This window comes from Nomascus leucogenys, chromosome 21 (assembly GCF_006542625.1).
Source record: "Nomascus leucogenys isolate Asia chromosome 21, Asia_NLE_v1, whole genome shotgun sequence".
In the NCBI taxonomy this organism is placed as follows: domain Eukaryota; kingdom Metazoa; phylum Chordata; class Mammalia; order Primates; family Hylobatidae; genus Nomascus; species Nomascus leucogenys.
In genome coordinates, this window is record NC_044401.1 from 8,912,552 (window position 1) to 9,389,533 (window position 476,982).

The 476,982-nt window shown below is 39.4% G+C and overlaps 6 protein-coding genes and 3 pseudogenes across 19 annotated transcripts; 3 read left to right on the top strand and 6 right to left on the bottom strand.

Moving 5' to 3' along the window:
* Window positions 1-66,708: 66,708 nt before the first annotated feature.
* LOC100586473 lies at window positions 66,709-67,597 on the bottom strand (annotated as a pseudogene). Its single transcript, XR_001114358.2, has one exon. The product of XR_001114358.2 is annotated as a 60S ribosomal protein L7a pseudogene (transcript).
* A 22,264-nt stretch (window positions 67,598-89,861) lies between these two features.
* On the bottom strand, window positions 89,862-120,952 carry CD200 (CD200 molecule). Of its 8 annotated transcripts, none has more exons than XM_030801695.1 (6): window positions 120,676-120,952; window positions 112,599-112,680; window positions 107,753-108,079; window positions 104,902-105,169; window positions 102,562-102,669; window positions 89,862-91,130 (listed from the first exon to the last, which is right to left on the bottom strand). In XM_030801695.1, exons 3-6 carry the CDS (start codon window positions 107,828-107,830, stop codon window positions 91,123-91,125), a joined length of 462 nt encoding a protein of 153 aa, XP_030657555.1. In that variant the 5' UTR covers window positions 107,831-108,079; window positions 112,599-112,680; window positions 120,676-120,952; the 3' UTR covers window positions 89,862-91,122. The 8 variants fall into 8 exon arrangements, with proteins under 8 accessions (XP_030657555.1, XP_003261856.1, XP_030657556.1 ...); XM_003261808.4 differs by having other exon boundaries at window positions 104,902-105,174; window positions 120,676-120,832; XM_030801696.1 differs by lacking the exon at window positions 112,599-112,680.
* Window positions 109,243-109,797, bottom strand: LOC100585906 (annotated as a pseudogene). The gene has a single exon (XR_001114368.2). The product of XR_001114368.2 is annotated as a 60S ribosomal protein L21 pseudogene (transcript).
* A 51,645-nt stretch (window positions 120,953-172,597) lies between the features above and the next one.
* Window positions 172,598-334,966, top strand: SLC9C1 (solute carrier family 9 member C1). Its single transcript, XM_030801717.1, is given in 29 exon segments — window positions 172,598-172,618; window positions 172,620-172,689; window positions 178,605-178,705; window positions 180,512-180,640; window positions 181,547-181,712; window positions 184,381-184,509; window positions 196,013-196,174; window positions 199,736-199,838; window positions 201,732-201,875; window positions 202,976-203,150; window positions 221,706-221,787; window positions 225,766-225,932; window positions 234,605-234,730; window positions 244,326-244,423; window positions 247,974-248,093; window positions 257,172-257,367; window positions 269,431-269,616; window positions 271,432-271,581; window positions 273,068-273,119; window positions 274,359-274,507; window positions 289,859-289,984; window positions 291,461-291,559; window positions 292,420-292,590; window positions 303,196-303,327; window positions 303,462-303,647; window positions 305,151-305,277; window positions 321,101-321,153; window positions 324,316-324,402; window positions 334,888-334,966. Coding segments are annotated over 28 exon segments (3,474 nt in total). The 3' UTR covers window positions 324,370-324,402; window positions 334,888-334,966.
* A 6,136-nt stretch (window positions 334,967-341,102) lies between these two features.
* GCSAM (germinal center associated signaling and motility) lies at window positions 341,103-353,568 on the top strand. Of its 4 annotated transcripts, none has more exons than XM_003261805.3 (6): window positions 341,103-341,316; window positions 343,899-343,967; window positions 346,353-346,397; window positions 347,399-347,445; window positions 349,181-349,209; window positions 350,650-353,568. In XM_003261805.3, exons 1-6 carry the CDS (start codon window positions 341,288-341,290, stop codon window positions 350,965-350,967), a joined length of 537 nt encoding a protein of 178 aa, XP_003261853.1. In that variant the 5' UTR covers window positions 341,103-341,287; the 3' UTR covers window positions 350,968-353,568. The 4 variants fall into 4 exon arrangements, with proteins under 4 accessions (XP_003261853.1, XP_012356440.1, XP_003261854.1 ...); XM_012500986.2 differs by having other exon boundaries at window positions 341,154-341,316; window positions 343,893-343,967; XM_012500987.2 differs by lacking the exon at window positions 341,103-341,316 and adding an exon at window positions 341,745-341,771 and having other exon boundaries at window positions 350,650-352,290.
* A 2,620-nt stretch (window positions 353,569-356,188) lies between these two features.
* On the bottom strand, window positions 356,189-387,849 carry C21H3orf52 (chromosome 21 C3orf52 homolog). The gene is made up of 6 exons (XM_030801682.1): window positions 387,625-387,849; window positions 380,711-380,840; window positions 371,678-371,805; window positions 364,787-364,857; window positions 361,256-361,437; window positions 356,189-357,762 (listed from the first exon to the last, which is right to left on the bottom strand). The coding sequence occupies exons 1-6, from the start codon at window positions 387,760-387,762 to the stop codon at window positions 357,758-357,760; spliced, it is 654 nt and encodes a 217-aa protein (XP_030657542.1). The 5' UTR covers window positions 387,763-387,849; the 3' UTR covers window positions 356,189-357,757.
* A 5,033-nt stretch (window positions 387,850-392,882) lies between these two features.
* On the bottom strand, window positions 392,883-434,499 carry TMPRSS7 (transmembrane serine protease 7). Of its 2 annotated transcripts, none has more exons than XM_003261802.1 (16): window positions 434,365-434,499; window positions 432,062-432,187; window positions 429,793-429,860; window positions 428,169-428,359; window positions 426,171-426,399; window positions 423,900-424,030; window positions 423,087-423,199; window positions 416,549-416,655; window positions 411,773-411,909; window positions 410,068-410,175; window positions 407,710-407,820; window positions 399,806-399,922; window positions 398,720-398,891; window positions 397,017-397,285; window positions 395,282-395,418; window positions 392,883-393,237 (listed from the first exon to the last, which is right to left on the bottom strand). In XM_003261802.1, the coding sequence occupies exons 1-16, from the start codon at window positions 434,485-434,487 to the stop codon at window positions 393,067-393,069; spliced, it is 2,310 nt and encodes a 769-aa protein (XP_003261850.1). In that variant the 5' UTR covers window positions 434,488-434,499; the 3' UTR covers window positions 392,883-393,066. The 2 variants fall into 2 exon arrangements, with proteins under 2 accessions (XP_003261850.1, XP_012356453.1); XM_012500999.2 differs by having other exon boundaries at window positions 392,986-393,237; window positions 432,062-432,192; window positions 434,374-434,417.
* A 7,630-nt stretch (window positions 434,500-442,129) lies between these two features.
* Window positions 442,130-443,094, top strand: LOC100592741 (annotated as a pseudogene).
* Window positions 443,095-459,367: 16,273 nt separating this feature from the next.
* On the bottom strand, window positions 459,368-474,354 carry TAGLN3 (transgelin 3). Its single transcript, XM_030801721.1, has 4 exons — window positions 473,639-474,354; window positions 472,298-472,472; window positions 461,414-461,516; window positions 459,368-459,842 (listed from the first exon to the last, which is right to left on the bottom strand). Exons 1-4 carry the CDS (start codon window positions 473,816-473,818, stop codon window positions 459,701-459,703), a joined length of 600 nt encoding a protein of 199 aa, XP_030657581.1. The 5' UTR covers window positions 473,819-474,354; the 3' UTR covers window positions 459,368-459,700.
* Between the last annotated feature and the right edge of the window lie 2,628 nt (window positions 474,355-476,982).

Genomic DNA, 476,982 nt, shown 5'->3' on the forward strand with positions numbered 1-476,982 from the left:
TCTACAATTTGAGAAACCTAGTAGAGGCTAGGTTTGGTATATGTGGTTTATTTGGTCAGTTTTGTGCACCAACCAAAACTATCTAGTCCCCAGAATGAATTCTCTGGCGTGATCATATCTATTTTGCTAAATATATAAACTTTTCTCAGAGCACTTTTAGGTTCAGCAAAGCTAAGCAGAGAGCATTGAGAGTTTCTATACCGTCTTCCCCCACACATGCACAGTTTTTCCCATCATCAACATCCTGTACTTCAGTGGTGCATTTGTTATAATCAGTAACTAGAATTGACATGTCATTATCAACCAAAGTTCATGGGTTATGTGAGGGTTCACACTTGCAGTTCTTTGGGTTTTGACATGTATAATGACATGTATCCACCATTATAGTGATTTACAGAATAGTTTCACTGTCCTAAAAACCTCTGTGCTCTACTCATTTATCTCTCCCTCCAAGTCCCTGACAACCACTGCCTCTATTGCTTTGCCTTTTCCAGAGTGCCATACAGTTGGAGTCATGCCCCATGTAGCCTTTTCAGATTTGCTTCTTTCACTTAGTAATATGCATTTAAGTTTCCCCCATGTCTTATCATGGCTTGATAGTTCATTTCTTTTTAATGGTGAATAATATTCCATTGTCAGAATGTATCACAGTTTATTTATCTGTTCATCTACTGAAGGACATTTTTGTTGCTTCCAAGTTTTGACAATTATGAATAAAATTGCTCTAAACATTTGTGTGCAGGGTTTTAGACAAACTTCAATTTGAAATTGAGGAGTACATGGGCAGGTTTGTTATAAGGTAAACCAGTGTCATGGAAAGTTTGCTGTACAGATTATTTTATCACCCAAGTATTAAGCCTATTAGTACCCATTAGTTATTTTATCTGATCTTCTCCCTCCTCCCACTCTCCACCCTCCAGTGGGACTTAATGTCTGTTGTTCCCCTCTATGTTTCCATGTGTTCTCATCATTTAGCTCCCACTTATAAGTGAGAACATGCAATATTAGTTTGCTAAGGGTAATGGCTTCTAGTTCCATCCATGTTCCTGAAAAGGACATGATCTCATTCTTTTTCATGGCTGCATAGTGTTTCATGGTGTATATGTACCACATTTTCTTTATCCAGTCTTCCACTGATGGACATTTAGGTTGATTCCATGCTTTGCTATTGTGAGTAGTGCTACAGTGAACATATGCATGTATTTGTCTTTAAAACAGAACAATTTATATTCCTTTGGATATATACCCAGTAATGGGATTGCTGGGTCAAATGGTAGTTCTGTTTTTAGCCCTTTGAGGAATTGCCACACTGCTTTCCACAATGGTTAAACTAATTTACACTCCCACCAACAGTGTATAAGTGTTCCCTTTTCTTTGCAACCTCACCAGTGTCTGTTATTTTTTGACTTTTTAATAGTAGCCATTCTGACAGGTGTGAGACAGCATTGCTGTGGTTATGACTCACATCTCAATTTTCAGCTCCTTTGGGTAAATACCAAGGAGGATGATGGCTGGATTGTATGGTAAGAGTATGTTGAGTTTTGTAAGAAATTGTCAAAATATCTTCCAAAGTAACTGTACCATTTTGTATTTTCACAGGCAATAAATGAGACTTACTGTTATTTTACATCCTAGCCAGCATTTAGTGTTGTCAGTGTTTCGGAATTTTGCCATTTGAATAGGTGTGTAGTGGTATCTCATTATTTTAATTTGGAATTCCCTGATGACATATACTGTTGTGCATCTTTTCATATAGTTATTTGTAATCCATGTATCCTCTTTGGTGAGGTGTCTGTTCAGATCTTTTGCCCATTGTTTAATTGGGTTGTTCATTTTCTTGTTGAATTTTAAGAGTTCTCTGTATAGTTTTGATAACAACCTTTATCAAATATGTCTCTTTTTCTAGATTGCACATAGTCTTTTTTTTTTTCTTTTTTAAATTTTAGATTCAAGGGGTATATGTGTATGTTTGTTACATGAGTATTACATGTATAATGGTGAGTGTTGGGCTTGTAGTATACCCATCACCAAAACACTGGACATTGTATCCAGTAGGAATTTTTCAACCCTCAACTCCTCCCCACTGGAGAAAATGGACCCTGGAGAAAATAGTCTCCAGGGTCCATTTTCTCCATCTTTACATCTATGCGTGCCATTTGTGTAGCTCCCACTGGCAAACAATTTATTTCAGTCTGTGGCTTCTCTTCCTCTCAGTGTAATTCATAGCACTTATTTCTTATTATGTTTCCTATAACATTAGACTGTGGGCTTCTTACGGGCAAGGACTATGTCACATTCTTCCTCAGTTTTTAGCTCAGTGTTTGGCACATATTATGATTAAATAATGTTTAATTAATGAATGACTGTGTTTGCAAAATGAGTCATCTACTCTCTTGATACTCAAAGGATGGCCCTCAAATCAGTAGCATGGGAATCCTCTGGGAGCTTGTTAGTATGTAGAATCTCAGCCTTCACATGTTAAATAAGTATCTACATTTTAGCAAGATCTTCAGGTAATCAGTATGCACTTTGATGTTTGTGAATCTTGTGTTCCACTTAACCTTTATGAACCCATCTTTCCCCACCCAAAGTCAGGTGTGGTAGGAATCCAAGTCACATTTATAGGATAGACTAATTTAGAAAGTTCTATTTTAGGCAGAAACAGGAAAGGCCACAAAGTAAAAATGACAAATGAGAGAGCACAGTACTATTTTATAGAAGTTTTGCTAAACCTGAGAACATGAGAACTGAAAGTCCTGTGCTAGAAATCAACTTACAGGTTCAAAAATAAGTTCTGGGGGGTTAATCTTTAAAATCAGGCCCTTATTTTGAAGTTGGTCAGGTGAAACATTCCATGGCAATTGTTTTTTCTGCACCCAACTTATAACCACCTATTAGCACCTACCAGTTTGCTAAGTTCTGAGGTTAGTACGGTTGAGAAAGATTTCATTCCTGCCTGACACTGCTTATGGTATAGATGAAGAAGTAGAAGTTAAACAAAAAATTATAATCTCATTGTTGAATTCTGTTGTGGAGATAGGTGCAAAATGTTGTGAAAACACCATTGAATTTTAAGTTTCTTGAGTATAAGAACTATGTATATTGTTCACTGTAGTAGAGTTCATGTGCCTGAGACTGAGGGTTTTGAGGGAACCCTAAATAATCACATTCCTCTGGCTCTACAGATTGTTAGCCAACTGAAAAATGGAGGAGTCAGACTGGGGATAATATTAATAATAAAGATGGATTGACAAGCACAGCTTGGGCCCCAAACCAAAATGTGTTTCCTACCCATTCCCCCACCTAATCTTGCTTGACTTTGGGACCCCTTTAAAGGAGAGTTAGGTCTACAGAAAGATACCTACCCAGTCATGTGGGGAATGTCAGCCTGCTTCAAGTTTCCTTGATTGCAGATGAGGGTCAGAGATATAACTACAACCTCCTTGCCTTTGATGCAAGACGTTCTTTCAGAGGTTAATGTGGTTAAAAGGGTGAGAAACTCTGCCCATCACACCAGTATGTTAAATCAATCCTCTTTCTGTAAGGAGAAGCCTGCAAGAGGGCAGATCATAGGAGGACCTTATATCAAAGCTAAAGTGAGAACACGAGGAAAGAGAAACAATGACTTTTTCCCAGTTTGGGAATATAGTAATTGCTGAATGTTAAATTACTGAACTGAATGAATTAAAAACAAGAAACAACTACTTCTTTCAGGGAAGTCAAAAAATGTCATTTGTGCCTTCTCTTAGAGCCAGAAAAAAGGGAGGAGAGAATTTTAAGTGCAGAAAAGAGCCATTCAAAGCAGCATGGCACGTTCTGAGATTGTTGGCCAGGCAGCCAGTGGCTGTAGAGTAGGTTATGGGGAGGGAATTACAAAATATAACACCAATTTTAATTGTAATTGCCACTTAAATACAATGTAGGTAGCCAAAGTTCTTTCCAGTATATTATACAAAACATTGTGAAAGATCTATTGGCAACGATTTTCTCTTTAAGCTTCTTGGCTATCACAGATGTGCATAACTGACATGCTGATAAAGGCATAAAATTTATTTTTATTTTAGACAGTATTATTAAAACCTATCCAAGTCTTAAAAATGTTTAACAGTTGATAAATGATTTTATTTGGGGTTAAATACAAGGAAGAACAGTACTGAGTAGAATTTTAGCAAACCCTATGAGGTCACAACCAAATAGAGGTTAAAATCTCAGACTTTCTTATTTGCCATTGACAATCTACCTTAAAATAATTAAAAATGTTAGCTCCAAACTGGATAATGACAGACTGCGTTGTTCTTTAAACTTTCGGAAATGTGTGTTTTCTTTGAATAGTATGCTATAATGCAATTGGACAACATATGATTCCTAAGTTTATTTGAATAACATTGGTGTTTATTATGCATCTTTCAAAAAAAAAAGTTAAAAAGTTCAAATTAAGAAGTATTATAGTCAATCTCTTCCAAGGAAGTATTCCAAGAAATAGTGGAGCTGGCCCACAGATTGACTAACTGCTATATGAAATTGAGACCTAAGCTTTAGGGCTTTCTATGGCTCATAATCATATATTTATAAGCACTCCACAATATTTTACCTCTTATAATTCTTGATGATCCCTTGACAAAATAATAAAATGTTTATAATAATTGATATATACCATTTATTTATTGCTTGTCTATGTGCCAAACACTGCTCTAAGTCTTTTAAATGTACAACTTGTTTAATTCTCACAATCGCCTTATGAAGTAAGTGGTTATCATTCTCATTCTACTGATCAGGAAACTGAGGCACACAGTCATCAAGTAACTTGTCCAAGTTCTCATCACTAATAAGTGATAGAAACTAAATCCCAACCTGGTAATCTGATTCCAGAACCTATGTTCTTACCACAGCGCCAACTTGAGGAGCAATGGAGAAGAATTTGGGATTGTTCTAGACTCTGTAGTATGCATGAGAAAGCCTTAGATTTGTGCTGAAACCATCTCAGGATTGTCTCATTAAGCCCTGCTTAAGAGTGATGATGCTTGCAATTGCCCAGTTATCAGTGTTGGGCCATCAGTAGAAGGAAGGAATTGAACTAGGCAAAGATATGGCACTACACTGGAGAAATAATACTCATGCTGATGGCGAGGACAGAGTACAAGGTGGTCATCAGGTTAAGTATGCACAGGAGGAGACAAAAATGAGCAGTCTACAATCAGGAGGTCAGGAATCTAAATAACAATGTCCAGAGATTAGACAAGTAGTATAAGAAACTAGCACAGAGCCCAACAGCATGAAAGAAGCTGGATTCTGAGCCAACTGCATTTTAATGCAGGAGTCTCTAACATAATTCCCATTCAGACTGTGTCCTGGACTGAGGTGGGCTTAAATCTCCAGATAAAAACAAGTATTCAGATTTGTCTGGAGAAGAGAATTGAAGAATTAGAGAATCTAGAGGTTCCTAACAACAGTGATGGGAGAAGATATGGAGCTTAGGCAGACCCGACATATTTCACCACAGCTCCCTGCCCCTGGAGAAGCATCGATATGTTGGAAAAACAAAGGAGAAACAGTGACGAAGTCAAAGAAAGAAGATACTCAAGGACTTAGGAATAAACCATTGAACCAAAATTGCAGTTAAGGGTAAGTTTTGTCATCTGTAAGCTAAAAATGCACCCTAGTGGTCTTGGGAAAACCAGAGTGTATCCCATTTGTTAAAACCCACATATCACACAAAATGTCCTAGTTTTAAACTCTTTTCGCTGATAATGCTTTAAAATATACTGACTTTGTGGTATACATGATTCTACAAGAACCCAGAACAACCTCCAAGTTCCTACAATCTGTTTTTTTTTTTTAAAAACAAAAACAAAAACACTGCCTATTCTGCATTGTATCTTGAATATCTTAAAGCATCTCAGAAATCTCAAAAAGTGGTACTATTAGTAGGTAAAACATACTTATCCACACAGTCACACACCCATATACATACAGACATAAAAATTAATATTTGTATATATACACTTAGTTCAAATAATGAAAACTAAAAATTTTTAAATGGCTACCTCTAAGAGGGAGGAGAGAAGAGTGTGCAATAATTAAGGATGGAAACGAGACTCCAGTGAATGTACTTTGATATAGGGTTTGACTTAGAAATAATGAAAATTATTTGCATAATTAAATAATAATACTTCACAAATAAAAAGCAATTCCTCATATTGAAAACAAACTGAAACAAATGTATATTAGACTGACGGCATACTACATAGAATAATTATGTTAAATGACTTCAGTGTTTTGACTATACAACCTTGCAGGGATATATTATAAGAACAAAAAGAGGCCGGGCGCGGCGGCTCACGCTTGTAATCCCAGCACTTTGGGAGGCCGAGGCGGGCGGATCACGAGGTCAGGAGATCGAGACCACGGTGAAACCCCGTCTCTACTAAAAATACAAAAAATTAGCCGGGCGTGGTGGTGGGCACCTGTAGTCCCAGCTGCTCGGAGAGGCTGAGGCAGGAGAATGGCGTGAACCCGCGAGGCGGAGCTTGCAGTGAGCCGAGATTGCACCACTGCACTCCAGCCTGGGCGACAGAGCGAGACTCCGTCTCAAAAAAAAAAAAAAAAAAAAAGAACAAAAAGAACCATAAAGATATTTTAATCTTCATTTTGTGCTTGTCATGGTAATATTGATATTTTTATTTTATTTTTTGTTTCTTTGTTTCTTTTGAGACAGGGTCTTACTCTGTTGTACATACTGGAGTATAGTGGCGTGCTGATAGCTCACTGCAGCCTTGAACTTTTGGGCTCAAGTGATCCTTCTACCTCAGCCTCCCAAAGTGCTGGGATTACAGGAAGGAGCCACCATGCCTGGTGATATTATTATTTAAAAATAATATGTGGATAATGTAGTATACAGCAAGTATGTATGTTAATATATTTAGAAATACAGCTTTCCTGTATGCCAAAAATTAACAGAAGTATGGAATTAAAGATTTTAATTAACAGCCCTGAAATCCAAGTTTTGAGTTTGTGTATATGAAGTATATACATAAATCCCTAATTTTATTTATTAAGTTGAAAGGAAAAAGGGCATGTACATTTCTCTAATCATTAATGATTTTTAAAGGCTTAAATAAAATATTTCCAAATGTAAATCAGTAAAATATTTAAAGAATAATGTACGAGAACTAAGTGAACCACATCTCCAGGAACAACAAAAACAATACCTCCAGTAGGTAAAAGAGAAAAACAACCCTACAGCTCTGTATCATATCCAGAATGCTAAAAAATTGCTGTTCTAGTCATTCATTAATTCACCCAACACATATTTTTGTGTAAGTCTGTTACATGCCAGGCCCTGTGCTAAGCTCTGTGGGGTTCAAAGAAATTTTTAGAAGGCTTGTAGCCTGTGAAAGAGCCATAAATAGGCAATTGTCTCACCTAATGATAACTGTGAAGATTAACATTCATTTGAGTGCTCTGAGTTCATGGAAGGACATCAGTCTGGCCTTAGTGTGGTCACGCATGTTCAGAAGCAGTTTTTCTCATGATACAAAATCAAGACCCTATATATAAGGAGAGAAACTACAATTTGGTTCTCATAGATGCTTTTAATTAAGAGGCCTTGAGGCATGAAAACTAATGTGAGAGAAAAGCTACTTTTCTCAAACATTCCAAAATCATTGACCATCCATCAGAATACAGTTGGATACATAAGTAGCTAATTTTATATAATTCTAGCTATGTGCCAGGCAGTGTGCTACGGGTTTTGCATAGTTTATCTCATTTGATCCTCACAACATCCCTATGAGGTAGGAGCCAATGAAAATCTCAGTTGATGAGAAACAGTGCTTAAAGAGGTTGCTCTTTTGCATAAGCTAGTTAAAGTTAGAATTCTGTCATTGGCAATAAAAAATGTTAATTCATGTATTTACTAAAGCAGGTCCAATTAATGATGCTTTCTGTTTGGAACATTTCATGAATTTTTCCTTGCCGGTAAGATCTTCTACCTAAGATGTGGAAGCAAAGGAGGATAGACCAAGGCTGTGTTGTCATGAGAGCTCGAGCTGCCCATGGCACTGCAAGTGGGGTGCCCATGGGTCATAGGATATGCAACTAAAATGGTACATCAGAGAAGTAGTATGCAGAGCAAATCTAAATCCATGTCCAGGCAGATGGTCCAACCAGGTTGTCTGACTGAAGGGAATAAATTGAGAGAAATGGAAATGGGAAGAAACTGGGTCAGAGTGGGTGGCGTGCTTGAAGCAAAGGATAAGTGAAGAAGCTTTGAGGAAAACTTTGTGTTATAGAGACATAGTGAAGGTGTTCATCCCTAGAAGATTCTTAATGAAGTCCCAGAAGCTTTTGGATTTTCAGGGTCCTCAACTTTTGGCTCTTTTTTACATTTAAATCATATCTGAGGACAATGGCTTTCAGCTCCGACCAACATTTCTGATGAGGTCTCTGTTAAATGTACGCATTGCCGATGAGTATCAGCCAGAATAGGAAACTTTTTTTTATGTGTATGGTTGGGTTTTAAAGAGCCCTGTTGGCTACATCCTTGGTCAGGGAAAGAACTACCTTGCTTGGATAGTTATTCCACCTCTGCGTCATCCCACCTCCTGACAATGAAGTTCAAAACATTCCTAGTGACTCCACTACCCTTTGACACCCAGAGAATCAAGAGCACTTGGCTATTGAGAGAATTTCCTGAAGTGTTTCAACTTGGCTTAGAAGCAGTCTTAGCTAATTCCTTTAAAGAAAAAATTTAGAGATGGGGTCTCACTCTGTTGCCTAGGCTGAAACGCAATATTAGCTAATTCGTGACTGAGAAATGAATTTGTGAACACTCAGCAATAGAGGCAGTAGTCTGTCAAAATATTGTATCTGAAAAGCCAATTTGCCTATATCCTTTGGTTACAAAACATTTCTCCTTCCACCCCCTCTCACTTCTGACCCTGGGAATAGCGGGAAGAGGGCCCTGCCTTATTATTCTGGTCAACTCTCTGTGGGCTATTTTCCTATTTATTCTGGTCAGCCCAATTTCCTGGAGCTGGTCTCTGTTCCCAGACCTCCCTGCCCTATTTTGGGGAAAGTTTCTTCACAGGACTTGGCCCTGCCTGATGGTTTCGGTCTCTCTAATTTGGATATCTATAGCCACAGCTCCACTCTTCTTGTCATTTTAGGACATTGCTTGGGTAAATCCTTCAGCCTGGGACTGCAGGATATTGGCTTTATATTGGTTTGGGTTTAAGTGCAGATTCTCAGTGCCAGGGATGCTTTCTCCGCCCTGGTTTGTAACTAGATTCTTCCAAAGTTTTTAATAAATGTTATCACAAAATAAGTGTTGTTATACATAGGGATTTACTTTATCAATGTGATTCATTAAGTTCTCATATTTCTATTAGCCCCCTGTGCTTTCTGGCTCCCTTCTCTCTGTATGTCACAGAGCCAACTCTCTGTAGTCTCTTTTCCTAAATATCAACATGGATAAGGATAATAATCTGCGCATTCTTCAGCAGGACATTTTAAAGTCTTTGCAATTTGGTTCCAGTTTACACCCCCAGCTTTATCTTTGCCACTTTCTTTCATATACAATAGACAGAAAAGCATAGCCAGTATCTAAGAATAGAAAACATAAATCAACTTAGCCTTAGAGTCCCTGAATCTTTGCATCTTTGCAGAGATAGCAAGCACAGAAATGGGGATCACCATTTGATTGTCTTTTTTTTTTTTTTTTTTTTTTTTTTTGAGACGGAGTCTTGCTCTGTCACCTAGGCTAGAGTGCAGTGGCGCTATCTTGGCTCACTGCAAGCTCAGCCTCTCGGGTTCACGCCATTCTCCTGCCTCAGCCTCCCGAGTAGCTAGGACTACAGGCACCTGCCACCATGCCTGGCTAATTTTTTTGTGTTTTTTTTTTTTTTTTTTGTAGATATAGGGTTTCACCGTGTTAGCCGGGATGGTCTCGACCTCCTGACCTCGTGATTCGCCTGCCTCGGCCTCCCAAAGTGCTGGGATTACAGGGGTGAGCCACCGAGCCCAGCTTGATTGTCTTTCTATACAATAGTTTGGTCACTGATATTTCAGTCGAATCCTGAATACAGTAATGCTTGCTTTCACACTGCATTCAGCATGTCTTTAAAATTAAGTCTTTATGATCATAGCACCGTAAAATTGGTGTTTTCTACTTTTCCAGCATGTGCATAGGGGAAACAAGAAGATACTCTTCTCCATAGCCTTCTTGCTAATTCACAGCCTGTAAGCTCTTTATGTTCCCATAATATTTTATACGTCTGTAGCCTTGAACATGCATTCTCTTCCGTTTGTTGACTGCATGTTTTCCACCATTTTGCATCCTGTACAATTCCCACTCATTTAAGATTTAACTCAAGTGTCACTTTTTTTTTTTATAAGTTCTTCCATAGGTTCTCCAGCAGAATTATTTCTACCCCATTCTGTGTTTCCTCACAATTATGGATTATGATTATTTCTTTGTGTTCTGAAAGTAATCTGACCCTTTCATTCACTTATCCCTTGAAGTCAGGGATTGTATTCTTCATGTATATGTATTCATTTCCAAAATAATGCCTGATACATACTGGACACACCACAAATATTTATTTTTAAATAAATGTTATTTTATATAGAAATCCACTGAATCTACAATTTCCATTAAATTGACATTATTTATTCTTACATTTAGGTATAATCTGGTTTAACTAATTTTTCTTTTTCTTTTTTTTTTTTTTTTTTTTGATGCAAAATCTCAATCTGTGGCCCAGGCTGGAGTTCAGTGGTGCAATCTTGGCTCACTGCAACCTCTCCTCCAGGGTTCAAGCGATTCTCCTCCCTCAGCCTCCCAAGTAGCTGGGACCACAGGTGCATACACCAGGCCCAGCTAATTTTTGTATTTCTTTTTTTTTTTTTTTTTTTTTGAGATGGAGTCTTGCTCTCTTGCCCAGGCTGGAGTGCAGTGGCACAATCTCGGCTCACTGCAACCTCCGCCTCCTGAGTTCAAGCAATTCTCCTGCCTCAGCCTCCTGAGTAGCTTGGACTATAGGCGCACGCCACCATGCCCAGCTAATTTTTGTATTTTTAGTAGAGATGGGGTTTCACCATGTTGGCCAGGATGGTCTGGATCTCTTGATCTCATGATCTGCCCACTTCGTCCTCCCAAAGTGTGGGGATTACAGGCATGAGCCACTGTGCCTGGCCTTAACTAATTTTTCAATACAATCTATCCTTATTTCCTAGTACCAAGGATATGGAATTTCTATACTTATCCTATAGTCTTCCATAACTGAGTTCCTATTTCTACTTGAAATGTCCACGATCTCAATTTTTAAAGCTTACCTATAGAATTACTTTTGATCATTTACTTAAAGTTTGACCAAATAGATATTCCAGACTAGATTCTGTCTTGATCTGGTCTAGAGAGCCTTTTGGCTTAAGCTTTGTTTCCTCTTAATTTCTTAGTCCCCATTTTAATCTACAGGCTTATGCTCTCACAAACCCAGCCCATGCATCTGCATATGTGTTGGAGAGAAATCATTCAAGGTATCAAGTGTGGGTTATGCCTCTAACTGCCAGAGAAACGACGTACCTGGAATGGCCTCTGGAGAAAATTAAGAAAAGAAATGAATTCCTTACATCTAAAAATAATTATATCTGAAAAAAGATATTGTTGGACCTTCCTATATCCCTAGCCCTAGGAAGACTATACTGGGTCTTAACTGTCATGCGGACAAATGTGGAAAATATTTAATAAGCACAGGGGAGAGACTGAATAGTTTGTGAATAAGGCATTTACGTCATCCTCTCTGGGGTACCAGCTTTTCAGATGAAAAATGAAGGTTTACAAAACCTGGCTGTAGAGATAAACTTCCTATTATGCCCATGACACTCAGTTACGTCAATCTATATGACATTCCAAAAAGTCACTTCTGTTGACGAGTTTGTCTTCAAGACAAAATTTACATGCCATACTGGGGCTTGGTATGGTTACTTGGTTCTCTCCAAGTACTTGGGTGGCTACTTGGTTCTCTCCAATTCCTATATTTCATGTCTTTGATTCTATAACAGGCCCAAGGGAGGACAGAAAAGTCATATAAACCATGGTTTCTGCCTTGTAGGAACATGCAATTTTGTTAAAAAGAAAGAATAAAATAAATTAAGAGAAACTGTACATATTTGTCAAATATAAGGCTTAACTATGAGTATGCATCTCTGAGTAATATATAACTATATTAAGAGTACTGAGGGTTGTTTTTATGGTTTGCTGTTTCTCTTCTGCACCATGTCTTCCTACTCTTGGATATTGATTTAGATTCTTTTATCAGGCAGCTGGAGTATTTGTTCCCCTACTTTGTTTCCAGTGAGTTAAGTGAGTCATGTATCTTTTGAGTCCATTTACATCTGAGAATATAATTCCGTTGTCTTCACATATACATGATAAGGTAACCTTTTTCTCCCTCTTTCAAAATGTTGTAGCTAGTTTTATTTAGTTCTGCAATTAAGCATCATAAACAAAGTCTGTTGTAAATAAGAGATATATATTTTTCATCTTAGGTACCCTGTTGTTTTGTTTCTGTTTTTGTTCTTCCTATGTAGAAATCATTTTTTATCCTTGCAATTCTGAATTTTAAACAGCATATATCTAAACATGTAACTTTCTTGACTCTTGTCTACATCTGGAATCTCAACTAAAAGCATTTTTTCCTCTTGGATCTTTCCTCCATTTTTTTTAACCTTTTAGTTGTTCAGTTCTTTATCCTTTTTATTTTGAGTTCTAAATAATTAGTTGCACATGTTTTTTAATTAGTTAATTTGGCAATCTGTGGTATTCTGGTCACCAACTCTTCTGCTTTAAAAAAAATTTTAAGTAGAAATTTTATGGGAATAAATATTTATAGAGAAAAATCACAAATAATAGGTGCACAGATTGTTAAATTTGAATGGGATAACCTATGTAATCAGTACTCTTCCAGATTAACAACTAGAAGACCAGAACTCCCCAATGCGTCCTTAAAGCCACATCCCTGCTCCCCAAGGAAACTATCTTGACTTCTGACATCATATGTTTGTTCTAATGTTTTTGGACTTGACATAAATAGAATCATATAGTATGTAATTTTAGAGTTTAAAATCAAGAACCCCTAAAGGTCTGAAATTTTTACCCTGCTTGTAAGCTGACAAATTGGGGTCTCATAGTTTCATGAATGCTAGTAGAAGACATGAGACTCCTGGGACTAGACAAAGGACATCATTCCTCACAGCCCAGCAAGTAACATAACCATCAACACAATTGTGCCAGTTTGCCTTGCCCCTCAAGTCCCGTGGAGTGATACAGATGGGTTCAGATAAATGCCTTTTCAAATGGGTTACATTACAGGAGAAAACTCCAAATATAAGGAACCTAAATCTTTTATAAAGGGTAGTAAGCATGCCTTCCCTTTGCTCTGAAGGGAGACACTATCTTTATCTTCCAATGTTGTTTGCTATACAAATATCCTGGAAACGAATCTGAAACAAAGTATTTAATGTTTTGCTTTACAAGGTATGCAGAAAGTAAGAGCCTCATGGAGAACTGTCTCCCAGTATCTGAGAGATTCCACATTGATATGGTTTGGCTGTGTCTCCACCCAAATCTCAAGTTGAATTGTATCTCCCAGAATTCCCACATGCTGTGGGAGGCAGGTAATTGAATCATGGGGACTGGTCTTTCCCGTGCTATTCTCATGACATTGAATAAATTTCACGAGATCTGATGGGTTTATTAAGAGTTTCCGCTTTTGCTTTTCCTCATTTTCTCTTACTGCCACCATGTAAGAGGTGCCTTTCATATCCCGTCATGATTCTGAGGCCTCCCCAGCCATGTGGAACTGTAAGTCCAATTAAACCTCTTTTTCTTCCCAGTCTCTGGTATGTCTTTATCAGCAGCTTGAATACGGACTAATACACACATTATATGTTTATATGTTGGTATTCATCCATGTTTTTGCTTATAGCAATAATTAGCTCTTCTGTAGTATAGTAATCCAATGCATGAATATCTCACAATTTAAGTGTACTTTCTTTTGTTGATGAAAATTTGGTTTGTTTCCAGTTTGGGGCTGTTATAAATAATATCACTATAAGTAAACTTGCACATTTTTTGATGCATATTTGTTTGCATTTCTGTTAGGTATATATCTACAAATATAATTGCTGGATTATTAGTTATGCATATATTCAGCTTTAACAGATCTTGCCAGTTTTCTAAGGTGGTTTAAAAAGTTTACCATCTTAACTGGTATCTGGCTTTGTTTATCTTTGGCAACATCAACTATATAGAATAAATTTGATGTAGAGTCCCAGTTGATAAAGATAGTCTCATATAAAGTTTTGCATTTTTTTCTTTCTTCCTTTTTATTTTAAGGCCTTGATGGAGGGGTTGGAATTGGCAAATGAAAGTTCAAGTCAAGGCCGGGCGCGGTGGCTCACGCTTGTAATCCTAGCACTTTGGGAGGCCGAGGCAGGCGGATCACGAGGTCAGAAGATCGAGACCACGGTGAAACCCCGTCTCTACTAAAAATACAAAAAATTAGCCAGGCGTGGTGGCGGGCGCCTGTAGTCCCAGCTACTCAGAGAGGCTGAGGCAGGAGAATGGCGTGAACCCGGGAGGTGGAGCTTGCAGTGAGCCGAGATTGCGCCACTGCACTCCAGCCCGGGCAACAGAGCGAGACTCCGTCTCAAAAAAAAAAAAAAAAAAAAAAAAAAAGAAAGTTCAAGTCAGTGGGGAGAATGACCAAAGTGATGTAACAAGAATGCGCTAAGCATATTCACAGTTGATGATTTGTCTGGTCTGCGTGGACTGTTCAGTGAAATAGAAACATATTATCCTAAGTAATTTATTCTCTTTATATTATGCCTTTAAAAAAATCCTCCAACCTCCTAAGCCAAACTCTTAGAATGGAGAAAACATTGAAATTATCTTTCGAAGTGTTGCTTGAATATCTCTCTTGGTTAGTAATGTGTGGTAACCTGTGGTGTGAGCTTTTATCTTATGAATCACTTATTTGCTTGCAATGCCAGATTACTTGGTAACTGCTCATTCATGATTATTCTCCTTCATTGCTATGATCTTACTCTCAAGTCTTGAAAGGAAATATGACTAAAAGTCCCTATTGAGGGGAAAAAAAAGCACAGAAAATTTTACTTCTCGACTAATTCAGAGTAGGATATGGTTGATATTTAAAATACGCAGAAGACTCCAGGAAAAATTAGGGATAAGAATTAAATGATGAACTAGTGAATGAATGCACAAGACTCAGAGTAGGAGAAATTATACTGTGAATTATAAGGGACAAATGGAGCAGAATACTTGATAGGTTTGCAAAGGATTGGGCCAATTATTGATGATTAATTTTGTGTCAACTTAGCTAAACCATGGTACCCAGTTATTTGGTCAAACATCATTCTAGAAGTTTCTGTGTGGGTATTTTTAAGGTGAGATTCACATTTAATCAGTAGGCTTGAAGTAAAGCAGATTATTCTACATGATGTGGGTGTGCCTCATCCAGTCAGCTGAAGACCTTAAAAAAAACTGGCCTTCCTTTGGGTTGAAGAAATTCTGCCAGCAGACTGCTGTGGGCTCATACTGCAACTCTTCCCTGGGTTTCCAGCCTGTTGGCTTACCCTGCAGATATTGGATTTGCTAGCCTCCATAATCATATGAGCTTATTCCTTAAAAATCTCTCTTTCTCGGCCAGGTGCAGTGGTTCACAACTGTAATCCCAGCACTTTGGGAGGCTGAGGCAGGCAGATCACAAGGTTAGGAGTTCGCGACCAGCCTGGCCAATATGGTGAAATGCCATCTCTACTAAAAATACAAAAATCAGCCAGGCGTGGTGGTGGGTGCCTGTAGTCCCAGCCACTCAGGAGGCCGAGATGGGAGAATTGCTTGAACTCGGGAGGTGGAAGTTTCAGTGAGCTGAGATCGCGCCACTGCACTCCAGCCTGGGCAACAGAGCGAGACTCCATCTCAAAAAAACAAAAAACAAAAACCAAAAAAACAAAAACAAAAAAAACCTCTCTTTCTCTCTCCCCCTCCAATTGGTTCTGTTTCTCTGGAGAACCCTAACTAATACAGGCAAATTCTGCATAACTGGCCCAAATCACCTTGGCATTTAAAGGAAGCTCCTGCTTTGCCTAAGGAAAACTAAAGTTTATTGTTAAAAAGAAAAACACCCAATATTATTACATAATTTCTGAATTTGGAAGATTAGAATTTCTGATCTCTTAGGTTCTACTCAAGTATAATACAGTGTCAATAACTCTAAACTCTATTCTGTCATCATTACATGAAAAGGTTTATACTCAACTTCTCAATCTGTCAGTCAAAGAATAAGTTAAATATTGTTTGTTTTCCTAAAGAATCTATTTTTGCCTGAGCTGGAAATTCTTATTGACTTTTTATTTCCTGACCTTACTCTTTTCCCTTGGCATTTAAGAATCAAGCCGTAATTAGAACTTAACTTCACTCTAATAACCATGAGGGAGTGAAAATGGGTGAGCCAAACAAGCCTGAAGCCTGAAACTGCCTCCATGAACTATAAACGGGTAGATACCCGAAAGTATCTGATGATTCTTTTGCCACTGAAATGGTGACTTTTCCAGATGAGATTGTAGCTCCTTAGACCATTTTCTTAGTATTCCTTTCATTTCTTCATTCACGCAGCATAAGTGTTCTGGCCCTTTACTGGGAATAAAGTAAAAAGATATTTAAGATCCACCCTCTACCTTCAGGGAGGTTAGAGACCAAGAGAGGAGGAGAAATATGGAGACAAATTAGTATAAGACCATTCCAGGTGTAGTGATGGAAAACGTATTACAAATGTGTACGTTGCAGCCTGGTTCATCTTTATACAGAAACAAAGAAGTGCTGGCCCCAAGTTTTATATCCAAGTCCATTTCTGATCAGGCGCAGGTAATAATTATTCAAAGGAACGGCTGGTAAAAGTTCAAATTATATAAATGTCTTGCGACAATTTTTCTGCCACCAGAATTTTAAAAATTCTTTTCTAACTGGTGAGCACTCATGCTTATCAGTATGCTTACCCTTACCAAATCTGTGTCTATCTTTCTGAATTGACCCAGATAGTAGGCAATTTCCTCTTACAATGCACACCATCAACTTCCCTCATACTATACATCTACTGCTTTATCAATAATATTTCTGAACTATTTTTCAGCCTCCTCTTTAATACATTTTTAGCTAGAGTTCTCAAACCGATTATGTGTGTGTGTGAGATTATAGGTGGGATATAGCAGGTATATGAGATGATGTTGGTGCCCCTCCCGAATCACTTTTATCAGCAATTACACCCATCCCCAAGCTGTTGTAAGTGCTGGCAGCTAATGGATCACAGATGCCTACCCACGTACTTTCCTGGAGAATAGCTCTCAGAAGATGGCCACCAGATGTTCAAGCAACATAAGTGTTCTGGCCCTATACTGGGAATAAAGTAAAAAGATATTTAAGATCCACTATCCCACCACAGCCTACAGCTAATGACTGACTAACTGATGCTAAAGCATGACAGACCAACCCTTTGCATCAAGGAGGAACCATCTCTGTTGTGGAATTTATGCTCCAGTGCACCCCTACCTGAGTAATGTGGTAAGAAACTGTAGCTTCATCTACAAAAACAGAAATCTCTTGGAATGGTTTGAGTAAGGTTACTTGAGGACAGAGGCAAGTACAAAGCTGGCAAGTGGATTATTCTTCCATTACTGGTATTCCCAGGGGGCCACAGATAGGCTTTAACTGGATTGAGACAGTACTACAATGGGTTTGCTTGTCTGGTAAGAGAAGCAACCTCTGAGAATACTTTGCAAGGTTCTGGAAAAGCAAAGTATCCATCAGTTTTGCCCACTTAAATATATTTCTTTTGATTAAGGTACATGCTTTTCTTCTACCAATGTATAGAAGTGAACAGCTCCAGCCTGGGCAACAAGAGTGAAACTTCATCTCAAGAAAGAAAAATAATGTTACATGGTTATACCACATTCTCTTTCATGCTCAGAGCAGTGATTTCACTGAAAAATTGGAATGGGATTTGAATCCTTTGTTTCTCAACAGGCATTGAAAAAATATTTTCAGAGTTATTCATTCAACTGATTGAATATTACAGGAAATAAAGTGAAAACTTCACTGGAACTATTCCAAAAGATCTGGAGATGAGAAGGAGGGGTGGGAGAAAATGAAATTACACAACTTTGTAAATTTCTTACTTCACAAAATTTTTTCATTTTGCCTTATCTACTGATACCAGGCCTGGGTCGAAATTTACATGTGCCCAAGAAGGGTGATATAAATGAATAGGACACAATATACCATTTATCTTGACAATATATAATTTTACAGGTATTTTTGGCTGGATCATAACTTTACCCCATGTAGCCAAATTTGGGTAACTATAAATGTGATTCTGTTTCCAAGAGGCAGGGCTAAACCTATTTTTCTTTACCTTTCAAATACTATGAAGTCTTCCTGGTTGTGGGGCCAAAGAGAAATATTAGCATAGCTTCTGTTATTACCAACTATGTGGGTAAATGGTACATCTACTGAGAAAAAAAATTATGGAGAGGGGAAATGTGTGTGTTAAAAGGCAATAACTGGAAACAATGAGAGATCATAGTGGAAGGAAAGGGCACTTGCAAATGGGTCGCAATCCCAGGGAGAAATGCAATCATGCTATTTCCATGAGAGTGTTTCAGAGCAAGAGAATAATACAATTAGCTATCTCTTTCAGAACTAGCACTGGCTCATGTTAGGAAGGTTTAGCACATGGATTCTTTTATTTAAAAAGTAAAACTTTCTCAGAAGCCACTCAACAGAATTTCTTATAGCTCGTGGCCCCAAATGAGCACTATAGTTATTACTAGGTTCAAGGGAGTTGTGGGAACACAACTACATTCTTTAATTAGTAGCATTAAGAAAAAAAGAGTTGAAAATAGCTGTAGTTTTGCCCCATTGACAGCATCTTCCACCAGGGGAGAAGGTCATTTTATCTGTAGCCTAGATGATGGACAAGAAACATGCAGAACTGGAGTTAGGGAAACCAGTTAACAGACTTTTGTGTGGGGAGAAGGGATGCAGTGATGGGTATTGAAAAGGAGGTAATATATGAGTGATATGGAGGTATACTCGTTAGAACTTGGCTGCTAGATATATGGGACTAGGAAGAGGGAGAAATAAAGGAGGACTCCTTAGGTTTTGAACAAGGTAAGTGATGCTAATGGAAAAGGAGAATGTTGAGGATGGAAACGATTTATTTGGTTGTTTATGCTTATCTAATTTCAGTTATTTTTCATTTTCTGCCTTTTGATACCTCTCATTATTTATGGATCATTGTGTCCTAAAATAAAGTAAAATGGGTCTGAAATGTTATGGCAAATGAGACATGTATTATAATCAAAAAATCCTATAACAATAGTGTCATGGGAATCTTTATGTAGATTTTAGAATTACAAGGTTCCTAGTTACTTCCAGGATTCCTGTTTTAAGCCCCGCAGCTTGCTACATCCGAGAAGGACCCTGCAAGGGTCAAATAAGATAATTATGAGAAAATCTCTTGTAAACTGCAAAATTCTATGCACATATACATGATTATAAGAAATCATTTTGGACAGATATCTAATGGGAGAAACACATAATTTCTGATTATTAATGTACCTGAAAATGAATTTTTACTCCACTCCATTCAACATTGAATATTACGTGGAAAATAATTATAATTCTCTACTCCTTTCTCACCAAAGGGGAAGAGAAGTGATACAACTGCCCAGTGAAGTTGTAACATGGAATCAAACTTCTGGGTTTGCTCTCACTTTGGATCTGTGACAGGATCATTCTGGTCTGCTCTCCTATTCCTAGTGGTAGTGGAGCTTACCTTGCCCCCTTCTTTCTCTCTCTCTGTTTGTGTGTGCACGTGTGTCTGTGAGACAATATAGGAGGATCTCTGTTTAATTCTACATAAAGTATTAGAAAACTCATTGTGGCTCTGTATTTAAGCTACATGCTCCAATCTATCTTTTGATTGTAATAAATTAACCTTTTGATTTTTTTTTTTTTTTTTTTGAGATGGAGTCTCGCTCTGTCGCCCAGGCTGGAGTGCAGTGGCACTATCTCGGCTCACTGCAAGCTCCACCTCCTGGGTTCAGGCCATTCTCCTGCCTCAGCCTCCCGAGTAGCTGGGACTACAGGTGCCCACCACACGCCCGGCTAATTTTTTGTGTTTTTAGTAGAGATGGGGTTTCACAGTGTTAGCCAGGATGGTCTCTATCTCCTGGCCTCGTGATCTGCCCGCCTCTGCCTCCCGAAGTGCTGGGATTACAGGTGTGAGCCACCATGCCCAGCTGACCTTTTGATTTTTATCAGTCGAGCTATGAGTCTAACTCTAACTGCCCAACTTAAAAGGGAAAAGAAGAGGGTTATCTATCTATCCCAGACCTCAGTACTATTAAAAACATCTTTATTGGTGATTCTAAAAGCCTCAGCCAATAATTTACTTTGAGTACAATCTGCTTTATGTCTCTACAGGTTAGCCTATTCTGGACATTTCATACAAATGAAATCATACAAGATATGACCTTTTAGTCTAGCTTCTTTCACTTAACATAATGTTTTCAAGGTTAATCTGTGCTGTAGCATATATCAGTCTTCTTTCCTCTTAATGAATGAATAATATTCTATTGTATGGATCTACCATATTTTATTTATTCATTCATTAGTAGATGGACATTAGAATTGTTTCTACTTTTTGGCTATCTGAATATTGCTGCTTACAACATATGTTGTCATTAACCTTAAACTATACTTGCATTATCACATATCTATCCATCCAACAATCAATTTAGTTTACTGATATATTTCAAGGTAATTTGTAAATATCAATTTATCCATCAAAAATATTCTTCCAGTTAAATACTTTCATGTTGCCAACATTAACTAGATGTAACATTTTTTAGAGCTTTTAAATATAAAATTGCATGCAATAAAAGGTACATTTGTTGATAGAAAAATGCATATACCTGGGTAAATGAATCCCATATTGAGATATGAACCACTACTCTCACTCCAGAAATTTCCTTATGTCCCCTCCCAGCCAATATTCCATACCCCCAGAGACAACTGTAGTTTTTATTTTTTTCACCATAAATATGAACTAGTACATACCTGGGTTTTTAAAAAATGAGTTTCTGTCTTGAAGCTATATAACTCATTCATTTTTAATGTTTATTTATTTCACTGAACTTATTTCTTATCTCATACTTCATATGTAGCATGTTTTGTTTTTTCCCTTTTTTTGCCTTTTTTTCTATTCCCCTCAACGTATATACATGTTTTGTATTCTCATTCTGTCCTATAAAATTAATTTTTTGGCCTATGTAATTAAATGTATATTTTTTCTAAAAATGTCTAATTAGTAGCTACATCCTCCAATTGAACAAAACAAGGAAATTGATGCATTTAAAAATGTATATTACATGGGTATACTGCACCCATGTAAGAAACATGCATATGTACCAACTATATCTAAAATATAGGGAGGATAGTACCCAACAGGTAGTTTTTTAACACATGCCCCCCTCCCTCTTCCCTCTCTCTCCCCTCTAGTAGTCCATCGTGTCTATTGTTCCCATGTTTATGTCTCATGTATACTCAATGTTTAGCTCCCACTTATAAGTGAGAACATGCAGTATTTGGTTTTCTGCTCCTGCATTAACTTGCTTTGAATTATGACCTCCAACTCTATCTATGTTGCTGCAAAGTAATGATTTCATTCTTTTTTATGGCTGTGTTCTGTGGTGTATATGAACCACGTTTTCTTTATCCAGTCCACCACTGATGAGGACCTAGGTTGACTGCATGTATTTGCTATTGCGAATAGCATGACGATGAACATATGAGTGCCTGTGTCTTTTTGGTATAATGATACATTTTCCTTTGGGTATATACCCAGTAATGGGATTGCTGGGTATAATGGTAGCTCTGTTTTAACTTCTTTGAGAAATCTCCAAATTGCTTTCCACAGTGTCTGAACTAATTTACATTCTCACCAATAGTCTATAAGCATTCCCTTTTCTCTGCAGCCCCACCAACATCTGTTGTTTTTTGACTTTAATAAAGCCATTCTGACTGGTGTGAGATGGTATCTCATAGTTTTAATTTTCACTTCTCTAATGATTGGTGCCGATGACAATTTTTCATGTTTTTTGGCCACTTGCATGTCTTCCTTTGAGAAGTGTCTCTTCATGTCCTTTGCCAATTTTTTAATGAGGCTAATTTTTGCTTGTTGATTTGTTTAAGCTCCTTAGAAATTCTGGATATTAGACCTTTATCAGACGCATACTTTAGAATATTTTCTCCCACTCGATAGGTTGTCTGTTTACTCTGTTGATAGCTTCTTTTGCTCTGCAGAAACTCTTTAGTCTAATTAGTTCCACTTGTCAATTTTTGGTTTTGTTGCAATTGCTTTCGAAGACTTAGTCAAAAATTATTTGTCCACGCTGATATTGAGAAGAGTATTTCCTAGTATTTTTTTCTAGGATTTTTATAGATTAAGGTTTTATATTTCAACATTTAATCCATCTTGAGTTAATTTTGTATACGGTGAAAGGTAAGGGTCTAGTATTATTCTTCTGCATATAGCTAGCCAGTCAACACCATTTATTGAATAGGGAATCCTTTCCCCATTGCTTGTTTTTGTCTACCTTGTTGAAGATCAGACTGTTGTAGGTGTGCAGCTTTATTTCTGAGTTTTCTATTCTGTTCCACTGGTCTATGTGTCAGTTTTTGTACCACTACCATGGTGTTTTTGGTTGCTGTACTTTTGTAGTATAATTTGATGTTGTGATGCTTTCAGCTTTGTCCTTTTTGCTTAAGATTTCTTTGGCTATTCAGGCTCTTTATTGGTTTCCTATGAATTTTAGAATAGGTTTTTCTAATTCTGTGAAGAATGACACTGGTTATTTGATAGAAATAGCATTGAATCTGTAAATGGCTTTGGGCAGAATGGTCATTTTAATAATATTGATTCTTCCAATCTAAGAGCATGGAAAGTTTCCCCAGGTATTTGTTTCATCTCTAATTTCTTTCAACAGTGTTTTATAGTTCTCCTTGTAGAGATCTTTCAACTCCTTGATTAACTATATTCCTTGGTATTTCATTTCCTTTGTGGCTTTTGTAAATGAGATTGCATTCTCAATTTGGCTCTCAGCCTGAATATTATTGGTGTATAGAAATGCTACTGATTTTTCATACATTGATTTTGTATCCTGCAACCTTGCTAAATTAATTTTTCAGTTCTAGGAAATTTTTGGAAGAGTCTTTAGGGTTTCCTAAGTATAGAATAATGTTATTAGTGAAGAGAGATAGATTGACTTGTTCTTTTCCTATTTGGATGCCTTTTATTTCTTGTTCTTTCTTGATTGCTCTGGCTAGGACTTCCAGTACTTGTTGAATAGGAGGGCATCCTTGTCTTGCTCCAGTTTTCAAGTGGAATGCTTCCAGCTTTTCCTGTTCAGCATGGTGTTGGCTGTGGGTTTTTCATAGATGGTTCTTATTAATTTGAGGTATGTTCCTTTGATGCCTAGTCTGTTGAGAGTTTTTACATGAAGGGATGTTTGAATTACCGAAAGCTTTCTCTGCATCTATTGAGATAATCATATGTTTTTTTCCTTTTAATTCTGTTTATGTGGTCAATCACACTCATTGATTTGCATATGTTAAACCAATCTTGCATCCCAGGAATAAAGCCTACTTGATAGTGATGAATTAGCTTTTTGATATGCTGCTGGATTCAATTTGCTAGTATTTTGTTGAGCATTTTTTTAAATCTATGTTCATTAGGGATATTGGTCTGAAGTTTTCTTTTTTTATTGTATCTTTGCCAGATTTTGGTATCAGAATGATACTGGCTTCATAAAAGGAATTAGGGTCAGGGGCTCCTTCTCCTCAATTTTTTGGAATAGTTTCAGTAGAATTGGTAGCACTTCTTTGTACATCTGGTAGAATTCAGCTGTAAATCTGTCTGGCCTAGGGCTTTCTTTGCTTGGTAGGATTTTTATTACTGATTCAATTTCAGAGGTTCTTATTGGTTTGTTCACGTTTCACTTTCTTTCTGGTTCAATGTTGTGAGGTTGTGTGTTCCCATGAGTGTACCCATTTCCTCTAGATTTTCTAATTTGTGTACATAGGGGTGTTCATAATAGTCTCTGAGCATCTTTTGTTTTTCTATGCAGTCAGTTGTAATGTCATCTTTGCCATGTCTTATTGCCCTTACTTGGCTCTTCACTTTTTTTTCCTTTGTTAGTCTAGCTAGTGGTCTATCAATCCCATTTATTTTTTGAAAAAACCAACACTTGGTTCATTAAACTCTTCTATGGACTTTTGCATCTCAATTTCATTCAGTTCTTCTCTGATTTTAGTTGTTTTATTTTCTTCTAATAGCTTTGGGGTTGGTTTGTTTTATTTTTTTCTAGTTCCTCTAGGTATGATGTTCTTTAATTTGAGGTCTTTCTAACTTCTTGATGAAGGCATTCAGTGGTATAAACTTTCCTCCTAACACTGCATTTAGCTGTATCTCAAATATTTAAGTTGTATCTCTGTTTTCATTAATTCTAAAGAATTGTTTTGATTTCTGCCCTGATTTTGCTGTTCACCCAAGAGTTATTTAGGGACAGTTGTTTTTTTCTTTTTTAGGGGGACAGAGTCTCGCTCTGTCACCCAGGCTGGAGTAGAGTGGTGCCATCTCAGCTCACTGCAACCTCTGCCTCCCAGGTTCAAGTGATTCTCCTGCCTCGGCCTCCCAATTAGCTGAGACTACAGGCACGTGCCACCACGCCTAGCTAATTTTTTGTATTTTTAGTAGAGACAGGTTTCACCATGTTAGCCAGGATGGTCTCCATCTCCTGACCTTGTGATCTGACTGCCTCAGCCTCCCAAAGTGCTGGGATTACAGGTGTAAGCGACCACATCCAGCCAAGAACAAGTTGTTTAATTTGCATGTTGTTGTGTAGTTTTGAGAGATCATGGTATTGGTTTCCATTTTTATTGCACTGTAGTCTGAGAATGTGCTTGGTATAATTTCTGTGTTTTTGAATTTATTGAGACTTGCTTTATGACTGAGCATGTGTTTGATCTCAGAATATGTTTTGTATGCGAATGAGAAGAATGTATATTCTGTGGCTGTTGGGTGGAATATTCTGTAGCTGTCTATAGGTCTGGTTGGTCAAGTGTTGAGTTTAAGTCCAGAATTTCTTTGTTAGTTTTCTGCCTCAATCATCTGTCCAATGCTGTCAGTGGGGTGTTAAAGTCCCCACTATCTTTCTGTGGCTGTCTTAATCTTTTTGTATGTCAAGAAGAACTTGGTTTTATGAATCTGAGTGCTTTAATGTTGGGTGCATATATAATTAGGATGGTTAGGTCTTGTTGAATTGATCCCTTTATCATTATGTAATATCCTTCTCTGTCCTTTCTGATTGTTGTTAACTTAAAATCTATTTATCTAGTATAAGAATAGTGACTCCTGCCATTCCTTGTTTTTAATTCGTATGGTAGATCGTTCTCCATCCCTTTACTTTGAGGCTGTGTCTGTTATTACATGTGAGATGAGCCTCTTAAAGACAGCAGAGAGTTAGATCTTGTCTTTTTATCTGGCTTGTCACTCTATGCCTTTTTTTTTTTTTTTTTTTTTTGAGACAGAGTCTCGCCCTATCACCCAGGCTGGAGTCCAGTGGCACGATCTCGGCTTACTGCAAGCTCCGCCTCCCGGGTTCATGCCATTCTCCTGCCTCAGCCTCCCGAGTAGTTGGGACTACAGGTGCCCGCCACCATGCCTGGCTAATTTTTTTTGTATTTTTAGTAGAGACGGGGTTTCACCATGTTAGCCAGGATGGTCTCGATCTCCTGACCTCGTGATCCGCCCACCTCGGCCTCCCAAAGTGCTGGGATTACAGGCATGAGCCACCATGCCCGGCCCACTCTATTATGCCTTTTAAGTGGGGCATTTAGACCATTTACATTCAGGGTTAGTATTGGTACGTAAGATTTTGACCCTGTCATCATGTTGTTAAGTGGTTGTTAGCTGGCTAGGGGGACACCTGTTTTTTAAATTGCCAGAATTCTTTGCCTATTCTTTCTCATTGAGAAGGCTGGTCTTCCTTTAACTGTGGTGGCAAATGAGCATCATCATCTATCTTTGTTCCTGGGTGCTTTCAGAGGGTCAAGGCTCTGTGTAGGATCTTTAATTGTGGCTGGATTTTTGCCTAGGGTCTGACAGGCTTTGTATACTGGCAAAATATTTTTGGTGTTGTAATTTGGAGTGTGAACCAGTAGATGGAGCTTAAGAGTGTTGGCCAGCAGGTAGGCTTTTAGCCATACAGCTGTGTATTTCAGCACATTCACAGTAGTACTCTGTGATGGCAGTGAGAAAGATAGGTGACCCCCCAACAAGGTCTGCTCCAGGGCCTTGGAGAAGCCCCTTTTGATTACTGACACCGCATTCGTATTTCCTTTGTTAGGTACTCTGGGCAGCAGGGTTCCCTTAGGTACTGGCTGGGGCTGGCATTCAGGTCACACCCTTCCTGGATCGGCCCTGTTTAGAAGGAGGCACAACTCACTCCCCTGTCACCCAACAAACCTGAGTGTCTCATCCCTCAAAGTGTTCTGGCAATGGGGCACCTCTCCTGTTTGGGCACTGCCAAAGCCAGTGAGCCTTGTCTGGCTAGAGGCAGTGGTGGTGGGTGGAGTGGCATGGACCACCATCTGCATGCTTTCTGGGGGAACACAGGGCTGTGCCCACCTGCAGAGTTCAGGCAGGAGAGGGGCTGCTGTGCTGGAAGCCCAAGCTGGTGAGTCCCATCTGGCTAGCAGCAGTGTGGGTCGGAGGAATCTCCCAGTTCATCACCTGAGTGTTTCCTGGGGAGACACAGAGCTGTGCCCATTGGCAGAGTTCAGGCAGGGCTGGGTCTGCTGTAGTGGAAGGAGGAGTCAAGCTTTGTCTGGCAGGTAGGAGTGAAGCAATCTGACTGCTCCCCAGCAGGCCTAAGAGGCTCCCCATGGTTTTGAGTAGTACCTCTGCAAAAACTCTGGCAACTTTCTGTATCAGTCTAGAGGCCCAGGGCAGGGTGGGGGTCAAGGGGGTTCTCCCATTTCCTGAGTTGCACAGGTTCCTGTGGTAAGTGTGGATTCCCTGGGAGCCCTTACTCCCTCATCCTGTCCCTATATTAGGAAGCTTCTCTTGGCTGCCTGCTAGTCCTGGGTGGGCAGATGCCCAGCTTCACTATTTTCTGTTCTCTGTGTGTCCTCTCTCTCCCTTGATGGATCCTGACATGGATTCTTGGATGATCCACTTAAAGAGTCAGTATTTACTTGCCACTTTGTTTCCTCTCCTTTAGAGTGGCACACACTAGCTGCTGCTAGTCAGCCATCTTGAACCACCTCAGGAATTTTTTTTTCTGGTATAAATCTTCAGAAAATTCGTACAGAAAGAGTTTTAGAGATAAATATTCTAAATTTTTACATGTATAAGATATTTTTATCTTTCTAATTTGACTTTGATTGGAATTCTAGTGTTAAATTCTAGTGTAGCTTTCCTGAAAATTTGAAGCTATTTTTTCATTATCTATTGCCTTCAGAGTTTCTGAGAAGATTGATGTCAATTCATTCTTATTCATTTGTAGGTAATTTTTATTGTTGTTACATGAAAGCTCTTAGAATTTCTCCCCATAATTTTGTGGGTTCTGAAATAACACTATAGGCAGTGTGTTTACATTTTTTCTTGTTTGGCTTTTAGTAGAACTTTTAAGTTTCAGGACTCATGTCTTTCTCTGCTTAGGGTAATTCTCTTCTATTATTTCTTTAAATATCATCTCCTCCTCATTTGGTCTATTCTTACTTTTGGGAACTCCCATGAAATGGCTGTCGAAATTCTGGGTCTAGTCTGCAAAGTCTTTTAAGTTTTATTTCGTATGTTCCCTCTCTTTGTCTCTTTGTATGCATTCTAGGGCAATTCTTTGTCTCACTCTGCTAGCTTACTACATCAACCTTCAACTGGGTCTGCTCTACTTTTTAGACTATCTCTTAAGGTTGTCATTTCAACAACGACATTTTTAATTTTCACAATCAATAATTTGTATTTTTTTTACTTATTTGGAGAATGCTAATTATGCTTCCTCCCCAGCCCCACCCCCCTGCAAAAAAAAGCTCTGTTTAGGTTGCTCTATTAATTCTATTTTTCCCTCTGTAGGTTCTTGGGTTAATTGACTTTACTCTTTCTCTATGTGTTGGCTTCCCTCAAACATCTCATTATTCCCGTAGTGAAGACTTTATCTTTGATTGTGTGTCATAGGTGTTTTTGCAGCCCACCAGGGCATTATTTTATTGAAAGTGTGTGGGAAGTACAGCACGCTGACAGGATAGCACCTCGGTGTGTATTTTTCTGAGCATGTCTGCTCCTCATTTCTTTTACAAATCACGGTCACATGCACATTGTCCATTCTCCATTCTCTGTAATCTACTCTTCCTCATATTGTAAGCAATCACTCCCATTGCATGACTAGTCAATAGGGTAGGGGTTGGTCAACTTGGCTGTTCCTACTAATCACCATGTTTATTGCCTCTTCTACTCATCAATCTCCAAGTATAAAGTTTCTTTGTATAAGATCTCACATTTTTAACAGTTTAATCATGTACAGATTTTGGATTGTGGCTTTTTAAAAAATCAATTTGACTCCTATGACTTTTGTCCTTTAAGGATTTTTCCCAGTTCTGGTCCTCTGAGAGAGAGAGAGAGAGAAAGAAAGACAGAGAGAGAGAGAAGGTGCATTCTTATTTTCAAGTGTAGCTGTGGCTTACTCACACCCTTATACAAACACATCTATCATCTATCATCTATTTATCTATCTATCTATCTATCTATCTATCTATCTATCTATCTATCTATCTTACCACTTCTTCTGGCAAGAACTCTCTTTTTTTTTTTTTGAGATGGAGTCTCACTGTGTTGCCCAGGCTGGAGTGCAGTGGTGTGATCTCGGCTCACTGCAACCTCTGCCTCCTGGGTTCAAGTGATTCTCCTATCTCAGCCTCCTGAGTAGCTGGGACTACAGGCACATGCTACCACGCCCAGCTAATTTTTGTATTTTTAGCAGAGACGGGGTTTCACCATATTGGCCAGGATGGTCTTGATCTCCTGACCTTGTGATCCGCCCGCCTCAGCCTCTCAAAGTGCTGGGATTACAGGCATGAGCCACTGCGTCTGGCCAAGAACTATACCTCTTTTATCTCAGTATTTCTAGTTTCTTCCATAGTAGCTCCTCAAAAGGTGGTTGTAGATTTGGAAATAAATGTAATTGAGTGGGCCAGTCATTCTCTGTCATGGGAAATCAGGCCATTTACAAGATAAATGCTTTAAGAGAAGCTTCCAATTTTAATTCCAGTGATTTAACTTTCTTATCTACCTATGTTTTGTGTTCCCAACACAACGTCCATATTGATAATACATGGAAACAAATTTACTGTAATGCTCAAAAGTTGTATTTTGATACACATGTTCTTATTTGGTCCTTACAACCACCATCTGAGGCAAAAGTCCTGACCTCCATCTTTCAGTTGAGTAAACTGAGGCTCAGAGGGGACTGGTACAAGAACATGTTTTGGAAAGCAGCTGATGGACACAGATCTTTGGGAGCAAATTAAGTGTACCATCTTCCATAAAAAGATGGATATGTGCTTTTCTATTCCTTAAAACACTGGTCTATTGCAGATAGCAAAAGTTTAATAAAAGATTAAAAACAAAATTTCATCAATTTTAAAAAGAGAGGGAAAAGAGAAAGAAATTAGTGAATGGACAAAATATAATATATAGAGGCAAGTTTAGATTTTTTGTTGTTGATTTTAACGTAGTATTTGCTTATGTGAAGTTCATGGTCAAATCTCTACAAGATGTTTTTTTTGCTACTGAACGGAAATGTTTTTAATTTAAAATTTGCCATGGAAAATGGTTTCATTTTATCAGTGTATTAACCAAATTATATCCTTGACTACTAGTATGTGATGTCAAGGGAAAATATTACGAAAGAAAGTAAAAATTCTCAGTTCAGTTGACTTTCCATAACCCTCCTACTTATGTTAGTCATGTATTTTCCCTCTTTTAGAAGTGGTATAGTTAGGCTGGGCGCAGTGGCTCAAGCCTGTAATCCTAGCACTTTGGGAGGCCGAGGTGGGCGGATCATGAGGTCAGGAGTTCAAGACCATCCTGGCCAACATAGTGAAACCTTGTCTCTACTAAAAATACAAAAAAATTAGCAGGGCGTGGTGGCGGGCACCTGTATTCCCAGCCACTTGGGAGGCTGAGGCAGGAGAATGGCGTGAACCCGGAAGGCGGAGCTTGCAGTGAGCCGAGATGGTGCCACTGCACTCCAGCCTGGGGGACAGAGCCAGACTCTGTCTCAAAAAAAAAAGAAGTGGTATAGTTACTATATTGGAGCCATTCCTAATTTTAACAGTTTATTAGAGGTTAAAGGCCTCATAAAGTATTTGAACTAGACATCAGAGTAATTTGTCTCACATATGATTAAAAACTCAAAATTAGTGTGTGATCATCTTATGGTTTATGATCGTCTTATGATCAAGTCCACTCTAATCATAAACTTAGAGTGAATCTTAGTTCTAATCATAAACTAAGCTCAGCTGAATAATTAACTTTCATGCTATCAACTACTAAATTATAAATAATATTTGCAAACACTACACATATTATATTTGTTTAGTCCATATTTTTATTAATTAGTTCAGCAAAAATTGAATAGCCTGTAAAGATACTGTGCTTACAGTGGGGACAGAGAAGTGAACAAGATAGTAGCTCTTCTTTAAGAATTTTCTTGGGAAGAAAGTAGGGCTGCCAGATTTAACAAATAAAAATGCAGGATGCCCAGTTAAATTTAAACTTAAGATTAAGGCCAGGCACAGTGGCTCATACCTGTAACCCCAGCACTTTGGGAGGCCAAGTTGGGTGAATCACTTGAGGTCAGGAGTTTGAGACTAGCCTGACTAACATGGTGAAACCCTGTCTCTACTACAAATACAAAAATTAGCTGAGTGTGTTGGTGTGTGTCTGTAGTTCCTAGTTACTCAGGGAGGCTGAGGCAGGATAATTGCTTGAACCTGGGAGGCAAAGGTTGCAGTGAACTGAGATCACGCCACTAGCTCCAGCCTAAGCAACAAAGTGAGATTCTGTCTCAAAAAATAAAAAATAAAAAAATAAACTTAAGGTTAAATAAATCTTTAGTATGTGTATTAGTCTGTTTCATGCTGCTATAAAGACATACCCATGACTGGGAAGAAAGATAGGTTTAATGGACTTACAGTTCCACGTGGCTAGAGAGGCTTCACAATCATGGCAGAAGGCAAGGAGGATTAAATCACGTCTTATATGGATGGCAGCAGGCAAAGAGAGAGTTTGTGCGGGGAATTCCTCTTTATAAAATCATCAGATCTTATGAGACTTATTCATTATTGTGAGAACAGCATGGAAAGACTTCCTCCATGATTCAGTTACCTCCGACCGGGTCCCTCTGATGACACGTGGGAATTCAAGATGAGATTTGGGTAGGGACACAGCCAAACCATATAATTCCACCCCAGCCCCTCCCAAATCTCATGTCCTCACCTTTCAAAACCAATTATGCTTTCCCAACAGTCCCCCAAAGTCTTAAACTCATTTCAGCATTAACTCAAAAGTCCACAGTCCAAAGTCTCAACCAAGACAAGTCCCTTCCACCCATGAACCTGTAAAATCAAAAGCAAGTTAGTTACTTCTTAGATACAAAGAGGGTACAGGCATTGGGTAAATACAGCCATTTCAAATGGGAGAAATTGGGCAAAACAAAGAGGCTACAGACCCCATGCAAGTCCAAAATCCAGCAGAGTAGTCAAATCTTAAAGCTCCAAAATGGTCTCCTTTGACTCCATGTCTCACATCCAGGTCACACTGATGCAAGAAGTGGGTTCCCATGGTCTTGGGCAGCTCTGTACCTATGGTACAGCTTTTTGCAAGGTACAGCCTTCCTCTGGCTGCCTTCACAGGCTTGGGTTGAATGTCTGCCACTTTTCCAGGTGCACAGTGCAAGCTGTTGGTGGGTCTACCATTCTTGGGTCTGGAAGAGAGTGGTCATCTTCTCACAGCTCCGCTAGGTGGTGCCCCAGTAGGGACTCTGTGTGGGGGTTTTGATCCCACATTTCCCTTCTGCGCTGCCCTAGCAGAGGTTCTCCTTGAGGGCCCCACCCCTGTAGCAAACTTCTTCCTGGGCATCCAGCCTCTTCCATACATCTTCTGAAATCTAGGTGGAAGTTCCCAAACCTCAATTCTTGACTTCTATTCACTCACAGGCTCACCACCACATGGAAGCTGCCAAGGCTTGGGGCTTATATCCTCTGAAGCCATGGTCCAAGCTCTATGTTGTACCCTTTCAGCCATGGATAGAGCAGCTGGGACACACAGCACGAAGACCCCAGACTTTCCACAGCACAGGGTCCCTGGGACTGGGCCCATGAAAACACTTTTTCCTCCTAGGCGTCCAGGCCTGTGATGGGACAAACTACCATGAAGACCTCTGACATGCCCTGGAGACATTTTCCCCATTGTCTTGGGGATTAACATTTGACTCTTTGTTACTTACACACATTTCTGCAGCAAGCTTAACTTTCTCATCAGAAAATGGGATTTTACTTTCTATTGCATTGTCAGGCTGCAAATTTTCTGAACTTTTATGATCTGCTTCTCCTACAAAACTGAATGCCTTTAACAGCACCTAAGTCACCTCTATAATGCTTTGCTGATTCGAATTTTTTTCTGCCAGATGCCCTAAAATATCTCTCTCAAGTTGAAAATTCCACAGATCTATAGGGCAGGGGCAAAATGCCACCAGTCTATTTGCTAAAACATAACAAGAGTCACCTTTGCTCCAGTTCCCAACAAGTTCCTCATCTCCATCTGAGACCACCTCAGCCTGGATTTCATTGTCCATATCATTATCAGCATTTTGGTGAAAGCCATTCAACAAGTTTCTAGGGAGCTCCAAACTTTCTCACATTTTCCTGTCTTCTTCTGAGCCTTCCAAACTGTTCCAACCCCTGCCTGTTATCCAGTTCCAAAGTTGCTTCCACATTTTTGGGTATCTTTTCAGCATCACCCCACTCTACTGGTAGCAATTTACTGTATTAGTCTGTTTTCACACTGCTGATAAAGACATACGCAAGGCTGGGGAAAAAAATATGTTTAGTAGCCAGTTCTATGTGGCTAAGGAGGCCTCACAATCATGGTGGAAGGCAAGGAGGAGCAAGTCACATCTTACATGCATGGCAGCAGGCAAAGAGGAGTTTGTGCAGGGGAACTCCTCTTTATAAAATCATCAAATCTCATGAGACTTATTCACTATCATGAGAACAGCATGGGAAAGACTTGCCCTCATGATTCAGTTACCTCCCATTGGGTCCCTCTTATGACATGTGGAAATTCAAGATGAGATTTGGATGGAGACACAGCCAAACCATATCAGTATGTCTATGTAGAATTTGGAATATACTATAAACTTTTCTGTTCTTTTTCTGAAATTTGAATTTAACTCAGAAGTTTGTGTTTTATCTGGGAACTCTAGAAGAGAGTCAAGGAAAAATATTGTTACACAACTCTTTTAATAAGTGATATAACACGGCTAAGTCCAGAGAATGGTAGAAATATATAGCTCCTTGATAATTAAGGGTTTTCTTTTTCTTTTTAGATTTTCATATATGCTAGAAGAGAATGTGATTCTTTTCTGCAATTTGACAAGGTTAGTGATCTGCAAAATGTCCTGGGAGGAGAGCATCTTCTTAGATAAAAATGATGCACATATAAATATGTGTAGAAATTCTTCAACCATACTGAAATTGACTGCATTGCAAGAACATGGAACCCAGTTTATAGCCATATGAGATGATTTTTGAGGATGAAACCTATTAAAAATGTTCCTTCAATGTGTTTCTACATGGCAACCATGGAAAATAAACATGCTTTACTATTCTGAGAATACAATAGAAGATAAATATCTTTCAGAGAGTGCAAATAGCACCCTCTGAAGTTCTAGGCCTTGAAACTTTTAGGAATAATGTCCAGAGAAGGAATGTTAAAGCTAGAAGATCAACAGGGCTCATCTGGTTCATGCTTCTCATGCAACAGACAAGAGAACCAAGGCTAGCTAGGCTTAAGAGATCGCAACTGCTGCAGAAACAAATTACTCTATATTGTATACAATGCTACCTTTTTTCCCCAGCAGGCAATTAATCAATGTGGATGAGAATCACAAAAAGACTCTGAAAAACTTTTGTAAAGTTGAGGAAGGAGTGGAAAAAATATAGAAGAGGGAAACAATAAGGAAGTGATACTAGGAAAGTAAATCCATTCTGTTTTCAGATTAATTAAACTTAAAAGAGAAAAATTGTGTCATAGTTTTCCCGTACTCGTATCTCTTGTCTCTGTTTTGAGACACTTGTAATTATCATAATTTATTGAAAAGGTAAAAGTCTTTGTCTATTTTTTGCTGCTATAACTGAATACCCAAGGCTGGGCTATTGATTGATTAATTGTAGAGATGGGGGTGGTCTTGGTATTTTGCCCAGGATGGTCTCAAACTCCTGGACTCAAGTGATTCTCCTGCCTTGGCCTCCCAAAGTTCTGGGATTACAGCTCCTGCTTCTGGCCCCTGGACTGGGTAATTTATAATGAACAGCAACTTATTTCTTGAGTTCTGAAGACTGTGAAGTCCAAGATTGAGGGGCCAGCATCTTCTGAAGGACTTCTTGCTGCATTATTACATGACAGAAGTGCAAGAGAGCATGCAAGAAAGAACAGCAAGGGTGCTGAACCCATCCTTTTATTGGAATCCACTCCCATAAGAACTAATCCACTCTCAAGATAATGGCATTAATCCACTCATGACATCAGAGCCCTTATGACCTAGTCACCTCTTAAACATCCCACCTCTCAACACGGTTGCATTGGGGATTAAGTTTCTAATATGTGAATGCCAGGAGACACATTCAAACCATAGCATTCTGTCACCATTCCCCCAAATTTATGTCCTTTTCGCATGCAAAATACGTTAATTCCATCCCAATAGCCCCAAAGTCTTAACTAGCTCCAGCACCAATTCAAATGTCCAAAGTCCAGAGTCTCACCAAATGACATATGCTTAAGACTCAAAGCACAATAAAACCTCAGGCAAATTTTCCTCCAGCTATGAGCCTGTAAAATCAAAACAAGTTACATGCTTTCAAAGTACAATGGTGGAACAGGCATAAGATAGACAATTCCATTCCAAAAGAGAGAAATAGCCAAGAAGAAATGAGTAACAGACCCCAACAAGCCCCAGACCCCAGAAGTACACATTAAATTTTAGGATTCCAGGACACACTGGGGTGGGGATTGAATTCCAGAGCCACAGACAGCCTGCCTATAGGTTTGCTGGGCTCAGCCCATGCAGCACTTCTCATGCCTGCAGCTTTCCCAGACTAACATTGCATACTGGTAGGTCTACAGATCTACAGACTTAGAGGTGGTCACACTCCTTGAATCCACTAGACATTACCCTGGTGGGGACTCTGCAGTAGCTTTGCCCCTCTGGCAAGTTTTTCCTGGGTTTACAGGCAGCCACAACATTCTTTGAAATCTAGATGGGGGCAGCCAGGGCCCCACAACTCATGTACTCTGCAAGCCTGCAGAATTAGCACTACATGGATGCTGCCAAGACCCACATATTGCATCCTCCAGGGTGGCAGTTTGAGCTCCATCTGGGCCAGCTTGAGCCATGACTGGGCAGCCGAGGAGACTGCACTGGAGAATGGGGGAGCAAAGTCCTAAAGTGGTTCTGGGCAGCAGATGCTAAGGTCTTACTGGTGCCTGTCTTGTCCTCAAGATTCTAGCTTGCTTAGAAGATCTCTGAAATGCCTTTGGGGTCACTCTCACATTATCTTGGTAAATAGAACCTGAATTCCTTCTAGCAATATTAATCTCTTTAGCAAATGGCCAATTGGCCAAACCCTTAATATTCTCTCCTGAGCACACCTTTTTATTCTGTACATGGCCGTGCTGAGAATTTTCCAAATCTTTCCTTTCTGCTTCCCTTTTAATTATAAATTCCTTCTTTAAATTATTTTTCTTTTTTATTCATTTTACTGTAAGCAGCCAAAAGAAGTTATGTAGCACTTTGAATGCTTCGATGCTTAGATATTTCTTCTGTCAGGTACCGTAGTTCATTATTCTGGGAGTCAGACACGCTACCACTGGGCCACAAGGTCATGTAGTTCATTATTCTTAAGTTCTGTCTTCCACAAAGTCCTAAAACACGGACATAAATTCCACCAATTTCTTTGCAACTGTATAACAAGGATGGTCTTTGTTCTATTTTCCAATACCTTGTTCCTTATTTCCATCTGAGATCTAATTGGAGTGACTTTGCTATCTATAGTTCTACCAACATTCTGATCATGTCCAATTATGTAATTCCTTTTTTTTTTTTTTTTTTTTTCCTGAGACGGAGTCTCGCTCTGTCGCCCAGGCTGGAGTGCAGTGGCGTGATCTCGGCTCACTGCAAGCTCCGCCTCCCGGGTTCATGCCATTCTGCTGCCTCAGCCTCCCGAGTAGCTGGGACTACAGGCGCCCGCCACCACGCCCGGCTAATTTTTTTGTGTTTTTAGTAGAGACGAGGTTTCACCGTGGTCTCGATCTCCTGCCTTCGTGATCCATCCGCCTCGGCCTCCCAAAGTGCTGGGATTACAAGGGTGAGCCACCGCGCCCGGCCTCAATTATGTAATTCCTAAGAAGATTTAGGCTCTCCCTATAGTGCTCATCTTCTTCTGAGCCCTCATCAGCGTTGCCCTTAACACTCCACTCACAGCAATCTAGGCTTTTTCTAGCCTGCTTCTCCAAATTATTTCAGCCTCTGCCCATTACCCAGTTCCAAAGCCACTTCCACATTTTCAAACTTTTTTTGTAACAACAGCCCCACTTTTCAGTACCAATTTCTTAGTCTGTTTCATGCTGCTCTAGAAGAATACTAAAGGCTGGGCAATTTACGATGAATAAAAATGTATTTCTCATAGTTCTGGAGGCTGACAAGTCTAAGACTGAGGGGCTAAAATCTTGTGACGGCTTTCTTAATGCATTATCACATGGTGGAAGGTAGAAAGGCAAGAGAGCACGCATGGGAGACTGGGAAGAGGGTAGAACTGAACCTTTTATCAAAAGCCCACTCCCATGATAACTAGCTCACTCAGCAATATTAATCCACTGCCGAGGGCAAAGCCCTCATGACCTAATCACTTTTTAAAGGACCCATCTCTCAACAGTGTTGCATTAGGAATTAACTTTCCAACACTTGAATTTTGGGGCTCACATTTAAACCAAAGTAGTAACCTGAACTGTTCTAAACTAGAAGATCTGTCAGGGGACATAGGGTATCAAGTTAGCAGAATTGAAAATATATTTAAAAAAATTTGGCCGGGTATGGTAGCTCACGCCTGTAATCCCAGCACTTTGGGAGGCCAAGGTGGGTAGATCGTGAGGTCAGGAGATAGAGACCATCCTGGCTAACACCGTGAAACCCCATCTCTACTAAACAAAATACAAAAAATTAGCCAGGTGCCTGTAGTCCCAGCTACTCAGGAGGTTGAGGCAGGAGAATGGCATGAATGCAGGAGCCAGAGCTGCACTCCAGCCTAGGCAACAGAGCGAGACTCTGCCTCGAAAAAAAAAAAAAAAAAAAAAAATTAAAATTAATTGATTATCTGTATTTTGACTTAATGTAAAGAAATTTAGGAATTGCTGTTATTGACTCCATGGAAATTTTCTATGATTTATTTCTGAATTTGATTAATTTACTATTTTTGTTTCCCTCACCTATAATTGCATTATTTCCTAACTCCATTCCTACCCTGACTTTGGAGTGCTTTACAAATAGTGGGGATCTTTAAGAAATTTGATGCCCTCTGCTAAGATTTGGATATAGTTTGTTTGTCCCCTTCAAGTCTCATGTTGAAATTTGATCCCCAACATTGGAGGTGGGGCCTGACGGAAGGTGTTTGGATCATGGAGGTGGATCCCTTGTGAATGGCTTAGTGCCATTCTTGTGAACGTGAGTGAGTTCTCATTCTTAGTTTCTGGAAAAACTGGCTGTTGAAAGGAGCCTGGCACCTCCTCCTCTTTCTTGTTTCCTCTCTCTCATGTGATGCCTTCTCTGCTTCACCTTCTCCCCCAAAAAGAAGCTTTCAGAGGCCCTCACCAGGTGCAGATGCTGATACTATGCTTGATACTGATACCATGCTTCTTGTACAATCTGCAGAACCATGAGCCAAGTAAACCTCTTTTCTTTATTAATCGCCCAGCCTCAGATATTCCTTTATAGCAACACAAATGAACTAAGACACTCTCTTATTCTTATTACTATATAATCTCATTTTATTTTATTTTCTCCCCATTTCTCTGGTATTCTAAACATCCATAAGGGTATTGCATGGGCTTTCATTCATTTATTGTTTTTGGCATTCGGTGGTAGCATTCAGTGTTTCACTTCTGCAAAATTAGTGTCTCAATTTTTTTGACGATTTTTTTCTTTGATAAGTTCTTTCTGTCAGGTTTTTTTTTTTTGAAATTTCTTTGTATCTCACTGGGTCTTCTAAATTAATTTTCTTTTTCTTTCATGTTTTGCTCAGTTTTAATCTCTTCTTTCTTCTTTCCACATATTTCTTAGGTTTTATCTTTCTTTTAATTGATTCTTCTTTTATTTTTCTTTCTTTTTGTTTTTATCATACTTTTAATTTCCAACAGTTTTTTTGTCTTTCTTCATGGCCTCCACTCTTTATTTTAGGTAAATGAAAACTCTTCAAGTTTCTCTACAGAAACTAACTAATTTTGTCTGTTCTTAAGTTTTCTTTCTTTTTTTTTTAATCATTCTTTCTCCTAAGTTAGGTGATTAGAGGTTTTTCTTCTTTTTCATTTTTAGCTTTATCTTTCTTTCACGTTACCATATTTCCTCAAATAGTTGGTAGTAATGCATGACACTTGGCCCCTCTGGAAAGGTAGGTGGGCTTATTAACTGATAGTCTTCACATTACAGAAACAAAAGGGAGCAGGCCAAGTATGTGTCAAGACCCCCAGTGCCCACATGTAGAGGTCTTTGCTCTGGAAAAATTGATGTCAAATCGCTCTGCCTTAGGTAATCTCAGATAATTCATTCAATTTCTTTGTAAAAGAACACTTTGATTTTTTTTAATTTTTATTTTATTTTTATGTTTTTACATAGGATACAGTTATCTGACTGTCCATGTTTCTACATGTGGTTGGAAAAGTTGGGGAATGTAGTATGAGCTCAATTGTCCTGGATTCAGAGTTTCATTTAGACAACTTCAGAGTTTGAATTCTGGGCCTCTCCAGAGTTCTGCCTCAAAATTCATTGCATTACTCTCTTCTAGAGCCATCTCTCTTCTAGGCCGCCTTTTCTTCATCCTGTTACATCATTTACTCCTTTATTTTTTATTTGTCATAACTTTTTAAAAACTTTCATTTTTTTAACATGCTCATCTTTTCTCCTTATTTGGTTGCATATTTATAATACTTTAAGCTATTTTATTATTTCAGTGGAAACTCAGGGATTATGAAAGATAAGTATGTATGGCAAGTCTTTCATCTTGAAATAGAAGCCTATTATTAAATTGTTCTAAAGCCAGAATATTTGGAAAATATTAGTACAACAGTTCATGAATACAAGATAAATCTATCAGTTATTTCAAAAGTTGGGCAAAGTGTTATGTTTTGAGGCACCTGGTTAACATAAAATATATTTTAAAATGTACTCATTTGTCATCAGATACAAATATTTCATTAAATATGTAATATGCCAGTTCAGAGAAAGATTTTTCTATCCTGTTTGGCAAGTAGATTGTTTGGTTCACCTGTCAAACTGCGTCGTCAGAGACTCCACTCTTTCTATTTATTTTCTTTGCTATACTTAGCTGTTCTGCAGGAAATTACCTTCATGTGATGACTGCCTTCAAGTACAGTTTCAAGAAAGTTATTCCAGACCAGAAATACCAGAAAGCCTCATGGACCAGATTAAAATGCTTGAATTACATGGTTTATTAAATCAACTTAAAAACACACAGCAAGAAACAAGTGGAAAGAGTTAAGGTAAGTTAACATACTTAAGTTAGAAAAGTCCAAAAGAGAAGCTAAAAAAAGAAAAATTGCACTATTTTCAAACAATTTAATGCAACATAAAATAATCCTAGGTATGATAATAGAGCCCTAGGATAACACTGTATTGTGGTTGAAGTAAATCACTAATATTCATAATAATGACCAGAAATGGAAATGAAAATACATGATTGTATTCTTTAGGTTTGCAAAAAGGCAAAACAGGTCTATAATTTATCTTAGGAAGAATTCCATTCAATACGCTTTTTAAAATCTAGGTGACTAAAATTTTGACTTTTTCATGAGTACAAACTAGGATTTATTTTTTAGCTCTGTCACTCACTGTGTGACACTGCATAATCTAAGTCATATATCTGAGCTCTCATTTCTTCAACTATGAAATGGTAAGGGTAATACATTTCTGATATAGTTATCATGACAATTCAATAAAATTATTCATGTATGATGCTTAGGATAATATTAGTTGCTATTATTAACATTACTGAAAATGTTTTTCTTGAGTTTTCCTAAATTCATTGTATGTATAATTTTAATGGTTACAAAATATTTTGTCACACAGTTTTAATTTAAACTACTAAATCAATCTCAATCAGATACTGGCAGGAGTTTTTGTCTGTTTTTGTTTCTCAGAAACGGATGACATTAATCTAAAATTTATATGAAAATGCAAAAGTTTAGAAATGGGCAAGGCAAGCCTGAGGAAGAAGAAGAAAAAAAACTAGAGGACTTGTACTAAACATAAAGATCTATTAAAAACCATAGTTCATTATATTCTTATATAATGCATTATATTTAGTAGTTAAGACAGTGTGGCTCAAATATAGATTAAAATTACCAATGGCACAGAATAGAGAGTTCAGAAACAGATTCACCTGATTTATGAAAAATGTGATATCACAGTGCAGTGAGAAATGGATGGGACCATTGGATATTCACATGGAAAAAGCATGTATCAACTTCTTCCTCACAAAAATAAATTTCAGAACAATTACACATCAATGTGAGAGATAAACGAATAAGGCTTTTAGAATCGTCAATGCTATATATGTGAATAAGTTTGTTTTTTTTAATAGTAGAGTTGAATAGGTAAAGAGTAGAATAACCCCAGACAAATGTTTTTTGAGAGATTAAAAGGTGTCAGGGATGGGAAGCCAGATACTCCTGGGCGACAAGTTCATGGTAATAATTAATGTGATTTTGTTACTGGGAAGAGCAGAGTCCTCTGTTCTTAGGCTTACTTGCAAGAAAGAATCCGACCGCCAGGCGCGGTGACTCACGCTTGTAATCCCAGCACTTTGGGAGGCCGAGGCGGGCGGATCACGAGGTCAGGAGATCGAGACCACGGCGAAACCCTGTCTCTACTAAAAATACAAAAAAATTTAGCCGAGCATGGTGGCGGGCGCCTGTAGTCCCAGCTACTGGGAGAGGCTGAGGCAGGAGAATGGTGTGAACCCAGGAGGTGGAGCTTGTCACGCCACTGCACTGCACTCCAGCCTGGGTGACAGAGCAAGACTCCGTCTCAAAAAAAAAAAAAAAAAAAAAGAAAGAAGGATGTTCAGGACAAACCAGAAAGTCGAAGCACAGTCTATGTAAGTCACAATGAGAGGATTAAAATACCCCCAAAGCCCCCAAAACTTTTATATCATCAACTTGTCGTATTAAGTTTTGATTTGTTATGAAAAACCTTTAAAAATTTAAGGTTATTACATCTGTATATCTCTCTGTATGTGTGTGTGATTTTTTGTTGTCGTTGTTTTGATACGGAGTCTCACTCTGTCGCCCAGGCTGGCGTACAGTGGTGCGATCTCAGCTCACTGCAACCTCTGCCTCCCCAGTTCAAGCCATTCTCCTGCCTCAGCCTCCCAGGTAGCTGGGACTACAGGCGTGTGCCATCACACCTGGATTATTTTGGTACTTTTAGTAGAGATAGAGTTTTGCTATATTGGCTAGGCTGGTCTCAAACTACTTGTGACATTGAGATATAGGGCTCTGACTCCTGGGTCTAAAAAGGACACCAAATCCACTAAATTTTAAACACTGACAGTAATTAAAGCCCCATCTTCAGGCCCTGTAGAAGATGCGGTCAAAATAAACTGCATTCCTGAAACACACAGCCGCAAATGAAAGCTATTCAATTCCTCAAGGCCCCAGGACTATCACGGAAGAGGTGGGTGTGTGAGATTGTAAGGGCCCATTTTGAGACAAAATAGTTCAGTTTCTCTATAAGTTAATCATTAATGTCAAAGGCACACTGATACCTGTGTGTGATTAACAAGGCTTTCTTGAAGCGTTAACTGACTCCTTAGTAAAGGTTATAAAAGGCTTATGGAAGTTATATCTTATGGTCGAGATTAAACTTTTATAGACTGTTTATAAAATTTTGAAAAAAAATTTAGTTGGCTTCATACTGTTTTATTAGGGCTTATTGTTTTGAAAATTAAGTCTCCTCTCCCAGAGAATGAAGATCCTTGCCTTTTTTTGAAATCCTTGAGTTATCACTTTGTTCAAACGAATGACTTATTTTACAATGACCTATGATATCAAGTATTTTATACATTTGATATTTGACAAACTTTCCAAAACCAAATGACAAATTATGTCTTTTTTCTGACCTAATTGGTCCTTTAAGGTATTAGTTTCCCTAAAGTCCAAAAATGACATAATTTGGCATATTTGGTATAAAAATTGAATAGGAAACATTCTCAAATATGAAATGGTGTTTGGTTTTCTTTGGGCTGTATTTGTATAAATATGTAATTGGTATCTGTTTCAAAATCATGAGAACCTCCTATAATTCTGATATTAGTGTATATTATCAGTAATAATTTTAGTTGTTAAATTATTGTGTGCCTCAGAGGTAACAAATTTCCTTGTTAATTGTGTCTTTGATTATGGCTGCCCTAAAACATTTTGTCATCCATGGACAAATGTTGTCTTGTTTTGGTCCTCTTTAGAAGGTGGTTTTATAATCAGCCATAGAACTCTAACAGGTGTTCTTAAATGAAGGTTTCTGACAACTTTGGAGACTATGACATTAGAATAGAGGAACAACCTTCATGACTCTCATGGAAAGCTAAAATATTCATGAATATCAAGCAGAAATAGGAGTGAACTGTGCAAACTGAACTAATAGAAGACTAAAATAATCTTTTTAGCTTTTTGCTTAAAATGTTGCTGATCCTTTGTTTTGTTTTTTGGATCAAGAAGACTTTTCTTTATGCTATTTACAGCTTTTAACAATTGAGTAAAGTTTACTCCTATGAACAAAATTTGGAGCATATTTTCTTCTCTCTACCTGATTTCTACAGAATTTGGAAAGTATTTGTACGTATTCTTAACTTATGATGTCAGGCCTCTGAGCCCAAGCCAAGCCATCACATCCCCTGTGACTTGCACGTATACACCCAGATGGCCTGAAGTAACTGAAGAATCACAAAAGAAGTGAATATGCCCTGCCCCACCTTAACTGATGACATTCCACCACAAAAGAAGTGTAAATGGCTGGTCCTTGCCTTAAGTGATGACATTACCCTGTGAAAGTCCTTTTCCTGGCTCATCCTGGCTCAGAAAGCACCCCTACTGAGCGCCTTGCGACCCCCACTCCTGCTTGCCAGAGAACAAACCTCCTTTGACTGTAATTTTCCTTTACCTACCCAAATCCTATAAAACGGCCCCACCCTTATCTCCCTTCGCTGACTCTCTTTTTGGACTCAGCCCGCCTGCACTCAGGTGAAATAAACAGCCATGTTGCTCACACAAAGTCTGTTTGGTGGTCTCTTCACATGGATGAGCATGAAATTTGGTGCCGTGACTCGGATCGGGGGACCTCCCTTGGGAGATCAATCCCCCGTCCTCCTGCTCTTTGCTCTGTGAGAAAGATCCACCTGCGACCTCAGGTCCTCAGACTGACCAGCCCAAGAAACATCTCACCAATTTCAAATCCGGTAAGCAGCCTCTTTTTACTCTCTTCTCCAACCTCCCTCACTATCCCTCAAACTCTTTCTCCTTTCAGTCTTGGTGCCACACTTCAATCTCTCCCTTCTCTTAATTTCAATTCCTTTCATTTTCTGGTAGAGACAAAGGAAACACGTTTTATCTGTGGACCCAAAACTCCGGTGCCAGTCACGGATTGGGAAGGCAGCCTTCCCTTGGTGTTTAATCATTGCAGGGATGCCTCTCTGATTATTCACCCACGTTTCAGAGGTGTCAGACCACACAGGGACGCCTGCCTCAGTCCTTCACCCTTAGCGGCAAGTCCCGCTTTTCTGGGGAAGGGGCAAGTACCCCAACCCCTTCTCTCCGTGTCTCTACCCTTTCTCTGCTTTCCTGGGGCAGGGGCAAGTACCCCTCAACCCCTTCCCCTTCATCCTTAGTGGCAAGTCCTGCTTTCCTGGGGCAGAGGCAAGTACCCCTCAACCCCTTCTCCTTCACCCTTAGTGGCAAGTCCCGCTTTTGTAGGGGGCAAGGACCCCCAATCGCTTATTTCCGCACCCCGACCTCTTATCTCTGTGCCCCGATCCCTTATTTCCATGCCCCAACCTCTTATATCTCTGTGCCCCAATCCCTTATTTCTGTGCCCCAACCCCTTCTCTGCTTTTCTGGAGGGCAAGAACCCCCCACCCCTTCTCTGTGTCTCTACTCTTTTCTCTGGGCTTGCCTCCTTCACTATGGGCAAGCTTCCACCTTCCATTTCTCCTTCTTCTCCCTTAGACTGTGTTCTTAAAAACTTAAAACCTCTTCAACTCTCACCTGACCTAAAATCTGAGCATCTTATTTTCTTCTGCAATGCCACTTGACCCCAATACAAACTCGACAGTAGTTCCAAATAGCTGGAAAATGGCACTTTCAATTTTTCCATCCTACAAGATCTAAATAATTCTTGTCGTAAAATGGGCAAATGGTCTGAGGTGCCTGACATCCAGGCATTCTTTTACACATCAGTCCCTTCCTAGTCTCTGTGCCCAATGCAACTTGTCCCAAATCTTCCTCCTTTCCCTCTGACCTGTCCCCTCAGTCCCAACCCCAAGTGTCGCTGAGTCTTCCTAATCTTCCTTTTCTACAGACCCATCTGACATCTCCCCTCCTCGCCAGGCTGAGCTAGGTCCCAATTCTTCCTCAGCCTCTGCTCCTCCACCCTATAATCCTTTTATCACCTCCCCTCCTCACACCCGGTCCGGCTTACAGTTTTTTTCCATGACTAGCCCTCCCCCACCTGCCCAGCAATTTACTCTTAAAAAGGTGGCTAGAGCTAAAGGCATAGTCAAGGTTAATGCTCCTTTTTCTTTATCCCAAATCAGATAGCATTTAGGCTCTTTTTCATCAAATATAAAAATCCAGCCCAGTTCATGACTCATTTGGCAGCAACCCTGAGACATTTTACAGCTCTAGACCCTGAAAGGTCAAAAGGCCATCTTATTCTCAAAATACATTTTATTACCCAATCTGCTCCCGACATTAAATAAAACTCCAAAAATTAAATTCCAGCCCTCAACCCCCACAACAGGATTTAATTAACCTCACCTTCAAGGTGTACAATAATAGAAAGAAGCTGCAATTCCTTGCCTCCACTGTGAGACAAACCCCAGCCACATCTCCAGCACACAAGAACTTCCAAACGCTTGAACCACAGCGGCCAGGCGTTCCTCCAGAACCTCCTCCCCCAGGAGCTTGCTACAAGTGCCAGAAATCTGACCACCAGGCCAAGGAATGCCTGCAGCCCAGGATTCCTCCTAAGCCATGTCCCATCTCTGCGGGACCCCACTGGAAATCAGACTGTTCAACTCACCTGGCAGCAACTCCCACAGCCCCTGGAACTCTGGCCCAAGGCTCTCTGACTGACTCCTTCTCGGCTTAGCGGCTGAAGACTGATGCTGCCCGATCACCTTGGAAGCCCCGTAGACCATCACGGATGCCGAGCTTCGGGTAACTCTCACAGTGGAAGGTAAGTCCATCCCCTTAGTCAATACGGAGGCTACCCACTCCACATTACCTTCTTTTCAAGGGTCTGTTTCCCTTGCCTCCGTAACTGTTGTGGGTATTGACAGTCAGGCTTCTAAACCCCTGAAAACTCCCCCACTCTGGTGCCAATTTGGACAACACTCTTTTATGCACTCTTTTTTAGTTAGCCCACCTGCCCAGTTCCCTTATTAGGCCGAGATATTTTAACCAAATTATCTGCTTCCCTGACTATTCATGGACTACAGCTGTATCTCATTGCCGCCCTTCTCCCCAACCCAAAGCCTCCTTCACGTCTTCCTCTCATATCCCCCCACCTTAACCCATAAGTATGGGACATCTCTACTCCTTCCCTGGCAACCGATCACATGCCCGTTACCATCCCATTAAAACCTAATCACCCTTACCCCGCTCAATGCCAATATCCCATCCCACAGCACGCTTTAAAAGGATTAAAGCCTGTTATCACTCGCCTGGTACAGCATGGGCTTCTAAAACCTATAACTCTCCTTACAATTCCCCCATTTTACCCGTCCAAAAACTGGACAAGTCCTACAGACTAGTTCAGGATCTGCGCCTTATCAACCAAATTGTTTTGCCTATCCAACCTGTGCTGCCCAACCCGTACACTCTTTTGTCCTCAATACCTTCCTTCACAACTCACTATTCCGTTCTTGATCTTAAAGATGCTTTTTTCACTATTCCCCTGCACCCCTTGTCCCAGCCTCTCTTTGCTTTCACCTAGACTGACTCTGACACCCATTAGGCTCAGCAAATTACCTGGGCTGTACTGCTGCAAGGTTTCACAGACAGCTCCCATTACTTCAGTCAAGCCCAAATTTCATCCTCATCTGTTACCTATCTCAGCATAATTCTCATAAAAACACACGTGCTCTCCCTGCTGATCATATCCAATTAATCTCCCAAACCTCAATCCTTTACAAAACAACAACTCCTTTCCTTCCTAGGCATGGTTAGTGCGGTCAGAATTCTTACACAAGAGCCAGGACTGCACCCTGTAGCCTCTCTGTCCAAACAAGTTGACCTTACTGTTTTAGCCTAGCCCTCATGTCTCCGTGCAGCGGCTGCTGCCACCCTAATATTTTTAGAGGCCCTCAAAATCACAAACTATGCTCAACTTACTCTCTACATTTCTCATAACTTCCAAAATCTATTTTCTGCCTCATACCTGACGCATATACTTTCTGCTTCCTGGCTTCTTCAGCTGTACTCACTCTTTGTTAAGTCCCACAATTACCATTGTTCCTGGCCCGGATTTCAATCTGGCCTCCCACATTATTCCTGATACCACACGTGACCCCCATGACTCTGTCTCTCTGATCCACCTGACATTCACCCCATTTCCCCATATTTCCTTCTTTCCTGTTCCTCCCCCTGATCACGCTTGATTTATTGATGGCAGTTCCACCAGGCCTAATCGCACACACCAGCAAAGGCAGGCTATGCTATAGTACAAGCCACTAGCCCGCCTCTTAGAACCTCTCATTTCCTTTCCATCGTGGAAATCTATCCTCAAGGAAATAACTTCTCAGTGTTCCATCTGCTATTCTACTACTCCTCAGGGATTATTCAGGCCCCCTCCCTTCCCTACACATCAAGCTCAAGGATTTGCACCTACCCAGGACCGGCAAATTCGCTTTACTCAACATGCCTCGAGTAAGGTAACTAAAATACCTCTTAGTCTAGGTAGACACTTTCACTGGATAGGTAGAGTCCTTTCCTACAGGGTCTGAGAAGGCCACCGCAGTCATTTCTTCCCTTCTGTCGGACATAATTCCTCACTTTAGCCTTCCCACCTCTATACAGTCTGATAACAGACGAGCCTTTATTAGTCAAATCAGCCAAGCAGTTTTTCAGGCTCTTAGTATTCAGTGACAGACTAATGGTCTATTAAAAACACACCACACCAAGCTCAGCCACCAACTTAAAAAGGACTGGACAATACTTTTACCACTTTCGCTTCTCAGAATTCTGGCCTGTCCTGGGAATGCTACAAGATACAGCCAATTTAAGCTCCTGTATAGAAACCACTTTTTATTAGGCCCCAGTCTCATTCCAGACACCAGACCAACCTAGAATGTGCTCCCAAAAAACTTGTCATCCCTACTATTTTCTGTCAAGTCATACTCCTAGTCTCCATTCTCAACTAGTCATACATGTCCTGCTCTTGTTTACACGGCCGGTTTACACTGCTTCTCCAAGCCATCACAGCTGATATCTCCTCGTGCTATCCCCAAACTGCCACTCTTAGCTCTTGAAGTAAATAAATAATCTTTGCTGACAGGACTATGCTGAATCTCCTTAGGCACTGTCTAATTAGATGTCCTAGGTCCTCCCAATTCTTAGAACTTTAATACCTGTTTTTCTTCTTCTCTTATTCCGTTTAGTTTTTCAATTCATACAAAACTGTATCCAGGCCATCACCAATAATTCTACACGACAAGTGTTTCTTCTAACAACCCCACAATATCACCCCTTACCACAAAATCTTCCTTTGGCTTAATCTCTCCCACTCTAGGTTCCCACGCCGCCCCTAATCCTGCTTGAAGCAGCCCTGAGAAACATCGCCCATTCTCTCTCCATACCACCCCCCAAAAATTTTCTCCGCCCCAACACTTCAACACTATTTTGTTTCATTTTTCTTACTAATATAAGAAGGCAGGAATGTCAGGCCTCTGAGCCCAAGCCAAGCCATTGCATCCCCTGTGACTTGCACGTATACGCCCAGATGGCCTGAAGTAACTGAAGAATCACAAAAGAAGTGAATATGCCTTGCCTCGCCTTACCTGATGACATTCCACCATAAAAGAAGTGTAAATGGCCGGTCCTTGCCTTAAGTGATGACATTACCTTGTGAAAATCCTTTTCCTGGCTCATCTGGCTCAAAAAGCGCCCCCACTGAGCACCTTGCGACCCCCACTCCTGCCCGCCAGAGAACAAACCCCCTTTGACTGTAATTTTCCTTTACCTACCCAAATCCTATAAAACAGCCCCACCCTTATCTCCCTTCGCTGACTCTCTTTTTGGACTCAGCCCGCCTGCACCAGATGATTAAAAAACTTTATTGCTCACGCAAAGCCTGTTTGGTGGTCTCTTCATACGGACGTGCATGAAAGTGGCACAAATCCATGGCTGGGCTCAGCTTTTAAAAAGTCTTACCTGAGAGTCCTTCTATGGAACAAAGTTGCATCAAAGCCAATTTAAAAGCCTATATAAGCATAATTATTCTTGCTGCACTCTATATAAATAACCAGGCCAAGTATAATAAAGCAAATCAGTCCTACCATGATTTGTCTTCAGTAAAAATGAGAAACTAGAGAGAAAACTCTATAGTTTCAAAAACTATAGTACACCTGTTGTTAGATTCTAGTCTGGCCTAATGTTTTCTAATTTTTATTATTTTCCACAGTTTGAACCGAATTCTAATTTTTCGTGGCTACCAGTCATCGAAATAATGTTATAAATTTTTACTTCTTTTTTTCCCCTAATTTTTCCTAATTTGGTACCATTGAAAACTAAGCTCTGCTCTCATAAAGCCCTGTGAACTGAAACTAGACAACTTAAACTTCAGAAGTAAATAACAACAACCTATTTACATAGATAAGCCACTTTCATACCTGCCTACTGATGTATGAACTTCAGAGTCATGTGGCCTATATCAACTTACCAGGATTGTTTTTTTGTTTGTTGTTGTTTTTCTCCCTTCCTTACCCTATTTTCTCTTCATAAAACATGAGACTTTACAACTTTCTACAAATGAGTTTTCCTAGTAACTCAGGACCTACCTGTCTAGGGATAAACTATCCTAGCCAAGAGCGATCAGATGAAAGCTGGAACCAGAGACTCATTTTCTTCTAAAATGTTTTCTCCAAAAGATTTTTTAGAAAGAAAAGGGAAGAAATGTGAAAGGGAAATATCTTGGGCCCCCAAAATCACTAGGCTAAAGGGAAAAGTCAAGCTGCGAACTGCTTAGGGCAAACCTGCCTCCTATTCTATTCAAAGTCATCCCTCTGTTCACTGAGATAAATGCATACCTGATTTTCATGCGCGTCCGTGTGAAGAGACCAGCCAACAGGCTTTGTGTGAGCAATAAAGTTTTAATCACCTGGGTGCAGGCGGGCTGAGTCCAAAAAGAGAGTCAGCGAAGGGAGATAAGGGTGGGGCCGTTTTATAAGATTTGGGTAGGGAAAGGAAAATTACAGTCAAAGGGGGTTTGTTCTCTGGCGGGCAGGAGTGGGGGTCGCAAGGTGTTCAGTGGGGGAGTTTTTTGAGCCAGATGAGCCAGGAAAAGGACTTTCACAAGGTAATGTCATCACTTAAAGCAAGGACCGGCCATTTTCACTTCTTTTGTGGTGGAATATCATCAGTTAAGGCAAGGACCAGCCGTTTACACTTCTTTTGTGGTGGAATGTCATCAGTTAAGGCGGGGCAGGGCATTTTCATTTCTTTTGTGATTCTTCAGTTACTTCAGGCCATCTAGGCATATACATGCAAGTCACAAAGGATGCGATGGCTTGGCTTGGGCTCAGAGGCCTGACCCTGATTGCCTCATTTGGAAAGGCTAATCAGAAACTCAAAAGAATACAGTCGCTTTTCTCTCACCTACCTGTGACCCAGAATCCCCTTCCTTGCCTGGAGTTGTCCCACTTTTGCTTTGAGTTGTCCCACCTTTCTGGACTGAACCAATGTTCATTTTATGTACGTTGATTGATGTCTCATGTTTCCCTAACATGTATAAAACCGAGCTGTGCTCTGACCATCTTAGGCACATGTCGTCAGGACCCCCTGAGGCTATGTCTTGGGCACGCGTCCTCAACCTTGGCAAAATAAACTTTCTAAATTAACTGAGACGTGTCTCAGATTGTTGGGGTTCACATTTCACAACCTTAAATGGATCACGATTGGGAATAGTTAGTTGCTTAGCTTTAGTGTTCAGTGAGGAGTGGCCCATCTCATAGTCTCTGGTAGTAGCAATAAACTGAAACCTGGGGAAAGACAGAGAATTTTTCTGATAGCCTGACAACCTGTTAAGGAAGCCACGCCTGTTACAGGATGATGGGTCATAGTCAGGTGAGAATTCATATGTCTGTAATTTCCTGAGGTGATTAATTTGGATTTCCCAATTATTCAACATGTCATAATAATAAGACTGACTAATCAGAATATGTCACATCAACAGCCTGATATAATAACTTGTGTATATACTCTTCCTGTAAGAGCAATCCAAGGACCCACCTGAGGGATATTGCAGACTACTACATTTGACATTTTTTTTTTTTTTTTGAGACAGAGTCTCGCTCTCTCACCCAGGCTGGAGTGCAGTGGCGTGGTCTTGGCTCACTGCAAGCTCCACCTCCCGGGTTCACACCATTCTCCTGCCTCAGCTTCCCAAGTAGCTGGGACTACAGGCACCCGCCACCACACCCGGCTAATTTTTTTTTCATATTTTTAGTAGAGATGGGGTTTTACCTTGTTAGCCAGGATAGTCTCGATCTCCTGACCTTGTGATCCGACTGCCTCGGCCTCCCAAAGTGCTGGGATTACAGGCGTGAGCCACCATGCCTGGCCTTACATTTGACATTAAGTCAATAATGTTGAAATGATAAAGCTTTCAGTAAGGATAAAGGAAAATATGAAAATATACCTCTATTTTTAGAGAAGCAACAAGGACAAATTTCTTGGGAAAGAAATCATGTTGCAAAAATTGTAATGTTCTTTATCATAGAAACCATAAGCATTTTGACACATTATAGAGGCTCACCACTATATATATAGTTTGTATGTATGCGGTATATGTATTGTTAATTTCAGAGTTAAGTTTATTTTGAGTTAATAAGGACTAGCTAATTTAATCAAATAGAGAATAACTTGCTCAGAACATGGATCAGAACTTATTTATAATGACTTATAATCTGTCTACTTTTAAGCTACAATTTCTTTAAAGGAATTTGAGCCTTGTAGATTAGTGGAGGAATTTGAAAAATTAGAACTATTTCTGGTTTAGTGCCAGCCAGGAAGAAAATAAATGAGTTAGTCAAAGTTTAAGAATAATAAATCCACTCAAAATGGAAAGTTCTAAATTTTTCTGTCATTCATTTGTCCAACTAATAAATATTTACTGAAAACCACTATGTGTAAGTTACTGGATTCCAGTAGTTGAAAATGCAGAGAAAGCCCAGAGAGAAGTGGTAAGCCTCTATAATGTGCTAAATTGCTTATGGTTTCTATGTTATAAAGAACATTACAGCAATATGATTATTTTTCCCAAGAAATGTCCTTATTGCTTCTCTCAAAACAGTGATTTAGAAGTAGCTCTCTAGATTAATTTTAAAAATTACTTTCTAAAGTATCTGTTTTTGTATCATTGAAAATTCCCACCCAGTAATGTAATCTTTCCTCTCCTTTCTCAATACAGACACTCGATTTAACCTGCAAAAATATTCACTTTGACTCATTATATCTGCTTGTTATTCACTTAAGTGAATCTGTCACAATCACATTTCTATATCAAGGACCTCAGTCAAGAACATTACTACTAAACTGTTAGGAATAAAGTCTCTTCATGAATGTATGTTCTATACCTTTGCCAAAATGTGGCAGGCCTCAGGTTTCTAAGAGATACCAAACCATACTTAAAACTATCCTAACTGCTGAATTCAAAACATTTAATTTTGTATTTTGGTTTCTCTCATATATTTGTTGTCGTACCTTTCACAGTATTTATTTTTCCTTATTTTTTTTTTACCAAGTCATACTATTAATAAAATCAAACTAAATTTCTGATTGCTCAAATAATAGCATTAATCAGTATGATTCTAACTTTAAAAAGTTAGTTGCCTGTCTTGTAAGTGACCCTCAATATTTTCATTAAGGCTAATACATAGAATGATGAGAATAATTATGACTTATCATATGTATGGTATTTCTATTATTTTCTAGAATTATAATCATGTACATTTTTTTAAAGTTGAAGGAGATTCAACTTCAGCCTTCTCCCCAAAGCAGGGATTCTTTCTATGTGAGATAAAATAATTTTTAATTTGGAAGCAGGAGAAAAAGTTGCGTAAATTTTTTAATATGAGAAATTTGATTTTTTTCCATTTCTTAGTTTATGGTATGAGATTCACCTCAGTGCATTCTTAATCATGACTACTAAGGCAACCAATTGAACCCATTTAAAATAAGGAGACAATGTTTCATTATTTTATTATTCAAATCAAAAGCAAGTTAAGCCTTCATATTGAATTACCCTTTATTATACTAGGCTTCTCTCCTCCCTTTTAGTCATCTTCTTCAGGGTAACCTCAAATGTTCCAAGGTCTTACACATACTCATCATATTCAGGGAACTGAGACTCCACACACCTCACTTTGAGGCTGGAATATGCTGCAACTGCCTCCACAAACTCATTATTCTGGACCAAGACTTACAGCCTAAAGTGAAGGACATTTCCAAAGAAATTTTCTCCTCGCTGATGCCGCTCCTGCTGCAGTGCAATGACCCTGGCTATGTACAAGACATACTTTGGCTTGCTCCTGGGAAACCTTTGCTCTGTAAAGAGCACTGAGCTGTTGCTACCATTGCTGGCTTCAAGCACTTTGTCCCCATTCATTTCCAAGGTCAGACCTAATGACAAGACTTTCTTGAAGAAGAAGTGGGGAGTCTCAGCTACTGCCGCCAGAAAGGCAGATGTTTTCATTGTTTGCCGCAACCTGTTTGTCTTATAGTGGTTTCTCAAGATATCCAGGAAGAAAGAAAAACAAATACCTCACCCTGCCCTAGGAAAGTGACAGACTGTGATGACACTTCCATCACAAAACACACCTGGACTCTGAAGCAATTGTCTCCTTTAACACACCCATGTTAAAACCAGTCCAAGTTTCGCCTTCTCAGGCATACTCCCACTACATTGTGTTTAAAATATATATTTTTTTATATTATTATTTTATTTATTTTTTTGAGACGGAGTCTCGCTCTGTCACCCAGGCTGGAGTGCAGTGGTGCTATCTCGGCTCACTGCAAGCTCCGCCTCCCAGGTTCACGCCATTTTCCTGCCTCAGCCTCCCGAGTAGTTGGTACTACAGGCGCCCGCCACCACGCTTGGCTAATTTTTTGTATTTTTTTTTTTTTTTTTTGAGACGGAGTCTCACTCTGTCGCCCAGGCTGGAGTGCAGTGGCGCGATCTCGGCTCACTGCAAGCTCCGCCTCCCGGGTTCACGCCATTCTCCTGCCTCAGCCTCTCCGAGTAGCTGGGACTACAGGCGCCCGCCACCACGCCTGGCTAATTTTTTGTATTTTTAGTAGAGACAGGGTTTCACCATGGTCTCGATCTCCTGACCTCGTGATCCGCCCGCCTCGGCCTCCCAAAGTGCTGGGATTACAAGCGTGAGCCACCGCGCCCAGCCCATTTTTTGTATTTTTAATGGAGATGGGGTTTCACCATGTTAGCCAGGATGGTCTCAATCTCCTGACCTCGTGATCCGCCCACTTCGGCCTCCCAAAGTGCTGGGATTACAGGCATGAGCCACCGCACCTGGCGTTAAAATATTTTAATACACATTTTCATTTATTGGAGAAATGTGTCATTGCTTAAGTTGTTCTGTTTAAACAATGTGAGACAGGCCTCATTTAATTTAGAAAGTTTATTTTGCCAAGGTTGAGAATGCGCACCTGTGACACAGCCTCAGGAGGTTCTGACAACATGTGTCCAAGGTGGTCAGAGCACAGTTTGGTTTTATACATTTTAGGGAGACATGAGATGTCAATCAACATATGTAAGATGAACATTGGTTCAGTCTGGAAAGGTGGGACAACTTTAAGCAAAGGCAGGAAGACTTGAAGTCAGGAGGGGCCTTCCAGGTCATAGGCAGAGAAGAAAAATGATTGCATTATTTTTAGTTTCTGATTAGCCTCTCCAAAGGAGGCAATCAATTATCTCAGTGAGCAGAGGGGTGACTTTGAATAGAATGGGAGGCAGGTTTGCCCTAAGCAGTTCCCACTTGACTTTTCCCTTTAGCTTAGTGATTTGGGGGCCCCAAGATTTATTTTCCTTTCACACTCCTAGGTACAGTGCCTAGTCAGGAAAAAAAAAAAGCCCCAAATCTATAAAGTCACAGTGACAGTCACACAAACATAATTTTCCCACAGTGCCCTGCATCCCACTTTATAATGACCACTGCACACTCTAATGTTAGTCTTGCATCAGCTGAAACTTCTTTACCCTAGGTGCTATGGGTTTTTGAGAACATAAATGATACATAGTTATAGAATCACAAGCTGAATAGACTCCAACATTGTCTACCATGAAAGAAACATTTATTCTCCACCTTATGCCATGCCACTACTTTTGTTTGGACCTATTGAGGTACATTTATTTTATTGGATTTTAATGAGCTTGGGACACTGAGAATGCATGTCAAGAAGTAGAAGGGAGGAAAGAAAAGAAATGTTATGGTCTGTTGTGCTTTCTTACTTAATACTGAAAACAATGCAAAGAATAATTCACAGATGAGGACATTGGGATATGAAAAGTGATAACTCTATGATCACATAGTTAGTACATTGCAGATCTTGGATTTTAACCGATGTTTTACGTGACTTAGAAACCTTTCATATTATTTACACTACTCATTTCTATCCTGCCAAATGTCTCTGTTAATATCCAGACTCTTTTTTGGATTAAAACTCTGAATTCTCTTTCTGATCTGTATCATTTAAACCACAAATACTTAGTATGAACATCATAAGTGCTAAAGCATTAAAAAGTCATTAAACAACCTCAAATTAATAAGGCATGTTAGTGTTTGAAAATTCTTGTACATATATTACCTCTTGTCTTTTCTTTAATAGGAGTATAAGATGAATATTTTAATGTCATCTCTTTTTTAAAAATTAGGAGGCCAATGTCTAGGGAGATAATTTGTGAGAGAGAGCATGATGACGGTGGAGCCAGAATGTGAACTTGGGTCTTCTGGCTCCAAGTCCAGAATAGCTGCATTGCTCTACTACACTCAGTGTTTTGTTGAGGAAACATCTGTAGCCTTGCTTTCCTGGGGTACAGCATTAGGGGAAGGACAACAAAGAGTATATATGCATTCTCAGTGATGTTCAACAGTGGTTTCCTTCCACTAATGACTTACAGAGTTCTCTCTTCTTAATTTCCTTCCTTTTCTCCAGTGAGAGTCTAGAAGTCATTTATATTCACTATGTCAAGTGTTTGAGCTTAATTTTCTTAGGTATATTTTGCTGCTCTCTCTTTACTTTCTTATGAACTCATTCAATGAGAAATTCAAACACAGTCAAACTGTCAAAGGCATTCAAACCAGAGCAATTCCATCTTGAGTGAAGCTAGGAAAAATGAAGCTGGAGCTTGCTGGGCTGCATTCCTAGAAAGTTAGGTTTTCCTAGCCTCTAGATGTTTACAGTTAAGGGAACAGATTTATAATTTTTACCAATCAGGCCCAGACTTGGGAGTATCCTGATATCCCGATATCTTTTTTTTTTTTAGATGGAGTCTTGTTTTGTCACCCAGGTTGTAGTGCAGTGGTGGGATCTCTGCTCACTGCAACCTCTGCCTACCTGGTTCAAGCGATTCTCCTGCCTCAGCCTCCTGAGTAGCTGGGACTATAGGTGTGCACCACCACGCCTGGCTAATTATTGTATTTTTAGTAGAGATGGGGTTTCATCATGTTGACCAGGCTGGTCTTGAACTCCTGATCACAGGAGTTTATATTCATATATATTATATTTAGGATATAATATATGTTCATCTTGTCTAAAAAAATATGGAGAAAGGAAGTCCCTCCACCTTGCCATCTCCTATCTAGGTGACTTTGAGTATGGTAATGACATTATACATACAACACCGAAACCATGATTCATTAAAACTAATTCATAAGCTAGACTTCATTAGAATTAAAAGTTTCTGCTCTATCAAGGCCACTTACAAAGAATAAGAAGATGGCCCCATAGACTGGGAGAAAATATTTGTGAAACACATATCTGATAAAAAAAACCCCACCTTGACCTCCCAAAGTACTGGGATTACAGGTGTGAGCCACCATGCCGTCAATATCCTGATATCTTCAGAACAGAAGCGTTCTTAATTTTGCTTTAAAGATAATATTGATTCTTGCAAAATATAGTAATTAAAAAATCACAAACCCTTGCAACAGAGCATGTCTCCTTATCTTTTTTTATCCTATATATAAGCAAGTATTGTACCTAGGGTGGATGCATTCTCCTCTTACTTTTGGGAACATCCTACTCTGTCTACGGAGTAGGAAGTTTTTTCACCACTTTACTTTCTTGATAAACTTCTTTTTGCTTTGCACTGTGGATTTGCCCTGAATTCTTTCTGGCATGAGATCCAAGAACTCTCTCTTGGGGTCTGGATCGGGACTCCTTTCCTGTAACAAAACCACGTGCAGTGTGAGTGCAGGAACATTGCCGCTGCTTGGAGAATTGCTGAGCCTAACTGTTGCAAAAACAAACTCTGCTGGCTGCCATCATTGTCAAAGTGGGGAAGGCTCTCTGTCTACTCACACATGTATATTGGAGCTCTTGTTCTACTTGGCTTACCTCTTCTATTTTCTTAGTTTTCTTGCAACATTATGCATGTCTAAATTCCTTTCCTTATTAGCAAATGGAGACCTTTGCTCTTGGCTGGGGTGCTGAGTCTGATAGCTACATGGAGTTTCACAAAAGAATAGGCTGCAGGGCAAAGGGGAAATTGAAGGCATAATCTTGGGGGAAAGTGGACTTGAAAGTCAAGGTGTCCAAATAAAGAATCCCTTCAAAGGTCAGGGAGTGAGTCAGGAGAGAAAACTATTTATTAACATATTTTAACAAGCATCTTGTTAAACTATTTTTTCATTTACCTCTCCTGACTTCTGCTGGTATGTGAAATTGCACCTCCCACTTTAGAAACATAAACAAGTTTTGTTTTCATTCCTTTCATTTTCACTTAGGAATCTCAATTTCAGTGTTACAAAACTTACATTCATCCTAAAGTAATTCCTCCCCTTCTTCCCAGATTCCTGAGGAAACTATTTGGCTCTTAGAGCCATTACCATGTTTCTAAACATTGAACTGCATCTCATGAGGCTGCACACAATTAATTTCCAAATGTGTATCAAAAATTTCAAGTTAGGAGACTGAGTTAGAAATGATTGATTTTTTAAAAAGAAAAACAGCTTTTTTCTTTTCTTTTCATAACTTTGGTAAATCTAAAATTACATTGTTTGGGGCCATGAATGTTTATTATGTAACACTTGGTTTTAGGGGCATGAAAATCTATTGTATAACACTTGGCATGCTTATTTAAACAATTTGGTTGATATATTTAGGATATAATATATGTTCATCTTGTCTAAAAAAATATGGAGAAAGGAAGTCTCTCCACCTTGCCATCTCCTATCTAGGTGACCTTGAGTATGGTGATGACATTATACATACAACGCTGAAACCATGATTCATTAAAACTAATTCATAAGCTAGACTTCATTAGAATTAAAAGTTTCTGCTCTGTCAAGGCCACTTACAAAGAATAAGAAGATGACCCCATAGACTGGGAGAAAATATTTGCGAAACACATATCTGATAAAAAAAAGACTGTTATCCAAAATATACCCACCCCCTGAAAAAACCCTCTTAAAACTCAACAGTAAGAAAGTGAACAACCAGATTGGTTGCCCATAACAAATGGGCAAAAGATCTGAACAGACATCTCACCAAAAAAGATACAGATGACTAATAAGCACATAAAAAGATGTTCACCATCGTATGTTATCAGGGAAATGTGACTCAAAATGATGAGATACCTCTATACACCTATTTGAATGTCAAAAATTCAAAACACTGAGAACACCAAATGCTGGTGAGAATGTGGAGCAACAGGGAATCTCCTTTATTGCAGATGGCAATGAAAAATTGTGTAGCCACCTCGGTAACACAAGTCTGGCTCTGTCCAGGAAGGTCCTCTCTGCCCCACGGGTGGACTAAAATGAAGAATGCTGAAGAAGCCACTGAAATAATGTTCTCAAACTTCTTGCTTTTCATTCTTGCATCCACAGGTGTTCTCACGTGGCTATTATGTGAAAATATTGTTTTGGGCACAGGAGGTGCAGGAGTAAACAAGACAGGGAAGGTTCATATTTGAAGCAGGGAAAACAGCAAATGTGAAAGCCTTGAGTTGGGAACAAGCAGATGCCTGTGGCCAGGCAGGAGGAGGAGCCCCCAGGAACCACCAGTGGCAGGGCAGAGGTGTACATAGTTTACATGTTATTCCATTGAAACATTTCCTGCTTATCATTTCTTTTCATTCCTGCTTATGTGTTGACCTCAACTCAGATGGAAGCCTTGCAGCTGAAGGCAGAAGAGGGGAGGAGGCCTTACGTGGTACACTGACTGTCAGGAAATGAGCATATTTGGTTAACAAGAGAGGGATGAGGAGAGAGAAACAATTGAGTTCTGTTTCCTGAGCGACAGAGCTAGCCCCAGGCTCTGCTGAAGAAAGCACAAACAAAAGCTTTATTTGTTTCCCAGCAGCACTGCCCACTAAGGCCTCTCCACAGAAAAGAGATCTGAAGAAGAAGCCAATAAGATTTATTTTTACCATACCGAGTATGTGTGTTGAAAGTGAGAGGCATCTGGGGGAGTTATTTTTTAGCTGCCTCTTACATAGCTTCCCAGCTAAGGAGTTTTGGCATCTACCTCCTTAGGAATTCCTACTTTATCCTTCATGCTTCAAGACTAAAGCTCTTGCAGTTCCCTGAACAACGTTATCCCTCTCTTCTACTCAGTCTCAATCTGTTTTGGCTCACGTTTTCAGATTCTTTATTTTTGACCTCAGCATTACTTTCATCAGAAAGATTTTTTGGCTCTGTCCCAGGGGGTGATATCAATTGGGCTTTTTTGGAAAAGATTCATAGAGGCTTTTGTGTGCAGAAAACAATACTTACAGTACTCTGTGTTGTCACTGACACTCATTCAACTACAATTACAAATGGAAAACTTTGCTTTTCTTAAGCTTTTAAACATAATTGAAAAACATTTGGTATTAATCTATAAATGTAAACATTTTTCGGTTAAATTAAGCATGGTTTGTCCTTGGTTATTGTTTGGTTGGCATATATATATATATATATATATATATATATGTATTTCACAAACAAAATGTATATAAACCTTTAGGTACTATATATAAGCTTAAATTATTTCATATTTTAAATATACAGTTGACTCTTGAAAAAGGCAGATGCTAAGGACATTGTCTCCCTTCACAGTAAAAAATCCACATATAACTTGACTCTCCAAAAACTTAACTACTAATAGACTACTGCTGACTGGAAGAATTACTGATAATATAAACAATCAATTAACACATATTTTATATATTATGTGTATTATATACTGTATTCTTACAATAAAGTAAGATAGAGAAAAGAAATGTTATTAAGCTATTCCTAAGAGAAAATATATTTACTATTCATTAAGTGGATCATCATAAAGGTCTTCATCCTTGTCATCTTCACACTGAGTAGGTTGAGAAAGAGAGGAAAGAGGAAGGGTTGGTCTTGCTGTCTCAGGGGTGGCAGAGCTGAAAGAGGTGGAAGAGGTGGAAGGAGGAGTAGCAGGCACAGCGGTGTAGCTTTACAGAAATACATGATTTCTGTCTCCCTTTTTTGCTTTTTCATTTCTCCAAAGATATTCCTGTATGGTACCAATCCTTCCACCATTTGATTTAATTTCAGTGCTTGTATCATAGGAGGCTCCATGTTGTACAAAAAGTCAGAAGCAGTCTTAAATAATTGTAACCCTTCTGCCAGATTGTCTAATGTCAATTTGTTTTCTGGCACTGCTTCTCCTATGTCCTCTTCCTCACTGTCTCACACTGGTTTGGAAGTCCTCATCTCCATCAAGTTGTCTTCTGTTAATTCTTCTGATGTGGTACCTATGCGTTCTTGAACTTCTTCATGATTCATATCTTGAAACCTCTCATCCCTGCACCATTTTTGCCATATCCACAATCTCTTTCAAGATTCCTTTGACTGGTCCTGCCACAAATCCTGTGAAATCATGCACAACATCTGGACACAGTTTTCTCCAGCAAAATTTATTTGTTTGGGCCTGATTGCTTTCACAGCATTTTCTATAACAATGATGGCATCTTCAATGGGGTAATCTTCCAAACTTTCATGATGTGCTCTCTATTGGGATTCTCCTCCATAGTGCTGACAATCATTCCATAGACTACCATGAATAATGAGCCTTAAAGGTCCTTATGAGACCCTGATCTAAAAGCTGAACTACATATGCTGAGTTTGTGGCCAAATAGACCACTTTGATGCCTTTGGTGTAGAACTCATAGAGTTCTAGGTGGCCAGGGACATTGTCCAATAACAAAATAACTATAAAAAAGCCCCTTACTGGCAAAGTACTTCCCAATTTCAGGAACAAAGCATTGATCGAACCAATCAGAAAAAGAGTTCTTATTTTCTGGGCCTTCTTGTTGTAATACAGCCAGAAGACTGACAGCTGGTGTTTTATTTTCCTTCAAGGTTTGGGTGTTAGTAGCTTTATAGATAGGGACAGCCCTGATCATAAATCCAACTGCTTTTGGACAAAACAATAGTGTTAGCCTATCCCTTCCTGCCTTAAATCCTGGTGCTTGCTTTTCTTCCTTACTAGTAAATATCTTTTGTGGCATTTCTCCCCCACCCCCCAAAATGGGCCACTTTCATCTGCAATAAAAATCTCTTCAGGAAAATGTCCTTTATCCTCAACGGGTTTCTTAATGGTGTCTGGAAATTTGCTGCCTCTTGGTTGGCAAAAGCTGATTTTCTTGTTATCTTGTCATTTTTTAAGCCACATGTCTTTCTAAAAGTATCAAACTATCCTTGCTTGCATTAAGTTCTCCAGATTTAGATCTTTCACCTTCCTTTTGCTTTAAGTTATCATATAGTGACTTTGCTTTTTCTTGAATCATGTTAGAGTCTATGGGTATGCCTTTCTTATAGCAATCCTGCACCCACATAAAAGGTATATTTTCAATATGACATAAAAAGGTATTTTGCAGAAAGTGCAAGGTTTTGGTACTTGCTGACCTAGCTGTAGTGATGGCTTCATATCTTCTCTTTTCTTCTCTTTTTTTTCTTTTCTTTTCCAATGAGCCTTATACTAGATTCATTTATCCTGAAGTGACAGGAAACTTCAGCTGCAGACCCCAATCTATGGGACATATCAAACAATTCAACTTTTTTTGGTAATGTCATGACTCTTCTCTGTTTCTTGGGAGCACTTCCAGCAGCACTACTGACTCTTTGTATGGGTCCCATGGTATTAATGAAGGTTTATGGTATTGCACTGAAAAATGAGTGAGAACTTCAAAAGGTCACTTTTTACTGGGATATGCAATTTATGGATGAAACAAACTGCTCACTTGGAGGCAATTAGCATCACATGACATTTCAAGCAGATACAATGCTTGAGCTCACTGCAATAGCAATGAGAGGTGGATACAAAATTATTACAGAAGTACAACTTATACTATAGTTAATTTTATGCAGTTATATTTTGATAGTACATCTCGATTTGTTTACATTTTTCTCAACTGAGAATGGTGCCCTGTAGTCTTTAAGTGTTTGTATGTGTAAGTGTAGACAAACTAACTTTTTATAATAGATTTGTGTATATTTTATATAGTAAATAAAAAAACAGACTAGTATCAATATGTTTTATGCATTCATGGCATAGCTTTTTCTTAAACATTTCGCTATTTCTAGGCATGATTTATCTGTGAATATTTAAACATTGTCAGACATCTCCAAAAATTTTTCTAATATATTTATTGAAAAAAAAATCCATGTATAGGTGAACCCTTGCAATTGAAATCCATGTTGTTCAAAGGTCAATGGTATATAATTCAAGAAATGGAAGTCTAAGTCCAATAATATGATTGTTTCTAAATATTTAAACATATTTTATTTACTTGGTTAATTATATTCCTATAAATGTTTCCAGCTATGGTCACAATTTCATATGATGGATTTTCTCAAGAACTTTAAGCACCTAAAAGAGCAGATTACAAATCCCATAAAAAATCCTTTCTATACACATAGGTAATTGGGATAAGCCAAATAATAAAATTACACATTTCCATATGATTCTCTTAAGCATTTAAACATCATAAAACTTGACCTCATATATTTAGTAGATCAGATTATCTTAACTATTTAAAATTAATTGCAAACATACTTTTTTATTTTTTAGATGGAGTCTTGCTCTTGTTACCCAGGCTGGAGTGCAATGGCACAATCTCGGCTCACTGCAACCTCTGCCTCCCAGGTTCAAGTGATTCTCTTACCTCAGCCTCCAGAGTAGCTGGGATTACAGGCGCCTGCTACCGCGCCCAGCTAATTTTTTTATTTTTAGTAGAGACGAGGTTTCACTATGTTGGCCAAGCTGGTCTCTAATTCCTGACCTCAGACGATCCACCCGCCTCAGCCTCCCAAAGTGCTGGGATTATAGGCGTGAGCCACCACACCTAGCCTATACATGGGTAAAATCTTCAAGTGTTTTAGTTAAAACCATCAGTCTATTATGTTAGTTTCTCAAATATTTTTAATACAAAGCATATACAAAGCACTATCATGATTTTTTAAACTTGTTATATTTGCATAAAAACAAATTATGCAAAAATAATATCATTCATATTTAAAAATCATCTAAATATTTCTCTTTTTTTGATATAGCCTCGAGTTTGCAAAGTCATTTAATTAAGTAGAACAGAATTATTTCAGGCTCACCACTAAAGCTGAGATTATTCACTCAGAGTTGTTGGTCAGAGATTTGATAACAATGGTATCGATTTGGGGTCACTGGTCACTGGACAAGGAATTAAAATCTGGAACACGTGGACTAATGCAGAGCACCTTCTAAGAAAATTCAGCTCAGATTTATAAGGAAAATCCCCTTTCAAGAGTTCTGCGGTTAATGGAGAACTCATTGATATTATCAATTTACTGTATCACATAAATTTTTGCCATCTTTCAAATTTACCCTGACACAAATTCTGTCATAATTGCCTATAACATTTTATCACTTGATTGGATAGATGAATACGCACAACGAGATTTGTATCTCTTTGCTTCCTAATTAGAATAAACACAGTAGTCTAAGATTTTATATTCTATGGCTTAGCAAACACGATTCCATTATTAATAGCTAGTATTCTGGTCTTATTATTTAAGCTGAGCAAGGCTGGAAGTGAGAACATAAATTCAAGCAAAGTTCAGAGAACCCAGTTGCATGAGCTTCCTATGGCTGCTGTAACAAAGTACCATGAACAAGGTTGTTTATTGTCTTGTAGGTCTGTAATATAGAAGTCTGAAATCAAGGTGTCAGCAGCACCATGCTCTCTTGAAATCTTTGGAAGAGGATCCTTCCTTGCCTCTTCATATCTTCTGGTGGTCCGCAGGCAATCTTTGGTGTTCCTTGGTTTGTATATGCATCGCTCTAGTCCTCCATCTTCACACGAAGTTCTTCTTGTGCCTCTGTGTCTTCACATGGCATTCTTTTTAACAGGATGTCAGTCATATTGGATGGCACCCTACTCCAGCATAATACCATCTTAACTTAATTACATCTGCAATGACCTATCTCCAAATCAGGTCACATTCTGAGGAACCCAGGGTTTGGACTTCAACATATGTTTTTTGGAGGAAGCAGTTTGATCTCTAACACCATGATAAAATTAATGGACTGTAGATCCTGGTAATGTTAAGCAGTTTATCAACCTTGGCATTATTGACCTATTGCACTGAATAATTCTTTGCACTGAATTATTTTTTGTACTGGAAAATTCAGGAGGTCTGTCCTATATATTGGGAGATGTCACCAGCATCTTTGGCCTTTACCTGTTAGATACCAGTAACACCCTCTTGGTGTGACAACCAAAATGTCTTCAGGCATCTCTAAATACCTCCTGGAGGGGTGGGCATCAAAATTGCCCTTAGTTGAAAACCACAGAGGAAAGAAAAAGAATAAAGAAAGGCACACATAAAGGAAAGCCGGAGTTGGAATATATGAGGAAGTGAACAGGAAAAATAGGAAATTTTCTTATGGCAATGGGAAGTGTGTAAATGAGGTAACAAAGGGGTATTAGTTTCTGTAAGAAAAAGCTTAAGATATGGTTATAGGAGTGAGGCAAGTGCCTGATGTAGAGTGAGGACTGGGTTGGTAGAGGGGAAAAGACCTGGGAATTAAAAGAATCATGTTTGTACACATTGATATAGCCAACAATTTTATCACAGAAGTAGTTTTGGAGGCTGACAGTTAACCAGGAACTAAAATCTTCAAGAAATGTGGGAGGCAGGGGTGATCTGGGGAAGATGAATGACTATAACAAAGATAAGGAGAAGGTAAAATATCTGATTATTTGAGATTCAAGCAAGTCCTTTCATGGAGTCAGAAAAGACTGCAGCCTAGAAGTGGCAATGGGGGACAAAAAGGACATCCCTTCCCCCCATGCATATGTCTGCATCCAGTGATACAAGAAAGGCAAAACCACTGCAGGGGGCTGCAGGGGACACTGTCCTCCAGGAAGCACCAAGTTCAGTTAGTGCATGAAGAGGTGGAAGGGAACCTTTAGGAAAAAACTTGAGGCCACAGAGTTTGCTGATTATTGGAGTTCCAGGGAACAGAGTTGAAGGAGTTCAGTGGTTGAGGAGTGGTGAGAAGCAGGATCAAAAACAGGAATTAACAGAGCCTTATCAAAATGAGTGTAAGGAGGAATGAGCAATTTCCTAAGAATCAGTCTTTGGTTTCTTGCAATGACTGACATAAATAGAGATAAAGACATACTAGATAATGGTGACAAAGCTAGTGTTTTTGAGAGATGAGGGAGGAGGGATCTTGCCAGGAGCATGCAAAGTTTGAGGGCTCTCTCTTGATCTTTGATGGTGGATTTTTCAGGGTCATTTTTCACTGGGTCCTGAATGGCAGCTTAGAGGAAAGCAGTTTTCTGCCAGCAAGATATTTAAAAAAGAAAGAAAAAAAGCTCGAGTGTTGGAACCTGAACCCTCTGAGTTTGTATGCCAGCTCTCAGCTCTGCTACAAAGAAGAAGGGAGATGTCTTGTCTTTTTTTTTTTTTTTTTTCTGAGATAGAGTCTCGCTTTGCTACCCAGGCTGCCGTGCAGTGGCTCCATCTCAGCTCACTGCAACCTCCGCCTCCTGAGTTCAAGTGATTCTCATGCCTCAGCCACCGGAGTAGCTGGAGTAGCTGGGATTACAGGCATGCATCACCAAGCCCGGCTAATTTTTGTATTTTTTAGTAGAGACAGGGTTTTGTCATTTGGCAAGACTGGTCTCGACCTTTTTTTTAACAAAAAAGTTACTGAAATATATACTGAACTGTCTGCTGAGTTGTACAGACACATTAATAACTCAGTCACATTTTTTTGAAGGAAAATTTGTATTTTAATTATTTTTATGTACAGAAAACTCAACAGCTTACATTTAACCCAGTTTAGTGGCAAGTTCTTTAGCCTTTGCCTTTTCGAGCTTGGTGATACGAGCCACAGACTTAGGACCCAGGACGTTGCTGCCCCAGTGACGGCAGATCTCATCGTATCTGTCATTGTAATTGGTCCTGATAGCTTCCACCAGCTTAGCCAAAGCTCCTTTGTCTTCTGAGTTCACCTTTGTGAAGGCGACAGTGGTGCAGGTCTTCCTGTGGACTAGACGTCCCAGTCTTGCCTTCCCCTTGATAATGCAGTAAGGGACCCCCATTTTACGACACAGGGCAGGCAAGAAGACAACCAGCTCAATGGGATCCACGTCGTGTGCAATCACCACCAGCTGAGCTTTCTTGTTCTCCACCAGCATGGTGACGGTGTTAACTCCTGCTCGAAGGACAGGTGGTCTCTTCGTGGGGACATCTCCTTTGCCAGCAGCTTTCTTCTGGGCCCGGGCCAACAGTCTCTGCTTCTTCTCTTGCTTTGTCTCTGGTCTGTACTTGTGGGCCAGCTTAAGCAGCTGAGTAGCTGTTTGGCGGTCCAGGGCCTGGGTGAACTGGTTAATCACAGGAGGCACTTTCAGCCGCTTATAGAGGATGGCTCTCTGACGCTGCAACCTGATATAGTGGGGCCATTTCACAAAGCGAGTGAGGTCTCTTTTGGGCTGGATGTCCTGTCCAATGCCAAAATTCTTAGGCCTTTTCTCAAACAGGGGATTCACCACTTTCTTAGCCTCCTGCTTCTTCACGACAGCAGGGGCCGGAGCCACCTTCTTTCCCTTGGCCTTCTTTCCTTTCGGCATCTTTGGCGGCGGGAGGAGAGAGCCTCAGTCACATTTTAAATGAATGTTTTTTGCACTTTCACATAACCCGTGGGAAGAAATACCTTTTATGGCATAATCCAAAGTACATATTTGTGAGCATTTTATTAATGAATACTTGCCCTTATTGCATGTTATGCACACTGGTGATTTATTTATCATATTATTATTTTGTATGAGACAGGGTCTTGCTCTGTCACCCAGGCTGGAATGCATTGGCGCAATCATGGCTCACTGCATCCTGGACCTCTGGGCTCAAGAGATCCTTTCACTTCAGCCTCCCAAGTAGTTCAGACTGCAGACATGTAGTCACTTCATCCTCTCCATTCACATGATTTACACTTTGTAACTTCACATTCATCCTCTCCATTTACCTAGATCACACACACCAGGTAACATCCTCTCTATTTACAATATGGCACATACTGAGTAAATGACTCTGTGACTTCGCTTCATTCTTTTCATTTACATAGAATGTATGCCAAATAACCAATGGGAAACCTCTAGAGTATTGAAACCCCAGAATATTCTGTAAGTGGGGCTCTTGAGCCGCTATGCTCAGCCCACTCCCACTCTGTGGAATGTACTTTCATTCTCAATAAATCCCTGCCCTTGCTTTCCTCTCTTCGTTTGTGTGTTTTGTCCAATTCTTTGTTCTAGATTCCAAGAACCTGGATACCTTCTACTGGTAACACTGCCAGATAATTTCTGTTTTTTATATTGTTTCAAATAGAAACAATTAAGTTCATCTCATGATACCAATTTTGAAGCGACATTATTCTACAAACATATATTGAGCATCTTCCCTCAGCCTAGTTCTGATGGTTATTTCAAATTTAAAGAATAATGTAGATTCTGTACCACAGGCCACTGGGGAAAACAAATAGATAAATACTTACCAAATAAAGCATTACAATAGAAATCTGTCAAAGTGCTGTTGGATCTTAGCCTAGAAAATCCGAGAATATCCTTCAAAAGGAGAGGACAATTAAGCCTTGCTTCAAGAGGGAGTAGGACTTGTGTATACAGAGAAAATGTGCTATGAAGATATAAATTGTGTTCCAGGTGGTTATTTCTTAGGCTAAGCCACGTACAGAATTTGGTTTATACAAATAGTGCTTTACCACTTTTCTTCTGAAATTTAATCAATCTCATTTATCATCTTTCTTGGATTTTAGAAAAAATATTTCATTTCTGTAGAATTGTCCTGCTGTTGGCTGCCTAACTATAGCCAAAGAAGTGACAAACTAAAGAACTTTCTGGAGGTAATTTCACAGAAAATACCCAGTAAAGCACATACTAATCTGGGTAAGATTTAATCTGCCTGCCAGGAATATTCATCATGTGGATTGTGCTGTGGTTACAAAGAACACCAAAACTGTTTCCACACTCAAGATTCTTGCATGTGCTGGAAAGGGGAACAGACAAATTAAAGAAGACAGGCAGTAAGTAATGTGTAGAGCCACGAGAGGGGATCTTCTAACTCTGGGAAATGGTAGAGTTGGTCTCAGAGAAAGCACTCTGGAGGGGAAGAAGGGGCATCTGAAATCTAGATATGTGTTAATTTACTTAGTTCAGCAGTTGCAGATTCAAGCTCTATGAGGGGTCAGGGAGGTAACCGAAATGAGTGTAATACCCTGTGGACAAGATAAGATGTGGTGGGGTCTTGGCAAACCAAGCATCATAGCCAGTCTACAGGAAGCAGTGGGCAGTCCTCTGGCTGAGTGTATGAGTCTGTTTTCACGCTGCTGATAAAGACATACCTGAGACTGGGAATAAAAAGAGGTTTAATTGGACTTAACAGTTTCACATAGCTGGGGAGGCCTCAGAATCATGGCAGAGGCTAAAGGTACTTCTTACATGGCAGTGGCAAGAGAAAATGAGGAAGATGGAAAAGCAGAAACCCCCGATAAGACCATCAGATCTCGTGAGACTTATTCATTATCATGGGAACAGTATGGGGAAAACCACCCCCATGATTCAAATTCTCTCTCACTGGGTCCCCCCCAACAACACATGGGAATTATGGGAGTACAATTCAAGATGAAATTTGGGTCGGGACACAGAACCAAACCATATCATTCTGCCCTTGCCCCTCCAAATCTTATGCCCTCACATTTCAAAACAAATCATGCCTTCCAACAGTTCCCCAAAGTCTTAACTCATTTCAACATTAACCCAAAAGTCCACAGTCCAAAGTCTCATCTAAGACAAGGCAAGCTCCTTCCATCTGTGAGCCTGCAAAATCAAAAGCAAGCTAGTTACTTCCTAGATACAATGGAAGGTATTGGGTAAATACAGCTGTTCCAAATGAGATAAATTGTACAAAATAAAGGGGTTACAGGGCCCATGCAAGTCCAAAATCCATTGGGGCAGTCAGATTTTAAATCTCTAAAATGATCTCCTTTGATTCCAGGTCTCACATCCAGGTCACGCTGATGCAAACGGTGGGTTCCCATGATCTTGGGCAGCTCCACCCCTGTGGCTTTGCAGGGTACGCCCTCCCTCCCAGCTGCTTTCACAGGCTGGCATTGTGTGTCTGTGGCTTTTCTAGGCAAACAGTGCAAGCTGTTAGTGGATCTATCATTCTGGGGTCTGGAGGACAATGGCTCTCTTCTCACAACTCCACTAGGTGGTGGCCCAGTAGGGACTCTGTGTGGGGCTCTGACCCCACATTTCCCTTCTGCACTGCCCTAGCAGAGGTTCTCCATGAGTGCCCTGCCCCTGCAGCAAACTTCTGCCTGGGCATCCAGGAATTTCCATACATCTTCTGAAATCTAGGCGGAGGTTCTCAAACCTCAATTCTTGACTTCTGTGCACTCATAGGCTCAATACCACATGGAAGCTGCCAAGTCTTGGGGCTTGCACCCTCTGAAGCCACAGCCCGAGCTCTATGTTGGCCCCTTTCAGCCACAGCTGGAGCAGCTGGGATGCAGAGCACCAAGTCCCTAGGCTGCACACAGCATGGGGACACTGGGTCTGGGCTAAGAAACCATTTTCTTCTAGGCCTCCAGGCCTGTGATGGGAGGGGCTGCCATGAAGACCTCTGACACATCCTGGAGTCATTTTCCCCATCCTCTTGGGGATTGACATTCAGCTTCTTGTTACTTATGCAAATTTCTGCAGCAGGCTTGAATTTGTCCTCAGAAAATGGGATCAAACCATATCACCGAAGACAGGCTGAGGTTTTCAAAAAGCAAGCCAGAAAATTCATACTTCTGTAGAAAAGGTTTTTAAAAAACTTCTCTGTTTTGTTAAAACACTTGGTAGGCCAAACAAAACACATTTGCTAGTGGAGGAGGTCATTCATGACCAATTTTTTATTTCTGCTCTGTGAATTAAGGCTTTTCTAGAATTCTATATTTAAAATGAAAATTTCTTGATTGGAAATAATTGTAATACCTTAGTGTGAATGGTGCATTTGATTATTTTAATTGGAGTAAATGGAATTAGTGCTTTTTAAGTCTCTCTTATGGGCTAGGTTACCAGGAAAATAACTCTTAGCATCCTAGAAAGAAGCAATGCTTTCAGGATGAAAAGGATAAAGTCTGCGAAGCCCTCAGGTAAAGATGGAAAGAAACACTGGAAGGGAAGGAGCAAGTAAGAGGACTCTGGGAGAGGTGCTCTCCTTTTATTGTGCATTCAATTCCTTTGCAGAGTTGGGGAAAGGGAGATTTTTTAGCAAGGGTCAGTCCTGGCTACTATTCTGGGACAGTAATAAATTAGTTTTCTTTTTCTTTTGTTCATTTAGGAACTACAATACTCTTATGTCAGTAACATAGATCACAGTCGTATGTCTCCAGGCTTCTTATCTTCCTCTGAACCTGACCTGGCTACTGTTTGGTGGGTTATGGAGGAAAGTCTGTACTGGGAAAGTAGGTTGGGTGAAGGGATGAGAAAAAGGAAAGCATCGTGGAGCACATTAGCAGGCTTTCCCCGTGAAGAAGCAGGTATGTGCCCAGTGGAGACTTACAAGAAGGGAACTATAGACCTTCTTTCTCTCTTTCTTTTCCCTTCCTACATGCTCTTTTCCCCTCCCTACCTTTCCCATTTGCTCTCCACTCCTTAAAGGAGATGTATACCTCGATGCCCTGGGATGTGGAGGGGTTGGAGGCCACAAAATGTTAGTGCCACTGTGTACCAGTCTACCCTGGACTCTGATATGCCAGCAGAAATGTGTACTTTCCATCAGAACCAAGGCACCAAGCAAACCTTGCCAAAAATTCACAGAGAACCAACCAGGTGTGGTGGCTCACGCCTGTAATCCCAACACTTTGGGAGGCCGAGGCAGGTGGATCACAAGGTCAGGAGATTGAGACCATCCTGGCTAACAGGGTGAAACCCCGTCTCTACTAAAAATAGAAAAAATTAGCTGGGCATGGTGGCGGGCGCCTGTAGTCCCAGCTACTCGGGAGACTGAGGCAGGAGAATGGCATGAACCCGGGAGGCGGAGCTTGCAGTGAGCCGAAATAGCGCCACCGCACTCCAGCCTGGGAAACAGAGAGAGACTCCATCTCAAAAAAAAAAAAAAAAAAAAAAATTCACAGAGGACAAAAAAGCATGCTGAGGACAGATGTGCTACCTGTCTATGTTGACAGACCCTTTAAAAACATTCCACCTACAGTCCCCATAAGTAATAGTCAGACCATATACTCTGACTTTTAGTTGTGATCAAAGACCTGAAGAGTTTTCCTGGTGGCACAATGAGTGTTCAAAAGACTAAAAAAGGAGTATATGGTGTAAATAATGTGTAAGTAAATGCTATCACTTCCACGCTGAACTAGTGTTGCTAGGAGAATAGATGAGTCAATCAGAGAGGAGAGGCAGAACGTCTTCATGGAAGAGAAGTAACCTCATTAGTTATACCATGGTGATTAAGGGATTTCTTTCTCCAAACACCGCTGGGCTCTGCTAGCTGACAGATTCTTGCAGCCCCTGCCAGAGTGAAAGTCCCAAAGCATGGGTAGTGGCAATTTATTCCTAGACCTAGGGACCTAATCTTTAGAAGGAGAAAATAGAATTGTCCTTAAGGGTGGGAATACAACATGGGAGGGAACAGACATATATTTAGGGCCTATGCCAAGCACAAGATTGGGAACAGAAATAGGCATTACAGAGTACGTTCATCAGCTGCTTGTTCAAGAGGTGGCCTAGCTGTTGTTTCAGTGTCTTAAACAGTCAAGCATTTTTCGTCATGCCTGTGGTTTCTTTTGCAATCCAGTTTCCTCAGAAACTTACAGGCTTCTATACTATTTTCCTCCCAGTGAGTTCTGTTTCCAGGACATACACAATATTCTTAGATATACTTCTTACGTATTGTTTTCAAACCTGCCTTACTTTTTTGCTTCCCCACCTCTACGCCTCGCTCTCAATTTAATTGCAGCTAATTTGAAGGCTAGTAGGCTCAAGCAAGAAGATATTACATCTTATTTTTTTTTCTCCTCAAATAAGAAATTCAAATCTGAAGAAAGTTAGAAAATGTTTTCAAAGTTACAAAATTAATAATTGGCAAAGTTGTCGGGTGCGGCGGCTCATGCCTGTAATCCCAGCACTTTGGGAGGCTGAGCTGAGGCGGTTGGATCACCTGAGGTCAGGAGTTCAAGACCAGCCTGGCCAACATGGTGAAACTCTGTCTCTACTAAAAATACAAAAATTAGCCTGGCGTGGTGGCAGGCACCTATAATCCCAGCTACTCGGGAGGCTGAGACAGGAGAATCACTTGAACCCGGGAGGCGGAGGTTGCAGTGAGTGGAGATTGCACCATTGCACTCCAGCCTGGGCAACAAGAGTGAAACTCCATCTCAAAAAAAACAAACAAAAAATTGGCAGAGTTGAGATTCTATCTTGCATTCCTCAGACTTAGAAACCTTTGCTGTTTTTCTTTCATTAAGCCCAGTAGAGAATTCTCAGCATTCCTGACAGTTTGGAAGATAGGTGCTTAATGGACTATAGCCTCCTCAGCAATGTCTGGGAGACCTGTGATATAAAGTGGAGTCTGGACATTAAAAAAAGAGATAAAAGGAGAAGAGAAGGTAGAAAAGAAAAGTGTGCCATAGAGACGAAGAAAAGAAGTAAATGCATATGTTCCAGTAGAGTGGCCTTGGGCCTCAGTGGAGTTCGAGCAAAGATGTCCATTCTTGGAATATCCTGCTAAGACTGTGGTCTCTTAATCACGTCTAATTTTACTACCACGTTTTAAAATATGGTAAAGAATATCTTAGTTCATTTTGTGTTGCTATAAAGGAATGCCTGAAGTTGGGTAATTTATGAAGGAAAAAAGGTTTATTTGCCTCACAATTCTGATTGCTGGCAAGTTCATGATTGGGCACCCACGTCTGGTGAGGGCCTTAGGCTGCTTCCACTCACGACAGAAGGTGAAGGGGTGATGATGTGTGCAGAGATCACATAGCGACAGAGAAGGCAAGAAAAGAGGGGAGATTCCAGGTTCATTTTAGCAACTAGCTCTCTCAGAAACTAATATAGTGAGAATTCACTCACCCCCAAGGGAGGGCATTAATCTATTCACGTGGGATCTGCCCCCATGACCGAAACACCTCCCATTCGGCCCCACCTCCAACATTAAGGATCAAATTTCAACATGAGATTGAAACGCATAACAAAGAACAAGTAAAGGAAAACTGAAAATGTGGGTTATATCAAAGTCAAACTGTGAAATTTGAGAACTGCATTTATTTAATCCTACTGACCTTTAGTTTCCTCCCCTGTAAAATGTGAATAGTGATACAGTATTGTTGATTCATTGCAAAGATAAAGCCATATAAGTTGAGTTCATAGCACAGTATCTGGCTCATAAAGAGAGAGCAAATGCATCATCTCCTTCCTCTCTCCTTAAAAAATTTCTGTTTTATTTTGCAGTTATTTTCTAGAATTCGATTCTCTAAACTCTTTTTTGTGTTGACAATTCCAAAAGAAATTGATGTCAACACAGTTCTGCAAAGTTGCTCAAAAAGCAGGAGGAGGGCAGAAACATGAATAGAGATAATTTGCTTTCTGTGACCAACCTCTCATCCCCAAATCCCCAATAAAATCCTAGATACATGAGTGATACATGGTGGTGATATGCCCCACAGATTTGGTAGTGGTTTACAACACAGTCATGGCATTAGATAACTGACACAGTCATCATGGGTGAATTGCACAGAGTCAGAGGAAATAGTATCAAATGAAGCTGACAAAGTGGCTAGAGGCCAGAGTGTTGACTCCGTTACAGATCTTAGCTATCTTTTTTTTTTTAATTTATTTTTATTTTTATTTTTTATTTTTTTTGCACACAAAAACAATAAACATTTTCTAAAAATACATACAAACAAAAAGATGCATATCAAACAGAGATCTTATAGCTATCTTAAGAACAGTGGAAGCCATTGGAGAATATCAGTCAGTTACATAACATCATCATCAGAATTTAGAAAGATTACTTGGGTGTGTTGTAAAGAATGGATTGGCAATATTTCAGACAAGCAATGATAATGTCTAGAATAAAGGCAGTAGCAGTAGAGATGCAGAGATGTATATTTTATATTTAGGATGTTACAGTAATAAGGCTTTGATCAAAGTCCTATTTCATCAAATGGAAACAAATGGAGAAGTATTATGCATTCCTGCCAGATTTCTGGCAGTGTGCATGATGGTTAATATTGAGTGTCAACTTGATTGCACTGAAAAGTGCAAAGTACTGTTCCTGGATGTGTTTGTGAGGGTGCTGCCAAAAGAGATTAAAATTTGAATCAGTGGGTTGAGAGAAGCAGACCACCCTCAATCTGAGTGGGCGCAATCTAATCGGCTGCCAGAAAGACTAGAATAAAGCAGGCAGAAGAAGGTGGGAGAAGCCGATTTGCTGAGTCTTCCGGTCTTCATCTTGCTTCCGTGCTGGATGCTTCCTGCCCTTGAACATCGGACACCAAGTTCTAAAGCTTTTGGACTCTTAGGCTTACACCGGTGGTTTGTCTGGGGCTCTTGGGCCTTTGGCCACAGACTGAAGGCTGCACTGTCGGCTTCCCTACTTTTGAGGTTTTCGGACTTGGACTGACTTCCCTGCTCCTCAGCTTGCAGACAGCCTACTGTAGGACTTCAACTTGTGATTCCGTGAGTCAATACTTGTTAATAAACTCCCCTTCGTATATACATCTATCCTATTAGTCCTGTCCCTCTAGCGAACCCTGTGCGCAAATGGATGATGACACCATCCCCTGTTGATACGGACAGGAAACAGGGAAACACTGGGTAGAAGAGAGTGGTTCCCTGGCAAAGGCCCCTATCTCAAGCCTGAAGTCCTGTGGCCCTAAATGGGGACAGGCATTTCTGTTTTCATACGAAGAAGTTGCCTTTTGGCCCACCATGCCCTCTATCCTGTATTCATATAAACCCCAGGCTCCAGAAGCAGATGAGCAGATGAGAAGATGAGTAGACCAGCAGACGGATTGCAAAATGGTGCAATAGAGAAAGAGAAAAGAAGAGGAAATGTCTGAACACCAAGAGGTTTCCAGCTGGGGTGGTCAGAGAAGAGTGCAGCCACGAGATGGCCAAACTCCAGGGAAGATCTTCTTCCCACTTCATTCCCTGCTTCTGTTTCCCCATCCATCCCACTGAGAGCCACCTCTACCACTCAATAAAACCCCTCATTCATCCTTCAAGCCTGTGTGCGACCTGATTTTTCCGAGATGCTGGGCAAGAGCTCAGGATACAGAAAGCTGTCGAACTGCCCCTCTGCCCTTGCAGAAAGGCAGAGGGTCCATCGAGCTGGTAAACAGCCAAGCCATTCATGGATGGCAAGGCTAAAAGGGCACACTGTAACACACTCCACTTAGGCTCCTTCACCTGCCTGTCTGTGTGCTCCCCCTCCCATAAGGGGTTTGAGGAGTGCTGGTGACTGAATGGGCGAGCCACACCCGTCACATGTCCTTTGAGGGGGGTCAGGGAACTCTCGTGTTTCACTGTAATAGAGAAAACTGGAGGAGGACCAGTTATGGGATTGGGAAAGACCAGGAGTTCAGCTTTGGACCTGTTCAGTTTGAGTTGTCTGTAAGTCAGCAAGTGGAGATGTTTTGTAGGCAGTTGGATACAAATATCTGAGCTCCAAGGAGTTAGAAGTAGTAATTTTGGACTTGTGAGTGTATAGATCATAACTGAAGACATGGCAAGGATGAGATCACACAGGGAAAGAGTACACTATTAGGAAACAAGAGAGCCTCTATGCAAGTTTTCAAGAATTGCAAAATTTAAAAATTAAGTACAGGAGGATGAGCTGGAAAGATGAGGGGAAAATCAAGAGCACATCATATTATGGAAGACAATGAATTTCAAGAAAGAGTCTAATGTGAGACATGTACAGAAGAGGTAAAAATAAAAGTCATTAAACTTAGTGATATGGAGGTCACTAGAGTCCTTCCAGAAAGGAAAAATTGCTTAGAATTTCAAGGGGACTGTGGAGTTGTCCCCTTACGTGCCCCTGAGCCCAGGTTAAGAACTCCTGCCTGTGGATTCCAAACAGTCATCTAACAAGGTAACCTAACTGGATTCAATATTAATTCTCTACTCTCTCAATGGCAAGAAAAATTGTTTAGCTGACTTTAATGTCATTTGAAACTATGTGATTTTGTGTCCCAGGCAGGCTAGAGGTTCAAAGAAAGAGGTTATATTAATATAAATAAGGCAGCTTCTTTATTTGTCCATCGGAAAGTCTGTTCGTCTGCAATCATAGAAAGCATTAGATAAATCAGCTGCAGGGAGATAGCTGCACAGATGCGAAGCTCTGCCTGATGATTCCAGCCTATTTTCCAGGCATAATCAACAGTGACTTATTCCTTCCCTGGAAACTAGTCTTCCTGTTTGGACCAATTGTATTATTCTTAACCCCACTATAGGTTATGGGCAATAGCGTGAGTAAAATCTGGGAATTCCTGAGATGTGCTTCCAAAAAACTATGGTCGGGAATATGTAAATCTGAATAAATAAGAGCATGAGTTTATAAAAATTTCCAGTTCCACCCAATAAATTCTCTTCTTCCCTTTTTTTAAGAGAGAAGATCTCGCCCTGTCACCAGCCTCTCTCCCTTTTGACCATTGAACCACTGAACCCCAACTCCAATTACTGAAGCCAACTATTTCATAACTCAGTCTCTCACACTCTTGAGCAGATTCAGTAATAAGAAAGTTTATCTTTCACTTTTTCTGTTTTGGTTCTGGTCCTGCTCTCTGGATCTTTGTGTTAGTTTCCTATGGCTGCCATAACAAATGACCACAAATATTGTGGCTGAAAATGATAGAAATTTATTCTCTCACAGTTCTAAAAGCAAAGTGTTTGCAGAACTACATTCTATCCAAACGCTCTAGGGGCAGTCTGTTCTTGCCTCCTCCAGCTTTTGGTGGCTCCAGATGTTCCTCAGCTCGTGGCCACATCACTCTAGTTTTTGCTTCTGTGGTCACATTGCCTTCTCCTGTCCTCTGTGTGTCTCATATAAGGACACTTTTCACTGGATTTAGGGCATGCCCAGATAATCCGGAATGATCTCATGCCTAGACTCTTAAATTATATCTGCACAGACTCACTTAGGAAATAATATCATATTCATAGGTTCTGGGGATTAGGATGTAGACCTGTATTTGTGGGGACACAATTCAACCCACTACCCCCTCCAACGAACACATCTATTTTCTCTTTCATAGAACTGCCTTTTCAATGGTTGAAGAAGCTGTTGGATTTCCTCTTGTTCATATTAGGGAAAAAGTGGCTGATTTTACTGAAGCTCTACAATGTTCCAGGCATGTGCCAAAATAATATTACAATGTTAGTGTCTATTTTTCCTTCCTATTCATTACCATTTCCTTTCATGCATTATAACAGGTGGGGTCTTTTTGCTCACTGCCTCAGGAAAAGGATGTGGCAAGGGAAAAAGAATGGTAACTTATTCTTATTTTACAGAAGGCTAAAATCTCAAGCTTTTGGGTAAAGTGAATCAGCACACGTGTGGGGACAGAGAAGGAACAGAGCAGAGACAGGGAGACAGTCTATGGATCCCATAACAGAGGGTGCATGGGTAGATGTGACTATGCTCGAACTGTCAAATAGGATGCTGCAAGGAGCCTGTGGCAAGTTTCATCAGAAGAATTACAATTTGGCTGGTGTGGTGGCTCATACCTGTAATCCCAGCACTTTGGGAGGCCGAGGTGGGCGGATCACCTGAGGTCAGGAGTTTGAGACCAGCCTGGCCAACATAGTGAAACCCTGTCTCTACTAAAAATACAAAAAAATTACCTGGGTGTGTTGGTGGGCACCCGTAGTCCCAGTTACTTGGGAGGCTGAGGTAGGAGAACTGCTTGAACCCGGGAGGTGGAGGTTGTGGTGAGCCAAGATTGTGCCACTGCACTCCAGCCTGGGAAACAGAGCAAGACTCCATCAAAAAAAAAAAAAAAAAAAGGAATTACAGTTCAAAGCTCAGTTTTGGAGTGAAGCCATACACATTTTCAGAAAAACAAAACTGTTTCCTTTTGAGAAACAGCTTTTGGCTTGCAATTGAGCCCTGGAAGTCCTTGATCGTTGGGATACCAAGTTACTTTTTGCCCATAATAATGAACTGTGTGATTGATCCACCCAGGCATAAAGTTGGGCATTCCCAACAAGAGTATATCATCAAACAGAATTAGTATATATAAACATAGGCTTGAGAAAGTCCTGAAGATACTGGTCCTGAGGATTACATTAAGTTGTGTGGGCAACTGACCATTCTTTTGGTGTATGTAGTCCTGTTGCATAGTCACCTGCCTCTCAGCTGTTTCAGCTGCCTCGGTGGGAATTCCCATGAGCAGCTGAATAAGGACCGCAACAATCTAGACTGATTTATGAAGCAATGAAACTCAATATTCCACCTCACACTCTTTCAGAATTTTTGCTTCCTTTCCTGACGGCTCTGAATGAAACCACCCATGAAGACCTTTCAGCCAAAACCAAAGCTGCATCATTATCTGTGCGTGTAATCTTGAGTAAAATGTATTTCTTCATCTGTAAAATATAGGGGTCAGACATGATAGTTCTGAGGCCTCTTAGCTCAATGATTTTACTATTATCTGATGCGGGCCCATATACAATTCAATGTGGAAAAAAGTAACAGGAAATCCACTGTTTGGATAATGGGTACACTAGAAGTCCAATCCCCAACAGTACATAATATATCCGTGTATCAAACATGCATATGTACCCCTGAGTATAAAATATAATAAAATAAAAATAAATAAATATATAACAAAAACTAAAATAAACAAAAAAAAAAAACAAAAATTACGGAAACTGAATATATCACCCAATTCCTCTGTCCCCTTTGTGCTATGAAACAATGGCAAAACCGGCTGGTAGCGGGGGCTCACGCTTGTAATCCCAGCACTTTGGGAGGCCGAGGCGGGTGGATCACGAGGTCAGGAGATCGAGACCACGGTGAAACCCCGTCTCTACTAAAAATACAAAAAAAATTAGCCGGGCGTGGTGGCGGGCGCCTGTAGTCCCAGCTACTCGGAGAGGCTGAGGCAGGAGAATGGCGTGAACGCGGGAGGCGGAGCTTACAGTGAGCCGAGATTGCGCCACTGCACTCCAGCCTGGGTGACAGAGCAAGACTCCGTCTCAAAAAAAAAAAAAAAAAAAAAAGAAACAATGGCAAAACCAAGAAATTTCCTTGTTTATTCCTTTGATATAGCCTGCCATTGACCAGAATGAAATATATCAAATGTCTGTCTTTAGAATAACCCTGAGTCTACAGAATCAGATATCTGACTGAGGGAAATATTCACCAATTCAATTGAATTCATCTAACATTAGATCGCACATCCTTTTAGTGTCAGGGTCAAAATGCAAAGGCACACTTCCTGTATTGGAACAGCCTTCTGTGCTATGAACCCAGCCTATGTTTCCAGTTCATTGCATGTTCCTTTCTCCACTGCCCACCCTAACCTCCAGCCTAATGCTTCCCTTCCTTAGCCTCACTTGGTGTTCCACACCTCCTGCCTCTACATATGCTGGTCTGTCTGCCTGGAATATTTGTCATCCTGTAGTCCAACATTGTCACAGTTTATATGATGACTTCTCACAGCATCTCTAGAGAAATCATCTTGTCTTACTTATTTTATATCAATAGAGCCAAGCAGAATACCTTTCTCATAATTGATGCTCAATAAATATTAGTTGGAAAGAATGCTCAACCACGTGATTAAGCCAGTAGTTCTTACCTCCTGACTCTATCTCAGGATAGAAGCAGTTCTCTTTTCACTCCATTCCCTCCTTCTTCAGTTCCCTGAAGTGGATTCTTCATTTATTCTCTGTGCTTCATTGCTCTCCATCAAACTTTTGAATACGTCAGTTAGGTGTCCTTCTCACTTTTATTTGTTTCTTCTAACAGAGGAATGATATTTCTACATAGCTGTACTACTAACCCCAAACATGATCTCAATCTACTCTTTCATTGCCTTACAAACTAGTGAAGTGGACTGTTTAATGACTAAAGGCTGGACTTTAGGTATTACTTCCTGGAGACATTCTCAAAGAAGTTTTAATTAAAATCACTTCAAAAATTTCTAACACATCAAAATTCTTTGCATCTAGTAATATCTAGCTTTATAACTGAAGAAATTACTTAGCCTTCCCGAGCATCTAGGGTTTGTTATTGCTGTTTCTTTGTAAATGAAATAAGGGTACGTTTTTATAGAGATGTTGTGGATATTAATTGACACAGTATGAGCAGCAATAAACACTGCGTCTGGTGAAATAGTAAAGTGATCAATAATGTTAGCTGTTTTAATTATTATTATTTTATAGCACTTTACAGTTTTCTAGGTGTAACCAGGGACTCATCTGATGAATCCTCATAATCACATAGTTGGGTAGATATTATGTCAGGAAACCCAGACTTGGAAATGCTTGCCTCATATTTTCCACTGTATTTGTTTATTTAAGGATTAATTTTGATTGCCCCTTATTTTCACCAAAGTAACTTGAAGCAGTTTCAAAATATATATACTTAAAAAGTAGTAACCTAGGAATGTTGGAACCAAGAAAAGGTGAGCAATCGTGTACCAACCATAATGGTAAATACAATTCCATTGATTGAGTACCATATTTGGCTCTTAAAACAAATAAATAGTGGCTTTTCTGGATGGTGGTGTAATGGACTAATATTTTTTATGTCTCTACTTCCTTTATTATTATTCTTCTGTACTTAACAATTTTTTATAATGAGCATGTATTATTTTTAATAATCAGCAAGAAGCATCTTAATCGGACCTTGGCTTCTTGACCATCAAGGCAAGAAGGAAAATTAGTCATTTATAGTCACACATTACTTAATATTGGAGATGTGCTCTGAGAAATGTGTCGTTAGGTGATTTTGTCATTGGGCAAACACCATAGAGTATACTTACACAAACCAAATAGTATAGCCTACTACACACCCAGGCTATCTAGTATAGCCTATTGCTCCTAGGCTACAACCCTGTGCAGCATATTATTGTTCTGAATCCTAGAGGCAATGGTAACACCATGGTAAGTATTTGTGTATCTAAACATATCTAAACATAGAAAATGTACAATAAGAATATGATAGCAAAGATTTAGAAATGGTACTTCTGTATAGGGCACTTACCATGAATGGAGCTTGCAGGACTAGAAGTTGCTGTGGGTGTCTGTGAGTAAGTGGTGAGTGAATAGGAAGGCCTAGGATATTACTGTAGACTACTGTAGACTAAAAAATACTGTATATCTAGGATACACTATATTTATAAAAATAATTTTTCTTCAATGATAAATTAACCTTAGCTTACTATAACTTTTTTACTTTATAAACTTTTTAATTTGTTTTAACTTTTTGACTCTTGTGGCAACACTTATCTTAAAACACAAGCACATTATACAGCTATACTAAAATATTGTCTTCATATTCTTATTGTATGAACACTTTGTATTTAAAATTTTTTTTACTCTTTCAATTTTTTTTTATTAAAAATGAAGACATAGACATAATATTAGCCTAGACCTGCACAAGGCCAGGATCATCAGTATCACTCTCTTCCACCTCCACGTCTCGTCCCACTGAAAGATCTTCAGAGGCAATAACATCAAAAGAATTGTCATCTCCTATGATAATAATGCTTTCTCCTGGTATGCTTCCTGAAGGACCTTCCTGAGGTTGTTTTACAATTAACTATATATTTAAAAGTAGAATGAGTACACTTAAAACAATAAAAAGTATACTATAGTAAATTCATAAACTTGTAACATAATCATTATCATTATCAAGTATTATGTGCTATACATAATTGTATGTATTAAACTTTCATATAAGTGGCAGCACAATATGTTTGTATACACTAATATCACCACAAATGTTGTGAGCAATGCATTGCTCTACAACCTTATGATGGCTATGACATCACTAAGTGAGAGGATTTTTTCAGCTCCGTTATATAATCTTATGGGACCATTGTTGAATATGCAGTCTGTCATTGACAGAATCATCATTATGCAACACATGATTGTGTATAGTAAGAATAAAAAAGGAGACACAGGGAGGGGAACAACACACACTGGGGCCTGTCAGGGGAGGGTTGGGTGGAGGGGAGAGAGCATTAGGAAAAAGAGCTAATGCATGCTGGGCTTCATACCTAGGAGATAGGTTGATAGGTGCAGCAAACCCCAGTGGGACATGTTTACCTATGTAACAAACCTGCGTATGCTGAACATGTACCCCGGAACTTAAAAAAAATTTTTTTAAAGGAGAGAGTGTGCCAATTCCTTCAGGAAAATAGTTTTTCTAGTATTGGTTTTCACTTGGAACACTAAGAAGTATAATGTACTTTAACTTCAGAATCATTTTTCAGCAAATACATTGACAATGCCTGAAAATGCTTCTTGTAGCATTGTTCCAGAAATGCAAGGAGTATAAGCAATTTTGTAATGGGCTAAGATCATGTCGTTCAAGAATAAATGCCACTTAAATGGATTTTGTGTTTTCAGTCAATTGTCCCTTAGGATCACTGTCAAATGAGGCCAGGAGTGAGTGTAAAGGCATGACTACTATATCTGATTTAACAGTACTGAATTTGAAAATGTGTTAGGAACTGGCTATAATAGCTTGGAGTTTGTAAGGATAATAAATAAAATATGTGTTAAAAGTTTTGCAATTATGTGGTATGTAGCATAACTCCAGAAATTATGAGGCACCTGCGCAGATGGGTGACCTCCCACCTGCATCCAGTTCAAGCCACGAGCAGGAAGAGTCTGGTCATAGAGGAAGAAGTGATGCTGCCAGAGGCATAAAGAGAGTATCATTTCAACTTGATTGTCTGCAATAGTGTATCTTCTGTTAAATCATTGGTGGTCAAGAGAGTCACACCAATTGGTAAGAGAAACTATTGGAAACCTCTGTGCTATGTATCCTGGCCACACTTATTTTTTTTCTAAATCCAAAACTATATTCTGTTTGCTTACCCAAACTGCATCAGTACCTGGACTTTCTGTCAGCTCTTTCCTACTACAATACTTCTCAAGAGAATGGTTGTATACTCATTTTAGCACCCATGCTTTGATGAATGATTGAGTGCAGAGTGTTTGGAATTCTATTTTCATTGATATAAGTCTATAGTAATGGAATTCAAGGTTGTTGAGAAAAAATTTTATTTGGAAACCAGATGAAAAATGTGGCAGAGTTGAATATATTGTGAAAAAAGAGGAGACACTAGTGTTCTTGCTTAGCAAAGTAAGATATGAGTAATTTTTTAAACTTTGGATTATAAGATTTTCAAACATACACCAAAATAAAGAGGAGAATATAAAGGCATCAATTTCTTTTTTTTTTTTGAGACGGAGTCTCACTCTGTCGCCCAGGCTGGAGTGCAGTGGCGCAATCTCGGCTCACTGCAAGCTCTGCCTCCTGGGTTCAGGCCATTCTCCTGCCTCAGCCTCTCCGAGTAGCTGGGACTACAGGCGCCCGCCACCACGCCCGGCTAATTTTTTTGTATTTTTAGTAGAGATGGGGTTTCACCGTAGTCTCGATCTCCTGACCTAGTGATCCGCCCGCCTCGGCCTCCCAAAGTGCTGGGATTACAAGCGTGAGCCACCGCGCCCGGCCAAAGGCATCAATTTCAACAACGATCATTGTATGCCAGTTTTATTCTCTATCATCCATATCCAAAATATCAGCATTACATCTGTAATTATGTAGAATCAAAGTACAAATTGAATTATAATAAATATATTTCTGGCTGGGCACAGTGGCTCACACCTGTAATCCCAGCACTTTGGGAGGCCGAGGCAGGCGGATCACCTGAGGTCAGGAGTTCAAGACCAGCCTGGCCGACATGGCAAAACCCCGTCTCTACTAAAAATACAAAAATTAGCCGGGTGTGGTGGCACATGCCTGTAATCTCAGCTACTCAGAAGGCTGAGGCAGGAGAATCGCTTGAACCCGGGAGACAGAGGTTTCAGTGAGCTGAGATTGTGCCACTGCACTCCAGCCTGGGCAACAAGAGCGAGGCTCTGTAAAAAAGGGAAAGAAAGAGAGAGAGAAAAAGAAAGAGAGAAAGAAAGAAAGAGAGAGAGAAAAAGAAAGAAAGAAAGAGAAAGAAAGGAAGAGAAAGAAGAAAACAACAAATAACGTATTTCTGAATTTCATTTTCTATTCATGATAGTACTTCATGAATTTCCACAAGTCATTTCTAAATAATACATGCAGGTAGATTTATTTCGTCCTTTATTAAATATTTAATTTCTTCAGAACCAGGATTTTTAGTAGTGTCTTCTTCCGCAAATACCTCTCAGGACCCAGTACAGTGAGATGCCTAAAATGATGCTTGATAAATGCTATCTATTGTGAGACACATGCTGTTGTTCTGATCAACATAAACGCTGCTGGCAGAAACACATAATCTAATGATGAGAAATGCAGTTTCACTTTCTAATGAAAACTACTCATTAAAACATAAAGTTTATGATAAGAAAATTATATATTTATTCGGTATGAAATTATCACAACCTTCACCTAATATCAGCACCTCTATTCCATCTCTTGGTTAATACATGAAACAAAAATTGTGATCTAATTATATAAAGTTGCTTGTTTTCTTTCTTTTCATCTTTTCACGACCGTTGAAATGTTCTCTCCAATATATTTAGCTTTTGAAACTTCATGAGAGTGAATGGAAATTCATTCAAATCTGGCTTTGTAATGAGTGGTTCATGGTTTTTGGTTTGCTATTTTTAACCTGACGTATCTGGAAACGTTCCCCTCCCCAGACTTGTTTATTGGCTCTCCTGCTCTTTCTCCTCAAGATCCAAAGCTGAAAAACATGCTGTTGAAAACAAAACAACTCTAGCCAAGGGAAATCTATGCAATGGAAAAGGGATTCTCCAGAATAAAGCGTAATGTCAAAACTGTGCATATTATCTCTCAAACAGGATGAGTACCTTCTCACTGCCAAAGTAGTTGGAGGGACACCAAACACCAGTGATGGGAACATTGAAACTCACATAAGGTAAAGCGATTCAGGAAAGTTTTAGTAAGCGCTCAGGTCCTGAATATAGATACATAAACTTGGGAACTTGTTTTCTCAGCTGAGCGGTTTCCTCAGGAGATTGGTTCCAGGACCTCCATGGATACCTAAATCTGCAGATGCTCAAGTTCCTAATATAAAAGGGCGTAGTATATTCATATCACCTATGCACATTTTCCCACATACTTTAAATCATCTTTAGATTACTTATAAACCTATTACAATGTAAATATTATACAAATAGTTGTTATACTGTATTGTTTTTAAATTTGTATTATTTTTATTCTTGTATTGTTATTTTTTTCAGATATTTTTTATCCGTGATTGGTTGACTCCACAAATGTGGAACCCACAGATGGGGAGGGCTGACTGTATTTGCAATATTGTCTCTGATTTATTAGAAAATAAACTAACATGTGTACAAGTTACTGAGCTAAACACAACCAGATCCAGAATCACGTGGTAATTGAAATGCTTCACCTGAGCGGCTGGGCTTCATTGCCTCTCTAACTGCACTGGAACATAAAAGCTACTCCTAGAAACACACAACTCTCTCTCTTTTTGAGTTTCAAATTTCTGAGATAAGTGTCCCACTATCTAGACTAATACGAGTCCGATTAAAAGTATTAAAGTATCTTTAGGGTATCTATGAAGTATTTTTCAGGGGAAAAGGCACATGAGCCATGCAGGTACCTGCAGGAAGAACATTCCAGGCAGAGAGAGGAGGAAATGCCAAGGCTCTGAGATGGAAACATGTCTGAAATGTTGGTGAAATACCTGGGAGACTAGTGATCAGGAGAGACAGTAGCAGAAAGTGACTTCAGAGAGTATCAGCGAGCCCCATTATCTACAGCCTTATAGCCCACATAAAGACTTTGGCTTGTATTCTAGGTGAGATGGGAAGCACTTGGAAATTTTAGGCAGGAGAATTATGTGATTTGACTTGACATATTTTAGAACAGTTATGTTTCCAATAGAGTGAAAGAGGAAGAACACAGAAGCATGAAGATTAATTAGAAAGCAATAACAATGATCTAGAAAAAAAAAATAGTGGTTTGGGTCAGGTGTAAGACTGGAGGTAGGAGCTGGATTCTGAATATAAGTACAGAACAAACAGGATATGCTGGCAAGTAAGATTGAGATAAATCACTGCAGGGTGGGCAGAAAAGAGAGTTCACTAGACAGGAAGCCAGGATTTCTCAGTTGGAGTTCGGCCGAAAACACATTTACAATGCTACTGGAAGAAAGTCACTGAAAAGTATGAAGGCTCATTTTTCACACCTACAAAAATGGGGTTAATTACCTTCAGGACCTCACAAGACAAATGATCATGACGTCTGTGTAAATGTTGGCTTGCTTGGATTGGGTCACTGCTCTGTGTGACTTTGTGCAAGTGAATTAGCCTGAGCAACTGTGGAGGGGAGGATGAAATCAAATCTGGAATATTTTGAGAACAAACAAAAAATAAAAATATCACCGCTGTGAAGAAATAATTTAAGAAGCTTTATTTTAAAAGGCAAAGGCCGGGCAAAGTCACTCACCCCTTTAATCCCAGACAGGAGGATTCTTGAAGCCAGGAGTTTGAGACCAGCCTGGGCATCATAGTGAGACCTTATGTCAACAAAAAATAAAAAGTTAGCTAGGCATGGTGATGCATGCCTGTAGTCCTAGCTACTCAGGAGTACGAGGCAGGAGGATCGCTTGAACCCAGGGTTTCAAGGCTGCAGTGAGCTATGATGGCACCACTGCACTCCAGCCTGAGTGACACAGTGAGACCCTGTCTCTACAACAAAAATTAAATAAAATACTCTTTCTAAGCTCAGAATGTCATAGAAGAAAGTTCAAAAAAATTATTTTAATCAAAGCCTTATGATTCCTAGTAGTAATATGGATTTTGCACTCTTTGAACCTAGATTTATGAATTGTTATCAAGTCACGGATTGAGGAATACAAACCAAAAAGAAAACATAAAATGACAAAAAAAAACCCTCCATTTGCAGTTTCAGTTTCAGTTTCAGTTAAACACAACAGACTTCTTCTGTTTTCTCCTCTCTCTAAGCAGGTTTGCAGTACTCTGGAATTTTTCTAAATTTTTACTAAGAACAGAAATACATGACTGAATTATTCTAAGGGACTCAAAAGTTTACAACTTTCCCAATCTGCTTAAATATGCAAAGCCCAAGCTACCTCTTTCTAATTCACAAATACAAAAAAGCACCCGTAGTTGAAAGTTTAGGATAAGTATAGAAGGGCTGGTGAGCAGCCTCCCAGGGTGAGAGGGCAGGAGACATAGAGGAGAAAGCAAGGCTGTGGTGTTCCACATGGAGCCACCTTCTCAGCAGAGAGGCATGCTCTCAATTACTCTTTCCTTCTCCTCTTTATTTCTCTATAACCTCCCAAGTCTTCCCCATCAAACATACCTATCCTAAGTCCAAGTATCTCAACATCCTGAAAAGTAACTGAAAAGCCATTTAATAAGCCAATTTAAATTGAATTATTAACCATAGATAAAAATTAGTCTTTGAGCTTTCTCTGCATTTTGAGGAGGAGCTCCCAGTAATGCAATGGCCTGAAGTCCTGGTTAAAAGGTGAAATGCTTAGGTACCATGAAGCTAGATGTTTAGCAAGGAGTTCCTTTGAGAAAGACTCATGAAATCTTCCCATAAGGTGGTTTTCTTCTTTGCCTATACTTTATATCTGTAGTCTTTAGCATTGTCCCTAAGACCATCTCAGGGGGTCCACGTAATCAAAAAATTATTGTCATGATAACACCAATAAATTATTTGACTTTCTCACTCTCATTCTCTAATAAATGTGCTCTGAAGTCTTCCAGAAGCTGTATGATGTATGATGTTGGCATCACTCTGATAGCTAATAGGATATATGGTTATATATTTTTATATTTAAATTTTATCAGTTTTAATTTCAAATGTGACAAATATCAACAGATATAATTCACATTACAGAAAAAGCTCTTTGGGATCCTCAATGATGTTTTTAAATGCATAAAGGGGTCCTAAGACCAAAATGTTTGAGAACTGTTGCATTAAGTCATCCTGCCTGATCTAGTACCAATTTAGCAGATACTAGAAATACAGAAAAATACAAGGGGATGATTCCCACTAAATTCAAAACTATGTGAGCTAATCGGTCTGCAAAGGTTGGTATCTAAAAGCAAAATCAAAAGAACATATATAAGGAAGTGCTGCAGAACTGATAGGGTCATGTCAAAAGGACATGGGCACCAACTCAAAGGAGTTCATACCAGCCAGACATCTGATTTGGGCTTTTGTGATTAGTCAGAAACAGCAGCTCATTTTTTTTTTTTTTTTTTTTTTTTGAGACAGAGTCTTGCTCTGTCGCCCAGGCTGGAGTGCAGTGGCGCTATCTCGGCTCACTGCAAGCTCCACCTCCCGGGTTCATGCCATTCTTCTGCCTCAGCCTCCCGAGTAGCTGGGACTATAGGCGCCCAGCTAATTTTTTGTATTTTTAGTAGAGACGGGGTTTCACCGTGTTAGCCAGGATGGTCTCGATCTCCTGACCTCGAGATCTGCTGCCTCGGCCTACCAAAGTGCTGGGATTACAGGCGTGAGCCACCGCGCCCGGCCTAGCTCATCTTTTAGGAGGGGGAAGATAGAGAGGAGGGGAGGGTTTTACATATGATGGGAAAAGACAAGGATTATCATTCAGTTCCACATTTCCCAAGAGAATATCATAAGCCAAATATTTGGAGTCAACACTTTTAATTGTTCAATATTTTACTACAAATATAAGAAACAATACAGAATTAAATAACACATGAAAATCTTGCTATATATATATATATAAATATCCAATTTAACAGCGAAAACAACTTACACTTTAATTCCTAGGCCACTGGATAGACACAGACAAAGCAGAAGATACTGAAAAAGCAACTAATAATGGTTATTAAAGATTCAACATCATTCCACTAGCTGGAACAATATCTTTAGAACAAAGGGATTGTATGCTCATATTTGCCTCCTCTGCTGTTGTGAAAAGTTAATGCATGGAGAAAGAAGCCAGCAGAGACAAAGCATGTGAATTGGCTGACTGCTATACAGGACATCTCCTAAACATCTGTTTTCATAATGTATTTTCATTATATGAGGCTGAATTTAGAATGATGTAAAATAGGGCTGGGTCATGTTATAAGACAAATGGACAGGGAAAGCATGCTTCTCAAAAAATGTGAGCTATTGTCTAATACTAACAATATTTATCTAGCTATAAAAATAAATAAGTTAAATGAATAAGTTAAGATTGCCAATGTTACTTCACAATAAATTCAGTCTTATTTTTGTTGGAGTAAATCTCATAGAAGCACATGAATAACAGCAGTGAAACCAAGGATTGTAGCAAGGCCAGCTATTAGCAAAGCAGTAAGCAGGAACTGGACTAGATACCAAATGATGGGGAAACAGACTCATAGACCTAAGAGCATGGGAAGAAGAGATGTAACATCAACAGAAAGGCAAAAGGTAAGCGCTCTGTATTCTTTCTTCTCTCTCTTTCAATTCTTCCCCCTTTGCTTATTCCCTTTTTTTTCTGGAATTACATTTTAAATTAAGTTTTAGAGCTATGTGGTAAATTATTTGGTCCAATTCCTTTATACTTTGGATGAGGTAAAGTGACTAACAGAGGTCCCCACCAGTAGGAGCTCAAGTCAGTCTGTGAGCTCAGTGCTCCTGATACTAAGTCCAGTGCCCTTTCAACCACATAACATGGCATTGCTTTACAAAATCAAGTCCTACAACAGACCTGAGAGGTAAAATGACTTCCTCTTGGGATTCAAACACCGAGTAGCTCAGATGGCAGTAAAAAGTCGTGGGATCCTTAAGGCTTTCACTCCCACCTTTTTTGCTCTTTCAGGTCCTTTGGAGAATGGCCCCTTTTCCTCCTGCTTTTCTCTTGTGTCAAATTCAAGTAGACCAGGGAATGACTTTCAGGGTGCTGTGTGACTCATTTAGGGCTCTGGATAAAAGAAAAACAAGGTATTAACTTTGGACACTTGTAAATTCTATCATAATAGATTTTAAGAAGATAAATAATAGAGAGATTAAGAAACACAGAGTTATTCTAGTGTATATTCATTGGCAAAGATAAGGAAATAGACATTTCTGACCCAGTATGATGTGAGGGGACTATGACTCTTTACAAGAACAAAAGTAGGCTGGATGCAGTGGCTCATGCTGTAAGCCCAGTGTTTTGGGAGGCCGAGGTGGGAGGATCATTTGAGCCCAGGAGTTCAAGACCAGTCTGGGCAACATAGTAAGACCTTGTCTCTACAAAAAATAAAAATTAAAAAAAAAAATAGCTGGACATGATGGCATGCACCTGTAGTCCCAGCTACTCAGGAGGCTGAGGCATGAGGATAACTTGAGCCCAGGGGACTGGGGCTGCAGTGAGCTATGATCTCACCACTGCACTCCAGCCCCAGGCAATATAGCAAGACACTGTCTCTGAAAAAACAAAAACAAAAACAAAAACAAAAACAAAACTAAAACAAAAATAAAAGGGCATAAGTAATCCTAGGAAATAATGGTTTAGCAAATCACCTAAGACTATAAGTAAAGGAACATGTTCAAAAATTCCAAATGATCAAAATGTATTCTATTTGTAAGCTTTGTTTCTGATGGATAATAACTCACTGGATGACAGGGTAGAAATGGTCACGAAGTGGAGGACTTTCCAAGAGCTAGTGGCTTTCTGGCACATACTGGGAGCCTGGGATCCTCTCAAGGCACATAGATGATGAAGTAAAAGACTTGGAATTTTATCTTGGCACCACCTCTCACTCTCTGTGTAATCTTAGGTAATTGTTTACCAGAACCTGCAAAGTTCTGCACATTTTAGATCCTGCCAATATTTCTAAAATCAGATATCAATGGGCCATGGAAAGACCGTCTTCACCCAACATGGCTCAATACTTTTCAATTTAAATAGTAAAAAACGAATTACTAGAAAAATGACATAAAATAACATAATTCATTTTAAACTATCAGATTTAACAGATATGAAATTACTGTCAAATTCTTATCATAGAGTGTAAGCATTTATTCTCAGTTATGTACTTATGTTGCTTCAGACTAGTAAAGAACACTTCTTGGATGGGCAACCATCCTCAGACCATTATTTGGAGTAACACTGCTCTAAAATATATACATATATATATATATATATATATATATATATACATATATATATATATATATATATTATATTTTATATATATATATATATATATATTTTTTTTTTTTTTGAGATGAAGTCTCACTGTGTCAACCAAACTAGAGTGCAGTGGTGCAATCTCCGCACACTGTAACCTCTACCTCCTGGGTTCGAGTGATTCTCCTGCCTCAGCCTCCTGAGTAGCTGGGAGTACAGGCACATGCCACTATGCCCGGCTAATTTTCATATTTTCAGTAGAGATGGGGTTTCACTATGTTGGCCGGCTGGTCTCAAACTTCTGACCTCAGGTGATCTGCCCGCTTCAGCCTCCCAAAGTGCTGGGATTATAGATGTGTGCCACCTCACCCTGTAAAATATTAATGACTTTTCTGCCTAGAGCGTTCACATTTGCAATTAATTTGCTAAAAGACACTCTTCCCTTGTGTCCTCCATGGCTGGCTTATTCTCTCCTTGCAGGTCTCTGATTAAAAGTCACCACCTCAGCGAAGCTTTCCCTAACAAATTCCAAGTAACTGGTATCCTTTTCAAGTTATCCTCTTTCATTGCATGCTATATTTTATATTATTCTATATTATTTCGTTGTGCTAAAATCTCTTGCTTTAATAGTATCCTTATTTGTTGATTCACTTGTCATTTCCCTGCCTATCCCCCTAACCTGTCATCTCCATTATCAATTACCAATAGCAGAATTTATAATTCTTATATGACCTAACTACTGACTGGAATCCAGAATAATAATCTAAATGATAGCATGGTTTCCTTTAAAGATCACTAGTATACATTTTTGTTGTTGTTTTTTGTCTGTTTTTTTAAAAAAAAGCTCTTAAATTGAGCCTGACTTTGAATGGTTGAGTACTTGATTCTGCATCTGGTCTGAAGAAGTTTTTCCTTTCTCTAAAATAAAGTTTCTATATATCTTTCTCTCTCCGTCGCCTCAAAGGCCATGTTTTACTCACAGCCCTTGCCAGAGCAAAACCTTTTAGGATTCTTCTAAACTCTAGAATACCTAAGGACTACCTGAAGTACTGGTTAACTTGCAAATACACAGGACACTTGTAGAGAATGTGATTCTTTGTCGTTTTGTGTGGTTCAGGAATATACTTTCGTTTTCTTTCTTTCTCTCTTTCTCTCTCTTTCTTTCCTCTCTCTTTTTTTCTTTCTTTCCTCTTTCTTTCTTTCTTTTTCTTCTTCCTTCCTTCCTTCCTTCCTTCCTTCTCTCTCTCTTTCTTTCTTTCCTCTCACTTTTCTTTCTTTCTCTCTTTTCTTTCTCTCTTTTCTTTCTTTTTGGATTGGGTAATCTATGAAGCAATGTGTGAGGGAACAAAAATAATAAGAGAAGTTTAAAACATATGGAATAGAGAGTGAAGAAATTGTTTAGTGCAGAGAAGGCAGAACAGCCAAGTTGTGGTAAGGATAGGAGAAACTAGATGCAAAACTCATGAATCAGTGCTGATGGGGAACTTAGGGCAGCTTTGGATCTACAAGCACCTTCAGGTAGCTGCTCTTCTTGCCATGTGGCAGTTTAGTTTCCTGGAAATGCATTTATACACATCCGTACAGGAACTGTCCTCTCTCTACCCTTGACTTGCACTAGCTTCAGTGGGTAATTTTTCTTCCCACACTTCTACAAAAAAAAATATCTAAGCAAAACCGTTTCTCTTCTTCAAAAAGAGATATAATTGCACTAGCAGGAAATCAGTTTTTGGCATCACAAGTTCATCTAGGCATCACAAGTTCATTTCAGTACAGGCATGTTTTTAGTACGCACATTTTCTGATTCTGTCTCCCCAGTGGGTCCCCACAAATTTCTCCCAAGACTGCTACTGAAATGACTTATATAGCAGGTCCTCCAACAACATCCTTTCATTCCACAACATCTTGTTATAATGTTGATGAGTTAAACAATAGATTCCCATCCAGGGCCACTGTGTGGAGTTAGCACATTCTCCCCAAGTCTGCATGGGTTTTCTCTGGATACTCCGGTTCCCCCCACATCCCAAACATGTACGGCATGTTACGTAAATTGCATGTCCAAATGGTCCCAGTCTAAGTAACTGTGTGTGGGTGTGTGTGTGTGTGTGTGCGTGTGTGAACGCCCCCTGCTATGGGTTGACGTCCTGTCTGGTGTCAGTGTCTGCCTTGCATCCTGAGCTGACAGGATAGGCTCTGGCCACCTATGCCCTTGAACTGAAATCACTGAGTGAATAATTATCTCACTTGTTTTTGTTACTCTTTATTAAATGTCTGCATAGCTCACATTTATTTCGATGTTTAATATTAGAAATGTTTTGGTCTTTATTAAAAGTTTGGTGATGTTTTTGTGAGAAATATGCCATAGGAACTTAAGTCTTGTTTCTATCATTTAGCCTGTGGTAAAATTGGTTTTGTTACATGCCATTTTGCTTAAACTCGCAGTTTCCAAGAACCTATTGATGACATTAAGACTTACTGTATGAGTTCTTCTCCCTTTCAAATACTCATGCCCATGTGTCCAAACAGATTCAGATAACCTGAAATCTTCCTCAAAGCTTTCCTAACTGCTACAATTCCTGTTTGTCCCTCCATTTACCTCTCTAAACTCGTCCCTCCTTGAACATTTGTACAATTCATGAAAATATACATCGATAAAAAGAAAAAGGACCTTAGATTTAGTAATTACAAAAACGAACATTTGTTACAAACTTACTCTGCCGCATTGGTGTGCTAGAGCTTTATTGGTTCATGCCGATGGTTAAATTGTTAGTACCTTGAAATTTGCTATGGTGGGAACATTTACTTCACAGAAGTTGGCAACAGCTACAAATAAGCACTCCACCCCTCTCCTCCCAGGCCAGTGTCCCAGCGTATCATTCGTTTTAGGCACTTTTCTTTTTTTTTTTTTGAGACGGAGTCCTGGTCTGTCGCCCAGGCTGGAGTGCAGTGGCGCAATCTCGGCTCACTGCAAGCTCCGCCTCCCGGGTTCACGCCATTCTCCTGCCTCAGCCTCTCCAAGTAGCTGGGACTACAGGCGCCCGCCACCACGCCCGGCTAATTTTTTGTATTTTTAGTAGAGACGGGGTTTCTCCGTGTTAGCCAGGATGGTCTCGATCTCCTGACCTCGTGATCCGCCAGCCTCGGCCTTCCAAAGTGTTGGGATTACAGGCGTGAGCCACTGCGCCCGGCCATTAGGCACTTTTCTAAGCCCTTGTATGTATTCCCGTTTAAATCTTCACAACATTCTTGTGAGATACAGTTACAATTATTATCCCCATCTTACTCAGTGAGGAAAAGGAGGCACAGGGAAGTTAAATGGCTTGTCCAAAGGTACTCAGCTAATTTGTAAAGGACAGGATTTGATCAAAATCACTAAGTAATTGTTCATTGTTGCTAATAAAAATGACTGACTAGAAAACAACCAATTTTATATGTCATTTGCAATCATTCTTGCCAAAATTAACAGTTGAAAACTTTAAACTCTTGAAGGAGAAATATTGTAGAAATAAATATCACATTCAGTTTCTCAATTATTTCATGTGGCCTTGGTTAAGATGAAAAAAATTTCAGTTAGATAAGGAGTAATAACTTCAAGAGATCTATTGTACAACATGGTGACTACGGTTAATAACAATGTATTGTATACTTGATATTACTGACAGAGTAGATTTTATGTGTTCATACCACAAAAAAATAAGTACAATACATACAATTTCTGTTTTCGATTAAAAAATAAAAACAAAAATTCAAATAATAGTTTTAAAAAAGATTAAAAGAAAATTGTGTACACAATCCCAAAGGTATTTAACATGAACTCTTTAAAGGACTTTCAAAATACAAGGCTAGCATTTCTCTTTATTGTATAAAAATGGGAGAAGTTTGGAGAATTTATAAACTAGTGTCCACAGAGACTCAGAACTAGCAGAATTGGTCAGTCATCATGAAATTCTATCTAGTTTGAATACTGAGAAGGGCAAGAGGCTCTCTTTTGATGGCCTCTCATTCATAAATTTCCATAATTGTGCCTCATGAAATGCGGAACTTAACATCGAAGTTGTGATTTTTGCAAAACATGTCTTGCATGTTTGTAGTACAAAATCTCATTTGTTCTTTATTTACTAGAAGAAATTGTATTTTTTTACTATATGGTTATTTTTAGAGATTAAAATTATTCAAATTAAATTGTACTGAACGTACTTTTATTTCTTAATTTTTTTCCTCATATTTCTAACATTTTTTTCTACTTAATATACTTCATCAAATATATATATTTTTAGCTCTGTCTTTAAAAAAATTGTTAGTGGAAGAACTGCTCTACTGCATATGGGTTACTGAAATCAATTAGAGCCTATAAATGGGAATTTTGAAGAATTCTGAAAATGATATGAGAAGCATTGAGGCTCCTAAAATCTATAATGACCTCATAACATGACTCTGCAAGTATTTGGGACTGAGAAATTCCCAGTTTAATAAGTTATGATAAATGGGGAAAGACCAATTTGGTTATGCCTACTATCACCACACATAGTGATAAATATAATTTTCCCACTTTGAACTTCACAGTTCCCTGTGAACTTGTGTTTACGGGATGCTTATGACTAAGACAAAGGAAGTTAGAATTGCTTCCTCTATGAAAAGGTGGAAATAGGGAGAAGCAGGAAATATGCAAGAACTGAGATTCTAAGAAAAAAAAGTTTTTGTAATATTACAGTTAGTGATAGAAAACAAAGGAAAGCAGAAGTGATGCTTTTGCATCACAGATTTGAGAGACAAAATATAATCTTGGAAAATAAAGCCTTGCCTGGTCGGAGGTTCTGACCAGGTTTTGAAGTTCTTTGATAGAGAGTTGCCAGGAACAGAGCAAAAGCTATGGAATTGCAGAGAGAGAATGCTTCCACTGGGAGGTCAGTAAACAGCTGTCCCTCTAAGTAACTCAGTCCCACACCCTCTTAGCATTTGTGGTAGGCATAATAATGGCACCCCAAAGACATCCATATTCTAATTCCAGGAATCTGTGAATATGTTACTTTACATGGCAAAAGGAATTTTGCTGATGTGATTAAATTAAGGACCCTGAGATGGATTATGCAGTTGGGCCCATTGTAATCACAAGGATCCTTATAAAGGAAAAAGGAGACAAACGTATCAGATTTAGAGTGATTCAATGTGAAAAAGACTCAACTGGACATTGTTGGCTTTGAAGATGCAAGGCGAGGAATGTGGGCAGTCTCTAAAAGCAGGAAAAGAGAGAGAGGGGAAAAAATGGATTCTCCCCCAGAGCCTCCAGAAAGGAATGTCTCCCTGCAGACACCTTGTTTTAAACCCAGTGAGACCCATGTTGGATTTCTGACCTCTAGAACTGTGGTATAATACACGTGTGTTGTTTTAAGCTGCTAAGTGTGTGATAATTTAGTAAAGAAGCAATAGAAAATTAATACAGCATTTATGATGTTTCCCCCTCTGTAAGCCATGTTGAGTACTTTCATTAAGTGGCCCAATCTTTTCCAGTTTAAATAGCATACAGTTGGCTTCTTTTGTTAGTAGAGGCTAGGGTCTTGTATCTGTTTAGAGGCAAGCTTATTATATGGGTGTGACTATACTACTGAAATGCGCAATGGTTCCAAACAAAACCAACTGGTAATAGACACTAGGTAAAGGATATATGCAAGCTAAAATGCAAAAGGAGTAGAGATGTTAGAGGATTTTTCAGCTGGAAGATTTTCTCATCCTTTTTGTTTTTCATTAATTGGTCTAACAGGTACTGACAGCTAATCTCCTTAAAAAGCCCCATGGCCAAAAAGCCAAGGGAATGAGTATACCATTTGAGGACTGAACATACATTGAATTATTGGGCAGGAGACTGAGATGTCTTGATTCCTAGAGATGTTCCCCACATATAGATTGAAACTTAAAATTTGGGTCATCTATGCCCATGTGGGTTTAGGTATTAGAGAGAACAGCAAAGAAGAGCTCCAGGCAAGAATGTCCAGGCATTAAGAATCTGTTTGCTAAGGGTTTTGTGATAAGATTATGTATGTCATCTTGGCATGACAGGTAAATCATACAAAATTTGTAAACTTTTTGCAGAAAAATAGCCTTGGAATTCAAGATTTCTCCCAGCAATACTAATCTAAGCAGTTCAATGAAGATTCTTTATCGCTTTTCTCATGTAAAGCATCACATTTCTTCCTCCTGAAACTATGAGGATACTGGGGTGGGGTTGGGTAGTGCCATTCATCCAGCCTCTGTCAGGGAAGCATAAGTACTTTTTGAGCAAAGCAAAGGTTCTTATTTCATACAGCCCAAACAGAGGGCTACCCATTCATACAGCCTTTGTACAGGAAGCAAAAGTGCTTTCTGAGCAAAGCACAGGTTGTTATTTCAGGAGGGGGGAACAGATATTGTTTTCCCCTTTCAATTAATGACCAATTACATCATCACAAACTGTTTATTGAACACCTTTGTTGTTTGTATTAAGTATTAAGCTTAAAATAGGAGAAAGTCCCATGCTGTTATCCAGGAAATGACGTTTTATTAACTTTGCCATTGTTATTATACATTGCCAGGAACCCATTCATAGGTTAGGTTATTGTGAAGAGAAGGAAATCAAGATAAATATACAGCTCATGCAGATGAAAAACATACTTCTAATGGATTAGGTAGTACTTGAAAAAAAAGTGAAGTTTGGCATATAAATTTTACATGATTGTCTAAATTATCTATTGTTCTCCAAAGCAGCCTTGACTCAACCAAACCAAAGCAAAGCAAACCAAACCAAACAAAATAAAGCTGCCTAAAAATTAGGTATTGTCTATGATGATCTGCCCCAAAGTGAAGTTTCTTTTATTGTTTCTGAGAAGCATGTAGTTGTTGGTGGGATGACTAATGAGAAATAAAGATTATTCTCAACTCCAAATTTAACTACATTGTCATATATGTGAAAGGCACAACTGTATGAAATCACTGGGTTTTAATAGAAAGAAGTATTTTGAGATGATGGAAAATTTCCCTAGGAAATTTTAATTCTTTCTCACTTACTGTTTTAAAGTACTGGATTCATGAAAGAGAAAAGAATGTTCTTTGAAATCTTATTAGTCTTACTGTGGTAGTCTCCTGGGAAGTAATTGTGATAATTCTATCAGGAATGGTGCAGAGAAATGGCCTGTGCTACTTTACAGTTAGAAAAAACCAATGTCATACTCTCTGGCATTATACAGGATCACAAGAAAAGTAATGGTAGTCTAACTTCTATGTAAAAATAACATCAGTAACTATAAGTTTGCTTAGGCATTTGTGAGTAATGAGTAGTGATTATGACCTAAAATAAACTTCTGTTTTGGTCATTTACCCAACACAGAATTGACCTAACTTAACAGACTTACCTTACTTACCAGATTTTTATGATTGGCTACTGGAGCTACATGAAGATAATTCTTTGTCTGTTCACACTCAATAAATTCAAAAACTAATGCATCTGTCTCCTTTGCTTTTCTACAAACTCTAAACACTGTCTCTCTCAGTTCCACCCCTTCACTTTAGTGTTTCTGTCCACATCACCATTTTTGAGGTCACCAAGTTCAAAATCTTTGTATTATTTTGGACCAATCGTGTTTTCCTGCCCATTCGGAAATTTTATGTTTTCAGAAGATGATGGAAAGAAAAAGAGAAAGAAAAGTAAGGATGAAAACAACTGGAAGGCAAATGTGTAGGACTATTCCCCTTCCTCACAAAATATCAACCAGAATTTGTTAATTGTAGAAATAAAAAATGGCGCTATCTTCTATGATTTTCTTTCCTTTCTCTTTTCTTTGTCCCAACTTTTTGTATAACCTGAAGCTCGGTCTAAATGAACCAGTATTTGCTTAGCCCTGAGCATTTAAGCTTCAGCATAATCGACTCTTGGTTTTACTAGCTGTTAAGTATATGAAGCCAAATTATCTGGCTGTTAAAATTTTCTAAATCGGTTGTTACAGTTTGGATACTTGATCCTGCAAATCTTATGTTGAAATCTGATCCCCAATGTTAGAGGTAGGGCTTAATGGGAGGTGTTTAAGGGGAAAGATCTCTTGGGAATTGATTAATGCCCTTGGTGTGAGTGAGTTCTCTCTAGTTCCCATGAGAGCTGGTAAAACAGCCTGGCAGCACCCTCTTTTATTTTCCTGTCTCGCTATCTGATCTCTGTGCACATTGGCTCCCCTTTTCCTTCTGCTATGAGTGGAGGTAGCTTGAGGCCCTCACCAGAAGCAGATGTTGGCACTGTGTTTGTATAGCCTTCAGAAGCCAAATAAACCTCTTTTCTTTATGAATTACCCAGCCTCAGGTATCTTTTATAAGCAACACAAATGGAAAAGAAATGAGTCAAAAATCCAGTCATTGAAAATATGCCACTGAACATTCAGAGGAATTAATTCAATTGGCCATATGCCATGAAGACATCATCAGTAAATGGCAATCCTGATGCATACAGGAGTCAACATAGGTTCAGGTATTTATTTCATAAGTGAGGAAAAACTTGGGCAGAGAAATAAGCTGATTCTTTTTGCTTCAAGAATCGGATATTGCCATTGAATGACTATATTTCCCAGAAAGTCCAAGACTTGCTTAATGAACAAGGGTAATTATTTTGCATGTCTCTTTCCAGTAGAATTTACCTCAGGCTTGAGTAGATTGCATTATAAAACTTTTGCCCAAGAGGGACTTTTAAAAATGAATTTAAATACTTTATACTTGTCTGCTTGCACTTTCCAAAAGAAAAGGACATTGACAGTAAGCACAGATTAAGTGAATGCAACTGATAACAATAGCTCCTTTCAAGTCAAGACATTGGGGCATCAGTAATGACAGGAAGAACATTTGGCAGAGGTCAGGGCACCGGGGTTTAGTCCTAGCCTACTCTTAAGAAGCTGTATGAACTTATGGAAGGAAGTCAGCTTTCCTCTCTGGGCTTCAGTTTCCTAATTGGAAAAGAAAAATGTCTGGATAAAGTAGAATCAAACAGACTTCTGTCTTTGATTTTATTCTGTGGAGCACTTATGAGTTCCATGGGCTTATAATTATGTGCAGTAAGATTAACTGACTTGTAATCTTCTCTCCTGGACAGAACAAATACCTTTACCTACTTTTGCAAAAGGGCCACTGACACTGAAGCCTTTTTGTGTTTTATAAATTCACGAGAATTAATCTGGAGGATTATGCAAAATAAAGTGGTCAAAAACTTGAAACATGAACAAAAACATAAAAATGTAAACATAAAACTAAAAGGAAACATTTCTATAAAACATAAAATGAAAGGAAAAAATGAGTAAGATTTTTAATCAAAGTCTAAAATAGCAATCAAAGCCAACTTTTTTTCTTTCCTGACCCCTATCCTTCAGTCATCTGAAATGGAGGAAACTCCCACATTACCCCTTCACGCTAGCAAATTCCCATTATACAAAACTTCAACTGCAGCTTTGTATTCGCTTCAATAAATTATGCACTGTCTACAGAAACCAAAGACATTTCATTCTTCCTCTCTATCTAGCTCGCTGCTCTTGCTTTATAGTGTCTCTTGTTTTATAATTTCTCACAATATCTTAGACTGGCATTTATGAGGTACTGAATTTACAATAGGAGAAGGGGAATTGAAAAAAAATCACCTTAAAAATTCACTCTGTCCTCAATCAGTTCATTCAGTAACTTAACATTTATTCAGCCCCTGGTATATATAAGATGCTGTGATAGTTGTGAAAGATAAAGAGAAATTTACAGTCTTGAAGGGCAGAACGACATGACACAGTTACTGTAAGTATGGATCACTTGCATGATGCTGATAGTGTTTGAGGCATCGTGGGAGTATAACACAGAAAGTGTTACTTAATGAGTGATCATAATTGGACAATTGCAGTCTCTTAAATGGGCAGATGGCCTGTGAAGTGCTATAAAAAGAGAAGAGATTGTCCTTCTCATTAATGAGTGGAAAGGGCCTTGCGTGGGTGCCAGACTTCTTTCTTTGGTTCTATCACCATTGTTTCATTTCATTAGCTTTTAAGTCATATTAGCAAACCAAAAGCAGAAATGTCCAATTGCAAGAAAACGCCCCGACGCATTTTAAAACAGTATCAACATTTCTATATTTTGGAAACAACAAACAAAACACATTGTTGCCATTCCCTTATTTATATCTTCAAATGACTCACAAATTGTCATTAAAAATAAAATTTAATTTATGTCATTTTTTGAACTCCCTGTGATGACCCACCTCGGTCCTGATTCCGATGGCGTTTCCAGTACAGTAAGATTGAGATTAGGACGAGAAGAATTACCAGGGAAACAATGCTTAACAATAGTGGAACTGAAAACCAATAGCCTATAGACATTGAAGAAAGAAAAAGGAAAATGACGTCACAAGAGGAAATTGTTGAGGCAAAAAGTAATAAAGCAATAGAGTTGAGCTTTTAGTTAAAATTATCCTTAAATACATACATATGTAGGTTTATACGTATGACTTCATATTATTTTAATAATATTTAGATATTAGTAATAGCTAACGTTGTTTTATCCGGCTACTATGTAATAAGAGCTTTAAACTTATCTCATTTAATCCTCAAAACATCCCAAGAGTTATTATTTTCTAACAGATTTAAAGAAAACTGAGGCTTTGAGAATTTAACTGAGATCAAACTCAGAATAACAAATGGGATAGCCAAGGCTTGGTTGAAAGTCTGTTTGCCTCTAAAGCACATATTCTTTGCCGTACTATCTATTAAAAGAATATATGTTTATTGAGGAAATTGTGGAAAACGCAGAGAAGTATAAAGAAAGAAACATGAATCTCATGATTTCAACCTCCAGAGATAACTCATCTCAAAGTTTTTATTAAATTTCTTCTAATCTATGTCTTTAATGCAACTTAGCTTAAATATCAGCTCCTCAGTGTCATGTTGCAATGCAAAGGCACATGAGGAACTCCTTGATTTAGGAGTCTCTAGCATCTTCTCCATACCTCCATAATGGGATTCATCACATCATTATTTAACTGAACACCTCAGACCTCAGACAGGGATTTGTTTGATTTCTATAGTTCCAGTGCTTGACATAATGCTTTGAGCATGGAAGATTTTTGGTAAATGTTCACAGAATAAACAAACATAATGTTTGTATATATGTATATACCAACAAGTGGTATATATACACTGTAAGTGATATAAGTCAAATCTGGCATTCTTGGAAAAAAAAAAAAGATATTCTTTTTTAGGTTCTTGTTTTTCCGGGAAATATACCCTTTGCCATGGCTGAATCTGAAGATCTCTTCACAAATATCCAAATCCAACACTGCAAGTCTTTTTGACCAAATTTGCCTAAATATCCAATTTCTGTTTAGTCGGGGTTTTCAGAGACTCCAAAGGCCACTGCAGTAAAGAGGTGGGTGTAGAAAGCTTTTCCAGTTTATTGCTCGTTATTTCTCCAAAAAAGAGGAGTAATACTTTTTATGAGGCTTATTACTGACTGCTTCATCAAGAGTCAGTGCTTCGGCTGGGCGCGGTGGCTCACGCTTGTAATCCCAGCAGTTTGGGAGGCCGAGGCGGGCGGATCACGAGGTCAGGAGATCGAGACCACGGTAACAGTGAAACCCCGTCTCTACTAAAAATACAAAAAAAAAATTAGCCGGGCGTGTTGGCGGACGCCTGTAGTCCCAGCTACTCGGAGACGCTGAGGCAGGGGAATGGCGTGAACCCGGGAGGCGGAGCTTGCAGTGAGCAGAGATTGCGCCACTGCACTCCAGCCTGGGCAACAGAGCGAGACTCCGTCTCAAGAAAAAAAAAAAAAAAAAAAGAGTCAGTGCTTCAAAACTACACAGAGAAAAGACATGGCTATTATTGCTAAAACTTCTTGTCTTTATAATCTCTGCTCCCTTTATTCTCTCCTCTGTCATTCTCACCTCTTGTATCTATGAGGCCCAGAGACAGTAGTTTGCTCAAAAACACAAGAAAGCAAAAAGGGACTTGGAGAGGAGGCAGTTTGCTTTTAAATGGGTGATGAAAGCACTTCAGATAGGTCGCTTTCTCACAGTGTAGATTATACAGTGATTTCATCACAGATGTCACTTCTTCCAGGAAACCTTCCAAATCTCCCCCAGATTGAGCCCCTCCTTCCCAACCTCCAATCCTCCCATGGTGCATCATAGCTTTCTCACTGGAGAATGTAATGCACAGTTTTACAATTGCCCATCCATTTATCTCTATTCCTTAGTAGACTAGAAGCTTAGGGACTGAGTTTTTCTCATTGCTGCACTTTTCGTGTTCAACCCCAAGTCTGGCCCAGAACAGACCTAATTACATGTTAGTAGAGTGGAAGAAATAAATAAATGAATGGATCTCAGCAACAGCATTTGGTGTGTGGGCAATGAACCACATTTATGAAAGTAAAACTTGCTTTATTTGTTTCTTCAATTTTTGTTTTGTTTTGTTTTTTCCTTATTTGCCCCATTCTTTCTCCAAATAGATTATGCTAAGAGGCTGAAACCTCTGCAGGACATTCACTGCCTTCCAGATGCATGCACACGGACACAACCACAGCCACCTTGCTCACTTTCTCTTACCTTTGTTGACGGTTTGCTTAAAGTCAGTCACAGTCCCCAGGTGCAGCACCTGGCAGATCACCTCCTTCCCCACCTGATTCTTAGGGTCTTTGATATGGAGGATGCTGGTAACAGACGTGGTCCCATTTGGGTGAGACAGAGTCACTGTACTATTTTCAATCCCTGACCGAGGGACCTTCCAGAAGACCATGGGGGCTGGGCGGGCAGTGGCAGAGCAAGTGATATTTAGGTGGTCTTCAGAGAATTTGTAGTGAAGGGATACTATGGGCTGTACTGGGACAAAAAATAAATATGATCTGTTATCAGTTAAGCACCTGGTCTGAGTCCTGCAGTCTCTCAGAGAGATGAAGGAAATATGCTTATAGAAAGATAATGGAGGCTAGAAAGATAGTGTGGCATATCCTACCCAAACTGGGGACTTTCCAGTTCCTCTTGTGTCTAATTTTCTGATCTGCAGGATGGAGACTGGCCTAGTACACACCTGGGATGAGAAAGACCCTTTCTGTAATTTGTCCGTAGCAGAATTTGTCAGATGGACATAGAGTATTGAGAAGTCAGATGATACTCTTCTCTCCCAAACAGTCCTAATTATTCTGTTCTCTTCCAGGGGCAATGCAGCATCTCTGCCTTCTTCTAGGTATTCCTCTTAAATGGCTGGACAATAACCACCAACCAGCACTGCCATACATGTGTCCTGTACCTATCAGAGGCACTAGGGCAGTTTTGGAACAGAGAGCCCATAGAAAGGCTACTGCTTAGAGATAGCCATTTTCTTCTTGGAGCTGGACCAGTGAATTAGATGCATGGCGGAGAGCTGGGAAATCCCTTTTTGGAAGAGCTACACAAAGTGCGAATTTGGAATTCATAGCTAATAACCATAGAAATTAAGAAATGACTCTTGGAAGAGCATTGGAAATCACCTGATTAAATTAAGAAAAAATAACTAGCTCATGAGAAAATTGTTTTCAGGCCAGCTGTAGCCTGTAACCTTTTGAAAATCCCCTGACTAGTGAGTTCATTTTTGTTAGAATATAGAAGTTTTCTTTTCTAAGCAAACGTAAACTTGTCTTTCTGTGGTTGGCTTTGGAGCCCACAAGATAATTAAATGGCAGTGCTAACTGAAAGCCTGGGCTGTGCTTATAGGTTCAAGAGGCAGGTAGATGACACTGGGTTGGGGAAGCAGGGCTATGGAACTGTGGCTCTGGCTAAGATTACTAATGTCTGGGTCGGGCGCAGTGGCTCACGCTTGTAATCCCAGCACTTTGGGAGGCCGAGGCGGGCGGATCACGAGGTCAGGAGATCGAGACCACGGTGAACGGTGAAACCCCGTCTCTACTAAAAATACAAAAAAATTAGCCGGGCGTGGTGGCGGGCGCCTGTAGTCCCAGCTACTCGGAGAGGCTGAGGCAGGAGAATGGCGTGAACCCGGGAGGCGGAGCTTGCAGTGAGCCGAGATTGCGCCACTGCACTCCAGCCTGGGCAACAGAGCGAGTCTCCGTCTCAAAAAAAAAAAAAAAGATTACTAATGTCTGTGAGCACTGGAGGAAGGGAAACAAAAGTGAAAAAATATGAATATGGTTGATGGGCCAGACTGAGTGTTGAGGTCCTATGATGTATCAAAGAATGGCTTACATGAAAGTTATAAGTTGTGGCTGGAAAAGGTCAGTGTGGAAGAGAACAGAATTACTAGCTTTAAAGCTCAGAGACGTCTGCTTTTCAGGAAAAAAAAATACAAAAGTCTATGAGTGAAGGAAGGAGACTAAAAGAAAGAAAGATGAGAGGAAAAGAGGAAGAGAATAAAAAGGAACACAAATGAGAAAAATGTGACAGAAAAAAAGAAGAAAAATTAGATAGGAGGAAGGAAAGAAGAAAGGAAGGCAGAGAGGGAGGAAAGGAAGGAAGGAGACAGGGAGGAGAAACAGAAAAAGAGAGAATGAAAGAAGTGGAAATCAAGAAAGAAACGACATAAGATTCTACAGAGAGGACTCATTATAGGCAAAATAAGTAAAAGAAATTTCTTTTGGCATTGTCCTATCTCCCTTGCATTCTCATCTACTAAGCCTTTTCTTCCCTGTGGGCAATATTATTGGCATGATTAAACTCTCACCTTAATATTCCTAATAACCATAAGTTTGTCCTCTACTCACTAAAACTACTGCCATGTGTGCCACGCTCGGAAGTAATCTCTTAATCCCACTTCCTAATCTTTCAGCTGTGTGTCAGTTAAGAAGAATCTCATCAAACTAAGCCTCTTGGATTTTAAAAGGATGCTCTTGCCCAGTTATATCTTTAGTTGGCATCATTTCAGGTATGAAAAGGCTCTGCTCTATGTGCCCTTATCAATCCTGAAAGAGCTATCTCCCCAAGCAAAATGAGAAGGACAATCATAACTGGCTCAAGGCTAGTCCAATCTGGCTCTGTCCTTAGATCCAAAAAGTTGAAGTTGTAAGTGACCCTAGAAATGATCTATTTCACACTTATTGTCCAGACAATGAAACTCCAGTGGAGTGTGGATAGGACCCTTCTAGGGTCGCGTGATTGCTAGTGGGCAAAGCCAGGTCTGAATCATGTCACTGCTTATGGAGAACTTGTTGCCCTCACCATTGTCCTCAAATTTCTCCTGTTGACAGCAGGATCCCTCAGAGAAAAGAGAGCTCCAGCCAAAGAACTCAGTGTAGCCCCAAGAACTCTCCAAATAATCATAAACACAGCTATAGTAGACATGAAAGGCTATCTTCTCATGACCCTTTCCGTGGTTAAAATCCTGAAAAACTGGGCACTATGGCTATGTTCCAAACATTCTTGAAAATAGTATTTCCAGACACAGACAATGATTCTCAGAGACTCTCACCATAGACGGTGAGGCAGGCTGTTCCTGAGATCTTCCCAAAACCAAAGGTATTGAAGAGACACATGTAACACCCTTCATCCTCCAGGGTGATATTCCAGAAGGTGATGGTTGAGTTTTGGAGTCCCAGCTGGGTAATGTTTATCTTGTCCTTATAGGCAGGCTGGATCACCACCCCATGGTTCTCGCTGAAGGTGACCATGTTTTCTGGGCTTACAGCTTTCTTTTTCTGCCATGTCACAATGAGGGCTTCCTGGGCATTTTGCAGAGAGCATTTTAAGGAAGCAGGTGTGTACAGCTGCTCTCTTTCATCCTGGGTCACCACTTGCACTATGGAATCATAAAAGAACATTTATATTTAAAGATTGTAACACACATACACTTTTTCCTGATTATAAATAAAATGTATATTCAATGTCAAATATAGAAAAGATAGAGAAAATGCAAAGAAGAAAACATTTATTTACATTCCTACATGATGCCAGAGAAATAGATAGGTTCAAATGTTTGTTCAATCTTTAAAGAATAGTAGCAGAGTAGAAAAACAAGAAAGCAACTCTCAGTTACAAGAAATTGTGAATGATCTGTGTAAGCTGCGAAGTAGGTACAATGAGATTGAAGATGTAAACTGCCAGGTAGGATAGCAGCTTCACCAATCTTGTCCATGTTTGGAGAAGTAGAAGCAAAGACCAGGAAAAGGCCAAAGGATAACAGGCAGAGTGACCACTTCAAGTAAAGAAGATGGAGCAGCCCTATGCATTCCACACAAACACACACACACACACAATCTACAAAGGAAGCAGGTGGAACAGAGGTGTTTGCCTCCAAGAAGCAAGAGTGTATATAGGAACATAGGTGAAGAGATTTATGGGACAATGTTCTGGAGGATCTTGAAGCTTTGGCACACAAATAATAATTTACACACCCTCCGCTTTCACTAAATGCTATGGTGATAATTTCTTCCCTTCCTCAATATTAGCAACTCATACTATCATACATTATTTGATGGAAAATCTCAACATAAAAACGAATAGCCAAACTTTTGAGAAAGCCAATACAATGAAAGAGAAATAATAAACTTTACAAACCCAATAACTCATACAAAATGAATAAAGACATCATAAGACAATAAATACTTTGACATGAATACATGTGATGATATAAGTATAATAAAAGCATTACGAATAGTAGAAATTAGAGATATAGAAAATGAGAAATGTAAAATTGCAACAGATTGGCTGACTTAGCAAAATGGATGCTACTGAAGAGTAAATTAGCAAAAAGTAAGAACAGGCTGTGAAATTATTTTAGAATGTAGCACAAAGAGATAATGATATGGAAGGGATTAAGGAAAAATTCAATAAGTAGACTCGAATGTTCCAAAATCAGTTCAGTAAGACTTCTAAAAGGAGAGAAAAAAAAGAATGGAAGACAAAAACACTGTAAGAAGGGAAAAAAATATTTTTCTTTTCTTTTTTTTTTTTTTTTTTTACAGCCCAGAGGTCCTTTATTTTTTTTTTTTAAACACCTATTATGCCATGAATTCATAGGGAATAGGTTCCAGCAGCTCAGGCTCCTTCCCATTGGTTCTCACAAAGTGTGCTTCTGTGGGTGGAGCAGGCTGGCACTTTAGTTGAACCCAGGTACCTTTCTCTTTGGCTTCTTTCTTTTTCTGATCATTTTCCTTCACACGTTTCAGGAAGCTGTCTCGGCTCTTAGAGTGCTTAATGTGCTCAATATGCACATTAATTCTCTTGGCAAGAATCTTGCCCTTAACTTGTTTGTTTACAACAATGCCAACAGCATGCTGGGTAACATTGTAGACTCTTCCAGTTTTGCCATGGTAACACTTGTGGGGCATTCCTTTTTGAACAGTACCCATTCCCTTGATGTCCACAATATCACCTTTCTTATAGATTTGCATATACGTGGCCAAAGGAACAACTCCATGTTTTCTAAAAGGCCTAGAGAACATATATCGGGTGCCTCTCCTCTTTCCCTTTGTGTTTGTTATTTTGGTGAATTACTGGAAGATGGCAGTTCCGGCCGAAAGGGCAAAAGTATTTTTCAAAATGATAAAAGGAACAATCTAAAATCAGATCTATTATAGCAATCATAAACCTTTATGCACCTAACAACATAACTCCAAAATATATAAAACAAAACTAAAAGAATTACAAAGAAAAAAATTTAAATCCACAATCATACTGAGAACCTTCAATTTAATATTTTTAAACAATTGTAAAAGCAAAAAAGTTAAATAGGAAATTTGAAAAACTGCCAGGTACAGTGGCTGATGCCTGTAATCCTGGTGCTTTGGGAAGTCAAAGTAGAAGACTCACTTGAGGCCAGGAGTTCAAGGTCAGTGTGGGCAAGAGATGAGACCCTTATCTCTACAAGAAATGTAAAAATTAGCCAGCCATAGCATCATGTACTTGTAGCCCTAGCTACTCAGGAGCATAGGACAGGAAGATTGCTTAAGGCCAGGAGTTCAAGGTTGCAATAAGCAATTATCGCACCACTGTACTCCAGCCTGGGTGGCAAGGTAAGTCCATGTCACAAAGAAAAAAAAATTTGAAAAACAATATATATTTATATATATACTTTAGGTATTTAATATTATCAATGTTTTATATGTTTATATTATATACACTATAAACTTTATATGTATGTAGATCTCTCTCTCTCTGTGTATAAATATAAATTTCTTCCCTTCTCCAATATTAGCAACTCATACTATGATAAATTATTTGATGGAAAATCTCAACATAATAACAAATAGCCATACTTTTGAGAAAGTCAATACAATGAAAGAGAAATAATAAACTTTACAAACCCAATAACTCATACTAAATGAATAAAGATATCATAAGACACACACACACAGACACACACACACACTTTACTCAAAGAAAGGATGTATAAACTTTTCAAAACACACATAAAACATTCCTCCAAATTGAACTCAAAATAGGCCACAAAAAGTTGCTACCCTATGTATGGCCTTGAACACTGTTCATAATACAATAAAATTAGAAATTTACATACTTCTTTTAAGTCTCAGGTACACCAGAAAACATAGAAAAAATCATAAATTATTATAACTGAATGACAATGAGAACATAATATGCTAAAAATCTATAGAAATGGGTAAGACGTGCCTGGTGCGGTGGCTCACGCCTGTAATCCCAGCACTTTGGGAGGCCGAGGCGAGAGGATCACTTGAGGTCAGGAGTTTGAGACCAACCTGGCCAACAAAGTGAAACCCTGTTTCTACTAAAAATACAAAAATTAGCCAGGCATGGTGGCGGGCACCTGTAATCCCAGCTATTCAGGAGGCTGAGGCAGGAGAATTGCTTGAACCCGAGAGGCAGAGGTTGCAGTGAGCTGAGACTGTGCCACTGCACTCCAGCCTGGGTGACAGAGTGAAATTTCGTAGAAAGAGAGAGAGAAAGAAAGAGAGAAAGAAAGAAAGAAGAAAGAAAGAAAAGAAAGAAAGAAAGAAAGAAAGAAAGAAAGAAAGAAAGAAAGAAAGAAAGAAAAGAAAGAAAAGAAAGACAGTTCTCAGAGAAACATTTAATTCTAGCAACATTTAATAGAAAAGAAGAGATAATGAAAAATGAATACTTACTTCCAAACCTCCTACCCTCCCTTTCAAATATCGCAGTGAATTAATAAAGATAAAGACACTAATAAAATGGTACACAAAATGTAAACTTGATCACAAGCATCCAGACTTGTTTTTAAAGACTGACAATCTGGATAAAATGTTGCCAAGTATAAGTAGAAAAAAAAAAGAAGGCTGAGCAAACAAGCAACTCCCCCACAACATCAGGGAATGAAAGATGGGTATAACAAATACAGGTTGGAACACCTGAGTATTGCATAATTCAAAACTAAATGATGTGTACTCTTGGAAGATGTGAAAAGTTCTGGGAAACTATCTGTTGCTAGGATTGAGGTTTCTTGAAAGTTTATTGAGATTTTGCAGACCAGAGATTTGAAGAAATTACTGCTTTTAGAAGGCAGAGTGAAAGGGGACTCGAAACTAGAGTTCAACTCTTAGATGAGTTTTTTTTTTTTTTTTTCTTTTTGACCATGGAAGAAATCGTTTAGGGGAAGTTTACAATTCTTTGCTACCTCTATGGAATCTCACTTAGATTCCTCTGGTCAGTTGATAAGTCCTGTGATGAATGTTGTGGACCAGAGTTGGAGATGGGCATGAAGCCCACCTGATCTTCACCAGCATCACCCACATCTGTGGAGGCTGATGCTGAGCAACATCACACTGCAAGTGATGAAAAGGCCAGTGGTAAAGTGAGTGTGGCCTCCCAAGGAACTGAGGAGGAAGAGCTAGGAACTTCAGTAGATAAGTAGATGGCACAACCAAATTTGTTATATAACAGATAATATGAGCCTATATAACTTCTACATTTCATTGTTTTCTACATTTTTCTGTAAAAGGTAACACACCCAATTTTAAGGCTTACTGCCAGATTACTTTCCAAAAAGATTGAATTCAAGCATTCTCATATCTTTAAAAACAGAGGAAATCATTATTTGTAATTCAATTCAGTAAGTGAAAAGGACATTTTAAAATAGAGGATTTTTTCGTAAGTCTGTTTCATATACTATGGAAACGGCTTCTAAATATCAAAGTGTGCTTCTACATTGAAAACAAAAATGTGGAAAGCAGAAAGAATCACTCCAACTCCTCCAGGCAGATTACATGCTTAAATCATTCATGCAGACAAATGGAACCAGCACAGCACAAACAATACTGGCTAAATGTCTTCACCCCAGAAATTGTGTTTGCTGGGCTCCAAGAAGGGGAATTGAGCTTCTTTACCTTGTGCTGTGCACAGCACCACTGCTGCCATGCCCCAAACCAGGCTGTAGGTAGACAGATGACAGAAGGGCATCCTGATCACCTGAAGACAGAAAGCAAAGTACAGAAATGGGGGTTTGGATTTGGACAAATCCAAGGAAGCTTCAATCTAATTGCTATTTCAGGGAATGTTGTAGCTAAGTTTTTACCCCCCAGAGAATTTTGGTTTTGTGGGAGCAGAACTTGAGGTTATAAATGGAAGAAATAACAAAGCATGCTCAGGATATGAGGAGGGAAAAGCAGTAGGGTGGCTCCAACACAATAGCAATCCCTGGCAATTTGGGGCCTTGCTTCTAAAACCACCATTGTCAAGAGCGAGGTCTCAAAAACATAGGATCACTGGGGAAAACAAACTGCCTTAAATAAATACAGAAAATGCTGAGAATACAAATGTTAGACAGCATCCACTTCCCAAAAAATCCACATCTGTTAATATTAAAAATGTAACTCAGAGGGTAACCACTTTTCAAGAACATTATTTGACTGCCTTGAATTTTGTTGAGGTTGATTTTAATTCTGCAAGTCTTTTATATAAACTGCATGTTTTAAAAACCAGTACTGGCTTTAATTTTTTCTTTCGCTGACTTATTTTCATGTGTCTGGGCAGAAATCCTCGGCCTTCTTATAAATCATGGGAGTATTTAAGATAATGCTATTCTGGGCATCATCCTTCTATAAAATAATAAGTCAGGGTAGAGGCAGTTGAACTTTTCTCTGCAATAGTGCCATGGATCCATTCATATGGTCTGTATGTATGTTCATACTAAGGGGCAAAGGCAAGAAATGTAACTTTTTCCTTTATTTTTTCTATATTTCTATTTTTCATAATACAGATGAGTAAAAAATGTAACTTTTATCTGTTTTTAACTGAATTTTATTTTTATTTCAGTTACTATTCCAACTGGAGATAAGAATTTACTTCCAATCAATGTTGCATAATCTCTGTCAATTCAGTCTTTCACCACCACAATACCCCATAATTGTCCCAATCTCCAGCATTGCGTCTACATTCCTGGGGGTTCACAAAATGCCCAGCTATAAGACAGGACTGCTAATCATTGATTACAACCATCTATTATGCTAGCATTTGCTAAAGTGGCTGTGTTCCCCTCAGGTCATCACTGTCATTAGTTTGTGCAATTATTGCTCACAAGATGAACTGGTGCTTGCTCATGTTCTTCGAGGCTGTCCCTGGGTTCCCCTTGCGCTGGATGAAAGGAAATTCTACAAGGCTTTCTGCCTAAATTCCTGTGTATCAATTCATCTCTGTTTTACTGTTCACTTGCCATGATGGACAAGCATGGTGCTTCCTACAGTCCCTTTAGGGGACTGTGAGACACAGGTATTATTTTTTTCTTGGATCTTGACAACTACTTGCAGGTTCTATTTTCTACTCTCCTGAACTTCCCATGTCTGGGGCCTGGGCACAGGGCCTTATTTTGGGGATGCAAACTGGTATCTGAGCGTAGACATCAATCAGCCCCATTTTGCTCTCCCAGCCTACAAAATATTTATCTCCCTGAGCCAGAAAAGCTGGTTCCTCCATCACTCTGCATTCATCCAATCAACCCTTTCTAGCATGAACGTTATATCCTTGGTCTTTTAGCATTTAGTCGTTTGAAACTGGAATGCCAAGTCTCTTGGTATTGCAAAATTTTGGCTTTTGAAACTAAAATTTATTTTCTGCTTAGTATTCCTTCTCTAAGGCAATGGAAGCTTAATTGTCTGATTTGAAAGACCAGAGGACAAAAATAAAGTACTGGAATAAAAAATCACACCAGATGATACATTAAAATAATACTCCAACTAATATTTTGCATAAGGCTACTAGACCACTAATACTAACATTTATTGAACATTTATTACGTACTAGGCACTGTTCTTAGCACTTGAGATAAAGCATTTCATCCAATATTTCATATAAGTCTATATAGGAAGCACTATAATTTTTTTTTTTTTTTTTTTTTTTTTTGAGACGGAGTCTCACTCTGTCACCCAGGCTGGAGTGCAGTGGCGCAATCTCGGCTCACTGCAAGCTCCGCCTCCCGGGTTCACGCCATTCTCCTGCCTCAGCCTCTCCGAGTAGCTGGGACTGCAGGCGGCCACCACCACGCCCGGCTAATTTTTTTTGTATTTTTAGTAGAGACGGGGTTTCACCGCGGTCTCGATCTCCTGACCTCGTGATCCGCCCGCCTCGGCCTCCCAAATCGCTGGGATTACAAGCGTGAGCCACCGCGCCCGGCAGGAAGCATTATTATTATCATCATTTTCAAAATAAAGAATGAGGCACAGAGAAGTTAAGTAACTTGCCCAAGGTCACACAGCTGTGAAGTGACAGAGAAGGGATTTAAGCCCAGGCAGTCTGGTTTCAGAGCTCATAACCATAATTACCACACTATCTTGCCTCCCCTATGTATAAAGTTTTGTTGGTTTAAAAATTTTGACACATCATCACAAAAGTACATTGTTATTGCCTATGACCAAATCATTGTGAGGAATTACCAAACTGCTATTCACACAGCAGTCCCTGCTTCATTGTCCTGCAACAATATGTTAAATTCAATTTTGAAGCTGTTTTTAAAAAGCATTTAAACCGGTTTCCACAGAGCCAAGGAATCTCTGAAAGCCATCAAGTCATTGTCTAGAAGGTCTGCTAATAATAAAGCGTGACCCCATCTGTCACTACCTGCAGCTCAGCACCTACAAATCTGCTATCCAATCTCATGTCACTGTGCTTTCCACCTTGAACACCAAGCTCCACGTCACCATTCTTTCAATGACTTGAAATTACCAAGCTATTTCCTACATTAGTTCTTTTATCTTTCCTTCTGCCTAAGATGCTGTCAGTTGAATAAAAAAAAAGAACGAATGATGAATAATTAAATTTATGAATAACATCAAATTAATCGTCGTTTTACCCAAAACAGCTACTTTTTTGTACTTTTATCTCCCAGGCACTCAAGTCATCCAGGATGAATCATTTTTCCTCTACCTAGATATGAAATTAGTCACTTTACACATGAGATTCTTGCATGTGAAGTGTCTGTTCCTTGGTACCCATGTGAAGTGTCTGTTCTTTACTACCCTAGTCTCAGCTCATAACACTAAGTGTTTTGTGCAGTAGTCTTGTCTTCTATTGGAACTGAACTTTTGCCAATATAGTTGGCCCACTGTATCTGTGGGTTCTGTATCCATGGATTCAGGTAACCACAGATGGAAAATATATTTTTTAAAAAAGCATCTGCACTGAACAAACATAGATTTTTGTCATTATTGCCTAAATAATACAGCATAAGAACTATTTATATAGAATTTACATTGTATTAGGAATTACAATCAAGAGATGAGTTTATATATATGGGAGGATATGCATAGGTTATATGCAAATATTACAGCATTTCATATAAGGGACTTGCACCATCCACCAATTGGTATATGTGAGGGTCTTGGAACAAAGCCCCCATGGATACCAAGGGACAACTGTACTTCTTTCATTTATTCTATTATTAATCATCTCTATTGAGTCTGACTTCATGCCAGGCACTATGGTAGGTACTTTGGAGACAATGGTGCCTAAGGCGGATATAGTCCCTAACTTAGTTAAGTTTACTATCCAGCTTATGTATTTACACACTATTGACAGATTAATTTTCCTTAAATTCCTCTTTGCACAAGATGCCATCCTCTTCTATAGCCCCTAACTATCTAGAGAAAATTGTTGAAAGTTCTTAGCCCGTTTTCGTTCTTGCAAATTCATTTCCATTGCCTTCCTATGCATCCCCTCCCTGCCAGCTAGCCTTTTCTACTTCTAAATGCACCACACAATTTCCCGCCTTGGTATTTTTGCTTGAGCCATTCCTCCTACATGAAATGTCTTCCCCCTCACTTGTATTTATGTAAGGTCTTACTTTTATGAGCCTGATTACAGTCATCTTGCTGTACAGATCCTCCTCTTCGGAAGCATTTTCTGCTTAGGTCTTTTGGAAATTTTAGTGCTCCAAGAAGATTCAAGCCTCTTCCTCCAGTGCCAAAGAAAGGGGTCCTATCTCCCTTTGTCTGCCATGCCACAGCTTCCAGATCTTGTCTCAACACACCCATCTGCTTTCCAGTTTGAAAGATGACTACTTCCCAAATATACCCACCATATACCCCACACCCTGAGACACTGTTTCCAGCATGCTTACTACCTGTCAACACCCCTCACCCCCCGCCACTCCCCCAGCTATCAGTCTTTGATTCTTGTCAGTGAAAAAAAATATAGCACTAAAGCAGTCTTGACAGTTTTGAAACTACTCTTCTTTCTCAGACTGAGTTAAATTCCTGAGGTGGGGACATTGGCTGCTTGTTTCATTAGAAACAGTCTCTTATTTGGCTCTGTCTATTCTTTTATGGTATTTAGCAGTATGATCATAGTCTTCCATTAAGTAGTGGTCTCTTTGTGCCTGTCTCATTGCCTCCCAAGAACCTCAATATCCACTGAATCCTGTTGCTTTAGCGGGATGTCCTGACCACTTTTTCCTTAATAAACTCATCACGGGCATCCTTTTCTGAAGTTATATGTTCTTATCGGCTCCTGTTTAGCCCCATCTGTTGCGACTATAATTTGAAGCTTATTTCTAGAATATTGGACCATAATCACTTAAATGACCTTGCTTTAGGGTCAGGATCATTGTTAAAGGGTGGTATTCTACCTGTGGGAATCCCATCCCCTCATTCTCAGTGTTTGCCTTAACTAAGCCCTGTTTTTGCCATTCCTTTTGCCATTCCTTTTAGATACAATGACTTCCCTGCTGGAATTCATTTTCCTTATCACTCCAAGCTGGGTCTTCCTGTTTGTCTTTCAATTTTTCTGGGATTTTTATTGTCTTGTGATAGCCTTCTTCCTGTGGGCTTAGGAGCAGTGGGTGGGGGAACGGAGTTCTCAAGGATCTAAATCTCTCCTCCTTTACCTGCCACAAGGATTTCTCTTCCTTTTCCTGTCCAGTGGGAGCCACTCAATTCTAATATCCTCCTACTCAACGGATTTGTTAATTTTAATTCTGGTCAATATATGCCCTTTTCTTTCCTTATGAAACAGCCATGACCTAAACTTAATGAGGGAAATTTCAAGAGGAAGTACCAAACCAATTCCAAATAACAGGTGTTTCACAAACATTAATCTTATATAATAAGCTTCATTTTTCCTCTAGCAAGAGAAGTTACTAACCAAGTCCCTTCATAGGTAGGGGTAGAAAATTACCTGGTAATCATTGATGGTGGTCTTTCCTAGGAGTGTAGCTATAAGGAGAGGGCCCCCAATTGTCCTGGTCAGGGTCTGTGGTTTGAGATCAATGAGATGATAAAAATTGGAGCCAATATTGTCTCAGCTCTCTTGGGGCCAACTTGTACCCTGGAGGTGGTTGTGTGTGTTGAGCACCAGAGCTGTCATGGTCTGGGTGAAGACCCAGCATCATGTTAGAGACTGGCCTGCTGGAAAAGGGCTCTTCTTCAGCACTTACTAACTGCCAGAGACAGGGAGTCTCCATCACTATCTCCATCACAGTGTTCCTGATGGATCTTTCAGGATAGATGTCCTGGAAGGAATGATGTCTCACCTCCCCGTGGCCTATCCCAAGTGCTGCCACATACCTGAGTGTCTTCTTGTCTTCAGCTAGAGAGAACCAATCACTTAGACTCTCATCCTAGACCCCATGCAGTGGCATCATAGTATACAGTAATACTGATCTTTGTGATGTAAGTTGCTTTTTCCTTACATCTCTAAGGCTACAGAGAATTCAAGATTATATCATCTGAAGGTGCCATTAGGACAAATTATTCTTTGTACATGTATTTTATTATTCGATACTCAAGCATACCATAAGCAGGCTATGCCTTCCTTGTGACTTCTCTTCCTGTCTTCATAGGTCTAAGACTAATAACATAGTCACTGCTCTTTGAGAAATCCAAGATGATTCAGCTGCCTGAATACATACTCACAGCCCACAAAGATCTGCTCACTCTGCCTGTCCACTGCTGGGTATTATACTCACAAAGGCTTTGGTTTTGAAGTGAAAAAAAATATAACTCGATAATTTTCTCAGTGTTATTGAGACTGTTTTATCCTATCTAATTATCTAGGAAAGTCAGAAAAAATCAGGCAAAATGTTTCCTCAGGCTCCATTGCCAGTGCCCACCCAACACATTTTGTTTTATTTTCAGCTAAGGCAATTGTGGAGACGGATACTGGCATTCCAAATCGATGTGATATTTTTTAAACCATTAGGCTTCTCTCTGACGTGGAAATCCAGGCTCTAGCAGAGGCCATGATGAAGAATGCAGAATGGACAAGCTCTCATAGAGAAAATCTGTGTTTTAGGACAAGAGAGAAAGCAGATACATACCAAACCAAACCATATATTGTGGACTGGGAGCCAGCAATGTTAAGAAACAAAACACAGTGATTGAGGCAAAGGAAATCAGAAGGAAAGCCTTACTCTTAAATAGATACGTATTTTTATTTTACAGTTTTTTTTTTCCTCGAGTCCGTTCAGAATAACTGAAGATATGACCAATCTGAAAACAACAGTATTTATATATTTACAGGGAGGTGACTGGGGCTAAAACAAATACTAGATTTGTGAGCAAAAGAAATCATTTTACCTCTCTGAGACTCCGGAAAATTAATAGTACCAATCTAATGGTTAAAAAGACTAAATGAAGTAGTATATAAAGCTCCTAGAATACTGCCAGTACGAATAAGCACTAAATAAATGTTGCCCTTATCTCACATAGTTATTATGAGAATTAGGCAATTAAAGCACTTAGTATAGAGCCTAGGTTATAGTAAACGCCAATATGTGTTAGGTAGCTAAAAAAATTAATCGATCAAATCATATAGGGGGAACTACAGTCCTGAAAACAAAGAAGCCCACTTATAACCCTTGCCATGCAGTCCAGGGTTCACAAAAACCTGGGTCTTACCAGACAGCTGCCCACCTGGTAGCTATATTGCCCCTATTCATGCCTCTTTCTCAGCAAGTTTCTATGTCCAAATCCACATTACCCCACATGTAGTCACAAGGACTTGGAAATATCAGCCTTTCCGCCTGTTTATGTGTAAAACGAGGTAATAATTCATTTTTAGAAGGATAGTTACAAAGAAGATTAACAGTATCTAGCTTGCAGTAGACCGTAGCTCACAGACCACCATTCTCCTTTGTTAAGAAAGACAGTGAAATCATTGGCTACGTGGTCTTGCCAACAAACCATACATGAAAGAATTATCTTGAGGCATTCATTGTATTTGGATTTTTATACCAATACCATTGTATTTGGATTTCATATACCAATGGGGTATATGAAAACCTTCTCCGTTTTTTGTCTTGTAAGCTGGTTCCTAATAAACAAAATGTCTGTTTCTCTAGATACCCGGGGTTAACCCTTCAAAGTATTATGATCACAGAGCATTTCAGCTCTCTCAAGTGTAGCTTCAGCTTTAACTGATCCTTCATGGCTTCCCCCAGGCAAGGGCTAGGAGGGAGAAAGGGGCTGCATAACAAAGAGGAGAGGCAGGAGCTCTCCCGGAGAGAGCGAGCCTGGAAACCTGTATCTCCGCCGCAGCTTTTGGTGCCAACATGGAACCAATACAGCATTTCTCCTTCCCTTTTGGGGGCAGTTTAAAATAGGCTGTGCCTCCCCAGCTTTGGGAGCTGGAGCCAGTGAGCCGAGCCGAGCCTGCCCGGAGGATGCGCCAGCTTCGCCAGCGCGGATCAAGCGCCCCCGGAGCCCCGGCCTGGTGCATCTTTTTTTCAGGCAATTGGAATGGAGAATCTGGACGCCAGCAGCTGCCTGTAAACCACCCTTTGGAAGGCAAAATCCGCTTCTCAGCAAGATAAAGCGCTTAGAGAAAAGCGCTGCCATCAACACCACTGATCTAGTCCCCCGACCAGATTGTGGCGAGAGCCGAAGCTCCGCGCCTTCCACTCGCCGCCCGCCCCAGGGCCACCGGCTCGACATCGCCCGCCCTGCGCCCTCCTTCCCAAGCCCCGGCCCCGCTCACCAGCCTCTCCATCCTCGCTCCTGGAGGCGCAGGCGAGGTGGCTGACTGCGGATGTGCGCCTGGAGCTCTGCTAGGGAGGCGGGAGGAGCGTCACCTGTGCCCCCACCGCACCTCCCGCCTCTTCCTCCTCCCCAGCCCCCTTCTTCCACTCCCTTTTCCCCACGCCCTCATAGGAGCGGAGGCTGTCTGTGTGGGGGGAATTAAATGATGTTTATATTCAGCTTTGCCTATTTTCAGACATTTTTCCCTTTTCAAAGGTGACCACTGGGGAAACTGAGAAAGTGTTTGGAAAAAAAAAAATCTTTTTTTTTTTTTCCATTTTCCTGCTACCTGGACTGAGAAAGGAAATGAGGTGGGAGGTTGTGGAGATCAGTTGTTGAACTGTTAGCTCTTGATGTAGTAGCAAAGGATTCAAGCTGAATTTAACCAATGGACTTTTTTTTTTAAAGAAAAAACTAACATTTATTATTTTTAAATCCAGATTCAAATTATATATTTAAGCAATCAATTCCGCAATGATTTCACCTTTCGTGATGTGATCAATTCTTTGGTGAAGAGTTTCCTTCCACTTGCATTAATGATAAGGATTCTTTTTTCCCTTCTTCTCCTTCTCCTTCTTCTTCTCCTTCTCCTTCTTCTTGAGACGGAGTCTCGCTCTGTGGCCCAGACGCCCGCCACCATGCCCGGCTAATTTTTTGTATTTGTAGTAGAGACGGGGTTTCACCATGTTAGTCAGGATGGTCTCGATCTCCTGACCTCATGATCCGCCCTCCTCGGCCTCCCAAAGTGCTGGGATTACAGGCGTGAGCCACTGCACCCGGCCCTCCTCCTCCTTCTCCTCTTCTCCTTCTCCTTCTCCTTCTCCTTCTCCTCCTTCTCCTTCTCTTCTCCTCCTCCTTCTCCTCCTCCTCCACCCCCTCCCCCCCTCCTTCGTCGTCTTCTTATTCCAGAGTTCTTGGCTCTTAAAAATAAAAAGGACAAAGAAATCATCAAATGTTCACCTCCTGAAGCCTTTTGTGTTTTACTACTACCACCCTCTCATAAGGAACTGAGACAAAGCTTTGGGGTTTTGTTTTTGCTTCTTTTTACAAAGTCTCTCTCTGTTGTCCAAGCTGGAATGAGTGGTGCGATCATAACTCACTCCTGGGCTCAAGGGATCCTCTCACCTCAGCCTCTAGAGTAGCTAGAACGATAGATGTGCAGCCACTATGTCCAGCTTTTTTTTTTTTTTTTTTTTTTTCCAGACATGGGGTCTTGTGTTGCCCAGGCTGACCTGAAATTCCTAGCCTCAAATGATCCTTCTGCCAACGCCTCCCAAAGCAGTGGGATTACAGGCATGACCAACTGCACCTGACCTATTCTCCTATTTCTTTTTTTTTGGGCGGGGGAGGGACGGAGTCTCGCTCTGTCGCTCTGTCGCCCAGGCTGGAGTGCAGTGGCGCGATCTCAGCTCACTGCAAGCTCTGCCTCCTGGGTTCACGCCATTCTCCTGGCTCAGCCTCCGGAGTAGCTGGGACTACAGGCGCCCGCCACCACGCCCGGCTAATTTTTTTGTATTTTTAGTAGAGACAGAGTTTCACCGTGTTAGCCAGGATGGTCTCGATCTCCTGACTTCATGATCCGCCTGTCTCAGCCTCCCAAAGTGGTGGGATTACAGGCGTGAGCCACCGCGCCCGGCCCCTATTCTCCTACTTCTAACACCATAGACCAGGCTCAACTGATTTTGAATTTTATATGAATGGCATCATAGCATATGTCTTCACTTGTGTCTGGGTTTTTTACTCAACAGTAGATTTTAAAAATCCATCCATGTTATTGCCTGTAGTGTGGCTTATTCATTCTCACTGATGTATAGTATCCTATTCTATAAATACTGTATATTATAATTTATTTATCTATTCTTCTATTAATTAACATTTCTTTGTTTTTCAAATTGGAAGCATTTTTCATAGTGGTGCTATAAGCATTCTTATACATGTCTTTTCATAAGCATATGTACATCATTCTATTACATTAATTTTTCCCATATATTTTCCTATCACTTTATTTTTAGCCTTCCTCTATTAGAGAAATATTAACTGAACACTTGGAAAAAAAATTCTCCCACCTTGGCCTCCCAAACTACTGGGATTACAGTTGTGAGCCACTGCATCCAGCCTTAACCTATTTGTGTGTTGTAATTACTGATATAATAGGACTTTTAATTTTTTTATATTTCATTTTAGTATATTTTCTTCTGTCTTATCTTTCATTAGGCTAAATATTATCTTGCTACATTAAGAGTTATATTTTACTATTCTGCTGTTTTAACTTACTAAGGACAATACATATATTTATTTTTTTAAGTCAATTTCTTAAATTTCCCAACACGTATACCTTAGCATAATTCTCCTCACCTCTCATAATCTTATTTTCTAATTTTTTTAAAAATAAAATCTTATATTTATTATTTTTAAATCCAGATTCAAATTATAGAGTTAAGCAACCAATTTCATAATGATTGAGGCCAGGAGTTCAAGACCATACCGGGCAACATAGTGAGACCCCTGTCTCTACCAAAAAATAAAAATAAATTACCTGAACATGGTGGCACATGTGGGTAGTCCCAGCTAATCAGGAAGCTGAGATGGGAGGATTGCTTAAGCTCAGGAGGTTGAGGCTGAAGTGAGCCATGATGGAGACACTGCACTCTAGCCTGGGTGATGCAGTGAAACCCTATTTCAAAAAAAAAAAAAAATAGCTTAAAAACAACATTTTTAGGTTAAAAGAGACTTGGGACACAGAAGAGTGAACAAAAGGGGAAAAACTCCCAGCCATAATGAAGCATAAACATTGTATTAAAAACTCTTTGAAAAAGAAGAAATTTGCTTACATAATTTTTTTAAAAAAGGTCTGCAGGAAAAAGGAAAAAATGACATTTAAAATTATTGGACAGATTTAAAGGAGCATTCAGAATTAATATATCACCTTAATTATATCAGATGTCAATATTGAGCAAAAGAAGCAAACAAGGAACTCAACAAAATGAGAAGGAAAAATATAATAAAACTAAAGGCAGAAATCAATAAAAACAAACACAAATAGAATAAATATAATTTTTTTAGAGATTAATTGATCAAACCGGTGGCATGTAATACTCAGAAAATTATTTCTGTAATACAGAGTAACAATATAGAATGAAAAAGGAGAACTAATACTAATGCAACAAATAGCAAAAATAACAAAACAATATTGTGAACAGTCATATGAAAACTTACACAAAATGAATAAATTTCTGAAAGTGGCAAATTGGCCACAAAAATTTAAAAATTAAATAGGCCAATAACTTAGTAAGCAAGTAAATCAAAATCAAAGACTTGCTTTGCAAAATAAATAAATAAATAACAGACCTAGAGGATTGTTGAGGAATAGATCTATCTTATTCATGTTCAAAAGGGAGAATTATAAAATTACTAAGATCTTTCTTTGAGGCTAGTGTTATTTTAATTTTAAAGCCAGGAAAGGATAATCCAAGAAAATAAAATTATAGTCCTCTTTTACTTATAAATATAAAGCAGAGCAATTTCCAAAATGGCTTAACATTAGAAAACTGTCAATATAATTTATCATATTAGTAAATTGCTATGAAAAACCATGATTATCTCAACAAGTACCAGTAACTTATTTCTTAAGTTCAACAACATGTTTATCATAAAAACAAAGGAGATAGGAATAAGAAAATATTTCCTAACTTTGTGCTTAGTGATCAAACTGCAGCAAATGTCATATTTAACTGGAAGGAAATTTTAGACATGGTCTTTTAAATCGGAAACAAGAAAAAGATAACTGCTATTGCAGGTATTAAATATAAAAAGAGGTGCCAATTGGAAAGAAAGAAGCAAAACTGTCATTGGTTGTAAGAGAGAGAATCAACTTCATGAAAAACAATCAAAATCAACAGAAAAACTTAAATACAGAGTTTAGCACAGTTTCTCAATATTGGTTAACTTAAAAAATCCAAAAATGTTCCTAAACCACTAATAATAACCGGCTAGGCATTTTTTAAAATATCATTAATTATAGTGAATAAATTAAAAGTACTAAAGAATTAACCTAGCAAAAATTACACCTACATTGAGAAAATTGTAAAACCTTCCTAAAAGACATTTAGAAAGACTTGAATAAATGGATAATAGTATTTATGGCTGAAGGAAATTCCACTATAAAGACATCAATGCCCCAAACTCAAACTTATTAACAACTTATAGTTTGACTTAACATTGTTAAATCCATACACTTTTTATCCATAAAAAGTGGACTTTCGGTTTTCTATTAAATACTCTGTTCCCCTAATGGTATAACTGAAAAATGTAACAGAGTGATGCCAAACAGGGAGAAGTAATCAATATCTAGTATGTAAAGGATCTAAGATATAAAAAATTTCTGGCCGGGTACAGTGGCTCACCCCTGTAATTCCAGCACTTTGGGAGGCCGAGGCAGGAGGATCATTTGAGGTCAGGAGTTCGAAACCAGCTTAGCCAACATGGTGAAACCCTGTCTCTACTAAAAATACAAAAAGGGGCACTGTGGCTCACGCCTGTAATCCCAGCACTTTGGGAGGCTGAGGCAGGTGGATCACCTGAGGTCAGGAGTTCAAGACCAGCCTCAAAACATGACGAAACCCCTTCTCTACTAAAAAACAACAAAAATTAGCTGGGCGTGGTGGCAGGCACCTGTAATCCTAGTGACTTGGGAAGCTGAGGCAGGAGAATCACTTGAACCCAGGAGGCGGAGGTTGCAGTGAGCCGAGATCGCACCATTGCACTCCAGCCTGGGCAACAAGAGTGAAACTCCGTCTCAAAAAAAAGAAAATATAAAAAATTAGCTGGGCATGGTGGTGGGCACCTGTAATCCCAGCTACTTGGGAGGCTGAGGCAGGAGAATCACTTGAGCCCCAGAAGCAGAGATTGCAGTGAGCTGAGATCTCACCATTGCACTCCAGCTCTGGGTGACAGAGCGAGACTCTGTCTCAAAAAAAAAAAAAAAAAATTTGCAAATATAAACAGCCAACCAGACATTACTTGAAGATATAGACAAGAACTTTACAGGAGGGGAAACTTGAATGGCTAAAAAATACATGAATACATGCTCATACTTATCAATAATCTGAAAAAATGCAAATCAAAGCAGTCATTCAATTGGTGATGATGGGAGGGGATCTGAATCAGGGAATGAATAGAAATATTCAAAGACATTAATATTAATATAACCTCATTGGAAACCAGTAATTCATGAAATTCGATTATATATTTAACCAAATCATTGTTTTCATTTATTTCTAAAATAATTGTTGCTACCAAATGCATGATTTAATTTGGAAGGTTAAATCTTAAATTTGAACTGTACAAAATAACAATTCACAATTTTTTTTTTTTTTTTTTTTTTTTTTTTGAGACAGAGTCTTGCTCTTTCGCCCAGGCTAGAGTGCAGTGGCGCGATCTCGGCTCACTGCAAGCTCCGCCTCCCGGGTTCACGCCATTCTCCTGCCTCAGCCTCCCTAGTAGCTGGGACTACAGGCGCCCGCCACCGCGCCCGGCTAATTTTTTGTATTTTTAGTAGAGACGGGTTTTCACCGTGTTAACCAGGATAGTCTCGATCTCCTGACCTCGTGATCCACTCGCCTCGGCCTCCCAAAGTGCTGGGATTACAGGCGTGAGCCACCGCGCCCGGCCTACAATTCACAATTGTTATACAAAGTAACAAATTCACAAACCTTCCAATTTACCTGTATGTGAGAAGAGAATGGCTCATTACATTCTCCATGTGAGGCTGTCTCAAATGAAGTATTGGTTCACACATATTCTGATATATATATGAGATATAGCGACAGGCATGTATCCATCCATAAGAGGAATACAGCCCAAACACTCCCCCTCATGGCAGTACATTGTAAGAGTATGCTATGAGTAAAAAATTGGGAGAGTCAGATTCAAATTCTCTTGAGATTGACCAAAGTATATTTTCAAATGCTTAGTTGGGCATAAAAATACTCCAATTACAGAACTTGCATATTATTTCCACTCTATAATAGTGAGAGTCATAGCCTATGATTTGTCCCCTTGGAGAGTCTATTCATTATACTCTAAAATTTAAACCACTGGTCCTTATATGTTCCATATATTTCAGATTCATATATAGAGATAATTAACCTATTCCTTTGGATGTAAAATAGGCGTTTCAAAATTAACGTGTTCAAAATTGAACTCTGGATTCTCTTTCTAAAGTTTGTTCTTCCTCTAATCTTTCCCATATTTGTAAAAGTTTTCTTCATCTAACACCAAAAAACAATCATCAGGACAATTCTTATATTTTGCTCTTTTACCACAGCTGTTCCTTCAGCAAATCTTGCCATCCTAAACTTGTCCTTAATCCCTCAGTCCCCTTTGCTGCTACTCTAGTCCAGGCCACCATCAACTCTCATCTTGACTACCGCAATAGTCTCTTTGAAAAATCTCCTTCCAGTCTCTACCTTTTTTTACCTCTCAATGAGCTTCCTCCCACCAGTTGTCTGTGGTCTGTATTCTCTCATGCAAAAATCTGTCCTCAATAAAGACTCTTGAACTCAATTTACTATAAGTATTAATGATAACTAACAGCCTACCTTTGTAATATTCCAGAGTAAACTATGACTTTAACAAAGATATACCCTTCACTGCGGGAATTACCAAGCATGTGGAAGAGTTTTTTCATAACAACTCTTTTCATGACGGATTTTGCCAGAGCCCTTGGAATTTCTTTTTTTAATGATTAAAACTAGCCCTGTTTCACTCACCCTCTTTTTCACAAACAGGTAACATGTTGCTTCTCAGAGTATACAGAGGATAATGATGACAACACATGAAATAAATTAAAATGTTATGAGCGCACCTATAGGTAGACAAATAGAAGAACCAGATGTACCTGAAAAACACAAATCAGAAACGTTCTTTGTGACTATACTTCTTTTCTATACACTGTATTGCCCTCTTGATACCTTTAATCTGTAATGCTCTTTTGAGTTGCCATTGCCTCTTTGACATTAAAATTAATACTATATGAGATTTGCCATATTTTACTTTATTAAAAAAAACCTAACAAATATTCAAACTCCTACACGTTCTTCAAAGATATATAACATCTAATATAATCTTAACATTCTCAAGAATAAGAAAAAATAGGTAATCACCTAAATATTTATCATAGAAAAATGGTTAAGCAAAATATAATATAATGTAATAAATAATAAATTAATTTTATTAAGAATTATATATAAATTTATAATTATATATTTATAAATAAGTTTAATAATAAAATATAGTGTAGTCACTTGCTGACTATATTACTAAAATGGAATTTCCAGAGTCTGGAATAACCTCAGAAAATAAATGTATAATAATAATAATAGATATTCAAGATGAATGTACTAAGTAATGCGATAAGCATTTTATAGGGACCATTTATTCACATTATCTGGGTAAGTGCAGTTATTAGGTACAGATGAGAAAACGCAGTCTCAGTGATGTTAAGAAAATCACTCAAAGATATACCATGATTAAGTGGAAAAAGTGAGAAACAAGTTTAATTTTCACTCGAGTGCCTACACTCAAGAAAAACAATTTTTCACACATCAACACTTGAAAAAAAAGCTACTTTGACCAAAGTGTAACTAAATTGTGTTACTGACATGTCTTCATGTAGCCCTCTGAATAAAATGTACTTTTTTTTTTTTTTTTTTTTTTTGAGACGGAGTCTTGCTCTGTCGCCCAGGATGGAGCGCAGTGGCGCAATCTCAGCTCACTGCAAGCTCCGCCTCCCGGGTTCACGCCATTCTCCTGCCTCAGCCTCCCGAGTAGCTGGGACTACAGGCGCCCGCCACTACTCCCGGCTAATTTTTTTGTATTTTTAGTAGAGACGGGGTTTCACCGTGGTCTCGATCTCCTGAGCTCGTGATCCGCCCCCCTCGGCCTCCCAAAGTGCTGGAGTTACAAGCGTGAGCCACTGCGCCCGGCCTAAAATGTACATTTTTTATTGCAGTTTAAAATTAACAAAAAGCCATCACTGTAATTGTCAATGATGCTTCTTAGATATGATATAAAAATGAACATATACAATTTATGTTGGCCCTTAAGTAAGTTTTTGCTAACATTAACATGAAATATTTTGCATTTTGCATATTTAGGTCTTCTCACAGTAGGCTTTTTTCTCTGTCCTCTTCCTAATTGCCAGACTGCTGTAATTTTCCTGCTTACAGTAACCTCTCACTCTTTTTAAATTTGCTGCTTTGAATTTTCATTACCATTGAAGGAAAAGAGAAATCTTTTTTTAGCAGTTCTTTTCTGAAATGTTATTTAGAGAGTGCATGTGATCCGGTGTGCCATTTATTTTTGACTGCTCAGACATCATTTTGTCTCAGTTTCTAGATTTTATCAATAGTCTTTCTCAAGAAGATACTACATAGTCATTCTAAACAGGTGGAGGGGGATGAATGTGAAGAGTTTGGCGGTAAAATATGAACACATCCTTAAAGTCAACAACAACAATGCATAGAAAGAAATACTTATATGAGAATTTCAACAGAATTAGGGATTTATATTGCTAATATTTGTTACAAAACTAAGCAAGGAAGAATCATTTTCTTAGTTGATAACTTCTTTACTGACATTTGTATTTCAATAAGAAGTAAAATTAACTGATATCTAGCTAGTAGATTGATGGAAGATACATAGGCTATTCAACTGGCATATTCCAATCTCAAGAGCTGGGGAAGGCCTAGGCGAGTGGATCACCTGAGGTCAGGAGTTCAAGACCAGCCTGGCCAACATGGTGAAAATCTGTCTCTACTAAAAATACAAAAAATTAGCCGAGTGTGGTGGCATGCACCTGTAATCCCAGCTACTCGGGAGGCTGAGGCAGGAGAATCACTTGAACCTGGGAGGCAGAGGTTGCATTGAGCCGAGATTGCCCCACTGTACTCCAGCCTGGGCAACAAGAAAGAAACTCCATCTCAAAAAAAAAAAAAAAAAAAAAAAAAGTATTTCCGATCATTTTCCTGTATATTCTGATTGTGAACTTCCTTACATGTCCTGCAGATAAATAAATCTTGTTTGATTTTCCCAAGTGATATACTGATATTCATCAGTCTGTTAGTCCATAGTTAATACTGAAATTTGTTACAGCTTTGTTTATGAAGCTTGGCATCTAAAGTGGGACAGACACAAAGATCCTAGACTCATCATGCCTACATTTTTCAGAGGAAATCACCAGAGTAATTAGGAAAAGGGAGAGGAGTAGGATACCATGTAACTCATTTTGTCTTCTTACAAAATTTGTAAGAATTTGTTTTAAAAAGGATACAGCCATGACAAAAGAGGAAACATTTCAGTGGAACAGGTGCATGTTTTCCTTAACTTACTGAAGCCTGAAATGTAGCCCATTAATTTGGAAATGCAGAAGATCATGGTATAGAACCTAAAATGTCTTGGAATATAAGGCTCAAATTAAAAGTATATGGTACGTAGAAAGAGCACAGATGAGACTACTATTGATTTAAAGCTCTCTGACAAGCCAGAAAAACTTTTTTTTTTCGTACAGATATTTGGGATACCTTCTTTGTGGCTCCTAGTAATTCATTAATATATTCAAGTTGTATAGTTCATGGCAAGATAGTCACCAAAACTCTAGGCTACAGGATAAAGGAATTAAGAGTATTTGCTCCAAAGCTTGTCTTAGATCTTCTGTTGAAGTAGGAAGGGGAGAATGCATTATTCTTTAACCCTGGAGAGTGGTGATGGTTGTTTGGCTTGTCAATGGATGCTTGTGATTTATGCTCATATTTATCCAAAGGAAAGGAAATCTGTATATTGAAGGGATATCTTCTGCACTCTCATGTTGGCTGTTTTGTTTTGTTTTGTTTTGAGATAGGGTCTCGCTTTGTTGTCCAGGCTGGAGTGTGGTGGCATGATCATGGCTGACTGCAGCCTCAACCTTATCCGGGGACCTGCCCCGATAATCACATACGTTCTTTTCTATTTTCCTAAGCGTCGGCTGGATTGAGAAATAAAGGGACAGAGTACAAAAGAGAGAAATTTTAAAGCTGGGCATCTGGGGGAGACATCACACATTGGTAGGATCCATGATGCCCGACAAGCCACAAAAACCAGCAAGTTTTTATTAGGGATTTTCAAAAGGGGAGGGAGTGTGCAAATAGGTGTCGGTAAAAGACATCAAGTACTCAACAGGGTAATAGAATATCAGAAGGCAAGTGGAGGCAGGGTGAGATCACAGGACCACAGGACTGAGGCGAAATTAAAATTGCTAATGAAGTTTCGGGCACCATTGTCATTGACAACATCTTCTCAGGAGACAGGGTTTTGAGATCAACTGGTCTGACCAAAATTTATTAGGTGGGAATTTCCTCTTCCTAATAAGCCTGGGAGCGCTATGGGAGACTGGAGTTTATTTCACCTCTGCAATCTTGACCATAAGAGACAGGTACGTCCCGGGGGGGCCAGTTCGGAGACCAACCCCTAGGTGCGCATTCTCTTTCTCAGGGACGTTCCATGCTGAGAAAAAGAATTCAGCGATATTTCTCCCATTTGCTTTTGAAAGAAGAGAAATATGGCTGTTTTGCCCAGCTCACCGGCGGTCAGAGTTTAAGGTTATCTCTCTTATTCCCTGAACAATTGCTGTAATCCCGTTCTTTTTTCAGGGTGCCCACATTTCATATTGCTCAAACACACATGCTGTACAATTTTTGTAGTTAATGGAATTATTGCAGGGTCCTGGAACGATATACATCCTCCTCAGCTGACAGGATTAAGAGATTAAAGTAAAGACAGGCATAGGAAATCACAAGGGTATTGATTGGGGAAGTGATAAATGTCCATGAAATCTTTACAATTTATGTTTAGAGATTGCAGTAAAGACAAGCATAAGAAATTACTAAAGTATTAATTTGGGGAACTAATAAATGTCCATGAAATCTTCACAATCCACGTTCCTCTGCCATGGCTTCAGCCAGTCCCTCCATTTGGGGTCCCTGACTTCCCACAACAAACCTCTCAGGCTCAAACAATCCTCCCACCTCAGCTTCCTGAGTATCTGGGACTGTAGGCGCTCACCACCATATCTGGCTAACTTTCTTATTTGTTATTGAGGCAGGGTCTTGCTCTGTTGCCCAGGCTGGTCTTGAACTCCTGGTCTCAAGCGATCAGCCCAGTTCAGCCTCCCAAAGTGCTAGGATTACAGGTGAGAGCCACTGTGGCTTCTGACTTTCATATTAATTGCAGCACTATTTACAATAGCCAAGATAAGGAATCAACCACAGTGTCCAACAACAGATGAATGAATAAAGAAAATGTGGTATATATGCACAACGGAAATACTATCCAGACATAATAAAGAATGAAATCCGTCATTTATGGCAACATGGATGAGCCTAGAGAACATTATGTTAAGGGAAATAGCCAGGAACAGGAAGTTAAACACCAGACGTCCTCACTCATATGCAAAAGCTTAAAAAGTGTATCTCACAGAAGTAAAGAAAGGAGGATACTAGAGGACAGGAAAGGTTGTAGGAAGGGAGAATAGAGAGAGATTACTTAAAGGTTATGACATTTTAGCTAGGTAGGAGGAATAAGTTCTAGTGTTCTATAGCACTGTAGGATGCCTATGTTTAACATCAATATATTACATAGTTTCAAATAGCTAAAAGAGGGAAGATTGAATATTTCCATCACAAAGAAATGATAAATGTTTGAGAAGATGGATATGCTAATTATCCTGATCAGATCGCTATACCTTTTATGTATCAAAAAACTTCACTGTGTATACCCCATAAAAAGGTACAATTATATTTGTTAATTAAAATAAATAAATAATTTTAACAAGCATATATCTCATAATGCCCAAGTCAACCACTAAAGGAAGAGTAAAGAAATCTTATTTAAAAATTTAGTTAATAAATTAAAAAATGGGGAAATATAATTTTTAAAAATAACTCAAAATCAAGGAAAGAGAGAAAAGAACATTAAACAGGTGAGAGATAATAGAAAACGAATAGTAATGTGGTAGATTAAAACCCCAAAATATCAGTATTTACAGTGACTATATGGAGAATAAATACTTCAATTTTAAAAGATTACTTGCTATAATATAAAACAATTATTTAATACTGTTTATTGGCTTCTACTGTTAGAAACATCCTGTGAGGAAATTATACGCTGTTTAACTATTGTTATAATTAAATTATTGTTACAAAACAGAAGATAAATACAGGTGACAGAGCTTGGAAGGAGGGAGAGCAAAGAGGAATGGGCAACTAAGAGAGACATTCTGAAACTGGGTCAATGGTCAATGGTCTTGTTGTTTGAGGTGTCATCCAAGTTTGTTGTCTTGCGACCAAGAGAATTAAGGAGCATGGATACACAAAGGGTGAGGTTGAAGCAAAAATTTAATAAGTAAAAGAATAAAGCTCTCTGCAGCAGAGAGGGGAGCCCCATTGGGGTGCTGTTTTACAGTTGAATTCAGAAGCTTTTATAAGAAACTCATCTCTGTAGCTGCTTGAGCAAATTCTCTTATCTGTACAGGTGTCTGTGTAACTTCCCTTATCTATGCAGCTACAGATATGTCTCTAGGTAAGCACAAAGCACAGCTTCTCTTGTTTGTATAACTGTGGATTTGTTTTAGGTAAGTCCCCCTCCCCTCCCTGTGAAAGCGCCCATGGTGCCCATTGTGTACATGTCTGAAAACTTTTTCCTGAGATCCCACCGATCACAAAAAGAACAAAAGGCTTCCAGGCTGGACCTTGCCTCCTTATCTGTGCAGCTGCAGCCTGAGTTTTCCCCAGGCTGCTCTACTTGTGCCTGTAGCTGTGATTTTTCAGCTGCTTCTCCAAGGACTAGCCTTAGCTGTCTACCTAACTTTTTGCTTTTCTTCTCCCTAAATTGTATGGTGGATGAAACAAACAAACAAACAAAAAACAGATTTGGCAAGGCTGTTGAAAGTTGTAGAGGTAAGCAGGGAAAAAAAAAAACAAACTATATTGGGAGGCAAAGGGTGGAGAAAAAGTTGAGGGAGGTGTAAAAAGAGCTCAATCTTCAGTAATTGTGGCAAAAATCCAGTGGAGACCATATAAAGCAGATCAATTTAACATTTGCCATATAAGAACAGTTGCCTCAGGAAGCAGGACTAGGGTAGAGATGCCTTCATTATTTGATTCATTTAACCATACATATATAGTACATTGATTTACATTTTAAAAAATACGTGACTTATACAAACACCTCTGGTAATGGATTTTGAAGAAAAATAAATATTTTTCGTTATTGATGTATCACTTCTACTTACATTCTTGTATTACTAAAAGAGGAACAATCTTCTCATTATTCATTAGAGGATGATTCATGTACACAATCAGGCATTGGAGTACCAGGGACCTCACAGTCTCCATAGAGATGGTGCATATGTCAGTGACAGTTATTGTGCCATTTGGATTCTGAGCAAGATATTCCTCTGGTGAGTTAATTAATACTTGTGAGGGGAAAACAGATATTTGAGGAGTAGGTTTTCTCATAGCTGAATAATTAAGGCTAAGAAAATCTTCAAAGTCCAGATTCAGCTGGAGTTCAGTTCTTAATTCAGATACAGGTGAGGCCAAAAAAAAAAAAAAAAAGGGAGAAACAAAATTAAACATAAACGTATGTCATGCTAGATTTATATGATGCCTAAGACTGGTCTTCCCCAAATTTTTATATGGAGCCAAAGTATAGGAAACATATCCCTCTCAGATATTTGTCCCCACATTTTACAAAACTTCACAGTATCATTTCCTGTACCCACTGACAGGCCCTCCAATTTGAGAAGAATAGTTGACGTCGTAACTTCCATTCAACCTTATATAAACCCCCAACACTTTAAATGTATGGCAACATAATGAGGAGACACTATGACACTATAATTATTCCTGTAACTTTGTGTTAAATTGAAGACTGGGAAGCCCCTATTCTCTTAGAGTCCTCATCCTTCTTCTTTCTTTTTTTTTTTTTTTTTTTTTTTGAGACGGAGTCTCGCTCTTTCACCCAGGCTGGAATGCAGTGGCGCGATCTCGGCTCACTGCAGGCTCCGCCCCCCGGGGTTCACGCCATTCTCCTGCCTCAGCCTCCCGCGTAGCTGGGACTACAGGCGCCCGCCATCTCGCCCAGCTAACTTTTTGTATTTTTTAGTAGAGATGGGGTTTCACCGTGTTAGCCAGGATGGTCTCAATCTCCTGACCTCGTGATCCGCCCGCCTCGGCCTCCCAAAGTGCTGGGATTACAGGCGTGAGCCACTGCGCCTGGCCTCTTCTTTCTTTCTTTCCTGGCTCTTTTTCTTTTTGTCTCATTTCTCAACTCTCCAGTGTGAAAGTCCTTCACGAATTTCACTCATGGTAAGAATGCTACTAACTGATCTAAACTAAGGGTGTGGTGATTGTGGGCACAATAATTTAATGATAAGAGCAAATAATTCTCCTGAGATCTTCAAAAGTATTGATTTCCTCAGTCCTCTGCTACAGTGTGTTAAGATTGGCGGAAGGCCACAATTTCTTTGTTGGTTGAGAAAAAATTACCAATAATTTTCCCTGACACCACATGGTAGCAGAAAAGTGCATCCGATTAGGTTATTCTCTAATAGGAAGTTAAAGTGAAATTTTTAATTTTCCTGCGATAGGAAAGAAGGACTTTGGAAAATTTATTAAGTGACATGTATATATGTTTGTGTATGCCTGCATGTGTGTGTTTTCAAGGTGTCAAAATATACAAAAATAATTAAACAAGAATTAGAATTACATTTTCAAAGCTTTCATTTCTAGATAAAATGGAGTAGTTTGCAGGAGGTTAACGCTTCTATTGAGAATAACTATATAAACTGAATTAATTACACAAGAATTTACTTAAGGGCATCAGGCAACTGAAAAGCCAACAAGAATTAGAGGGAGTAAAACACAGAGTGGGGGAGTCTTGCAGAGGTGAGCTGAGAGTCAGCAGCAACAACCTGGGATTATTTTTGTCAGTACTCTGTGGGCTGGAAGTTGAGAATCGGGAAACAGATAAACCTTTGGAGTTTTCTGGAATGTTGCAGCCCTAGAGTGAGTGGAGTGACAAATGGAAGACTTTGTAGAGCTTCAGACACGTGCCAATTTCTCCCTTAACATCTTGCTGAACTGCAAATCTGCACAAGGTGGGAAGTTAAAAGGTAAATCAAAACCTCAGGAAGTCAGAGTGGAACTTTTCCAGACCTAAGGTTCTTAGAAGATAAAAATCTCTAGGAAGGGGCACTAGAGATTAAAAGCTCTAAAAAATAGTGTTGAATTCATGCAGTGAAAAGCTGCCAACACCTTTTTCCTGAGGATACTTGTTGATATATGTAAGAATCCCGCTTTGACCTTAAGTAGCACTCTGCTGCTGAGCAACAATGAAATCAAAAGAGCATTTGGTGATTTCTTGGGCTAGAGTAACAAAACTGAAGACTTGAAGAAACTCACACATAGAGCCACCTTCCCCCGCAAAACATTTATCTAATTCTGATTTCGTGCAGAGAAAAAAAACCAAAGAGCTAAGTTCAATCTCTCAATGGCTCAGAAAAAATTCTCATAGTCTCTTAGTGCTAAGGAGACAAATATGCATTAGTCTCACAATTGAAAGCTCTAGAGGTTCATGCTTTAGAAAGAGTGATAAACCAATTAGAAAATATTTTGAACAGAATTACAATGAAGATATGACGTATCAAAACTTGTGATATATAGCTGAAGAAGTGAACAAAGGAAAATGTGTTGCCTTACATCCACACATTAGAAGAAAAAGGCAGAAAATTGATGATCAGAGCTTCCATGTCAAGATACTAGTAAATCAGCAGGAAATCAAAATTACAAAGTAGAAGAAAGAACATAACAAAGACAAGAGCAAAACTCAATAAAATAGAAGATAAAATAACAACATTCGAGTGGGTATTTACTAGTAAAATTTATACACCCCAGGTGAGGTTAACCAAAAGAAAAAAGAAAGAAAATACAATTTACCAATATTGTGATAAATAGGGAAACCCTACCACAAATCCTACAGACATTAAGAAAAACAATATTTTTACCAATTACATGAAAATAACTTTGAAAATTGGCATAAAATGTAACATCAAAATAGACAGAAGAAAAAATAAAAAAACAGAGAAGTGAGATATCTATTAATGATATCGAATCCATTATTAAAAATCACCCAGATGAAATACCAAGGCTCTTGTATCTTCACTGGATGAATACTTCCAAATACTTGAAGGGAGAAAAATTATCAGTTTTGTAAAACTCTTCAAAGAGGGGGAAAAACACATACCAACAATTTTTATTTTTATTTTTCTTTCACAGCTGGCTATGTGACTCAAATAGTCAACTTTTTAAAATATATGTATCTGTATGTCTGTGTATTTATGCTATATGTACATAATGTTTCACTACCAAAATAGATAAAAGAGTTCTATAACTGGCTTAGAGAAAGTAAGTGCTTAACTCAAATATTTTATCAGGAAAATAAAAACTTTAACTCATATGCCTTTTAGTTTACGTGACTTTAATAATCTTTAGTAAATAAAGACAGTTTTTAAATTATTGGTATAATAAAACAGAGGTGTCTTCAAAGTTTAATTTAGACATTTGGTCTGAATAAGGAAGGTCAGATACTGTCTCTGCTAGATATAAAACTTTGCTCGTCTAATACTTTTGATACTTGCTTAACTTGCCTATAAACGTGTCTTTAGATTTGAGCCCGTAGGGCCATTTCAAGGCCCAGCCTCAGACATTGTTCATTGTCTTGGACTCTGCATCTGGTACATAACTAAAATTGGTTACTTACTAGGTTTTTCATTAAAAATAAAAATAAGTGTTACTAAGAGTTAACATTGTAATTAATAGCTGTAATTAAAACTACTAGATATAAGAGAAACAATTCTATACACAAAGTATATAAGAAAAAGAGAATGTGTTTTTTGTTAAAGGGTTATAAAAAGACATGGAAATGTAGTTTTTTAAAAAAGAAAAAAGTAATTTTGTCTATTTTAGAGGTTTGTAAAAACTATATTAAATGGAGTGTTTAAAAATAATAGATAAGGCCTGGTATGGTGGCTCACGCCAATAATCCCAGCACTTTGGGAGGCCGAGGCAGGCGGATCACGAGGTCAGGAGATCGAGACCATCCTGGCTAACACAGTGAAACCCTGTCTCTACTAAAAATACAAAAAATTAGCCAGGTGCAGTGGCGGGCGCCTATAGTCCCAGCTACTAGGGAGGCTGAGGCAGGAGAATGGCATGAACCCAGGAGGCGGAGCTTGCAGTGAGCCGAGATTGCACCACTGCACCCCGGCCTGGGCGAAAGAGTGAGACTCAGTCTCAAAAAAAAAAAAAAAAAAAGATAAAACAATGGATGCTTCCTTCCTCCCTCCCTCCCTCCCTCCCTCCCTCTCTCCCTCCCTCTCTCTCTTTCTTTCTCTTTCTTCTTTCCCTCTGTGGCCCAGGCTGCAATCTACTCGGCTCGCTGCTGCCCGCGCCGCGGACTGCCTGGGATTGCCGGCGCGCGCCACCGCTGCCTGCTTTTTCTCCTTTGGCTGCAGGCGCGCGTTCGCCATGTTGGCCACGCTGGTCGCCAGCTCCTGACGCCGAGTGCTCTGCCCGCCTCAGCCTCCCGAGGTACTGGGACTGCAGACGGAGTCTTGCTCACCCGGTGCTCGGTGTTGCCCGGGCTGGAGTGCGGTGGCGTGGTCTGGGCTCGCGGCAGCCTCCGCCTCCCAGCCGCCTGCCTTGGCCTACCAGGGTGCTGGGATTGCAGCCCCTGCCCGGCCGCCGCCCCGTCTGGGAGGTGGGGAGCGTCTCTGCCCGGCCGCCCCTCTGCCCGGCCTCCCCATCTGGGAAGTGAGGAGTGCCTCTGCCCGGCCACCCACCGTCTGGGAGGTGAGGAGCGCCTCTGCCCGGCCACCCACCGTCTGGGAGGTGAGGAGCGCCTCTGCCCGGCCACCCATCGTCTGGGAGGTGAGGAGCGCCTCTGCCCGGCCACCCATCGTCTGGGAGGTGAGGAGCGCCTCTGCCCGGCCACCCTGTCTGGGAAGTGAGGAGTGCCTCTGCCTGGCCACCCATCGTCTGGGAAGTGAGGAGCGCCTCTGCCCGGCCACCCATCGTCTGGGAAGTGAGGAGCGCCTCTGCCCGGCCACCCATCGTCTGGGAAGAAGTGAGGAGCGCCTCTGCCCGGCCGCCCCGTCAGGGAAGTGAGGAGCGCCTCTGCCCGGCCGCCCCGTCAGGGAAGTGAGGAGCGCCTCTGCCCGGCCGCCCCGTCAGGGAAGTGAGGAGCGCCTCTGCCCGGCCGCCCCGTCTGGGAAGTGAGGAGCGCCTCTGCCCGGCCACCCATCGTCTGGGAAGTGAGGAGCGCTTCTGCCCGGCCACCCATCGTCTGGGAAGTGAGGAGCGCCTCTGCCCGGCCGCCCCGTCTGGGAAGTGAGGAGCGCCTCTGCCCGGCCACCCATCGTCTGGGAAGTGAGGAGCGCCTCTGCCCGGCCACCCATCGTCTGGGAAGTGAGGAGCGCCTCTGCCCGGCCACCCATCGTCTGGGAAGTGAGGAGCGCCTCTGCCCGGCCACCTATCGTCTGGGAAGAAGTGAGGAGCGTCTCTGCCTGGCCGCCCCGTCTGGGAAGTGAGGAGCGCCTCTGCCCGGCCGCTCCGTCTGGGAGGTCTACCACGGAGGCCAGAAGCAATGTGGGGGCTGGACGTGGTGGCTCACGCCTGTGGTCCCGGCACTCTGGGGGGCGAGGCGGGTTGATCACTTCGGGCTAGGAGTTCGAGACCAGTCTGGCCAACTTGGCGAAACATGAAAAATACAACAGACAAACCAACCAACCAACTCAGTGACAACAAAACAGGTCTACCCTGGAATCATACTCTAATTTTTTCTATTTTCCTCCCTTTCTGATCCTTTATCCCACTTTCTTTTTCTTCCTCTTCCTTCTCCCTCTTCTTTGTCAACTAGAGGATTGAGTTATTATCACTGATCCATATGAAGTCCCTCTCTCATTTATTTTAACTCCCACCCCCCATTTCTATTCCCCAACTTTCCATGTGTAACCTTCCTAATATGTTTGATACGCAAAAAAAAAAAAAAAAAAAAAAAGATAAAACAATGGTTAAAGAAAGTTAGAAAAAAGAAAATATAAAAGAATTATAAAAGGTTTATAAAAATATTATCTTATGAGGTAAGTTTGGGTGGATTTGTTTATAAGATTGTATTTAAAATTATCTTTTGCAATAATAATATTTACACTTTGCAAAGGTAAAATATGGCTTTCTCCTTTGAACAAGATTTTCATTTAATATTAAGAGACAGTAAAAGTTTTTTTTACCTTTTGAGTAAACTGCATAAAGAGAGAGAAAGAGAAGAAAGAGGAGAGAGATTCAGTTGAGCTCATGCTGTCTTGTTGTTTGGGAAACTGAGTGTCTATCAAAGAGTAAAGGTTTTTGTGCTTTTTAAAATCTTTAAATTCTCATTTTATCTAAGTTAACGAGTTATTTGGGATTAACTGGGATACTATTTTGTGATATCAAGTGTTTTAAACCTTTAATACTCGAAAAATTTTTCAAAATCAAAATTTCAAGTCCCAAACTCAGTTTTTTTAATCTCATTAATTTTTTTTGGTGCTAGGTCCTCTGAAGTCCAAAAGAGACATATTCAGTTAATTCAAGATGTTAAAATCATACAGGAAGCATTATCAAATATGAAATGGTGCTTAACTTTCTTTGAGTCCTATTTATATAAATGTGTTAGTAATATGTATTTCAAAATTATATGAGGTTTCTAGAATTCTAATATATCTTTGTATATGTTATCTACAATACATATGGTTATTACATTAAATTGTTGCATGTTACGGAAATAACCAAATTTTCTTGTCATTTGTATCTTTGACCATGGCTGTTTGGGCTTTTGTCATCCACAGACAATTAACGTTTTACTTTGATTCCTCTCAAAAAGTGGTTTATAACCAGCAATAGCCCAAAACTTCCTTCTTTAAGGAGTTCAGAGGAAGAACTCTGACAAGCTCTTAAATGAAGGTTTCTGACAATCCTTCTGATTGTGACATGAAACTGGAGAAAAAATAATTTCAGCACTCTCATTGAAGAACTAATGTGTTCAGAAGGATTACTAACCCCAGTATCAAACAGAATGAGTAATTGCATTGGACTGAATGAATAGGGGACTAAAATGATTTTTATGACTTTTTGTGTTTGACACATTGGAGATTCAGGGTTTTTTGGTCAGAATCAAGATTTTTTTATTTTGAGCTATTTATACCTTTTATTTTATTTTATTTTTTATTTTTTTGAGATGGAGTTTTGCTCTTGTTGCCCAGGCTACAGTGCAATGGTGCAATCTCAGCTCACTGCAACCTCCACCTCCCAGGTTCAAGCAATTCTCCTGCCTCAGCCTTCTAAGTAGCTGAGCTATTTATAGCTTTTTAACAATTGAGTAAATTATACTCTTGTGATCAAAATTCGAATCATATTTCTTTCAGTCTACCTGATTTCTTCAGAATGTGGAAACCATTTGAGAGTATTCTTAATTTATGGCAACATAGTTATTTGCATAATTTCAATAAAAATATGTTTTCTTTTGTAACAGGACACAATTGGAGACATTGGTTATGTTTCCAAGGCTTTGACTGAACTGGCATATTTTCAGATATAAACAGATGGCTTCGAGGAATTAAAATTGACTTCATAAGGTGATAAAAGGCCCTTGAAAGGACTAGTCTCACACCTTGTCCATGCAATTTTTTTTTACATCTCTTGACTTGTGGTAAGAAAAGAATGTCACGTTCTGACAGGCCCAGGAACCTCAAGTTATTTTGGGACTTTGAGAAGAATAGAATTCACCCAATTCATGGAGGTATATGCAGGCACAGATAAATCCTTTTCTAGGCTCTAGAGGCTTCTTAAAAGTAAAATCCGTTATTCTTTATAAGAAAGCTCCAGTAAAGCCAATTCAAAATGAGCCTATCGACCAATATTTATTCTTGCTGTACTTTATGCAAATAATCAGGCCATACAACCACTATAATAACAGTCTTATTATACTACAACTTGTTTTGCAGATAAGTTGTTTTTACTATGATTTGTCTTTGGTAAAAATAGGAAAATATAAAAAATTACATTTCAAAAGAAACTATAGTACACCTGTTATTAGATTCTAGCCTTGTCTATTGTTTTTCAGTTTTTATTATTTATCTATAATTTATCTGGACTAGATCTTGAATTCTATCCTGACTACAAGTCTCCAAACTAATGTTTTAAAATCATTTTTCTCCCATTTTTCTAACTTGGAATCACTAGAAGTTAAAACCATGCTTTTCTTAAAACCCTGCAAACTGAAGCTAGACAACTTGAACTTCGGAAGAAATAACAGCAATTTCATGCCTGACTACTGATGTACAGCCTTCTTTTTTTTTTTTCTTTTTTTGAGACAGAGTCTCACTCTGTCGCCCAGGCTGGAGTGCAGTGGCGCAATCTCGGCTCACTGCAAGCTGCGCCTCCTGGAATCACGCCATTCTCCTGCCTCAGCCTCTCCGAGTAGCTGGGACTACAGGCGCCTGCCACCACGCCCGGCTAAGCTTTTGTATTTTTTAGTGGAGATGGGGTTTCACCGTGGTCTCGATCTCCTGACCTTGTGATCCGCCCGCCTCAGCCTCCCAAAGTGCTGGGATTACAAGCGTGAGCCACCGCTTCCGGCCAGCCTTCTTGTAATATAGCCTGAATCTGTTTTCCAACATTGCTTTCCCTTTGTTGCTGTTATCTGGTCTTGGTAGCCCCCTTTTTCTCTTTTTTCCATTTCATTCTTTCTTCCTTCCCCTTTTTCACTCCTTGGGACACAAGACTTGACAACCTCCTAGAAATGAGCCTTCCTAGTAACGTGGAATCTAACCTCGTAGGAATAAACTATCTAGCAACAAGGGATCACAACAAACCCATAACCAGAGACTAATATTCTTCTGCAATGCTTTCAACAAAAGATTTTGAAGAATTGGGGAAAATGTGGAAGAAAACAAAATCTCAGGATCCTGAACTCACTATGCCAAAGGGAAAGTTAAGTTTGGGAACTAGGTGATACAAGAGACTACATTCCTTTTTTTTCCCCAAATAGATTACTGTAATTTCACATGCTTATGTTATGTAGAAGGTAGATTTACTGAGCATGAAATGAATGCATAATTGACTTTGTCCCACTCCCTCCTCTTCACATGTAAAACATAGACTCACTGAGTGCTAATTACTACCCTCCTTCCTGTTTTCTTCTTCCCCTTCTGCTTCCTCCTTCCTCTTTAAACATTGACATTCCCAAAATCCTCTCTGAAAAAAAGCACAGGGCACAGATCCTACTGTGACTTGTGTTTGTTTTTCCTGGGCACGTCCTCAACCGTGGCAAAATAAATCTCAAAATCAATCAAGATCTACCTTAATTACTTTTTTTGCTTACACAGTATAAGCTTAATAATAAAGCTTAATAAAAATATTTCAAGAAAAAAGAATTACAGACCAGTATCTTTCCTGGGCTTTGATCCTAAAATAAATATTGGATAATCAAATTAACCAATACGTTATAAAAGGATACACAGTAATTATCACTAAGGTTTCCTTCTCTCCAGTAATGTAAGGATGATTTAATATTCATAAATCAATCAATTTAAATCACCATTGACATGGTTAGGCTTTGTGTCTCCACCCAAATCTCATCTTGAATTGTAATCCCCAGGTGTTGAGGGAGAGAACTGGTGGGAAGTGATTGGATCATCGGGGCGGTTCCTCCCATGCTGTTCTCGTGATAGTGAGCAAGTTCTCACAAGATCTGATGGTTGTATAAGTGTTTGATAGCTTCTCTCTTGCTCACTCACTTCTCTCTCTTGCCACCATCTGAAGAAGGTGCTCCTTTCCTCTTCGCCTCTCACCACGATCGTTAAGTTTCCTGAAGCCTCCCCAGCCATGTGGAACTGTGAGTCAATTAAACTTCTTTCCTTTATAAATTACCTAGGCTCTGATATTTCTTTATAGCAGTGTGAGAATGGACTAATACAACCGTATTAACAGAAAAAGTGAGAAAAATAATGTGATTAATAGATTCAGAAAAAAACATTTGATATGTTTCTATACCTATTTATGAAAGAATAATAGCTAGCTAGGAATATAAGAGAATTTCCTTTATATAATGAAAGATAACTACAACAAGCCTTCAGCTAACATTACACTTAATGATGAAACTGTTAATGCTTTTACTTTGAGCTCAGTAACAAGACAAAAATTCCCACCACTCTCAGTCCTTCTCTCCAACAGTTGACTGGAGATCCTAGCTTGGACAATAAGCCATGAGAAAGAAATAAAATGAATAAAGATGGGAATGCATTAAATCAGTCTTTATTTCCAGGTGACATGATTTTGTACTTAAAGAATTAGAAAAATTTACAGAGAAATTACTATAATTAACAAGTCAATTCAGCAAGATCCTGGATTCAAGGTCAATATTCCAAAATAAGTAAGATGTCTAGTTTCAGTTTTAACGTATAAAGAGCTTGGAATTCATCATCTCATCCTAACACAAGAAAAAAGCTGAACAAACTGAGAATCAATGGTCTTTATTAGACTCCAGAGAATTAAAGGCACAGGGAAAACTACAACCCTGAAATCAGCAGAGACATGAATAGAAAGGCACTGAGATCAGCTTACTTGGAATGAAAGTCACTGGTGTTATAAAATGGTAGGGACATATCAATGATAATTTTGATGGACTGCCAGAGGCTTCATGTGAATCAGCTTCAGAATGATAAACTCTTCAGAGCTGCAATCTTAGGGAGACCCCACAATTCCATAGGTTTCACCTCCAGGAACCTTATCAGCTTTTCATAGTGAAGAGCCAAGAAAAATCACTTCATATGTTTAAAAACAGAAGAGGAAATGTAACCATTTTTAAATAAGCCCAGTGCATTTTTCACTTAAAAAAAAACAAAAACCTACTTTCTAGGAAAAAAAAGAAAAAAAAAGATATATATAACCAGAACCTTATCTTATGTAGACGGAGGGAAAATGACCTAACTCCAGTCACCTCTTGCTTTCCTGTCTCATCTAAAGTGGTAAGGGAGAGAAAAATAAGTAAGAAAATGTATGAAGGTCATAGTGTTGTGGGATTCAGGAGGATGAGAGAGAAACCTAGGGTTGAAACAGGAGAATCTTTTATTGAGTGCACTCAGGCCCAGCTGACTCAAGTTCCAAAAGACTGGGCCCGGAATGAAGACAGCACTTGACTTCACAAAAGGAGGTGAGCTAGCTTGAAGCAAGCTTACAGTGGCATGAAAGCAGGGATACAGAGGCAGGACAAAGACAGTTAATCAAATTGTAACAGATTCATAACTCAGGATTACACATAACCATTGCTATGCAACCCAGATGTCCGTTATCTGGGTTTGCCTAGGCACAGGCTTATCCTATAACCTTCACTATGGCGCCCAGGTGACTGTAACTCAGGTCTGCTCAGAGGCTCATGACCTTCACTCTACTGCTTAGATAAAACAGAGTACTTGAAGTCACTAGTTACAGAGAACAGGAATCTGTAAACTCATTCCATAGAAACAAATGAAAATTTGTTTTTCTTCTCCCTATGTTGAGGGAGTGCTGGGAGAGTCTCCAGAGCACATTAGATAATATCATCAAGACTCTTCCTGGGTCTGGGCTGTGCCTGTTGCTGCCTCTGGAACAAATCAGCCTAATACAGGAAAAACTTTTTTCTCTTTCTTCTTAATTTTATTTTTCTTTAATTTCCCACCTCAATAGCCTGTAGCCAAGGTACACAGGCCCACTAAAAGAGTGAGAATTAATCATAAGATTTTAGAATGCTTTCCCTCCACAATTCCTTACCACCATCAACAGGGCTCTAGGATAATAGCATTGGATTATAGCTGAAATAGTTGCAAGTCTCAGACTCTAATTAATAAGCAGTTCTTAGAAACAAGGAAACTATAGATATGTGAAGCCCTTGACACCTGCTGCTACAGTAAACAATAATGCAACCCAACTTTTAGCCACATTTGCATAAAACGCACACTAAAAGCCTATTTACCTCAGTTTCTGTTACCTCATGTATCATGTCTGGCCTTTGACAAAAAATTGCAAGGCATGTTAAAAGACAAGAATGGTTCAGGAGCAGTGGCTCACACCTGTAATCCCAGCACTTTGGGAGGCTGAGGCAGGCAGATCACGAGGTCAGGAGTTCAGGACCAGTCTGTCCAACATGGTGAAACTCCATCTCTACTAAAAATACAAAAAAATTAGCCGGGTGTGGTGGTGCACACCTGTAATCCCAGCTGCTCAGGAGGCTGTGGCAGGAGAATTACTTGAACCTGGGAGGCAGAGGTTGCAGTGAGCTGAAATTGTGCCATTGCACTCCAGCCTGGGCAACAGAGTGAGACTCCGTCTCAAAAAAAAAAGACAAGAACAAAGGCAGTCTGAAGAGACAAAGCAAACATTAAACTATAATCAGATAAAACACAAACTTCAGAATTATCCAACAGGAAATTTAAAATAACTATGATTAATATATTGAGGACTCGGGTGGAAAAAATAGACAATGGGCAAGAATAATATAAGCAGAGAGATGGAAACTTTAAGAAGCAATAAAGAGAAAATGCAAGAGAGTAATAATGATAATCACAACAGAGTAACAAATTGAAGAAAGTCTTTGATAGGCTTATCAATAAATTGCACATGGCCAAGGGAAGAATTAGTGGCTTCTAGATATTTCTAGATATCTTCTAGATATTTCAATAGAAATTTCCCAAAGTAAAATATAAAGGGGGAAAAATAAAATATCCAAAAATGGTGACAAATTTTCCAATAATTTTTATGCACAATTGGAATACCAGAAGGAGGAGAGAGAATTAAGGAGAAGAGATATTTGAATAATGGCTGAGAACTTTCCAAAATTAATGGCAAACATGAAATCACAGACTCTGAAATCTGAGATGACATCAAGCAGAATAAATACCAAAAAAAATCTACATTATGTTCAAACTTCAAAAAAACAGACAGAGAAAATCTTGAAATAAGAGAGAGGAAATAAATCTTAACTATAGAGGAAAAAAGAATAAGAGTTACAGTGAACTTCTCATCAAACCAATTCAAGCATGGGGAGAGTGGAGTAAAATATTTAAAGTGTTTAAAGAAAAAAAAATCCACCAACCTAAAATTCTTATTTAAAAGTGAAGGATAAAGACTTTCTCAGACAAACAAAATAAAATAATTCATTGCCAGCAGATCTACAGATTTGCTATGCCAAAATGTGTGTATGTGTGTTGTGTGTGTGTATGTGTGTATAAAAGAAGCTGTTTTGATAGAGCAAAAATAATGTAGATAGAAAACTTGAATCTACATAAAAAAGTAAAAGCATCAGAAAAGAATAAATAAAGGTAAAACAAGATATTTTATTTTTTATATACTTGATCTAATTGTTCAAAGTAATAACAGTGATAAGGCACTGTGTAATTATAGCACAAGGATAAATAAAATAAATGGCAAAAATATTATAAAAGATAGGACGGAGAAACTGGGAATACTCTATTATAAAGTACCCACAATGCTCATGAAATTGTATAGTGTTATTTTAAAGTAGATTACAATTAGTTGTAAATGTATCTTACAAGCTCTAGGAAAGCCACTAAAATGTTTTTAAAAAGAAGTCTAATGGGTATGCAAAGAGAGGAGAGAAAATTGAATCACAGCAAATAATTAAAACTAGAGAAGCTAGGGAAAGTATGAAAAAGAAGCAAATCGCAAGGGTAAATAGCAAAACAGTTATAAACATAGCAGATACTAATCCAACTATATCAATGATCTCCTTCTAATGAATGGTCTAAATATACCAATTAAAAGTAATTGCCAGACTACATTTTTTCTTTTCTTCCTTTTTTTTTTTTTTTTTAAGACGGAGTCTCGCTCTGTTGCGCAGGCTGGAGTGCAGTGGCTGGGAGTACAGGCACATGCACATGCCACCACGCCTGGCTAATTTTTGTATTTTTAGTAGAGACGGGGTTTCACCATGTTGGCCAGGCTGGTCTCGAACTCCTGACCTCAGGTGATCTGCCCACCTTGGCTTCCCAAAGTGCTAGGATTATAGGCGTGAGCCACTACATCCGGCCCAGACTACATTTTTTCAAAAAAACTATATGCTGTCTACAAGACATTCACTACATGCAGTCAGCCCTCTATATCCATGACTTCTACATCTCTGGATTCAACTAGCAATAGATCAAAAATATTTGGGAACAAAATGGTTAGTTGTGTTTGTACTGAACAGGCACAGACTTTTTTCTTGTCATTATTTAAAGTACTTTTTTTTTTTTTTTTTTTTTGAGACGGAGTCTCGCTCTGTCACCCAGGCTGGAGTGCAGTGGCGCAATCTCGGCTCACTGCAAGCTCCGCCTCCCGGGTTCACGCCATTCTCCTGCCTCAGCCTCTCCGAGTAGCTGGGACTACAGGCGCCCGCCACCACGCCCGGCTAATTTTTTTTTTGTATTTTTAGTAGAGACGGGGTTTCACCGTGGTCTCGATCTCCTGACCTCATGATCCGCCCGCCTCGGCCTCCCAAAGTGCTGGGATTACAAGCGTGAGCCACCGCGCCCGGCCTATTTAAAGTACTTTATAGATGATTTCTGAAGAGTCGTACATGTAAGAACTGTGAGTATCAGCTCCTCTGGGTTCTGGTTACTGCTGACTTTTTGTTGGTCTGAGCAAATCAGTAATTTGTGTATAGATTTTTTAAAATTTAGAACTAGTTTTTATACTGGAAGGTAATAATTATAATTTTGAAAGATTTTTGAGATTATCACTTTTAGTTTATACACACACAATAAAACTTTTTGTCTTGTGTCTTTCTGATAGCTCTAGGAGTTTCATATTTTGGTCGTAGTTTCAACATTTTAACATGTGAATTATAGGGTTTCATGCTGGCTTCCAGATTTTATTATTTGACTACAAACAATGAAGTTTGAAATATATATAATATATATAATAATATAATATATTATATATTATATATAATTATAATTATATATAATATATAATTATAATTATACATGTAAAATATTATATATATTATAAATATTATATATAAAATATATAAAAATATATAATATATAATTATAATTATATTAAATTATATATAATATTATATAACATATATATATAATTTGAAGGAGGGAAATGTTATCCTCTGTTTCTATAAGAGATAAATATGGTGGATATTTTTCTATTGGTAATGATTGAGTTCACCTCTTTCAGAAGACATTTTCTTTCTCTTCTGAGTAATTCAAATAAAATCTGGCCCTTGTGAAACCCTGGAAATCTTAAGTCTGTTGAAATACAAGGTTAAACACATTCCAAGAGATTTGTTCAAACTAAAATTATTTTTTATACTTTGAGGTGCCTGAGGAAAAGACTACATTATTTATGAGAAAATGTGCTTTATCTTGGAAATTGTGTTGAAACATTAGCTTACTATTTTGTAAAATAAATACTTATGAAGCTAACACTGTTGCAGGATTCAGGAGGATGAGAGAGACCTGGGGTTGAAACAGGAGAATCTTCATTGAGTGCACTCAGGCCCGGCTGACTCACATCCAAAAGACTGGGCCCAGAACAAAGACAGCACCTGACTTTCATATACACTTCACAAAACGGGGTGGGCTAGCTTGAAGCAAGCTTACAGTGGCATGAAAGCAGGGATCCAGAGGCAGGACAAGGACAGGATTGCATATGACCGTTGCCAAGCAACCCAGATGTTCGGTATCTACGTTTGCCTGTGCACGGGCTTATCCTATAACCTTCACTGTGGTGCCCAGGCACCTCTAGTTCAGGCCTACTCAGGTTTTTCATGACCTTTGTTGTACTTCTTAAATAAAACAGAATACTTGAAGTCACTAGTTAAGAGAACAAGAATCTATATACTCATTCAATAAAACAAAGGAAAATTTGTTTTTCTTCTCCCTGTGTTGAGGGAGTGCTGGAAGAGTCTCCAGAGCACATTAGATAGTATTATCAAGACTTCCTGGGTCTGGGCTGTGCCTGTTGCTGCATCTGGGACAAGTTAGCCTAAAACAGGAAAACTTATTTCTCTTTCTTTTAATTTTATTATTTTTTTAACTTCCCGCTTCATTCCCCCCTTTGAGGCCTTTTATAAAAGAGTTTACTAGAAGGCCTCAATATTACTTAATTTTGCATGAAGAGACAAGTTTTCTTCTTTGAGCAAACGTTGATATTTACACAAAGCCATTAGCTGAGTGGTAGTTTGTCTAGCTATGTTTTTAGCCAACTGTGTAAACAGATACTATAGTACTCCATGGAACTGTGGATTAGGGGAAAGAGTGAGCCTATGGATGTTATCTGGCAAACATTAAAATATAAAGATCTGACTCCTTCATGGGAGAGAGACTTTGGTCTGGTTTAAAAGACTTCCTTTCCTTGACCTGGTACAAATCTTAAACCAGGTCCCAGATAAAAGCTTAGGGTTCTAGCATACGTAAGACTGGCTACTCCTTGGGTCACAGACTGAATAGGTTGTTTGGTCGTACATACAAGTCTCCAGAGGGGTTTCTGTGTATTCATAGTACATAAAGTACAATAAAGTCTTAACTACTGTGTTTCTTATTTATGTAGTGTGCTTGCACTGATGGCAACTATCTATGTGCTTTTCTTTTTGTGTAGACTTAAGTGCAAATAAAGCCAAGGTAAAAAGTAACATTCTTACACTAAACATGGACAGAAAGAGTTCTCCCTTGGGCAGACAGATTGGCAATAATGATAGCATAGTAATAAAACAACTAGTAATACTAAGATAGTAATTAAACATAAAATTTGTATTCACATCTACTCATTTGATGATGACTCCTCAAGCTTCAGCCACGCGTAGGCTAGTCAGCTTCTGGTTGTGTGACTACAGCAGGGCTTACAGTTTTCCTCAAGCTTCCGCCGTACATACACTGGCCAGCCTCCGGAGTGGCCACAGCAGGGCTACTGTTATTTCTACTAGTTACATGATCTTGTCACAGGATCAGCCGGGTTGGATGGTCTGGGTCTTATTGACTGACCCACTGATCCTGGGCCGCTGGTTTTAGCTGACTGTGGTGAATCCAAGGCATGATTCCTGAAACTTTAACATAAGTAGGAGTAGACAAGATTATAGAATGGGGCCTATCCTATATGAGTCCTAGAGTGGTTGGATTTTATTTTTTAACTTAACTAAAGTTCCTAGGTTTAGCCGGGCGCGGTGGCTCACGCTTGTAATCCCAGCACTTTGGGAGGCCGAGACGGGCGGATCACGAGGTCAGCAGATCGAGACCACGGTGAAACCCCGTCTCTACTAAAAATACAAAAAAATTAGCCGGGCGCGGTGGCGGGCGCCTGTAGTGCCAGCTACTCGGAGAGGCTGAGGCAGGAGAATGGCGTGAACGCGGGAGGTGGAGCTTACAGTGAGCCGAGATTGCGCCACTGCACTCCAGCCTGGGCGACAGAGCGAGACTCTGTCTCAAAAAAAAAAAAAAAAAAAAGTTCCTAGGTTTGAAAGGGTGTATTGGGGGTCTGTCAGACTTAATAGGCATTTTTTCTATATCTAGCCATGCACTTTTTGCATGGCCATTCCTAGAGACTGCATTTACCTTTTTAAAGTTAGTTTTCCTAGTTTACAGAGATCACTTTTAATCTGACTTATGATGGGGGTGGCCGGCTGAACAAAATCTCACAGGGCAAATACCTAGTTTGTTTGGTGGGGGTGCACCTGACTCGGAAGAGGACCATGGGCAAGACCTGATCTTACCTTAGATGAGTTTCTTGGCAAAATTTCTTCAGCAGCTGTTTGAGTGTCCGGTTCATGCACTCCACTTTACCTGAGCTCTGCAGCCTGTAGGCTGTATATAATTTCCACTTTATTTTTAGTAGTCGAGTTAAGTTCTGAACTATTTCAGCCACAAATGTTGGTCCATTGTCTGATTCTAGAGTTAGAGGCAGTCCAAATCTGGGAATAATGTTTCTTAACAACATGTTAGTCACCTCTAGTGCCTTCTCTGTCTGGGTGGGGAAGGCCTTGACCTATCCTGAAAAGGTGCAAATGAACACCAGTATGTATTGATAGCCCCCCTCTCAGGGCAATTCAGTGAAGTCCATAAGCAGTTTTTCACAGGGTATGGCTCCTGTTTTCTGAACTCCCAGGGGCTTGTCATGGATTGTTCTGAACACAAGTTAAACACTGTTTGTTTATAAATGGCTCGAGTAATAGCAATGAGCCATGGCACATAGAAAATGATGCCCTAATAATGTCTTTAGTGCTGTTTTTTTTTTTTTTCCATGTGAGTTCCTTGGTGGAACTGTTTTACAAATCTGGGGGCCACCATTTCAGGTATGGCTAGCCTCACATTGGAGATTTTTTACCATTCTCCTTCAATGTAGTTTCTATTTTCCTGGGCAAACCAAGCCCTTTCATTTGGAGTGTAGCTTGGGATCTCTGGGAAGGGAATCTCCAGGAGGAGAGGTATAGCTAAGGCTTCTTGTTTACAAGGTGGAGTTGTCACTGCAGCCTGCTTTGCCTCTTTGTCTGCCTTTCTGTTTTCTTTAGCCTTCAGTGTTCTTGCTTTTTGGTGCCCTTTGCAGTGCATTACTGCTACCTTTTTGGGGGCCTATACAGCATTTAAGAGGTGTAGAATTTCTTCCTTGTACTTTATTTCTTTACTTCCAGCAGTTAAAAGTCTTTTTTTTTTTTTCATTGTAAATAGCCAGATGAACATTCAAAGTGGCAGAAGCATATTTGGAATCTGTGTAAATATTTGCCTTCTGGTCTTTTGCTAGCCAGAGAGCTCTTGTCAGAGCTATTAGCTCTGCTTTCTAAACAGAAGTTCCTGTAGGCAAAGACTGCACCTCTACTACTGAGTTCAAAGTTACTACTGCATATCTAGCTTGGTGGACTCCTTTTAGTATGAAACTGCTTCCATTAGTAAAATATTCAATGTCCCGGTCCCTGAGGGGCTGATCTGTCAAATCTCTCTGCTTGAGAACACTTCATCTACCACGTCCATACAGCAATGAAGGGGGCCTCCTGGCACTGACTTGAGGAAGGAGCAAGGTAGCTGGGTTTAGGGTATTCACAGTCTCTAAAGTCAGTTTATTAGCTTCCTGCACCAGTAAGGCAGTGGCAGCTAGTGCTTTAAAACAAAGAGGTCATCAAAGTGCCACAGAATCTAATTGCTGGATAAGTATGTCACCGGGTGATGCCATGACCTTATGGCTTGAGTCAGAACCTTTATGGCGTCCCTTTCACTTGTGGGCATACAAGAAGAAAAGCTTAGTTAGACCTGGTAGTCCTAAAGTTGGGGCCTGAGTCAAGGCTTTTTTCGATTTCCTTAAAAGCCTTTCCTGGTTGGCCTTCCAGAAAAGGGGCTCCTTCTTTCCTCCCCTTTGTGGCTTCGTATAATGGTTTAGCCATGAGCAAGAAATTTGGCATCTAAATGCGGCAGAACCTTGCTGCCCATAGGAACTTTTTTATCGGACGCCTGGTGGTTGGAGTAGGAAGTGCACAAACAGCCTGCTTCTGTTCACTACTAAGCCATCTTTCCTCTTGGCTTATATAAAAGCTTAAATACTGGACACTTTTAAAGCAAATTTGAGCCTTTTTTCCTGACACTTTATATCCTGTCTTTTACAGCAGGTGCAGGAGGTCTTGGGTTCCTCCGGGTGCAGTAGCCCTTGGCTGGTGATTTTCTTATACCATGGCCCTGATCATTTTCCTTATTCTTTTGACATTCATCTTTTCAGTGTCTTTTCCTTTTGCACCGTGCACATTAATCTCTCTTTAGCCTCGGCAGGCCTTCAAATTCTTGTCCAGAATAGCCTCTTCCACGACTGCGTTCATGCCCGCGTCCAAGCCTCCTTGCAAAGTCAGCTTCTCTTCCCGTAAGGGCTGCTGCTAGCAAATTAGCCTTTCTTAATGATCAGCCTCCTTTTTTGCCTCCTGATCTCGGTTAATGTACACCTTGGTAGCCACTTTAATAAGCTGAGTAGCATTCACGCCTGCGGAGCTTCTAACTTCTGCAATTTTTGCCTGGTATCTCCTTGGGCTTGCCTTACAAACGCCGTATTCACCATGCGCTGATTTTCAGCAGCCTCAGGGTTAAATGGAGTGTACAACCAAAATGCGTCATCAAGTCTTTTATAAAACTGGCTGGTGCTTTTATCTGCACCCTGGAGCACCTCTGAGATTTTTTTCTATATCGATTGCCTTTTTCTTCTACCATCTTTTAAAAAGCCTTTGCAGAAGTGCTTCTCGGCATCTTTGCAGACACTGTAGCTAGACTGCATCATCTGGGTCCTAATGGGGGTCTGCTTGTCCTCTTAAGAGGTATAGGCATAACTTGGGCGCGGACAGACCTGAGACAGCCTGCCTGACTTTTCAAACCTTTCACTTCAACTTCCTGGAGCTCTGATTTCTCCTTCTCGGGTGAGTCTGGGAACGTGTATCCGTTTGAACTTAACTTCTTAGAGGCAGTTAGGCTTGGTAAAGGGGGGGTAGATTGTCCCGAAATTCTTGCAAAACCAATTTTTTTGCCTTTCCTGAGACTTTTCTTTTGTCTCCATAGCTGCCAGGGCAGCCGATTTTTACCTACACTTTTGGCTCGGCTGTGCTACAAGCCCCTGTGACTTTCCTTTTAACTCTGTAGCTGCCAGCGCAGCTGATTTCTCTTGGCGTGAGCTGCGAGCATTCTGCAATAAACTGCTAGGCAGGGCTGCATCTATTTAGCCATGAGTAAATATAAAGTCTTTGTCTGAACGTCCTGGCTGTCCTCCGACCCTAGTCACCACCTTAAAACACATGGCCAATTTCTTTATCTATAGTGTCTTCGGCCAGGCAGCCACACTAAAAGAGGGCTATTCTAATTCACAAAGAGTTTTCAGCATCTGAGGGGTTAACTTGACTCCTTAATCTCCTGCAAAGCCTTTTTTAAAGTTCTTTAGCATGCATTCCAAGGGGGTGGGTTTCGAGGATTTTCCTCCCATTTCCTCCCAGTGACAATGCATCACATTCACTCTTCCCTTTCTCCCTTCAAGGCTCAGCACACTCCCTCTTCCTTTCCTTTTAGGCTGATCGGACCCAGTTGGTCCTATAGGTTGCTCAGAGCATACAGCCTCTACTAAGAGACCTGCAGCCCCCTGCATGTCACTCCTCACATTGGTTTCTCCCGGAACCGTCTCTTTCACACGCTTTCACAAACCTCCTCTGCCCCAGGACTCCTCATCAGATGAAACAAGTCTCTCTCTCGTGTCCCGGGTGGGTTCACATGCACCCACACACTCCCAGTTGGGGTGGCAAGCCACGCCTGCCACCCTGCTAGCAAGCTCTACCTTGCTGCACTTGCCGCTCTATTGGCCCATTTCCTCCCCTTTTCCGGTTCCTGTCTCCAGATCCAGTGAACCACTTTTACTTTGTTAGTGGGGACAAGCGGTTCATCCAAATGGGCAAGCCTCTCCTGCCACACCCAGCTGTTCTGGGTTGGATTAGTGGTCATTCCCTGGGAAGTGATCAAGCTCCCCTTTGTCCTTAGGGGACGGGCTTCCCTGCCTTGGGCCCCAAAACCTTACCACGGTTCAGATGTCTGCGCGCTGCTCTTGAGATTGTCGTGCAACCCTCCAGGTTTTGATGCACTGTATGGGGAGGGGCGCTGGGGAGTGGAAGAGCCGCTTCCTTGCTTCCTTCTCTGGGCTTAAGTTCTTCCAGTGGTGCCTGAAGTTACAGGTCTCCCACTGCTGGGGCCCCAGACCACCTACAGGCAAAGGAGACAGCCAACCTGTCCTCTCCACGGCCTCCTGGCTGGCTCACCAGAAATGTTATGGGATTCAGGAGGATGAGAGAGACCTTGGGTTGAAACAGGAGAATCTTTATTAGAGTGCACTCAGGCCCAGCTGACTCATGTCCAAAAGACTGGGCCCGGAACAAAGACAGCACCTGACTTTCATACACACTTCACAAAATGGGGTGGGCTAGCTTGAAGCAAGCTTACAGTGGCATGAAAGGAGGGATCCAGAGGCAGGACAAAGACAGGATTGCATATGACCGTTGCCAAGCAACCCAGATGTTCGTTATCTAGGTTTGCCTGTGCACAGGCTTATCCTATAACCTTCACTATGGGGCCCAGGCAGCTGTAGTTCAGGCCTACTCAGGCTTCTCATGACCTTTTTTATACTTCTTAGATAAAACAGAATACTTAAAGTCACTAGTTACAGACAACAAGAATCTATAAACTCATTCCATAAAACAAAGGAAAATTTGTTTTTCTTCTCCCTGTGTTGAGGGAGTGCTGGGAGAGTCTCCAGAGCACATTAGATAATATTAACAAGACTTTTCCTAGGTCTGGATTGTGCCTGTTGCTGCCTCTTGGACAAGTTAGCCTAAAACAGGAAAACTTTTTTCTCTCTTTAATTTTATTTTTCTTTAATTTCCCACCTCAACACAAGATTATTTCAGAATAATCAGCAGTTTCCTTGACCTTTTGCTTGCTTTTCTGAATATTTTGAATATAACACATTTCTTTCTATTTTATTCCAGAGCATGCAAATGATATGAAACATCACTGTACTGAAAGAATTAATATATTACTTTTAGTAATGTACCTGAGCTAAATGACTGAAGCCTTAGTGTACATAGAAGCCACAATAATTTGTATGACATTTTGAAGTGAATTAAATATTTTCAAACATGCTTATTTGACAGCCAGTGTTATATTTTTTAGACCAACACAAAGCACAATGATTACTCCAAACTCAATATTTTCAAATTCACATATTTAAAGATAGGGAAGCTATAATTTCTTTGTCAAAATTATGGGCTGCCATATTTATGCCTATTTCTTCGTCTGTATTATGATACTCAGAATTTTTAAATTTCTGTGATTTCTGATTTTGTAGACTGTAATGTGTTCATTGTGTTTATGAAGTAATATATAATTGTACAGTTTCTGTGAGTAAATGGAATGCTTGGGCTTTCAATGTAGTATTCATATAAAGCAATAAATATTAATGTTATAAAAATGTTTAAAACAAAGTATATGATAGAATGTGTGTAGGTCATATACAAATACTACACCATTTTATGTAAGTGACTTGAGCACTCATCTCTACAGTACTGTAGAGTACTGGAGAGGAGGCAACCAATCTCCCATGGATACCAAGGAATGACTGTATATAAAGACACAGATAAGTTTAAAGTAAAGGAGCCAAAAAAAATACCATGTTAACACTAATCAAAAGAGAGTTGCAGTGGCTATATTAACTTTAGACAAAGCAGATTTCAAAACAAGAAAAATTTTCAGGGATAGAAGAGGGCATCATATAACAATAAAGGGGTTAATTCTCTAAGAAGACAATAATTTTTAATATGTATGTGCCTAACAATAGATGTTAAAAATATGTGAGGCAAAAACTGATAGAACCACAAGCAAAAATAGACAAATCTATTATAGCCAGAAACTTCAACATCCCTTAATAGATCAAGCTGCCAAGAGATCAGGAAGGATGTAATTGACCTGAAAACACTATCAATCAACTTAATATCATTAAGATCACTTTATCCAAAAACACCAGAATATTTATTCTTCTCAAATTCACACAGGACGTTAACCAACCTAGAACCCATTCTGGGAGTTAAAACAACACTTTAACATACAAAATGTGTTCTCAGACCACAATGGGATTAAACTAGAAATAACAAAAAGATAAATGGAAAGTCCCCAAATATTTGGATATTAAACAATATGTTTCTAAATAACATATGGGTTAAATAGGAAATCTCAGAAAAAAACCTAAAAATATTTTAACTAAATGAAAATAAAAATACTACTTATCAAAATTTGTAAGATGCAGTAAAAGCAGTGTTCAGAAGAAAAATATATAGCACTAAATGCGTATATTAGAAAAGATGAGAGATTTAAATCAATAAGCTTCTACCTTAAGATAAGAGAAAAAGAAATTTAGGAATTCCAAGGAGTGCAGACTGTAACCTGAAAATCTAACTGTATGATAAGTGTATCTATGCAAACATAAGAATTGACAATGCACACACTTGACGAGATGTGATGAAAATGGCACCTTACCTCTGTGGGCTTTCTGCCAACCCGTAACCCCAGTCTAATAATGAGAAAAGCACCAGACAGGCTCTGAGAGAGGGTAATTCTACAAAATACTTGACTCCTCAAAATAGTCAAAGTCATCAAAAACAAGGAAATTCTGAGAAGTTATCACAGCCAAAGGAAGCCTAAGTAGACATCACAAGTAAATGCAATGTGATATTCTGGTTGGCACCCTGGTATAGAAAAAGACATTAGGTAAAAACTAAGGAAATCAGAATGAACTGTGGACATTAGTTATGAAAAATGTATCGAATTTGGTCTATTAATTTTAAGAAATGTATCATGCTAATGTATGATGTTAATAATAGAAAAGAACTAGAGAAGGGAGTACATAAGAACACTATACTGTCTTTTCTATTTTTCTGTAAACCTAAAACTGTTCTAAAAAATAGTATCTTAAAGCATTGTTTTTCTGTATGTCTTCAATAAGCTCATAGAAGACAAACACTTGAATATAGCATTTACAATAACAGCTCATCTCCCCAATAAAAAGAAATAAAAGTATATGTAGAAATAAATACATTAAAAGGTTTATAAGACCTCTCCACTAAAACCTGCAAAATATTTCTGAGAAAATTAAAGACTTAAATAAATGGAAAGATATAACATATTCATACACAGGGAAAGGCATAAAAATGTCAGTTCTTTCCAAGCTGATTTTTAGATTCAGTACAAACCTAATCAAAATTCAACCAGTTTTTAAAAAATGTTTAATTGTGAAAATTGACAAGCTGATTCTGAAAAAGCCAAGATAACGAACAGAAGACTTACCTCTGTTCCAGATATAAAGCTAAAGTAATACAATGTGATATTGATTTAAGGATAAGAAAATACAATAAAATAGTGATTCAGAAAAAGACACACAAGTGTAGTCACCTGATATATATATATAATATATAAAATATATAAATAAAACACACAGTGTATAAGATTAGAGAAAAATGATCTTTCCAATAAAAGATGCTGTGTCAATTGGATATCCATGTGGCAAAATTATATATTATATATTGACCCCTACCTAAGACTGGAGACAAAAACCTATTTCAAATGCACTGAAGATTTAAATATGAAGATAAAACACAGCTTTTTTTTTTTTTTTTTTTAAGATAGGCTCTTGCTCTGTCATCTAGGCTGGCGTGCAGTGGTGCAAACTCAGCTCACTGCAACCTCTGCCTCCTGGACTCATGTGATTCTCCCACCTCAGGTTCCTGAGTAGCTGAGACTATAGATACGTACCACCATGCTTGTCTAATTTTTAAATTTCTTGTAGAAATGAAGTCTCACTGTATTGCCCTGGCTGGCCTCAAACTCCAAGACTCAAGCAATCCTCCCAACTTGGTCTCCCAAAGTGCAAAATACAGCTTTTAAAGTAGAATATCTAAATGAATTTAGTAACCATATAAAAAAGCTTTGGGAGTTCACCCACCATGACACCTGCCTTACATGTAATGATAAAGGGAGTTATTTCAGTTGAAACAAAATAATGCTAATAACATGAAAACATAAAAGTACAAAACTCACTGTAAAGGTTAGCATATAGTCAAACTTAGGATATGCTAAATACTGTAAAAGTGGCACATAAATTAGACTTAATCCAGTGTAAAAGAATTTTTAAGTATTAAAAATTACTATAACTATAAAAATTTGGTCATGGAAAAATACGTAAAAGATGTAAACTGTGATATCAATAGCATTATATGTGGAGGGGGTAGAGAAATGAAAATGTGGAGATTAGAATGGTGCTTACTAGGGGATTGAGGATGGAGGAAAAAGGAAATAGAGTGACGTTGGTCAAAGGGTACAAACTTTCAGTTGAACAGGAGCAATAAGTTCTGGAGAGCTATTGTGCAACATAGTGACTACAGTTAATAATATAGTGTATATTTGAAAATTCCTAGGAGAATAGATTTTTAAGTATATCACCACACATACAAAAAATAATAAATGTGTGAAGGGACAGATATGTTAATTAGCTTGATTTAATTACTCCACAATATATACACGTATCAAAACACCACATTGCACATCATAAATATATATAGTCAATAAAAAGAAGAATCTCAAACGAATAACCTAATCTTCCACCTTATGAAACTAAAGAAGAGCAAACTGAATTCAAAACAAGCAAAGAAAGGAAACAATAAAGATTAGAGCAGATGTGGAAAGAGAAATAGAAAATAGAAACAAGCAAAACTGACTAAAAATAGATAATGTAAATATAACTATAACAAGTAAAGAAACTGAGTTGGTAATCAAAAAATGTGTTACAAAAAAGAAGCCACCAGATGGCTTCACTGGTGAATTCTACCAAATGCTTAAAGAGGTAACACAAATCCTTCACAAATCCTAACAATAACAACAACAAGTAGAAGAGAAGGAAACACTTCTTAACTCATTTTTTGAGGTCAGCATTACCTTGATACCAAAGCCAGACAAAAAATTCACAAGAAAATACTGTAGATCATTATCTCTTGAGACTATAGATGCAAAAATCCTCAGTAAAATACTAGTAAACTGAACCCAGCAGCATATAAAAAAGAAATTTACATGTCGATCAAGTGGGATTTATCTCAGGAATGTAGGTTTGGTTCAACAAATGAAAATCGAGGTAATGCACCATAAGGGAGAAAAGCTTTTGATAATCTCAATACATGCAGACAAAGCAATTGACAAAATCTAACACCTTTATATAATTAAAAAGCTGAGGCAGGAGACCGGTGTGAACCCGGGAGGCGGAGCTTGCAGTGAGCCGAGATCACACCACTGCACTCCAGCCTGGGCGACAGAGCGAGACTCCGTCTCAAAACAACAACAACAACAACAAAAAAACACCAAACAAACAAACAAAAAACACCAAAAAAAAAAAAAAAAGAAACCCTAGTAATAGAAGGAAACTGCTTTGAATCAATAAAGGGCATGTATGAAAAACCCATAGCTAACAGTATACTTAATGGTGAAAACAAAGTTTTTCCCTAACATCAGGAACAAGACAAGAATATGTTCTCCCTACTTCCATTAAACAGTGTATTTGAAATTCCAGCCAGGCCAATTAGGCAAGATTTTTTAAAAGACGGGGGATGGAGTGGGATACCGTTTGGAAAACAAGAAGTGAAGTATATCTATTTGCAGATGACATGACCCTATATACAGAAACCCCTAAAAATCTACAAAAGGCCTATTAGAGCTAATATTCGGTTAGTGCAAGAGTAGTTGCAGTTTTTGCCATTACTTTTGCACTGACCTATAAATGAGTTCACCAAGGTTATAGGATACAAGATCAATACAGAAAAATCAGTTGTACTTCTATACACTAGCAATGAATAATGCAAAAATAAAATTAAAAAACCAGTTCCATTGTGATGGCAAAACAAAACAAAACAAAAAGAATTAAATGACCAGGAATAAGTTTAACAAGAGAAGTGCAAGGCAGTCCATTTGCTGATTTTTTTTTTTTTTTTTTAGAATTTGTTGTTGTATTTTTTGCATCTGTAATTTGGTTTCTCTTTATATCACCTATTTTTTTCCCTGGAACTTTACTTCTTTGCCCAGAGTTTCTATTTTTTCATCTATTTCAATAGTGTTCATAATTATTAGTATTTGCTGAAATATTTTTATGATGGCTATGTTAAAATCCTTTTTAGATAATTCTAACATCTTTGTAATCTTGGGGTTGGTGTCTTTTATTGTCCGTTCTCATTCAAGTTGGGATCACCTTCGTTCTTGGTATGATGAGTGATTTTCAATTTCTATTTGGACAGTGCAGATATTATAAGATACTGGATCTTATTTAAATCCTGGGTTTTACCAGGCGTCCTCTGACACTGCTCTGGCAGGAGAAGTGGGATCACCTCTTGTAGGCAAGTTGGAATAAAAGCTCAAGTTCTCTACTCAGTCTTGACACACCACCGAAGAAGGGGTGTCTTCTTACTGTTTAGGTAGGAGTGGGGCTTCAGGCTCTTCACTAGGTCTCTGATGATAGCCCCCTGGATGGGAAAGAGAAGGGTGCCCCATTACTGCTCCCTGCATGGTCTCCACTGATACCATGGGAGGTGGCTTACGCCTATAATCCCAGGACTTTGGGAGGCTGAGGAGAGGGTGGCTTGAGGCCAGGAATTTGAGACCAGCCTGGGCAACATAGCAAGACTCCATCGCTACAAAAAGAATTTAAAAATTAGTCAGGTGTGGTGATATGCCTGTAGAAGTATTCACCCAAATACTTAGGAGGTTCAGGTGTGAGGATTGCCTGAGCCCAGAAGTTTAAGGTAGCAGTGAGCTATGATTATACCACTACATTCCAGCCTGAGTGACAGAGTGAGATCCCATCTCTTAGGAAAAAAAGGTGAATGATTCTGGATTACAAGGATGTCCAGTGTGTGGTCATTAGAGTGTATTTCTAAAGAGGAATATTAGACAACATTTACATTTCCTGTTTGATATATATATGTATATATATATAAACTTAAGACATATGTATATAAACAAATACACAATGTAGCAAATATTAGGTTTGCAACTTAATTAATTTTTAAATATGTATCTACCCATGAACCACAACCCACACACGGATATGTGGTATGTATTTCCAACAATGAGAATCCTTTTTTTTTTTGAAACGGTGCCTCACTCTGTCTCCCAGGCTGGAGTACAGTGGCGCAATCTCGGCTCACTGCAACCTCCGCCTCCCGGGTTCAAGTGATTCTCCTTTCTTAGTCTCCCGGAGCTAGGACTCTAGGCGCCTGCCACCATGCCCGGCTAATTTTTGTATTTTTAGTAGAGATGGGGTTTCACCTTGTTGGTCAGGTCGGTCTCGAACCTCTGACCTCAGGTGATCCACCCGCCTCAGCCTCCCAAAGTGCTGGGATTACAGGCATGAGCCACCACGCCTGGCCGAGAATAGATTTTTTAAAGACCCAAGAAAAGGGGCAGCCCAGCAAGACAGAAAATGTCACCAATAACTGCTTTACTTTAACCAAACACCACAGAAAAATATTCACCCACTCCCTGTACCCACATACCAGCAAAGACTGAGTAGGAAGCTTAAACTTCACCCATACCATACAAGATGCCAGAACCCTGCCTGTTCCCCCACCCCAACCAGAGCAGTATCAGAAAAGGCCTAGTGGGAGCTGGAACTTTCATAACAACCAGGCCGTAAAGAGGCACCCCATGCCTCAGTGGAGACCATGTAGGGAGCCTGGACTTCTACTCCCATCCAGTCAAACAAGTTGCCTCGTGCCTTCCTCATCAGGGTAGTATCAGAGGAGGCCAAATGAAGAGTTGGGAATTTTACCACCATTCACTTATAAACGTGTGGGTCGGGAGAAAGAAATGAAACACAGAGAACAAAACATTAAATACACTTTTAAATAACTTTAAGATATTTTATGAGAGTAGGAATGTGAAAAGTTGGCTCTATAGTAATAACGGTAATTTCAATTAAAATATTTTTTATATATTATGTTTAGAAAAAACAAACGAGCATATATATCATTATTCCTGAAAATTTCCTCACGTGTAACCCAGAGTGAAAGTTCACCTTGTCATCTTGATTTCATTCTCTTACATGCCCAGAATATCCATTCACTTTTTTCCTAACCCAGCAACCTGCGTCCTCATATCTCTACCCCACTATCTTATCCAGGAAACTTCCTTTTACTAGAATTCTGGGAAAGCTCTTTGTCATAAATCCACTGTCCCAAAGTCTTAAATGAACACAATGGCGCAATTTCTGTAGGTTCATTTTCACCCCTTATTTATTTTTTAAAATAAACAAAGCCTTAAGCCCTCAAATGCCTGAGATATGCAGGAGCAATGACGTTGCATTTCATCAGCCAATCAAGTAAGAGGGGAGGGGCCTGAAGCTAAACGGTGCAGACTAGGGGCGAGCTTGGAGCAAGTAACTGTCAGTGAGGCTGCAGTTGGTCCGGGCTGTTTGGCTGTGAGCGAAATAGCTGCCCCCTACTTCTCACTAGCACACCACGGGATACTCCTCCTGAGGCTCCGGATGGTGAGCTCTCCAGTTTCTAGTTTCCTTTTCTGGAAGTTGGCCTTTCCTACTGGTACTTTCTCTCTCAGTCTCGGCTCCTAGAGGAACAAAGGCTCCCACAGTTTTCCGGCTAGAGATTCAGCCACTCCCTCTTGGAGCTTCCGCCTTTCCTGTGGCAGACCATGAAACACTTTCCCAAAGATCAGCTAGCCTCTCGGTTTGAACTTCTACCCCTTAGCCGCTTCCCCTCCTCCCTTATGCTTTTTACATCAACTCTTTGTGAACTATCCAGTGGCATGTGTTCCCTTTGCGTTACTGAAACTGAAAAGTCCAGCCCCAGGGGAAAGCTCACTGGTTCACGGAATCGCCTCAGGTGTGTGGAGCTGATCCTGAGCCGGAGGAAGGGCTCATTCTGAGTGGAGGGGCAATAGGAGGGCAATAGCCCACCCACCTTCAGAGTCAGTAAGATGTCTGCGTTGTGTGGTAGGACAGTTTACTGAGGAGACAATCCAGCCTCAGATATCAATATAAAATAAACCATTAAGCACGAGCTTTGTAGCTGTGAAGATTACTGAGATCCCACAGTGCCCTCTTCAGGATGCTTTCTTCACCTAATTCTTGCAAAATGTTCCAATGTGAAGGAAGAAGACTGTTCCCATGTTCAGGAACATGGTAAATTAGTGTGACTTACGGTTCATGAGACAAAATTTCTCAATGCTGGCTGACTGACAAGGACGAATTCATGTCATTTTTGAGAGGGCAGTCATTAATTTCCTCCACGCACAAACAGAATTGAGATTTTAGCTAACATGAAATATATATATATATTTGAAATGGAGTCTCACTCTGTCACCCAGGCTGGAGTGCAGTAGCACAATCTAGGCTCACTGCAATCTCCGCCTCTTCAGTTGATTCTCCTGTCTCAGCCTCCCAAGTAGTTGGGATTACAGGCATGTGCCACCACACCTGGCTATTTTTATTTTATTTTATTTTATTTTTAGTAGAGACAGTTTCACCATTTCAGCCAGGCTAGTCTCGAACTCCTGATCTCAAGTGATCCACACGCCTAGGCCTCCCAAAATGCTGGGATTACAGGCGTGAGCCACTGTGCTCAGTCAACTAACTTATTGATAAATTAATGCAGAGGACCTATGTGATAAACCAATATTTTTTCCTTAATGGGATTTGGACTCACAGACTTTTACAAAGCTGTCAAAAGTCAGCTTAAGATGAAGAGTTTTAATTACATTGAAAAGCTGTGGCCGGGCATGGTGGCTCACGCCTGTAATCCCAGCACTTTGGGAGGCCGAGGCGGGCGGATCACACGGTCAGGAGATCGAGACCATCCTGGCTAACACAGTGAAACCCCGTCTCTACTAAAAATACAAAAAATTAGCCGGGCGTGGTGGCAGGCGCCTGTAGCCCCAGCTACTCGGGAGGCTGAGGCAGGAGAATGGTGTGAACCCAGGAGGCAGAGCTTGCAGTGAGCCGAGATCGCATCACTGCACTCCAGCCTGGGCAACAGAGCGAGACTCCGTCTCAAAAAACAAAAAACAGAAAACCTGTTTATTCTCATAGCTATTTCTTTACCCATACATTTAACATATTAAGCCACAGTAATGTTAGTATTTTAAGAACTATTTTAAAATGACATCTATTCTCAAATAGAGATTTCTTATGAGATTTTGGAGTAGAGGTTGGGGAAGCCAAATGGTATTTATCAACATATGCATAGCCAGAGAGATAAACTGTGTTGAATTTGATCATATATATCTCTGAATTTAAGAGTAAACAGGATTTGTGGTAATTTTATTATTATTAATATGATTATAATTTAACTTTTATGTTCTGGGGTACATGTGTAGGTTTGTTGTATAGGTAAACTCGTGTCATGGAGATTTGTTGTACAAATTATTTAATCACCCAGCTATTAAGCCTGGCACCCATTAGTTATTTTTCCTGATCCTCTCTCTCCTCCCACCATCTACCCTCAAGTAGGCCCCAGCGTATTCCCCTCTATGTGTCCATGTGTTCTGAATATTTAGCTTCCACTTATAAGTGTGAAAATGTAGTATTTGGTTTTCTGTTCCTGCATTAGTCTGCTTAGAATAATGGCTTCCAGCTCCATCCATGTTCCTACAAAGGACATAATCTCATTTTTTATGGCTGCATAGTATTTCATGGTGTATATGTGCCACATTTAGTTTATCTAGTCTACCATTGATGGGCATTTGGGTTGATTCCATGACTTTGCTTTTGTGAATAGTGCTGCAATGAACGTACGCATGCATGTGTCTTTATGATAGAACAGTTTACATTTCTTTGTGTTTATACCCGGTAATGGGATTGCTGGGTCAAATGTTAGATCTGTTTTTAGGTCTTTGTTTTCCACAGTGGTTGAACTAATTTATATTCCCACCAATAGTGTATAAGCTTTCCTTTTTCTCCACAACCTTGTCAGCATCTGTTATTTTTTGACTTTTTAATAGTAGCCATTTTGACTGGTGTGAAATGGTACTTCCCTTGTGGTTTTGATTTGCATTTCTCTAATGATCAGTGATGTTAAGCTTTTTTTTCATACGCTTGTTGGCAGCATGTATGTCTTCTTTTTAGAAGTGTCTTGTCCTTTGCCTACTTTTTAATGGGGTTGGTTGTTTTTTCTTGTAGATTATTTTAAGTTCCTTATAGACGCTGGATATTAGACCTTTGTCAGAAGCATAATTTGCAAAAATTTTCTCCCATTCCGTAGGTTATCTGTTTACTCTGTTGACAGTTTCTTTTGCGTGCAGTAGCTCTTTAGTTTAATTAGATCCCATTTGTTAATTTTTGCTTTTGTTGCGATTGCTTTTGATGTCTTTGTCGTAAAACCTTAGCCCACTCTTATGTCGAGAATGATGTTGCCATTACCAGCCACTACAAAAACACACTGAAGTACACAGACCAGTGACACTGTAAAGCAAGCACACAGTCAAGTCTGCATAATCACCAGCTAACATCACGCTGACAAGATCAAATCCACATGTATCAATACTAACCTTGAAAGTAAATGGGCTAACTGCCCCAATTAAAAGGCACAGAGTGGCAGGATGAATAAAGAACCCAGACCCTATGGTATGCTGTCTTCAAGACACCCATCTCACATGCAGGATTGAAAGAAATGGATGGAGAAAGATCTACCAAGCAAATGTAAAACAGAAAAAAGCAAAGGTTGCAATCGTAATTTCAGACAAAACAGACTTTAAGCCAACAAAGATCAAAAAAAAAAAAAAAAGGAAAAGAAGGTAATAACATAATGGTAAAGGGTTCAATTTAACAATACCTATTTAAATATATATCCACTCAACATAGGAGCACCCAGATTCATAAAGCAAGTTCTTAGAGACTTTCAAAGAGACTGACACTCCCACATAATAATAGTGGGAGACTTCAACATCCCACTGACAGTTTTAGACAGATCATCAAGGCAGAAAATTAACAAACATATTCAGGACCCAAACTCAGCATGCTCAAATGAACCGGATAGACTTCTACAGAACTCTTCACCCAAAAACAAGAGTATACATTCTTCTCATTGCCACATGACACATACTCTAAAATCAACCATATGGTCAAACAAAGAACACTTGTCAGCAAATGCGAAAGAACTGAAATCACAATAACTACTCTCTCAGACCACAGCACAATTTTATTATTTTCTGAAAAAAAATTTATTATAATTGAATCTGTAAACACTTATTACAATTTTTAAATAATTTTAGAAATGATAAAAATGCTCATGGGAGCATGTATTCTTAGTTTGGAAAACAATAGACTTCTTAACTATATTAAATTCAGAAAGCATGTAGGAATGTGTAACTGTGGTACAGAAAATAATTTTCCTTATTTCGTCTAGCCTGTATACTCAAGGATTCTTAGTCTTGGCATAAGAGTGGGCAAGTTAAGAGGTGACATTGACAATATTTTTCTCAATAGTTTGATGTTAAGAGCAAATATTACTAATTGACCAAAATATTCTTTCCTAATGGCAGGGGCTTCCCCTGGAGCAGTGTTTCTAAACACTGGTTGCTCATTAGAATCAGTGGAAAGCTTTTAGAGTTCCCGGTACTCAGGCTGCACCCCAGATGAATTAAATTAACCTTGGAGGGAGGGCACCAAGGCATCAGTATTTTCTAAAACTCGCCACATGATTCCATGTGTGGCCAAGGTTGAGAATCTCTGTTAAGCGACATAGCTGAGCTCACTCTTCTCTGTCACTTGTGTTACGTTCGAGATCTTCAGGTCTACCTACAGTTCTTGATATGTTTAGGTAACGTTAAAGAATTTAGAAATCCTTTGAGGAAAAGAACCAAACACAAAACCCAAAACAGCCCCCAAATCCAGGAAGTGATCTAATACTCAGAGATAGGACTCACTATGTTGCTCCAAGCTGGCCTTAGGCTCACAGCTGGGCCAATGTTGTTCTCCTCTTTGACATAAATGATCCCACAGAACATCAACATCAGACAAAGTCACTTCAAACCTTAGCAAAATGAGACACAAAGGTTGTTGTGCAAACTATACAACACCAAACACCTAGTCTCAGCTAAAATGAGTGACTGCTGCTTCTGTGCCCATCACAGCTGTATCTTAGCTCTAGTCTACCCTCCTTATAGTAAAGTTTTATTGAAATACTCAATCCCAGAATTGTCCTCACTTTCTGACAGCACCCTACCTAAAGTGAACCCTCACTTCCACAGACCTTTTCCAAAATTACCCAGACAAAGTGCAGGTGCTCTAGTAGGTTATTTCTAACACTCTTTCATTGATATACCCCATGGTTTCCCATGGTGAGTCATCTCCTTCACTGCAACAAATAAATAACAAACAAAACTTGTTGACTACAGATGTATTTCTGGTAACATTTGGCTGAAGGGCATTGACAGCCTTTCTCACAAAACCTCACCAAGAATATTGAAAAGAAGCTGGCTTTGAGACTAAAAATTGAGCAATGTTGTCTGAATTGAGTGGATCACAGTGGTTGCTAACCTTGGCTGGGTTAAATTAAAATTACCTGAAGAGCCCAGGCTGCAGACCAGACTGAATTAAATCAGAATCTCTGGAGATAGGACATAGGCACCAGTATCATTATAGCTCCTTAGGTAATTCCAAAAAATAATAAATATAGGGAGAGAAATTACACAGACTAGAAAATCACACAGATTTGAAAACTGAGGCCAGTGGTGTTAAAGTAAGTTACCCTGAGTCTTTCAACCTACAAGCAGAAGCCCATCAGACCTACGAATGCAAGTAGTCTGACCGCAGATTCTGAAATTTGTTTTAGAGACAAGGTATCACTCTGTCACCCAGGTTGGAATGCAGTGGCATGATCATAGTTCACTGCAGCCTTGAATGCCTGGGCTCAAAACAATGTCCCACCACCCCCTCAGCCTCCTGAGTAGCTAGGACCATAGGTGAGCACCACACTGAGCTAAGTTTTTTACTTTTTGTAGCAATGGAGGCTTGCTATGTTGCCCAGTCTGGTGTTGAATTCCTGGCCTCAAGGGATCCTCCCATCTTGGCCTCCCAAAATGTTGGGATTATAGGCATGGGCCAGTAGGCCAGCCAGAGTATGCACTTTTACCTTGGTGGTAATGTGTCCGAAATTGGTGGGTTCTTGGTCTCACTGACTTCAAGAATGAAGCCGCGTACCCTCGCGGTGAGTGTTACAGCTTAAGGTGGCGCGTCTGGAGTTTGTTCCTTCTGACGTTCAGATGTGTTTCTTCCTTCTGGTGGGTTTGTGGTCTTGCTGGCTCAGGAGTGAAGCCACGGACCCTCGTGGTGAGTGTTACAGTTCTTAAGGCGGCACATCTGGAGTTGTTCATTCCTCCCGGTGGGCTCGTGGTCTCGCTGGCTTCAGGAGTGAAGCTGCAGACCTTCGCGGTGAGTGTTACACCTCATAAAAGCAGTGTGGACCCAAAGAGTGAGCAGTAGCAAGATTTATTGCAAAGAGTGAAAGAACAAAGCTTTCACAGTGTGGAAGGGGACCCGAACGGGTTGCCACTGCTGGCTCGGGTAGCCTGCTTTTATTCTCTTATCCGGCCCCACCCACGTCCTGCTGATTGGTAGAGCCCAGTGGTCTGTTCTGACAGGGCGCTGATTTGTGCGTTTACCGTCCCTGAGCTAGACATAAAGGTTCTCCACGTCCTCATCAGATCAGTTAGATACAGAGTATAGATGCAAAGGTTCTCCAAGGCCCCACCAGAGCAGCTAGATACAGAGTGTCGATTGGTGCATTAACAGACCCTGAGCTAGACACAGGGTGCTGATTGGTGTATTTACAATCCCTGAGCTAGACATAAAGGTTCTCCACATCTCCACCAGACTCAGGAGCCCAGCTTGCTTCACCCAGTGGATCCCGCACAGGGGCTGCAGGTGGAGCTGCCTGCCAGTCCCGCACCATGCGCTCACATGCCTCAGCCCTTGGGTGGTCGATGGGAATGGGCGCTGTGGAGCAAGGGGTGGCGCTCGTCGGGGAGGCTCGGGCGGCACAGGAGCCCATGGAGGGGGTGGGAGGCTCAGGCATGGCGGGCCGCAGGTCCCGAGCCCTGCCCCGCGGGAAAGCAGCTAAGGTCCGGTGAGAAATCGAGCGCAGTGCCGGTGGGCTGGCACTGCTGGGGGACCCAGTACACCCTCCGCAGCCACTGGCCTAGGCGCTAAGTCCCTCACTGCCCAGGGCCCGCAGGGCCGGCCGGCTGCTCCGAGTGAGGGACCCGCCAAGCCCACGCCCACCCGGAACTCCAGCTGGCCCGCAAGCACTGTGCGCAGCCGCGGTTCCCGCTCGCGCCTCTCCCTCCACACTGCCTGCAAGCTGAGGGAGCCGGCTCCCGCCTTGGCCAGCCCAGAAAGGGGCTCCCACAGTGCAGCAGTGGGCTGAAGTGCTCCTCAAGTGCCCCCAAAGTGGGAGCCCAGGCAGAGGAGGCGCCGAGAGCGAGCGAGGGCTGTGAGGACTGCCAGCATGCTGTCACCTCTCAGTAATATGTTACAATCTTTGTGAATGTTATCTATAAGGCTTTTGATGCTGGTGATACAATAATAAGAGGAAAACAGCACAAAATTTAATCGTAAAAGGATGAGCCCAACAATGCAAATAAAACCTGTAAGAGCCACTAGATGATATGATTTTGGGTCATTTCTTTTCTGCTTTTGAAATACTTGTTTACATATTTATTTCAAAAAGTGTTCACAATAAACATGTATTTATTTTCCCCTTCAAAATATTGTTTTATAATAAGAAAGACATAAGAAAACATATATATATCATATATATGATGTGTGTGTGTGCGTGTGCGTATGAAACTGAAAAAACAAATTGCCAGATTATCAGATTATGAGAGGAATTATAATTTCTTTTCCTTTTTTTTTTTTTTTTTTTTGAGATGGAGTCTCACTCTGTGGCCCAGGCTGGAGTGCAGTGGCGCGATCTCGGCTCACTGCAAGCTCCGCCTCCCGGGTTCACGCCATTTTCCTGCCTCAGCCTCCCGAGTAGCTAGGACTACAGGCGCCCGCCACCACGCCTGGCTAATTTTTTGTATTTTTAGTAGAGACCAGGTTTCACCATAGCCAGGATGGTCTCAATCTCCTGACCTCGTGATCCACCCGCCTCAGCCTCCCAAAGTATTGGGATCACAGGTGTGAGCCACTGTGCCCGGCCAGGAATTATAATTTCTTAGCAAGGCAGCCATATGAGATGCTGATAGAAGGCACTAAAAAATGTCAAGCTACCATTATGAGAGATAGAATCATAATATCCTGTGTGAAATGTAAGACCTTTGATGTGAAACTTTCCTTTCCATGGGAAGCAGGCGAGATTGCCTGACTGTGGTTAACTGTCTATTGTTTCAAACTCTTATCAAGGCCCCTCTTGTTCCTTTTCCAAGAAGTAACAAAGAAATAGAACATGTAACAATTTCCCTGATTTAAGAAAGTTTTTTGGTTTTTATATTTTTCTTACATTCTTGGTTGCTATATACACATATAAATTTAGAGAACACCTTGTCTGTCAGTGTCCCAAATGAGATCAAAGAAGGCTGTGATTGGATATCATCTTGATTTATTAATTTCTGTCTGGATAAAACAACAAAAGAGATCCAAATATTCTTCCCTGGTTTCCCTACTACTTTGGAATAGCTGTCAGAACGTGCTTGCAGAGGCTTAGATAATCTGAGGACAAAACCCTTTGTTGTCCTTCCACAGAGCTAAGTAACCTGCACCAGCTTGTGGTTCCAATGACCACATTGGTGAGTGTGAATGGTTAGATGGAGAATCCTTCTTTCAGACAGTTGGGTGGATTCCGAGTGGGTAACAACTGAGTAGTGCTTGGCATTGTAAGTAAACATAAGGTAACACTGGTAGTCTCCATCACTTGGGGTTCCGACTTTTTCATTACATTAACTTGAAAGCATCATAGAAGGGAGAGGCATCCCTAAATTTGGCAGACCATGAGAAATCACTAGAAATAATTAAAGAATAGGGCTTTTTTTCTTTTTTAGAAAATTATTAGAAGGCCACCAAGAAGGCAAATCTTATGTTTCTTAGATTCAGATGGACTGTGAAAAACAACAAGATGGATGATCATACGGAGATTGTTTCTAACATCAACCTTCATAAAAATTTTTCTGACACATGGCTGGAATATTTAAGGAGTTTTTTCTTCAGTACTCCTGAGGACCTCCCTGAAGTCATTCTAACATTGTCTTTGATCAGCACCATTGGAGGTAAGTATCTCTTTATCCGAGTTTATTCTTCCGGTACATCTTATAAATGCTACCATATAGAATTAAGGAAAGTGGAAGTAATAGGATATAATTTTGTTCTCAAACTTATACCTTTATCTCAATATTTTCAATCAAATGAATCCAATAATAATTTGCTCCTATGGAGAGACGTGTAGAATCTGATTTTCATAACATTCACCCTATTGGGTTCAAAGTGTTCATTCATACCTTCTTACTTGCTATGTCAGGGTCAGATTTCAATGAAGGAGATAATTGAAGAAAACAGGCAGAAAATCAAGGGTTGGGGCAGGGTGTCCCATAGGTTTTGTCCAAATTATAAATTATGCCTGCTATTTTGGGAAGAAAAGAACATGGTATAAACAAAAAGAAAACACTTTTTGCACTTTCTTTGTCCTGATTAGGGACTGTATTACAAAGAAGCAGAAAAAAATGAAATGGAAGCAAATGTTATGATATTACTTATTGCACTTTTATAACAATAATACACAAAGTTAAATATTTGTTATGGGCTTTTTAATGTGTAATAAGTAATTTTTTTTCACAGTATTATAAAAATTTTATTTCAAAGCTTTTGATATAGCAACACATAAATGCAATATGAAAACCAAATGTTAGGCCAGGTCCAGTGGCTCACACCTGTAATACTAACACTTTGGGAGGCTGAGATGGGCAGATCACTTGAGTCCAGCAGTTCAAGACCAGCCCCATGAACATGGCAAAACCTCGTCTCAACAACAACCAAAAATTGGCTGCACATGTTAGCATGTACCAGTAGTCCCACCTACTCAGAGGCTGAGGTAGGAGGACTACTTGAGCCAGGAGGTGGATATTGCAGTGAGCCAAGATCATGCCACCGCACTCCAGCCTGGGTGACAGAGCGAGATCCTATCTCAAAAAAAAAAAAAAAAAAAAAAAGAAGTAAATGTTAAATTATAACTGAATACCATAAGGAAAAATGTAGCTGTTTGTAGACTTGATGTGCATATTTACATCTGGTTAAATTTGCAGACTCCCTAGCTTGTTTTTACACGCAACAGTCCTGGCTTTGAGCATGCAAGCTGAAATTATGCAGTGTAATCTTAATCTATGCAAAAATTTATGATTGTTCTGTGACTTTTAAATTTGCTAGATTAAAAACTCTCCTGGCTGGGCACGGTGGCTGATGCCTATAATCCCAGCACTGTGGGAGGCCAAGGCGGGCAGATTGCTTGAGCTCAGGAGCTCAGGACTGGCCTGGGCAAAATGGCAAAGTCCCGTCTCTACTAAAAACACAAAAAAATTAGCCTGGAGTGGTGGTGCACACCTATGGTCCCAGCTACTTGAGGGGCTGAGGTGGGAGAATCGCTCGAGCCTGGGAGGCGAAGGTTGCAGTGAGCCGAGATCATACCTCTGCTCTCCAGCCTTGGTGACATAGCATCACACCTTCTTAAAACAAAAACCTCTCCTGTCGTTGGCTATAAATATTTTTCAGGAGATCAAGACTATCCTGGCTAGCACGGTGAAACACTGTTTCTACTAAAAATACAAAAAATTAGCCGGGCGTGGTGGTAGGCACCTGTAGTCCCAGCTACTCGGGAGGCTGAGGCAGGAGAATGCCGTGAACCCAGGAGGCGGACCTTGCAGTGAGCCGAGATCACACCACTGCACTCCAGCCTGGGTGACAGAGCGAGACTCCATCTCAAAAAAAAAAAAAATGTATTTTTTTCTAATAATGTAAAACTAATATTTATTTAGTATACTAAATTTTAGTAATTCAAAATATTAGAAACATTGAAACACTAAAACATTTCTTTATAATTTTGTCAAGAATAGTTTGAATAGTGCTTGTCTTATCATATAACTTACTAGTGAGCATCTTTTCTATGCCTTGGCAAATTGTCTCACTCCTTCTTAACTTTGGGTCAGCTTCCAAAAGTTTATCCTTTGCATTTTCAATGTAATGAAGTATCTGAGAGCTCCTTTAATGTGAAGTTTTTTGCTGGCATCACTTCCTGAGACATAGTCGTTCTTTACGTCACAACCACTTTCTTAATGTATGTCTATACATTTGACTTTGCTAAATTCCCCTGGCTACATATCTAGAACTGCCTCTTGAACAGCAGCAGCGTTAACATTCCCATAGTCAGCTATATCTTCTGTAACATTCTATCTGAAGCTTGCTGCTTCATGAGATAGCTTAACATCAATTCATGCCGACTGCTGAAATGATGAGCCCAGCTTTTACTGGTAATAATATATTCTCTTCAGTCTTCTTGTTGTTACCATTTTCTTTCAGTTCAGTAACTAAAGTTATCACTTTGGCCTGAATGCTAGTCAAACTGATTGGGATTTGTTTTTGATTAGTCTTCAGTCCAAACAAGTAAATGCTCCATTTCAACCACAAGCAGCTTTCTGTTCCCAGTGCAATTAAAACTGAAAGACGTTGAAGCAACTTTACCTTTTTACGTTTATCAGACTTTTTAAATAGGTTTGTATTACAGTTTCATGCAGGTCTGAGTCTCAACCTATCTTTGCTTTGCTGTCACCACTTTCAAATCTAATCACATCCAATTTCACTTCCAGCATTATCACTTTTCTTTGCTGCCCTGTCCCTTGCTAACCAATTACCTCTTTTGATTATCCATTTTTGTAAATGATCACGAGTTTAATCCTTGGGGTTGAGGAGGCAACACTACTATGCACTTTGTGCTTTGCTATCTGTGCATGAACTGAACAGATGATCAGTAATGAATCACCAACAAACTTTGAAAGAAGTAATGTAATAGGTGACTGATCATGATGCACATCTTTTTTTTTTTTTTTTTTTTTGCACAGTGATTTGTGGACTAAAGAGCTAGCAGCAAAATTTATGCAAGTTTTCTCAATACTGTGGTCATGGAAATATTAACCACATTGTTGGACTGGTTTTATTTAACTTAACTGTGGTAACCGATATTTATGCATATTGAAACTGTGCAAAGCAAGGACTGCCTATATCTAAAAAAAGAAAAACTCCTTATTAGTTCCCAAAACAGTTAACTTTTAATCCAATTTAGTTAACTACTGTCCAGGCCTAATACTGAATCAAATAAAAACTGAACTGCTCACTGGAGTTAGAAAAATGTTTGGAGAGAATTTAATGCAGAATTCTTCAAATTAGGATTTGCATAGCACAAAGACATTCTAGTGTTTTTTTAGAGATAGGGTTTTGCTCTGTCACCCATTGTAGTGGCAATAATCACAGCTCACTGCAGCTTCAACACCTGGGGTACCAGTGATCCTCCCACCTCAGCCTCCCAAGCAGCTAAGACCACAGGCACACACAACCATGCCTCGTTAATTATTTTATTTTTTGTACAGACAGGATTTCATTTTGTTGCCAAGACTAGTCTGGAACTCCTGGCCTCAAGGGATCCTTCTGCTTTGGCCACCCAAAGTGCAAGGATCACAGACATGAGCCTCCATGCCCAGTCGACATTCTTTTGGGAATTCAGATTCCCTCCCCTCATTTCAATAGTCGTGAGGTCTGCAAAGAGTAAAGTTGTAGACAAAACGATCATCACAAGGCACATGACTGTAACTTTTTCCATAGCAGCCAGTACCATGTTTATGCCTCGGTAAAACAGTAGCATCCATTCCATTAATGTTGTTTTAGTTTGTTTCTGAATGCATTTATTTCACAAATTTGTTTGTTAAGGGCTATAAACAAAATTTGTATCAATTTTTATGTCTGTGTATATTTATAAAATAGAAAATTAAGTCAGCATTAATTTAAGTTAACATGAATAGTCACAAGAATTTTTCCCCTCTATAAAGGGTGGATATTCAAGGAGACTTCAAAAATTTGTGGAAAAATGGAATTAAAAGATAAAAGTATAAACTATATTTCTTAACATTAGCTTGATCGAGCTCAAGACACTTTTGTAAGGGATGATACCAGCTATTTAGTCCATCCTAAAGAACTGAGAGTTCTGGGAACTTAACCACATCAATGCAGTTTTTTTTTCATTATTAACTGAAGAAAAATGTACTGCCCTTAAAAAAATTATTAAGATTAGGGAAAAAAAGTGAGAAGGTGCCAAACTGGGACTATAGGGTGAATGCCTAGTGATTTCCATCAGAACTCCCACAAAATTGCCCTTGTTGGATGAGAGGGACGAGCAGGAGCATTGCTGTGGTGAAGAACTCTCTGGTGAAGCTTTCTCTGGCATTTTTCTGCTAAAGCTTTGGCTGAGTTTTTCAAAACACTCTCATAATAAGCACATGTTACCATTCTTTGGCACTACAGAAAGTCAACAAGCAAAATGCCTTGAGCATCCAAAAGCTGTTGCCAAGACCTTTGCTCTCAACCAGTCCACTTGTAGTTTGACTGAACTACTTCTATATTTTGGTAACCATTGCTTTAACTGTGCTTTGTCTTCAGGATTGCACTGGTAAAGACAGGTTTCATCTCCTGTTACAAGTTTTCAGTGAAATGCTTCAAGATCATGAGCCCATTTATTTAAAATGTCCATTGAAAGTTCTGGTCTTGTCCGTAGCTGATCTGGGTGCAATGGTTTTTGTACCTCTCAGGTGTAAAGTTTGCTGAGCTTTTCCGGTCAGAATTGTGTCAGGTGAACCAACTGAGATGTCTATGGTGTTGGCTGTTGTTTCTGCTGTTAGTTGTTGGTTTTCTTCAATTAGGCCATGAACTAGATTAATTTTTTTCTCACAAACTGATGTGGATGATCTGCCACTGTGGGCTTCTTCTTCAACATTACTTATCCCTTCTTAAAACTAATTATTCATTTGTAAACCATTCTCTTTGGAGCATTGTCTCCAGACACATATAAACTTTTCATAAAGCATCAATTAAGTCACCATTCTTCCACCCAAGTGTCAACATAAATTTGATGTTTGTTCTTGCTTCAATTTTAGCAGAATTCATATTCCTCTTCTTAAACTGATGTCTTATTCTTCTTAGTGCTTCAAACTAGATCCTTATGATATAAATCTTCAACGTCTTGATCAAATAAATATGACAAATGATGTTCTGTAAGAAAAACGCCCTTCACTTTTATTCCTTCCCTGCATATTTTGAGTAATTATCTTCCAAGACCCATGCATCTTCTCCCAAAATCTCTGAGAATACAATTTCTTATTTCCTTCACTGTGGCAAAGTGTTTCAGAAAAGTGTCCCTTGAATTAATAGTCGGCGTATCCTATTTGACTCCCGCTCCTCCGGGATCACATACCTGCAGCCAACCATGCCAAGAGCTTCTCTATTATCTCCGCATTGGAGAGCCCTTTCTCCCCATATCCTCCAGTTTCAGAGACTGCACCCGGAGACCCATTGTCAGGTTCCCAGATTCACCTCAATTTCGGTCCTACCTCTCTGCTTTGCATTCTCAGGCTCGGCCTTACAAGAAGGACGATGGTGCCAGATTGTGCCAGAATGAGTGAAAACAGGAGGAAAATGAACCAGTTGCAGCAAAACCCACTATTCCACAACTAGTTTTTTAAATTGGTCTAGTTTCTCATTGTTCCTGAACCAGAAGATTTCATTAAAGTTTACTTACTAATCTTTTATTGCAGGATTGCTAAAGAAACTAATCTCTGATTTATAATGTGTACAAAACTACTATAAATATTTCAATAGTAACCCAAGAGCCAATAATTGCTAGTAATGTTTGTTAAGTTTCTAAGGAGATGAGCATGAGAGACATCATAGGAGAGGTAAAACAGTAACCCGGTAGATTAACAGTTACACTGATTCTGTGTGCTGGTAAGTGTGAGGGAGGATTTTAAACTCACGAAAAGAGAAAACAAGTAGTGAAACTGTAAGACATTGTTCACAATTTTAAGAAATCATGTCACATTAAAGTTCTATAAATGAGATATCTCATTGCCTTTCAGTAACAACATTTTTTTTGCAGCATTTTTGAACCTGCTCTTGGAAGACTTTCCAATTCCTGTCCCTGTGATATTGTTTTTACTTGGATGCAGTTTTGAAGTATTAAGCTTTACATCTTCACAGGTGTGTATTGTAAATGAATATTTTACACTATTTATTTGAGAATTGTATAAATGCAGAGATGGCATTTAAAATTTGCAAAAATTATTCATCCCCTCACTGTTCTGCCAGTTGATAGATGATTGTGATGTGGCTAGCATCACATCAGGCATGTAGAAAAAGGAGCCAGGCCTGCAAAAGCTGAGGTCTAGCTGAGATCTGCAAAAGCTGAGTACATACAGCTACTGAGTACATACAGCTACTGAAAGTATTAGTGGCCAAGGAAGGTTAAACAGATTTTAAAAGCTTAGAAAAAAAATGGCTAGTGACATAGGAGCTCAGGGAGACTTTGTACTGCTGGTACAGGACTTGAGTAGCAAAAATATTATAATATTGAACTAAGCTATTTCCTCAATGAAGACAGTTTTAAAGGGTTTCTGTTAGAAGAGAAACTAGTCTCTTAAGTGTGCAGATTTGGGCAAGGGGCCATAATTTGCCAATATCTGCCCTAGTCAATCAGAATGGATGTGAGAACTTGTCTGAAATGATTGACTTTCCCAAACAAATTTAGTCAATAATATTAAAAGTATTATACAAAACATGTATTCATGTAAGAACCAGAAGCAGTTTACCTGTCATAAACAGGTTTTATAATCATATGATTTTGACATAGATGCAATTTGAAGTACTTCTTTAAGCTTTACTATTTGTCAGCAACTCCTTCAAAGGAAGAGACCAATGTTAAGACCCATGAAGGGTCTAAGATTTTTCTCTACTTGCCAGCTGATAAGCTAGCCTGCCAGTTTCATGATCCCAGAAAAAGAGATGGGACTCCTGGACCAGAGAAAAAGGGTTTTATTATCCACAGCAATAGCAATAACCAGAGTTAACACTTTCTTGTGCCTGTCTCCTGAACCATAATCCCAAAGAAGCAAGGAGGGCCAGGTGAAATCTGCACCTACATTGGGTTATATATCTGGCCACAGGAGAAGAAATGTAAGCTAAGAGAACCTGAATCCTCTATAATGGGTAGTAAGTTCATTTGCTCTCTTGCCTATTCTTCCACGCACATCTTCTATATAAGCCATAGCCAATTATTTGTTGTTTTTAGAATTTGGTACAATCACTTACTCCTTTGTGAATTTTGTGCATGATTATCCACCTACCTGAAACTTCTTTCTTCGTTTTGATTGCCTGAAAATCTGCTGCATATTCTTTAGTACCCATGTCAATGTACTTCCTGTATCTGTTCTTTAAATGTAATAAACGTCTCTGAGGGAGGTACTATCTTTATTACACTGGACAGTAAAGTAAAACTGTCATTTGCTCTGGAGGAAGACACTTGCTCTGCCTTCTAAGCTATACCAACATTCATGAAAAGATAGTCTGGAAGAAAAACAATCAATGCCTGTATGCATAAACCATGGAGAAACACAAGAGATGCATGGAGAATTATCTCCCAAATGCAAAGATATTACCTAACACAGTAGGTACTCAGTGTTTCCCTAATAAGTGAATGTTGAATGGATACCTATAATAGGAGTTACACATTTCCACTAAATATCTCATGTTAAACATTGTTAATTAGTTATTGCATGAATTGCATTAACTTTCCAGTCTCTATCCCTTCTATTCTTCCACACATATCTTCTACATAAGCCATGGTCAATTATTTGTAGTTTCTAGAATTTGATACGATCACTTACTCCTTTGTGTGATATATCTTTTAAAAATTGTCTTTCTCTACTGTTAGATTTAGGAGTGCCTAGCATGTATTCTATTCTAATAGTGATGAATAAATGAGAAGATGATATATTTGTATAATATTAGGTCCAAAGATATGCAAACGCCATACAATGGATGAGTCCAGACTTATTTTTTCGTATATTTACACCAGTAATTTTCTTTACTACTGCACTTGACATGGATACATACATGCTTCGAAAGTTATTTTGGCAGGTAAGCATTCTTTTTTGGTAATATCATTCATTCATGAACCACATATTATCTATGTTCAAATTTTTAAAATATTTTTTTCCAAAATAGGGAACAAAGAAGAAAGAAAAGGGTATGGGAGTAATAAATTCAGCTTCATAATTTAGTGAATAAGCCATATCTTGGCAATTGCCTAGCATATCAAAGACCCAGGGGAAAAATTATGAAAGAAAACAGTAATTCTGAAAATCTGACTCGCATAACTTCATACCAGATATAATTTTAACACTGAAATGCTACAAGAGTGCTATGAGAAAGTGTATTAGCTCCAATAAAAGGAAATTGCTAAGAAAAGTCATGTTTTAAATACCTATGTTCTAGAGCTTCCTACATTCAAATCTAAGAGAATAAAAGCAGAGAAGAAAACACAGAAGCAGCTAAACTTTAATTCAAAAACCATAAGTTTTTTAATATGTGAGATTTGAACTGTATCAGGGAAAGACCTCAAGAAAAAACACTCCAAATCATAAGTAGGGTGTACGTTTCTTTCAAAGTAATCAAAACAGTTTTGTAAATACAGGCCATTACTTAAACTGCATTAGAAGCAAATAATTTGTTAGAATAATTTATACTTTTAAGCCAAATCCAGACACATGGAATTCAGACAAATGACAAAAAGATGAAATCAAAAAGAATAGACATAAAAGGAGTTTGGGTTGTCTCAGCTGAGCTCTGCCAAGCCATCTCCTGCATCTTTGGTCAAGTGGAAGTCAGCTGAAGCAGCGTGAGCTAGATGGCCCCACTCCTCTGTCTGCTGGTGGGTACTGTTGGTGTTGGTTGATTCTGTATCTCCAATAATGCTGATTATCTTCTTCTTAAAATGGACTACAAAAGCAGTCTGATTTTTCTAATTGTAAAATTTCTTTGCAGATACTTTTAATTACAATTCCCGGCTTTTTGGTTAATTATATCTTAGTTCTTTGGTATCTGGCATCTGTAAATAAATTACTTTGGAAGCCCACCTCACAGTTATTATTTTCAGCTATCCTTGTGAGTTCAGATCCCATGCTAACCGCAGCTGCTGTAAGAGACCTTGGTAGGTATATTGTTCTCTTTTTCTATATTTATAATATCATATTTCATAATGAACTTGTATTTGTTTTAAGATGTTTTGCTTTTGGTAGCTTTTCACTATGAGAAGTCAGGTAGTGAGGGATTGGGGGTTGAGGATTAAGCAGAGATTCTGGAGGTCATGCTTAGGGCAGAAGAAATGCCGGTAACGGGCTTACTTAGTGTCAAAAAAAGTATTATACGCAATTGTGGAATAGGAGAGGGGATTAGTTTAGAACCCTTGACTTTATACATACTTCTACCTTGAGCCAACAGAACAGTTCTGGGATGTTACAATATTTCATATACACTGTGGTGACATTTCTGTTGCCCAATATTTCTTTTCCTTTGTAAATAATCATTAGGACAATGCCATTTTAAAAATATTTTGCTTTTGGAGTCATTGTCATCATCAAGACTGAAAACCTAAAAAGCCGAAAAATGGTAAAATCATCAATCACACAGTGTTTTGAGTGTATACTATTTTAAGAAAAATCAATCTATATTTAAAAGTAAAATACCAACTCAATTTAGCCCAGAAGAGCAAAAAAAAAAAAGCCTCATGCAAGAAAAACAATAACTTTATTGTCCCCCTTCATCACTTTTTAATAATGAGAACTAGAAAAATTGCTTTAAAATAGAATATTAATATGGCAACCCATGCACACATTTGCACACACACAACATGCGTACTCTTTTCAATTTTAATTTCACTTTCTAGCCAATTAAAGGGGAAATAGCTATCTAACGCAGGTAGAAATAGAGTAGGGGAGACACATCAAGTGTAAATATATGAATAAATGAGAGCTGAGCCTTCAAGACAAAGGACATTAAGAGAGTGAGATGACACTTTAGAAGAAGATGCCAACATCCACCACCCAACCGTGTATTCTTGTCTTCCTCCCCATACTCTCGGCACACATCCCTGCCTCCTTGTGACTGTCAGTGCCAGCCCTTTTCTCCTCTATATTTGAGAGACTCTTATGATACCTGAGATCTGATTTCACTCTTGTCTAACTTTGTTATCTTGTAATCTAGTATTCCACTGATTTTCTACCCTGCTGCTGTTGAATTTGATTTACGAAGAGTACCTTGCAAGGTTATGTTCATAAATTTTGTCCATCTTGCCATTACTTTCAGAATTTTGTCTGTCTCCTCCCTGTATCTTTCCAGAAGAAATTTTTAAAAGTAATTTCTTCTTGGCAGCATTGTTCCTGAGTTTACAAAGCAAGATTTATAAGATTTAGATATATGTATATATGTGTATATGTGTGTGCATGTGTATGTGCATATATATACTTTTTTTAAATATATACATGAAAAATTTGCCCAGGACAGTCAGAATACAGAAGTACATTCACATTGGCTTGAGCTTTTCATGTCCTTTGACTCCTCCTATGCCCTTACATCTACTAAGTATTTCTGAGTATTTACATTTTGCCATACTTCCATTTTCTAAAATGGAATAATTATACAATAATATCAGTTAGGTTTTGCTGAGTAATAAACAACTCCAAATATGGTGGCTTAAACAACAATTATTATTTCTCATGAATCCAGCAGTTCTGATGATATGGGCTGGGTTCTGCTGATCTTGCTAGGTTCACTAAGGAATCTGTAATCAGCTGGTGGACACTGGGGAGGCTAAGTGATCCAGGATGGCCTCATTTGGGAAGATCTACGATTCCTTCTTATATCTCTTATATTCCTATAGAGGAATGCTGCCATGGCGGTGGCAGGAGTCAGAGAGGAGGCAAAAAATTTCTGCTTTCATCGAGTCTCATAAAAAAACAAACTAGATCTTTTTGGTGAGAATCACTGCCAAGTCTTACAGCGAAGGGCATAGATACAGGCAGAGGTGAAGTATGGGATGGCCAAGGCAATTGAGCCACACAGGAACAGCCTTGGTGTTTCTTCTCTTCTATCAGCGTACTGATTGTAGTTAGGTTGTGATTGCAGTTATAGAGTGGTTGATTCGCAGAAAGTACTTTTACTGTATAATAACATTTCCTCCTATGGCTTTTAGAAAATCACTATAGATGCTCAAAGTTGTAGTTTTACCACTACATGCACGTTTAATGGCAGAGGAAAAGGACAACTGATAGACATTTAAACTTAGAATGCCATCGTAAATAAAGGAAAATTTGGATGGAAGTGAGTAATATCAGGAACTCTCCATTCATGGAGATTGATTTCTAAAACCATTGGGAAGAATGAATGAGAAAGTCAGATAATTTCTAAGCCTAGCTAGATTATGTGAACAAGTACCTTAATATTTGTTTGGATGTCATGTTATAAAGCTTTGGTTTGTAAATGTACTTTATTCCTCAATCATCATTTTCTGTCTTGCCTTAAATATATCTGATTTATCATGCATGCATTTATATAGAACAACTCACTGAATTAAAAATAATAATAAATTTCATGTTTTCCTCTGTGCTTTGAAGCAAGGAATGAGAACTTTAATTATCTCACTTACATAAACATAACGGCCGTAATTAATTTAGTGCCAATTATGATTGTCTAAACTTAACTTACAGTAAATCCATAGCTAAGACGATCCTTATAGTTGCTAAGAAAATTGTATTCTTTAACATTTAATTTTTAATGTTTTTCTCACTTTAAAAAACATCTTTTCCCCTCAACATATGTAGGGCTTTCTAGAAGCCTCATCAGTTTAATTAATGGAGAAAGTCTGATGACCTCTGTTATATCATTAATTACATTTACTAGTATTATGGATTTTGGCAAAAGACTACAAAGTAAAAGAAACCATACCTTAGGTACGTATCTTTTTTAAAATTTTTTCTTAACATCAGAATCCTGTATTTTCTGAAAGCTGATGTGTATTTTGTAGTATCCTACCATAAGTTATATTTGTAGGAAGATAATAGTGAGTATTGGTTTAGTGACTTACTCTTTACAAAGTACTATTATACATTACTTAATGTTAGTTACATATTTGTTGTGAGACTGGGTTGAGACTCTTCATGAAGATGCTTATGGGAGCAACATTCCACAGGCCTGGGCTGAACCAGAATGCCAGACAACCAGAATGAGGGATGTTCTTTTTTATGTGCTGAAGATGAGCTTAGAAGATAAGCCAAATAGTGCATCCACTAGTAGTGAGAGGAGGCAGCTTCTCTTCCCTTTGCCCTGGGACTATATCTCATGCTGGCAACATAAAAAGCTGTCAAATAAGGGAGGAAGTATGAGTTATTAGCCATCTACAGGGCCAGAGAATAGTGCTTGTTAGCAGAGGGATTGCAAAGTTTCCATGAGCTGTTTCATTCACCGCTTTCAGATAGCCCTAAACCATAAGTACTTTTTTTCCCCTTTATCATGTTTATGTGTGTATATAAAATAAATGATATATGTATGTTATAATAGTGATTATAATGTATACGGCTATATAACTATTAATCAGGAGAAGAAATTTCATGTTACCACCATCCCTAGAAGCAACTTATGTGCTCCTCTCTGGTCAAAACCCTGTATCTTCCTCCTAGAAGTCATTTTCAATGTTTAGTCTCTGAATCCCTGGCTAGTGGAGGAAGGGGGTTCATAGGATCTTTTCAGGGTGTCTATGAAATCAAAGCATTTCCATAATATTACTAAGAATTTATTTACCTTTTTATTGTGGTGCACTTGCACTGGTTTTGGAAAAGCAATTATTACAGTCTCCTTGATAAACTGACGACCTACTATTCTAGGCACTGGGTGTCTTCTTTGTTCTAAGGTCTTATGTAGCATTGTCTCATTCCACCACTACCCCCATTCCTGTGGAAAAGGTGTGCTTAGGAGGTGCCTCCACAACATATTCTAATCCATTGATCTGTATGGTATCAAACAATCCACTCTGCTGCAGTGGATTTACCACTACATGCACATTTAATGGCAGAGGAAAAGGACAACTGATAGACATTTAAACTTAGAATGCCATCATAAATAGAGGAAAATTTGGATGGAAGTGAGTAATATCAGGAACTCTCCATTCATGGAGATTGATTTCTAAAACCATTGGGAAGAATGAATGAGAAAGTCAGATAATTTCTAAGCCTAGCTAGATTACGTGAAGAAGGGGATTCTTCTACCCCCCATCCCTCAGCAATGAAGAATATCTTAAATTACCTCTCCTACTACTCAAGAAGGGGAGATTTTAGCTGTAACTGTTTTCCCTGTCCCTAGAGAGTGCTTCATTGTTGTGCAACCAGGGACCCTGTGTACCTCTATTCTTTCCTATTCCTGCCTTATCCTAAAACTCAGAAGTGAAGAATATTTTTCCCAAGAAGAATCATCCTGAGGACCACCACCCCTCTCACCCTTCCCTCAAAGGAGCTGATCCAGGTGGTGGACAGTTACCCCACTTGGGCATAGGAGGTATTTGCTTTCAGCCTTTGAGGCTTATGGACAACAGATGGGTGAAGCTCTCTGTATGGTGTTAGTTTACCTAGCCCATGGAAGCTTGAAGCGTCTGTGGTGAACCTGGAATCTCAGTTTAGCATAGAAAGGTACATCGTCTTTAGGTACTTCCAATTCACCATCTGTGATGTGTGTGAAAGCCAAACAACCATAAACACAACCTCTACTAAAACCCAGGGTGCAAAGGGAGGTGACGCAATATGGCACTCAGAGAGCACTCACCATAAAACCTCCTATAGCTATGACCTTCCTGAAGTTAACTAAGGTGAGCAACAAAGAAATTTCTATATTCAGAACATTTAAAAAACTCAAGGGCCACCCTTGGGGGAACTGAAAAACCTGAAAGAAATACAATCATGCATGCCATTCAGGAGGATCCATGTTCACCTACTAAACCTGGTTCAGTGTTCTACCAGGCTTTATTTAAGATACTATATACTGACCACGGATTTTCAGGGAAACTTATATCAGAAATGACATCTACAGGCTAATCAGGGGAACTTTTTTGGTACTCGTTGGGAGAAGGGAAAGGAAAAGGAAGAATAAAGGTTCTGATGTGGAAGTTCATTCATTTACTGATTCAACAATTATTTATTAATATGTACTATGTGAGAATTTCTATTCTAGGGCCTGAGGATTTAACCATAAACACAATAAGCAAAGTCCCCTTGCCTCCATAGAGCTTGCCTTGTAATTTTGATAATAATCAATGGAATGGAACTTTATTTTTTTATATTTCAGAGGAATAAAAACTGTAAGTAATCACTATTAAAATAATAATAGTAATAACTTCAACAGTAAAAACTCTGCTGTAGGAGAAAGAGAACGATGAATTTACTTTTTTAGACATTAGGACTTTCTCTGAACTTCAACACCTTTGAAATACAAATTTTCCTTAAGAAATAAAGATGCTTAATAAGCTTTACTGCTATTTCATTTGACAATTGTGAATCAATATTTTTCAGAGTAATCAGTGTTTTTATAACTTCTGTAATTTTTTTTTTTTTTTTTTGAGACGGAGTCTTCGCTCTGTCGCCCAGGCTGGAGTGCAGTGGTGCAGTCTCGGCTCACTGCAAGCTCCGCCTCCCAGGTTCACGCCATTCTCCTGCCTCAGCCTCTCCAAGTAGCTGGGACTATAGGCGCCTGCCACCACGCCCGGCTAATTTTTTGTATTTTTAGTGGAGACGGGGTTTCACTGTGGTCTCGATCTCCTGGCTTCGTGATCCGCCCGCCTTGGCCTGCCAAAGTGCTGGGATTACAAGCGTGAGCCACCACGCCCAGCCACTTCTGTAATTATTTAAACAGTGTTACTAATCTGTGACGTTAGCACGTATTTTATAATAGGGAAAAATTAAGAAAGATTATTTCACTCAGAGTTCTTACTCTTTCCAATTTGAGTGCTAGAAATTTTAAAACAGTATAAGCAGTAATGGCTTTGCTTTGAGACTTTTCCTGGCTTAACAAATCTAGTCAGCAAACATGTTACTTATTAAAATGTATTTTCCTTTCTTTTTTTTTTTTTTTTTTTTTTTTTTTTTTTTATTATTATACTTTAGGGTTTTAGGGTACATGTGCACAATGTGCAGGTTTGTTACATATGTATCCATGTGCCATGTTGATTTCCTGCACCCATTAACTCCTCATTTAGCATTAGGTGTATCTCCTAATGCTGTCCCTCCCCCCTCCCCCCACCCCACAACAGTCCCCAGAGTGTGATGTTCCCCTTCCTGTGTCCATGAGTTCTCATTGTTCAATTCCCACCTATGAGTGAGAACATGCGGTGTTTGGTTTTTTGTCCTTGCGATAGTTTACTGAGAATGATGTTTTCCAGTTTCATCCATGTCCCTACAAAGGACACGAACTCATCATTTTTTATGGCTGCATAGTATTCCATGGTGTATATGTGCCACATTTTCTTAATCCAGTCTATCGTTGTTGGACATTTGGGTTGGTTCCAAGTCTTTGCTATTGTGAATAGTGCCGCAATAAACATACGTGTGCATGTGTCTTTATAGCAGCATGATTTATAGTCCTTTGGGTATATACCCAGTAATGGGATGGCTGGGTCAAATGGTATTTCTAGTTCGAGATCCCTGAGGGATCGCCACACTGACTTCCACAATGGTTGAACTAGTTTACAGTCCCACCAACAGTGTAAAAGTGTTCCTATTTCTCCACAACCTCTCCAGCACCTGTTGTTTCCTGATTTTTTAATGATGGCCATTCTAACTGGTGTGAGATGGTATCTCACTGTGGTTTTGATTTGCATTTCTCTGATGGCCAGTGATGATGAGCATTTCTTCATGTGTTTTCTGGCTGCATAAATGTCTTCTTTTGAGAAGTGTCTGTTCATGTCCTCTGCCCACTTTTTGATGGGGTTGTTTGTTTTTTTCTTGTAAATTTGTTTGAGTTCATTATAGATTCTGGATATTAGCCCTTTGTCAGATGAGTAGGTTGCAAAAATTTTCTCCCATTCTGTAGGTTGCCTGTTCATTCTGATGATAGTTTCTTTTGCTGTGCAGAAGCTCTTTAGTTTAATGAGATCCCATTTGTCGATTTTGGCTTTTGTTGCCATTGCTTTTGGTGTTTTAGACATGAAGTCCTTGCCCACGCCTATGTCCTGAATGGTATTGCCTAGGTTTTCTTGTAGGATTTTAATGGTTTTAGGTCTAACATATAAGTCTTTAATCCATCTTGAATTAATTTTTGTATAAGGTGTAAGGAAGGGATCCAGTTGCAGCTTTCTACATATGGCTAGCCAGTTTTCCCAGCACCATTTATTAAATAGGGAATCCTTTCCCCATTTCTTGTTTTTGTCAGGTTTGTCAAAGATCAGATAGTTGTAGCTATGCGGCATCATTTCTGAGGGCTCTGTTCTGTTCCATTGATCTATGTCTCTGTTGTGGTACCAGTACCATGCTGTTTTGGTTACTGTAGCCTTGTAGTATAGTTTAAAGTCAGGTAGCGTGATGCCTCCAGCTTTGTTCTTTTGCCTTAGGATTGACTTGGCGATGCGGGCTCTTTTTTGGTTCCATATGAACTTTAAAGTAGTTTTTTCCAATTCTGTGAAGAAAGTCATTGGTAGCTTGATGGGGATGGCATTGAATCTATAAATTACCTTGGGCAGTATGGCCATTTTCACGATATTGATTCTTCCAACCCATGAGCATGGAATGTTCTTCCATTTGTTTGTATCCTCTTTTATTTCATTGAGCAGTGGTTTGTAGTTCTCCTTGAAGAGGTCCTTCACATCCCTTGTAAGTTGGATTCCTAGGTATTTTATTCCCTTTGAAGCAATTGTGAATGGGAGTTCACTCATGATTTGGCTCTCTGTTTGTCTGTTATTGGTGTACAAGAATGCTTGTGATTTTTGTACATTAATTTTGTATCCTGAGACTTTGCTGAAGTTGCTAATCAGCTTAAGGAGATTTTGGGCTGAGACAATGGGGTTTTCTAGATATACAATCATGTCATCTGCAAACAGGGACAATTTGACTTCCTCTTTTCCTACTTGAATACCTTTTATTTCCTTCTCCTGCCTGATTGCTCTGGCCAGAACTTCCAGCACTATGTTGAACAGGAGCGGTGAGAGAGGGCATCCCTGTCTTGTGCCAGTTTTCAGAGGGAATGCTTCCAGTTTTTGCCCATTCAGTATGATATTGGCTGTGGGTTTGTCGTAGATAGCTCTTATTATTTTGAGATACGTCCCATCAATACCTAATTTATTGAGAGTTTTTAGCATGAAGGGTTGTTGAATTTTGTCAAAGGCCTTTTCTGCATCTATTGAGATAATCATGTGGTTTTTGTCTTTGGTACTGTTTATATGTTGGATTACATTTATTGATTTGCGTATGTTGAACCAGCCTTGCATCCCAGGGATGAAGCCCACTTGATCATGGTGGATAAGCTTTTTGATGTGCTGCTGGATTCGGTTTGCCAGTATTTTATTGAGGATTTTTGCATCAATGTTCATCAAGGATATTGGTCTGAAATTCCCTTTTTTGGTTATGTCTCTGCCAGGTTTTGGTATCAGGACGATGCTGGCTTCATAAAATGTGTTAGGGAGGATTCCCTCTTTTTCTATCGATTGGAATAGTTTCAGAAGGAATGGTACCAGTTCCTCCTTGTACCTCTGGTAGAATTCGGCTGTGAATCCATCAGGTCCTGGACTCTTTTTGGTTGGTAAGCTATTGATTATTGCCATAATTTCAGAGCCTGTTATTGGTCTATTCAGAGATTCAACTTCTTCCTGGTTTAGTCTTGGGAGGGTGTATTTGTTGAGGAATTTATCCATTTCTTCTAGATTTTCTCGTTTATTTGCATAGAGGTGTTTGTAGTATTCTCTGATGGTAGATTGTATTTCTGTGGGATCGGTGGTGATATCCCCTTTTTCGTTTTTTATTGCATCTATTTGATTCTTCTCTCTTTTCTTCTTTATTAGTCTTGCTAGCGGTCCATCAATTTTGTTGATCTTTTCAAAAAACCAGCTCCTGGATTCATTAATTTTTTGAAGGGTTTTTTGTGTCTCTATTTCCTTCAGTTCTTCCCTGATTTTAGTTATTTCTAGCCTTCTGCTAGCTTTTGAATGTGTTTGCTCTTGCTTTTCTAGTTCTTTTAATTGTGATGTTAGGGAGTCAATTTTGGATCTTTCCTGCTTTCTCTTGTGGGCATTTAGTGCTATAAATTTCCCTCTACACACTGCTTTGAATGTGTCCCAGAGATTCTGGTATGTTGTGTCTTTGTTCTCGTTGGTTTCAAAGAACATCTTTATTTCTGCCTTCATTTCATTATGTACCCAATAGTCATTCAGGAGCAGGTTGTTCAGTTTCCATGTAGTAGAGCGGTTTTAAGTGAGTTTCTTAATCCTGAGTTCTAGTTTGATTGCACTGTGGTCTGAGAGACAGTTTGTTATAATTTCTGTTCTTTTACATTTGCTGAGGAGAGCTTTACTTCCAACTATGTGGTCAATTTTGGAATAGGTGTGGTGTGGTGCTGAAAAAAATGTATATTCTGTTGACTTGGGGTGGAGAGTTCTGTAGATGTCTATTAGGTCCACTTTATGTAGAGCTGAGTTCAATTCCTGGATATCCTTGTTAACTTTCTGTCTCGTTGATCTGTCTAATGCTGACAGTGGGGTGTTAAAATCTCCCATTATTATTGTGTGGGAGTTTAAGTCCCTTAGTAGGTCACTCAGGACTTGCTTTATGAATCTGGGTGCTCCTGTGTTGGGTGCATATATATTTAGGATAGTTAGCTCTTCTTGATGAATTGATCCCTTTACCATTATGTAATGGCCTTCTTTGTCTCTTTTGATCTTTGTTGGTTTAAAGTCTATTTTATCAGAGACTAGGATTGCAACCCCTGCCTTTTTTTGTTTTCCAGTTGCTTGATAGATCTTCCTCCATCCCTTTATTTTGAGTCTATGTGTGTCTCTGCACGTGAGATGGGTTTCCTGAATACAGCACACTGATGGGTCCTGACTCCTTATCCAGTTTGCCAGTCTGTGTCTTTTGATTGGAGCATTTAGCCCATTTACATTTAACGTTAATATTGTTATGTGTGAATCTGATCCTGTCATTATGATGTTAGTTGGTTATTTTGCTCGTTAGTTGCTATAGTTTCTTCCTAGTCTCGATGGTCTTTACAATTTGGCATGTTTTTGCAGTGGCTGGTACCGGTTGTTCCTTTCCATGTTTAGTGCTTCCTTCAGGAGCTCTTTTAGGGCAGGCCTGGTGGTGACAAAATCACTCAGCGTTTGCTTGTCTGTAAAGTGTTTTATTTCTCCTTCACTTATGAAGCTTAGTTTGGCGGGATAGGAGATTCTGGGTTGAAAATTCTTTTCTTTAAGAATGTTGAATATCGGCCCCCACTCTCTTCTGGCTTGTAGAGTTTCTGCTGAGAGATCAGCTGTTAGTCTGATGGGCTTCCCTTTGTGGGTAACCCGACCTTTCTCTCTGGCTGCCCTTAACATTTTTTCTTTCATTTCAACTTTGATGAATCTGACAATAATGTGTCTTGGAGTTGCCCTTCTCGAGGAGTATCTTTGTGGCGTTCTCTGTATTTCCTGAATCTGAATGCTGGCCTGCCTTGCTAGATTGGGGAAGTTCTCCTGGATAATATCTTGCAGAGTGTTTTCCAACTTGGTTCCATTCTCCCCATCATTTTCAGGTACGCCAATCAGACGTAGGTTTGGTCTTTTCACATAGTCCCACATTTCTTGGAGGCTTTGTTCATTTCTTTTTATCCTTTTTTCTCTAAACTTCCCTTCTCTTTTCATTTCATTCATTTCATCTTCCATCAGCGATACCCTTTCTTCCAGTTGATCGCATCTGCTACTGAGGCTTCTGCAATCTCCGCGTAGTTCTCGAAACTTGGCTTTCAGCTCCATCGGCTCCTTGAAGCCCTTCTCTCCATTGGTTATTCTAGTTATCCATTCTTCTAATTTTTTTTCAAAGTTTTTAACTTCTTTGCTGTTGTTTTGAATTTCCTCTCGTAGCTCAGAGTAGTTTGATCGTCTGAAGCCTTCTTCTCTCAACTCATCAAAGTCATCCTCCATCCAGCTTTGTTCCGTTGCTGGTGAGGAACTGCGTTCCTTTGGAGGAGGAGAGGTGCTCTGTTTTTTAGAGTTTCCAGTTTTTTTGGTCTGTTTTTTCCCCATCTTTGTGGTTTTATCTACTTTTTGTCTTTGATGATGGTGATGTACAGATGGGTTTTTGATGTGGATGTCCTTTCTGTTTGTTAGTTTTCCTTCTACCAGACAGGACCCTCAGCTGCAGGTCTGTTGGAGTTTACTAGAGGTGCACTCCAGACCCTGTTTGGCTGGGTGTCAGCAGCGGTGGCTGCAGAACAGCGGATTTTCGTGAGACCACAAATTCAGCTGTCTGATAGTTCCTCTGAAAGTTTTGTCTCAGAGAAGTACCGGGTTGAATGAGGTGTCAGTCTGTCCCTACTGGGGGGGTGCCTCCCAGTTAGGCTGCTCAGGGGTGAGGGACCCACTTTAGGAGGCAGTCTGACCGTTCTCAGATCTCCAGCTGCGTGCTGGGAGAACCACTACTCTCTTCAAAGCTGTCAGTCAGACAGGGACATTTAAGTCTGTGTAAGTTCTTGCAGAGTTTTTGTTTGTCTGTGCCCTGCCCCCAGAGGTGGAGCCTACAGAGACAGGCAGGCCTCCTTGAGCTGTGGTGGGCTCCACCCAGTTCGAGCTTCCTGGCTGCTTTGTTTACCTAAGCAAGCTTGGGCAATGGCGGGCGCCCCTCCCCCAGCCTCGCTGCCGCCTCGCAGCTTGATCTCAGACTGCTGTGCTAGCAATTAGTGAGACTCCGTGGGCATAGGACCCTCCGAGCCAGGTGCGGGACACAATCTCCTAGTGTGCCGTTTTCCAGGCCCGTTGGAAAAGCGCAGTATTAGGATGGGACTGACCCGATATTCCAGGTGCCGTCTGCTTCCCCTTTCTTTGACTAGGAAAGGGAACTCCCTGACCCCTTGCGCTTCCCGAGTGAGTCAATGCCTCGCCCTGTTTCGGCTCGCGCACAGTGCGCTTCACCGCCTGTCCTGCACCCACTGTTAGGCACTCCCTAGTGAGATGAAACCAGTACCTCAAGCAGAAATGCAGAAATCACCCGTCTTCTGTGTCGCTGGGGCTGGGAGCTGGAGACCGGAGCTGTTCCTATTCGGCCATCTTGGCTCCACCCCATGTATTTTCCTTTCTTAAAGGAAAAAGCAACATTCAAACGGGGGTCTTCTAACTCCAGATTCCTGTATGCTTCTGCCACTAGAGTTAGCCTCCATCCTATATTTTAGTGACAGGAGATGCTGGACTCAAAATTATTGCCATGACCAGCTCTGTGCCTAGAGCTCATGTGGCCTAGAGCCATGTGTTGTTCCAGCAAATGAGCCTATGATGGCCTCGGGCTCCCTGTTTTCCTGGGAAGGGCATCATGACATTGCTCTGTGGAAAGCAATTAGGCAAAATATAAAAGTAACAACACCAAAGAAGCAAATCTCTTTTGGTGCATGAATTTTACTTTTGGAATCTAAAAAGCACTCAGAGAAGCACAGAAAAATGTATGTACAGAAATATACATTGCAACATTGTTTATCAGGGTGAAAAGCTAAAACATATGAAATGCTCAAAAATAAGGAAGCGATCAGTCACTTTGGCAGGCCAACATAATGCAGGAGATTCACCCACCTGCGGCCTAGAGACACTTCTCTTTCTGTATTTCCTGTGTGTATTACATTAGATCTAGAGTATCACTTCCATGAGTTTAGGGACTTCCTACTTGTTCCTTCATATATCTCTAAAATCTATTACATGTTTGACACGTTAAAGGCACTGAATAAATTCCTTAATGGAGACCGAAAGGAGCTCTTAAACTAAACTGACCAAATTTTACAAACTTAAGCATGGCTTTTGGCAGTTGAAAATAAACTCTTTCAACACAGAAACAAGACAATTTGTCCATCTACCCCAAAGACAATGAGCTATTTTTATGAATATTAGTTTTAATGGACAAATCATAATGTATACATTTATGGGGTACAATGTGAGGCTTTGATATATATATACAATGTAGAATGATTGAATCAAGCTAATTAACATCACCTCATTTAACTATAATTTTTTATGATGAGAGATTTGAAATTTACTCTCTTAGTTATTTTGAAATACCAATACGTTATTATTGACTATAGTCACTTTGCTGTGGAATAGATCTAAAAACTTATTACTGCTTTCTCTTGGAAACTTTGCACCTGTTAATCAACAATTCCCTATTCTCTTCCTCCCTACATCCCCAGCCTCTGGTAATAATTATTCTACTCTTATTTCTGTAAGTTCAACTTTTTTAGTTTCTATATATAAGTAAGATCATGCCTATCTTATTTCACTTAGCATAATATCCTCTAGGTTCATCCATCTTGTTGTAAATAACAAGACTTCCTTCTTCTTTAAGGACAAATACTATTTCATTGTGTATGTTTACCATATTTTCTTTATTCATTCACTGATAGACACTTAGGTTGACTCCATATATTGGACATAAATAACCCGATTAAAAAATAGGCTAAGAACAGACAGACATTAAAAGAAGACATACAAATGGTCAACTGGTACTTTTTTTTTTTGAGACAGAGTCTTGCTCTGTTGCCCAGGCTGGAGTGCAGTGGTGTGATCTCGGCTCACTACAACCTCTGCCTCCCGGGTTCAAGCTATTCTCATGCCTCAGCCTCCCAGGTAGCCGGGATTACAGGCATGTGCCACCACACCCAGCTAATTTTTGTATTTTTAATAGAGATGGGATTTCGCCATGTTGGCCAGGCTGGTCTCAAACTCCTGGCCTCAAGGGATCTGCCCACCTCGGCCTCCCTAGGGATTGTAAGTGCTGAGATTATAGGCATGAGCAACAGCACTTGGCAGTCAACAGGTACATTAAAAAATGTTCAGCATCACTAAACATTAGGGAAATGCAAATGAAAACCACAATGAGATATCACTTCACATCTGTTAAAATGGCTTTTATCAAAAAGATAAAAGAGAAGTGTTAGTAAGATTGCAGAGAAAAGGAAACTCTTGTACACTGTTGGTGGGAATGTAAATTGGTAAAGCTATTATGGAAAACTGTGTGGAAGTTCCTCAAAAAACTAAAAGTAGAACTCTACCATATGGTCCAGTAATCCTACTTCTGGGTATATAACCAAAAGAATTGAAATCAATATGTCGCAGGGATATCTGCACTCTCATGTTCATTGTGGCAGTTAGCTAATTTTAAAGATAATGACAAAAAGGAAAATAAACCTGGAATATCAATTAAAATTAAGGGCAAGTTCTGTTAACTATTTCTTATTTACGCCCCTTTCTTGTAGCTGAAGAGATCGTGGGTGGAATTTGTTCATATATTATAGCAAGTTTCTTGTTTGGAATTCTAAGTTCAAAACTGATTCAATTTTGGATGTCAACTGTTTTTGGTGATGATGTCAATCATATAAGTCTCATCTTTTCAATTCTGTATCTCATCTTTTATATTTGTAAGTGAGGGGCCTATGCCTAAAATAAAATCACATAGAAAACTTCAAAATAAAAATATATGAAAAACGCATACCAGGCAAAAGTTAGTAAAAACATTCAACTGATCTAGACAGAATATTTTTATTAAAATAATCTATCAAAAGATATTAAACATATGAATATCTATACAACAGAAAACAATGTACCAATATTAGCAAATACTATTATAAAAGAAAGAAAAATTTGACAAAACTATCATTACAGAAAGATAAATTCTTATGCCTTTCCCAGAGAATTTCATGACTAATTGAACAAAAAATGATTATGGCTATAAAAATATTTAAATATCTTATAAGGTTGGTTTATAAGATATATAGAGTTTTACCTCCCAAAACAGAATGCATATCCTTTACATATACCTGTAGACAATTTGCAGAAATTAACTCGAAGAACATTTCAATAAAATTTCAAACATTGTTCAACCATGATGCAATTAAATTAAATATGAATTACAAGGAGAGAGTTCCTACCAGGCGTGGTGGCTTATGCCTATAATCCTAGCACCTTGGGACAGGAGGATCACTTGAGCCCAGGATTTCGAGACCAGTCTGGGTAAGATAGTGAGATCCCATGTCTACAAGAATTTTTAAAACTAGCTGGATGTGGTGGCACATGCCTGTAGTCCCAGCTCCTCAGGAGCCTGAGGCTGGAGGATCACTTGAGCCCAGGAATTTGAGGCTGCAGTGAGCTATGATCGCACTCCAGCCCAGGCAACAAAGAGAGAAGCCGTCTCTCTAATAAAAAGGCGGAGGGGGGCAGTTTCTACCTGTAAATTAGATATTTTGTCTTGGTAACTGTTAGATCAAAAAGGCAATCAAAATAGAAGTTACATATCAAGTAAAGCTAAATGTTATAACATCTATCAATATTATTAATCCATGTCCCACAATCACCTCCTCACAAAAATATGGTAGCTACTGATAATTAGCCATACCGCTGTTTCCTGACACAGCCTCAGAATTACATTTAACTCAGCTCTTCAGACAGCCCTTCATATGATTTGGAATTGACATGCAAGATAACACCTAGTTACCTCACCTGTACTATGTCTCTGTTACATTTAGGAATAAGACAATGGTGTATATTCTCACATCCATGATTAAAAATAATTCTGAAGGCTCTAGCTAATGCAATAAGGGGGAACATTTATACATATTTTAAAAGAAAAAATGGTTAGATTGATCACATTTTATATCATATAGAAAATTCAACAGAATTAACTGGTAAACAAAGTCAGCAAGACCCTTTAATAGCTTGATATAAGATAAAGTTATCCAAAACAATTGATGGTATTTTTATCAGCCAGCAATGACTAGCTAGAAAATATGAAAATTTGATTCTTTTTATATTGGTAAAAAGTTATAAAATATCAATGAATAAACTTAACAAATAGTTTGAACCTAAACATAGAAAATTATAAAAGTTATTAAGAAATATAAAATTTGAATAAGTTGAAGCATAGAAAAACTATTCTTCAGAAGTGCTAGAGTAATGGGAATTTATTATTTTTCCCTCTGAAGAGGAAAAGGCAGACCAGAGGATCTTGAGGCTTTCTAATGAATTAATGAGTGGATTAAATTCAATTATAATATACTGAGGGTTACAGAATCAAGCTAATGAATTAACAGACAGTGAGAGTATGATCAGTTAATTCAGGTAGATTCCTCATGTACTAGTATTCATGTGTATGTATACTTAGATTCCTAAAAGAAAATCCAACAAATATAATTTCCTCTAACATTATTTTTAATAAGTAATCCTAGTTTCAAGATTAAAGGTTATACTTAAGAAAATAATTTTAAACTTTTAGAGTCAAGATGTCTCAATAAACATTTTAGGAAGAAACCTGCCAGGACAGAATTTCATTAAAACAAGATACAGAGTAAATATAAATTTAATGTAAAAAGACTTTCCCTGTGACATGGCTTCATGTTTATATTATTAGTACCTTCAAGATAGTCATTATAAATATTTTCCTGACTTCACCATCACCTAACAAGTTATAATACCTAATCCAGGGCTTGATTGTTTCAAAGAACCTATGTCCATGATTTCTTCTTCTTTCACGATTCAACAATGACTCTGCCTTTATTACCATTTTCAGCCAGGACCAAAATAAAAAATAGACAACTTGTAATTTTCCATCTTTAGAAGGGAAAACTCAATAATGTAATAATGGCATTAATTTCACTAAATTAAACTTTATTACAATCCAAATCAAACAATGATAGAAATTTTTTTTGGTTTTAAAATTTCCTTCTCTCTCTCTCTCTCTGTTTATTTTTTTTTGAGATGGAGTCTCACTCTGTCACCCAGGCTGGAGTGCAGTGGCCCAATCTCTGCTCACTGCAAGCTCCGCCTCTTGGGTTCTTGCTATTCTCCTGCCTCAGCCTCCCGAGTAGCTGGGACTACAGGCGCCCGCCACCACGCCTGGCTAATTTTTCATATTTTTAGTAGAGATGGGGTTTCACCGTGTTAGCCAGGAGGGTCTCAATCTCCTGACCTCATGATCCACCCACCTTGGCCTCTCAAAGTGCTGGGATTACAGGTGTAAGCCACCACGCCCAGCCCTCTCTCTCTCTTAGAAACAGAGTCTTGCTCTGTTGTCCAGGCTCTGGAGTACTCATGGCTCACTGCAGCCTCAACCTCCTGGGTTTAAGCAATTCTCCCACCTCAGCCTCCTAAGTAGCTGGTACTACAGGCATGTGCCTGCAAGCCAAGCCAATTTTTAAAATTGTTTGTAGAGACAGGGTCACATTATATTGCCTAGGCCAGCCCTGAACACCTGGGCTCAAGCAATCATCCCACGTCAGCCTCCCAAAGTGCTGGAATTATAGGTATGAGCCACTGTGCCTATCTAAAATTTCATGACAATTTCAGAAGTTAAGCTAGAGAAATTAATGTGTGAGAACAGACAAGACAATTTTTTTAAGTGGAGAACTTTCTCTACCAGATAATTAAATGTTTTAATAGGTCTACAGTAATTAAAATACAACTGTTGTAATACAAGAATGCAAAGTAAGTCAAAGAAATGCAAAGGGCACAGAACTAGTCGAAGTATGAATGACAATTTAATATATGATAAAAGTAGCATGTCCACAATATTCTTTAGTATTAAAAACAAATATTTCAATTTTTACTTATTAACTAGAACTACGTCTGCTGAGAAGTTGTGGGCAAGTTCACGAAATCATCAGCTGATTTTCATTTCAATCCTCCAGAACCCATCTGAAACAACCAGACCTCTAAAGTGTGCTCTAGCCTCAATGGGGTGTGTGAAGCAGTGCAAAGATGTCCATAGTAGGCTTTATAATACAATCGGATATAAGTTGGAGGAAGAAAAAGGACAGGGGGTGGTGGTAATAATTTGCAATGTTTTTCAGCTGAAATCAAGTGAAGTTAGTTGCCTCTCTATAAAAGTCACGGTACTGTCACAACATCTGATACTTTTAACTCAGGTAAAATTTGTGCTGCTGTTGATGTTAAATTAATACTTTATATTTATTTCTTTTTAAAAATAGGTGAGTTAGTTGGAATGTCAGGAATATTTACTCTGGCCATTGTGGGACTTCTTTTAAATTCTACAAGTTTTAAAGCAGGAGTTGAAGAAACACTTCTTCTTGAGTAAGTGGGTAGCATATTTTGACTTTATTTCATACAGTGGAAGCTATAATATTATAATAGTAACAATATCTACATCTACATGGTTGAAGTAAGATTTTCAAAGACTTGAAAGCTACCCAACTAAAAACCTTTCCTAGATTATATTTTTTCTTGCCTGTGTCTTTGAATCCTCCAATATAAAGCAAATTCGTAACCTTACCTTGAGTCCATGTTGGTTCTCTTTCCCCACTCATTCCTCAAATCTCTGATTATCTCCTCAATAGTTTCCCATATAAAATCTTGTACCCACTAGTAAGAGGGTGCCAAAAGTGCAGTAATTGAGAAGTAATATTTTAATATTTTAATGCAATATTTTAAAATTAAGTTTAATTAAGTTGAACTTAATGCAAAAAAAAATCTAAAGATCAGTATTTTAAGGACAATGAGGTGCTATGTAAAGCAAATCAGAAGAGTAAGCTGGGGCATTTGAAGAGGATTAGCAGTGTTATAAAAGAAAGTATGACCAAGCTAAATGTAAGCAAGACTATGGGTGGAAAAGTGCAAATTGTGCTTGCTCAAGGGAACTCATCTGAGGGGTGAGTAGTTATCAGCAAAAAGGAAGAGCACTTTCTGTAATGCTTCAATACGTAGGGTGGAAACTTGACCTGAACCACATAATGAAAACATATGTGTTAACAAAGGCCCTGAAAGTAAACCATGATTTTTAGAGTTTCGGGACAACGTTATAGAAGATAGAATTAATTCTAATGTAAAAAGCTTAGAAGATATAGGGTCTTATAGGATTCTGGAGCACTTCAATAAAATTCCATGCCAATTACAATGGAAGTAAATTGTACTTGCACTTAGGCAAAATTAAACGGACCACAGCTGAGGGAAGAATTTAAAATGCTACACAAGTATTAGTTATATATATGGGGAATGATTCTGAAGGTTTTCCTCTCCTTCTTGCTCCAACTGTAAGCTGGATCTTCAAATATATTACTTATGTTTATTCTTCATTCATTATAAGTTGTGATGTCTTTCTTGCCTGCATTCCTAGTACTATTGAGCCTACAATTGAAGTAGGTGATCTCTCTGTACCTCAAAGTGATTTCTAAATCATTCTATCTCCTACTTCCTTAAAAGAATCCAATTTTGAAGCTTGTGCCATCAGAATATACCATCTGCCTCTTGATTGTGATTATCTATAGAACTCAAGTCACATTTTCCATTTTGTGAAGATTTTAGTTCCTGTCTTACTGTGACTCTCCAATATTACTCTGTCACCATTCTTAGTGATGTCAATATTCATACAGTTAATCCTTCTACTCCCTCATCTTTCAATTCCTTGATCTTCTCTCCTTGTATAAGTATGTCCACCACTCCTCTTTAACCACCCACTCCCACAGTTGTACAAATAACTACTTCACAAACTCAATTGCAAGAATCTTACTGTCTAAAATATGGTATGTACCAACTTCTACTCTTGAAGATAGTGGAAATCTAAGATAATAGTGTTAAATCCTACTAACATCTCAAAACAACCTGTAACAGGTGCATGTTAACTCTTTAACATAGAAGCTGTACCATCTCTCATCTTTTCACTATATGCCCTCTAGTACCTAAATTCTCACAATTCTGCAACCATACTGAGACTAAAATTTATTGATTCTATGATCTTTTACTGACCCTCACCCATCTCATATTTTCAATTCCTCTTTATCCAGGTAATTTCTTTTGTGTAAAATAATTTAATAACTTTTCATTATTTTCAGCTACAAGTCAAAGTTCTTTGTAAATGTTTTATTCATTTTTTGGTAATCATTAGCACAATGATTCACATAGATAAACCTTGTAATAAAGATGTCAAATTAATTAATTATAAATATTTTTAATTTTTTCTGAATAATGCAGATTCTGGACTTTTCTATCACGTGTTGCTTTTCTCATGGTGTTTACTTTCTTTGGACTTCTAATTCCTGCACATACATATTTGTATATAAAATTCGTTGATATATACTATTCATTAAATATCTACTTCACACTGATTGTTTTAAGGTAAGAACATCATTAAAATTTTTCTACTTATAGATAATTGAGTAAGTTTGAAGATCATCTCTTAAATAACACAAAGATTTCGTACCTTAGATTGAAAAATTGACTGAAACTTTCCAAGGATCATCAGCAAATAAATGCTTTGTAATTTTTTTTGGCTTTTAACTAAATTTCAAAGCAATGCAAACTCTGTTATTTTTAATTAGAAAAAACACAATTAACATTTGACATATTTTGTCCAATGTTTTTGTAATGACATTTCATGAAGTTAAGTACCTATTATAAATAAAAATCTTGTTTTTGCTCAATATTATATAACAAACAATTTTCTATTAATTAAAAACTATAGTTAGAAATTGCTCTTTAAAAATCATAGGGAAGCCCCTTTTGTAAACGTCTTTTTTTCTCAAATAATTTTTGTAGTTTCTCTTTCCATTATTAAGAGGTAGAAAGAAGTCTGTTCATGTAGCTGAAAAGGAGATAGCATAGAGTGAGAAAAACCACCATAACTGGAGTCTCATAGTTCTTTAATCTCCATTACTCAAATGGTTAACATTCTACTTCCATCTAGTTGAATTGTTGAAGTCAAGGCATCTAGTGCCAAGTAAAAGAAAATTATTTCCCAAATTATCAGATAAAATTAGTGTAAAACATAGGAATGATATATGACTGAAGGAAAAATAATCTGGCCAATATTGGACAAATTCAGCAAGATTAAAATCTATAAACAAAAAGAAACAGAGAACATTTTCTCACTTCTTATTCATTAGATTTGTTTTTATTTGGGTTGGGGATTCAGAATTTATGTACAAGACATCTCGAACTTTTCTTTTTCCTCCTGAAGGAGCACCACTCAAGGATGATGTAAAGTTACTATGCTACTCACCTAGTAGAAAGAAACAAAGAATAATACCATTCTCTTGGCATGTCTCTCTGTGGAATACCTGCTGCTTTTCTTTGGTGTCATGTCAACAGTGTGTGAAAGATGTCTCATTTGTTTGAGAGTTAGGAATTCTACAGGGAGTAGATTAGAATAGAGTAGCATGAAATGGAAAGAAACTCATATGAAAGAATAACGTTGTAAAAATTGTTTTGTCTTTTAGATTTCTGACCCTTCTGTTAATGAGCCCTGTTTTGTCTCGAGTTGGTCATGAGTTCAGCTGGCGCTGGGTATTCATAATGGTCTGTAGTGAAACGAAAGGGATGCCTAATATAAACATGGCCCTTCTGCTTGCCTACTCTGATCTTTATTTTGGATCTGACAAAGAAAAATCTCAAGTAACGGAAGCTGTATTTTCTTATTTGAATATTGTATAAAACTATTACTGTGTATTTAAAATATATTTTTTTGAAGTGAGGTAGCTCAACTTCACTTGGGATGTAGGAGTGATTTAGCTATGATGGCAAGATTGGGGAGAGGAGGAACAACTGGCAACTTTTCTTCTCCCCATTCTAGCTTAGGAATTCCTACGTTTCTTCATACCCTAAAATAGATTTATTACAAAGATCAAAGTAATTAAAACTTATCAATCATTTAAAATAGTACCTGGTATAAAATGTGCACTCAATAATGTTTTAATTATTTATTGCACTCAGGAGAAGTGAAAACTTTCTTATGATTGGCCCTATTGCCTTCTGTAACTTTCTGAGGCTCATTTAGTAATGCTATGAGCCAAAACATTTTAAAGCACTCTAAACAGCACCCTCAAACTCTGCTTAGCAGAAAATACAGGGCATAATTCTCCTACCATGTGTCTGGCCAAGATAATTACAAGTATCTCTATAAGAAAATTTCTGTGCAGATATCACACAGCATCTGATGCTTTTGTCATCTGGGTTTTTTTTTTAACAAAAGTTCCAGTGTAAAAAGAGAAGTGGCAAGATAATCATTATGTGTCTACTTAAATAATACTCAGTCCAAATATTTAAAAAAACTAATCTTTAAACTGCCTTTAAAATCAAAGTTATCTAATATTGCATGACCTCTCCCTTCTGTCTATTTCTACATGCCCAAATAATCAAGATCAGTGTCATCACTATGCACCTGATCAGTGCGATGGCTAACCTTGCACACAGATCTAGGTTCTGAAATTTTTAGCTTAGCTGCTATTTGCTGCATGGACATCAGCAAGTTTTTAATTTCCACCTCACCTCTTGTATCAGTTTCCTTACTCCAAAACAGACTTAATAGTATCAATGGTTTGCTGGTAAATATTTAACAAGTAACTTAAGTGTTGAGGTGAGAGAAACATTTTTTGTTTCTCATAATAATGCTTTGTGAAAGTAGTGTGCTAAGCCAGCCTAGCACACTACTTTCACAAAGCATTATTATGAGAAACAAAAAATGTACATAAAACACTTGGCACATTGTTTAGCATATAGCAATTGTACAATAAATACAAGCTCTGATGATGAAATTATAAGTGATGATATACTTTGCAGTAGTGTTTTAAAATAAAATTTTAGTAAGTGAAATCATTTAGTAAAATATCCTCACTAGAAGTAACTCCTTGAGAAGAAAGTAGCACCCCTTTTCTCAATTTAATCTAGCTGAACCCTACAGTTAATACTTACCCAGAGGCATTACAGTAAAGGGTTAAAAATACTAACATGGAAGGCATACTGCCTTTTTAATTCTGTCTCTACTACTCATAAGTTATGTTATATTGGGAAAGTCACTGTGCCCTAGCTTCCCATCTGTGTAATTGTACAGTATTGGTAATTACCTCAGACAATTGCAGTGAAGATTAAATAAGCCTCGTATATTGTATTATAAGCCTGTTACATGTGTTAGCTCCTATTAATTTTAAACTATTAAACTAATTGAGTGGTCTTTTACCTAGAATGCAATTCACTTTAGATTGATTTAGGAACTTGATATTGATAAATATCAATTGAAAATAATCAATGATTGAAAAATATCAATGTCTGTGGAATTCTAGTCTTTACTATGATGAATAGTGGATATCAGACTTACTTTCCATAGTAAACAACTACAAAAATGTTTAAAATATATGAAGCAACTGATTTGGGGTATTGGATAAGGGACATTGCCTGGTTAGATCCTTCAGAGAAATGGAACACATAAGGAGAGTTCACATTCACTCTGATCTTTCTTCAAAAATGTTGCACAGAGAAGTGAAGGCCAAACAGGATGCAGTAAAGTTACTGGGCAGAAAATACCTATATGAGAGTTTAGGGCTACTTAAGTAGCTAGAATTTGGGGAGGCAAGGTATCATGGAGGGAAGAATTGTGTAGAAAAAGGAGCACCAGAAATTTAAATTTCCTTGGATCATTACTTCAATACTAATCAAAACAAGCAGAGATTTTGCAGGAGGAGCAGCAGAAAAGAGCTGCTTGGGAGCTTTTGGCTGAATGGATATTGTAAAGGCCACACAGCTCTGGCAGATACTTGAGTTCTGACTAGCCATGGTGTATAAACCTCACTGAAAACCACATAGGTTAAGTTGTGAATCCAGAAAGACCATGTCTTAGAAATAAGAATTATGACCTAAAGAAATGTGTATTTTAGACCCATTTGAAGAAAGACTAGAATCATACCTTAGTAGGATAATGTGATCTGCCAGTAAATTAACTGCCTGACACAAAACTCGAAACTCTTTACAAGAAGAAAATGTAATCAAGACTCTCAAGAATGTAACATCCATAATATATAGCCTAAAATCTAATATTACTATGCATGTGAAGAAGCAGGAAAATGTGGTCTATTACGAAGGGAAAAAATTATTCAATAGAAACAACCCAAAGATGACACAGATGTTGGAACTAGCAAAACTTTAAAAAATATACTCAAGAATCTAAAGAAAAAATGGACATAGGAAATGAGGATATGGGATATTTCAGTGAAGAAATTGAAACTATAAAAAAATCCAAAGAAAAATTCTAGAAATAAGAAATATCCAAACTAAAAATTTTTGTTATCAGCTTCATGGCAGATTGGACTGTGCAGAAGAAAAAAAATAAGTTCTAAGTTAATATGTTCTACAGGAGTGAGAAAATATATGAAGCAAAAACTGATAAACCTAAAGGGAGAAATAGATAAATTATAATTGGACACTTTAATACTCCTCCATATAACCCAACGAATTATAGAACAGCTAGACAGAAAATCAGCAAAGATATGAAAGAATTGAAATCATCATCGACAAATAGGATCCAATTGATATTTATGGAAATTATATCAATTGATGCAGAAAAAGCATTTTACAAAATGTAAAATCCATTCATGATAAAAACTTCAAAACATAAGAATAGAAGGGAATTTTCTAATGTTGATAGAGAACATCTGTAAAAAGTCTATAGGTAACAACATAATTAATAGTGAAAGACTGTTTTCCCTTTAAGATTTGGAACAATGTAAAAATGTCTCCTTTTTCTTTTTGTAAAACTTTTATTTTAGGTTCAGGGATACATGTGCAGGTTTGTTATATGGGTAAATTGCATGGCATGGAAGTTTGATGTACAGATCATCCTTTTTTTTTAGATAGGTAAACTCATGTCACAGTGGTTTGTTGTACAGAATATTTCATATTCTGTACCAAGCCTAGTACCCAATAGTTATTTTTTTTCTGATCCTCTCCCTTCTCCAATCCTCCACCTTCAAGTAGTCTCCACTATCTGTTATTCCCTTCTTTGTGTCCGTATGTTCTCATCATTTAGCTCCCACTTATAAGTAAGAACATGCAGTATTTGGTTTTCTGTTCCTGTGTTAGTTTAGCAAAGATAATGGCCTCCAGCTCTGTCCATTTTCCTGCAGGACATGATCTCATTCTTTTATGTGGCTGCATAATATTCTGATATGGTTTGGCTCTGTGTCCCCACCCAAATCTCATGTTGAATTGTAATTCCCAATGTTAGGGGAGGGACCTGGTGACTGGATCATGGGAGTGGATTTCCCCCTTACTGTTCTCGTGATAGTGCATGAGTTCTCATGAGATCTGGCTGTTTAAAAATGTGCAGCACTTCCCCTTTGACTCTCTCTCTCTCCTGCTCTGCCATGTGAAGATTTTGCCTGTTTTTCCCCTTTGCCTTCTGCTATGATTGTAAGTTTCCTGAGTCCTCCCCAGCCATGCTTCCTGTACACCCTGCAGAATCATGAGCCAATTAAACCTTTCTTCTGTATAAATTACCCAGTCTGGCCGGGTGTGGTGGCTCATGCCTGTAATCTCAGCACTTTAGGAGGCTGAAGTGGGTGCATCACTTGAGGTCAGGAGTTTGAGACCAGCCCAGCCAACATGATGAAACCCTGTCTCTGCTAAAAATACGAATACCTGTAAAACTAAAAATAAAAATACAAATAGCCTGTGTGGTGGTGCGCACCTGTAGTCCCAGATACTCAGGAGACCGAGACATGAGAATCTCTTGAACCCTAAAGGTGGTTGCAGTGAGCCGAGATTGCAATGTTGCACTCCAGCCTGGGCGACAGAGTGAGGCTCCATCTCAAAAACAAAAACAAAAACAAAAAAACCCAAAAAACAAACAAAAAAAAAAACCCACCCAAATCTCAGGTAGTTCTTGATAGCAATGTGAGACTGGACTAATACGTATTCTGTGGTGTATATGTACATTTTCTTTATCCAATCTGCCATGGTGGGCATTTAGGTTAATTCCATATCTTTGCTATTTGTGAATAGTGCTGCAATGAGCATAGGCATGCAAGTGTCTTTATGGTAGAACAATTTATATTCTTTTGGGTATATATACACAGGAATGGGATTGCTGGGTCAAATGGTAATTCTGATTTTAGCTCTTTGAAGAATTGCCACACTGCTTTCCACAACAACTGAACTAACTTACACTCCCACTAACTGTATAAGTGTTCAGTTTTCTCTGCAGCCTTGCCAGCATCTGTTATTTTTTGACTTTTTAATAATAGCTATTCTGACTGGTTTGAGATGGTATCTCATAATGGTTTTGATTTGCATTACTCTAATGATCAATGATACTGAGCTTTTTAAAATATGCTTGTTAGCTGCATGTATGTCTTCTTTTGAAAACTGTCTGCTCATGTCCTTTACCTACTTTTAATGCGGTTGTTTTCTTGTAAATTTGTTTAAGTTCCTTATAAATGCTGGATATTAGACCTTTGTCAGATGCATAGTTGGCAAATATTTTCTCCCATTCTGTAGGTTTTATATTTACTCTGTTGATAGTTTCTTTTGCTGTGCAGAAACTCTTATGTTTAATTAGATCAATTTTTATCAAGTTTTGCTTTTGTTGTGATTGCTTTTGGTGTCTTTGTCATGAAATCTTTGCCACTATCTATGTCCAGCATGGTGTTGCCTAGGTGTCTTCCAGAGTTTTTATAGATTTGAGTCTTACATTTAAGTCTTTAATCTATCTTGAGTTGATTTTCTTATGTAGTGTAAGGAAAGGGTCTAGTTTCTACCTTCTGTATATGGCTAGCTAGTTATCCCAAAACCATTTATTGAATAGGGAGTCCTTTCCCTATTGCTTGTTTTTGACAGCGTTGTCAAAGATAAGATGGTTGTAGGTGTGCAGCCTTATTTCTGGGCCCTCTCTTGTACTCTGTTGGTATAAATGTCTGTTTTTGTACCAGTACCCATGCAGTTTTGATTACTGTAGCCCTGTTGGACTTTCTGAAGTCGGGTAATGTGATGCCTCCAACTTTGTTCTTTCTGCTTAGTATTACCTTGGCTATTTGGGCTCTTTTTGGTTCCATATGAATTTTAAAATAGATTTTTCTAGCCCTGTGAATGTCATTGTTAGTTTGATAGGAATAGCATTCAATTTGTAAATTCTTTGGGGCAGTATGTCCATTTTAATGATATTGATTCTTCCTATCCGTGAACATGGATTATTTTCCATTCATTTGTGTCATCTCTGATCTCATTGGGCAGCATTTTGTAATTCTCATTGTAGAGATTTTTTACCTCACTGGTTAGCTATATTCTTAGGTATTATTTGGGCAGTTATGAATGGGATTGAATTCCTGATTTGGCTCTTGGCTTGGTTGGGGGTGGTGCATAAGAATGCTGATGAATTTTGTATGATGATTTTGTATCCTGAAACTTTGCTGAAGCTGTTTACCAGTTGATGGAGATTTAGGCCAACTACGGGATTGTCTAGATACAGAATCATGTTATCTGCAAATAAGGATAATTTGACTTCTTTTCCTATTTGGATGCACTTTATTTCTTTCTCTTGCCTGATTGACCTGGCCAGGACTTCCAATACTATATTGAGTAGGACTGGTGAGAGAGGGCATCCTTGTCTTGTGCCAGTATTCAAGAAGAATGCATCTAGCCTTTGCCTACTCAGTATGATATTGGCTGTGGGTTTGTCATAAAGGGCTCTTATTATTTTGAGGTATGGTCCTTCGATACCCAGTAGATTGAGAGTTTTTAACAGGAAGAGATGTTGAATTTTATCAAAGTCTTTTCTGCATCTATGGAGATCATCGTATAGTTTTTTTTAACTTCTGATCAATCACATTTATTGATTTGCATATATTGAACCAATCTAGCATCCCAATCAAGCCTACTTGATTGTGGTGGCTTAGCTTTTCCATGTGCTGCTGGATATTGGTTTACTAGTATTTTCTTGAGGATTTTTGCATCAATATTCATCAAGAATATTGGCCTCAAGTTTTCTTTTTTGTTGTTTCTCTGTCAGGTTTTGATATTAGGATGATGCTAGCCTCATAGAATGATTTGGGGAGGAGTTTTTCCTCTGTTTTTTGGAATCATTTAAGTAGAAATGGTACCAACTCTTCTTTGTGTATCTGGTAGAATTAGGCTGTGAATCTGTCTGGTCCATGGCTTTTTTTGGTTGGTCTATTTGTTACTGATTCAATTTGGGAACTCATTACTGGCCTGTTCAGGGAAACACTTTCTTCCTGGTTGAGGCTTGGAAAGATGTATGTGTCTAGGAACTTATCCATCTCTTCTAGGTTTTCTAGTTTGTGTGCATAGGGGTGTTCATAGTAGTCTCTGATGGTTATTTGTATTTTTGTGGGGTCAGTGGTAGCGTACACTTTGTCATTTCTAATTGGGCTTATTTGAATGTTCTCTTCTTTATTAGTCTAGCTAGAAGTTTATCTGTCTTATTAATGTTTTCAAAAATAGAAAGAACCACTGCATCCATTGATCTTTTGAATGATTTTTTTGTGTGTGTGTTTTGATCTCCTCGGTTCAGCTCTGATTTTGGTTATTTCTTATCTTCTGCTAGCTTTGGGGTTGGTTTGCTTTTGCTTCTCTAGTTCTTTTAGTTGTGATTTTAGGTTGTTAATTTGAGAGCTTTCTTTTTGATTTGGGCATTTCGTGATATAAATTTCTCTCTTGACATTGCCTTACCTGTGTCCCAGAAATTCTGGTATGTTGTCTTTTTGTTCATATTAGTTTTGAAGAACTTCTTGATTTCTGCCTTTATTTTATTATTTACCCAAAACTCATTAAGAAGCAGGTTGTTTAATTTCCATATAATTGGACAGTTTTGAGTAGTTTTTTAGCCTTAATTTCTGTTTTTATTGTGCTGTGATCTCAGAGTGTGTTCAGTATGATTTTTTTCTATTGCATTTGCTGAGGATTGTTTTATGTTTGATTGTGTGGTTGATTTTAGACTTTTTGCCATGTGGTGATGAGAAGAATGTACATTCTGTTGTTTTTTGATGGAGAATTCTATAGAGGTCCGTAAGGTCCATTTGGTCCAATGCTGAGTTCAGATCCTGAATATCTTTGTTCATTTTCTGCCTTAATGATATGTTTACTACTGTCCGTGGAGTGTGAAAGTCTCCCACTATTCTTGTGTGGGAGTATAAGTCTCTTTGTAGGTCTCTAAGAACTTGGTTTATGAATCTCAGTGCTCCTCTGTTAGGTGCATTAATATTTAGTATAGTTAGGTCTTCTTATTGAATTGAACCCTTTACCATTATGTAATGCCCTTCTTTGTGTTTTTAAAAACTTTGTTGTTTTAAAGTCTGTTTTGTCTGCAAATAGGGTTGTTTAACTCCTGCTTTTTTTTGTTTTCCGTTTGCTTGGAAAATATTTTATTTTGAGCCTATGGGTGTCGCTGCAGATGAAAGGGGTCTCTTGAAGACAGCACACCATTGGCTCTTGGTTCTTTATCCAGCTTGCTGCTCTCTATCTTTTAAATGGGGCATTTAACCCATTTATAGTCAAGGTTATTATTGATATGTGTGGATTTGATCTTGCCATTGTGTTGTTAGCTGGTTATTATGTCAGTTTGTTTGTATAGTTGCTTTATTGTGTCACTAGTCTGTGTATTTATGTGTGTTTTTGTGTTGGCTGTCAGCGATCTTTCCTTTCTATATTTAGTGCTTCTTTCCAGATCTCTTGTAAGGCAAGTCTGTTGGTAACCAACTCCTTCAGTATTTGCTTATCTGAAATAAAAAAAATTGTATTTCATGTTCACTTAGGAAGCTTAGTTTGGCTGGATGTGAAATTATTGGTTGAAGATTTTTTGTCTAAGAATGTTGAATATAAGCCCCCAGTCACTTCTGGCTTGTAGGATTTCTACTGAGAGATCCACTGTTAGCCTGATGGAGTTCCTTTTGTAGGTGACCTGCCCTTTCTCTCTAGCTGCCTTTAATTTTCTTTTCTTCATTTTGACATTGTAAAATCTGATGATTGTGTGTCTTGGGGATGATCTTCTTGTATAGAAGCTTGCAAGGGTTCTCTGTATTTCCTGAATTTGACTGTTGGCCTCTCTAGCAAGTTTGGAGAAGTTTCATGCACAACTTTCTGAAATATGTCTTTTAAGTTGTTTGCTTTCTCCTCATTCCTTGCAGGGATGCCAATAATTTGTAGTTTTACCTCTTTACATAATCCCATATTTTTCAGAAGTTTTGTTTAACCTTTTTCATTCTTTTTTCATTTTTATCTGACTGTCTTATTTCATGGATCAAGCTTTCAAGTTCCAAGATTCTTTCCTCATCTTGGTTTATTCTGCTGTTAATACTGGAGATAACCTTGTGGAATTTTTGTAGTGTGCTTTTCAGCTCTATCAGATCAGATCTGTGTATCATTTTATTGTGATTCTTAGCTTCCTTGGATTGGTTTTGCCATTCTTCTGAATCTTGATGATATTCATTACTATCCACATTCTGAATTCTATTTCTGTTATCTCAGCCAACTCACCCTGGTTAAGAACCCATGTTGGAGAACTAGCGTGGTCATTTGGAGGACATAAGACACTCTGGCCATTTGAGTTAACAGAGTTCTTGCATTGGTTCTTTCTCATCTCTGTGTTTGGGTGTCCCTTTAACTGTGGTGCAGATTGAGTGCAGTCAGTAGACTTCTTTTCTGAATGTTTTCACTGGGCCAAGGCTTTGTGCAGAGTCTTTATTTGTAAATGACTTATTGTCTTTGGTTTCACAGGGCGGATATGTTAGTGAGGTATTTTTGGTATTGAAACTTTGGGGTATGAACCAGTAGGTGGTGGTTAGGTATTGTGGTCAGTTGGTGGGCTCTTGCTTGGTCACATGGCTCCCCTACATTTCCTCACAGTTGCAGCCATGCTGTCTGTCAATGCCCTGAACATGTGGTCTCCTTTCCTACTTGCGTGCTGGCTGTAGATCACAAATTGGCACTCCAAGGCTGCCTACCACAGCTCTTGTGTGATCTCACTGTCGCCTTCCCCAACTTGGAGGCAACAGTGGAAAGGACCTTAGCAGTGGTTGTGGATGAAGGTCTTTTGCCTGTCTGCTGGGGGCTCCACCCCAGAGAGATGCAGGTGAGTAATCATTCAGTGCAATTGTCCAGAATGCGGGATCTGTGCTGTAGGCCCAAGCTTAGTCAGGAGATATGGGTTTAAGGGCCCACATAACAGTCTGGTTACTTTTTCATAAGGATGCTGTGGTATGCTGGCAGTCATCTCCAGTCCCTAGTCTCCTCAGATTTTCCAGGACCTGAAGGTATCACTAGTGATGGCTGTGAAACAGAAAAATGGTGGCCTGTCCTCCCCCTCCCTTTGTGAGCTCCAGCCCAGGGAGGTACAGACATTTTGCCAGCCTGAACACACCAGCAGGAGGTGGCTGGAGTCTCCACTTGGTAGATCCCGCCTACTGCGGAGGAATGGGATCATGGACCCACTTAAAAAAGCAGTCTGGCCTATTTTCCCAAGGGCAGCAGTGCTTTGCTGGCAGTTCACTCCAGTCCCTGGTCACCTTGGACTCTCCAAAGCCTGAAGGCAACAATGGCTAAGGCTACTAAACAGCAAAGATGGCAGTCCACTCCACCTTCTGAGAGCTCCATCCCAGAGAGTTTTGAAATTGCTGCTGACCAGAAAACACCAGCAGGGGTGGCTGGAGACCCCAATCAGGATGTCCCACCCAGTGAGAAGGATCAAAATCAGGAACCTGCATAAAAAGGCATTCTGGCTGCTTTTTCATAGAGCATTCGTGCTGTTCTGGGGGTCTGCTTGAACCTCCAGTTGCTCCACACTCTCCAAAGCCTAAAGGCCACCATGCTTAAGTTGAGAAACAGCAAAGATGGTGGCCTACCTCTCCCTCTGGTAGCCCCATCCCAGGGAGGTTGGAAACTGCTGCTGACCAGAAAACACTGGTGGGGGTGGTCGTAGACTGCGGTCAGGAAATTCTGCCTGGTGAAGAGAACTAGGACCTGGGACCCATGTGAAAATGCATTCTGGCTGTTTATCCAAGAGCAGCTGCACTGTTCTGGGGGACCTTTCCAGTCCCTAGTCACCTCAGAATCCCTAGAGTTCAAAGGCAACAAAAGATGGTGGCCCATCCCTCCCACAGGGACCTCCATCCCAGGGAGGCTGGGAACCACTGCAACCAGAAAACACTGGCTAGGGTGACTGGAGAGCCCAGCCTGCAGTCTGACATGCAGAGCTACATGGAATATTAGCAGAGCAGCCACTCATATGGAGCCCTGGGCACTTTAGATACCTGGGCTTCCCAGCAAAAGTGGCAGCAATTTGAGCAAAGTTGGGGGTTAGACCCCTGTCCATACCTCTAGGAAAGGAGATGATTCAGGGGGCTGACCCAAGAGTTTCAAAGATCCATGGGAGAAACATGGATACCCAGAATCACTCATTCACTTACCCGCCCAGAGAGGAGAAGCAGGATCATGGACCTGCATAAAAAAGCAAGCCAGCTACTCTTCCACAGGGCAGCTGCACTAAAGGCAGCAATGGCTAAGGCTATGGAACAGCAAAGATGGTGGCTTGCACCTCCCTCTCAGAGCTTGGTCTCAGGGAGGTATAATGCTGCTACTGGTGGATGACTGAAGTTTCAAGCAGTGGGTCTTATCCCGGGAGATGCCATGGGAGTGATGCCTGTAGACCATTGCTACTCAGGCGCCCTGGATCACCTCGTTTCCTAGAGTACGTTCAGGAGTCTAATCTCTGACTTTGCTGAAGTTGCAGCCACTTTTGCTGGGAACCCCAAGTATCTAAAGCACCTAGGGCTCCACGTGTGCCTGGATGGCTGCTCTGCTAAGACTCCATGTTAGACTGAAGGCCCTGATGGAGTCGGTTCATGAGGGGATTTCCTGACCTGAGGGTTGCAGAGATCCATGGGAGAAGAATGGGTGCCCGCAATCAGTCACTCACACATCACTTCCCTGTGTAGGGGAGGCTCCCCTGACTCTGTGTCACTCCTAGGTGGGTGGTCATCCTGCCTTGATTTTTCTTGTTCTCTGTGGGTCAAGTTTTTTGCTTTATGAATCCCAATGTGTGTACCTGGATTTTCCAGCTGAAAATGCTGTATTTACTCACCCCTTCTATTTCTTTCCATGATAGAGGTGCATACTAGCTGCTTCTAGCCAGCCATCTTGGTCAGTTTCCCAATCTTGTTCTTTTTATGACTGCATAGTATTCCATGGTGTATATGTACCACATTTTCTTTACCTAGTCTACAATTGTGGGCATTTTGCTTGATTTCATGTATTTACTCTTGTGAATAGTGCTGTGATGAACATACACATGCATAAGTCTTTATAGTAGAACAATTTATATTCTCTTAGATATATACCCAATAATGGGATTGCTGGGTCGAATGGTAGTTCCAAGTTCTTTGAGAAGTCACCAAACTGCTTTCCACTGTGGCTGCCCTAATTTACATTTCCACCAGCAGTATATAACTGTCCCGTTTTCTCTGCAAACTTGCCAGCACCTGTTATTTCTTGACTTTTTAGTAATAGCCAGTCTGACTGGTGTGAGGTGGCATCTCATTGTGGTTTTGATTTGCACTTCTCTGGTGATAGCAATTTTCACATGTTTCATGTGTGTGTTGGCCATCTATGTGTCTACGTTCTTCTTTTTTGAGTTGTAAAAAACCATAGAAACAACAGGTGCTGGAGAGGATGTGGAGAAATAGGAACACTTTTACACTGTTGGTGGGACTGTAAACTAGTTCAACCGTTGTGGACGTCGGTGTGGTGATTCCTCAGGGATCTAGAACTAGAAATACCATTTGACCCAGCCATCCCATTACTGGGTATATACCCAAAGGATTATAATACATGCTGCTATAAAGACACATGCATACGTATGTTTATTGCAGCACTATTCACAATAGCAAAGACTCGGAACCAACTCAAATGTCCAACAATGATAGACTGGATTAAGAAAATGTGGCACATATACACAGTGGAATACTATGCAGCCGTAAAAAGGGATGAGTTTGTGTCCTTTGTAGGGACATGGATGAAGCTGGAAACCATCATTCTCAGCAGACTATTGCAAGGACAAAAAACCAAACACCGCATGTTCTCACTCATAGGTGGGAATTGAACAATGAGAACACATGGACACAGGAAGGGGAACATCACACACTGGGGCCTGTTATGGGGTGGGGGGAGGGGGGAGGGATAGCATTAGGAGATATACCTAATGCTAAATGACGAGTTAATGGGTGCAGCACACCAACATGGCACATGTATACATATGTAACAAACCTGCACATTGTGCACATGTACCCTAAAACCTAAAGTATAATAAAAAGAAAACCATAGAAAACATCAATGAAACCAGAAGTTGGTTATTTGAAACAATAAATAAGATCGATAGGTTGCTAGCTAGACTAATATAGAATAAAAGAGACTATCCAAATAAACACAATCAGAAATGACTTAGAAGACATTACCACCAACCCCACAGAAATACAAGAATCCCTCAGAAACTGTTGTGAACACCTCTGCACACAAACTAGAAAATCTACAAGAAATAGACAAATTATTGGAAACAACAAACTCCCAAGATTAAACCAGGAATAAATTGAAACCCTGAACAGACCAATAACAAGTTCCAAAATTGATTCTGCATCTAATAACCTACCAACCAGAAAAAGCCCAAACAAATTCATAGCTGAATTGTACTATATAGATAAAGAGCTGGTACCATTTCTACTAAAACTATTCCAAAAAATTGAGAATAGACTCCTCTCCAACTTATACTATGAGGCCAGCATCATCCTAATACCAAAACCTGGCAGAGCTAGCAGAGACACAACAGAAAAATAAAACTTCGGGCCAATATCCTTGAAGAATATAGATGCAAAAATCCTCAACAAAATACTGACAAACCCAATCCAGCAACAAATCAAAAAGCTAATCTACCCATGATCTAGTAGGCTTTATCCTTTGGATGCCAGGTAGATTCAATACATACAAGTAAGTAAATGTGATTCATCACATAAACAGAACTAAAAACTAGAATCATGTGATCAATAGATGCAGAAAAGGCTTTTGATGAAATCCAACATTACTTCATGTTCAAAACCCTTAAAAATCTAGACATTGAAGGAAGATACCTCAAAATAAGAAGAGCCCTCTATGACAAGTCCACAGCCAACATCATACAGAATCAGCAAAAGCTGGAAGCATTCCCCTTGAGAGCTGGAACAAAACAAGGATGCCCATTTTCACCATTCCTATTCAACACAGTTCTGAGAGTCCTAGGCAGAGCAATCAGGCAAGAGAAAGAAATAAAAGGCACCTAAATAAGAAGAGATTAAGTAAAACTATCTCTGTATGCAGAAGATATGATTTTATACATAGACAACTTTTTGTGAAATAGAGTTTGAAGAAAACTACTTTAATCTGATAGAGGGGATTTATTTAAAAAGAAAAAGTTAAAAACTTAATGATAAGTGACACTTAATGGTTGAATACTGAATACTTTCCCATAAGTTTCAAATAAGGGCAAATATATCTGCTTTCTTCATTTTTGTGGAACATTATGCTCAATGTCCTACCTCAGGCAATAGGGAGAAAAAAGGCACACAAATTGGTAGATACTAAATAACCAGTAGAAGTAATAAGTGAATTTAGCAAAATCATGAAATTCATGTTCAGTATACAAAACTAAATTATATTTTTATATACTAGCAACAAACAAACAGAAAAATGAAGTAAAAAACATAATAATAGCATCAAAAACATGTCATAGCAACAAAAATAATGAAATACATATGTATCAGTTATCATTATCTATGGCTATGTAAAAAATTGTCCCAAAATTCAGTGGCTTGAAACAAGAAACATTTATTATCTCAGTTTCTGTGAGTCAGGAGTGTGAGTTTAAATTAACTGAGTGCCTCTGATTGTTTCTCTCATAAACTTGCATTTAAGCATAAATTGGGAGTGCAGCCATCAAAAGGCTCAACTGGGGCTAGAGAATCTGCTTCTAAGCTGATTGTGTGGTTTTGTTGACAAGATTCAGTTGTTTGAAGGCAGTGAACTAAGGGCTTTAGTTTCTCGTTGACTCTTGGCCAGAAGCCTCCTTGTCATTTGGACCTCTCCATAGGTCAGCTTGCAATATGGTAGCTGGCTACTCTCAGAATGAATAAGCAAGAGAGCTAGAGAGAGCAAACCCTCAAGACAGAAGCCACGGTCTTTTTACAACCTAATTTTGAAAGTCACTTCCCATTACTTCTTCATATTCTATTTATTAGAAGTGAGTCAATATGTCTAGTCCATATTTAAGATGACTAAGTATCTAATATCAACAGTATATTTCAGCATGTGAGATACACACACACACACACACACACTCAGAGTAAACTGAGTACCACTTTACATTTTCTCTTCCAGAGTGAGATGTATGCAGTATGTGGCCATGTTTGCTAACATACTCATTCTTGACAAAATTCTGATATTATAAAATGTATATGGTTAATATTTGGGCTTGTGACCTGACTTCTAAGAGCTGCTTCTATCACAGAATTAGGCATTCACTTAACAAAGTAGGAATTTGAGCACAACCTTGTCCACAAGACATTTTAAATATCCACTTAGCCCGGTGTAGTTAGTAGGTGGATGGACGCCACTTTCATAAGTTGAGCTTGAGCTCACAACTCAATTGTGCAGCTTAATATGCTGAGTAGGGACACTCCCCTATGGGTTGTCTTTATATCACCATCTTTCTAAGCCCAGAGATGTCATAAGTGACAAGAAAAGTGATAAAATTGAGAAATGGGTGTCACTGCTTCATTTGGAACACGTTATTAACTGTGGTTGAAAGATCAAATAAAATAGTAGTTTTATATTTCAACACAAATTGCTATAAGCAGTCCTTGATGTTTTTTTGATGGTATCAGCTGGAAAGCCTCAAATCTAAGAGGGCTTTCCACCCTAGATATAAAATAGATGTTGCCTATTGCTGTGCTTATAAATGAAAAAGGAAGTTGAGGACACTTTTGCAAATGCCAGAATGTAAGATTCATTCAGTGTGCTCCCTGGGCCTCTAAAGCATGCATTGACAGGATTTGCTTATTTTCTAAAATTAGCTTCATTCAATATTTATTATTCTCGTTTTCCTCTCTGAGAATGAACTCTGTATAAAATAAGCTTCTGCCTATTTGCATTTATCCTCCAAACCCAATCTAACAGGATGTGTTCATTTTAAAAACAAGAGGGGAAAAGACCAGAGTTTTCAGGAGAAAACTGGAGGAACATGGGGATGAAACCTCAGAAAGCAGCTATTCTCAGCAGCTTCCTGGTTAACAACCTTGATGCTGCCTCTAGTCTTTGTCTGTATTCTTCTGCATTTAACCCTCGGATTGTAAGCCTTTTCTGGCAAGCTTTTCTTCTTTTTTTTTAAGCTCTTTTCCTGAAACTTTCTATGAATGGCTATGGCACCATTAATGCTGCTGAATATCTTTAAACTCTTAGCACAGGCAAGTGTGTAGCTTAAGGCCACTACTGGTGAGGAAACCAGGTGTTCTCTGTGCCTTTTTTATTTCTCTGAAGTAGTTTAAGGACATCTAAAAAATTAGATTTTAAAACGTTATCATTTTGGTACAACACCGTGTGCGTATACACTTGGAAGCTTAAAAAGGTGTTTTGTCTGGAACTTAGAAGCAGCTCTAAATCTAGTAGGGCAGACTTTCTAACATACCTAGTTTTATTTATTGGCTTTGCTGGAGTATGATAGGAAAATGACGACTCTTTACTCAGCTCTGGTATTGCTCATAACTTACCAAGAAGCTAATACTAAACTTGGAAAATTGTTTAAGTACATTTTATCAAGCAGTCTGGGTTTTGTTTTTTAATATAGTTTTTAATGGATATCTGAAAACTGAAGGAAACTTTAAAGGTTTTTTAATGGTGCAGGTGAAGGTGCCAGTTGCTATTTGGTATCACACTCTACAAAAGCTTAATTACTTTACTTGATGCTGGTTGCTAAGCAGTGATTGTAGAGAACATAAGCCTACTGGGTGCCTTTACAAGCCAGAGGCTGATGCTGCACTCTTGATGTCATGTGAGGAAATAATGCACATGCTCTAATTGCTCACCAGGAAATAAACCTAGAAACAGAAAATGAAGAACAAAAAGGTTGCTTGAAATAAAACATGATCAACATGACCGTACTTTGAAACATTTCAGGAAGGTTGCTTCTTGTCAAACTTGCCTGGCAGAGTTTGTTCAAAACTTGTATTTAATAAATGAACACCTGACTTACAAAAAAAAAAAAAGATGACTAAGTATCGAGAGATGGATACCTTTGAAAGCCAACTTAGAGGCTTCTTTCCAAAATATGCAAAACTTGTGCACTGAAAACAACATGGCATTGTTGAGGTAAATTTTTAAAAACCTACATAAAATATATATTCCAATCATGGATTTGAAGACTTGGAATTATTAGGATGTCACTATACTCATTGCAATTCCAATCCCAGAAGATTTTGGAAATAGATACCCAAAATCTAAACTCCATATAGAAATACAGAAGACTGAGGATAGCCCTAATAATTTTGAAAAGGAAGAACCAAATTTAAGGACTTATACTATCTGATATCAGGACTTACTATAAAAATACAGTAATTCAGTAGCATGCTGGCATAAGAATAAAAAAAAGACGAATGGAGTATAATAAAGAATTAAAAAAAGACTCACATTTATATGGTGAATTGGTTTTTGACACAGATTCTGAAACAGTTCAATGAGAGAAAAAATATTTTTTTCAATAAATGGTGCTGAACTACTGGATTTACTTAGAAAAAAAAAGAAAAACTCTATTTTTACCTCACACCATACCTAAAACTGATTTGAGATGGACCATAGACTTAAATATAAAATCAAAAACTCTAAAATTTTTTGAAGAAAATACAATGGTAACCCAATTTTTAAAAAATGTACAAAATATTTGAACAGACACTTCTTCAAAAAGAAAGATGTGTACTAATATGCATGTTAAAAGTATTCAATGTTACTACTCTAAGGAAATGCAAATTAAAATCACAGTGAGACATGTCATATGCTATTTAATTTATATGAAGATTTTAGAATTGGCAATTCTTATCTACAGAAGTAGAAATCAAAATACTAGCTGCCTCTCATTGGTGAAGGACTGATTAGGAAGGAGCATTAGAGAAATTTTGGGGATGTGAGATATTTTGCATCTTGATAGGATTGAGAGTTTTATGAGTAGATATACACTGTCAAAACTGACAAAATGGTACTTGAGTACATTTCAATGTATGTACATTATACCTCAGATTTCCTTATTACCAATGCTTGGGCTGCACCCTTGAAGAATTAGATCAGAATATTCAGTGGGGACCTCCTGGGTACCAATATTTTAAAGTTTCCCTTATGATTCTAACGTGCAACTTTGGGAGCCTCTGGTGTGGTTTCATGCTCTATCCCTAATTCCATCTGTGGATGTAGAACAGAAGACTAGCTAGGGCTAAACATAAATTCTGGAAGTTAGAATTCCAAAAATCCCCAAAAATGTGTAGCCTCAGATTGAAAAGTGTTAGTTCATTTGTCTATCAAGACTGACTTGAGATACAAGTAGATAAAGATATCAAGTGGCACCAAAGACATTTATTACTCCTTCTTCCTGACAGTGAAAGGGTACCAGTGAGGCAAAGTGTGAGGTGGAGAAAACATATCAAGGGCCTTGAGTTGTTCTCCTTTCCCAGGTAAGGAGAATTGTTTGATGCAGATATGCTGGTAATGTTGAATAGAGAACGGTGTGGCCATGCACAGCCAGGTGTGTATAGTGGATAAGGATTGATAAAATATAAGTGTATTCTCAGCTACCAGGAAGTGCAACAGTGGAAGTCAAAGATAAATATTCCTTCCCAATGTCTGTATTAAGTATTGATTTACTTGTCAAAACTTGTGTCCTAATTTTGGTTTGGTAACAAAACCTGGATGAATTACATGCAGGAAGATAAAGAATACCCAGAGTGCTTTCATCATGTCTTAGATTAATTCCTCCCATGCCATGAGCATCTATTAACACAGTACAACCTAGCTTAATTTATATTGGAAAATAGCTTAATTTATATTGGTAAATATAGGCTATATTATATGAAATTGCCATGAATACTTACTTTGTATTTTTTTCAATTCTAGATATTATTTCATGGAGTGTTAGTGTGCCTAATAACCCTTGTTGTCAATAGATTTATTTTGCCGGTGGCAGTTACTATACTAGGTAAGCCCTAACAATTACCATTCCTGTGGACAGAAAAACATTCTAAGTATGGTAAAGAAGTGCTAATAATAAAGAAAGAATCCATATACAGCCTAGGCAACATAGTGAGACCCCCATCTCTACAAAAAGTTTAAAAATTAGCCAGGTGTGGCGGTGCACACCTGTTGTCCTAGCTATTTGGAAGGCTGATTGGGGAGGATCGCTGGAACCCAGGAGGCTGATGCTGCAGTGAGGCAAGATCACACCACTGCACTCCACCCTGGGCAAGAGAGCAAGACCCTGTCTCAAAAAAAAAAGAATCCATATAAATTATATAAATACAAGTCAGTGGTGCCTAATTTTTTTCAAATTTTATTTTACATGTGCAGGTTTGTTACATGGGTATACTGTGTGATGCTGAGGTTTGAGGTACAGATATCATCACCAAGGTAGTGACCACAGTACCCAAAAGGTAGCTTTGCAACTCACATCCCATTTCTCTTTCCCCACTCTAGTACTCCCTGGTGTCCACTGTTCGCATCTCTATGTTCATGTGTACTCAATGTTTAGCTCCCACAAAAGGTATTGGATTTTCTGCTCCTGCATTAATTCACTTAGGATAGTGGACTCTGGCTTTATCCATGTTGTGGCAAAGGGCATAATCTTGTTCTTTTTTATGGCTGCGTAGTATTCAATGGTGTATCTATAGCACATTTTCTTTATCCATTCCACCACTGATGGACACTTAGGTTGATTCCATCTCTTTGCTATTGTGAATAATGCTGTGATGAACATACAAGTGAATGTATCTTTTTTGTAGAATGATTTATTTTCCTTTGGCTATCTTGGGGTGGCTAGCTTGAATGGTAGTTCTGTTTATAGTTATTTGAGAAATCTCCAAACTGCTTTCCACAGTGGCTGAACTAATTTACATTCTCCTTTCTCACCAACAGTATATGTGTTCCCTTTTCCCCACAGCCTTGCCAGCATCTGTTATTTTTTTACTTTTTAATAATAACCATTCTGACTGGTGTGAGATGGTATCTCATTGTGATTTTGATTTCCGTTTCTTTTATTATTAGTGATGATGAGCATTATTTCACGTGTTTGTTGGCCACTTGTATGCCTTCTTTTGAGAAGTGTCTGTTCATGTACTTTGCCCATTAAGATTTTTTTTGTTTTAATTTTTGTGGATACATAGTAGTTGTATATATTTATGGGGTGCATGAGATATTTTGATACGGGTATAGAATGTGTAATAATCAATTAGGGTAAATGGAGTATCCATCACCTCAAGTGTTTATCCTTTGTGTTACAAACAATCCAATTATACACTTTTAGTTATTTTTAAATGCACAATTACTTATTCTTGACTATAGTCACCCTATCGTACTATCAAATGCCAGATCTTTTTCATTCTTTCTATTTTTTGAACACATTAACCACCCAAATTTCCCCTTACCTCCCCACTACTCTTCACAGGCTCTGGTTAATCATCATTCTACTCTCTATCTCCGTAAGTTCAATTGTTTTAATTTTTAGCTCCCACAAATAAGTGAGAACATGCAAAGTTTTTCCTTCTGTGCCTGGCTTATTTCACTTAACATGACCTCCGGTTCCATCCATGCTGTTGCAAATGACAGGATCTCATTCTTTTTAATAGCTTAATGGTATGTCATTGTGTATATGTATAATATTTTCTTTATCCATTCATCTGTTGATGGACACTTAACCTTTGCCAATTTTTAAATGGGATTTTTTTTGCCTGTTGCTTTAAGTTCCTTGTAGATTCTGGATATGAGACCTTTGTTAGATGTATAGTTTGCTAATATATTCTCCCATTTTACAGGTTGTCTGTTTACTCTATTAATAGTTTCTTTTGCTTTGCAGAAACTCTCTAGTTTAATTAGCTGTCGCTTGTCAATTTTTGTTTTGTTACAATTTTGGGGGGCACTTAGCCAAAAATTATTTCTCGAGGCTTGTGTGGAAAAAGTTATTTCCTAGGTTTTCTTCTAGGACTTTTATAGTTTGAGGTCTTACATTTAAATATTTAATCCATCTTGAGTTAATTTTTGTATATAGTGAAAGGTAGAGGTCCAGTTTCATTGTTCTGCATACAGCTAGCCAGTTATCATAGCACCATTTACTGAATAGGGAATCCATCCCCCATTGTCTGTTTTTGTCAGCTTTGTCAAACATCAGATGGCTGTAAGCGTGCAGCTTTTCTTCTGGGTTCTCTATTCTGTCCCATTGAGCTATGTATCTGTTTTTGTACCAATACCATGTTGTTTTGGTTACTGTAGACCAGTAGTATAGTTTGAAGTCAAGTAGTGTGATGCTTCTGGCTTTGTTCTGTTTGCTTAGGATTGCATTGGCTATTTGGGCTCTCTCTTGGTTCTACATAAATTTTAGAACTGTTTTTCTCTAATCCTGTGAAAAATGACATTAGTAGTTCAATAGAAATTGTGTTGAATCTGCATATTGCTTTGGATAATGTGGCCATTTTAATGATATTGATTCTTTCAATCCATGAGCATGGAATGTTTTTCTATTTATTTGTGTAATCTCTGATTACTTTCACAGTGTTTTATAGTTCTCCTTGTAGAGATCTTTCACCTCCTTTGTTAGCTGTATTCCTAGATATTTCTCTTTTTTGTGGCTATTTTCTTCTTTTTTATTTTTAAAATGTTTGTTGGTACATAGTAGGTGTATATGTTTGTGGGTTACCCGAGATGTTTTGGTACAGGCATGCAAAGTGAAATAAGCACATCATAGAGAATAGGATATCCATCCCTTCAGGCATTTATCCTTTGAATTACAAACAATTCAATTGCTCTTTAAATTATTCTTAAAATGTAAAATTTTAAAAATGTTTAAAATTTAAAATATGACTCTTTAAATTATTCTTAAAATGTAAAGGTATTATTGACTATAGTCACCTTATTGTGTTGTCAAACAATAAGTCTTATTTATTCTTTCTATATTTTTGTGCCCATTAACCATCCCCACCTGCCCCTATCCCCCCACCACCTTTCCCAGCCTCTGTTAACCATCATTCTACCCTCTATGTCTATGAGTTAAATTGTTTTTATTTTTAGATCCCACAAATAAGTGAGAATATGTGATGTTTGTCTTTCTGTGTGTGGCTTATTTCACTTAATGATCTTCAGAAAACACAACAGGTGCTAAATTTCTTAGGAAGCTAGAAACTGGACGTGTTCTAGAACAAAAAGATAGTTCAAGAGATTGGAATCTTAAATGATAAGTTATCGCAGATAACTTATCATACGTGCTTAACTGGCTCATGCAGTTATGGAGGCTAAGTCCCAAAGTATGCATTCCAAAGGCCTGAGAAACAAAAGAGCCAATGGTACAAGTTCCAGCTAAAGTCTGAAGGTAGGAGAAGACAGAAGTCCCTACTCAAAGACCACCAGGCAGAGACAACAAATTCTCTCTTGTTCAGACTTTTGTTTTATTGAGGTCTCCAACAGACTGGATGAGGCCCACCAACATTGGGAAAGGCAATGTACTAGTCTACCAATTTAAATGTCACCCTCATCCAAAAACACTCACAGATACACCCAGAATGTTTAACTGAATATATGGGCACCCTGTGGCCCAGTCAAGTTGACACATGAAACTAACCATTATACCTCTGTTTCTTTGTTTCCTCATATATCAAACTGGGAAAAAGGACTCACCTCAAAAGTTGGCCAGATAACCAAAAACTTAATGCATGCAAAGTGCTGAAATGCACTTTTGCAGAATATAGTAAGCACTCAATAAACATTAGCTATTACTATTACACGCCTCACCTTTTGTGAGAAGAAATATGAAAGCAGAAAATGTTTAACTCTTTAGTATTTCCATTATTAAACAATTTATGTTGAAATTTTATTTAAAGATTAGTGACAATAAGTTAAAAACAAAAGTAAGCTTTCTAACCCATACAGAATGGTGGTGTTTCTACTATTTATCAAATGTGTGTTTGTATCAAAGGTCTTCGTGATGCCACATCAACAAAATATAAATCGGTTTGTTGCACATTTCAGCACTTTCAAGAGCTAACCAAGTCTGCAGCCTCTGCCCTTAAATTTGACAAAGATCTTGCTAATGCTGATTGGAACATGATTGAGAAAGCAATTATACTTGAAAACCCATACATGGTAAGCAAGTAATATCTTTTTTATTGCTTTAATGCAGATTCGATTATACTGAAGTATAAATCAGATCATAAATATTAATTCACAAGTTTTAATATTTGTAATTGATAGAGAAGTCATGTTGATAACTCTATTTAACAAAGTAGTAAGGGGGAGTGTTAAAGAACTTCATGATCACTGTGGGGCAAAGTAGAAGTCATAACCCCTTTGAATATATATGTTTAAAATATGTTTTGGGGGCACAGTTCCAAGATGGCCGAATAGGAACAGCTCCAGTCTACAGCTCCCAGCATAAGCGATGCAGAAGACAGGTGATTTCTGCATTTCCAACTGAGGTACCAGGTTCATCTCACTGGGGCTTGTCGGAGAGTGGGTGCAAGACAGTAGTTGCAGTGCACCGAGTGCAAGCTGAAACAGGGCGAGGCATCGCCTCACCCAGGAAGTGCAAGGGGTCAGGGGTCCCTTTTGTAGCCAAGCAAAGCCGTGACAGATGGCACCTGGAAAATAGGGTCACTCCCACTCTAATACTGTGCTTTTCCAATGGTCTTAGCAAACGGCACACCAGGAGATTATATCCTGCACCTGGCTCAGAGGGTCCCACACCCATGGAGATAGCTCATTGCTAGCATAGCAGTCTGAGATCAAACTGCAAGGAGGCAGTGAGGCTGGTGAGGGGTGCCCACCATTGCTGAGGCTTGAGTAGGTAAACAAAGACACCAGGAAGCTCGAACTGGGTCGAGCCCACTGCAGCTCAAGGAGGCCTGCCTGCCTCTGCAGACTCCACCTCTGGGGGCAGGGCATAGCTGAACAAAAGGCAGCAGAAACCTCTGCAGGCTTAAATGTCCCTGTCTGACAGCTTTGAAGAGAGTAATGTTTCTCCCAGCATGGAGTTTGAGATCTGAGAACAGACAGACTGCCTCCTCAAGTGGGTCCCTGACCCCCGAGTAGCCTAACTGCAAGGCACCCCCCAGTAGGGGTAGATTGACACCTCACACGGCCAGGTACTCCTCTGAGAGGAAACCTCCAGAGGAACAATCAGACAGCAACATTGCCTGTTCAGCAATATTCACTGTTCTGCAGCCTCTGCTGCTGATACCCAGGCAAACAGAGTCTGGAGTGGACCTCCAGTAAACTCCAACAGACCTGCAGCTGAGGGTCCTGACTGTTAGAAGGAAAACTAACAAACACAAAGGACATCCACACCAAAACCCCATCTTTACATCACCATCATCAAAGACCAAAGATAGATAAAACCACAAAGATGGGGAAAAACAGAACAGAAAAACTGAAAATTCTAAAAATCAGAGCACCTCTCCTCCTCCAAAGGAATGCAGCTTCTCACCAGCAGTGGAAAAAAGCTGGATGTAAAATGACTTTGACGAGTTGAGAGAAGAAGGCTTAAGATGATCAAACATCTCCAAGCTAAAGAAGGAAGTTCGAACCCATCGCAGAGAAGTTAACCTTGAAAAAAGATTAGATGAATGGCTAACTAGAATAATCAATGCAGAGAAGTCCTTAAAGGACCTGATGGAGCTGAAAACCATGGCACGAGAACTACGTCACGAATGCACAAGCTTCAGTAGCCGATTCAATCAACTGGAAGAAAGGGTATCAGTGATTGAAGATCAAAGGAATGAAATGAAGCGGGAAGAGAAGTTTAGAGAAAAAGGAATAAAAAGAAATGAACAAAGCCTCCAAGAAATATGGGACTATGTGAAAAGACCCAATCTACATTTGATTGGTGTACCTGAAAGTGACGGGGAGAATGGAACCAAGTTGGAAAACACTCTGCAGGATATTATCCAGGAGAACTTCCCCAACCTAGCAAGGCAGGCCAACATTCAAATTCAGGAAATACAGAGAACACCACAAAGATACTCCTTGACAAAACCAACTCCAAGACACATAATTGTCAGATTCACCAAAGTTGAAATGAAAGAAAAAATGTTAAGGGCAGACAGAGAGAAAAGTTGGGTTACCCACAAAGGGAAGACCATCAGACTAACAGCTGATCTCTCAGCAGAAATTCTACAAGCCAGAAGACAGTGGGGGCCAATATTCAACATTCTCAGAGAAAAGAATTTTCAACCCAGAATTTCATATCCAGCCAAACTAAGCTTCATAAGTGAAGGAGAAATCAAATCTTTTACCGACAAGCAAATGCTGAGAGATTTTGTCACCACCAGGCCTGCCCTAAAAGAGCTCCTGAAAGAAGCACTAAACATGGAAAGGAACAACCGGAACCAGCCACTGCAAAAACATGCCAAATTGTAAAGACTATCAATGCTAGGAAGAAACTGCATCAACTAATGAGCAAAATAACCAGCTAACATCATAATGACAGGATCAAATTCACACATAACAATATTAACCTTAAATGTAAATGGGCTAAATGCTCCAATTAAAAGACACAGACTGGCAAATTGGATAAAGAGTCAAGACCCATCAGTGTGCTGTATTCAGGAAACCCATCTCACATGCACATAGGCTCAAAATAAAGGGATGGAGGAAGATCTGCCAAGCAAATGGAAAACAAAAAAGGCAGGGGTTACAATCCTTGTCTCTGATAAAACAGACTTTAAACCAACAAAGATCAAAAGAGACAAAGAAGGCCATTACATAATGGTAAAGGGATCAATTAAACAAGAAGAGCTAACTATCCTAAACATATATGCACTCAATACAGGAGCACCCAGATTCATAAAGCAAGTCCTTAGAGACCTACAAAGAGACTTAGATTCCCACACAATAGTAATGGGAGACTTTGTCACCCCACTGTTGACATAAGACAGATCAACGAGACAGAAAGTTAACAAGAATATCCAGGAATTGAGATCAGCTCGGCACCAAGCGGACCTAATAGACATCTATATAACTCTCCACCCCAGATCAACAGAACATACATTCTTCTCAGCACCGCACCGCACTTATTCCAAAACTGACCATGTAGTTGGAAGTAAAGAACTCCTCAGCAAATGTAAAAGAACAGAAATTACAACAAACTGTCTCTCAGACCACAGTGCAATCAAACTAGAACTCAGGATTAAGAAACTCACTCAAAACCGCTCAACTACATGGAAATGGAACAACCTGCTCCTGAATGACTACTGGGTACATAACGAAATGAAGGCAGAAATAAAGATGTTCTTTGAAACCAATGAGAACAAAGACACAACATACCAGAATCTCTGGGACACATTTATAGCAGTGTGTAGAGGGAAATTTATAGCACTAAATGCCCACAAGAGAAAGCAGGAAAGATCTAAAATTGACACCCTAACATCACAATGAAAAGAACTAGAGAAGCAAAAGCAAACACATTCAAAAGCTAGCAGAAGGCAAGAAATAACTAAAATCAGAGCAGAACTGAAGGAGATAGAGACACGAAAAACCCTTCAAAAAATCAATGAATCCAGGAGCTGGTTTTTTGAAAAGGTCCACCAAATTGATAGACCACCAGCAAGACTAATAAAGAAAAGAGAGAAAAATCAAATAGATGCAATAAAAAATGATAAAGGGGATGTCACCACCGATCCCACAGAAATACAAACTACCATCAGAGAATACTATAAACACCTCTACACAAATAAACTAGAAAATCTAGAAGATATGCATAAATTCCTTGACACATGCACCCTCCCAAGACTAAACCAGGAAGAAGTTAAATCTTTTAATAGACCAATAACAGGCTCTGAAATTGAAGCAATAATTAATAGCTTACCAACCAAAAAAAGTCCAGGACCAGATGGATTCACAGCCGAATTCTACCAGAGGTACAAGGAGGAGCGGGTACCATTCCTTCTGAAACTATTCCAATCAATAGAAAAAGAGGGAATCCTCCCTAACTCATTTTATGAGGCCAGCATCATCCTGATACCAAAGCCTGGCAGAGACACAACACAAAAAGAGAATTTTAGACCAATATTCCTAATGAACATCGATGCAAAAATCCTCAATAAAATACTGGCAAACCGAATCCAGCAGCACATCAAAAAGCTTTTCCACCATGAACAAGTGGGCTTCATCCCTGGGATGCAAGGCTGGTTCAGCATATGCAAATCAATAAATGTAATCCAGCATATAAACAGAACCAAAGACAAAAACCACATGATTATCTCAATAGATGCAGAAAAGGCCTTCGACAAAATTCAACAGCCTTCATGCTAAAAGCTCTTAATAAATTAGGTATTGATGGGATGTATCGCAAAATAATAAGAGCTATTTATGACACACCCACAGCCAATATCATACTGAATGGGCAAAAACTGGAAGTATTCCCTTTGATAACTGGCACAAGACAGGGATGCCCTCTCTCACAACTCCTATTCAATATAGTGTTGGAAGTTCTGGCCAGGGCAATCAGGCAGGAGAAGGAAATAAAGGGTATTCAATTAGGAAAAGAGGAAGTCAAATTGTCCCTGTTTGCAGATGACATGATTGTATATTTAGAAAACCCCATTGTCTCAGCCCCAAATCTCCTTAAGCTGATAAGCAACTTCAGCAAAGTCTCAGGATACAAAATCAGTGTGCAAAAATCACAAGCATCCTTATATACCAATAATAGACAGAGAGCCAAATCATGAGTGAACTCCTATTCACAATTGCTTCAAAGAGAATAAAATACCTAGGAATCCAACTTACAAGGGATGGGAAGGACCTCTTCAAGGAGAACTACAAACCACTGCTCAACAAAATAAAAGAGGATACAAACAAATGGAAGAACATTCCATGCTCATGGATAGGAAGAATCAATATCGTGAAAATGGCCATACTGCCCAAGGTAACTTATAGATTCAATGCCATCCCTATCAAGCTACCAATGACTTTATTCACAGAATTGGAAAAAACTACTTTGAAGTTCATATGGAACCAAAAAAGAGCCCACATTGCTAAGTCAATCATAAGCCAAAAGAACAAAGCTGGAGGCATCACGCTACCTGACTTCAAACTATACTACAAGGCGCCAGGCGCGGTGGCTCACGCCTGTAATCCCAGCACTTTGAGAGGCCGAGGCGGGCGGATCACGAGGTCAGGAGATCGAGACCATCCTGGCTAACACGGTGAAACCCCATCTCTACTAAAAAATACAAAAAATTAGCCGGGCGAGGTGGCGGGCGCCTGTAGTCCCAGCTACGTGGGAGGCTGAGGCAGGAGAATGGTGTGAACCCAGGGGGACGCAGCCTGCAGTGAGCCGAGATCGTGCCACTGCACTACAGCCTGGGTGAAAGAGTGAGACTCCCTTCTCAAAAACAAACAAACAAACAAACAAACAAACATATACTACAAGGCTACAGTAACCAAATAACCAAAGCAGCATGGTACTGGTACCAAAACAGAGATCTAGACCAATGGAACAGAACAGAGCCCTCAGAAATAATACCACACATCTACAAATATCTGATCTTTGACAAACCTGACAAAAACAAGAAATGGAGAAAGGATTCCCTATTTAACAAATGGTGCTGGGAAAACTGGCTAGCCATATGTAGAAAGCTGAAACTGGATCTCTTCCTTATGCCTTATACAAAAATTAATTCAAGATGGATTAAAGACTTAAATGTTAGACCTAAAACCATAAAAACCCTAGAAGGAAACCTAGGCAATACCATTCAGGACATAGGCATGGGCAAGGACTTCATGTCTAAAACACCAAAAGCAATGGCAACAAAAGCCAAAATTGACAAATGGGATCTAATTAAACTAAAGAGCTTCTGCACAGCAAAAGAAACTACCATCAGAGTGAACAGGCAACCTACAGAATGGGAGAACATTTTTGCAACCTACTCATCTGACAAAGGGCTAATATCCAGAATCTACAATGAACTCAAACAAATTTACAAGTAAAAACAACCCCATCAAAAAGTGGGCAAACGATATGAACAGATACTTCTCAAAAGAAGACATTTATGCAGCCAACAGATACATGAAAAAATGCTCATCATCACTGGTCATCAGAGAAATGCAAATCAAAACCACAACGAGATACCATTTCATACCACTTAGAATGGCGATCATTAAAAAGTCAGGAAACAACAGGTGCTGGAGAGGGATGTGGAGACATAGGAACACTTTTACACTGTTGGTGGGACTGTAAACTAGTTCAACCATTGTGGAAGACTGTGTGGCAATTCCTCAGGGATCTAGAACTAGAAATACCATTTGACCCAGCCATCCCATTACTGGGTGTATACCCAAAGGATTATAAAACATGCTGCTATAAAGACATATGGACACATATGTTTATTGCGGCACTATTCACAATAGCAAAGACTTGGAACCAACCCAAATGTCCAACAATGATAGACTGGATTAAGAAAATGTGGCACATATACACCATGGAATACTATGCAGCCATAAAAAAGGATGAGTTCATGTCCTGTGTAGGGACATGGATGAAGCTGGAAACCATCATTCTTAGCAAACTATCCCAAGGACAAAAAAACCAAACACTGCATGCTCTCACTCATCAGTGGGAATTGAACAATGAGAACAGGTGGACACAGGAAGGGGAACATCACACTCCGGGGACTGTTGTGGGGTGGGGAGAGCGGGGAGGGATAGCATTAGGAGATATACCTAATGCTAAATGACGAGTTAGTGGGTGCAGCACACCAACATGGCACATGGATACATATGTAACAAACTTGCACGTTGTGTACATGTACCCTAAAACCTAAAGTATAATTTAAAAAAAGAATCAATAAATACCCAAAATTTGAAAACAAAATAAAATATATGTTTTATGTGTATGTTTAAAATATATATGTTTAAATTCAAAAGAGAAAGCTGTGTATTGGAGCTCTCTTTAAAAGACATCATAGGTCAGCACAGTGGCTCATGCCTGTAATCTTAGCACTTTGGGAAGCCAAGGCAGGTGAATTGCTTGAGCCAAGCAGTTTGAGACCAGCCTGGCAGCATGGCAAAACCATGTCTCTATAAAATATACAAAAATTAGCTGGGTGGTGGTGTGCATCTGTAGTCCCCGCTACTCAGGAGACTGAGGTGGGAGGATCACTCAAGCCTGGGAGGTTGAGGCTGTGGTGAACCGTGATTGTGCCACTGCACTCCAGCCTGGGCAGCAGAGAGAAACCCTTTCTTAAAAAAAAAATATGTGTGTGTGTGTGTGTGTGTGTGTGTGTGTGTGAAAATGAACCTTAGAAAATGGCTAGTTTCTGACCAAATTGGGACGGGTCAGGGGCCTTTGTTTATTTATTTAGGCTATTGTGTATCTAAGCATTTGCTAGACCTTAATTTATGGTTAAAAATATTTTCAATATAAAATAGAATTCAAAGCCAAAGTTTAGCTGTGGGAGATGTCACCTTCTGTTTCTGAGATATGCTTTAAGATATCTGCAGTCAGACTCATTCTTTTAAGAACACTCAGCACACTAATCAGTCATGGTTTCCCTAAAGGGAAGTAGTAAAAGTTGTCCTGGGGTCTTCACAGCTGCTGCACTTTTCCGTGTCCTACATCGTGTCCAGTTTTCAATGGTTTTTACAATGTTTTTGTTTTTGTTTTTGCAAAACACAGTATGAGGGGCCAACTTCTGGGAGTGCTTAGGTGAGATAATTAGTCTCTATGAAGTAGAATTCTGAAAAAATCCATTTCATATCCACTGAACCAGTGCTTAAAGCTCCAGATAGGAATTTAGAACTGACCCTTGTGCCTGCAGGAATGCTGCCAGGATTTCTGGATGGAACAAGTACCACGTCATATCCAAGGATTTCTCTAGTAGCTCCCAATACCTGATTGTGAACTTTTGCTGACTTGTCTGCATCAGAATTATCCAGAAAGTTTATTCAAAATATTGATTGAGTTTTCACTACTCTCTGAAGAGTTTTATGCAGGTGGTCTGAGCAGGGCTCCAGGAATATTTTAAATCCACTACCCAGCTAATTCTAATGCAGAAGCCAGTGTTGGGGCCACCACTCTGGTACTTGATCTGTTTTGGAAGGCAGAGGATCAAATGACTACATTCTCGTTTTTATGATGCAAACATGAGGGATATTATAGTATTAAAGATAGAACACTGACCTTGGAATCAGAAAATCTGGCTTTATAGCCTAGCTTTCTCACTTAATAGCTTTGTAATTTTGAGCATATCAATTTTCTCTAAGCTTCAGTTTCTCATCTGTAAATTATTCCTACTCCCATTTCCTTTATGTGTGTTCACTTTCTATTTTACATTAAGTGTTCATTTTAAAGCAGTGGTTGTCAAGCTTTAGCTGCAGTAAAATTTTCAAATGGAGTTTTAGAAACACAGATTGCTGCCCACTCCTCCAATTATGATTCAGTAGGTCTAAGGTGGGATCTGAGAATGCACGTTTCTAACGCTTCCCAGGTGATTCTGATGCTGCTGGGAGACCACACTTTGAAAACTGCTAGTGTAAAGCATGATCATATATGTGATAGCTTTTTAAACTGTTAATAATGCCGTGTAAAAGTAAAGATATGATATAACTCCTCCCCGCGAAACTGACAATTATTTTACCTTCTATAACTGAGCAAACGATTAGGACATTTGAGCAAATGATGAGGATCTGAACATTTTTCTTATCTACCAGATTTGCTACCATTTTTCAAAGCAAACTGGTACAAAAATTGCTTGTGGATTATGCTAAACAATATGTTAATATTCATGTATTTTTTGTTCTTTTGTTTATGTTTTATTTAGTTGAACGAAGAAGAAACAACAGAACATCAGAAGGTGAAATGTCCACACTGTAACAAGGAGATAGATGAGATCTTTAACATTGAAGCAATGGAGCTGGCCAACAGGCGTCTCTTGTCGGCACAAATAGTACTGTACTATTCTTTTTTGAAATTATGTTTGGCCAAAAATTATGTTGAAAAATTCCTCCTTTATAAAGACATCTTGATCATGCTCACTTAATAGATTGTTTACAAAGGCAAAGGGAAGTTTGACATTGTCTTAGGAATCTGCTTGATTGGAAAGAAAGAAAAAGAGAGAGAGAGAGACAGAAAGAAGGAAAAGAAAGAAAGAAAGAGAGAGACAAAAGAAAGAAAGAGAAAGAAGGAAAGAAAGAAATTCACTCACATTAGCTTAAGTAAAGAGTGGTTTATTTATGAAGAATTTGGAATTTCACAGATCCCAATGGCAGAAATTGCAACTAGGGTTAAACTTCAGACGTGTTAGGCAATCAGTTCTGTGACATTGCCCATCTCTGGATCCAAGCCAGTTTTTCATATAATGATACAGCCAAATCCTCTAATAGCTGACTGAAGAGAGTTTTACGTCTTCATTCAAATATTGGCTAAAAATTAGAGAAATGCTGTAGCACAGCAGCATACAAACTGTTGGAAATTGCTAATAGTCTAGTTTTCATTTTCTATCCAGGTTGAAATAATCAAGATCTATTTGCCATGAATTGTCCTCTTAAGGTGTTCATATTGGCCCTTCCTCACTGGTTATGGAGCTGTTGAACACTTCTCAGCTATTCCAGCCACATAGGATTCCAATCACTCTACCTGCTCAGTCTAACTAGGGAAGTGGGAGATCTGTAGGGTATGACTGTTCTCTGTTCAACAGTAGTCTTGGCAGACAAGCTGAGTTTCAAAGGCAAATATTTTAAGGACATAAATAACTTCTTTAAGCAATTGAGGCCATGCCATGAGGATGAAGCTAATGCCCACATGGTGCTTTATTCCACCAGCAGATTTTCCACTTGTCCTACCAAATTAGGTATTGCTATCCACAGAGTAATGACTTCCTTCCATATGACTAAGTTAACACAGAGGTAGCAAATATTCCTGCTAGCTCTTCCATGTTTCCTAAATCTGATGCTCCAAGGCCATGTTTCTGTAATGTAAATGGACAAGCTAGTCATCCTGGGTTCCCCTGGGAACTGCCTATGAAAAGCTTCTGAGGCAAAAATAAAGGCAGTCTTTCTAAATATACCGAGTCAGCAGGAATGAGAGGAAAAAATTGTCAGTCAATATAAAACAATGGAACAGGATAGAGAAACATGTAGACCAGGATTTCAGAGTAGAAGAGGATCTGGAAACAATGAAGTAGGGCTGGTCCTGAGATAACCATGGGTGAATCTGAACAGCCAACCATGGCTTCTTTAAGCCACAACAATTGCTTCCTTAGAAAGTACAAAGGAGTATTTTACAAACATTTGTCTGTAACTGTCAAAAATGAGGTAGACTAACCAAAAGTATATATAATCTGTTATATAATTTAGGAAATATAAATTGCATTTCTATCTTTTTCTGCAGAAATTCCCCAAATCAAAAATTTTTCAATGAGATAGAAAATAAAAACAGAATATGAAACACTAAATTGTGGAAATATCAACTAACAGCACATTTTGATCCTTCTCATTGCTCACTCAACTTTTCTGGATAGTTTTGTTTCTCTATCTAAGTAATGTACTTGCTCACCAATTTTTGTAATATCCCTTCTAGCTGGACTCATGATCAAAGAATCTGCCACTGCCACCACCACCACCTTATTCCCCACCCCTATTGCCACTAATTCTTTATACACACACACATACACGCACACAATTTTCTCAGCCTTAAAAAAATCTATACACCCTTTTGCTTGATAATCTCTTTTTGTACATTGTGTTGTTAAATTTTACCTTTTCAAACTAATATTTTATTCCAATATAAAATGTAAATTTAGGGTCAAGAGGGTAATTTTTATTGCTGTTGTTTTAAATGACATATAATTATACATATTTATGAGGCACAATGTAATATTCTAATACATGTATATGTGTGTCATGATCAAATAAGGGTAATAAGCATATAGATCACTTCAAAGCTTTATTGTTTCTTTAGGTTGAGAATGTGCAAAATCTTGTCTTCTAACTATATGAAAAAATACAATAGATTACTGTTTACTATAATCGCCCTGCAGTGCTGTAGAACACTAGAATTTATTCCTTCTATCTAACTGCAAACTTTATATCTGTTAACCAACCTATTCCTGCTAGCTCCCCTGTCCCCCTACCTTTCCCAGCCTCTTGGAGCCACTATTTTACTCTATGAGGTCAACTTTTATAGCTTCCACATATGAGTGAGAACAAGCAGTATTTCTTTTTCTGTGCCTGACTTCTTTCACTTAACATAATGTCCTCTAGTCTTATCCATGTTGCCACAAATGAAAGCATTTTATTCATTTTTATGGCTCAATAGTATTCTGTTGTGTAAATATACGACATTTTCTGTATACATTCATCTATTGATGGACACTTAGATTGATTGCTTATCTTGCCTATTGTGAATTGTGCTGCAATGAACATTCCCCATATATAAACATTGTATTCTAGCCGGGGAAAGATAATATCTCATTATGGTTTTGATTTTCATTTCCCTATTCACTGGCGATGTTAAATTTTTTTATGTGCTTGTTGACTATTTGTGTCTTTGAGAAATGTCTGTTCAGATCCTTTGCTCATTTTTAAATCATACTATTTGTTTGTTTGTTTTTGCTGTTGGGTAGTTTGAGTTCTTTGTCTATTCTGGATATTAATGCCTTAGTAGAAGAATAGTTTGCAAATATTTCTTTTTGTTCTGCAGGTTGTCTCATTATTCTATTGATTGCTTCCTTTGCTGTGCAGTAGTATTTTAGTTTGATATAATCTCATGTGTCTATTTTTCCTTTTGTTTCCTGTGCTTTTGAGATTGTAGCCATGAAATCCTTCCCCAGTCTAATGACTTGAAGTGTTTCTCCTCCGTTTTCTTCTAGTGGTTTCATAGTGGTGAGTCTTTAATCCACTTTGAGTTTATTTTCATATAAAGGAGAGACAATGGTTTAGTTTCATTCATCTGCATATGACTATTAATCCCAACACTATTTAGTGAAGAGACTGTTCTTTCCCCAGTGTACGTTCCTTATGACTTTGTTGAAAATCAATTGGCTATAAATAGGTAATATATTTCTGGGTTTTCTATTCTGTTCTATTGGTTTGTGTGCCTGTTTTTATGCAAGTACCATACTGTATTGGTTGCTATAGCTTGTTGGTTGTAGTGTATTTTGAATTAAGGTATTATAATGTCTCCAGCTTTGTTCCTTGTGCTCAAAATTGCTTTGGCTACTCGAGGTCTTTTGAGGTTCCATACAAATTTTAGGAATGTTTTCTCTATCACTGATATTTTGCTAGGGATTGCATTGAATCCGTAGGATTCTTAGGGAGTATGGTCATTTTAACAAGATTTGTTCTTCCAATATATGAACATGGGATGTCTTTCCATTTTTTGTGTTCTCTTCAATTCCTTCATGAGTCTTTTATAGTTTTCATTGTAGAGGTCTTTCACTTTCATGGTTAAATGTATTCTTATGTATTTTTGGTAGCTGTTGTAAATGGGATTTATGCTTTGATTTCTTTTCACATAGTTAGCTGTTAGTCTGTAGAAATGCTACTAATTTTGTTTGTTTGTTAATATCGTATCCTGCAACTTCATTAAATTGGTTTATCAGTTCTAGGAGTTGTTTTGTGGAGTCTTTAGCTTTCCTAAATATAAGATTTTAACTTATCCTCATTCTGTATGATTTTGGCTGTGGATTTGTCATATATGGTTTTATTGTATTTAGGTACATTCCTTGTATATCTAATTTGTTGGGAGTTTGAAACATGAAACAATGCTGAATTTTATCAAATTTTTTTGTGTCTATTCAGATGATCAAATGGCTTTGGTCTTTCTGTTAATGTGATGTCTCATGTGTGTTGATTTGTGTATGTTTAAATATCCTTGCATTCCTGGGATAAATCCCACTTGATCATAGTGTATAATCTCTTTGATGTGCTGTTAGATTTTGTTTGCTAGTATTTTGCTGAGGATTTTTGCATCTGTGTTCATGAGGGATATTAGCCTATAGTTTTCTTTTTTGTTGTGTTGTTTGCTTTTGGTATTAGGGTAATGCTAGCCCCATAAAATGAGTTTGGAAGAATTCCTTCCCTTTCAAAAATATTTTTTGCTTGGGAGACTTTATATTACTGCTGCAATCTTGTAAGTCTTCATTGGTCTATTCGGACTTCCTATGTCTTCCTGGCTCAATCTCAGTAGGTTTATGTGTCCAGGAATTTATCCATTCCCTCTAGGTTTTCCAATTTGTTGGAGTGTAGTTGTTCATAATAGTCTGTAATGATCCTTTGAATTTGTGGGGTCTCAGTTGTTGTGTCTCGTTTTTCACTTCTGATTTATTTGTCTTACTTCTGATTTATTTGTATCTTCTCTCCTTATTTTCTTAGTCTAATGGTTTGTTAATTTTTTCTTATTTAAAAAACAACATTTTGTTTTTCTGATCTTTTATATTATTTTTGGTGTCAATTTCACTTATTTTAGTTCTGATTTTTATTACTTCTTTCTTTGACCTAATTTTGGGTTTGGTTTGTTCTTACTTTTTTAGTTCCTTGAGGTGCATAATTAAGTTGTTTTTTGAACTTTTGTGTGTGGGGGGTGGGGGGGAGATGGAGTCTTACTCTATCGCCCAGGCTGGATTGCAGTGGTGCAATCTCGGCTCGCTGCAACCTCTACCTCCTGGATTCAAGCAATTCTCCTATATCAGCCTCCTGAGTAGCTGTGATTAAAGGTGCTTGCTACCACACCTGGCTAATTCTTATAATTTTAGTAGATATGGGGTTTCACCATGTTGGACAGGCTGGTCTCAAACTCCTGACCTCAAGTGATCTGCACACCTCAGCCTCCAAATGTGCTGGGATTACAGGCATGAGCCACCACACCTGGCTCTCTGTCTATTTTTTTGATGTAAAAGTTTATTACTATAAATTTCCCTCTTAGTGCAGCTTTTGCTATATCCCATAGGTTTTGGTGAGTTGTGTTTCTATTTTTGTTTCAAAATAAAGAATTACCTTCTTAATTTTTTTTTCTTGATCTATCAGTGGTTGAGGAACATGATTAATTTCCACATGGTTGTACAGTTTCCAATGTTCTTGTTACAGATTTCCAGTTTTACTCCATTGTGGTCAGAAAAGATACTTGATATGATTTTAATTTTTTAAAAATTTGGGGGGCTTGTTTTGTGGCCTACCATATGCTCTATCCTGGACAATGATCTGTGTGCTGATGAGAAGAATATGTATTCTGCTGTTCTTGAATGAAATGTTCTGTCTATAGTGCAGTTTAAATCCAATGTTTCTTTGTTGATTTTCTATCTAGATAGTCCTTCGAATGCTGTGACTAGGGTTTTAAAGACCCAACTATTATTGTATTGGAGTCTTTCTCTCCCTTCAGATCTAATAATTTTTGCCTTATATGTCTGAGTGCTCTGGTTTTTGGTATTTATTTGTCCTCTTGCTGATTTGATCCCTTTATCATTATATAGTAAACTTCTTTGTCTCTCTTACAGTGTTTTACTTAAAGTCTATTTTATCAGTTATAAGTATAGCTATATAACTACTCTTGATCATTTTTGGGTTCTGTTTGCCAGAAATATCTTTTTTCATCCCTTCACTTTCAGTCTGTGGGTGTCTTTATAGGTGAAGTGAGTTTTTAATAGGCATAGGTGATGTGTAGTTGGGTCTTATTTTTTTAATCAATTCAGCCAGTCTATATCTTTTAAATGGATATTTTAATTAGTTTACATTCAGGGTTATTATTGAAAGGTGTCGTTTTATTATTTTTTTTTTGGTTGGTGTGTATCTATTTTTGTTTGTTTATCTTTGAAGTTTGGTGTTTTTCTGTAATAATAAGGTTTGATTCCTTTAAGATTTGTGTATCTGCTCTACCATTGGGTTTTATATGTTTTTACAATCTTAGTTATTGTCCTTTTGCTTCCAGATATTTGACTTTTAAACATTTCTTGTGAGTCCTGTCTAGTAATGGTGAATTCTCTCAGGTTTTACTTCTCAGGGAAACACTTGATTTCTGAAGGATAGCTTTTCTGGATATAGTATTGTTGGTTGAAAGTTTTTTTTGTCTTTCATATTGTCAACCATATCATTTGTCAACCATATTATCTTATTCTCTTCTGGCCTATAAAGTTTCTGCTGAGAAATATGCTGATATTCTAATGGAGATTCCTTTATATGTGACTTGACACTTTTTCTATTTTTAAAATTCTCTCTTTGTCTTTGACTTTTGACAGTTTCACTATAATGTGCCTCAGAGAAGAATTTTTTAGGTTGAAACTTTTGGGGGATATTTGACCTTCCTGGATCTAGATGTCTATATCTTTTCAAAAACTTGGAAGTTTTCTGTTATTACTTTATTAAATATGTCTTTTATAACTTTTCCCATCTTTTCTCCTTCTTAAATTCCCATAATGATAACATTTGTTTGTGTAATGATGTCCCATAGGTCCCATGAGCTCTCTTGGGTTCTTTGGCTCTTTCTTTTTCTCTTTCTTTCTTTCTTCCTTCCTTTCTTCCTTTCTTTCTTTCTTCTTTCTCTCTTTCTTCTTTCTTTCTTTCTCCCTTTTTTCTTTTGTTTCTTATCTATGTATCTTTCTTTCTCCTTTTCTCTTTTTTCTTTCTCTTTTGTCTGACATGGTTATTTGAAAATATCTGGCTTCAAGTTTAGAGATTCTTTTTTTCTGTTTGATCTAGTTTGTTATCAGAGTTCTCAATTGTATTTTTTCATTCATTAAATTAGTCAGCTCCAATATTTCTGTTCAGTTTTTTTTATAATATCTATCTTTTTGTTGAGTTTCTCATTCACATAATGAATTGCTTTTCGATTTTATTGTGTCTGCTGAGTTTCCTTAATATCATTATTGTAAATTCCTTTTCAGGGAGTTTCTACATTTCCATTTCTTTGGGACCAGTTGCTGGTGAACTATTGTGTTCCTTTAACAGTGAGATATTTCCTTGCTTTTTCATGTTTTTTTGTATCCTTGCATTGATATCTTCAGATCTCGTGAAACAGTTACCTCTTTCAATTTTGTATAGTGGCTTTCATGGGGAAAGACTCACCTGCAGAGGGTGTCAGTTGGGTAGGGTGCATTAGCTTTTTACTGGGTGGATACAATAGCATAGCCTCAATACAGTTTCTTCGGCTACAGTCAATGTCATTGATGCCTGTGAGTGCCTCAGTTGCTTAGGCTGCAGAAGTTTGTGTGGCTGGTCTACCTATGTGGGGTCTGCTTCTTTGTGAATGAGGGAGCTGGCTATGCTACCATGGGTAGAGAACCAGGATCATCTGTGATCTGGGGGATGTGCAGGCTGGTCAGCCAGCATCTCTTCTCAGGTGCTACTCCTTTGAGGACAGGGTTCCAGGCTGGTCTTCACTCTGGGGAAGCAAGGGGCTGGTTAGCCAGCAGCTCAGCTCATATGCTGCTTCACTTGAAATTTTGCTTTTTAGTATAGTTAATTTTTCTTGTAGGCAAATCTAGCAAACCTAGGTAATAATTTTTAGGCTAACGTGTGATTTATTCATCTGTATGTCTTCAGTGAATACCACAATGTGTAGTACATGGTAGGTGCTCAATTAATATTCACTCAATTAATCTGTTTTCACTTTTATACTTTAAGTTTTGTTTTAATGATTATGCTTATTAGTCTTATAAACAGAAGCCTTTTATAGATATGTTTTATTACATATTTCATTCTTTAATATATTGATATTACGTTATAATATTCACTGATTATTTCCAACAATATTCCCAGCTGAGAATATCTTTGAAATGTATTTTTCAATGGTTTGGCTAGTGTCTCTAGTCTAATTTTGTAGAAAAAAGAATTGATTAGTAAATGTTTAAAGATGTTTCAGACCTAAAAATAGGAGTTTTATCCAAGTAATTATACATTTATATGAAGACAAAGTAATGATTTTTATGCAATTAATAAATTAATATTTATTAAATACAGCTTCCTTTCTTGTTTGGATATCTGTAGAATTATTTCTATTTCCTTGTAAATTAAAAATGTTATGAGGCCATGTCTTTTAGTCACTTCCCAATTTTAATTTATTTCAGGAAAATATGGTGTATAAGAACCCCCCAAATAAATGAAGGAAACTTCATTTTGAATCTTGTTTTTGTTATTAATATGATATGTGACTAAGGACTTAATCTATTTAGTTTTCATTCTCTCAATCTATAAAAGAGGAAACTTATGGTGACTGAATAACCTCTTTTTCGCTTGTGATATTCGATGTTTTCTGCAGTGTACACTCCATGTACCTTTTTGATTTATTGCCTCAAATGTTTGGGTTCTACTATTATATTTCAATCATTGATCTTGTGCTATTGTGTCTTAATCAAGAAATCCTGCTTTTCAAAGTAGATTGGATTTCTCTGCTCTGTTCTCTAGATCCTCATTTCACTTAATATCTTCCGAGTTCTTCTTAATTTTAGACATATTTTCATGCTCATCTTGATTTGTTGATTTGGTTTCTACGTTCCCATTGGGAAAGATAATTTAACAGTTAACATCTTCTATTATCTAATTGCTTTGGTATTTGTGTTGCTAAGCTTTCGTGAGACCCACATAATCTTTAGCTTCCTCATTTTTTCAAACTACAATTTTTATCTGGAGGATACTAAGAATATTTTGATTTAATATTGTTTTAAACATATTTTAATGATATTTAAGGAGAAGAGTGTACTCTATTGAATTCTTGTAATTATGGGAAAAGTTTTTTCATCCCACATCCTCAAATGTCATTGCTATTTCTTTCTAGTATTTCCCCAAAACAAAGCAGTGTTTAATATTCAAAACTGATCATGCAGAGAGAATGCCTGCTGCAGAACCTAGAAATCTTTGGTCATATAATATATTTCAGTTAAGGAAGTTGGTCTACACAGTGATTCTGAATAGTGTTCAGCACATGGATGCCAGGAACAGTGTCAGATACTGGTTTCCATATCATCAGACATAGTCCCTGACGCTCATATATACGTATTGAATGAAGAAGTGACTGCATTCTGCCAAATAGTAGCAATCTCTTATTATAATACTCCTTATAAATTATAAAATTTTCTATAAATAATTATATAAGTTACAAAGATATAATAATTTTAATCCTTATCACAGATGAGGCAGCAGAGCCCTGTTGTGGAAATATTTGAGAAAATTCAATTAAATAAAGATGTATAGTAGGATTTTTTTTTACTGTAGGGTTTCTCAGAGCCTTTAATATTCATTATTAACTTTTGAGATGTGGATATAGCTTGTAGCAGTTCCCAAACTCATTTGCCAATAAGTTCCATTTATTTTTTGAAAATCTAATTCCATGTCTAGAAGAGCTCTAGTTTCCTTCAGAACCAGTGTGGCTCCACCCAAAGCCAAGACCTACCTTATCCAGTAATCTTATAATCTGAACTCCATAGAAAGATTCTTTTTACAAATATACTAGATTGAGTGTTTTTACTTCTTTATCACACATTTTTCCCATCAAGATTGTAATAAGTTGTCATCGTTATTCATGCTATATAATGACTTGAATTAATATTTTTTTAGGCAAGCTACCAGAGACAATACAGGGATGAGATTCTGTCCCAGAGTGCTGTCCAGGTGTTGGTTGGTGCAGCAGGAAGTTTTGGTGAGAAGAAGGGAAAGTAAGTATATTCTCAAGAGATGGCTTCTATTCTAAGCCACAGCATTTAGGAAATTACCCAAGTGAGTTTTCTTGTTTTTGTCTGGTAACTTGGTTCCCTCTACTATTAATATCAATACTCTAGTATGACAGCAGAGCTGTCTGCTCTATACCCCACCCTCAGGCCAAACTACCTATTTTCAGTTTCCCAAATTTGCTGCATTCATTCATACCTCCGTGATTTTGAACAAGCTGTTCCTTCTGACTGAAACTTTCTTTTGTTCTTTGTCCTCCCCCTGCCAAAAGTTAAGCTGTGGTAAAGAACTCTTCCTTTTAGACAATTTGAATGCCAGACTAAGTAAGAGTGAAGCCTTCCTTAATCCTTCCAGGCATATCTTCCCCAATACACAGGTAGTACTTCAACATCTTCTCTTAATACTTAGCATGCATTTGGAATCTTGTAGTGATTTCTTTAGATATAGGTCTCCAAAATAAGCAGTGACTTCCTCAAAGTTGGTGTTTTGAGGAGTACCCTCAGATCATCCCCTGTGGAGGAATGCTGAATCTATGATTGGGCAAAGAGGGGGGTTAAACTGCAATGCAACTGCAACAGTGTCCACCCAGACATACTTTCTAGTTCCATACAACAGTCCTGAAGACACCAAAATTCCCTGCTTAAATTGTCCTAAGCTTATTTCCAGAGTCTATTTGGGCCTCTAGTCCTGGTCCATCATCTCATGAGCAAACCAGGCCTTTGGTGTGCATACCCCTAAACCTGAAGGATGTGCCAACCTTGTGTTAAGTCACACGTACAACCTTGTGGTACACTGAAGGATAAAGTTAGATGATAGAAAAGAAGCAGCCAGAAATCAGGGCATATTTGCATTTCATTTCAAGTACAGACTTTCAAAGTAACTAAGAGTTTTCATTTTAAGCCTAGTCATACAAATCATTATGACATTATATGTGTCATGATAGGAAGATGAAATATATCTTATTTAAAATTTTGTTTCCTTGATTTATAATGCTTGAATATTTTCATCTATGGTACCAGGGTCTCTGTTTGTCCTTTCAATCCAGGCACTTCCAATGCTTTAGTTGACCTAGTAAAGTTGAGGGAGTTGAAAGAGAGGGCTTGGCAAATGTGATCAATTCAAAACAACACCATGCATATTTTAAAGAAGAAAGGTGCACATTGTACAGTGGAAGTTTTTAATAAATGACACAATAAAAAGCATCATTAATATATTTTCCAGGAGATGTTAAAAATAAAACAACAGGCTGGGCATAGTGGCTCATGCTTGTAATCCCAGCATTTTAGGAGGCCGAGGTGGGTGGATCACTTGAGGTCAGGAGCTCGAGACCAGCCTGACCAATATGGTGAAACCCTGTCTCTACTAAAAATACAAAAAAATTAGCCAGGCATGGTGGCATGCACCTGTAGTCCCAGCTACTCAGGAGGTTGAGGCAGGAGAATTGCTTGAACCCCGAAGGCAGAGGTTGCAGTGAGCTGAGATCGCGCCACTGCACTCCAGCCTGGGGGACAGAGCAAGGCTCTGTCTCAAAAATAAAAATAAAAATAAAACAACATAGAGAAATTCAGCCCACTGCCTTGATTTTTTTCTCTTTAAATGTTCCCCAAAGGCCAAAGAAACATGTCTATGAAGGCAAACTTTGGAATATATTACATTTTTAATGCATACATGTAAGAGATATACATTGAACACCAATATGTGCAAAGCTATATATTACCAATATATGCCAGTCACTGTAGGGAATATTAATATTAGCAAAATGGTATTCCAGCCCCTAGAGAACTTTCTATTGATTATGCTTATATTCAGTTCTTGCTTCTTTGCTGAGCTGCCTTGGAGTTGATTTTACCATTTGCTAATTATTCCTATGAGTGCCTCATGTGTCAGGGTGACCTGTGGCAAGAAAAACAAGTCTAAGAAAAGAAAGAGTGGAGGGTTTAAACAGGAGCACCAGGACCTATGCTAAGTGCTTGTATAATTGCCTAAAAAATAATACTTTGAGCACATAGTTTCTTTTTATTGAGTGTCAAACCAGGTACAGTTTTAAACACTTTACATGTATTAACCTATTTTACCTCAGAAGAATCTTATGAGATAGATGCTGTTATTATATTCACGATGCAGGTTAGGAAAGTAAAGCAAGGAGAAATTAAATAATTTATGCAAGGTCATTTGACTCATAAATTACAGAGTTGGTATTCAAAGCCAAGCTGCCTCACTATCCAGTTAAATAGATCATACTGTTTCCCTAAATCAGGTCTAAACAGTGAACACATTGATGTAAAATAGGAATTCAAGAGCCTGAATTACTTAGTAATTTGTGCTCTAAAGTGTCACACATAGATATCACAATAAGACTATATTAAATGCTTATTTTTGTGAGTCCAGGGAGCCCTCTCATTTATTATCTCTGTGGCAACACTTACCACATTTTACTGTAATTGGTATTTACGTGTTTCATACCACTAGTCTGTTGGAACCTTGAGGGCAGACCAGTATTTCTTTATGGTCTATCTTTAGCATTTAACAACCATAGCAGATGTTGAATAAATATTTTTTCAATTATAAATGAATCAAGTAGAAAAGAGTATACAGATTCAACATTTTCCACTTATTTACTGCATATTATATTTAATTACAGATAATTGAATGACTTCATTCTTTTCAATTACGTTAGTATCCCTGTAGTAAAAAAATATATATACAAGTTTTAAAGTAAGAACATTATAATTCATAGAAAGGGCAAGGTTTACCTTTGAACTTAGGTTTCCAATGCCCTTCCATTAAGCCACATTATAAGGTAGGGCCTCAGATCCAAGGGCAGAGCCTTACTCTCCTTCTGATCATGACGATGAAAGTATCTGGTCAGCAGCAGGTAAATTCCTTGAAAAGCCAAGGAGGTTGGCTAAACAAGACGTGATCATATACACGGATCTGAGCTGTCTCAATTAAAAAAAAAAAGCCAGCAGAATGCTACAGAAAACTTGAGACAAGTGCTACCAAAATGACAGTGAGCTCTTATGACCAGTGACTTTTTTAAGTTACCATTTTAACTCATTTTTAGTCATTTTAAACCTTACTATCTGCTTTGAAGGTGAAGACATAGCGATGGGAAGATGTGTGATATGAGTTGGATGCTTTATACATGCTTTCCCATTTAATTATCCCAACCTAACATTGGTATTTTTATCCTTATTTTTTAGATTAGCCAGCAAGTTAATGAGGTAATTTGTCCATTGCCATACCAGACAATGGGGAATCTAACATGAAAACCCAGATGTCTGAATCCCAAATATTTGAAACATAGTATGTTTTCTGTCCCTGAACCTTGAAATCTCTATTATTTTCAACCATGTATCTCCAATTTTTAATACTCTCTGTTTAACAAGTGAGCCTGACAATCTAACTTCATGAACCATGCTCATGAAAATGTCTTAATCCAGCCATCATGACACAAAATAGTCTTCCTGTTTTGTGCAACATTAAACTTATCTCAAAATGTTTAAAGCATGTTTAAAGATTTCTCTCTTTTTCTAGATATATGAGTCTTGAGACAATAAAGAATTATTCTGAAAGCCAAAAAACAGTTACCTTTACTAGAAAACTACTACTTAATTTGGTGTATAATACCAGAAAGGAAAAAGGGGGCCCATCAAAGTAAGTGCTTTTGAACGTTACAAGAAAGGCTATTATATTCACTTGAAATTCCCTGTTTTTGTTTTAAAATGATATCCCGAATTTTTTTTTTTATTATACTATAAGTGCTAGGGTACATGTGCACAACGTGCAGGTTTGTTACATATGCATACATGTGACATGTTGGTGTGCGGCACTCATTAACTCGTCATTTACATTAGGTATATCTCCTAATGCTATCCTTCCCCCCTCCCCTCACCCCACAACAGGCCCCAGCGTGTGATGTTCCCCACCCTGTGTCCAGGTGTTCTCATTGTTCAATTCCCACCTATGAGTGAGAACATGCAGTGTTTGGTTTTTCGTCCTTGCAATAGTTTGCTCAGAATGATGGTTTCCAGCTTCATCCATGTCCCTACAAAGGACATGAACTCATCCTTTTTTATGGCTGCATAGCATTCCATGGTATATATGTGCCACATTTTCTTAATCCAGTCTATCATTGATGGACATTTGGGTTGGTTCCAAGTCTTTGCTATTGTGAATAGTGCCACAATAAACATATGTGTGCATGTGTCTTTATAGCAGCATGATTTATAATCCTTTGGGTATATACCCAGTAATAGGATGGCTGGGTCAAATGGTATTTGTAGTTCTAGATCCCAGAGGAATTGCCACACTGTCTTCCACAATGGTTGAAATAGGTTACAACCCCACAAACAGTGTAAATGTGTTCCTATTTCTCCACATCCTCTCCAGCACCTGTTGTTTCTTGACTTTAATGATCGCCATTCTAACTGGTGTGAGATGGTATCTCATTGTGATTTTGATTTCCATTTCTCTGGTGGCGAGTGATGATGAGCATTTATTCATGTGTCTTTCGGCTGCATAAATGTCTTCTTTTGAGAAGTCTCTGTTAATATCGTTCGCCTACTTTTTGATGGGGTTGTTTTTTTTTCTTGTAAATTTGTTTGAGTTCTTTGTAGATTCTGGATATTAGCCCTTTGTCAGATGAGTAGATTGCAAAAATTTTCTCCCATTCCATAGGTTGCCTGTTCACTCTAATGGTAGTTTCTTTTGCGGTGCAGAAGCTCTTTAGTTTAATTACATCCCATTTGTCTATTTTGGCTTTTGTTGCCATTGCTTTTGGTGTTTTAGTCATGAAGTCCTTGCCCATGCCTATGTCCTGAATGGTATTGCCTAGGTTTTCTTCTAGGGTTTTTATGGTTTTAGGTCTAACATTTAAGTCTTTAATCCATCTTGAATTGATTTTTGTATAAGGTGTAAGGAAGGGATCCAGTTTCAGCTTTCTACATATGGCTAGCCAGTTTTCCCAGCACCATTTGTTAAATAGGGAATCCTTTCCCCATTTCTTGTTTTTGTCAGGTTTGTCAAAGATCAGATGGTTGTAGATGTGTGGTATTATTTCTGAGGGCTCTGTTCTGTTCCATTGGTCTAGATCTCTGTTTTGGTACAAGTACCATGCTGTTTTGGTTACCACAGCCTTGCAGTATAGTTTGAAGTCAGGTAGCGTGATGCCTCCAGCATTGTTCTTTTGGCTTATGATTGACTTAGCAATACGGGCTCTTTTTTGGTTCCATATGAACTTTAAAGTAGTTTTTTCCAATTCTGTGAACAAAGTCATTGGTAGCTTGATGGGGATGGCATTGAATCTATAAATTACCTTGGGCAGTATGGCCATTTTCATGATATTGATTCTTCCTATCCCTGAGCATGGAATGTTCTTCCATTTGTTTGTGTCCTCTTTTATTTCGTTGAGCAGTGGTTTGTAGATCTCCTTGAAGAGGTCCTTCACATCCCTTGTAAGTTGGATTCCTAGGTATTTTATTCTCTTTGAAGCAATTGTGAATGAGAGTTCACTCATGATTTGGCTCTCTGTTTGTCTGTTATTGGTGTATAAGGATGCTTGTGATTTTTGCACACTGATTTTGTATCCTGAGACTTTGCTGAAGTTGCTTATCAGCTTAAGGAGATTTTGGGCTGAGACAATGGGGTTTTCTAAATATACAATCATGTCATCTGCAAACAGGGACAATTTGACTTCCTCTTTTCCTAATTGAATACCCTTTATTTCCTCCTCCTGCCTGATTGCCCTGGCCAGAACTTCCAACACTATGTTGAACAGAAGTTGTGAGAGAGGGCATCCCTGTCTTGTGCCAATTTTCAAAGTGAATGCTTTCAGGTTTTGCCCATTCAGTATGATATTGGCTGTGGGTTTGTCATAAATAGCTCTTATTATTTTGAGATATGTCCCATCAATACCTAATTTATTAAGAGTTTTTAGCATGAAGGCTGTTGAATTTTGTTGAAGGCCTTTTCTGCATCTATTGAGATAATCGTATGTTTTTTTTCTTTGGTTCTGTTTATATGCTGGATTACATTTATTGATTTGCATATGCTGAACCAGCCTTGCATCCCAGGGATGAAGCCCACTTGATCATAGTAGATAAGCTTTTTGATGTGCTGCTGGATTCGATTTGCCAGTATTTTATTGAGGATTTTTGCTTCAATGTTCATCAGGAATATTGGTCTAAAATTCTCTTTTTTGTGTGTGTCTCTGCCAGGCTTTGGTATCAGGATGATGCTGGCCTCATAAAATGAGTTAGGGAGGATTCCCTCTTTTTCTATTGATTGAAATAATTTCAGAAGGAGTGGTACCAGCTCCTCCTTGTACCCCTGGTAGAATTCGGCTGTGAATCCATCTGGTCCTGGACTTTTTTTGGTTGGTAAGCTATTAATTGTTTCCTCAATTTCAGAGCCTGTTATTGGTCTATTCAGAGATTCAACTTCTTCCTGGTTTAGTCTTGGGAGGGTGTATTGTCCAGGAATTTATCCATTTCTTGTAGATTTTCTAGTTTATTTGTGTAAAGGTGTTTATAGTATTCTCTGAGAGTAGTTTGTATTTCTGTGGGATCGGTGGTGATATCCCCTTTATCATTTTTTATTGCATCTATTTGATTCTTCTCTCTTTTCTTCTTTATTAGTCTTGCTAGTGGTCTATCAATTTTGTCGATCTTTTCAAAAAAACCAACTCCTGGATTCATTGATTTTTTTGAAGGGTTTTTCGTGTCTATCTCCTTCAGTTCTGCTCTGATCTTAGTTATTTCTTGCCTTCTGCTAGCTTTTGAATGTGTTTGCTCTTGCTTCTCTAGTTCTTTTCATTGTGATGTTAGGGTGTCAATTTTAGATCTTTCCTGCTTTCTCTTGTGGGCATTTAGTGCTACAAATTTCCCTCCACACACTGCTTTAAATGTGTCCCAGAGATTCTGGTATGTTGTGTCTTTGTTCTTATTGGTTTCAAAGAACATCTTTATTTCTGCCTCCATTTTGTTATGTACCCAGTAGTCACTCAGCAGCAGGTTGTTCAGTTTCCATGTAGTTGAGTGGTTTTGAGTGAGTTTCTTAATCCTGAGCTCTAGTTTGATTGCACTGTGGTCTGAGAGACAGTTTGTTATAATTTCTGTTCTTTTACATTTGCTGAGGAGTGCTTTACTTCCAACTATGTGGTCAATTTTGGAATAAGTGTGATGTGGTGCTAATAAGAATGTATATTCTGTTGATTTGGGGTGGAGAGTTCTATAGATGTCTATTAGGTCCGCTTGGTGCAGAGCTGAGTTCAATTCGTGGATATCCTTGTTAACTTTCTGTCTCGTTGATCTGTCCAATGTTGACAGTGGGGTGTTAAAGTCTCCCATTATTATTGTGTGGGAGTCTAAGTCTCTTTGTAGGTCCCTAAGGACTTGCTTTATGAATCTGGGTGGTCCTGTATTGGGTGCATATATATTTAGGATAGTTAGCTCTTCTTGTTGAATTGATCCCTTAACCATTATGTAATGGCCTTCTTTGTCTCTTTTGATCTTTATTGGTTTAAAGTCTGTTTTATCAGAGACTAGGATTGCAACCCCTGTTTTTTTTTGCTTTCCATTTGCTTGGTAGATCTTCCTCCATCATTTTATTTTGATCCTATGTGTGTCTCTGTACATGAGATGGTTCTCCTAAATACAGCACACTGATGGGTCTTGACTCTTTATCCAACTTGCCAGTCTGTGTCCTTTAATTGGAGCATTTAGCCCATTTATATTTAAGGTTAATATTGTTATGTGTGAATTTGATCTTGTCATTATGATGTTAGCTGGTTATTTTGCCCATTAGTGGATGCAGTTTCTTCCTAGTATAGATGGTCTTTACAATTTGGCATGTTTTTGCAGTGGCTGGTACCGGTTGTTCCTTTCCATGTTTAGTGTTTCCTTCAGGAGCTCTTGCAGGGCAGGCCTGGTGGTGACAAAATGTCTCAGCATTTGCTTGTCTGTAAAGTATTTTATTTCTCCTTCACTTATGAAGCTTAGTTTGGCTGGACATGAAATTCTGGGTTGAAAATCCTTTTCTTTAAGAATGTTGAATATTGGCCCCCACTGTCTTCTGCCTTGTAGAGTTTCTGCTGAGAGATCCTCTATTAGTCTGATGGGCTTCCTTTGTGGGTAACCTGACCTTTCTCTCTGGTTGCCTTTTACATTTTTTCCTTCATTTCAACTTTGGTGGATCTGACAATTATGTGTCTTGGGGTTGCTCTTCTCGAGCAGTATCTTTGTGGCATTCTCTGTATTTCCTGAATTTGAATGTTGGCCTGCCTTGCTAGGTTGGGGAAGTTCTCCTGGATAATATCCTGCAGAGTGTTTTCCAACTTGGTTCCATTCTCCCCGTCACTTTCAGGTACACCAATCAGATGTAGATTTGGTCTTTTCACATAGTCCCATATTTCTGGGAGGCTTTGTTCATTTCTTTTTACTCTTTTTTCTGTAAACTTCTCTTCTTGCTTCATTTCATTCCTTTGATCTTCAATCACTGATACCCTTTCTTCCAGTTGATCGAATTGGCTACTGAAGCTTGTGCATTCATCACGTAGTTCTTGTGCCATGGTTTTCAGCTCCATCAGGTCATTTAAGGACTTCTCTACGCTGGTTATTCTAGTTAGCCATTCGTCTAATCTTTTGTCAAGGTTTTTAGCTTCCTTGCCATGGGTTCGAACTTCCTCCTTTAGCTCGGAGAAGTTTGATCATCTGAAGCCTTCTTCTCTCAACTCATCAAAGTCATTCTCCATCCGGCTTTGTTCTGTTGCTGGTGAGGAGCTGCATTCCTTTGGAGGAGGAGAGGTGCTCTGATTTTTAGAATTTTCAGCTTTTCTGCTCTGTTTTTGCCCTATCTTTGTGGTTTTATCTACTTTTGGTCTTTGATGATGGTGATGTACAGATGGCGTTTTGGTGTGGATGTCCTTTGTGTTTGTTAGTTTTCCTTCTAACAGTCAGGACCCTCAGCTGCAGGTCTGTTGGTGTTTGCTGGAGGTCCACTCCAGACCCTGTTTGCCTGGGTATCAGCAGTGGAGTCTGCAGAACAGTGAATATTGCTGAACAGCAAATTTTGCTGTCTGATCATTCCTCTGGATGTTTCATCTCAGAGGGTTACCCGGCCTTGTGAGGTGTCAGTCTGTCCCTAGTCAGGGGTGCCTCCCAGTTAGGCTACTCAGGGGTCAGGGACCCACTTGAGGAGGCAGTCTGTCCATTCTCAGATCTCAAACTCCATGCTGGGAGAACCACTACTCTCTTCAAAGCTGTCAGGCAGGGACATTTAAGTCTGCAGAGGTTTCTGCTGCCTTTGGTTCAGCTATGCCCTGCCCCCAGAGGTGGAGTCTACAGAGGAAGGCAGGCCTCCTTGAGCTGCAGTGGGCTCCACCCAGTTCGAGCCTCCCAGCCACTTTATTTACCTACTCAAGCCTCAGCAATGGTGGGTGCCCCTCCCCCAGCCTTGCTGCTGCCTTGCAGTTCGATCTCAGACTGCCCTGCTAGCAATGAGTGAGGCTCCGTGGGCGTGGGACCCTCCGAGCCAGGCGTGGGATATAATTTCCTGGTGGCCTGTTTGCTAAGACCATTGGAAAAGCGCTGTATTAGGGTGGGAGTGACCCGATTTTCCAGATGTCATCTGTCACAGCTTCACTTGGCTAGGAAAGGGAATTCCCTGACCTCTTGCACTTCCCAGGTGAGGCGATGCCTTGCCCTGCTTCAGCTCATGCTCGGTGCACTGTACCCACTGTCCTGCACCCACTGTCTGACAAGCCCCGGTGAGATGAACCTGGTACCTCAGTTGGAAATGCAGAAATCACCCGTTTTCTGTGTCACTCATGCTGGGAGCTGTTGACTGGAGTTGTTCCTGTTCAGCTATCTTGGAACCACCCTCTATCCTGAATATTTTGCAAAATATTTTGAGGAATTTTACAATGAAATTTCTTTTTAAAAATTTTTGCATATTTTATTATCTGAAAAATGGCCTTATTTATAGTCACAGAAAATGCTCACAAACATAAAACCTAAACTAAGAAAACAAAAATAATCTGTATTAACAAATTCATATTTTATACCTGTTACCAAATCAGCCTTCAAACTCACCACAAATTTTGGTACCACCATATATAGTTAGAGTTTTTATAAAAATCGAAGGAGATTATGGCATAATCTAAGAGAAAAATGATCTGGCCAACATCCACTGTAAACCTTAACTGCATCCTTTTAATTTTTTATTTTTTTTTAAAAAAAGGTTTTTTTTTCCTGTCTTTACAATTGATGTAAAGCTTTGAAGTGGGTGGTAGCCACCTCAGAGGAGACTGATGAGTGTCATAGGGCATAAATAGCTACAGAATGTTTATTAGAAATGCGGGGGTCAGCCACCACCCTAAATTTCTTATGTACATACATAAAGTTACTTAAAGAATAAGAAAGATAGGAATAGTATTCTCTTTTTAATTGAGGTAAATTTCATATACATAAGTAAACCATTAACCATTTTAAAATGTATAATTCGGTGTTATTTATTAGTCCAAAAATAAACTGGGTATGCATTAAGCAGTCATTCCCCATTTCCCCTTTTTGCCCTGCTCCTGGAAAGCACCAGTCTGTTTTCTGACCCTGTGAATTTACTTATTTCAAATGTTTCACATAAATGAAATCATCACTACGTAGCCTTGTGTTTCTGGCTTCTTTTACTTAGCATAATGTTTTCATCCACATAACAGAATGTATTAGTACCATAAGGGTCATCCTCTTTGTAGCATGTATCAATATGTGATTCCCATTTAAGGTTGAATAATGTTCCATGGTATATATACCACATTTTATTTACCCATTCATCAGTTTATGGACATTTGAGTTGTTTCTGCCTTTTGGCTATTATGAATAGTGCTGCCATGAACATTCATGTACAAGTTCTTATTTGAATACCTGCTTTCTATTCAAGGGCATATCCCAGGGGCAAAATTGCAGGACTGTGTGGTAATTCTATATTTAGTTTCTTGAGTAACCACCAAATTGTTTTCCACACTTGGTATACAATTTTGATATCAGGAAGTATAAGTCCTTCAATTTTTCTTTTTCAAGATTGTTGTAACTAGTTGAGGTCCCTTACAATTCCATATAAATTTTAGATTATCTTGCCTGTTTCTTCAAAATAAAGAAAAAGGTCGAGATTTTTATAGGATTTAATTTAATCTGTAGATTACTTTGGGTAGCATTGTCATATTATCAATATTAAGCCTTCCAAACCATGAACATGGAATATCTTACCTTTTATTTAAATCTTTAACTTACTTTGGTAATGTTTTGTTGTTTTGAGCATGCAAGTTTTAGGTTAACATTAATCCTAACTATTTTGTTGTTTTTGGTGCTATTTTAAATATAATTGTTTTCATAATTTCATTTTCAGATCAGTCTTTTCTAGTGTATAGAAATACAACTGATTTTTATATATCGATTTTGTTTCCTGAAACTTTGCTATTTTGTTTATTAGCTCTAGTTGATTTTTGCACATTCTCTAGGATTTTCAGTATATAGGATTATGTCATCCACAAATAGAGATCATTTTACTTCTTCCTTTTCAATTGGAATTTCTTTTTTTTTTTCTTAGATTCAAGGGTAAGAAATATAGCTAGTGACAAAATGAATGAGATCAGTGACTGCAAATTTAACCATAAATTTAAGCAAAGGTAACCTCCAGTGCCATGCTTTGCCAAACATGGTTTTGCTGCTGGAAGAGATCAAAAAAAGCAGACTGGAGAGAGGACAGGGAGGTTACCACAAAGTTAGCAAGGCTTGAACTCTGCAGCTCCCATCACAGAGGAACTGCCAGAGGCCTTGGAGGGCCCTGGCAATGTGAGCACAGACTATATATTACTGCACTCATAATTTGATCATCTTTTTTTCAAATGGGATCCAAAATTGTAAAAGCTTCTGGGCCATGGCATAGATGTACCTTTAAGAATCAGAAAATGATCTGGTACTTACCCAGTCTTCAATCAGCAATTAATTCATCATTATCATGTGAATTTTAACAACAATAGTGTATTATTATACTACTTGAATAATTAAAATATTAAAAGTAAATCTTTTTATCTACATTTCTACTCTCCATCATATTGAATATGGAAGCTACTTTTTAAAGCATATACATTAATTTAAATTTTGTGATAAAATTTGGATCCATATATTCCACCACCATGCATCCTAGGCTTTGATCCCAATTTTATACCTTGACAAGAGAAGATGCTCATGATACATTGTTAAAAGGGAAAAATGCAGGTTACAGAAATATATGTGTCATATAACTTCTTTTATGTTTATAGATAATCATTTTATAAACATAAAAAGTTGGAACAATATTCAAACTAATAGTATTCGTCTCTGAAAATAGGAATTATCAAAAGCTAGAAAGTACTCTCTTTATTTAAAAAAAATTCCAGTTTGAATTTTTCCTGTATTATACCAAAAATATTTCTATTAAAAGTAAAAAGAAAAAGTGAATGAGATTTAAGGAGGGAGAGAAAGAGAAAGGAGAAACTAGACTCAAGACAGAGGAGGATCAGTGGAAGAAATTAAAAGGGCAGTATCTGAAGCAGGATGCCAGAACGTGTTAGCTAGTGGTGGCTGCTTTCAGAATTAAGGAAGGCTCTGCGGCTGTTGATAAGTAGAACAGAAATAAGTATATATGAAAATCATTTAATGTAAACCTTTTATCAGATAAAACTGTCTTTTTGTTTTACAGATACTTATTTTTTCGTATATGCCATACAGTAGTATTTACTGAGGAATTTGAACATGTTGGATACCTTGTGATATTAATGAATATATTTCCCTTTATAATCTCTTGGATATCCCAGTTAAATGTAATCTACCACAACGAATTAAAACACACTAACTACTGTTTTCTTACACTTTATGTTCTAGAGGCACTACTTAAGGTAATCTAAAATTTATGTGTGTATGGAAGTGTTATATGTCTGATAGGGAGATTTCCTAGCCTTGTTTTTCAACACCAGCAACAGACAATTTTCTGAAGGAGTGTATGAATTTCTTCCTCAGGTCTCCAAACTTTAATTTTTGAAGGTTATTTTTATAGTAACTCAATAGATAATATGCATACTTGAAGCACTGATTTTGTATTTCAGAAATAAATTTTAAAATGATTTGTGTCAAAGGTACACAAAGTGAGTTTAAAAGGTATTGGCAATGTTCTCAGTCTTAGCAGGGTGGTGAGTACTTGAATGTTCATTTTATTATTTTTATACTGGATAGATATTTTTATATCTCTCTAGTATGATAGAGGAATACACAGAGTACAATGGGAACAGACAGAAGGAGCTTCTTATGCAGAATAATAGGGTCAGAGAAGGAAGGTATTCAAGGGAAAGCAACACTTGAGATGAGTTTTGAATAATGTCTAGGAGTCAAAAAAGAGAATAACTACGAGTACATCACATAATAAACAACAAGAACAAGGGAAAACATAGAAGCAACACCATGACACATGTAAGGAACACGACTCCCAATGACTGAAGCTCAGGAATAAGTTGGTCAGAGTGGAGATTGGAGAGATGTTAAATATGTTTTCAGGATATGGAAAATGAGGTAAGAGACATAGATGTGAATTAAATAATAAAGGGCAGGCCATGCTGTCTCATCTACTTTTGTGACATCAACTGTCATTCATAGTCTAATGACTCCCAAATTCATGTCTATAGTTCAAATTTTATCCAGAGCCATAGATCATATAGGTAGCTGCTGACTAGATCCCTCTGACAAAGTACTGTGCAAATATTACAAGCAGCATATTGAAAAGAAATGTGTCTTCTCTAATCCTACTATCCCTTCAGAATTTCAATGGAAACCCAATTTCCCAAGCTGAAGTCTACAACCATCTTTGAAATCTCCCACTTTCTTAGCTATAGTAGGTTTCAAGAAACTTTTTTTGAAATATGCAGAAAGACTGACTGTATCAACTATCACAAAATAGTAGGAATGTTGACTATTTTCTCCCTTGGAATAGATGCTTCAGTATTTTAGCTATTTGATTTCAAATTAGTATGATCATTTACTAGTATAAATATATACTTTAACATGTCTAAATTCAAATTATTATTATTATATTTTAAGTTCTAGGGTACATGTGCACAACGTGCAGGTTTGTTACATATGTAAACATGTGCCATGTTGGTTTGCTGCACCCATTAACTCATCATTTACATTAGTTATTTCTCCTAATGCTATCCCTCCCCCAGACCCTCACCCCACGACAGGACCCGGTGTGTGATGTTCCTCGCCCTGTGTCCAGGTGTTCTCGTTGTTCACATCCCCCTGTGAGTGAGACATGCAGTGTTGGGTTTCCTGTCCTTGTGATAGTTTGCTCAGAATGATGGTTTCCAGCTTCATCCATGTCCCTACAAAGGACATGAACTCATCCTTTTTTATGGCTGCATAGTATTCCATGGTGTATATGGGTCACATTTTCTTTCTTTTTTTTATTTTTTATTTTATTATTATACTTTAGGTTTTAGGGTACATGTGCACAATGTGCAGGTTTGTTACATATGTATCCATGTGCCGTGTTGGTTTGCTGCACCCATTAACTCGTCATTTAGCATTAGGTATATCTCCTAATGCTGTCCCTGCCCCCTCCCCCCACCCCACTACAGTCCCCGGAGTGTGATGTTCCCCTTCCTGTGTCCATGAGTTCTCATTGTTCAATTCCCACCTATGAGTGAGAACATGCGGTGTTTGGTTTTTTGTCCTTGCGATAGTTTACTGAGAATGATGGTTTCCAGTTTCATCCATGTCCCTACAAAGGACATGAACTCATCATTTTTTATGGCTGCATAGTATTCCATGGTGTATATGTGCCACATTTTCTTAATCCAGTCTATCGTTGTTGGACATTTGGGTTGGTTCCAAGTCTTTGCTATTGTGAATAGTGCCACAATAAACATACGTGTGCGTGTGTCTTTATAGCAGCATGATTTGTAGTCCTTTGGGTATATACCCAGTAATGGGATGGCTGGGTCAAATGGTATTTCTAGTTCTAGATCCCTGAGGAATCGCCACACTGACTTCCACAATGGTTGAACTAGTTTACGGTCCCACCAACAGTGTAAAAGTGTTCCTATTTCTCCACATCCTCTCCAGCACCTGTTGTTTCCTGACTTTTTAATGATGGCCATTCTAACTGGTGTGAGATGGTATCTCACTGTGGTTTTGATTTGCATTTCTCTGATGGCCAGTGATGATGAGCATTTTTTCATGTGTTTTTTGGCTGCATAAATGTCTTCTTTTGAGAAGTGTCTGTTCATGTCCTTTGCCCACTTTTTGATGGGCTTGTTTTTTTCTTGTAAATTTGTTTGAGTTCATTGTAGATTATGGATATTAGCCCTTTGTCAGATGAGTAGATTGCAAAAATTTTCTCCCATTTTGTAGGTTGCCTGTTCACTCTGATGGTAGTTTCTTTTGCTGTGCAGAAGCTCTTTAGTTTAATTAGATCCCATTTGTCAATTTTGGCTTTTGTTGCCATTGCTTTTGGTGTTTTAGACATGAAGTCCTTGCCCACGCCTATGTCCTGAATGGTATTGCCTAGGCTTTCTTCTAGGGTTTTTATGGTTTTAGGTCTAACATGTAAGTCTTTAATCCATCTTGAATTAATTTTTGTATAAGGTGTAAGGAAGGGATCCAGTTTCAGCTTTCTACATATGGCTAGCCAGTTTTCCCAGCACCATTTATTAAATAGGGAATCCTTTCCCCATTTCTTGTTTTTGTCAGGTTTGTCAAAGATCAGATAGTTGTAGCTATGCGGCATCATTTCTGAGGGCTCTGTTCTGTTCCATTGATCTATGTCTCTGTTGTGGTACCAGTACCATGCTGTTTTGGTTACTGTAGCCTTGTAGTATAGTGTGAAGTCAGGTAGCATGATGCCTCCAGCTTTGTTCTTTAGGCTTAGGATTGACTTGGCAATCCGGGCTCTTTTTTGGTTCCATATGAACTTTAAAGTAGTTTTTTCCAATTCTATGATGAAAGTCATTGGTAGCTTGATGGGGATGGCATTGAATCTATAAATTACCTTGGGCAGTATGACCATTTTCATGATATTGATTCTTCCAACCCATTAGCATAGAATGTTCTTCCATTTGTTTGTATCCTCTTTTATTTCATTGAGCAGTGGTTTATAGTTCTCCTTGAAGAGGTCCTTCACATCCCTTGTAAGTTGGATTCCTGGGTATTTTATTCTCTTTGAAGCAATTGTGAATGGGAGTTCACTCATGATTTGGCTCTCTGTTTGTCTGTGATTGGTGTACAAGAATGCTTGTGATTTTTGTACATTGATTTTGTATCCTGAGACTTTGCTGAAGTTGCTAATCAGTTTAAGGCGATTTTGGGCGGAGACAATGGGGTTTTCTAGATATACAATCATATAATCTGCAAACAGGGACAATTTGACTTCCTCTTTTCCTAATTGAATACCCTTTATTTCCTTCTCCTGCCTGATTGCCCTGGCCAGAACTTCCAGCACTATGTTGAATAGGAGTGGTGAGAGAGGGCATCCCTGTCTTGTGCCAGTTTTCAAAGGGAATGCTTCCAGTTTTTGCCCATTCAGTATGATATTGGCTGTGGGTCTGTCATAGATAGCTCTTATTATTTCGAGATACATCCTATCAATACCTAATTTATTGAGAGTTTTTAGCATGAAGCGTTGTTGAATTTTGTCAAAGGCCTTTTCTGCATCTTTTGAGATAATCATGTGGTTTTTGTCTTTGGTTCTGTTTATATGCTGGATTACATTTATTGATTTGCGTATGTTGAACCAGCCTTGCATCCCAGGGATGAAGCCCACTTGATCATGGTGTATAAGCTTTTTGATGTGCTGCAGGATTCACTTGCCAGTATTTTATTGAGGATTTTTGCATCAATGTTCATCAAGGATATTGCTCTGAAATTCTCTTTTTTGGTTATGTCTCTGCTGGGCTTTGATATCAGGACGATGCTGGCCTCATAAAATGTGTTAGGGAGGATTCCCTCTTTTTCTATCGATTGGAATAGTTTCAGAAGGAATGGTACCAGTTCCTCCCTGTACCTCTGGTAGAATTGGCTGTGAATCCATCAGGTCCTGGACTCTTTTTGGTTGGTAAGCTATTGATTATTGCCACCATTTCAGAGCCTGTTATTGGTCTATTCAGAGATTCAACTTCTTCCTGATTTAGTCTTGGGAGGGTGTATTTCTCGAGGAATTTATCCATTTCTTCTAGATTTTCTAGTTTATTTGCATAGAGGTGTTTGTAGTATCCTCTGATGGTAGATTGTATTTCTGTGGGATCAGTGGTGATATCCCCTTTTTCATTTTTTATTGCATCTATTTGATTCTTCTGTCTTTTCTTCTTTATTAGTCTTGCTAGCGGTCTATCAATTTTGTTGATCTTTTCAAAAAACCAGCTCCTGGATTCATTAATTTTTTGAAGGGTTTTTTGTGTCTCTATTTCCTTCAGTTCTGCTCTGATTTTAGTTATTTCTAGCCTTCTGCTAGCTTTTGAATGTGTTTGCTCTTGCTTTTCTAGTTCTTTTAATTGTGATGTTAGGGTGTCAATTTTGAATCTTTCCTGCTTTCTCTTGTGGGCATTTAGTGCTATAAATTTCCCTCTACACACTGCTTTGAATGGGGCCACATTTTCTTAATCCAGTCTATCATTGACAGACATTTGGGTTGGTTCCAAGGCTTTGCTATTGTGAGTAGTGCCACAATAGACATTATGTGTGCATGTGTCCTTATAGTAGCATGATTTATAATCCTTTGGGTATATACCCAGTAATGGGATAGCTGGGTCAAATGGTATTTCTAGTTCTAGATCCTTGAGGAATTGCCACACTCTTCCACAATGGTTGAACTAGTTTCTACTCCCACCAACAGTGTAGAAGTGTTCCTATTTCTCCACATCCTCTCCAGCATCTGTTGTTTCGTTTTTAATGATCACCATGCTAACTGGTGTGAGATGTTATCTCATTGTGGTTTTGATTTGCATTTCTCTGATGACCAGTGATGATGAGCATTTTTTCATGCATCTATTACCTGCATAAATGTCTTCTTTTGAGAAGTGTCTGTTCATATCCTTTGCCCACTTGTTGATGGGTTTTTTTATATAAATTTATTCAAGTTCTTTGTAGATTCTGGAGATTATCCCTTTGTCAGATGGGTAGATTGTAAAAATTTTCTCCCATTCTGTAGGTTGCCTGTTCACTCTGATGGTAGTTTCTTTTGCTATGCAGAGGCTCTTTAGTTTAATTAGATCCCATTTGTCTATTTTGGCTTTTGTTGCCACTGCTTTTGTGTTTTAGTCATGAAGTCCTTGCCCATGCCTATGTCCTGAATGGTATTGCCTAGGTTTTCTTCTAGAGTTTTTATGGTTTTAGGTCTAACATTTAAGTCTTTAATCCCTCTTGAATTAATTTTTGTATAAGGTATAAGGAAGGGATCCAGTTTCAGCTTTCTACATATGGCTAGCCAGTTTTCCCAGCACCATTTATTAAATAGGGAATCCTTTCTCCATTTCTTGTTTTTGTCAGGTTTGTCAAAGATCAGATGGTTGTAGATGTGTAGCATTATTTCTGAGGCCTCTGTTCTATTCCATTGGTCTATCTCTCTGTTTTGCTACCAGTACCATGCTGTGTTGGTTACTGTAGCTTTGTAGTATAGTTTGAAGTCAGGTAGTGTGATGCCTCCAGCTCTGTTCTTTTTGCTTAGGATTGTGCTGGCAATGCGGGCTCTTTTTTGGTTCCATATGAACTTTAAAGTAGTTGTTTTCCAATTCTGCAAAGAAAGTCATTGGTAGCTTGATGGGGATGGCATTGAATCTATAAATTACCTTGGGCAGTATGACCATTTTCATGATATTGATTCTTCCTATCCATGAGCATGGAATGTTCTTCCATTTGTTTGTGTCCTCCATTATTTCGTTGAGCAGTGGTTTGTAGTTCTCCTTGAAGAGGTCCTTCATGTCCCTTGTAAGTTGAATTCCTAGGTATTTTATTCTCTTTGAAGCAACTGTGAATGGGAGTTCACTCATGATTTGGCTCTCTGTTTGTCTGTTATTGGTGTATAAGGATGCTTGTGATTTTTGCACATTGATTTTGTATCCTGGGACTTTGCTGAAGTTGCTCATGAGCTTAAGGAGATTTTGGGCTGAGACAATGGGGTTTTCTAAATATACAATCATGTGAGCTGCAAACAGGGATAATTTGACTTCCTCTTTTCCTAATAGAATACCCTTTATTTCTTTGTCTTGCCTGATTGCCCTGGCCAGAACTTCCAACACTATGTTGAATAGGAGTGGTGAGAGAGGGAATCCCTGTCTTGTGCCAGTTTTCAAAGGAAATGCTTCCAGTTTTTGCCCATTCAGTATGATATTGGCTGTGGGTTTGTCATAAATAGCTCTAATTATTTTGAGATATGTTCCATCAATACCTAGTTTATTGAGAGTTATTAGCATGAAGGGCTGTTGAATTTTGTCAAAGGCCTTTTCTGCATCTATTGAGATAATCATGCAGTTTTTGTCACTGGTTCTGTTTCTGTGATGGATTATTTATTGATTTGTATATGTTGAACCAGCCTTGCATACCAGGATGAAGCTGACTTGATCGTGGTGGATAAGCTTTTTGATGTGCTGCTGGATTTGGTTTGCCAGTATTTTATAGAGGATTTTTGCATCGATGTTCATAAGGGATATTGGTCTAAAAGTCTCCTTTTTGTTGTGTCTCTGCCAGGCTTTGTTATCACAGTGAGGCTGGCCTCATAAAATGAGTTAGGGAGGATTCCCTCTTCTTTACTGTTTGGAATGGTTTCAGAAGGAATGGTACCAGCTCCTCCTTGTACCTCTGGCAGAATTCGGCTGTGAATCCATCTGGTCCTGGACTTTTTGTGGTTGGTAGGCTATTGATTGTTGCCTCAATTTCAGAGCCTGTTATTGGTCTAATCAGAGATTCAGCTTCTTCCTGGTTTAGTCTTGGGAGGGTGTATGTGTCCAGGAATTTATCCATTTCTTGTAGATTTTCTAGTTTATTTGTGTAGAGGTGTTTATACTATTCTCTGATGGTAGTTTGTATTTCTGTGGGATTGGTGGTGATACCCCTTTTGTCATTTTTTATTGAGTCTATTTGATTCTTCTCTCTTTTCTTCATTAGTCTTGCTAGTGGTCTATCAATTTTGTTGATCTTTTCAAAAAACGAGCTCCTGGATTCATTGATTTTTTTGAAGGATTTTTCATGTCTCTATCTCCTTCAGTTCTGCCCTGATCTTAGTGATTTCTTGCCTTTTGCTAGCTTTTGGATGTGTTTGCTCTTGCTTCTCTAGTTCTTTTAATTGTGATGTTAGGGTGTCAATTTTAGATCTTTCCTGCCTTCTCTTGTGGTCATTTAGTGCTATAAATTTCCCTCTACACACTGCTTTAAATGTATCCCAGAGATTCTGGTATGTTGTGTCTTTGTTCTCACTGGTTTCAAAGAACATCTTTATTTCTGCCTTGATTTCCTTATTTATCCAGTAGTCACTCAGGAGCAGGTTGTTCAGTTTCCATGTAGTTGTGCGTTTTTGAGTGAGTTTCTTAATCCTGAGTTCTAATTTGATTGCACTGTGGTCTGAGAGACAGTTTGTTGTGATTTCTGTTCTTTCACATTTGCTGAGGAGTGCTTTACTTCCAACTATGTGGTCAATTTTGGAATAAGTGTGATGTGGTGCTAATAAGAATGTATATTCTGTTGATTTGGGGTGGAGAGTTCTGTAGATGTCTATTAGGTCCACTTGGTGCAGAGCCGAGTTCAATTCCTGGATATCCTTGTTAACTTTCTGTCTCATTGATCTGTCTAATGATGACAGTGGGGTATTAAAATCTCCCATTATTATTGTGTGGGAGTCTAAGTCTCTTTGTAGGTCTCTAAGGACTTGCTTTATGAATCTGGGTGCTCCTGTATTGGGTGCATATATATTTAGGATAGCTAGCTCTTCTTGTTGAATTGATCCCTTAACCATTATGTAATGGCCTTCTTTGTCTCTTTTGATCTTTATTGGTTTAAAGTCTGTTTATCAGAGACTAGGATTGCAACCCCTGTTTTTTTTTTGCTTTCCATTTGCTTGGTAGATCTTCCTCCATCGCTTTATTTTGATCCTATGTGTGTCTCTGTACATGAGATGGGTCTCTTGAATACAGCACACTGATGATTCTTGACTCTGTATCCAATTTGCCAGTTTGTGTCTTTTAATTGGGTCATTTAGCCCATTTACATTTAAGGTTAATATTGTTATGTGTGAATTTGATCCTGTCATTATGATGTTAGCTGGTTATTTTGCCCATTAGTGGATGCAGTTTCTTCCTAGCATCAATGATCTTTACAATTTGGCTTGTTTTTTCAGTGGCTGGTACCTGTTGTTCCTTTCCATGTTTAGTGCTTCCTTCAGGAGCTCTTGTAGGGCAGGCCTGGTGGTGACAAAATCTCTCAGCATTTGCTTGTCTGTAATGGATTTTATTTCTCCTTCACTTATGAAGCGTAGTTTGGCTAGATATGAAATTCTGGGTGGAAAATTTCTTTAAGAATGTTGAATATTGGCTCCCACTGTCTTCTGCCTTGTAGAGTTTCTGCTGAGAGATCCACTGTTAGTCTGATGGGCTTCCCTTTGTGGGTAACCCGACCTTTCTCTCTGGCTGTCCTTTACATTTTTTCCTTCATTTCAACCTTGGTGGACCTGAGAATTATGTGTCTTGGGGTTGCTCTTCTTGAGGAGTATCTTTGTGGTGTTCTCTGTATTTCCTGAATTTGAATGCTAGGTTGGAGAAGTTCTCCTGTATAATATCCTGCAGAGTGTTTTCCAACTTGGTTCCATTCTCCCCATCACTTTCAGGTATACCAATCAGATGTAGATTTGGTTTTTCACATAGTCCCATATTTCTTGGAGGCTTTGTTTGTTTCTTTTTACTCTTTTTTTCTCTAAGGTGCTTTTCTTGCTTTCTTTCATTAATTTGTTCTTCAATTACTGATGCCCTTTCTTCCACTTGATCGAATTGGCTACTGAAGCTTGTGCATGTGTCATGTAGTTCTTGTGCCGTGGTTTTCAGCTCCATCAGGTCATTTAAGGTCTTCTCTACAGTGTTTATTCTAGTTAACCATTCGTCTTATCTTTTCTCAAGGTTTTTACCTTCCTTGCGATGGTTTCAAACATGCTCCTTTAGCTCGGAGAAGTTTGTTATTACTGACCTGCTGAAGCCTACTTCTGTCAGCTTGTCAAAGTCATTCTCCGTCCAGCTTTGTTCCATTGCTGGCTAGGAGCTGCGATCCTTTGGAGGAGAAGAGGTTCTCTAGTTTTTAGAATTTTCAGCTTTTCTGCTCTGGTTTCTCCCTATCTTTGTGGTTTTATCTGCCTTTGACCTTTGATGTTGGCGACAGATGGGGTTTTGGTGTGGTTGTCCTTTTTGTTGATGTTGTTGCTATTCCTTTCTGTTTGTTAGTTTTCCTTCTAACAGTCAGGTCCCTCAGCTGCAGGTCTGTTGGAGTTTGCTGGAGGTCCACTCCAGACCCTGTTTGCCTGGGTGTCACCAGCAGAGGCTGCAGAATAGCAAATATTGCAGAGCAGCAAATATTGCTGCCTGATCCTTCTTCTCAAAGCTTCATCCCAGAGGGACACCCACCTGTATGAGATGTCAGTCGGCCCCTACTGGGAGGTGTCTCCCAGTTAGGCTACACGGGGTCAGCGACCCACTTGAGGAGGCAGTCTGTCCGTTCTTAGAGCTCAAACGCCATGCTGGGGAACCACTGCTCTCTTCAGAGCTGCCAGACAGGGACATTTAAGTCTGCAGAAGTTTCTGCTGCCTTTTGTTCAACTATGCCCTGCCCCTAGAGGTGCAGTCAACAGAGGCAGCAGGCCTTGCTGAGCTGCAGTGGGCTCCACCCAGTTGGAGCTTCCCAGGCTGCTTTGTTCACCTACTCAAGCTTCAGCAGTGACAGACCCCCCTCCCCCTACCATGCTGCTGCCTCTCAGGTCAATCTCAGACTGCTGCACTAGCAATGAGTAAGGCTCTGTGGGCATGGGACCCACCGAGCCAGGCGTGGGATATAATCTCTTGGTGTGTGCTGTTTGCTAAGACCATTGGAAAAGCACAGTATTTATGTGGGAGTGTCCCGTTTTTCCAGGTACAGTCTGTCACGGCTTCCCTTGGCTAGGAAAGGGAAATCCCCTGACCCCTTGTGCTTCCCGGGTGAGGCGATGCCCCAGGAACATGGGCTGCACCCACTGTTCAACCAGTCCCAATGAGATGAACCAGGTACCTCAGCTGGAAATGCAGAAGTCACCTGTCCTCTGCGTCGATCACACTGGGAGCTGTAGACCGGGGCTGTTCCTATTCAGTCATCTTGTAGCAAACCCCCTCAAATAATTATTTTTAAAAAGAATTATGTTATGACATTAAACCACTATAGACACCACAATTGTGACTATTGGTCACAATTCTGTAAAATTTAAAAATTATTTGTTCCAGTATTATAAATTTAGCAGATCAATTAATCATTAAGTAACAGTTAAGTGAGATAAAATATGTAGGTACAGATACTGGATCTAAAATATTCACATATATTTCACTTTAACTAATAAAATGAAGTCCTTCCATATTTGTATTCTACTAGAAATGTCATATTTAACATACCTTAACTAGAAACATACCTTAACTATCTTCAGTTGGCATTCAGCTAGCCTTGAACAGAATTGCCAGAAAACCTTTTTCAATTGTGGATTCAAGGCAATGAAATCTTTGTTGCCAAAATTCAGATTAAGTTATGGCATTAATGCCTGCAAATTAATATAGGGAACAAAGGAAAGGGAAAGAAATGTATGTATTCTAACTTGGTTTTTTGCCTAGCAGTAGGAGATTTGTAAGTGCTTCAATTTTATTATTTTCTTTTGAGTTGCTTCTAAAAAGTCACCCTTTTTAGGGATCCTTAATGAACGTTGTCTGAATCAAGAAATATTCTAGTTGTCCTCACTGGATCTCTAGATGTATGAGGGAGAAAATAGGAAAAAAACAAACAAACAAAGAAAACAAGTAATATGCTTTTTTTAAAAAACAGCAAAAGCAATTTCTCAACTGGCAGCTATCTGATTTAAAAGACTGTCAAATTAGTGGACCTGTTTAGAATCATCCTAATAAGCTATTCTACCTCTAAGGTAGGAATACATAGTTATGGAGTAAAACATACACATAGAAAGCCTCTGATATGTATTTATTTCAATGTTTATGTGTTGATGAAACCTTACGTTAGCTCTGCAAATATATTCATTGAGATAAAGAAAAGGGTTGGTGGAATTGCTAAGGTAATTCTGACAAAATATTTACTTCTCCATAGATTTTCTTACGAATTTTTTTGAGAAATTAAAAATAACTTATTCTGCATTATCCCAGAATGAAATTACACAAGTGAATTTAGTGAAGAAAGCATAATCTTTTAATAAATACATTTTTAAATCTTGAACTACTTTAATAAAAACTTTGCCCACATGTGTCACAACAAACATAAACTAATTTTGTCTTGACTACTCAGAATCATCATTTTGGATATAAATTATAAAATAATAAAAAATGGATACAACCCCCAGGATTTTTATGGCATTTAGGGCAACTTGTTTTAAATTAAAACACCCTGGCATACTACATTTTTGTCTGAATTTGCCTTTCCAATGTTGCTACTTTTTACTGGTGTCATTATAGACATCTGTTTGTTTTCATTATACCTGTCCTTTAAACCCAATCCTAAATTAATAGTCCTAGGAATATTCCTTTATTACAGGATAAATTTGATGAACTTGTTTGTTTGTTTGATTTTGGTTTCCTCAGGATATTTCATACATGTGGAGTAGATAAGAGAAAAGCCTAACATGATGTTTAAATTATTGTGGAAAATGGTGTAGTAAAAGCAGAAACAAACATGATAATGGTAATTTCCTTTTAAATCGACAGATAGCAGCAATGAGGAAGGACTTTTTTTCACATGCCTGGAACCTATTCGAGTTAGCAATTACATTAATTGGCATCTTATATGTAATAGTTATTGAAATAGACACCATTAAGTATATTTTTAATGTGACTGAAGTAATAGTCTTTATAAAAGTTGTTCAATTTATTCGTATACTACGCATTTTCAAGGTAAAGAACCAGTCAATCATGCAATTTCTAGTTCCTACTGATTGTTTCATAAAACATACAGTAAAACTAGTTTACTAGTTTTATGGTTACCATTTTCTGTTGGGTTAATGTTTATATTTTAAATTTTAGCTCCGTTTGACAAATTAAGTTTCATAACATTTCATATTACAAACATCCAAATTATATTAGGAATTTGTTTAGCATGTGAAAGTATAGAAATACTCATCACAACTTTTCCTTTAAATAGACAGCACATGAGAAATTCTATATTAATGTAAGTGTAAGTTAACCTCCATGTAATGTTTATTTTTATAGATACTTGGGGAATAAAAGATGGAAGTTAACAAAGCAACCATGCAAACTATTTATAGGGACAAAGAAAATAGCCTACATTTATACAAATCAAGGAAAAAATACATATAGTATTATAGAAATATGGTTTCAAAAATAACCTTTGATTGTCTAATAACATGTTTCTATAACAAATATTATGGGTGGTTATTTTCTGTGTGATTATTTCAATGACATGAAACTCACTCCTTCACAAATAAGTATATATATGAATGCAGATATACTCGCTCTTTCCTATCTTTTTTACTATTCATACACAAACAAGATACATACATATATAAGCACTGTGAGAGATACAGTTAAATAAAACATAGTTTGTATGGAGAAAAAACTTATAGAATCTTTACATTTAGGTCTTTCTTACACATGTAAGGAATAATTTAAAACATTTTTACTACTGAGAGGCATAAATCAACTGGGTCAAAGAGTACAGAACCAGTAGCCTGCTTTTTCAGTATTCTAAGGGATCGTAAGTAGTGCTAGAGTGCAATTTACCTGAGGAAGGCAAGTCTAGTGTAATCCACTGATTAATTAATTCTGATAGGAAGGTATACAGAGCCTAACAAATAGTTCAGATGAAGAAACTGATAAACCACCTAAGAAAAGTTTGTTGATATATTCAGAAAACTCTGAACTATGGTCTTATGTTAAATCACAGGTCCTTGGAATATGAAGATGAATTAGATATTGTCTCTTCCCCGGAAAGCTTATTGTAGAAGAAAAATCATGAGTAATCTAGATATTGAAATGTTATATGGTAGGATAGGTGCAAAACAAGAGTATGCACAGAATGAGAAAAGACTTCATTTATTAGGTGATACTTGAGCTGAATCTTGAAAGATGAGTGTAAACCCTTTGGGGATTAGTGGCAGGTAGTTGCAGGGTAGAGTATGGAGGTTGTGGAACATAGATAGAAAAACAAAGGGATCAATGAACTCTGCAGAAGCTAGGGGACTGCACAATGGTAGCTGATAACCTGGAGACTTCAACCCTCAGCAAAGAAACACGGAGAAGTGAAGTTAATTTTGGGGTCTAACAGGCAGTATGGTTGTGGTGGTTTCTCACCTGACCAGACCATCTAGTAGGAGGTGTTACAGGAGATTGAGCATGCAAAAATGGCAGTAATTTAGTCATTTTATGACCTAAGCACAGAAGATTAATTGCATTGTTTTCCAAGAATTTAAACCAGTTGAAAATAGCATCCAATTCTCTATAAGGAAAATAAGTAAAGAATAAAGTCATAAATTTCACATAGGTACCCCCAAATTATTAGTTATAGGGAAATAGCTATAGTCATGAAGTTATAAAGATACCACTAAAAAAAAACAAGAACCTTGACAGGTTATTGTAGTTATCTTTGAGGGCACTTAATTTCTTATTATTAAGTATTTTGATTAAACTAATCAACATATCATAAAATGATATTTGTGCAATTTATATTAATAGAAGTCCTGTTTAATTCAGCTCATAGCACCAAAGTTGCTGCAAATAATAGATAAAAGAATGAGTCATCAGAAGACCTTTTGGTATGGAATACTAAAAGGATATGTCCAAGGCGAAGCAGACATAATGACTATAATTGATCAGATTACAAGTTCTAAACAGATTAAACAGGTAAGAAAACCTTAAATCCTAAGAAAAGAGTTCACTCAGCCCTCAGTTGCCCTCATCCATCATTTTTTTCTGTTCATATATGCAGATGTCTTTACTCCTGGTTTTCTAATTAATTTCTTTAAAAACTTAAACTGGGTTACATTTAAATTACTCAAATGCCTCCTTCTGAAATGACCTGTGCCATATTAGCGAGTTACAAGGCTCGTATAAGGCACCTTTCTGTCTTTGTGGAGGTTATCACAAAACCCGTGTGCAGTGGTTAGCTTTCTCCCAATGCAAGCTCTAAGATCTGTCAGGCTATGGGTGTGTAAAATAGGAAGTACTGGAAGGTGAGAAGTGAAGGCAGGGTGGAGAAAACAGGGCTTCCTCATAATGTCCAAAAGCTTCTTTCATCTCTCTCTATCCTTGTTTTCTACACATTAAACAGTAAAGGAAATAAAAACAAGTGATTCAGCAAATAGAAAGAAGTAAAGAAAACAATAATTAAAATAGAGGGAAACCTACTTTGATTTTGTCACTATGCAGATGAGAAAAAGGAGGCCAAGAGAGGTTAAATGATTGTGCCCAAAGTTCCATAGTGAGTAAGCAGGAAAGATAATTCTAAGGCCTAAATTCTGGATATTATTTTTACTTTCTAGATTGAGACAGATTAAAACTGATATGTGCCCACGAGTTTGTCAGCTATGTGGAATGCAATATTTACTTTTCAAGATGATTTAAAACATTTCAATGCCATATTTTATGTGCCCAAAACTTTGTCATTGAGAAACTGAACATTCAATATGCGGTGGAATACAAAAAGTAGTATCTTCCGCTCTTCACCTCCTGCAACTTTAAAACTATTTTCTTATGTTTTATTATCTTTTCTAACCACTGATATTTAGCACTTGAATTTGGAGATACACAGGAGAAAATATGAAAAGACTTGAGTCCCTAAAATATTGTCTTATTATCCCTAATTTCTATTTTCGTTCACCTTGGCCAAAACTTCTAGTCTCTTAAGATTGATAGCCATCCTGGAATCACAAATTTGGGGGCTCTCATAAAGCTGAATGGGAAAGTACCTACCTATGTTCATAAAACATAGACTAAAATCAGTTTACTGGTTTTATGGCTGCAATCTTCTGTTGGGCTAATGTTTGTATTTTGAATTTTAGCTCCCTTTGACAAATTAAGTTTTATAACGTTTCATATTACAAACATCCAAATTATATTAGGAATTAATACCATGCCTGCACTTTTTAGAATCATGACTCACCTTCAGATGTCTCAAAATCGGGCTAGGTTATACCTCTTATCTTCTCTACTACTCTAGCTGAAGCAAAAAGTGCTGCAGCACAAAATTCAATTCGAGCCCTTGAAAACCTCTTCATCCTACTTCTCTTAAAACTATTAACTTAGGTTAAAAATCCATCAGTTGCAAATGTAAGGACATTTTATAACAGTCTGTTTTTCCAATGGGGATAACATTTCTTTTGTTCCTTAGATGTTATTAAAGCGAGTGATAAGGAATATGGAACATGCTATGAAAGAGCTAGGTAAGTATCTCTCATCCTATTTAGCATGACCATCTCTTATCATCACCACTTCAGAAAGGCAATGGTTTTCATAACTCGAGCTAATATTTCAGGAAACCTACTCACTAACAATACTGAAGTGAGTAACCTCAACAATCAATGCAATCTTATTTTCTAGTTGAGATGGAAATAGTGTAATAACTCTTCACACTCTCTCTCTCTGCTTCATGCAACAATGAAGACCTTTTGATTTCTCTTTAGACAAGCTGGCATGCTATGATTATGTATGTCATTATAGTCTTGTAAATTCCATTTTTTTCCAAACCAGAAATACAGGTACCTTCCTGAGTGACACAAGAAAAGAAGTTACGTTTTTCTTCTACTTGCCACAGAACTGCCATTTAAGGATTTAGGTCTTAAATGAGTTGAAATTAGAATACAATCTTGCAGAATCCTGTTTTATCTGCTGGGAGGCCCAGTGTCAAACATGGCAATAGCCTATTCTCTGAGTCATGCCAAGTCATGCTCCTGGCGCAGGACAAATTTTGAGAGTGGCACAGTCACAACCCTATAGTATAATGTTCATGTATAGGAGGAGAAGAAAATTTTATACCATGTGGTGAGCTACAAAAGGACACAGCAAACCTGGAGATGAGGTCATTTGAGAGATCTTCTATGACAGGTAGTTACCAAACCAGATAAGAGGTTATGATCAAGGAAAAGCCCAAATGTAGACTCTAAGATGAAATTTTCATGGACTTCAGGAATCCAGATGAAATGGACAGAAGAGCATAAATGTATGGGTCATCTAGATGCACAGGCAGGTTGAGTGGATGATGACCTAAGACGAGTAAAAGGAAATAATCAGAAGCCGTATTTAATTACACAATCTGTAGTTAAAAATTCTGATTCACACAGAAAAAGAAAATGAGTCATGAACTCCAGACATATAGCCCTGAGCAGCCTCCCAGTGTCCAGTGCAGGTAGAAAAGTATACCTGTTAATCCTAGAAACGAGGCTACCTATCCTTCTCCATGGACTTAGGCACAAGTATGAGTGCTGCCAAGAAAACATCCAGCAGAACTCTGGCACTACTAGTGAATTATGATTGATCATAGTGGCCCCTTCAGGAAGAGATACATTTCTCTGTGTTGAGGGCGGTATTCCATGGGTTTAGAACAGAAACATTAGCTTACTGTCCACATAAAAAATTTAAAACAATGTTCTTATTTAATCTAAAAATATTTTGTTATTTTTTAGGCTACTTAGAGTATGATCACCCAGAAATTGCTGTCACTGTGAAAACAAAGGAAGAAATTAATGTTATGCTCAATATGGCTACAGAAATTCTTAACACTTTCAGCTTAAAAGGAATTATTAGTGAAATTGAAGGTGCTGGAATTAATAAGGTAGGGCAAAATATTTTCAAAGCAAGTATATTTACTCGATATATAATCATTCATGACCTTCAAGGCTACATTTGACTTCTAACACAGGCCATTTCTAAGATAGGAAAATCTCACTTAAAATAATTTTCTAAAGACAAACTCCTATGATAGACAGTTTCCTTCCTGCAGCCCAGGTGGTCAGCTTCTCTTTTTATTTTTGCTACAGTAACAGACCACCTGTTTCTCTGCTTTGCTGCCAAACGAAAAGTCTGATGAATCTATTAGTCATCCTAGATTACAGTGGGTATTATTATGTTTGGGGAATTATCTGTGACACTTAAATAACATTTTTCATGTAAAACATGATTTAAAACAACACTCAATTGTAGGGTTAGTGTTGACTCTATTTCCTTTTTCTAAGTTACATAAATGGTACTATGACATATAAAGGATAGAAAGAATCCCAATTCATTCTGTAAGTACAAACTTGACACCAAAATTGGAAATAGCATAAGAAAAAAACCATAAACCCTGTTATACTTGTAAATACATATACAAAATTTCTTAGCATAATAGTAGCGAACTGAATTGGGTAGCATATTAAATGTGTAACATACTTTGTCTTGGTAGGTTTTCTCTCTCCTAACAGCTATGTAACTCACATACTAAGAGATGAAGAAGAAAAACTATTTGATAAAATTTAACCCTCATTAAGAATGTTAATAAAAATCTTAGAAGACTAATAATAGAAGGAACTTCCCTAACTTGATAAATAGTATGTATTAAAAATTTGTAGCAAACTTTGTGCTAGATGGCAAAACATTAAGAGCATTCTTATTAAAGTTAGGAACAAAAGAAGAATGACAAGTGACATTCCAAGCATTGAATAACTATGCTGGAGGTCATATCCAAGTCAAGAAAAAAAGAAAGAAAATTGAGAGATGAAAATTTTGGAAAGAGGAGAAAACTGCTATTATTTGTTGACTGATTAATTTAAAATCTTAAGGAATTAGCTTAAAAGCAGTAGGATTAATAAAATAATTCAATAGCATCCAGAAATAAAAGTAATATATAAAATTCTTCTCCAATGGAAAAATTTAGAAAAATATTATTATACTTACAATTACAATTAGAAACTCTAAATTCTTATCTATGAACCTAATATAAAATACATAACACCTATGTGGTAAGAACTAAAATATTCCAACTGAATACATGTTTCTGTAGAGTAGGTATTAACAATCATTTTCTATAAAGGAAAATATAGTAAATATTTTATATTATGTAGGCCATATGGTTCCTACTAGTAGTACTAAATTCTGCAATTGTAATACCAAAACAACTACAAACAACATGTAAATAAACAGGCATGGTTGTGTTCCCTACCCCAAAAAAATGTTTAGAAAAGTAGATGTTAAGCAGGAGCGGGCCTACGGGCAGTAGTTGCAACCCATGTTGTAGAGAATCAATATCTAAGGCATGAATCATCCATAAAATAATCAGTTAATTTAATAAACCTTAATTAAAATTTGCACCATGTTAGGGAGCTAAGGATTTCACTTGTACAATTTATTGCTCAGAAATTAATTTAAAAAAACAGTAAGAATTGAGAGGATTCTAGGAAGAAAACCGAGTAGGAAGTTTCAGAAATCTGTCTCTCCTTTTAGACAACAATTGCACTGGCAAAATCTGTCTGATGTAACTATTTTGGAAATCTGAATTCTATGAAGGTTTGCAACTTTCAGGGGAAGGCTTAGATGATAAATTTTGGTTAATTTTGTCATGTTTATCTCTCAGCACAGTAATAGCTACTCCTCACCCCTCAGCCCCATGGCAGGCAGCTATGCATGTGTCCTTGGAGCAACTTAAAACTTGCAAGAGCCAGATTGGCAATAAAAGACCCTGTTCTCTAAATATCTTGCATCTGTACTCTGATGACTGATGGATTGCCATTTCTAATCAGAGAAGGCAAAGAGGTGGAAACCATTGTGATTGCCCCTCCTCATATTATTGTAAGCCCTCCCCCTCTGGCTGAAGTGACTTCCAAAGGATTTAAAGGGCCAACACTTTTTTTTAACCTCTTTATTTTTGTCTTATTTCTCTTTTGGGAGCCAGACTTTAAAGACTAAGACATTCAAAAACCACCACTTCACAGGTGAAATGAGAAAGTCACAATGCATGCACAGGGGAAGACACAGGCTCAGAAAAAAGGTAAAATAAAACCCTGACAATACCTTAAGTTTAGACCTAAGACTAATCCTAAGCAGAGACAGCCTACAACCACCAAAAAACAAAAACAAAACAGCAAATTCTGGGAAAAAAGGGAGACTCTGAGTTCCAGAATTACCACATTGTTTAATTTAAATTCAGTTGTTGTTTTTTTTTTAAATCACAAGGCATACACAGAAACTGGCAAGTATTGCCCATTCAAAAGAAAAAAAATAAAACAACAGAACTGTCCCTAAAAAAGATGGCAGGTCTACCAGACAAAGACTTTAAAACAGTTGTTTTAAAGATGCTCAAAGAACTCAAGAAAGATGTGAAGAAAGTCAGGTAGAAAATACATGAACAAAATGGAAATATCCGTAAAGACATAGAAAATCTAAAAAGAAATTCTGGAGCAGAAAAGTAAAAAGTACAATTAAGTACAATAACTAAAATCTAAAAATTTTCTAAGGGGATTCAAAGGCAGATTTGAGTAGGCAGAAAAAAGAATCAGCAAACTTGAGGATAGGACACTGGAAATTACATGTCTGAGGAACAGAAAGATAAAAAGAATTTTAAAAAGTTAACAGAGCCTAAGGGGCCTGTGGGACACCTGAAGCAGACCAATATATATTGTGGGAGTCCAAGAGAGAGAAGGAAAAAAGACAATATTTGAGAAAATAATGGCCAAAAACTTTTCAAATTTAATGAAAGACATGAATGTAAACATCCAAGAATCTCAACAAACTCCAAGTAGGATGAACTCAAACAGAACCACATCTAGACACATTATAATCAAACTGTTAAAAGACAAAGAGAAGTTTTAAGACAACAAGAGAGAAGCAATCCATCACACACAAGGATCCTCAATAAGATGAATAGTAGATTTCTTACCGGAAACCTTGGAGGCCAGAAGCCAGTGAGCTGATATATTCGAAGTGAAAAAAAAAAAAAGTGTCAGCCAAGAATCTTACATTCAGAAAAATTGTACTTCAAATGTAAAGGAAAAATTGAGACATTTCCAGATAAACAAAAGTTTAGGGAGTTTGTTACCTCTAGATCTGCCCTAAAATAAATGCAAAAGGAAGTCCTGCTGGTTAAATGGAAGGACACTAGACAGTAACTCAGAACCTTATAAAGAAATAAGACTCAGTAAAGGTAAATACATAGGGAATTATAAAAGCTAGTATTATTGTAATAATGATGTGTAACTCCACTTCTTGTTTTCTAAATGATTTATGAGAATAATATCTCTACTAAAAAACAGTTATTAGTATAAAACTAATATTATTTTAACTTTGGATTGCATTAAAAATATTTCATGTTTTTGGACACACAATGTATAAAGATGTAATACTGTGATATCAACAGCTGAAAGGAGATGGGGATGGAACTGTTGTTAAAGGAGCAGAGTTTTTGAATGTTATGGAAGTTAAGTTTGTATAAATTCAAATTATAGTGTTATAGCTCTGGGAGTTCATCTATAATGCCCATGGTAAACACAAAAAAAAGTAGCTAAAATATATACACAGAAAGAAATAAGAAAACAACTTAAATGTTTCACTATTTTAAAAAATCAACTTAACAAAAGAAAATAATATAGGACAACAAAGCTACAGATATTTAGAAAAGCTATACAGAAAAAATACAGCAAAATGACAGAAGTAAGTTCCTTCTTATCAGTAATTACTTTAAATGTAAAGGGATTAAACTCTCTAATCAAAAGACAGATTGGCAGAACAGATCAAAAAACATGATCCAACTATGTGCTTTTTCTTTGAGAAATTGGATCTCTACACGCAAAAGAATAAAGTTGGATCCTTACCTAACATCATATACAAAAAACACCTCAAAATAGACCCACGACCTTTATGTAAGACCTAAAACTATAAAACTCTCAGAAGAAAACATGGTTAAAACTTCAAAATATTGGATTTCACAATGATTACTTGGAAATGATGCTTAAGGCATGCGCAACAAAAGAAAATATAGACAAAGTGCACTTCATGAAAATTTGGAAATTTTGTGCATCAAAAACCACTATTACAGAGTAAAACGACCCAAAGAATGAGAGGAAATATTTGCAAACCATGTGTCTTATACAAATTAATACCCATAATATATAGAGAACTCATAAAACTAAACAACCTGATTCAAAATGGGCAAAACATTTGAATAGAAATTTCTCCAAAGAAGACACTCAAGTGGCCAATAGCAACATGAAAATATGTGTTTGACATCATTCATCATTATGGAAATGCAAATCAAAACTAGTGAGATACCACCACACATCCATTAGGATAGCTACCACCAAAAAAAAAAAAAAAAAAAAGAAAAGAAAATATCATTGTTTTGGTGAGGGTGTGGAGAAATTGGAACCATTGTACACTGTTGTTGGAAAAGTAAAATGATACAACCTCTGTGGGAAACAGTATGGCACTTTCTCAAAAAAGTTAAAATCAGAATTACCATATGATCCAGTAATTCCTTTTCTGGGTATATAGTCAAAAGAATTGAAAGCGGAGTCTCGGGCCGGGCGCGGTCGCTCACGCTTGTAATCCCAGCACTTTGGGAGGCCGAGGCGGGTGGATCACGAGGTCAGGAGATCGAGACCACGGTGAATCCCGGTCTCTATTAAAAATACAAAAAAATTAGCCGGGCGAGGTGGCGGGCGCCTGTAGTCCCAGCTACTCGGAGAGGCTGAGGCGGGAGAATGGCGTGAACCCGGGAGGCGGAGCTTGCAGTGAGCCGAGACTGCGCCACTGCACTCCAGCCTGGGCGATAGAGCGAGACACCGTCTCAAAAAAAAAAAAAAAAAAAAAGAAAGCAGAGTCTCAAGGAGTTATTTGTACACCTACATTCATAGCAACATTATTCACAATAACTAAAATGTAGAAGCCAATTAATTTACAGTGACATAGGCAAGATGGCCCACTAGAGGTGCCTGGTACTCATTTCCTTCACCCTTCAAAAGAAAGGACCAAGGCAACAAATTAAAAAAATAAGATTTGGCTGGAATGTTGAGGGGAGAAAACTAAAGCACAGGCAGGGAGTAAAGAAGTACCTGTGGTGATTGGAAAACCCAGGAAGTCACATGGAGGCACCCTGCTTCTGCAGCCCCATCTCCCCCACACTTATTGGCCTGGAGTCAGAAATAACTTCCCATTTCAGGGAAAAGATAGGCAGAAGATTCCCACCGGACCCCAATGCCGCCACAAGCACCTGCAGTCCTCCCTACAGAAGTATCGCACAGTCTTTCCAAAACCTGAACACTGTTTGGGGAGCTGCTGGGAATTCATGAAGCTGCATTACTCCAGATTAGGATCATAAGGTGTGCACTCCCCACTCCCTACCCATCTACTGTGAGCCAAGCTGCTGCACCATGGCACCATCTTGACACCAGAGCCATTTGTGGAGTGTACCCTGCTCATGGGACTAGTTGCTACTGCACCCCTCCAGCCCTGGAGCTTTCTCTTCATTCCACCAAGCCCACATGAATGACTGAATGCCACAAACCCAGTTGCATGAAACTGGGGCCTAGGATCAGCTGTGGCTCTGGTCCCACACAGCAGGAAAACCAACCCCCACCACCCACAATTCCAGCCAGAGAAACAGTCTTGCAGCCCCATTCAGGACAAAACTTCTGTTGAAATGGCCTAACCACTGTGTCTCTCCTGCAACCAGGAGAGGCCCCCAAGCCAGCAAGTAGATAACACACCCCCAGGCTAGCAGAGCAGCTACAAGTGTCCCCACCCAAGACCTGAAAAACAGCCCTGTCACCACCATTAACCTCATGGACATACCCCTGGCCTGCCCAATGACCCCATGCCATCCCCATACCCAGAGCCTGAGACACAACCCCATAGGCTACCCCCAGCAGACATATCCCTAAGCCAGCAAAGCAGCCTTGTGCCTGTATCCTGTGACCAAGAAAGAGCCCCAAGTTACCCTTCTCAACAAAGACATGCCTCTGGCCTGCTGAATGCCCTGCACCAGAACTAAGGGCCTGAGAAACAGCCCCACAAGCCTCTGCTGAAAGATATGCCCCCAATTTAGCTAAGCAGTCTTGTGCCCACATGCCAGACCAGAAAAAAAAGCCCATCCAATCCTAGGCAGACATGCCTCCAAGCCACTAAATAGTTGCATGCCCATGCCCCTGGCCAGAGTAACAGACCCATGGCTCCAACCCTAGTGATCCAGACCCCAAGTTAGCTGACATGTCATGTGCATGCATGTGCCCCCAACTTGAGAGGCAGTCCAGCAAGTCTATACCTGGGAAAGCTATGGCACTACCACCACACACTCTCATAGCTTAGGCCACTGAAACACTTGCAAAATTCACTAGTATGGATTCCAGTTGGAACAAACTACATGGAGACTACAGTACTGCATCTGTCTAGATCCAAAGCCAATGCATTCTACCCAACCGACACCCCAAGACCTACTCATGCCAATAAGTCTTTCCCTATGAAACCTACTTCATAAAATTCAAAGAGGCGATTGTTCCACCAGATGCATAGAAATTAGTGTAGTGACACATCAAACATGAAAAAGCAAGGAAATATGATACTTCCAGGGGAACACAATAACTCTCTACTAACAGATATGCAAAATACCAGAAAAAATTTTTAAAATAATCATGTTAACAAAACAGTCGGATACAAGAGAATACAGATGGACAGTACACCAAATCAGAAAAACAATTCATGATTCAAGTGAGAAGCTTAACAAAGAACCAAACAGAAATTCTAGAGCTGAGGAATTCAATGAATGAAATAAAAAATACAACTGAGAGCTTCAACAAAGACTAAACCAAGCAGAAAAAATAATTTCTGCACTTGAAGACAAGTCTTCTGAAATAACTCAGGCAGACCAAAAAGAAAGAAAAAAACAAAAACAAAAAAAGAATAGAAACAATAAAAGGTAGACACCACCCAAGTATCCATTAATAGATGAATGGATGAGCAAAATGTGGTATATACATACAATGGAATTTTATTTAACCTTAAAAAGATAAATCCTGATATATACTACAATATAGATGAATCTTGATGACTTGTGCTAATTGAAATAAGCCAGTCACAAAAATCAAATACTATGTGATTCCATTTATATAAGGTATTTAGAGAATCAAAAGATAGAGAAATGATGGAATTGTAGTTGTCAGGGGCTGGGGAAGTTGAAATGGGGAATTATTGTTTAATGGGTATAGAGTTTCAGTTGTGCAAGATGAAAAGAATTCTGGAGATGGATGGTGGTGACGGTTAAGCAACAGTATGAATGTACTTAATACCAGTGAAAATGAAGGGAGCCTTAGCCATTTAAAATAGTTAAAATAATAAATTTTTATGTTACGTGTATTTTACCACAGTAAAAAAAAATGGAAAAAAACAAGAAATGGAGAAAGGATTCTCTATTTAATAAATGGTGCTGGGAAAACTGGCTAGCCATATGTAGAAAGCTGAAACTGGATCTCTTCCTTACACCTTATACAAAATTTAATTCAAGATGGATTAAAGACTTAAATGTTAGACCTAAAACCATAAAAACTCTAGAAGAAAACCTAGGCAATACCATTCAGGACATAGGCGTGGGCAAGGACTTCATGACTAAAACACCAAAAGCAATGGCAACAAAAGCCAAAATTGACAAATGGGATCTAATTAAACTAAAGAGCACAGCAAAAGAAACTACCATCAGAGTGAACAGGCAACCTACAGAATGGGAGAAAATTTTTGCAATCTACCCATCTGACAAAGGGCTAATATACAGAATCTACAAAGAACTCAAACAAATTTACAAGAAAAAACAAACAACCCCATCAAAAAGTGGGCAAAGGATATGAACAGACACTTCTCTAAAGAAGACATTTATGCAGCCAACAGATACATGACAAAATGCTCATCATCACTGGTCATCAGAGAAATGCAAATGAAAACCACAATGAGATACCATCTCACACCAGTTAGAATGGCGATCATTAAAAAGTCAGGAAACAACAGATGCTGGAGAGGATGTGGAGAAATAGCAACACCTTTACACTATTGGTGGGAGTGTAAAATAGTTCAACCATTGTGGAAGAGAGTGATGATTCCTCAAGGATCTAGAACTAGAAATATCATTTGACCCAGCCATCGCATTACTGGGTATATACCCAAAGGATTATAAATCATGCTGCTATAAAGACACATGCACACGTATGTTCATTGTAGCATTATTCACAATAGCAAAGACTTGGAACCAACCCATCAATGATAGACTGGATTGAGAAAATGTGGCACATATACACCATGGAATACTATGCAGCCATAAAAATGGATGAGTTCATGTCCTTTGCAGGGACATAGATGAAGCTGGAAACCATCATTCTCAGCAAACTATTGCAAGGATAGAAAACCAAACACCGCATGTTCTCACTCATAGGTGGGAATTGAACAATGAGAACACTTGGACACAGGGTGAGGAACATCACACACCAGGGCCTGTCACGGGGTGGGGGGAGGGGGGAGGGATAGCATTAGGAGAAATATCTAATGTAAATGACGAGTTAATGGGTGCAGCAAACCAACATGGCACATGTATACCTATGTAACAAACCTGCACATTGTGCACATGTACCCTAGAACTTAAAATATAATAAAAAAAAGAAAATTAAAACTTTAAAAATGCATACCTTTAAACCAGCAATTACACCTGTATGAATCTACAGTTATTCAAGAATAAGCAAAGATATGTGTTCAAACATATATTATAAACAGCCTATATGTCCATCAAGTTGGAGATGGTTATATAAATTGTAGTATGGCCATGCAAGTGTGGTATAGCTGTGCAAGTGCAACATATATGTAAATAAATATATGTAAATAGATATGGAAACATATATGTAAACATATAAATAACATTATATGTAAATAAACAAGAATTTTAAATATCTATATATACTGACATAAAAAATTCACCAAGATACACTATTAGTAGGAAAAAAGTAACCTGTAAAATTATAAGATTTTATATATATAAGATGGTCATTTTAGATTTTTAAACATTTCTGTAGATACATCTATCTATGTAATATATTAAAAATAATCTAGACAAATATATGCAAAACTTTTCATACTGCTCCATGTGGAAGAAGAAATGAGAAGGAAAGAAGGAAAATGAAGGAAGCCTTAGCTATTTATTTTATTTATATTTTCATCATGCTTGAAACTTTTACTTGGAAGTGTTCTTATATATCACTTGTATAATTAGTAAACTAATTTTTTAAAACAAGTCCCCCAGTTGCCACAATTTTTTTTTGGAAGTAACCAAAATAGAATCCTGAAGACACAGTCTCGCTTGATTTTCTATTGGTTACATCATTAACACACAAAGCCTGTGTGCCTTGTACAAATTGAAACAAACTCACCACATTCAATGAAGGTTATTTTTCATTTAATGTTTATTATACAGTTTAATGGTCCAGTCTGTAATTTCATTTGACCATGGTGAGAAAACCTGTGAAAAGCAGTATCTCCACTGAAGAAGAAACATAAACACTAGATGAAAACCTACAAAAGCTCATGGTAAAATAACAGAAGGGAGAATAGTGAAAGATTAAAATAAATCTTTACTCACTTGATTCTCACAGCAACCTATCATGTGGATACTATTGTTGTCCCTATTTTATGAGAGAAAAAACTGAAGCACAGAGAGATAAAATAACTTGCACCAAGGTCAGATAGCTAGTAAGTCTGGAGACGTTAATTTAATCCAGGCATTCTGATCCCAGAACTCAGGCTGTTAAACATAATACTATAAAAAGCCCAAAATAGAAAGAGATGTGTGTAAAAAGCCTTTTGAACTTAGAAAGCAGGGTCAATATACCTGATTATAAAGAAAGTTTATCTTGCAGAAAATAGAAATAATGAACAGAAGCAATGCCATTTAGAATGCCTTATATAACAATGCTAGGTTAAAGTTAGCATTTTTTCTGTATGAATAATCAATTGATCCAGCATAATTTATGAAAAAGACCATCCTACTCCACTGCACTGTGCTGGAGCCTTTGTCACTATTTAAGCGACTGTGTAGGTGTGGATAAGTTTCTGGACTCTTTTTCTGTTCCATTGTTTTATTTAACTATCATTGAACCAAATCATATTGTCTTGATTACTGAAACTTGCTAAGTTTTCATACATGATTGTGTGTGTCTTCCAGCTTTGTTATTTTCTTCAAGACTATTTTGACTAGTTTTAACATTTTGTATTTTCAAATAAATTTTAAAGGCAGCTTGGAAATTTCTACTAAGTTGGCCTACTGAAATTTCCATTGAGATTCCATTAATCTTGTATATCAATTTAAGGAGAATTGATAACTTTGTGATATTGACTTGATCTACTCATATGATATATCTTCACTTAATTAGGTTTTAATTTTGTTTTAATTGTTTTTGGTTTTTTTCTGTGTAGAGTTCTTATACTATTAAATTCATAAATCTGAACTTTATCTTATACCATACACAAAAAATCAATTCCAGATAAATTATAGACATAACTGTTAAAGGTAAAAGAATAAACTTCTAGAAAGTGACATAAGAGAATTTTCATGATATTGGCATAGACAAAGATTTCTTAAATAGGATACCAAATTGGATTTTAATAACATTAAAATTAAGAATTTTTCTTCATTAAAAAATTAAGAGAACTAAAAGTCCACAAAAAGGTAGAGGATAATTGCAAGACAAATATTTCCAATGAAGAACTTATATCCAGAATATACAAATCAATAAGAACAAGATAGAAAGTTCATTTTTTAATGGGCAAAAGATTTGAAAGTGCATTGTGCAGTGGAAGATATTTAAATGGCTAATACACATAAGAAAAGGTGCTAAATATCATTGTCGTAAGCTTGATGCAAATTAAAACCCAAATGAAATACCAATACACAACCACCAGCATACCATTTTTTTTAAACTGACAATACCAAGTGTAGACAACAGTGTGGAACAACTGGAACATTAGAGTAGAAATGTAAATTGATGTAAGTGCTTTGAAAAAATATTTGGCAGTACCTATTAAAATTGAACATATGCATACTTTATGACCCAGCAATCAGATTAGATAACCATATACTCAACAGAAATATGTAAACCTGTACACTATATTCGTAGCAGCATTACTCATAAAAACCCCAACTGAAGCAATCTAAATGTCAATCAACAGTAGATAAATAAAGCTGTGGCATCCATATAACCGAATATTATACTACGATGAAAATAAAGTGAAAAAATTTTTGCTTTCTGCAACATCATAGGTGAATCTCAGAAACAAAATGTTGAGCAAATGAAATCAGACGGAAATACATTCTTTTTTTTTTATTATTATTATACTTTAGGTTATAGGGTACATGTGCACAACGTGCAGGTTTGTTACATATGTATCCATGTGCCGTGTTGGTTTGCTGCACCCATTAACTCATCATTTAGCATTAGGTATATCTCCCAATGCTGTCCCTCCCCACTCCCCCCACCCCACCACAGTCCCCGGAGTGTGATGTTCCCCTTCCTGTGTCCATGAGTTCTCATTGTTCAATTCCCACCTATGAGTGAGAACATGCAGTGTTTGGTTTTTTGTCCTTGTGATAGTTTACTGAGAATGATGGTTTCCAGTTTCATCCATGTCCCTACAAAGGACATGAACTCATCATTTTTTATGGCTGCGTAGTATTCCATGGTGTATATGTGCCACATTTTCTTAATCCAGTCTATCGCTGTTGGACGTTTGGGTTGGTTCCAAGTCTTTGCTATTGTGAATAGTGCCGCAATAAACATACGTGTGCATGTGTCTTTATAGCAGCATGATTTATAGTCCTTTGGGTATATACCCAGTAATGGGATGGCTGGGTCAAATGGTATTTCTAGTTCTAAGTCCCTGAGGAATCGCCACACTGACTTCCACAATGGTTGAACTAGTTTACAGTCCACCAACAGTGTAAAAGTGTTCCTATTTCTCCACATCCTCTCCAGCACCTGTTGTTTCCTGACTTTTTAATGATGGCCATTCTAACTGGTGTGAGATGGTATCTCATTGTGGTTTTCATTTGCATTTCTCTGATGGCCAGTGATGATGAGCATTTTGTCATGTGTTTTTTGGCTGCATAAATGTCTTCTTTTGAGAAGTGTCTGTTCATGTCCTTCACCCACTTTTTGATGGGGTTGTTTGTTTTTTTCTTGTAAATTTGTTTGAGTTCATTGTAGATTCTGGATATTAGCCCTTTGTCAGATGAGTAGGTTGTGAAAATTTTCTCCCATTTTGTAGGTTGCCTGTTCACTCTGATGGTAGTTTCTTTTGCTGTGCAGAAGCTCTTTAGTTTAATTAGATCCCATTTGTCAATTTTGGCTTTTGTTGCCATTGCTTTTGGTGTTTTAGACATGAAGTCCTTGCCCATGCCTATGTCCTGAATGGTATTGCCTAGGTTTTCTTCTAGGGTTTTTATGGTTTTAGGTCTAACATGTAAGTCTTTAATCCATCTTGAATTAATTTTTGTATAAGGTGTAAGGAAGGGATCCAGTTTCAGCTTTCTACATATGGCTAGCCAGTTTTCCCAGCACCATTTATTAAATAGGGAATCCTTTCCCCATTTCTTGTTTTTGTCAGGTTTGTCAAAGGTCAGATAGTTGTAGATATGCGGCATTATTTCTGAGGGCTCTGTTGTGTTCCATTGATCTATGTCTCTGTTGTGGTACCAGTACCATGCTGTTTTGGTTACTGTAGCCTTGTAGTATAGTTTGAAGTCAGGTAGCGTGATGCCTCCAGCTTTGTTCTTTTGGCTTAGGATTGACTTGGTGATGCAGGCTCTTTTTTGGTTCCATATGAACTTTAAAGTAGTTTTTTCCAATTCTGTGAAGAAAGTCATTGGTAGCTTGATGGGGATGGCATTGAATCTATAAATTACCTTGGGCAGTATGGCCATTTTCACGATATTGATTCTTCCAACCCATTAGCATGGAATGTTCTCCCATTTGTTTGTAACCTCTTTTATTTCATTGAGCAGTGGTTTGTAGTTCTCCTTGAAGAGGTCCTTCACATCCCTTGTAAGTTGGATTCCTAGGTATTTTATTCTCTTTGAAGCAATTGTGAATGGGAGTTCACTCATGATTTGGCTCTCTGTCTGTGATTGGTGTACAAGAATGCTTGTGATTTTTGTACATTGATTTTGTATCCTGAGACTTTGCTGAAGTTGCTAATCAGTTTAAGGAGATTTTGGGCTGAGACAATGGGGTTTTCTAGATATACAATCATGTCATCTGCAAACAGGGACAATTTGACTTCCTCTTTTCCTAATTGAATACCCTTTATTTCCTTCTCCTGCCTGATTGCCCTGGCCAGAACTTCCAGCACTATGTTGAATAGGAGTTGTGAGAGAGGGCATCCCTGTCTTGTGCCAGTTTTCAAAGGGAATGCTTCCAATTTTTGCCCATTCAGTATGATATTGGCTGTGGGTTTGTCATAGATAGCTCTTATTATTTTGAGATATGTCCCATCAATACCTAATTTATTGAGAGTTTTTAGCATGAAGCATTGTTGAATTTTGTCAAAGGCCTTTTCTGCATCTATTGAGATAATCATGTGGTTTTTGTCTTTGGTTCTGTTTACATGCTGGATTACATTTATTGATTTGCATATGTTGAACCAGCCTTGCATCCCAGGGATGAAGCCCACTTGATCATGGTGGATAAACTTTTTGATGTGCTGCTGGATTCGGTTTGCCAGTATTTTATTGAGGATTTTTGCGTCAATGTTCATCAAGGATATTGGTCTGAAATTCTCTTTTTTGTTGTGTCTCTGCCAGGCTTTGGTATCAGGACGATGCTGGCCTCATAAAATGTGTTAGGGAGGATTCCCTCTTTTTCTATCGATTGGAATAGTTTCAGAAGGAATGGTACCAGTTCCTCCTTGTACCTCTGGTAGAATTCGGCTGTGAATCCATCAGATCCTGGACTCTTTTTAGTTGGTAAGCTATTGATTATTGCCACAATTTCAGAGCCTGTTATTGGTCTATTCAGAGATTCAACTTCTTCCTGGTTTAGTCTTGGGAGGGTGTATTTGTCGAGGAATTTATCCGTTTCTTCTAGATTTTCTAGTTGATTTGCATAGAGGTGTTTGTAGTATTCTCTGATGGTAGATTGTATTTCTGTGGGATCGGTGGTGATATCCCCTTTTTCATTTTTTATTGCATCTATTTGATTCTTCTCTCTTTTCTTCTTTATTAGTCTTGCTAGCGGTCTATCAATTTTGTTGATCTTTTCAAATAACCAGCTCCTGCATTCATTAATTTTTTAAAGGGTTTTTTTTGTATCTCTATTTCCTTCAGTTCTGCTCTGATTTTAGTTATTTCTAGCCTTCTGCTAGCTTTTGAATGTATTTGCTCTTGCTTTTCTAGTTCTTTTAATTGTGATGTTAGGGTGTCAATTTTGGATCTTTCCTGCTTTCTCTTGTGGGCATTTACTGCTATAAATTTCCCTCTACACACTGCTTTGAATGTGTCCCAGAGATTCTGGTATGTTGAGACACAAGTGCATTCTTTCATTTCATGCCAAAAAGGCTGAAAGCCAGAGAAAGCTAAACAATGATTATAGAAGTATAGTAGTTATCTTTGGATGGAAGTAATGATTAGTGGAGAACATAAAGGAGGATTCTAGGGTGAAGCAAATGTTTTATTAATCTACGTGTTGGTTACACAGATGTTTTTACTTTGTAATATTCTTTCAGTGAACATTTATGACTTGTACACTTTTTTTCACATCTGCTATACTTCAGTAAAATGGTTTACTTTAAGAAGCTTATCTATGACTTCAGAATAATGATCATAGGGAAAACTACCTAACAGGTACTATGCTTATTACCTGGGTAACAAAATAATCTGTAAACCAAACCCCTGTGACATGCAACTTACCCATGTAACAAATCTGCACATGTATCACCTGAACCTAAAATAAAAGTTGGGAAGAAATAAAAATAATGATGATACAAAAAGAATCATGATATAAGGAGAGGTTGGAAATGTTCATGGAAGAAGAAAAATGTCAAATGATCAAGAATAGGAAATAGTACAAAGACCTGTCTGCCTTAAACATTCTGAGAAGAGCAGTTTGGTTCATCCTTTTTCTTAAATTTTATGTTTTAGTTAATCATGGCCAAAAGGAAAGAGGTGCTTGATTCTCAATCTATTATCAGGCCTCTTACTGTTGAAGAAGTCCTATATCATATTCCGTGGCTAGATAAAAACAAAGACCATATAAACTTCATTCAGGTAACACTTTTATTTCCTATTAATAATATTTTTAATGTACTAACAAATAATCTTTTTAAAAATAAGAATTTAACCATGATACTCTCTAGTTTAATATTCTCTAAATGTTCCTTATTGCTGATAGGATAAAATCAAATATGCAAAATTTTGAATAATATGCAAAATCTTTCTACAATCTGTTTCCTGCCTACTTCTCCATCTTTGTCTTCTGTTTTCCATTGCCACATATCCTCTACACTCTATTTATACTGAACCACTCATGGTGTCCCACGCACATTACATGTTTTTCTAATTCCATTCATCTGTGGGTGCTATTTACTTTTTTTGAAATGCCCTTGTTTTTCTACTTTTTTTTTCAAACTTTTCCTGCTTATTTCTTTTCTGGAAACATCCCCAGAGAAGTAGGCTTTGGAGCCAAATGCCCCAGTAGAAGACCATCCTGTGAACTATATTGTTTTCAGAGGACCAATATTGCTGCCATTGTATCCAATATGTACCTTTATTATAGCATTAAGTACATTACATTACAATTATCGTTAGGTCTCTCTCCTACTATATTTTTTATCTCATCTATCTTTTAAATACCCAGCCCCTAGCACTTTGCATAATGCATAGTGGATGCTCAGTTAAGTGCTTGTGGAATGAACAAATAAATGGATCTAACTTGTTCTAATATTCTTTTTTATATATCTATTTGACATCAAAAGACCAATTATATTTTTCTACCTGATTAAAACATTTTGAATAAATGAATATTTTATTTACCTGATCAGCTGTTTAGAGCAGGAGTATGTATGACATATGCATGCCATTAGCCTACGTCTGTTCCCATTACTTTTCATCCAGATGAAAGATTTTTATCCCCTAATTACATTCTCATTCCTAAAGTACTTCTTTTCTAATCCATGTATGAATACCTTATCTAAAATTGCATATATTCATAAAGATCCACCTTCCTCTTTACTTTTCATAATTTCCATTTTCTGTTACAAACTTATTACTAATATATTTCAGATATTATCAAATGATAGTAATTTTTTAAATGTAAAAACTTTTTTTAAAAATGCAAATTTTAGGCCCGGTATGGTGGCTCACGCCTGTAATCCAAGCACTTTGGAAGGCCAAGGTGGGCAGAAAACCTGAGGTCAGGAGTCTGAGAGCAGCCTGGCCAATGTGGTGAAACCCCGTATCTGCTAAAAATGCAAAAATTAGCTGGGCATGGTGGTGGGCACCTGTAATCCCAGCTACTCAGGAGGCTGAGGTAGGAGAATTGGTTCAAGCAATTCTCCTCAGCTTGAACCCAGGAGGGGGAGGGTGCAGTGAGCCGAGATCGCACCACTGCACTCCAGTATGGGTGACAGAGTGAGACTCCGTCTCAAAAAAATAAATAAATGAATAATAAAAATGCAAATTTTAACATTCCCAACCACTCCTAAAATGTTGTTTATAGTTTATGTATTTGGTGGTATCTTTTAGGAAAAAGCCAAAGTTGTAACATTTGATTGTGGAAATGATATATTTGAAGAAGGTGATGAGCCCAAAGGAATCTATATCATTATTTCAGGCATGGTAAAGGTAAGGCAGAGGTTTTTGTTTTGTTTTGTCTTTTTGTTTTGAGACAGAGTTTCTCTCCTGTTGCCCAAGCTGGAGTGCAATGGCATGATCTTGGCTCACTGAAGCCTCCACCTCCCAGGTTCAAGTGATTCTCCTGCCTCAGCCTCCCAAGTAGCTGGAATTACAGGCACGCACCACCACACCCTGGTAATTTTTTGTATATTTAGCGGAAACAGGGTTTCACCATGTTAGCCAGGCTGGTCTTGAACTCCTGACCTCAGGTGATCTGCCCGCCTCAGCCTCCCAAAGTGCTGGGATTACAAGTGTGAGCCACTGCACCCGACCAGGCAGAGTTATTTATAAATGCACTTGTGATCATAAGTTTTTAAAGAAAACTTTATGAAATTGATAATTAGTAGCTTTCCATGTAAAGAACTGCATAGTTTCTTTTTTCGGACAGTGACTACCATCTAATGATAAATTTTCATGTTCAGACACAATGGATAACACTATCTATCATTTTAAAGCTATACTTTCTCACAGATAACAGGAAACTTTCAAAAGAATTATCTTTTACGATGGAAAATTATAATATAAATTGTTATTCATCCTATGCTGATCTGAGCTAGATTTAGCCATTCTAAAATGGGTATAGATTAACTGAGTAGGAGGAATCAGAAAGATCAGAGTATTTAAGAATGCTTTGTGTCTAAATTATTGCTAATTTAATAATTTTACTTAAAAAGAAACAAAATATTTATTCTCAAGACAATATGTAAATATTAAAATTGTTCAAACCAAAGTGGAAAAAGTCATAAATTAGTTTTGGTAATACAAGTTAAATGGCATATGTATTTTTCTCTTTCTTTGTTCCTGAAAAGCTTGAAAAATCAAAGCCAGGTTTAGGGATTGATCAAAGGATGGAGTCAAAGGAGAAAGATTTTCCGATAATCGACACAGACTATATGCTCAGTGGAGAAATAATAGGAGAGATAAGCTGCTTAACTAATAAACCTATGAAATATTCTGCCACCTGCGAAACTGTAGTGGAGGTCAGAAAAAATTCACCTGTGACTTTTGTTGTATTTTGTTAAATATCTAATATCAGATTTAAGGTTATTTTAGTATTTAGTATAAGTTTACAGTCTAGTTGATAATTTACTTTTAAAAACCAGGAATAATAAAGGAACAAAACTTGCCAAATTACACTCATCTAGTATAAAGCCCTGGCAAAATAGTTTATGAATGTTAATCAACCATAAAGAAAGAAAGATTTATCCAGAAAAATTGGCTATATAAGCTCTTTCATGGGGAAATTGGCTAGCATATGTTAATTGTCAATACCATAATTTGAAAGATGAGAAAGGGGATAAAGACAGGGCTAGAATCTATTAATATAAAAGTTGGGCAAAGTGCATGGAAGTTTCCCTACACATGATTGAGAAACAAAATCCTCACAGTACCAAGGGCTCCCACTGGCTTAATTTGAACTCAAAAAGAATAATGACTGTAAATAATTAAACTCCATAAATATGTGAAAATCCATACATTCCATACATTGATAATGATGCTAATTTTTTAAATTTCTACTGAGGTTGCTAGGATATCATTTTATTACTTTGAAAATGGATTTTTTTAAGAGAAAGAAGTAAACATTTATCTTGCCTTTCTTCTATGAACTCTTTCAAAGTAGTTTTTTAATTGAGGAAAAATTCTATATAGAATTTCAGCTAATAAACACAGAATGAGAGAATCAGAAAATCTCCATTGTGCCATCGCTAATAAAATAATAGATCTAGGAAACAACCTTCAGTTGATGCTAAAACTTCTAAGTGAATGTTAATAGAAAATGTTATAATGAAGGAAATACTACCTAAGGACATTGGTCAATATTAGAGTCACTAAATGGGACAACCAGGCATGATGTACCTCATGATGTGATGCAGCAGAAGTGCTAGCACCACCCATGAAGTCTCACACAAGAAAAAATCTGAAGTTCTTCAAGTCTATAGATTGAATCAGTTTACAGAAAATACAGGAAGGAGAGAAACAAGTTAACTGACAGCAAGAGGGAATAATCAGCTAAATTTAGAATGTGGAAGAGTCTGTAGACAAATAACCTGATTTCTTTAACAAATCAATGGCATAAAAAGTGAATGGAGTAGCAGACATGGTGGCTCATACCTGTAATCCCAAAACTTTGGGAGGCTGGGGCAGGAGGAGGCCAGGAGTTTGAGACTGGCCTGCAACATATCTGCAAAAAATAAAAAAAAACATTAGCCAGGCATGGTGATACATGCCTGTAGTTGCAGCTACTTGGGAGGATTGCTTGAGCCCAGGAACCCAAGGTTACAGTCAGTCATGATTGCACCACTGCACTCCAGACTGGTAACAGAGCCAGACTCTGTCTCTGTTTACAAAAAACAAAAAACAAAATACGTAGTGGTAGAGGGGAAGAAGGCAAAGAAAAATTATTAAAAATGGACTTGAGATATAATAACCAAATAAATACAATTGCTCTAATTTGAACAAACCAATTATAAAGAGACCTATTTGAGATAACTTAGGACATTTTAATATGAACAGAATACTAAATGATGTTTTTATTTTTGGCATATAATCACATATGTTATATATTTAAACTATCTCATTAAAATATTTACAAATAAAATTATATATTTATGATACCTGGAATTTGCATAAAACACTCTAGCCTTCTGCTTTGGGCTATAATGAAGTTACTGGTAACAGAGCTGCACATCTGCTATAAAAAAAAGCCCTAAAACTTAATAAAATATATGAGGCAAATGTGATTTTTTTCTATTTTAATTTTTTTTTTTTTTTTTTACTTTTTGAAAAAAAATTTTTTTTAAACCTTTTATTTTAGGTACAGGGGTACATGTGCAGGTTTGTTATATAGGTAAACTTATGTTACCCAAAACTAAGAGATGAGAAACTCACAAGGTAAGCCCTACAATTCACCCGATCCTCTGCTTAGGACTATTTCCTGACCATGATGCAATAAGAATCCAAGCAGAAGATGGCGATCCTGCTAAGCTGAGAAATGAGACATCAGAAGTTGTGGAAGCTAACTTGGCTAGAATCTGCAGAGCAGGAAGTAAGACAAAGTCTTACATGGAGAAAGACCCAAGTAGTCTGTGTGGTGGTTCTCTACAAGTCCTTGGTTGAGAGACAGGCTGCAAATGCCCAGGATGAGACACAACTAGATTTACCAGATTGTTAAGAAAGGAAGAGAGACACCAGGAGTCAGGCAAGGTGCAGGGGGTCACGCCTGTAATCCCAGCACTTTGGTAGGCTGAGGCTGGTGGATCACCTGAGGTCAGGAGTTCGAGACCAACCTGGCCAACATGGTGAAACCCCGGCTCCAATAAAAATACAAAAATTAGCTGGGCACAGTGGCACACACCTGTAATCCCAACTACTCAGAAGGCTGAGGCAGGAGAATCACTTGAACCCAGGAGGCAGAGGTTGCAGTGAGCCGAGATTGCACCACTGCACTCCAGCCTGGGTGACAGAGCAAGACTCTGTCACAAAAAAAAAAAAAAAAGAGAGAGAGAGAGAGACACCAGGAGTCAAGAAGTCAAGAAGTCAAGATACCTAACAGAAAGGAAAGATCTGTTAAAATCTCAGGCCCACAGCTGAGAGACCAGAAAGGATAGGCCTTAGGAGTAAGAATCATGACCTAGAAGAAGGCTTGCTCTTATTCTAAGACCTAACAAAGCCTTGGAGCAAGCCCTGACAGCATCCATGGTGGAGACAGAGTTTGGAGACAAGTTACACTGTCTTAGATACCTGAGGTTTTCTATGATTCACTCAATCAAATTGTAAAACCCAGCCTATACAAGCTCAGTGTGATCAGATAGTAAATGAACTGCCTACTATAACAAAAATCAACAATTTTCAGAGGAAGATAAAATAATCTAGAATCTCTGTAGTGTTATCATCAGCAACCATGAATTACAAAACAAGCAAAGAAGCATGAAATTGTGATCTATAGTATAAAAGGTGAGGAGTAAAGCATTCGGTAAAAACCATCATGGAGATTGTCCAGACTATAGATTGGTCAAAGACTTTAAACCAGTTGTTAAAAATTGATTCTGGAGAGAGGTGGCCAACATGGCTGATTAGAAGCAGCTGGTGTGCGCCGCTCTCACAGAGAGGGATGAAAGGGGCAAGTAAACATAGCACTTTCAACTGAAACATCCAGGTACACACATTGGGACTAATCAAGGAAACAACTCAATTCATGGAGAATGGAGGAAAGTAAGGCAGGATGACCACCCACCTGGGAGTGACGCAGAGTCAGGGGAACCTCCCCTGCCCAGGGAAGCAGTGAGTGAATGAGCAGCCCCAGGAACCCATGCTTCTCCCATGGATCTTTACAACCCTCCAGTCAGGAGGACCCACTCCACTAGGGCCTGCAGTCTGACATGCAGAGCTATGTGGAGTCTTGGCAGAGCAGCCACTCAGGCACATGTGGAGCCCTAGGAGCCTTAGATACCCAGGCCTCCCAGCAAAAGCAGCTGCAACCCTCAGCAGGAGGTTAGATCCCCATACCTACTCCTAAGAAAGGGACTGAATCCAGGGGACTGACCAATGATGGTCTGCAGGCCCATGGTACATCACATGATAAGACCCACTGGCTTGGAAATCCAGCCAGCCATGGGTAGCAGCATTGCGTCTCTCTGAGAAAGAGCTCCCAGCAGGTCGGGCGGGCCACCACCTTTGCTGTTTCACAGCCTCAGCCACTGTTGCCTTAGGGCTCAGGCAAATCGGTGACAATGAGGGACTAGAGCAGTCCCTCAGCACTGCCCAGCAGTACTATGGAGAAGCAGTCAGACTTATTCATGCAGATCCCGAATCCCATTTCTCCTCACTAGGCAGAATCTCCCAACGGGGGTCCTCCAATCACCCCTACTGGTGTTGGCTGACTGAGTTTCAAACCTCCTTGTTACAGAGCTCCCAGAGGGAGGGTGGACCACCATCTTTGCTGTTTGGTCAACTTAGCTATTCTTGCCTTCGGGCTTTGAAGAGTCCAAGGCAACTGGAGGCTGGAGTGGACCTCCAGCTAGCACAGCTGCTCTATGAAAACATAGCCAGACTGTTACTTTTAAGTGGGTCTTTGATCCCATTCCTTTTCACTGGGTAGGACCTCCTGACCGGGGTCTCCAGCTACCTCCTACAGGTGTGTTCAGGCTGGCAATAGGTTCATACCTCCCTGGGGCAGAGCTCTCAGAGGGAGAGGCAGGCCACCATCTCTGCTGTTTCACACCCTCCACTCATTGTTACCTCAGGCACTAGAAAGTCCCAGGTGACTAGGGACTGGAGCAGACACCCAGCATACCACAGCAGCCCTATGGAAAAGTGGCCAGACTGTTATATGGAGCTAGTTCCCACATCTCCTCACTGGGCAAGTCCTCCAGGCCTGGGCCTCCAGCCACCCTTTGTCAGGGCTATTGAGCCAGTAGCAGTTCTGCAACTCCCTGGACGGGACTCCCCGTGGGAGGGGGAGTTGCCATCCTTGCTGTCTTGCAGCCCTTGCCCTTGCTGTCTCCAGGATCCAGAGAGTCTGTAAGGACCAGAGGCTGGTCCAGACCCCCAGCAAAGAGCAATCAGCTCACAGAAAAGTGGCCAGACTGTTCTCCACGCAGATCTGGATCCTCACTTTTCCTCACTGGGCAGGGCTGCCTGGCCTGGGACTCCAGCACAATGACCCAACCCTTGCCTGATCACCACAATTAAAGACAGCCGAGCATTTCTTCAAGGAGGAAATCATAGAGTCAACTCACAACCCCTCTGCTACTACATTTGCAGTGGCTCAGCCCTTACAGCCCTGACACTGGAAAGGAACAAAGGGCCTAGTCATTATGCTGGCACCTCCAGCACATGGCAGCCACCATATGGAGGTGAACCACCACCCCAACTCTTCACCAGGCAGGGCCCCCGGCTCATGAAAGTAGAACAGTTGCTCCATCCACAACTAAGCATACTCACTGGTAGTGGCCCAGAGTTTGCCCAGGGAGAGGCTCCTAGAGACATACAACTGCACCCCTGCTCCTGCCACTGCCACAGTAACAGTTGTATCCCTGCTTCCCTTAGTCTGGGGAAGAAACAAAGAGCCTGAGGGCTACACCAAAGCTTACCACATGCCACAGCTACCAGACAGAGGAAAGACCAATCTTTCCTCCCTGTGAGCTTTTGGCCCCCCTGATCCCCACCAAGAAAAATCCTAAGGTCATGACAACAGTACACACAACCCATGCCTCCAGCTGACCAGTAACAGCAGCTCCACATTTCATGGAGGTGGAGCCCCCAGGGGCAACAACTTACAGAATGGAAGACAATGCTTGCAAACTATGCATCTGACAAAGGTTTATAAGCCAGAATCTCTAAGAAACTTAAACAAATTAACAAGCAAAACACAAACAACCCCATTAAAAAGTGGGCAAACCATATGAACAGGCACTTTTCTAAAGAAGATATAAACATGGCCACCAAGCATATGAAAAAATTCTGATGATCACTAACCATTTACATTTGAAATAAAAATCAAAACACAATGAGATACCATCTTACACCAGTCAGAATGACTATCATTAAAAAGTCAAAAAATAACAGATGCTGGCAAGGCTGTGGAGAAAAGGGAATGCTTATATCCTACTGATGGGAATGTAAATTAGTTCAGCCATTGTGGAAAGAATGTTGGCAATTTCTAAGAGAACTTAAAACAGAATTACCATTCAACCCAGCAATTTTATTATTGGGTATATACAGAAGGGAATATAAATCATTCTACTATAAAGACACATATATGTGTATGTTCTTTGCAGCACTATTCACAACAGCAAAGACATGGAATCAACCTAAATGCCCATCAACGGTAGGCTGGATAAATAAAATGTGGTACATACACACCATGGAATACTATGCAGCCATAAAAAAGAATGAGATCATGTCCTGTGCAGCAACATAGATGGAGGTGGACACTATTATCCTTAGCAAACTAACACAGGAACAGAAAAGCAAATTCTGCATGTTCTCACTTATAAATGGGGGCTACACATCAAGTACATATGGACACAAAAAAGGGAGCAAGATACACCAGAGCCTACTTGAGAGTGGAGTCTAGGGAGGAAGGTAAGGATCAAAAAACTACATATCATGTACTATTATGCTTATTACCTGGGTGATAAAATGATCTGTACACCAGATCCCTGCGAAATGTAATTTACCTATATAACAAACCTGCACCTGTATCCCTAAACCTAAATGAAAAAATTTTAAAAAGCACACAGTCAAAATTTACTTAAGGACTAGAACTTTTTAATAGTCCTACACATATTGAGATTTTTGGAATTTGTAACCTTCCCACAAAAACAACTCCATGCCAGATGGTTTTACTGATGAGTTTTATCAAATATTTCGGGAAGAAATAATAGGAACCTTACACAGACTTTGTCAGGAAACAAAGGAGGAAAAAAAGCTTTCCAGTGCATTTTATGGGGCCAGTGTAAACAAATGCTAAACCTTGAAAAAACATTTTAGCAAAAGAAAATTATAGACCAATAATCCCACTTTAATGTGGACCAAAAAAATCATTAATAAGATACTAGCAAGTTGAATCCAGGAATATATTAAAAGGATTAGACATCAAAACTAAATAAATAAGCTTTATTTTAGGAATATAAGATTGATTCGACATTTGAAAATCAACCATTGTGATTCAACACATTATAAGAAAAAAACAGAAAATTTATATGATATTCAAGTAGATATAGAACAAAAAGAATTTTACAAAATATAACATTCTTTTAAAAAATCTCCAAAAACTCAAAATAGAATGCAACTTCCTGAACTCAATAAGGGGCATTTATTATAAATTTACAGCTAATATCACATCTAGTGATGAAAAACTAAGACGATAAGACTGAGAGCAAGACAAGAATGTCCACTCACCACTTCCATTCGGTATTATATTGGAGTTGTTAACTAGTATAATAGGGCTAGAAAAAGAAATAAACTGACATAAAAATTACAAAGAAAGCAGTAAAATTGTCTCTGCAAGATGGCATGATATCTACATTTGTTTTTTGTTGTTTTTTTTCTTCTTTGTTGAGGCAGAGTCTTGCTCTGTCGCCCAGGCTGGAGTGCAGTGGCGCAATCTCGGCTCACTGCAAGCTCCGCCTCCCGGGTTCACGCCATTCTCCTGCCTCAGCCTCTCCCAGTAGCTGGGACTACAGGTGCCCGCCACCACGCCCGGCTAATTTTTTGTATTTTTTAGTAGAGACGGGGTTTCACCGTGGTCTCGATCTCCTGACCTCGTGATCCACCCGCCTCGGCCTCCCAAAGTGCTGGGATTACAAGCGTGAGCCACCGTGCCCGGCCGATATCTACATTTTTAAGATTCTACCAAAAATAACTAGAATTTATAATGAATTTAGTAAGGTGGTAAAATACAAGTCCAAATTCCAAAAATTAATTGTGTTTTCATATACTAGTAACAAACAACAGGAAATAAAATTTTTAATTATTTTTACAAAAATAATCAAAATATAAAAGGGATAGACATAAAGTTAATGAAATACGTAGAATAACTGTACAATGAAAACCATAGACTATTTCCTAGATAACTGAAAAAAGATTAAATAAATGGAGAAGTACACCGTATTTGTGAATTAGAGCCCATAATATTATTAAGATATCCATTCTTCATAATTGATCTATAGATTTAATACAACCTCAATCAAAATCTCCACAGACTCTTTTTGTAGAATATATATGAAAATGCAGAGGACCTATAATAGACAAAACAAATATAAAAAAGTTAGATGATTTACACTACCTGATTTAAAGGCATACATCCCGTGTAATTAAGGCCACATGATGTTGGCTTTAGGTTAAGTTGTAGAGATCAATACAACAGAAAAGAGAATCCATAAATAAATCCACACATACATAGTCAATAGATTTTTGACAAAGGATCAAATTATCTCAATGGAAAAATTACAATATTTTCAACAAATAATCCTGAAAACACTGAATATCCATGCAGAAGCAATGAACCTTGATCCCCACATACTAGGCCCAAAATGTAATGTGGCATGATCATATACTTTAACATGAAAGATAGAACTATATAAAGTATAGAAGAAAACATAGGAGAACTTAAGGTAGGCAAATATGTCTTAGCCAGGATTTTTTTTAAGTATAACCATAAAATGAAATATTGATAAATTGGATGTCACCAAAATTAAAAATCTTCTGCTCTTCAAAAGACATCACAAAAAACATGAGCAGCAGGCTCAGGGAAAAATATGAGTCATGGGCTTAGAGATTTTTCAAAAGTTCCCCAAGAAAAGGATTTGATAATAGAATCTATAAATAACTCTTACAATTCAAAAATAAGAAGACAAACTACTGAATTAAAAACTGGGCAAAGAATGTGAACAGACACTTTACAAAGAATATACAGATGGCCAATAAACGCATGAAGATGTTCACCATCATTAGCTGCCAGAAACATGCAAATTAAACCCACAGTGGTATGTCAATACACACCTACTACATTGCCTAAAAATAAAAACACTGAATAACAGGTATTGGCAAGGACGTGGAGCAACTAAAATTTTCTTTCCTTTTTTTTTTTTTCTGACAGAGTCTCACTCTGTTGCCCAGGCTGGAGTGCAATGGCTCCCAATCTCAGCTCAATGCAACCTCCACCTCCTGGGTTCAAGTGATTCTCCTGCCTCAGCCTCCCAAGTAGCTAGGATTACAGTCACGTGCCACCACGCCCAGCTAATTTTTGTATTTTTAGTAGAGATGGCGTTTCACCATGTTGGCCAGGCTGGTCTCGAACTCCTGACCTCAGGTGCTCAGCCCGCCTCAGCCTCCCAAAGTGCTGAGATTACAGGCATGAGCCACCGTGCCCAGCTGAAATTTTCATACATGGCTGATGAGAGTGTAAAATGTTGAAACAACTTCTGAAACCAGAGATTTTAATCTGAACAGTGGTTTTGGTCTGAAACAGTTTGTCAGTTGCTTACAAAAGTTAAATATACATGTCCTATACTACACAAAAAAAAGATACTGACCCAAGAGAAATAAAATCCAATGTACACAAAACTTGTTTTTCACTATTCATAGAAGTTTTATTCTTAGTAACCAATGGTCTGTTCACTTTTAGCATAAGCATTTTATTTTTGCCTAAAAAGTTTGCTCCCCTCAAATAACACATTTATAGAGGCATATATTTATCTAAAAGGTCAAATAATTTTTAGTAATTTGTTTTCTATTTTTTATCTTATAAAAAATAAAATATGTGTAAATCATAATCTGATAATGGGTTTGTATCTAAAATATATAAGGAACTCAAAAGCTCAACAGCAAGAAAATAAATAATACAATTAAAAATAAGCAAAGGAACTGAATAAACATTTCTCAAAACAAGACATACAAGTGGCCAACAGGTATATAAACAATGTTCAAAATCGTTAATCATCAGAAAAATGCACATGAAAACTACAATGAGATACCACCTTACACTAGTCAGAAAGGCTATTTGAGTTCCTTGTAAATTCTGGACATTGGTCCATTGTCAGACGCATAGTTTGCAAAGATATTCTCCCATTCTGCAGGGTTTTTGTTTCTCCCAGTGAATAGGTTGCTTGTTCACTTGATATTTATTTATTTTTGTGGTACAGAAGCTATTTAGTTCAATTATGTTCCATTTGTCTATTTTTGTTCTTGTTGCCTGTGCTTTTGAGGTTTTAGTCATGAATTCTTTGCCTACACAAATGTCCAGAAGACTTTTCTCTAGGTTTTCTTCCAGCATGTTGATAGTGTGGGATCTAATGTTTAACTCTTTAATCCATGTTGAGTTGATTTTTTTTAATGTGGTGAGAGATAAAGGGTCCAGTGTTATTGTTTTGCATAAAGCAATCAAATTTTCCCAATACCATTTATGGAAAGAAATTTTAGATGACACAAACAAATGAAAAACATCCTATGCTCATAGATCAGAAGAATTAGTACTGTTGAAATGACCACACTGCCCAAAGCAATCTATAGATTGAACGCAATATCTATCAAAATGTCACGATTTTTCACAGAATTGGAAAAAAACTATCCTAAAATTCATATGGAACCAAAAAAGAGCTCAAATATCCAAAGCAATCCTAAGCAAAAAGAACAAAGCCGGGGGAATCACATCACCTAACTTCAAATTATACTATAAAGATATAGTAATCAAAACTCAAATATCCAAAGCAATCCTAAGCAAAAAGAACAAAGCTGGGGGAATCACATCACCTAACTTCAAATTATACTATGAAGATATAGTAATCAAAACAGCATGATACTGGTATACAAATATACACATACATCAATGGAACAGAATTTAAAAACCCAGAAATAAAGCCACATTTTACAGCCAACTGATTTTGACAAAGTCAACAAGAACATAGGGAAAGGGCACACCAATTTTCATTGATAGACACATTTTATTAAGTTTCCATGCTATTATGTGAGTCTTACCTAATTAAATTATTAGCTTTAATAGTGTACATAAACAAAAAAACTTTATTCCTTAAACCATAGTGCACAAAATAAAATACCAAATTTACATCCTTCTTTTCCAGACATGTTTTATTCCCAAAACTCACTTGTATGATGCTTTTGAGCAATGCTCTCCTCTCATTGAACATAAAATGTGGCTAAAAATTGGACTCGCTATTACAGCCAGAAAAATCAGAGAACACTTATCTTATGAGGTAGGAAGTGCTTGTATAAACTTGTCTTTCTTTCTTCGAATGGAATGGCATTAAAACATTATAATTGACTATTTATGAATATATATTAAACTTCATAAACTAATAATAGACTGAAATTGTGTTTTCTAAAACAGGATTGGAACTACAAGATGCAACTAAAGCTCTCTAATATTTATGTAGTAGATATACCAACGAGCACCAAAACTGATATTTATGATGAAAATCTAATCTATGTTATCCTCATACATGGAGCTGTAGAAGATTGTCTGTTACGAAAAACTTATAGAGCACCTTTCTTAATTCCTATAACATGCCATCAGGTAAAGAAATATTGATTCCTGTCTTCAGATCAATATGCCATATGTCCAACAATGTATTAACATCAGAAAAACTGTCACTATAATCTTAAGCTTTTCACCTTCCAATCTTCTCCCTTTTCCCACCACTCCATAAACACTCACTCATACCCACAACCACACCCACATACGCCCACACACACCAAGTTCATTGACTGCTTTGGCACTTGCTAGCCCAAGCACAAGTTATTCCCATCCAATGCCTATGAAGGCCGAGCTGGACATTTTGGCTACAGTTAGATTTTAGTACAGTTATTCATTGCAAAAGAGGGTGCATTTATTTTACTCACATGTTGCAGAAAAACTGTATCAACAATGCTCTAGAAAGGTTCTGCCAGACTGATGCTGAATTGAGTATTAGTAGTATTTCCACAGCTGCTTTGAAAGTGAATGTCTTCTCATATTTAAACTGTTAATTGAGTTCCCCTGCCAATCAAAATGAGAACCTGAGCCATGTAAATTAGGAAAGGAGTGTGTGTGTGTGTGTGTGTGTGTGTATTGTTTTGTGTTGGGGGAGAATCAGAGAGGCACATGTCAAAAGGAATCAGGGGACATAAAAGATACAGCAACAAAAAGTAATTCAAAGAGGACTCAGAGTTATTTAAAATATGCTTGAATACAGTGCTATATATTGAAATGATTAAAAAAATGATACTTACAACTTATCCTCAAGAGATCTCTCATCCAAGTGGAAAGAAACAAATAAGTAAATATATTAATAAAATGTTTTACAGCTAGGATGAAAGCACTTACAGGGTAGATTTTGGACATAAGAAAAAAGTGTAATGGGAATGGGAGGGATCCCAAGGTGAGAAATGATCACAAGAAAATTTTCTAAGTGGACATCACCAGCACTGACATAGTGCTTAATGACAGGAAGTGAAACATTCTCCGCTATGCTGCTCTCTACCTCTATCCTTGAACACATAACAGAGATTTGGTGTGGGTGCTTGTTGAGAATTTAGACGCCAAGCAGGAGCCTGAAGCCTGATAAACTCTATCTACTTCCCGAGAAACAGAGCCCTACTCATTGCGGATTTGGGTACCAATGTGATTCAAACTATATTGAAAACAACCACAAGGTGGAAGAATATTTTGAAATATTTCTATATGGCAGAAAGTTTAATGAAAAGAATATTTTGAAATACTCTTTTCATTAAACTTTCTTTCTGCCATGTAGAAAAAGTCTCTGGATGACTTTTAAAGGGCCATTGGTAATTCATTATTAATCATTTTTTTCATATGGAATAGAAATATTTAAAAATCAATGAATGTATATGGAATATTGACTTTTTCAAAATCAACATATCCAAGTATTTTAAGATATCAGTCTTATTTGTGTTGATTTGTTAATATTTTCCATTTTTTCCCAGATACCTAGAGAAAGCCAGAAATAGCAGCTTACTAGATAAATGTTTATTGTAAGGTATTTGCTCAGAAATTAACTTGCATTCTGTCAACTTTCAGATACAAGGTATTGAAGATTTCACAAAAGTAGTGATTACTCAAACTCCGATTAACATGAAAACATTCAGATGGAATATTAGAAAGTTTGTTCCTAAACATAAAAGTTCTCTTACACCAGAATTAATAGGTGAGTTAGATTTCTTTGAGCAATTGTGAAAACTTACTTTCCCTTTATAAAATAGCCATATGTGTATTTGGAAACTGTTGTTTGCATTCTGCCTAATATATTGAGGAATCCTTTTAACTGCCGTATTTGCTATTCAATGTATGAGTTCAGACAGACAATATTGAATTTACACTTTTAAATTATTATATATTTCATCCATAAGAACAAAAGTGCATAATTATCAAAATGATATGAAAAAACGTTAATGACGGAATTAGTAGCTCTTCCCTAAAATTAAGATATGTTATATAGCAATAACAATAAAAATAGCATTGTACTGTCTGAACAACAAACATAAATCACTGGAACTAGATGAATAACTTTGATATAAAGCCTATTCTTCATATAGATTTTAATAGATAAAACTTTAATCATAACATATATGATTACTTAATCACTACTATTAAGACCTTGATTAAAATTTGAAAAATACTTTTGAGATAAATTTAAAAATTGAATTTAAATTTTCAATTTTAAATTGAAAATTTTAAATTGAATTTTGAGATAAATTTTAAAAATTTAAAAATTATTGAATAAGTAATAATAATAGAATTTAATTGATCAATTCATTAAAGGAGAAATAATGTTCAAAATTTAGAAATATAGAAATCAATTTGTGTCTATAAAAAATATTACCAATCAAGAGATCAACCAAAGACAATTCACAGGTGAAAACTTGCGCTGAAAACACAATGTGGGATTCTTTCTCCTGCTGCGCTGTGAAGAGGTGCTGTCCACCATGATTGTAAGTTTCTTGAGGCCTCCCCAGCCATGTGGAACTCTCCAGCTCGAAGGATGCACATTTAACATTTAAAGAAATAGCTAGACTCCAGTCTTCAGCTCCCAGTGTGAGTGACACAGAAGACAGGTGATTTATGCATTTCCAACTGAGGTACTGAGTTTGCCTCACTGGGGAGTGTCAGAAAGTGACTGCAGCCCACTGAGCGTGAGCCGAAGCAGGGTGAGGCATTGCCTCACCTGGGAAGTGCAAGGGGTCAGGGAATTCCCTATCCTAGTCAAAGAAAGGGGTGACAGATGGCACCTGGAAAATCAGGTCACTCCCACCCTAATACTGTGCTTTTCCAAAGGTCTTAGCAAATGGCACACCAGGAGATTATATCCCGCGCCTGGCTCGGAGGGTCCTATGCCCATGGAGCCTCACTCATTGCTAGCACAGCAGTCTGAGATCAAACTGCAAGGCAGCAGCAAGGCTGGAGGAGGCTTGAGTAGGTAAACAAAGCAGCCAGGAAGCTTGAACTGGGTGGAGCCCACCACAGCTCAAGGAGGCCTCCCTGCTTCTGGAGACGCCACCTCTGGGGGCAGGGCATTGCCAAACAAAAGGCAGCAGAATCCTCTGCAGACTTAAATGTCCCTCTCTGACAGCTTTGAAGAGAGTAGTGGTTCTGCCAGCATGCAGCTGGACATCTGAGAATGGACAGACTGCCTCCTTAAGTGGGTCCTTGAACCCTGAGTAGCCTAACTGGGAGGCAACCCTCAGTAGGGACAGACTGACACCTCACATGGCCAGGTACTCCTCTGAGACAAAACTTCCAGAGGAACGATCAGGCAGGAACATTTGCTGTTCACCAATATCTGCTGTTGTACAGCCTCCACTGCTGATACCTAGGCAAATAGGGTCTGGAGTGGACCTCCAGCAAACTCCAACAGACCTGCAGCTGAGGGTCCTGACTGTTAGAAGGAAAAATAACAAACAGAAAGGATATCCACACCAAAACCCCATCTGTACGTCACCATCATCAAAGACCAAAGGCAGATAAAACCACAAAGATAGGGAAAAAACAGAGCAGAAAAACTGGAAACTCTAAAAATCACAGTGCCTCTCCTCCTCCAAAGGAACGCTGCTCCTCACCAGCAATGGAACAAAGCTTGACGGAGAATGACTTTGACGAGTTGAGAGATCAAACATCTCCGAGCTAAAGGAGGAAGTTCGACCCATGGCAAAGAAGTTAAAAACCTTGAAAAAAAATTAGACGAATGGCTAACTAGAATAACCAATGCAGAGAAGTCCTTAAAGGACCTGATGGAGATGAAAACCAAGGTACGAGAACTACGTGACGAATGCACAAGCCTCAGTAGCCAACTCAATCAACTGGAAGAAAGGGTATCAGTGAGGGAAGATCAAATGAATGGAATGAAGCGAGAAGAGAAGTTGAGAGAAAAAGGAATAAAAAGAAATGAACAAAGCCTCCAAGAAATATGGGACTATGTGAAAAGACCAAATCTACGTCTGATTGGTATACCTGAAAGTGACGGGGAGAATGGAACCAAGTTGGAAAACACTCTGCAGGATATTATACAGGAGAACTTCCCCAATCTAGCAAGGCAGGCCAACATTCAAATTCAGGAAATAGAGAGAACGCCACAAAGATATTCCTCAAGAAGAGCAACCCCAAGACACATAATTCTCAGATTCACCAAGGTTGAAATGAAGGAAAAAAAGTTAACGGCAGCAAGAGAGAAAGGTTGGGTTACCCACAAAGGGAAGCCCATCAGACTAATAGCGGATCTCTCAGCAGAAACTCTACAAGCCAGAAAAGAGTGGGGGCCAATATTCAACATTCTTAAAGAAAAGAATTTTCAACCCAGAATTTCATATCTAGCCAAACTAAGCTTCATAAGTGAAGGAGAAATAAAATACTTTACAGACAAGCAAATGCTGAGACATTTTGTCACCACCAGGCCTGCCCTACAAGAGCTCCTGAAGGAAGCACTAAACATGGAAAGGAACAATCGGTACCAGCCACTGCAAAAACATGCCAAATTCTACAGACCATTGAGGCTAGGAAGAAACTGCATCAACTAGTGAGCAAATTAACCAGCTAACATCATAATGACAGGATCAAATTCACACATAACAATATTAATCTTAAATGTAAATGGGCTAAATGCTCCAACTAAAAGACACAGACTGGCAAATTGGATAAAGAGTCAAGACCCATCAGTGTGCTGTATTCAGGAAACCCATCTCACGTACAGAGACACACATAGGATCAAAATAAAGGGATGGAGGAAGATCTACCAAGCAAATGAAAAACAAAAAAAGGCAGGGATTGCAATCCTAGTCTCTGATAAAACAGAGATCAAAAGCGAGAAAGAAGGCCATTACATAATGGTAAAGGGATCAATTAAACAAGAAGAGCTAACTATCCTAAATATATATGCACCCAATACAGGAGCATCCAGATTCATAAAGCAAGTCCTTAGAGACCTACAAAGAGACTTAGACTCCCACACAATAATAATGGGAGACTTTAACACCCCACTGTCAACATTAGACCGATCAATGAGACAAAAAGTTAACAAGGATATCCAGGAATTGAACTCAGCTCTGCACCAAGTGGACCTAATACACATCTACAGAACTCTCCACCCCAAATCAACAGAATATACATTCTTCTAAGCACCACACCACACTTATTCCAAAATTGACCACACAGTTGGAAGTAAAGAACTCCTCAGCAAATGTAAAAGAACAGAAATTATAACAAACTGTCTCTCAGACCACAGGGCAATCAAACTAGAACTCTGGATTAAGGAACTCACTCAAAACTGCTCAACTACATGGAAACGGAACAACTTGCTCCTGAATGACTACTGGGTACATAACGAAATGAAGGCAGAAATAAAGATGTTCTTTGAAACCGATGAGAACAAAGACACAACATACCAGAATCTCTGGGACACATTCAAAGCAGTGTGTAGAGGGAAATTTATAGCACTGAATGACCACAAGAGAAAGCAGGAAAGATCTAAAATTGACACGCTAACATCACAATTAAAAGAACTAGAGAAGCAAGAGCAAACACATTCAAAAGCTAGCAGAAGGCAAGAAATAACTAAGATCAGAGCAGAACTGAAGGAAATAGAGACACAAAAAACCCTTCAAAAAATCCATGAATACAGGCGCTGCTTTTTGAAAAGATCAACAAAATTGATAGACCACTAGCAAGACTAATAAAGAAGAAAAGAGAAAATAATCAAATAGACGCAATAAAAAATGATAAAGGGGATATCACTACCGATCCCACAGAAATACAAACTACCATCAGAGAATACTGTAAACACCTCTACGCAAATAAACTAGAAAATCTACAAGAAATGGATGAATTCCTCGACACATACACCCTCCCAAGACTAAAGCAGGAAGAAGTTGAATCTCTGAATAGACCAATAACAGGCTCTGAAATTGAGGCAATAATTAATAGCTTACCAACCAAAAAAAGTCCAGGACCAGACGGATTCACAGCCGAATTCTACCAGAGGTACAAGGAGGAGCTGGTACCATTCCTTCTGAAACTATTCCAATCAATAGAAAAAGAGGGAATCCTCCCTAACTCATTTTATGAGGCCAGCATCATCCTGATACCAAAGCCTGTCAGAGACACAACAAAAAAGAGAATTTTAGACCAATATCCCTGATGAACATCGATGCAAAAATCCTCAATAAAATACTGGCCAACCAAATCCAGCAGCACAACAAAAAGTTTATCCACCATGATCAAGTGGGCTTCATTCCTGGGATGCAAGGCTGGTTCAACATATGCAAATCAATAAACATAATCCAGCATATAAACAGAACCAATGACAAAAACCATATGATTATCTGAATAGATGCAGAAAAGGCCATTGACAAAATTCAACAATGCTCCATGCTAAAAACTCTCAATAAATTAGGTATTGATGGGACGTATCTCAAAATAATAATAGCTATCTATGACAAACCCACAGCCAATATCATACTGAATGGGCAAAAACTGGAAGCATTCCCTTTGAAAACTGGCACAAGACAGGATGCCCTCTCTCACCACTCCTATTCAACATACTGTTGGAAGTTCTGGCCAGGGCAATCAGGCAGGAGAAGGAAATAAAGGGTATTCAATTAGGAAAAGAGGAAGTCACATTGTCCCTGTTTGCAGATGACATGATTGTATATCGAGAAAACCCCATCGTCTCAGCCCAAAATCTCCTTAAGCTGATAGGCAACTTCAGCAAAGTATCAGGATACAAAATCAATGTGCAAAAATCACAAGCATTCTTATACACCAACAACAGACAAACAGAGAGCCAAATCATGAGTGAACTCCCATTCACAATTGCTTCAAAGAGAATAAAATACCTAGGAATCCAACTTACAAGGGATGTGAAGGACCTCTTCAAGGAGAACTACAAACCACTGCTCGATGAAATAAAAGAGGATACAAACAAATGGAAGAAGATTTCATGCTCATGGGTAGGAAGAATCAATATCATGAAAATGGCCATACTGCCCAAGGTAATTTATAGATTCAGTGCCATCCCCATCAAGCTACCAATGACTTTCTTCACAGAATTGGAAAAAATTACTTTAAAGTTCATATGGAACCAAAAAAGAGCCCACATTGCCAAGTCAATCCTAAGCCAAAAGAGCAAAGCTGGAGGCATCACGCTACCTGACTTCAAACTATACTACAAGGCTATAGTAACCAAAACAGCATGGTACTGGTACCAAAACAGAGATATAGACCAATGGAACAGAACAGACCCTTCAGAAATAATGCCACATATCTACAACCATCTGATCTTTGACAAACCTAACAAAAACAAGAAATGGGGAAAGGATTCCCTATTTAATAAATGGTGCTGGGAAAACTGGCTAGCCATATGTAGAAAGCTGAAACTGGATCCCTCCCTTACATCTTATACAAAAATTAATTCAAGATGGATTAAAGATTTAAATGTTAGCCTAAAACCATAAAAACCCTAGAAGAAAACCTAGGCAATACCATTCAAGACATAGGCATAGGCAAGGACTTCATGACTAAAACACCAAAAGCAGTGGCAAGAAAAGCCAAAATTGACAAATGGGATCTAATTAAACTAAAGAGCTTCTGCACAGCAAAAGAAACTACCATCAGAGTGAACAGGCAACCTATAGAATGGGAGAAAATTTTTTGCAATCTACTCATCTGACAAAGGGCTAATATCCATAACCTACAATGAACTCAAACAAATTTACAAGAAAAAAACAAACAACCCCATCAAAAAATGGGCGAACAATATGAACAGACACTTCTCAAAAGAAGACATTTATGCAGCCAAAAGACACATGAAAAAATGTTCATCATCACTGGCCATCAGAGAAATGCAAATCAAAACCACAATGAGATACCATCTCACACCAGTTAGAATGGCCATCATTAAAAAGTCAGGAAACAACAGGTGCTGGAGAGGATGTGGAGAAATAGGAACACTTTTACACTGTTAGTGGGACTGTAAACTAGTTCAATCATTGTGGAAGTCAGTGTGGCGATTCCTCAGGGATCTAGAACTAGAAATACCATTTGACCCAGCCATCCCATTACTGGGTATATACCCAAAGGATTATAAATCATGCTGCTATAAAGACACCTGCACACGTATGTTTATTGTGGCATTATTCACAATAGCAAAGACTTGGAACCAACCCAAATGTCCATCAATGATAGACTGGATTAAGAAAATGTGGCACATATACACCATGGAATACTATGCAGCCATAAAAAAGGATGAGTTCATGTCCTTTGTAGGGACACGGATGAAGCTGGAAACCATCATTCTTAGCAAACTATCACAAGGACAAAAAACCAAACACTGCATGTTCTCAGTCATACATGGGAATTGAACAATGACAACACATGGACACAGGCAGGGGAACATCACACACCAGGGACTGTTGTGGGGTGGGGGGTAGGGGGAGGGAATAGCATGTGGCGATATGCCTAATGTTAAATGATGAGTTACTGGGTGCAGCACACCAACATGGCACATGTATACATATGTAACTAACCTGCACGTTGTGCACGTGTACCCTAAAACTTAAAGTATAATTTAAAAAAAAAAGAAAACACAATGTGGAAAATGTTCAACGTTGTTAATGTTTACAGAAACAAATTACATATTTGGTCTATTTGATTTGTGAAATTTTATAAGAATTATAATACCTCTCAACCAAAAAGAATGTAGTGAATTTGATACATATTCTTACTTTATTAATAGCAATGTAAACAATAAAGTAAATTTATCAGGAGATTCCAAAAGACATAAAAGTGTTTATATCCTTTGACTAAATAATATGATGTCTAAACATTTATCCTAAAGATATAAAGCTAAAAAAGAAAATGATAATTGAGCATATTTTAAAAATAAAACATAAGAAATAATAAAAATGTATAATGATGAATGAATGGTTAACTAAATCAGTACATCAGTCAATGTGATTGAATGTTATATAAGCATTAAAAACTTGATTTTCCATATTATAACTTTTGAAAAACAGTGATACAAGGAAAGAAATAGCAGACACTAGGGTCTACTTGAAGGAGGAGGATGGGAGGAAGGAGAAGAGCAGAAAAGATAACTATTGGGTACTAGGCTTAATACCTGGGTGATGAAATAATATACACAATAAACTTCTGTGACAACGTGTTTACATTTGTAACAAACTATTCACATGTACCCCCAAACCTAAACTAAACGTTAAAGAAAAACCAGTGATATACGTCAAGTAAAAATACCAAGAATATAACATTATATTACTAATGTAAATGAGTTTAATCTTTGTTATGTACAATCATATAATTTTGCATCTATGTGGACACAAAATACTGCCACTGTATGGTCCCCACTGACCTTAAGATTAAGCATATACAGAGTGGCATAACCAAGATAATGGAATAGAAGGTAATACATTCATATATCCCACAAAAAAAAAAATTCTGTTCCCATACATGGCCCAAAGCCTCTCTGCAGGAGCCTCAAAATTTAGGTAGGAGTTTGTGAAGTCTTCATGTAGCTCACAACCTAGGAGCATCATTTTGAGAAGCAGATTGACTCCAGGTAGTTGATACTACAAGCTTGCTTCCACATTCAAGTCTTGAAATTGTCCTGTCCTCCAAGGGGCTTGGCTCCTTCCTCATTTGGTCTTGAGCCTGCAACCAAAACCATCTGTCAAGGAATCCAAGATGTATCATGCATACTTGTGCCTTGGCAGAGAAACTCATCTGCCTGCTAACATCTATCTCAGTGATGAACCTGAAAGTTTCCCTGTGGTTTGGCTTCAACCACTCTCAGCTGAGGTCCCAGCTCAGAGCTGTTCACACAAGGATCCAGAGAGAGAATCACCCATATCACACAACCTGGGAGTCTGAGCCTCCCTGACAGGCTTGCCGACCTCCAACTCACAGCAGATCCTGATGGCACCAAGTCTCAGGTCTGGCTCCTCCCACTGCAACCAGTAAACTATCCCATCTGTGCTGAAACCTGCAAGGCATGCCCCTCTGAAGCAATAAGACAAAGACTCTCCAGCCTGTGTCCCACAGCAGATCCCCAATCAACCCAATCTGAGCTCCAGCCCTTCTTGCTGCAGTCAGGGAACTATCCCATCTGTTCAGGGACCTACTGGGAAACACATACCTATCTGAACTGATGTGAAAGGCATGCCAGCCTCTATCTCACAGCAGATCCCCAGAGGGCTCTGTCTCAACTTTGTCCCCTCCTGCTACATCAGGGAGCTATCCTATCTGTGCTGGGTAATGTGCACTACTCTGAAGCAAGACTGACCTCTCCAGCCTCTGTCCCACAGCAGATCCTGAGGGGACAGTCTCAGCTCTGGCTCCTCCAGCTACAGTCAAGGAACTGCCTTGCTTGTGCAGGCACCTGCTGGGTGATGCATGCCCATCTAAGCCAACAATATGGGCCTATCAACCTCCTTTCTCTGGCAAATCCCAAGGGGGCCCAGCCTCAACTTCAACCCCTCTGTTGCCCATGCTGAAGTGCAGTGGTGCAATCATGTCTCACGGCAGCCTTGAACTCTTGGACTCAAGCAGTTCTCCCACCTCAGCCTCTCAGTGTTGGGATTACAGGCATGAGCCACTGCGGCTGGCCCAACTTCAACCCTCTCACTGCAATCAGGGACCCAACATATCCATGCAGAGATGGGCAGAGAGTCACATCCATCTGGGCCATTGGGACAGTCTTCTGAACTCAGATTCCAGACCAGCACTCCCACACAACCCCAGAACCCTCCCTGGGTCTTCCCCAGGTCCATCTGGGCCTTAAAACCACATCAGCCTTGAAATCCTTGTGAGAATCTTGGTAAGCCTGGGCTTAGAGCATACTCTAGTGCTGAGAGGGCTGCAGTGATCACAGATTCCGGTAACTAAACAATCAGTCTGCCAGAATCCATGGAAGGCTCTCCAAAGACAGACAGAGACAGGCAAAGGCAAACTGTGGAGACTAAAATAAATACCTAATCCCTCAATGTACATGTCCACAAGCATCAGGAATATTGAGAGAAATATGACCTCACCAAATGCACAAAATAAGATGTCAGAAACCAACCCCAAAGTGATGGAGATGTGTGATCTCTCAAAGAATTCAAGAAAACATTTTAAGGAAACTCTCTGAACTTCAAGAAAACACCGAATGAATTCAGAAATTTATCAATGAAATTTAACAGAGATCAAAATTTTAAAAAATCAAACATAAGTCCTAAAGCTGAAAAATAAAATTAATGAAAAACCATCAACAGCAGAATTGATCAAATAGAAGAAGGAATCAGTGAAGTTGAAGACAGTCCAGTTGAAAATACAGTCAGAGGAGAAAAAGAATAAAAAAAAGAATAAAGATATCTTACAAGGTCTAGGTGACAACATCTAAAGAACAAATATTTTGGTTTTTGAAGTTAAAAAGGGAACTGAGAAAGAAAAAGTTGTATAAAGTTTGTTTTAATAAATAATAACAGAAAACTTTACAAACCTGGACAAGGAGATAAATATCTAGATACAAAAAGATTAAGTCATCAATCAGATTTAACTCATATAAGAATACCCCAAAACATTATAATCAGGTACTCAAAAGCCAAAGATAAAGAAAGGAAAAGGGACTTTTGAGCAAAAGCAATGAGGAAAAAAAAGAAGGAAATAATATGTAAGGGAAATCCAATATGCCTGAAAGCAGACTTCTCAACAGAAACCTTACAGGCCAGGAAGAGTAGAAAGATATATTCAAAGTGCTGAAGAAAAAAAAAAACCTGCCAAGCATGAATACTGTACTCAGAAAAGCTAAACTTCAGAAAGAAAGGAGAAATAAGGACTTTCCCAGACCAAAAAAAAAAAAAAAACTTGAGGGGATTTATCACTACCAGACCTGTCCTATAAGAAATGCTAAAGGAAATTCTTCAAATAGAAAGAAAATGATATCGATGTGATTGTTACACTAATATGGTAATCATGGTGTGTGAATCACTTATATCCCTACTAAGAAGAATAAAAGACAAAATATTTAAAATAATACTAACTACAACAATTTTAAAGAGATAAGCAATATAAAATGCAAGTTGTGACATTAAAAATCAAAATGTGGGGTAAGTTGGGAATTAATGTGTACAGATGTCTTTGTTTGTGTGTTTGTTTCTTCTGTCTCCTTTTTGCAATCAAAGTTAAGTTGGCATTAGTTTTAAATAACTTATTTAAAACATACTACCAGAAAAAAATAACTAAACACAATGGAAGATAGTAAGAAAGGAAGAAAGAGAATAGTTACAAAACAACTAGAAAACAAGTAAGACAGTGGCAGTAGTAAGTCCTTACCTATTAGTAGTAACAATGAATGTAAATGGACTACATTCTCCAATTAAAAGATAAAGCATGGCTTAATAAATTAAAAAAATAAAACCCAACTATATGCTGCCTATGAGAAGAACTCTTTGCCTATAAAGATACATGTACACTGAAAATGAGAGGATAGAATAAAATATTCTATGCAAACAGAAACCAAAAGAGGAAGAATAGCTATACTTATATCAGATAAAATGGACCTTAAATCGAAATCTTTACAAAAAAAAAAAGAACAAAAAATGTCATTATATAATAAAAAAGGGTCAATTAAACAAAAGGATCTAACAATTGCCAATATACGTATGCGCTAAACATCAGTCCCCAGATATGTAAAGCAAATATTAACAGATCTAAAGGGAGAGGTGGACTGCAATACAATAGTAGTAGGGGACTTCAACACCCCAGTTACAGCAATGGGCAGATTATCAAGACAGAAAATTAACAAACATTGGAGTTAAACTAGACCCTACACCAAATGAGCCTAACAGACATTTACAGAGTATTTCATTCAACTGCTGCAGAATATACATTTTTCTTATCAGCACATGGAATATTCTCCAGGATAGGCCACATGTTAAGCCACAAAACATGTCTCAACGATTTTTAAAAAGTCAAAACTATATCAAATATCTTTTCTGACCACAATGGGATAAAACTAGAAATCAATCAGAGGAGGAACTATGAAAACTGTATAAATACATGAAATTTAAAAAAACATGCACCTAGATGACCAATGGATCAATTTAGAAATTAAAGGAAAAATTTATTTTAATTTATTGAAATAAATGAAAATGGAAACACAAAATTTCAGAGCCTATGAGATATAGCAAAACTAATATTAAGTGGGAAGTCTATAGCAATAAATACCCACACTCCCAAAATAGAAACACCTAAAAAAAAATCTAATGACACACCTCAGGGAACTTGAAAGCAAGAACAAACCAAATCCAAAATTAGTAGAAGAGAAGAAATAATAAATGAGCAGAAATAAATAAAATTGGAAATAATAATGATTTTAAACTTTGGCAAAAAAATTTTGTTTTTTAAAAAAGGTAATTAACAAAACCTTATCTAGACTAAGAAAAAGAGATAAACCCCAGACAAATAAAACCAGAAATAAAAAGTAAAGATTGCAACTGATACCACAGAAATACAAAGGATCATCATAGACTACTATGAAAAATTATATGTGAACAAATTGGAAAACCTAGAAGAAATGGATAAATTCCTGGACACATACAACCTATCAAAATTGAAACATGAAGAAATAGAACACCTGTACAGACCAATAACACATGACAAGATCAAAGCCATAATAAAAAGTCTCCCATTAAAGAAAACCCTAGGATTTAATGGGTTCACTACTGAATTGTAATGAATATTTAAATAATAACTAATATCAATTCTACTTAAACTATATCAAAAAATTGAAGAGAAAGAAATACTTTTAAATTTATTCCACTAGGCCAGCATCATCCTGATACCAAAAGCAGACAAGGACACAGGAAAAATAGAAAACTACAGGCCAATATCCTTGATCAACATAGATGCAAAAATCCTCAACAAAATACTAGCAAACGAAATTCAACAATATATTAAAAAGGTCATTCATCATGATCAAGTGGGATTCATCTCAAGGATGCACAGATGGTTCAACATATACAAATCAATAAATGTGATGTATTACATCAACAGAATCAAGGATGAAAACCCTATGATCATTTCAGTAAATGCAGAATAAGTATTCAATAAAATTCAACATCCTTTCATAATAAAAATCATCAACAAATTGAATATAGAAGGAACATACCTCAACACAATAAATGTGACATATATGGCAAACTCTCAACTAATAACATATTAAACAGGAAAGAATTTAAAAAAGCTTTTCCACGAAGGTCTGGAGCAAAACAAGGATGTCCACTTTTATCACTATTCAACATAGTACTGGTGGTCCAAGCCAGAGCAATTAGGCGAGAGAAAAAAACAAAGGTGTCCAAATTGAAAGGAAGAAGTCAACGTATTCTCATTTGCAGATGACATGATAGCATCCTTAGAAAAACCTAAGGACTCCACACCAAAAACTCTTAAAACTGATAAATCCAGTAAAGTTGCAGGATACAAAATCAACATACAAAAAGTCAGTAGCATTTATATAGGCTAACGGTGATCAGTCTAAAAAAGAAATGAAGAAAGCAATCCTATTTACAATAGCTACAAAAAATAAAATACCTAGGAATAAATTTAACTTAAGAAGTGAAAGGTCTCTACAAGAAAAACTATAAAACACTCTTGAAAGAAATCAAAGAAGGCACACAAAAAATTAAAAGATATTCCATGTTCATAGATTGGAATAATTAATGTTGTTAAAGTGGTCTATACTACCCAAAGCAATCTATAAATTCAAAGCAAGGCCTATCAAAATACCAAAGGCATTCTCCACAGACATAGAAAAAAAATCCTAAAATCCATAGGGAACCACAAAAGACCCTGAATAGCCACAGCAGTCTTGAGCAAAAAGAACAAAACCAGAGGCATCACATTACCCGATTTCAAATTATACTACAAAGCTACAATTACCAAAATAGCATGGTACTGGCATAAAAACAGATACATAGATCAATGGAGCAGAATAAAGAACCCAGAAATAAATCCATGCACTGATAGCCAACTCATTTTCAACAAAAGCACCAAGAACATATATTGGGAAAAGGACAGTCTCTTTAATAATTGGTGCTAGAAAAACTGGACATCCATATGCAGAAGAATGAAACAAGCTTCCCATCTATTATCATATAGAAAAAAAACAACTCAAAATGGATTAGAGGCTTAAATTTAAGACCTAAAACTGTAAAACTACAAAAAAAAGTTGGGAAAATGCTATAGGACATTGGCCTGAAGATTTTTTTGCTTCAGGCCACAAAAGAACAGACAACCAAAGCCAAAATAAACAAGTGGGATTATATCAAGCTAAAAACTTCTGCACAACAAAGGAAACAGTCTACAAAGTGAAGAGACAACTTACAGAATAACAAAATATTTGCAAACTATTCATCTGATATGGTATTAATAACCAGAATATATAAGGAACATAACTCAATAGCAAAAACACAAGTACTTGATTTTTAAATGCGCAAAAGATCTGAAGAGACATTTATCAAAAGAAGACATGCAAATGACCAACAGATATGCGAAAAAATGCTCAACATCACTAAAAATAGAGAAATGCAAATCAAAACCATAATGAGATATCATTTCACCTTAGTTAGGATGACTACTGTCAAAAAGACAAAAAATTTAAAATACTGGCAAATATACCAAGAAAAGGGAATACCTGTACACTACTGGTGGGAATGTAAAGTAGTACAGCCATTATGGAAAACTGTACAGTGTTTCTTTAAAAAAAAACAAAACTAAAAATAGAATTACCATATGATCTATCAATCCCACTGCTGGGTATATATTCAAAAGAAAAAATAGGGGGCGGGGTCATTATCCATATTAGCGAAGGGATAAGTAAATCGAAGGAATGTCTAAATAAAAAAAAAAATTAGGGGGGGGGGGGTAGTCCAGTATGGAGAGGCAGGGAATGCGTGACGGGGGAGCTGCAGTGGCGAGATGCCCTCACTCCGCTGGGCAAGCGAACTGTTCAAAAAAAAAAAAAAAAAAAAAAAAAAAAAAAAAAAAAATAGATGAAGCGATGTCTTCACTCCCATGTTTATTGCAGCACTGTTCACAACACCCAAGATATGAAATCAACATGTGTTCATCAACAAATGGATAAAGAAAATGCAGTGTGTATGTGTGCATATGTGTATATACACAATGGAATATTATCTAGCCATTAAAAAAACAATAAAATTCTCTCATTTGCTGCAATATGTTTGAAACTAGAGGTCATTCTCTTAAGCTAAATAATCCAGGCACAGAAAGACAAATGTGACATGTTCTCACTCATCTGTGGGCACTAAAAAAGTGGATCTCATGGAAGTATAGAGTATCATGATAGTGATCAAAGCCTGAGAAGGAAAGGGAAAGGAGATGATGAAAAGAAGTTGACTAAGGGGTACACAAAAAATACAGTTAGAGGGGATAAGTTCTAGTATTCAATAGTACAGTAATTATAGTTAAAAAAATATATTGTATATTTCCAAATAGCCAGAAGAGAAGAATTGTAATGTTCCCAACACACACAAAAAAGATAAATGTTTGAGGTGATGGATATCCCAATTATTCTGATTTGATCTTTACGCATTGTATACGGGCATCAAAATATTATATGTACCCCCAAAATAGGTACAACTAATATATATCAATAAAATATTTAAATTGTCAAAAAAATTAAAATAAAATACCTTGATTCTCTGCTTTTAAAAATGATTAAGCATATACAGGGCATGGTTTTGGGCCCTTCACCATCTGCACTTTCACCTGCTACCTCCTCTCCCCACTCTTTAAAACCTAGCCACAGCAAACTGCAAATGGTTCACCTGGTGGCCTCCCATTCCTGAGCCTTTCCCCTTGTTCATTTTTCCTGAAATTCTCTACACATCCTCTTCCCCACATCTCCTCATTTCATGGAGCTAACTCCTTATCCTTGAAATCTCACCTTTTTCTCCAAGCAGCCATCACTAATACATCCAAAATTCACAAAACTGCGCTATGTGACTCTCCTGCATGCTCCCATAGCCCAACATACACACAGTCCTGTTTTTACCACGTCATATTTCTTTGTATGTTTGCTAGTCTGTCTGTTTTACTAACTTAAAACTCCTAGAAGACATGGATCTTAACTCTTTTGCTTTCTTATGTATCCTCATTGCTAGCAACATGCCTGATCCTCAATACATATTAATATAAAAGTATTTTGGGATATTGGAATGATAGATGATTTTGTAGCTCTACTTTCCAAACTTTTTGCACATTTATCAAATAATCTCCATAATAAAAGACTTATAATCACTTTTTAAAATGTGACCCCTTTTTTTTTAACCAAATGAGATTACCACCAATTTCAGATCACAGATCCTGAGTGTGATTTGAATCTGATCTAATCTGATAGTTGGACTAACAGAAATAGTCACTTGCTTCAGTGGTTGAATTAACACTGTTTTTTTTTTTTTAATCAGGTTCAGCTGGAACATTGGAAGAAGGCATTCAAGAAGAAACAAATGTTAAGGAGGTAAATTTAAAGCAGCCTTTCTAAAAGTTTTATTTTGGGTAAAAGAGAGTCTAGAATTTATGGAAACTACCAATGTGTTTCTCTTATTCTGAAAAAGTTCATCTGCTAGTCATTTTGTAGACTTTGGTTAAAACACTTATTTTAGCACTGGGTACAGTGGAAATTATACTTATTTTTAGGGAAGTATTAGAGAAATGACAAAGAAAAATGAAGTTCAAGGCATGCCAGAAGACCTGTCTTGAATCACGTTAGCAACCAGGCACTACCAGGATGGCTACAGTTGTAGCACAGCCAAGCCCTTTCCACTCCCCGTTGGAGTGCCAAAATCTGGACTGACCTTAATCCTTTCAGTGCTACCTCAGCTATGCATTTGGGATCTTTAAGCCTGAAAGCAGTTTGCCCTGTGTTCACAGTGCATGACAGAAAGAAGGAGCTCAATAATAAATGCTCTAATAAAATATATCCCAGCTAACCTAAATTATTCACAAATATTGATCAATTTCATATTCCTCTATGACCCTGGGGATCTTGAGATCCTCAAAATCTTGAACCAACTTCACAATAGGATTCCAAGCTATGAAACACTATAGGACTCTGGAACTGAAACTGAGCAGAGAGAAATATAATGAAAATACCCCACCAAATCTACATCATCCTACCTGTGTCTGAATCGTATGGACTCCAGATGCAATGGAGAGTTCATTTTTAGTTTGAGTCTCTGCCAAGTTGGTTATATTGCTCCAGAAGAAGCTGATTATAATACTCAGAATCTGATAAATGTCTGCTATGAATACACAAGCCATAAAATTGTATATTTCGTTGTTAAATACGTATTTTACATCAATTAAGCCTATTTGTTCTATTAGCACTAGACATAAACCTCTGAGAACAGACACTCCTTTTATCCCCAACATCTCCTCACAAATATATGTTGAATAAAAGATGATCATAGGCTCTGTGATAAGTTGAAGATGTTCCTCATCCAAGTGCCCTGGCTTTTAAGAGGACAACACTCTTCTCCAGTACCCAAGTTTCCATCCCTCATGAAAGAAGGATGTTCACTCTCTCCCAAAAGGATTTTGGAGACTTCTTGGGAAAAAGTTTCCTCAAACCTTTCCTATTTATTGCCTGTTGAATGGAATTCACGGCAGAATAGCATAAGGGTCAAGAATCTGGGCTCTGGTATGAGACTTTCTGGAATTGACTCAGATTTTACCACTTAATAGCCATGTGACCTTGGGCAAATTTTTTAACCTACATAAGCATCATTTTTTCATCTATAAAAGAATGATAATAGCAATACCCACCTCTGTAAAGATCAAAGAAATGAAAAGTACATTGCCCAGTTCTTGGCACAAACAAGCAATTCCTACACACAGTTTCCATTATTCTTGGCTCACCCCTTCTTAATACAGGAAACTATTTATCCAAACATCTTTGTCTCTTCCCATATTCTCTAAAAAACATGGATACATGCACCTATTCCAATTCTTCCAAACACAGCTGCTCCTGAAGGCTAGAGAATAACAAAGGGAAATAACAATAGAAAAATAGATGAGGAGGACATTTAAAATAAAATATTAGATGACTTCTAGAGCCCACTGACAAGACCATTTTTTTTTTTTTAACAATGCTGCCTTAATAGCATATTTGGACGGATCGAAGAAGGAAAGCTAATGTTTTTCATGTACCTAGCCTCAAAGAATGCTGCTTTTCCATCAGTTAAAAAAAATGATGGCATGGTGGTTGTTAATGAAGCAGGAGTGTGAAAATGAAAGTTTGTTAAATGACAGGAACATTAGCTATTAAGACATATAAAGAAAATCATCAAATTGTGTTGTTTAGTAGATGCTTCTTCTCCCTGCAGTTAGATCCTGGCTGTGTTAGAGTCAGCTCTCTTCCCAGGATCCCAAACCCTTTCCTCATTATTACCATCCCAGGACTGTGGCTTTCCCTTTACATAATAAAAAGTCCATCAAAGGTGTGGGGGAAAGAAAGATAGATCAGACCATTATTGTGTCTATCTAGAAAAAGGAAGACATAAGAAACTCCATTTTGAGCTGTACTAAGAAAAATTCTTCTGCCTTGAGATGCTGCTAATCTGTAACCCTGGCCCCAACCCTGTGCTTGCAAAAACATGTGCTGTATTGACTCAAGGTTTAATGGATTTAGGGCTGTGCAGGATGTGCTTTGTTAAAAATGTGTTTGCAGGCAGTATGCTTGGTAAAAGTCATCGCCATTCTCCAGTCTCGAGTACCCAGGGACACAATGCACTGCGGTAGGTCGCACAGACCTCTGCCCAAGAAATCCTAGGTATTGTCCAAGGTTTCTCCCCACTGAGACAGCCTGAGATATCGCCTCATGGGAAGGGAAAGACCTGACCGTTCCACAGCCTGACACCAATACAGGGTCTGTGCTGAGGAGGATTAGTGAAAGAGGAAGGCTTCTTTGCAGTTGAGATAAGAGGAAGGCATCTGTCACCCGCTTGTCCCTGGGAATGGAATGTCTCGATGTAAAACCTGATCGTACATTCTATTTTATGAGATAGGAGAAAACCGCCTTATGGATGGAGGTGAGACATGCTGGTAGCAATACTGCTCTTTACTGCACTGAGATGTTTGTGTAAAGTCAAACATAAATCTGGCATACATGCACATCGAGGCACAGCACCTTTCCTTAAACTATTTAGACACAGAGTCCTTTGCTCACATGTTTTCCTGCTGACCCTTTACCCACCATTACCCTATAGTCCTGCCACATCCCCCTCTCCGAGATGGTAGAGATAGTGATCAATAAATACTGAAGGAACTCAGAGACCAGTGCCGGTGCGGGTCCTCCCTATGCTGAGTGCAGGTCCCCTGGGCCCATTTTTCTTCCTCTATACTTTGTCTCTGTGTCTTATTTCTTTTCTCAGTCTCTCGTCTCCACCTTGCGAGAAATACCCACAGGTGTGGAGGGGCAGGCCCCGTTCAAAAGGCCTATCATCACATCAAGTAACAAACTGTTTTGAATCCCAGGATGGAGTACACAGTGCTGCCACTGCCAGGAGTCCCCAGCCTTGCTCCCTGCTCTGTGGACTGAATTCTACCAGCCCTGCTTTGTAAGTCTGACCCTTATTAACAGTCTCAGAATTTGAGTCCTATTTCCTGTCTCAATTTCTAGATGCAACAGCCTGCACATTTTCTTGATGATCTCAATGACAAAGTTCAACTGTAAGGAGTCCCCTAGAATAAACCTAAGGAAAGTCAGGTAAGCCACTCTGGTTTCCTCAACAGGATCAGGAGCACATCTGTCCCTGGAGATACAGACTGAGCCAAAGTTACTCGCCCTTTATGTGACAGTGTGAATTATAACTCTTTCCACTAGTCAGATGATTCTTCTAATTACAGTGTTTCTAAGTTGTAATTTAGAGAATTAACTTTAAAATACGACTCCTTTATCTAGGTTTCTGAAAACTTCATAATATTCTGGTTTCCTCTCTATATACTGGTACTTAATCTCACATGCAACACTGGCTGCTCTCAATTTAGCAGGTTATTTTTCAGGCTACCGTGTACTGTTGGAAGATATAAAAAGATAAGTTATGACTTCAATTCTCAAGTGTTTATGTTCTAGTTAAGAAGACAAAACCTACCAGAAGGCAATTAAACTACCATAAAAGATACACTGTGGATAACACCAGCTGAAGTTAAAGGCATTCAAGAGAGAAATGGCTGGCTGTGAGAATGGGCAAAGTCTTTGTAAAGAAAGGAAGAGGATGTTCACAAGAGAGGATAAAAGAAAGCAAGACCTTTGGGGAACAATGAGAAGGACAGTCTGACAGTTAACTGTTCAAAATGTGTCTATGGGGAAATATTTGTGTGTGTATGCTTTATATGATTTTATGTTACATAAATCATATCACTAAGTTAAAAAATAAAAGCCATCAGATAAATAGGTTTATCTCCATTTTAAAAATGTAATTCTTCAGGCTGGGCGCGGTGGCTCACGCCTGTAATCCCAGCACTTTGGTAGGCCAAGGCAGGTGGATCACGAGGTCAGGAGTTCAAGACCAGCCTGACCAAGGTGGTGAAACCCCATCTCTATTAAAAATACAAAAATTAGCCAGGCGCTGTGGTAGATGCCTGTAATCCCAGCTACTCAGGAGGCTGAGGCAGGAGAATCACTTGAACCTGGGCAGCGGAGGTTGCAGTGAGCCGAGATCATGCCATTGTACTTCAGCCTGGGCAACAGAGTGAGACTTCATCTCAAAAAAAAAAAATATATATATATATATATATATATTTCTTCCATGCCACCTCCATATTTTAAAATATGGCCATATTTAAAAGTAGATTTAAACGCTTAAAATACCCTATGAAAAAGTATTTGCAAGATGAATTTAATGGCAGATTAGAGGCTTTCAGTGTGCCTCAGCCACTTGGAAATAGCAAGATAGTGCATAAAAATTATCTCTGTGAGCTACAATTCAAGAAGGAAGATGGGAATCCACTGGAATCATGAGGGACACCCCAGATCCTAGAGAGAAGAACACCGGCAAACAGCACTCCCATGACAGTATCTACCTCATAAAAGTGAGTGAAGCCCCAGTATATGAGAGAAGTAGAGAGCTTCCCTTTGTGACTCATCTTTCTACTGGAGAGCCATGCAACCCAGGCCAAGGGAGACCACTTTGTTTCTCCCTAGCCCTTGAGTTAACTTAGGAGAAAGGCACTAGAGAAAGCTGTAGACATTTTCCCAGACCTGGGATGAGAGCAGGATGCCATTTTTAATCCAGTCACTTAGTCAGTCAGTCATTCTTGGGTGACTCAGCAGCATGGCTATGCAGGCATTTTAGTCTCAGGCCAGAGATTGAACACCCTGTTCTGGAGCAGGGTAGGAGCCTCCATTGCCAGAATTGTGGAAAGTGCCTCAACAGTATGTGGTAGAATTGTGCTTTTCCCCATTGCAAGTCTGGGGTAGGAGGAAAACTGCTACAGCTGTAGTTTCTCCTGGGTGAAGTGAGACTTGCAGCCAGGGCCAGCTTGGCAACCAGGAACTTATCTGTATGTGCCATTGCTGGGTGCCTTACCCTGCTCCCCTGAGATTGTGGTGCAGTGGGGCCCTCTCTGCTCAACCTCCAGGTAGAAATACAGGTATTTGGAGCAGTCATTCACCTTGTTCAGCACCCTAAGCCATCCCACCCTTCCTGGACACAGATCATGGTGCAGTGGGGCTCCCTCTGCTCCCCACCCAGGCAGATCTCAGGTGTTCAGAGCACCCATTTGCCTTGTTCAGCAGCTTGAGCCATGCAACCCTTTCTGGACATAGATCATGGTACAGTGGGGCTCTCTGCTCCACACCCACGCAGACCTCCAGGCATTTGGAATACCCATTCACCTGGTTCAGCAGCCTAAGCTATGCCATCCTCCCTAGACATAGATTGTGGTACAGCAGGGCTCTCTCTGCTCCAAGCCCAGGGAGATCTCCAGACATTTGGGGCACCTGTTTGCCTGGTTCAAGAGCCTGAGCCACCCCATCCTTTCTGCACATAGATCATGGTACAGCAGGGCTCTCTCTGCTCTACACTTAGGCAGATCTCCAGGCATTTGGATTACTCACTCACTGGATCAGCAGCCTGACCCACCCCATCCTTTCTGTGCAGAGATCCTGGTGTGTGGGAACTCTCTCTCTGCTTCATGCCCAGGCAGATCACCAGGCATTCAGAGCACCCACTGACCTGTTTCAACATCCTGAGCCACCCCACCCTTCCAGAATCATGATGCAGTGGGACTCTCTGCTCCATGACCAGACAGATCTCCAGGCATTCAGATTATGCACTCACTGGATCAGCAGCCTGACCCAACTGCTCCCCCCACTTCCTGTGCAGAGATTTTGGTACAGGGGGACCTTCTCTGCTCCATGCTCACACAGATCTCCAAGCATTCAGAGCACCTGCTTCCTTGGGCCAGCAGCCTGAGTCATCCTACCCCTCCTGTGCAGAGATCTTGGTGCAGGGGGGCCATCTCTGCTCCACACACAAGCAGATCTCAGGCATCTGAAGCACCCACTCTTCTAAATTAGGAGCTTAGGCTGCCCCCACTCCCTGTGCAGAGAACTCAGAGCCAAGGTTTCCCAACTCCATGCCCAGGCACACCAGTGAGTACCTGGTGGACACTCACTGGATTCTCTGTTGGCACTGGTGCTTGTGTCTGCTATCAAGAGACCTGCAGACAGATCTGCCCAGTCAAGACACACCCTTTATGGCTCCTACTCCCCATCCCCTCAAGGCTGAGCAGGGAGTTCAGACCACTGTGCATATTAGGAATTAGCCCATTGCCTAAAACAATAATTTCTGCCAGTAAACACGGGTCAAGTATATACCTAAACACATTGGCCACAGCCAGCTCTTACTGTAAGTGCCATCTACAGGCTTGTAGGATGAACTGCACAGCCCAATATAAAACCTGCCAAAAGTTTTATTAAGACATAGAGCTATAGTAGCAAAGCCAAAACAGCATTCTCTATGGTCATACCTCCTAGGGAGTAGGGGAAAAGGGAAGGGAAAAAATAAAAAATAAAACAAATAATAATATTATTAAAGGGAAAAAAGGAAAATTCTACTCACATGAAAAGAATTACAAAAATTAGAAGTGCCAGTGTCTCCAGATGAGAAGGAACCCATGCAAGAATTCTGACACCATGAAAAATCTGAATGGCACCACTAAAGGATTTCACTAGCTCTCCAGCAATGGTCCTTAACCAAAATGTAAACTCAGAGATACAGATAAGGAAGTCAAAGCATGGATTGTAAGGAAGCTTAATGAGATCCAAGATGAAGTTGGAAATCAACACAAAGAAACCTTAAAACAATCCAGGAAATGAAAGAAGAGATAAACGCCTTAAAAAGAAATCAATCAGGGCTTCTGGAATTGGAAGACTTACCTAAAAAAATTCAAAATACAATTGAAAACTTTATCAATAGACTAAACCAAGGATAAAAATGAATTTCAGAGCTTGAAGACCATTCTTTTGAACTAACCCAGTGTGCCTGAAATAAAGTTTAAAAGAATTTTAAAAATGAGCAAAGTCTTTGAGAAATATGGGATTATATAAAGAGATCAAACTTATGAATTATTGGCATTCCCTAGAGAAGGAGAAAAGTCAAACAACCTATAGAATATATTTCAGGAAATAATTCAAGAAAACTTCTTTAATCTTGCTAGAGATGTAGACATCCAGATACAAAAACCTAGAGACAATATACAAAATGAACATCCCCAACACATATAGTCACCAGACTGTCCATGCCAAAGAAAAAATTTTAAAGTCAGGAAAATAGGGTAGATAACATACAGTGGGAACTCCACGAGTCTAACAGCAGATTTCTCAGCAGAAATCTTACAAGCCAGGAGAGACTGGGGACCTATATTCATCATTCTGAAAGAGAGAAAATTCCAACCAAGAATTTCATATCCTGCCAAACTAAGCTTTATAAGCAAAGGAAAATTAAAATATTTTCCAGACAAGAAAGTGCTAAGGGAATTCATTACCATGAGACCACCCTTATAAGAGACTGTTAAGAAAGTTCTAAACAAGGAAACAAAAGAATGGCACCTGCTACCACAAAAACTCACCCATGTACATACCTTGCAGGCCATATAAAACAAAAACACAACAGAAACTGCACAATAGACAGCTAACAACTTCACAACAGGATCAAAATTTACATATCAATATGAATCTTGAATGTAAATGGTGTAAACACCCCCACATAAAAGGCATAGAGTAGCAAGTTGAATTTAAAAAATAAGACCTATCCTTCAAGAAACCCATCTCACACATAATGACACCAATGAGCTCAAAGTAAAGGGCTGGAGAAAGATCTACCATGCAAATGGAAAACAAAAAAGAGCAGGGGTCACTATTTTTATATCAGATAAAACAGACTTTAAATCGGAAACAGTAAAAAAGACAAATGCATTATGTAATGATAAAGGGTTCAATGTAAAAAGAAGACAACCATCCTAAATTTATATGCACCCAATACTGGAGCACCTAGGTTCATAAAACACATACTTCTAGATGTATGAAAAGGCTTAGATAGTCATACAATACTAGTGAGGGACTTTAACTCCCCACTGACAGTATTAGACAGATTGAGACAGAAAAGTAACAGAGAAATTCTGGACTTTAACTCAACACTTGGACCTAATAGACATCTACAGAATACTCCACCCATCAACCACAATGTATATTATTCTCATCTGCACACAAAAAATATTCCAAGATTGACCACATGCTCAGCCATAAAGTAAGTCTCAATCAGTTCAAAAGAATCAAAATCATACCAACCATATTCTTGGACAACAGTGGAATAAAAATAGAAATGAATACCAAGAAGATCTCTCAAAACCACACAGTTACATGGAAATTAAACAACTGACTTCTGAATGATGTTTGAGTAAACAATTAAATCAAGGCAAAAATCAAAAAAATACTTTGAAATAAATGAAAGAGATACAACATACCAAAGTCTCTGGGATACAGCAAAACCAGTGTTAAGCATAAAGTTTATAACACTAAATGCCTACCTGAAAAGTTAGAAAGATCTCAAATTAACAATCTAATTTCACACCTTAGGAACTAGAAAAACAAGAACAAATGAGCTACAAAGCTAGCAGAAGAAAAGAAATAACTAAAATCAGAGAAGAACTGAACAAAATTAAGACATAAAAATCCATACAAAGAATCAATGGAAATAAAGTCGGTTTTTTGAAAGGATAAACAAAATCAGTAGATTACTAGCTAGATTTAAAAAAAAAAGAGAGCTCCAAATACGCACAATCAGAAATGACAAAGGTGACGTTATAACCAATCCCACAGAAATACAAAAGATCCTTGGAGATTATTATGAACACCTCTACATACACAAACTAGAAAATGTAGAAGAAATGGTGTATCAGTCTGTTTTCATGCTGCTGATAAAGACATACTTGAGACTGGGCAATTTACGAAAGAAAGAGGTTTACTGGATTTAGAGTTCCACGTGGCTAGGGAGGCCTCACAATCATGGCAGAAGGTGAAAGACACATCTCATATAGTGGCAGACAAGAGAAGACAGCTTGGGCAGGGAAACTCCCCCTTATATAATCATCAGATCTCATGAGACTTATTCACTATCATGAGAACAGCACAGGAAAGACTTGCCCCCATGATTCAATTACCTGCTTTCAGGTCTCTCCCACAACATGTGGGAATTTAAGATGAGATTTGGGTGGAAACACAGCCAAACCATATCAAATAGTTAAATTTCTGGGACCACACAATCTCCCAAGATTGAATCAGGAAGAAGTTGAAAAACTGAACAGACCAATATCAGGTTCCAAAATTGAATCCATAAAAAAAAAACCTACCAACCAAAAAAAAAAAAAGCCAAGGGCTGGATTCACAGCCAAATTCTACCAGATATACAAAGAAGAGCTAGTACCAATTCTACTGAAACTATTTCAAAAAATCAACGAGAAGGAACTCCTCCCTAACTCATTCTACAAAGCCAGCATCACCCTGATACCAAAACCTGGCAAAACACAATGAAAAAAGAAAACTACAGGCCAATATTCCCAATCAACATAGATGTGAAAATCCTCAACAAAATTTTAGCAAATTAAATCCAGCAGCACATCAAAAAGCTAATATACTACAATCAAGTAGGCTTTATTTCTGGGATGCAAGGCTTATTCAACATCCAGCAGATCAATAACTGTGGTTCACCACATAAACAGAATCAAAAACAAGACCATATGATCATCTCCATAGACATAGAGAAAGCTTTTGATAAGATCCAACATCCCTTCTGATAAAAAGCCTCAACAGACTAGGTACTGAAGGAACACACCTCAAAATAATAGGAGCCATCAAGCTTCTATTATTTTTGGGACAAGCCCACAGCCAACATCATACTGAATAGGCAAAAGCTGGAACCATTCCCTTTGAGAACTGGAACAAGAAAAGGATGTCAACTCCCACTACTCCTATTCAACATAATACTAGAAATGCTAGCCAAAGCAATTAGGCAAAAGAAAGAAATAAAAGTCATCCAAAAAAGAAAAAGAAGTCAAACTATCTCTCTTTGCAGACAATACGATTTCACATTTAAAAAACCCCAAGGACTCTATCAAAAGGCTTCTGGAGGTGACAAACAACTTCAGCAAAGTTTCAGGATGCAGAATCAATGTACAAAAATCAGTAGCATTTCTATACACCAGTGTTCAATCTGAGAGCCAAATCAAGAACACACTCCCATTTACAATACACACACACACACACACACACAACCTTAGGAATACATGCAACCAAGGAGGTGAAAGATTTCTATAAGGAGAATGACAAAATATTGCTGAAAGAAATCACAGATGACATAAACAAATGGAGAAACATTCCATGCTTGTGGATTGGAAGAATCAATATTGTTAAAATGGCCATACTGCCCAAAACAATCTACAGATTCAACACTATTCTTATTGAATTACCAACATAATTTTTCACAGAATTAGAAAAAAAAATGGCCGGGTGTGGTGGCTCACACTTGTAATTCCAGCACTTTAGGAGGCCAAGGCAGATGAATCACGAGGTCAGGAGTTTGGGACCAGCCTGGCCAACATGGTGAAACCCCGCCTCTACTAAAAATACAAAAAGTTATCTGGGCTTGATGGTGGGCACCTGTAATCCCAGCTACTCAAGAGGCTGAGGCAGGAGAATCACTTGAACCCAGGAGGCGGAGGTTGCAGTGAGCCAAGATCACACCATTGCACTCAAGCCCAGGCGACAATGTGAGACTCCGTCTCAAAAAAAAAAAAAAAAAAAAAAGCCAGGGCATCACAGTACTATAAGGCATAGTAATCAAAGCAGCATGGTACTGGTACAAAAACAGACACATAGGCCAATGGAACAGAATAGAGAACCTGTAACTAAAGCCCCACACTTACAACCATCTAATCTTCAACAAAGTTGACAATACAAGCAATGGGGAAAGGACTCCCTATTCAATAACTGGTACTAGGATAACTAGCTAGCCATATACAGAAGAATGAACCTGAAACTATTTCATTCTTTCCCCTACCTTTCACCATATACAAAAATTCACTCAAGATAGATTAAAGATTTAAATGTAAGACCTCAAACCATAAGAATCCTAGAAGAAAACCTAGGAAACACTATTCTCGACGCTGGCCTTGGCAAATAATTTATGACTAAGTCTTCAAAAGCAATTGCAACAAAAACAGAAACTGACAAGTAGGACCTAATTAAACTAAAGAGCTTCTGCACAGCAGAAGAAACTATCAATAGGATAAACAGACAACCTACAGTATGGGAGAAAATATTCCCAAACTGTGCATCCAACAAAGGCCTAATTTCCAGAATCCATAAAGAACTTAAACAATTGAACAAGCAAAAAACAACCCCATTAAAAATGCATGAAAGACATAGACAGACACTTCTCAAATGAAGACATACAAGCAGCCAACAGACATGAAAAAGTGCTCATCATCACTAATCATTAGAGAAATGCAAATCAAAACCACAATGAGATACTATCTCATGCCATTCAGAATGACTCTTATTAAAAAGGCAAAAACAACAGATATGATGAGGCTGCAGAGAAAAGGAAACATGTATACACTGTTGGTGGGAATGTAAACTAGTTCAGCCACTATGGACAGTAGTTTGGAGATTTCTCAAAGAACTTAAAACAGAACTACCATTTGATGCAGCAATGGCATTACTGGAGATATATATATATATACAAATTATTCTACCAAAAAGACACATGCACTTGCATGTTCATCATAGCGCCACTTAAAATAAATAGCAAAGACATGGAATCAACCTAGGTGCTCATCAGTGGTGAGTTGAATGAAGAAAATGTGGTACATATATGCCATGAAATACTATACAGCCATAAAAGAGACCCAAATCATGTCCTTTGCAGCAATATGGATGCAGCTGAAACCCATTATCCTAAGCAAATTAACACAGGAAAAGAAAACCAAATATTGCATGTTCTCACCTATAAGTGGGAGCTAAACATTGGGTACTCATGGATATAAAGATGGCAACATTAGACCCTGGGGATTTCTACAGAGGGAAGAGAGGGAGGGGTCATGGGTTGAAAAACTAACTACTGGGTACTATGCTCAGTACCTGGGTGATGGAATCATTTGAATCCTAAGCCCAGCATCACACAATATACCCAGGTAAAAAACTTGCACATGTATCCCTGGAATCTAAAATAAAAATTGGAAAAAAAAAGATTTTTTTATTATTGCCCAAAGAATACTTTCATTTATTATCAGAAGATATTCTCTTTTTTGTATATTGAATTTAAGTCAGAATGATTTAGGTAATGTTTAATGCATTAATCTCTTTTATCTCAAAAAAGTAATACTGTCATAGAAAGCAGAAGGAAATATAAGGAGGTGCTGGAGATTGATAATCTTCTTGGCAGGAGGACACCCAAGTCAGCAGTTTCTTATACAATCCTATAATAATAAAAGCAGTTCAAGAATGGTCCAAAAAAAGAATTAATTGCTTACAATAAGATCAATATCTTTGCCTTGGACTAATGTGTACAACATGATTAGGAAAACACTGTAATTTCAACAGGCAAACTTATGAATAAGCAATTCAAGTAAAAGACAATACCTAACAATGGAGAAAATAGTAATCTAAGAAATGCAGAATTAAAAAAATTATTAACATTTGCTTTTTTAATTGACAACTTTTTATTCATTGGTAACATCTATTTCCTTCGAAACAGAAGAGGAAATAGATGAAAACTGAGGTATATTGGTTTTCTCATATTTTGCTGGTAGAAGAGTAAAAACAACTTGTAACAAAGTTATAAGAATGTTCACACACTTTGAATTAGTGATTATGCTTCCAGGGATTAATCCAAAGTAAATTATTCTTACAGTAAATGTGTACAAAACGTCCAAGGCACTACTACTTCTAATGACAAAAGAAAGAGCCCAAGTGTCTAACAACGAGATTGTCTACAGAACATCCAGATGAGGAAATATTGTGCAACCATTAAAAGGGTTGGTTGTATAGATCAATGTAAAATATAAAGAGGAAGGCAAAATATGCAACATACAATATATACACATCTTTCAACATGAAAAGGGTCTAGAAAAGATCAATACAAGTTATTTAATTATGGAATTAGAAGGATGAGAGTAGGAGTGGTTTTGATCACTTCTCTTATTTTATGCGGTTCTATTGATTTTATAATAAGCATGATTATGAAACTATTAAACATGATTGAAATATAAATTATTTGAGAGTTATTTATTTCTTCTTAACACCCTTTACATTCACCAATACTGGTTTGATGAAGGGGGTTTTTATAGTCTGAACTGAAACTCAGTGAGTGGTAATGGATTAAGTCAATGCTTCTCACAATGGACAGTGCTCATCCTGACAATCCATAAACTATGCCTGTTCATTTTTAGCAGGCTTCAGTGGTTTCTCAGACTCTGACTCCTAGGTAAAATCATTCTGCCACCACTCTATGAGTGATAAGGGATTCATACTCACTTGCTCAATTTCCTTCCTTGGCCTTAACAAAAATGACCAAGTGTTTCTTATGGGAGTCAAACTGACCCTCTAGTACATCCTATTCTGGGTTGTAAGTCAATGTTGAAAGATTCAAAAGCCCTCTATGTTTTTGTTTTTTCTTTCCACTTCTGTTAGGAAAGAGTAAGACTGTTATGAAGACCGAAGCATGTATTAATGCTGTGGCTGTGAGAGGCCTCCTGCTGCAGAAACACACTTCCCTACATCAAGAAGGAGCAACTTCAAGTTGGATCCTGTGTGGACGATCTTGGTGCTAAGCAGAAAAGAAATTTGGACCTTGAGACCATCAGTTCAACATATATACTTTTTGCAAAATTTCCTTGATTTAAAATATTTGTTATTTTAAATATACAAAACATTTTAGAAAATCTTAGAGTAAATTTTAGTCTTAAAGCCAGAAAATAAGCTTATAGCCATCTAGATATTTTGCATATTGCTCTTACAGCAATAATGGTTTGGTTCACTTTATGAAAAATAAAATGTATTAAAATATAGTTTAAATGTTATTCTTGATCCAAGTATTGATTTGTGTCACTCACTGTACTTCACTCATCTCGGTAGCTCTCACAGAATTATAATAGTGAGGAATGAAAACGGATTCTGACTGAATCGGGCAACTTAGCCCTAAGTGAAACTTTCCGTAATCACTTTGTTCACCATTATACTCACAGCAACGAGCACAATGCCTGGTATGTAATTTTAGAAAATAGTCTTAACAGTGAAGAATTAGTGCATGCTTTCTGTGTGTTAGGCTTACAACACATGCCATACAGTTATGATGAACTCATTTTGTAACAATCATATAAGGTAAGTACAATTATTCCCAACTTATGAATGAGTAAACTGAAAATCTCACAACTAGGAAGAGGCAGAGCAGAGATTTGAAAACAAGTTATAACACATATCACTCTAATATGGTAAGCCCTAAATAGATATCTGAAGAATCAATAAAAATTTAGCTTGCAGTGAGCTGAAATAGCACCACTGCAGTCTGGCCTGGGCGAAAGAGCAAGACTCCGTCTCAAAAAAAAAAAAAAATATTTAAAGATAAGTCTTCAGAGTCAGACTTCCACCTGGGGGTCTAGAAATCTGAATGCTATGCCAAATAACTGGTGGTGGGCACGTTTTAGAAGCCAAGTATGGCAACTCCTGTCACAAAAGTGTCCTTGTGGAAAAGACAACTTGGTTTGTTTCTGTTGACAAAGTCAAATCAAACTGCTACCACTTCTCTCCAAAACTAACCTTAACCAGTTTTTTCCTAGGGATAATTACCTGATAGCTGTTAAGTGTTTAAGGAACCCCATTAATGAGTACCCCTCCTCTCCTGAGTTCTGAACCAACTGAAAATTATGACAAAGGGTTAAAGCAAATAGAGATTAAAACATTCACAAGCTCACCATTATTACTGATGGTGCTGACATTAGATAATGTGGTTGCCTTCTTTTCCCTAGAACTGAAAAGATTGACTGCTGTAGGCATTTGTCATTAAGCTTAATGCACCGCTGAGAACAGTAGAAAATGCAAGATTTCTAAGAGTAAATTTACTCCAAAAAGTATCAGGAAGAAGGGGATTAACAAAGAATGTCCAGGTTCTACTTCCAAATATATCAACCAAATAAACCACCGCACTTCAGTAGAACAAATGAGAAAATGAAGATGGGCAGCAATATAAAGGCAATGGAGAGTTCAGCCCTTGATCTAGAGCAAGCACCAGGAGAGGGAAGAAGTGTTCTCCACCAACAGTAGCTGTTACTTACAGAGAGCCTAATGTGTCTTCCGATACCCTATTCTGAGTGCTTTTCCCTCATTAGCTTATGCAATCATCATATGAATTTTGGGAGGTACGTACCATCATTAGTCCCATTTTGCCAAGGAAGTAATGGGGCTTAGAGCATGCAAATAAATTGCTCAAAGTCACACAGCTAGGCATGATGACATGGATTTAAATCCTCCAAGCACAATCAGTATAATGCTTTTTAAGTTATTTAGATTTTATCATGGAAATCTAAGCCACTGAAGAAGTATTGCATACACTCCATTATATTAGTCATTGTCAATGTCATGGACTAGGGTTGTGTGCTGGATTGTAAACATCTCCCTGTGGGAAAAGGCCACTACACAAGACACTGGAATATAAAATCCTGGTACCATGCATGGTGTATATAACCAGCCTCATCTTCAGGACATGGTAGGTTGTGTGCCTAGGGCTCTGCTTTTACCTGAAAGAATGTAATGTACAGACTTTGGCTGAGGAAGGTGCTTAGAGCTCACTTTCATTTGGCTTTTCAGAGGAAACCTGTTTATTTGCTTACAATGCCCAGAACATTGTCTGCTTTTAAAATTTTTATATAAAAGGCTTTCCGTGGTCTGTTGACCCTTAAATATTTTTGTAATTTAGCTTTATTCTTTAACTTTTATAAGGCTTAAACCTAGTTTATACTTTTTCTGCAGATATTTGACTTATCTTCCGTATTCTATATTAGTTTTACTAATGAAAAACAGCAAACTTTGCAAATGAAGAAACATTCTTCCCAAAGGTCATTTATTCTCAGAGAAGTGCTGTGCCACCCTCCTGGTGGTTACAGCTAGGAGAGCATTCCTAGTGAACTGAAAAAGTTCCCCTTCTGTTTCTAGACAATCATCTCTGGATTACCATGGCTCCTGCAAAGCCAGTGGAGCTATGTGCTGAAATCTCTTCACTACAAAGCAAAAGTCCAACCCCAACGTTCACCTAGAGAGTTACTGAAACTCTGTTATCTCCTCTTTAAAACAAAATACTTTTTTGTATGGAATAGCAGCAATTAATAGTTATAGTTTTCAAACACATAACTATCTGACATTAGCTAGGACCACTAATCAGCTCATATTCTGTATCACAAAGTATATAGTTAGAAAGTTCTATTCAGGAAGATTCTTCAGTACCATGCAGCCTTTGCCCTCTTTTAAAGGGAAGCAGAATAGGGAAGTCTTAACTAAACTATTTGACTCCTGGTTCTGTAAGAAATCTTAAATAAACCACTTCTTTTCCCATAATAAAATGCCCCAAAATAATTTTCTTTCTGTATAAATAGTTCTCCTAATTCCCTTCCCTCATTTCACCATTTCCAGAAAGTGACTGGGCTAATGCTAGGGCTAGAATTTTCCCATCTAGGCCTTTGAAACTGCAGGAGTATCTAGAATCACTCTTATCACTCACTCTTATCCTAAAGGTCTCTAACGTGCCTTGTGCTGAGGCCAGCCCAGATTGTGAAAACTGCCTAAGAACTGGGAAACCTTGACACACTAAACATGCAAATATACTGCTCCTTATTGACACATTGGAGTGATGTAGACCAGGTTTCAAAGTCAAGCTAAGACGTCTTTCAAAGAGTACTTATTAAATAGGACAACAAATAGATATATCCACACCCAGTTTGAACTTATATCTTAGCTCTGTCACTTCCTATTGGGATATCCTTGAGCAAGTCACTTGAGCCTGGTGTTCTCATCTACAACAAAGAGGAAATAGTATTTATTCCACAGAATTCTTACATGAAGAAATTAGAAATTGTATCTAAAGCATTTAACAGAGTTACTGGATTATTAGCAAGTTCTCAACAAATACTTATTGTAATTATACTTTTCTACGATCTTCAAAGGATATAGCAAAACAGTCATTGGTCATTAATTCTTTACAGCAATGCCAAAGGATAGGAAAGTAAATTTAAAGATCTCAACCCAAATGTTCTCTGATTTCCCTATCATCTGCTTACAAATATCCAGGATTTTATTTCCAATTCAACACATACGGTTTCTTACATGTGTTAGAAATACAGTTTCTTACACGTGTTAGGCACTGGGGTTAAACACTGAGAAGAATAAAGAGTGAATCTATGATTCAAAGATTTGTTATCTGGGCTTCTTTGTGTGGGAGTGTGTTGCTCTACTCATTTATGGAGAGGAGATATATTATTTATAGTCCAGAGTCAGTTTTACAGCAGTAAATCTGTATATTATAAATATCCTGCTCTTTCATGCTACTTTACACAAGTGAGTGATAGCTAACACTTCCACAGCTCAGCTTCTCCATCTAGTGGCCTGAGTAAAACAGAAGCTTGAAAACAATTCCTAACCTTCCCCTAAATTACAATGGGCAGATTGATTTCCAACTCACCCTACCATGGCTCTCTGGACTCAAAGACTCTTTTAGACAATAATGGAACTAATTAAGCCACCCATGGAGCAGCATCCAGGCCGTGTCTGCTCAGGCTGCCCCAACCAGGGTCTAGGATCTGTTCATTCACACTGGTGGGAAGTCAACAATAGCCCTACTCACTGGCTAAGCGCCCTGTCCATGTGGTCTCTCTTTCACAATGCTAAGACATTCTGGTCCCCTGCTGCTAGCCTCTAGGTAGTGCAAAAGGTGCTGAGGCCACTGAGGAGGGGGCACTTTTAGGTTAGATTGATTGTTTTTCTTTTCTTCTGAAGGTAATAGGGAAGAGAGAGGTTAGTTATAATAGTATATCAAGATTCCGTCCGACTCCCACACATATATACCTCTTTTTCTCATACACAAAATGGCAGACCACTGCTTGTCATCCCAGTTTTTCCACACACAAGGAAGAAGCATTCGATAAATTGGAACACATACTCTATTTTTTATTGTAATTATCCAGCCTGGGAAAGGGAATGGTTTTGAAAGAAGAGAATTGGAGAAACAGACTAGGGTACCCCTAGGTTTCTTAGATCTATATCCTGTGGAAACCTGATTTTCAATAAAAGCTTTGTTAAGAATATTCTTTTTTACTTCAATGCTTCATTTAATTTATTGATGGGAGGGTTTTCCTGAATTTCAAATATTTACAGAACAAGAAAATTTGCCACCCTAACATCTTTCCTAGAGTCAATTACATGAGGGATTCATGAAAAAAATTAATGGAGCTACTATTGGGGAAATAGAATTAAAAGCAAAATCTCCTGCTATTTCAGAAAACCTCTCCACAAAAATAGAAGAGAAAGAAAACACTTTTATTTCTGAATAAATATTCAAGCAGAATGTAATGCACACCACAGGCACACCCCTAAAGAGATTACTAAAACAGAAAGAAATCTTCCCCTTTTATATGCCAAGAAGATAGCCTCCATTGCACACATTTTCTCAAGACGAAACAATGACTAGTATTCAAATAAGAGGACTTGACAGCACCATTTGTCACATAGAGTTTATCTGAAATTATTTTTGTAATATATTTGCTAATTGCCCTTAACAACTAATTTCCCCTTTCTTTTTGATTGGAGGTAGATTTGCAATTTGGAGACAGGTATCAACTGAAGTTAGACTCCAGAAAATTGTATTCTGGAATACTTGAGCATGGAAACTGCACATGGACATTAGGGTGTGTGCTCTGAGATAAACTAAAGCTACAGTGAGAGAACATAACCAATCCCAAAGATAATTTCAAAGAACAATGACAGCAAAGGTTAGGTGGGAGTAGTATTTGACGATGTTTATTTGATATTGTCTCTCAGAGCTGCAAACTAGATTATACAAATCATTAGCATCAGATAGCTTTAAAGTTGTGACCTTCCTTTGCGTGAATTTTCTAGCCAGTTTCCTTTCCTTTGCAAGAGGTAACAAAACATGAAACCCTAGAATGTGTGAGTTCAGATATTAGGTATGTATAAGCAGGCTCTCTGTCCAGGGATGCTTTCTGTCTTGCAGGGGCTAGTGAGACTTGTGTGTTTTTATTTTACTCTCGCATTTCTGTTTTTTTAGAAAAGTGAATGGTCGATAATGGCTTATCTTTTATAATAAAATCTTCCATTTTTAATAAGGTGCTCCTGGAAATCCCTCACAGAGCCAAAAGGAAGTTTGGAGAGCAGCTATAAGGATAAGAATGATGTGGGGTGAATCTGGGGTTGCACAGCTAGTGTGCCAGAAACACTAGTGTGTAAAAGTGTTCCATTGTGGATTTGATTTACACTTCCCTAATGACTACAATGTTTAGCATCTTTTAACGTTCATCTGTATAGTTCCTTTGGTGAAATGTCTGTTCAAACATTTTGCCCATTTTGTTATTGGGTGTTTGTTTTCGGATTTGAGGGTTGTTGATACTATATTTTCTACAGGTCTGTGGCTTGACTGTTTTAACCTCCTTCTGACTTTTCTAAGATGACAACTTGATTTATAAACGTAAATATCTGCAGTGGAAAAACTCCCATGGCCCATCTGTAATTTCAGACCTGGGATTCCCCAGAGGTTCGAAGCTCTCATTGACGGGTAGTTGCTGGTTATGGCCAACAGCCAGGTTGATTCAGGCACTGACACGTTAGGACATTCTGCACGTGGGTGCCTCTAACACTCCTCCCCCAGCCTCTTCCTCCCCTCTGCAGAGACACCCTTCTCCTTTCTGCTGTCTCTGCACGGGTGGCCAGAGCCACACAGCCCTTTCTTTAAGTCAGGAGTTGCCCTGTCAGAGCACAAGGCAAGAAGGAAGTGGTAAAGGGACGGAGGGGAAGCCCTGAGAGGACTGAGAGGATGGGAAACTCTCTGCTGAGAGAAAACAGGTAAGTCTAGACTCCCTGTGGAAGAGCAGAGGAGATGGGACAGGGCAATACAGCAAGGAAGAGAAAAAGAAAGCTAGTATACAGTTAGCACACTAAGTTGGGGTAGAAAGTAGTTGGGTAAGGAAACTGCCAAGCCTTCAGTGCCTACTCTGTGCCAGATACCACATTAAATTTCCCATAGGTTTTGCCTTCTCCCAAGAATCATGGTGAGCAGCTGATGGAGAATAGCTGAAAGGTGGAAAGACTTTACCAAGGAAGGTCTATATAATAGGTTACCACCTAAGAAACAAAACAACCTTCTGATAGCCCGGGAAGGAGATGCTCTCCTGAGCTCCTCATGCTCCACAAGGAGGTCAAAATCACCACCCTCTTTCAGGCACTATTTTAAGTTTGAAATAAACAGCAAGCTTCCTGCCACCTTGAGGCTTCCTTTGATGTGCACTCCCTGCAAGCAGGTAAGCAGAGGTCATCTAAATTAAATAGGCAGAGAACTCGGATTTACTTTTCTGGACCTCAGCTTGTTTATTTTAAGTAGAAATAATAATACACTATCTACCTTAGAGAGTTCTAATGTGTATTGTGCTAGCATAGTGCCTGACACAAAGTAGAGTTCAAAATTAGAAGATATTTTCTGCTGTCTCTTTTTGACCATCATCTTCCTTAATATCAAAGCCGTGCCGCCAAAACAGTGCCACCACAGACAAGGTAATCTCTAGGGTATAAAGTGGGTCGATCTAGAGAGAGTAAGCGAGCCAGAGGGGGTCTTCACAGGGTTATGTTTGGAATTCCAGGTCTCAGTTCATGCCACTAGAGAGTGGAACACAGGAAAAAATGGTAGCTCAGTTTTGACCACTTGCCGAAAAGAGGATTGATCGTCCTGTGGAATATCTCATGTCCCTTCCTAAGAATCATGTTGTCTGAGACTTCTCTACCCTGGGTCCTCACAGCCCCTTGTCAATCTTCTACTCTAGCATTGTTCTAACAATTATATAAATTACTATTTTTATTACTAGATATGAGATGCTCAAATGTAGTGATTGTTTCTTATTTATCTTTGAATTCCTGGTTCCTGGCATTGTTTCTGGCACATCACGTGCACTGAATAAGTGCAAAAAAACTTAAAAAAAATATTTTTTACTTTAAAATTTTGTTTTATGTAAGAAAAAAAACTTTTTCCAAGGTACACACATCTTATGCTATTTGGACTTCTTATGGTTTTGTGTTTATTATATTTTAAAGAAAATTCAATTTTAAATCTAGAAAGCTTTTTGGTTTCTGCCATTGCATTCATGCTTAAAATTCTTTGCTCTTCCTAAGATAAGACAAATCAACTCATATGTTTTGATTTTGTTATTTTATATTTGGCAACATATATTCAATATATGGTGTCAGATGTAAATTTTTTTTCCAAATAGTTGATCGGTTTGCCCAACATCTTTATTTCTATGATGATTTAAAAGGTCTCCCTTGAACCAAGTGCAGTGGCATGCACCTGTAGTCCCAGCTACTCAGGAGGCTGAGACAGGAGGATTGCTTGAGCCCAGGAGTTTGAGTGCAGCCTGAGCAACATAGCAAGACCCAGTCTTAAAAATAAATTCATTAAAATAATTAAATAAAATGTTTCCCTTAATGTATTCAAAAGTCTTGTATATATTGGTATCTAATTTTCATTGTCACCTCAACACTCAGTTATCATCTAATCAGCATACCCCCCCAACCATGTCTCTCCAGATCAAATAAGCTAAGAAGCTGGGGAAATTTTGCACAGGATAGAATGGCACCCATCCCTTCATGACAGGAGCTCAGTCTCAGAGGAAGGGACCTGCCAGCAGCAAACCCAGCTTTTCCCCCTTAGTGGTTGTGGATCCTCAGACCAGTTGCCTAGCATATTGGGCCTCAGTTTCCTCATTAGTATAAAAACTATAATGATAATATCTATCTCATGGACTTATTCTGGGATTAAATGAAATATAACACACAAAATGATTGGCATATAGTAAGTAGTGTTTAAGTGTTAGTTTCTTTATCCTCATACTCCCAATTCCTAACAAATGGAAAGATGGGTATACAGAAATCTAACCCAAACAATGAACCAATTTATTTTCTTTATTCAATCCTTTTCTTCTCCTTCTGTCCCTTGTTCTGGGCCTCCATGCTTTCTGTGAAAGATGGTGTGATTTACACAAGACAAAGCCAGTACCTTTCCGCATTACTTGTGTATAGCTCCTGGAACTGCACCAAAGAGATGGTAGCTGAGGACCTCAGGCCTCTCTCTGGACACTGATACTCTCAGGGTCATGATGAGGATCCCTGGATATTTAGGAACAGACGATTTAGGATCACTTGTTCATGGCGGTTGGAGAACATTAGTGGGCTATTGCTGTGGCAATGGAGAGCACATCAGATCAAAGGTAGCTTGTGGCATGTGCTTGAGGAAACAGTATTAACATGTGTGAGGGCAACCAGTCAATTTCAGAGTTACACACAAATAGCAGAAATGAGGAAAGTTGGAAAAATTATGAAAAGAAGTGGCAGGCCTGTTTAGGAAATACTTAGCCTGTTTCTGATATGTTGAGTTTCAGGCGGCAGCAGAACACTCAAGAGATGCCTTGGAATGTGAGAATGCAAAGCCCCAAACAGAGAACATCCAGGTGAGAGCAAAATCAACCAAACTCCCCCAGCCTTTGCCCAAGGAGAACGAAGTATGTCAAGCCCTGGACTTCACATCCCAGTGAGAGAGGGCCCTGTTCAGACCAGTAGCAGTTGCAATAGTAGCAAATGTGAAGACAGGACAAAAGATAAAATGCTTGAAAACTTTGGACAGGAGATGTGCTACTTTGCTAGAAGCCTAATATAACTCCTAGCAACAGGAACTAAGACCCTGTTAGTCCCTGTTATGCCCCGTTATAAAACAAGGGTCTTATTTCCTGTTGTCCTTTCGTTTGTCTATCTCAGGTACCTTTGTGCTCAACCTCCACCCTAGCCATTTTATTTTAAGCTATAGGTGTCTATTTCTGAAGTGACCACATGCCCCATGTTACGACAATTTTTAGAAAGTTTGTGGAGACACCATTGTGATTGCCCTGATGCTGTTAAACAAAGACCACCTCATTAATTCTTTTTGAACGGACCTTTCAAATGTCTAGCCCTAAAGAATTCTCTCTAAGGAAAGGAATAATTAAAATATGGAACTAATGTTCCAGGTTCCAAGAATCCTAAGGGCTGACAAGGTCAGTTTTTCTGTGGCCTGTAAAGTTATCGGTGCTTTTCACATGGTTTCGGAGGAGATTTTGAAAGAGGAGCAATTGAAAAACAGGCACTGTTGTTATTTTTTAACACCAATGCCTGCGTGAGGGGCTGGAGACCAAGAGATTCCTTTCAACAGGGTGCATTTTTTCAGTGCAAGTTGAGAATTATATATTTTCAGGGGTATCATTGGGCACATTTTAAGGCATACAGTTCAAATGATTAAATAAATCAGAAGGGCCATGGCATTATAACAAAGGAGGGGTTGGGTAGACTGGAGAGCCAGAGAGGGCATTGTGAAAGAGACAGATACCTCAAATTCCTGACATGTAGCCTAAGGGTATAGAGATTTGTCTAGCTTGCTTCTTGGAGGCTGTCTGAACCCATCCCAAACCAAAACAACCATGTTGAAATGCAAGAATAAATTGCAGAAAAGTCAAGTAGGAGAAACAGCCAGCTTACAGATCGTTTTTGCCCATATTTAACCTCAGCTTATTCTTATAACTCCAAGTGTAAGCAGTATATACATCTTCTTTTACAGATTTAAAAACTGTGGCCTCAGGAGTTCAGAGAATATCTCTCAAAATCATCCCCCTCCTCTTATCTCATTCATTTCTCCTCAGTGAATCTGGTTTGTTAACTTGGTGTGATTCAGTAGTTATCTTACCATGTTTCCTTAGCAACAAAGCAGATATGTAAGCAAACAGCCTGAAGCACATTGAAGGTAACCTAAAGAAGAGGAAGAGCTGCAGCTGTGCCTCTGGGCCCCAAAGGCTTTGATGATGCATAGATCTTAGAGGTTGTCAGAATGCTCAGCCAAGCAGGTGACCAGAACCAAGGTCACGATGCAGTCAGCCTCTCCTCCACTGCTCCTCCTGATGAAACTTCATGGGAAAGCTCATGGGGGGAGACATTTTTGGATGGTGTTTTCCAAACGTTTTTACATACTGTAACTGATACACATACTACTTTATAAAGGGCTTTCACATTTAACCATGTAGGTAGTTGACTATGCCTCAAATTCAGACAGATGTACACAATGATACTTAGACATTAATGTAGATGTAGGACTGCAGAGAGATTCTAAGCCTTTGTGCTATAAGAGAGAGAAGCCCTGTTATTCAACTATGTCATTGGAGTCAAGGTAGTAGATTTGCTGACCTCCTGCACCAGGGTTGTTCTGTCCTTGGCTATTCATTCTGTATTCATATCTTCATCAAATATTTTTTGAAAACCCATTTACTGTGTGCCAGATGTTGTGTCATAGACTGGAAATATATACCACGATGAACAAGATCAACATGGTCCCCAACTTTGTGAAGCTCACGTTCTAGTGTAGAATATAGACAAGTGAGCAAACAATTGCAATATACTGTAAATTGGAGAAATTCAGAGTATAGTCAAATACTGTTATTGCCTAACCCATACCTGAAAAAAATGATTTGTAAAATTTCCACACATTTGTACCTTGATTTCCTGGAGATAACACTTCCGTGTTCTTCATTACAAGGGAACCAAGGAAATTACCAGAATTGAGAGTGAGGAAACACTTTTCCTTTGCTGGGAACACAGCAGAAAGCTTTTTTCCTGATTAGGAATTTGATAGTATCATCTTCATCCTAGGAAGACAAAGGCATTCTACCATGAGAGATGTGTCCAAGTTATCTAGAATGAAACACACTTGTGGGGAGAAAAAGAGTTTTCCACAGAAATGGCAAAAGGAAAGGAGTCACCTTAACAAAGCTGCAGAAATCAACCTTATGATTTGCCATCTCTCTTAGGTATTTTAGATGCTGGGATCACCATATCGCTGAAGGGTGTTTCTGCCTTCCGTGGTGAGTGGACAGTTGTTTTTAGGAGTTATTTCCCTAAGTGTGGTTTCAATGTGGTATTTGCTGTAAGTTACCTGTGACTGTCTGTGGCCACAGCGGAAGCCTGTCACTAGCCAGATACAATCACCTAAGAGTTAATCAGGGAAGCAATCCTTTCAATTTGATGAGAAACAGGAACAATAGTCTCATGGGTGGCATGCTGTCCTCAAACAGGGAAGCCTCAGAAGCAAAGATGAAACTAGCTACTAACGTAGAAAAAAGACACCTTTTCTTCCACACTGCAAATCTGAGTCTGCATGTTCCGAAGCACACATTTCTATCCCTTGCACATAGAACTTATAGTCGGGGTGATAGTATAATTAATCATCCGAACTAAGATACCTTTGAGAGTGAAACGGATGCTAAAAATAGTTAAAGCTCGCTAAGTGATTGATAATGATCTTAACCAGACTGAGGCAAACCAGGACATATGGTCACCCTCACAGCAGATGTTCTTGTCTACTGAAATGATAGTGGGCTTCCATTATATTTATATCGCATTTTTTCAGGGAGTCTTTTATACAGTGTTCCCTTATGCGAAGAGTGTGTTTATTTGTTTGTTTGTTTTGGAGATCATAGATTAGAATTGAGATTGAAAATAATCCTGGCTCCTTCACTCACATGATAGAAAAGAAATTGATACTTTGTCAGAAAAAAAGTCTCCAGAAAAGTAACCTCTATCACCATATTTCCCCATCTATAAATCAATTCCCTATCAGATTTAGAAAAGAAAGAGAGGAGGAAGAGGAGGAGAGAGAGAGAGAGAAAGAGGCACAAAGGAATATATTTCTACTTGGCCTCATTTTTTACTTTTTTCTTTTTTATTTAACTCATCTATGCTGAAGGAGGTATTATAAAAGGTATATAACTTTAACAAAGAGTTAAAAGTAAGTTTTGTAAGTTTGTGTCATTTCCTTTGAGAGTTTCTGAATATTAAAACAATTTGCTTTGCTTTTCTTTCACAGGAAAAAAATACTCATTTTTGAAAAGAGGCAAGATTCCCAAAACGAAAGTAAGTCATTGATTTCCTATTATTTTCACTTTTGATAAGACTTACATTTCCAAACTGCTGCTACTCTATGTTCCCAAAGCCCCTTAGGCATACTTCAATTACAATATCTACACGATTTTGCTGCACTGTATCCAATTGCATGTCCTTTGTCCTCACTAGATGGTGAGCTCATTGAAGCAGGAATTGGCTCATTAATCTCCAAATTCCTGAGTTAGTGCCTGAGGCCTGGAGGCTGAAGGCAGTAACTGGGGGCAAGGATACAAAAGGTGGAGGAGAAAGGCACTTACAAGAAACTGCAAGAAAGCCAGCCTGGGATAGGGGAGGGGTGGGGCCTCCTGGCCAAGTTAAAGATTTTTATCTTTGTCTTGAGAGCTACAGGAGATACTGGCTTTACACAGTGGGGAGGCGGGGGCAAGTATGATTAGATTTGTATTAAAGATATCACCCAGTTTCCTGTGCAGAAAACAAATTGCAGCAAGGAGTGGGAAGAGCAGATACCAGAAGACCACTTAGGAGGCTGGTGCAGTAGTCTCTGGTGATAGTACAGCGTTGAAGTTAAGGAGAAAGAAGAATTCTAGAAGGAGAGTGTGATGAATTGTATCACACCTAAAAATAAAAATAAGAAAGTGTAGGCCTGAGGACAAGCCATTGTGTTTCTGAAGAAGAAAAATGGAAGAGTTTTGACTTTTCCTTCCTTAGTTTACAGAGGAGAACCTAATTCATTTACACAGAATCTTAAAATCTAGCCCTGCAAGATGTGTAAATGAATAATACAGCCTCCCACCCTAGCCACTTCACTCCAGAAGTGGTGGGTCCCAGGGAACCTCCATTTCCATCAGAGCAAAACATAATAGAAATAAGACCAGATGCTAAAACTCTATGCTGAAGATGCTTTTCTTATAATGATAATCAAGGAAGTTTTAGATGCCTATAGGAACTTATGGAGATGTGGAAATCCAGGATGTGAGGACCGAGAGAATGTCAATCCGTATACCATATGGTGGCTTCCTCTGTAGACTTTCATGTGAGGGAACATGTTTATGGAACTGGTGTTTTTGCAAGAGGGTAGCAAGGGTGTCAGTTTGCCTCTTTGCTGAATGGCCAGAGCCATTTGGTTTTAACGAGGCTCTGAAAAATTGCCCTGCTCATTTGTTATCTGCCAGCAGGTATAGGAATGGGAAAGTTTAGCTTAAGTTTCCTGCTCTGCAAAACTCCTTGAACACCAGTTATCACACTACCACCATCCCGTCACCTAGAGTAGAAACGACGGCCCTCCGCTCCACAGCGTGGATCTCTCACAGCCCCTTGTCTGTCTCCTGTGCTAGCTTGTGAGCCTTTTGAGGACAGGGACTGTTTCTGATTCTTCTTTGTCTCCCCAGTGCCTGGTGCAGAGGCACTGAATTTGTGTAAGGAACACAAATCAATTTTGCGTAAGGAAGGAGAGGGGGCTAGGTAAGGGGGGAAAGAGAGCTGGAGGGAGAAATCGTGATTTCCTTTCCAAAGACTAACCAAATGTGTCTCCCTCCTCTCACCTCTCAGACTGAGCATAGCTCTAGCTGTGACTTGTTTAGATGTCCTGTCACTCCCCAGGGATGTGCTGTAGATCAGAATAACCTGAGAAGAGCTACCCCAGCTGTTTCTTGGCTTTTTAGTTATTTATATTCTAGCCTCCCCTGCTCCTCCCCTCAAATCTCCCCATAACCTGAAATTCATTGAGTGTATTTTCTTTCTCCAGATGAAGGAATATCATCTACTCCCACCCAGGTAATAAGAACATCTCTAAGCTATTTTTTGAGATGATGATAGAAACACTCTAAATGGCAGGAGAAGTTGGCCTCCAAGATCCCTTCTGACCCTTACATGGAGAAAGACTTTAGATGTCAGTGCTTGTGAACCTGGGGAGCAAGTGCAGGGCCGGGTGGCAGAAGCAGCAGCCACTTCTGCTGTATAACTTATTGAAAGGAACTTAAATTTACTGACCACTTCATTTATGACAGACAACATGCTGAGTGCTTTACACACATCAACTCATGTAGCTAAAACAACAACCCTTGAATATTGCTACTATAATCCATCCCATCCCCCCATTTTATAGACGAGAAAACTGAGTGATTAAGTGATAATTCCCCAAAGCCAAATAGCTAAAAGGGGGCGGAACCAGGATTCAAAACCAAGTCTTACTTCACAATCCATGCTTTTCCCCCTGTACTTTGCTGCTTTACTTTTTATCTCCTGATATCCCATCACAAGTGAAACCTTCCCTTGAGTTGCTTCCCTACTTAATAACGTAAATATCTCTAGAGGGTAATTAAATCTCATAACCAAAACACATTAAGATATTACAAGATTATTTATTTATTTATTTTGAGACAGAGTTTTGCTCTTGTCACCCAGGCTAGAGTGCAATGGCATGATCTCAGCTCACTGCAACCTCCGCCTCCTAGGTTCAAGCGATTCTCAGCCTCAGCCTCCCCAGTAGCTGGGATTACAGGTGTATGCCACCACACCCGGCTAATTTTTGTATTTTCAGTAGAAATGGGGTTTCACCATGTTGGCCAGGCTGGTCTCGAACTCCTGACCTCAGGTGATCCACCCACCTCGGCCTTCCAAAGTGCTGGGATTACAGGCGTGAGCCACTGTGCCCAGCCAGATTATTCTTTTTCATTAGAATGCGCTATCCTCAGAGCCCTGAGACTGGGAATTACATGGGTAGTGTCTTAGTCCACTTGTGTTGCTATAAAGGAATATGCAAAGCTGGGTAATTTATAAAGAAAAGAAGTTTATTTGGCTCATGGTTCTTCAGGCTGTACACTCATAACTGCGAGGATGGCACCAAGCCATTCATGAGAAATCTGCTCCCATAACCAAAACACCTCTCACTAGGCACCACCTCCAACAATGGGAACCAAATTTCAACATTAGATTTGCAGGGGACGAATATCCAAACTATATCAGGTGGTCAGAGGTCACTCTGGAACAAGGGGCAGAGAGGATGCACTTGAGCAGGCTCTAGACCTTAAGCACTCTTGCTGCTGGCCTAGTGGTTGGGGTAGAAGCAGCTGTTTAGAAAAAAATGGCCAAGAGATGGGGAGGAGGTGGTCATAGAAGACAGACTTGACCCAGGGTCAAGCCTGTGTTGAGACTGAAGCGTAAAGGTCATGGCAAGAGACCAAATCTTGATGATGGCTCTCCTTTGACAAGCAGGACAACATTGACCAGACCTACTCAGAGGAGCTGTGCTATACCCTCATCAATCATCGGGTTCTCTGTAGAAGGCCATCAGGGAACTCTGCTGAAGAGTACTATGAGAATGTTCCCTGCAAAGCTGAGAGACCCAGAGAGTCCTTGGGAGGAACTGAGACTGAGTATTCACTTCTACACATCCCTTCTACCCCTAGGCATGCCCGATCCCCGGAAGATGAATATGAACTTCTCATGCCTCACAGAATCTCCTCTTACTTTCTGCAACAGCCACGTCCACTTATGGCCCCTTCTGAGACTCAGTTTTCCCATTTACAGTGAAGTGGTTGGACTAGCATTTGTTTAGCACCAACAAATAAAAGGTGGGATGGGGGATCTGCCTGAAGCAGGGATGGGACACAAAGTCCCTCCAGCTTATCTCCCACAACAACCCTTTCCCTGCAGAGCACGGTTTGTATACCACAAGCCCTCTTAGCATGCAAAAGCCAAAATCTAAAGATCAGCCATTTATCCTGAACGCCACCATTTGAGAAAGAGGTAACCATCTTTGGTTCTACATGGTTTAGAGAGTATAGTGGTAGGAGGGGCTCCCTGATTCCCCTAAAGCTATGCACAGCACAAGGGGCTCTGCTCTTCTGTCTGGGATCTTCTTATAAAGTGTTCCCATGATTGTTCTCTAAAGTCACAAGGAAGCTTTACTCATCATACCAAGTGTGCCCAACGGGGAGTTCACTCATTACAGTGACCTTCCAGCTCAGCCCCCACCCTATGGGAGCCTGTGTTGCTCCTCTCACTCCATGTGTCTAAGTCATGTCTTTTACATAGTGTCCTTTGACCTGTTGGCCCCCATGGTCTGTTTAGTTATGTGAGTTGAATCAAGAGGCTCTAGGCCAGATGTTTACATAATTTTAACCTATATGATTTTACTTTTAACTTTGTATTTCTCCCTAGAAATCTTAATAAGACAATTATACCATTCAGACAATGTTAAGAAGAAAGATCCTTGGAGATCCCGTAATCCCACTATCCTTTTTTGGTTCAGAGAGGATAATTTGCCTAAAGATACATTAAAGTTAGTGGCAAAACTTAATTTGGAGCCTGATCTCCTACTGACTTCCAATTTAGTGCTTGCCCAGTATGCTACATAGAAAGCCCTCTGCAATATACTAAATGTATATATTTAATAATGTCATTTATAAAATATGAATAAAATGTCCACATAGGAAATTAACACATATATACCTTCTCTGATAAGCACTCATCTGTGTGTCCTGATTATTTACTTTCTCTTACCTTTTCCTTAGTGTTCCTCAAATTATATCTATCCTCTAAACCAGGGATCAGAAAACTATAACCCCCAGGCCAAATCTGGCCCACTCCCTGTATTTATAGATAAAGATTTATTGGAACACAGCCACACTCATTTGTTTACCTACTATCTATGATTGTTCAACCATGGGAGAGTTGAGTAATTGTGACAGGGACCATAGGCCCTAAAGAGCCAAAATAAATATACTTTGGCACTTTTTGGAAAAAAAGTTTGCAGACACCTGCCCTAAATGATTACAGTTTGAGAGAAACTTAACAGAAATGTGTTTGGTTACTGATGCATAAGAGCAGGCACCAATAAAATGGCATAAAAATATTAAATCACAAATGGGATAAGTGAGACCAAGACAATTTAGCAAATTCTACTATTTCTGTATTCACACCTGTGTCTTCCACTTGTTGTTTTATTTAACTCACGGCTACTGTCCTAATTTTAGGGATGCTAAAATAGTTTGTTTTAAAAGAGGTTTGTTTAAGAAAGCAGTAGGTACATTATGTTTACTAGACAGGCCCTTTGACCAGCTAAGCGACAGGGAACCTGGTACATTATGTTTAGTTACTGTTTTCTTCTCAAAGTTAACCAAAGCTAAATAACTTTGCTATGTAAAATGTGCTAACTCCCAAATGAGGAGAAATGCAGTGGCTTGAGCTTGGATGTGTCACAGGTTTGTGAAGACTTCAGCCAGGTGACAGTCTTCAGCTAAAGAGCCAGCTGCATCTTGGTATCTCCTCCTCTGCTAACTTCCTACTTTTAGCAAAATTCTTTTACATGGAACTCTAGCTGATCCTTGGCCAGGATCAGATCCTCAAAAGGAGGTAATCAGTTAGCAGTGGATATTGTACAAGATGTAACATGGCTTGGAGGAAAGAGTGTAGACCCCAGAGACAGATAATCAGTCATTCAAATCCTGGTTCTCTCTCTCCCTCCATCTGTGACTTTGAACATGCTACTTGGAGGCTCAGCTTCTTCATCATCAACAGGAGGATTACATCTAATGCAGGCAATCATCTATTACAGATGCCGAATAAATGATATCAAAGAGCACAGAGAAACAAAAATCTTTTATGATGTATGGAAAAAAAACATGCTGATACAGCCGGCTATTCAGGGCCACCCAGCAGTCCTCCAGCAAGGTAGAAACACCAAATCAATGAGTTTATGCTAGAATTTTTCACATGGCTACTGGACCATTGTGGAATTAGACTGGTTGAAATATTCTTAGTATGACATAGTAAGTTATATTTGTTTGAACCTTATCCTGTGAAAGCATTATCTGTCCCAAACAGTATATGCCTTTTATCAGGGACACATTAAATATAAATGTTTAACCAAAGAAAGTTGTTCTTATAATGTAATTATAACCGGGATTTATAAGAGGGAATTATAGGAGGGATTATGAAAGGGAATTTTGAGCAAGGGGAGCCATTTGGGAGTGCTTCAAGATACCCAATATGATATATACAATTATGATTTCTCAGTTAAAAGTAATATTAAGAACAAAAAAAGAGTTAAAAAAATTCTGATATGAGTGCAATATACTTAATGTGTAGGATGTCTCAAATTTCCAGTAAATACATTTTAATGTCCCAAAATACCCACTACGTCTGTAACACTGATCCTGTTTCCCTACATTTCAGGATTTCTAATGAAAGCTGGGCACTCCCTTTGCAGAAAATGCACATTCACATACACACACATTTGTATACGATGTGTGCAGGGGTTAGGGATGCAACCCCTCAGTGAAAGAATCCCTGTCCCTGATAAAGAACCTGAGCCTGAGCATTTAAATTACTCTCTCAAGCCACAAATATAATCAGAAAACTCCCCCTCCATCATGCTGGTCTTAAAACTACATAGCCAAAATTCAGAGGCACAATTTATGCCACAACTGCAGACTTTGTGGTTTCCGTTTCACATATGTACTAGCATCTATAAATAATCCCTTATTCTATGAATAAATTCTCATTTAAAACAGAAGAGAAAAATAGGAAGAGGGCAAAGATAGGGCGGGAAAATCTGTTGACAACAAGTTGAAATGCTAACGTTTTTTAGGACAAACTTGAGTGATAGGTGCTTCGGATAGTCTCAGGGATGGGGAAGGGCATGGACAGAACAGGAAATAGAAGTCTCCAGGATCCCACGAGGGCTCCAGGGAAAAGTAGATTCTATTTCCATTTATCTCTGTTCTTTTCCAAGCCTATAGCCTCAATTCAGAAAGCCACTTGATCTGAGCATACCTTGGCTCTGCCAACTGTTAAGTGGACCAGTGTAAATTTCGTCTACTTTCCTACAGAATTATCTTTTGCAAGGCACTTGGTGAAGCCTCGAGAGGTCATCATCATCATAGAAAGCCTCCTGCAGTCTGAGGGCCCTCCCTCTCCATTCACCCCTGACCCCTGATCACTTGTGCTCCTTAGGAATCCCCAGATGTCAGCCAAGCCTGAACTGAGCATGCCTCTGGGGATCCTACCTGGGCTGGAGGCCACTCATAGTACGTGGTTGCCCTGTGGACTAGGCTTTGCCCTCAACAAGCTGTGGAACTCTGGGCTGGTCCTCCCAGCTCTCCAGAATTTGATTTCCCAACTGTGAGATGAGGGAGGTGCCTTTTGAAGCTGAGTCTGTAATCTCTAGTCACAAAGGAAAGATTCAAGGATGTCTGTGGATAAAGCTGCCAACAATGCAGCAATTGTTAATTCACAGTGCAGTGTGAATTAACTTATTTTAAAGCAATGAAAGAGTGATGGGAGAGGAGAAGGAGGACATTGAGAGATTTCTCCCATTTTTTCTTAGCATTGATCAGACTCTGAATAGGACAGGATTCATGTCCAGAATTCACACGTAAAAGACAAAGGAGAGAATATGTACCTCATCCTAAGAAGACACAAACATTTATAAGGGCAGGCAAATCTTCTTATTCAAATCCCACCAGTGCTTCAGGATTCGGCTTGAGTCCTACTTCCTACAAAAAAACGTCCTCTGATTAAACTATACTGACCACTCTTTTCTCTGACCACCGCAACCCTACTGTTTCCGTTTGTTTGTTTGTTTGTTACGGAGTTTCACTCTTGTCACCCAGGCTGGAGTGCAATGGTGTGATCTCGGCTCACTGCAACCTCTGCCTCCTGGGTTCAAGCAATTCTCCTGCCTCAGCCTCCTGAGTAGCTGGGATTACAGGTGTCTGCCACCATGCCTGGCTAATTTTTAGTAGAGATGGGGTTTCACCATGTTGGTCAGGCTGGTCTCGAGCTCCTAACCTCAGGTGATCTGCCTGCCTCGGCCTCCCAAAGTGCTGGGATTACAGGTATGAGCCACCATGCCCAGACTGCCTTTGTTTTTAACCCCTGGGTATTTTTTTCTGCTGTTTCCTGTTTCATCTGTACTGATCCTGACTCCTTAATAAGACTAACAGATTCTTTTTTTATTGTTGTCTTCTCCATTAATATCCCCACAGCCTTCTATAAAACACACCATTTTTTTTCAAATCTGTAGAAGTAAATTAAATTGAAAGGCAAAAAAGAATCAGACATATGGCTGGAATTTTTGTTGGCAGAGGAACAGAAGCAGGTTCTGCTGATATGGCTGTTGCCATTCTACCCATATCTAAGTGACATCCAGAGAAGAGCAGTTTTCTTCTCAAATCCTTCAATTATTGAAACCTCACTATGTACCAGGCATTATGCTCATCATAATGTTGTGTGATGACCAGTAGATTTATCTCCTACAGCAGAACAGTGCATTCGCAAGGGCCATTTTTTTTTTCAAACCCCGCCAAATATGTTAGTCACAAAGGTTAGTTTTTTTCCATATCATCTGGGCAGAAAAGTCAAACCTATGGAAAGTCCTCTCTATGACTCGCAAATGGTCAAAACCCGAGACAAGGTACTTGCATCTTGGTGCTTTCCAAAGCAGAAGGGAAGAACAAAACCAAATCCTGCCTCCAGACATGAACAGGCTGTTCCTTCAAGTCCAAGCCCTTTCAGATAGCAAGTCCTGCCAGAGAGGGCCTCAGAGAAAGAGGAGGGGATGGCCTCTGCCTGCTTTCGCTGGAACAGAGAGGAGAACCCAGGCTGCCCCAGCCAAACTTGGCTTCAACTTATTCACCCAGAAGAGGAAGCTGCCCTAAGGGAAATGAAAATATTATGTTCAACACCATTTACTGCAAAAAACAAACAAAAACCCTGCCCAAAGCTCGGCCAATGGGAATGCAACAGCACAGATGCAAAAATAATGTATTGTAAATGTTTTTAAATCATTCTCCATTAAAATTTTTCATTATTTTCTACAAAACACAAATACACTAAGGTTCACATTTGACATGTAAAACATAAAGAGGAAGAAGAGAAATCCACTAGTTTCACTAGTTTAAAGAACAATCACTAAAATGAGACAATGATCTATAGTACATGTATCTTCTAGTTAAATAGGAAAGCAAATTCACATTATCCAGAGTCCTGGGTCATAAAGAACTCAAGTCAAATCTAGTCTGAGGCTGACACTCTAGCTCGTGCCCACACACAGCTGCCCTTCACACTGACTTTAACCCAGGGCTGATTTAACTGACAGACAAGATCTCTCACGATACAGCACAAAACTCTTTCTCCTGGTAAATTTCTTTTCCCAACAAAACAAACACTTGGTTCCCTCACAACAGGCAATTCTGTATCTGTAGACAACCAACACAGTCGCTAATATTCCTCCTACCCCCCAAATAGCTGGCAAAAGCTTCCAACAGTTTATTTTCAAAGAAGAGTGGTTCTTCCTGTATCACAACCATCTGTAACAGGATACACAATCATTGCCTGAAGACACTGAGTCCTACAGGAAGGTTTGTAGCACTGGGCAACAAAAAGCCAATGCGTAATATCCAGAGCAGATGTTAAACAGCCTTAATGATTCTCTAATGAAAGTTTATAAAAATATAAATGGAGTGACTATCCAAAGTGATAGTAGTGTGCTCAAAACTCACAGGGACCCATATTTCCAAAAAGGGTGTTCAGGAATCACAGCAACAACAAGGAGCTGCAAAATAATGAAGAAACACATAGCTCCCGTCTGTAACTAGCTATATACATAGATTTCAAAGTAACCTTGGTGGTGTGCCTAAGGCTGGTTGGCTAAGATACTCAGGTACAGGTCGTAGAAGTAGACACAGAGCCACACTGCTGAGGTCTTCTAAAGTGCCTTCCTTTTCTTCACAGCCTGGCTTAGAGGTAGATCGAATCGAATGGTGGGAGGGGAGGAGGGTGATTTCAGTGAATAATTGGCTTAGTCTTCCTAACCTGGCTGTCTGCCTCTCCCTGCTCTACCAGCTCATGCTTATGCGATCCCACCTAAAAGAAGGCAGTGCACCTCTGCACTAAAGAAAAAGTAGCCCAGGTGGGTGGAGTGCTTCAAGAATAGCAGTGAGCCATGATCACGCCACCGCACTCCAGCCTAAGCGACAGAACGAGACCCTGTCTCAAAAAACAAAACAAAATAAAAACAAATAGAATACCAGTGACCTCCCACAGTGGGACATACCCGCTGACCCTATCGCCCCCACCCTAGCTGGCTTCCTGCCTTTGTCAAGACTGGACCCAGCTGAAGCAGTGCTCGGGAGCTGTTTTACTGGGCTTGGAGCCAGACTGCAGAATCAGGAGAGAAAGGAGTCTCCACCCCTCTGGTTGTTGCTGGTGCTTCTGTATTAATCCACAGAATCTTTTCTGCAAAACAGAGTGAATTCCCTTCATCTCCAGGACTCAGTGGAGCACTGCTTTCAGACACAGACCAGCCTCCATCACTTCATTCTAAAAAGAAAACACAGATGAACAAAAGTTACTGATTTTTAAAACCATTATTAAATGCTTGTGTTTTTATTTCATTTCATTAAGTTTTAGCATAAAATCTTAGATAAAATTGCAAGGTTTATACATTCCTAACAGAGGAAATTTAGTCTTCAGTACACACACACACACACACACACACACACACACTGCTCTGAATACATTTCAAAAGGCAAATCACACTTATTGTTTCTTATTTGTTTGGGTAGGATGCATGAGAAATAATTTTGATGATGTGGTTTTTGGGTGCTGAAGACATTTTAACATTCAGTCCCTTTTCATAATCTAACCATAAAGTCTAAAATTTCCGTTTCTAAAATGTGTAAAATATACTGTGAGAAATTCTGATGAGAGAAACGGTGTGAACCCTACGGCACAGGTGCAGGTGCAGATGCAGATGCAAAGCCCCAAGCAGACACAACACAGGGGGAGCCCGCCGGGGTCTACAGACCAGCAGTCCAGCCTCACTACCACAGGACCAACAAGATTCACTATTCTCCCTACCTGGGGCTTTTTCCTCTTCTCTCTCACAAAAATCCTGGTTTTGCCTTTTTTCCCTACTCAGTCTACCAGCTGACTCCTTCCCATGTGAGAACAGTACCAAGTACCTCCTCTGTGTCCAAAATAACTCATGATGCTGACCTATTCTTTGACCTTTGTAAAACAGACTTCCCCCTCCTAGCCCAGGGCCCCACTCATCTAGGAGGTAAAGAAGATCAAAGATAGGGAAGGGTGAGGGACGATGGACTTAAAAAATTCCTTTATCATTATATTTTAAGGAAAGTTTTTATTTTTATAAGGCATCCCAATATGCATGCAGTCAGGTCAAAATAATCGCCATATTTCCAAATTAGAGAATGAAAAGCAAACACACACAAAACCCCTCAGGAATCTAAATTGCAATCTAATTTTGGATTCTGCTTCTAAAGTGCACATTTACAAACCCCAAATGGACCACAGGCTGGGCTCAGGGAAATACTTGGAATCCCTGAAATCGTCTGTACAATTTTGTGTTGTGGGGAGAAGTAGGTACATTTTTTTTTTCCTGGGGAGAAGGTACACAGCTGTCTTCAAATTCTGTAAGGGGCACACAAACCAATTTTAAGAATCTTTGTTCTTTGAAGACTAAGAACATTACCACTGTGGGAAACTAGTTGCCCAGGTAATCACAGGGCAGGGATAGTAATCTCCCAAGCCCACAGCCCATATGCACGTGGAAACTGGCATAAGAACTCACTCCATCCCTCTTGGTCCCTCCCAGGGCCCTGGACCTCTCCCTGACACATCTTCCCTTTCTCTAGAGTTTGCCTCTGAGCTCATCCCCCATCTGCCTGCATGCCTGCGATGAGTCCCTCTTCTTTCCTCACTTCCCAACTGCTTCTCTGTGCACCCTTCCCTTTGAGAGGGCAGTGACACTCACATTCTGAAAACATAAAATGGCTCAAATATTGCACATTGATGCTCTGCAAAGTGGGACACGGGGTCACAGAAAACCCCACATTTTCTCAGCATGTCCCGTCAGAAGAAATGTCTGAGAGAAAGCATGCAATTTCCAGAAGAGCAGAGACTTTGTTTCACTCACAGCTGCCTTCCCAGCACCTGCTGGAGCACCAAGCCCTGGGGAAGCAGCTGAGTCTCTTTGGCCAAGCTCAGGGTCTTCTGGGAGCCCTCCTCAGGCCTCACAAGCAGTCTGCCCTTTATCCTGTGCTGTTTGAACCTCTCAGCCTTGGAGGCCTCTTAAACCTTTCCTCAGACCTCTGCCCACCTCCCTGGCCTCCATTTGGAAAGAGCCAGTAACAATTTTTGCAAGGGGCCTAAGAAAATCAAGACCAACCACACCACAGCAGCAGCCCCCACAGGCATCGCAGGCCTCTTTACACAGGAGGAGGCTGAAGGTTTGTGGTTTTTTTTTTTTTCTTTTGAAACGGAGTTTCACTCTTGTCACCCAGGCTGGAGTGCAATGGCACGATCTCGGCTCACCGCAACCACCGCCCCCCAGGTTCAAGCGATTCTCCTGCCTCAGCCTCCCGAGTAGCTGGGATTACAAGCACCTGCCACCATGCCCAGCTAATTTTTGTATTTTTAGTAGAGATGGGGTTCCGCCATGTTGGCCAGGCTTGTCTCGAACTCCTGACCTCAGGTGATCCACCTGCCTCGGCCTCCCAAAGTGCTGGGATTACAGGCGTGAGCCACCACGCCTGGCCTTTTTTTTTTCTTTTTAAAATTCCTGTAATTGGGGCACAGTCTCTTCACTCCACACACATGTAGTGTCTGCCTGACCCACAGACACACTTTATTCAGGATGCTCTGTTAGGAAGATCTCCAGTTATGAGACTTTTCCAGTGAGCTAAAATTTGGCCTTCTGAATGGCATTCTTAAGAACTGTTTTACATAACGTTCTGCCTTCTTAGGCCAACATTACTCTTGCCTCTCATCCTCAAGAAACAGTGTCATCATCATAATAAACACCTTGTCTTGTACTATGCACCAACACTTGTGCTTTTCACCCCCCCGTTCCAGGCTTTTGATTCTAGACCGTTAATGCACCTGCTGCCAACCACAACTACTCCTAATTTGCCTTTCATTCATTCAACTAGTATTTACCGAGAACCTACTAATGTGGAGAAAGTGATTCTGATGGACTGGGGATGAGGACATAAAATATTCAAGATTGTTGGCATTATGGGCTAAATAAGAGCAAACAAGCCTCCGAGCGAGGTATCAGAAAGTGAGATCAGCAGCAAAGGCCAGAGCTTCACTACAAAGCAATGGAAGGACATTGTGAGGGCTTGAAGCCATTTGGCCTTCTGACCTTCCTTTCTGTGAGGTTTTGTTCCAAGTGTCAAAAGTTCTCAGATTCTGATAAATGGGGTGTTTGTTACATTTATTAAACAACGTATCTATTTCCTTGTTCTGTTCTTCATTTTAAAAGTTGACGAGTAAATTTGTCATCATTTTCTAAGGAAAGGAATAAACTTGTCTTTGTATACCCCTCTATTAATTTCTTAATGGTCTCAGTGGCCTTCAACAGAAAAAGAAATAGGTTCCCCATATTGAGATACTCTTTCAGCAATTTAGCTGTATCATTTATTTCCAATTCTTCAATTCTTACTTCTCTTGTGAAATCATGTTGTAAAGTAGGATACAGGGCTTAGAATGTGGGTGAACTGCATGAGGAAACATGTAGCAATGTTCATCTTTATAGTTGAATCATCTTTTCCATAATTGCTCCCCAACTACACTGTCTAATTATGGAGGGCACGGACTGTGTAGCCTCCACAGAGAGGGGAACATCACCTCACAGCAACACCATGTGCTGAGGGGATGAGTGAATAAATGAATAGTCTGACACAGTACCAAGTCACCACAGTTGCCAAATCGAACCAAGCCAATTTGACCCTAATCTGGTTCACCTGTTTACTGTCACAACTCTGACTTCTTTACTTGCTCTACTTACCACAGAGCAAGAGTGACGCTGGATCAAGCCCCAGACTCTCACAACCAGGTATATTCTGATCATGGAAATCCTGTAGCAAAATGCCCAGCACCAACTCCTCACTCATCATATACTTCATAAAATTTTCATCATCTGATGGAACCCCAAATTGCAGGTCATACATTACTGTGGCATTTTCACCACTGAAAGGCAAACCAGAGACATTAAAACATAAACAGCATCATACTGCAACTCAAGACATGAATTTAAGCAATAACTTTTTTTTTTTAGTTTTGCATGTTCTTCCAGTACAAAATAGCAAAGAATGTTCTGTCCTGGAAGAACATACGGTCCTATAAGAATCCTCTTCCATAGATTCATCACAAAAAGTTGAGGTGATCCTAACCTCCTCCTTCCACCCAGTACCCATCGTCTAGGGATCCACTGGGAGAGGCCGTCAGAGGGAGAGGTGCAGCCCATCTCTGGTCAAGATGCTGAGAAGATCCCAGGCTTGACCCATCATCTGTCCCAACCCCAGCCTTCATCCCTTAAGGCAAGCCAGGGAAGCCTCCCCTTTTCTCCACACACATTCCTTCTTCATGTTCTCAGCATTGGCCCCACAAAGGTGTGCCAGGGATATTTAGTTTAACCATTATTTGACCTATGAAAATGTTTAAGGCACAGCCAAAGTTTCCTACCATTGGCTGGGTCCAGAACTTCTGAACATTGACAGAGACCACCCTATGTATCAGCAACAAATCAGGCTTCCCTAGTTTGTCCCCAAAGTGAGAAACTTTTCTGTCCCATTTCCAGAGGCCCCCAGAGCAAGATAACCAAGTCCTGTAACTCTCAGTAATGGGACCTAAGGAAAGGGAATTTTCATCTTCCTAGAACATTTTTTCCCATTTCCAAAATAAAAATAATCAAGGGCTACCCTCCATTAATTAGTGTCTAATGCTACTCTTTAAATGCTACTTCAACATTTGGTTTTTTCATAGTTATCCTATAACTTTTGTTCAAGATGGGCCAGATTAAAAACCAGCAATAAAATAATGAGCAGGAGGCCACATCTGAGACTATCACCTTGGGGAAGTTTTGCAGATGCACCAGTCCCATTAGTGTGAATCAGGCCACTGCCCTTGCTAAGGATAGGCAAAGAGCTCCCACTTCTGGCCACAGGTCACATAGGCCGATACTCTTGGATCTTACAAGGTGGCTGACAATTGAGTTTATAAACTCTACTACGGCTGGGAGATGTGCCAGATCCTGCAGATCAAATGAATAATGGAGAGTCAGGACTCTGAAGAAACTCATAGTTTCAAGGATGCCACTACAGGAGGGCCGAAAAATGCACTTTCAAACTGCAATCCAGCTACCCTAGTTTGCAGGTGTCATAACTTGTTCCCTGAGCTCTGCCCTCTAATTATCGCTAATGATGATCAACACCTACACAGCCAGCCACCCTGCATTCCCAGGGGCAAGGACTTGGGCTGGCTAATGAAGAGGGCCAGAGTCTGACTTTCAGAAGACTAGGTCAGAAGCTGAAGGGGAAAATCAGGCCACCTAGCCTGGCCTGGCCAGCCCATCCTAATCCCCCATGGAAGGTCACAGGGTAAATTTACATAAGGCTATTTTGAGAAAAGAGCAATTTTCAGGGCCTTTCGCTCAGCTGTACACCACTGGAGTGAGTCTAGCAGCCAATAAACCAAAGGGCATTTTTCCAGGTTCTAGCTGGGCCAGTCCAGGGCTGAGGTCACGATGCCCCTGTAGACACAAACGCATGTGCCAGGGATTTAGCCGCCTCCCGCCCATGTGCAGCAGCATCCTTTGGGAAGCAATGGTTTTTCCTCCTCAATTCAATACTTTAGAACCTCTGTCTGGACTTCTTGAAATAAAGTGCAGAGATGTCACTGTAAGTACCATGTACATTGCGTCTGTTTTGTTTTGTCTTCTTTGAGTCTCTCTGTGTCACAGGCTGGAGTGCAATGGTGCCATCTCAACTCACTGCAAACTGCAGCTCCCTGGTTCAAGCAATTCTCCTGCCTCAGCCTCCCAAGTAGCTGGGTTTACAGGCACGTGCCACCAGGCCCAGCTAATTTTTGTATTTTTAGTAGAGACAGGGTTTCACCATGTTGGCCAGGATGCTCTCAATCTCATGACCTCGTGATCTGCCTGCCTCGGCCTCCCAAAGTACTGGGATTACAGGTGTGAGCCACCATGCCCAGCCCATTGGGGGTCTTTAAAGAAGGAGATCAAAGGCAGCCTGCACCATATGTATCTGTAGACTTCAAGTCTGTTTGGTCCCACACCATGGTGCTACCTACCGCCTGCTTTACGTGCCTCCCCTCCCAGGTCTGCTAATATTAGGGTTTGGAGAACTTATAGTTTGAAAGGGGAATCTCAATATAATACAACTTTTGATGGTCATATTCCAGAGACATCTCAGGCATAATGGATAATGAAGCTTTGATGTAAATTTTAAGTCATCTCCAATAGTCCCAATGATGTAAAAGGATAATAAACGGACTCTACACACATACACCCTGATGCCTACATCTCAAGAACATTAAAGATGAGGAGGAAATTTAAAAAATAAAAAATACATATGGGTGTGTATATCCTATGTGTGTGTAGTATCTGTGGTGCCTATGGTAGATACATGAACAGAAGTAATTACACTCAACTCTTGACAGCTATTAACTCCATGGAAGGGAATGGAATTAGTTATTGGTGGTGGCAGTGGAGAAGAAAGGAGGCAGAAGGTAGACTTTTCCTGTGCATATCTCTTTATGTCTTCTTTTTTTAATTTTTATTTATTTTTATTTTTTTGACAGAGTCTCGCTCTGTCTGTCACTCAGGCTGGAGTGCAGTGGCACAATCTCGGCTCACTGCAACCTCCCCTCCCAAATTCAAGAGGTTCTCCTGCCTCGGCCTCCTGAGTAGCTGGGATTAGAGGCACCCACCAACACACCTGGCTAATTTTTGTATTTTTAGTAGAGACGGGGTTTCACCACGTTGGCCAGGCTAGTATTGAACTCCTGACCTCAAGTGATCCACCCGCCTTGGCCTTGGCCTCCCAAAGTGCTGGGATTACAGGCATGAGCCACCACGCCCGGCCCCTCTTTACATCTTTAATACTAAACAAGGAGAATGTACTCCTGTATTACTTGTGCTCCTCAAAAGCAAATGCCTATACATATATCACTCACATCACAGCACGACCTGAGATCTATTTCTACTTCTACCCTTAGCTTATTTGAGCATTCATTGTTAAACAGGAATGGTTTACCTGGGACTGGCTTTTCCTCTCTTTTGTGTGGCCCTGGTTGAATCATACCATTAATCTGGGCTTCCTTTTTCTCATTTGTAAAATAAGGGAGTTGAGCCTGTTGGTGTAAAAGACCTTCCCAGCACTGACATTCTGTGATTCTATTACAGGTTCCCTTCATGCTCTGAGGCTCTGGGAATCCCTGCTAGGTAAATGCTGAAGGGTAGGGTGGGGGGATCTCTTTCCAGAGAAAGAGAGCAAAATGTAATGTTCCACACTCTTACCTGAAGTCCACTATTTTAACTGAAGTAAAATAACGACTCAGAGAGGGCGATGTACTGTACACATCTGTGAGCTAAAACAAACAGAAGCAAATTAAACCACACACATTACTGACAGATCATATTACACATCACCTGACAAAGCAAAACTGTTTCTAAGGCAGAGGAGATTCCACTCTAGCCTGGAATCAACTTATCTGGAAGCTCTGGATCAAGAATTGAGCCCACCATAAACCAAAACTCAAGTTAATGCTACTTCAAAAGAACTCCATTTATAAGGACCAAATGACTCAGCTTCTCTCAGAAGTTGCACTGGCACCCTGTGGCCGTAGTGGTGAGAATGTCAGCAGCTGGAGCCCACACAGACCTCACAGACCATGGGAAGGAGAGAAGAGAAGACCCCAAAATGGCTGCTGGACAGCAGCAGCACAGACCACTTAGCACCTGGGACATTGCTTAGCCCAGGGCTTCTTTCTCCCTTCTCCAGAGCTTCAGTGTAAAGACAAACAGCCATGCTAAGCCATGGGTCTAGCACATCCCCTGGACAAAGAGACAAAGAGGGGAACTGCAAAAATATGGAGGCTTTATTTTATGCATGAAATATTGCAAGCATCATAAAAAATAATGACACCTGTGTTTCCACTACCTAGCTTTCATGTCTTCACATTTGCTATACTGGGTTCGGCCCTTTAATTTAAGAAACAAAATAAAGCTAAAGTGACTCCTACATACTATTCAGTTCCTCCTCTCTCTCTTCCTTAGTACTAACCATCATTCTGAAGCTGGCACGCATCCTTTCTTTGCATATTTTTACAAATTACTACTTATTTATGTAATCATAACAAAATATAATTTGTGTTTTTATTCAAACAAAAGGCATCATATTCTACATAACCTTCTAAAACTTGCTTTTTTCACTCAAAATTACATTTAAGATTTACCCATAAAGTAAATCTCAATGAAAGGCGTTCACCTAACTCCTGCACAGATTTCCTTTAAATGAGTATACCAGCCTATCCACTCCTCTACTGACGATCACATGCACTATTCCCAATTTTCCCCTATCACAACTTATGCTGAAGCAATCATCCTTAATGTCTCCACGCATCTCTTCTTGGACACGCAGGAGTTTCCAATGGGCATATGCCAAGAAAAGGAATTGTTGGGTTTAAGGGTAGGTGCATTTCCAACTTCACAAAATTGTTCTCCCTTTCCCACCCCTCCCAGCAATGTATACATATCCATTTCACGTTGTTTTAATTTGTACTGCCTCGCCTACTAGTGAGGTTGAACATCTTTTCATATGTTTATTAACTCTTTGGGACTTCTCATCTCTGAATTTCTCACTCATTTCCTTTACTTCTCTTGGCTTGCTGTCTTTTTTTTTTTTTTTTTTTTTTTTTTTTGAGACGGAGTCTCGCTCTGTCGCCCAGGCTGGAGTGCAGTGGCGCGATCTCGGCTCACTGCAAGCTCCGCCTCCCGGGTTCACGCCATTCTCCTGCCTCAGCCTCTCCGAGTAGCTGGGACTACAGGCGCCCGCCACTACGCCCGGCTAATTTTTTTTTTGTATTTTTAGTAGAGACGGGGTTTCACCGTGGTCTCGATCTCTTGACCTTGTGATCCGCCTGCCTCGGCCTCCCAAAGTGCTGGGATTACAAGCGTGAGCCACCGCGCCCGGCCTATCTTTTTCTTATCTATCTGAAGTGGTTAGTTTCATATTCTGGATACTAGTTGTTGATATTACGTTACAAGTTTCTTTTCCCAGGCATTGAGTAGTTGTGTTTCAGAGATCTGAATCCTAAACTAGTAGTACTAGGAACATGTGCCATCCCCAGCTACAGCCATTATGGCTTAATGACCTATCACTTTTTTCAATAACAAGCAGTCGAACATACAAAAAACAGCAGTGCCCTATGGGGAGCTTACCCTGTTTCCCCTCAGCTCCAAATGGAATGTCAAGGACGCTGCACTTCCACAATACACTCCCATTTAACTCAACATATACAACCCATCTCTCAAAGAGAGAACAAAAGATGAGAGTGCCTGCTATTTCTGCTCTTCTAATCTTGTCATTATTGTTGTGATCTTTATAAAAACCTGGCAAAACAGGCATTAATATATCTCCCCTTTTTACTGGAAAATTAAACAGCACTCCATTCCATGAGATGAAGAAAACCTGTCCCAGTCACTGTGCTAGTAAATGGAGAAGCCAAAATTCAATCCTACGTGTTATGAACACTAAAAACCAGCTTCTTCCCATCTTACCACACTACCCAGTGAAGAAGAAATTGATACATATACAGTGAAGGAAAGTGTCTCCTGAATATCAAGGAGGAAAGACGCTTAAAGTGACAAAAACTTTCGGAGAAAATGACTGGGTCATCGTACAGCTCTTAAGCCCCAATGCACAGGATGTTGCCGATAGGCTGACAGTCATTTAGAAAACTCAGGAACTAGGAAAGCAGCTTTCACAGGGATGCTGTGATGGGGAGGAGGATGAGGATGCTGTAGAGGAGAATCTTTTCAAGCACTAATGTCAAGCACTCATGTCTCTCTCTTCCTTTTGGATTGAGCTTCCTATGGCAAGAGTGATATTTATCCTTCCTTCCTGTCTTCTCTGCTTCCTCCTTCTCTTCTTTCCTTTATTAATCTTTAGGGCCCAGCACAGTGTTTTGCACATAACAGACTTTCAGCAAATTTTTAAGTTAAAATTTTAAGGTAACATATGGAGTGGTCGACTAGGTCATTTTTAGTGTTCACTCGAAGATTCTTTTTGATCATGCTCCTCTGCTGTCCTTAGGACATATTTACATTTGGGGACCTGTTAGTCACACTGTCCACTTTTGGCCCAAAGAAGTGAAATAGGGGGGTTCCTCAACACTTAGTCTGGTGTCTCCCACACAATGTCTATGAGGCTTGGTGCAAACTGAGCAAGGAGTTCAGCGAGTTAATTAGCTGAGTCTGATGCAGGGGCTAATTAGAGACCAGCTTCCAGAATAAGAGAGGTGCCATCATTAACTCCTAACCCACGCACAGGGTGTGGTAGTTCACATGTAACTAACAGGCTGGCTTAAGCAGAGTAACGGCCCCAACCCTGAGAGAAAAACACTGTGGCAGTGACACATGGCAGGGCCTGTGTTTAGAAAAGTCAAGGGAAAGGGCATAAAGTTCCAGTACTGTGATATAATAACAGTATGTATACTGTTTAGTCTCCGCCCCAGTTCCTGGCACAGAATTCCTAAAACCCTTGTTACTTCCTGAGTGACAGGGGTGCCGGGTACATCTTTTACTCTAACATTTGGCCTTTACCCCAGCTCCTGACACAGACCTGCTCCTAAATCTCTTGCAGTTTCCTGGGTTATAGGAGTGTCTTTATTCCTGATGAGGCAACTCTTGGCGGGCTGCTGGATGGGGGCGGATCATCAGAAAGACCAAGCCGCAGCTAGAAGCTTGGAACTCTCAGCCAGTGTGGTGGAGTGGGATGGTGCACGCATGTAATCCCAGCAACTCGGGAGACTGAGGAGGGAGAATCGCTTGAGGCCAGGAGCTTGATATCAGCCCAGGCAATACAGTGAAAACTGTCTCAAGAAAAAAAAAAAAAAAAGAAGAAGAAGAAGAAATCTAAAGCTTTTGGCTCCACCTCCACCCCCATCCTCCGGAGCGGAGAGAGGCTGGAGAGCAAGCTAATAATCCATCATGCCGATGTGATGAAATCTCCATAAAAATCCCTAAAAGACAGAGTTTGGAGAGCTCCCAGGTGGCTGAACACATTTACAAGGGAGAGTGGCACACCTGAAAAGACATGGACACCCACGTTCCATCCCACATGTCCACCCTATGTACCTTTTCATCTGGCTTTTGATATCCTCTATTCTCTGCAGTGTGCCCATAAATGTAATGCTTCCCTGAGCTCTGTGAGCCATTCTAGCAAATAATCAAACCCAAGGCGGGGGGATTTTAGAAACCTCTGATTTGCAGCTGGTTGGTCAGAAGCACAAGTGACAACCTAGACTTGTAACTGGCATCTTTTTTTTTTTTTTTTGAAACGGAGTCTCGCTCTGTTGCCCAGGCTGGAGTGCAGGGGTACAGTCTCGGCTCACTGCAAGCTCCGCCTCCCAGGTTCACACCATTCTCTTGCCTCAGCCTCCCGCAACTGGCATCTTAAATGAGGGAAGTTTTGTGGGGCTGAACCCTTAAACTGTGGGGTCTGCACTAACTCCAGGCAGATCATGTCAGAATTGAACTGGATTGCAAGACATCCAGCTGGTGGCAGATAATTGGTTGGTGTGGAAACACACACACACACACCCACACACATACGTGGCCAAAGAATTGTTCTGCATTGAATGTGGGTATAGAGAAAAAAATAGTTTTTCCTCCACAAATACCCACTTCCATTTACCTTTTATATCCAGAAACTTCTGAAACTTGACCTAATGGAAGAAAGGAGTTATTAACCTGACAATAAGACAGCAGTACCTTTAGGTGCTAATTTTTGTTCCTGAGCATATTTGGTTGATGAATGAAGGGCAGGAATCTGTCACCTCACTATGTCTTACTTTGATCATCTGTAAATAAGATAATTCTTTTAAAATGTTTCTCAAGTTATTTTTACGTAATCTCATTTGCACCTGAGGTATACAGAGAACGTGCACTGGTTTCCATTTATCAGAGAAGAAACTGGCTCAAAGGAATCTGTGGACCCACCACAGCCATCGATGTCAGTCCCTGTTCCTTTGCCACTACCTAGTGATGAGCTCAAAATACCCACAGAATTTCCTCATATCTGACTCTGTGCAAGATATATGGTTGTAAAATGAAAAATGAACATTCATTTACCTTTGAAATAGACAGTCTACTCTGCAACAGGTGACACATGTGGATGCTGACTCATCTTATTTCTGCTCAGCAAATGCAAAACCTCTCCATTAAAAAAGCAGCCAAGAGGAAAGTAACAAGAAGTGTCTCACTCAGCAACTTGCCCCAGGAAGCAGTTGGAAGGAAACGAGAAAAGGGAGCTGAAGATAAGACATAAATGAAGAGACTTCAGGGATTTGAGGGAAAGGGTGGTGGGGGTGAGGGATGAAAGATGACAAATTGGGTACAGTATACACTGCTTGGGTAATGGGTACACCCAAATCTCAGAAATCACCACTAAAGAACTTATTCATGTAACCAAATCCCACCTGGTCCCCCAAAACCTATGGAAATAAAAAATAAAAATAAATAAATAAATTTAAACAACCTAAAAAAATTTAAAGATATAAATGAAGAGAAGGAGAAAGAGAAACCTGGAGTAATCATCACAGGATACCAACTCCTGTGATAAAAGAAGCAATTAAATCTCATGCATGGGTACCCAGAAGCTGACTCTGATGTGACCTGGATGGAATCGCCTCTTCAGGGGCTTTTGTAGGAATCAAATCAAATGGAAGTTAGATAAACAGCACTCACTCCATTCAACCTAGCAATGACAGAGAAGAATCTAATGGAGGGCAGGCTGCTCTTGCCTAGACTTTCTTATCAAAATTTCTGGATCTGGCTGTGAACCACCCTGTCTTTGATAGGATGATCAGGATGCCCCACCCAACCGTCCTGGTCTGGCTGCAGAGCTTCCACCTTCCACAGAGGGTTCATTCTCGTGGGTTTCTCACCTCATGACCGACACCACCATCCATCTGCCCAATCACTTAACCGGAGCTTGGAGTCATGCTCTCCTCACCACCACCCAATCAGTCACAGACTCTTGTTGAGTAAGAATACCTCTTAAATCTCACGCAAATCTTCCTTATTTTCCTGACACTGCCCTGGTTCAAGCCTCCCTCATTTCTCACCTGGACCATTGTAACACCTTCTAACTGATCTCTTCCTCCTGGCTTTCTCCACCAAAACACAGAAAGGCTAAAAGGAAAAATCTAACTGTGTCAATCTGCTGACTAAAATATTTTGGTGCCTTACTGAAGAGTGGGAAAGCCTTCATGACCTGACCCCTGCCTTCCTTTTTAGCCTCATCTCTGCAAGCTGTCACCACAAAGCATGGGAAGGCCACAGTACACTACTTTGCAGATCCTTTAATGTCCCATGCTTTTTTATTTAGAACATTCCTACCTCATTTCAAAACTCATCCTGAGCATCACTTCACTAAACAGGCCTTTCATGCCTTCATCTTCACCTCAGGTAGCTCAGATGCCCCTCCTTCGCCGTTGTAAAACACACTAGAACTTATCACACTATTATAAAACTATCTTTTTAGTTACTTCCTGTGCTTGGACTGTGAGACCACTGAAGGCACAGACAATGTGGCCCTGTCACTTGGCATGCTGTCTAGCACATTACAGACCCTCAATGAATACAACAGGTTGAATTAAATATAGGACCTGAGGTAGTAAAAGAATAGTGTCCTCCAGCATTTATGCAGCTGGAGGCCAGGACTCTTCTCTCTGGCTTTGCACTACAGTAAACACATTTACTTACTTTTTTAACAAAGTTTTATTTTAGGCTCAGGAGAATACATGTGCATGTTTGTTATATAGGTAAACTCATGTCATGGCGGTTTGTTGTACAGATTATTTCGTCACCCAGGTACTAAGCCTAGTACCCAATAGTTATTTTTTTTTCTGCTCCTCTCCCTCTTCCCACCCTCCGCCCTTAAGTAGGCCCCAGTGTCTGTTCCTCTCTTCGTGTCCACGTGTTCTTATCATTTAGCTTCCACTTGTAAGTGAGAACATGTGGTATTTGGTCATAAAATATATTTATAAGCATCATTTTCTGCTAAAATCCAGACAAAGAATCCAAAATTGAAGCTACTTACTCTATAGCTGTATGCCAATTATTCTAGCAAAGCTCATATTCTAATGTCAAGAACTCCTTAGGCAATACATAAGATGGAATTACCCTTTCGGTGAGCAGGTGAGGCAATTCCTCTTGAGCAACACACTCCTCTGGAATCTTCAGCATGACGAAGAATGTTTTATTTGATGATAATTCAAGTATTTCATTTTCATCTTCATCAACATAAGTTACTAAAGAGAGTAGGGGAGGTGGAAATGAAAAACAAAAGTAAACACCTGCATATAATAATAAACTTATTTATTCCATTGACTGCCATACTTAAACATAACTATGACCATCAAGGGTAAAGGCTGAACACAGCAAGCAAGTATAAGCAGAAATGCTTTCTCCACTCAGTAAAATTGAGTAATACAGGAGTTTGCCTCCATCAAAATAAAAAGTTTGTTTTATGGCAAAGGGTTCTCAGATCCCACTGAATACAGACTTGGGAAAGGGCCCAAGGGAGTAGGAAGAATATGAACTTCCTTATTAGACTGAACCTGCAGCTTAGCTAGGTACACAGGTGTCAAGGCAGGTACTGGGAGACAGTGGGAGTGGCTAAACTATACTCAGAGCCCCAGGGTGTGTAGGAATTACATTCCTGGGACAATTAGTTATGTGTTGCTGCTTGTGTTTAATGACTGCTATCTAATTGATTTTTAAGTAGTTGGAACTAAAGGAAAATCACACAAAGTGAGGAGCCAGGCGCCAGAAGCTAGCACTAGGGTGCTAATTATGCTCCCCTGGCTCCAGGCCAGCCTCACCAGCTGGCCCCACACAGGAGACCACCTCTCTGGCCCTGAGAAAGGCGTAGGAGGGAGGAACCAGGTGCTTATATTGCCATAGACTTTAAGACCATAGTGAAATAAATTCAGTGTTTGAGATGGAAGGACAGGTAAAAAGGAGGAAGATTCCTGGTATTCCTGTTACTTATTCTGTGAGGACATCTGGAGATATGAGGCAATAGGAGCAAGGAATGTGCAGAAAAGGTTAATATAGCAGGTCTGAGATTGCTAGCATAAGAAATGCCTCCTCGAAATTGGTCCTGGCTGGTGTCTGAGAACCTGGATTTTCCACTGATGAGAGGGGCTCACTGTGCCTCAACTGTTTGTACAATGTGGCTAACATCTCCTTTCCTTCTGACAGTCTGGATTTTTGGTGCATAGTAGGCAGAGGCTACGTACATGACCAACCTCCAGTGAAAACCCTGGGCACTGAATCTCTAATAAGCTTCCCTAGTAGATGAGATCTCACATGTGTTGTCACAGTCTATCGCTGGAGGAATTAAACAAGTCTGGTGCAACTCCATTGAGAGATGACACTTGAAAGCTTGCTCCTGGTTTTCTCTGGATTTTGCTGTAATTAATCATTTGATGTAATGTATCCTTTTGCTGTAATAGATCATAGTGATCAGTAGGACTACATGCTGAGTCCTGTGTATCCTCCTAGCAAATTGTTGAATCTAGGAGTAATCTTGGGGACCCCCAAACATAGGGAATTATCCCTGCGTCCTTACCTGTTGTAAGTCATGACATTATTTTGTATGATTTAAAAAAAAAGTTATGCCTTCATAGCCAAAAAATTTGCTAAGTGCAGGAAATTGTAACAAAGCAAAGAAAAAAATACTAATAATCTTGCAATCAAGAGGGTTTTTTCCTCCTGTACTTGATATTATATATTTAAGGTCTTAACAGATAGGTAATTTATATCCTGCTTTTTGTTGTTTGCCGCCGTTATTGCTTACTTATCCTGATTGTTTTGTTGTAAACATATCAAAAGCCATTTCCCATGTGCTTAAAATTCCTTGCAAAGATTATTTTAATGGCTTCATAATGTTCATAATAGGCTCACCTATTTTCTTAAATATGACATTTATCATTTTCAGCTTTCTACTTCTATAAATAATATTTCGATGGGTATCTTTGAGCCCTATACCCACCATGTAGATTTCCATAACAGATATCAATGCCTCAGAAAACAATAGGGGATGCCAAGAGGATAGATACAAGATTCAAATAACTGCTAAACTCAAGGACACTGAGAAGAGATGCCAAGTGTGAAAACAGGCCTCCCATAATAGCTCTAATGACACATATTTGATGTGTATCATCCAAATCATGAATCTATACCAAGACCTATCTAAATAGTTGTGTGTGTCAAATAATAACAATAATAACAATGACAGGCTTACTCAGTCAGGAGAGCTTTTATGTCACTAATGAGATAATCTGGGCTGTACTTATTCATGTAGAAAAAACATATTTTTAAAAAATCACAAAAACGTGTTGTATGTTGAAGGAACATGAAAACAGTTCTTTGGCTAGAATATAAGAAATTAACCTTGAGAGAGAGCCCTTAAATGCCAGATACCTTCAAGGGGTAGTGGAATGTTGTTAAACATCTCCCACGAAGAAAGTAGAGGCTGGTGTTTAATGGAGGTTAATCAGGTGGTCATGGATGGGATAAAATGAAACGAGGAGAGATGAGGCAGAGAGGCCAACAGGCATAAGTTTGGAACAGACTGATTTGACTGACAGCAGTGGGAACAAAAAGAAAAAATTAATGAGAAAACCCAAGATAGTAGAAACAGAGCTGGCTTTAAAGGTAGCCAGACTTAGTCCAAACTCCTGCTGGTTATTTGTTAGCCAGGTGACCTTGAGCAAGTCACTTAAATCTCTGAAGCTACTTCTCCAACAGAAATATCAACACCTACAATGTAGGTGATAGTAAAGATGAAGACCAACGTGCATAAAATATCCTGCATCGTGCCTTGTAGTAAGTGGGAAAGTTACTATCAAGACACTACCAAGGAATAACTGGTAAGATTTGGCCATTATCTAGATATGGGAAAGAAGAAATCAAAAAGGTTTCCAAGATATCAAGCCCAGGAACAAGAAGAACAATAGCTACTGCATTAAGTATGACATGCAAACATTCTGCTATGCACTTTATGAATATATTTTCCTCACATAATCATCACATCAACCCAACGAGTTAAATACTGTTGTTTTCATTTTTAAATGAAGACATTGAGGCTTAGAGAAAACGCATAATTTGTTCGGGTCAATGAATTAGCATGTATTAGGGTCAAGGTATATTTATAGACTCAGTTCCGAAATCCTTTACATTTTATAAATGGGAAAACAGGCCCAGAGGGTTGATAAGTTTGCCTAAAGTTACACAACTGGATAGTAGCAGAACTAAAATAAACTTGGTCTTATATAAAGGGTGAGTGAATGGGGAAAAGATGAGCAAATTGGGATAAAGGATATGATATGGTCTGAATGTTTGTGTCTCCCTGAAAAATGCATATGTTGAAATCTAACCACCAATGTGAGCACGTATTAGTCCATTCTCACACTGCTATAAAGAACTACCTGAGACTGGGTAATTTATGAAGAAAAGAGGTTTAATTGTCTTACAGTTATGCAGGCTTAACAGGAAGCAAGGATGGGAGCCCTCAGGAAACTTGCAATTATAGCAGAAGGCTCAGGGGAAACAAGCATGTCTTATCATGGGGGAGCAGGAGAGAGAGACAAAGAGCAAAGAAGGAAGAGCCACACACTTTTAAACCATCAGATCTCATGAGAATTCACACACTATCATGAGAATAGCAAAGGGGAAATCTACCCCCATGATCCAATCACCTCCCACCAGGCCCCTCTTACCATTCAATGTGAGATTTGGACAGGGACACAAATCCAAACAATATCAGATGGTCTTAGAGGGTGGGGCCTTTGGGAGGTGATTAGATCATGAGGGGAGAGCATTTATGAATGGTATTAGTGCCCTTATAAAAAAGGCCGAGAAAGCTGCCTTTCCCCTTATACCGTAGAAGATATAGCTAGAAGGCATGATCTACTAAATAAAACGTGTGCCCTCACCAGACAGCAAGTGTGTGCTGACGCTTTGATCTGGGAGTTCCCAGCCTCCAGAACTGTGAGCAATAAATTTCTGTTATGTATAAGCTACCTAGTTTATGATATTCTGTTATAGTAGCCCAAGCAGACTAAAATAGCATACAAACAAACGGTAGTTTCACATGTATAATAATTGAGATGATGACAGTTATTTTTAGTTAAAGATCTCTAGCCAAGAGTACTTCTAAACCTCAGGAAAATTGTACAGATGTAGATCTAGGAGTCACCTTCTTAGAGGCATGGCTGCTGTCTTGGGAGTGAATGAGCTGTCCAAGAAAAAGAATGAAGAATGTGAAAAGTCACGAAGCTGAAGAGAAGCCTCACGAACCCACAATGCAGAGGCCAAGAGCAAAAACAGCAAAATCAACCTAAAGTCCAGGAGTTCTATAGACTCAGAAGAGTATAATGAAGTTGACAGAGCTAAAAGCTGACAATAAGGCAGGAGACAGAGAAATGTTGGCTTCCACGATCAGACAATTGCTAGTAATCTTGGGAAGAAATACTGGGAACCAATAGATACAAGAGGTTTGGGAGTCTGCAGGAGGCAAGATTCAAATGCAGACCTTTCTTTCTGGAAGTTTGCCAGTGAAAGAAGGGAGAGAAAAACATACATCTAAATGAAGTAGCAAGAATCCTGATGGAAGACTGCTTTGAAGGAGAGAGGATGCTAGTACATTTGAAGAGTTAACCCATTTATACCTGAGGTTGAACTTTTTGAATTTTTGCAATCAGACTTTGGTGATGACCTTGAGCAGTAAGATATAGAATAAATAAAGGCATAAATTAAGAAGAATCTGAGGATGCTTAGAGAGAGGAGGAGATATCTGAAGATCTCTGGGTCAGAGGAAGCTGAAAGATATTATATGGAGACCACAGGTAAAGGTGTCCATCTTGGTAGAGAAACATCAGCGATTTGAAGAAAAGATAAACAGGTGAAAATGGAAAGAAATTTCAAGGTACTGGGTCTAGTGCTGCTCTCATGTTCCTGCCCCAAAGGATCTTGGCAGCTTATAGCTTGTTAATGCTGTCTGCCTAGGATTTTCCCATGAGTCACCCTACATCAGGGAGCATTACCCTGTGAAAACTGTCAGTCTGCCAGAACCATGTGACATCATAAAATGTAGCTCTTATTCACAACTGAAAGGCAAACAAATCCACTCAACACAATGTCACTTAGGAAGTCGTTGCTTATATCTCAGTACCACAGCATTCCTACTCATAAAAGGTGTTTAAATTAAGAGATTAGGGTCAGGCAAGAATCTGGGGTATAATGGTGGGGGATATCACATAAGTGTCTCCAGAATGTTATCAATTTAAATCATGTTTCTAAGCATCCACCTATTTGTCACAGTTTTGTTTTTGAAATATTTAAAATATTTTGCCCCAACCAAAACTTCATTAGTAAAGTGTTATTCAGGGTCTCACCTCTCCATGACTAGGGTGAATTATTGAAGAAAGGAGAACCCTTGAGAACACTCAACTGGTTCTCCAAATTATCCAGAAAGAAAATGACTTTGAGAAAAAGATGAAGGCTTTTGTTTCTGTACCTGTCAAATCAAGAAATTTATAATTCCTTATGGAGAAAGAAAGAATCCATTCATACCTTTTCCCTAAAGAGTCTCAAATAACAGAATTCCCTGGGTTCCACTCATAAAAATAGACATTAAAAAAATTTCCATGTCGATTGTGAGTCTGGTGGACAGGTAGCCTCTTTTCCCTAGTGCATACAAAGCCCCTACTCAGTGCCTTAAGCTAAGCCATGATCCTGAATTTGTCATTCTTCAATGGCATACAAGGGCAGAGTAGTGGGCAAGCCCACCCCATGTACAGGCAATAAAGGCTGCACAGTCTGTAGAGAATGAGCAGCAATAATAAAACCTACTACAAGTTGGTCTGCTTTTATTATCACCACATGCCGACAATTCTTAATTTGAGTGAAAAAATACAACTCCCCACTGGACACCCTGCCCTGGGTACCCAACTGTCCCCTCCCCAACTTTCTGTTCTGAGATGCTTTCACTGTCCCATTTTATGTCCACCCCAACTGCACAGTTTTGAAGGCTAAAGAAATTTCATCTTAGTTATTATTTCACTGTATTAACTTCTGATTAATCCCAGCTCTGGAAATGCCCTAAGATTTCTATTTCATCTATTGTTGCATGTATAAGAGCACATACTTACCATAAATCTCACCCTCAGGTCTAAACAACCTTAACATTATCTACATGCCATAAATCCTACCCTTATGCAATTGTAAAACACATTCCTTCTGAAGCACGCATACCCTTTTTCTATGGTATTTAAGCCCTGGGCCTTTGGGGTAATGGTGCAGGAATGCACCATCTCCTCTCGCTGCTGCCCAAGGCATGGCTTCTGTTCCTAAAACCCTGTTAAATGTTTCTTTCTGAGTAATTGGATTTGTCAGTTTTTCTTTAGCCTCTCAGCTTCCTCAGCCTTTCTGGGTAGTTTTACAAAGACCTGCCTACTAAAGAACAAAAGTTAACACTTCTGCCTCCAAGCTTCAATCTGAAGACTATAGAGCCTTGAGACAGGAGATTAAGGGGTCTAGAGAAGGGTAAGCAGGCAATGAATGGCAAATGTAGTTCCTGAGGAACTTTGGTCACCCAGTAAATCCAGACAGGCACAGGCACAGCCCTTGACTCTCCCAACAGTGTTTTTATCCCCAGACAACATTTCCCACGCAGTACTTGAAAGTTCCACAAATATCTGGTCCATATTAATGGGCTTGGCAATTAGGAAGTGGCTGATTATTGAAGATCATCCCCAAAAAATGCCTACAGAACTGCTCTAGGTGAGGCTGGGACTGTCACAGAAGGGAGCCCCTGCCCCACCCCTTTTTACCTACTGCATCTCCCCCACTCCCACGTCTAACATGACTCTCCCCACAGGATCAAATACCTAAAAGCTGAGATGCCAAGTAAAATAAAAGTATTTCCTTGATTTAAAAAGTAGTTTGAAAAAATCTCTCTTACAGCATTGACATGTTAGAACACAAATTTACAATTAAATTAAAAATAAAGTTTGCACTACAAGTGTTAAAAAACTTCTTCCCTGAATATTATCCCATAACCTTTTACATCTCCAGAAAAACTGTGGAAGGAAGTGAAATACCTTCCTCTTGCAGACTGCTCTTTGTAAGGTGAAGAGGTTAGATGACTTTTTGAGAATGGAAGACAGATCCCGGGTCTTGTGCTTTAGAATCCTGAATATTAAACCATCTAGATATCTTGAATCATCCTTTATGATAGGCCCCAGATGCCAACAGGATCCAAATATCAACTTCTAGGATAGCACCAACTAGTTGTGTCAGGACAAGATTGTGCTACTCAACCTCATTTTCAACATCCATGTGTTGGAATTGATATGAATAGGAAGTATGGCAATGCTCCCACCAAAACTATTGTCCTCAGCATGACGGAGGAGGTGCACCACACTTTATTAGCTTTTTCCTACCTTAATACCAGCTTATAGCCTCAAACAGTCATCCAACACACCTGAACAATGCCCTAAGTAAATAAGTAGATATGGTGCCTGGCTGGGAAACTCATGTGCTGGAGGTTGGCTGATGTCATCAAAGTTTTCCTATTCCTTTGGGAATTACAAAACTCTAAGACAGGAAATTAAGGGGTTAGGAGAAAGGGAAACAAGAGGTAAATGGAAAATGTAGTTTCTGAGGAAAATTCCTGAGAACTCCCTCTGGAGAAACTGGGGAGTTACCCCTTCTTGTTCTCATTCTATGACTGGGTTTGTAACTGGGAGCTGTCCTCAACCCATGACGCATGAAGGCAGGATCACGCTCGGGAGTATCCCAGCCTCATATGAGCCCCTCTCCACCATCACCCCCACATATAAATAAAAACAATTTTCTTCTTTCCCATTTTGAATTGAAATGATTGTCCACTGGAGGATGTAAAAACTTTGATGAATACTAATAATCATTAAAAAATTGGTAACTACCTAAAGAACTTTAAATGATGTGGAAGACTATATCATGCAAATCATAAAAATAATAATGTTCACAAAGAATTTTTAATGACTTGGCAAAATGATCTAAACATAATATCAAAATCCTAAAGGTAGTCCACAAGACTATAAAGAAATCTAATCTCAAATTATTTTAGAAATGCAACGAAACAAAAGACTAGAAGAAAATATGACCAAATATTAATATTATGGATGGGTTTTATGGGTAATTGAACATGTATCATTTTTGAATCAAAATAAGCAACAAAATGAAATAATATATGGAATAGATGTAGTCATATATAGTTAGCATTCTATATGTTTTTTGTTTTATACACACATACAACACTAATAAAATAAATAGTCATTTCTAAAATAAGTTAAACTTGTGCCAAGCATGGTGGCTCATGCCTCTAATCCCAGCAATTTGGGAGGCCAAGGCAGGCAGATCAATTGAGGTCAGGAGTTCAAGACAAACCTGGACAACATGGCGAAACCCCGTCTCCACTAAAAACACAAAAATTAGCTGGGCGTGGTGGCACATGCCTATAATTCCAGCTATTTCAGAGGCTGAGGCATGAGAATTCCTTGAACTTGGGAGGCAGAGGTTGCAGCGAGCCAAAGTCGTGCCACTGCACTCTAGCCTGGGTGACAGAGTGAGACTTTCGCTCAAAAAATAAATAAATAAATACAATAAGTTAAAATAATGACAGCTTATGGACACATGGTTCTTCAAAGTGTTTTAAAACTCTTTCAAATACATTATTTATTATTTTATCATCTAGTAATATATCAGACACACCAGATGAAGTATAATTATTTTTAGCAAACAAATGAAAAGAAAAAGAATTCAAATCAACAGGTATCAGGATATAAATAAAATATAAATCAGTGTTTAAGTAAGTTGAAACGTTAAGAAACCTCTTCAAGATCCAATGAGCAGAGTTTAAAGTAAAACACTGGTTTCTATACTTCTTCTGGAGCTTATAAAACAACAAAATACAACAACAACAGAAAACAAAAACACAAGAATCAGGCATATCTCCCACCCATACAATATATTCCAAGCTGGTCTTAAATTCACATTATAAATAATGAAATGGCTATGAGTACATCTTCCATCTCAGTGTAAGTCACAAGCCTTAAGTAAGTTCTTAAAATGTGTTATTTATTCACATCTAAATCCTCTTACCTGCAGCAAGATATAAGCCTATGATGATCACTATAATGACACCTAGGAAAATGGAGGTGATGATCATCCACAGTTTGCACCTTCCAAACACATTCTTATTACAGAAGCTCCAGGGGCTTTCCTTGTTAGCCTAGAAAGGCAGAGGGAGATTGTGAGGCAGTCATTTTGTTGCAGCAGACAGTTCCGAATACCTAGGATGGGCCAGAGACACAGAAATAAAGGCAGCAAGACCCTGACCTCAGGGCAACACTCTACTGAATCAAGTTTACAAAAAGATCAGAGGCAGAACAGAACCTCACCAAGAAGTTAGCAAGAAAATCCTCTGGGGGCTCTGAAGTGGGGAGGATAGGCAGGATTTTGAAAGATGGATTTTTGAAGGCATTCCAAACCCAGGAAAGAGCATCCACAGTGTGGATTCGTAATGGAACCGGCCAGCAGATTAGTCTGCCGATTGGAATGTGGGTTTCAGAGGCAAATAATGAAAGTTAAGATTAGAGAGAGTGAAAGGCTGGGAGCACACTCAGAGGGTGTTGATGGCTGCCCCAGAATAGATTGGACTTAATTGGGTGTGCACTGGTAACCTGAAGGTTTTGAAGCACCAGAGCCGTGGGAAAATTATGTGTAGTTTAGAGTGGAAACACCAAGAAAAAGCTACAAGGCTACTGCTGTGGCCTAGATTCTATGTAAAAAAGGGGTGGGAAAGGAAATGAAAGGACAGATGCAAGAGACAACAGGAAATAAGCTGCAAAGCTGGAGTGAGAAGGCTGGAGTGAGGCAGAGGAGGGGTCAATGAAAACAAGTACAACTGCTATGGTTTACTGAGCACCAGCGTCATTTCACTTAACCCTAACAGCCCTTCAGGGTGTGCACTAGCCCATTTCAAAGACGCAATTCAGAGAGATGAGCCAGAACCAGTCCCTGCTGTGTGTCTCCACAAAGCTCTCCAACCTTCCCTTTTGTCCACATCACTGTACAGAGCTCCGGCTTATGAGGGTGTCACAGAGGGGCCCCCACCTTACCCTATATGGTCCCATGACTCTTCTACTTCCCACTCCACCGTTAGGTAATTCTTACATGGAGACCATGGGAAACAACAGAATACAATGGGAAAAAAATGTTTCTGTATCTAACACACTTGGATTCCAAACCAAGGTATACCACTTAAAGGCAAGGTGGCTTTAAGCAAGCTACTGAAACTCACAGGCCCCAAAGTCCTCAACTTTAAAATATATAACTAGTAAATGTAGCTCACAGGACTGTTGCAAAAACTAGAGATAATGGACACAAAGCATCTGCTAAACAATTATTGGGAGCTTGGCCAAAGGGTGCAACCGCGCCTCAGTCATTCCTCAGCGTTCGCCATCCCACAAAGCAGCAGCCGGCACTCGAGGAGACTCCCTCCTGACTGACACCTGGCCACCTGGCCTGCTTTCTCTCCCATTCTTTTTTTTTTTTTTTTTCTTGAGACGGAGTCTTGCTCTGTCACCCAGGCTGGAGTGCAGTGGCACGATCTCGGCTCACTGCAAGCCCCGCCTCCCGGGTTCACGCCATTCTCCTGCCTCAGCCTCCTGAGTAGCTGGGACTACAGGTGCCTGCCACCACACCCAGCTAATTTTTTGTATATTTAGTAGAGATGGGGTTTCACCGTGTTAGCCAGGATGGTCTCGATCTCCTGACCTCGTGATCCTCCTGCCTCAGCCTCCCAAAGTGCTGGGATTACAGGCATGAGCCACCGTGCCTGGCCTTCTCTCCCATTCTTATTTTGGTGCTGGCCATCAGAAAAGGAAGCGGTCAGTCCACATTTGGACTGTATTTCCAACCTTCTCAATTAGAGGTGCCCAAGCCTGGCTGCATTTCAGAATCACTCGGTAAGGATTTTAACTGACACATACGTAGGCCCCACCTGCGCCTAGTGGACCAGATTGTAAGGGAGGTGGGAACAGGCCATGACACGCCTCTGATCTGAAGCCTCCCACCTTTCGGGAGTTAAGTCAAATCTCCCCTTTGGTGGAAGCCTCCCTCCCCACCTGCCCTTAGTGAGATCTTCCAACACCTGAGATGTCCACATAGCCCATCTGCTGCTGCCACTGACTGCCCTGTCTGGTTTCAGGTTCAAAATCAAACAGAGCCTGGCCTTATCTTCCTGGGTAAACTGAAACCACATAGAGGAGGGGTGCTCTTAAACTGCCCTGTTCTTATATTCCACACCTGTGCCTTCTACAAGTAATATACATTTAACAATTGTGTGCTGTTTAGTTGTAGAGGCCTCCAGAAATTTTAAGAATGGACTTTGAGAAAATCTAGATGAGGAGACAAATGTTAGATTTCCCAAGTGCACTTTACGCTGACTCTGAGGCCCAGCCTGTCACAGGTGCGAGGGGAGCACTTAAAGGCCCTAGGGATATCTTGACAGAGGAAATCCCTCTTGAGTTAAGTGCATTTCTGGAATCCAGGGATAGGGTCACCTCTCATCCCCACTCAAAACCTGCAGAACTGCTCCAAAGCCAGGGGAGGCCACATGGGAAAAAGACATCCCAGTACAAAGAACCTTCAATTTCTCAGGGGACAGAAACATCTCCCCATTTACAGAGCTCCTGAGGCCAAAGCCCTGGTGCTATTTTCAGCCTTCATAAAAGGCAGCTGGGACCCATAAAGATTAGCACAAAAGGAAATATCTAGTTTCAAATAAGCCATAGAATGAGTGTCAATGCACCTCCTTGGCCTCTCATGCGTTTACTTATGCTGTCCCTTAGAGATCATAAGTTAGGACTCTGGTGGGTTGAAAACAACCACTAATTACTCTATGACTTCCTGGAGGAACTCAGCTCAAAATTTTACAGCCATCATCTATGGGAAATGCCTCTTCCTGCAGCCTAGTGCTCTCACTGACCTGTCCTCAGCTCTAAGAGCAAGACTGCTGAGCACTATCCCTTACATGATTAATATTCACAGACTTTATGTCATTATAAAATGGTCTGTCACAACAAAAAATAAAAATTAAAAAAATAGCCAGGCATGACGGTTTACACCTGTGGTCCCAGATACTGAGGAGTCTGAGGTGGGAGGATCGCTTGAGCCCAAGAGGTCAAGGCTGCAGTGAGCTATGAGCATACTACTGCACTCCAGCCTGGGCGGCAGGAGTGAGACTCTCTCAAATGAAAAAAGAAAAAAAAAGCACAGGGAAACTGTCAGACACTCCCAGCCAAACAATAGATTGTACAGTGCTTCTCAGCTGTCTGCACATTAGAATCAGCTGAGGAATTAGTATCTTTTAGAGGTAACCCCCGGAGATTCCAATGTGCCCTGAGGGTGAAGAGCCTGTGATACAGTAGGTGTGTGCTACCTGTGCCATCTGAGTCTTGCCTCAAAACTGGATCATGAAGACACACTACCTTCTTCACTGGCTTCATCTCTCTTGCCCAAATTCTAGATCGTGAGGAGAGGCCACACATAGATTCTTCTGCAAGGTGCCGTCCAGAGATATTTGCAACTGCATCTTACATTCTATTATTGTTTTACATGGCTTAATAATTTACATTTGCAAACTGCATCTTATATTCTGTGATCGTATCATATGGCTCAAGAATTTTCAGGGCTTTCCTGTGAACATTCCCCAGATATTTACATCCCTCTTTAGATAAAGGTCTAAATACATGACACAGGATCCTGCAACAGTGGCAGGATACCTATCTCTTAGATCCAAAAAGCTTTTCTTCTTTTCGACTCAATCAGAAGCAGATATTATATAGATCAGGGAAAATTTTCTTACAGGTAGGAAACTCTTCATAATATTCAGTGTGGGATTTAATCCACTTGTTTGATCCAAGCACAAAAGAGCCAGTTGATTCTTGTCCTAAACTGAACAACACGTGGCAATGGAGCTAATTTTTAGCTAGCTCATTGAAATAAATCTTTTTTTTTTTTTTTTTTTGAGATGGAGTTTCACTCTTGTTGCCCAGGCTGGAGTGCAGTGGCGTGATCTGGGCTCACCACGACCTCCGCCTCCCAGGTTCAAGCGAGTCTCCTGACTCAGCCTTCCTGAGTAGCGAGGATTACAGGCATGCGCCACCACACCCGGCTAATTTTGTATTTTTTTTAGTAGAGACGGGGTTTCTCCATGTTGGTCAGGCTGGTCTCGAACTCCCAACCTCAGATGATCTGCCCGCCTTGGCCTCCCAAAGTGCTGGAATTACAGGCGTGAGCCGCTGCACCCGGCCTGAAATAAATCTCACCTGCCTCAAAACTACCAATTTACTGGTTTGTTATTATTCAAATGATGTTGCCATCTCTTAAAATGCCTCTGGGATTTCTATTTGAAAACTGAGCCCCTGTAATGAGCCATAAAAGAAAACCAGCCTCACTCTATTACCCATAATTTCTTTTTCACTTTTGACCCAGCCATATTGCCATGTTTACAGTGACAGCAGGCAAAGTAGAGTTCAGTGGCTTCCATTCCTTTGTCTCAAGTGCCAAGCACACATTAAGAAAGGCAAAGAAGTTCTTTCTACTGCTGTTGTTCACTCTCCCACCACAGCTCTTCCAAGGAAGAAGAGAGATGTCTTCTTCCCAATCATTCCAGAACTGTTCCTGATTCCTCACCCATCCACCTGCAACTCCGTCATTCCAGATGTGATACTCAACTGCCAGCTCACTTAAATTACCTAATTATAAATTACCTAACTTATAGAAATTAGTAATAATAACTTAGGCAACTATAAACAAATGAGTATAAATTATATATGACATATTTAAATTAAATGCTGATAGATAATAGCTAGATAGATAGAATAAATCAACAGAAACAGCATAGGTTTGAGATCTAAAAAACACACGTTCAAGCTTCAGAGGCACCACTGAGTGAACTTGAGGATTTTGGTAACTCCTCTGAGCCTCCCTCAATTTCTTCACTCAGCATCTTCAATCTGACAAACCAGAATACTGACGCCTTCCTCTTAAGTTAGTTGTGATAATTAAATGCATTTATGCATCAAAAGTATTTGTCACAAGACAGTTACTAAACAGGGTTAATGAAAATACATGGACTTCAGCTACATTTCAAAATTAGAAATCTTAATATACAGTTCAAAGAGACCAACACACAAAATTCTTAAGTGTCTGAATCTTGTCTGAATCTTTTTAATGAGCCTATATTTATTGACTTTTCTAACTGAAATACACTTCACTTTATTTTATAGGACAAAAGAGAACGATTAACACATTAGATGAGATTAGTTCAAGGCATTCCTTGAACACACTCCAAGTACTCCTGTAGCCCTTCACCTTTACTCCATCCTGTTACTGAGGACAGCTCTCCTATTGGGTGACCTACAAAGCTAACTTACAAAGAAGTCTAGGGTATCTGTATATACCTTACTAACAAGGACGTCATGAGAACATTAAAGAACCATTGCTACAGGGTAGGTGCTAAACAATTACAGAATACTGATAACCCCGCATGGATTTGGCATGTTCTACCCATCACCTGTTTTCAACAAGGCATTCCCGGGCCTCACAGAAGCCCGAGTAGGCACACATTACCACTACGGGACAGCCTTGCCCCTGGGACACACTTTTTAGTGGCGAAACTGTCACCAGATCTCTGGATTCAGCCCCAAGCTAGGGAGTCTTTAGGGTGTCCGGGTCTATCTAATCCGAGGCAAGTATTTCCAACTCCCATTCCTGGACACCGCCCTGGAGAACTCGTACAGCCAGTTCACAGTTGTGGCCACTTGCACTGGTGACCAGACTATCTTTGTTCAACCTTCATTCTTCTGTGGCATTCATATTTTATTCAGAAATAAGTTTCCAAATTACTTTCCAGAGTACCTATAAAAGCAGACTTTGCAATAGTTTCAGGAATCAATGTAGAACAAAAGCAATGCTTTCAACTTTTGAATTTCCTGCTTATCCCTAAAATCAACAGCTGGGCAGCCAAAAAGTTGGGGGTGGAAGAGTGGGGCCTAGAAAGATCAGGTCGGGGCTCTATATGGGGAGTTCTGTGTACCCGGAAAACCTCAAGCCAATCTTAGGAGTTAATCAGAAGGTGGATGGCTGGGAAGTCAAAGCTCTGATGTTTTACAAGTCTTTGATGAGAGTGAATAATGTTCCAATCATTGCTAGGGTTGAATCAGAAAAGAGCTTGGCCTAAAAATCGCCAGGGACTTCCTTAGGGATTGAGAGGAGGTAAAAGCAAGGTGGGCGAAGTCTCATCCTTCGAGACAAGAACTTTGAAATTATTTTCTTTCAGTTGAGCAGGGCAAGTTCACCTCCCCCCAGCCGCCCCCCCAACCAGCCCGCCCCATCTCTACGCCAGCCCTACCCCTTCTCCCCTTCTGACCGCTTTCTCTCCTCTGTGCTCTCCCCTATCTCTCTTCCTGCAGAATCAAATGGCCAGGCTGGGAGAAGGCAGAAAGTGCTTGGCGGATGGTAGGCATGGAAGAAGGCTGGGGGCTGCGGCGAGGTGGGTGGAGGGGAGGGAGAGAAGGGGCAAGGCAGTGAAGGTAAGAGGACGGCAGAAGAGATTCTGAGAGAAGGAGGATACTCAATTTGTCATTCTCATTCTCCCTACTGGAAAAAAGAAAAACTGAATTAAAAGTTACATAACTTTAAAAAACTACTTCCATCTCCGGGATATCTCTCTGAAGACAGGAGCGGCCACACCTCACCACTAGGATTCCTAAAGCGCCTCGGGTGTCAGAGGCGTTGGAAGACCCCAGGGGCTGGGGAGGGGACTGCTCGGGCCGAAAGGTGTCGCGGTGACTCGGCTCCATTCAGAGCACTCCAGCGCGCCCCACCCTCGCTCGGCGCCGGCGACGCCCCGCCTGGCTGGAAACCCGAAACTCACCGGTGCCAGGCTCGGGTCCTACTACTGTCCCGCCGCCGGCAAGTTAGGGCCAGCGCCAAGAGGACCTTACCTCGGCCGGGGGGGCCTCCTCGTTCAAAGAAGGGAAGACTTTGTCGGCACCATTGAGAGGCGTGTGCTCTTCTGGCTGCCGCTCGAGCACCGAGAGCTCCAGCTCGTCTACTGGCGGTGAGGGTCGGGCCGGGTCCATGGGCCGGCAGAGAAAGTCTGAGCGGCTCCGCGGGAGGCCACAGAGCAGGCAGAGTCGAGGGACCTCCCCGCCTCACACTCCACCCACTGGGCGGGGCGCCGCGGACCTCGGGCGGCGGGAGCGGACTGGAGCGGACAAGAGGGGCGAACGGTGAGTGGCGGCCACTCCCTGGATCCCGCCGGGTAGAGCACCCGAGGCCGTGGCGGAGTGGACTCCAGAGCCGAGGGCTGTTTTTCTGGTTTGTTTAGGGCGCTGCCTGCTATGCCTTTCCCCGCGCCTGCAGATGCAGACCATCTCCGTTTAGGGGCTGCCTGGGTGTCGGGCTGTGGTAAGGAAAGGGTGGGCCCGGCAGCACCGTCCAACGGAGAAAAGTTTACGATCTAACCCTACGACCTCTTGGTTGTTGGGGTTTGCACAGTCCTCGCGGCCTAGCAAAAGTGCATTCATTCAATCAACAAATAACCATGCCTCGTGCCAGCATGGTGCTAGGTTCTGAGTATATGAAGGTGAATAATAAACACCAACCCACTTCCTCGTCAAGTCCAGAGCCAGGCACAGAGACAGTATTGTGTGGTGCTGGGGACAGCGGACTCTAAAACCAGTGTACCTGGGTTATTCTCCACCCAGAGGGTTCCCCACTGTGAGACCTCGGCATTCATCTCTCTGTGCCAACGTCCTCACCTGGAAAGTTGGTGTAATATTTGTACCCTCCTAATGTAGTTGTTACCAGGATTACAAGGGTTGTTGTAAGCAAAGCACTCAGAACAGTGATTGACACAGCAAGCACTCATAAAGGTTGACCATTATTATTTATCTTTGAGAGGAGGGGCCTTACACACACACACACACACGCACACAATGCACGCACACACACAATCTCCTTGACACCCTATCTGTAGTTCAGAACTTCCGGTTTAGTTAGCATGGAATTATGTTTGTTAAGCACAGCACGGGTTGGGCCAAGGGCCTCAACTCTCAAGCTTCTGTTCCGAATAGTCTTGCTCCTTACTGCTCACCCTCCATGCAACACACACACACACACACACACACACACACACACACACACACTAAGACCAGACCATTAACAAGAAGCATATAAATCAGCTCCACTCCAAATATGTTGACTTGAGTCCAAAAGTCTGGCATCTTCAGTGCCTGATGTTGAGACAGCCTAGATATCCTGTCTCCAGTTGTCTGGTGCCTGCTACCAGATCCCCTGAACTTTGGATCCATCCGCCTGCTAAGGAGAGTCTGCAGTGACTCATCTGCTGACCTGCACTGACTTCTGCTCCAACAGGCAGATCCTGCAAGAATCAAGCTGCATTCTCAGCTGGGGTTTTTGACCAGGTTTTTTAACCAAGGAGCAAGGGTTAAGGGAATCAACAAGGAATGGTGAGGTACCCAGGGACTAGCAATACTGAGAAGCCGTTAACACTCTTAGGCCTGAAAGGGATTGGAGACTGATAAAGAACTAGAGCCATTGAAGGGTGTGGGAATTTGCAGGGAGGTCTTGATAGGATCTGTAGTCACAAAAACATGCAGACCTGACTGGAAGCACTGAGACCTCTCCAACTTCTGATCCTCCCCACCCCCATCCTTACCTAGGGTCCAGAAAACTTTTCTCATAGTTCCCTTATTTGACTGCAGGAGTTCATCCTAAATGTGAGATTTTTTTCTCACATCAGATGGATAGTAGCTATCTCCAAGCCTGGTTTCTCCATGCACAGATACCTAAAGCCTCCCTCACTCCCCAGAGAATCAAAAAACAACTGCTTCTGTCTCAAGCACACCCTAAACCACATCTTCTAATGCCTTTTGAGTACTGTTAAGCAAGGTTTATATATTCTGTAATTAGATTTAAATTCATTTCTATAATTCCATATGCCTAACCCTTGTCCTCATGTTACAGTGGAAGGAATATAAGTTCTGAAGGCAGACAGAACTAGGATCAAATTTAGACTCTCACTATCTGTGTGTTCTTGGGCAGGTTGTTTAATGTCTGTTTGTTTTCTTATAAAATGATTCCTACCTAGCAGAGTCAGGAAGATTAAGGTAAAGCATTTATTCCTGTGCCTGGAAAATGAAAGGATCTCAGTAAATGCTCCATTACGTTCCCTGACTGTGTCTTTATAGCTAATACCCACCCTCCCCCGACCCTTAGCACCCAGCACTAACCCTTGATTCAATATATTTTCTTTTGATAGTGATTTTTCTTCCTGTCCTGTCCTATTTTCCTGATCACTGACACTTGCTGACACCTCCCATATTACCTGAACTACTTAAATACTTATTTGCAACCTGTTCCTGTTCCTGTTAACTGCTAATTTCTTAATCTCCAGACAGCTGACCTAGAATGCAGATGAGAGTCCCAACCCTACCTGAAGACTTTCTTCATCCTGCCAGTTTCACTCCACACTAAGGATTCAGAATAAGTTAGGAAGAGGTGTTTCTCCCTAGAGGTACAACCAAGTTTAAACAATTCTGATGAAATCAAGCATCTGTGAATAAGGAACCAAACTCTACCTAGATTTGTTTTTGTAATTCCTTCAGAATTTATTTACATAAGGTTAGCTTTTTAAATGTACTATTATTTCAAAAATAGATTTCTTTAATATAATTTAAAATTATTATTGACTCAATTGCTTTAGGTTGTTTGAAGAGTCCAATTTAAGTAACATTAAAAAATTAAAACATACTTATAATTTGCTGACCAATATAAGATTTTTGATGTTGCTCTTTTGTAATAGTACTTGCTCTTCTTTTTAAATCCTTTTTAGAAGCAAATAATTTCCTAAATGGTTATCATATAAACTGAAAAACAAAGTAACATCATCAGAATGATATCACCAATACACCAAAGCATCTCATTCCCTTCAAATAGGTCTGTGACTCTGGAATACGTGACTCTGGAATACGCAACAGTTTGTTCCTGTGTGTTGTCAGATGGCAAGCAGTACCACTCCGAACATCAGCAACTGGGTCAGCCACTCAAGCTAATCAAGTAGAAAACAATTGAGAAATGGTTGCTTGTGGTGCTTCACTGTGCTATTTTCAAGGCACTGTGAAAGAGGGCATGAGTCCTTACAAATTCTCCCCAATAACATGGCACGTGAAATGCTTCTGTCTTGCTCTTCTAACAAAACCATTCTTGGGATTTGCCTTACTTCACACCTTTGCAAGAATGAAGTGGATATTCCCACATCATTCAGGTTCTAAATGCATCTTAACATGCAATATCCAAGTAAGTTAGGTTTGTTTTTCAACCTTTTCCCTGCCCCAGCACTGCTATGGAACATCGTGTACTCACTTTAATACCAGTGAGGGCCTATAGTGGTAGTGCATACATGTGCTTTCAAAAACTCCCTCTGATGAATCTGATAGATCATGCCAGCCCTCCTCCATCCCCCGAGATCACAGACTTATGCAAAGGTTTTCATGTATTTTGTGAAGAGCAATTCTATGCCCTAGAAATGACCATAAAGTAAAAAGTACAACTCACCTTGTATATAGGTCACAGCCATCCAGACAAAATAAATGTAGATTATAAGAACTGTCAGCCTAATTCGCTCTTCTATCCAGTGGATTCAGTAGCCAAGTCCTCCCTCTTCAATTAGTGGTACACTTGGCCCTCTGAACTGCACTATCATATAGCCAGTTTACTGAAAGCTTTGGGGCCCATTCATAGAGGTATTATTAAGATGCTTTATCCTTAATCTGCGGAAACAGTCTTTTAACAAATCAAAGTATGTTCTATGAACTGAAAAATTTATCTGGCCTGGGAGATGACACCTTTTGCTCTCTCTCCTTTTGCTGTTACATTAAGATTTTCTAAGATTCTGTGCATTATTCTATTAATAGACCCTACCTGCTAATAGTATTTTTATTACTCCTTTGACTTTATAACAGGAAAACAAATAATATCACTCTTTTTTCTGTTGTTTTCACTCATTTGCTGGTACTGTCAATTCTGGCTTCTGTTAATGAAAAGAATATTCTGAAATCAAGTATGAAACCTTCTAAATCAAGATAAAATAAATCAAGAACTAAGATACATTGAGAGTATGCTATAGGTTTACAACTATGTAAGGTATTATAAGAGTCTGAAAGTAAAAGAAAGTCTTATCCACTGGGGTTTTAGAAAAGAACCAAAAGCCAGATGATAATATTTCTGAAAAATTTCACTTTCGCAACCATCATTCAAAAATTTCTTTGCCTCTTTTTTTTTTGCTGACCAGCATTACAACAATTTCTTTGAATCTCATATACATGCTTTCGATTCAATTACCATGATGCTTTATTCTGCCATTTAGTAATGGTTGCTGTCAGTTTTGTTGGTTGGTTGATTGGTTTCTCTGTACACAACATTACCATGTGCCATGGCTGAAGAGGGTCCACTATGATATGGTTAGATAAAACTGGTTTGTAAAGCAACAATATAGGTACTTATTCTGTCGATAACTGAGTTTTGCTTTATTTGCATTTGCAAAGGAGATATTTTGTGCATTTAGTTTCTTGAAAATGCTGAAGGTCAGGTATGTTTTTTATTGGAATTTCTTATTTTAATAAGTCAAATTTGCTCTAATTTTTATAAGTATCTGAACATGAATAGGGACATAAAATAGGGATCCCTGAACGTCTCCCTTATTTTTTTATTTTATTTTAGAGGCTTGGTTCATAACATTACTTTAGGTTTCTTCCATCTCTGAATCAATAGCCTTTTGTACTTAAGAATGAATATAGTTATTTCCTTGGGAAAACTTTTTATGGAACACATATTAATCTTTCAATAAGTATTAAATGTATGCAATTTGACACTTTCAGTTGAAAAAAAGTAAGGGACTAATTTTATTATTAAATGTATGCACTTTGACATTTCTAGTTGAAAAAAATGTAAGGGACTCATTTTATTAATAATTATTGCATCATTTTATTTATTTATTTATTTATTTATTGAGATGGAGTCTCGCTGTGTCATCCAGGCTGGAGTGCAGTGGCTGATCTTGGCTCACTGCAAGCTCCGCCTCCCGGGTTCATGCCATTCTCCTGCCTCAGCCTCCCGAGTAGCTGGGACTACAGGCACCTGCCACCACGCCTGGCTAATTTTTTTTTTTTTTTTTTTTAGTAGAGACAGGGTTTCACCATGTTAACCAGGATGGTCTTGATCTCCTGACCTTGTGATCTGCCCGCCTCGGCCTCCTAAAGTGCTGGGATTGCAGGTGTGAGCCAGCGCACCCAGCCAATTACTGCATCATTTTAAAGTATCTATTTTTAACGTACATCGCAGTAAAAATACAACTGGTACAATTACAAAAGAAAAGGGACATATTTATGAATCCAGGGAACAAAGTTTGACACTCTTGTGTAAACACCAGGAAACTTTGGTCGTCCACATCCATGTCCCCAGCTAACAATGCCAGTCAAAATCCATTTTCCATCACTTTTTCTTCGACAAGATAAAGGTCCACCCGAATCTCCCTACACGCACAAAAAAATGTAAGTATAAAGTAAATTGGTCCCATGATCATCAGTTTCATCTTTATTGTATCTAATGAATTGTGTTCAAGAGTCCTCTAATGACATGTTTTTGCTTGGCTAATCACTGTGTAATTTGGGAAGTGTCAAAAACTAATGTGAAACTTCTATCATTTTATAATTATTATTCCTATAATCAAACAGCTGCATTCATTAGACGAAACATGATTCTTTAGGCTACAAATAACATTAGAAGATTCTTACCGGAGAAAACAACTCTCACATAGCCCTAAACAAAGAATAAACCTCAGTAATACTAGTGGCGGCGGTGGCGGCGGTGGTGGTGGTAACAGTAGTAGTAGTAGTAGTAGTAGTAGTAGTAGTAGTAGTAGTAGTAAGGGCTAACATTTATTTAGTGCTAGCTATGTGCTAAGAATTGTTTAAAGACATTTAATCCTCACAACAACCTTATGAGGCATGTTTATCTTGGAAGGTTGACTTCTATCTCTGGGCCATGCAACTTCAGTGATTAGCTTATAGCCCCATGGAGAAGAAGAGACCTGTTTAGTTAGCCAGGTCCAGTGAAAAAACCCTAACAACTGCTGGTCCACAATCATCACCAACAAATCACTCTCACTTGAGAGTCCTTTCTGATATCTCAATTCCTCTAAGCAAAGGCTTAAACAATTCAAAGTATAAACATAATTTCCACAGTATTAGTCTTTTAAATTATAATATCTAGGTTTTATTTTCCTATTTTAGAGGGTAGATAATCTTGCAACTTACTCAGAGGCAACGAACTTGCCCATGTATCCAAATTATGATCTTATACCTGATTAGGAAAATTCCAACTAGTAGGGAAACTGGGCTCTTTATTTTAATTGTCACCACATCAACTCTACTAAGTTTAACAAGTAAACACTCGTGGCTGTGTGGAACAGGGCTGTGTAACTGACTAGCTATGGGAAGGACCCAAAATAGAGTACCCTTAGCATAGAGAGGCAAGGGCTCAAATCCCAGCTCAGACATTTACACTTACTAGCTATATGACCTTGGGCAATTTACTTACCCTCTCTGTGCCCAGTTTCCTCTTCTATAAAATGAGGAAAAAAGAATGATTGGAATAAATTTATGTAAAGAACGTAGCATGGTGCTTGCCACAAAATAGGAGCTCAGAAGACAGAAGTCATTATTATAGGATGAGTTTTTGTGGCATCATGGCTAAGCTTGTGGAAAGATGAAAGAACAGCTCCCACTGTCCTACTCACCGTCTAAATCAGGAGTGTCCAATCTTTTGGCTTCCCTAAGCCACACTGGAAGAAGAATAATTGTCTTGGGCCACACATAAAATATATGAACACTAATGATAACTAATGAACTAAAAAAAATTGCAAAAAAAAAAACTCATGATGTTTTCAGAAAGTTTATGAATTTGTGTTGGGCTGCATTCAAAGCTGTCCTGGGCTGCATGTGGCCTGTGGGCGTGGGTTGGACAAGTTTGCTGTAAATCGTCTGTTTACTCTTTGGCAATCATGTAGGTAACTGCATAGATTGGAATCTCAGGCTCTGAGAAATGTCACCCCAAAGGTGACTTCCAACTTTACCACTGCCAGGGGCCTACCCAGCGAACTACAAATGAATACTCTTTGTCACCTCTCCATTCCTCCCCTCTTTCCCCAAGCATATGCTTCAAAGGAATGAGTAAATAAAATCCTTCAAATTTTAGAAATTAAATGGCAGCTGCTAAGGAAATAGGACATAAATTGGTTATAAGAAAATTATGGCAGAATGATGAATGCTGACCTCATCCTCTAAATATTGAAGGAAAATACATGGAGCACATTATAGAAAACTGAGTTCTATAGAATAAATTATTTCAACACCTCTCCAAGATCTTAGGCAATTGGATGATAAATAATATCTGAGCAGCTCAGGTGAATTAAGGGAAATACCTGCCCTGGTTATTTCCCGGTGTTATGTAGATTAAATGAGAAAGCATTTATGGAAAGCACAACATGTTAGGCAAGGGAAAGGTACAATGACTTACTTTGCAGGCATCTCTCTTGCCTGACATTATGCCTGCACAGAGCATCCGAGAAGTGATGATCCCGTAGGTGGAAACACAGAGGGTTTGATCAATGAGCTCTACCTCCGCTTGTTGCAGAACAAGGGAGCCTTTATTATCTGCAAAACATATTGGAAGTAGAAGTAATGTTAGTGGTAATGGCTACATGTATTCAGGGCTTCATTTGAAAAGTTAACACACATTATCTCCTTTTACCCTCATAGCAGCAATTCTTTGAGGTAAATTCTACTATTATCCTCATTTTGCTGATGAAGAAATCGAGGGCTAGGAGATTAAAGGGCTTGCCCAGTGACACACCGCTAGCAAGTAACACAAGATTCAGACTCAAGGTCTGACTCAATTACTTGAACAACTGTGCCACATTCCTCACCATTTCCCTCCTGTTTTCAGTAGGATGATAAATCAGCAACAGTTATTACTAATATCTACTATCCAAGAGAGCTCTTTAAATGGAGCAGCATAACTGATATATGGGAGTCTCTGATGAACTGTAAAAACCCAACAGTTTGCAAATAGCTGTTTCACTTCCTTTTGAACCTACCTGGCTAAGATGATTCAGAAAAATAAGTGCACACACACATATTCAGGCTTATAAAGAAAACATCTCATGATAAGTTGGTTGGGCAGATGCTTTTCTCCTGTGATATATGATAATGTAATCAAAGCACTGAGCACAGTAACCTATCAAAGTTACAAGTGTTCACTCAGTCAGCTGCCTTCCCTCCTTGGGACCCTGAGACTTCAGTGGACCCAAGCTGGTGGTACTACTACTTCAATCACTAAATGAAAGCACTGAGAAGCTGCCTTTGAGAAGCTGCCCACACTTTAGAGTGTCAAAACGAGGCTACAGGGTAAGGTTCAGGAATTACAGATGCTGTATATGTCCTAAACCCTTGAAAAGGAGGGCAAAAGAAGGTGAGGTGATTGAAAGATCAAGGGAAAATATTAGCACTAGGGTTTGGGAATACATTCACAAAGCATTGGATTCTTCCCCTCACTATATATTCAGAATCCCACCTTGAATCCTGGACCATGAAAAACCTTGGCAGGGTAGATGTAGGGACTTCCCTACTATACAGCCTGATCTTTACGCATATTGAAAAGATGTCCTCTCCCGTCAGAGGAATTGCAAAAAGGTATCTCCTCTGGGTGGACCAAATCCGAATCCTGAAGGTATAACCTCCAGGCCTGAATTTCTGGTCTGGAAACTAAGGGCAGTCTGAAGTTCAGCCCCCACTCTCATCCCTTGGCCAATTGCACAGGCGTAGGACATACCCACATAGTCTTCCAGACTGTTGCCTATGAGTTGACATAGTGGGATGTGCATGTGTGTCCTTCTCTCCTTTATAAATGAATCATTTCTTTGAATGAAAAGGGAGGAATTGCTCCTTCTCTAGTGAATAACATAGCATACCCTTCAGAGTTTGAAAAGGGCCCATGACTATCTAGTCAATCCTGCCTTGCTCATACACAGTCCTCTCCCTCTTTATAAGGTGAGCCCTGCTTCTTTTAAAGCAGGTGGATAGCATCATTAAAAAGGAATAACAGTACCCTCCTCCAATCCAACCTTCCAGAGTTGTCAGGAGGTTCAAAGGAGATCATATACACAAACCCTCTCTGTGAACCCTAAAGCACTACATAAACACCTTATCGTCCTCTGCAGGGGAAGGGCATGACCATTCATTCACACACACACCTGCTTCGTGTCTTTGCCCCCAGCCAGTTACCCAGCACTTTTCCCCACTGCGAACTCGCTGGCCAGCAGGAGGAATGCATATTGGCTGAATGAGCTGTTTCAGGGTCTCAGGCCAGGCAATACTGAGCTGTAGCAAAGCAATATCATAATCAAAAGTCTGACTGTTATAGTACTCATGGACCACAATTCTTCTCACCGGGGAGACAAACTTGGCATTCCCCTGAACATACATCCCAAGGTGTGCAGTCCATGGTGTGGGATCCGACAGCCTGATAGAACAGTAATGAAACATAAAGTTAGCAGCTTAAAGAACCACATGTAGTTTGCAAACAAGCACTCTAAAGAGTTGAGGGCTGAAAAAGAAGGGCCTGACTTCCAGGGTGTTATTGTAGTCACTGGCTCTGTCCAGGGACTATGGCAGAAAGGATAACTGTGAGCCTCCCTTGTCTCCCTAAAAAAGTATTAGGAGTGGCAAGTAATAGAAAATTCACTCAACAATGTCCTAAGCAAATTCCTGGACATTTTCTTTCCACTAGTATTTCATGAACCACATACAGGTCAAGAATGTTGGTAACTAGAATTAATTTGTTACATTCTTCCTATTCATGCTGACAATGGCATTTGATGGAGAATCCTACTACCAAATTCAAATGATATGAATACCAAGATAGATTAGAAATCAAAGTGTTATAAGCAGGAATTTAATGAAATTCCTTCTGGCAAACTACTGGAAGCCTTAATGATCACTACTCTTACTGCTCAACAATGCCCATTCATAGGGTCACCAACTGCCATTCCCATCAGTCTTTCGAGAATCCCAATCTTGATTGGGATGACCTTGCACAAGTCACAGAAGGACTTGTAATCTCCACGTGAAGCGTCCATCTCCATCAGCATAACAGTGGGGTAAAAAGTGGGAGTGAAAAAAATGAAGCCCCAAAATTTTGGTCACTAATCTGCTTAGCTGATGTCTCATGAGTGGCAATGGACACCCAAAGAAATATTAGGGTTAACACATTATTTGGAGCAGTTTCACAGCATTAGAGACTAATTATCAAACAGATGTGAAGCTATCTTAATAGTTAACACAAATCCTATAATTTCTAGGAGAAACAAAGATCCAAACTGTGTAACTTCATTGAAATACTAAAAAAAAATGCAGAATGAGAAGTGAATGATTTTTTTACGCTAAGATTCAGTAGATTCCAATAGTAAGTTTAAATTTTAAGTGAGGTTATTTTCTAAGATGTCCTCTTACCCTTAGCTGGAAGAGCATCTATCCCATCATAATCCCATTGGTAAAGACAGACAGAGCCCTTCCAAAGCCAATCCTAATAGGCCTCTCCAGGATCCCCCTCCTATATTAAATGGGGATCTCCATTCTCCAGTCACTCTCCAGTGCCCATTTTTCTCCACATTCTCCACACATTCTCTTAAGTTTGCTCCCTCTGAGTTAAAAGCCCTATCTTGTTTTCTCAGCCTTAGTAAAAGCCTATTCATTCTTGATGTTTCCTTTGTGCTCTTTTTTTATACCAATAATACCTTAAAAAAAATGTTTGTCACACACGTGGGATCCAAAAAATGAAAGCTCAATTGAATTGATTGAATGTCCCCAACAGGGATCTGCTTCCCACAATTTGAGGGCAGATATGTTGTCTGTGGCCACAGAGTGCCACTTGAGAGTAAGGACCGTCATGCCCTACCTGTTTCCATGAAAGCAGTGGGCTGCAGAAAGAAGCCACTCCCTGGAGATGACCGAGGCACCACAGTAGGCAGATCCAACAAAGTGGAGGCTGACCTGCCACGGCCAACCCCCCTCCAGGGTGTCTGTGCCTCCGATGATGCGGTGAAGGGTGGAGGAACTCCTGCTGCAGGCTTTGGTGGAGAAAGGGCATGTGATTTAAAGGTAGACTTGGAAGAAAAACTAGAAGTTAAGCCAGTTTTAGTGCTGGCTGGGAACTGACTCACTAGGTAGCAATTTGAAATCTCCTTATCTAGAGGACAGAGAACATGTAAGTCTGTCTGAAACCAATACAAACAAACCACTCCCTCCTTCCTGAAGCATGCCCTGACACAGTCTCTATACCACAATGCAGATGAGAGGAGGAGGGGGACCTGCTGTAACAGCTGAACTGACATAAACAGCTGCCTATGGATTTAGATTGTCAGGTAAAGAGGAATGTAAATGAATTGAGAATTTCTTTGAAGTTGTGCTGATGTGACAAAGTATTTGGGAAAAGATTTATAAGACCTGGACAAATGAAAAACTACTGGGAAAACTAGTTATCAGAGCAATTGTTTGCTGGTGTAAATAGTATTAGTAAAGATGTATAATTTACATGTTGCCATATGGCCAATTAGTGGCCACATGACTAATAGGAGCATGTGGGAGATTAGTTATTGAGTCAAACCTAAAGAAAGAAACAGCACTTGATATTGTTCATAACATAAGGCATTATTAACAAGTCATCCACTGCATTCCAGTTTCTATTTATTTTCTCACAGGGTTTTTTATTTAAGATCTTCTCCCTTGATTAAAATTATTAGAAAGTGAAAGTTCTCATTTTAAAAATTTAATTCATTAATGCTGTTATCAAGAAGACAGAATCCATTCCAGAGTTTTTATTTCTGAGAAACAATTTCAGACGCAGTTTGCCAATAGTTACTATTCTTGTTTTGGCTATGGCAACCTCAATCAAGGGAAATACACCAAGAAGGGAATGAAAATATAAAAAACAGGTAAACTGAAGAGGGAATACAGGAACCCAAAGGAATGAATTTCTACTCACTGCAGCCTTCTTCATCACTTCCATCTGGACAATCCACTGTCCCATCACATTTTGCATTTTGTTTCCTAAAGCAAATATCATTGCCACACTTAAAAGTTCTGTTGTTGCAAGGAATACCTAACAATGGACAAAAGAAGAAACAGCTTTTCTTAGCCAGAAACAAACTTGAGTGAATGAGATTTGAATGAATAACTCCAAACCCCATAAAAAATGGTTTAATCACAGGATTAGTATTTGCTGCTCTCGGATAAATGGCAGAGAGAAGTGAAGCAACCTCACAGTGATCTGTTTCTTCACCTAAGAAAAGCCATTTGAAGGCTAGCAGGCATATTTGTTGAGAATCAATCCTATCACCTCTTCTTTCTCCCACAGCAGGTGAGATGTGAAGAAGTATGACATATCAGTGGCTTTAGGCTGCAGCCTCTTTGCTATTACCTTCTCTTATTCTCCAAGAAAACTTTTGAGCAAAAATCACAGCCATGCTCAGTTATTTTATATCAGTAGGAGGCAAAATGGACAGACTTGTGAATTACAACACATTTGTTCACAACCTTGGAGGTTTGTTTCTGCTAGGGTGAGAGTGGAACGTGTTCCATTCCAGTATTTGGCAAGTTCCTCTACATCAGGTTTTCTGTATCCTACAATTCTAAGCATCATTAAAAGCAAGTAAGCAATAAGAATCTGCCAGTATTACAAAAGAAACTACCATCAGAGTGAGCAGGCAACCTACAGAATGGGAGAAAATTTTTGCAATCTACCCATCTGACAAAGGGCTAATCTCCAGAATCTACAAAGAACTCAAACAAATTTACAAGAAAAAAACAGACAACCCCATCAAAAAGTAGGCAAAGGATATGAACAGACACTTCTCAAAAGAAGACATTTATGCAGCCAACAGACACATGAAAAAATGCTCATCATCACTGGTCATCAGAGAAATGCAAATCAAAATTACAATGAGATACCATCTCACCACAGTTAGAATGGCGATCATTAAAAAGTCTGGAAAAGGCCGGGCGTGGTGGCTCATGCCTGTAATCCCAGCACTTTGGGAGGCTGAAGCGGGTGGATTGCCTGTGGTCAGGAGTTCGAGATCAGTGTGGCCAACATGGTGAAACCCCATCTCTACTAAAAATACAAAAAAATTAGCTGGGCATGGTGGTGTGCACAAGTAATCCCAGCTACTCGGGAGGCTGAGGCAGGGGAATTGCTTGAACCCGGGATGTAGAGGTTGCAGTGAGCCCAGACTGTGCCACTGCACTCCAGCCTGGGCAACAGAGCAAGATTCTGTCTCAAAAAAAAAAAAATCAGGAAACAACAGATGCTGGAGAGGACGTGGAGAAATAGGGTCACTTTTACACTGTTGGTGGGAGTGTAAATTAGTTCAACCATTGTGCAAGATGATATGGCGATTCCTCAGGGATCTAGAACTAGAAATACCGTTTGACCCAGCAATCCCATTACTGGGTATATACCCAAAGGATTATAAATCATGCTACTATAAAGACACATGCACACGTATGTCTATTATGGCACTAGTCACAATAGCAAAGACTTGGAACCAACCCAAATGTCCATAAATGATAGACTGGATTAAGAAAATGTGGCACATATGCCTGGCTTGGCAGGTCCCATGTCCACAGAGCCTTGCTCACTGCTAGCGCAGCAGTCTGAGATCCAACTGCCAGGCAGCAGCCTAGCTGGGGGAGGGGCGTCCACCATTGCTGAGGCTTGAGTAGGTAAACAAAGCAGCCAGGAAGCTCAAACTGGGTAGAGCCCACTGCAGCTCAGCAAGGCCTACTGCCCCTATAGACTCCACCTCTGTGGGCAGGGCATAGCTGAACAAAAGGCAGCAGATAACTTCTGAAGACTTAAACGTTCCTCTCTGACAGCTCTAAAGAGAGCAGTGGTTCTCCCGGCATGGCATTTGAGCTCTAAGAACAGACAGACTGCCTCCTCAAGTGGGTCCCTGACCCCTGTGTAGCCTAACTGGGAGACACCTCCCAGTAGGGGCCAACAGATACCTCATATAGGCGGGTGCCCCTCTGGGACGAAGCTTCCAGAAGAAGGATCAGGCAGCAATATTTGCTGCTCTGCAATATTTGCTGTTCTGCAGCCTCCACTGGTGATACCCAGGCAAACAGGGTCTGGAGTAGACCTCTAGCAAACTCCAACAGACCTGCAGCTGAGGGACCTGACTGTTAGAAGCAAAACTAACAAACAGAAAGGAACAGCATCAACATCAACAAAGGGGACATCTACACCAAAACCCCATCTGTAAGTCACCAACATCAAAGACCAAAGATAGATAAAACCACAAAGATGGGGAGAAACCAGGGCAGAAAAGCTGAAAATTCTAAAAACCAGAGCTCCTCTTCTCCTTCAAAGGAATGCAGCTCCTCACCAGCAATGGAACAAAGCTGGAGGAGAACTACTTTGGCAAGTTGACAGAAGTAGGCTTCAGAAGGTCGGTAATAACAAACTTCGCTGAGCTAAAGGAGCATGTTCAAACCCATCACAAGGAAGCTAAAAACCTTGGAAAAAGATTAGACGAATGGCTAACTGGAATAAACAGTGTAGAGAAGACCTTAAATGACCTGATGGAGCTGAAAACTATGGCACGAGAACTACATGACACATGCACAAGCTTCAGTAGCTGATTCGATCAAGTGGAAGAAAGGGTATCAGTGATTGAAGATCGAATTAATGAAATAAAGTGAGAAAAGAAGTTTAGAGAAAAAGGAATAAAAAGAAATGAACAAAGCCTCCAAGAAATATGGGACTATGTGAAAAGACCAAATCTACGTTTGATTGGTGTACCTGAAAGTGATGGGGAGAATGGAACCAAGTTGGAAAACACTCTTCAGGATATTATCCATGAGAACTTCCCTAACCTAGCAAGGCAGGCCAACATTCAAATTCAGGAAATACACAGAACACCACAAAGATACTCCACAAAAAGAGAAACCCCAAGACACATAATTGTCAGATTTGCCAAGGTTGAAATGAAAGAAAAAATGTTAAGGGCAGCCAGAGACAAAGGTCAGGTTACCCACAAAGGGAAGCCTATCAAATTAACAGCAGATCTCTCAGCAGAAACCCTACAAGCCAGAAAAGAGTGGGGGCCAATATTCAACATTCTTAAAGAAAAAAATTTTCAACCCAGAATTTCATATCCAGCCAAACTAAGCTTCATAAGTGAAGGAGAAATAAATTCCTTTACCGACAAGCAAATGCTGAGAGATTTTGTCACCACTAGACCTGCCTTACAAGAGCTCCTGAAGGAAGAACTAAACATGGAAAGGAACAACTGGTACCAGCCACTGCAAAAACATCTCAAATTGTAAAGACCACTGATGCTATGGAGAAATTGCATCAACTAACGGGCAAAATAACCAGCTAACATCATAATGACAGGATCAAATTCACACATAACAATATTAACCTTAAATGTAAATGGGCTAAATGCCCCAATTAAAAGACACAGACTGGCAAATTGGATAAAGAATGACGAGTTAACAGGTGCAGCACACCAACATGGCACATGTATACATATGTAACAAACCTGCACGTTGTGCACATGTACCCTAGAACTTAAAGTATAATAATAATAAAAAAAGAGTCAAGACCCATCAGTGTGCTGTATTCAGGAGACTCATCTCATGTGTAGAGACACACATAGGCTCAAAATAAAGGGTTGGAGGAAGATCTACCAAGCAAATGAAAAGCAAAAAAAAAAACAGAGGTTGCAATCCTAGTCTCTGATAAAACAGACATTAAACCAACAAAGATCAAAAGAGACAAAGAGGGCCATTACATAATGGTAAAGGAATCAATTAAACAAGAAGAGCTAACTATCCTAAATATATATGCACCCAATATAGGAGCACCCAGATTCATAAAGCAAGTCTTTAGAGACCTACAAAGAGACTTAGACTCCCACACAATAATAATGGGAGACTTTAACACCCCACTGTCAATATTAGACAGATCAACAAGACAGAAGGTTAACAAAGATATCCAGGACTTGAACTCAGCTCTGCACCAAGCAGACCTAATAGACATCTACAAAACTCTCCACCCCAAATCAACAGAATATATATTCTTATCAGCACCACATCACACTTATGTAAAATTGACCACATAATTGGAAGGAAAGCACTCCTCAGCAAATGTAAAAGAACAGAAATCACAACAAACTGTCTCTCATAGACCACAGTGCAATCGAATCAAAACTCAGGATTAAAAAACGCATTCAAAACCACACAACTTCATGGAAACTGAATAACCTGCTCCTGAATGACTAATGGGTAAATAACGAAATGAAGGCAGAAATAAAGATGTTCTTTGAAACCAATGAGAACAAAGATGCAATGTACCAGAATCTCTGGGACACATTTAAAGCAATGTGTAGAGGGAAATTTGTTGCACTAAATGCCCACAAGAGAAAGCAGAAAAGATCTAAAATCAACACTGTAACATCACAATTAAAAGAATTAGAGAAGCAAGAGCAAACAAATTCAAAAGCTAGCAGAAGGCAGGAAATAACTAAAATCAGAGCAGAGCTGAAAGAGATAGAGACACAAAAAAACCCTTCAAAAAAATCAATGGGTCTGAGAGCTGGTTTTTTGAAATGATCAACAAAATTGATAGACCACTAGCAAGATTAATAAAGAAGAAAAGAGAGAAGAATCAAATAGACTCAACAAAAAAATGATAAGGGGGATATCACCACCAATCCCACAGAAATACAAACTGCATCAGAGAATACTATAAACACCTCTATGCAAATAAACTAGAAAATCTAGAAGACATGGGTAAATTCCTGGACACATACACCCTCCCAAGACTAAACCAGGAAGAAGTTGAATCTCTTAATAGACCAATAACAGGCTCTGAAACTGAGGCAACACTTAATAGCCTACCAACCAAAAAAATTCCAGGACCAGACGGATTCACAGCTGAATTCTATCAGAGGCACAAAGAGGAGCTGGTACCATTCCTTCTGAAACTATTCCAATCAATAGAAAAAGAGGGAATCCTCCCTAACTTATTTTATGAGGCCAGCATCATCCTGATACCAAAGCCTGTCAGAGACACAACAAAAAAAGAGAATTTTAGACCAATACCCCTGATGAACATTGATGCAAAAATCCTCAATAAAACACACTGGCAAACCAAATCCAGCAGGACATGAAAAAGCTTATCCACCATGATCAATTTGGCTTCATTTTGGGACACAAGGCTGGTTCAACATACACAAATCAATAAACGTAACCCATCACGTAGACAGAACCAATGACAAAAACCGCATGATTATCTCAATATATGCAGAAAAGGACTTTGACAAAATTCAACAGCCCTTCATGCTAAAAACTATCAATGAACTAGGTATTGATGGAATGTATCTCAAACTAATAAGAGCTATTTATGACAAACCGACAGCCAATATCATACTGAATGGGTAAAAATTGGAAGCATTCCCTTTGAAAACCGGCACAAGACAAGGATGTGCTCTCTCACCACTCCTATTCAACATAGTGTTGGAAGTTCTGGCCAGGGCAATCAGGCAGGAGAAAGAAATAAAGGGTATTCAATTAGGAAAAGAGGAAGTCAAATTGTCCCTGTTTGCAGATGACATGATTGTATATTTACAAAACCCCATCGTCTCAGCCCAAAATCTCCTTAAGCTGATAAGCAACTTCAGCAGTCTCAGGATATAAAATCAATGTGCAAAAATCACAAGCATCCTTATACACCAATAACAGACAAACAGAGAGCCAAATCATGGGAGAACTCCCATTCACAATTGCTACAAAGAGAATAAAATACCTAGGAATCCAACTTACAAGGGATGTGAAGGACCTCTTCAAGGAGAACTACAAACCACTGCTCAACGAAGTAAAAGAGGACACAAACAAATGGAAGAACATTCCATGCTCATGGATAGGAAGAATCAATATCGTGAAAATGGCCATACTGCTGAAGGTAATTTATAGATTCAATGCCATCCTCATCAAGCTACCAATGACTTTCTTCACAGAATTGGAAAACACTACTTTAAGTTCATATGGAACCAAAAAAGAGCCCTCATTGCCAAGACAATCCTAAGCCAAAAGAACAAAGCTGGAGGCATCATGCTACCTGATTTCAAATTATACTACAAGGCTACAGTAACCAAAACAGCATGGTGCCAGTACCAAAACAGATATATAGAGCAATGGAACAGAACAGAGACCTCAGAAATAACACCACATGTGTATAACCATCTGATCTTTGGCAAATCTGACAAAAACAAGAAATGGGGAAAGGATTCCCTATTTAATAAATGGTGGTGGAAAAACTGGCTAGCCATATGCAGAAAGCTCAAAGTGGATCCCTTCCTACACCTTATACAAAAATTAATTCCAGATGGATTAAAGACTTAAATGTTAGACCTAAAACCATAAAATCCCTAGAAGAAAACCTAGGCAATACCATTCAGGACATAGGCATGGGCAAGGACTTCATGACTAAAACACCAAAAGCAATGGCAACAAAAGCCAAAATAGACAAATGGGATCCAATTAAACTAAACAGCTTCTGCATGGCAAAAGAAACTACCATCAGAGTGAACAGGCAACCTACAGAATGGGAGAAAATGTTTGCAATCTGCCCATTTCACAAAGGGCTAATATCCAGAATCTACAAAGAACTCAAACAAATTTACAAGAAAAAAACAAGCAACCCCATCAAAAAGTGGGCAAAGGATATGAACAGACCCTTTCAAAAGAAGACATTTATGCAGCCAACAGACACATGAAAAAATGCTCGTCATCACTGGTCATCAGAGAAATGAAAATCAAAACCACAATGAGATACCATCTCACACCAGTCAGAATGGTGATCATTAAAAAGTCAGGAAACAACAGGTGCTGGAGAGAATGTGGAGAAATAGGAATGCTTTTACACTGTTGGTGGGAGTGTAAATTAGTTCAACCATTGTGGAAGACAGTGTGGCAATTCCTCAAGGATCTAGAACTACAAATACCATTTGACCCAGCCATCCCGTTACTGGGTATATACCCAAAGGATTATAAATCATGCCACCATAAAGACACATACACACATATGTTTATTGTGGCACTATTCACAATAGCAAAGACTTGGAACCAACCCAAATATCCATCAATGATGGACTGGATTAAGAAAATGTGGCACATATACACCATAGAATACTATGCAGCCATAAAAAAGGATGAGTTCATGTCCCTTGCAGGGACATGGATGAAGCTGGAAACCATCATTCTCAGCAAACTATCACAAGGAGAGAAAACCAAACACCGCATGTTCTCACTCATAGGTGGGAATTGAACAATGAGAACACATGGACACAAGAAGGGGAACATCACATACCAGGGCCTGTCAGGGGGTGAGGGCCTTGGGGAGGGATAGCATTAGGAGAAATACCTAACGTAAATGACGAGTTGATGGGTACAGCAAACCAACACGGCACAAGTATACCTATGTAACAAACCTGCATGTTGTGCACATGTACCCTAGAATTAAAGTATAATAATTTAAAAAAAAGAAAAAACAGTGTTTTTTACACTAAAATAAAAATTTTTTAAATTGAAAAAAAAAAGAGAATCTGCCAGTATTCACACATGAACACACACACACACACACACACTCACACACATATACACATTCCACCCCATTTAGAGTGACCAACTGTCCCTATTTGTCCCCTTGGGACTAAAGGGGTTCCCAAGACAAGGGGCTTTCAGTGCTAAAACTGGAAAAGTTCCAGAGAAACTGGGACAAGTTGATTGCCCTAACCCCTAACCCATCAGAGGTATTTTTGTCCTGATTTAGAAGAGTTTCATAGGAGGAACAGCAGGGCACAGAGGACTCTCCCTCACTTTGAGTGCAGTTTTGCTCATCCCGGCCATTCTCACAGTCCCTGAAGCCATCACAGATGAGAGGGCCATGCTGCCTGAAGGAGCTGGTATTGCAGGCAGGTTGAGGGCTCACTAGAATAAAAAATAAAAACAGAAAGTTCATGAGCCTGAGATACCAGCTGGGTTGTCTGATGATCAGCAGTGCCAGTCTTAAGGTACAAATCATTAGGATGACCTATAAAACAAAAAGTGTATTTTCCTCAAAACTGACACTTCCATGAGGAAAAGTAGGTGTTTAAACTTTGGTGTAATTTCTAGCACTTGTTTTGTCAGATCTGATTTTTGCTTTTGTATAAACGTGTTAAACTCTGGTGGCTTGTTTATTTAGTTACAATTAAATGCATCATAGTAATTTATTTTAAGGGAGATAAAAATCATAAGCTGTGATCTAAATCAAACTCATCTACCTTCCGAAGCAAAATAGGAGTGTCCTGAGATTGGAGATTTTGTCTTCTTGATCTCCGTACCTCAAGCCCCTGAACAAATAGTGGTTGTTTACTCAAGGTTTGTTGAATGAATTAATGAATGTGAGATCTTAAAGGATAATAGACTTTGGGTTTATGTGGCCCTGTGGTCTCTTTGGAATTATTTTGTCTGATGAGATCAATTTCCGGAATTAGGAAATATTCATGTATATCTATCATGTTTTTCCTCTTTGGAATACTTTCATGAATTGCCTTTAGACCAGCAACAAGTACAAGCAAGCAAATTTAGGAGGTATGATTCCTTAGACATTTCCGGTTTTGTGAATAGTTATCAGTTTTGCTATCTGCACCTGTTTTTTCAGAGCTATCTCTTGTGAGGGCAGGTAGGAGGATATTGCTGCCCTAAAATTGTTCATTAGGTCCCTGAGTATACCTAGTGGACACTTAGAAAATAGCTCCAAAAAATGGCACAATGAGGAATAACGATTACCAAAAAATAGTCCTTATTATAAATTAACAATAATCATTTTTGTTTGGAGAATCAGCACAAAAAATAATAATGTAAAAAAACCTGTCATTATATAATGATCAGTATTTATTTTCTTAAGAAATAGAACACTATAGATTTAAATAATCAATGAACCATAAGCTAAGACAAATTTTGTGTTTTGTTTTGTCAATTAAAAAAATAACGTATAAACTAGGCACGGTGGCTCGTGCCTGTAATCCCAGCACTTTGGGAAGCCAAGGTGGGAGGACTGCTTGAGGTCAGGAGTTTTAGACTGGCTTGGGCAACACAGTGAGACCCCATCTGTATGAAAAGTAAAAAAAAGTTAGTGGCATCGGTGGTGTGCGCCTGTATTCCCAGCTACTCAGGAGGCTGAGTGGGAAGGATCCCTTGAGCCTAGGAGTTCGAGGCTGCAGTGAGCTATGATCACACCACTGCTCTCCAGCCTGGATGGCAGAGCAATACCTTGTCTCTAAAAAAATAAATAAATAAAGTATATAGTCACAGGTTATTTTTCATTAATATAATTTTTCACAGTTAGATACAGCATATTAACTATATTTTTCCAAGAATATAAAAAAGATTAAATAGCATCATCATTGTAACTGGATTTGATTTAAACACTCTGGAACTTCAGGAGAAAATGCTGCCAATGGTGTCACATAGTCCAGTGAATTGTCCTTCCCATATTGCTCCCTGAAACTAGAGATGGATTCAGGAATGAGGTACAAATAGTCATGAAAAATTAAGACAGAGATTCTCCACCCAAAATAAGAATATCCAGTTACCCCACACCTTAGTCATCACCAATGTGATGTCAGTACAAATTGTACAGGTTAGAAAAATAACAACAGAACTTTTTCTTTCATGGGGCTGGCTGCAGTGGCTCATGCCTGTAATCTCAACACTTTGGGAGGCCGAGGAGGTCAGAATGCTTGAGGCCAGGAGTTTGACACCAGCCTGGGCAGCAAAGTGAGACATTGTCTCTAATAAAAATCTTTTAAAAATTAGTGAGACATGGTGGTGCACGCCTGTGTTGCTGCTCTCCCCTCTTTTCCTTTTGCCACTGCCATGACTAGCCCACTGGCTCAATAAGGAGAAGAGCCATAAAAAATCGAGCTGATTCCAATCTTGGAAGAACCAAGCTCAGGAGGACCCAATGCTTGAAGCAGAGCTACCCATATGAGCCCAGCCTAGATTAGTCAGATCCCAGAAAATCCACAGATGAAGAATAAATGATTGTTTAAGCCACTGGGTTTTGGGGTAGTTGATTATGCAGTAATAGATAATAACTACAAAGACTAACGATATATACCAGCAGCAATCATGGTCCTGAGAAGTTACTTATTCCATAAGAAAGTCATATTAAAAAGTTTGAATACCCACCACAAAACAGTTCATCACTTTCATCAAAGCAGTCATTTACTCCATCACAACGCTGGGCCTGAGGGACACATAAACCGGAGGAGCATCTAAAAGATCCAACAGGGCAGGCTACGGACAACAAAAAATAGAAAATCTTGGATAAATCCCTGAAATCACTAGACCACATTAGCAAAGAAATTTAAAGTGTGAAGTGGTCAGGGAGTTGGCAGGGTAGCAGTAATAATTATATAGTGTCTCCATCAAATGAAGGCTGCCAGTCATTGAAAGACAAAAAAGCAGAACATAGAAGAGCAAAGAAGAAAGCAGTGTCCACTTGGAGCTCTCGGTGAGTACTGCATTCAGGTCATATGCACAAGCGAATTTCTACTATCTCCATAGTCTAGTCTCAGCTGGATGACTTTGTCATATACCTGAAGAGTGTGACAGTTGGAACATACCTAAGGGAGCCTATCATTCCTAATGTGGAGTCTTTAGAGAGCCCTAGAGAATCTTAAATTGACTTCTGGTGTCCCTGAATCTTCTGTGATCAGATGAGTTATTCTGTATGTCTTAAATTACATTTTCAAGTGAGCTGTGCTCCAAAACATATTAGTAACCACTGCTCTTATCACGTTGGACCTAGAGAGATTACTTACTGGCCTCGAATCCAGACTCCTGCCCCCTACCTCCCTGTCCATTTGTCTTTCCTCTTCAACCAGGCTTCTGATTAATGGTCCATTCCCTGATTCAAGATTCATTCCTGATCTTGAATCATTCATCCAGAGTTCATAGGTAAACATTAGAGAAATAATGAATCCTTCTTCCCCTTGTGCAAAAGAATGGGGGAAAGTGTATGGTCAAGTCAAACACTATTTCAATGGCACATGATGGAATGGATGAGATGCTGGAAAATAGTTATGGTTTGAAGAAACAATTAAAAATAAGACAGCTTGCTTTATCTACCTGTGACTCTGCTGGAAACTGTAATACTCTGATATTCAGGATGTAATATTCTGAATCTAGAAGAAGGTCTATTAGAGATTGGCAAAGAAGGACATGGTCTAAAGAAATGTTCTCTCAAGTCATATCCCTGTGGACTCCTCAGTGGGCAATCTTTACTTTTTCCCTCTTAAGATGGGTCAAAGATTTCCTGAGCATGTCATTACCCACTCTCTGTAGTTCTAATGACTTCCCTCACACATTGCCTTCTCTGATGAGCACTTCCTGGCCACTCTTCCAGTAGTTTTCAGTATGAATTTCAAACTCAACATTCTGAGGGCTGATATTTGAACTCCCTCCACCAAACAGCTCTTCCTGTGCAAACACAGGCCAAAGTGAGTGACAAGTGTTGGCTTTGGATCCACTACATGTTGGTGTAAATATCATATTTACAGAGAATGATGGCTAGCAAGAACTACAAACCAATACATGTCTTGTCTTTAAGGAATAATGTGAGAAATTATTTTTCAACTATAAATCAGTAATATTAAAAAGTTATATTATTTCTTTAATAATTCAAAGTATAGTAGTAATAAATATGTAATCTTATATATTTGTTATATTTATTTGTATTTTATATTTATTATTTATTATAAAAATAAGTATGTAAAAGGAAATAGCAGAAATAAAGCAGTATTCGTTTCTTAAATTCTCATGGTTTAGAATTATAAAATGTTATCTTCTATGTAAGTATTAAGTTTTCCTAAGGAGGTGATCTCAGGCTTACGTTGACTGATGTTGTAACTGCCATATTCTACCAAAAGTGGCTTGTCTGAAAGCCTTGAACTGCACTGGAGCTGAATGTGAACCAGAGGGCTGGGCACTCGAAAAATTGTCTGATGATCCATGTAGGAGCCACAGTACCTGAGGAGACAAGAGTCGGGGAGAACACACAGTTTGAGGTTCTGTCGACTGAATTCCTATTCATGGTGAATTCTCTAATACTTTGGTCATTTGGTTTTCACAAACAGAGATGGGTATGGCAGAGCCAATGGTAGTTATTCATTCTAGGCCATGTGACTGTGATCAAGTAACTTCTGCCCTCTTTATTTTCTCCTCTGCTTAATGGAACAATAATAGTACCATTGACCTGTTGCTTTCCCCACCATCACTTATGATCCAAAGAAATATGGATTTAGTTCTCCCAGTTTTCTCTCCTTTTACAATGTGAAAACCTGTGTAACATAAGAATTGCCCGCTTTTGTCAACAAGCCTCTCTGCCAAGCAAAGTGGAGTTCATTCATTCAGGTTGAAAATATGCAAAGAATTCCAGCAAGACTAAAAGCAAAAGACAACATTATTTCAATCTAAATTGAAATCTGACATGCACATAAGGGCTTGTCCTTGGCAAAATTTCAAAGAATTAATGTCTGTCTCCAATATTTCCCTACCTTGATTTTTTTTTTTTTTTTTTTACCTCTCATCACCTAATGCCCCCCAGTATCCTTTTGAGAAAATATCCCTCCTGTTAATAATTCTCACTACATTAGCACTGTGGTTAGTGGAGCATACAGTATTATTATATTGCAGGCCCATAAGTTAGTCCACCACCCTGCGTAGATGAGGCTCTTCCCACAGAGAAACCTGCAAGATCTTGATGGGAGACAGCAGACACAAGGCTTGGGGGTAATTGTTGTGGGAAGTCAGGGACCCCAAACGGAGGGACCGGCTGAAGCCATGGCAGAAGAATGTGGATTGTGAAGGTTTCATGGACATTTATTAGTTCCCCAGATTAATACTTTTATAATTTCTTATGCCTGTCTTTACTGCAATCTCTAAACATAAATTGTGAAGATTTCATGGACACTTATCACTTCCCCAATCAATACCCTTGTGATTTCCTATGCCTGTCTTTACTTTAATCTCTTAATCCCATCATTTTCGTAAGCTGAGGAGGATGTGTGTCACCTCAGGACCCTGTGATGATTGCGTTAACTGCACAAATTGTTTGTAGAGCACGTATGTTTGAACAATATGAAATCTGGGCACCTTGGAAAAAGAACAGGATAACAGCAATGTTCAGGGAACAAGAGAGATAACCTTAAACTCTGACCGCTGGTGAGCCGGGTGGAACAGAGCCATATTTCTCTTCTTTCAAAAGCAAATGGGAGAAATATTGCTGAATTCTTTTTCTCAGCAAGGAACATCCCTGAGAAAGAGAATGTGCCCCTAAGGGTGGGCCTCTAAAATGGCCCCCTTGGGTGTGGCCATCTTCTATGGTTGAGACTGTAGGGATGAAATAAGCCCCAGTCTCCCATAGCGCTCCCAGGCTTATTAGGATGAGGAAATTCCTGCCTAATAAATTTTTGGTCAGACTGGTTGTCTGCTCTCAAATCCTGTCTCCCGATAAGATGTTATCAATGACAATGCGTGCTAACTTCATTAGCAATTTTAATTTTGCCCTTGTCCTGTGGTCTTGTGATCTCGCCCTGCCTCCATTTGCCTTGTGATATTCTATTACCTTGTGAAGCATGTGATCTCTGTGACCCACACCCTATTCGTACACTCCCTCCCCTTTTGAAAATCACTAATAAAAACTTGTTGGTTTTGCGGCTTGTGGGGCATCACAGAATCTACTGACACGTGATGTCTCCCCCAGACGCCCAGCTTTAAAATTTCTCTCTTTTGTACTCTGTCCCTTTATTTCTCAACCCAGCCAATGCTTAGAGAAAATAGAAAAGAACAGACGTGACTATTGGGGGCAGGTTCCCCGATAGGTAATGACCTCCACTGGAACCTGTGATGCCAATTACTCTAGGCCCCTAAAGCACTTGGGAAACAGGCATCTTCCATGGATCAGACACTGGCATTCAGGAGCACAGATAACCTATGATTTTAAGGATTAAAGGAGGAAAGCATTCACGTGTTTTTCAGGAAGAGTCTTTCGAAGTTGGCTGAAGTACAGGAACTGATAACCTATTGGACCAACTCCTGAGGTATGAGGAAGAGATGGCAAGTGCAGATGTCCTTCTGGCTAACTGGGAGCCAGGGTCTGAGAGGCACCTGAAAGCCAAGCCATGCCAAACTTTTGGAGTCAGAGTTGGCCATCTTGAGATCAGAATCCTGTGCTCTTAAAAACATGCTGATTATGTTATCTGAATCTCATAGTGATTTTCTTTGTGCTCACCATTAACATTTAGTAGAGTTTCCTTGCAAAGATGAGCCTTGCTAGGCATGTTAAGGGGAATCAAGAGGAAAGAGATCATACGCTTGGGCTGGAGTTTAAAGGGGGAGAGTATGAGATGGGGAATAATGGTGGCTTATGAAATGAAAGTTTTAAAACTGAGAAACAGGAGAAAGCCAGCAAGAGTCAGTTCATATAGACAGACACGTGACAAGTGAGGAAACTAAGACATAAAGACGTGAAATAACTTGCTAAAGTTCAAATAGCAAGTAAGTAAAACCAAGATTTGGATGCCAATTGGCCTGATGCTAAACTCTAGCACACCAAAGCAGTTCTGTCCTGCTAAATCTTTGTAAAAAGGCTATCCATTTCTTAGGGGTTCATATACCGCAGTCCAGCTGCCCTGAGCATTCACACCTCACCCCCAGGCTGTCTAGAGGAGATCATTAGGCTTCTTCCAGTCAGGATTACTTTTTCCTCCTTCCCCATTATAGCCTCAATTTCCTTAGGCTAACTGCTCAGCAAGGTATCTAGTTAGCACAATTAGAGCTTTTCCTTTTTAGAGGAAAAGTACTTGATAATGTGAAGGGCTGGCATTTTAAATCCTGAAGGTAAGGAAGCATCAAATGAATCTGATAGGATTTCAGCCAGCCCACAAGCCTAGTGAAGAACTAGCCCTTTAGGAAAGGATGGGGCTGAGAGAGCTTTCCTGGTATTGCTTGGGAGCAGATCCTGCTCCTACTTAGGCAGCAGTAAACACATCCCCGGTCATTGTTGTGATTTAGGGATAAAATAGCCCCTCATTTTCAAAGTGCAGCTCTGTCATAGGCTTACACCTTCACAAAAGATTTGTAAAGATTTGTTTTCTGGATCTCTATTTTAATTAAATACCAAAATGCAGTATCTTTAAAGCCTTGGGGGCACGTTCTATAGTATTTATCCAACAAGTGTCATTTCAAAAACAATCTTATTATTCATATTAATAATAGCTAGTATTTTTTGCTTTGTGGTATACATGATTTCGTAAATGCAAACCAAAAAACAAACAAGAAAAACTTATTAAGAATCATTACCTCATTTCACCAACCAAAACTCAAAGAAGTTAAATAATTTGCCCTAGTTAATGTAGCTACTAAATGATAGAGCTGGAACTTGAACCCAGGTCTTCTGACTCCCACAAAATAAAGCCTCGATTCAATTCCACTCCCCAAAACAATACAGTCTGCATTTTAATAATGAATCCAAGAATGTCCTTAAATTTGATAAAGCCTATTCCAATGAAGACAGGACCAGTTATTTTGCAAGTAGTCTGTCTAAAGGAATTGAAAGAAGTTTGTTCTGAAAAAGCACTTAGAAAGGAAAGGTTTCACTCATAGAATAACAATGAGCAAAGAAGTAGCAGGCAAATCCTTTAACTTAACAGAATTCTCTGAAAGTGAACTAAGAAGCTATTCTGTGGTCAAGACAGGGCATCCTGTATTTTTGAAAACCTATTGAGGGGCTGGGTGTGGTGGCTCATGCCTGTAACCCTGGAACTTTGGGAGGCTGAAGAAGGTGGATCACTTGAGGTCAGGAGTTTGACACCAGCCTGGCCAACATGGCAAAACCCCATCTCTACTAAAATGACAAAAATTAGCCAGGTATGGTGGTGTGTGCCTGTAGTCCCAGCTACTTGGGAGGCTGAGGCAGGAGAATCGCTTGAACCCAGGAGGCAGAGGTTGCAGTGAGCCAAGATTGCACAACAGCACTCCAGCCTGGGTGACAGAGCAAAACTCTGTCTCAAAAAAATAAAGATAAAAAAAAATTTTTTTTTAAGTATTTAATTCAGTGCCTATTTAATCTGTTACAGATTTAGAAGTAAATCAACAACAACAATTAAGGGACAAATTAAGAGTGAGAGTGAGCACCTAGTACATTGGTTCTAGAGCCAAGTAGATTGGTTCTACCCCTAAGCCCCTAGATTTCTGATTAGCTTCAACCCATTTCCCAGTCTCAGGATCCAGCCATGCCAACTGGGACTTTCCAACCACACAGAATTGGTCAATGGTCTCTAACATTTTTTTCCAGCAGAATCCCAATTTATTATTTTCCCCCATGGATCCAGGATTTGAAAAACTCATCTACCAAATACTCCTGTGAAGTGTGGAGTATACATTTCTATAGCCCAGCAGCAGGGAGCAGTGGTGGGGCAGGAGCCCTAAGACATGGGTTTGAATCCTGCCTCCATCACTCATGAGCTGCATGGCCTTGAGCAAGTTACGTAACTCCTATATCCCTCAGTTTCCCTAACTGTAAATGGTAAAGCGCAAACTCTTTGAGGACAAGGAACACACAGCTATGAACTTTTCATCAGATGCCTCACATATGAAAATCACTTACATGTGCTCATTAATTTCCCACCATCCATGCTCACAGCCTTTCATACTCTTCTTGGTTATTGAATAGTTATAGAATTTCAGTGCTATGCCAAGAGTTGATAGAGAAGTCTGTGAAAATAAACATTAAGTCAGAAAAAAATGCTTCAATCGAAGGATATATTTACTTATTCCCTTGGTTTGTTGTTTTAAGGCCATTCTACTCCTTGTGCCCTGTGGCCCTTAGTGGGGTAAACCAGTTCTCCTGAACAAAGCGGGATAAGGAGGAGAGCGTTCTGAAGAAGGAAGCAGGCAGCCATGTATTCAGGGAGCAGCTGCTGGGTCCCAAGTGGAGCAGGGTGACTTGAGACTTATCAGCATCTCTGGGTTTCAGTTTCTCCCTGTTAGTGTGAACTTAACTTTAATAACACCCACTTGTTAATGAGTGTAAACACCTTCCTCTTTTGATGTACATATGACACAGCTGATTTAAAGCATCATTCAGATTCTTTAGAGAAAGGAGAAATGAATCAGCCTCCTCTTCATATTAAATTCAGTATTTCCGAAGGCTGTTAGTGAGTCACCCCTAGATCTTCTCAGAAGACGTCAAAAGAGAAAGCTGCCTACGTGTATGAGCAAACACGTGTGTGTGTGTGTGTACATGCACCACACCACTCCATACACACACACACACACACTATGCAACTGACTTTTTTGTTGCATTTTGTGGTATACATCTGTATTATGTCTGATATGACAAAGTTTTCGTTTTGATTTTCACTTTGACCCAGGAATTATTTAAGGAATTTTTACATGTAAGAGAGTCAAATTTGGGTTCATCCATTTTTAAGCTTTCTAATTCTTAGTTGAATAAGAGTATCATTTCACCGGGCGCGGTGGCTCACGCCTGTGATCCCAGCACTTTGGGAGGCCGAGGCGGGCAGATCACGAGGTCAGGAGATCGAGACCATCCTGGTTAACACGGTGAAACTCCGTCTCTACTAAAAATACAAAAAATTAGCCAGGCGTGGTGGTGGGCGCCCATAGTCCCAGCTACTCGGGAGGCTGAGACAGGAGAATGGCGTGAACCCGGGAGGCAGAGCTTGCAGTGAGCTGAGATCACACCACTACACTCCAGCCTGGGTGACAGAGTGAGACTCCGTCTCCAAAAAAAAAAAAAAAAAAAAAGAGTATCATTTATAGTGCCTTAAATTTTTTAAATTTTGTGGTCAAATTTATGAATGCTTCCTGGTCACTTTAAAACAGGAGTAGTCTGCATATATATGATATGAAACTCATCTGTATGATATTCAATATTTAATATCCTGCTTTGCCTTATTTATTGTCTTCCACTATCTCTGTCATGAATGAAGAGACTTAAAATTCCTAATTTAAGCATTGCCCACTTCTTTGCTTATGTTTTTTTACTTTTTTTATAAAATAATTTTTATAGAGACAGAGTTTCACCACATTGCCCAGGCTGGTCTCGAACTCCTGGGCTCAAGTGATCCACCCGCCTCAGCCTCCAAAACTGTTGGGATTATAGGCATGAGCACTGTGCCTAGCTGGCATTGCCCACTTCTCTCTTTGTATTTCCACTTGTTTTTGATTTATGAGTATTACTGCTGTTTTGTTTGCTGCATAAACAATTGACGTAATCAGATCTTGTGGATCATCGTCTTCATCATTATAGATTGCTTTTTGTCTCATACTTGCAAATCAGGGATATCGTTGCCCTGATTTCAGTGTTGCCTGGTACTAAGATTGTGAACTCTGCTTTTTGTTGTTTATACTTGCCTGATACATTGTCCATCCTTTTTGTTCAGCCTTATTGAGTTGCTTTTTAGTTCATTTTGTCTTTTGAAAATAACATAAAGTTCAGTTTTAGGTAATACTTTGTAATTCAATTTTATTGTCTTTTTCTTTAGATGAATTTTACCCATTACTTGTATTGCTCTGAAAGACGTTTGGTTTTAGTTATGTCATCGCATTATATGTTATGCTGTGTGTGTGTGTGTGTGTGTGTGTGTCTGTGTGTGTGTGTCTGCGCAAGTGTTTGCTTGTTTCCAATGTGCGTTTGAATAGAGTAAACCGCCACCCCTCACCACCTACCTTTGAGGGAGAATGAATCAGGCACTTTATGTTTCTCACTTAAACATCACAACAACCCTGTTGTGCAGGTAGTGTGAGTCCCATTGCACAGAAGTAAAAACCAAGACTAACCAAGAAAAGTAACTTTTCCAAGGTTAAAAAATGCAGACTACAGATTCAGAAGCAGCCCTGCATGTCTCTGAAGGTCACCCTTTTCCCCGTGTATCAGGCTGCTTGGATACCAACATGGGGTGCTCAATCGGAAAAGGATTGTCTTATGTTTACCGAAAACCAGGGCTCATGAGAACACATATCAGCTTTTTTTAAGTCTTCTCATTTGGTTATTTCTTCACATAAAAAATATGCAAACTGGCCGGGTGCAGTGGCTCACTCCTGTAATCCCAGCACTTTGGGAGGCCGAGGTGGGTGGACCACGAGGTCAGGAGACCCAGACCATCCTGGCTAACACGGTGAAACCCCGTCTCTACTAAAAAATACAAAAAAATTAGCTGGGCTTGGTGGCGGGCACCTGTAGTCCCAGCTACTCGGGAGGCTGAGGCAGGAGAATGGCGTGAACCTGGGAGGCGGAGCTTGCAGTGAGCCGAGATTGTGCCACTGCACTCCAGCCTGGGCGACAGAGCGAGACTATGTCTAAAAAAAAAAAAAAAAAATGCAAACGGAGAGATAGTAAATATGTTAAGTAACTAATGTAAATCTTATAATGTAAGAACATCTTGCAGTGCAATCTTCTACAAGAAGCTCAGTTAGGCATTTTCACTATATTCCACAGCTTCAAAATAAAAATGGATTCATATGCAACACTACCTTCCAATCCGCAGAGTTCCTCCATAGTGAAAAGAAATGAGTCCCCTTGCACACTGATTCCACTAACACAGAATTGCACACAATTCTACATTTGTATACAGATTGGCCAAGAGGCATTACTTATATTAACCTGCTTGACAAACAGAGGGATGACATTTAGTTTCACAGTGCATTGCTATTTCAACAAACGAACAAAAAAATAAGCCCACTATTATATGCTCTGTGTTCTCTGTTTCTGTTCCCTATCCTCTGCCTTCGCGTTGGGAACTTTAACCAAGTAAAGGGAGGAATCTTCCTGATCTGGACCTGTAATATGTAAATATTTCTCTAGTCAGCGATGGTGATAGGATGCAAGAGGACTTATCTTTCAGCCTACCCCTAATTTGCCAGTGGTCGTGTGTACACAACCCAAGAACCCACCTCAGATGAGCAGTGAAAGTTTCTGTGGTAAAACTGCTTGCATATTTCCTTCACAGAAGCAGGGAACGGGGCTCCCTTCTGGGTAATCTTGTGCATTTCCTAAGTGATATAAGGAGGTGACTTACATGGCCCGTAAAAATCCGTGCTTATGCCTGGCGGACCTAAATTGGATGGTGCTATGCTGAATGACTTTTGTGATAAAACAATTCAAAGCACTGCTCCATTTTCCTTTTCTAAGATTCTATAACAAAATGTATTGGAATACAAAAAAAGAAGGGAGGAGGTAAATCTTCAGCTAAGTGATTGTTAAGAAACATAGGGAAGCAGAACATCTTTAGAAACCCAGAAAAGGAGAAGGGGCTGAATTTATTTATGATTCCTTCTAGTCCTACCTGGGTCACTTTCTGTTTGAGTGATCCCTAGTAAATGATTCAACCCATCTCTTTTTCCGTACCTGTAAAATGTGCTAAGAATATGTCTTCTATATTAGAGGTGTGTTTTGAAGGGCAAATAAAAATATGTTGCCAAAAATACTGAAGTGCTAAACAAATATAGACAACATAATAAAAACTCAACACCCTTTTTTGGTTGTACTTATTTGTTCCTTCTTCCCCTGTAGTCTGTAAGCTCCACGAGAACAAGAACTTTATCTTGATACTAGGCATCCCCATATAGGGCCTGACACATGGCAGACATTTAATAAGCATTGTTGAGTAGACAAGAGAGCTTGAGAGAAGAATCTTTAAGCTGTAGCAGAAGTTAATCCTTCTCAGATAAATAAGACCTTAAAGCTCAGCTGAAAGTGAGTTTGCAAAGGGGGTTGATTGCTCTTCAGTGAATTTCAAAATGGGACCAGACACTAAGATGGATTGAGGAGAATATAAACTAACTTTTGTGTAAAAAACTTTTATTATGATTAGTCAATATTTTTGTTACTTAAGTCATCTAGTTCTTATTTTTAAAATAAATTCAAAGCTATTTTACAGGTGAAAAAAGTCAATTTTACACTGATCTCCATTCACAGTAACATGCCCTCATGTTTTCAAAGCTTTCTGAAAAGGAACAGCTTTATTTAACCTCTACACTAAGGAGGACAAACTTGCTCTCTGAAAGATGACAACAGCTAACACGTTTGTCCTGGTGTTTCCTGCCTCCTTTCTCCCACTCCTCACTTGCCCACTGGGATGCCCTTTTCCTTATAAAGACTTTTTTCTTTTTCTTCAGCATTTCTCACCTCCAACCCCTAGCAAAACAGTAAATGATCCAATATTCTTATTCACACCCTGACTAAAAGTCCCAACAAAGTTTTAAAATGTTCATTTTAAGGCTATGGATTATTAAGAAGTCAACCTTTATTTTATCTCAAAGGAATTTCAAATATTTGACAGAGCTTTTGAGAATGGCACTTTTTCTGCTATCACACAAGCTCAAGAAGGTAAATCTGCTTTGTGGAGAGACTGAAGAAATGGAGATTTGTTTCCTTTCCCTCTTCCTTCCCTAACCCTTTCCTTCATCTCCTCTTTTCCTCTCCTCCTCAGACTCGCTGCCTATCTGAGGCCCTGCATTTCTGCTGCCCTGAAGCCTTGAGAATGTGGCAGTGAGCAAGGGTCCAGCACCTTTATCTCTTAATTACTTTGGAAATAATTGTAATAATGATTTTTTTTTAAATTTAAGGATACATGCCATCAGGGTATTGACACCAACTTACAGGTTTGGGTAATGAAATTATTTTAACTATTTAACTATTATGACTATGCACAAAAAAACATATATGCATCAAGCACCCTCCTGCCTCAGAGTCCCTGGCTCAGCTGTTCTCTTTGCCTGCAACATTCTTATCCTGGTATTCACAAAGTTAGTTCCATCATCTTTCAGGTTTATCTGCAAATGTCCCCTTGTCAGCAAGACTTTCCCTGACCATCCTATTTAAGATAACAAACACCTAACTTGTTATGCTTCACACCTCCCACCCCCAACTCAAGCTATAGAGCCCCCTTCCCTGCTTTATTTTTCTCCATAGCATTTTATCATTACGAGACATATTACGCGTATTTAACTTGTTTGTTTATTACTTGCCTTCCCCTACTGGAAGGTAAGCTCCATGAGAGCAGGGCTGCTGCTCTGTGTGTGTGTCTGATTTCATGGATCCCCCAGTGTCTGGAATCGTGCCTGAGTGCCTGGCCCATAGTAGTCATTCAATAATATGTTGAATAAACACAAACAACATACTGCTTGCCACTTACATCTAATTCATCTAATTGCTATGCCACACAATAATGAGTCTAGATGTATATCCTGAATGAACAAAGGTGACACTGTGCCCTGTCTCCATGTGATATTATAGGTGGAGAAAGAAAAAACAGTTTACTAAGTTTTTTTTAAAAAAGCATAAATGCCCTATCTAGCAACAGAGGGAGAGATAGATAGATAGATAATAGAGATAGATAGATAGATAGATAGATAGATAGATAGATAGATAGATGATAGATAAATAGATATTTCATATACATTTGTACTCTGGTTTGCTTATACAGCTGAAATATAATAGAGTTGTCCCTTAGTATCTGTGGAGGATTGGTTCCAGGAGCCCTACAGATACCAAAATTCTCAGATACTGAAGTATCTTATATAAAATTGTGTAGTATTTGCGTGTAATCTATACACATCCTCTCCTATACTTTAAATCATCTCTAGATTACTTATAATACCTAATACAATTATATTCTATATAAATAGTTGTTATATTGTATTTTTATTTGTATTATTGTTTATTGTTGTATTTTACTGTGTTTGTAAAATTTTTTGATCTGTGATTGGTTTAATCCATGAATGTCAAACCTGCAGATACAGAGGGCTGACTGTATTGCCTAATCCAATTTATTATTTTATTATTATTCCTATTATAATGCTGGTGATTAAGTAATTAAAAATTGATAAATGTGCTCTATCATAATACAATAATTGTTTGAACCTTTAACAATGCCTTTGCATTTTCAATACCAACAAAATAAATTTGAGAAAAAAGCCCCAGTCTGCTAAGAGTAGTTCATTTGTGGGCAGAGGGTTGAAATTACAGAAAAGTGTTGCATTCTAAATAATATATTTCAATAATACTGAAATTTTATAAAATTAAGCAATATTCTTTTGTAATTAAAAAATTAATGAAATTCATGCTATTAAAAATAGAGCAGTAATATTTTTCTAAGACACTGGTAGAACTAGGCTACCTGAAATTTCCAGGTACACTTGCATTTTGGAGGATAGTAGCTCGGGTAATATGGGCTTGAAATTTTCCCTTCAAAGCCAGTGGTGTCTTTGACCAACACTGTGTTTCCACACTCTGGAAAAGATACCCAGTGACACACAATGATTCACAGCTGTGAGATTATGGAAAAATACACTTCATACATTTCTTTAATTACTAATGCACACTTCCTTGATCGACAAGCTTTATATATTTCTTAAACTTTAGGTTTTTTTTTTTTTTTTTTCAGAAGAAAGAAATACCACCCTACAGATGTATAGCTAAAATGCTTATTCTCTAATTCTATATTTGTTTTCACATCATATGTTTTGGCTGCAGATCTGCAAGATGCTATTACTCTCTTTAAAAACATAGTTCTGAACTCAGAGACACCAGCAACAGCTGAACAGCAATCCCTCCTCAGAGGGCCTGAGTTCCATCCCTCATATTCCCTCCTCTAAGCTCTAAACTGTAATAATTTCAACCTCTTTCCTTTGTTCACCCAGCCCTAGGGATGATAGTTACTTTCTGCACATGTTACATCCATGACACATTTCTCTTCTTGTCCTTTTGGCCTTTTGAGTAACCTTATTAACACCTTTATATGAAGTTAATAGTTCTTACAGAATTCATTCTGTCCAAATAACTAATATGGTCTCTCTCTTCTGAGCGGACCCTTATTCAGAGTCCCAGGCTAATACAATGAGTATTACAACACAGCCTCCAGAAAGATAAGAATAGGCTATCATAACAAATACTTCTAAAAGTGACTTCTCCATAATTGGGGAAGACTTACTTTGTTCTGGAATGACCTCAAAATATGCCCGGATTCCTGACAGCCTCCGTATATGAGGAGACTTAAATGTCACCAACATGAGATTATTTGTAGAAACAAATGACATTAATGTTCTTGTGGGTTCACAAATTCTGAAAGCAGATAATAAAACAAAAGTACATGAATAATACGTTATTTGAGAAATAGGTCTCCATTCAAAACGATTCCACACATTTCCTGGGCCATCCATTCAATCCATCCACTCAGTTCTTGGGAATCTCTCCCAACCAGATCCTCATCCATTAGTAGCCACAGAGCACTATGGAGCCAGAAAAGGTAGATACATTTTTGTGTAGGAACCTCCACCAGAGAATTCTCTGGGATGGCTGTCACTGTATGCTCCTTGGGCAGAAATACGGTATAAAAGTAGTGTATCTAATGGCTAAGGTCCTGAACTCTGCTCTAAGGAAAACCGGATTCAAAATTCAGCTCCATCACGTAAATGGATGAAAGATGCCAGGCTTAAATCTTTGTAAGCACCAGTTTCTCTTCTATGCAATGGTAGTGTTACCAGAAAAAAGGCCACGTGAGTTGTCCAGGTCCTTGGCATTTTAAACAAAGAACTGAACAAAATGCACAAAGCAACAAAGGAATGAAACACAAAAATGAGAAAGGAAAGCAGGGATTTATTAAAGCACTCCACAGGGTGGGAGTGGGCCAGAGCAAGTGGCTCAAGGGCCCAGTTACAAAATATTCTGGGTTTTAAGTACTCCTTGTGAGGTCCCTATCAGCTACCCCTTAACTCAATGAAGGGTTTGGCCCATGGCTAATTAAAGGCTGAGGTGAATTGGTGCGGAATGCAGATGAAGGGATGGCCCGGGCTTGACCCTCAGCCAATCCAGGGTGCTTTCTCTTTCCACCTGAGACGTGGCGGAAGCGGTAGGGTTGTAGAGTGATGGGGCTTTTCCTTTTAGTTTAGCTTTAGGAAGTTTGTGTCAATTGGCCTTAGGTTCCCTGCCCCCAGATCTTCTTGTTTCCCCTTGAATCAGCTTTAGGAAGTCAGCACTAATTGGCCGTAAGTTCCCTGCCTTCAGATCCTATTCTCCTGCCTCAGTAGTAATAATAATAGTATGCTCTACTATTAGGATTAATAGTAGATCACCTGAGGTCAGGAGTTCAAGACCAGCCTGACTAACACGGTGAAACCCTGTCTCTACTAAAACTACAAAAATTAGCTGGGCATACTGGCAGGTGCCTATAATCACAGCTACTCGGGAGGCTGAGGCAGGAGAATTGCTTGAACCCGGGAGGCAGAGGTTGCAGTGAGCTGAGATCGTGCCATTGTACTCCAGCCTGGGCGACAGAGAAAGACTCTGTCTCAAAAAAAAAAAAAAATAATAGTATGCTCTACTATGAGGATTAAATGAGATAAGTAAATATGTCTGAAAGGATGAAAAGAAGCTGATAATGATGGAAGAATGGGCATCAGTGGCAAACTTACTTTTCACTGCACATTCTTATATAGTGTTTGAATTTTTAACATGCACATTCATCACCAAAATATAAATACCTGCATACACACATAAAACATTGTTGCATACATCCATAGACACGGTTAAAAATAATAGGATGATTTATGTACCTTTTTAGCACAGTGAGTAATAATTTCTTAATAAAGCCTAAATCATTATTAGTTTACCAAATATTAAGCACCCGTAAATAAATATCTACTATTAAGTAAAAAATACCAGGGTATGTATATGTGTGTGTAATTACACATACATGAATGAAAGGATTTATGCTAAAATATAACAGAAATTTGTTCTGAATAATGAGGTTGTGAAGTAATTGATACTGTTTCCTCTGACCTAATTTTCTACAATAAACATGTATTATCTTTGTAACGAGAAAAAAAATTTAATTATTTACTAATGTGATGTGATCATCATAGGATATTTATTCTCACACTGTTGAAATAGTAGACTTCATTTTTATTTCAATAAATGTAAAATTAAACAAAGTATCTGTTATGTTTCAGGTATATTGGCTGAAGTTCTTGCTCTACTGACTTTGAGAGTATTTGCTACAAGTGGAAAACAAACATTGAGTCTGATAGGCTCTGGCGAGGGTACTAAAGTATAAGGGGTACTAAATAGGGCATGGGTCAGTCACTGACCTCATGTGTGCACACAAAAACTGTTTTAAAAAAAAAATCCAGGGGTAACACAGACACTGTAAAACAGAGGTTGTAAAAAATCTTTTTACCCGCCAAGAAGAGTACCTGCATCGTACCTGTACAAGATGCTGCTCCGGATGGGCAAAAGGGAGTCGTAAATGGTCAGGGAGTCAGTGACACAGTTGTCGGCTTCGATTTGGATGGACTTGATTGAGAGACGAATCAGGTAGCCTACTATGGCCACCAGCTTGAAGTGACACATCAGCCTCCCTGAGGTTGCAGAAATCTCCAGCGGGTAGTGGAGAGACAGATGCTCTGCATAGAAGTACTGAGAGCAGCCTTTGTCTGTGGAAACAGCACCATTTTCCTTTCTTTTCTTTTTTTTCAGGAATGACTTTTATAAAAACAGAAATCTTTATAGAAAAGTAAAGGGCAAAAGAGGTCATGAGAAGGACATATGGCCAGCCTAGGTCCACTTCCCTGCCTTCTGGTAACAGCCCTGCATTTTGCCTTTAGAAACTACCCGCACTGTCTATATAGTTTGGTTGGGGTTAAACTCACCCCTAGTTTCAGAGGTGGGCACATAACCCAGGCTGGCCAATCAGAGTCAAATAGGCATGTCAGTCAATCCAGACAATGAGAGTCAGCCCCAGGACTTCTGCAAGAGCACTCAGGAAATACGTGGAGGTGGTTTTCACCATGTTTTAGAAAATGATAAATTATCAGTTTGGATCTGCTTGGTGGTCCTACAACCGCAGTGGAAGAGCACACTTGATAACGAAGCCTCCATAGAAGTAGGCAGAGATGCAGAGTTCTGATGATATTTTTATTTTAGATCCTAGACTCAACCATAACTAACACCAGCACACTCCATGTATGTCCCGCTTACATGAGCCAGTCAAGTTTCTTTTGTGCTTAAGGCAGTTTGAATGCATTTCTGTCACTTGCAATTAAAAGAGCACTAACAAATACCATCAATTAGAAAATGAAAATTACAGCCAAAAACAATATTAACGTGGGGGGAGGGGGAACCACATGAAAGAATTTACCAGATCCTATGGTTGACGAGTAATCCGACCGAAGCCCAGCTGCATTGAAAAAGCACATGAGAAGAGACTGAATCCTATCATTTCATTTTGTTAGAATTTTGCTTAGTAAAAATTATTTTCAGTCCTTCTTTAAAAGCAATCAAACACATCTGGGATTTACTTTAAAATAATCCAGTGAGGATGAGGTAGTTGTTTAGGTATTTAGAGATCAAATAGAATAGTCATGCGTGAGTTGGTAGTTGTCGAAGCTGAGTAAAGGGTGTATGAGAGTTCACTATAGTATTCTCTTTATTTTTGTATCCTTGAAATTGTAGTTGCAAGTTTCAAATATTTTCAAAGGTAAAAAAGCAACCAAACAAATATAATATTAGTCCCATATATGAAATAGTACATGGGATACAGAATTTTCTATGAGATTTTTCATTTATTTAACAAATATTTGTCAGCTACCTACCATATGCCTAGTGTATGTGTGTGTGTATATAATATACTTATGTATTTTTAAATACACACAAAATATATTTATAACATATTCATATATGTATTTTATATATAAAATTTAAATCAAAACAGAAAACTGCATAAATTTTGAGTTATGCAATCATTAAACCATTTTACTATCAAGGCAAACAAAGAAATTCGCATTTGGGGCTATGAAGCAAGCTGTTTTGGAGTGTTGGACAACATTACACGGTAAAGGGACAGTGCTGTCTGGGCAAGTAAAGTAACAAGATAAACCTCAGCAAAATTATTCCTTGCCTAGGGTTTTGTTCTTTGGGGACTTAGTTTGACAATGCATAACCTGAATAAAGGTAGGTAAAGGTACACAGTAATACATTCAATTTCATATGTACATTGTCCCCGAATCTACTGTTCAATCGCTGTATACAACATTTAGCAATTTCCTTTACTGACATAGCTCCAATGTCTTTAGTTAATCCTGCGCTGCTGGGATTGTGGGGTAATCCCACATTGTAATGCTTCATTACAATGTTGACTATAATCATGGCAAGTATCAGGAGTCCTGCAGGAAGGAATGCTAAAGGAAAATTACCCAACAATCACCATTTAGTACCACAGAGTCCATGTCCACAGCCAGACCCTGCAAGCTCCCCACAGAGGTCCGGTTTATGACGCTTGTCTGGATGGAGTCCTTCAAGATGGCGGCCACACAGTCTTCACAGAAGATGTGGCCTTTGGCACGTGGCATGACAAAAACAATCCAAAAGTGGACAAGGAGGCCGCCTTTGTTGTTGCTGCTATAACGAGAAAAGAGAGATCGTCAGGGACCTCACAGGACTTTACAGAGAAGAAATACCCAGCTGATGGATTCAAGGTAAGGCCAGTGAGCACATCCTTCAACTGAAGCTAGCTCGCTTCTTTAGGTAGTCATTGACTTCTGTTATGAAAATTGGCAAAGGACAGCATCATGTTATATGTATTCAGACTATAGTGTTGGATTCTAATCTAAAACCGTTGCTGTATAGTTGCGTCTCCATGGAGAATATGCTATTTCTATGGATATCAATCGGTATTCACTGCCATTAAAATTTAAAACCATGGCTGGGCGTGGTGGCTCACGCCTGTAATCCCAGCACTTTGGGAGGCTGAGGCAGGCAGATCACCTGAGGTCAGGAGTTCAAGACCAGCCTGACTAACACGGTGAAACCCTGTCTCTACTAAAACTACAAAAATTAGCTGGGCATACTGGCAGGTGCCTATAATCACAGCTACTCGGGAGGCTGAGGCAGGAGAATTGCTTGAACCCGGGAGGCAGAGGTTGCAGTGAGCTGAGATCGTGCCATTGTACTCCAGCCTGGGCGACAGAGAAAGACTCTGTCTCAAAAAAAAAAAAAAAAAATTAAAACCATTATAATGTTTGATACTCTGCCATGTCCGGGGACTGTGCTAAATCTGCTTTATCCCATTTAATCTTATGAGAAGGTCCTATTATTATTCCAATTTTATAGGTGAGAAAACTGAAGCCAGATACAACTCCAAGTCACATAGCTAGTAGCAGATCCAGTAATTAAGCCCAATTTGGTTTCCAGTCGGCCCCCAGAGCCTGAGCTCCTAATGGCATAAATACTGCCACGTTGTATGAAAGGGACATAACATGGCATTCTGCAGTAAATGACTTGGGAAATGGAAGGTTAAGGAAACTAATCAAGTTGCTATACTCCAAGTCTTCTCAGTGCTTTAATATGTCAAAGTGGGTTGTGGATTGTGAATCTCTGCAGATATATTTGGAGTGGGTGGGGGTGGGATATAATACATGGTGCACAATTTTTTCTAAAAATTATTTGACCATGAATCCCCTTTTTTCTCAGAAGATCTCTAGTGACCAGTTTTTCAGTGAACATTAAGAAATCATGGTCTGTGCTTTATTTTTGCCTCCACTCTCCACCCAATATGATAGACAAGTTTATGGCCATTTTGCACAGCAGCACTGCTATAGGGGTTCAGGATTCTAGCTATGGGGAGAAGGTTGGGATTTGGTGGATAAAGAGCAAAAACACAGCAAGAAAGCAGGGCAGTGAGTTGAGTCACTAGCTGTGCTAATACAGTATAAATCCCCAACCACCTCCAAGAAGTTACTTGGTAACGGTGGAATCTCAGCCTTTTCATAGCCTTGAATGGACTTTAGAACAATGAACACAGAAATCTCAAAACGAGGGACATGCATTACCTGACATCTGCAACAACAGACTGCTCATAAAATTTGGAGAAGGCAGATGTTGTATAAACCAGGTTTATCTGAAAAAGAATAGTTGAGGTATCTGAACTATTTCATACTTGACTTCCTTTTACAGTATCTTAAATGTTGTAGGCCCAAGCTCTGACAGCCAGCAAGAAGAAGTGCAAGCCTCAAAATAAAGGCTCCTAACTCCACACCCAGACATTATTTCTTGAATTCAAATAAATTCTTCCTGCAACAATCTTGAGTGACTTACTTTCATTCTGCTATCTGTGAAAAATCAGTGACCCTCAGTCATTCATTGCTCTCTTTAAACTCAAACTGAACTTCTGTATTCTCCCCACTGCAAAGGTTAATTTTCTCCACAGTTAACAAATCAAACTCATTTAAGCAAGTTTTCATAGCACAGTATCTGACCCAACGTCTTTTCTATCAGTGCACCAGCGTCGACTATATTCTTAAGGACACATTCTCACATTAGCCACTAGGGGGAGAGTGGTACCCACAGCCAGGTCTACCAGCCCCCTTCAGAACAAACTCTAGGGAAGGGCCCCAGCCATTTTAAAAACTTCATAATTGGATCTCAAAGGAGAGCGCTATTTCAATCGATTTACCTTCTTGGCCCTCACCTAGCATTTCTAAAACCAAACTCAATCTCTTCTCCCAAGTCATTTTCTCTAATATTCCCCTTCCTACAGAATTTGAAAACCACCTACATAACTGCCCAAGATTAAAAAACAAAAAAATTAACCCTTAGAAATTATGAAGTGTAGTGGAAACAATATAAGCTGTGAAATTTAAATTCACTGTGCAACACAGAACATGTTGCCTAAACCTGTTTAGGCAGGATTTTTTCTTTTTCTTTTTCACCTATAAAGTGGTAATCGAAACAGCCACCGCCTTGGGATAATTTGAGAAATAATTGGCATACAGTCATATGCCACATGACATTTTGGTCAATGACAGACCACATATATGACAGTAGTCCCATAAAATTATGATGGAGCTGAGCAACTCTTATCATCTAGTGATTTGTGTTACAATTGCCTACACTCTTCAGTGCAGTAATATGCCGTCCAGGTTTGTGGCTTAGGAGCAGTAGGCTATACCATCTAGCCTGGGTGTGTAGTAGGCCATTCCAGCTATGTATGTGTACACACATTCTATGATGTTTGTACAACAGTATCTCCATTGTCAAGCGACACAGGACTGTATAAATATTAGAGGCAAAGGGTTTAGTGACGTACCCACTATATAGCAGGCATTCCAATAAGTAAAAGCTGCTCTGAGCACTATTGTCTTTGATGTGCCCTCTCTCTCACCACCTTTCCTCATTCTACACAGCCAGTCATTGTGTCAAAGTCATCACTATGACCACCCTCTCCAGTACCGTGGAAATACAAATTGACAGCAACATTCTAGTTGGTAATATGTGCCAAGAGCCATGAATAGATACTTTTCTATTTGACCAAGTAATTATGCTTTTAGGAAACCACCTAAGGAAGTAATCGGAGATACTCACAAAGAATGTGGCAGTTTTGCTGTCACATTATCTATAGGAAAAATTGGGAACAGCCTAAACATCCAATAAATAGGGATTTGCTAACTTTGAGGCTATTGTAACTTACATTTTTTTAAGGAAGATTTACTTGCATAGGAGCATGCAATAGCATGCGAAGAGAAAATGTTAGTTTATAAAACTGAATATAATATTCCAATATTGCACTATTCTCTATGTCTGTGTATTTCAGAATAAAAAGGGGCTTTATCTCTGGTGATGACGTTAAAGTAGATGTTAGTTTTTAAAACATAATCATCAGAATTTTGCTAATTTTTATAATAAATATGTATTAGTTCTATAATGAGAAAGTTATTTTTTTACAGTGAAGAGATTGCCAGTGCATCAAGGTTGAAATAAATGTGTACAATAATGGAATGAATCGGTATGCATCTAACTTCAGAACTGGAAGGTATTTTAAAGGTCATCTGATTCCAATTCTTTTATTTTACGGTTGAGAAAAACTGAAGCTGAGAGAACCATTCTTTTTTTACATTGGAGCATGGGGGCAGGGGGAGAAATTCTATCTTACAGCCAAGATGTGCTAAATTTCATGTTTTGTTCTGACACCTTCCTTTGTCTACCCTGCCCTCTACTTCCCTAAACCCTGCTCACCTGTGACCCTTGTGGTCCCCTCCAGCTTCATCCCCCACCTCCCCGAAAACCCACTCTACCCTAATCCCCTCTCCCCCATCGCCTCACCACTTGCTGCACAGTCCGTGCCACTGAAAGAAACTCCCTGGACTCCTTTTGTCGGTATGCAGGAAGAAACTCAATGTTGGTGATGCGAAACATCCCAGCAAAGTAAAAAGCATCTTTGCTTTCTGTCTTACCTGTAAAATAGAAGAGAACGAGATTAGGAGGCTTTTCCATCTGTTTGACAGTAAGGAATTGTCTGAGCCATGTCAGTATGAGGCTCCTAAAATAATTTTATTTTAGGCAGCTACATACTAACTGGTTCAGAGCCTGTGAAGTTTTAAATGTAAGTAACAACATCTATTTCATCAGCAGCAAATAACCATATCTCAGAATATTCCTTCTATCCACTCTGGCAAATACTTAAGAGCAAGATTAAAAGGATCTCATGGCCCTTGTGTGTTACTTTTCTGTGGCCCATACATACCCTGCTTTATCATAATTTCTCTCTGTCTCCTTCATGGGCTCTCTGAAGGAATAAACAGTAATTTATTTTGATTCCTGAGCCCCTAATGCAGAGAGTGCCTGGCTTAGCTTTGAAACTCAATAAACATTTGAGGGAAGGAAGGGAGGGACAAAGCGGGTAGAGGGGGAGAGAAAGGGAGAAAGACAGAGTGAGAAAGAGAGAGAATATTTCCTCTTAGCACAAGGCCCAGCACGTGGAAATGCTAAATAAATGATGGCTGAATTAAAAAGAAGTTGCAACCGCTGTGAGTGATAGGAAACAGCTTCCCTTCTAAGATCCATTCAAGGTCACTTTAGCCCCAGGAAGTGTAGAGAGACTGGGGAGGGGAGGAGGCAGCACCGGGTAAGGGGCAGAAGGATTGAACTCCTGTCCTTGATTTGTTTTTTCAGGTAATGTGACCTTGGACTGATCACCTTGCCTCTAGGCCGACCATATAAAACAACAGTTGTTTTTCGGGTTTTTTTTAATTTTATTTTTATCAGGGAAGTGCTTCCTAGATTCCTTTCTTTTTTTTTTTGGTTGCGGACTCTAAAATTCAAATGAAAGCTATAACTTCTTTCCAGAAGCTCACACATCCTTCTCATATCAGTAAGTACTCTAGAGTCAGAAGAACAACCATGTAAGAAAGATCAATTAATTTAGCATTAAATCAGACCACATTTACCTGACTCTTCACTTCAGCCTAATGTACAAGATCCTCCGTAGTCTCCCTGTTTACCTGTCTCTGTCTACCTCCTTTTTCAAGGCCACCCTCCATGCCCAGATTTCATGTATCAAAACTGACCTGTTTTCTATTGAAAAATTCTTACTGGTCCATACCAGTCTCCCTTTGCTTGTACTGATCTGTTTCCATGAAGTGGCCTTCTCTGATTTTTATAAGTCAACAAACTACATCTGCACAAGGATGTTCTGAAACTTTATATAAAAATGCTAGGACAGTGCAAGTGTGTCAGCTGGGGAACAGCAGAGAAACCACGGCAAATAAGCTGCTTTGTTCTGGGTTGGGGTTGTGTGTGTTTGTCTTAATGACCCATTGACTTGACTTCCCCACCAGTTTCCTCAAGCACAGAGATCTTATCTTGCTCACCACTCTGCTCTCATGCCTACCCCAGGACCCAACACATAATGAGCAGTCTCAAGATGTATCAAATGAAACAGGAACCAGTCCATGAACCCTTCTCTGGATGCCATCCCTGGGCAATTTGGATGTCTTTCTTCTGTCATCACAAGATAATCACTTAAGCAAAAAAACTCACACCTTCTCTCTAGCACTGAACTGTGAACTTTTTGAAAGTAGAAAATGCATCTATGAGCTTTCTGAAGGTAGGAGATGCATCATGGTGTGTTTGATGCCCTACATTCTGCCAAGCAAATCACAAGTGATCAATTTATGTGCATATAAGTGACCTGAACCATTCAAGACAGTATTCCTTCATCTTCATTCTTTGCCTGAAAGTCTTCCCTTCCAATCAGATTTTCTTATCTCTGAGAGTACATCTAGGAAAAGTGTTTCTCTACCCATATCACTTCTGTCACCAAATGTGGGGGTGGGGGTGGGGGCGGGGGTTCCACATACCAAGCAATTCTCCAATTCATTGCAGACACCAGCTGGATGTCCAATGATTCAATTCAATTCTGACACTATCTACCAAGAGTTCGTGTCAGACCCCAAAGGTTAAAGGCACATTCTTACCAGACCGCCCCCCACTGCAGATCCCAATCAGAAGTAGTAGGTCCCCAGGCTATCCACACTGCTGTCCAAATTGGCTACAAGTTGCCTGTTCTCATAAAGCCCTCAGGTTTCATAATTTGCTAAAATGACTCACAGAACTCAGAGAAACACTTTACTTACAATTACTTCTTTATTATAAAGGATACGAATGAGCAGCCAGATGAAGAAGTACCTAGAGCAAGGTGCAGAAGGGTCTCCAGAGTAGGAGCTTCTGTCCCTGTGGAGTTGGAGCATGCCACCCTCCCAGCAACTGGATATGTTCACCAACCTGGAAGCTCCTTGAACCCTGCCATTTAGGGTTTTTGCAAAGGTCAGTTTTAAATCATTGTGCATTCGTGATTAAGCTCAATCTTCAGCCCCCTCTTGAAAGTTGCAATCCCCTAAGCATGCAGTTGGTTTCTCTGGTTACCTAGGGGCTTTCAGCCACCAGTCACTTCGTTAACATACAAAAAGACATTCTTAGAAGCTCTGTATTAGGATCTAAGGACTACAATCAAATATTATAACAAAATGTATGTATATAAAACAAAAGATGCTCCTATCACTCCTATCATTCAGGAAGTTACAGAATGTTAGAAGCTCTGAGCCAGAAATCTAGGGCACAGAATAACTAGATATTTCACATTATATCATGGTGCATGATTTTGTATCAAATATATTAACATGTATAGATGGCAACTCCGATACAAGTCAACAAAGGCTATACTTGCAGTGTTGCATAAGTGAGAACTCTATAGGAAAGGGCTTAGTTATGACACCTGTCCAAAAGGATCAGTCAGATCAACAAACACGTAATAACAGAGGAGAGAAAGATGCATGTGCAAAATGGAGCTCAGGGAGCCGGAAATTCAAGGTTGCCTAGAGACAGGTGGTGGGTGGAATGAGGAAATGAAACAGCTTAGCATTCCGTTAATTTTTTTAAAGCTACAAATGCATTACATTTCTGAACCAGTCAAAATCTCCTAAGCATCCTCAGCTCTTCCCATCCTATCCCCAATCTCCCCCTCTTCCTCTCCTATGGGGAGAAAATGGTGTTGGTAGAAAAAAAAATAAAAGAGAAAGAGAATTCTGGTTTATGTCTCCTTAAAATATCAACACCAGGCCGGGCACCATGGTTCACATCTGTAATCCTAGCACTTTGGAAGGCCAAGGTGGGAGGATTGCTTGAGTACAGGAGTTTGGGACCAGCCTGGGCATCATAGTGAGAACTCTGTCTCTACGACAAATTTTAAAAATTAGCCCAGGTGTGCTGGCATAGACCTGTGGTCTCAGCTACTCAGGAGGCTGAGGCAGCAGGATTGATTGCTTGAGCCCAGGAGTTCAAAGTTGCAGTGAGCTGTGATTGTGCCACTACACTCCAGCCTGGGTGACAGAGCAAGACCTTGTCTCAAAACAAAATAATAAAAAACCATCAACACCAGTTTTGGAAATGGTGTATCCATATTGGAAAAAGGAAAATCCCATCAGAAATACCTATGGCAGATTAGGGCTGCATTGCTAATGCTAGACTCACACCATAAGCCCCAACCCCAAAGAAACACAGATTTTTAACTTACTGATATACAGCCACAGAAGTGTCCAGGCTATGACTGCTAGGATGAATAAAAATACTGTGAAGAGAATGATTTTATTTTGTACATTCCAAAAGGGAAGTTTTTTCTTGGATTGCTTCTTGGGTTTGGCTTTGCCAATGGGTCTTTGTGGTGGTCGTCTTCCTGGCAATGGTAGTTGTCTCCCCAGCAACGGTGGCCGTCTCACTGGCAGCTTCTTTTGGGCACTGACCACTTGGACTGAGATATTGGATATCTTCAAAAAAAAGAAATAAGATATGTTACCAAGTAGAAGTAGACAGGATCGTAAATGAAACTACCCAGTCAGGAGATGTTGGTGCTAAAAGGCCTAAATGTAACTATTTAAGCACTCATATTTATGTAAGTATATAAAATTATTTACATAAGTATAATGACTTGATTTGCACCAAGTCACAAAATTAAGATCAGATAAACCAGACATTACTGTATATAAACCCTAGTGAAATGGTTTCTACTGGGGGAACCAGCCCCCGATATTTCAATGTAGGTTCTTTTCTATTTTCCCTAAGTGTCGGCCGGTCTGAGAAATAAAGAGAAAGAGTACAAAAGAGAGGAATTTTAAAGCTGGGTGTCTGGGGAAGACATCACATGTCGGCAGGTTCCGTGATGCCCCCTCAGCCACAAAACCAGCAAGTTTTTATTAGCGATTTTCAAAGGGGAGGTAGTGTACGAATAGGGTGTGGGTCACAGAGATCACATGCTTCAAAGGCAATAAAATATCACAAGGCAGAAGGTCAGAGCAAGATCACAAGGTCAGGGTGAAACTAGAATTGCTAATGAAGATCCATGTCCTGCTGGGCACACATTGTCGTTGATAAACATCTTAGCAGGAAACAGCATTCAAGAGCAGAGAACCTGTCTGACTAGAATTTGCCAGCCTGGAATTTCCTAATCCTAGCAAGCCTGGGGGTGCTGCAGGAGACTAGGGTGTGTTTCATCCCTTATCTGCAACTGCATAAGGCAGACACTCCTAGACGGCCATTTTAGAGGTCTCTTCCTGGGAATGCATTCTTTTCTCAGGGCTGTTAATTATTAATATTCCTTACTGGGGAAAGAATTCAGCGATATTTCTCTTACCCATTTTCGGCAATAAGAGAAATATGGCTCTGCCTGCACGGCTCCCAGGCAGTCAGACCCAATGGTTATCTCCCTTGTTCCCTGAACATTGCTGTTATCCTGTTCTTTTTTCAAGGTGCCCAGATTTCATATTGTTCAAACACACATGCTTTACGAACAATTTGTGCAATTAACGCAATCATCACAGGGTCCTGAGGCGACATACATCCTCAGTTTACGAAGATGATGGGATTAAGGGATTAAAGTAAAGACAGGCATAGGAAATTATAAGAGTATTGATTGGGGAAGTGATAAATGTCCATGAACTCTTGACAATTTATGTTCAGAGACTGTGGTAAAGACAGGTGTAAGAAATTATGAAAGTATTAATTTGGGGAACTAATAAATGTCCATGAAATCTTCACAATTTATGTTCTTCTGCCATGGCTTCAGTAGTTCCCTCCGTTCGGGGTCCCTGACTTCCTGCAACAGTTTCTAGGTTCTTTCCTCAACTCTCCAACTCTGTTGAATAGATGCTGTGGAGGAGAGGCCTGAATTTCATGGGGTAAAGTAGATTAGAGGATTTGAAGGTTAAGAGGTTAAGGTTAAGATTCTAGGTGGGTAGATTCATGTGTGTACGCAGCCCCCTTTTTTTTTTTTTTGACAGAGTTTTGCTCTTATTGCCCAGGCTGGAGTGCAATGGAGTGATCTTGGCCCACTGCAACCTCCACCTCATGGATTCCAGCGATTCTCCTGCCTCAGCATCCCAAGTAGTTGGGATTACAGGCACTCGCCACCACACCCAGCTAATTCTGTATTTGTAGTAGAGATGGGGTTTCTCCATGTTGGTCAGGCTGGTCTTGAACTCTTGACCTCAGGTGAACCGCCTGCCTCGGCCTCCCAAAGTGCTGGGATTCCAGGTGTGAGCCACTATGCCTGTCCACAGTCTTTTTTATGTATGTGTGTATTTCACATGTTTGTATTATATTGTTTTTCTCTCACAATCAATTATTTCTGGGCTGATGCAGGATTGAAAATAAGAAGATAAGTGAGTTCCCCACAGAAGTGAATTGATTTCCTAGTTACAGCTTCATGACTGGGTGGTAGGAAGGAAAAGTAAAGGCGATATGATAATTTGCATAGGGTTGTAGGATAGGAATTAAATATGTTTGTTTTGCCATTGCCAGCCACTGAACTAGTGACTCAGTTTCCCAATTATAAATGAAAGAATTATTTAAAAGTAAATCGAAGAACGAAATAGAACACTCATTAGATTAGAAAATTGTTGGTTTAAGTGTATTGATGTGCATAGTGTTATGTGTGCAAGAGTAAAAAATACATTATTTAATTGTTTCCCTTCCTCCTCCTTTATTTTCTTGTCTACCCTCTGCTATTTGATGCTGTGAATTCTTTAATAATGTATTCAAGAGTTTAGCTTCATTTAAGGAGAGATTTATACAAGTCAGGGTAACTAAACTCCAGAGACAAAATAGCTTTTAACCACACATTCTTTTAAAGGCAACAATATGGAATGCCAATGCCAAAGAAATAATCTCTCTTTTGCACTATCCTTAAGAGTGCTCTCCTTCTCTTTTCCTCTCCCTCACACTTCTCTTCAAAATTCATGCCCTCCAGTCTTTAATCTTGCCAATTAATGGGATAATATGTGGCCACGTACACTCTGAATTATTCATGGCCCCTTCATTCTTTTTGCCAAACACCTTGTCAACCCCTGGAGTGAAGTGTCGCTTGTATTCTTTCTGGTGAAATTGAACTAAACCAGACATCATTTAATGTGGTGTCCTGCAGGATGGGGTTTCTAAAGAGAGAAACATTCCATTGTAGAATGAGTTGACGATGGTATCAAGCTACTTTCAAGTGCTCCCCCAAGAGAAATAAAGAAACACACAGAAATGCCAGTACATGTTGAACTGACAAAGCCAAGTTTGGATCTTTAAGTGCAGGAACACATTATAGGCAGTCTCAGTTAGCACTGATTAAATTTTAAAATGGAATTTGTGTAGAGATCAGTACAATTTCCCTGGAGTTTTAGAAAAACGGCTACAAATCAATTGCCAAGTACAGCACTTTATAATAAGCTCACATTTGTAAAACCTATTAATTAACATAAGAAGATAAAATATTTTATTATTGTTTCCTTTATTTTTATAAGGTCATACAATCTCATTTTACTAACAGGGTCAACAATAAATGGCATTCAATTAAGAGAGAAATTTTCTCACCCTTTACTTACTTTCAGGTCAGCAGGTGCAGCTGAAACATCACTGTTTTCTTTGTCCATTATTAGGTGTTTTGCGTGTGATCATCCAGGGGTGTCTCAAAGCCAGTTTTCGCCCCTTATATGCTCTCTTGAGAAGAATTGAGAGAACCGTCACCACATTCAAGCTAGCTTTCAGAGGAGTGGAATCAATTTACCTCCACCGGGTTCAGTTCAGAAACTGAAGCCGCCTCATTGCTATATTGTAAATGTTAAAGGGACCTTGCACTCAGCTTTACACCCAAACTCAAGGATTCTCAATGTAACTTTCATAGGAGTCAGGCCTCTCAGAGTACAGCCAGCCTCAAGGCAAGGTTTTCTTATAAGAAACACAGTCCTACAATCCAGAAACATTTAAAAATCATTATAATTTTTTTCTTGCATCTCCTAAAGAATATGAAGAGGTCTAATTTACAACCCTCAGCACCACATCTGAGAAGTCCTCACACCTCATTTCTCTTGCTTGGCATCTCTTGCCTGCTCCAGAAGGCTCACTCTTCAGTCCTGCTCTCAACTCTCCAGCCATACTCTCTGAGAAGCCATAATCCAAAGGGACTTTTTTCCATTTAGCTCCCCCTACTTCTTGCAGTCAGTCCTCAGTAAACCTGGGGCCCTTTCTGCTGTAAAGCCCCTGTTTCCATCTCTCCCATACTTCCCCATGTCAATCTGAATTAGATCCATGGTGGGAAGAATAATCTTGAGGGGCAGTGCAGAATTTTTCTTAGCAGACTGGGAGAAAAAGGCAGGGATTGCTGGAACCTCATCACCCTGTGGGCACTGGGTGTCAACAGAAAGCTGATCTGTCACTCTTTAAAGGAGAAACACTGTTCTGCTGATCCAGACACAAACTTCAGCATCATTCACGGGCTCTGTGCATATGGCAAGTGAGAAACTGCCTGCTGAAAGTGGTGAAAGATTAGTTGAGTTGCCTCATACCTGAAATTTGATCTAACTTGGGGAAAATGAGACAGAATGACAAAAAAAAAAAAAAAATGAATTAAGTCATGTTGTACAAACTTGCCTCTTGGGTTTTGTTATTTATTATTCACACTGATGAAATTGTTAATAATGGTTTAGACTTTATAATATGACTTTTAATGGCTCATCTTTCCTGTATTATTTCTCTACCTATTTCTAGAACTAACTCATATTCCACCAATATAGATAAAATTTATATACTTATCAGTGGCCATTGACAAAGACTCTCTTCTTGACCAAAGTGTAGTCAGGTTACTCTGAGCTCTCTTTTCAACTAGACCTTGTCCTTGGGCCTTGTCTTTGGCCCATCTGGTCAGTTTAGCAGGAATCCCCCCACCTTGATATCTGATCACCCTTGATTTTTCTTTCTTTTTCTTTTCTTTCTTTCTTTTTTTTTTTTGATTTAAGAGTGGCCTTGAAATACCCTTGATATCTGATCAAGTTCTTTATCCCCTACCTTTGATATGTAAGTCCTTGGCTGCCTGTAACAAGAATCCTGATTGGTTAGTTTAGCAAGAATGCCCCTTGATGTTTCACCTTAGTAATTTTCCATCCATGGACCCCCTCACTCTCTTCATTGGCTACTAATCCCCAGCTTTCTTTGCTGTATTTGGAACTGAGTTCAGCTCTATATTGAATTCACTTTCTCCCGTTGCAACAGTGCTGAAGAAAATCTGTCTTTACAGCCTTTAACTAGTGTCCCCCCAATCCTTTTTTCCCTTTCACACCACCAAGTGTGAAAAGTGGCAGCAAAATATCAGGAGGCTGTGTTAAATGTACCGAATTTAAAAGCAATCATAAAACCAACCGAAGGCTGCTTTTTCACTATCATCATGCCAGCAATTCTAAATAATGTCAGTGATAAAATACTCCTCCCTAAAAAAAAAAAAAAAAAAAAAATTGGTGTGAGTTCTAAACAATCACTGCCACTACAACTGTTTTAATAATACTTATCTAAGTGTATAATGAGCAATTCATATTATTCATTTTTTAATAAGTGGTGAATGTCATGCAGAAATTAATTTGGAAAACTCCTAACTATAAAGTTGGTCTCAAACACGTTGTGGGTAACAACTATCTGGGGCCAGTGGTGCAGGTGGTAAAGGAATTTCCCAAGACAGTTGTAGGTAAAGAAAGGTAGATTTATTAGAGAAAGTAAGAAAATACATTGCAAGAGAGCAACAGGCAGATCAGCAAGAGAGGAGCTGACTGCAAGGAGACAAAGGCTGGCTCGGGATTTTATAGGATGGTGCTTGTGCTCAAGAGGGCCACGTGGAGTGCTGATAATGCCAAGGTTACAATGAGCTAACTTGCATTTTTCTAACAGCCAAGGGTCTGGTGATAAGTCGGGTGTGGGAAGATTGTGATTTATTTGAGTTACTTGTGCAGGAGGGCTACATGTCTTGGACCATGAAAAAAGGCAGACTTACAGCTCATTTGCTTTCTTCTTTTTGCTTTCCCCTGCTTCCACCAGCCCGACTCCTTTTCCCTAATTAGGACTCCACAGAATACAAGATGACTGTGACACATGTTCATTTCAAGAGTAAGCTTCTAATGGTCTGGAATCATTTGCACATACTTAGGGCAGAGTCCTTGCCTCCAACAATCCCTGTGGGATTACATATTGCTGCATTTAAAGGGAAGATTCAAAACAAGCAATAATAGCACAATGATTGTAAAGACCAAGAAACAGAACTTCAGTTATTTCATTTGTCCTTCTATGTGACGAATGAGTTAATTTATATTTAAAATTTAACACAGTTACAGAGTATGAACTGCAAGGAGTTATATTTTTATATGTAATATTCTGTATGCAGTATATATTTTGTTACTTTTATTTTTGCTAGCATAATTATATACATAAAGTTGACTAAAATTTTTCACTTTTTTTCTCATCAATATTATTATTAGTTTTATTTCATGATTCCTCCTGAAAACAATTTTACTGTATAGGAGAAGAGATTGTTGAGAAATGATCCACTCTAAAGAGAAGCAGCCCCTGAGTAACTGGGCAGCTTCTGTAGGGTCAACAGTGTGAAGGACCCACCGCAGGGTGTCATTGGCACCGCCTGGTAACTGGTGAGTCCATCGGCCAGCAGAGCTCATACCCACATTCCCAGATTAGTCCAGGGGGTCCAGGCATGACCTCAACTGCGGCTCTTCCAGATGCATGGAGGCCGCACCACCGCCCATGCCTTGAGTGCATGGCATCAGGAGGCACCGGCCATACTTCTGCTGGAGCCAAGTGGTGCAGAGCCTGGGCCACTGCTCCAAGTAGCTGGGCATCTCCACAGCTAACTATCCAGAATAAGTGGTAGATAACCTTCCAACTGGTGTATCCACTGCATTTATCATGGTTGGGCCAGTTTGGAAGTGGAAATGTCCCTAAGATGGTAGCGAACATAGGGTGGAATCCATACTGCAAAAATACCAAAAAAATCCACAAAAACTCCTACCGTGCATGCCTTTAAAGAGGACTTCTGGCTGGGCACAGTGGCTCATACCTGTCATCCTAGCACTTTGAAAGGCCAAGGGAGGAGGATCACTTGAAGCCAGGAGTTTGAGACCAGCATGGGCAACCTAGCAAGATCCTGTTCGTACAAAAAAAAAGAAAAAAAGCCAGGTGTGGTTGTTTGCCATTAGTCCTAGCTACTCTTTGGGAGGCTGAGGTAGTGGGATCTCATGGGCACAGGAGTTTGAGGCTGCAGTGAACTAGGACTTCTGTGGGAAAATCCTCAATGTGACTATCGTTGGCTACCTCATAAAGGAAATTATTAATCAGAAAAAAACTTCTTGGATTCTTTAGAGTCACTTGTTTCAGCAATTCACGGTGATATTGAGGAAGCTAAGAAACGATGTGATTTACCAGAACATTTGAAACTCAAAGAAGACAATTTCTTCCAGGTTCCTAAAAGCAAAATGATGAATGGCCACTGATGAAAAAAATCATCTTATTCATTCATTCACACTTTTCCAGTGAAAATATAACTGCTCATAACTCTGCAGTCTCATCTTGGTTGTATTTTAAAAACCAAACATTTCCCTACAGCTATTAATTAGTTTAAACAGTGCATTGCAGTTACCGTTTTATGTTTCAACTGTTAAACCCATCAGGACGTAGTACAAAAGAGATTCATTTAAAAATCAATATTATTTTTATTTAATATGTTGATTCAAATGCATCCCTAGAAAGGTATCGGTCTTATCATGGAAATGAAATGTATATAAGTATGGGTAAAAAGGCAAGTCACTAGTTTGATGTAAGAAGTATAATTCTCATGGTAAAATACCAGCATATATGTACTCATATAGATTTACTGCTCAACAGAGGGGGCTTATAAAAGTAAATGCACTAAACAGAAGGTTGATAGTTTATTATAATCCTAAGAGGAAAAATCTAGATTTTGTACTTTTTTGATATTTTGTACATTAATATATTATCATAAACATGAGGACATTTGGGAAATACTATTTTAGTCATTTCCTTTATGAGGTCACATCATTGTATCATCTTCATTTTTGTATGACACTGCCTCAATTTGTGGACTAGACACCCTCTGCCTATCATGGTTTTTGTGTTTATATTTTAAGACAGCAGAATAAGTGTTTTTTGAATCTGTAGGTCTCATTTTTGTGTTGGATAACTCTTTTTATCTTTTAACATTTTGTGTTGGATAACCCTTTTTACCTTTTATCTTTTTAACAGTAGATATCTCTGTCCTGCAACAATTTTTTTTTACTTTGGTTCTTTCTTCCTTTAAATGATTGTCAATGTCAGTTTATTCCACTTAGAATATCCTACAACTGTATACTTAAAAGAGATTGCATCTGTCCATACCATTCCATTCTTTCACTATAGAACAGTAATTAAGTGTCTGTATGTATTGCATTTTATAGAAAAAAACAAAACAGCAAACTTCATCCTTAGTTTTCCTTAAGATTTAAATGAACATGTAGCCGTTCATTTATATGTACCAGTTTTTTAAAGGCCACAAAACTTTTGAGCCAGTTAAACTATAAAATAATTAGAAAGTTATTTATTTTTAATGCAAGTATGTGTTCTGGAGCAAATCTAAATTGCTGTAGTTGCATACACACAATGTAATTTGATGCTTGTCTAAAGAGTGCTTGTAGCTTCAGGGAAATGCATAAAATTTTACTTAAATAATTTTCGTAATATGGATTTTTCCCCCTACTAACTGTATGATTTTTGGCCATTTGAGTCTTTTTCTTTATACCAGAAGAAAATTGAAATCTTTGGATATTTAGGAAATTAAGATCACAGGTTGTGTTGGGCTCCTCAAACAGCATCTTGCATCATTGTTCACTTTAGCAACAGATTTGGTGGTAAATGGGGGTCAGGGCTGGAGTAGAACTATGCGAAAGCTATTTTTAAAGATAACTCATTATGCATCAGTTTCCCCTAATCTGCATAGGTGAATTAGAACTGATTTTAATTAAAATATTTTAAATTATTTAGAAAAGCATATAAAGTTGTTGGAGAAGAGAAAATCATACATAAACTCAGTTGGATTGTGTTTTACTTTTTGGTGTATATATTTATGGCAAACAATATAGTTTTTGGCTTCTTTATATTTTATAGAAATATTTAGAAAACATAATTGTAAATGTTAGAAATCCTATGCTTGAAAGAAGCCTCATATATCGTGGATTTTTGAAGCAAAGTTAAAAACAAACATGGAAATTGTAAAAATATTTGTGCTTGTTTTGTCTGAATAGATTGCTGCTAATTATGTTCTCCTCAGGTGTGTGAAAGTTATTTGATGTTTTATTGTCATCTTGCATTTTGTTAAATAGCCATCACTTTTGAAAATCAAAGGGTATCCTTGTTTAAGAATTGTGTCAGCATTTTTCAAAATTTTATATTATTTATGTATTATAATAAATTACTATAGTACCATTTTGATTAGTCTGAATGTCTTCAGGCTTTGAAATAAATCTTGACCAAGTGATACAAAACAAAATATAGAAAGAAATGATCTACTCTAAGTGAGCAGATATATGATAAAGCAACTACAGCAAAATGTTAATGGTAGAATCTAGGTGTGGGTTTATGCATTTACACTATAAAATTATTTCAACTGCTTGTTTGAAATTTTTCTTAATAAAATGTTGAGGGGAAAATGATCATCTCTGAGAGTCAAATACACTAGATAAGTCACTGGTTTTGAGTGATGATGGCAAAGAAAGCTGGGATGTAAGATAAGCAAGCTTGCAACAAGCTTGATGAGCGAGTATACATTGATCTCGTTGTTTTTTACTGGTATGGAAGTTCTGGCACAGAGTCCTTTCACCAGAGTCATATGTTCAACAGAGCATATGACCAAAGACAATCGCAATGGCCAGGTACATGCTGATGTCTTCCATCATAAGCAGTTTAGAAGACGGGGAGAGATTTCTATTTCTTCCCAGGAGCAAAGGCCCCTGTGCTAAGGGAAGAAGGGTAGGTGTCTGAAAGCTGGCCTTCTAAGCAGATAGTGTACAGTGATCTAGATCAAAGGAGAAATATTTCTCCATTGCATTTAGCAGTGATTATTGGGAGCAAACACATAATCAATACATGAATTCAACACATGAAAACACTTTAGATGTTTCAGCCTTCCATCCCTGTGCTGAGACTAGCATATTGTGAAGACAGGATGTAAGTCCAAATCATCTATCTAATGTGAACAAGGTTCTGCACTCCTGGCATAGAAGGCACTTAGCAGCGGGAGGTGATACTTTCATCTTTGCCTAAGCAGAGGAGAGGTCAGCTCTTCAGAAACTGGTGTCTTTCTGCTATTTAGGACCCACTTCTCCCTATTATGATAAGTGGCTATGTGCAAAGTTGCCATCTGATCACCACTGTCCACTGAGTTACCTGCAGAGGGGGAGTAAATCCTGAGGAATCTCAAGGTTGCACAGGATGCTGGGAAGTCAGCCAGCCACTTAACATTATCACTCTCCGTGTCCTGTAATAGACTCGTATGATAATGATCCTGGCTTCCCTTTCCCTGATGACTTGCAGGGAGCATGATTCTAATCTTTTGGGTCACATCACATGGATTTTTTTTTTTTTTTTCGAGACGGAGTCTCACTCTGTCACTTCGCCCAGGCTGGAGTGCAGTGGCGCGATCTCAGCTCACTGCAAGCTCCGCCTTCCGGGTTCACGCCATTCTCCTGCCTTAGCCTCCCGAGTAGCTGCGACTACCGGCGCCCACCACCACGCCCGGCTAATTTTTTTTTTTGTATTTTTAGTAGAGATGGGGTTTCACCGTGTTAGCCAGGATGGTCTCGATCTCTGGACCTCGTGATCTGCCCTCTTGGGCCTCCCAAAGTGCTGGGATTACAGGCACAAGCCACCGCGCCCGGCCATGGATCTTTTTTAAAAGTGAAATTGTAGTGTGGCATCTGAAATATGGGCTATTGCAATATCCTCTTAACTGCTTTGCCTTCTGTAGGCTCATCTGCCACACTCTGACCCATGAGTACATCACTGTTAATAAATCTTCCTAAAATGATTCTAACGTCACTTCCATCTTTAACAAATGGCAGCCCTTTTGTTCAGTCCCTCTAGACTGGCATTCGAGTTTTCCTCAGTGTGGCTCCAGGCTGCCTTTCTGTGTACTCCTGTCACATACACTAACCCTGTTCTGTCAAATCATGCATTTTCCATTTTTATTCCTCCATTTATTCATCCATCTATCTGTTAACTCAATATTTATTTCATGCCTACTATATGACATATCAAATATTTCAAAACTGAATAAAACCTATTACTGCCCTTAAAAAGCTCTCATTGGAGGGGGCAAAAATGCAAATGACTGATTATAAGATTTTGTAATAAATATTATAACAGAGATGTGAACAAATGCCCTAGAACCTTAGAGGAAGCTGATATTAACAGCCCTCTCCCTTGAATTTCGTGCCCCCAGCGCATATTGCTATTCAAATCCTAACCACTTTCCACACCCTACTTATAGCTCTCCTCCATGCTTTTGCAGCCCACCCCATGACACTCTCTTTTTCCTAACTCAAAACCTTTATGGTACATACTAGTACTTGAGACTTTAAATAATGTAATAATTAATCAAGCACTACTTTGTAGCATCTATCATCTGTCTTGTTGGCTATTTAATTTGTCATATGGATATCCTATCTCCAACTAAACTCCAGGCTCCTTGAAGACAAGGTCCCTGTATTACATCCTTCAATGTAATAACCTTGGGAAGGGGCAATTGGTGATAGCCTCTTCAGGAATTAGTTAGGTCTGGGATTTGTTTGCACCTTATTTACAAGCGAATAAGTTAGCCTGTTAACTGTTTTATGGATGGTAGCAAAAGACACAAGATTCATGGCTCAGCAAACAGCATGAGTGTCAGTGGGTGTCCCACAGGGGTGATACAACATGGTCCAGATGGATGCTGCATCTGCAGTGGGTTTCCATTGCAGCCGAGGAATGCAGAGTTTGGAAAATCCACTGTTTTTACAGCAAACAATAAGCAAACCTGCTCATTGTCCAAGATGGAGATATTACCTCCTCCCACAGGGCCTGCAAACACACCCTGAGAAATGGCCAAGATGGGGGGCAGTAGGGGCCTTGTATTCTTGGCAGACACAGCGTGTTCGTTTCCCAGGGCTGCCACAAATTGGACGGCTAAAACCACAGGAATTTATTGTCTCACAGTTTTAGAGGCTAAAAATCCAAAATCAAGGTGTTGGTTGGGTCATGTGCCCTCTGAAACCTGTAGGGTAGAATTTTTCCTTGTGTTTTCCTAGCAGCTGCAGCTGCAGCCCTTCAGTCTCTGCGTTTATCATCACATGGCATTCTCCCCGGTGTGCCTCTGTGCTTCTTCTTTTATAAGGACACCAGCCTTGTTGGATTAAGGGTCCATTTTACTCTACCATAACCTCATATTAACCAATTACATCTGCAGTAACCCCATTTCCAAATAATATTACATTCCAAGGTGGTGGGAGTTAGACTTCAACGTATGTTTTTTGGAGACATAATTCAATGCATAACACCCAATAAGGCCTGTAGGATATTGACAGACTTGGAGAACTGTCTCTCTCAACAGAGTAAACTTGCCTCTAATAGACAGCACTGCAAAAATTCTAGAGCCAGGTCATATTCTGAGGTAGGTGTAGGTGGCATTCTTACCATTTCATCCAGATGTTGTCCTGAAATCCTACTCTACTCTTCTGACACTCCCTCTATGGTAGAGAGGGGGAGGATGGTTCAGTGTGATTTATTTATGGTCAAGAAGGAATTACGATTCATTAGTACATGATCCATGGTCAGCCATATTACAAGAAGTGAATGTTCAGACCAGATTGTCCTGCTATTCAACTAGACCAGTAATGGGAGAGTTAATGGGTGAAAAGCATCTTTTCTTTGTATTCAGTGGACGTGTAGAAAATATCTCTTTTCCTTTTTTGATTGCCTCCTATGAGAAGCACTCAATTCAGTATGAACATGTGACTGGGCTAAGGGACACTGAGGTAAACTAGTCCAGAAGCCATTCTACCTCACATACCTAACCAGACAAACCCTAGTAGGCACAAATTGTCCTCAGGTGGCAAACAGCACTGTCACAGAAAGCTGCCATCTCATTGAGCTGGTGTAGCATCTGGCTCACAGCAGGAGCTGAATCTGATTTATGTTTGATGAAGAAATGAACCTGCTGTACTAAAAAGTACTGACTTTGGAAATAGTACAAAGGTCACTAGATTACAAAGGGATGCTTTTGAAAAACAACTACAAATCAGAATAACAAGATAGGATTGGGAAAATGACGAAAGGACAGAAAATGAGAAAAATTATGATAGAAATAAATGAATCAAAATGAACTTGGTACAGAGAGGTATGGAATAAAAATGAGGAGTAAAAATCAGTGGAGGAGAAAACAAAAGGAACAGAACAATTAAATAATTTAAAATGTGTATTCCATGGTTTAAGTTGGCCTGGAGACCATCTCACGTCTTAGTATCCAAGGGCTGAGTTTTGCAACTGTGCAGAGTTAGCTTCCCTGCCAAATTCATCTCAGTAATGCTGTTCAGCACTCCCAGCTTCTGTGCTGTTTAGCGCTGTGTCATATCAACTTTTTCACAGACTATGCACGTTCTGGAATCTGAAATAATAACACTCAACTATTTGCTCATTACCCTAAATCAGTCCCAGTTAGAGGCCCAATGGCCTTGATATAATTTGATAATGGCAACTGAGAGAAATGACTGAGTGTATATTCTGGGAATTTCTGTCAAAAGCTCAGGTACTTGAAAGCACAGCTAAAATCCAGATAAAAACAGTGGTGATGTGATAAAACAGAAATCCTACCTTATGTCCCCCACCCCCCAAAAAAGAAGTATTTCAAAATTAAATTAGAGGTTATATTATGCCATTTTTGTGTTGCTGTAAAGAAACTCTTCGGCAGGCCAAGGCAGATAGATCACCTAAGGTGAGGAGTTCGAGACTAGCCTGACCAACAAGGTTAAACCCCGTCTCTACTAAATACAAAAAATTAGCTTGGTGTGGTGGCACATGCCTGCAATCTCAGCTACTTGGGAGGCTGAGGAAGGAGAATCGCTTGAAACCGGGTGGCGGAGGTTGCAGTGAGTTGAGATTGCGCCATTGCACCCCTGCCTGGGCAACAAGAGCAAAACTCCGTCTCAACACACACACACACACACACACACACACACACGAAAGAAACGGAGACTGGGTAATTTATGAGGAAAAGAGGTTTAATTAGCTCATGGGTTTGTAGGCAGTACAGCAAGCATGGTGCCAGCATCTGCTTCTGGTGAGGACCTCAAGGAATGTACAATCATGGTGTATCTCTTCGTTTTCACACTGCCATAAGGAACTGCCCAACACTGGGTAATTTATAAAAGAAAGAGCTTTAATTGACTCATGGTTCTGAATGGCTGGGGAGGCCTCAGGGAACTTACAATGATGGTGGAAAGCAAAGGAGAAGCAAGGCACGGCCTCAAGCAAGTTCAAAACCCAGTAGTGCAGTCATTAAAATCTTAAAGCTTCAAAATAATCTCCTTTGGCTCCATGTCCCACATCCAGGGCACACTGATATGAGGGCTGGGCTTTCAAGACCTTGGACAGCTTCATCCCCATGGCTTTACAAGGTACAGCCCCTGTGGCTGCTCTCATGGGCCGATGTTGAGTGCCTGTCGCTTTTCCAGGTGCAGGGTGTAAGCTACCAATGAATCTATCATCCTGGGCTCTGGAGGACAGTGGCCCCTTCCCACAGCTCCACTAGGAACTGCCCCAGTGGGGACTCTGCTAAGGAAGATTGGCAGCCTCCTTCACTCTTGAACTCTGTGCACATGCAGGCTTAACATCATGTGGAAGCCACCAAGACTTAAGGATTGCACCCTCTAGAACAGCAGCCTGAACTGTACTTGGGTCCCTTTGAGCTGTAGCTAGAGCTGGAGTGGAAGGGATGGAGGGAGCAATGTCCTGAGGCTGCTCAGGGTAACAGGGCCCTAGGGTCTGGCCCCCCAAAACCATTCTTTCCTTCTAGGCTTCTGGGCCTGTCATGGGAGGGACTGCCTCAGAGATCTCAGAAATGCCTTAGAGAACTTTTTCTCATTGTCTTGGCTATTAGCATGTGGCTCTTTTTTAGTCACAGAAATCTCTTCAACAAGTGGGTTGCTCTGAAGCACTCTTGGATTCCTCTCCCAAAAAAGCTTTTCCTTTCTCTGCCACATAGGCTGCAAATTTTCTAAACTTTTACACTCTGCTTCCCTTTTAAATATAAGTTCCAATTTCGGGTCATTTCTTTGCTCCCATATCATAGTGTAGGTTGTTAGAAGCAACCACGCCACTTCTTGAACACTTTACTGCTTAAAAATTTCCTCCATCAGAGATCCTAGGTTGTCACTCTTAAGTTCAAACTTCCACAGATCCCTAGGGCATAGCACAATACAGCCAAGTTCTTTGCAAAGGCATAACAAGGGTGACCTTTGCTCCAGTTCCCAATAAGTTCCTCATTTCCTTTTGAGACCTCATCATCCTAGACTTCACTGTCCATGTAACTATCAGCATTTTGGTCACAACCATTTAACAAGTCTCTAAGAAGTTCCAAACTTTTCCTCATCTTTCTATCTTCTATCTTCTTCTCAGACCTCCAAACTCTTCCAATCTCTGCACATTACTCAGTTCCAAAGTTGCTTCCACACCACCAGGTATCTTTATAGCAACACCCCACTCTTTGGTACCAATTTCTGTGTTAGGCTGTTTTTGCATTGCTGTGAAGAAATACCTGAGACTGGGTAATTTATAAGGAAAAGAAGTTTAATTGACTCCTGGATCTCCAGGCAGTACAGAAAGCACGGTGCCAGCATCCGCTCCTTTTGAGGGCCTCAGGAAGATTACAGTCATGGCAGAAGGCAAAGGAGAGCTAGTGCATTACATGGCCAGAGGGAACGAGAGGAAGAGTGGTGGGGGAGGTGCCACGCACTTCCAAACAACTAGATCTTGTGAGAATTCACTCACTCATCACCAAGGGGATGGCACTAAGCCAATCATGAAGCATATGCCACCATGATCCAAATGCCTCCCACCAGGCCCCACCTCCAACTTTAACATGGGGGATTACATTTCAACATGAGATTTGGTGGGGACAAATATCCAAACCATTTCAGATCCTTTCTACTAAAGATTGCTTTGGCTTTCCAACCTTTCCTATCCTAATTGAGGAGCCATATAGTGCTGGAACAGTCGTTTTTTTGTTTTTGCTTTTTAACTTTTTTTTACTGGTTTTGTTTTCATTTTGCAATCATAGGTTCAGTTTTGTTCCTGGCAACACATGCAATGTTGTGTTTCTGTTTGTGTGACACTAGCTACTAAACTGATTTTTATTCATTTCCACTGGCATCTCTAATAGGTGTTAATTCAGCAGAGGGTCCCCTGGCTGTTGCATTCTAACTGATCTCCTTGGAGAATTCTAAAATATGGTTGATTAGGTTCATGGACCCAGCAACAGGATGCAGGAGCCTCCAGTGGAATTTTACTACTTCCCCAGCAGGCTAAGTGCCTCTGACTTTCTGAGGGAACTTGCTGGCATCCTCACACTGTCTCATCAAGCATAAAGGGCATATGAGTGGATGTCTCTGCTATGTTATCATTCAGTACATCAATTTGCTCCAATGGGCTGGAAATAGTTTATCTTAAATGGTATTTTTGCACTTCTTCCATAAGTTAAATTTCACTAGAAGTCCTTGACGGTACTCGCCTACAGTTAGCCACAGCTGCCAAATCCCCTTACTCAGAGATACAGGCTCTTCAGATTCACTGATAAAATGCCTTAGTGTTTCAGCAAATCAGTGGAGGATGGAATCTGTCCACAGGGCTGGTATCACACTGTGAGAATCATTGTCCTCCACAGTAATCCAAAGTCGTGAGGCATGACTGCACAGTTAGAGGGACTGTGCTGACTCTCTTTTTTTTTTTTTTCTTTTTTTTCTTTTTGAGGCAGAGCCTCACTCTTCTGCACAGGCTGCCTCCCAGATTTAAGAGATTCTCCTGCCTCAGCCTCCCGAGTAGCTGGGAGTACAGGCACCTGGCACCACGCCAGGCTATTTTTTGTATTTTTAGTAGAGACAGGATTCTAACATGTTGACCAGGCTGGTCTCGAACTCGAACTCCTGGCCTCAGGTGATCCACCTGCCTCGGCCTCCCAAAGTGCTGGGATTACAGGCATAAGTCACTGCACCTGGCCCTGGCTCTTCTTATGAGTGACCTACATCAGCTAAGGGAGAGTCTGTTCCTTAAATACCCTGAGGGTATTATGGCGCCTGACATATAGCAGGTGCTCAGTAAGTCTTGGCTGTTATATTAATTAAATTCAAAACGTCTATTAATTAGATTAATAACATCTATTAATTTCTATGAAGTAATGAATACAACATTGCCAAAGACCTAGTTTTACCATCTTTATTCCTTCTACTACAGAGAGGAGTGTTGTGACTTTTCCTTCTCAAAATTAAATTTTGTGTCCAAGGAGAATAACTCACTCATTTTATCCTAATCCTGGTCCTAATTAAAAGATCCCAAAGAAAAAAAGTTACGTGACATCTGCACAGCTATGCAAGAATCATTCCAATCAAGAAACATATGTTAAACTTTCAAATGTAAAACAAGCTACTTGAATATTGGTTATTTATATACACAAGGGTGCTCTGAACTCAGGAAAGAAATACATATTTTGAATTTAGGCCAGAGAACTGCACCTATCTGTACTTTCCTGATTTATAGACTGGTAAGCTCTTCACTGTGAGTTCCTACTGGGGAAAGAGTAAGTGTTAATTTAGTACAGGGGCCATGTCTTCACTCATGTATCCACCAGAGCCCAGCACCGTCTCTAGGATGTGGAAGGGGGCACTGTATAGTAGAATTCAGAAGGCTTTGGAATCAGTGCTCAGAGTTCAAATTTCAGTTCTTCCTCTTACTATTTGTGGACCCTTGGACAATCCCTTAGGCTCTCTATACCTCACTTTCCTTATCTGGTAAATTACATAAATACTCACCTTATGGGGTTGTTATAAGTATCAAAGGATGTGAATTATATAGAGTGCCTGACACTTAGTAAGTGTTAAATAAATACCTGCTACAGTTTGAATGTACATGTTCCTCCAAAATTCATATGTTGGAACTCAAGCCCCCAAGGTGATGGTATTAAAAGATGGGACTTGTGTGGTGATTAGGCCATGAGGGTTCTGTGCTCATTAATGGGGTTAATGCCTATAAAAGGGGCTTCAGAGAGCTGCCTAGGCCTTTCGTTTCTTCTGCCATGTGAGAACACAGCATTTGTCCCCACTGAAGGACACAGCAACAGGGTGCCATCTTGCAAACAGAGGGCAAGCCCTTACCAAACACCACATCTGTTTTTTTTTTGATCCTGTACTTCTCAGCCTCCATAACAATGGGAAATACATTTTTAATGTTTAAAAATTACCCAGTCTAAGGTATTTTATTATAGTAGCCCAAATAGACTAAGGCAATTTCTATCAAGTGAAATTCCCATAGGTCATTATTTTTTTCCCTTTAGTTTGTTCTGAAATGGAATTTCTTCATAAGAAATTTCTTTATAAGGCAGAGTTCCTTATTTTGCAATCTGTGCGAGCTAAGCTCATCCCATCATAAGACTGATGCAATGTTCTCCCAAAGAATTATTGATTCAAAACTGTGGAACAAGGCCAGGCACGGTGGCTCATGCCTATAATCCCCACACTTTGGGAGGACAGGCAGTCAGATCACTGGAGGTCAGGGGTTCAAGACCAGGCTGGCCAACATGGTGAAACCCCATCTTTACTAAAAATACAAAAAATCAGTCGGGCATGGTGGCACATGACTGTAGTCCCAGTTACTTGGGAGTCTGAGGCAGGAGAATCTCTTGAGGCCGGAAAGTGGAGGTTGCAGTGAGCTGAGATCATTGCCACAGCACTCTAGCCTAGGCGACAGAGTGAGTAAAACGCCGTCTCAAAAAAAAAAAAAAAAAAAAAGAATATGGAACCAGAATGGATCTTTAACTTTATCCTCCAGAAGGCCATTCAATATCTGTCTCATTAAAACAAAGGTCAATAGGACAGTATTTACCCTAAACTCATTTAAACCACAGTGAGAGTTATTCTTGCCCTTCAACATAGCTTTACTTTTCAACTTAGGGCTTTCCAACTCAGGGTTATAAAAGCTGACATATTTATTTTGAGTCTATATTATAGACTCACAGCCATGTCATATCTTTGATTTCACTGAGTAGTAAATCAATTAACTACATTTCGCAATGCTTTCTTGTCTAAGACATTCAAATTGAATTCTGGAAACAGTAATTTCTGTTCTGGTATCATATTTTTCAATAATTTTTACCAGCCAACCCTTCTGTTTTTAGCAATCCTATTTACTTCATACAGTTTTACTTCATACAGTCATTAACAAGCATAAGGCTGGGCATGGTGGCTCATGCCTGTAATCCCAGCACTCGTGGAGGCCGAGGCAGGCGGATCTCCTGAGGTTGGGAGTTTGAGACCAGCTGGACCAACATGGAGAAACCCATCTCTACCAAAAAATACAAAATTAGCAGGGTGTGGTGGCACATGCCTGTAATTCCAGCTTGGGAGGCTGAGGCAGGAGAATCGCTTGAACCCGGGAGGTGGAGGTCACAGTGAGCCAAGATCACACCATTGCACTCCAGCCTGGGCAACAAGAGCGAAACGCTGCCTCAAATAAATAAATAAATAAATATTAAATAATAAAACAAGCATGAATTGCTCACAGATCCAATGTGCTCTGTGGCAGAAATGAAAAACACTGGGATTTGTGGCAAGGTATCCAGCCACCATAAAATTTCTTTGCAGCTGCCTAGGAAGAACACCAAATTCCACTAACATCCTAGCATGCAGATGGTGTCTTTCAAAATATTCACAATTTTTTAAAAAGTGATAATGCTGATGAGATCGTATGGAAATGGCCACATATACTTAGCAGGTGAGCCTCTAAACTGGTAGTATGGAGGGTAGTTTGACAATATTAATCAAAAATGGATACTTATCACTAGGAAATTATCCTAAGGTAATTATTACAAAGATATGGCTATAAGGATGGTTCTTATAGCATTAATTTTAATGATGAAATTTGAGAACATTTTAAAATCCAACAATAAAGGGTTAATTAAATGAAAATGATACATCCATTCAAAAGATTTTCAAGGAAAAATTATGCAGTCATTTCCATGTAGAACTTTCCATGTAGAAAGGACCAGCTTCCTCATCTGGTCTTGTTGGGACACCCCATTGAGTCAGACCTTCCTACTTCCTGAGAAGGTATCTACCCTCCCCTTGTATCTGATAGGTTGTAGCTGTGAGAAACTGGTTTATTACCAAAGGATTGTAGAAATGAAGATATTCTCAATATGTTATGCAGATTACATAGGCATTTTAATTTGCTAGGATGAGATGCACTAAATTGTGGGTTGTGGTTATCCTGGAGGATGGAGTTAGAGAGGGTCTTTACATTCCCCAAATTGTTGAATATTTTACAATGTTTTATCAAGGGAAAAATCTATTTTGAAATTTGATAAAAGGGAATAATTATCTTGCTGGCCCATTGTAGAAATACCTTGAAGATACAGTGACAGTCAATAAATTAAGCATGATAAACATTAAGTAAGATCTGTGTTATTAATAAAGCAGCAGCAAAATAATAAAGCAGGTATAAACCAACATCTAGAATCACCCTGTGTTTTCCAAGGAGCTTTGCCTCAGAGACTCATCTATTATGGATTATGTCACAACTGCTTACTGCAATACAAAGCAACTTTGACTTAATATATTGAAGAAAGGATTAATGTTTAAAAATACACAATTATCTTTCTTTTGTTTGCTGGGTGCACATGTTGGCAAACAACTGTTTTGACATGAAAATTCCCATTTCTAAGTATGAGCTGAGAGGAGTGAAAAAAAAAAAGAAAACTTTTATTTCTACAATTTGCAGCATGTTATCATCACATGGAGAAAAATTGAGTACCAGAGGCCCAGAAGAATCCTTCTCATTTGGCCCCCTAGCCAGTGGTTTTAATAGCACAGTAGGTGTATTACTAACACAGGGTTTACATAATGACTATTCAGAGTTTACTCTCACTCAGTCACCACTGCTTGCAAGTAGAAAAAAGTACATAGCATGCTAATTGGGTCTATAATTTGAGAAAGAAGAAAGATTGCTCTTTTAAAAAAATGGACTTGACTATACTTTGGATCCAATCAAGCTATTACATTATTTCCTGTAGCTGAAATGCATACACAAACTATCAAGAATTGGCACCTACCATTTGAAATGGTTCTCAAACAATGCTTGGGAGCAGAGACTCTGATCTTACTCCGGAGGTGTAGTGACCTTAAGCTTGTTTATCATATGCACAGTGTGAAGGCATTACCAGGCCCATGCAAACGATGGCCTGGAGTCTACATTATTCAAGAAGCTGACCTTGGCCAGTTTAAATGTGGAAATTTCACTTCTAAAATGTCCAAGGGAAGTAGGCTTTAAAAGCACTCACAAGAATGATGTGCTCATTTCTGCCAATAATGCTACTACAATTTAAAATTTTATCTTTGTGCTTTACAGTTACCATAGCAGTGAAAGATTCATAGTGAACAGAATTGTTTCAGTTTCAATGACTGATTAAATTAGCAGTTTTGCTAATGTGAGGCCGTGCCAATTAACTTTATTATCTACAGTAGTGCTGCACTCTAGTACGCCATTAAAGCTTTCTGCGAATGGTAACTAAAATGGCAGAATGCCTGCAAATAAAAAACAAGATCCTACTACTTGACTGCAAATGCAAAGTGGGAAAAGCGGGAAAAAAAATCTCGGGCTTTAGCTTGGATCACTTCTGGTGACTTTCGGGAAAATATATCGAGACAGATATTCTTTGGAACTACACACCGGATTATCATTCTCTACCCTAATCGCCACCACTCAGGGTACTCTGCTCTAGGGCCTCAAATTTTTTCAAGAGCCTCATCTCTAGGTTACAATTTTTAGATAGGACTGAAGGGTTGGGAGTCTCCATGGGGGGGCGTGGGTTGCATCGTTTTGGGAGGAGAAATATCCAGGTGCTGGCAAGTCTACCGGTGCTCTTTTTACCTGCTCCTCACTCCAGCTGGGCTCCAGCACAGCCCTGAACTTAGCAGGCTGATTCCTGCTGGCTCTGAACTGATTTTGCTGTTTTCTCACCTCTCTGTGTCACTGGTACAGCTAGGGCAATGTGGGAGCCAGAACAGGGCACATCCTGAAAGTTCTCTCCCAATCCATCCCCTTCCTGATGGAGGCTATTTCCCTAGGGCCCCTACCCCCAGTCCCAAACAGGGACCTAGACACCTTCTGTTTCTCCAGGACTTTCCTCCAAGTTTTATTTCACTTTTTGGGATCCATCGGCCTCCCTCTCTTACTTTTATGGCAACTCCAAGGTAAGGTTTTAGGAAATAATTCAGCTGCCATGGCTGGGAGACATCTTTCCGGGAATAGGCAGTTCACCAGTAGCTGTCAAATGGTCACTAGAACTTCTAGCAGATACAGTAAACTGTTTAGGTGACCCACAGGCCAATTTTCTTTAGCATAATGGTTTTTCCTTTTTTCTTTTACATTAAAGGTCTTTTTAAAAATGTTATACTGAATCCTAATATGTACTATAGATATATCAGAGCTGCTGTGGTTGAAGCAGGAGTGGAGGCCCAGGGTTCTGCCTCCTCAGCAGCCCTGCCCCCACAGGGATCCCATAGGAACCTCTGGGTAAACCTAGAACTGCAGAGAACAAAGAGAGAACACAGTCCAAAAAACTACCATCCAAACATTTAGAATTTGGCAATGTCTATACTTTCATCTATTTTATCTTTTTCTTGTTATCCATTATATGGCTAAAATACCTTATTTCTTTTCTTACTAGATGTATCATGTTTTTTTTTCTTGTTTCTACTGGTAAGAAAGAATAAGATGAACTGGTAATCCCCAGGCTTTTTTGACCTTTTAATGTTTTCTATCCACGGGGAAAAAATCTCAAAAACCTATTCATCTTAGGCAAATCTCAATACCAGGCAATATCCTAGGGTTTTCAGGGTTTAGACCCTTTAAATGACTTTAGGAGAGCAAACTACATTGTCTATAACTCCTGGATGATGAAAAAAAAAACTGTATAAATGTCAGCATCGGACCTAGGGTCTGGTCTGTAAGAGGAAGATGAATGCTAGAGAAGTGAAAACTGCTCATTCATTCAGTCATCTACCCACCCATCCATTCAATAAAACCATCCATCCATCCATTCTTCCTTCCATCCATTCAACAGATACTTTCTGGGCACCTATACAAGAGCTTCTCAAGAACCGGGGCTTTGTCTCAGTCTTTCCTGTGTCCTCTACAGGTCTAGCACGATAAGCACAAAGCACATGCTCAAAAACTTGTTGTGGTCAAAGACTTTGTTCTTGAACTCATGGCTCTAGGCTCTCAGAGTGGGCGAAACGACTCCTAAACTTTCTACTCCAATTGCCAAGATAAACACGATAATCTTGCAAGAGCGTCCTCATAGCTCACCTATATTGCTCAGCTGCAGCTTAAGCTTAATTCCATCTTTCTGGCCTTTGAATGGAAGAGAAACTAGTCCAGACTGTGGAGTCCCTAAGAGAAAGAATGAACTTTACACTGTAAGACACAAGACTAATTACTTTATTAGGTGCATTCTATAAGTCGAAGAGGAGAATTTTTGGCAAATAAATAAATAAATAAATAATCAAACAGAGACTCTGGGGCCCGAGGAGCTCAGGAGAAAGGAAGCGGAGTCTTTGCATAGTTCTAAATGAACAGGAGGTGGCAGCAGTAGGCAACGCGGATTCTCGGCGGAAATGCAGCACTTGCAAAAACCAGGGACAGAAGGCTTTGAGAAAGAGGAGAAGGTCAGAAGGTGACTAACTATTTCTTTTTCGTAGAGACCATGGTGTGGAACATTCGTCCTCTCTACCAGGGGCAGGATGCAGCGTCCTACATGATCTGCCTGGGCATCCCGTACCCTGTCATGCCCGCCTGGGAGGCTCCCTTGTTGCTGCCCATCTGCAGGCCTATTACGTTCTGTCCCTGGCGAAGCTGCTCCTCAGAAAAGCCTCTCCGATTCTGCTGGGCTTTCCTGGACAAGGAAAGTGAGAGGGAATAATGTCATTATGACAGTTTTCCAATCCTTTTCAAGATACGCAATTAGACAGGCTCTGCTGGGGGTCCCCAAATAGATCAGCAGGTCCTACCCTGAGCCGTGGTTATGAGCTATGGCCCTACTCTGAGCTATCTATGGCCCTACCCTGCACTGTGGACCTACCCTGAGCCGGGGCCCTACTCTGAGCTATCTCTGGCCCTAGCCTGAGCTGTGACCCTACCATGATGCATGAGCTCCCTATCTTTTAGAAGCCCAGGTGTTTTCCAGAATTCCAGCAAAGAGGAGGGCAGAATCAGTGGCTACCTCTCTGGGGAATTCACTCTCAGCTTTTCTTGTTTCTCTTTCTCCCCACTCTCCCTTCTTCCCACACCACTTTAGGCCATCTCAGACTTCTAAGAAGAAGCAGGCTTCTTTCTCTCACAGCTACCTCAAGCCTTTGTGAAAATTAAAATCGGTTCTTCTTACAAAGCACATCATTAATCCCATTCCCCCTTTCCCTGTATAGGGCCAAGATGAATATACCATTTTAGAGCCGAGGGACCTAAGAGTTAATGAGGGGAAATGTCGCACTCTAGATTAGAGGTCTGCAAACTTTGGTAAAGAGCCAGATAGTACATAATTGTGGTTGTGTAGCCACATGGAACATGGTAGTTCACTAATAATACAGACACTAAAACCAGGGTTTCAAATGGCCAACATCTTAGAAGTTTTCAGGGCAAGCGTTCTTTAAAATGACATAAGCTGGTAACTTTTTTTTTAATAACTGTCAAGGAGAAGAAAAGGGGATCATGGAAATGAATAATCAATTATTTGCCACAGGGCACTCTTCTACAACTAAGTTACCCAGTTTAAGTTTCCTGCCTACCCTACCCCCGGCAAAAAAAAAAAAAAAAAAAACATTTTTAAAAAAGGCCCTTTACTGAGAGATAACCATATAATTTGTCATCCAGACTAGGATGCTGTTGAGAGTGAAAGAGAGTTCTATTAATAAATATACTGGGACTACATAGATATTAACCACAACTGTTCCAGACAAACAGGACATATTTGCCCTTTATTAAGTACACAAACAAAAAAGGAAGGAAGAAGGGAAGGAGGGAGGGAGGGAGGGAAGGAGGAAGGAAGGAAGGAAGGAAGGAAGGAAGGAAGGAAGGAAGGCGGGGCGGGCGGCAGGCGGGCGGCGGCGGGCGGGCACGCAGGCAAGAAAGCTCAGAGCTGGCTTAAGTCATAATAAAGCCAAATTCAGACATGAAGCCACCTTCAAGAAAGGCCATCCAGTCCTGCTGAGCCTCAGGAGAAACAGAACCTGGGTGGAGCTGGAGGATGCAGGTATCTGGTAGAAAAGGCCTAACCATTTCTGCTCTGGATAGGTTACTGGCCTGTACAGAAGCATCAGACTTTCATTGCTTTGGGGAACTCAGTTGTGGAGACAGCAGTGCTTGGTGCGGGGGCTTTGCACATAAAGCCTCTGTAGAGTTCCAAGGCTTCAGACCCTCCCTCTGGTTAAAATCGTCTTGTGGTCCAGGGGGCAAGGAAGAGACTTTTACCTGTGAAACCAGGATGGCTCTCCCCGATAGCAGCCATCATCCTTGGTGACCGCAACGCTGCCTAAAGCCATCAGGGTCCTCTGCACAGCTGCCATGTCCTTCCCTGGAGGCCAACAAAGAGATTAAACCCAAGCACGTGTCAGAGCCAAGGAATGCTGGAAGGATATGGCTGGACACCCAGGAGGGAAGTTCTGATAGAAGGCTGTAGTTGACCATATTCAAGGGAGCAGTGCTATCAAACAGCTCCCAAAGTGGCCCTAAGACATCCATACCCAAACTTCTCAGAAAGGAACAAAAAGTAACCTGGTTAATTATTCTCTATATGGTACCTACCAGAGATACCGAGTTTCTAATCCATTCATAGTTGCTGTATAAATAAAATCATCCATGTGCATCAAATTGAGTATTCACTTTGCTCTCTGGGCCAGAGGCCTGGCAGATGAAGAACAGCAAATCAACACAGAAAGCACTCAATGTGACACAAGTGATAGGGCCTTTATTTTGTGCCGCTTGAAAAGAGCTAAATGGAGACAATAAACAACTGGCTTGTGTGTGACAGAGAGGAGAGCAAGGGAGAGGGATGTGCGGTGTGGCCCCTGCACAGTGGGGTGGGGAGCCCCGTTACCTAAGCAGCCCAGTGACCATTAACCTGTGGAGAAAGCAACTGGGCCTTACAACTCAGCCTTTCCTCCCATCCTTTCTCCTTTCTTCTCTTCCAGTTGACTGACATGTCCTAAACTGAGAAGATGCTACTGAGGGGGTGGCCTGCAATTTAGAATCAGATCAAAAGTCCATGCAAGGCACCAGTGTGGAATACAAAAGCTAAAAACCATAGGGTTAAAAGGGAAGGCAGCGTCTAACCTGGTGGGGAACTGTGAAAGTTAAGGGCAAATATTAAGGCTCTCTTTAGACCTGGTGAACCATCTGCAGTTTTTTGGCCCAGCTGCTGCAGCTCAGTCTCTGGGGAATACAGAATTACAGGGGAAAGGCAGATGGAAAGTGAGAATGGAGTATGAACTGTAATAAAATAAACAATTAAGGCCTTCAGAGGAAGTCCAGCTCAGGATCTTCATTTATTCGAAGAGGAGAGAGAGAAAGCTGATCCTCTCTCCCCTCCGCCCCCACCTCCCGTATTAACCACAGGGTGATTGCCTGAATCCTGAGGCCCTGTGAGACTGGTTGGTGAACACAAGGATAAAATGCTGTCAATGGATAGTCCCCCAGACTCAAGGAATAACTGGGGTGGTGGAGAACGAAGTATTTCAGAAGCAGACAGAAGGGAGAAGGCATAAGGAATATTCAGAACTAAGAAGAAACACAGAAATTGTTGTTAGAATGACTCTTCCACAGGTGAAAGCATTTCTTAATTGTCACCATATAATGGGACACTTTTTAAAAAATATAAATGTAGTAATGATATTTTGAAGGTTCATTCTGTGAAGAGATAGGGAGAGGACTTGCTCTTAAGCAGTGAACTATTAAAGGGAACCTAGAGAAATAATTGAGCAAAGGAAGGCTTAGGTTAGGGTATATCACTCATCTCTACTCTTTACAAAGAGCACCCTGGATACTTGTTTCTGGTGGTTGGAAAGAGCTGTTCTGATATGTCCAGGATCTGTGAAAATGTGGGGCCTGACATCCAGCAGATCACCCACAGATACTACCCTGGAGCAATGGGTGAAGAAGCAAAGTTTTATTAAACTATAGAACTAGACTCCTTCAAAGTAGCTAGTTCATCCCTGGTATCCCTGCATCTAGAAAATTCCCAACATTTAGTTCCCAACTGAGTTCGCTTTGTCCTTTCTGGGTTCATGTAGTAGTCTATATAACACTTCTTATACATAAGACTACATATAAGAACTTATAAGAACTAACACTTATATATAAGTGTTATATATAATGCTTCCTATATAGATGACTACATGAACCCAGAAAGGACAAAGGGAACTAAGTTGCAGGCTAGGATAAGATATCCAGGAGCCTAGAACTATCAACACAACCCCACCCTCATCCCAGGAGAGTGGAAAAGGAAGTGATTACACTTGAGAAAGAAGCCACTAGGGAAGCAGGCATTATTTGACAGAAAGAAACTGGAATTTTTTCCTTAAGAAACTTTCCAAAGCAAGATATTTGATATAAATTATAGGGTAGACACTGTATATGTCATCTCAACCTCATGGAATTGGGATTATTCCTCCTCATGTGTGGATGAGAAAACTAATTCAGAGAGGTTAATTAACATGCCCAGAGTCACCCAATCAGTTAACAGAGCCTAGCTCTAGATCAGACCTGTCTGAATGCAAAGCCCTTGAACAATCCACCCTGCCACTCTGCCATCTCCCATGGCACCCCATTGCAGGCTAGATGAGGAGCACATTCCTCAGTAGGAACCAGCAATCAGGGATGATCTGAAAGGGTCATGATGGCTGTTTTGTGCCAGGCCAGAGGGGACACTAAGGGGAATAAAACTGGAGCACAGATTTCAGGCCCTATAGAATCAAGGGCACCAACCCCAGTGCCCATAAATCTTTGAGTGTTTTTGTCTAGGTTTCTCCATGTCTTCATCCAAACAAGACTGAAACAAAGAAAAGCAGTTAGGGCCTCACTACGGATGTTCTGGCCAAGTGATACCATTTGGATGTTTTGTACTCTCCAAATCTCATATTGAAACGTGACCTCCAATGTGGGAGGTGGGCTTAGTAGGAGGTGTCTGGGTCATGAGGGCAGATCCCTCATGAATGGTTTGGTGTTGATCTCATGGTAATGAGTGAGTTCTTATGTATGAGTTCACACAAGATCTGGCTGTTTAAGAGCCTGGCACCTTTACCTTCTGTCTCTTGCTCCCTCTCTCACCATGTGACATACTGGCTCCCCTTCGCCTTCCACCATGATTGTAAGCTTCTTGAGGCCCTTGCCAGAAGCAGGTGCCGGCACCACACTTCCTGTACAGTCTGCAGAACCGTGAGCTAAAATAAAACCTCTTTATGAATTACCCAGTCTCAAAAGCAACAAAAATGGACTAGTACACTAAGTTAATGATTGCCAAAATTCTAAATAACATTATGACCAGAAATCTGCCTTCTGGGACCAGTTCACATCTAGCTCATTTTCTTGTTATGTTATTCTTGTAATGTTTCCTAATTCCAGCACTCTTGGACTGACAAGATGGGAAGAGGGCCTTTTTCCAGCCTTCCCTGTCTTGCTTTGCCAGTTCAGAAGCCCAGATCAAGTACCACTGGATGAGAGTGGCACACAGGAGTCAGGGCCACTTGTAGAAGCTGATTTCTGCAACTGGCGGTCAAAAATTTAAGTGCATAAAAAAGCACTGCGATTAAGGAAGCTCTGTGATGTGCACCAACCATCAAACAACAAAAGGCTGGGCACAGTGGCTCACACCAGTAATTTCAACACTTTGGGAGGCTGAGGCAGGAAGACTGCTTGAGCCCAGGAGTTTCAGGCTGCAGTGACCTATGATTACACCACTGCACTCCAGCCTGGGCAACAGAGGGAACCCCTGTCTCTAAATAACAATAAGATAAATGAAATAAATTTATAAACAAGAAAAGCGAAACTAGTCGTATCACAACCAAGTGTCATATCTGCCTAACAACAAAGCCTTCAAAATTGTGCAAGTATAAAAAATGGCCATACACAGCCTGCTTTCCCAAGCTTCTTGGATTATTTATGGAAGTTTGGTGGGGGGATCATCTCTTTTAAAATATGCATTTTGAGGTCATTCTCCTGAGAGAATGATTTGGTAAGTTCTGGGAGTCCATATTTTTAATAAGCTGCCCGAGTGATTCATATCTTCAGGCAAGTTTGAGAGTTATAGGTGTTGCCTGGTGATTTGCAAGCTAAACTGATCTTCAGGATTACCTGAGAATCTTAAATATTCAGATTCTGGGGCAGTCTCCTGGGATGATTGTGAGGCAGCCAGATGGACAGGCACATACTACTCTAAAGCTTTGGTTTTCAATGTTTAAAAACATCCCCATGTCTGCCATGCGGTAAGTACTAAGTAATATTTGTTAAGCAATAACTCCTTTCTTCAGAGATATCCTCCACAAAGTCAAAAGTAAAAGCGATAATTAGAAAAGCTCTGTTCCAAGTTGGAAGTCAGCCCAGAGCCCTGCAGCTTGGAATGGCTTTGCTCCCTGACAGCCACCCTGGATGCTTTGGTAGATTGCTGGGGCTCCTCAAGTGAGCTTGAAAGCCACTGCTCCAAGCCATTCTTCCAAGAAAAGAAAAACGTTCCTCAAAGAAGGATCAACTAAGTGTTGGGAATTTTCTGGATGGAGGGATAGCAAAAATGAGATAGAGTCTGGTTATCTAAGAGCTGGTGGAATCTGAAAAGCATACATACTGTATGATTCCTACTTTATCGCATACTAGAAAAGGCAAAACTCTAGAGACAGTAGAAAGATCAGTGGTTGCCAGGGTTGAGGGTGGGAGGGATGAAAAGGCAAAGCACAGAAGCTTTTTAGGGCAGTACTTGATATGATACTGCAATGATGAATATGCGACATTATACATTTGCCCAAATGCATAGAATGTGTAACAGCAAGAGTGAACCTAATGTAAATTATGTATTTTGGATGATAATGGCATGCCAATGTAGGCTGATTACTTGCAATATGTGCTTCTTTCATAGGGAACGTCAATAATGGGGAAGGTTGTGCATTTGTGGGGAGAGAGGGCATATGGAAAATATCTGTACCTTCCTCTCAATTTTGCTGTGACCCTAAAACTCCTTGAAAATATTAGTCTTAAACAAAAAAGGAGCTGATGGTATGGTAGCTTTCTCTGTCTCACCTGGCAAGCATTTTCAGCAAGAGTCTCACCTAGCAACTGACAGCTTTACTTGACAATACAGAGCTCCCTGTTTCCTACACTGTCACAAAGTAATGTTATCCAAAGTGTGATCCTGCACCCCATATTACTAAGTTATAACTCCTGGGGAGTAGGACTGGAGGTTCTGCATTGTAAGGCCCCAACCCAGGAATTCTTAATGGTATAAAGATTCTTTAACAAGGATTTTGTTCCCTTAAATTCTTTATTACTTCCAAGGCATCGTATGTATGTCTATGAAAATAAAAAGTAAATGAAGAGGATAAAGGCAAAGAAAAAAGGTAAAAGAGAAGTCATCTGGGTGTGTCAACTTGGATGGGACAGTCTCTACTTTCTATTTCTACTTTTAATACAAAAAAATCAGTCTTGCAGTCAAAATTCTTTGTCTCAGAGCTATTATACTTCTATTATATATCAGTCTTGACTCAGCCTTGTAACTCTTAGAATACTGGCTTTTTCCATCTTTCTTGGACTTACAGAGAAAGTAAGCAGTAGTGTATGAAACCATGTCTTATTTCCCTGAATAATAACTTGGGCCTAGCTTCCAATTCTCCCCTGAAGGTAAACCAAAATATTGCAACAGTCAAGGGAGAAATATCGGGGGTGAGGTTGGGTTTGTTCTGTGGATTTTGTAAATGTTTGTTGCTTGCCTCCCTGACTCCCATTGCTCTGGGTGGTGGCTCTTAAAGTGGGGTTCCCAGACCAGCAGAATCAGTATGGTCTGTGAATTGGTAAGAAATACAAATTCTTGGCCTCACCTCAGACCTATTACCTCAGAAACTCTGCTGTTGGGGCTTAGCAGTCTGTGCTTTAACAAGCCTACCTAGGGATTCCGATGCATGCTGGCATTAGAGAGCCATTGCTAAAGGAAAGGCTCATCCAATACAATCGTCAGCAGCCACTTGAAATAATTGCAGTGACGGCTGCTCTGATAGAAAATGAGGCTTCGAGGCCGGGCGTGGTGGCTCACACCTGCAATCCCAGCACTTTGGGAGGCCGAGGTGGGTGGATCACGAGGTCAGGAGATCGAGACCATCCTGGCTAACACGGTGAAACCCCTTCTCTACTAAAAAAAAAAAAAAAAAAAAATTAGCTGGGCGTAGTGGCAGGTACCTGTAAGTCCCAGCTACTCGGGAGGCTGAGGCAGGAGAATGCCATGAACCCGGGAGGCGGAGCTTGCAGTGAGCCGAGATCAGGCCACTGCACTCCAGCCTGGGCGACCGAGTGAGACTCCATCTCAAAAAAAAAAAGAAAGAAAATGAGGCTTCAAGCAGCAGACACTTGTGATGTCTCAAGTCATTACAGGTACTTTACTTACAATATCCCAAGAGATCTCTCATGCTGTGTGAAATATCTCTTCACTCTTGCTGTTGAGGAATGACACATAAAGTGACGCCTTCCCAGAGAATATATTTGAACCTCCAGGCCCTTCCAATGTAAACGACACCTCCCTAACTGCCAGTCATCAAGAAAGGGGAACAGGCATGACATCACCATGTGTCCAGGATCCTTACCAGTAGAATTACTAAGAAGAGCTATGAGACTGATCGATCTGTGAGTCTTGCCTGCTCTGACATTCTAGAATTTTATACATTTAATGCACATCAAGTGGTTATACAAATGAACCAAAAAGATCAGTTGCTGAATGACTAATAGTGTGGGGGGAAAAGCCAACATTTATTAGGTGTCTAGTAGCCAGGCACTGTGCTAGCTTCTTTACATAGTTAATCCTTACAAAAATTCTACAAAAGAGAGGCATTAGAACTGTTTACCAAGAAGGGAACTGAGGCTCTGAGAAACTAAGCAACTTAAACAAGGTCACACAGTATGTAGCAAAAGAGATTTCAGCCCATCTACCTGACTCCAAAACTCATGCTCTTTCCAGTGTAGCGGGGTCTTCTGTGTCTGGAATTGGTAAAGCAATAAATTATGGGGAAAGACCTCAAGAGGGTAATGACCACAAAGTGGAAAAAAATGTCAATAAAGTGACTCCTAAAGCCTGGTCATTTGTATTAGAGAATAGCTGATGAGGTAAAGGCTCCACAGCTGTCAGAGAGGGCAAAGGTCAGCCAAGCAACCCCCCCCCCCCCACCCCCGCCGCCACCCCACCCCCCCACCAGCTCCTGTATGTGGCCACTAAGTCCATTTGTTGTAAGACAGAATGAGTGTCTTTCCAGACTTACTCTTCCCTCCCTTATTTTCTGTTAATCTTAGAAAAGACAAGCCAATGACAATAATAATTTCTACAATACCAACTTTTATTATCCTCTACTATCGTCATGAACCATGCTAAGCACTTCTAATGAACTGTCTCGTTTACTTTCCGTATCAACCCTGTGAAATAGATATGATTATCCCCACTTTACAGCTGAGAAAATCGAGGCTTAGAGAAGTTACTTGATAAGTGGTAGAGCACAGATTTGGCCAGGCAGTCTAATTTCTGACTCAGGAGCCTGTACTCTCCTGTAACACCTTCCAGGATAAGCTTGTATTACAGTCTTTCTGTCCCGATACTAGACCAGCACACTCACTCGCTCTAATATGTTCTCTCTCTCTCTTACACACACCCCTCGCCCCCTGCCTTTCTTGCTCTGCCTTTTCTTCCTTTCCCACTTTCTGTGCACAGAAAAGATGCTGAAGTCTTACCTGCAGAGTACTTTCTTCTGAATCATAGACAGCTGAGATGGCCCCACCCCTGCCCTTTCCAGGGCACCCATGGCAAATCCAAAAGTAATCTGCAGGCCATTCACCTTCTGTTATCCAAGAGAAGACTTCCCAGGCCACTTCCATTCCTCTAAGCCACCCTACTTCTCCATCACTGAAAGCAAGTGGTCACCCCAGCTCCCCCTCTAGAGGGACTTCGGTAGCTTTGTCTATAATGTCCCTGTGATTGGGTTGTTTTTCTGGACCATTTAGCTTTGGGTTTCATTTTAAAGGCTTGAATCTTGTATTCTAATTACCCTGCAGTCTATTTGAAGTATTTCACCTGGGGGGATTAAGGATCGTGGTACATCTGGGGCCTCAGCCTATAGAACTGATTGAAGCCTAAACAAGAAGGCATTTGGCAAGCCTGGGCTCCTCCAGACTTATTGGTTTGCAACATCCAGGCAGCCTGAAGAGTCAGAGGGCAGCTGTGGGCAAGCAGAGCCCTACATGGGAGAAGATACTGAGTAGGGGAGATGGGAGACTGAGAGCTGTTGGGCATGAAATACCTGCAGAGGAGGAAAAGAAGCTCCTAGGCAAGGAGGGCTGGAGCCACAGTGGCCACAGACACCACAACCAAGGTGCAGGGAATCCAGAATTAATGTAAGTTGATATGCGAGGACAGCATTAAAACCACAGTCAAGGTGGAGAATAGTAGGGAGAATGTGGGACTAAGCTAAGCAAACAGCTAGTCTAATAGCTGTGTGCACAAACACGTACCCCTCATATGCACATAGACACATAACACGTGCCAACCCTGCCCCACAGCATTCCTTTGATTTCAGCTTCCTTATGCCAAAACACATGAGCAACAACCAGTTCTTGCAGAAAGGACCTCAGCCTCACTTGCTCAGTCTGCTCTGCAGTACTGTCAGCCTTCCCCTCCCTCTCCTTGCTTCTCTGCTCAAAGTGACCCACTTTTCTACCTCCTGCCCTATTGTATGGTGACCGGCATTGGCCTAAGCTTCAGACAGTGATCCTGGGGAATATCAGATATCCCCTCCAACCTATAACAAATCTCCCTGGACTTTGGTCCTCAGTTGCCATTCCATGGAGTCAGCCACCAGACCCTGGGGCCTCTTGGGGCCATTTGGAAATTCTGAAGCACCTGCTTTCCTATTGACAGCTCTCCTGTTCATCTCTACCTACTGCATGACCTACCTACAGTTCTTCCTGCTACCTGTCAGTCCTGGTGCCCTTGGAGTGGACCTCCTTCCTTATTTCCTTTAAAGCCCCATTTTTCTACCCTAGGGCTGGGACTCTTAGTGTCTGTCTTATTGCCCTGGAGCTGACTGGTCCACGGCCCTGGCTCAGGCGACCACACTCATCCGTTAGACTCCTCTTTCTTTAGAGGAGTCTAACACACAGGTCTGGGGCAGGTGGTGTATACCTCCTCCGACTCTGTACATCAGGGACCATTTCTCCCTACACTCCTCCACACTTGCTGTGAGCACCTCTGACGAGTAAATTTTACCTTTGTGTTCTTTGTAAAAAGGGGGAGAGGCAAGTAAAGCATCCTCAGTAGCAGGAAGACAGGAAAGCTCAGAATCCTCACCTCCCACAGACCTCCTGGCTTCTTCCTCCTCCCACACGCTTCCTGCACTTGGTGGGGTGGGGGGGACTCACCCGGGTCCCTTCCATTCACACTGACTCTCCTATCCTTCTGTCCCACACAGCCCTGAATCATCTTCCTCCTCCTCACCTCCTCCCCCACCTCCTCTTCATCCTCATCAGCTAGTCACCATTATGATTCAACAGCACACTCACGGTGTAGGTGAAGGAAACTAAGCCTCCTGGCTCAAGAATGGGTTGGCAGACTAGTTAAGGCTCTATTCTTTGCTGTCAGAGAGCCCAGGTTTGAATTCTGGCTCTGCCATCTCATGGACACAAGTAACCATGGGCAAGCTTCAGTTTCATCATCTTTGAAATGGGGAAATTAAAAAACATTTACCTCATAGGATTGTTAGCAGAACTGACTGGCATAATGCAATAAAGCACGTCTACAATGCCTTGTGCATAGGAAAACATCAATAAGCAGTAGCTATGTAGCTATCTGTATTAGCTAGAAAAAATCATCATAGTTTTGATCTAGGAAGCAAGGATCAAATCTCAACTGTGAAATTACATGAGAATTTGGAGGCTCAACAGCAAGATCCATAGCCCGGCCTGGCCTTTTGAAAACTGCCCGGCAGTTTTGAATATCTGAGTTTCTAAATAATGGCAAACCACCAGGTAAACTTATCAGCATCTTAGGATTTTAACCACTCACCTATGAGGGAAACATGCAATGCCAGCTCTTTGCATGACGCCGAGGATTAAGGAGGCAATTGTTTCTTTATAAATCATAGTGTGGTGAGTAGTAGAATGGTCCTCTGCTAGAAATCTATTTCAACCATCATCTGAATACCCTTTAAAATACCGTGTCTCTCCATCAGGGGAAAGCTACCCCATTCTCACTGTCAGCAGAGCCATTTGGGTCACTGCCCTGGGGATCCTGTTGGTTGGGCCACTAATGACAGCCAGTGACAAAGAGCATGTGAGAGCAGAGTCAATCTGACAGTCCTGTTCTGACTAGTTGGTATATCTTGGTGCCTTAGGCAGGCCTAGTGGAGAAGGAACACAGTCACATGGTTGGGTATACACATTTTCGCTAAAGGGGACATTAATGACACCATGACCATAGGTCCCAAATTCTCTGGCAGTGTCTCCATTCACATCATTTTCCCCAGTAATGGCAGATTATTAAATATGTCCAGGAGCATGATTTGATTTTTATGCTTTTGTAAGATTTCCTCACCAAGTCAATTCACAAATGTTAAAGAAAAAAGCACTTGTCACACTGTGAGCAGAATGCATATCCGGAAGGCATAGTCACCAAGCTCCCAGATAATGGTTTAACAAAAGGTTGGAGTGCTATCTATTTCTCAGATTGACAAAATAGCCCCAGATGGCTTTGTCTATAAGCTGTAGTTGAGCAAGAAGCACACTGGCCCCCTGCCTCCCTTCTCCTCTGGTAGCTGTGATTTGTTATGGGAGGGGTAAGAGCAATAAAAGGCATTATGTCACCATTAGCTTCCTCTAGCTTGAGGCTTCTGTTTACATTAGTTGCTGAGATCCCCTCTGTGTCCTCAGGGTGTGTGTTCCATTAGAAGAGGGTACCTCCTTTTAATAGAACATAACAATGGGGAAGGCAAACAGTGCCCCCAGGATAACAGCTGAGAGCATCTTACACACATCAACCGGCACAGGGAAGAACACTGTGAGCAGTTTTTACAAGGAGATGGGCAAAGGAGAGAAGAAAAGAACAATCCCAAAGGCCAGAGGACTATTTACCTTCCCATAGATCCACCGTCTGAAAGATGTCAGTGGTTCTGACACCATAGGTCTCCGCAGCTTTTAGGAACTGGGAGATTTGCTCCATCTGCTTAAAAGCCATCTTTGACTCTGAGATCTTGGGTATGGGCTCTTGTCCTGGTGGGTATAAACTATTTATCAGCTTGCACAGGACCTGAAGGGGGAGGGGAGAGACAGAATCAATGTTTCCTTTTGTATTTACAGATCAAGAACGAGAAGTGAATCCTGCTCACATGGGGCACTGCTCACCCAGTTTGGGCAGGAGCAAGTCATGGGCCCCAGGAAGGCATGGGCTCTGGGCTGTGTAGCCAGGCTCCTATACTAAGCCCCAAAGACCCAGATGACCCCATTCCTAATGCCGTTCCTCACCACAGAGATTCCTGTAGCCTGGGAGCGCCATTCCCTCCCTGTTCCTCCCTTCCTTTTTCTGGATGAGGGAAAGAATGTTTACAGATAGGGAATGACGTGACGTGATGAGGACGTGATTCCAGACTTTCAAAGGAGGAATGACTTAGTGGCTCCTGAGGTTGGCAGAGCTCAAATGATAGAGTCTAATATTATTTCTTCTATCAAAAGGCAAATAAGCAGGCTTCAATTTACTCATCCCATATATTTTAACAATGTGTAAAAGAAGTGAATGTGGTACCCTTTTCCCAGATATATATACAACCCAAGCTCTGGGCAACCCAGCAGAAGCATTGGATAGCAGTTATGTAACAGTAAATCACAGACTGCAGGAAAGGATGGGCTTGTTTGAATCACAGAGCCTGCGGCCCTCAAACCCTCAAACACACAACGAGCATTTGGTCAGAAAGGCAGTTAACAAATAAGGACTCCTTTCAGTTTCATGAGAACCCATCCACTCAATAAACAGACACTGAACACTTCCAGGGTGCATGGCTCCCACAAGAATGTGAAGGTGGCTAGTCCCCCTCCTCCCTCCTTTGTTTACTGTGTAACCAACACGATCCCCTAGGGAAAGAAATGGCCCCAGAAGAGCTGATGCACCAGGAAGGCTGGGGAAATTACAAGGACATACTTATCTCTATTCTCATTAGAAAAATCAAAAGGGCTTCGAATTTGCCAACTCAGAAGGGAGATGTGATGCTAGGGTGAGTGGAGAACCCCCAAGCTAGTTAGGGAATAGTGCATGGAGCCCAAATCTTCCAACCCTGAAGAAATAAAGGCATTCTCATCCCCTCCCGGTGAGACACAGAGCTTGGCAACAGCAGCTCTTCCCGCAGCCTTACGTTAAAAGAAAGGGTCCTGGAGGGTTTCTCTGCCCACCGCCCCAGCAACCGAGATCGCTGCCGGCCTTACCGTCCCGTCCATTAACCATTTCTGAAAATGGGCCCTGCCGGGGGGCGGGTGCTCTATGTCCTCGGCGCACTGCAGGATGATCCAGTCCACCAGCTTGTTCTCCAGGTCCGCATCATACTTCTGCTCGATCTTCTCCTGCACCTCTCGGCTTAAGCCATAGCTCGGGCCCCTGTTAGCCATCTCTGGAAAGAAGAGAGGACACGCGCGGCATCCACACAATAGCAGCAGCAGCCTCCGGCTCCCTGCAGACGGGGCTGGGATATGGCTGGGCAGCCTGGCCCAGCAGCAGCAAAGCGGGCAGAAAGCCGGGCGTGGTTTAAATCAAGGAGCCAATGAAGCCAATGGGGTTTCACCTACAAACGGGAAAGAAAAGCACAGCTACCCGCCAGTAACTCTAGAATAAAGCTCCGGCCGGTCCAGGAGGGCTGGAACCCCGCTCCCGATCCCGCCTATCAATGAGACGAGATGATATAACACGGACTCACAATCAAGTCTGAACCCCCAGGCAGCAAGGGGGATGGGTGGTGGACGTTTCCTCCCCCTTCTCAGTAGCACTTTGCAAAGGCAGAAACCATGAGATCGGGAAGAGCAGGTAATTAGCAGGCAGGGAGGAAGCCTCCTTTCATGTTGAACTGCTGCTGCTGCTGCCTCGCGCCTGGAAGAATGGCACATTGATTTGATTTTCTCATGGCTGAGGTGGTTCAACCAGGGCCGTTGCTAAGAGCCCTCCAAAAAGCCAGCCTTCTCCCGTGTCAGTCAAGCCCGCCTGCCTCCCTCCTGCTGAGAGCCTCTTTCTCATCGCACAATTCTTTCCCTCTTCTGGGGAGACAGCCGATTGTCCACGAGGCCAGCAGCTGCACAAGGGGATGAGGGCCTGTGGGAGGGTCCGTTCTACCGACTGTCCATCTGTCGGGAATAGCCAAGCCACTTTCCCCCTGCCCTGAGGTAACAACTGTCTGGCAGGACAGGAGGGGAGGGACTGAGAGCTGCTATCATTTACTTGTTCAGCTGCCAGCCCAACTTCACCCAGAAACTTCCATCCTGAAACTGTTGTGCCTCAGTTTGACTTATTCAAGGGAGATATTTTTTTCATGCTACTCTTACCAAAAGACACTAAGAGCAAGTTTTATAAATTATTATTATAATTCTTTCTATATATTTTTAGATAGTCTCGCTCTATTGCCCAGGCTGGAGTGCAGTGGCACAATCTTGGCTGGCTGCAACCTCTGCCTCCCAGGTTCAAGCAATTCTCCTGCCTCAGCCTCCCAAGTAGCTGGGATTACATGTGTGTGCCACCACGCCTGGCCAATTTTTGTATTTTTAGTGGAGATGCGATTTTGCCACGTTGGTCAGGCTGGTCTTGAACTCCTGACCTCAGGTGATCTGACCGCCTCAGCCTCCCAGAGTTCTGGGATTACAGGCATGAGCCACTGCACCCGGCAAGTTTTATAAATTAAACAAAACTCAATGACTAAGAACTCTTAGGGTGAAAGGTTTTGATAGAATGTAAAGACTTCATCTGAAGTAAGGACCGTGAAGGCACAACTGACATATTGTCAGTAGTAACTGAATATTTCTCATGGGCAAATAAGCACTCAGGAGAAACCATTAGATCTAAGTTGGCCCCAAATTTTTATAACAGCTAAAGGGCTTGGAAGTTTGTCCTTCTAGACTGTAAGCCATTTGTGGGTAAAGATTGAGTCTCATTGGTGTTGTGTAATTCTCTGGGTGTTTTTCATGAGAAAAATTCCACATTTTTTTTGTTTGGTTCATTTCTTCATTCAACAGATATTTACTCAGTGTTTATGCCAACTACTGGACTGAGGAGGAATAAAATACAATTCTTGCATTGAAAACAGATTGATAAATTGACTCAAGCATATTAAATAAAGTAATTCTGGGTACATGGGATGATGATCTTTGTCCCTGTGGGAAATTGATTAGAAGCTATGCAGGAAATTACTCCTCAAATAATACATGTATTGAGAAAAATCTCCTACCGGCTGGTGCCTGGACTAATGAAAATTTAATTACTTAAGAGATATGTGGGTGGTTTGCCTGAAAAAGACTTAGCAGTCAGTCGTTGAAGACCTGGGAGAGAGTCCTCTGAAAACAGAAAACCAGGAGCCTCAGGAGAGCAGTACGTTTAGGAAGAGACAAGGGAAGGGCTGACTAAGGCAGGTCTTCATGCTGCATAGAATCATCAGTTGAAGAAGCTCAAAAGACAGCAGCACTGTCTTGGGACACTTGGAGCTTAGGGGAAGAGTTTAGAGCAGGGAAATTGACAGAAGAATTAGGGAAGTCACCATTGGTATCTTGGGGAGCAGCCATAAGGCTAGTTCCAACCTTAGACTAAGGGAACAGAGTCCCAAACAGAAACCATGTAACTTTCCATGGCTGGAATGGCTCTAAGGAAGATGTTGGTTTGATATGCAAAGCTTGAAACAACTCAAAAGATGTACATTTGCTTGTCTTTTTTTTAAACACTGTGTTTTGCAAATCTTTTGTACCCAAAGAGTCCCTCATATTATAACAGAGTAGCTGGTGTGCTTTAAGTGAATGACTGGGCCCATGGTTCTAGAGAGGATACAATGGCAAAGAGAGGGGCCACAGCAGGGCATGGAAGTGTCCAGAAATCCAGAGGAAGTCTTCAGAGAAAAAATGCTTGATCTCCTCAGGGGTGACAGTGGAAATCAGCTCAACGCCGCATTTACTAAGTGCCTACTAGTATTATAGTTAATGTTTTCAACAACTTTTTCTTTCTTTTTTTTTTTCTTTTTTTGAGTCGGAGTCTCACTCTGTGGCCAGGCTGGGGCGCAATGGTGCGATCTCAGCTCACTGCAACCTCTGACTCCCTAGTTCAAGCGATTCTCCTGCCTCAGCCTCCCAAGTAGCGAGGATTACAGGCGTGCGCCACCACAAGTAGCTTATTTTTGTATTTTTAGTAGAGACGGGGTTTTCACCATGTTAGCCAGGATGGTCTCAATCTCCTGACCTCGTGATCTGCCCGCCTCAGCCTTCCAAAGAGCTGGGATTACAGGCGTGAGCCACTGTGCCCAGCCTCAACAAATTTTTAGGGGCCTATGTGTATAGCTGAGACACAAAAATAAATGATACATGACAATTTGGTTTAGTAACAAAGTTAAACTTGTAAACAATAAATGCCAGATGTCATGCTAAAATTATGCACAAAGAACTCAGGTTGGTACAATAATACCTGGAGGAGGGTGTTAAGGAATCAGGGGAAAGATTTATAAATGAGATTATTTTAAGTATTGAAAGACAAGTAGGTGTTTGCCAGGTGGATAGAGTGAGGCAAGAGAGGTAGGGAATGTTGCTGTCAA

Coding starts and splice junctions, on each gene's coding strand:
- CD200 (XM_012501036.2), bottom strand. Junction 105,175..107,752: donor AGCCTGCCTCACCGTCTATG/GTGAGAGTCTCT, acceptor TTTTTGTCCCAG/TACAGCCCATAGTATCCCTT. Junction 102,670..104,901: donor TAAGCAAACCGTCAACAAAG/GTAAGAGAAAGT, acceptor CAATGTCTATAG/GCTATTGGTTTTCAGTTCCA.
- GCSAM (XM_012500986.2), top strand. CDS start 341,288: ATGGGAAACTCTCTGCTGAGAGAAAACAG. Junction 341,317..343,892: donor TCTCTGCTGAGAGAAAACAG/GTAAGTCTAGAC, acceptor TGATATGTTGAG/TTTCAGGCGGCAGCAGAACA. Junction 346,398..347,398: donor GGGTGTTTCTGCCTTCCGTG/GTGAGTGGACAG, acceptor TTTCTTTCACAG/GAAAAAAATACTCATTTTTG.
- C21H3orf52 (XM_030801682.1), bottom strand. CDS start 387,762: ATGGACCCGGCCCGACCCTCACCGCCAGTAGACGAGCTGGAGCTCTCG. Junction 380,841..387,624: donor AGGAGGCCCCCCCGGCCGAG/GTAAGGTCCTCT, acceptor CTGCCTTTCTAG/GCTAACAAGGAAAGCCCCTG. Junction 371,806..380,710: donor AGGCTTATATCTTGCTGCAG/GTAAGAGGATTT, acceptor TACTCTCTTTAG/TAACTTATGTTGATGAAGAT.
- TMPRSS7 (XM_003261802.1), bottom strand. CDS start 434,487: ATGCTCCAACTCCACAGGGACAGAAGCTCCTACTCTGGAGACCCTTCT. Junction 429,861..432,061: donor CACGGACTGTGCAGCAAGTG/GTGAGGCGATGG, acceptor ATTCTTTTTCAG/ATAAACCTGGTTTATACAAC. Junction 395,419..397,016: donor GGGGCAAAGACACGAAGCAG/GTGTGTGTGTGA, acceptor TATGTTTTGCAG/ATAATAAAGGCTCCCTTGTT.
- TAGLN3 (XM_030801721.1), bottom strand. CDS start 473,818: ATGGCTAACAGGGGCCCGAGCTATGGCTTAAGCCGAGAGGTGCAGGAG. Junction 461,517..472,297: donor GACGGTGGATCTATGGGAAG/GTAAATAGTCCT, acceptor GTTGGCCTCCAG/GGAAGGACATGGCAGCTGTG. Junction 459,843..461,413: donor GAGCCATCCTGGTTTCACAG/GTAAAAGTCTCT, acceptor TTCCTTGTCCAG/GAAAGCCCAGCAGAATCGGA.